General features: G+C 35.9%; 22 protein-coding genes and 2 long non-coding RNA genes across 46 annotated transcripts in view; 14 read left to right on the top strand and 10 right to left on the bottom strand.

The window, feature by feature from the left end:
• The window catches only part of LOC101901341 (uncharacterized), a 40484-nt gene extending 30517 nt beyond the window's left edge, over window positions 1-9967 (top strand). For both annotated transcript variants that reach the window (XM_059122148.1, XM_020039198.2), the window contains exons 3-4: window positions 9025-9154; window positions 9253-9967. In XM_059122148.1, coding sequence (XP_058978131.1) covers window positions 9025-9154; window positions 9253-9610 — 488 coding nt within the window. In that variant the 3' untranslated portion in view covers window positions 9611-9967. The remainder of the gene's footprint in view (window positions 1-9024; window positions 9155-9252) is intronic.
• Window positions 9968-10568: 601 nt separating this feature from the next.
• On the bottom strand, window positions 10569-49154 carry LOC101901505 (CAD protein). Its single transcript, XM_005176106.4, has 8 exons — window positions 48974-49154; window positions 42455-43488; window positions 39399-42391; window positions 39231-39335; window positions 16046-16185; window positions 14109-15969; window positions 13661-14044; window positions 10569-11064 (listed from the first exon to the last, which is right to left on the bottom strand). Exons 2-8 carry the CDS (start codon window positions 43434-43436, stop codon window positions 10864-10866), a joined length of 6666 nt encoding a protein of 2221 aa, XP_005176163.1. The 5' UTR covers window positions 43437-43488; window positions 48974-49154; the 3' UTR covers window positions 10569-10863.
• Window positions 20244-36683, top strand: LOC101889455 (uncharacterized). The gene is made up of 4 exons (XM_005176122.4): window positions 20244-20715; window positions 32885-33016; window positions 33081-34842; window positions 35638-36683. Exons 1-4 carry the CDS (start codon window positions 20270-20272, stop codon window positions 36652-36654), a joined length of 3357 nt encoding a protein of 1118 aa, XP_005176179.1. The 5' UTR covers window positions 20244-20269; the 3' UTR covers window positions 36655-36683.
• Window positions 49155-52318: 3164 nt separating the features above from the next.
• On the bottom strand, window positions 52319-125650 carry LOC101901668 (hypothetical protein). Of its 4 annotated transcripts, XM_011296824.3 has the most exons (11): window positions 125200-125650; window positions 68952-69695; window positions 66884-67003; window positions 66198-66278; window positions 61958-62066; window positions 61750-61873; window positions 57852-57987; window positions 57514-57561; window positions 56751-57015; window positions 52612-53072; window positions 52319-52525 (listed from the first exon to the last, which is right to left on the bottom strand). In XM_011296824.3, the coding sequence occupies exons 2-11, from the start codon at window positions 69532-69534 to the stop codon at window positions 52407-52409; spliced, it is 2046 nt and encodes a 681-aa protein (XP_011295126.1). In that variant the 5' UTR covers window positions 69535-69695; window positions 125200-125650; the 3' UTR covers window positions 52319-52406. The 4 variants fall into 4 exon arrangements, with proteins under 4 accessions (XP_011295126.1, XP_005176164.1, XP_011295128.1 ...); XM_005176107.4 differs by lacking the exon at window positions 66198-66278; XM_011296826.3 differs by lacking the exon at window positions 57514-57561.
• An 8584-nt stretch (window positions 125651-134234) lies between these two features.
• LOC101889960 (lectin subunit alpha-like) lies at window positions 134235-134961 on the top strand. The gene is made up of 3 exons (XM_005176125.4): window positions 134235-134392; window positions 134461-134572; window positions 134638-134961. Exons 1-3 carry the CDS (start codon window positions 134261-134263, stop codon window positions 134937-134939), a joined length of 546 nt encoding a protein of 181 aa, XP_005176182.2. The 5' UTR covers window positions 134235-134260; the 3' UTR covers window positions 134940-134961.
• A 2959-nt stretch (window positions 134962-137920) lies between these two features.
• On the bottom strand, window positions 137921-138645 carry LOC101890126 (lectin subunit alpha-like). Its single transcript, XM_005176126.4, has 3 exons — window positions 138464-138645; window positions 138293-138404; window positions 137921-138223 (listed from the first exon to the last, which is right to left on the bottom strand). Exons 1-3 carry the CDS (start codon window positions 138605-138607, stop codon window positions 137970-137972), a joined length of 510 nt encoding a protein of 169 aa, XP_005176183.1. The 5' UTR covers window positions 138608-138645; the 3' UTR covers window positions 137921-137969.
• Window positions 138646-142949: 4304 nt separating this feature from the next.
• LOC101890291 (lectin subunit alpha) lies at window positions 142950-143736 on the top strand. The gene is made up of 3 exons (XM_011296833.3): window positions 142950-143108; window positions 143311-143422; window positions 143483-143736. Exons 1-3 carry the CDS (start codon window positions 142977-142979, stop codon window positions 143695-143697), a joined length of 459 nt encoding a protein of 152 aa, XP_011295135.1. The 5' UTR covers window positions 142950-142976; the 3' UTR covers window positions 143698-143736.
• A 2241-nt stretch (window positions 143737-145977) lies between these two features.
• LOC105262272 (lectin subunit alpha-like) lies at window positions 145978-146857 on the top strand. Its single transcript, XM_011296834.3, has 3 exons — window positions 145978-146151; window positions 146230-146341; window positions 146446-146857. Exons 1-3 carry the CDS (start codon window positions 146023-146025, stop codon window positions 146736-146738), a joined length of 534 nt encoding a protein of 177 aa, XP_011295136.1. The 5' UTR covers window positions 145978-146022; the 3' UTR covers window positions 146739-146857.
• A 3086-nt stretch (window positions 146858-149943) lies between these two features.
• Window positions 149944-154075, top strand: LOC101890464 (serine protease snake-like). The gene is made up of 6 exons (XM_020039292.2): window positions 149944-149947; window positions 150817-151143; window positions 151283-151359; window positions 152958-153070; window positions 153131-153298; window positions 153645-154075. The coding sequence occupies exons 1-6, from the start codon at window positions 149944-149946 to the stop codon at window positions 154069-154071; spliced, it is 1116 nt and encodes a 371-aa protein (XP_019894851.1). The 3' UTR covers window positions 154072-154075.
• Window positions 154076-158710: 4635 nt separating this feature from the next.
• On the top strand, window positions 158711-166584 carry LOC101890632 (serine protease snake). Its single transcript, XM_005176129.4, has 6 exons — window positions 158711-158959; window positions 159022-159342; window positions 163219-163295; window positions 163971-164083; window positions 164144-164299; window positions 166093-166584. The coding sequence occupies exons 1-6, from the start codon at window positions 158902-158904 to the stop codon at window positions 166517-166519; spliced, it is 1152 nt and encodes a 383-aa protein (XP_005176186.1). The 5' UTR covers window positions 158711-158901; the 3' UTR covers window positions 166520-166584.
• Window positions 166585-169826: 3242 nt separating this feature from the next.
• Window positions 169827-174411, top strand: LOC105262287 (serine protease snake). The gene is made up of 5 exons (XM_020039305.2): window positions 169827-170148; window positions 170256-170332; window positions 173364-173476; window positions 173535-173693; window positions 173857-174411. Exons 1-5 carry the CDS (start codon window positions 170010-170012, stop codon window positions 174263-174265), a joined length of 897 nt encoding a protein of 298 aa, XP_019894864.2. The 5' UTR covers window positions 169827-170009; the 3' UTR covers window positions 174266-174411.
• Window positions 174412-184255: 9844 nt separating this feature from the next.
• Window positions 184256-185901, top strand: LOC101887318 (lectin subunit alpha-like). The gene is made up of 3 exons (XM_005176109.4): window positions 184256-184487; window positions 184553-184664; window positions 185549-185901. Exons 1-3 carry the CDS (start codon window positions 184335-184337, stop codon window positions 185776-185778), a joined length of 495 nt encoding a protein of 164 aa, XP_005176166.1. The 5' UTR covers window positions 184256-184334; the 3' UTR covers window positions 185779-185901.
• A 2375-nt stretch (window positions 185902-188276) lies between these two features.
• On the bottom strand, window positions 188277-210767 carry LOC101890806 (non-canonical poly(A) RNA polymerase protein Trf4-1). The gene is given in 7 exon segments (XM_020039223.2): window positions 188277-188920; window positions 196128-196193; window positions 198631-200223; window positions 200292-200972; window positions 201037-202328; window positions 208419-209579; window positions 210099-210767. Coding segments are annotated over 5 exon segments (3240 nt in total). The 5' UTR covers window positions 201860-202328; window positions 208419-209579; window positions 210099-210767; the 3' UTR covers window positions 188277-188843.
• A 1447-nt stretch (window positions 210768-212214) lies between these two features.
• LOC101891151 (mucin-12) lies at window positions 212215-345304 on the top strand. 14 transcript variants are annotated; one of them, XM_020039230.2, is made up of 14 exons: window positions 212215-212380; window positions 212515-212639; window positions 216434-218880; window positions 222885-224426; window positions 224544-225272; window positions 231521-231565; window positions 231656-231682; window positions 332651-335541; window positions 335604-336097; window positions 336156-336721; window positions 336908-337009; window positions 337194-337635; window positions 339449-339557; window positions 339658-345304. In XM_020039230.2, exons 3-14 carry the CDS (start codon window positions 217387-217389, stop codon window positions 340859-340861), a joined length of 9645 nt encoding a protein of 3214 aa, XP_019894789.1. In that variant the 5' UTR covers window positions 212215-212380; window positions 212515-212639; window positions 216434-217386; the 3' UTR covers window positions 340862-345304. The 14 variants fall into 14 exon arrangements, with proteins under 14 accessions (XP_019894789.1, XP_011295147.1, XP_011295149.1 ...); XM_011296845.3 differs by having other exon boundaries at window positions 216454-218880; XM_011296847.3 differs by having other exon boundaries at window positions 216457-218880.
• A 2177-nt stretch (window positions 345305-347481) lies between these two features.
• Window positions 347482-347865, bottom strand: LOC109614037 (uncharacterized). The gene is made up of 2 exons (XR_002195333.2): window positions 347662-347865; window positions 347482-347598 (listed from the first exon to the last, which is right to left on the bottom strand). It is a non-coding gene; the product is annotated as an uncharacterized LOC109614037 (long non-coding RNA).
• Window positions 347866-348166: 301 nt separating this feature from the next.
• On the bottom strand, window positions 348167-349713 carry LOC101887611 (nucleic acid dioxygenase ALKBH1). Its single transcript, XM_005176110.4, has 3 exons — window positions 349489-349713; window positions 348814-349358; window positions 348167-348755 (listed from the first exon to the last, which is right to left on the bottom strand). Exons 1-3 carry the CDS (start codon window positions 349582-349584, stop codon window positions 348311-348313), a joined length of 1086 nt encoding a protein of 361 aa, XP_005176167.1. The 5' UTR covers window positions 349585-349713; the 3' UTR covers window positions 348167-348310.
• Window positions 349714-351403: 1690 nt separating this feature from the next.
• Window positions 351404-352176, top strand: LOC101887772 (nuclear nucleic acid-binding protein C1D). The gene is made up of 2 exons (XM_005176111.4): window positions 351404-351768; window positions 351842-352176. Exons 1-2 carry the CDS (start codon window positions 351535-351537, stop codon window positions 352037-352039), a joined length of 432 nt encoding a protein of 143 aa, XP_005176168.1. The 5' UTR covers window positions 351404-351534; the 3' UTR covers window positions 352040-352176.
• A 2496-nt stretch (window positions 352177-354672) lies between these two features.
• Window positions 354673-356159, bottom strand: LOC101887935 (glyceraldehyde-3-phosphate dehydrogenase 2). Its single transcript, XM_005176112.4, has one exon. The coding sequence runs from the start codon at window positions 356048-356050 to the stop codon at window positions 355052-355054; it is 999 nt and encodes a 332-aa protein (XP_005176169.1). The 5' UTR covers window positions 356051-356159; the 3' UTR covers window positions 354673-355051.
• Window positions 356160-368215: 12056 nt separating this feature from the next.
• On the bottom strand, window positions 368216-420054 carry LOC101888107 (cyclic AMP response element-binding protein B). 5 transcript variants are annotated; one of them, XM_059122155.1, is made up of 6 exons: window positions 419782-420054; window positions 379665-380539; window positions 379447-379599; window positions 376219-376390; window positions 371861-372007; window positions 368216-370204 (listed from the first exon to the last, which is right to left on the bottom strand). In XM_059122155.1, the coding sequence occupies exons 2-6, from the start codon at window positions 380007-380009 to the stop codon at window positions 369996-369998; spliced, it is 1026 nt and encodes a 341-aa protein (XP_058978138.1). In that variant the 5' UTR covers window positions 380010-380539; window positions 419782-420054; the 3' UTR covers window positions 368216-369995. The 5 variants fall into 5 exon arrangements, with proteins under 5 accessions (XP_058978138.1, XP_019894822.1, XP_005176170.1 ...); XM_020039263.2 differs by lacking the exon at window positions 419782-420054 and adding an exon at window positions 390393-390532 and having other exon boundaries at window positions 376219-376366; XM_005176113.4 differs by lacking the exon at window positions 419782-420054 and adding an exon at window positions 390393-390531.
• Window positions 418057-418738, top strand: LOC131802253 (uncharacterized). The gene is made up of 2 exons (XR_009342113.1): window positions 418057-418229; window positions 418292-418738. It is a non-coding gene; the product is annotated as an uncharacterized LOC131802253 (long non-coding RNA).
• Window positions 420055-423518: 3464 nt separating the features above from the next.
• Window positions 423519-455881, top strand: LOC101888623 (polyglutamylase complex subunit TTLL1). Of its 2 annotated transcripts, none has more exons than XM_059122156.1 (5): window positions 423519-423664; window positions 450270-450717; window positions 450785-451574; window positions 455085-455425; window positions 455495-455881. In XM_059122156.1, exons 2-5 carry the CDS (start codon window positions 450662-450664, stop codon window positions 455637-455639), a joined length of 1332 nt encoding a protein of 443 aa, XP_058978139.1. In that variant the 5' UTR covers window positions 423519-423664; window positions 450270-450661; the 3' UTR covers window positions 455640-455881. The 2 variants fall into 2 exon arrangements, with proteins under 2 accessions (XP_058978139.1, XP_005176174.1); XM_005176117.4 differs by lacking the exon at window positions 423519-423664 and adding an exon at window positions 441448-441544.
• On the top strand, window positions 431962-440203 carry LOC131802254 (uncharacterized). Its single transcript, XM_059122157.1, has 2 exons — window positions 431962-432093; window positions 439149-440203. The coding sequence occupies exon 2, from the start codon at window positions 439151-439153 to the stop codon at window positions 440201-440203; it is 1053 nt and encodes a 350-aa protein (XP_058978140.1). The 5' UTR covers window positions 431962-432093; window positions 439149-439150.
• Window positions 441352-445815, bottom strand: LOC101891323 (allantoinase). Its single transcript, XM_005176131.4, has 6 exons — window positions 445509-445815; window positions 445262-445413; window positions 443012-443425; window positions 442614-442951; window positions 442355-442560; window positions 441352-441551 (listed from the first exon to the last, which is right to left on the bottom strand). Exons 1-6 carry the CDS (start codon window positions 445662-445664, stop codon window positions 441399-441401), a joined length of 1419 nt encoding a protein of 472 aa, XP_005176188.2. The 5' UTR covers window positions 445665-445815; the 3' UTR covers window positions 441352-441398.
• A 6406-nt stretch (window positions 455882-462287) lies between the features above and the next one.
• Window positions 462288-487303, bottom strand: LOC101888981 (partitioning defective 3 homolog). Its single transcript, XM_059122158.1, is given in 11 exon segments — window positions 462288-463886; window positions 466847-466945; window positions 467601-468087; window positions 468155-468780; window positions 470448-470584; window positions 470617-470665; window positions 470667-470741; window positions 470808-471349; window positions 471432-471629; window positions 474287-475807; window positions 486994-487303. Coding segments are annotated over 11 exon segments (4584 nt in total). The 5' UTR covers window positions 487174-487303; the 3' UTR covers window positions 462288-463216.
• Between the last annotated feature and the right edge of the window lie 69094 nt (window positions 487304-556397).

A 556397-nucleotide genomic window follows, 5' to 3' on the forward strand; every position in this document is an offset into this window, starting at 1 on the left:
ATATTCGGGTTCATTGGTCTTAACTTTGAAAAATATTCTTTAAAAATTCGGGGTTTCGGGTCAAATGGTGCATTACAAAAGTGTTCTTAAAATCCAAATTTATTAGTCATCTGGACCTTTACAAATATTCCTCAAAAGTTAAAGTTTATTGATTAAATTGCCCATGAAGAAATAATTAAAAAAGATCCATTCCTGCTGGTCATTGAAAAATTTTTCTTGAAAACGCGATTATTTGTCATGTCAACTGAATCGTTAAAAAATATTCTTCAAAAGTTCAGGTGTAATGGTCCCTTAAAATATGCCCTTCAAAATCTACGTTTATTGTAAGTCTTTGAAAAAATATTCGAAAAAATATAGGATTTTTGGTCAGCTGGACCTGAAAAAATCTTCTGCGATTATCTGTTAAATAGTCCTTGAAAAAATGTTTAACCTCATCTGATACTTTTTAAACTGTTAAAGTCGTATGTTAGGTTATCTTTTAACGTTTATTTTTGACATTTCATAGCATACCTTTAGGCGCTCCCAACAATTTTAATCTAATAAGAAATGATTTATATATATACCATATAAGTATAGCATAAATAAAGTTCATATAGCATGTTTGAACATTATTAGCGCTTGAAAGTATGCTATAAAAATTTTAAATATTAATATGAAATTTAATGTGACTCTAACATGATGTTTAAACTCATATGTCGAAATCCATTTTGGAAGATTTCGCTTTTGAAATTATGTCATGGAGCACTGCCCAGATATTACCCTTAGCATTTTGACCAGGGACATTTACGAACTCCGTCGTGCTGTTAGGAATATCTGAATTTTTAATAAATCATCTCAATATCTAATGAAATTTAATGAATTTCGATTAAATTTTGAAGCTCATATAGAATTTATGAACTACAGTATAGAGTCAAAAATTCTCAGAGTAGGTACCAAGTCTAATACATCAAAATTATGTGGCCATTATTTATGTATGTATATTTTTTTAAACAATTGTAAAACAAATAAATGAAATGTAAACTATTTTTTTACGATGAGTAGACTTTGTACATTTCCGTGTCTCACCTTCTTTTATTGTCAGACGGAAAATAAAACTTTTTGTTTGTTTTTGCTTTTTTTCGGATAATTGCATTCATGTAATGTTGAATGCCGTGCCGTGTACCTGATGTACACACCCTCAAAAAATGGGAATTCAAAAATCGGTTTGTACGTCATTGGGCCCGCCATGCGACATTATTTATTAAAATGAATGACAAGGAATTGTTTTTTATACTTTTGTAAAACATATTTGTCTAGAAAACAAAGAGTGCATTTTTTCGAACAATAAAAATGACAAGCGACTCCTCCCAACTTCAACAATTGATTCCTGTTATTGGAATTTACTATTTTATAAATATAATAGTTATAACAATAGACCACTGTTTAAACGTGAGTGTGGCCTATGTGACGTAGGTAAATCGACAATATATGACACATTTGAATATTTTCTTAAAAGCCAATTGAAGATGAAGAAAAAAATAAAACCATTTGTTTTCAATTTTCATTTCGTTATTTACAAAACATGTTTTGCAAATTGAATTTTCTTTGCCTCTCTGGCAAAAAAAGAAAAAAAAATTGTGTTCTCACAAAACCCCCCAGATGACGTATTTCGAGAATTTTCTTTGTGTGTCCCCGATCCCCAATACAACTGGCCGCCGGTCTGGTCAACAACATCAATCTAGTTTTGTTTTTTTTTTTTTAATTTTCGATTTCGATTTTTTATTTATTTGCTGCAATTTATTTTTTGTAAACATTCAATTGTTTGTGCGTTTGAGAATTGTTTGGTTGCTGTTGTTGGCTTTGCATTTGTAATTGTGTTTTGAAAGTTGTTTACCGCCGTGCCGTTGTTTTGAACTTAATGTGCGTTTGTTTTAGGTCCGTCCGTCTGTCCGTCCCGCAATTTTATTTTCTTAAGAATTTCAAACAAATCGGATATCTGGCTAACATTTCAGCTTAGCCTTTGTTTGTGTGTGTGCCTGGTGAAGGTCATTTGTGCGATGTCGACGCATTTCCGATAGCAAAGCGACAACCGGCTTGACATCTGGTTGGTAGCTACCTATGCACATGTGACTTGAGGACTTTTTGAGAAAGTTACCACCTAGACGACCTTACACTCTATATTTAATTGTTGGGTTAAATAGATTGATTTAATTATAAACTTCATTAGGTTTTAAGTGATTTGTTTACATTTTATAGGATATTCGAAGAGATTTATTTTCAAAACTCACGTTAGGAGGTGTGGTATTCAATATTCTTGTTTTGGATTGGATTGACGGTTAATTACAGTTCATTTGTCTCAATTTCTTGATATTGTCAAATGCCGGAAATTATTTCGAATCGATATTTCCCGAATTAGTTCTTAGCAAACACACAATATTCGTTACGAACCAAAAACAACATGTATAAGGGGTTATAAAAAATTAAATAATTTTAATGTAACGCGAAATTTTGAAACCAATAAGGAAGAAAAATAAGTAGGATGGACCATCTTTATGGGGCAATAAACCACTCCAGATATTTTAGAACTGCGTTTTAAAAGAAAAGTAATTTGGGACCTCTACTTGACCTAACCTAAAACAGGTTCTATCGCCATGATAACAAACGGGTGATTTTTTTTTTTTGGTCTTCTGTCAGAAAATCTTGGATTATTAATATTAAAACTATTATCAAGAATTTTTTTAAGGACCTCCAGATTTTCATAAATTTTCAAGGAACTACTAAACGAAAATCGTTTAGATGTTGTGCTATTTTTTAAGAATAATTATTTCAAGGCAATAGTGGATTTTTTAGGAAAAATTATTTGAAGGACCCCTTTAACTAAAATTGTAGATTTTTAAGAACACTTTGGAAAAAAAATTTTAAGAGTCAAATTTTATATTTAAAGTTCGTAATAGATACTACAGCCTATGACAAAAAATTTTGGTATGCAGGTCCGTGACTTTGTATAGCCTTCATACATATAACGGCACCTCTTTATGACTTTGAGCGACATTATTCAGCGGAATTGTTTCAAATTTGGTATTTGAAGTTCGTAATGTGTACTACAGCCTATGACAAAAAAATTTCGTAATCAGGTCCACGTCTTCGTATAGTCTCCATATAACAGTTTTCATTTAAGTGGTACTTTCCGGAAGTTCTTTTGAAAATTTTCAAGTTCCTTCCAAATGGTGGAGGGTATTAAAAGTTCGACCCGGCCGAACTTAGCTGCTTTTTTACTTGTTTTTTATTTGTTTATTATTATTTTATTTATTTTTTTATTGAATAATTATTTTAATTATTTATTTATTTTTTTTAAGGATTTCCTAGCCAATTTTTTTAAGAATAATGTTTATTTTTAAAGCAACATTTTTTTTAAGGAATAATTTTATTACCGAGAATAGTGGGTTTCTAGGAATATTTTTTGGAAGAAATTTTTAAGGGCCGAACAATAATATTTGTTTCTTAAGGGTATTTAATTTTTGAAGGACTTCCTGTCAGAAATGACCTTTTTAGCACGGATTATTTAAATAATTTTATTTCTTTTTTTTTAATTTTTCCTCTTTCTGCTCTTTCTATTTTAGAACAACTTTTAAAGCCTCCGGATCAAAAATCTTGCTTTTTACAAATAATTTTCCAAATGAGTTTAGAGGACCTATGGATTAAACTTATTTGTTTATACCTTCCTGACTGAAATTTTGTTATTTTGAAGTAATTGTTTTTTTTAAGGATCTCTTGACCGAAAATAATAATTTTTCAGTAATGGTTTTAAGTATTCTTTTTTTAGGACCACCGAAAAAATATTCAAATTATTTTAATGGGTCTTTAAAGGACTTCCTGGAAAGAAATCTCCTGATCGAATGATGTAAATTTTTAAGTATAATTTCTTTCAAGGACCCCCACTGAAAATTAAATTTAATTATTTAGAGAGCTTCTAAGCAAAACACTTTTTTTTAGAATGACTTCTTCAGGGAATCCAGCCTGAAAATCGTCGACTTTTAAAAATATATTTTTTAAGGATATCTTGACGCAAAATCGTGGATTTGTAGAAATATATTTTTAAGTAATCTTTAAAGGATATACTGGTCGAAATTAAAGAATTCTTTAAAAATAATGGTTCAAAGAACCTCATGACCGAAATTAATTTTTAAAGACTTTGAGGCGGAAACATTTATTTTTTCAAGAACCTACTGACCGAAAATCTTGATTTTTTACGAATAGAGTTTTCTATGGCCAAGATTTTTCCACTGGCCAAATATCGTAGATTGTTAAGCATAAATTTTTAATGTCCTGCTGATGTAAAATCAAGGATATTTAAGACAATTTTTTTAAAGAACTTTTTTTGGAAAATATTCTCGGGGACTTCCTGTGAAAAATACGATTAAGACTGCCTGTTCAAAATATTTGTTCATGTTTAAAAATAAAAAGTCGTTTTTTTCTAAAAAATTGTTAAGAGGACCTCATGTCATTTTGCACTGTTTTCTGGTAAAAACAAGCATATAATTAAAAAAAATACTTTTTCAAGAACTCTACAAAAAGTTGTGGACTTTGTTTTTTTATTGTTTCAAATCGTGAAGCTAAAAAAAAATAAAGAAGAATATTTTAGTTTTTTTTTTTCAGAAAAAGTTTATAGAAAAAATTTGAATGTTTAAGGATATTTTTTAAGGACTCCCGTCTGCGTATTCTTTCGAAGGACTTGATTGATAATATTGGATTTCATGAAATAATTTTGAGATTTTCTGTATTTTTTATTCGAGCATTTTTCAAAACTGTATGTTTTGAGGATGTTATGGTCAAAATCTTGGATGTTTCAAATATCTTGGTTTTTTCAATTTCTCAATACTCATCATTCTCTGCACCAAAAAAATTGTACTTAAAAATCCACTTTAAAACTACTTAACTAATAATCCACTTTCAATAATTTTGAAATAAATAAATAAAATAAATAATTTTGAGATTTTCTGTATTTTTTATGTGTGTATTTTTCAAAAATTTATGTTTTGAGGATGTTATAGTCAAAAGTCTTGGATTTTTTCAAAGATCTTGGTTTTTTTCAATTTCTCAATACTGATCATTCTCTGCACAAAAAAAATTGTACTTAAAAATCCACTTTAATACTACTTAACTAATAATCTACTTTCAATACAAAACTTCATCTAAATATAGCTTAACAATTCGCAACAAGTCGTTGAACGATAAATTATTAAAATTGCACGATTTCGTTGAACAATTAAAAAAAAAATAGAAAAAAATCCCATAACAACAATGACAATAGCAACAAAAAAGCTGTTAATTGACAATTTTCGATAGTTTATTGGTTGAGGCGGCAAAGCTTTTAAAATTTGCAAAATAAACAGCGGCAACGACGACGTATTACAACATTTATTTGTTGTCGTTGTTGTTTAGTGCTTTTTTTTTCTAACGGATGCATAATCGTAAATTTTTGTCTAGTCACCCCGTCACTATTTTGTTAACCCAGACGTTTTTTTGCAGCAATTCAATGGTAATTTGTCGGATTAGCAACGGCATCAGCAGCAGAATGTTGGCCATTTTATTACCCACCAACGAATCAGACATGTTGCTGTTGGTTGTGAACTTCAACTTGACACTTGTTCAAGTGCGGCGGCTGTGGTGTTGCACTGCAATGCCAAGACAGGTTCAAATGCTCATTGTTGTATTTATTTATTTATCTAACAGCCACATTAGACATGTCAAAAATGTCAAATGTTTTGACAGACAGTAGCTTAAATGCAAACACACACACGTTTTTTTTAATGTTTGCAAATTAGGTAGATAATTATAGCCTATACAGCAAAACAATTGCCTACAGATCGATTAACTGGGGGATTTTTGTTTTTTATTTCAATTTTAATAACAATGTATTGTGATCGAAATTAAATGGGAATTTTAATTTATAGAGTAGGTTAATTAGGGCAGTTTTCAAATGCTATTTTGATGATACAATTTGTGTTGCAGTTGAAAATTTATGGCAAGAATAAGCATCTGAATGTAATGAATATCTGCACGACACAGAGAGGTATGAAATCGCCAAAAATGGATATTTATTGAAAATGAGAAGAACAGATATTTTATTATAGAACACAAAATTCTACTTCACTACCGAAAATATCAAGGTCATATGTTGAACAACTCGAAATACCATGTTTTAGCGAAATAAAATGAAAAATATGACTAAAACGTAAAAAATGCTTGAAATCGGGATTTACCGTTATAATAGAAACTATACCAAAAATTGGACCGACATGACACATTTTTTTTATACCCTCAGCCATATGGCTAGAGAGGGTATATACCATTTGATACGACCAAAACGTGCCTCATCAAAATCACCAAATCCGTTTCAGGACATTTGGAGTCGACCTATCGGTGTCCGTCCGTCTGTCTGTCTGGCTAGTGCGCACGATAATTATCGAAAGGAATATCCGATCCAAACTTAGTACATCGAAATATTATTGTCAAACTTATATCGCGTTTGGAAGTGGGTAATATCGGTCCACTCCTTATCGTATACCCTCCCCCACCAACCCTCCCTCCCACAAAATTTCGATATTTTCAAAGAAATTAATTTACTGCACAGAAAGAGAAAGCATAATCCAATTTTGCCCCGACTTTGCATATCCTAATATTTGCACCAGTGCTAGGTCAGGTCTATCAACTACCTCCTCCACAGAGGGTAAAAATTTTGAATAATTTTTACTCTTCTAAAATGTGATTTAAGTGCCCGTTTATCTTGAAATAACACACATCACAATAATTTTATTAACCTATGGTCTGATGTGAAGCTGGAATATATCGGTACACCTTTTCTGGTACCTCTCCCACAAAGGGTCAAAATTTTGAATATTTACGAAGCTTATATAACACGAAATTAACATCTGATTCCATTCAGACTTGGCACATCTCAATTTTTTCTTCAACACAAGATCTGTAATAAAAATGGTAGAGATCAGACCATTCCTTATGGTACCTCCCGACAGATGGTCAAAATTGTGAATAACTTAAACGATCATAAAATCCGGTTCTCTTCAAATTACAGACTTCACAATATTTTATTGACCCAAGGTCTGGTGTGAAGATGGGATATATCGGTCCATTCCTTCTTCTACCTCCTCCACAAAGGGTCAAAATTAACGCGAAATTAACATCCGAATCCATTCAGACTCAGCACATCTCAATATTTCTATCAACTCAAGATTTCTTATAAAGATGGTGGAGATCGGACCATTTCTCCTGGGTTCAAGACTTTGAAAAATAAAACTTTCAAAGAAAGCGAAATGCGCATCCAACTCTTTTCGAATTTCACTCATACAAACATGTTTGCAAGATCTGTTGTGAAGATGTTATCCAGATACCAAAAAAGACTTCAATATCAAATTTGGGAATTCCAGCTCTATCCATTCACTCAACGGCAAATTTAGTAACATTTAGTACTTTTCAAACATTCGTAGTACACATTTGCAAAACCACCACCATATACCGACAATGTCATCTGTATCAAATTTCAGGATTTCAGCTCTATCACTTCACCAAATACCGACAATGTGTACCATAAATCCCAGTTCCAGATACCTACAGAGACCTCAATATCAAATTTGTAGATTCCAGCCCTATCCCTTTACCCAATACCAAATATAGTACCATTCGTACGAATAAAGGTCGAATTACCAAACCACTGCCAAATCTCAAACACAGATACCACCAGTCATCTAAATATCAAATTTCAGAATTTCATCATCTATCGTTTCACTCAATACCAAATATAGTACCATTCAGTACTTTTCGTACAATTATAGTACACATTTCCGAAACCACCTCCATGAACAGCGACTTCAATACGAAATTTCAGATTTCAAGCACTACCTGTTCACCCAATACAAAATTGTACCAAATATAGTACTTTTCATGTACCTGCAGTACCCTTTTCAATACTACCTCCATATCTTAACCACAGACACCAACAGTTACATCAATTTCAAATCTGAAAATTTCAGTCCTATCTCTTTACCCAATACCAAATTAAGTACCATTTAGTACTTTTGTACACATTTCCAAAACAACCTCCTTATGTCAAAACCAGATAACAACAGAGACCTCAATATCAAATTTGAGGATTTCAGCACTGTCCCTTCAACCAATTCCAAATTTAGTGCTTTATGTACAATTGTAGTACACCACCTCCATATCTCAATTTTAGATACCCAAAAAAAAAAACCTCAATACCATGTTTGAGGATTACAGACCTATTCATTTAACTAATATCAAATATAGTACCATTCGAACTTTTCGTGCAATTATAGTACACATTTCCCAAACCATCTCCATATGGCCAGGCTTCGCAGGAACAGCGACCCGAATACCAAATTTCAGATTTCAAGCACTATCTGTTCACCCAATATCAAATTGTACCAAATATGGTACTATTTAGTACGTTACGTGCACATATTTTCAAAAATCACCTCCTTATCACAAACCTACCACCAACAGGGACCCGAATACAAAATTTCGAAATTCCAGCTTCATCCATTCACCCTAAACCAAATTGTTCCAAATATGGTACCATTAATTACAGTTCGCACTCTTAGTACACATCTCCGAAACCACCTTCACGTATATCTTATACTTATTTTCCAACCTTGATTTTCATACCGAATTTCAAGTTCTTAGCTCTCTTCGTTCACATACTAGCAAATGGTACTATTTTAGAAGTTTAGTACCATTTTTGAACTTTTCGTAACTTTTAAGTTCGAATTTCAAAACCGCTATGTTACATCTACCTTTTATTTCAAATTACGGAATTCCAGCTCATTCCGTTTGTCCAATACAAATTATTATATTTTGAATATTTTTTAATGCTTTTCGTAACCTTTAGTACGCATCAAGACTGACCTGACCATTTTTTCTCAGTCAGTTATTTCACTACTCTTATATATATAGATATTCTGTAATATTGTTCAATTAATTCAAATTTTTTATTTATTTCCTTTTCAGTTACCAAAGTGACTTCGGATGGCGAACCCCATGAAATGATGACCATGATTGCGGGGCTCTCAGGAGTCCTGGCAGCTGTGGTCATACTAACCGTATTGATATTTTTGGTGGCCTGTAAGAAATCCAATAAGTAAGTTCAATACCAAATAAGTCATTCACTCTATAAACATGTTTCTAATTAACTCTCTCTCTCTCTCTCTCTCTCTCTCTCTCTCTCTGTTATTTCAGGAAACACGAATGTGATAAATGTTCTGAAACTGGTTCCACAAGTGGCGCCTCGCGTAAACGATCATCGACCCTAAGTGAGGGCGTTTTAATACTGGATGGCCAAAGCAAATGTTCATCGATTGCCACAATTTATGAATGTGATGGCAAGGGAGCCATCTGCAAAACAGGACGTTCCGCTTCCTCTCCCATTATACACAAATGTGGAAATCTACAAAGTAATCTCAATAAGGCCTTTGAGGGTAGTGAACTCAGTCTACAGGGTAGTTTGGATGGGGCAAAGAAACCCAAACGTACCCATTGGCAGGATGAGGTGGAGAAGACACAGCATGAGACAACCATTGAAATTGAACGTTATTAAAATTAGGAGGAGGAGGAGAAGGAAAAAGGAGTATTTGTAAAATATGACAGGCTAATGCTGGAGCACAGAATCTAAAAAAGGAAGTGCAATTTTTGTTGCATTTCTCTTTTTTATGGTTTTTGGTGACAATTTATATAAAATCAAAAAAAATATTGAAAATATGTAAACGAGAAGACTGAACGGAACACGGAAGGCGATTGCAGGTTGACGTCTGATGATGATTTCGTCTTTAGATTTAAGGATTGTTGTGGCCCTAAAACAGGAACCGCATGTTACAAAAAAAGGAAACAACAAAAGTATATTTGTTATTATTATTTTTTAATATTTAAATATAAATAACACTTGTAATTTTAATGGTGCACACTAAACCTATATGATATTTGGTTGTAAAAAAAATACTAACCACACACATCAGAAAATATTATTATTTTAATTAAGAAAACTGCACAAGAAAAGCAAACAATAAAATAGAAATTTATAAAAAAAATATTAAAATATTTCTTTTAAATATTTGGGATTTAGAATTTTGTAAAATTTTCTAGGATTGGACATTTTTGAAATAATAATGGACACATTCTAGACCCATTGGCATTCCCCGTTTTAGTAGCCGGAAACGCCTTTCGAAACCATTTCGAGGGGCCCAAATGGAAGAATTTAACAAATCTAAGCCATCTACCCCCATTCTATCGAAAACAGCGCTCAAAAATTCAATTTTTTAGATTTCAAAAATTTTGGCAGGTCGAATTTCCAAATTCACTGAAATACCAGGCAAACAGAATCGGCAGCAAGGGGACACACCAAAAGTACTGTACAAATAACCATGAAGTACTGTGCAATTTACCTAAAGCACTGTACCCACATTATCATACCGTAAAATTAAATGTGACAAAATTCAGAGCATACTTTCAGGCAATTACGTTTACCCCACAAATTGCCAAGCCAAATAACAAGACATTCATTTTATTTCCAGTTTTTATTTAAAAAAACGTTAAAAAGATATGTTATACGTATCAAATACAATATAGAACATTTCAATATATATCTTATATCTATAGTTAGGCATAACAAATATATGTATATATATGTAAATTATGTGTGTAAATATAAAAATAACAAATGCTTTGTCTGCTTCTTCAACACTTGTACTTTTAAAGTGCTTAGTGTTGTTGTTGTTGCTATTTGTCATGAGTCAACGGAAATTCAATATCCGCCAGATTTTCCAGTTAAAAATCTATTTGATTTTGCATTTCATATCAGTTACGACAACCACAAACCATGGCCAAGAGGGCCATACGAATATACATTCCATATTCAGCTTGACGGAAGTATGCCGCTCTGGGGTCGGAATCGAAATCTTTGCTAATCTCAAATACTCTGGGCAAGGGATGCATGACAATGGTACGGCGGCTGGCACGGGTCATCAATTTGGGTGTGACAATGAATTTGCCGCAGCACTGCAAGAGAGGAAAGAGGGAAAATAAATCAAAATTAAATTAATATAAAAAATTGGACATCTGGAAAAAAAAGGAACCAATGAAAAAATCAGTCCTCTGGGGACTGACGAATGCTTCTTCTTTAGAACAAAAATAGGTCCACTGGGGACTGACGAATGTTTTTTCTATAGAAAAAAAAAATCAGTCCTCTGGGTACTGGCGACTTTTTTTTTATAGAAAAACTTCAGTCCTCTGTGTACAGACAAAATTTTTCCTAAAGAAAAAAATCAGTCCTCTGGGTACTGAAGAATTTTTTCTATAGAAAAAAATCATTCCTCTGGGGACTGGCGATTTTTTTTTTCGATAGAAAAAAATCATTCCTCTGTGGACTGGCGATTTTTTTTCTATAGAAAAAAATCATTCCTCTGGGGACTGGCGATTTTTTTTTCGATAGAAAAAAATCATTCCTCTGGGGACTGGCGATTTTTTTTTTCTATAGAAAAAATGCAGTCCTCTGGGGACTGGTGATTTTTTTCTATGGAAAAAATTCAGTCCTCTGGGGACTGGTGATTTTTTTCTATAGAAAAAATTCAGTCCTCTGGGGACTGGTGATTTTTTTCAATAGAAAAAATTCAGTCCTCTGGGGACTGGTGATTTTTTTCAATAGAAAAAATTCAGTCCTCTGGGGACTGGTGATTTTTTTCAATAGAAAAAATTCAGTCCTCTGGGGACTGGTGATTTTTTTCAATAGAAAAAATTCAGTCCTCTGGGGACTGGCGATTTTTTTCTATAGAAAAAATTCAGTCCTCTGGGGACTGGCGATTTTTTTCTATAGAAAAAATTCAGTCCTTTGGGGACTGGCGATTTTTTTTCTATAGAAAAAATTCAGTCCTTTGGGGACTGGCGATTTTTTTTCTATAGAAAAAATTCAGTCCCCTGGGGACTGGCGATTTTTTTCTAAAGAAAATAATCAGTTCTCTAGTCCGTTGGCCTTTCGATTTTTTTTTTCTATAGAAAAAACTTGGTCCACTGGCCTGTCGAATTTTTTTCTATAGAAAAAACTTGGTCCACTGGCCTGTCGAATTTTTTTCTATAGAAAAAACTTGGTCCACTGGCCTGTCGAATTTTTTTCTATAGAAAAAACTTGGTCCTCTGGCCCGTCGAATTTTTTTCTATAGAAAAAACTTGGTCCACTGGCCTGTCGAATTTTTTTCTATAGAAAAAACTTGGTCCACTGGCCTGTCGAATTTTTTTCTATAGAAAAAACTTGGTCCACTGGCCTGTCGAATTTTTTTCTATAGAAAAAACTTGGTCCACTGGCCTGTCGAATTTTTTTCTATAGAAAAAACTTGGTCCACTGGCCTTTGGAATTTTTTTCTATAGAAAAAACTTAGTCCGTTGGCCCGTCGAATTTTTTTCTATAGAAAAAACTTAGTCCGTTGGCCTGTCGAATTTTTTTCTATAGAAAAAAACTTAGTCCGTTGGCCTGTCGAATTTTTTTCTATAGAAAAAACTTAGTCCACTGGCCTGTCGATTTTTTTTCTATAGAAAAAACTTAGTCCACTGGCCTGTCGAATTTTTTTCTATAGAAAAAACTTAGTCCACTGGCCTGTCGAATTTTTTTCTATAGAAAAAACTTAGTCCACTGGCCTGTCGAATTTTTTTCTATAGAAAAAACTTAGTCCACTGGCCTGTCGAATTTTTTTCTATAGAAAAAACTTAGTCCACTGGCCTGTCGAATTTTTTTCTATAGAAAAAACTTAGTCCACTGGCCTGTCGAATTTTTTTCTATAGAAAAAACTTAGTCCACTGGCCTGTCGAATTTTTTTCTATAGAAAAAACTTAGTCCACTGGCCTGTCGAATTTTTTTCTATAGAAAAAACTTAGTCCACTGGCCTGTCGAATTTTTTTCTATAGAAAAAACTTAGTCCACTGGCCTGTCGAATTTTTTTCTATAGAAAAAACTTGGTCCACTGGCCTGTCGAATTTTTTTCTATAGAAAAAACTTGGTCCACTGGCCTGTCGAATTTTTTTCTATAGAAAAAACTTGGTCCACTGGCCTGTCGAATTTTTTTCTATAGAAAAAACTTGGTCCACTGGCCTGTCGAATTTTTTTCTATAGAAAAAACTTGGTCCACTGGCCTGTCGAATTTTTTTCTATAGAAAAAACTTGGTCCACTGGCCTGGCGAATTTTTTTCTATAGAAAAAACTTGGTCCACTGGCCTGCCGAATTTTTTTCTATAGAAAAAACTTGGTCCACTGGCCTGCCGAATTTTTTTCTATAGAAAAAACTTGGTCCACTGGCCTGTCAAATTTTTCTATAAAGAAAAAATCAGTACCTGGGCACTGTCGAATTATTTTCTATAGAGAAAAAATCAGTCCCTGGGGAACGACGATTTTTCGATTTAGAAAAAAATAGGTCCCATGGAATTTGGACAGAGGATATTTTTTTCTATGGAAAAAAGTCTCAGTTCTCAGTTCAGGTCAAGACTAGGTCGATTTTTTTAATCTTAGGACTGACTGCGACTTTTTTCTATAGAATCTTCTTTCATTAATAAGTGCTCTTATGTAAAGAGGTCTCTCAGATATTGAACCTATTATCTTATTTTCCCTTACGTTTTCATATTCCTCCTCGCTGGCGAAACGTTCCTTCTGTATACGTGTCATATATAGGACATCTGTGGTGGGAAGAGCTTCCTCCAAACTCTGCATTGTTTTCTGGCTAATACCCTTCGAATTCAAATAACGTATGATGTGATCTGGCATGCCAAGGTTATCGGGGCTAACATATTGTATGGTGACATTGTACAGCGTCAGCAGACGGGCCAAGGAATGGACAGTGCGGCCATGTTTCAAATCACCAACCATGGTTATGGTCAAACCATTCACTGTACCAATCTCCTCACGTATTGTGAAAATGTCCAGCAAGGCTTGAGTTGGATGTTCGCCAACACCATCACCGGCATTTATCAGGGGTTTGCGGGAATGTTGGGCAGCACGCTGGAAAAGAGATTTTCTTATTAATATATCATTCACTTAAAGAGGGAGAGAGATTTCCACTTACCGCCACTGCCCCAGGTTCTGGATGTCTCAGGACCAACACATCTGAATATCCTGCCATCACAGCAATACTATCCTCCAAAGTTTCTCCCTTCTTCACCGAAGAACTGGTCTGATCCATGTAAATGACACGGCCACCCAAACGCTGCATGGCAGCTGCAAAACTGCACGAAGTCCTTGTACTAACTTCATAGAAAACGGAGGCCATAATCTTGCCCTTTAACAAATCATCGACCGGGCGATCCTTGACAACACGACTCTTGAGAATTTGGGCCAAATTGAAAATATCATTCAACTGCTCCTTGCTAAACATATCCACAGAGAGAACATGACGTCCCAACAAGGTGGGTGCCACCGGTGAAATGGGGGCGCTTGCCGATGAGGTCCTTTGTATCAACTCCTTGAGCGTGGCATTGCTGGCCGAATCACAACGCACACGAGGCAATGGTGAAATGGGCCGCAAGAAATTTGGATCTCCGGAGAAATGGACCTTGGAAGGAGTTTCGGATAGCAATTTCGTAAATGCTTCATTTGTCTGGGAATCGGTTACGAATTCAGCACTGCGATCCAATACCTTGATGGCTTCCAAATTATCATAGGATGTCCTGATTTCCAATGGATCCATTGGCTTAAGATTGTATTGGCTGCGTACATTCTGGCCAAAACCAGGTTGGACCAATACCTCACCATCAATAAAGGCCACCTCACCGCGCAGCACCACACGGTGAACCTTACCCTTGACCTTCTTGCCCTGGAATGGTGTCCACTTGGCCTTGGAATGCATGCAGTCCTTGGAGATAATCCATTCCTCATCCAAATCCACCTCAACATAGGTATTGGGTTGTTCTGGCAAACTGAAAATTCTCTTGGGGTTGCGATAGAATTTATTTTTAATGTCATCCAATGTCAGGCGACCCTCATCCACTGCCTGCAATATAAGAGGTAGAATTGTTTCCAAACCAGGGAAACCGGGTGGTGGATTTTCGGAATTCTTTTCCTCCCAAGTGTGGGGAGCATGGTCGGTGGCAAAAACATCAATGTATTCCAAATTATCCCACAGTGCCTTTTGATCTTCGGCAGAGCAAAGAACGGGACGTACTTCAGCCCGTCCTGCACCAATGTTACCAATATCATTGGTGGAGAGGAACAGGTGATGGGGACACACTTCACAGGTTACCCGCATACCCTTCTCCTTGGCGGCTCGGACAATCATAATCTCTTCCTTGCGGGCCAAGTGGCAAATGTGCACCGCACGATCCATCAAATGGGCCATAAGGATAACAGCAGCCATTGTCTGTTTCTCGGCATGGCAAACAATTGGAGCCCTCTTGGGCCAGTTTTGCATATGCTTCTCCCAAATGGTCATGTCGGTCATTTTCAGAGTACTGAAGGTGTCATTCAAATACATTTTCAAACCGGCAGCCTGGGCAGCCAGTTCATTGACATGTTGCCAATTACTGTCCGAGGCTCCAACAAACAGGGCATAATCACAGCGTGCCCCAGCCTTGGCCAGCTCTTGGAATAAAGTAAAGGTATTACGATCCACTACTGATGGATTGGTATTGGGCATGGCACAGACCATGGTAACACCACCAGCCAAAGCTGCCGCTGTACCACTGGCAAAGTCCTCCTTATGCGTTGCACCCGGCTCCCGCAAATGGGTGTGGACATCAATGAAGCCAGGCAATGTGACCATGCGCCGGGATGTCGTACAATCCGTGTGTGTTTTCATGGCCGGCTTACGTCCAGTGACACGCATTGATTCCACCAAAAGTTTGGTACACTTAACATCCGTCACCAGGGGAATGGAATAGTCAACAGCCAAACGGCGGGTGCGATAACCATGAGTCATAAAACTGGATACTCTGTGGATGAAGAGATAACAACAAAAGGGTAGGTTAGTAATGGTTTATCTGAAGAGGTATTACTTTGTTTTCTTACCTTCTGGCCCCGCCACCCCTCATGGGCAAATTGATAATCATGTCGAATTGTTTCTGCGATAAGAACTCAGCCAAATGCATCAGTTCTCCATTCAGATCGTCCGTTACATTCTTGTCGAAAGTCCATTGGACACATTCAACCTGGAATGGGAGAGAGAGGGAAAGAATTAAGACAACATTTCAAGGGCGTGAAAATTTAAAAAATCATCTAAAACTGCAAAAATATTAGGATGTCCAAAATTTAAGGAAAATCGAAAATTGTTTCGAATTTTATGAGAATCAAAATTTCAACCCTTTGATGGGGAGGTAGTGGGCTATAAATTCCATATTCCCATCGAATGCCTGGTTGACAGAAATTTCAACATAAATGAGTAGTGAAATAACCGACTGACTGACTGTCTGTCTGACTAAGAAACAACGTCCAAACGAAACGGCTGAAGATAGAATCTTGAAATTTTCCACGAGGGTCAGTCTTGGTCCGTAGGGTTGTGATAAGGATTTTTGGAAATTCGTACCAAAATGCATTGTATTGGGCAAACAGAATTAGCTAGAATTCTGAAAGTTGGAATGAGAGTCACTACTCGAGTACAGAATAGATGAACCAATTGGTTTTTGGAAATTCGAACTTTTAGACCCCGAAAAGTTCCAAAATGGCACTAAACTTCTACAATGGTACTATTTTACCATTATGTGAACCGCCAGAGCTAAAATCTCGAAATTTGGTATGAGAATCAAGGATGGAAAGTGGATTTGATATATGAAGGTGGTTTTGGAAACTGTACCAAGTGTGCCAACTGTACTAAATGGTACTCAATTTGGTTTAGAGTGGACGGATGAAGATGGAATATTGAAATTTTGAATTGGAATCTCTGTTGGTGGTAGGTTTGTGATAACGAGGTGGTTTTGCAACTATGCACTACAAGTACACGAAACGTACTAAATAGTACTATATTTAGCACAATTCGATATTGGGTGAACAGTTAGTGCTTTAAATCTGAAATTTAGTATTAGGGTCGCTGTTCATGTTTAGTTTAGACATATGGAAGTGGTTTCGGAAATGTGTACCACAATTGTACAAAAAGTGAAAAATAGTACTATATTTGGTATTGGATGAAAGCATAGAGATAACATTCTGAGTTTTTGATATTTAGTTTACTGATGGTATCCGGATTTGAGATATGAAGGTGGTATTGGAAATGCGTCGTATATTTGTACGACAAGTATGAAATGGTACCAAATTTGGTATTGAATGAAGGAATAGGGCTGGAATCTTGAAATTTGATATTAGGGTCACTGTTGCTATCTGAAATTGAGATATAGAGATTGTTTTGAAAATGCGTACTGTATTTGTTCCAAAAGTGCCAAATGGCACTACATTTGGAATTGGGCGAAAGAATAGAACTGAAATCCTGAAATTTGATATAGATGTCACTGTTAATGTCTGTTATTAGGATATGGAGGTGGTTTCGGAAGTATGTGCTATAATTGTACGAAAAGTACTAAAGGGTACTAACTTCGGTATTAGGTGAAGGGATAAGCCTGGAATTCTGAAATTGGTATCTGGAATTGAGATATGGAGATGGTTTTGGAAATGAGTATTATAATTGCACGAAAAGTACTAACTGGTACTATATTTGGTATTGGTTGAAGTAGTAGAGTTGAAATCCTGAAATTTGGCTTAGATGTCACTGTGGATGTCTGTGTTTAAGATATGAGGTGATTTTGAAATTGAACAGAAACAGAAAGGATAATCCGATTTTGCTCCAACTTTACGAATCCTAATATTTGCATAAGTGCTAGGTCAGGTGCGAAAATGGACAATATCGGTCCACTTCATCAAGTACCTCCCCCCAAAAACGATCAAAATTTTGATGTAAGAGTCCGATTCTCTTCAAATTACACACATTACAATATTTTTGTTAACCCAAGGTCTGGTGTGAAGATGGAATATATCGGGTTCACTCTTTCCGGTAAATCCCCCACAAAGGGTCCAAATTTTGAATATTCATGAAGCTCATAACATACGAAATTAACATCCGATTTCATTCAAACTTGGTAAATCTCAATATTTCCATAAGCATAAGATCTGTTAAAAAATATAGTAAAGATCGGATAATTCCTTCTGGTACCTCCCCCACAAAGGGTTAAAATTTTGAATAACCAAAACGAACATCAAAATCCGAAATAAGTATCCGGTTCTCTTTAAATTGCACACATCAAAATATTTTGATTAATTCAATGTATGGTGTGAAGATGGAATGTATCAGTCTACTCCTTTTGGTACCTCCCCCCAAAAAGGGTCAAAATTTCGAGAATTCAGAAAACACGAAATTAACATCCGATTTGATTCAATCTTGGCACATCTCAATATTTTCTTCAACACTAGATATGTTGTACCTCTCCCACAAAGGGTCAAAGTTTTGAAAAACCAAAACGATCATGAAATCCGATATAAGCAACCGGTTCTCTTTAAATTACACACATTACAATATTTTTATTAACCCTAGGTATGGTGTGAAATTGGGCATTTTTCGTTCACTCCCTCTGGTACCTCCCCCACAAAGGGTCAAATTTTTGAGTATCCTTGAAGCTCATTAGACGCGAAATTAACATCTGACCCCATTCACACTTGGTATATCTCAATATTTCGATCAACATAAGATCTGTTATAAAGATGGTGTAGATCGGACCATTACTTCTGGTACCTCCTTCACATAGGTTTCAAGATTTTAAAATACTAAACCCCGTAAAAATGCGAAAGAAGCATGCAACTCTCTTCAAAATTCACACATCCAAATATTTTTGCTAATACAAGTTCTGTTGTGAAGATGATATATATCTGTCAACCCTTTCTGGTACCAATTTCCAATACTTTTATCTGTCATAACTTGCGAAACAAGTCTGCGTTTCTTTACAACTTGCTGTATCTAAATATTTATCTTAACCAGAAATTTGAGATGAATATGGAATTTATCGGAATTTATAATTTTGCATAAAATTGGATATAAATATCCGATTTCCTTCAAATTTTGCCCATGCCAATATTTTTTCGGTCCGCTATATCTGTTAAATTATGCATATTTCCACATTTTCCAAAAATTTCGACATATGTCATATAAAGTGTAGGAAGTAGTCGATATACAGTCCAAATCTGGCCCGTTGTAATATATTTATCAGCCTTAGTCCAGATACGAATTGGTCAATATTAGTCAACTGCATGGGAACCTCCCCCATAAAGGGCCAACAGCTTGAATAATCATAAATCAAGGCTGAAGGTATAAATCTGTCGGCAAAAAAATAACCCTCACACCTGAGGTATGATTATTATATTTTATATACACCCGAAAAAATAGAAAACGTCCTCCATTTTTTCTTTTTCAGTGTTACTGAGGATCGCTTTTGAAATACTTACTGAGGGCTGATTTTTTTTTTCTCAGAAAAAAAAATATTTTTTTTCTACAAAAAATAATAAATGTTGGCAATATGGGAACAATAAATAAATTCTCAGCCACTCCGTTTGGATTTATGGTTTTCAATATTGATTTTGAACTGTATTGACAGAGCATAGAATCAAGTTCAATTATCTTTCAAGGTTTATCAATATCTCTTCTTTTTTCCTTCCAAGAATATTCTTTGTCAAGTTTACAATAACTGGGATTCGAACGGCCCATAAAAAGTCAATGTAAACAACAGGGCTTTCTCTGTGAAAAGCAGAACAATTGAAATGTTCCAGGGCAAAATTCCTTGCCAATGTGGACGGACACAGAAGGGACATGTAATCAATCAATCAGAACAACTACCATCAGATAACACATTAAAAAAATATGTTTTCAATACTTCTTTTTTCTGTTTCAATTCAATTTTTATATTAAAAAAAAAAAAAAAGAAATGAGAAATAAAAAATGTTTAAAAAATATCGATAAGAAATAAATGTGATTGAGGGAGAGAAACGGGTAGGGGAATCACAAGCGAATGGGTAAAAGGTTTCCTGACTGCAGCCAGCCAACCAGCCAGCCGGGTAAGTGTGAAAAGTTGTGTAAGGGGAGGTCCACAAGATAGTCAAGATATGATTGATAGCAATCAGAGTACCGATCTATTTTCATTTCTGGCTGGTGCTTAGTTTTTAATTGTCCGTTCAGAGTTGTGCGTGTGCGAAGCAAAAGAACCGAAACAAAAAAAATATATATATTTGAGAAAGTGAGAGGAAAAAATAAAACACAAAATTATGGGTCGTTCTAGTTCGAAATTTTTGACAAAACCAAATAATCCCCTGCAGGAGTTACAATACAAAGAAACGCAAAGAGAACGCTCCCGCAAGCAACAAGAAAAACAACGCAAACAAATCGCTCGCCTGCAAAAGAAACAGGCCAAACGTCAGCGAAAACTTTTGAAAAAGAAAAAACGCAACAGCAGCGGTTCGGCTTCGACGGGACGTGGTCGCCTCTCGAAAGAGGAATCGTTTAGACAACCAAAAATTCGACTTCGGGGAAGTGATGAATCAGCATCGGGTGCGGGTGCGATTGCCGAGGTACGAGTGCGTTACGATTTTCGTCGCGAAGAATTCAATCGTCAACTGGAGACGAAAATACAAAAGGAATTGAATGAAAATCTCTGTGGATTTATTTTGAATCAATGTGTTCTGACGATGCAGTTTTTCAAAAATTATGAGAGGTGAGGATAGACAACGAGGAATTTTCCTACAAAAAAAAAAAAAAATTGCCAATAGAAAAAATCGAAAAAGTGTTTGTCTATAGAAAAAATTGATGCTCGGGACTAAGGGAATTTTTTTCTATAGAAAAAACCCACCACCAGGACTGATTACATTTTTCTCAATAAAAAACTGAAAAAGATTTTTTGCAATGGTCCCGAGCGTAAATTTTTTCCATAGCAAAAAAATGGTGATCAGTCACAGGGAATTTTTCTGTAAAAAAACTCAGTCCTTATCCTTAAGGGCATTTTTTCTATTAAAAGAAAGTGGGTCCTGAGCACTGAAGAACATTTTTTTTTTCTCCTCTTTCTCGATCCCCAGAACTGACAAAAAAAATTCGGTCCTCAGTACTTAAAGAATTTTGTTGATAAAAAATCCATAATCAGGCCTGCGATTTATTTTTATTTTTTATTAATTAATTTTTTTTTTTCGATGAAAAAATCGGTCGTTTGGTCCTTGTACTGAGGGATTTATATAAAAACTTGTTTCCTACATGCTTGGAATACAAACTGGCAATTTACTGCAAAATGTGGGTTTAAAGTGTGAATAAGAAATCAAAACACCTTAAATCTGGCGGTAGAGTTATATGGAGGCTATACCAAAAACACCGACCTGCTTAGCTCATTTTTAATACCAAAAGTCTGGCAGACCTAAAAACATTTGAGTAACATTTGATCAGCCTACTTCATTTCTTTCGGAAGGAAGAGTGATTTCCAAAGACGGACAGACATCGCTAAATCGGCAAAGAATTCCATGATGATCAAGAATAAATATACAGGGTGAGATGAAAAAACTACAACCAACTTCAGACTGCTGTCATTTCTAAGCCACTCGTCCGACAGCTGTTAAAATTATTCCAGTGTTGACAAGCGTAAAAAAGCATTTTGGTGAGAATTTTTCAGAATTTTTTCGTGATGGAATTCAAGCGTTATAGTGTGATTTCTTCATATTTGGCTGGAAAACAACAAGTGGCTATCGTTAGAGAACTCCATCATTTAAATGTGAATAAATCTTTTGTGTCTCGTACCATCGCTCGTTACCGTGATACTGGTAGCGTAGCCAGGACGAAAAGGAAGTGGACGCAAGAAAACAGCAACATCAGCAGAAAAGGTTCGAAAAGTAAAGAAGCGACTTGATCGGAACCCACGTCGCAGTGGCCAAAAATGGCTCGTGAGCTAAACGTATCGCAATATTCCATTCGACAAATATTGAAAAATTAGCTTGGGGTAAAGCCATTGAAATTCCAAAAAGTGCAAGAACCTACACCGCAACGGAAAGAAAGTAGATTCAAAAGAGCTAAAGAGTTGGTTCGTTTGGCGAAAGTGGAGAACTGCCGAATTTGGTTTTCTCCGATGAGAAAACATCCGTTGTTCTGCAGTTTGTAAACAAACAAAATGATCGTGTTTACTTGCCAAGGAGGTCAGCTAAAAATGTTGACCTTCGGTTGACCACCAGAACTCAATCGCCGGCCATGGTGATGGTATGGGCCGCCACAACAGCCGATGGTCGCTCTCCGCTCCTATTAATCGATCGTGGCATCAGAATAAGTGGCGAATATTATCGCGAAAATATACTGGAGGGTGTATTAAAGCCTTGGGCACGCAAACATTTTGGCCGGAGACCTTGGACATTTCAACAGGACTCAGCACCATCGCATTCAGTATGCGCCACTCTAGAATGATTACAACATGAGGTTCCTCGCTTCATTTCCAGCGCACAATGGCCACAAAAATATCCGGATACCAATCCGTTGGACTATTGTGTCTGGAGCGTTTTGGAAAGCAAGGTCAGAACAAAAACAAGTAAAAAAACATTAAGTTCGGCCGGGCCAAACTTTTAATACCCTCCACCTTAGGGTAAAAGAAACATTAGAAGAAATGTGGCAAAAACCATTAAAATGCCGATTATGGGGAGGTACCGTTATATGGGGGCTATACCAAAACGTGGACCTATAATTACAATGTTTCGCCACCGGAGCTGGAACCCATTATGACCCATAAATACCAATTTTTAGACAAATCAGTGAAAAAATGTGGCAAAAACCATCAAAATACCGAATATCGGGAGGTACCGTTATATGGGGGCTATATCAAATCATGGACCCATGCATGCAATGTTTCGCCACCGAAGCTGGAACCAATTATGACCAACAAATACCAATTTTCGAACAAATCCCTGAAAAAATGTGGCAAAAATCATCAAATTACCGAATATCGGGAAGTACCGTTATATGGGGGCTATACCAAAACGTGGACCTATAATTACAATGTTTCGCCACCGGAGCTGGAACCCATTATGACCAACAAATACCGATTTTCAGACAAATCCGTGAAAAAATGTGGTAAAAAAACTAAAATACTAAATATCGGGAGGTACCTTTATATGGGGGCTATACCACAACGTGGACCTATACATGCAATGTTTTGCCACACGCTCAGGGACCCACTATGACCTACAAATACAAATTTTAAGACAAATCCGTGAAAAAATGTGGCATAAATCATCAAAATACCGAATATCGGGAGGTACCGTTATATGGGGACTATACCAGAACGTGGACCGATATATCTCATTTTCAATACCAACCATCCTTGACACAATGCAAATAGCTCTGCTAAATTTTGGAGCTCTACGTCAAATAATGTGGGCTGTATCGTGATTTCAACAGACAGACGGACAGACAGACAGACAGACAGACAGACGGACATCGTTAAATCGACTTAGAATTTTATGCTGATTATGAATATATATACTTTATGGGGTTTAAAACGAATATTTAGGGATGTTACAAACGGAATGACAAAGTTAATATACCCTCCTTTCCAAGGTGGAGGGTATAAAAATACCCAAGTGTCGATCACCTCAAGCAAGCGCTTCACCAGGAATGGGTTAAAATACCGCAGAACAACATTCGGTCAGCGAGTGACGGTTTCATTGGCCGTTTGAAGCGCACAATTCGTGCGAAAGGTGACCAATTCGAACAAATCTAAACTTATTTTAAAATTTGATGCTATTTCCGACATATTTTGCTTTCATTCAATACAATTTAAAAAAAAAGTACAAATTATGGCGTTTGACTTTGTTGCAGATTTTTTTTATCTCACCCTATATGGCTGAGGATATAAAAAATTTTCGGCCTATTTAGAGCTCAATAGAGGGAAAATATTTACTTCCTAGTCCTGTATTTCAATTGCTGCACTAAATTATGCTAGACCGGTATAAATCATTCTTTTCGACATACCAACAAGTATATCCTTCATTTCATATTCTTCCGAAAACTACTCTTTTTCAAAATTTCAATATCAAGATGGCGATCCTTAAGAATTCCTCTTTTCTCAAAAATAACAAAAGAAAGCTGAAGCTATACAGCCTAATATCAATTGCGTTTTGGGAAGTTATTGCGTTATCAGCAAAACATTATTGACACCAATCGCCGGTATCATATCGGAAAAGTAGCTAACTGGAACTGCATTCAAGTTGCATAGTTACAATAGGAAGTCAGATTGTTGCGTTGTTATCAATCCGATAAGAATTGGCACGCAAAGTGGAAATAATGTCGCCAAGAGCTCAAGCGTTTAGTTTTAAAAATCTAATTACTATAAATATTTCCAAATTAATCATTTCCCCAGGGTAGACACCTTGTCTGTTGCCTTGAATTTTTTTTGCAAAACACTAAGCCTTCCTGTTCAGCAGTATCGATACAAAAAAAAATTTCAAAACTTATCACAGTGGTACTCTTATGTCGATACACAATTTATTGATTGTAATTTTGAAAAAAAAGGCTCGTCTCAGATCTTATCGGTTAAACAAAACGTATGTTTCGTTTTTTTTTTCGACTTTCATTTTTTTTATCGGAAAAAAAACTAGACATCTGGTTAAAGTTTTTGGGGAGACCTGAGATAACAATATTTTAATATTTTAAGTGGTTGTAACAAGCATCGTAAATAAATAAAATGTTGCGGGGGGGGGGTTTGTTTATGAATTAAAACAAACAAACGTGTGTACCGGTTGACTCATTTGAAATAAATTCTGTTCTTATCAAAAGGGAGAATATGACAGTACATGTAGGGAACTTCAACTACAAGAAAGTTTTGAAAAAGAAAACAATAAATCAAATCACATTTTTGATGTAATTGAAGTTTCAAATAAAATAATTGGAAATACAATTCAATTACTACTGTCATGGGCAAGAACTTTGAACTTTGTACAAATCGATCTAAAATAGTATCAGTCGGTTTTACCGACAGATGGATACCCCAACCTTGAGTTATGATTATTCAAACTGTTGACTCGGGAGGTTCCGAAGCAGTTGGGCAATACTGATTGAGTATCTGACCTAAAACTGGTATAAATATTACAACGTGCCAGATTTGGACCATATCGACTACTCCCTATACATTACAGAGATATGTGCAAATTTTGGGAAAAAGTGAAAGACCGAAGTATTCCGTTTTCATATTACATCTAATACAGCTAAATATATTCGTATGTGCAAAATTTGAAGAAAATCGAATATTTCCAGGGTGAGGTAAAAAAAACTGCAACAAAGTCAAACGCCATAATTTTTATTTTTTTTTAATTTTTGAATTTTTTTTAATGAATGAAAGCAAAAAAGGTCGGAAATAGCAACAAATTTTAGAATAAGTTTAGATTTGTTCGAATTGGTCAGCTTTGGCAAGAATTATGGCCTTCAAACGGCCAATGAAACCGTCACACTCTGCCCGAATGTTGCTCTGCGGTATTTTCGCACATTTCCGGCGAAGCGCTTGCTTGGGGTGATCGACACTTTGATATGTTTTAGTGCCAACCTTGCTTTCCAAAATACTTCAGACACAACAGTCCAACGGATTGGTGTCCGGAGATTTTGGTCGCCATTGTGCACTGGAAATGAAGCGAGAAACTTCATTTTGTAACCATTCTTGGGTGGCACGTGCTGAGTGCGATGGTGTCGAGTCCTGTTGGAATGCCCAAAATCTGCGGCCAAAATGTTTGTGTGCCAAAGGCTTTAATACACCCTCCAGAATATTTTCGCGATAATATTAGGCATTTATTCTGATGCCCCGGTCGATTAATACCAGCGAAGAGCGACCATCGGCGGCCGGCGCTTCAGTTCTGGTGGTCAACCGAAGTTGCACATTTTCAGCTGACCTCTTTGGCAAGTAAACACGATCATTTTGTTTGTTTACAAACTGCTGGACAACGAATGTTTCTCATAGGAGAAAACCAAATTCGGAAGTTCACCACTTTTGGCCAAGCGAAGCAACTCTTTAGCTCTTTTGAGTATTTTTTCTTTCCGTTGCGGTTCTTGCAGTTTTTGGAATTTCAATGGCTTTACCCCGAGCTCATTTTTGCAATATTTGCCGAAAGGAATATTGCGATATGTTCAGCTCACGAGCCATTTTTCGGCCACTGCGACGCGGGTTCATATATTTCGTCTTAGCAAATATGTTTGTATGTTGGATATTTGAGGAGATGGATGGATTTTGATGCTTATTTCGCTTTCTTTGAACGTTTTGTTTTTCAAAAATGTTGAACCCTATGTGGGGGAGGTACCAGAAGAAATGTTCCGATCTCTACCATATTTATAATAATTATATTTTTGTGTGAATATAGATATTGAAATATACCAAGCCTGAATGGAACCGGACGTTATTTCGCGTTTAATGAGCTTCATGGATATTCAAAATTTTGACCTTTTGTGGGGGAGGTACCAGAAGGTGTAGGTCGATATATCCCATATTCTCACCAGACATTGGGATAATAAAAATATTGTGATGTTTGTAATTTGAAGACCACCGGATGCTTATATCGGATTATGTGATCATTTTGGTTAATCAAAATTTTAACCCTTTTTGGGGAGAGGTACCAGTAATGGTCCGATCTCAACCATCTTTATAACAGATTTTGTATTGATAGAAATATTGGCATGTGCCAAGTCTGAATGGAATCGGATGATAATTTCGCGTTTTATGACCTTCTTGAATATTCAAAATGTTGACCCTTGGTGGGGGAGGTACCAGAAGTAGTGGACTGATATATTAAATTTTTACACCAGAAAATGGGTTAGTAAAAATATTTTGGTATGTGTAATTTGAAGACAATCGGACTCCCACATCAAGTTTTATAAGAGTTATAATTATTCAAAATGTTGACCATTTGTGGAGAAGGTACTTGATGGACAACCTGACTGATGCAAATATTAGGATTTGCAAAGTTGGAGCACATCTGATTATCCTTTCTGTGCAATAAAATAATTTTTTGAAAATTTCGAAATTTTGAGTTTTTAAAAAATACTTATTTTTTAATTTTTTTTTAACGAAAGTTAAGTGCACTTCTGTTCAGGGTATACAAACTGAGTCATATATTTACCGTAGTTTTTTGTTTAATACATTTCAACAATGCATTAATTATATTGACGAATTTCCAAGAAAAATCGTCTTCAATTAAAGAGTTGTTACCATTCGAAATTTTATCAGCAAGACAAGGGGTGCTTTGGTTTTGAAGTAGTATATGTTTGATCTCTAGTACATTGTTGAACAATTGCAGAGTAACGCTTCCAGGTGGTGGTAAAATTAAAGTTTGGGTAAATTCATTTTTTAAAAGGACCAAAAGAGCATGAATTTTTAGAAAAAAATTGTTTTTTTCAAATAACCAACAGATCCACTAAACATAGAAAATATATTTTTTAAGGACCAACATGGCCATTAAATCTGGACTTTTTAAGCGAATAGTTTTTGAAGGATAAATTTTTCAAATTTTAAAAAAAAAAATAAGGACCAACTAAGCCACAAACCGTGAATTTTTAATATTTTTTTAAGACCATAAAACGTAAATTGTTCGGAATAGGTAAAACCACAAAGTGTAGGTTTTTAAAAGTAACATTTTTAAAGGTTGATTTTCTAAATAATTCAAGGACTAAAAGAAAGAGAATTTTCTAAAGGGAATTTGCTCAAGGACCAGCAGGTCGTAGATTTTTCAAAGATTATTTTTAAGTACCAACGAAGGTGGCTTTTCCAAAGAAACGAACGAGGTGTTTCTAAAGACCACCTTTTCAACGACCAACAGAACGAGAATTTTTTAGGAAATATTTTTCAAAGACCAACAGAACGTGGATTTTTTTAACAAACACATTTCAGGGACAAGCATAATGACGATTTTCTAAAGAAAAAAAGAACCGAAGGACGTGATTTTTGTACAGAAAACTATTTCAAGAAACAACAAAGAGGACTTTTTGAAGAAAATGTTTTTAAGGGCAACATATGAGGATTTTCTATTAAAAAAACAATGAGGGTTTTTTCTAAAGAAAATATTTTCAAGAACCAACAAAAACTGGATCTAAAAAAAATTCAAGGACTAATTTAAAGGGATTTTCTAAAGAAAAAAATTTAAGGATATACTGAAAGTAAATTTCCCAAAAGAAAATAATGTTAAGGATATACACAACTTGGAGATTTTAAAGAAAAAGTTTCAAGGATCGATATATCGTGGATGCTCTATAAAAAAAAATTTCAGAACATGGATTTTTTAAATAAAACATTTTCAAGGACCTACAGAACGTGGATTTTCTAAAAAAATAATTTTCAAGGATCTGCAGAACGTGGATTTTCTAAAGAAAACCTTTTCATCAATCTCCAGAGCGTGGATTTCAAAAGAAAATAATTTTCAAGGATTTGCAGAGCGTGGATTTTCTAAAAAAAATAATTCTCAAGGATCTGCAGAACACGGTCTTTCTAAAAAATAATTTTCAAGGATCTGTAGAACGTGGATTATTTAAATAAAACTATTTTCAAGGATCTACAGAACATGGATTTTCTAAAGAAATAATTTTCAAGGATCTGCAGAACGTGGATTTTCTAAAAAAACTATTTTCAAGGATCTGCAGAACGTGGATTTTATAAAGAAATAATTTTTAAGGATCTGCAAAAAATTGGATTTTCAAAAAAAAAAATATTTCCAAGGATATACAGAACATGTATTTATTTTTAAAAAATAATTTTCAAAGAGCTGCAGATTGCGGATTTTCTAAAAACATAATTCTCAAGGATCTGCAAACTACAGATTTTCAAAAAAAATAATTTTCAAGGATCTGCAAACTACAGATTTTCAAAAAAAATAATTTTCAAGGATCTACAGAATGTGGATTTCCTAAAAAATAATATTCAAAGATATGCAGCAACTGGATTTCGAAAAAAATAATTTTCAAGGATCTGAAGAACATGGATTTTCTAAAAGAAATCATTTTCAGGGATCTGCAGAATGTGGATTTTCTAAAAATAATTTTCAAGGATCTGAAGAACCTGGATCTTCAAAATAATAATTTTCAAAGATCTGAAGAACATGGATTTTCTAAAAGAAATCATTTTCAGGGATCTGCAGAATGTGGATTTTCTAAAAATAATTTTCAAGGATCTGAAGAACCTGGATCTTCAAAAAAATAATTTTCAAAGATATGCAGAACGTGGATTTTCTAAAAAAAAAATAATTTTCAAGGATCTGCAGAACGTGGATTTTCTAAAAAATTCAAGGATCTGCAGAACGTGTATTTTTTAATGAAATAATTTTCAAGGATCTACAGAACGTTGATTTACTAAAAAAAATTATTTTCAAAGACCTGCAGAACGTGGATTTTCAAAAAAATAATTTTCAGAATCTAAAGAACCTGAATTTCCTAAAAAAATTTTCAAGGATCTACAGAACGTGGATTTCCTAAAAAAAATAATTTTCAAAGATCTACAGAACGTGGATTTTTTAAAAAAATAATTTTGAAGGATCTGCAGAACGTGGATTTTTCTAAAAAAAAATAATTTTCATGGATCTACAGAATGTGGATTTCCTAAAAAAAATAATATTCAAAGATCTGCAGAACGTGGATTTTCTAAAAAAAAATAATTTTCAAGGATCTACAGAATGTGGATTTTCTAAAAAATAATTTTCAAGGATCTGCAAAACCTGGATTTCCTAAAAAATTTTTCAAAAATCTACAGAACGTGGATTTTCTAAAAAATAATTTTCAGGAATCTGCAGAATCTGGATTTCCTAAAAAAATAATTTTCAAAGATCTACTGAACGTGGATTTCCTAAAAAAATAATTTTCAAAGAAAGTAAATTTTCTAAAGAAAAAAGTTTCAAGGAAAATAATTACAGGGATCTACAGAACTTGAAGATTTTAAAGAAACAACTTTCAAGGATCGCTAAACGGTGGTTTTTCTGAAGAAGACATTTTATAGCGATCTACAGAACGTAAATTTTTTAAAGAAAATAATGTCAAGGATATAAAAAACTTGGAAATTTTAAAGAAACAAGGACTAAAAGAAAGAGAATTTTCTAAAGGGAATTTGCTCAAGGACCAGCAGGTCGTAGATTTTTCAAAGATTATTTTTAAGTACCAACGAAAGGTGGCTTTTCCAAAGAAACGAACGAGGTGTTTCTAAAGACCACCTTTTCAACGACCAACAGAACGAGAATTTTTTAGGAAATATTTTTCAAAGACCAACAGAACGTGGATTTTTTTAACAAACACATTTCAGGGACAAGCATAATGACGATTTTCTAAAGAAAAAAAGAACCGAAGGACGTGATTTTTGTACAGAAAACTATTTCAAGAAACAACAAAGAGGACTTTTTGAAGAAAATGTTTTTAAGGGCAACATATGAGGATTTTCTATTAAAAAAACAATGAGGGTTTTTTCTAAAGAAAATATTTTCAAGAACCAACAAAAACTGGATCTAAAAAAAATTCAAGGACTAATTTAAAGGGATTTTCTAAAGAAAAAAATTTAAGGATATACTGAAAGTAAATTTCCCAAAAGAAAATAATGTTAAGGATATACACAACTTGGAGATTTTAAAGAAAAAGTTTCAAGGATCGATATATCGTGGATGCTCTATAAAAAAAAAATTTCAGAACATGGATTTTTTAAATAAAACATTTTCAAGGACCTACAGAACGTGGATTTTCTAAAAAAATAATTTTCAAGGATCTGCAGAACGTGGATTTTCTAAAGAAAACCTTTTCATCAATCTCCAGAGCGTGGATTTCAAAAGAAAATAATTTTCAAGGATTTGCAGAGCGTGGATTTTCTAAAAAAAATAATTCTCAAGGATCTGCAGAACACGGTCTTTCTATAAAATAATTTTCAAGGATCTGTAGAACGTGGATTATTTAAATAAAACTATTTTCAAGGATCTACAGAACATGGATTTTCTAAAGAAATAATTTTCAAGGATCTGCAGAACGTGGATTTTCTAAAAAAAATAATTTTCAAAAACCTGCAGAACGTGGATTTTCTAAAAAAAATAATTTTCAAAAACCTGCAGAACGTGGATTTTCTAAAAAAACTATTTTCAAGGATCTGCAGAACGTGGATTTTATAAAGAAATAATTTTTAAGGATCTGCAAAAAATTGGATTTTCAAAAAAAAATATTTCCAAGGATATACAGAACATGTATTTATTTTTAAAAAATAATTTTCAAAGAGCTGCAGATTGCGGATTTTCTAAAAACATAATTCTCAAGGATCTGCAAACTACAGATTTTCAAAAAAAATAATTTTCAAGGATCTGCAAACTACAGATTTTCAAAAAAAATAATTTTCAAGGATCTACAGAATGTGGATTTCCTAAAAAAATAATATTCAAAGATATGCAGCAACTGGATTTCGAAAAAAATAATTTTCAAGGATCTGAAGAACATGGATTTTCTAAAAGAAATCATTTTCAGGGATCTGCAGAATGTGGATTTTCTAAAAATAATTTTCAAGGATCTGAAGAACCTGGATCTTCAAAATAATAATTTTCAAAGATCTGAAGAACATGGATTTTCTAAAAGAAATCATTTTCAGGGATCTGCAGAATGTGGATTTTCTAAAAATAATTTTCAAGGATCTGAAGAACCTGGATCTTCAAAAAAATAATTTTCAAAGATATGCAGAACGTGGATTTTCTAAAAAAAAAAAATAATTTTCAAGGATCTGCAGAACGTGGATTTTCTAAAAAAATTCAAGGATCTGCAGAACGTGTATTTTTTAATGAAATAATTTTCAAGGATCTACAGAACGTTGATTTACTAAAAAAAATTATTTTCAAAGACCTGCAGAACGTGGATTTTCAAAAAAATAATTTTCAGAATCTAAAGAACCTGAATTTCCTAAAAAAATTTTCAAGGATCTACAGAACGTGGATTTCCTAAAAAAAATAATTTTCAAAGATCTACAGAACGTGGATTTTTTAAAAAAATAATTTTGAAGGATCTGCAGAACGTGGATTTTTCTAAAAAAAAATAATTTTCATGGATCTACAGAATGTGGATTTCCTAAAAAAAATAATATTCAAAGATCTGCAGAACGTGGATTTTCTAAAAAAAAATAATTTTCAAGGATCTACAGAATGTGGATTTTCTAAAAAATAATTTTCAAGGATCTGCAAAACCTGGATTTCCTAAAAAATTTTTCAAAAATCTACAGAACGTGGATTTTCTAAAAAATAATTTTCAGGAATCTGCAGAATCTGGATTTCCTAAAAAAATAATTTTCAAAGATCTACTGAACGTGGATTTCCTAAAAAAATAATTTTCAAAGAAAGTAAATTTTCTAAAGAAAAAAGTTTCAAGGAAAATAATTACAGGGATCTACAGAACTTGAAGATTTTAAAGAAACAACTTTCAAGGATCGCTAAACGGTGGTTTTTCTGAAGAAGACATTTTATAGCGATCTACAGAACGTAAATTTTTTAAAGAAAATAATGTCAAGGATATAAAAAACTTGGAAATTTTAAAGAAACAAGTTTCAAGAATCGATAAATCGTGGATTTTTAAAGAAACCACTTTTAAGAATCTACAGAACGTACATTTTCTAACGAAAATAATGGGAAGGATATACAGAACTTGGAGATTTTAAAGAAAAAAAAATCAAGCATAAATAAATGTTGGATGTTCTAAAGAAAATTTGTTCGAGGATCAACGTAACAGAACGTTCAACAGAAAGTTGATTTTTTGAAGAGCACAGATTTTCTAAAGAATCTAAAAAAATCAGGGTCGACCTAAAGGACCAACAAAGCCACAAAATTTGGATTTTCCAAGAAAATAAATACAAGGGCATACTTCATATATTTATTTACATCTTCCATTTTTTCCAGCGAACTTTCCAACATCACCGAAGATTTGTTGTCCAAAGAAAAGGAGTTGAATCAAAATTTGGAAGAGCATTCAATACTGCTGACAAATCCCCTGGATGTTGCCGTTGCAAAGTGGATCAAATATAAACCAGTGTAGGATAAAATCTTTTCTTAAAATGAAACTACTTCCTAACATATGTTTCTCTCCCCCTTCTAGTCACGGCCCAGATAAACACAATTCCCAGCTGCTACAAACCCAAACCATTTACACGGTCTTTGAAAACATCGACATAGCTCGTCCAAATGATGCGAATTACGATTCCATCTCCCCTCTTTGCAAGGTTGATATGGAAATGGATTTTCGGGAGACCACCCCGTGCAAGGAAGATTATGCCAAGATGTTAAGCGATATCAAGTGGAAAGGTTATGTGCGTCTTCGGTTGAGAGAGGATCCAAAAAATTCTGGGAAATCTTTGAGTCATCATGATGACGATATTTACAGTGAAGGTAGTTCGGGTTATGGTACAACCAGTCCCTATGGCAGTAAGACGGTGTTAAATGTCCTGGGTTCCCAGCGAGATCCGGAAAATGATTATGATTATGCTTTCATAACCCACCTCAATACTCAACATCCTTTGAAGGAACTGAAAATGCCCAAGGATCGGGATCGCCTGAAAGTGGATTCAAAGGTTTTACCCGACTCTTGTATTTCGTCGTTGGGTAACTTTGTCCAGCCCCTGCAGGAGGATGAGTTTACCGATGATGAGGAGGAAAGTGAAACGGAGGGGAGTGATGATGAGGAGGAGGATGAAAGACAGGATTACCGGGACTATGATACTCTGCAGGCCATAAAACAGTATCGCCTGGAACTGGAAAAGCGGAGGAAGTTATTGGCCCAAAACTATTTAAATTCCCGAGAGTTCATGAGATATTTCGGAGAACTGATGCGCAAAAAATTGGCACAACAATTGCAAATAGATGACAATGAGCTGGACATGGCCACATTTAGGGGCAGCTCCATTTACACCAATCGCTATGAGGTGATACCCGCCATTTATGTGGCCCAAAATGTCAACGAGTGGCCCAAATGTGCCTTTGAGTTTCGTTTGAGAGATCGTCCTCTCTCCACCAATCCCCAGACGGGCCAACAAATCCAGTGGCCCACACGAGCCATGATCAAACGTATCGAAACTTTTGGTTTCCATGTCATCCCCCTCGGCTATGCACCGAAAAAGAAACGTAATCCCTTTCGTGATATTGAATGGCGTATCGTATTTCCCAAAGCCGAACGTTATTTGGAACAACATTTGACCAATACTCAAATCAAGGTCTACATGATTACCAAGGCTCTGCTGAAGAGTTTCGTTGAGCCAATGGAGAAAAATAAATCTCTAATGTTTGCCCTAGACCACCTGAGATCCCATCTCTTTTGGGAATGTGAAAAGGACTACAATGCCTGGCCGGAGGAGTTTTTGGGTGAGGTTCTGCTGCGTTTTATTGACTCATTTAAGCAACGGGTGCGGGCCAAGCATTTGAGTGACTATTTTATAAGAGAACGTAATCTCTTTGAAAGTATCCCGGAATACTCTCTCAACACCCTGTATACCATATTGGCCGATATCACGGCAAATCCTTTGATGCACCTGATGATCTCTTTTCGGAATTTGGAATTTTCCGAAAACTATTTTCCAAAATTAAATTTTAAGAAACTTTTTGAAAATCTCGTCGAGAATGATATGTTAAAATTGAAATTGTTGGCCAAGAATGCCCGTTCGTTGATGGATTTGTCACAGGCCGATGAGGAGGATGCCTGTTTGATGCCCGACGAGGGGGCCAAAGGTCTGCTGGGCATGAAACAGCATCATGTCCGCACCAATGGCAAACTGAGACGGAAGACCCAACTGCTGAGGCATAATATGGAGCTGAAGAAACAGGAAATGGTGGCCAGACGGAGATCGGTGGAATCCATTGATGTTGAGGTAAGAGGATTTGAATTTTTTAATAAATGAATATATGTTTCCTCCGACCTTAAGGACCCTCTATGAAGCAAGGTGAAATTGATGAGAGGGTCAAGAAATAGAGTGACTGACTCTTCAACGACCAGATGTTATGGGTTAGGTAGGAAGGAAATTGTGGTACAAAATAATACAACATTTTTATTAAGTGATCGCGAAGAGCTAGAATTTTAAAATCTGAAATTAGGGCATCTGATTGTGGGATAGGGTGAAGTATGGCTTGATTTTTGCAAATTCGTACTTTAAGGGTACCAGAATTACTAAAAATAATCTACCAAAATTATTGTGAAGCAATCGGCGAAGGTAGAACTTTGAAAATTTTGCATGGAATCGATTTTTGGTTTAGAGAGGTGAGAAAAGGCTGGATCTCGTACTACACGGTCACGAGAAGTACCACAAGATAAAGAACTTGAAGATTTCCATGAGGGATGTTCTCGGTTTAGAGGGTTAAGACACTAAAGTACTAAAAGTAGTACACCCAAATTGTTGTGAATCTATGGGCGGAGGTAGAATTTTGAAATTTCGCATTGAATCGATTTAGGGTTTAGAGGGGTGAGAAAAGTTGGGATTTCGTACTTCACAGGTGCGAAAAGTACCACATGGTACAATTTTTTCTCATTGAGCGATCATTAAGAACTTTGAAAATTTTCTTTGAGGGTCTCCTAGGTTTAAAGGGTTAAGACAACTTATTTTTATATTTCTAAGTATCTAATACCTATCCAGTTCCTACGGTTAAAAATTCCCTTTTTCTCCTTCCAGTTCTTCTTCAAAAAGGACCTGAACAATGCCAATGCGAGACAGCTCAACCAGGGTGTTGAAAATTTGAGACGAACAAATATATTGGAAATTGTCCTAGATCATTTGATAGCCATGTCCACCAAGGCATTGGAATTTCAATCGGTGTCAATAACCAGAACCTACCTCTCACAGGCACGACGCCTTTGTAAATTCTATCACAACTATGGCTGTGATATTGGAGCCAAGGAATATCTTCATAAAATACAAAGTCTCGATGAGGAGCTACAAATCTTGGCGGATAAGGAAGATTTTCCGGGGATAACACCGCCCATACTGCCGGTACGCATTAGTATAGAGGCAACTTCCATACCCCCAATATTATCAGGCAATAACGACTTCAAGGAAAAAATCGACACAGCCATTCGCAATGAAAAGGAAATACAACCCTATAATTTATACGAAGAAATGGTGGAGCGGGAGCAACCACAAGAAAATGAAGTAGGTCCACCTTGCATACAACTCCAGCTGGACAATGAAAGTTTTACGGATGAACCCATCATACCCGCCACGAGACCCCCTGAAACTCCACGAAAATCCATAAAATTCCACAATGTTGTCATCAAAGTCCAGGAGGGTGATATGAATCCAATACAAAAACCTGAATGCTATAGCCCGGTTAGTATTTTAAGATCCAAAGCGGAACGAAGAGAAAGTCAAGAGGATGAAGAAGACTACAATGAAGATAAAGATAACGAAAGCATGGACGCATTAGATACACCAACTGTAAACGATTTACCTGGTGAATCGGCTAAGGAATCGTCATCGACAAAATTCTTTCCCTCACTCATGAAAAGTTCCTCGAATTTCATTAAATCTTCACCGCTGGGAAATACTGAACTCTATCAAAACCTATCGCAGAATACCGATAAACTCATACAACACTTATCCAATGAAGAGAAGAAAGCTCAAATACGTGATATGCTGAAACGCAAAACACTGCAACTTAAAGGTGTTTTCAATCAGTCCTCAGAAAGTTAGTAGTAGCAAAAGAATAAAATGTGATTTAAAAACAACAACACAAAAAAATGGCTTTTATTTAATAACATCGGTTAGAAACAAGTAAAAAAGCCGAGCCGAACTTTTTATACCCTCCACCATTTGAAAGGAACTTGAAAATTAAAAAAAAATCCGTCGAAAAATACCGCTCAACTAAAAACCTTTATATAGGGGCTATACGAAGACGTGGCGCTGGATAAGAAATTTTCTGTCATAGGCTCTAGTAACGATTCTGAACTTCGAATACGAGATTCGAAACAATTTCGGTGAATAATGTCGCTAATAATACCGAATAAATGGTGGTACCATTATATAGGGGCTATACTAAGACGTGGACCTGCATAGACAATTTTCCGTCACAGATTGTAGTACTCATTACGAACTTCAAATACGAGATTTGACATAATTTCGGTGAATAATGCCGTGGAAATCCTGGAAATATCAAATATCTCGGGGTAGCATAATGTGGATGCTATTTTAAACGTAGACCTATGTAGACAATTCTCCTGCAGGGGGTCAAGTACTGTGGATTTTCAGACAATACCATTGAATGTGGTTAAAATCATTAAAAGACAGAATATCGTGGGGGCACCATTGTATGAGGGCAATTCTCTTTCAGGGGATAAAGTACTAACCGAAAGCTCCCTGCAAATAACAAGAGAATCGAACATTTATATCCAATTTTATTCGAAATCATAGATTCAATATTCACACCACGTTTCCGGTTGAGAGAAATATTTAGTTGTGAAAAATCGCTGGTTTGTTTCCCAAGTCAGGACGGATAAAAGAATTGAAAATGTTGACCCTTTGTGTTTGAGCAACCAGAAGGGGACCGCAGGTATATATCATCTTCACAACAGATCTTGTGTTAGCAAAAACGTTTGTACGTGTGATATTTGAAGAGAGTCGGATGCTTATTTCGTTTTTCTTTTTAGCGTTTTGTTTTTAAAAATCATTAACCCGAATGGGGGAGGTACCAGAAGAAATAGTCCGATCTCTGCCATCTTTATAACAGATCTTGTGCTGATAGAAATATTGAGATGTGCCAAGTCTGAATGGTATTGGATGTTAATTTTGCGTTTTATAAGCTTTATGGTTATTCAAAATTTTGACCCGTTGTGGGGGAGGTAGCAGTAGGAGTTGACCGATATATTCTATCTTCACGCCTGCTCGTGTGTCGATAGAAATATTCGGATGTATGGAGGTTAGAAAGTAATCGGATCCTTATTTCGCGATTTATGAACTGTTGATCACTTGTGGGGAGGTACCAGATGGAGTGGACCGATATCTACCATCTTCATCCCACGTCTTGTGTTGGAAAAAATATTGAGATCTGTGAAATTTGAAGAGAATCAAATGCTTATTTCACATTCTGTGAGAGATGTAATTATTCAAAATTTTTATCCGTTGTGGGAGAGGTACCAGAAGGAATGGGTCTATATATTCCATCTTCACACCAAATCTTGTGTTGAAAGAAATATTGTAATGGACCGAGTTTGAAAGTAGTCGGATGCTGAGTTCGCATTTTATGAGTTTCATGGTTATTCAAAATTTTGACCCGTAGTGGGGAAGGTACCAGAAATAGTGGTCCGTTCTCTCCGTCAATCATACCAGATCTTGAATTGATAGACATGTTGACATGTGTGAAATTTGAAGACAATCGGACTCTTATATCACACTTTATAAGAGTTATAAATATTCAACATTTTGACGCTTTGTGGAGGTTCTTGACGCAGAGAGCCGATATTGTTCATTTCGCACCTGACCTAGCACTGATAAAAATATTAGGATTTGCAAAATTTGCACATAATTGTTTTATTTTTTTGTGGAAGAGAAACCAGAAGGAGAGGACCGATATTAGAACTCAATATAAGTTAGATAATAATATTGCGATCGGATACTTTCTTCGAGAGTTATAGTGCGCACCTGTTAACCAGACACATAGATAGACAAGCAGACAGACAAACGGACGGACATCCTTAGATCGACTCCAAATATCCAGAAAGGGATTTGTCCAAAGACACCTAGGGTCTACAACCGTTATTTCGATGAGTCACGTTTTGGTCGTATTAAATGGTATATATCCTCTGTAGCCACATGGCTGAGGGTAAAAAAAATCTCCCCGCAGAGGACCCAAATTTTTGTATAGAAACAAATGTTCCTCTACAGGTCGCCGATTTTTTTATTAGATAAAAAATTCGCCTGGTCATAGGACAGATTATTTTTTAAACAAAAAAATTCACCTCTCTCAGAGGTGTGGCTGTTTTTTTTATAGAAAAAAATCCTAAGCTGAGGACCCATTTTTTCGATAGAAAAAAAAATGTCTCGAGCACCAATTTTTTATTAAATAAATGCAAAGACCTGGGGACCGATTTTTCTTTTCTCTTTCTTCTATGAGAAATCAGACCCCAATTTGCTAAGGATTTTCTTTTATAAAAGAAAGACCTTAGTCCCCTAGAATATTTTCCAATACAGAAAACGTTAAAAAAATCGGTTCTCAGTTCATTGAGAATTGACGATTGGAAAAAATAATAAAAATATATATTTTTCGTACTCACATTAACACCATGTTCCACATAGAAATCTCCGGTACCCATTGAAGCATATAGCTTATAACCCATTTTAGCCAAATCTCTGATGGAGGGTAAAAGTTCCATTTTGTGCTGTAAAAAAAAAAAAATTAATTAATTTTTCTCTTTCCCCTTCAATAATGCCATTTGACTAACCTTAAAACTTCCAATCGACAACAATATGGCCTTTTTAGGAATTTGGAAACCCGTTGACATCATACCCTTTAAATAGGCCTCATAACGATTGTCACCAAAGCAAGCCACCTCACCGGTTGAGGACATTTCCACACCCAACTGGACATCGGCACCGGCCAGACGTGAGAAACTGAATTGTGGCACCTTGACACCAACTTTGCCGACACCATGTAAAACTTCCACAGGTTCAACGGGCAGGCCCACAATGGCTCTGGTGGCGGTGGCCACGAAATCGTGATTTAGAGTTTTCGATACAAATGGGAAGGAACGTGAGACACGGACATTGCATTCAATGACCTTGAGTTCGTTGTTCTTGGCAATGATTTGCATGTTGAAGGGGCCGGTGACATCCAAGAGGCCGGCGACATCGCGGGTAATGCGTTTTATGTTCTCCAATGTTTCGGCATTCAAATCTTGTGGGGGCGTCACCAAGGTGGCATCACCCGAATGGACACCAGCATTCTCCACATGTTCCGACACAGCCATACACAAAATTTCACCATCCGCTGCCACAGCATCAACATCGATTTCCTTGGCTTCTTGCAAGAATTTCGATATGACCACCGGATGTTCTTTGCTAACCTGGGAAGCAGCTGTGAGATATGTCATCAAATCTTGATCGGAATAGGCCACATTCATGGCAGCACCGGAGAGAACATAAGAGGGTCGAACCAAACATGGATAGCCCACTTCGTGGCAAAATTGTATGGCACTTTCGTGGTTTATCAATTCCTTCCAACGTGGCTGCAGAATACCCTTGCGATCCAACATACGCGAGAATTTGAAACGATTTTCGGCCGAGTCAATGGATTCGGGTGAGGTACCCAATACCTTGGCCTGTTGACGATGTAAATCCATGGCAATGTTGTTAGGCAGCTGACCACCCATGGAGAGTATAATGCCCTCGGAATGTTCCAGTTCATAGATATCCATAACCACCTCAAATGTGATTTCTTCAAAATACAAACGATCACACATATCGTAATCGGTGGATACGGTTTCGGGATTGTAGTTGATCATAATGGTGGATTTGCCCAAATTGCGCAACTCTCGTAGACAGCCTACGGCACACCAATCGAATTCCACGGAGGAGCCAATGCGATAGACACCCGAACCCACCACAATGGTATAACCACCGGGGAACTCAATGTCATACTCCGAGGCATTGTAGGTTAGATACAAATAATTTGTGGCTGCTGGCCATTCTCCGGCCACGGTATCGATTTGCTTGACATAGGGTATGATGCCAGCCTCCTTTCTCTGTTGTCTTATGGCCAATTCGGTGACTTTGATGGCCTCGGCCAGTTGTTTGTCGGAGAAGCCCATGCGCTTGGCATGCAACAACTGATCGTTGCTAAGCGAGCTGCCCGACTCCTCCACTTCCTTGTAGAATTCAATGATGTTCTTCATTTTATTCAAGAACCAACGATCAATCTTGGTCAGGGAATGCAGTTCATCCACAGTGTAGTTAGCCTTCAGGGCAGCTGCCAGAACGAATGGCCGTTTATCGGTCGGTTCCTTCAACTCATCATTGTTGACCTTTTGCAGATAGGGATCGAATCCGGTCACAGCATTATCCACCATACGCAATGCCTTCTGGAAGGCCTCTTCAAAATTGCGACCAATGGCCATTACCTCACCCACACTCTTCATTGAGCTGCCAATGTTTTTGCTAACCCTTATGAATTTGGCCAAATCCCAACGGGGTATTTTCACCACACAATAATCCAGAGAGGGTTCAAAGCAGGCTGTGGTCACACCGGTTACCGAATTTTTAATGGAAGGCAAGGCCACACCCAAAGACAACTTGGCAGCCACATAAGCCAAAGGATAACCGGTGGCCTTACTGGCCAAGGCAGAACTACGCGAGAGACGAGCATTGACTTCAATGATGTAATACTCCTCAGAGTAAGGATTCAGGGCATATTGTATATTACATTCACCCACCACACCGAAATGGCGAATAACCTTCAAGGCTGTGCTTCTTAACATATTGTATTCCTTGTTGTTCAGGGTCTGCGAAGGGGCTACCACAATACTTTCGCCCGTGTGGATACCCAAAGGATCCAAATTTTCCATATTACACACTGTGATGCAGTTATCAAAGGCATCACGCACCACTTCGTATTCCACTTCCTTCCAACCCTTCAGCGACTTGTCAATAATCAATTGGCTGGAATGGGCCAAGGCATGTTTTGCCAATGTTTCCAGCTCTTCTTCGTTGTCGGCGAAACCCGAACCCAGGCCACCCAAAGAGAAGGCAGCACGAGCCATAACGGGATAACCAATTCGCTTGGCAGCCATTAAAGCTTCTTCGACGGAGTATACAGCCTCTGAGGGAGCCACTTTTTCTCCGATTTCATTCACACGCTCGGCAAAGATTTTGCGATCCTCTGTTTCAATAATCGACTTGATTGGTGTACCCAAAATCTTGACATTGTATTTTTCAAATACCCCTGATCTTTCCAGCTCCACGCCACAATTCAGTGCGGTTTGGCCACCAAATGTCAAGAGGACTCCATTGGGCCTCTCAGCCTTGATGACATCCTCCACATATTCCGGCGTCAGGGGAAGGAAATAACATTTGTCTGCCAAGCCTTTGGATGTCTGCACGGTGGCAATGTTGGGATTAATTAAAACCGTTTGGATTTTCTCCTCTTTCATGGCCTTAATGGCCTGCGAACCGGAATAATCAAATTCTCCGGCCTGGCCAATGGAGAGACCGCCTGATCCCAAAATCAAGACCTTGCGTGGTCTCTTTTCCAGTAGAGATTCTGGTTTGGGTGTGTACATGAGACGTTGTATCAGCTGTTGGCGTAAACTGATGGTGGCAGTTCCCTGAGATTTTACCGCATCCAGGAAGACATCAAATAACAATTCCAAATCTTCGGGACCGGCAGTGTGTTCTGGATGGAATTGTACCGAGAAATAGGGCTTTTCTTTGTGGATAATACCTGGAAAAAGGGAAAAGAAAACGTTAATGACAAGCAATCTAAAACGAATGCACCTTTACTCACCCTCATTGGTATTGTCATTGGCATTGGTAAACAATGGCTCCCAGTCCGCAGGCAAGGTCTCAGTGTCCACAGCAAAACCATGATTTTGAGAAGTCATAAAGCAGCGTCCGGTGCCATGATGGATACATGGCAAATTGTGACCTCTGTTGCCATATTTCATTTTGTAGGTCTTACAGCCAATGGCCGTCGAGAGCAATTGATGACCCAGGCAAATACCAAAAATGGGTTTCTTGCCGGATTTTAAAATCTTTCGAACTTGTGTAACCGTATCCTTGCACACCACTGGATCACCGGGTCCATTGGAAATGAAGAGACCATCAAAGGTCGGCTCATCCAAATCATGATTCCATGGCACCAATTCCACACGAGCACCCCGACTCACAAAACATTTGATTTGATTCAATTTCAAACCACAATCAATGGCACAAATGCGGGGCGAGCCACCCTCATTGAAAACCATAGTTTTCTTCACCGAACACTCTGCAACCAAGTTGCGGCTATTGGGATCGGAAAACTGCAATTCCTTGACATTTTCTGGATACTCATAAACAATACGTCCCAAAATGGAACCATTTTCCCGAATCTTCTTGGTCAAGGCTCGAGTGTCAATGCCACTGATACCGGGTACACCATGAGATTCCATCCATTTGGAGAGAGTTTCTTTGGCACGCCAATGGGAAGGCTGCTCACACACCTCACCCACAACCAGGGCAGCAATGGAAATACCCTCCAACCATTCGAAATGTTTTGGCAAGCCATGTTCATCCTTTTCATTGAAGTCCGGTACACCATAATTACCAATCAGCGGATAGGTGAGGACCAATATTTGTGCACGATATGAACGATCCGTCATCGATTCGGGATAACCGACCATACCAGTTTGAAATACAACTTCACCATCAACGGGCGCCTTGGCGCCAAAGTATTGACCCGGCAAGACAGTGGAGTCTTCAAGGACTAAATAGCAGTTGGGTGTTGACATGTTGCTGTTGTTGTTTTCGGCTGTGTTTTTTACTGGAATATGTGGAAATTAACTGTAATAAATGGAAATAAGAAGAAAATTGTTAGAAACGTGTTTGTATAACAGTAAATAACATTAAGGGAAACTGTTATAAATATGTGTATAACAGTACTGACGGTACTGATTTTAACAAAGCTGTTGTGTATTTATACACAGATTTCCATAGAAAAACAATAGAACAAACTAATTTTGTTATTTTTTACATAAACAAGTAAAAAGGTATCAGTCGGTTTTGCCGGCAGATTTATACCCCCAGTCCTGAGTTACGCTTATTCGAACAGTTGATCCTTTATCTGACCTAAGAGTGATAAAAATATTACAACGTGCCAGATTTGCACTATATCGACTACTTCCTAAACTTTATATGAGATACTTGCACATTTTTGGAAATTGTGGAAATATGCGTGAGGTAGCAGATATAGCGAACCATTTTCATACTTCAACTAATACAGCAAAATGTGAAGGTAATTTGCAAAATTTGAAGGTAATCGAACATTAATGTCCAATTTTATGCAAAATTATAAATTCCGGTAAATTCTATATTCCTATCAGGTTTCTGGTATTGGAAATTTTGACCCTTTGTGGGTCAGGTACCAGTAGGGGTTCGTCTTGACAACAAATCATGTGTTAGCTAAAATATTTATATGTGTGAAATTTGAAGAGAGTTGGATGCTTATTTCCGTTTCTTTGAACGTTTTGTTTTCCAAAATTTAGAACCCTATGTGGGGGATGAATCAAAAGAAATTGTCCGATCTCTAAAATCTTTATATCAGATATTGTGTTGAAGGAAAAATTGAGATGTACAAAGTCTGAATGGAATCGAATATTAATGTCGCGTTTTATGAGCTTCACGGATATTTAAAATTTAGACCATTTTTTGGAGAGGTATCAGAAGGAGTGGACCGATATATCCAATCTTCACAGCAGACCTTGGGTTAATAAAAATATTGTGATGGAGCAAAATTGTTATATCCTTCCTCTTTCTGGGCAGTAAAATATATATACAGGGTGAGATAAAAAAAAAAAACAGCAACAAAGTCAAACGCCATATTTTTTTTCATTTTTTTAAATTTTATTGAATGAAAGCAAAAAATGTCGGAAATAGCATCAAATTTTAGAATAAGTTTAGATTTGGGCGAATTGGTCACTTTTGGCACGAATTATGGTCTTCAAACGGCTAATGGAACCTTCACAATCTACCCGAATGTTGCTCTGCTGTATTTTGGCCCATTCCCAGCCGGGCGCTTGCTTGAGGTGATCGATACTTGGTATTTTTTAGTGCCAACCTTGCTTTCCAAAATACTCCAGACACAATAGTCCAAAGGATTGGTATCCGGAGATTTTGGTGGCCATTGTGCGCTGGAAATGAAGCGAGGAACCTCATTTTGTAATCATTCTTGGGTGACGCGTGCTGAGTGCGATGGTGCTAAGTCCTATTTGAATGTTCAAGGTCTACGGCCAAAATGTTTGCGTGCCCAAGGCTTTAATACACCCTCCAGAATATTTTCGCGATAATATTGGTCATTTATTCTGATGACACATTTGATTAATACGAGCGGAGAGCGACCATCGGCTGTTATGGCGGCCCACACCATCACCATGGCCGGCATTTGAGTTCTGGTGGCCAACCGAAGGTGCACATTTTCAGCTGACCTCTTTGGCAAGTAAACACGATCATTTTGTTTGTTTACAAACTGCTGGACAACGAATGTTTTCTCATCGGAGCGAGAACCACTTTCGGCCAAACAAAGCAACTCTTTAGCTCTTTTGAGTCTATTTTCTTTTGGTTGCGGTGTAAGTTCCTGCACTTTTTGGAATTTCAATGGCTTTACCTCGAGCTAATTTTTCAATATTTGCCGAATGGAATATTTCGATATGTTCAGCTCACGAGCCATTTTTCGGTCACTGCCACGCGGGTTTCGATCAAGTCGCTTCTTTAATTTTCGAACCAATTCTGCTGATGTTGCTGCTGTTTTCGTTGCGTCCACTTCCTTGACATATGTCGGGCAACGCTACCAGTATCACGGTAACGAGCAATGGTACGAGACACAAATAATTTATTCACATTTACAGGTTGGAGTGCTTTAACGATAGCCACTTGTGATTTTCCAGGCAATTATAAAGAAATCACACTATCACGCTTGAATTCCATCACGAATAACTTTATTTCTGGAAAATTCTCACCAAAATGCTTTGGTACACTTGTAAACAATATAATGAGCTGTCACTGGAATAATTTTAACAGCTGTCGGACGAGTGGCTCAGAAATGACAGCAGTCTGAATTTGGTTGCTGTTTTTTCATCTCACTCTGTATGCTACTGTCAATATAAGCTATAGTAACCCTCGTGTAATATTTGTTTATTAATGTTATCTGTTTAGCCACAGAATTGAACATATGTCATTTATATTACTCTTTTAACAAAAAAATTTAGTGTATTTACGTTAGGTTTATTAAGTGTAAAACGTCGTTTTTATATTAAAAACTTATTCCGTTTCTTAAAAAATATCTATTTATTTATTTCTAAATCTATTTTTATTACAAAACTTAAAATACTCGTAGAACTTCCAAATGGATGTGAAATTTACGTTTCTGTTTGTCGTAAGAACGACATTAATGTTTTATGTGTGCCTGTGTATGTTAATCAAAAAAAAATTAACATAATGTTAATTTCGCTTTTATGTCCAGATAAACAGCCAGACACTTATTAAAATTAGCTTTTTTTTGGAAATGTCTATCAGAAAAATCTAATCACGTTTTTAGCCGATATTTATATACACAAACATACATACATATGTACGTACACACATGAATGAAGACAACAATAAAATTCACTATGGGGCACAACAAACGAAAAATATTATTGTGCAAATTGATGGATTTATTGTTCAAACAGATACCAGGAATGAGTGAGATACCAAGAATGAAAGAGACGACGTGATATGAACCCATGTTGCTAGATACGAGTATGTAATTGCAATTAAATTAAAGGTGTGAATCGTATATTCATTGGGACTGATAAGAATGATTTTTGCCGGCGAATGTTTGCATTTGATACATGTGCTCCAAGTTTACACAAAGAAACTTGCGATTAAAAGGGGAGTCGGTCCGCCAGAATAATAGAAAGTTTCGTTAAGTGTTAAATCTATATCAGAATCAAATTTCACATATTCCAATGTTTCTGAAAATATTAGAGCTAAATTGTCGAAAAGTAATATATGAAAAACTGCAACCAACTTCAGACTGCTGTCATTTCAAAGCCACCCGTCCGACAGTTGGTAAAATTATTCCAGTGATAGCTCATTATATTGTTTACAAGGGTACAAAAGCATTTTGGTGAGCATTTTCCAGAAAAAAAAAGTTATTTGTAATGGAACTCAAGCGTGATTTCTTTATAATTGGCTGGAAACCCACAAGTGACTATCGTGCACCTTCGGTTGGCCACCAGAACTCAAGCGGCGATCATGGTGATGGTGTGGGCCGCCATAACAGCCGATGGCTCTCCGCTCGTATTAATCGACCGTGGCATCAGAATAAATGCCCAATATCATCGCGAAAATATTCCGGAGGGTGTATTAAAGACTTGGACACGAAAACATTCTGGCTGCAGACCTTGGACATTCCAACAGGACTCTGCACCATCGCACTCAGCACGCCCCACCCAAGAATGGTTACAAAATGAGGTTCCATGTCCGTCTGTCTGTCTGTTGTAATCACGCTATCTTTCGAACGAATTGAGATAGAAGGCTAAAATTTTGCATACGTGTTTATTTTTCCAGTAGGCAGGTTAAGTTCGTAAATGGGCCATGTAGGTCCACGTTTTCATATAGCCCCCATATATAAGTACATCCCGATATTCGGTATTTTGATGATTTTAGCGACATTATTAACCGGAATTGTTTCAACTTTGGTATTTGACGTTCGAAATGGATACTACAGCCTAAGACAGAAAGTTATCTGCGCAGGTCCACGTCTTCGTATAGCCCCCATGCAACGGTACCTCCCGATATTCGGTATTTTGATGATTTTAGCGACATTATTCATCGGAATTGTTTCAAACTTAGTATTTGAAGTTTGAAATGGATACTACAGCCTAACACAGAAAATTGTCTGTACAGGTCCACGTCTTCGTATAGCCCCCATACAACGGTACCTCCCAAAATTCGGTATTTTGATGATTTTAGCGTCATTATTTAAGGGAATTGTTTCAAATTACGTATTTAGAGTTCGTAATGGAAACTACAGTCTGTGACAGAAAATTGTCTATGCAGGTATAGGTCTTCGTATAGGCCCCATATATCAGTACCTACCTATATTCGGTAGGTACAATACCCACCCACATTTTTTGAGATGTCGTATTTGACGTTCATAATGGATGCTATAGCCTGTGACAGAAAATTGTCTATGCTGGTCCAGGTCTTCGCACAGCTTCGATATAACGGTACCTCCCTATATACTATATTTTGATGATTTTAGCTACATTATTTACCGTTTATTTCAAGTTTCGAATTTGAATATGGTAATGGCTTATGACAAACAAGGCCTATGTAGGTCCACGTCGTATAGACCCCAATATAACGGCTATATTCGGTATTTTTAAATTTTAACAGAAATTTTTAAGGACTTTATTTTTTGAAAATTTCCAAATTCTTTCCAAATGGTGGAGGGTATTCAAAGTTTGGCCCGGCCGAATTTACTGTTTTTTTAACTTCTTGTTATTGTTATTATATTATTATTATTATTATTAATTTTTATTTTCATTATTATTGTTATCACGTTTATTGTTATTATAATTCTAATTTATTTACATTATTTATTCACTTTTATTATTTTTATTACTTATATTACATTTAACCAAAAACATATGTTTTGATTATTTTGTGTGTGTTTTGATTCTTTCCGACTTCTACTACCAGATTCACCAGACACACATCTGTACACATACCCAATCACAGCTGTAAATACACATGAATACTGTACTGCTGGTCGAGGGATACACGCCGTAGGAGAACCGGTTCGCAAAAATAAAACAACAACACTTGCGAACACAACAAAATTGCCTGGAGGCTTTTAATTAGCATAACAGACAACAAAGATTTATTCGTTCGTGTTCGCCGACCGTCTGGACTTGCGACGACGTCATAAAGAAAGTAACTTCAACGTTTGGTGGTGGACGGTACTTGATCCAATTTCGATTCGATTCGAATTAATCTAGAAAATCCGCAAGATTTTCGTTAAATCTTTCTTACAATATAATCAAATACACATTTCGATGGCATTTACTCCGTAATACACTACAACAATATTCTTGTCCACTAAAAGAAACGTAACAAGGGGACATATGCACAACACATGTGTGTGTGTGCACATGTGTAATCCAATGTCCACACAACGAGGAACCACTTGTGTAATTAGATATCCTTATAAAATACATTTTTTGTTTTTTTTTTTTCTTTCCAACAAAAAATCACTTAAATATTAAATTATCTTACAACTCACATTTGTATTGCGTTTTAAACAAACGTTGTGTTGAAAAAAACTTTGAAATAACACACAAAATTGTCGGTTTTTTGTGACTTATTTTAAAACCCACGTGGCTTTTGGGATATTCCTTAGTTAAACCGTGAACGAAACAGAACAACCTTCTGAATTGGCCGCTGCTAAACGACTAATTCACTCTTGGAGATTGTCTTCTTTTATTGGCTCCATCTCACGCACACACAGGTACATTTGCCTACTTCATGCACGCATCCCCATGGCTGTTGTTTTTTGCTTGCTGCTTTTTGCGGCCTTGTCTCAATTCTCTCGGTTCTCACAATCTCAGCAATCAAGAAAGGGATTTTACCATTGCATGTGGGGTTTGTGTGTTGTTTGAGCACTGATTGTCTGGGAGAGAGGGAGAATGAGAATTCCAATCAAGAAAGGGGTTTCCGCTAAGCAGTCAGTGTATGTGGGGTTTGTGTGTTGTTTGAATACCGACTGTCTGGAGAGAGGGAGAAAGAACATGCGAATTCCCCCCAAGAGAATAACAAAAACGAGCATAGTTTCCTTTTAATTAACATTTTGTTTTTCTTGTTCCTCTATCGCAGAGAAATATCTTTATTTTTTTGTAGCAGCCAGACAGATAGATAGTACGAATGTTTTGATTTCTTTTACAATTAATTTTGTGTACATTTTGTTTTATCAGCGACAAGTCTTCGAAATTTGTTGTATACAACAAAAATGTTGATAAAAATGCCGGTCTCTTCAGAAAATAAAAGACCATTGCCGGTGTAGCTGCCATTTTTGATTTCTCTTAAAAGTGATTCTCTTCCAAAGGGGAACAACACTTAGAGAAATAAAAACTGATTTATTGATTAAAATAAAAAGAATTAAAATTTTTTGTTCATATTAAAGATGGATTTTAAAAATATTTCAGAAGAAAAGCTCTTAACTGATCAAAAAGAAGATCTTCAGGCCAAATGCTATACACATGTGTATTTTGCCAGTAGGCAGATTAAGTTCGTAAATGGGCCATGCCGGCCCACGTTTTCTTATAGCCCCCATATAACGGCACCTCGCGATATTCGGTATTTTGATGATCTTAGAGATATTATTTACCCGAATTGTTTAAAATTTCGTATTCAAAGTTTGTGATGGGTATGGCAGCCAATGCAAAAATAAATGGTGTGCAGTTCAACGTCTTCGTATAGCCCCCATATAAAGGTAGCACCCGATATTCGGTATTTTGATGATTTTGGCGACATAATTTGACGGAATTGTTTCAAATTTCGTATTTCAAGATCTAAATGGGTACTACAGATTAAGACAAAAAATACGTACACAGGTCCGCGTCTTCGTACAGCCCCCGTATAAAGGTCATCATTTAAACGGTATTTCTAGGAATTTTCAAATTCCTTTCAAATGGTGGAGGGTATTAAAATTTCGGCCGGCCGAACTTATTATTATTATTCACTGGAATTGTTTCAAATTTGGTATTTGAAGTTCGTAATGGGTACTACAGCCTATGACAGAAAATTGTCTGTACAGGTCCACGTCTTCATATAGCCCCCGTGTAAACGTACCTCCCGATATTCGGTATTTAAATGATTTTAGCGACATTATTCACCGGAATTATTTCAAATTTGATATGACAGAAATTGTCTGTGCAGGTCCACGTCTTCGTATAGCCCCAATATAACGGTACCTCCCTATATTCGGAATTTTGATGATTTTAGCGACATTACTCCCCGATTTTTTTTATTCAAGTTTCGGATTTGAATATTGTCATGGTTTAAGTTGGAGTACAGGAATATAAGCGAAATTAAGTATTTTAGTTTTCGGAATGTGCATGATGTGTAAGGGTCAATATTAGAGCAGGGCCAGGCAAACTCAGTCACACGTGCCTCCGATGAGCATAATTCTCTTCACACTTACAATCGGAACCATTGAAATAGAATGTAATCAGAGAGTAACAAAATGGGAAGAACATTAAAGTGGGGCACCCCGAAAATTGTATCGAACGTGAACCTATGCTACAGAAGGTCGAACCCATTACGAATTTTAAACTTCGAATTTCAATTAATTCCGACGAAAAATGTAGATAATATCGGCAAAATGCTGAATATCGGGAGCCATACAGAACCATATTAAAATATGGACCTATATAGAAATGTTTCTGTCAGAGAAGGGTCGATGAGCATATTTTAGCTACATCAAATGCCTTAAGATTTTAATTTTGAATTCTTCAGTGGTAGTGGTTTATAAAAACACAACTCCTTAAACTATGCTGCATATAATATAAAGATTCACAAATTTCCTATAAAATATACATAATATGGTAATGCAGTGCTAAAATGACACTGCATTATCATTATGGCCAGACACCACGTAATAACTGAAAGCTGGGAGTACATTTTTATCCCCTGACTAAAACGTGGATCTATATGGAAATTATTTTGTAAGTATGATTTTTACATAATAGGAACTCCAAATACCAACATTCGGCAAAAATACATAGAGGGGCATATGACAAAAAAAACGGAGTGCTCTAACGATAGCCACTTGTGGTTTTCCAGCCAAATATTAAGAAATCACACTATCACGCTTGAATTCCATCGCGAATAATTTTTTTTCTGGAGAATTCTCACCATAATGCTTTTGTACGCTTGTAAACAATATAATGAGCTGCCTCTGGAATAATTTTGACAGCAGTCTTAAGTTGATTCCAGTTTTTTTCATCTCACCCTGTATTTTTTAGATTAATTACTTTAAAATAAAATAATACATTAACTTTGCATTACTAATATAAATTTTATTTTATGCAGAGTAATCAATATAAAATAATTTAATTTATATTATAATAATGATATATCATAGAATATATAGTAAGCATATAATGTATAAAATCTATTAAACTATTTACATAAATATTTGATTGTTTGTTGTATTTAATTTATATAAAAAATGTGATTGGTTGATTGATACTTTGATTCAAATTCATAAATATATGAATACAGATTGTTATGTTGTATTTTACTCGTTTAAAACAAAACTACATAAAAATAACAAATTATAAAAAAAAAACTTAACAACAAAATTGGCAAAAAAAAAAAAAATTAAAGAAAAATTTTAAAATGGTTAAAAAATCAATAAATACGCAAATGTTCTCTGGAATCATTTACATCACTAGGGAACATTTAGGACTTCATTGATCTTGAAATTCAAAATAAAAACTAAGAAAATGCACTTCATAACCCATAGAAATCATAGGTTATGATTTGAAATATGAAAAAAACATTAAAAATGTCACAAAATTTTCGTTACTTAATTCTAAATTTGATTTTCGTTCTTTTTTAATTTTATAATTATGTAAGGTCCAAAGACTTATGTTTTAGTTAAAAATGCTTAAAAACAAAAACAAAAATATTGTAGAAAAAATTAAAACAAATTCTTAAACATTGGTAGGAGCATCCATGCCACAGATAATGGATTTCACAACCGAGGCAGCGGCCAAGGAGGCATAGTTTTGCCATTTGCGGGTTGTGGTGCCGTCCTTGTAATCAGAAATACCTAAAACAAAAAAAAAGAAAAAAAGAAAAAAAAAACAATTATTAATGACTTTTATTAATGACAATTATTAATATCCCATTACTTACCCTTAACCAATATGAAACTCTCCCGGCAATTACCAATAATACTATCCAACACCGAGCTCATCTCCAAATCGGTGGCCAGTAGACCATATTTCTTGGCAAATTGTATACGCAAATCATCGTTACGCACCAAATCCCGCCCTGAACCAATCGGTCCCAAATGTAAACGTGATTTTGGTATGCCATCTACATTGTCCGTGCCAATGGGGTGGGATACCTCAATGACTTCATTGTTGCCAATGCTCATGAAGAGTTTATCCGAATTGGCGGCAGGTCGATTGAAATCACTTTCGGTTTTCTGTTGCAAAAGTTCGAAACCTTCACTCATATACGTCTCCCAGGGACGTTTCACTTCCATATTGGCCTGTAGACTTTCGGCAATCTGCTGCAGGGAATCGTTGACGGGGAAATAGGTTTTCACATCCTCACCACTCTTGTAGACATAGACGTAGGGTTTATCGGTGCTGAAATGAAAAAACGAGGGGGAATTTTGAAAGATTAATACGATTAAGGAATTTGGGTTTTAGGCCGTAAAGATCTGTTGCAATGTGGAACAGAAAAATAATTGGAGGAAGAACAAAGTAGATTATGAAAGTAGCGGAAAAGGTAAAATATACGTATACCGGCGTTTTTAAGGTTTGCCACCAAGGTTTGTAACCTACATTTAAGGGAGAAAATTCGCCCTTTTTAAACATATTTTGAAATTTACCAAAAATGATTTCTTAGAATCCTTGCATTTTAGGTATACAGAGCCTTTTGCAATATTACTGAGAACAAAACGAGAATTATTTTCGTCAAAAAATTATAATTCTCGTGCTAGTCACAAAAATGGTAGTTTTGATCTTTTTTTCAAAAATTAATAAAACCTCCCTTTTAACGGGGTCATAACTTTTCAAAATATTCTACAAAATTATTTTTTATAAAATTACACTACAGGGTGAGATAAAAAACTGCAACAAAGTCAAACGCCATAATTTTTAGTTTTTTTTTTAATTTTATAAATGAAACCAAAAAAGTCGGAAATAGCATCAAATTTTAGAATAAGTTTAGATTTGTTCGAATTAGTCACCTCTGGCACTAATTATGGCCTTCAAACGGCCAATGAAACCGTCAGACGTTGGCCCAAAGTTGCTCTGCGGTATTTTGGCCCATTCCCGACGAAACACTTGCTTAAGACGATCAACACCTTGCTTTCCAAAATACTCCAGATACAATGGTCCAACGGATTGATATCCGGATATGTTGGTGGCCATTGTGTACTGGAAATGAAGCGAGGAACCTCATTTTATAAACATTCTTGGGTGGCGCGTGCTGAGTGCGATGGTGCTGAGTCCTGTTGGAATATCCAAGATCTGCGGCCAAAATGTTTGCGTGCCCAAGGCTTTAATACTCTCTCCAGAGTATTTTCGCTATAATATTCGGCATTTATTCTAATGCCACGGTCGATTAATACGAGCGGAGAACAGCCATCGGCTGTTATGGCGGTCCACACCATCACCATGGCCGGCGCTTGAGTTCTGGTCGCCAACCGAAGGTGCACATTTTTAGCTGACCTATTTGGCAAGTAAACACGATAATTTTCTTTGTTTACAAACTGCTGGACAACGAATGTTTTCTCATCGGAGAAAACCAAATTTGGCAGTTCACCACTTTTGGCCAAGCAAAGCAACTTTTTAGCTCTTTGGAGTCTATTTTCTTTCCGTTGCGGTGTAAGTTCTTGCACTTTTTGGAATTTCCAATGTCTTTACCCCGAGCTCATTTTTCAGTATTTGCCGAATGGAATATTGCGATATGTTTAGCTCACGAGGCAATTTTTCGGCCACTGCGACGGGGGTTTCGATCAAGTCGCTTCTTTACTTTTCGAACCATTTTTGCTGATGTTGCTGTTTTTCCCAAATTCGGCAGTTCACCACTTTCGGCCAAACGAAGCAACTCTTTAGAGTCTCTTTTGAGTCTATTTTCTTTCCGTTGCGGTGTAAGTTCTTGCAGTTTTTGGAATTTCAATGGCTTTAACCCGAACTCATTTTTTAATATTTGCCGAATGGAATATTACGATATGTTCAACTCACGAGCCATTGTTCGGCCACTGCGACTCGGGTTTCGATCAAGTCGCTTTTTTACTTTTCGAAACATTTCTGATGATGTTGCTGTTTTCTTCCGTCCACTTCCCTGACGTCGGGCTACGCTACCAGTATCACGGTAACGAGCGATGGTACGAGACACAAAAGATTTATTCACATTTAAATGCTGGAGTGCTCTAACGATGGCCACTTCTAGTTTTCCAGCCAAATATAAAGAAATCCCACCATGACGGCTGAATTCCATCACGAATAACTTTTTTTCTGGAAAATTCTCGCCAAAATGCTTTTGTACGCTTGTAAACAATATAATGAGCTGTCCCTGGAATAATTTTAACAGCTGTCAGACGAGTGGCTTAGAAATGACAGCAGTCTGAAGGTTATTGCAGTTTTTTCATCTCACCCGGTCTATTCACGTTTTTCTTGGCAACATTAATGCAAATATTTTCCTGATATATAATGAAAATAGAAAATGCGTTTTGCTGGTGACTTATAGTGAAATTTTGTGAGGAACATTTTTGCCTTTGCTGCCACGGTTCTAAAATGAAACTTTGCAGGAGAATTTTGCATAAACCCACATGAAGTATGGCTTTAACCGTAAAATCTGTTTTTAAAAATTAGGAATGTCTATTGTTCCACTTTTGATATCTTCAGGGACCCATAGAAGAATTTGATGATATATAATTTTCTTGAATATTTTGGATTTCAACGATCTCGTTTAATGGGAGAATTTAGGTTTTTTTTTTTTTTGAATAAGGGCACAAAAGTTCCCTTTAGTAACTCACTTGAGGGTTAAAAATTTTCACCAAAAAAAAAAAAAAAAAACTTGAAATATTATCGCCGAAGACACTACATACATAATTGCAAGGATTCCAAGGAATCTTAATCCGAAAATTTCCAAAATAAATAAAAAAAATGGAAGAAGGGGCGAACTTGCCCTTTCTTTTGGGGTTACGTTGCGATGTAATCTTTCAACGTTACGTGTTTTCTATTTTTAACCCCACTTTTCCAAACTACTTGATGTGTCCTTTATGTATTGCAAAAACCACATTTCACGCTGAAAGGGCTTCCATTTGGTATTTGAGATACAAAACATATGGAAGATTATCTAACAATGACATTAAGAATTTTAACCGAAATTTTGGGATTTTGAGGGCAACCAATTCGGTTATATTAATTTTTTTCATGGACAAATGTATATAAATTCTGTTGGGCGGAATCAATTGCCGTTTTAATTTTTATTTGCTAAAATTTGTTCGGATCAGTTCCGAAATCAAAAAAAAAGTATAAAAGCTGTAAGTTCCACCGGGCCGAACTTTGACTACTCTCCACAATTTCGAACGAATTTGGAAATTTAAAAAAAAAAATCTGTTAAAATCTTAAAAATACCGAATATAGCCTGTGGACATGCATAGGCAAATTTTGTCATAAGCCATTACAATATTCAAATGCGAAACTTAAAAAAATCAGTGAATAATGTAGCTAAAATCATCAAAATACCCAATATCGGTAGAGCCGTTATATGGGGCTATACGAAGGCGTAGACTTGAACTGACAATTTTCTTTCAGTGTATTCATTACGAACTTCAAATACCAAATTTGAAACAATTCCGGTGAATAATATAGCTAAAATCATCAAAATACCGAATATCGGGAGGTACCATTATATGGTACGCAGTCGTGGACCTGCACAGACAATTTTCTGTCATAGGTTGTAATATTCATTACAAACTTCAAATACCAAATTTGAAACAATTCCGTCAAATAATGTCTATAATATCATCAAAATACCGAATATCGGGACGTGCCGTTATATAGGGGCAATTTTCAATTTTCTGTCTTAGGCTGTAGTATCCATTTCGTACTTCATATACCAAATTTGAAACAATTCCGGTGAACAATGTCGCTTAAATCATCAAAATACCGAATATCCGGTGGTACCGTTCTATTGGGGGCTATACTAAAACGTGGACCTACATGGCCCATTTTCAATACAAAAAGTCCTGCAGACATAAAACTTCATATACCCTCCATACTATGTTGGAGGGTATACAAATTACTTACCCATTAGCCAAGGCACGCTGCTTGTCCACATACGAAATGACGACATCGCCTAGGCGGACATGTTTCTTGTAATCGGTGTAATGGGGTACACCACCAGCCACGCCCACAATAAAGACATAGTCAACCTTTTGGAATGTGCCCAAGAGACGGGTGGTGGTATTTCCGGTGGCGGTCATGGCCTCACGAGTGCTACCCACCGATGGTAACTTTGTGCTGACAATGCGATGAGCACCAATATTGCCCAGGGTATAGACATTAGATTCACCTAAATATCAGGAAAAAATAACAAAAACAAAAAAAATATTAATAATAATTTTCAAAAAATCTTAGGTTATATTCCAGGGTGTTATGGTGAAGGGTGATTTGGGTTAATTCCAAATGGTGGACTTCAATGGTGCTAACAACAAAAATATGGACCAAATGTTTTTGAACAAGAGAGAGTGGGGCGGGCAGCTTTGTATGGTGGTTGGGTGATCGGTTGTGAGAGGGGAGGTTGGGGCGAGTATCGTATGAATTTGAAACATAAAAATGTGGCAATAGACAAGAGGACACAACAATGTTTTTGTTCGGTGTTCTTTTTACAACAACAAAATATATCCCAGATACCAGATACGACCAATTACAATAACAAAAAAACATACTTCGGTACGGCTACAACATAAAAAGCTTGACAATTTTTCAATTCAATTCGATTTTTTTACAAGGACATTTTAAGGATATAATGCTAAAGTGGGGCTTCCAGCGAGCTAGCTTTGTTTCTTACCAACACGTCTTCTCTTTTTCTTTTTTAACGAATCTTTAGTAAGAGTATCTGTTTTGGAGGTTATGTTTTTTTTTTTAATGGATTAGAAGGGCCAGAGGGGGGAGAATGTTTGTTTGTAGTTGTGGTGGTGGTGGTAGTAGTATTGGTGTACAGACAAGAAAAGAAAAATAAATGCATTAATTGATTAAACTTCTGTTGAGTAGATGTCTTTTAGAGGGTTCTGTATTATTTTTTTTAAGATAAGGTAATGAGAATCAGCATGGTCTGTCCTCAAATTGAGCCTGTTCCTTATTATTTTTCTTCAATTTTATAAACGTTTTAAATGCTTCTCAACTTACCCACAGTGGTGTAGCGCACAAAGGTCTCCTTGTTCTCCAACATGGCATCCACGGCCAATTTTTCACAATACTGTGCCGTAATAATGGCAATGGTCGGCTGTTTGTTGGATGCAATTGTTGGCATTTGCTTGACGACCTGAAAACAAGAAATTAAAGAAAATTCGATTAATATGAAATGGATGCTAATCTTTCGGTGTAAATATCCTCCCTCGTGAATTGTCACAACAACTTTTAAACCTCTAAATATTTTTTGAATAATTTATTAATGGCTGATTCATGAACTCCCATAAAAAGGCATAACATTAAAATCGTGAAATCTTTGCATGAGGTTCAATTTTAACGCGTAGGGGTTACAAATATTCGGATATTCCAAAATTGAAGGGTACGAAAAGTGTCAAAATGGATTAAAAGTACCAAAAGGTACGAAATATTGATTTTGGGTATTTTTAGAATTTTACCAATATTTTCCAACAAAATCAGCTGTAATTGATGTTTTGGGTTCTCAACAGATAAAATTTTTCCTACCGAAAAATTGCAGTGCCCAGAGCATTTATCTTATACTAGCAAGTATACTTCGTCAGTGAAAAGTCCAGCTTAAAATTTTAGATTGCTTCCAATAGTTCGTGTTAGGACTTTTTAGTACTCAAAATGCACAATTTGTTCAAATTGACAGAATTTTGTAATTGAAACTTCATATATTGTACTAATATTTCAGATTTTCTAGGTTTTATACACTTTTTGAAAGTTTTTCCCTCTTCGAAAAGAATAATAGGAATATGTTAAACTTTTACACCGAAAAGCCTTCAAAATCTTTCATTTTCAAGTTTTCCGAGGATGATATTGGCAAAACTATTACACAATGGACCCACATCGTTTTTTCTGTCCACAACTATTTTAACGTCTTCATATGTAACCAAGAGAGACTTCAATATCAAATTTCGGGATTCCAGCTCTATCCCTTTACCCAATACCAAATATAGTATCATTTAGTAAATCTAGACAGCAACAGCGATTTAAAATCAGTACCATTTAGTACTTTTTGAAGAACGTAAAGCATTTGCAAAACCACCACCAGATACCAAGAGAGACCTCAACATCAAAAATTCGGGATTCCAGATCTATCTCTTCACCCAATACCAAATTGGGTGCCACTTAGTACTTTTCGAACAATTGTAGTACACAATTCCGAACGAGCCTTAATATCTCAACTCCGGATACAAACAGTGAACTTTATTCCAAATTTCAGGATGTCAGCTCTTTAATTTTCCCGATTACCAAATTTAGTACCATTGGTACGTATATCCAAAATATGCTACTTTTCTCAACCACAGACACTAACAGAGACATCTACATCAAATTTAAGAATTCCAAATGCCAAATTTAGTACCATTTAGTACTTTTCGTACAAATACCGTCAAACCTCAAACACAGATATCACCAGTAATCTAAATATCAAATTTCAGTATTTTTGCTTTATCCATTCAACCAAGATCAAAATTAGGAACTTATAGTACAATTACAGTACACTATTAAAACACCACCGCTATATGTCGAAGCTAAAAATGAACAGTGACCCAATGCCAAATTTTAAACACTACCTTTTCACCCAATACCAAATTGTACCACATATAGTACTATTTAGTACTTTTCGTGCATTTGTAGTACACATTTCCAAATCCACCCTATGGTATGTATCAGACAAAAGTTGATCCTAATAGCGTATACTTCCAACTCAATTATTTCTCCAAATACCAAATTTAGTACCATTTAGAACTTTTTTAAACATACTTTCAAAACTACCTCCAAATCTTAACCCTACACACTAACAGCGATCCTAATACCAAATTTCAGATTTCATGCATTATCCGTTCACGCAATACCAAATTTAGCACCTTTTAGCACTTTTCGTACGCTTGATGAATGAATTTGCCTTTTTTATAACCCTACCCACCACCAATGACCCAAATATCAACATTTTACATTTCCAGATCAATCCATTCATCCAAAACCAAATTGTATCGAATTTAGTAACATTTAGTACTTTTCGTAAAATTGTAGTACGACAACCCTAATACCACATTTAAGATTTTAAGCACTATATGTTCGCCCAATACCAAAGTGTACCAAATATAGTACTATTTAGTACTTTTCTTGCACTCGTAGTACATATTTGTAAAACCATATCTTTATCACAAATCAGAAACACCAATACAAAAAACTTTAAAAATGCAGCTTTATCCATTTACCCTAAACCAACATGTTCCAAATTTAGTACTGTTTAGTACAGTTCACACACACTTTCACAAAACCACCTTACTTTCCAAACCTTATTCTCATAGCAAATTGCAATGGAATAGTAATCTTATTTCCAAATTTCCAGTTCTATCGGTTCACTAAAATCGAAATTGTACCAAATTTAGTACCATTTAGTACTTTTCGTGCATGTAAGTACAAATGTCGAAAATCACTTCCATATCCCAATCCTACAATCTGCCAGTAAAGTTAATTTCAAATTTCAGGATTCCAGCGCTATCCGTTCCTCCAAATTCAAATTGTACCCCGATTTAGTACCGTTTAGTACTTTTTGTTCATATGAGTTAACACTTCCAAAGTTTCCTTCATATATTGACCCTATTCCTCAACCTTTATTTCCATTCCCAATTTCAAGTTTTTTTTTTAGCTCTAACCATTCACATGATACAAAATGGTACCAAATGTAGTACATTTTAGTACTTTTCGTACACTTATAGCCTAAATTCTCAAAAATCCTTTGATACACGCATCATATACTTCATCAATTACTCTCATTCCAAAAATAGAAGTTCTAGCTTTCCTGGTTCAAATACAAATGGTACCATATTTAGTACCTTCCTGTACTTTTCGTACCGCTCTTGTTCGAATTTCCAAAAATCCAGCCTTATCTGACACCTTCGGATTAAGTGTGACCCCCATCCAAAATTTCAAAATTCCAGCTACAGTCGTTTTGTCCGGTCGTTGATGAATCATTAAGTCAGTCTGCCAGAGTCAATTAATTTACTCTAGAAGAGTGGTAAAGAAGATTGGTCGCCTTCTCATCTGGGGTTAAAATTATCCCAATTTAGCCCAAAATCTAGTTGATTTTTAATATGGACCTGAAAATCTTCCCAGTACGGTAAATTATAGCTAAGAAATGTGTAAGAATTGCAAATCTCCATCTCAGGAGTATTTCTAGTATTTGAATCAGAAATTAAGCATCTTGTGCATTGATCTCTTCCATTCTGTATTTTAAACAAGCAGCTAAATTTGGCCGGGCCGAACTTTTAATACCCTCCACCATTTTGAAGGAACTTAAAAATCTTCAAAAAAATCCGTAAAAAAAATATCTCTCAAATGTAACCCCTTTAATGGGGCTTTATGAAGACTTTTTGCTATTACGAACTTTAAATACGAAATTTTAAATAATTCCGGTAAAAATATTGCTAACATCATTAAAATACCCACTATTGGGAGGTAGGGCTATATGAGGGCTATACGAAGACTTGGATCTGCATACGCGATTTTTTGTCATACATTGTAGTACCCATTACGAACTTCAACTACGAAATTTGAAATTTGACTATATGAAAACGTGGACCTACATGACCCATTTATGAACATAACCTTCCTACTGGCAAAATACATATGTGTCCATATTTTACCCTTCTATCTCAGTTCGTTCGAAAGACAGCGTGATTACAACAGACAGATGGACAGACACACAGCCAGGCGGACATCGCTAAATCAACTTAGAATTTTATGCTGATTACGCTGTTGGGTCTGACATGTGTATTTCGAGGAGTTACAAACGGAATGACGACGTTAATATACCCTCCATGGTGGTATGGTGGAGGTTATAAAAAATATGCAAATATCTACTCACCTTTATCTCCTTGTCTTCATGATGGATTCTGGTGTATGAATTGTATTCCATTGATTTGATGAGGCCCCTTTCCTTGAGAGACATGAATACCAAGATGACATCTTGTTCCTCCCAGCCATAGTCCCTGGACAAGAGAACAGAAAACAATATTAATTCCAATTTACATATTTCAATTTAAATTAAAAACCGCAAAAGCTCTCAAACTTACTTGGCCAAATCTTCGGGAGTTATGGGATTTGGATAGGCTTGCTCAATGAGTTCGAGTACTTTTTCCGGTGTCAGGGGTGGAGATTCGAATTGGTTTTCATCCATGGACACTGTGGTGGGTGTGTGTGCGTTTACGGCAACAAGAGAGAGAGAGAGAGAGAGAGAGAGTAAAGAAACAAAAAAAGCAAAGATCAAATAAATTGTTTTAAATTAAGACCATCACATCCATTATTGTTGTTATTTCTTGTTGTTGTGGTATTAAAAAAGGGCAGTTCAAGGTTAAAAATATTAAAGCTTTAAATTTTTTTTAATCATACAAATAATATGTAAATGTTTTGTACACAGACGACGAAAATTTTGAAAAAATCTCTTTTAAATTTGCCTTCATGGTTTTTGCAAAAAACAAAAAAGGACGCAACAATGTAAGCGTTTTCTCCAAAAAAATGGAAAATTGTTAATGTGTGTTAGTTCAACAACAGAGGAGCGAGCGGATACATTCCAAAAAAAACCTAAACGATGATTTTGATGGATAATGGGGTAGATTATTTTTGTTGTGGTAGGATAATTTTGCAGAACAGCACTTAGCGTTAAATGCTGGGTGTTGTTGTGGTTGTTATTTTTTTTTTTTTCGTCTTCTTGCTTTGCCACAATTATCCTGAATGTATACACTTATGTGAAGGTAATGATTTCCTTGAGAGCCGTTATAAATGGTTATGAAACACGTAAAAGCTTTGCCATCCATCCGGTAATGTTGGGTTTGGTTGGGTGGTGGGTGGTTCATGCAGGACACAACACATTATGGGAGGAGAAATGTTAGAATAAGGCATTTGCACAAACGAAGACCTGCAGCATAGACAAACTTGAAGTTAAACAGCCGTTTGAGAAAGATTTTAGCCATGCCAAAGGATTGGAGATGGTGTTAGAGGGATTTTTGATGGAGATTTTGACTGAAACGTTTTTATACCCCTCATCCTAAGATGTAGAGGATTAATATTGTTTGTTACACCCTGTACTTGTCCTCGGAGATCCTCGATAAGATAGGTATTCCCAATCAGTTTCTCCAGTTTTTTAAAGTGGAATTACAAAAGCTTGTAATATTTGAGACAGATTTTTGCTATTAAACACAGCCAACAATTTTATTTTTACGATCTTTAATTTTAAAAACTAAATACGTTGGCCTACGTGTTAAAATAGCCCCTATAAGAGAATACATTTCCTCATTTTCAATTGGGAATGAAACATGCTCGCGAGCGGTATACAGTTTTATATGGATTTTACTCTTTACTCTTTTGTTTTTATGTGGGAGCGCTCCCGAGTCATTATTTCTCCAGAAATGGTCACATGATGCCAATGGATAGTATTCTCCATAAGCTTTCCATTGATGTGTATCTTGGAGTGGAAAAATGTGTTGGAAGGCATATTGTCCAGTGGAATTAACCTGTTCAAAAGATTTCTCCAGAAATGGGAATATACCACGGAATCTGTTCAATCGTCCTACACTCTTTATGATCCCAATGGACAATACTCTTCAGAAACTGTTTTTGTGGTACGAGCTAACGAGTGTTTTTACTTCCACTCCAAAATGACCAAAGCATGCCCGCCTTTTTCGAGCGAAATCGAAATATAGAGTTTTGCCCATTTGTTTTTTTCTACTCCCAGGAGTGCTCCTACTCGACGTCGAGGAATTTTCACTCTTTACTCTAATTTGAGCGAGTTTTTCGAAGGTCTGGCTCTATATAATAGAACTATTTGAGCTGTCTGATTTAAAAATAAAAAGGTTTTAGGTAGGAGTTTATGGTTGTCCTTAAAGATGCCAACATTTTGCATATAAGGACTACTTTCTGACCAACTGTACACTTTTAGTAGCCTTTTTATACCCTCCACCATACTATGGAGGTTATATTGACTTTATTATTCCATTTGTAACTCCTCGAAATATTAATATTCTGGATCAGCGTAAAGTTCTAAAACAATTTAGCGATGTCCGTCTGTCCCTCTGTCAGTTTGTGTGTCGGTCTGTCTGTCTGTTGTAATCACAGTACTTTTCGAACGAATTGAGATAGGCTACAATTTGGCACACATTTGTACAGCGTAAGATGAAAAAACTGCAACCAATTTCAGACTTCTGTCATTTCTAAGCCACTTGTCCGACAGCTGTTAAAATTTTTCCAATGACAGCTCATTATATTGTTTACAAGCGTATAAAAGCATTTTGGTGAGAATTTTCCAGAAAAAAAGTTACTCGTGATGGAATTCAAGCGTGATAGTGTGATATCTTTAAATTTGGCTGGAAAACCACAAGAGGCTATCGTTAGAGCACTCCAGCATTTAAATGTGAATAAATCTTTTGTGTTTCGCACCATCGCTCGTTACCGTGATGTTGGTAGCGTAGCCCGACGTCAGGGAAGTGGGCGGAAGGAAACAGCAACATCAGCAGAAATGGTTCGTAAAGTAAAGAAGCGACTTGATTAAACCCCCTCGTCGCAGTGACCGAAAAATGGCTCGTGAGCTGGACATATCGCAATATTCCATTCGGCAAATATTGAAAAAATGAGCTCGGGCTAAAGCCATTGAAATTTCAAAAAGTGCAATAATTTAAAAAAACAAAAAGAAAATAGACCCAAAAGAGCTAAAGAGTTGCTTCGCTTGGCCGAAAGTGGTGAACTGCCGAATTTGGTTTTCTCCAAACATTCGTTGTCCAGCAGTTTGTAAACAAACAAAATGATCGTGTTTACTTGCCAAAGACGTCAGCTGAAAATGTGCACCTCCGGTTGGCCACCAGAAATCAAGTACCGGCCATGGTGATGGTGTGGGCCGACATAACAGCAGATGGTCGCTCTCCGCTGGTATTAATCGACCGTTGCATCAGAATAAATGCCGAATATTATAGCGAAAATTTTCTAGAGGGTGCATTAAAGCCTTGGCCACGCAAACATTTTGGCCACAGACCTTGGACATTCCAACAGGACTCAGCACCATCACCCTAAGCACGCGCCACCCAAGAATTGTTACAAAATGTACCTCACTTTATTTCCAGCGCACAATGGCCACTAAAATCTCCGGATACCAATCCGTTGGACAATTGTCTCTGGAGTATTTTGGAAAGCAAGGTTGGCACTAAAAAATACCAAAGTGTCGATCACCTCAAGCAAGCGCTTCGCCGCGAATGGACCAAAATACCGCAGAGCAACATTCGGGCAGCGTATGACGGTTTCATTGGCCGTTTAAAGGCCATAACTCATGTCAAAGCTGGCCAATTCGAACAAATCTAAACTTATTCTAAAATTTGATGCTATTTCCGACATTTTTTGTTTTCATTCAATAAAATAAAAAAAATAAAATGTAAAAATTATGGCGTTTAACTTTGTTGCAGTATTTTTAGTTCACCCTTATTATATTAGTAGAAGACCCGAAGGATGTCATATTTATAAAAAAAAATCCTTAAAAGGCCTATATGATTCATTGAGAGGTATTTTTTGAGTTTAAGGCCTTTGAGAAGTCGCATTGTTGTTAAATATCTTTAGGAGACCTTTTGTCTGCATGTTATCGGAAGATTTTGATCTTCTGGTGATCTTAAGAAGCTCTATTAGAGACGACTTTTAGTATTAGGTTAGAACTGGACTTAGGCTCATATTCAAAATAACGACACACCACCAAACATTAAAACTTATTTTATTAGTATTTCTTTTAATTTTTTTTTAATTTTTGATTTAAAAAGTCTTGGATTTGGTGTTGAGAAAAAAAAATAAAACTTCTTTCAAATGTGTGAAATAAATGACAGCTTATAATTAATAATGTCCATCACTTTTTGCAATACGGTTTCCTCAACGTGTAATGTTTCGGTATTTCCAACCTCATTACAACATCAAATTTTCACCCAACTTTCCATGCAACATTTTTTGATTGTAGGTTGTTGGATGCTTCGTTGGTTGGATAATGGTTAGTTTGGGAGTATGGAGCAAAGAGAATGGTTTTGGTTAGAAATAGATGCTTGGATGCATAGATGAATTGGACTGGCTGAGCTGAACTGATTGTTTTGTTTGTCTATCTGTTGGTCTTGTTTTGATTTCTTTTTTTGTTTCATTTTAATTCCAATTGTTTTGAATGTTTGTCGGGGAGGTTTGATGGGGGTTATTATCATTTCCGCGTTGTTGCAGTGGCATTTGTTGTTGCTGTTGTGGTTGTTAGTTGTTCATGGTAGATTTCAAGCCATATTGCCTTCATTATTTCATCGCCATCACCTGTTTGCTGTTGGGCCTGCAAGGCTTCCTCGAATTTGCGATTGCAGTCGCCGTAACAGTAAATAATGTAACCATCACGAGCTGTACATCAATTCCATCGTCATCATCATCATCCGTTTCATAATCGTCAGCATCCGATGCCAGAATTTGGTGCAACAGAAATAAGGTGGTGAACATGGGAAGCAATGCATTTTTTGGTTCGGTTGGTATAGTTTGGCCAAAAACAAATGTAATGCAGTAGGAGTAGATGAAGTGGAAAAGAAAAAAGTTCAAAGGATCAAGTTTTGTATTTGTTGTCATCCCATTTTGGTTGTGGTTGCAGATGTTGTATGTTTTTTTGTTTGTTTGTTTGATTTGCAGGAATAGAAAGAATAGTTGGATGTGAAGAGTTTTGGATGCAGTTTACATTGTTGTGTGGCATAAATCGAAAGTGGAATAGAATTTTAGAAATGTTTTTTTTTTTAATAGAAAAAAATATTAAAAATCATATAAATATCTAAAATTCAGGTCAAAACTGTAACCCGAATATATGAAATCATTTTTTCGTTGACTCGTGGGGTTTCACATTAACTCGCACTCAGTCGTAACCTTGAATGTGGTTAACTCTTCGATTTTTTTTATTTTCTGTTTGTTGGTGCCTCCACCATCTTCGTCACTTCACCACTGTCATAGAAATAAATACTTACGCGGTCTGGATGGCGGCTCTGCGGTTTCTTCTAATATTCGCAATTCTATTTCAAGCGATTGAATTTCATCGTAACCCTTTTGCATCAATTTCATAATCTTCTTGATGAAGCCAACGTAGTCTGGAAAAAGAAAACATAAGTGAAATATGATTTAAAATAAAAATAAAAAAATATATTTTTAATAGATTTTTTTTCAAAATAGGAAAAATATTTGAAGCTGAGATCTGATTTAAAAAAATGCCAATCAAAAAATTTTAATATTTTTCCAATGAAAAAGGTTCATAAGGACTCCATTCTATTCGTCTGGAAAGACTTTCTTCTGGTCGCCTATGACACTTCCCTATGGTCTCAAGTAAAATTTTCTACAGAAAATCTTTAAAGGAAATGTTTTCTCCAGAAGACCCTACAAATATTTTCTATTTTTACAAGGCCCCTAGGAGGTGCTCTTCCTATAGAAAATCTTTACAAGTTTTGCCTTTGAGGCAGACATGTTTAAAATTTCTCTAAAGAAAGGGTCCACCCAAAGTTTTAAAGTCACCAATGTCTTTCTTTTGGCGACTCTCCTACAGCTTGCCTTAAAAGTGATCCGAAAGCTCGCCTATAAAACTTCCTACAAAAACTCGCTTCAGTTCCCAGATAAAGACTTGCATAAAAGGCTCGATTATAGAAAGAGATAGACTTCGTTCTGTCCTTTTTTTCTTTTTTTAAGAGAGAGAGAGAGAGAGAAAGTGAGTGCGGGAGAGAGAAACTTCCTTCTACACTTCTATGGACGATAGAGACTTCCTTCAACTTGCCTACAGAGGGAGATGCTTTGAGAGAGGCTTTCTTCTGCTCGTCTTTAGGTAAGGAGAGGCTCTCCTCCCGACCGAGTCACCCTTAGTTTGCTTGCCGAGGCGCACTTTCGGCTCACGTAACGAACTTCTATAGAAAACCTCGCTCTCCTGCTCGTCTATGTAGAGACCCCTCGCTCTCCAGCTCGTCTATATAGAGATCTTCGCCCTCCAGCTCGTCTATATAGAGACCTTCGCCCTCCAGTTCGTCTATATAGAGACCTTCACCCTCCAGCTCGACTATACAGAGACCCTCGCTCTCCAGCTTGTCGATATAGAGACCATCGCTCTCCAGCTTGTCTATGTAGAGACCCTCGCTTTCCAGTCCGTCTGTAGATAGAGACTGGCTCTCCAGCTCATTTATATAGAGGCTCGCTCTCCAGCTCGTCTATGCATGAGACTCGCTATCCTGCTCTTCTAAATAACAGTATCGCTCTTAAGCTCATCTAAATATAGACTTGCCCTTCAGAGACACGCTTAGGCTCCGCTTCAGCTCAGCGATAAAAACTCCTGTCAGCTTGTCGTTGAAGACCCTCTGCGCATCTATGTCATCGTTTTTTAAGACTCTCCTCTCCGTCTAAGAAGACACTGACCTTCTTTTAAAACTCATATGTGATCGTCTAAAATACTCCTTGCCCTCCTCCTGTCTTTAGATTTCGGTCAGGCCGTCTTTAAAGCTTTAACTGTAGCCGCCTATAAAGACTCCTCCTGACTATCTTTAAGGACTGTTTCCTAGCCCTCTTTAAGACTTCCTTCTAGTCCTCTTTAAAAACTTATTCCTAACTGTCTCTAAACACTCGAACCATAAGTCTATAAAAATTCCTCTCCTGGCCGCCTTTAAAGACTCCCAACTGTCCCCAAAAAAGAATCCCCTCTGGTCGTTCAAAAGATACCCCGAGACTGCCAATAAAGACTACCCTCTGGTCGTCTAAATACTTTCCTCAACGTATAAAAATACATTCATCTGGTCATTATAAGAGCTTACTCCTGCACGTCTATAAAAAAAACTCCCGCCAATCTTTAAAAATTTATCTTGACTGTTTATAAAGACTTCCTTTGAGAGTCTGGCCGAATTCCTTCTTGTCTTCATTGCTCTCGAAATTCACTTCTATCCGTATATAGTAATTCCCTTTTAGTATCTTTTAGAGATGCCTTCCTGGTCGTCTTTATACCTCTCTTTCTGGATACAATGTTCCTCTTTCTTTTATTATTTTGTTATTATTGTTCTTTTTACTCACCCCTTGGAAAATCCTTTGGACTGACCAGCTCCTTGAAAAAGTCCTGGGCTACATGGGCCTGTTCAGCGTCATTTTTCAACCAATCGCGGAACCAAAAACGTAATGTCCGCGACTCCTGTGAATGTTTGCCTGTATTGGCGCTGACCAAGAATACCCGAAATTCCAACGATAACTGTGCCGGGGTGGTTTGGGATTTCTGACCAGCCACTGTATCCTTATTGATGATAATGCCTGTGTGATCACCACCCGCCACATGGGTCCGCTCGTTGACCTCATCGACCAATTTCCTTTCGATTAGTATCACCGTACTGTTGGCAGTTTTTCCCTTGGGTGTCATTACGACGTGCTCTCGATCGGTACGCGGTGGCGTGTGACAAGGACTGCGTCCGTTTAGCTTCTGAATGCTTGAATTCGAGCCGTGCAGTGTGCCGTTGCCATTGCTGATGGCACTACCATTCGCCAGTGTGCCGTTTCCATTTCCATTGGCATAGGCTTGTGGTGTTTTATTGGGTTTGGGAGGGGGTGGTGGCGGCGCCATTTGTGGATGGGCCAAATGGGTATGATGATTCCCAGTTGATGACATTGTTTAGGAATTTGTTGTACCTCCGATTGCCTGCTAGACAATTTTTATGACTTTCTTTGGAATTTCGTTTTGTTTTTTTTTCTTTTTCAACCTTGACTGGTTAGAGTTTGCGTTCTGCACAAAAGTTTTCCAAATACTTTTGGTTTGACTTTTTCTTTATCCTGGAAAGAGAAAACGAGAGAGGGGGAGGGGAGGTTAGAGAAAAAATATGACATGAATTGATTGTTGTAATGGTTTCGAATGCTAATAAGCCATCGTTAGTGGCAATAATAAACATTTATTTATTTTGAATCCGAAAATTTATGTTTGTTGGGGCATGCAGACATTTGTTGTGACGTCTTCCCATTCCGCATTTGAGGTCATCGATTTTTTTGGTGGCATAGTTCTGTTGTTTTTTTTGTTTTTTTTTTTTTGAGAGTTTTGATTTCAAATGCCAGGAAATTTGATAGTTCAGTAAACCCTTTACAGCGAAAGGAGTCAATGGAATATATTCTATGTAAGAATGGATCCTAAAAACTTTCCTAGGTCCATAAGACCCAAATGGAAGGTCTTCATTACCCATAAGACCTATAAAAGATATTCAGTGCCTAGAAGACCTATAGAAAGTACTTTAAAAGACCTACAGAATATCTTCTGGGTACCCTAAACCTGTGGAAGGCCTTCAAGATGAGTTGTATAAGTTGTTAAGAATAGCGATAACAGAAAACTGTTCTTCTGGTCCCTTCATTTAGATGTCTCAAACATTTGGGTGCCATTTACAAAACGAAAGACAATCCCATCTTCTTATCATGAAGGACCATAAAAGGTCTTTGATATATCTTATGAACCATTAAGCTTTCTCGATTTAGCTTGCTCTGAGAGAGACTCTTGCGCTTCAGCTCGCCTCTGAGAGAGACTCATGTGCTTCAACTTGCCTCTGAGAGACTGTCGTGCTACAGCTTGTCTCTGAGAGAGACTCCCGCGCTTCAGCTTGTCTCTGAGAGAGACTCTCGCGCCTCAGCTCGCCTATGAGGGAGATTCTCGCTTCAGCTTGTCCACATAAGAGATTCACTTTTCACCTCGTCCATACAGAAACCTGACTTTCAGAGACGGGCTCAAGCACTACTATATAAAATATCGTGCAGCTCGTCTACCGTGCGGCTCCCCTTCAGACAGTCTGTCTGCCCGTCCGTCAGTCTGTTGTAATCGGGTTACAGTCAAAACGAATTAAGATAGGAAGCTATAATTTTGCACAGATCGAATATTTTGTCTGCAGGCAGGTCAAGTTCGAAGATGGGTTATATCGGTCCAAACATATCTTCTATATAATGGCACCCCCCGATATTCGGTATTTTGATAATTTTAGCCACATTTTTCAATGGAATTGTCTAAAAATCCACACAAGGAGTTCCTTGTGAGTACTTTATCCCCTGGAAGAGAATTAACTACATAGGTCCAGGATATCGTATAACCCCCCCTCCCCCCTTAATATTCGGTATTTTGATGATTTTAGTAACATTTTTTCTGTGGAATTGTCTGAAAATTCTCACAAGAAGTTTCTTGTGAGTACTTTATCCCCTGGAAAAGAATTATCTATATAGGTCCGCGAATTATCTATATAGGTGGGCCCCATATAACGGTACCCCCGATATTCGGTATTTTTATGATTTGAGCCAAGTTTAACAATGGAATGGTCTTAAAATCTACACAAGGGGTTCCTTCTGAGTACTTTGCCCCTTAGAAGAAAATTGTTAAAATAGGTCCACGCGCCCATATAACGGTACCCCCAGATCTTCGGTATTTTCATGATTCTTACGAAATTATTCACCAGAATTATTTATTTGAAATTTCGTATATAAAGTTCGGAACCGTTACTACAGCCTTTGACACAAATAACTTATGCAGGACCACGTCTTCGTATAGGCCCTATATAGCGGTTTTCATTCGAGCGGTATTTTTCGATAGAATTTTGTGGATATTTTTCAAGTTTCTTACAAATGATGAAGGATATAAAAAGTTCGGCCGATCTTGGCTTCTTTTTTACTTGTTAAAATTGAGAGAAAAGTCATTATAGCCATTATAAATCTTAAGGAAATCCCATTTTCAAGGTCCATAGGATTGATATAGAAAAGCAAATTGTCGGAGACAAGAGGGGCAAAGGTTTTTTTTTTTAAAAAATCGCCGAAGACCAAAGAAACCAATTTTTTTTCTATAGAAAACAATCGTTGGGAACCAGAGGGACCAAGCTTTTCTAAAAAAAATGTCAAAGACCAATTTTTCTATTTTTTGCTTTCCTATAGATAAGCAAATTGTCGGGGGACAAGAGGGACAAAGGTTTTTCTATAAAAAAAAAATCGCCAAAGACCAGAGAGACCAATTTTTTTCTATAGAAAAAAATCGTCGGGAACCAGAGGGACCAATTTTTTTCTATAGAAAAAAATTGTCGGGAACCAGAAGAACCAATTTTTTTTTCTATAGAAAAAAATCGTCGAGAACCAGAGGGACCAATTTTTTCTATAGAAAAAAATCGTCGGGAACCAGAAGGACTAAGCTTTTCTAAAAAAAATTTCAGGGACCAATTTTGCTATAAAAAACCAATTTTTCTATAAAAAACAAATCCCATTTTCCCGGCTTATTGGGTGGCTTTCCTATAGAAAAACAAATCGTCAGGACCAGAGGAACCAAATTATTTCTATAAAAAAGCAAATAATCGGGAATTAATTTTTTTCTGAAAAAAAACGTCATGACCAGAGGGACCAAGATTTTTCCTTCTATAAAAAAAATCGACAGGGTCAAACTGAGGAGTGATTTTTTATACCCTCAGTCACATGGTTACAGATGCTTATAACATTTGAAACGATCAAAACGTGCCCCATAGAAGGCTTATGTTGAATTTTATAAATTATAAATTCTAAAGAAATATATTTGCCTTGCTTTGGTTGCATCCAATATCCTATATCCTATCCTAATCCTATTTTTCCATCAATAAGGGCCATAGAAAGCCTGTGATGTGTTGTATAAACTATAAATTATTAATAAACCTTTCCTCAGAAACTGATGTCGAGGCCCCTTGCTTTGGTTCCATCAACAGTGCAAAACATTTGAGAGCCATTTTTTCCAATTTAAAGAAAATTCCCATTTTCCCACCATATCTACCCAACTCATGTAACAAATTTGTCGGTTTCATTTAATGCTGCAACATTTTCCACATTTTCATTATTGCATTTGTAATTTGGTTTTTTCAAAAACTAATGGAAATGTCTGGCCATGAAAGTTTTACCCCCCAGAGGTAATTTAATATTTTTAACCTAATAAAACCATTTTCACTTGCTCGATGTGCTGATGGTGCTGTTTTCAAACGCATGCAGACAGATGATGGTGCTTATGATGACACTTTAAATGCAGACAGGCAAAAAAAAGTGCATTTGAACTTTCGACCAACACCAGTTTACACTCGAGTAAAAATGTTCGATAAATGTTAAAATTTTGATGAAAGGAATGAGGATTTCCAAATTTCACTATTCATTTTTGGAGTCTAATTTGAATGAAACCCTATTTTATTGGGGTTCACAACTAATATTTTTCTTTGAGTGTCGTCGCCCGGATTTTGCAACACGGTCAATATGTTTTCCCTTCTCTTATGGAAAAGGGTTAATTTTTGCGTTGAAGAGTGTAAATCAAACAAGTGTCAAGTGAAGCAAATTAAAAGGCAAGTAATGGACCATTGCAAACAAATCATTGCCCACCCTCCAGCGGAAATTGTCATAGACTATTTCTTTGCAATGGATTTTCAGGGGCAGAAAAAAGATAAATGGAGGATAATGGGCCCAGACACACCACGACAAAAAATTATTCGGACCCATGAAAAAAAATTTCGGGACCCCAGAGGGATCAAGTTTTTCTATAGAAAAAATCATCAGAACCAGAGGGACCAAGTTTTTCCTCATACGCCAGGGACATCAGAGAGACCAAGTTTTTTCTATAGAAAAAAAATTCGTTGCAGAACAAGTTTTTTCTATTGAAAAAAAAATCATCGCGGAAAAAGTTTTTTCTACAGAAAACAATTGTCGCGGAATCAGTTCTTTCTATAGAAAAAAATTCGTCGCGGGACAAGCTTTTTCTATGGAAAAAACTTCGTCGAGATCAAGCTTTTTCTATGGAAAAAAATTTCGTCGAGATCAAGCTTTTTCTATGGAAAAAAATTCGTCGGGACCAAGCTTTTTCATATGGAAAAATCTTCGTCGGGACCTAGCTTTTTCCTATGGAAAAAACTTCGTCGGGACCAAGCTTGTTCCTATGGAAAAAACTTCGCCGGGACCAAGCTTGTTCCTATGGAAAAAACTTAGTCGGGACCAAGCTTGTTCCATGGAAAAAACTTCGTCGGGACCAAAAAAAAAATTTCGTCGAGACCCAAGTTTTTTCTCTAGAAAAAAAACTTCGTCGGGACCAAGTTTTTTCTCTAGAAAAAAATTTTGTCGAGATCCAAGTTTTTTCTCTAGAAAAAAATTTTGTCGAGATCCAAGTTTTTTCTCTAGAAAAAAAATCGTCGGGACCCAAGTTTTTTCTCTAGAAAAAAAATTCGTCGGGACCCAAGTTTTTTCTCTAGAAAAAAAATTCGTCGGGACCCAAGTTTTTTCTCTAGAAAAAAAATTCGTCGGGACCCAAGTTTTTTCTCTAGAAAAAAAATTCGTCGGGACCCAAGTTTTTTCTCTAGAAAAAAAATTCGTCGGGACCCAAGTTTTTTCTCTAGAAAAAAAATTCGTCGGGACCCAAGTTTTTTCTCTAGAAAAAAAATTCGTCGGGACCCAAGTTTTTTCTCTAGAAAAAAAATTCGTCGGGACCCAAGTTTTTTCTCTAGAAAAAAAATTCGTCGGGACCCAAGTTTTTTCTCTAGAAAAAAAAATTCGTCGGGACCCAAGTTTTTTCTCTAGAAAAAAAATTCGTCGGGACCCAAGTTTTTTCTCTAGAAAAAAAATTTTCTCTAGAAAAAAAATTCGTCGGGACCCAAGTTTTTTCTCTAGAAAAAAAATTCGTCGGGAACCAAGTTTTTTCTCTAGAAAAAAAATTCGTCGGGAACCAAGTTTTTTCTCTAGAAAACAAAAAAAATCGTCGGGACCCAAGTTTTTTCTCTAGAAAAAAAATCGTCGGGACCCCAATGGCGCCAAGTTTGATGCTTGATTATTTTTTATCCTCTATTTTTTTTAAGGCCCACCTCATGTGTAGCCTTATGCAAATTTCACCTGCATAACCCGTTATAGGTGGTTGCCGTGGACGTGTTGAACAAATTCCCAAACTGCCGTTGTTTTTTTGTTATTCTGTCTTGCCATTTGTAACAACTTCCGCTAAAACGAAAGTTTTAAATGCAAAGTGCTCTGGGTGAGAGCTGTTGCTGAAAAAGGGCCAACCAACCATCAGATGACGTAGAGCAAATAACCCGCAAGGGACCAAAAGAAAAAGGTGATGGTTCACAAAGAGCTGATACATCCATCCATCCACCCACATATCCATAGCAGACAGAGGAAATGAAGAGAAACTTTAAAATCTTTTGGCGGAGATAGGGTGGTTATTGGGTGACTACCCCAGCCTTATGTTGACATAACTCAAAGGTCTGGTAATATGATGCCTACGTCTGGCGACGTTGTATGAATTTCCAACAAAATTCCTCCCTGAGGAAGGGAGGGAGCCAGTGACAACCCGGAGACATGTTGGCATTTTCAGAATTATTTGCTCAGCCCTGGAGATGAGATTTTTACCCAGACACATTTCAATTCTCAACAGTTTGTAAAAAATCATATTTTTTTGTTGTTGTTTTCTTTTATTATTAATTTTATTTTGCACTTCTGTAATATGGAAAATGTTCCAACATTTGTTGTAATTTTTATTTTGCCTTCGCAGACATTTCTTTTCACTTGGAATACATGTGTGTTTATTTGTGTTGTTGTTGTTGTTTTGGCCTGAATATATTTATGGTATGCCGGAATATGTCAAGTGAGGCAAATGACCCTTTTATTGTCGCATGATGTACTGGGGAGGTGGCAGAGTTGTTGGTGGCCCCCACACATGCCAATGGATTTGCAGAAATATGCAAATGAGAATGTTTGAGTTTACATCTCTTTGACGTTTAATTATTTGAACGGATATGTCCAAAATGCCTCAATAATGGATGACACAAATTTTTGAATTAATTTCAATTGGAATGTGAATTTTTTATGAAACTTAAGAACTTGAAAATAAACAAGTAAAAAAGCAGTTGAGTTCGGATAGGATGAACTTTCAATGCCCTCCACGCTTTGAAAGGAACAGAAAAATAAAAAGAAACAACTTTGACTAATGTCTTCAAAATGTGTCGAAATCCCCAATATCGGGAGTTAAATTTGTAAGGGGTATAGCCTGATGATTTCATCAAATACATCAGTCAGAACATAAAACAGTTCCCATTATATCAATAGTAACAACAACAATGGCAATAGCAAGATCATAAGAACATCGACGATAGCAATTAGAACAGCATCAACCACCACCCCAGTATTCGACGGCTGCGTAATGGACAATTTAGCTTTCGGCAATGTGTCATTTACCGCATAAGGGCAATAATTCTCATTTACTTGGTAATGTCGATCACATATAGTGTTCGGTTTGGGTTACGATGGGACAGGCTTTCTACTGCAGGGGGCTTAACAAATTGTAGTTATCGTTTGTCTAAATCATTATCTGTCCTCTGACTAACAAAGTTCTTCCTTAAGCCCACCTTATGTACGACCTCATCTGGGAAACCATTTTCCAGAGATTGGTTCTCATTAAGTTGAGTGGCCGAAGATCCGAAGTCGCCGAAGATCTGGACAACTGCTCCCAAGCGTATACCCAGTTTGTTGCCGAGCCCGAACAAATCCCGATCCATTTTAAAAAGACCTGGATCTGCCGTCCCCTAACGATTATACTACGAGTCCCCAATCCGTTTTCGAAGGCCTTGACATCAATACCTCAATGTCGGCCATTTTCGATTACCGGCCGATTACCATTCTCTGAGATTTCAGATTACCTCCAAATCGTCAACATACCGAAAATCGACGTCACTTAGAACACCAACCTGGTAATTCCTGATTACATTCACACCATCGACAACCGACGACCCCCCAAGTCCCGATTACCTTCAAACAATCACCAATCCGAAAGTCCGAGGCACCCAAACATAAGCATCGTAATTTGTTATCTCTCGCATATAATCAACATCTGGCGACCATCAGCAAGCTACGGATTACCCTCAAATCGTCACTATTCTGAATAGCAGCGTCACCCGAAGATAAACTTTGTAATTTCCTATCTTCCGCACTAATCCACACCTGTCGTCCACAATTTCCCGATACCTTAAAATTGTTGCTATCCCGAATGACCGCGTCAACCGAACACTGACCTTCGAATCGTCGGCTAATCACATTGCACATCAACGATCTGAGAACCAATCCTGAACAACCCGACATTATAGTTCCCCATTGCCCACGAGTCGTTTACCTTCTTGCCTACATCGAATATCAGACCATTACCGGGACAAATCTACTTCTAAGTAGAACACCTCCGAGGCCCATTCGCCATCCCATATCCCATCTTCATCTTAACGTATTTCAACGCTAGTAGATTATAACTAAAAGGAAAGGGAGAAATCTACTATTCTTATTTCATGAGGTTTAATGGGTCCTTAGGAGACCCTGGGTGCACCTAAGTTTAATTCAGCCAAGGAGAAAACCACGTTATAGGGACTATACGAAACCCTGCCAAAGAACTTGAAACAACAATTTTGAGATTATTCCGTTAAAAATTCGGCAAAAATCGGAACGTGCGATTTTATGAGGGATGTACGAGGATGTAAACTTTCATAGGAAATTTTCTGTCATAGGAAGTTGTATCCATTACGAACTTTAAATGCAAAATTTGAAACAATTCTGGTAAATATTGTCGCAAAAATCATCAACACACCGAATATCGGGAGGTATTATTATATAGGGACTGTATTACATGCACCTGCATACGTTTTTTTTTTTCAATTTGATGCAATTACGGCGAATAATGCCGGATATCGAGAGGTATCATTATATAGGGGCTATACCAAGCCGTGGATCTTAATGGGCAATTTTCTGCCAGAGGAAGAAGTAGCCCGTATAAACTTGAAATTCTAAATTTAAAATCGTCTCGACAAAAAATTAGGCTATTATCATGAAAATATCGAAAATCGGGATGTAAAGTTATATGGGGCTATACAGAGAAGTGGATATACCCAGACAATCTTCAGTCATAGAAGGGAGCATCCATTAGGTTCTCCAAGTACCAAATTTGAGACAATTTCGTTGAAAAATGTGGATAAAATCGTCGAAATTCCGAATATCGGAAGGTACAGTTATATGACTACTCTAACAAAATTTGGACCTACATATAAGTTATCTGCAGGGATGATTCCGACATAATACGAAAACTGTCAATTAACAAAAAAAAAATAGTGAAAAATTATGACTAAAACTCCTTAGATCTGCCGGTACAGTTATTTGGGGGCTAGACCAGAACGTGGACTTATATGACCCAATTTCAATACCAAAAAAACTGCAGACCTAATATACATATGAGTAAAATTTGATCAAACGCCTTCGCTTCGTTCACAAGCTCGAGCTATTTCCACAGACGGTCGGACATTGGTAAATCGACATAGAATTTGTTGCTGATCAAGAATATATATCATATATCATATACCCTCCCCAAATACTACGGAAAAGGCAAAAAAATACTCCTCAGATCTGTATTTTTTTCTATACGACAAAAATCACTTCTCAGGCCAGAGTTTTTTGCTATAGAAAAAAAATCAGTGCTCCACACCTGACGATTTTTTTTTATGCAAACAAATTAGTTATCCGTATCGAAGCCTAGAAAATTGTTTTCTACAGAAAAAAATACTCTTCTGTCCTGTATTTTGACCTATAGTGCACATTTTAATAAATATGATCACATCATATTCCCAAGCAATTGACCGACTGACAGATTTTTCCTACACTTTAAAATGGGAATTGGGCTTGCCAGCAACTTTCTTCAGGCTGCACCTCCTACTGTTCTCCATTAAAGCTGGCAGTTCTTTATGGTTGTTGTTGTTGCAATTTCATAAATTATTCGAATAATATGATTAAAGACAAAGTACTTTAACATATGTTCGCCAGTCCGCCTCAACGAATTTGACTTACTGACAGAATTACTACCCACTGAGTGGTGGTTGAGTGATGCCGCTGAACTCATTGGTCCAATGAGATTTGTGTGTCCCCGGGGAGAAGGGGGGCTATGGCAGTCACATGGGTGAAGAAGGTGCGGTTACCGAGTACTGGAAACTCCAAAGGGAAGAGGAGGATTAAAATGCAAAAAAGGAGTAAAGAGGAGGAGGAAATCTGCTCGGCGAAAAAAGTATTACTTCAAGTACTGCTGCCACCTACTGGCTTATGCGCGACTTATAAATCATATTTCACATTTTGCTGTGGAAGTCATCGCCACGGCACTTGAGGTTAAATAGTTTTAACTTTTGCAATTTTTATTGTTTTTTTTTTCTCGTTCAGGTTTGAAAGTTCATAAAAGTGGGGAATGTGTTTGGCTTCCATATTTATGGAAGCGGAGATGCAGCTACGAGGGGTGGTATGAGAAGTTTTGAAAGGAACAAAAGTAATAGGAAAAAAATCTTCAATTCAGGTGTTCGAATTTTTATCCAGTAGGAACAATTTTATCCGGGCCGTAGGAATGAATTTTTAAACCCTCCGATATATGCCTTGAGGAGGGTATATAATTTTTGATACGGCCAAAACGTGTCACATTGAAATATCGGTTTTCGACCATAGGTCTCTTTGGACCAAATCCGTTCTAGTCTAGATCTAGGGGTGTCCGTCTGTTTACCTGTCTGGCCCGGAAAGTAGTATCCGATCTGGTCCAAACTTGATACATCATCGTATTATTGACAAACTTAGATCGAGTTCGAAAATGGCCTACCTCGAACCACTCCTTCTGGTACCTCCCCCACAAAGGGGAAATTAACATCCGATTCCATCCAAATATGAGCTGAAATAAAATTGATGCGTACCAAGAATAGTTCCTCAAAATTCTCTAACTTCTAATGCCATCCTCGTAAATACTCCATATGTCGCCTCATATGCATAAAATCTATGCAAGTTATGGCTGCTTGGCTGACTGACTGTCTGCCTATTCACAAATAATAATATTAACGACAACACCGGAAACATTTAATCATTTCGGTTAAACATAATTTCAATCTGTTTCATGACTCTGCACTGAGCCCCTCTCAGACGGCTTAATTAATGTTTGGCATTATTTTTTTAGCTTTTGTTTATTTTTATTTTATTTTTAATTTTTTAATTAATTAAATAAACAAAAAAAGAAAAATAACACAATTTTTGCAATGTTTTGAATGAAAATTGGCAATCACGTCATCATCATTTTTATTTTTTCCAAGCCTTTCGCTATTGTTTTTTTTATGATTTTCTCTAGCTCTGGACGAGTCAAGCGCCAATGGTGATGAGATCTCTCAGTTCATTGTCAATTAAAAATAACAATTTTCAATTGAATTAATGCTGTAATGGAATCATGAACTAGTCAAATGAACGAAATGAATGAATGAAGACCCCAAGTGACACATTCATTGGCGCTGGTGTTTTTTTTTTTTTACAAAAATCCAATCTTTACATCATCCTCGAGGTGGGCATTGTCGGTGAGACCGAGTGGCTTTTGATCGCCACCTCTGGCGATGAATGATTTTCGTATTGATATTGAGGGAATTAATTAAATGGCATCATTTTTGCAAATAAAAATAACTTTTTGAGGTCTCTTCATAACAAAAGTAAGTGGCAAAATAAATAAAAGAAATGGAAACGAGTGACATCAGAATTATTGAAATCCACTAATTTAGGGATATGAAATAAATACAGGGTGAGATCAAAAAAACTGCAACTAATTTCAGACTGCTGTCATTTCTAAGCCACATGTCTGACAGCTGTTAAAATTATTCCAGTGACATCTCATTATATTGTTTACAAGCGTACAAAAGCATTTTGGTGAGAATTTTCCAGAAAAAAAGTTATTCGTGATGGAATTCAAGCGTGATAGTGTGATTCCTTTATATTTGGCTGGAAAACCACAAGTAGCTATCGTTAGAGCACTCCAGCATTTAAATGTGAATAAATCTCTTTGTGTCTCGTTCCATCGCTCGTTACCGTGATACTAGTAGCGTAGCCCGACGTCAAGGATGTGGACGGAAGAAAACAACAATATCAGCAGAAATGGTTCGAAAAGTAATGAAGCGACTTGATTGAAACCAGTATCGCATTGGCCGAAAAATGGCTCCTGAGCTGAACATATCCCAATATTCCATTCGGCAAATATTAAAAGTGGGTAAAGCCATTGAAATTACAAAAGGTGCAAGAACTTACACCGCAACAAAAAGAAAATAGACTCAAAAGAGCTAAAGAGTTGCTTCGCTTGGGCGAAAGTGGTGAATTGCCGAATTTGGTTTTCTCTGGTGAGAAAACATTCGTTGTCCAGCAGTTTGTAAACAAACAAAATGATCGTATTTACTTGCCAAAGAGGTCAGCTGAAAATGTGCACCTTCGGTTGGCCACCAGAACTCAAGCGCCGGCCATGGTGATGGTGTGGGCCGCCATAACAGCCGATGGTCCCTCTCCGCTCGTATTAATCGACCGTGGCATCAGAATAAATGCCGAATATTATCGCGAAAATATTCTGGAGGGTGTATTGTAGCCTTGGGCACACAAACAGACCTTGGACATTCCAACAGGACTCAGCACGCGCCTCCCAAGAATGGTTACAAAATGAGGTTCCTCGCTTCATTTCCAGCTCACAATGGCCACCAAAATCTCCGGATACCAATCCGTTGGACTATTGTGCCTGGAGTATTTTCGAAAGCAAGGTTGCCACTGAAAAATACCAAAGTGTCGATCACCTCAAGCAAGGGCTTCGCGGGAATGGGCCAAAATACCCCAGAGAAACATTCGGGCAGAGTTTGACGGTTTCATTGGCCGTTTGAAGGCCATACTTCGTGCCAAAGGTGACCAATTCGAACAAATCTAAACTTATTCTGAAATTTGATGCTACTTCCGATATTTTTTGTTTTAATTCAATAACATTTAAAACAAAATGTAAAAATTATGGCGTTTGACATTGTTGCAGTTTTTTTTTATTTCACCCGTATTTTTCCATTTTTTTTTCAAAACCCCCTAAAGATTCTGGCTTTCGTTTGAAATCGAAACATCAAAGCGAACTATTTTTTGTTTATTAATCCCCAGATATCTACTATCTACCAAACCGCTATGCGGCTAACACCCAGTCTGCAGCCCCAATCGCTGGCCAATATCTCCAAAAGGGAATCAGAATGTTTGGCTTGAGTGTCATGACAACGTTGCTATGTCACCATTAACAACAGCAACAACACTAAATTACCATATTCTCTTGGAAACGATTACCAACATGTGTTTCTATGTTGCAACGCAAATATGGGTCACCTATTCGTAACACGTTCCTGTAATTTTCTATTTTAGAACATAGAACAGAGCAAAAAATGCCAAGCAGAGGAAAAGGCTGGAGGTTGGGTAACCAATCCCCCTTATCCCCACCAAAGTATTGCCACATAACTGCTTTTTTTTGATGAAATGGGTTTCTGCTTATCGGTGGTGCTGTGTGTGCATAAACACCCCCTTGAGTAAATATTTACGACAACGCACCTTTAGAATTGTGGTAGTGGGGCAGGGGTATGTAACACAACATAACTAACTAACTAACAAATTGCTAATAAGTTCACCCTCTTTAAAAGCCAATAGCCGCGCGCTATGCAAATGGTAATTCAGAAAACAATTCTCAAATGATATGTCACACACACAAGTCATATGTCACCGCTCGGAAGACATTGCTCGTGGCTGGCGGTGTTGTAGGTGGGGGTGATGGCCATGGTGCGTGAAACTAACTTCCTCCCATTTCTAGTTTTTAATGTAAATATATGTAATGTGGAATGTCTAATGGAGGGTAATTCCAGCATTTTGCAACAAGACACCAAACTCAATCAAGCAACATTTTAAGTAACTGAGACTGGCATGTGTTGCGGGGAAGGTAAAATGTAAAATGACGTAAGTTACAAAAAATGCGATTGTTCTTAAAAAAAAGGCTTCCAAAATGAGGCGTAAGTAAAAACCATGTCATTTCTAAAAATCCTCTATAGGATTGAGGATGTCAAGAAATCGATCTCCAGGTCTGGGTATTTTTTTTTTCGATTGAAAAAAATCGGCCACCTATAGTGCGATTCTCTAACTCATTTTTAGAGTTACCGACAAAAATCGTTTACTGTAAAGCCCAAAATTTTTATATAAGAAATAATTTTAGGTTGCCAACATTGGTATCTATCGGTAGGTCTTAGCGACTACTTTAACTTCGTCGCTATCTTACCGATAAATTTCGTTAATCACCGAAATTATGAGCATTTTAATTTTACCGACTTTTGTCGTTAACGCAAAAAATGAGTTAGAGAATCGCTCCACTGGTCTGGGTATTATTTTTCCTATTAAAACAATTTAAAATAAATTAAGTCAGTCGGGCCGACCTCTATAATTTTTATAATGAGAGAATCGGATGTTAATTTCGCGTTTTGTGAGCTTTATGGATATTCAAAATTTTTACCCTTTGTGGGGAAGGTACCAGAGGGGATGGGCCGATATACCCCATCTTCACAGAAAATCTTGTGTTAGTAGAAATAATGGGATGTGTGAAATATGAACAGAACCGGAGACTTATTTTGGATTTTTAATCGTTTTGGTTATTCAAAATGTTGACCCCTTTGTGGGGGAGATACCAGAAGGAGTGGACCGACATATTCCAGCTTCAAACCAGTTCTTATGTTAGTAGAAATATTGGGATATGCCAAGTTGGAAAATAGTCGGATGCTTATTTCGCGTTTTATGAGCTTCATAGTTATTCAAAATTTTGACCCGTTGTGGGGGAGGTACCAAAAGGAGTGATCTGATATATTCCATATTCACACCTGATTATGTTTTGATAGAAAGATTGGGATGTGTGAAATTTGAAGAGAATCGGACGCATATTTCGCAAGTTATAAGGGATATAATTATTCCAAATTTTGAAGCCTTTGTGGGGGAGGTACCAGAAGGAATGGTCCGATATATCCCATCTTCCCACCTGGATGCGTGTTGGCAGAAAAAATGAGATGTGTGAAATTTGAAGAAAATCGGATGCTTATTCCTCAAACTATAAGAGATATAATTATTCCAAATGACGACCCTTTATGGGGAAGGTAGCAGAAGGAGTGGACCGATGTATCCCATCTTCACAACGAATCTTCTGTTAGAAATATTAGGATGTGCCAAGTTTGAAAATAATCGGATGCTTATTTCGCGTTTTATGAGCTTCATAGTTATTCAAAATTTTGACTCGTTGTGGAGGAGGTACCAGAAGGAGTGGTCTGAAATATCCCATATTCACACCTGATTATGTTTTTATAGAAACATTGGGATATGTGAAATTTAAAGAGAATCAGAGGCTTACATTGAAAATTATAAGAGATATTATTATTCAAAATTTTGACCATTTTTGGGGGAGGTACCAGAAGAATCGGACCGATATATTCCATCTTCACACCAGGTCTTTTGTTAGTAGAAATATTGGGATGTGTGAAATTTGAAGAGAATCGGATGCTTATTTCGCGTTTTATAAGCTTCATAGTTATTCCAAACCTTCACCATTAATGGGGGAGGTACCAGAAGGAGTGGGCCGATATATCCCATATTCACACCTGATTATGTTTTGATAGAAACATTGTGATGTGTGTAATTTGAAGGGAATCGGATGCTTACATCGGATTTTATAAGATATAATTATTCAAAATTTTGACCCTTTATGAGGGAGGTACCAGAAGGAGTAGGCCGATATATTCCATCTTCACACCAGGTCTTGTGTTGGTGGAAATATTGGGACGCGCTAAGTTTGAAAATAATCGGATTCTCATTTCGCGTTTTATGAGCTTTATATTTATTCAAAATGTTGTCCCTTTGCGGGGGAGGTACCAGAAGAAGTGGATCGATATATTCCATTTTCACACCAGACCTGTGCTTAATTCAGATATTGTGATGTGTGCAGAATGGAGAAAACCGGATGCTTTTTTTCGGATTTTATGATCGTTTTGGTTATTCATAACTTTTACCCTTTGTGGGGGAGGTACCAGAAGGAACTGTCCGATCTCCACCATGTTTATAACAGATCTTGTGTTTATAGAAATATTGAGATGTGTCAAGTCTGAATGGAATCGGATGTTAAATTCGTGTTTTATGAGCTTCACGAATATTCAAAATGTTCACCCTTTATGGGGGGAGGTACCAGAATTAGGGGACCGATATATTCGATATTCACACCAGACCTTGGGTTAATAAAAATATAAGAGTTATAATTATTCAAAATTTTGACCCTTTGTGGGGACAATAATATTTGACAATAATATTGCCATATACCAAGTTTGAATCAAATCGGATGCTCCCTTCGATATTTATCGTGACCACAAGCCATACAGACAGACGGACACGTCTAGATCAACTCCAAATGCCCTGAAACGGATTTGGTTCAAAGAGACCTAGGGTCTAAAATCGTTATATCGATGAGGCACATTTTGGCCGTGTCAAATGATATATACCCTCCTCTCTAGCCATATTGCTGAGGGTATAAAAACCGGTGCCCAGGATTTAGAAATTGTTCCGATAATAAGAAATCTGCTTCTGGTCTGAGGAATATATTTCTATAGAAGAAATATTTTCCCAGGACTGATACATTTTATCTATAGAAAAAATCGGTGAAGAGAACTGAGAAATATCGTCCTCTGGTCTGAGTAATTTTTTCCTAAGGAAACTTTTCCTCAGGTCTTCTTCAATAGAAAATTAATTTGTTTCCATAGGTTTGTTCTCTATAGAGAAAAATTGCCTCATTGGGTCATTGGGTGAAGCAAGGACGTAATTTTTCCTATAGCAAAAAAAATCAGACTTCAGATTTATCGATTTTTGTATTGGTACGAAAATAACACCTCTTTCCACCTTTACATAAAATGCAAAATGACATAAGTCACAAAAGTTTTAAATATTTTATTCCTAGAGTTAAATTTTATTTCTTTCTTTTAATAACAGTTAACCTCCTTTGCATTTCATCCACTGTCAACCCAACGAGCATTCACTAGAATTGAAATTGTTTAATTTACTTAAATGAATTCAACTTTAACGCAATTGTTTCGTTTCGTTTCTTTTTTTTCCCTCAACATTTGCGTATCACAGCCTAAGTTTGGTGTCATCCTCCACTCCTCCGCCTTCTCCCCACTCATGTGTCATCTTTAGTGTATTTCAAGCGAAACAATTGCGTGTATAATTTAGCCATTTAACATGTCATGATAGCAAAATCAAATTCACAAGACTCCATGGCTCTAAATCTGATTGTTTTTTTTTCTTCTTCAAGTAATCTTTCCCACATTTTGCGGTTTGGACAATGTATACAATTGTCGGATTTTTTGGTGAAATTGTTTTTTTTTTCGAAATTTTTTCATAGGTTTTGTTTCTTCTCTAAACAAGCCGAAAAATGTATTTAAATTTTTTTGCATGGACCGTGTAAGCATTTTGGGATTTTTGTGGTTCGCCATGGTAGATTTATGGGGTCATAAAATGTGATTTCTCTATAAATGATTGAATGAGTAGATTTTGGCATTATGTTTTTTCTATAGAAAAAAATGCCGACATCAGGCATAGAAAAAAATCAGTCCTCTATAAAATTTGTTCGATTCGATTTGTTTCCTATAGAGAAAAAAATCGCCAATTCTGGTGATAGGCAAGAAAAATCGATCTATAGAAAAAATCGGTCCCCAGAATTGGTCATTTTTTTCTCCACTGCAAAGAGGCTATTTTTTTTCCTGTAGAAAAAAAAATCGATCCACTGAAAAAAGGGATTTTTTTTCTATAGAGGACTGATTTTTTTCTATTTCCTAATGGAACTGATGTCGGTATTAAAATCCCCAATTCTGGGGATCAATTTTTTTTTCCATAGAGAAAAAAATCCCCAATTCTGGGGGTCGAATTTTTTTTCTATAGAGAAACAAATCTCCAATTCTGGGGATCGATTTTTTTTTTCTATAGAGAAACAAATCTCCAATTCTGGGGATCGATTTTTTTCTATAGAGAAAAAAATCCCCAATTCTGGGGATCGATTTTTTCCTATAGAGAAAAAAATCCCCAATTCTGGGGATCGATTTTTTTCTATAGAGAAAAAAATCCCCAATTCTGGGGATCGATTTTTTTCTATAGAGAAAAAAATCCCCAATTCTGGGGATCGATTTTTTCCTATAGAGAAAAAAATTCCCAATTCTTGGGATCGATTTTTTCCTATAGAGAAAAAAATCCCCAATTCTGGGGATCGATTTTTTTCTATAGAGAAAAAAATCCCCAATTCTGGGGATCGATTTTTTTCTATAGAGAAAAAAATCCCCAATTCTGGGGATCGATTTTTTTCTATAGAGAAAAAAATCCCCAATTCTGGGGATCGATTTTTTTCTATAGAGAAAAAAATCCCCAATTCTGGGGATCGATTTTTTTCTATAGAGAAAAAAATCCCCAATTCTGGGGATCGATTTTTTTCTATAGAGAAAAAAATCCCCAATTCTGGGGATCGATTTTTTTCTATAGAGAAAAAAATCCCCAATTCTGGGGATCGATTTTTTTCTATAGAGAAAAAAATCCCCAATTCTGGGGATCGATTTTGTTCTATAGAGAAAAAAATCCCCAATTCTGGGGATCGATTTTGTTCTATAGAGAAAAAAATCCCCAATTCTGGGGATCGATTTTTTTCTATAGAAAAAAAAGTCCCCTGTTCTGGAGATCGATTTTTTTTCCTATAGAAGAAATTGCTAGTTCTGGGGATTGATTTTTTTCTACAATCCCCACTTTTGGGGATTGATTTTTTTATAGAAAAGAAATTCCCAACTCTGGGGATCGATTAGAAGGTCTTCGTACCAGAAAGTTTTATTAAATGAAACCAGAAAGCCTTTTCATAGAAAACAACATTGTCGTTTTTATGAAACGCCAGAGGGCCTTCAGACCTTCTCAAGAAGACCAAAAGCTTTTCGAAAATTCTTCTTCTTTTGCAGAAATTCGTCTAAGACAAATGGGGGATACACATAAACCCTGGCCACTTGTAGAGTGTATTTTCTCTGCAAACAGCGCTAATGCCCATCGAATGACCTCACACTTTCATAACATTTGTCTTATTTATTTGTCCGGTTATTGGTAACATACTAAACACAACCAGAGGGGGGTGGGGGAGGGTTGTAAAATGTGTCATAAATAGTCCGGGGTCATTTTTTTAGAAAACTAGTAAAAGAGCTGTAAGTTCGGCCGGGCCGATCTTTGAATACCCTCCACCATTTGGAAAAAATTTGGCAATTTTCAAAAAAAAAAAAAATCCGTTAAAATATCTGTTAAAATCTTAAAAATTCCGAATGTAGCCGTTATATTAGGGTATATACGGCGGAGTGGACCTGCATTGGCAATTTTTTTCATAAGCCATTACAATATTCAAATACGAAACTTGAAAAAAAAAGAAATGTAGCTAAAATCATCAAAATACCGAAAAAATGGAGGTACCATCATATGGGGGCCAAACGAAGACCTGGACCTGCATAGACAATTTTCTGTCCTAAGCTGTAGTATCCACTGCGAACTTCAAACACCAAATTTGAAACAATTCCGGTGAATAATGTCGCTTAAATCAATAAAATACTGAATATCGGGAAGTACCGTTATATGGGGGCTATACGAAGGCGTAGACCTTCACGGACAATTCTCTGTCTTAGGCTGTACTATCTATTACGAACTTCAAATACGAAATTTGAAACATTTCCGGTGAATAATGTCGCTTAAATAACCAAAATACCGAAAAGGGAGGTGCGTGGACATAATACACATTTGAATAAAATTTTATCAACCTACTGCATTTCGTTCAGAAGCTTGCGTGATTTCCACAGACGGACCGACGGACATCGCTAAATCGACATAGAATTTTATGCTGATCAAAAATACATATACCTTGTGGGGTCTAAAATGTATATTTTGAGGTGTTACAAACGGAATTACAAACTTAATATACCCTTCATACTATGATAGAGGGTATAAAAAAAGATGCCTTGGAAAATAAGACAGACGATTTTTTCTATAGAATAATATTTCCAATTCTTGAGAGCAGAATTGTTCAAAAGATTTTGTCAATAAAAAAAATTACTCAGGACAGAGGCCAATTTTTCCGAAAAATATTACATTTACTGCTCATGATTCATTATAACTAATGTTAAAAACAATTTTATTACAACATTGTGGTTGTAGCTTATTTCTATGTTCGGTAAACTTGATCTTGAACATGGCCAATAGCACCAACGAATTCCGCTTTTTATTTGCATTCAGTCATAGAAGTTCAGGGAACAACAAAAATTTCGCTCATAGCCAATTTTGTGCGATTGGCTGAGACTATCTATCCCCACTTCCGCTTCAAAGGCAAACTAATGACTCAATAAAAATGGCTTAGTTCTCCATATTCATTCTAATGACTACTTTTTGTGTTTCCTTTGGTCAAAGTGTTATTATCACAAAGCCTACGTTATTGTTATTTATTGGACACAACAAAAAAAACATATAAACAAATTTGTTTTTGTTGTTTTTTGTTGGCAGACGTCAGATGGGGCGAAAATTCAAATTCTCAAAGCCAAGTCCATGTAGTTTGAGTTGATAAATATTTATATATTTTTGTGGGTACTTGAAGTAAAAGCAAATATGAGATTTAACCCCCTTGGGAGCTTCTAGAAATGTGTAACCCTTAATACATAGAATCGGGGAGTTATTTCATAACCCATTACAAGAGTGAAGAAGAGAAGTTATTGGACTACCTTGATTGATGATTTTCTTCAAATTATCTGCAAAGACTTTGTTTCCAGCCATTTAAGGGTTAATAAATATTTGTTGTTTGTCATAACAGCAAATATAAACACTTTTGGGTCAGAACGTCTACAATGCCGCATTGAAATGTATTTTTTTTTTGCCCATTTGAGTTTGTTGTAATGCCACTTTATATCAATTTCTGTTTGTTTGTTTGACTTGTTGTTTTTGTTGTTGTTGCTGCTGCTGTTTCTAATTACGCCTATTTAGCTGTGACTCTCAGTCAAAGCTTTTCGGCTTTGCATTCGCATTGAATTGCTCATCACGTCCATTAGTGTTAAACTTGAAATTGTGGCTTTTCTATTTTTGGTTTTATTTATACATATATAGAAAATAAATAAGGTTTTTTCAATTTTGTTGTGGGTTTTTGGTAATCGAAATAGAAGCCCAAAAAATTATAGCAAGGTCGTATGAATAATGTAAAGTTAATAATAGAATTTAATTCAACAAAAATTATTGGGCGCCATTTGGGAAATTTTTTTCCCAGTTTTGGGGATTTTTTCTTAAAGGATTTATTCCCAAAAAAATAGCTCAGTCGGTTTTGAAGACAGATGCATACCCTCACCTACTTTTTAACATATATTTTGGGGTCAGTATTTATATACTTTTGATCCTTTGCTTCCGAAAGAGTGGGTTAATATTGTCCATTTCATATCTATCAGAAATTTGATATAAATATTAGAAGGTGTCAGATTCCTTCCTTTTATTCCTTCCTTCACTTTATATGATAACGAGTTAAGAAGAATCAGTCGGTTTTGCCAACAGATGTATACCCTTAGTCAATGTTCGATTATTTAAATATATTTTGACTTCCGTTATGATTATTCAAGTTCTTGACCCTCTATGGAGTAGGTTCCGTAGGAATGGGCCAATATTGTCCATTTCGTATCGGTCCTAAATAAATATGATAAAAATATTGCTCCATGCCAGGTTTGGACTATATTTTGGGGTTACTTTCTTCACTTTTTATGAGATATGTGATAATTTGTAGAAAGTGTTACAATATGCCTAAGGTACTCCAGATATAGTCGACCGAAGTATTTCATATTAGCCATTTGGTGCACAATAAACCTGAAATCAAATAAAGCATATATATGGTACCTATAACCATATCTGATCTAAACTCGAAAAATTTAGCAAAGATATTTCCTAGCTCTATAAAATTTCGCGTTTAATAATCTTCATGGATACTCAAAATGTTGAACCTCTGTGGGGGAGGTACCAGTAGGAGTGGACCGATATATCCCATCTTCACAGCAGATTATGTGTTTGCAGAAATAATGAAATGTGTGAAAAATGAAGAGAACCGGATGTTTATTTCGGATTTTATAATCGTTTTTGTTATTCAAAATTTTGACCCTTGGTGGGGGAGGTACCAGAAGAAATCATCTGATCTCTACCATCTTTATCACAGAACTCGTGTTGATGGAAATATTGAGATGTGTCAGGTCTGAATGGAATCGGATGTTAATTTCGCGCGTTATCCATGAAGCTGGATATTCCAAATTTTGACCTCTTGTAAGGAGGGTACTAGAAGGAGAGGACCGATATATTCCATCTTCACACTAGTCCTTATGTTAGTAGAAATTTTGGGATGTGCCAAGTTTGAACATAATCGGATGCTCATTTATGAGTTCATAGTAATTTAAAATGTTGACCCCTTTGTGGGGTGGTATCAAAAAGGTGGTATCACTAAATCAAATATTAGGATTTGCAAATTTGGGGCAAAATCGGAGTAGCCATGTCCGTCAAGATAAATTTAAATTTAATTAGCAAAGACACAAACCTAGGTGATTTTTTCTCCGGTTCACAAAGGGTTAATAAAGAGAGAGAGAGAGAGAGAAAGAGAGAGAGGGAGAGATAGAGAGAGGGAGTAGTAAACCAGAGAAAATTAAAGGTAAACTAAATTATATCAGTTTTCATCAAATTTCATAATTTTCCCTACAAATTTCAAATTTAAAATGAAATCGCTAAATAAAAACCTAATTAAAATTTACGTTGAAAAACTTTGAAACCCTTAACTCTACATTTAAACCGAGAATAAAATATTTAAAAATGAAGCAGTGTTGTGGCTGGGCACAAATGAAAGATCTCTAGGAGTACTTTCCGAATCTATGGACCTTATAGCCAAAAAGAATTTCTGACTTAGGAATTTTTTGCATTTTCTGAAGAATTATCGCTCAATTTTATGGAAATTGCATATAAAAGCATCCACAGAACAGAAACTAAAAATGAAGCGGTGTCGAGGCTGGGCGCAAATGAAAGGTCTCGAGGAGTACTTTCCGAATCTGTGGACCTTATAGTCGAAAAGAATTTCAGACTTAGGAATTTTTTGCATTTTCTGAAGAATTATCGCTCAATTTTAGGGAAATTGCAGATAAAAGCGTCCACAGAACAGAAACTAAAAATGAAGCGGTGTCGAGGCTGGGCACAAATGAAAGGTCTCGAGGAGTACTTTCCGAATCTGTGGACCTTATAGTCGAAAAGAATTTCAGACTTAGGAATTTTTTGCATTTTCTGAAGAATTATCGCTCAATTTTAGGGAAATTGCAGATAAAAGCGTCCACAGAACAGAAACTAAAAATGAAGCGGTGTCGAGGCTGGGCACAAATGAAAGGTCTCGAGGAGTACTTTCCGAATCTGTGGACCTTATAGTCGAAAAGAATTTCAGACTTAGGAATTTTTTGCATTTTCTGAAGAATTATCGCTCAATTTTATGGAAATTGCAGATAAAAGCATCCACAGAACAGAAACTAAAAATGAAGCGGTGTCGAGGCTGGGCACAAATGAAAGGTCTCGAGGAGTACTTTCCGAATCTGTGGACCTTATAGTCGAAAAGAATTTCAGACTTAGGAATTTTTTGCATTTTCTGAAGAATTATCGCTCAATTTTAAGGAACTTGCAGATAAAAGCGTCCGCAGAACAGAAACTAAACATGAAGCGGTGTCGAGGCTGGGCGCAAATGAAAGGTCTCGAGGAGTACTTTCCGAATCTGTGGACCTTATAGTCGAAAAGAATTTCAGACATAGGAATTTTTTGCATTTTCTGAAGAATTATCGCTCAATTTTAGGGAAATTGCAGATAAAAGCGTCCACAGAACATAAACTAAAAATGAAGCGGTGTCGAGGCTGGGCACAAATGAAAGGTCTCGAGGAGTACTTTCCGAATCTGTGGACCTTATAGTCAAAAAGAATTTCAGACTTAGGAGTTTTTTGCATTTTCTGAAAAATTATCGCTCAATTTTATGGAAATTGCAGATAAAAGGGTTCACAGAACAGAAACTAAAAATGAAGCGGTGTCGAGGCTGGGCACAAATTTAGAAATTAATTAAAAATGTGTTGCAATTATTTTTGTATTTTCTGTATTTATAATTTGAATTCAACAATTTTTTGTCAGTGCATGTATATTACCTTCGGTTCAATTTTAACTTCAATCAATGCTCTTACTATTTTTCGAAGTTCGAATTGAATTTGTTAGATTTGATTTTAGCTTTACATTTGCTCTCACTGAGGAAAGCTCTAAAAGCTTTTACAAAAAACCGAAAAATTTAACAAATGTTCTTCATGTATAGCAGAGTCGTGAAGAGGGAGAGAGAGAGTGAGAAAGAGAAGCACGATCCTGCGTAAAGTGTTTGTGAGAAGACAAAGAACTAAGTGCGTGCTCCCAAAATGCGAACGTTACTATTTCTTTTATTTTAGGAATTCTTTTTTTTGTTTTAAGAAAATGCTGCGCCAGAAGAGTGCAATTCGGTGTTGGAAAACATATATTTTTGTACACATTTGCCATTATTTCATTTATGCTTATTCTGCACTAAGTTAATTTTACACCAACAAGTAGTAGGTTGTAGGAAAAATGTTTAATTTTTATTTTCAAATTCATACTTTGAAACAACAATTACTTTTTTATTTTTGACCTGTATGTAAAGGATGCTTCAAGTATATTTATAGCAAAAATAGTATAGAAATGTTTAATTGTGAACTATGCCTACAATTTCCATAAGATCCATTAAAAAATAAATTAAAAGAAAATAAATAAAAATATGTATATGTATGTATATTTGTATTGTTACTATTACATTGCTTGTATTCTTATTGCTCGAATATGCTAATATATATATATATATATATATATATATATATATATATATATATATATATATATATATATATATATATATATATATATATATATATATATATATATATATATATATATATATATATATATATATATATATATATATATATATATATATATATATATATATATATATATATATATATATATATATATATATATTAGCATATTCGAGCAATAAGAATACAAGCAATGTAATAGTAACAATACAAATATACATACATATACATATTTTTATTTATTTTCTTTTAATTTATTTTTTAATGGATCTTATGGAAATTGTAGGCATAGTTCACAATTAAACATTTCTATACTATTTTTGCTATAAATATACTTGAAGCATCCTTTACATACAGGTCAAAAATAAAAAAGTAATTGTTGTTTCAAAGTATGAATTTGAAAATAAAAATTAAACATTTTTCCTACAACCTACTACTTGTTGGTGTAAAATTAACTTAGTGCAGAATAAGCATAAATGAAATAATGGCCCATGTGTACAAAAATATATGTTTTCCAACACCGAATTGCACTCTTCTGGCGCAGCATTTTCTTAAAACAAAAAAAAGAATTCCTAAAATAAAAGAAATAGTAACGTTCGCATTTTGGGAGCACGCACTTAGTTCTTTGTCTTCTCACAAACACTTTACGCAGGATCGTGCTTCTCTTTCTCACTCTCTCTCTCCCTCTTCACGACTCTGCTATACATGAAGAACATTTGTTAAATTTTTCGGTTTTTTGTAAAAGCTTTTAGAGCTTTCCTCAGTGAGAGCAAATGTAAAGCTAAAATCAAATCTAACAAATTCAATTCGAACTTCGAAAAATAGTGAGAGCATTGATTGAAGTTAAAATTGAACCGAAGGTAATATACATGCACTGACAAAAAATTGTTGAATTCAAATTATAAATACAGAAAATACAAAAATAATTGCAACACATTTTTAATTAATTTCTAAATTTGTGCCCAGCCTCGACACCGCTTCATTTTTAGTTTCTGTTCTGTGAACCCTTTTATCTGCAATTTCCATAAAATTGAGCGATAATTTTTCAGAAAATGCAAAAAACTCCTAAGTCTGAAATTCTTTTTGACTATAAGGTCCACAGATTCGGAAAGTACTCCTCGAGACCTTTCATTTGTGCCCAGCCTCGACACCGCTTCATTTTTAGTTTATGTTCTGTGGACGCTTTTATCTGCAATTTCCCTAAAATTGAGCGATAATTCTTCAGAAAATGCAAAAAATTCCTATGTCTGAAATTCTTTTCGACTATAAGGTACACAGATTCGGAAAGTACTCCTCGAGACCTTTCATTTGCGCCCAGCCTCGACACCGCTTCATGTTTAGTTTCTGTTCTGCGGACGCTTTTATCTGCAAGTTCCTTAAAATTGAGCGATAATTCTTCAGAAAATGCAAAAAATTCCTAAGTCTGAAATTCTTTTCGACTATAAGGTCCACAGATTCGGAAAGTACTCCTCGAGACCTTTCATTTGTGCCCAGCCTCGACACCGCTTCATTTTTAGTTTATGTTCTGTGGACGCTTTTATCTGCAATTTCCCTAAAATTGAGCGATAATTCTTCAGAAAATGCAAAAAATTCCTATGTCTGAAATTCTTTTCGACTATAAGGTCCACAGATTCGGAAAGTACTCCTCGAGACCTTTCATTTGCGCCCAGCCTCGACACCGCTTCATGTTTAGTTTCTGTTCTGCGGACGCTTTTATCTGCAAGTTCCTTAAAATTGAGCGATAATTCTTCAGAAAATGCAAAAAATTCCTAAGTCTGAAATTCTTTTCGACTATAAGGTCCACAGATTCGGAAAGTACTCCTCGAGACCTTTCATTTGTGCCCAGCCTCGACACCGCTTCATTTTTAGTTTCTGTTCTGTGGATGCTTTTATCTGCAATTTCCGTAAAATTGAGCGATAATTCTTCAGAAAATGCAAAAAATTCCTAAGTCTGAAATTCTTTTCGACTATAAGGTCCACAGATTCGGAAAGTACTCCTCGAGACCTTTCATTTGTGCCCAGCCTCGACACCGCTTCATTTTTAGTTTCTGTTCTGTGGACGCTTTTATCTGCAATTTCCCTAAAATTGAGCGATAATTCTTCAGAAAATGCAAAAAATTCCTAAGTCTGAAATTCTTCTCGACTATAAGGTCCACAGATTCGGAAAGTACTCCTCGAGACCTTTCATTTGTGCCCAGCCTCGACACCGCTTCATGTTTAGTTTCTGTTCTGTGGACGCTTTTATCTGCAATTTCCCTAAAATTGAGCGATAATTCTTCAGAAAATGCAAAAAATTCCTAAGTCTGAAATTCTTTTCGACTATAAGGTCCACAGATTCGGAAAGTACTCCTCGAGACCTTTCATTTGCGCCCAGCCTCGACACCGCTTCATTTTTAGTTTCTGTTCTGTGGATGCTTTTATCTGCAATTTCCATAAAATTGAGCGATAATTCTTCAGAAAATGCAAAAAATTCCTAAGTCAGAAATTCTTTTTGGCTATAAGGTCCATAGATTCGGAAAGTACTCCAAGAGATCTTTCATTTGTGCCCAGCCACGACATTGCTTCATTTTTAAATATTTTATTCTCGGTTTAAATGTAGAGTTAAGGGTTTCAAAGTTTTTCAACGTAAATTTTAATTAGGTTTTTATTTAGCGATTTCATTTTAAATTTGAAATTTGTAGGGAAAATTATGAAATTTGATGAAAACTGATATAATTTAGTTTACCTTTAATTTTCTCTGGTTTACTACTCCCTCTCTCTATCTCTCCCTCTCTCTCTTTCTCTCTCTCTCTCTTTATTAACCCTTTGTGAACCGGAGAAAAAATCACCTAGGTTTGTGTCTTTGCTAATTAAATTTAAATTTATCTTGACGGACATGGAGTAGCCTTTCTCTTTCTGTGCAGAAAAATACTTGTTTTTTTGTTTTGAAAATTTCTACCTATTCTGGGGGGAGGTGTCAGAAGGAGTGGACCGATATTGCCTATCTCCGAACTCGATCTAAGTTAGATAATAATATTAGGACGTAGCAAGTTTGGACCAAATCGAATACTCCCTTCGAGAGTTATCGTGCGTTCCAGACAGGCAGACGGACGGACATCGCTAGATCGACTCCAAATGTTCTGAATCAGATTTGCACCTAGGGTCTAAAACCTTTATTTCGATGAGGCACGTTTTTGGCCGTATCAAATGATATATAGGTGCTGAGGTTATAAAAATGGTATATTGAAACAATCTGTCTCCCTCCCAGAAATGCGGAATATTTCTCTTTAGTAGAAATCGGAATATTTTTTATAGAAAAAAATCCGTCCCTAATAATTGGGGCTTTATTTATTTAAAAGCTCTGTCCCCAGTAGTGGGTATTTTTATCTAAAGTAAAAATCTATCCCCAGCAGACGACAGAGCAAAATTCTTCCTCAGTTCCGTATCGCTGCCTCAGTTTCGGAGGAAACTTTTTTTCTATTAAAAGTTAAAATCCTAAAAATGCATGACACATTTCATGCCCAATATGGGGGTGGTGTGATTTTATTGCCACTCGAAGTGTGTTACCAATAACCGGACAAATAAATAAACAAACATAATGGCCAAGTTAAGGCAGCTTTCAAAGAAAAGTTGTGAAAGTGTGAGGTCATTAATGCGCTGTTTGCAGAGAAAATATGCTCCACAAATGGACAGGGGAGACACATGTCTCCCCCCTGTGTCATAGAAAGAAGAGGGGTGGTTTTCAGAAGTCAGGAAACGGATTTTTTTTGTTGGCCAACTGCAATTCATTCTAGTTAATTCTAATGATTAACTTGGAAAGTCCATGCAACCCCATGGTGGGGGTGAGGGGTTTGTGGTGCAAGGCAAAAAATTGTTTGTTCTAACCCAAAGTAAAAGTTCAATTCCATGATTGTTAGAACGAATGCACGATAGATTGTGGGGTTTGTTGTTGTCGTAATTCTTTAATTTTGTTTGCATGACTGCAGTTTAGAAGTCCACTTCGTCGTTGTTGTTTTTTTTTTCTATTTTGTTTTGGAATATGGGTCAGTTGATTTCGAGCACGTATTTCCTTTTCTATAACAACCACGCCAGCCAACCAACCGACCAACCCCTTTATCAGATTGCATTTTGTGCAGTGTTTTTTCCTATTGTTGTTATTATATATGTGTGTATTTCCACTGGCACATATATTGCCACTGTAACAAACAATGTTCGCGTTGTGAAAAAATGGGCGGATATAAAGGAAATAAAGTTTCATAGAGGAAACTCAGAAAATTATTTTGAAAAGAAAAATATAAAAAATATAAGAGAGGTCCTAAGATTTACTACATGAGAATACGCCCTGCTCCTCTATATTAGGAGGCCTGCAGCAAGGTCTTTTATATTAGGTCCTCTGGTCTTCTGCGAGGAGAACTCCTCTGATCTTCTATGAGAAGATCTCCTCTGGTCTTCTATGAGAAGACCTCCTCTGGTCTTCTATGAGAAGATCTCCTCTGGTCTTCTATGAGAGGAACTCCTGTGGTCTTCTATACGAAAACCTTCCAGTTTTCTATACGAAGACCTTCTGGTCTTCTCTATACGAAGACCTTCTGGTCTTCTCTATACGAAGACCTTCTGGTCTTCTCTATACGAAGACCTTCTGGTCTTCTCTATACGAAGACCTTCTGGTCTTCTCTATACGAAGACCTTCTGGTCTTCTCTATACGAAGACCTTCTGGTCTTCTCTATACGAAGACCTTCTGGTCTTCTCTATACGAAGACCTTCTGGTCTTCTCTATACGAAGACCTTCTGGTCTTCTATAGGAAGACCTTGTGGTCTTCCATAGGAGACATTCTGGTCTTCTATACGAAGACCTTCTGGTCTTCTATACGAAGACCTTCTGGCCTTCTATACGAAGACCTTCCGGGCTTCTACACGAAGGCCCTCCGGGCTTCTACACGAAGGCCTTCCGGGCTTCTATACGAAGACCTTCTGAGCTTCTATACGAAGACCTTCTGAGCTTCTATACGAAGACCTTCTGGTTTTCTATACGAAGACCTTCTGATCTTCTGTACGAAGACCTTCTGGTCTTCTATACGAAGACCTTCTGGTCTTCTATACGAAGACCTTCTGGTCTTCTATACGAAGACCTTCTGGTCTTCTATACGAAGACCTTCTGGTCTTCTATAAGAAGACCTTCTGGTCTTCTATACCAAGACCTTCTAGTCGTCTATACCAAGACCTTCTGGTTTTATGCAAGAAGATCTTCTGTCTAATCTTTAAAAAAAAAAGTATTTTAAAGGTCTTTCACCATGGAAACCCCAACAAAGACCGTATGTCTATGTAAATCATATTATGACCATGTTGGCTAAAAATAACTCGACTTGAAGTGTTCCCAAACTTTAAATCGCAACATTAACAACCACATAATTACAATAGTAAACAGACTTAAACATAAAAATAAACCCACAAATTAACTACACTTTTATTTTTGATGGGCAAACTTGTAACGCCTCTGATTGCGGCAACTTTTTGCTTAGCCCTGCTTTAGCCCAGAGTTCAATGGCCTCTTCCTCATTTCATTTAAAATGCTAAAGTTATTTGCGAATGTATGAATATTTTTTTTTTAGTTTTTATCTTTTCTCATTTTTTCCTCGCTGTTGCAGTTGTTGTTGTTTTCGTTGTTGATATTTTTCTCAGTCTTGGCATTACCTTTCACCAAAAGCTTAAGCTGGAAAAGTGCATTACAAACAAAGAGAAGATGATAATTACGACGGTCGATGGTTTCAATGGCAAAGTGATATCACGCCGGCAGAGGTAGTAGCCAACAATTGTCAAGATGTTAGGCCGGCGAGCTTTGCATGGAAAATAGAAATACTAAATAGAGCGAGCGACTCTTGTTTGATATGCAAATATTTTCCGATGTTTTTCATAGTTTTTCTGACGTGGAATGAGATAATAATGACATTGTGAGCCAATGAAGCCATGTTAGGGAAAATTGTTGGAGTTTTCTGAAGGAAAAGTCTTCATTGTCGAAGAAAAGATTTGAGATTCAAACAAGTAAAAAAAAAATAAGTTCGGCCGGGCCAAACTTTTAATGCCCTCCACCTTAGGGTAAAGGAAACATTAGAAAAAATGTGGCAAAAACCATTAAAATGCCGAATATTGGGAGGTACCGTTATATGGGGGCTATACCAAATCGTGGACCCATACATGCAATGTTTCGCCACCGGAGCTGGAACCCATTATGACCAACAAATACCAATTTTTAGACAAATCCGTGAAAAAATGTGGCAAAAATAATCAAAATACCGAATATCGGGAGTTACCTTTATATGGAGGCTATACCAAAACGTGTACCTATACATGCAATTTTTTGCCACACGCACAGGGACTCGTTATGACCTACAAATACCAATTTTCAGACAAATCCGTGAAAAAATGTGGCATAAATCATCAAAATACCGAATATCGGGAGGTACCGTTATATGGGGGCTATATGATAACTTGGACCTACATGGCCCATTTACGAACTTAACCCGCCTACTGGCAAAATATACATATGTGAAAAATTTTTGACTTATATCTCAATTTGTTAGAAAGTTAGCGTGATTACAACAGACAGACAGACGGACAGACAGACGGACATGGCTAAATCGTCTTAGAATTTTACGCTGATCAAGAATATATATACTTTGTTGGGTCTGACATAAGTATTTCGAGGAGTTACAAACGGAATGACAAAATTAATATACCCTCCATAGTATGGTGGAGGGTATAAAAATCGAAGCTGTTATAGCCAGATTTTTACTATAGAAAAAAATCTTACTTCTTTGGGATACATTTCCTCCAAATAGAAAAAAGGTCTGATTTTTTGCCAAAATAAATTCGACAGGTCTGTTGGTTTCAGAATTTTTTCTTTTTCTACGAAAAAGATTCGTTTGCCCGATTTAATCAAGGGAAACGATTTTTCCTCGGGGCCCCATAATTTCTTTTCAATTCATTAGTTCATATATTTTTTCAACTTCTTAGGAACGATCGGAGAGTTTTTGATGGAACATTTTTTTTCATTTTAACCAATGACCTTTGTGTGAGAAACAAAAACTAGTTTGGACAAAATTCAAAGATGAAATGACAATTGAAACTGAAAGCTAATCTACTTATGTCACATTTCGATATTAAAAATTGGTTGGACCACAACAAAAAACAATTTATCGTAACCATGACTTCTTTATTATGACCAAGACAACAACCCCCCCCCCCCCCCTTCAAAATAAATCACATTATGCGATGAACTTTTAGCCTAGTTTCCAGCATCCGACCGAGAACGTGCTTTTCAGGACAATGTTGCAATTTTCTCTTTTTGTTATTATTTGTCGCAACTGCAGAAGTCCTGGCAATGTGATTGTGGTTCCATCTTTACGAGTTCTCCTTGCTCTCTATTTTGGCAAGACGCCAAACAAGCCATTTATTTCACAATTTCTAGAAATTATCATTTATCATCCTGGCCTAGATGGGTAGTAATTTAAAAAATGTGTATCATTACAAGTATCATTTTGTAGAATTAGTAACAATAAAGAATAAAATGAAATGCATGTTTTGAAGGTCATTTGAGTCATATTTTACATATGACCATAGAAAAAGAGAAGGTCATTCCATAGACGACTAAAATTACTTCTTATGGAGGTGTTGAAGGAATTCACATTGAAGAGAGATCGAAAACGACAGGGTTATCTTACAAAGAATATAGGAAGATATTCTTAACATTTACCGGAAGGTATTCACGTAGAAGAGCAGCAAACCTTTTTAATATAATAGACCAGAAGGTCTACATATCGAAGACCAAAAGTTCCACTTATAAATGAGCCGAAGAATTTCTTATGAAAAAAATCGTGGAAGAACTGAAGGTCTTCTCATATAAGAGCTGAAGGTACTGCCTCATAGAAGAGCTGTTGGTTTTTTCAATGAATAGCAGAAGGGCTTATCTTATATAAGAGCAGGAGGACTTCTCTCATAGAAGAGCAGAAGGGCTTCCCTTATACAAGATCAGATCTTCTTAATAGAAGAGCTGAAGGTCTTCTTTAAAGAAGATGAGAGAAAATCTTCTCCATAGAAGACCAGAGAAGGTCTTCTCTCATTGAAGACCAGAAGGTCTTCTCTGATAGAAGGGCCGAAGATGGTCTTCTTCATAGAAGAGCGAAGAAGGTCTTCTTCATAGAAGAGCAAAGAAGGTCTTCTTCATAGAAGAGCAAAAGGTCTTCTTCATAGAAGAGCAGAAGGTCTTCTTCATAGAAGAGCAGAAGGTCTTCTTCATAGAAGAGCAGAAGGTTTTCTCTCAAAGAGCTGAAGGTCTTCTTCCTGGAGGTCCTCGTATAGAAGCCCGGAAGGTCCTCGTATAGAAGACCAGAATGTCTTCGTATAGAACCGGAAGGTCTTCTTTTAGAAGACCAGAAGATCTTCTTATAGAAGACCAGAAGGTCTTGTTATAGAAGACCAGAAGGTCTTCTTATAGAAGACCAGAAGGTCTTCTTATAGAAGACCAGAAGGTCTTCTTATAGAAGACCAGAAAGAAGACCAGAAGGTCTTGTTCATAGAAGAAGAAGAGCTAAAAGTCTTCGTATAGAGGACCAGAAGGTCTTCGTAGAGAAGACCAGAAGGTCTTCGTATAGAAGACCAGAAAGTCTTCGTATAGAAGACCAGAAAGTCTTCGTATAGAAGACCAGAAAGTCTTCGTATAGAAGACCAGAAGGTCTTCGCATAGAAGAGCTGAAGGTCTTCTTCTCATAGCAGAGCTGAAGGTCTTCTTCTCATAGCAGAGCTGAAGGTCTTCTTCTCATAGCAGAGCTGAAGGTCTTCTTTCATAGAAGAACTGAGAAGGTCTTCTCCTAGAAGAGTTGAGAAGGTCTTCGGATAGAAAAGCTCAGAAGGTCTTCTCATAGAAAAGCTCAGAAGGTCTTCTTCATAAAAGACCTCTGAAGGTCTTCATATAGAAGACCAGAAGGTCTTTGTATAGAAAACTTGGAGGTCTTCGTATAGAAGTCCAACAGGTCTTCGTATAGAAGACCAGAAGGTTTCGTATAGAAGACCAGAAGTTTCGTATAGAAGACCTGGAGGTCTTCGTATAGATGTCCAGAAGGTCTTCGTATAGAAGAGACCGGAAGATATTCTCAGACAAGAGCTAAAGATCTTCTCAGAGAAGAGCTGAGGACCTTTTCAGACAAGAGCTGAAGATGTTCTCAGAGAAGAGATGAAGATCTTCTTAGAGAAGACCTCAAGATCTTCTCAGACAAGAACTGAAGATCTTCCAAGACAAGAGCTGTAAATGTTCTCAGAGAAGAGCTGAAGATATTCTCGGACAACATCTGAAGATATCTCAGACAAGAGCTGTAGATGTTCTTAGAGGAGAGTTGAAGATCTTCTCAGACAAGAGCTAGAGATTTTCTCGGAGAAGAGCTGAAGATCTTCTCAGTGAAGACCTGAAGATCTTCTCAGTGAAGAGCTGAAGATCTTCTCAGTGAAGACCTGAAGATCTTCTCAGAGAAGAGCTGAAAATCTTCTCAGAGAAGAGCTGAAAATCTTCTCAGAGAAGAGCTGAAGATCTTCTCAGTGAAGACCTGAAGATCTTCTCAGAGAAGAGCTGAAAATCTTCTCAGAGAAGACCTGAAGATCTTCTCAGAGAAGACCAAAGAGTCTTCTGACAGAAGGCCAGCTGGTCTGGCCCTCTAAGAAAAGACTGCAATGTCTTTTTAGAGAAATTTTAAATTGACATTTTATGGAAGATTAGATTTCGTCTAATGGGAGGTCGGATTAAAAACTAGAAAGCCTTCAAAAAAACGATAACCTATTAAAGAAAAGTGATATATATAAATATTCATCGGGTTATACGATTTTCTATATATGGATGTCATAAAGAATTTGCTTTTAGAGTTTTATGAATAAGATATTTTTAAAGGCCTTCTACAGTTGTAGATGTCCTTTTAGATGTCTTTCATTTATAGAGAACCTCTTGAAAATCACCCATGGATAACAAAAAATTGAAATATATATTTAACATTAGAAAAAACTACGTATAACTTACAGGGTATTAGGAATTTGTATTGTGTAATTACCTGTAAGGAAAATAAAATTCGGAGTTAATAAACAATACTAAGGATACAACAAAAATCTAAATAAATAACATTTTCTCAATTTATGTGGAAATTAAGATATATATGCTTGTTAAAGCCCATTAAATTTCCATAAATAAAATTTTTCTTTTATATTTCCTAAAAATTAAACATAATTGTCTATCTCCACAGAAAGGCAGCCACTGACAGGCCATAACAAAAAGAAACCCATTAACCAACAAACTATTCTCCCCTTCCACATTTCAGAAATGCGGATAATTGACAATCGAAAATTGCTTCGAAGAAATGCTCAACTGAAATCCAATGAATGAATGAATGAACTCGTAAATATGAAAGTGCAATTTCTCCACCCAAAAGGCCAGAATGGAGAATGGCGAAATGACATGCAATGGCACAAAAAAGCAAAAGAAGAAAATAGCTACACACATATTCAGGTCACTCGAACACTTGGTTGTTCACCCACCACCCCACACCAACACCCACACTGTACTTTGTTGCCTTTCCCTTGCCACTGCACTTGAGTAGATTTCTGCTTTTCTTAATTACTTTAAAATGCAGTAGGAAAAGAGGAATCCACGAAGGAAAATCTCACAACTCGGCTGGGGTTTGTGTTGAAAACATATTAATCATACTTACAATACGAGTAAAAAAACAAAAACAGCAATTAAGAGTATCGAAAGGGTGGTGAAGAGATTCTCGAAGAACAACAACAACAACATTTAATGGATAATTGTTCTTTAATTAAAGAACTGCTGCACTTGGTATGGCGTCTTGTCCCGGAACATAACGACGAACCCAAAGTCAATGACCACAGAGTTTACGATGCGTAATTAAATCTAATTGCCCCCTCTTTGCCTCAGCACCCTTTCGCTTCATCTCTATGCCACTCCTCAACCATAGACATCTCACCGAATTTGGAAATTCACCCAAAATAAATTCTGGAAGATTAGCAAGCAAAGCCAATGAATTTTAGTTTATTTAGATCAGTGGAGATAATTCAATTCATTTTTTTTTTCGAATTTGTTTTTGTTATTTTTTTTCCATTTTGGAGAAGATAATGAATCAAATGTGAATTAAATAAACACACAGATGCGAATTGAGACTTTTACGATTTCGACAATATTCAACGAAATTTTTTGGGGATATGGGTGATGTCATATGAAATCGTAGGCAAATAAACTATATTTTTAGAAAATACGACTTTAACCCTATATTGTGTTTCAAAATATTACAGATTTTGAACGATAACGAATTATTACCATAAATCTTGGAAATTTCCGATAATATCCCAAAATTAAGGGGGGAACTTTTGAAATGCCGTATATTTATACCTTACAACACTATGTGTTGGGGGTATTATAAGTTTGATTGGGCCAAAAATTATGTAACACCTCGAAATATTGGTTTCCCACATTGGAAAGTATATATGGATCTTCCTATCTCGCCGAGCTGAGTCGATCTAGCTATGTATGTATGTCCGTCCGTCCGTCTGTCCATGTTAATTTGTAATCAAGCTACAGGTCGCATTATGAACCGATCCTCACGAAATTGAAAATGGAGGTGGGGTTAAGGTCAGAATATAACCCTATTGTTTTTGGAGATGATCGCACGATATTTAGGGGTTGGAATGGACCAAAAACAGAAAATTTTCCTGATTTTGCAGTTGCTCTATAGGTCACAATTATGAACCAATCAACGCGAAAATTTACATAGAATTAGAGTTTGGGACTGGGCAGAAACCCAGAAATTTGAGCGGCCATCGGACAATAATTAGCGGGTAAAATAGACCCTAACTTTTATGTTAGAAAATAGGCAAATTTCCACTAAACCGCGAATATTTTCAATCCCAGCAAAATGCCAAAACACAAATACATAAAAAGATCACTTCTGACCATTACAGTGATGCTAATAGCCAAGAAATCGGATATATAGCAAAATAGGTACAATACATATGTAAAAGAATCGATCTTATTTATTCTGCTTATAAATCAAGAACCGCTGGGCCGATTTTCACAATTCACATCAATTCGGAATGGTCTCTTGCCAGAAAAGGATAAAATCTAAAGAAATCGACGGATAATATACCAATAAAAAAGTTATCTCTTTTGTTTCGTTTTTTTCCATTTTTGTCATATTTTTTTATCGCATGCGATTTTTTCAATTTGACTTACAAATTTGAATTTTTAATTTTCTAAATTTTTACACCCCCCAACACTACGTTTTGAGGATATTACATGTATGTCGCAATTATCGTCCTCACGATCCTCACGAAATTTTGCATGGTGGTGGGTCGGAATTGAAGCCCATTGTTCTTGGGATTTGTATTTAGAGGTTGAAATGGCTAAAAAATTTAAATGTTCCTAATTTTGTTGGATTTCGCATTGGAAGAGAGTTAAGGACAGAAAAGAAGTCTAGAATTTTGGATGACCATTGGATTATATTTAGCTGTAAAATGGACCATAACTTTCGTGTGCAATTGTTTTGAATACTTCACAATACTACGAAGTGCATAAATATTCGCCAAATTCTCAGGGTCAAAAACCTAAGGGTAACCTCTGGGCAGGGCTCTTTGGCATTATTTCAAAAACGAAATCTTCCAAAATGGTTTTGCATATAAGGGGACTTCGAACATATTGTAGTGTTGTAGGGTATCACATGGTCGGCCCCGCACGGCTATAGCCTTTGCTTACTTGTTGAGTTAAAAAAAATACTGCAACAAAGTCAAAGGCCATATTTTTTTTTTTTTTTAATTTTATTGAATGAAAGCAAAAAATGTCGGAAATAGCATCAAATTTTAGAATAAGTTCAGATTTGATCGATTTGGTCACCTTTGGCAGGAATTATGGCCTTCAAACGGCCAATGAAACCGTCACATGCTGCCCGAATGTTGCTTCGTGGTATTTTGGCCCATTCCCGGCGAAGCACTTGCTTGAGGTGATCGACACTTTGGTATTTTTTAGTGCCAACCTTGCTTTCCAAAATACTCCAGACACAACAGTCCAACGGATTGGTATCCGGAAATTTTAGTGCGCTGAAAATGAAGCGAGGAACCTCATTTTGTAACCATTCTTGGGTGGGGCGTGCTGAGCGCTTTGGTACTGAGTCCTGTTGCAAAGTTCAAGGTCTGCGGCCAAAGGATTAAATACACCCGGCATTTATTCTGATGTCACGGTTGATTAATACGAGCAGAGAGCGACCATCGGCTGTTATGGCGGCCCACACCACAACCATGGCCGGCGCTTGAGTTCTGGTGGCCAACCGTAGGTGCACATTTTCAGCTGACCTCTTTGGCAAGTAAACACGATCATTTTGTTTGTTTACAAACTGCTGGACAACGAATGTTTTCTCATCGAGCGGAGAAAACCAATTTCGGCAGTTCACAACTTTCGGCCAAGCGAAGCAACTCTTTAGCTCTTTTGAGTCTATTTTCTTTCCGTTGCAATGTAAGTTCTTGCACTTTTTGAAATTTCAATAGCTTTACCCCGAGCTTATTTTTCAATATTTGCCGAATGGAATATTGCGATATTTTCAGCTCACGAGCCATTTTTCGGCTACTGCGACTCGGGTTTCCATCAAGCCTCTTCTCTACTTTTCGAACCATTTCTGCTGATGTTGCTGTTTCCTTACGTCCACTTCCACCACCTTGACGTCGTGCTACGCTAACAGTAATACAATCGATTCACATTTAAATGCTGGAGTGCTCTAACGATAGCCACTTGTGGTTTTCCAGCCAAATATAAAGAAATCACCCCATCACGCTTGAATTCCGTCACGAATAACTTTTTTCTGGAAAATTCCCAACAAAATGCTTTTGTACGCTTGTAACAAATATAATAAGCTATCACTGGAATAATTTTAGCAGCTGTCGGAGGAGTGACTTAGAAGTGTCAGCAGTCAAAACAGATCCTGTGTTGACGGAAATATTGAGATGTGCCGAGTTTGAAGGAGGGGGATGTTGGTTTGGCGTTTTTTTTTTTATTTTTTTATGAGCTTCATCGATATAACAAATTTTGACCCAGAAGGAGTAGACCGATATATTCCATCTTCACACCAGACCTTGGGTTAATAAAAATATTTTGATGTGTGTGGTTTGAAGACAATCGGACTCTTACATCATAATTTATAAGAGTTATAATTTTTCAAAATGACCCTTTGTGGCCGAGGTACTTGATGGAGTGGACCGATATTGTCCATTTCCGCATCTGACCTAGCACTAACGCAAATAATAGGATTTGCAAAATCAGATTAACATTTCTATTTCTGTGCAGTAGATTATTTTCTTTGAGAACATTAACATTTTGTGGTGGAGGTACCAAAAGGAGTGGACCGATATTCTCCATCTCCAAACTTGATCAAAGTTTGATAATATTATTACGACGTACCAAGTTTGGATCAAATCGGATACTCCCTTCGAGTGTTATCGTATTCACCAGCTAGCCGGATTATCGCTGGATCGACTCCCAATGTCCTGAAAAGGATTTGGTCCAAAGAGACCTAGGTTCTAAAATCGTTATTTCGATGAGGCACATTTTAGCCCAATATATATTTTTTTTAATTTTTAAAGTTCCTTCCAAATGGTGGAGGGTATTAAAAGTTCGACCCGGCCGAACTTGGGTGTTTCTTTACTTGTTAAAGTTCCGATAGTACATAATGTCATTTTAACTTGTTGCTTCTTATTTTACAGACAGAAGACTGCTTTCAATTGGCTTTATTTTGGAACCTATTTAAATTTTGAAAACTCGTTAAATAACAAATTTAGGGTGGAACACCCTCGTTATTGGATAAATTAATTCGATTACTCACGTTTTTGACTCCAAAATAAGTTTATTCTTAATTCTCCTAAATGCGATTAAAATTCCTCAATTTGGCAAATAAACTATATTTTATATGAAAATAAATTTGCCGAAGCATCAACTAAAGATCATTGGACCAAACCAGAGGCGTCTGTGGCCCAAAACATGTTAAACATTTTATTGACAACAAATTTGGCTCTGTTTTTGTCTCGAAGTAGACAACTGCCTATTTTTGGAGATAAACGGATGATTCATAGCTGCAAAGTGATTTTTTTTTCATTCCGTTTTGGTCGTCTGTTTTTTTGTTTTGTTTTATTTTTGCTATTCAAGAAAAGTACGAAACGAAAACCCAAATGTGTGCCGTAAAAAGGTGATGATGATTGTTGCGTTTCAAAAGATTATCTAAAGAATGAAGTGCTTGGCTAAGAAAACAAAAACAGACGTAGATACAGATTCGAACGCACCCAACCACCCACTCGCTAGCCATCAATCTGATAGACGTGGACGTGTGCCGGCCGTGTTGTGAATTGAAGTGAAGTGTAATAATGTCAAGTTGGGCGGACATGTGTTTTTTCAATGACGTTGAAATCCCTGTTGATACCGATGATACGAAAATGCTTCAAGACGTATGGACCAGCAAAGGGGTCTATTGGCTGTTGCCACTTGAAGACAATATGGTGACGAAATATTTGGAAAATTTTTTTTTTGGTATTTTTGTCTATGTTTTTATTTTTTCCGTTATGCACCATTTACCGCCTGAGCTGGTTTCCAGATTTCTGCTTAGTTGGCAGTTGCTTAATTGTTTATGTCTCGGCCATCTGACGAATGAGCAATTTGGAGATGTTCTTTGAATATTTTTTTTTTCAATTTCTTGATTCTTGATGATTCAGAACAATTGCTGCTATGTTGAGAGGCATTGTAGGTTCCTTATTATCATCGAAAAGTCATTTCGAGAAAGGTTATTATTTTATGTTTTCATTATGTGCATAGATTTTTTTTGAAAAATCACATCTGTTTATTTCGAAATTTTCCCAAGAAACATAAATTCATTCGATTCAAGGGGAAAATTTTCAGAAATTATATCGATGTTAATTTTGTTGCGATATAAGTTTGTTTTATTAAGGTCATGTTGTGTGTTCATATGTGTGTCCAAAATGATTTATGATTTGTAGGGAAAAGTGTTCCTCGCATACAACAAATTTTCAATATAGCACATTGCTGACCTGTCCTAAGACTACAAATATTAAGAAAATTTTTAACCTTCTTATATTTAGTTCGTCTACAATTTATTGAAGTTCCAAAACGATAAGAGAGTATCCAAATGATTAATACCCAAATGATATGATTTTAACGGGAATATTGATTTTTAGAGTCGTTGAGCTTAGGCATATGAAAGGACTTAGTATTCGTAGCAAAAGGTGCCAAATATTTTTCACTTGCAATTTTTATTTTTTAACAAGGAATTCCAGGAATTATTCCAATGACAACTCATTTTTTATAAACCTACAAAAGGATTTTGGTGAGAAATTTCCAGAAAAAAGTTATTCGTGATGGAATTCTTCTTTATATTTGGCTGGAAAACCACATGTGGCTATCGTTAGAGCACTCCAGCATTTAAATGTGAATAAATCTTTTGTGTCTCGTACCATCGCTCGTTACCGTGATACTGGTAACGTAGCCCGACGTCAAGGAAGTGGACGGAAGAAAAGAGCAGCAACATCAGCAGAAATGGTTGGAAAAGTAAAGAAGCGACTTGATCGAAACCCGTGTCGCAGTGGCCGAAAAATGGCCCATGAGCTTAACATATAACAATATTTCATTCGGCAAATATTGAAAAATGGCTCGGGGTAAAGCCATTGAAATTCCAAAAAGTGCAAGAACTTACACCGTAACAGAAAGAAAATGGACTGAAAAGAGCCGAAAGTGGTGAACTGCCGTATTTGGTTTTCTCCGATGAGAAAACACTTTGTAAGCAACCAAATTATCGTGTTTACTTATGTGCACCTTAGGTTGGCCACCAGAACTCAAGCACCGGCCATGGTGATGGTGTGGGCCGCCATAACTGTCAATGGTCGCTCTCCGATCGTATTAATCGACCGTGACATCAGAATAAATGCCGAATATTATCGCGAAAATATCCTGGAGGGTATATTAAAACCGTGGACACGCAAACATTTTGAGCGCAGAACTTAGACATTCCAATAGGACTCAGGACCAACGCACCCAAGAATGGTTACAAAATGAGGTTCCTCGCTTCATTTCCAGCGCACAATGGCCACCAAAATCTCCGGATACCAATCCGTTAGACTATTGTGTCTGGAGTATTTTGGAAAGCAAGGTTGGCACTAAAAAATACCAAAGTGTCGATCACCTCAAGCAAGCGCTTCGCCGGGAATGGGCCAAAATACCGCAGACGGTTTCATTGGCTGTTTGAAGGCCATAATTCGTGCCAAAGGTGACCAATTCGAAGAAATCTAAACTTATTCTAAATTCTGCTTTTTCCGACATTGTTTGCTTTCATTCAATACAATTTAAAAAAAATGTGAAAATTGTGGCGTTTGACCTTGTTGCAGTTTTTTTTTATCTCACCCTGTACGAGTGCACGAAAAGTGCTAAATTGTACTATATTTTGTACAATTTGGTATTGTGTAAACAGATAGTGCTTGAAATGTGAAATTTGACATTAGGGTCGCTGTTAGGGTGTAAGTACATAAGAAGCTTGAAGTCATGGCTAGGCATATTAATGCCAAATTACAATGAAAAACGACGGCAGGATTTTAGTCCGACTCTGTAATCCCTTTATGAAATGTCACAAAATATGCCTAGCCATGACTTCAAGCTTCTTATGTACTTACACCCTTAGTGTGTCGTCTTGACATATGGAGGTTGTTTCGGAAATGTGTACTAAATTGGGTATTTGATTAGGCGACAGGGCTGGCATCGCAAAATTTGATTTTGAGGCATCTATTGGGGGTATGGAATTATGAAATATGATTTCTAATTGTACAAAAAGTACTAAATAGTACTAAATTTGGTATTGTTTGATGGGAGAGGCTAGAATTCCCAAATTTGATATGGAGGTCTCTCTTGGTATCTGGGAATGAGATATGGAGGTCGTTTTGAAAATGTGTACTATATTTGTTAGAAAAGTACTAAATTGGGTATTGGGTGAAGGGATAGAGTTGGAATCCTGAAATTTGATTTAGACGTAGCTGTTGGTGCCTGTAGATGAGAGAAGAAGGTGGTTGTGGAAATGCGTACTATGAAAGTACGAAAAGTGCGAAATGCCACAAAATATGTGGGATTGAGATGGAATTCTAAAATTTAGTATCGAGATTACTGTTGGTGTATAGATTTGAAAGAATAAGGTAGAATTTTCGGCAACATTTTCCAGATTTGGCGCTTAATGAGTATTTCGAGATCGGAACATACAACGGTGGTACTCCACTTAGATATTTTGAATTTAACTCAGAAAAATTCGCCCATAGCACAGTATTTAATTAATTTCTAGGATTTTTTATGATTATCGTTGAATCGGTTTTTTTTACCAAATTTTTTCATTTGTTTCTTTTTTTTTTTTTTAATTTCCCTGCTAATATCAGCAACACTTGCCCTATCCCTAATGGCTTTTCAAATTATCTCAGACACTTGACGTGCTCCGATGTGTTTTACATCAAAATTTTAAAACTTTAATTACCTCAATAAAAAACGCATTAATGTCTCTTCCAAACAAAACAGAACAAAGCATTTCGTCTTCATCATCAACAAAAATGTTGTTGAAAAAACAATTTAACTTTAACCTTGAAAATTGATTAAATAATGACGTTCACACTTGTTTGATATTGTTTTTGTTGTTGGAAGAGGAAATAAATTCGACTACTCTGCTCTAAATAATTTTTGATGAACTCGAAACGCTCACAAACAGTCGGAGCATGTTAAAAATTAATTAAACAATTTTTTTTTGGCTTAATGGGGTAGTAAAAAAAAGTGCGAGATATAAAAAAAATAGAGAAACTATTTAGTTTAACATAAAAAATATTCGAAATAAACAAAAAGAGGCAGGAAAGGTGGGAAAATTTTTCCAAATGATGGCTAGTTTTTTGCGGATAAAGAAGAAAATTGCCTAAATGAAAGATGATGTTTGCTGTGTAGTTGCTGATCATAAAATATTGAAAAAAATGGTTCATAGTGGCGCCCAATTTACAGGGTGGGATAAAAAAAAACTACAACAAAATCAAACGCCATAATTTTTACATTTTTTTAACTTTTATTGAATGAAGGCAAAAAATGTCGGAAATAACATCAAATTTTAAAATAAGTTTAGATTTGTTCGAATTGGTCACATTTGGCACGAATTATGGTCTTCAAATGGCCAATGAAATTGTCACACGCTACCCGAATGTTGCTCAGCGGTATTTTGGCCCATTCCCGGCGAAGCGCTTGCTTGAAGTGATCCACACTTTGGTATTTGTTAGTATCACACTTGATTTCCAAAATAATCCAGAACCAATAGTCCAACGGATTGGTATCCGGAGATTTTGGTGGCCATTGTGCGCTGGAAATGAGGCGAGTAACCTCATTTTGTAACCATTCTTGGGTGGCGCGAGATGAGTGCTATGGTGCTGAGTCCTGTTGGAATGTCCAAGGTCTGCGGCCAAAATGTTGGCGTGCCCAAGGCTATAATACACCCTCCAAAATATTTTCGCGATAATATTCGGCATTTATTCTGATGCCACGGTCTATTAATACGAGCAGAGAGCGACCATCGGCTGTTATGGCGGCCCACACCATCACCATGACCGGCGCTTGAGTTCTGGTGGCCAACCGAAGGTGCACATTTTCAGCTGACCTGACTTCTTTGGCGGTCGATCATTATGTTTGTTCACAAACTGCTGGACAACGAATGTTTTCTCATCGGAGACAGAGAAAACCAAATTCGGCAGTTCACCACTTTCGGCCAAGCGAAGCAACTCTTTAGCTCCTTTGAGTCTATTTTCTTTCTTGCGGTGTATGTTCTTGTACTTTTTGGAATTTCAATGAATTTACCCCGAGTTCATTTTTCAATATTTGCCGAATGGAATATTGCGATATGTTCAGCTCACGAGCCATTTTTCGGCCACTGCGATGCGGGTTTCGATCAAGTCGCTTCTTTACTTTTCGAACCATTTCTGCTGATGTTGTTGTGTTTTCTTTTCCGTCCACTTCCTTGACGTCGGCCTACGCTACCAGTATCACTGTAACAAGGGTGATTTATATGCTGGGGTGCTCTAACGATAGCCACTTGTGGTTTTCCAGCCAAATATAAAGAAATCCCACCATGACGCCTGAATTCCATCGCGAATAATTTTTTTTCTGGAAAATTCTCACCAAAATGCTTTTGTTCGCTTGTAAACAATATAATCAGCTGTCACTGGAATAATTCTAACAGCTGTCGGACAATTGGCTTCGAAATGGCATCAATGTGAAGTTTGTTGCAGTTTTTTCATCTCTCCCTTAAATATTGAAGAAATGGTTCATAGTGGCGCCCAACCTGTATTAATGTCTTGAAAACCATTTGTAGGTAGTAATTTCCCCCCCCCCCCCCCCCCCCATTAAACAGCAGCCTGCCTCCGAAGGTAATTGTAATTATTTAAAATAGAATATGTTGTCTTTTTTTAAATCCATTTCAATTTTGATTTTTGTCCACCAAAACGATGAAAGATCAAATTCGAAGAAAAGTGACACTGACTTTTATTGCACCACCCCCAACCACCCACCAGTGACCACAGAGTCAATTAAAACAACTAACAACAAAAACAACGACAACAAGCGCGATACGATTACATCGAACAATGCCATTCAAATATTTTAAACGTTAATCATAAAAAGAAAAATGCCAACCGCAGGAAGTTTGCAGTGCCACCCCGACCCTATTTGAGGTGAAATGAGGGGGAGAAGTGCAAAAAACAAATACTCAAAACTAGACTAAAACCTCAGAGAGTTTTCCATTACAGATACGTTGCAGATATCAGATTGATTTGTACACACACACACTAATACACCGTCGAACACCTAACTAGTCCGCTCACTATTTTTAGTTCCATATGCTTCTGAGTATGTGGCTGTGTGATTTTCCTCTGATTTCCATAGACCTTGCTCTGGTTTTATAAAAACACAAGCGTTTTGTTTTGCTCGTCGTAAACAGTTCAACAACAGCTGAATCCACTGCATCGACGGAGAGGATGAGGCAATGAAATTACATTTGTTGCAGAGCCCATAGAACAAAGAGGCGTTCGACAAACGCTTTGCAGCAGACCTAGGATCGTAACTCAAATTGCTTGGCAGCCGTCAAAGAATTAGGGGGAAATAAGTTGGCAAATTGCGTTGGCCCGTTACCATCAAATGGCTGGATGGATGCAAGCCTCGTCATATTAGAGGGCCCAACTACAAAGTTTTCATTTTACATGCGGATGTTAAATGTGGTTTCCTGTTGGAGTTCTATTCCCCTCTTCCTCGTTTCGAATGCTATTTAAGCAAGTGTTGTTGTCTTGTAACTCGATGAATGGGAGTAACTCAATTGAATAGTTTTTGCAGGGCTATTCATTGGAAACAAAATAATTCGCCAACGAACTTGGTGGGCAGACAGGTGGGCAGATTCTAATTGGGATTTTATCAAATTATAATTCAACAAATTGCGAAATGCAAAAAAGAGATACACAAAGGGCATTGACACACTTGGTTTAGCCATAATGTCATAGACAGTAGGGTAGATGACACCAGAGATCATCTACAAGGTGAGATAAAAAAACCACAACAAAGTCAAACGCCATAATTTTTATTTTTTTTTTAAATTTTATTGAATGAAAGCAAAACATGCCGGAAATAGCATCAAAATTTAGAATATGTTTGGATTTGTTCGAATTGGTCACCTTTTGCACGAATTATGGCCTTCAAACGACCAATGAAACCGTCACACGCTGCCCGAATGTTGCTCTGCAGTATTTTAGCCCATTCCCGGCGAAGCGCTTGCTTGAAGTGATCCACACTTTGGTATTTTTTAGTGCCAACCTTGCTTTCCAAAATACTCCAGCGCATCCGGAGATTTTGGTGAACATTGTGCGCTGGAAATGGAGCGATGAACCTCATTTTGTAACCATTTTTGGGTGGCGCGTGCTAAGTGCGATGGTGCTGAGTCCTGTTGGAATATCCAAGATTTGCGGCCAAAATGTGTGCGTACCCAAGGCTTTAATACAACCTCCAGAATATTTTCGCGATAATATTCGGCATTTATTTTGATTAATACGAGCGGAGAGCGACCATCGGCTGTTATGGCGGCACACACCATCACCATGGCCGGTGCTTGAGTTCTGATGACCAACCGAAGGTGCACATTTTCATCTGGCCTCTTTGGCAAGTAAACACGATCATTTTGTTTGTTTACAAACTGCTGGACAATGAATTTTTTATCATCGGAGAAAACCAACTTCGGCAGTTAACCACTTTCGGCCTAGCGAAGCAACTCTTTAGCTCTTTTGAATCTATTTTCTTTCTGTTGCGTTCTTGCACTTTTTGGAATTTCAATGACTTTACCCCGAGCTTATTTTTCAATATTTGCAAATGGAATATTGCGATATGATCAGCTCACGACCCATTTTTCGGCCACTGCGATGCGGTTTTCGATCAAGTTGCTTCTTTACTTTTTTCGAAATTTCTGCTGATGTTGCTGTTTTCTTCCGTCCACTTCCTTGACGTCGAGCTACGCTACCAGTATCACGGTAAGGAGCGATGGTACGAGACACAACAGATTTATTCACATTTAAATGCTGGGGTGCTCTAACGATAGCCACTTGTGGTCACGCTTGGATTCCATCAGGAATAACTTTTTTTCTGGAAAATTCTCACCAAAATGCTTTTGTACGCTTGTAAACAATATAATGAGCTGTGGGTGGAATAATTTTAACAGCTGTCGGTCGTGTGGCTTAGAAATAGCAGCAGTCTGAAGTTGGTTTTATCGGTTCAGAAATAACTATATCTCCCATATATATTGTTCATCAAATTTGACATTTTTGTATGCACCCTGTAACAACGATATTAGAGGAAATATAAAAAATACAGCACAGAAATACCTTGGTCAAATTTTATCGAGATCGGTTCAGATTTGGATATAGCTCGCATACATATCTTCGAACGACTTGCTTTTTATTGAGCACAAAACGTGTAGATTTAGCCCGAATGGGATGAAATTTGGCACTTATGACCAAATCTAGCAAAGACAAAAGTATGGCAAATTTGGTGAAAATCGGTTCAGATGTAGCTATAGCTCCCATATATATTGTTCATCCGATTTTTTGTATGAAACTTTACTTAATATGCAAAGGGGTGTAGGGTATCATAAATTCGGTACCGCCAGACATTTAGACTTTCTTTACATTAAGACTTTATTTAGGGATGTCTGTGTAAATTAAAATAAGTCTAATTTGTCTCTGGTTTACTACCAACCTCTCGCTCTCTCTCTCTCTCTCTTGCTCTCTCTCTCTCTTTATTAATCCTTTCTAAACCGTTGAAAAAAATTATCTTGGCTTCTGTCTTTGCTATTTAAATTTATTTTAACGGACATATATTATGAGATATTTGTTTCCTTTTTAATTCTGTTCCATATTTTTCAACAAAGTACGACGTGATATGTCAACTTTTTTTTCAATTTTCCGAATACTTTAGTGGGCTACAATTAAAAATTTTAATAAGTGTGCTACAAAAATATTTTGTTGCGGGACATTAATTAAAACACAATTTAAATAGTTTATGGTCCCACACATAATTTTGGTATTTTTTCTGCTCAAAACTAAATTGCATGTTTGAATTTTTTTCCGCCAAAAATTCTCAAAATCTATTTCGATAAAAATCTCAAACCAAGGATGATTTCACTGAAGCATTCTTCTTCGGCATAATTAATTCAAAACAGTAAACATTTCAAAATTATGATCGAACTAATGAATTGGAAACAGAACGGCCGAAATAAATAGACAGATGAGAGAGTGAAATGAATTTGCGGAATATTGCAATTTTTATTTATTTTTAATATATTCTGTTTTTGTTTCTTTTACTTTTGAGAAATAAAATTGTAATAAATTTTGAGAAAATTTGTAAACATTTGAAATAGTTTGTATAAATGAATTGATACTAAAATTTTTGCAGAGGTTCAAGGTAAACTAAAATTTTCCGACGTTGGTTGCTATGTTTGATATTCAAGATTCTAACTTTCTTTGTGGCGATGGGGATTTTCCAGAACTCTTATTCTTGGTTTGAAACGTCGTCGTTGGTTTCTCAATTGAACGACAATGAAAGAACGTTAGAACAAAGTGCAGACAAAATGGAACATTTTTTTTTGCTCTGCTCCGGCATAAAAATAAGAATATTAGTCATTCACTTCATAATAATATTTGCCATTATTTTTATCGTTGTTTAGTAATTGTCATTATCATTTGTTTAGCACTTTGCAAGTGAACGGAGGGGGAACAAAACAAATAACAAAGAAAAGAAAAACAAAATCACAAGAAAATGTGGACCGAGAAAAAATAAAGTTTTTTTTTTAAAATAACTGGAAATAGTTCATTCTTTACAAAAATTCTTGTTATCTCGACAAAAATATGCGACTTGTGTAATTTCGAACTAAAAACAATTCAATTGGAAATTGATGAAGTCATCATCATCTTTACCGCCAGGTAAACACAATTTGCTGGAAATACATTTTGATACCAACCAATGTGTCGCATATTCCGTCTTCCTCTCCCCTTCACACAGTTCAGCATTATCAGACCCGTTCATTCACTTTGATTGGCATGCGGCGTAGAATCGGCACTGCAATCAACGATAAGATAACGAATGTGTTTCGAAAAACGTAGGGAGAAGAATTCCAATAATTGTTGGAATAATTAGCGACATAATGAACAACTGATCGCATAATAACCTGATCTCGGAACACAATTTAATTTCCTATGGAATTTATATTCAAAATTGCTCTACAATTGCTTAAAGCGTCATCTATTCTATAGAAGGTGACCTCATGCCTCATCTGCGTCATATAGTATACAGTAGATGACCTCAGGCGTCATCTACTCTAAATGATCGTGTTTACTTGCCAAAGAGGTTAGGTGAAAATGTACACCTTCGGTTGGCCACCAGAACTCAAACGCCGGCCATGGTGATTGTGTGGGCCGCCATAACAGCCGATGGTCGATCTCCGCTCGTATTAAACGACCGTGACATCAGAATAAATGCCGAAAGCGTGTGACTTGAAGGCCATAATTCGTGTCAAAGACCAAAATTCGAACTAATCTAAACTTATTTTAAATTTTGATGCTATTTCCGACATTTCTTGCTTTCATTCAAAAAAATTAAAAAAAAAAAAACAAGTAAACATTATGGCGTTTGACTTTGTTGCAGTTTACCTCCCGAATATCGGGAGATGCCGTTATATGGGGGCTATACGAAGGCATCATAGGCTGTAGTGTTCATTACGAACTTCAAATACCAAATGTGAAACAATTCCGGTGAATAATGTCGTTAAAATCATAAAAATACCGAATATTGGGAGGTACCGTTATATGGAGGCTATACGAAGTCGTGGACATGCATATGCAGTTTTTTGTCATAGGCTGTAGTACCCATAACGAATTCTAAGTAAAAAATTTGAAACAACTTCGGTGAATAACGTCCCAAAAATCGTCAAAATATCGAATTTCGTTGTATACCGTTGTGTGTGGGCTATAGGATATAGTGAACCTTTATAGACATTTCTCTTCCAGAGGGTAAAGTGTTTAGAAAGAACTTCTAGTATCGATTTTTAGACAATTCCATCGAAAGATGTAGCTAAAATCATCAAAATTCGGAATATAGGGAGGTACCGTTATATGGCCGATATACGATATCGTGGATCTATATAGACAACACTCTTCCAGGGGGTAAAGTACTCAGAAGTAACGGCTTTTATGGATTTTCAGACAATTTCATGAACAAATTTGGCTACAATCATCAAAATACAGTGGTAGGTATTTTTACCTTTATTCCGGGAACCGTCCTTTCTGGGGGTACGGACCCGGGACTTCAGATTTTTGACACGAAAGTCCGAGTTCAAGACCCGGATCCACTTACCCGCTATAAACAATATAGGTTTGAAAGCTTATGAAAATATGTATCCCACAAGTAGTCACATGATGGCGCTATTTTTAAGCGGTTCGGAAGTTATAGTCAAATTATCTATTTTTTAGACCCGAATTTTTTATAAAAACCCCAAAAAGTTAAAAAAGGGCCCATGATGGTGTTATTTATAAGCAGTTCGGAAGTTATAGTCAACCGATTTTTTGGACCCGGATTTTTTATAACACTCCCAAAAAGTCAAAAAATGGCCCATTATGGTGGTCAACAAAATTTATGTCAAAATTAAAGCTGACACTCTTACCTTTCCAAAATGCTACAATTTGTGCTAATACGTTTTTCGGGTCAAAATTCTGGGGTCCGTCTCCTAAGGAAAAAATAGTTAAAACTAAAGTTAAGCCCAAAAGACTGATCTGTTCAAAATTTTAGTTTGCTATCTTTATTCGTTTTGACTCTAGCGTGATTACAACAGACGGACGGACAGGGCTAAATCGTCTTAGAATTTTACGCAGATTAAGAATTAATATACCTTGTTGTGTCTGAAATTATTATTTCGATGAGTTATAAACGGAATGACGAATTAATATACCCTCCATACTATGTATGGTGGGCGGGTATAAAAACATCCACGACTAAAATCATATTTTTTTTTTATTTCATCCTTATGTATTTAACAACATGGGGAAACATAAAACCCCATAGCAACTATTTGATGTTTTTTTTTAACTTCTGATATTCCTTAAAAATCCACTAGTTTGTCTCTGAGAAAAAAATATTTTGGAAAATTCTCTCCTGAATTTAAATTTCAAAATAATCCTAAATATTGTTTTTACAAAATCCACTATAACGGCTCCCAAAGTTCAACAAACAATCCAATAAAATTCACACTATGTAACAACGATAGTTTTGATAAGGCAATAAAAATTAGACTTGCAAATTGTAAAATTAAATAAAAATACAATGATGACTAAAAGCCCACACATACAATAAATCACAATCAAGTTTTTCTTGCAAATACATAATTTTATAAAATCCCCAAAAATTTATAATCTCGAAAAAAAAATCGACCGAATATTGTCATAAAAATCTGTTAAATGTCTGAAACCATTTCAAATGAGAGTGAGAGTAAATGTGTAACATCATCATCGACCGGTCTGCTCTCCCGTATTTGAACTCACAACAACATGCCTATCGTTGTTGTTATTTTTATTCAATAAACGTGAAATTTTCATTCTACCAAAACATTCAATGACATCATCGCTTGAGGCTTGGTAACGCCGCGCGACGCTGTTGCTGTTGTTGTCGTTGTTGCTGACTGAATTCGTCATAGGAGGCATCGTGATCACCACACAACCAAACACCACCAGTCGTCATCATTACTAATGGCAACAACAAATAACAACAACATGATCATCATCAATTATGTGGCTGATCAAACGATCGGAACACTTAAAACCCCTCAAAACCAAAAAAAAAAATTTGCAACATTGATATCGAAAATATTTTTGGAAATATTTCGTGATAATTTGTTGTTGCTATTTCTTTTTTTGTAATTTTTTTGTATTGTTTATTTCCTCGTTTTGGGATATTAACAATAAATCACATACCTACAACGAAATAGAGCAGCAGAGTCGTATAATCCCCACAAAAAAAGAACACGCCAAACACTTGATCGTTGAACATGATGCCCCCCATTTGAATGTCGGTTCTCGATTCTCCTTTGGTTTTTGGGAGTGAACCAACCACACGACCAACAAATAAGCTATCTGTGGCCTTGAAAGTTATTAAGATATTATTTCAAGATTTGCTGGATATGCTTTATTTCCTCTTACATTTGTTGAATGAAAGGCGAGGGGATTTGTTGTTCTATATCTGCGTTTTATGTTGTTACGATCTACCATGACATCTGACATATCGTCTTCAACGTAATAGTTCAAGGATTAACTTATTGAGCCTTTAACAAATACAGGGCGAGATAAAAAAAAACTGCAACAAAGTCAAACGCCATAACTTCTAATTTTTTTTTTTAATTTTATTGAATGAACGCAAAAAATATCGGAAAAAGAATAAAATTTTAGAATAAGTTTAGATTTGTTCGAATTGGTCACCTTTGGCACGAATAATGGCCTTCAAACGGCCAATGAAACCGTCACACGATGCCCGAATGTTGCTCTGCGATATTTTGGCCCATTCCCGACGAAGCGCTTGCTTGAGGTAATCGACAATTTGGTATTTTTTAGTGCCAACCTTGCTTTCCAAAATACTCCAGACACAATAGTCCAACGGATTGGTATTTTGGTGGTCACTGTGCGCTTACAAACTGCTGGACGATGAATGTTTTCTCATCGGAGAAAACCAAATTCGGCAGTTCACCACTTTCGGCCAAGCGAAGCAACTCTTTAGCTCTTTTGAGTCTATTTTCTTTCTGTTGCGGTGTAAGTTCTTGCACTTTTTGGAATTTCAATGGCTTTAACCCGAGCTCATGTTTTCAGTATTTGCCGAATGGAATATTGCGATATGTTCAGCTCACAAGCCATTTTCGGCCTCTGCGACGCGATCAAGTCGCTTCTATACTTTTCGAACCATTTCTGCTGATGTTGCTGTGTTCATCCGTCCACTTCCATGACGTCGGGCTACGCTACCGTGATACTGGTAACGAGCTATGATACGAGACACAAAAGATCTATTCACATTTAAAAGCTGGAGTGCTCTAACGATAGTCACTTGTAGTTTTTCAGCCAAATATATCACGCTTGAATTCCGTCACCATTAACTTTTTTCTATAAAATTCTCACCAAAATGTTTTTGTACGCTTGTAAACAATATAATGGGCTGTCACTAGAATAATTTTAACAACTGTCAGACGATTAGCTTACATATGACAGCGGTCCGACGTTTGTTACAGTTTTTTCATATCACCCTGTATATTCTTACCCAGCTCAATTTAATTTTTCGAGTAATTTAGCTTAATTTGAAACTTTCCATTCATTATTTTCGACCGGCAAATTGCTTGGCTTGGCTTAGAAGCCTTAAGGTGAGAGTACATAAAACTCTTTTTGATCGGCTTAAGTCCTTGATTGACTTCTTCGTAAAGGAATAAAGGAGTTTTTAGTTGACTTAGTTCGATTTTAGCCCTACGCTTCTTTATTCTTTTTCGAAGCAGCCAGCCAGTCAAAAAAGCATTTTATGTATTCTCACCTTTAGCTCTGGATTTTGCTTAGTTCCCGTCAATCAAAAATCTCCAAAAGTTAGTATAAAACAATTGGCTAAGCACAAGTCTGTGGTCAGCCAGACACAGGCCTTCTCACAGTGGTCTGAGCACCGAGTGAATACAAAGCGTCTACCAGTACATCCACACGAATATGAGTACCAATTCACCTGCACACATTTGGTTGCGATCACCTCCTTGGTTAAAAGGAGAAAAGTTTTTTATTTCATTTTTTTATTCAACTCTAAATTCTTATTTTGGCAAATTTGACGTTCGTCCTGAGGCGAGTCCTGGAATGGTACTGTGTAGCGATTGGGGAGGTGACGAATATTCGGGGCTCTGGCTCTCACCGTCTTGGGAAACTCGCTTGTTCGAATCGTGCTATTTAACCGTGGGGTACGCGTTCGCCCCTGACTGTCACGGGAGGGTAGACTACTCGTAATAGACTACGCGAGAGTATAACACCCTTGCCTGCCTTCCCAGAGCGCATTTCTATTACTCACTCTTCTGCGAGGCAACCTGGGGGACTTCTATAGATTGGAACCCTGTGGCTGAGTGGCTTACAGAAACTGTCTCTTGTAGCTAAGTGGTCGAGAGTATTACTTGTTGTAAAAACGGTGTCCTGATTGGGATCTCGTACCAAGGTCTTATTAACTCACGCACTCGATTGTGTTACCGATCATCACATGATTGATCCCCGCTTACCGTGGGTCACTCCTTTTATAGGGATCGGTTTCAGGACGGTGTGCTTTCACATACCTTGACTCTGTGTGTTGTTGCTACAGGTGGTTCTTAGTCCCTCTGTGTAAACATTTGTTTACTCCTTCGCGGCACTTGACAACACCTGACCGAGGCATGTTGTTGGTACCTATTTCTTCGCGATACCCTCGCATAAAAAAGTTGTTTACACCTTTGCGGTGCTTCAAGATAATCGGGAGGTATCGTTATATGGGGGCTATAGAAAAACGTTGACCTGCATACCCAAGTTCTTGTCATAGACTGTAGTAGCCATTGCGAACTTCAAATACGAAATTTTAAACAATTCCGCTCTTTTATGTCCCTAGAATCATTAAAATACCGAATATCGGGAGGTTCCGTTATATGGACGCTATAAGAAAACGACCATTTACGAACTTAACCTGCCTCCTGGCAAAAATATATGTGTGAAAAATTTTAGCCTCTTAATCAATTCGTTGGAATGAAAGCGAACAGACAGACTATAGAAATAATCGCTAATTCTACTTAGAATTTTACGCTGATCAAGAATATATACTTTGTTGGGTCGGACATTTTTTTAGGAGTTACAAATCGAATGACAAAGTTCATAGAATGTTGGAGGGTGTAAAAATGGACTCGATATAATCCGAAACAAATTTCCAACACAGTCCCCAATTCTTTGCCTCAAGGGGACTTGAGTGATGCTGCGAATATTTTCAACGGAGGATAAATCATTAGATTTCATATAAATTGACTATAGACAGACATCCAAGTGAACAACCAAGTTGGGCATTCAAATAAGGTAGTCTGTTTCCTTGAAAAAACTCGACCAAAATCCTGCAATCGATTTCTAACAACCTCGTGAGCATGCTAATGAAATCAAATGCCAATTTGAGGCAATATATTTGGTATTTTATTCACTTAATCCATTTTAGATCTGTAGTCAAGTGTCCACCTTTTCAAATGCCGAACGGAACTTCCAAGTTGCATTTCCGTTGTCACTATAATTTGCCGCAACACATTTCCATACACAGGGAGAATTCTAAGGACCTAATGCAACTGAGAAGCGGTCCTTGTCTGATAAGACGTCCCAAGAGGACTTATAACTGGTACATTTTTCGAAGCACGCAAGAAGTGCCATTGGCTAATGCGGTGGCTAAAAACTGACTCGATATATTCAGGCAGAACTATCCAGATGCTTTATACATTCTTCAGTTATGTATTCCATTTTCGGAAACTCTTAAGAAGCAATATAGAAACATAACTATCAATCTATTGCCCCGACTTTTCTTTACTCATGCATCATTAAAACATAATCTGAATTATCGACAACGACAACTTCCACTTGAGTTTTGTTTCCGCTTCATATTCTATTGTCTCCAAAAAATGTTGGCTAACTCCATTACCCCTCTACTTGACTGAATATTCAGAAAAAAACTTTGCATGGGCTTGTTTAGAAGGCGCGCAAAATTGTGCACGCTGAACTTGACGACTATCAAAACTCCAAATACGAGAGAGAAATACGAAGAGAAAAAAAATACAAAACAAAACTGGTTTACCTTCACTTGATGGCAAAAAACAAACTGAGCGCGTGACCTCTGCAAGAGTTGTTGCTGTTGTTGTTCAAGTTGCTTTATTGTAATTTGAAACAAAAACACACAATTTTTTTGCAATATTATTTTTTCTTCAAAGGCAATTTGAAATTTTATTTATTATTCTCTCAAAGATAAACAATATTTTTTTCATTCAATTCAATTTTATTTTACTTTATTTCTTTCTTTTCCACACTCAAAAGTAAACTCACACACAATAATTATTAAAAACCCACACGCGTGATACCGCAGCTCAATTGAATTTCATCTAATAATCACTTCGTTTCATACAACAAAATTGTATATTTTTTTATTTAAAAACTTAAAATACACGACGACGACGCCAATGTTATTGCGAACGTTGTATGAGCTTTACGTTCTATCGTTCACGAAACTTTTATCACAACTGTTGTCGTCTGCCTGAATTTTTGCCATTGTCGTGCCAGCCGCCAAACAAAATAAGCAAATTCATGAATGGGGGAGAAAATCAACAGAGTGCTCGCTCTCTCTCCCGCTCTATTGCTCTCTTCATTGGTGTTAACAACAAAGCTTGGCATGTGTTCACTCTGTTTTGTTTGGGGTTTCATTTTGTGCTCCATCTGTTTGTGGCTATTCATTATTGTTGAATGGAAGGGGTATTGGCAGCCGTTAAAAGCTTTGTTGTTTGAAAAACAGTGTGGCAAACTTGGCGCTTTTGTTTAACCTCTACAAATAAATGATGGATGTTATTGCGTTTGCAAAATAATTGTAGAATTTATTAAAAGAGTTAAGAAAGCACTAAATTCGTTGCGGGAATTATAATAAGGAACTCATGTAGATAAGTGAAGGTAGAAGGAATTTTATGTAGAAGGCCTACAGTGATTCACACTGAAAGTAAATCTCTTGACCCGACAGGTGTATCTTTTTTATACCCTCAGCCATATGGCTAGAGAGGGTATATATCATTCGATACGCCCAAAACGTGCCTCATCCAAATAACGGTTTTAGACCATAGGTCTCTTTGGACCAAATCCGTTTCAGGACATTTGTCTGGCTGGTGCGCACGATAACTCTCGAAGGGAGTATCCGATTTCCTTCAGACTTGGCACTTTTCAATATTTCCATCAGCACAAGATTTGTTATAAAGATGGTGGAGATCGGACCATTTCTTCTGTCACCTCCTCCACATAGGGTTCAAGATTTCGAAAAAAAAAACGCTTAATGCAAAAGCGAAATAAGCATCCAACTCACTTCAAATTTCACACACACAAACATTTTTGGATCAGCGTAAAGTTTTAAGACGATCTAGCGATGTCCGCCTGTCTATCTGTTGCAATCACGCTATCTTTCGAACGAATTGAGATAGAAGACTTTGCATACATGCATAGTTTACCAGTAGGCAGATTAAGTTCGAAAATGGACTATGTCGGTCCCCGTTTTTGTATAGCCCCCATATAACGGTACCTCCCGATATTCGGTATTTTTCATGATTTCAGCAACATTGTTCACTGGAATTGTTTCAAATTTGGTATTTAAAGTTCGTAATGGGTGCTACAGCCTATGATACACATTTTTGGATACAGGTCCACGTCTTCGTATAGGCCCCATATAACGTCAACTCCTGATATTCAGTATTTTGATTATTTCAGCAACATTATTTACCGGAATCGTTTCAAATTTCGCATTGGGAGATCTTAATGGTTACTACAACCTATGGAAAATTTTTCGTATGCAGGTCCACTTCTTCGTATAGCCCCTATGCTTCCCGATATTCGGTATTTTCATGATTTTAGCGACATAATTTACCGGAATTATTTCAAATTTGGTATTTAAAGTTCGTAATGGGTATTACAACCTATAACAAAAAAAAAACGCGTATGCAGGTCCGCGTCTTTGTGTAAAGCTCCCATATAACGATACCTCCTTACATTCGGTATTTTGATGATATTACGTACATTATTCACTGGAATTGTTTCAAATTTCGTAGTGGAAGTTCGTAATGGGTACTACAATGTATGACAACAAGTAAAACGGTGTCAGCTGGTTTTGTCGGCAGATGTATACTCTCAGCCAATGTTCGATGGTTTAAAAATATATTTTGACTTTTGTTATGATTATTCAAATTGTTGACCCTCTATAGAATAGGTTCCGAATAAATGAGTCAAAATTGTCCATTTTGTATCGGATCTAAATGAATATGATATAAATATTGTAACGTGTCAGGTTTGGAGTTCCTCACACGCGTAATATGCATTCCACAACAATGATCTTTGGTACCAGATATCAGATGCAGCTCTCAAATAAGTGTATCATTTTTTTTTTTTTTTTCAAAATCAATCTATATATATCTTCAACCGATTTTGGGTTAATTGTGCACTAAATGGCCAATATCAGTCCAAACGACATGAATTTTGGCACATCCGACCGAATTCAGTCTAGAAACAAGTACATTAACTTAAGTGAAAATCGGTTCAGATATAGCCATAGCTTTCATATATATGTTTCATCCAATTTGGTGTTTAGATCAGTCACATTCGCTATATACATTCGACAAAAATAATATTTGTAAATAGATATCAGATACAGCCCAGAAATACCTCTTCCAAATTTTATCAACATCGGTTCAGTTTTGGATATAGCTCCCATATATATCTTCAAACGATTTCGGGTTAATTGTGCCCTAAATGACCAATATCAGTCCAAACGACATGAATTTTGGCACATCCGACTGGATTCAGTCTAGAAGCAAGTACATCAAATTTGGTGAAAATCAGTTCAGACATAGCTATAGCTCCCATTTATATGTTTCATCCGATTTGGTCCCTCACATTCGTAATATGCATTCGACAACAATTATATTTGGTACCAGATATCTTAAGAGCTCAGAAATACCTTTGCAAATTTTATCAAGATCGGCTAATATAATATTTCTAATATAAGTCTTCTCGAAGTGATATCATGCACTCTATTGCAATGTTATTTGGTATAAAAGGTTAAAATATCTCCGTAAAATTTAGTGAAAATCGATTCAGAATTGGAAAGGCCCCCCTCTGAAACCAAACTATAACTGTTCTATGTTGGTATGATTTACTTTAAATAAATTCTTTTGTTACGGGATCTTTAGTACGTATGCATAGTGGTGTAGGGTATGATATAGTCCGCCCCGCCCGACTTTTGACTTTTCCTTACTGGTTTTCTTCTCCGGTATTTGCTTCGGTAAGGCCTAAACCTGAAAAAAATGCTGTCGTGGTTTTTTGTTATTTTGTAAAAAATAATTAAAGATTTATGCAACAATGTTTTGAAAACTATCACCGTTTCCGAAATAATAAAATAAATACTAAAATACGAATAGAAAAGCACGGTGTTAGCATCACCGAAAATTTGAAAGCTTTTATAATAACTTGCGTATTTTCCGGTTACTCTCGTCTCTAGTTTTATTTGTTTATTCAGTTTGTTTTGGTCCTATCCTTCGTATCTATGTTTACATGTCGTATTTGTTGCCATACACACTCACACACAGAAATTTATTACATGAATGCACGAGACGGCTATCTAACAGATGTAAATTAGACAGTACTGCTTAGAAGAGGGGGGCAAACAAAACATCAACGTTTGGGTAAATAGCACAGTTCGTAACAAAATCCAACGCTAACATATATTTTAAAATATTTAAAGCAATGATGGGACTACATAAAGTTTGAAAGTTAAATAGTAGATTTTGAAAAATATTTTTGAAAAGAAGGATAATTGAGAATTAGAATTTTTTTTCAAGGATTATTCTTCCATAAATATATTTTGGGAGGATTTTCAAATATTTTTTTCAAAGACTATCAAAGGAAGTATAGTCGTGGATTTTTTCAAATATTGTTTGGAAGTATATTCGTAGATTTTTTTAAATATTTTTTCAAGGAATTTCAAAGGGAGGCTAAAAGTAGATTTGCAAATATATATATTTTTATGTATTATTATTTTTCAAATATTTTTTTTGTGGATAAAAAATTAAGTGCTTCTAAATCCAGGATTTTTTACATATGTTTCAAGGACTATCAAAACCATAATCTTGGATTTTTCAAATTTTTTTTTTCAAGGACTATTAAAGGAATGATAGTGGTGGATTTTTAAAATATTTTTTGGAGTAATAATCGGGGAATTTTCAATGTTTTTTGAAAAAATAATGGAGAAATTTTCTAAAAAAAAAAAAATTAAGAACAATCAAAGTTACAATCGTGGACTTTAAAAAATAAAAATATTTTTTAAAGGGCTATCAAAGTCATAATCATTATTAATTTTTTTATATTTTTTGAAAGGACTATTATGGATTTTCTAAACAAATAAAACAATTAAAATACTAATTTTGGATTTAAAAAAAAAAAAAAAACAATTTTTGAATGAATTTTTAGAATATTTTTAAGGATTGTCAACAATTGTTGATGTTTTTAAATATTTTTTGTAGGTTTGGATTCCCAAAAAATGTAAGGACTTTCTAAACCAGGATTTTGTATATAATGGTGGGTTTAAAAATATATTTTTCAAAGACTAATACTGGATTTTCCAAATATTATTTTTCAAGAAAGGATAATGGTGAATTTTTTAAATATTTTTTGGAAGTAATAATCGCGGGGTTTTTTAATGTTTTTTGGAAGAATAATCGAGAAATTTTCAAAAAAATCAGGGACAATCAAAATTACAGTCTTCAATTTTTTTTTCAAGGACTATCAAAGCCGTAAACATGGATTTTTCAAATATTTTTATCAAGGGAATGATAATGGTGGAATTTTAAATATTTTTTTGAAGTAATAATCGTGCAGGTTTTTAATGTTTTTTGGAAGAATAATCAGGAATTTTCCAAAAAAAAAAAAAAAAAATCAGGGACTATCAAAATCACAATCTTAAATTTTTTTTCAAGGACTATCAAAGCTATAATCATGGATTTTTCAAATATTTTTTTAAAGGACTATCAAGGAAGGGTAATGGCGAATTTTTAAATATTTTTTGTTTTGACTTTTAAGAATATTTTTTAAAAGTCTATTAAAGCCATAATTATTTTGAATTCGTTAAATATTTTTGGAAGGATAATCGAGGACTTTCAAAACAAAATAGTTCATTTTTTAAATACCTTTTTAAGGACTATTATATTTTAATATTGATTTTATTTATTTATTTATTTTTTTTTTTTTTTTTTTTGGGATAAATATTTGGTTTTAAATATTTTTTTATTTTTTTTTTTTTTTTGGATTTTTAAAAATTTATATTTTTTAAGGGGCTATAAAAGCCAAAATCGGAAATTTTTAAAAAAAAATTTTTGAAGAAAAAGCCTCATTTGTTCACATAGTTACTGCTATTTTATTGTCCACACCTGTTTTCCCCCTGTTGATTTAACCTCTGCACTTTGGTTTGGTATAACTTTGTTCAGCTGAAGCTTTGTTATTCTGCGTCACAATAACGACGTCATTTCTTTGAGTACAACAACAGAATAACAAAAGCAACAACAATGCCGTTACAATAAATTGAATTTTTTTATTCAGTTCTACAGCAACAATAACAACTGAATGAGGGATGTTTACAATGTCGTATTTCAGAAGACGGTTACAACAAATGGAAATTACATTCCGCATATATATGTAATCTGAGGCCAGTTGAAAGAAACAGGGGATGAAAGAGTGAGAGGCGGCAAGGGGTAGAGTTAGAGTTGTGTTTTGTAATTTTTCGACATCTGTCTTATGGCTGAAATGTTGATGGAATTTTAAACAAGGATTATGGTTTTATTGCTCAAACTTGCATTTTGATATGGAAATTGAGAATTCGATGCAATAAAATTTATAATTTCGAAATATTATGAATTTTTGGAAAGTAAAGAAGTAATGTTTAAATCGTTTTTTTTTCTTAGATCATATCCAAAAATATCATCCTCCTAGTAGCAAATAATCCCCTTCCCCCCATCTGATTAAAATATGAGCTCCCATTTATTTATGAGATTTTATGGAAGCAAAGTAAATACGTGTGGACATTGCTGCAGAAAACTGAAGCTCAGCTTACCCGTGCTCGGTACTTTTTTTCTTATCAGCAAAAAAAAAAAACAACGAAACAATCAAAATATTCTCTTAAAAGCTTCGCCAATTAATCTTCAATGACAAAAATTGGCATTTATCAGCATTCATATGTTTATTAGGGATATCCGAAAATCTACGACAATACCACTTTTGCCACTTGTAGCTGATGACTATTCAATTATTGATGATTATTCAAATTGTTGACCCTCTATGTAGTAGGTTCCGAAGGAATGGGTCTATATTGTCTATTTCGTTTTGGGTCAAAATATGAGATAAATATTGCGACGAGCCAGGATTGGACTATAAATGGTCGGATCTGTACCATCTTTATAACAGATCTTGTGTTGATAATAATATTGAGAACTGAATGGAATCAGATGTTAATTTTATGAGCTTCGTTGATATTCAAAATTTTAACCCTTTGTGGGGGAGGTACCAGAAGGAGTGGGCCGATATCTCACATCTTCACAGCAGATCTTGTGCTAGTAGAAATAATGGGATGTGTGAAATATGAAGAGAACCCGATGCTTATTTCGGATTTAATAATCGTGTTGATTATTCGAAACTTTGACCCTTTGTTTTGGAGGCACCAGAAGGAATGGTCCGATCTCTACCATCTTTGTAACAGATCTTGTGTTGATAATAATATTGAGTTTTGTCAAGCCTGAATGGAATCGGATGTTAATTTCGCTTTTTATGAGCTTCGTTGATATTCAAAATTTTAACCCTTTGTGGGGGAGGTACCAGAAGAAGTGGACCGATATCTCCCATCTTCACAGCAGATCTTGTCTTAGTAAAAATAATGGGATATGTGAATGTGAAGAGTACCGGATGCTTATTTCGGATTTAATAATCGTTTTGGTTATTCAAAACTTTGACCCTTGTGGGGGAGGTACCAGAAAGAATGGTCCTATTTCCACCATCTTTATAACAGATCTTGTATTGATGAAAATATTGAGATACACTAAGTCTGAATGAAATTGGATGTTAATTTCGCGTTTTATGAGCTTCGTTGATATTCAAAATTTGTGGGGGGAGGTACCAGAAGGAGTGGACCGATATCTTCCATCTTCACTGCAGATCTTGTGTTGATAGAAACATTCAGATATGACAAGTCTGAATAAAATCGGATATTAATTTCGCGTTTTATGAGCTTCGTTGATATTAAAAATTTTAACCCTTTGTGGGGGAGGTACCAGAAGGAGTGGACCGATATCTCCCTTAATCACAGCAGATCTTGTGTTATTAAAAATAATGGGATGTGTAAAATGTGAAGAGAGCCGGATGCTTATTTCGGATTTTAAAATCGTTTTGGTTATTCGAAACTTTGACCCTCTGGGGGTGGGGGACGTATACCAAAAAGAATGGTCCGATTTCCACCATCTTTATAACAGATCTTGTATTGATGGAAATATTGAGATGTGCCAAGTTTGAATAAAATCGGATATTAATTTCGCGTCTTATGAGCTTAATGGATATTCATATATATATTTTGACTCTTTGTGAGGGGAGGTACGAGAAGCAGTTGACCGATATATCCCACCTTCACACCAGACCTTGGGTTAATCAAAATTATGATATGTGTGTAATTTGAAGACAATCGGACTCTTACATTACATTTTATAAGAGTTGTAATTATTCAAAATTTTGACCCTTTGTGGGGGAGGTACTTGATGGAGTGGACCGATATTGTCCATTTTAACACCTGACCTAGCATAGATGCAAATATTAAGATTTGCAATATTGGAGAAAAAACTAAAAATATATATATATATTTTTTTTTTTTTTTTGAAAATGTTGACCTTATGTGGAAGAGGGAGTGGACCGATAGTTACCATCTCCGAACTCGATCTAAGTTTGATAATAATATCACGATGTAACAAGTTTGGATCCAACGGATACTGCCTTCGAGAGTTATCTTGCGCACCAGCCAGGCAGACAGATGGATGGAAGTCGCTAGATCGACTCCTGAAACGGATTTGGTCCGAAGAGATCTAGGGTCTAAAACTTTTTTTCGATGAGGCACATTTTGGTCCTATCAAATGTATATACCCCATCTAGCCATATAGCTGAGGGTATAAAAATCTACGTTTGTGAATAGTCCTTAAAATAATATTTCTGAAAAGACCAAGGCATGGATATATTGTCCATTTTTATACCCTCCACCTTGGAAAGGAGGGTATATTAACTTTGTCATTCCGTTTGTAACATCCTTAAATATTCGTCTTAGACCCCATAAAGTATATATATATATTCATAATCAGCATAAAATTCTAAGTCGATTTAACGATGTCCGTCTGTCTGTCTGTCCGTCTGTCTGTCTGTTGAAATCACGATACAGCCCACATTATTTGACGTAGAGCGCCAAAATTTAGCACAGCTATTTGCATCGTGTCTAGGATGGTTGGTATTGAAAATGAGATATATCGGCCCACGTTCTGGTATTGTCGCCATATAACGGTACCTCCCGATATTCGGTAATTTGATGATTTTTGCAACATTTTTTCACGGATTTGTCTGAAAATTGGTATTTGTTGGTCATAATGGGTTCCAGCTCCGGTGGCGGATCACTGCATGTATGGGTCCATGATTTGGTATAGCCCCCATATAACGGTACCTCCCGATAGTCGGTAATTTGATGATTTTTGCCACATTTTTTCACAGATTTGTCTGAAAATTGGTATTTGTGGGTCATAATGGGTAATGTAATTAAAGGTCCACGTTTTGGTGTAGCCCCCACATAACGGTACCTCCCGATATTCGGTATTTTAATGGTTTTTGCCACATTTCTTCTAATGTTTCTTTTACCCTAAGGTGGAGGGTATTAAAAGTTTGGCCCGGCCGAACTTACAGCTTTTTTACTTGTTTTTTTTTTTTTAATTTCAAACTTTGCTCAAAAAACTCCCTCCACCCTAATATATATGTTAAACAAAAACATTTATTCTCGATTTATGGAAATATCATTTACCTCTCAGTTTAATTTTGTCTTTCCAAAAAAGATGAGAGCTCTCGGGATATTGGTAATTTTTGCGGTGCTACAAAATTGGATTTTCGTCGAGACTATTCCAGTAGAAAAATGGTTTCAGCTGGAGGGAGGAAATCAAACCGTTTTCATAGAAAGGGAATATAAAGTAATTTTCTAAAAAGGAAAATTTTAAATAAAATTTGAATAAATTTCAATTCCATTTTCCCACCCAAGTACAATTGGTTTCAAGCTCGCAACGAATGCTTGCAGAAAAATATGACCCTTATAGCAATAGATTCCTCAGAGAAGAGTGCATTGCTGACCTCTCTGCTGAAGCGGGTGTTTGGTATGATGAATTTTCAAAGTCGAAAATTAATAAATTAATTAAAATGAATTGTGTTTTATTTTTAGAAAAACCCCATAACCTATGGATCGGTGGCGATGACTTGGGCCAACAGGATGTCTTTGTCTGGTCTTCGACGGGTAAACGTTTCGAATTCACCAATTGGAGCAAGGGAAATCCCAGTCACAATCACGGCCTGGAACACTGTGTCAATTTGTGGGAACATTCCGATTTTGAGTGGAACGATGCGCCGTGCAGTGAATCGAAGGGATTTATTTGTGAGGAAAATCTTCATTTGCTGGCTGCCAAACAGGAATTGCAACATATGAAAAATATGCTCTACGAGGTCTATGAAAGATGTAGTGGATAGGAGAAAATTCAAAAAATATCTACAGGGGTATATATTCAATAAAATCCATTTCAAGAATTTTCAATTGATCAAATGTATTTTTTTAAGGACTATCGAAACCAAAATATATTTAAAAATGGATTTTTAAATATATTTATCAAGGACTAATCATGATTTTTTTAAAAATATTTTTCAAGGGCTGTCAATACCATTATCCTTCTTTTAATACATTTTTTCAAAGACAAAGACACCGGCCTGCTCCATTTGGCAGCTTCTTCTTCCTGCAAACTTGAGCTTCCTTAACCACCTGTTAATACGGACGTCGTAGATTGATCCTTTTTAATCTTCATCCCGCTGGCGTACACTTCATCCTTACTTCTTTCGTGTTTTGTCACCACTTGGATTATTCTGTCTTTAGTTCTTTTAAGTCTTCAGGACTTGATTCTGTACCTTCCACAAGTACTTCAACTTTAGTATTGGGGTCTTCTACTCCAACACTGTCGTCTTTGTTGGTATTTTCGACTGTTTTCACAGACATCCTATCACTGCTTGACGGACCTTCTCCGAAAGCAGTTTTACTTCCTACCCCAAAAATTTACGTTAATATTTGTTTGAACTCGTACTGCATGTGCTCTTTCCTCAGGAGCCACCAATTCAATCTTGAGTTCTTGCACTTGATTTTTCTAAGACATTCATATCATCCTTCAATTTAAGTCTATTTGAAAAGCAGCATCATTTCTTATAGGTTAACACTGGTAACCACAAACTTGAGGTTTCTTCAGAATCTATTTATTCCGGCGTGGTAGATGGTCATCCTTTTTAGTCTTCATCTTTCTGGCGTACTTACTGCATACTTACCGTTTCAGCAGCCACCAACTCGGACTTGAGTTTCTGCAATTGATTTTGTATTTATATTCATTCACATCATCCTGTAATGCTAAGTCTCGTTGAAAATTGGCCTTCAATAACTGCAACACTTTTAATGTCAATATTGGCAACCACCGCATCCTTCAGGCAACATTCTATCTTTATGTTCAGTGCTCGTAAGGTGAGAACACATAAACAACTTTTATGACTGGCTTCTTTCATACAAAACAAAGCAGTTTTAGGTTGACTTAGTTCCATTTTGGACCCTACGCTCCTTGGTTCTATTACGATGGCTTCAGCTCCATCTTACAGACTATCATTCCAGCGTTGCCAATGCACACAATTTCCTGCCACTCCGGCCTGCCGATTGCTTTATACTACTCCATTTGGCAGTTTCTTCCTCCAAACTTGAACTTCCTTCAGTATCTGTTAATTCCGACGTCGTATATATCCATTTCTTTTTAGTTTCCATCTCGTCGTCCACGTGGATATAATGTTTTGCTTCATTTGCTACTTGGATTCTTTGGTGCTTGACCGTAGTCCAATCAAGTCTTCAGGACTTGATTCTGTTTCTTTCCCAAATACTTCGACTTCAGTAATAGGGTCTTTTACTCCAACACTTTCGTTTTTGCTAGTATTTTCGACTATTTTCGGTTTGCTCTCAGCTGCTTGACGGGCCTTCTCCGAAGAAGCAAATATATTAGAAAGCAATTTAAGTCCTTGAAGGAGGACTTTACGTTGAGATTTGTTTGAACTCTTACTGCATGTGTTCCCTCCTCAGCAGCCAACAATTCGGACTTGAGTTTCTGCACTTGATTTTGTCTAACCCGGCTTCAAGTTCAGCAATGGGGGTCTTCTACTTAAACTCTTCGTCTTCGCTGGTATTTTCGACCATTTTATAAGCCAACATCCCCAACAGTTTTATATTCTACTCCAAAGACTTAACGTTGAGATTTGTTTGAACTCTTACTGCTTTTGTTTCCTCTTAAGCAGCCTCCAATTCGGACTTCAGTTCTTGCACTTGATTTAGTATGACACGGCATTTATATTCATCCACATCATCCTTCAATTTTAAGTCTCGTTGAAAATTGACGTCTAATAACTGCAACATTTCTTTAAGGTCAACATTGGCATATACAGCAACCTTCAGGCTACATTCAAGCTTTATGTGCGTTACTCGTAGTTCCACCTTTTCACGCTATGTTTCCTCTAATTACTGGACACTTGACACAGCTTTTTTCATAGCAGAAGCCACATTTAAACTTTTTATATTCTTATTTCCATGTTCAACCGTCATCCGTTCATGAGGAACGGGCTACAACTATAGCTGGAATTGTTTCCATAGAGAGAAAATTTATGAGCCAATAACAATTATGCGGAGTCTGATAAAAACTTCAGCAAAGAAGACTGTGGTGGAGGCGCACACTTACCGAGGGGACTTCATATCTGAGATCTGCAGACAGAAGGGGTGAGGCTATAATTCCATATCCCCAGAAAGACGAATCGATGAAATGACCGCCACTGACGAAGTTCGAGAAAAGACTCAACCACGTGCAGGAGTCGGCCAAAGCTTGCAATGTTGCGCACAATATGACGGATTATGGAAAAATTCTTTTTCTGACATCAGCTGAGAGAAAGTTCCATGCTAAAAATTGCGAATTTGCTGCTTCTGTCTGTAACACAGAACAGACGAAAGATGTCTCAGCAACGGACGGTGCCAAATTTGAAATGTCTGGCATCATAAAGTCCTGCCGCAACGAGGCTTTGGCGAGAGAGACAATCGAGTTTTTGAATCATGAACGGATGACGATGACAAAAAGATATCTCAGCAACGGACGGTGCCAAATTTGCAATGTCTGGCATCATAAGGTCCTGCTGCAAAGAGGCTTTAACGAGAGAGACAAGCGAGTTTTTGAATCATGAGCGGATGACGATTGAGATGGTAAAAAGTATATAAAAAGTTTAAAAGAGGCTAGAGAAATAGCCGTATCTAATAAATAAGCCCAGTTATTAAAGGAAGAAAAGACGGAAATGGCGGAACTACGAGCAACGAACATGTATCTTAAGACCACTCAACGAAAAAAGAGAATCCCAGTTTAACAGCCCACTGCGTGATTTTCCCAAAAAAAAAACAATTTTCAATTTTACCCTACAGTGCCAGTAATTGATTTATTAAATCTCTTTTCATTCCAAAACCCTATGACTCATAGCTAAATATGGATTCTCTTCGCAGATGAAACCCATTTTGTTCATACACTGGGTGTCATTCCATTCGTAATCGGTTCTCTCCCAAATATGGACACAGTGTTCCTTGTCGTTGTAGTTGTCCGGATTGCCAACATTCCAGTTGGCAAAATCAAAGCTTTTTCCAGTCAAAGGCCAAACGAAACGTCCTTCTTCGGCCATGTCATGGCCACCGAGGAAGAGATTAAATTTCACTACAGGGAGACACAAAGAAAACTAAAAAAATAAATCTTCCAAACGTCAAACCACAACATCAGACATACATTTTTTGGTCCTCAACAATGAGGTTAGGGCAGCGCTTTTGGCAGCCGAGTCCACAGTTATCAGGGTTAAATTCCTTAGGGCACATTCATTCCAGGACTGGAACCAATTGTGCTGGAAAATGCAAAAGAAAATTAAAGTTCTCATTTTTAAAAATATTAATGACTTTTTACCTTCTGTTCAGTGTCGATAAAAATTGTCCCGAAATTTTCCAATTTGTGATATTTATCCTGAGCCACAGCCTGAATTTCGGAAAATAGAAAAACTGCTAGCAGAATTCCACACAGTTTTAGATTTGAGTAACGTTTTGCCTCCATGATAGCCGTTTTGGTTGTGGAATTCAATTTGCAAAACTTATTTTCAATGGGAGCTCGTTTTATTGCTCTCAGCTTCAACGGCCTACTGATAAGAGGCCCGGTTAAGGGGAAGCACAAAAAAATCTCTGAGAGTCGTTTTTTGATAAGAATTTCTAATAGATTGTCTTTAAAATTTTAAAAAATATTGGGAAATTCCTAAGGGAAGACAAATATCACTGAATGCAACTTGGAATTAATCGGCTGCATATATTTAGAAATCCATATTGGAGGATAAAATTGACACGACGGAATAAAATTATTCACATTATTAGAGAAATTGAAAGAGAAAACAAATCTCCGCATAAATATTGAAGAATTTCCCTTAACGTCAAAGGAAATTATGTCAGAAGTAGATCTATGTTAAGAGTAGATCTAAAGCTATAGATGTAATTGTTCCCACAGAGAGTAAAATTATCAGATAATAAAATGATGCTGAGTGAGAAAGAGACTTCACCGGAGAAAACTGTGTTGGCGGTGAACACACATTTACCGCACTTTATATCTGAGATCTTCATAGAGAAGGGGTGACGCTATAAGTTGTTGTATTCTTAAGAGGACGAATCGATCAAATGGCCTCCACTCACGAAGTTCGAGAAAGCAATCAACCATTTGCAGAAGTCGTGCAATGTCTGCATTGAAGTTGGGCACAAGATGACGAAATGCAGAAAATTCTATTCTGTGACACTAGCTGAAAGGAAGATCCATGCTAAACAAAATTGCGAATTTGTTGGTTCTGTCTAGAACACAAGACAGACGAAATATGTCTCAGCAGCGGACGGTGCCAAATGTGTAATTTAAGGCTTTAGCGAGAGTGAATGGCGAGGCCTTGAGTCATAAACGGATGTCGCTTAAAGATGGAAATAAGAATATTGAAGGTTTAAACGTGGCTATGCCACCAGCTGTGTCTAATACATATGCCCAGTTTTTAGAGAAAGCAAAGCAATAAAATGCGGAACTACGAGTAACGAACGTAAAGTTTGAATGTTGCCTGAAGTATGTGGCTGCAGATGCCAAGGTTGACCTTTAAAAAAAGTTACAGTCAATTTTCAACGAAATTTAGCATTAAAGGTTGATGTGAATGAATATAAATGCCGTATCATACAAAATCAAGTGCAGGAACTCAAGTCCGAATTGGTGGCTGCAAAGGAGAGAACACATGCAGTAAGATTTCAAACAAATCTCAACGTAAACTCTTTGGAGGAGGAAGTAAAACTGCTTTCGGAGAGGTTGGCTTCTTCGGAAAGGCCCGTCTATCAGCTGAGAGCAAACGCTTTAAGTTGGCTGCAAAATTAGTCGAAAATACTAGCAAAGACGAAAGTGTTGGAGTAGAAGACCACATTACTGAAATTGAAGTATTTGGGGAAGAAACAGAATCAAGTTCTGAAGACTAGAATGGACTACGGTCTGAAGCATTGAAGAATCCAAGTAGCAAATGAAGCAAAATGTCATATTTACGTGGAAACAAAACACGACGGAAGTCAAGGATGAACTGCACGCCAGGGAGATGAAGACTAAAAATGGGTAACTTAGCTGCGAAAATACCAGCAAAGATCAAAGCGTTGTTGGAGTAAAAGACCCCATTACTGAAGTTGAAGTACTTCGGAAAGAAACAGAAGTAAGGCTGGAAATACATAAAGCGCATATTTGGCTGGCTTAAGTCATCGGCTGGCTTCTTCGGAAATGAACAAAGGAGCCTAGGGCCAAAATCGAACTAGGTCAACCTAAAACTCCTTTGTTCATTTACAAAGAAGCCAGCCGAAGTACTTCAACTTCAGTAATGGGATCTTTTACTCCAACCCTTTGATCTTTGCTGGTATTTTCGCAGCTAAGTTACCCATTTTTAGTCTTCATCTCCCTTGCGTGCAGTTCATCCTTGACATCCAAATAAGCCCTTTATGTCTTAAAGACTTGAATGGACTAAGGTCAAGCACTGAAGAATTTAAGTAGCAAATGAAACAAAATGTCATATTCACGTGGAAAGGGAACACGACAGATGTCAAGGATTAACTGTACGCCAGCGTGATGAAGATGAAGGAAGCTCAAGTTTTCAGGAAGAATAACCTGCCAAATGGAGTAGTACAAGCAAAAGGCAGACCGGAGTGGCAGGAAATTGTGTACATTTGCAAAGCTGGAACAACAGTCGGCTAGGTTGTGCTTAAAGGTCAAAATACTTTTTTGACTGGCTTAAGTCATTGGCTGGGAAAATAACAAAGGAGCTTTAGGTTAGTTCAATTTCAGCCCCATAATTTATAATTGTTAAACCTACGATCCTTTGTTAAGAAGACAGCCGATGACTTAAGCCAGTCAAAAGCCTTTTAGGTTCTCTCACCTTCAGTCAGCGGCTGACTTATTCGTAAGAGAACAAAGGAGCTTGCGGTGAACAAGTATAAATCATGGTCCAAAAATGAACTAAGTCAACCTAAAACCTTAAGTTTTTTTAGGAAGAAGTCAACCGAAGGCTTAAGCCAGTCAAAAAAAGCCCTTTATGTGGTTCTTCGCCTTACGCTTGAAAGTTGTGGCTGTGGATGCCAATGTTGACCTTAAAGAAAAAATGCTGTTACTGAACGTTCAGGTCCGACGAGACTTAAAATTGAAGGGTGATGTAAATGAATATAAGTGCGGTGTCTTACAAAATCAAGTTCGAATGGAGGAAAGAACGCATGCAGTATGTACTCAAGCAAACCACAACGTAAGGTCTTTGGGGTGAAAAAACTGAAACTAAAAGAAACTGCTTCCGGAGGATTTGCCTTATTGGTACTAGGCTCCTTTGAGTAGCTGAACTAGAGCGTGAAGTAACAAAATCAGGTCCTGAAGGCTTGAATGGACTACGGTAAAGCACTGAAGCATCAAAGTAGCAAATTAAGCAAAATGTCATATCACGTTGATACGGAACACAACGGAAGTCAAGGATAAATTTTAACACATCTTTGTTCTTTTAACACTCTGTTCTTCTAGGAAGAAGCTAGCCGATATCTTAAGCTAGTCGAAAAAGCTTTTTACGAGCAACGACTATAAAGCTTTAATGTCGCCTGAAGGTTGTGGCTGTGGATGCCAATGGTGAACTTAAAGAGATTATGCTGTAATTGAATATTCAGGTTCAACGAGGCTTAAAATACAACGATTCTGTAAATTGATATTAATGCTATGTCTTACAAAATTAAGTGCAAGAACTCAAGTCCGAATTGGGGAAAGTAAGTACTCAAGCAAATCACACCTTAAAGTCTTTGGGAGAGAAAATGCAACTACATTCGGAGGATTTGCCTTATTAGGAGAAGGCCCCTTAGAGTAGCTCAACAAGGGCGTGATAAGTTGGCTGCGAAAATAGTCAAAAATACCAGCAAATCTGAAAGAGTCGGAATAGAATACCGTCATTACTGAAGTTGAGGTACTGGGGAAGAAACAGAATCAAGTCCTGACGACTTATAAGGACTACGACCAAGCACTGAATAATTCGAGTTGTTGAGTTGAAGTTGGATAAATTTTCACCCTCTGTTCTTTCAGGAAGAAGTTAGCCGATGATTAGGCCAGTCAAAAAAAAACATTTATGTGTTCTCATCTTACAAACAACAACCATAAAGCTTGAACGTGAAGGTTATGGCTGTGGATGACGATGTTGACCTTAAAGAAATTATGCTGCTCTATAACAGGTTCAGGTTCAACGCGACTTAAAATTAAAGGATGATGTAAATGAATATAAATATCGTGTCTTAAAAAATCAAGGGCAAGAATTCAAGTCCGAACTGAGGAAAGAACAGCGTAGTCGTTGGAGGAGGAACTGAAACTACTTTCGGATTTGGTTTTTTTTCGGAGAAGACCCGTAGAGTAGCTGAACCAGAGCGTGATAAGTTGCCTGCAAAAAATCCACATTGCTAAAGTTGAAGTACTTGGGTAAGGAAAAGAATTGATTCTATATCCCAACGAAGCGATAGTGGATACAAAAATCGGAGATAAGAACCAATTTTCAATGCATTAAAATTTGGTAAAGGTAAATTACAGAAAATGCAGAGATGGATATGCTTATTTAAAATGAGTACCTTCTTAATTTTAATATCAAGTGGCTTTAATTATCTGCGTTGGGAGATACAAATTTATTTTTATTTGAGCCACTGTATCCGACTTTATTACAATATTTTTTATAGAACTATCTTGTGGCTTTATGGTCGTTACATCAGAGAATTTATGAGCTAATGTCTCGAGCTACGCAATTATATAAATGAGGTTAGAGGATTTGTCATTGTGGTTTCTTTAATTAATCATTCGAGTTCAAAGTTATTTAACAAGAATCGCAATAATTCTCAATATGTATAGATCTATTAGACATTCAGCAATCATGGCGCGTAGTATTCGTATCGTATTTTTGTTGCTTCTGCAAGTCCTACTGCCATTGACCCAGGCCTTTCAAAGAGAGTATCTCATTGATTTAAATGGAATAAATACGATTTACATTGACAGTGAACAAAAAGTAAGTTCCAGGAAGTAGATATGAAAATTCTATACCAAAAAAATATTCCTCAGATTATTAGGGATTCATCGTTTCCCTAGGAAAAAAATCTCCTCAGATATCTGGGGAGTGGCAGTGAGTTGAGGGAAAAAATTGATCAGTTCCTAAGATTTTTTTAAATTGAACAATTATCTGAATTCCATTTTGTATTTCATATTTCCAGTACAATTGGTTCCAAGCCGAAAGGGAGTGCATTCTCCGCAAGATGTCACTTATTTCGATAAACAGCGCCGAGAAGAATGCCATTTTGGATGGAATTTTAAAGAAAGAATTTCGTAAGTACAACGTATCTTGAGAAATTATAGTTCCATTTTTTTTTAATTTTTTTTCCTCAGAACTTTTTCCCTATCTCTGGATTGGCGGCAATGACTTGGGTAGTGAAAATGAATTCGTTTGGACCGCCAGTGCCAGGGGTTTCAATTTCACCAACTGGAGAGTTGGGGCACCAGACAATCTCTACAACAAGGAGCACTGTGTCCACATAACTCACAATAGGGATTGGAATGACATTGATTGTACCTATAAACTTGGATTTATATGTGAAAATTAAATAAATAAAGAAATGGAATGGAAACTTTTCCACATGAAACATTGGAACCTGAGGCGTGATTTTTTCTATAGAAAAAAATGCCTCAACGGACCTGAGGCGTCGCTTTTTTTCTATAGAAAAAAATGCCTCAACGGACCTGAGGCGTCGCTTTTTTTCTATAGAAAAAAATGCCTCAACGGACCTGAGGCGTCGCTTTTTTTCTATAAAAAAAAATGCCTCAACGGACCTGAGGCGTCGCTTTTTTTCTATAGAAAAAAATACCTCAACGGATCTGAGGCGTGGATTCTTTCTATAGAAAAAAATGCCTCAACGGACCTGAGGCGTGGAATTTTTTCTATAGAAAAAAATGCCTCAAAGGACCTGAGGCGTGGATTTTTTCCTATAGAAAAAATGCCTCAAAGGACCTGATGCGTGGAATTTTTTATATAGAAAAAATGCCTCAAAGGACCTGAGGCGTGGAATTTTTTCTATGGAAAAAAACTACCTCAATGGACCTGAGGAGTGATATTTTTTCTATGGAAAAAAATGCCTCAACGGACATGAGGCGTGGATTTTTTCTATAAAAAAAATTATTCAACGGACCTGAGGCGTGGATTTTTTTTTCTATAGAAAAAAATGCCTCAACGGACCTGAGGCGTGGAATTTTTTCTATAGAAAAAAATGCCTCAACGGACCTGAGGCGTGGAATTTTTTCTATAGAAAAAAATGCCTCAACGGACCTGAGGCGTGGAATTTTTTCTATAGAAAAAATCAGATCAGATATAGCATCAAATTTTAAAATAAGTTTAGATTTGTTCGACTTGATCACTTTTGGAACGAATTATGGCCTTCAAACGGCCAATGAAACCGTCACACGTTGGCCGAATGTTGCTCTGCGGTATTTTGAACCATTCCCGGCGAAGCACTTGCTTGACGTGATCGACACTTTGGAATTTTGTTAATGCCAACCTTGCTTTCTAAAATACTCCAGACACAATAGTCCAACGGATTGGTATACGGAGATTTTGGTGACCATTGTGCGCTGGAAATGAAACGAGAAACCTCATTTTGTAAACATTCTTGGGAGGCGCGTGCTGAGTGCGATGGTGCTGAGTCCTGTTGGAATGTCCAAGGTCTGCGGCCAAAATGTTTGCGTGCCCAAGGCTTTAATACACCCCCAGAATATTTTCGCGATAATATTCGACATTTATTCTGATGCCACGGTCGATTAATACGAGCGGCGAGCGACCCTCGGCTGTTATGGCGGCCCACACTATCACCATGGCCGGCGCTTGAATTCTGGTGGCCAACCGAAGGTGCACATTTCCGGCTGGAAAGTAAACACGATCATTTTGTTTGTTTAAAAACTGCTGGGCAACGAATGTTTTCTCATCGGAGCGGAGAAAACCAAATTCGACAGTTCACCGCTTTCGGCCAAGCGAAGCAACTCTTTAGCTCTTTTGAGTCAATTTTCTTTCTGTTGCGGCGTAAGTTCTTGCACTTTTTGGAATTTCAATGGCTTTACCCCGAGCTCATTTTTTAATATTTGCCGAATGGAATATTGCGATATGTTCAGTTCACGAGCCATTTTCCGGCCACTGCGACGCGGATTTTGATCAAGTAGCTTCTTTACTTTTCGAACCATTTCTGCTGATGTTGCTGTTTTCTTTCGTCCACTTCCTTGACGTCGGGCTACGCTACCAGAGTCACGGTAACCGGCGATGATACGAGACACAAAAAATTTATTCACATTTAAATGCTGGAGTGCTCTAACGGTAGCCACTTGTGGTTTTCCAGCCTAATATAAAGAAATCACACTATCCCGCTTGAATTCCATCGCGAATAACTTTTTTTCTGGAAAATTCTCACCAAAATGCTTTTGTTCGCTTGATTTTAATATATGTCGGACGAGAGGCTTATAAATGACAGCAGTCTGAAGTTGGTTGCAGTTTTTTCATCTCACCCTGTATATATGGCTGAGGGTATAAAAATCCTCCGTGGACCAGAGTATCGATTTCTCAGAACTTTGTTTGTAATTTTCCCTGGTGGATTTTTTTCCCCGAAACTTAATAATGCCTCGAATAATTCCAGTTTTGGAATTCTCAACGCATACCTCTATATACGTTTCTTTTTTTGATGCCACACACACTCATCTCATCTTCTTCTTAAAGCCAGTTCATTCATACGTACATATGTCACTCTGCATGTATTTATGTTATTTTTTGCCATTTTTGCGGGGATTTTTTTCCTATTCACTCGTTTCTTATCACAAACCAGAAACAAGGTTATAAAAAGATTTCAAATTTGAGAGAAATCAACTCATTTCGAATTCAGAAATCAAACAGAATGGTCAAGCATTTGTGGAGTGCGCTAAGTTTGATTTGCGTGGCGACGCTGATGGCGGAAGCTGCCATCAACGACAAGTGGCACAACTTGGGTGATTTTGGTACAATATTCGTCGAAGAAGAACAAAAGGTAGGCCGTTACTTCTATTCTCTAAAATCCAAATTAAGATTCCAAACTTAATTTCAATTCCATGATTTTGTCTCGTAGTACAATTGGTTTGAGGCCTGGGAGGAATGTGCCATGAGAAATATGACCCTAATAGACATTGATACGGCCGAAAAAAATACAATTGTTGACAAGGTTTTAAGGAATCCTTTTGGTAAGTACATTTATTAATAATCTAATATTAATAATATTTAAAATTATTTTTTTAATTATTTTTAATAAATTCTGTAAATTTTTTGTATTTTTGTGGTGATGTAGAAAAATGCCCCAATTTGTGGCTGGGTGGCAACGATCTCGGTTTGGAGGGCAAATTCGTGTGGTCTTCGACGGGCAAACGTTTTGAATTCTCCAATTGGTCAAAGGGCCAGCCGGACAACTACAAGAGCAACGAACACTGTGTCCACTACTATACCATAACCGATTTCGAATGGAACGATGCTCCATGTACCTCGAAAATGGGTTTTATTTGTGAAGAAAATCGTTTCCTGCGCGAGGCTCGCCGCGACTTGCAAATTAAGAAAAATTTCATTGATCAATTGTTTGCATTGTAGTTTTTTGGAAATTCCAAGCCATATATATGTAAGATAATTATTTTATAATAAATATAAGAAAATATTAAATACTTAGGAAGTGTCAAATGAAAATAATAAATTAATTTAAGAAAAATTAACGGCCGTCAGTATCACTGATTCCTCGGATTTGGGGGAATTTTTTTCTATAGAAAAATTCAAAAATCTTGAACCCTATGTGGGGGAGGTTCCAGTAGAAATGGTCCGATCTCTACCATCTTTATAACAGATCTTGTGTTGGAGGAAATATTGAGATGTACCAAGTCAGAATGTAATCGGATCATAATTTCGCGTTTTATGAGCTTCATGGACATTCAAAATGTTGACCCTTTGTGGGGGAGGTACAAGAAGTAATGAACCGATATATTCCATCTTCACACCAGACCTTGGGTTAATAAAACTATTGTGATGTGTATAATTTGAAGAGTATCGGATGCTTATTTCGGATTTTCTAATCCTTTTGATTATTCAAAATGTTGACCCTTTGTGTGGGAGGTACTAGATGGAATGGTCCGATCTTTACCATATTTATAACAGATCTTGTGTTGATGAAAATAATGAGATGTACCAAGTCTGAATGGCATCGGATGTTAATTTTATAATTGTTTTGTTTATTCAAAATGTTGACCCTTTGTGGGGGAGGTACTAGAAGGAGGGGACCCACATATCAAATTTTCACGCCAGACCTTGGGTTAATAAAAATATTGTGATGTGTGTACTTTCAAGAGTGTCGGATGCTTATATCGGATTTTATAATCGTTTTGGTTGCTCAAAACTTTGACCCTTTGTGTGGGAGGTACTAGAAGGTCGGACCATTCCTCTTTACCATCTTTATAACGGATCTTGTGTTGAGAGATATATTGAGATGTGCCAAGTCTGAATGAAATTGGATGTTAATTTCGCGTTTTATGAACTTCATGAATATTCAAAATTTTCACCCTTTGTGGGGGAGGTACCAGAATTAGTGGACTGATATATTCTATCTTCACAACAGACCTAACCCAAATATTGTGGTGTGTGTAATTTGAAGACAAGCGGACACTGACATCACATTTTATAAGAGTTGTAATTATTCAAAATTTTGACCCTTTGTGGGGGAGATACTTGATAAAGTTGACCGATATTGTCCATTTTCATACCTGACCTAGCACTGACGTAAATATTAGGATATTCAAAGTTGGAGGAAAATCGAAGTATCTTTCCTCTTTCTGTGCAGTAAACTATTTTCTTTGAAAATGTTGGCATTTCGTGGGAGAGGTACCGGAAGGAGTGGACCGATATTGCCCATCTACGAACCTGATTCAAGTTTGACAATAGTACTACGATGTATTAAGTTTGGACCAATTCAGATACTCCCTTCGAGAGTTATCGTGCGCACCAGCCAGACAGACGGACGGATGGACGGACATCGCTAGATCGACTCAAAATGTCATGAAACGGATTTGGTCCAAGGAACCTATGTTCTAAAACCGTTATTTCGCTTAGGCACGCCATATAGCTAACTATCACTTTTCAGATCCACTGAGGATTTTTTTTCTAAAGAAAAAAAACTCTCCTCACGTCCACTGAGGATTATTTGTCTGTAGAAAAAAATCATTGGACAGGTTCACTGAGAAATTTCTTTCTATAGAAAAAAAATGCCAAAGGTATTGAGACATTGGGCGCCACTTTGTATCGATTCTGGGTCACAATAGCCTCAACAACTTCTTTCTGGATTTATATTTTAAAGCTATCAACGAGGACTTTTTAAGACGATTTTTAAACGATTTTAAAGATGATTTTCAGAGGTATCAACGAGATATCAACGAGGATTTTAACAGACGATTTTCAGAGTATTTTTAAAGACAAATTTAGATGGTTTTTAGAGATGATTTTCAAAGCTGTCAGTGAGGATTTTTGAAGACGATTTTCAGATCAATTGACATGATCATATTCTAGTGAATCCTTACTCACAATTTGCCCTCCTCCTCCTCCATCTCGAGCTATAACAAAGCTATATCATTGTAAACTGCCTTGGCATTGTATTGCGGATATTTTATGAAACGCTTTATTCTGACATCCCCAACAGAGGTATCACTTAAATTTGAGCCACCAATGCGTACCAGGCTTCGAAATTCCCTGAAAGGAAATCGTTAATAAATTAACATGATACGGCAAATTCCATCCCATACCCTCCGATTTCGGCACAGTGTGCCGCAGTCAGCACAAATTTGGGTGAAATAACTGCTCCTCCACAGCGATACCATGGCTTGCTGTCAAAGTTGGATCTCCAGCCCAGGGCGGCCTACAAGAAAAAATGTGAAACAATTAAATATTTTCAAAAGCACCAAACAAGCCCTTCTATTGGCAAATGATTTAAAGCAGATCGGTTTATTAGAGAAGACTTAAAGAAGATCTTCCAAATACAAATACATAAATACAACTTGCAAAAAAAAAGAAGTAAAAAAGCTTTAAATTCGGCCGGGCCGAACTTTGAATACCTCCACGATTTAGAATGAATTTGGAAATTAAAAAAAAATCCGTTAAAAATTCTTTTAAAATCTTATAAATACCGAATGTACACGATCGATTAGGGACTATACGACAACGTGGACCTGCAACATTTTTCATAAGCAATATTCAAATGCGAAACTGGGAAAAATGGTCAATAATGTAGCTAAAATCATCAATGTACCGAATATAGGGAGATGCCGTTTTATGGAGTCGAAGTCGTAGACCTGCAGAGACAATTTTCTGTCATAGGCTGCAGTATCCATTACGAACTTCAAATACCAAATATGAAACAACTCCAGTAAATAATGTCGCTTAAATCAAAATACCGAATATTGAGAGGTACCAATGTATGGGGGCTATACGAGGACGTGGGCCTGCACAGACAATTTTCTGTCATATGCTGCAATATCCAATGCGAACTTCGAATTCCAAATTTGAAACGATCCCGGTGAATAATGCCGCTAAAATCATCAAAATACCGAATATCGGGAGGTACCGTTATATGGGGGCTACACCATAACGTGGACCTACATGGCCCATTTTCAATACCAAAAGTCCTGCAGACATAATATATAGTTGAGTAAAATTTTATCAACCTTCCTCTTTTCTTTCGGAAGCTAGGGTGATTCACACAGACGGACGGACATCGCTAAATCGACTTACTATGGTGGAGGGTATACAAAGAGGGAGACGAATGGGTAAGACTACATCGAAAAGTCTCCACATTTTGATGTAAATGTACATGGCTGTACCTTCCGATAATCGCTTGTTTGATAATTTGTATTACATTTTTCACCGGAATTATATCAAATTTGGTATTTAGAGTTCGTATTGATAACTACCACCACTGCCAGAAAATTGCCTATATAGGGGTATGTCTTCTTATAACCCCCATATAGTGATATAACCCACCAATATTCGATAATTTGATGATTTTAGCTCTACACTTTTTATCGGAATTATTTCAAATTTGGAATTTGGAGTTCGTATTGTATACTACCTCCATTGACAGAAAATTGCCTGTGCATATCCACGTCTTCGCATAGATCCAATATAACGGTAGTTCTCTATATTCGATACTTTTACCTACATTTTCAACGGAATTATCTAAAACTTGGTATTTGGAGTTCGTAACAGGCATTGCTGGCAGATAATCGGTTATATTGCTCCACGAACTTGCTCCACATTTCCGTAATTAATTTTTGGTGTTGCACAGTGTTATTAATTGTGTTATTGAAGTGGTTGCAACCAGACTCTACCTTCAAATTCAAAGGGCGGAATAAAATCCCCGCAAAAGTTGTTCTTAGTTCATTATTGTTTTTCTGCGAGTCTCGTCCGCAGTTCGATTCAAACCGCGTCTTGAACAACAACGCCTAATTAAATTGACGGAATATTTGTCGTTATTGTCTTCCATCCCCTAACCAGGTTTATTCTACGAATATTCATTATGCAAATGAGGTGGCAGGTATTTTACATTTTCGCTATTGTTTCGCTTAGAAAAAATTGTAAGTTTAGTAAATTCCAAGAAAAAAAATCGTTAAATAAAAAATACATTCCACAATCATAGATGTCACAACAGTCAGGCATCCAACGCCTTCCGACTTTATTTATCCCCATGAAAATTGGGAGGATTGTTTTGTGGACGCCGCATCTCGAGTGGCGGGACAGTGTAAAAATCTTAACGAATGTCCTGCGGTTTTGAGGAAATGGCAAGAGGAGAATGTCTATCCTAAAACATGTTATTTTATGCAAACAGAACAATTCGTTTGTTGTCCGAAGGCAAAGCAGGTAACCCATGACCCCATAAGGGAAACAACAACACTACGATCGCTTGGCAGTACCACAACTGAAACATGGTCACAAAAACTACAGAAGATACAACGTAGGAAATTGGGTAAGAAAAATTAATTTGTTTTACAACCGAATGAGGGACTTGGGGCCTTAAGTCCTCGATCTTCCTCTGTTGATCAGTATTTTCGGCACATCATCCCCTTATAACAATCCTAATCTCATTTTTTGGAATTCTATTGCAGAATGTGATATAGAGCTCAAATTTCGTTCACTTGTTGTCTATGGTACCCCAACGCAGCGGGATGAATTTCCCTTTATGGTAAGGCTGGAGAGTTCATTACTATCTATACCAAGCCCATTGGTTGGTGGAGACTTTTCGATGTAGTCTTACCCATTCGACTCCCTCTTTTTTTACCCTCCACCATAGTATGGAGGGTATATTAGGTTTGTCTTTCCAAGTTACAAACTCCTCGAAATATACATTTTAGACACCACAAGCTACATATATTCTTGATCTGCATAAAATTCAATGTCGATTTAGCGATGTCCGTCCGCCAGTCCGTCTGTGGGAATCACTCTAGCTTCCGAACGAAATAAAGTAGGTTGATAACATTTTACTTAAATATATATTATGTCTGCAGGAATTTTGGTATTGAAAATGGGCCATGTAGGTTCACGTTTTGGTATTGTCCTCACATAACGGTACCTCCCGATATTCGGTATTTTGATGATTTTAGCGGCATTATTTACCGGAATTGTTTCAAATTTGGTGGTTGAAGTCCGTAATAGATGCTACAACCTATGACAGAAAATTGTCTGTGCAGGTCCACGTCTTCGTATAGCCCTCATACAACGGTACCTCCCGATATTCGGTATTTTGATCATTTTAGCGACATTTTTCACCGGAATTGTTTCAAATTTGGTATTTGATGTTCGTAATGGCAGCTACAGCCTATGACAGAAAATTGTCTGTGAAGGTCCACGTCTTCGTATAGCCCCCATATAACCATACCTCCCGATATTCGGTATTTTGATGTTTTTATCGACATTATTCACCGGAATTGTTTCAAATTTGGCATTTGAAGTTCGTAATGAATATTGCAGCCTATGACAGAAAATTGTATGTGCAGGTCCAAGTCTTCGTATAGCCCCATGTAACGGTACCTCCCGATATTCGGTATTTTTGTGATTTTATCGACACTATTCACCGGAATTGTTTCCAATTTGGTATTTGATGTTCGTAATGGCTGCTACAGCCTATGACAGAAAATTGTCTTTGCAGGTCCTCGTCTTCGTATAGGTCCCATATAACCATACCTCCCGGTATTCGGTATTTTGATAATTTTAGCGACATTTTTCACCGGAATTGTTTCAAATTTGGTATTTGAAGTTCGTAATGAATATTGCAGCCTATGACAGAAAATTGTCTGTGCAGGTCCACGTCTTCGTATAGCCCCCATAGAACGGTACCTCCCCATATTCGGTATTTTGATAATTTAAGCTACATTATTCACCGATTTTTTTCAGGTTTCGCATTTGAACATTGCTTATGCAGGTCCACGTCGTCGTATAGTTCCAAATATAACGGCTACATTCGGATTTTAACAGAATTTTTAACGGATTTCTGTTTTTTTTTTTTTTTTTTTTTTGAAAATTGCAAAATTCGATCCAAATGTTGGAGGGTATTCGAAATTCGGCCCGGCCGAACTTAATTTTTTTTGACGAGTTGTAGAAGGTCTGGAGTCTTCTGTAGATAGATATCTATTTTTGGAAGACATTTTTGAGGTCTAATCTAAATAACCGATCTGCTTTAGGTCATCTGCCAATAGAAGGGCTTCTTTAGTGCTTTTGAAGATAGAAGACCTTTGGGTCTTCTGTAAAGCTCTGTAATTGTTTAAAATCTTTATTTACTCCCAGGCCACCCTGGGCTGGACCTCAAACTTCGACAACAAGCCATGGTATCGCTGTGGAGGAGCAGTTATTTCACCAAAATTTGTTCTAACTGCGGCACACTGTGCCGAAATCGGAGGGTATGAAATCGAATTTCCCTGTCAAGCTAATTTATTAAACAATAATCAATTTTCTTTTAGGGAATTTCCAAGCCTGGTACGCATTGGTGGTTCAAATTTAAGTGATAGCTCTGTTCGGGATGTCAGAATAAAGCGCTTCATAAAACATCCCCAATACAATGCGCAGACAGTTTACAATGATATAGCTTTGATAGAGCTCGAGATGGAGGTGAAGGAGCAGGGCAAATTGTGAGTAAGGATCCAAAAGGTTAGGATCAGGGTTATTGAAAATCGTTTCTAAAAACCCTCTAAACTTGACTTTGAAAATCCTCTGAAAATCATATTTTAATATCCTCGATGATACCTCAAAAATCCTCTTTAAAATTGTTCGTTGATAGCTATGAAAATCATATTTAAAAATCGTCTAAATCTTCTCTAAAAATTCTCTAAGATTTTTTTTTAAAAACCTCGTTGATAGCTTTGAAATATTAGTCCATAAAAGCCATACAAAGTGGCGCCCAATGTTTCAGTACCTTTGGCACAAAATTAATGACTTCTTTGTCATGTTTCTCTCTCTCTCTCTCTCTCGTTTTAGCATTGAAACTCCCTGCTTGTGGTCCCAGGAGAATTTGACTACAGATAATGTCACAGTTGTGGGTTATGGTCATACGCAGTTCGGAGGCATTGCTTCCAACCGGCTGCTAAAGGCGAATCTCAAAGTTGTACCATACAATGTTTGTCAGCAGTATTATGGCCAAAATGGCGACGACACACCGTCCGGAATACGCTCTGCAATGCATCTATGTGCTGGAGATCCGGAAGGGTTACGCGACACCTGTCAGGGTGATTCAGGTGGTCCACTGATAATGGAAGATGTTCGAGAGGGTTTTAGAAGTCAATATATTGTTGGAATTACGTCCTTCGGCCTGGGATGTGCCGGTGAACCGCCATCGATTTATACCCGAGTCTCATCATATTTGAAATGGATCGAGGATATTGTATATACATTGGAAGTTACATAGATGTGGCGGCAAATAAATGTGTATAAATAATTATAAAATAGAACTAACCGTAACATCGAGATTTTTTTTCTGTATGTCTTCCTCTGTGTAAATCGCTCTAGCTTCTGAACGAAATAAATTAGGTTGATGAAATTTTGTTGAGATGCATTTGAGGTACGTAGAATTTTTGGTACGGAACATTGAGATGATAATGGAAATATTGAGTTGTTGCAAGTCTGAATGTAATCGAATGATAATTTCGCGTTTTATGAGCTTCATGGATATTCAAAATTTTGAACCTTTGTGGGGGGGAGGTACCAGAAGGAATGGGCCGACATAGCCCTTCTTCACAGCAGTATTAGTAGGTTGTTATAGTATGAAGTGAACCGGGTGCCTATTTTGGATTTTATGATCGTTTTGGTTATTCAAAACTTTTACCCTTTGTGGGGAGGTACCAGAAGGAATGGTCCGATGTCTACCATTTTTATAACAGATCTTGTGTTTATGGAAATATTGAGATGTACCTTATGGAATCGGATGTTAATTTCGTGTTCTATGAGCTTCATGGATATCCTAAATTTTGAACCCTTTGTGGGGGAGTTGCCAGAAGGAGTGGACCTACATATTCCATCTTCATACCACACCGTGGGTTATTAAAAACATTGTAAGATGTGTAATTTGAAGACAATCGGACTTTTACATCACATTTTATAAGAGCTATAATTATTCAAATTTTTGACCCTTTGTGTGGGAGGTACTAGATGGAGTGGACCGATATTGTCCACTGTCGCACCTGACATAGCACTAATGAAAATATTAGAATTTGAAAAGTTGGAGCAAAATCGAATGGAGCAATTATCTAATTATGTGCAGTAAATTAAAAAAAAATACATTTTGTGATGGAGGTACTAGAAGAGTGGTCCGATATTGCCCACCTCTAAACTCGATTTATCTTGGACAATCATATTACGATGTACCAAGTTTGGATCAATTGGGATACTCCCATCTATAGTTATAGTGCGCACCAGCCAGACAGTCAGACGGACGACGGACATCGCTAGATCGACTCCGAATGTCCTGAAAGGTCTAAAGACACCTAGGGTCTAAAACCGTTATTTCGACGAGGCACGTTTTGGCCATATCAAATGATATAAATCGCCTCTAGCCATATGGCTGAGGGTATAAATTTTAACGTAGACAGTTTTATAAATCCTCTGCAAATCGTCCATAAAAAATTGTCTAAAAATTATCTTTAAAATCTTCTGAAAATTTACTATAAAAATTCTCTGATTTTTTTCTGTAAAAATTTACATTGAATCGTCCATAAAAAAATTCTTTAGAAATCGACTTGAAAAATCCTCTAAAACTTGTATTTAAAATCCTCTAAAAATCTTCTGAAAAACGCCTTTAAAAATCCTCTGAAAATGGGCTTAAAATCCACAGAGATTCGGCTTCAAAAATCCTCTGAAAATCATCGAAGAAATCCTTGGAAAATCGACTTGAAATTTCATCTTTAAAAAACCGGTTAAAGTTGTATTCAAAATCCATTTTAGATAACCGTCTCAAAAATCCTCTAAAGAAGTTTTTTTAAAAATTTTCTAAAAAGCGCATTTAAAAATCCTATAAAAATAGCCTTTTACATCCTAAAAAAATCATTCCAAAAAATTCATGTTAATCGATCTGAAAATCTTTTTTAATATTCCTCTGAAAATCGTCTTTAAGAATCCTCGTTGAAAGCTTTGAAAATTTTCGTAAAAGTCCCCTGAAAATTGTTTTTAAAAAATTTCGTTAATGGCTCTTAAAATCTTAGTTAAATGTCCTCTAAAATCGTCTTAAAAATCATTTTAAAATTGCCTTTAAAAATCCTCCAAAAATCTCCTTATAAATCCACATTGATAGCACTTAAAATCTTCTAAAAATCCTATGAAAATCGTTTTTAAAAATCCTCGTTGATGGCTCAGAAAATCGAATTTAAAAATCCTCTAAAAATCGTCTTTGAAAAGCCTCTAAAATCGTCTTTAAAAATGTTTGTTTGTAGTTCTGACATCGCCATTAAAAATCTCTAAAATCCTCTTTTAAAATCCTAAAAATCGTCTTTAAAACCCTATTTTATATCTCTAAAAAACTTCTTTAAACATTTCCTAAAAATCGTCTTTAAACATCAAACTTGAAAGATCTGAAAACCGTATTTCAAAATCCTCTAAAAAGCGCCTTTAAGAATCCTCTGAATATCGTTTCTGAAATCCTCGTTGATAGCTCTTAAGACCGTCTTTAAAATTTGTCTAAAAATTGTCTTTAAAATTTATCTAAAAATAATCTTTAAAAATCCTCATAAAAAATGTTTTTATAAATTCAAGTTGAGAGTTTTGAAAGTCGTATTTAAATCCTCTAAAATCTTCTTTAAATATTCCCTGAAAATCGTCTTTAAAAATACTCGTTGATAGCTCCAAAAATCGCCTTTAAAAATCCTCTGAAAATCGTCTTTAAAAATCCTCGAAAATAGTTTTTAAGAATCCTCTAAAAATCGTATTTTAAGACCATCCAAAACCGTCTTCAAAAATCTTCGTTTATGGCTCTAAAATCGTCTTTAAAAATTCTCTAAAGTGGTCTTTGAAAGTTCTCTGAAATTCTCTTTAAAAGCCCCCTGAAAATCGCTTTTGAAAATTCCTTATTATTCCAAGTTGATATCTCCGAAAATAGTCTTTTATAATTCTCTAAAATCATCTTTTAAAATCCTCTAAAACGTTTTAAGGAATCCTCGTTATGTGCTCGGAAAATCGTCTTCAAAATCCTTTGAAAATCATCTTTGAAATCCTCAAAAATCGGCTTCTGAAAAAATCTTCATTCATAGCTTTTGAAAGTCGTCTTCAAAAATTCTCTAAAATCGTCTGAAAATTGTTTTTGAAATCCACGTGGATATCTCTAAATACCGTATTTAAAAGTCTTATGAAAATCCTGCAAAAATGGTCTAAAAGAAATCCTCTAAAAAGGTTCTTAAAATTGCTCTAAAAGTCGTCCTTAAAATCCTTTGAAAATCATCTTTAAAATCCTCTAAAATCGGTTTCAAAAAAAAAAGCATATTTAAAAATCCTCCAAAATCATTTCCAAAAATTCTCATCGATAGCTCATAAAATCGTCTTTAAGAATCCTCGCCGATAGCTCGAAAAATCTTTTTTAAAAATCCTAGAAAACTCATCTTTAAAATTCCTCAAAAAATTGTCTTTAAAAATCCAAGTTGATAGCTCTGAAAGTCGTATTTAAAAATCCTCTAAAAAGTGTTTTTAAAAATCCTCTAAAAAGCGTCTTTAAAAATCCTCTGAAATCGTCCTTAAAAATCCTCGCCTATAGTTCAGAAAATAGTTTTTATGAATCCCCTGAAAATCGCTTTAAAAAATCCACATTGATCGTCTTTAAAATATTCTAATAAAAATCCTTTAAAGAAATCGTCTTTAAAAATTCTCTAAAAATAAATTTTAAAAATTCTCTTAAAAACCTCTCTGAAAATCGCATTTAAAAGTGCTCTCAAATCATCTTTAAAAATCCAGGTTGATTGCTCCGAAAATCGTCTTTAAAGGCTGTCTAAAATCGTCTTTGAAAATCGTTTTTAAGAATCCTGCTTGACAGCTCTTTAAAAAATCTTAGGAAAATCTCTTTAAAAACCCTGTGAATAGCTTTGAAAATCAATTTTAAAAATCTGCTAAAAATCTTCATTAACATCTACGTTGACAGTTAAATCGTCTTAAATCCTCTAAAAATCTTGCGAAAATCGTTTGAAAAATACTTTAAAATCGTCTTTAAAATCCTTTGAAAATTATCTTTGAAATCTTCTAAAAAATTGGCTTTAAAAATTCTCTAAAAAAATCGTTTATAGCTCTGAGAATCGTCTTTAAACATTCTCTGGAAATCGTCTTTAAAAATTCTCTGAAAATTGTATTCGAAAAGTACTTCGATAAAAATCGAAGATGATACCTTTGAAAATCGTTTTTAAAATTCACGTTGATAGCTCTTAAAATCGGCTTTATAAATCTTGCGAAAATCGTTTTAAAAAATTCTCGAAAAATCCTCTAAAATCGTCTTTAAAAATGTTCGTTTAAAGTTCTAAAAATCTTCTTTAAAAACTCTCTAAAATAGTCCTTAAAAATACTCTAAAAATGTGTTTTAAAATCTCTAAGAATCGTCTTTAAAAATTCCCGATTTTAGCTCTGAAAATCATACTTAAACTCCACGTTGGCAGTTCAAATAATCCCCTTGATTTTTTTCTTAAAAATCTGTACATCTGCAGATTGCTTTGTGTGAAGATCAGTTGGATCAAACCTGTTACAATCTTAGCACGTGTTGATGCACAACGCAAAATATTTTATCTTTGTCATTTCTCAAAATGCCTAAGTATTATTTATTACCTGTCTGGTCATCATCAAATGATTCATTCATCCATACCCGCCCTCTTTTCCTCCTATCCAAAAAAAAACTCGGATACCGAGAATCCCTCCAATTCCATGACAATTTCACTCCTCAGGCCGTGCTAACTTGTTTCGTTGCTCCTCTGACACACATGATCGCAATCCATTGCTACTCTGCTTTTTTTGTTGTTATTTATTTCTCATCATCTCCTCATCTTCTTCTTTTTGTTATTATTGTCATATGGCAGAAAAAAAATCCAGTTTCCAGTTAACGGCGTAGCAAAACAAAACCGAATAAAAACATGCCAAAGAAAAAGTTGGTTTAATGACCAGAACGGATGGTTTGCAGGCCAGTTCCACAGTTCGTTTCAAACCGCCTTAAAGACAACATTACTTAGCTTGGTTGACGGCAGCTCTTTTGCTTCTCTTTCGCACTCCCTCCTAACTCAATATGCAAATTATTGGATCCAGTTTATACATTTTTGCAATAGTTTTGCTCAGGGAAAATTGTAAGTTTTTTTCTTAAAAAATAAAGAAATCGCTCCCCATTAAATCCGATTTTAATTTTTAGCTGCCACCCCAGCCATACGTCCCCAATCACAGCGTGGCATCATCTATCCCCAAGACAACTGGGATGATTGTTTCGTTGATGAGGCATCCCGAATTGCGGGCCGATGCAAATTGGTTGACGAATGTCCCGAAGTTTTAAAGAAATGGCAAAAAGAGAAAATCTATCCGAAAACCTGTTATTTCATCAAAAAAGAACAATTTGTTTGCTGTCCCCTGGCGATGGGCGTAACCACAATGGAAGCAATAACAGTAAGAACAACCCGGGGCACTACATCGGGACCAAGTCTATTGGAATTGACTGGGTTGAGGCGTAGTGATTTGGGTAAGAGGAAAAAATATTTTGCAATTGAAGGGAACTCAAATATTGTCACTTGTTTTAATAATTCTTCGAAATTGTGATAAGAAAAGATTCTGAAATCATAATATTTCCAAGAAGACTCAAATGAATTTCTCACAAGACTTTCAGAGCTATGATCGTAAATTTATACACAAAACTCATATCAGTAGTGGGATTCTCTAGCTCATTTTTTGAGTTACCGACAAAAATCGGTAACTTTCAGGTACAAAATTTTGTTATAAAAACAAATAAAAGTTGACAACATTGGTATCGATCGGTAGGTCTTAGCGACTACTTTCTTTTAGTCGCTAGCATAACGAAAATTTTCGTTAATTACAGAAATTATAAGCATTTGAATTTTACCGATTATTTTCGGCAACTCAGAAAATGAGCTACAGAATTCAACTACAGGTCGGAAGTTTTAAAGACAAGTTTGAAAAATATTTTCCAAAAGCATGGACTTCAATGAAATGGATTTTTAAAATCGTCCATAAAAACGCACATAGAGAATTCTTAAAATTGATAGATCTGGAAATCGTCTTTTAAAATCCTCGTCGATAGCTATGAAAATCGTCTCTAAAGATCTTCGTTGAAATCTCCGAAAATCGCCTTTAAAAATCCTCGGAAAATCGTCTTTAAAAATCTTCGAGGATAAATTTGATAATCGTCTTTAAAAATAGAGATAGGTCTGAAAATAATTTTTAAAAAATCACTAAAAATCGCTTTTAAAAATACCCCTTCATAGCTTTAAAAAAGGCTTTGAAAATCGATGTTGAAACACCCCTCGTACATCTTGTATAGGGAGATCTGTTCAATCAATGGCCCTAAAATCGTCTTTAAGGTCCTTTGGAAATAGTAAATAAAAGTCCTCAGAAAGTCATCTTTAAATTTTAAAACATCCACTGAAAACCTGTTAATGCATCCAACTTGAGATCTGAAAATCTTTTTTAAAAAAATTTCGCTGAAAATCTTTAAAAATCATTCTTAAAAATTCTCTGAAATCGTCTTTGAAAGTCTATTGAAAGCAGTTTCTAAAAGTCCTCTGGAAAAAGACTATAAAAATCGTCATTGATTTTATTTTTATTCCCCCATCCATATGGCTACAGAGGGCATATATCATATGATACGTGCCTCATCGAAATAACGATTTTAGACCCTAGGTCTCTTTGGGCCAAATCCGTTTCAGGACATTTGGAGTCGATCTGGGGATGTCTGTCGGTCCATCTGTCTGGCTGGCTGGTGCGCACGATAACGCTAGAAGGGAGTATCCGATTTGGTCCCAACTTGGTACATCGAGTTCGTAGATGGGCAATATCGGCCCACTCCTTCCGGTACCCTCCCCCCACAAAAGGTCGACATTTTCAAAGAAAATAATTTACTGCACAGAAAGACAAAGGATAGTCCGAATTTCCTCCAACTTTACAAATCCTAATATTTGCATCAGTTCTAGATCGGGTGTGAAAATGGACAATATCGTTCGACTCCAACAAGTACCTCACCCACAAAGGGTCAAAATTTTGAACAATTACAACTCTTATAAAATGTGGTGTAAGTGTACGTCTGTCTTCAAATTTCACACATCCCAATAATTTTCTTAACCCAAGGTCTGGTGTAAAGGTGAAATGGCTCGGTCCACTCCTTCTGGTACCTCCCCCACAAAAGTTCAAAATATTAATTAATGAATATTAATTAATTATCCAATTTCATTTAAACTTTGCACATCTCAATATTTCTATCAGCGCAAGATCTGTTTTAAAGATGGTAAAGATCGGTCCACACCTCCTGGTACCTCCCCCACAAAGGGTCAAAGTTTTGAATAATCAAAACGATTATAAAATTCGAAATAAGCTTTAAGCGCTCTTCATATTTCACACATTCCGTTATTTCTACTTACACAAGATGTAAAGATGGGATATATCGGTCCACTCCTTCCGGCACCTCACCCACAATGGGTTAGAAGTTTGAATATCCATAAAACGTGAAATTAACATCCGATTCCATTCAGGTTTGATGCATCTCAATATTTCCATCATCACGAGATATTTTATAAAGATGGTACATATCGGCGCACCCCTTTTAGTACTACCCCCACAAAGGGTTCAAAGAAAGCGAAATAAGCATCCAACTCTCTTCAAATTTTACACATCCAAATATTTTTGCTAACGCAAGATCTGTTGTGAAGATGATATATATCTGCGAACCTCTTCTGGCACCTCACCCACAAAGGGTCACAATTTCCAATACTAATATCTGTCATAACTTGCGAAGCAACTCAGCGATTTTTTACAACTTGCTATATCTAAATATTTCTCTCATCCAGAAACCTGAGATGAATATGGGAATTTATGATTTCTCATAAAATTGGATATAAATTTTCGATTTTCTTATAATTTTCGCCATACCTATATCATTATCTGTATTAGATGAAGTATGAAAATGCGATACTACGGTCGACTATCTCTGGTACCTCACGTACATTTTAAAATTTTCTAAAAATTATCACCATCACATCAATTTCATATGAAGTAGAGGAAGTAGCCGATATGGTCCAAATCTGGCACGTTATAATATTTATATAAGACTTAGGTCAGAAAGGAGTTGGACAATATTGTCCAACTGCTTCGAAACCTCTCTCATAATGGGTCAACAGTGTGAATTATCATAACTCTAGGCTTTGGGAATACATCTGTCGGCATAACCGACTGATATTATTTAACTCGCTTTTAATTGTGATTTATACGACCTCTTCAACGGGACTTGGCTGTAGATGCATTAACGTTTGGAATATTGATATGTCAATAATTTTGAAATGTTTTTTATACCCTCCACCATAGTATGGAGGGTATATTAAGTTTGTCATTCCGTTTGTAACACCTCGAAATACACATTTTAGACCCCACAAAGTATATATATTCTTGATCAGCATAAAATTCTATGTCGATTTAGCGATGTCCGTTCGTCTGTCCGTCTGTGGAAATCACTCTAGCTTCCGAACGAATTGAAGTAGATTGATAAAATTTTGCTCAAATGTATGTTATGTCTGCAGGATTTTTGGTATTGAAAATGGGCCATGTAGGTCCACGTTTTGGTATAGCCCCCATATAATGGTACCTCCCGATATTCGGTATTTTGATTATTTTAGCGAATTTATTCACCGGAATCGTTTCAAATGTGGTATTTGAAGTTCGTAATGGATACTACAGCCTAAGACAGAAAATTGCCCACCTCTTCGTATAGCCCCCATAAAACGGTACCTCCCGATGTTCGGTATCTTGATTTTATCGACATTATAACCGATTTTTTTCTAAGTTTCGCATTTGAGTTGTTATGGCTTATGACAAATGTTACCTACGCGGGTTCATGTCGTCGTATAGACCCTAATATAATAGCTACATTCGGTATTTTTAAGATTATAAAAAAAAATTTTAACGGATTTTATTGTTTTTGAAAATTGCCAAATTCGTTCCAAATGGTGGAGGGTATTCAAAGTTCGGCCCGGACGAACATACAGCTTTTTTACTTGTTTTTTTTTTTTTTTTTTTTCAAAATAAGTAGATATTTGTATGCTTCTTTAAACTACGCCAACCGGTGATATGCATTTTTTCAAAAAATTCTACAAAGTTGAAAAATCTTTCACTCAAAATTTTCAATTCCAAAATTGCGAGTACCTATATTATTCTACCATAAATGTGGCCAAAGAATACCTCACTATACTACCAAGGTTGCATTTCTATTTTTAAAAAATCAATTACAATAACATATAGAAGAGTATTAATTCACAATTAATATTTTACAGTTGTTTTTAAAATGTAACTACAAATATGGATTGCTTCAAATTGTTCTTTGTTTCTTACCTCTTAGAATGTGACTTAAATACTAAAGTCGAAGCAACCATTGTCAATGGTACACCAGCCAATCCCGATGAATTTCCATTTATGGTAAGATTAAACGATTTTTTGATATTATACCTTTAGAATATCTTTTTTACTTTAAAAGCTCATTGGGCTTCATTTACATTTAAGCTTCGTTTCGTGATGGTTGTTAAAACCAGATACATTTGACAATGAAAACAAACGTCAAATATATCGTGATTGATGATGTATCTCTATAAAGGCCTGCTCAATGTAAACGCAGCCTAAAACGCTGTAAACATAGAAAAAATCCAATGGATTTCAACTGTCAACTTCATTGAGTATGTGTCAAAGTAATATAAGATTTGAAAGAAATTGACATTTGTAATCCACTGGATTTGTTAATGTAAACATGCCTTAAGATAAATGATCTCCCATGGTAGAAGAATATAGGTAGACGCATCGGCACAGCTGCTGGGACAATGAACTGTCAAACCAATTTTGAAATTGAAAATGTTGAATGAAAAATTATATAAATTTGTAAAAATTGTTGGAAAGCACGAATTATAATAACCTCCGAATGACGTCGTATAAGAAAACTTATTAAAATCTACTTATATTTTAAAAAACATTTAAATTTTTTTGACATATCAATGCTCCCAAGCGTTGATGCATCTACCTGTATTCTTCTGCCATGTGATCTCCCATCCCCATATCCAGAACTGATTATTGATAAAATTTACTCTCTTTTTCTTCCTGCAGGCCGCCCTGGGCTGGACCTCCAACTTCGACAACAAGCCATGGTATCGCTGTGGGGGAGCAGTTATTTCACCAAAATTCGTTCTGACTGCGGCACATTGTGCAGAAATCGGAGGGTATGAAATCAAATTTCCTTGTCATGTGAATTTATTAAGCAATAATCAATTTCCTTTCAGGGAATTCCCCAGTCTGGTACGCATTGGTGGTTCAAATTTGACTGATGCCTCGGTACGAGATGTGAAAATAAAACGATTCATAAAACATCCGCAATATAATGCCAAGACAGTTTACAATGATATAGCTTTGATAGAGCTGGAAGAGGAAGCTAAAGAGTAAGTAGCGTTTAAAAAATGAATGACGATATTTTGGTAATTTTGTATTTTGGCAAAATAGGTGCCGTCATTAAGACTAGCTTTCAAAATTATTAATTCTATCAAGAATTGAACGAGGACAAAACAAGTTAAAAAGTATCGATTTTGCCGACAGATGTATACACTCAGCCAGTGTTCGATTATTTAAACATATTTTGACTTCTGTTATGATTATTCAAATTGTTGACCCTTTATGGAGTAGGTTCGCTGTCCTGTTTCGCAAGGTATAACAGATAAAAACATTGAAAAGTATGATCCTTTGTGGGTGAGGTACCAGAAGGGGTTCGCAGATATATATCATCTTCCAACAGATCTTGTCTTTTAGCATTTTGTTTTTTTAAAATCGTGAACCCTTTGAAGGTACCAGTAGTAATCGTCCTATCTTAACCATCTTTATGACAGATCGTGTCTTGATAAAAATATAGAAATGTGCCAAGTCTGAATGGAATCGGATGTTAAATTCGTGCTTCAAGAATATTCAAAATGTTGACCCTTTGTGGGCAAGGTACCAGAAGGAGGGGCCGATATATTGCAGCTTCACACTAGGTTAATAAAAATATGGTGATGTGTGTAATTTGAAGACAATTTTCGCACCCGACCTAGCACTGATGCAAATATTAAGAATTGCAAAATTAGAGCAAAATCGGATTATCCTTTCTCTTTCTGCGCGGTAAAATATTTTTATACCCTCCACCATAGTATGGAGAGTATATTAAGTTTGTCATTCCGTCTGTAACACCTCGAAAATTCTATGTCGATTTAGCGATGTCCGTCCGTCTATCCGTCTGTGGAAATCATTCTAGCTTCCGAACGAAATGAAGGACTTTTGATATTTAAAATGGGCCATGTAGGTCACGTTTTGGTATAGCCCCCATATAAGTCTACCTCCCGATATTCGGTATTTTTATGATTTTAGCGACATTATTCACCGGAATTGTTTCAAATATGGTGTTTGAAGTTCGTAATGGGTACTACAGCCTAAAACAGAAAATTGTCTGTGCAGGTTCCCGTCTTCGTATAGTTACAGTTCGTTATATACGTCTTCGTATATAATGGTACATCCCGATATTCGGTATTTTGACAATTTTAACGACATTTGAATGTTGTAATTGCTTATGACAAAAGTCGCCTATGCAGGTCCACGTCGTCGCATAGACCCTAATATAACGGCTATATTCGGTATTTTTCAGATTTAAAAAAAAATTGAACTGATTTTATTTTTTTGGAAAATTGCCAATTTCATTCCAAATGGTGGAGGGTATTCAAAGATCGGTCCGGCCGAACTTACAGCTTTTTTACTTGTTTTTTTTTTTTTTTTTTTTTTTTTTGAAAATATTGACCTTTTGATAGACCAGAAGGAGTGGACCGATATTGCCCATCTCTGAACTCGATCTAACTTTGCGTATACTCCCATCGAGAGTCATCGTGCGCACCAACCAGACAGACGGACGGACATCGCTAGATCGACTCCGAATGTCCTGAAGCGGAATTGGTCCAAAAAGACCTAGGGTCTAAATCCGTTATTTCGATGAGGCACGTTTTGGCCATATCAAACAATATATACGCTCTCTAGCCATATGGCTGAGGGTATAAAAATTAAATCTAGAAACGAAATGGGTAAATCTCCTAAATATTTTATTTCATTTATTTTCCATTTGTTTTCATTTACCAGCTCAACTTTCAACATTTTCATTCATTCAAAATTAATATTCATATACATTTCTTTTTTATAACTTTTTTTCTCGCCCCTACAGCATCTACGCCCCCTGCTTGTGGTCGGAGGAAACGCTAATTTCCGACAATGTCATTGCCGTGGGTTATGGTCACACCCAATTCGGTGGCATTGCCTCAAATCAGCTACTAAAGACTGATCTGAAAATTGTAACGCACAACGATTGTCAGCAGTATTATGGTACAAACAGTGATGCTGCACCTAGCGGAATCGGGGCCAAAACCCATTTATGTGCCGGAGATCCGGAACGTTTACGTGACACCTGTCAGGGTGATTCGGGTGGACCACTGATATTGGAAAAAATTAATGGACGATTTAAACGTGCATATATTGTTGGAGTAACGTCGTTTGGTTTAGGCTGTGCCGGTGAACCACCATCGATTTACACACGGGTCTCTTCGTATTTGGATTGGATCGAGAGGATTGTGTGGTCAGCGGACATTATATAGAAGTATTCATTCAATGATGTTTTTAGTTTTTAAATAAAGTATTAATATTGTTTTACTTAACCCAGTGTAACTGCTGTTTTATTTTCCGATGCGATTTCCAGCAAATGAAATTAAGTCCTACTAGGTTTTATTCTATAATTCTCGCCCGATTTTAGTTCACACCTTACTTGGCACACATCTGCTTCCTTTACATAGCACGAGGTTTACTTTATGTCTTCATTAAACGACGTTTACCAGTTGTGATTCAAAACTGAACTGGGTTCCTGCTCACTCGTATTTATAGCTCATCATCTATACATGGATGTTCGGTAATCCCAATTATTCTACACGGAATGCCAGCCACATACATTTAATGCACATGCACAAACAAACGAATGCATGTAAACAACAAAGTGAGCAGTTGTTATAAATACGAGTGAGAGAGAACCATTAATGACGTCAAAATAATATCTATAAAACCAGGACTGATATATAACAAGTAACAACATTAAGTTCGTCAGGGCCAACTTTTATTACCCTCCCCCTTTGTTTAAAGAAAACATTATTTTTATAAAAGTATCTGAATTCCAACGTATCCTACTTTAAACTGCAAATACCAGTAAAACCATTTGGAAAATGCTGTTAAACTTTTTCAAAAACCTATAAAGTGGGTTAGGCTGTTATATGCGGGCCATATCAAAACGGTCCAAATTTGGTACATCGTAATATTATTATCAAACTTAGATCGTGTTCGGAGATGTGCAATATCGGTCAATTTCTTCTGGCACATCCCCCACAAATGGCCAACATTTTCAAAAAAAATATATTTTCTGCACAGAAAGAGAAGCGGTAATCCGATATTTCTCCAAGTTTGCAAATTCTAATATTTACGTCAGTTTTAGGTCATTTGCGAAAATGGACAATATCGGTCCACTCCATCAAGTACCTCCCCCACAAAGGGTCAAAATGTTGAATATCCAAGAAGCTCACAAAGCGAAATTAACTTGTCACATCTCAATATTTCTATGAACACGAGATCTGTTTCAAAGATGTTAGAGATGGGACCATTCATTCTGGTAACGCCCCCGCAATGGGTCTAAATTTTGTAAAACCAAAACCAGCATAAAATTCGAAATAAGCATCTGTTTCCCTTCAAATTTCACATATCCCATTATTTCTACTAACATAAGATCTGATGTGAAGATGAGATATATCGGTCCTTTCCTTCTGGTACCTCCCCCACAAAGGGTCAAAGGGTGAATATCCATGAAGTTCATAAGTCGATCTGCAGGTGGCAGATGCTTTCTTCTTTGTATGTTGGGGGAGTTCCTCTTGGTAGTCCAGTAATTCCTCCGCTATCCTATTTTCCACGTCGTGGCTTCTTTTAAGAAATTTAAGTGCCTTCCTCATCATAAAGACGTCTATCTATAGATGTTCCTGTTGGGCGGTCGTCTGTACATTCCATTGTCATCAATTGTTAATCTCATTCCTAAACACTATGACAAGATTCTTTATCCCATATTCTTATTCTTTCCATTTAAGTCGAAGATATATTCTACCGAGAAGCAAAGCAGAGGAACTGGCTCTCTACACACTCGTATTTATAGGTTCTCATGTATGCACGAAATTTCGCCGACAATATTATGATTTTCCAGTTGAGTAGAGCATAATTCACTTACGATGTGAATTATTCGCAGCCACTGAGAAACTGTGTCCAAAAGTTAGTCAACCCGGTGAGTTGTTGGTTTGGTTTGACAGTTCATTGACCCAGCAGCTGTGCCGATACCTGTATTATTCTACCATGAATGGATGTACATTAAGCGAACATCGTATGGGAGAGGAGTTCATTGTATGGGAGAGGAGTTCCTCTCGGTAGTCCAGGGATTGTTCCACTATTCTATTTTCCACGATCGTGGCTTCTTTTAAGGAAGTTAAACGCCTTCCTCATCATGAAGAGATGTTTCTGTTGAGAGGTCGTCTGTATATTCCATTCTCATCAATTGTTGGTCTTATTCCCAAACACTATGTCAAGATCCTTCTTTCAGATATCCTTATTCTTTCCATTTGAGCCGAAGATATATCAACCCAAGCTGCAAAAGAAATGAGCTGGTCTTCTACACACTCGTATTAACTTGGTTTCACAGTTCATTGTCCCAGGAGACGTGGTCGATGCGACTACCTATATTCTTCTGACATGGATGGCAGTACATTAAGCGAATTGTGGATTGGATGGCTGAGGCTTTCTTCGTTTTACTTTGGGGAGTTCCTCTTGGTAGTCCAGGAATTCTTCCACTTTCTATTTTCCACGTTCGTAGCATTTTTCAAGGAATTTAAATGACTTCCTCATCATGAAGACATCTATCCACAAATGTTTCTCTTGGCCGTTCGTCTGCATATTCCATTCTCATCAATTGTTGGTTTCATTCCTGAAGCCAAGATCCTTCTTCCATTTGAGGCGAAGATATATCAGCCCAATCGGCCAAGGAGATGGACTGGCCATCCACACACTCGTATTTATAGGTTCTCATCTATGCATGGAAATGTCGTGCGATGTTGCCGACAATATCATGATTTGTCAGGTGAGTAGGGTGCACGCCGAAGAGAAAGAATAAGAGAATCCTAAGTGAATTATTCGAAGCCACTGAGGAGCTGTGTCCAAAAGTTGGCAAACCCGGTGAGTTGTTGCAAGTCATCAGAATAAGAGGCGAGTTTAGAAAACGGGTCCTTAATCGAGTCGAGTTGGTTGCCAAAGCCACTTGGTGCAGGAGTCTCCCAAACAATCTACTGACAACCGTTTAGGTATCACTTCAGACACCAATACTCGCTGTGCAAATTATATTCCCAGGTGAAATCGGAATAACCCAGTAATTTGTTGCAAATATCAAATTTTAAAAAACAGCAAAAGCTCTGATATCTTTTCGCAAAATATTAAAAACAATCAAAATATCAAAAAAAATCTTTAAACGTTTTGTTTGTTGGGTTGATGCTGTTTGTTGTGGTAATTCCCAACACCTCTGTGAAAGTTTCACATTGCTGTTGACCAAACTCGTTCGATGGCGATATCGAGATATTACACCATTTATGCCTGTTTCCCTTCATTCTTAAAATCCTCTTCTTTACTTCTCAAAATACATGAATTTAAAATCAAAACAGTTCTTCAGTTCACTGCGCGCCATCCTTTTAAACAGTGCGGTATAATTTAGTTGACTGTTGTTCCATTTTCCCTTAACATTCTTTCTTGAATATGCAATTAGTTTGGCAAATTTTATTAATTTTTCCATTGGTTTTGGTTAAACAGAATTGTAAGTTTTATTCATGTCCAACTATTTTCAATAAAAATACTATTTTCAAAATCAACTCCATTAACTTAGATGCCTTAGCTGCAGATAGCCGTTTCCAATCATTAAAACTAGAGTCCAATGGAAATGAGAATGATCGCTCGGCCGAAAACTGCAAAAATGCTGAGAAATGTCCATGGCTTTTGGTGAAAACGATCGGAATAAGGAAAAGAATGAAGCATTGCTTTATTAATAAGCAGGGCATGTCTGTGTGTAATCCGCATAAATCATATGACACAACTATAGAGCCACAAGAAACTACGACCACCCTACGTCCAGTCAAATTGAATACAAAACGTCGAAGTGCATTGGGTAAGAAGGGCAATATTGAAATCTGCCTAAAATAATTTGGTAAACATGTATTTTGGAATACTTGTTTCGTTTAAAATCGTTCATTCACTAGATTCCGCCTCTTTTAGAATGCAAACCAGTTATTGACGCGAAACCGGATATCGTCTTTGGCATACTAGCCAGAAAGGATCAATTTCCATTTATGGTAAGTTTAAGAAAAAAAAAACATAAGTAAGGAAAAGTCAAAAGTCGGGCGGGACCGACTATACAGGGTGAGATTAAAAAATCTGCAAAAAAGTTAAACGCCATAAGTTTAAATTTTTTAAAATGTTATTGATTAAAGCAAAAAATCTCGGAAATAGCATCAAATTTTAGTATAAGTTTGGAGTTGTTCGAATTGGTTACCTTTGGCACGAATTATGGCCTTCAAACAGACAATGAAACCGTCACACGATGCCCGAATGTTGCTCTGCGGTATTTTGGCCCATTTCCGGCGAAGCGCTTGCTTGAGGTGATCGACATTTGAGTATCTTTTAGTGCCAACCTTGCTTCCGAAAATACTACAGACACAATAGTCCAACGGATTGGTATCCAGAGATTTTGGTGGCCATTGTGCGCTGGAAATGAAGCGAGGAACCTCATTTTGTAACCATTCTTGTGTGGCGCGTGCTGAGTCCTTTTGGAATGTCCAAAGTCTGCTACCAAAATGTTTGAGTACCCAAGGCTTTTATACACCCTCCAGAATATTTTTGCGATAATATTCGGCATTTATTTTGATGCCACGGTCGGCTGTTATGGTGGCTCACCCAATCTCCATGACCGGCGCCTGAGTTCTGATGGCCAACCGAAGGTACACATTTTCAACTGACCTCTGTGGCAAGTAAACACGATCATTTTGTTTGTTTACAAACTGCTGGACAACGAATGTTTTCTCATCGGAGAAAACCAATTTCGGCAGTTCACCATCAACACTTTCGGCCAAGCGAAGCAACTCTTTAGCTCTTTTGAGTCTATTTTCTTTCTGTTGCGGTGTAAGTTCTTGCACTTTTTGGAATTTCAATGGCTTTACCCCGAGCTCATTTTTCAATATTTGCCGAATGGAATATTGCGATATGTTCAGCTCACGAGCCATTTTTCGGCCACTGCGATGCGGGTTTCGATCAAGTCGCATCTTTACTTTTGGAACCATTTCTGCTGATGTTGCTGTTTTCTTTCGTCCACTTCCTTGACGTCGAGCTACGCTACTAGTCTCACGGTAACGAGCAATGGTTAGAGAAACAAAAGATTTATTAACATTTAAATTCTGGAGTGCTCTCCCCATAGCCACTTGTGGTTTTCCAGCCAAATATAAAGAAATAACACTAAACCCTCGAATTCTATGACGAATAACTTTTTTCTGGAAAATTCTCCCCAAAATGCTTTTGTTCGCTTGTAAACAATATAATAAACTGTCACTGGAATATTTTTAACAGCTGTCGGACGATTGGCTTAGAAATAACAGCAGCCTGAAGTTTTCATCTCACCCTGTATATATTATCACTGAGCTATGCTATAGGTAGGGTCAGAGTCGGTGTCAAATCTATGATACCTAACATTTTAGTACATTAAGCGTTCATCATCGTATAACACTTCTTCGTCGGGTAATTTAGCAGAGCTGTGGGTGGCAGATGTTTCCTTCTTTGTACGTTGGTGGGTTCCTCTTGGTACTCCAGGAATTGTTCCACTATCCTATTTTCCTCGTTTTGGCTTCCTTCCAGATAGTTAGGCACATTTCTCATCATGAATTCTATAGAGTTAAAGGTGTTCCTGTTGGTCATTCGTTTGTAAATTTGATTCTCATTAATTGTTGGTCTCATTCCTAAACACGATGCCAAGATCCTTCTTTCCCCACATCCTTATTCTTTCCACTTGAGCCGAAGATATATCAGCCCAAGCGGCAATGGAAAAGGCTATTATGTACTGGACAACTTATTTTTGGCCTTTGAAAGCACATAGTCCTCATGACGGACGAAGTCGAATTTGTCGTGCAGGATGATTCCCAGCTATTTTCTCCTAACGGAAGTTCCAATTAGTTAATCACCAACCTTGATCGTAAGGATGTATCTCCGGAAACTCTTTGCTATACCTTTGTAAGCCAAAAATATCCAATTTCCAACGTTGAGATTAAGTTCCCATTTGTTGAAGTAGTTGCGGATCGTATTCATATACGAATTCAATTCGAAAGCAACCTCGTAGCGCCGAAAAAAATTCATCGGTGTACATTAGCAGAAATCCTCCTTCAGGTGGTCCAGGGATGTCGCGAACAAACATGCTGGACAATATGGGTCAGCAGTGATCCCCAATGAACCCCCGCTTTTGCCAGTCGTTGTTCAGATAGTTTATCATCCTACTCTAACTCGAAAGACTCGATCCTGATGGAAGCTTGCAGTAAAGCCACAGGTTTGTCCGCCGAATCCAAACGATTTCCTATTTGTATAAAATGCCATGTTGTCTTACCGTATCAAAGGCTTTTGTGATGTCCAGGCCACTTGCAATTGTTTCCATTTCGGACTTGAAACCATCTGTATATTGAAAAGGCTGCTAGGACATAAGTTGTAGAGTGTTCCGCTTTATATTTGAATTGGCAGTCCTTTAGTGTCCTCTCCTTTTCGATGATCCTGTTGATTCGGGGCAGCAGGAATTGTTCAAGAAGCTTCCCACCGGGCTTAGAAATTACTACCACTAGTATTCTATTCACTATTCCAAGCTATTGGGAAATAGCCGATGTTCAGGCTGTGGTAAAAAATATGGTAAGGAAGAGGATGATGGCTTCAGCAGTCTTCTTTACATTATCGATATCAGCAACATTATCGATGACACAAGACTTCTTCGGTACCCTTCTTTCTATAGTTGCTCCGACCATGTCTGGATCAACAAATCTGCTTTGAATTTGTGGCCGTGATTTCCTATTCCCTCCACTGCCTGGATTCACCGGCCTACTGCAAACTCTTATTTGTAATTCCTCATCAAAAATTTGACGATTTGGAAAAGTAGTTATAATGTCGGTTAGTGGTCACATAACGCGACCAAAAACAAAATACAACCCTGGATTCAATGTAGGGTTGTATAGGTGAGTAAATGACTAATTTAATCAATTGATTACTCTGGTGTTAATGTTTCAAGGGTCTATTTCGTCAGGATTAAATTTTAATAATTTTTTGTTTAAATTTATTGAAATATTTCATTCATCCATCTAGGCCACTATCGGTTGGACATCACATTATGACAAGAAGCCATGGTATCGATGTGGAGGAGCACTTATTTCACCCAGATTTGTACTGACGGCAGCCCATTGTGCAGAAATAGAAGGGTACAAACAAAAGAAATCTACTATTTCCGAATATGTTAATCAGATACCTATATTCCAGAGCGAAGCCAAATGTGGTGCTAATTGGTGGCTCAGATTTAACTGATTCCTCGGTTCGAGATGTGAAAATAAAACGTTTCATACAACATCCCCGGTACAATAGTTCAACGGTGCACAATGATATAGCGTTAATAGAGATCGAAGGGTATGACAGAAAAAAGTGAGTATGATTTGAAAGAGAATTGAATTTCATATCAGGACACTAGAATTTGGCCGTCTTCAAGACGTCCTTCAGTTAACTTATTATATTTATTCGCCGTTCTTATATGATCTGCTTTCGCTCTTATATTGCCACTAATGGACATTTTCCTTTTTCTATTCAGCCCCTCTACCGCCTGCTTGTGGACCGAGGAACGCCTAAGTTCCAACAACGTAATTGCCGTCGGATATGGTCACACGGAATTCGGTGGCAAAGCTTCAGATCAGCTGTTCATGGCAAACTTAAAAATTGCTCCCCATGACATCTGTCGCAAATATTATAAAGAAAATGATAATAGCCATTCGGATCTAATTCGACCTACAATGCATTTATGTGCCGGAGATCCGGAAGGTTTACGTGACACGTGCCAGGGTGATTCGGGTGGTCCGCTGTTATTGGATCAAGGTCCTTACAAACCTCTATATGTTGTTGGTGTTACTTCGTACGGTCTGGGTTGTGCCGGTGAACCGCCATCTATCTATACACGAGTGTCAACGTATATCGATTGGATCGAGAGTATTGTGTGGCCATAGGATACTGTCTCTTTTTTTCAGTTTCAACCAGGCCCCATTTTAACCAAATTCCTTAACATCTTTAAAATATATCATAAAAGTTTCTAACATCCTGTATTTCAATTATTAAGACAATAAAATAAAAGAGATCCTTTAAGAAGTATCAGTCGGTTTTGCCAACAAATGTATACCCTCATCCAATATTCGATTATTTAAATATATTTTGACTTGTGTCATGATTATTCAAATTGTTAACTCTTTATGGAGTAGATTTCGACGGAATGGGCCAATAATGTCCATTTCGTATCGGACCTCAATAAATATGATATAAATATTGCGACGTGCCAGGTTTGGACTCTATCGAATATTTCCTTCACTTTTCATGAGATATGTGATAAAATACAGATAAAAAATTTGGTATGGACAAAATTACAAGAAAATCGAACATTTATATCCAATTTTATGCGAAAGCATTATTTCCATATTCAACTCAGGTTTCTGGTAAGGAGAAATATCTGGTCCGATCTCTTGCCTCTTTATGAGAGACTTTTGTGTTAATGGAAAAATTGCGATGCCCCAAGTTTGAAGGGAATCGGATGTTGATTTCGAGTCTTATGAGCTTCTTGGATATTTAAAATTTTTAGCCTTTGTGGGAGAGGTATCAAAAGCAGTAGACCGATATATCCCGTCTTCTCAGCAGATCTTGTGTTAGTAGAAATAATGGAATGTGTGAAATATAAAGAAAACCTGATGCTTATTTAGGATTTTATAGACGTTTGGGTTATTCAAAATTTTTACCCTTTGTGGGAGAGGTACCAGAAGGATTGGTCCGATCTCTACCGTCTTTATAACAGGTTCCGTGTTGATAGAAATATTCAGATATGCCAAGTTGAAGTGGAATCGGATATTAGTTTCGCGTTTTATGAACTTATGGATATTCAAAATTTCGACCTTTTGTGGGGGAGGTACCAGAAGGTGTGAACCGATATATTCCGTCTTAATACCAGATTTTGGCTTTATAAAATTATTGGGATGTGTGTAATTTGAAGAGAAACGGATAATTACTTTGGATTTTATGATCGTTTTGGTTATTCAAAATGTTGAGCCTTTGTGGAGGAGGTACCAGAAGTAATGGTCCAATCTCTACCATTTTTATACCCTCCACCTTGGATAATCGGTATTTTGATGTTTTTGCCACATTTTTTCACATATTTGTCCAAAAATTGGTATTTGTAGGTCATAATGGGCGGTATTTGGCATTTGTAGGTCGTGTGGCGAAATATTGTATATATGGGTCCACGCTTTGGTATAGCCCCCATATAACGGTACAACCCGGTTTTTGGTATTTTGATGATTTTTGCCACATTTTTCCACGGATTTGTCCAAAAATTGGTATTTGTTGGTCATAATCGGTTCTAGTTCCGGTCGCGAAACATTGCATTAATAGGTTCAGGTTTTGGTATAGCCTTATATAGCGGTACCTGCTGATATTCGATATTTTGATGATTTTTGCCACTTTTTCCCACGAATATGTCTAAAAATTGGTATTTGTGGGTCATAATGGGTTCTAATGTTTCCTTTACCTTAAGGTGGAGGTGGTATTAAAAGATCGGCCCGTCCGAACTTAATGTTTTTTTACTGGTTGTTATTTAAAACATTTACCTTTGTGGGGGAGGTACCAGAATCGGATATTAATTTCGCGTTTTATGAACTTATGGATGTTCTAAATTTCGACCTTTTTCGGGGAGGGTACCAAAAGGTGTAGAGCGATATATTCCGTTGCTTCTCTTTTTGTGCAGAAAATATATATTTTTTGTTGGAAATTTTGACCTTTTGTAGTGGAGGTACCAGAAGGAGTGAATCGACATATTCCGTCTTAACACCAGAACTGGGTTTAATAAAATTATTGGGATGTGTGAAATTTGAAGACAATCGGACTCTTACATCAGATTTTACAAGAGTTGTAAGTAATTAAAATTCCGACTCTTTGTGCGGGAAATACCAGAAGGAGTGGACCGATATTGACCATCTTCAAGTTTTGGGCCAAATCGGATACTCCCTTCTACAGTTATCGTGCGCACCAACCAGCCAGACAGACAGATGGACGGACAGACATCGCTAGATCGACTCCAAATGTTCTGAAACGGATTTTTGGCCGTATCAAATGTTATATACCCTCTGTAACCATATGGCTGAGGGTATAATAATTCGAATTTGATAGGTATGGAAAATTTCATTGAGATTGGTGTTGTATTTTTCCAAAAGTCCTTCGTTTTTATTGCTCTAGTCGAAGGCTCCACTTCCTTAAATTTCCCTATTGAGTTGAAAGGTAGGTAATTATTTGTATTGTTATTGTATAGATGAAGGTAAGAACAAAAGGGAGTTTGCTGTACATTATGGTCGCAAAAACAATTTCTTATTTTATTTTATTGTGTTTTAATAATTTTAGAACTGGAATTTCATTTTTTTAAATAAAGCAACATAAACATTATATGGTGTAATATGCCTGACAAGAACAAAAACAATGTGTGATCAGCTTTATGAAATCTTCAGAATCGTAACGAATAAAACCCAGCGAACCAAAAAGCACAAAATCATCATTCTTATTTCCAATGTTAAAGATATTGTTCAAATCGCGACAAATGTTGGAGACTTGTAATTTTAATATGGAAAATATTTTTTGAAAAAAAAACAAGTAAGCAAAGGCTACAGTCGAGCGGGGCCGACCGTTGAATACCCTACAACACTATAATAAACGATACAGTTTATATAGGCGAGATACTCGAAAGAATTCCACAAGATATTGTGACAAATAATAAAAGAAAATCATCAGGTTTCGTTCTCTAATTTTCGGATAATAGCAACTTAAACTAATTTGCTCATTTCCAATTTATTGGTAGATGTTGCACGTAAATGGTTTTCCTAGATCTGGAACCAATATTTCCCAAAGACCTATAATCTCGAAGAAGTGGCAAAAGATTAACAATTATTATTGCTTTTTGACTGAAACGCATCTATATGAAATACAGCCATTTGACTATATTCTTCAACGAAATCAGCGTTAACGAAATAGTCAGAAGTGTGTCTTTCCTGTATTTCTGAATTCTCCAAAAAGTCACTGGAATGGACATTTTCGTATTTTGTCTATAAAAGTTGGCAAACTCCTTCACACATTGAATATTTTTGGATGACCATCCAAAACTGCTTGGCTTTTGCAATGTCCGGTAACCCCCATAATTACGACCTGCTAACAATTTTGCAGTTTTTTGGTCCATTTCAACCCCTAAATATATGGCGATCATCTCCAAAAAGAATAGGCTTTTATTCTAACCCTCATCTTATCTCCATGCAAAATTTCGTAAGGATCGGGCCATAAATGCGATCTGTATATGATATCCTGATATCCTAACTAGTTACTTTTGTTAGCTGTAGAAATATTACCAAATGTTTAATTCAAAATGAAAATATGCCAAAAATATGACAAAATGGAAAAAATATGAGAAAATTTTACAAAATCAATATTTTCATCTTTAGAGAGATATTTTTATGCGATTTTTTTAGACGTTTTATGTTTCCTGCCAAGAGGCCATTCTGAATTAATGAGAACTGTCGAAATCAGTTCAGCCGTTCTCGACATATAAGAGATTTTTCAAGCATATCTTCTTTGATAAACATATATATCGCACATATTTTCTATATATCCGTTTTGTTGGATGTTAACATCAATGTAAAGATCAGAAGTAACCTTGTCATGGCTTTGTGATTTCGCTGGGATTTAAAATATTCGCGGTTTAATGAAAAATTTTGAATTTTTTCAACAAAAAAGATATGGTCTATTTTACCCGCTAAATATTATCCGATGACCACCCAAATGGGTAGGCTTCTTGCCAGCCCTAAACTCTAGCTACATGCGAAATTCCGCGTCGATTGGTCTATAATTGCGACCTGTAGAGCAAATGCAAAATCAGGAATTTTTTCAGTTTTTGGTCCATTTCAACCCCTAAATATTATGCGATCATCACCAAAAGAAATAGGGTTCTATTCTGACCCTAGCCCCACCTCCATTTTAAATTTCGTGAAGATCGGACCATAATTGCGACCTGTAGAGTGATTACAAATTAACATGGACAGACGGACAGACGGACAGACGGACGGACGGACATACATAGCTAGATCAACTCAGCTCGCCGAGATAGGAAGATCCATATATACTTTCCTATGTGGGAAATCAATATTTCGTGGTGTTACATAATTTTTGGCCCAATCAAACTTATAATACCCCCAACACATAGTGTTGTAGGGTATAAAAAAACAATATCTGCAAATATTTTCAATATCATAAATTCTTTGCTTGCTGGGATGCCACAACAAGTAAAAAATCAGTAAGTTCGGCCGGGACAAACTTTGAATAACCTCCACCATTTAGAATTAATTTGAAAAGAAATCTGTTAAAGTCTTAAAAATTTTAAATTAAATTGGGGTCTGTACGAATACGTGTACCTGCATACGGACCTAAATACGAAACTTCATCAAAATACCGAATATAGAGGGTACCCTTATGTCGGGACTATACGAAGACCTGGACCCGCATAGACAATTTTCTGTCACAGGCTGTAGTAGCTATTAAGAACTTCAAATTTGACGCAATTCCGGCGAATAATGTCGCGGAAGTCCTGGAAAAACGAATATCTGGGGGGAGTGTTATATGGTTGCTATACTAAAACGTAGGCTTATTTAGACAATTCTTTTCCAGAGGGTATCGGGGGACACCATTGTATGGGGGCTACACGTTATCGTGAACCTATACAAACAATTCTCTTTCAGGGGGTAAAGTACTCACAGAAAACTCCTTGTGTAGAATTTCAGACAATTCCATTGAAAAATATGACTAAAATCATCAAAATACCGAATGTCGGGAGGTACAGTTATATGGGGGATATACGATATCGTGGACCTATATAGACAATTCTCTTTCAAGGGGTTAGGTACTCAGTGGGAAATCCAATTCCATTGATAAATGTGGCTAAAATCGTCAACATACCCAATTTGGGGGCATCATTGGGGGCTATACGATATCGTGGACCCATATGTACAATTTTCTTTCAGGGGGTAAAGTACTCACAGAGACTCCTTGTGTAGAATTTCAGACAACTTCATTAAAAATGTGGCTAAAATGATAAAAAAAATACCGAATATCGGGGGAACCGTATATAGTACAACAGGAAAGTCACAACCTAACAACAACTGGGTACATCAATGGTGATAAGCGAGTTCTGACGTTAGATACTGGCGCATCAAAGTCCATCAGATCTGGTAAAGGGAAAAATAACGCAACTTAATGGAGTCAGACTGCGCACAGCAACGGGGGAGCCCGCGGCAGTACACGGCAAGATTACCCTGAGACTAACTATTGCCAATAAATCGGAGAATTACGAGTTTATAGTTGCCGATATCGTAGACGAAGTGATAATAGGCGCAGATTTTATGATTGCCTTTGGTATCAATCTGGATATGAAAGAACGTGTGATGACCTGGTCTAACGTCGAAATTCCGTTAAACGTGGGCTACGATGAAAGTACACCCATTAGACGTCTGACCACGGACCATCCAGAGATAATACCGCCCTGTGCCGAAGCAATAATATGGGTACCAATGAATGGAGATTGTGGAGCCGAGAAGTTGTGGGTGGTGGAACCAGCAGAAAACAGAAACAGTAGCATCCTAATAGCGAATGCCCTGGTGAAAAGCAACAAGGACGGATTAATTCCTGTTAGAGTTTTGAACCTGTCAAACAAGCAAGAGCAAATTTGCCAATTTTCCGATGTTGGACAATGCACACCAGCTGAAGCTGTAGTTAATTTGGAAACTAGCACCGAAAAGCCAGCTGCCATGGAGAAGAAGCACCTCGACGGCTACATAAAAGAGTGGACACACCAATTATCACCTTCCGAGAGGAACAAGGCTAAGCAGCTATTATGGAAATATGCCTCTACCTTTGCGTTGACAAAAGAGCACCAAGGAAGAACATCAGTGGTGAAGCATGAAATCAATACAGCAGACGCGAGACCCATTAAACAGCCTCCAAGAAGTGTTCCCCTGGCAAAAAGAGACGAGGTTCAGAAGCTGATAAGTGAAATGGTAAAGAGTGGTGTAATAGAACCATCGTCAAGTCCATGGTGCTCCCCAGTGGTCTTGGTCAAGAAGAAAGACGGAAGCACCCGATTTTGTGTGGACTACAGAAAGTTGAATGATGTCACCAAGAAAGACAGCTATCCGCTCCCAAGAATCGACGACACATTGGACACATTAGCCGTGACGTCATGGTTCTCCACCCTCGACCTGCAGAGTGGGTACTGGCAAGTAGAGATCGCCGAGAAAGATAAGGAGAAAACAGCGTTTGGCGTAAATGGGGGTCTCTGGCAGTTCAATGTCATGCCATTCGGACTCTGCAACGCCCCGGCTACATTTGAAAGGCTGATGGAGCGTGTGTTAAAAGGGCTGCAGTGGAAGTCGTGCCTCATATACCTGGATGACATCATAGTCATGGGACGCAACTTCGACGAACACATCAAGAACTTAAAGGATGTTCTACAGCAGCTTTCGTCTTCAGGCCTCAAGCTGAACCCAAAGAAGTGCAGTCTCTTCCAACGAGAGGTGAAGTTCCTGGGGCACCACGTGACGCCGGAGGGCATATCGACGGATAAGGAGAAAATTCAAGCCGTCAGAGATTGGCCGCAGCCCCGAAATCTCCATGAGCTGCGAAGCTTTCTGGGTCTCTGCACATACTACCGTCGATTTGTCCAAAATTTTGCCAACATCGCCGCCTGTCTACACCGTTTGACACAAAAAGGCCAGAGGTTTCAGTGGGGCAACGACCAGGAGGAGGCATTCAGAAAGCTCAAAGACATGCTATGCAGAGCCCCCATTTTGGCATACCCTATACCTGGCGGCAAGTTTGTCCTGGACACAGACGCAAGTGCGTGCGGCATCGGTGGCGTCCTTTCCCAGGAAATCGACGGACAGGAAAAAGTCATCGGGTACTACAGCCGGACATTGTCGAAACCTGAGAGGAATTACTGTGTGACGAGGAGAGAGCTGCTTGCTGTTCTTGAGTGCGTTCAACACTTCCACAAATACCTATATGGCCAGCATTTCCTGCTGAGGACCGACCACGCTGCTCTCCAATGGTTGCTGCAGTTTAAGAATCCGGAAGGTCAACTAGCCCGTTGGATCGAGAGGCTCCAGAGTTATGACTTCAGAATCGAGCACAGAAAAGGCGGAAAACACGGTAATGCTGATGCCCTGTCTCGTCGGCCATGCAAAGTAGAATGCAAGCACTGCTCAAAGGCTGAGAATATCGTTGATGTCCAACTATTGCAATTTGAGTCGGGTGAAGATTGGTCGACGGAACAACGAAGAGACCCCATTCTGGGCAAAGTAATTTCGGCCATAGAAACGGGCAAACGACCTAGTCGCAAAAAAAAATTACCTCCGAAAGCCCTCTTTTAAAATCCTATTGGGCCCAGTGGGACAGTCTACTTATAATAGATGGTTGCCTATATCGCAAATGGGAAAGTGAGGACGGTAAATCTCACCGGAACTTGATCGTCGTCCCAGACTCCAAAATAAGAGATGTCTTGTCGGAGTTTCACGATGGGCCAAGTGGAGGACATCTTGGCATAGCAAAAACCGCTGAAAAGGTAAAGCAGAGATTCTACTGGGTCGGCTGTCAAAAATCCATTGCCGACTGGATCGCCAATTGTGAAAGGTGCATAAGAGCTAAAGGTCCAACACGGAAGAGTCGAGGCTACATGCAGCAGTATAATTCAGGAGCCCCTTTTGAAAGAATCGCAATGGATGTAGCTGGACCGTTCCCAAAAAGCGACTCTGGGAACCGGTATGTCTTAGTGGTCATGGATTACTTCAGTAAATGGCCAGAGGTTTATGCTATCCCAAATCAAGAAGCCAGGACAATTGTGGATGTGTTCAGCAAAAATTGGATTTGTCGCTATGGTGTTCCATCTGAGGTTCATTCCGATCAAGGGAGGAATTTTGAATCAGCGATCTTCAAGGAAATGTGTGACTCCTACGGAATCAAGAAAACCAGAACGACGCCCCTACATCCACAATCAGATGGCATGGTGGAAAGATTCAATCGCACCCTGGAAGAACATCTACGGAAAGTGGTGGACAGTGGCCAACGAGACTGGGATGAGCATATTCCCAAGTTTTTACTGGCTTATAGATCGGCCATTCATGATTCCACATCCCGGACCCCAGCCAAAGTTCTGTTCGGAAATGAATTAAAGCTACCTGGCGATTTGATATTCGGTGCTACCCCAAACGACGATGTGAACCAAGATGAAGACAGTCAAAACTCTTTTAGTAAAGTCCACGATGCAGTCCGACATCGAATAAAAATGGTTAGCAACCGCATGAAGGCAAGGTACGATCGAGCGGCAAATACCGATGGGTTTCAAGAAGGGCAACTGGTACTATTGTTCAACCCACAACGAAAGAAAGGACTATGCCCCAAATTACAAACGCACTGGGAAGGACCCTACAAGATTGTCACGAAAATAAATGACGTCGTTTATCGCATCCAGAGGAGCGACAGTCCCAGGTCGAAGATGAAAGTTGTACATTTGGAGCGGCTGACCCCCTACGGAACGGGAACTGTGCCTATTCGGGACGAACAGGCTTAAGCGGGGGGCAATGTTACGAATATAACTTTAGATTTAAGTTAATTTAGATGAATTCCGTTAATTTAAGAATTTGAATTGTAACGTAAATTTCTACTACGCAGTTTATTTGAATAACTTCACAACAACAACTACTGTATAGATTTTTCTACATCCTTCCATTTCCTCTTTCATTTTCTATTTTGTTGCTGACGTACAATTCTTGTTAAACGTCATCATTGATGATCGCTTAATTCCTCTTTCTTTGTTACCCGCTCGCCTGTGTATGTGTTGTTGTTATTGTTCACTCAATGTAAGTTTGTATGTGTTGTTGTTATTGTTCACTCAATGTAAGTTTGTAAGTGTTCGTTGCATTGGTAGATTGTTCGTAATCTAGGCGTTACCAGATCGTCTAGAAACTTCTGTAGCGACAGGCGAGGCTCATATAAATAGGGGAAATGGAAAGGCAGTTAGTCAGTTGTGAATCAGATCGCGAATTGAAACCGTCGAGTAAAGTAAAGTGCAAAGTAAAGTTGTGTGAATAAAATCATTGTAATAATCGTAATCCGAAAGAACTCGCGTTTTATTTGGTACGAGCTGTACTGGGAAATAAAACAACGTCTACACGGGATTAAGTAAAATCCAAGAACGTAACAATATATTCACATTTAAATGTTGGAGTGCTCTAACGATAGCCACTTGTGGTTTTCCAGCCAAATATAAAGAAATCTCACTATCTTGCTTGAATTCGATCACGAATAACTTTTTTTCTGGAAAATTCTCACCAAAATGCTTTTGTATGCTTGTAAACAATATAATAAGCTGTCACTGGAATAATTTTAACAGCTCTCAGACGAGTGGCTTAGAAATGACAGCAGTCTGAAGTTGGTTGCAGTGTTTTTATCTCACCCTGTAAAGTATAGGAAGTTAGTCGATAAAGGCCAAATATGACACTTTGTATTGTTTATATCAATCTTAGGTCAGATACGAATTGGTCAATATTGGCCAACTGCTTCGGAACCTCCCCCCCATAAAGGCTCAAGAGTTTGAATAATCATAACTCAAGGCTGGGGGTATACATCTGTCGGCAAAATCGACTGATACATTTTAACTTGTTGTAGAACATTCCACTATAGACTAAAGAAGCAACTTTGATGAGTTCCGCTGTCTAAATCACCTTCCTTCTACATAATATTTTCGTTCAGTGTATTATTTATATATTTAAACCATGCTTATCAATTAAAGTTTTTTTGCATTACAAATTTCAACTGAAACTTAAGCGTCTCTTATCAAACGAAATAAGCTTCAGATTTTCGCTGCTCTTTTCTCAACATATGCAGCACACAACGGGAATAAAAGTTTAAAAATCCCAGAAACATAGTTCAGTATATTTCAACATCTCCTACAAAATGTATTGGACGCAGTATTTCGAGAACGTTGTATCGATAGCAGTATTTTTTATCTTGGCATTGCAGCAAAGCTCTGCAAGTGCAACGGGAACAGGAATAGCAGCAGCAGCTGCTACAAATGTGACCAATGGGTTTTATATAGAAACAACAAAGGTATGTTTTTTCGTGGACTAAAATGTAGATAAGTATTTGATTAAAAATATTCTGATATTTCGCAGGGTAATTGGTTCCAAGCATTCAATGGATGTTCCATTAAACGCATGAATCTGGTGGTGTTGGATACCAAAGATAAAACCGACAAATTAATAAGGGAGCTCAAGAAAGTTTATGGTAGGTGGGATGGATAAACTACAGATTATTATCAGAAAAGGTTCAATTAAAACTGTATTGACTCTTTGCCTTTTTTGATGATTTTAGCGACATTATTTAACGGAACCGTTCCAAATTTGGTATTTGAAGTTCGTAATGGATACTACATCCTAAGTCAAAAAATGAGCCATGTAGGTCCACGTCTTCCTATAGCACCCATATACCGTACCTCCCCCGATATTCGGTATTTTGATGATTTTAGCGACATTATTTAACGGAACCGTTCCAAATTTGGTATTTGAAGTTCGTAATAGATACTGCAGCAGAAAACAGAAAATGGACCATGTAGGTCCACGTCTTCGTATAGGCCCCATATACCGTACCCCCCGATATTCAGTATTTTGATGATTTTAGCGACATTATTTACCGGGATTTTTTTAAATTTCGCATTTGAAGTTCGTAATAGACACTTCAGCCCATGCCAGAAAATTGTCTGTGCAGGTCCACGTCTTCGTATAGCCCCCATATAACGGTACCCCCTATATTCGGTATTTAGATGATTTTAGCTACATTATAAACAAATTTTTCTTCAAGTTTCGCATTTAAATGTTGTAATAACTTATGACAAAAGTTGCCTATGCAGGTATACGTCGTCGTATAGACATTCGGTATTTTTAAGATTTTAACAGAATTTTTAAAGGATTTCTTTTTATTTTATTTATTTATTTATTTTATTTTTTTTTGGAAATTGCCAAATTTGTACCAAATGGTGGAGGGTATTAAAAGTTTTGGCCCGGCCGAACTTACAGCTTTTTTACTTGTTTTATCTCAGTTTTGAAATAGCCTTATATGGCAAATGAATTCTGCATCTCCACTCCTTTCTAAAAATGTTTTCTCTCTTTCAGGCAACGATCATCCCAACATCTGGATCGGCGGCAATGATAAGGCGAAAAATCGTGAATTTATGTGGATTACTGCCAATAAACCGTTTACCTATACGAAATGGGCTCCTGGCCAGCCGGACAATAAACGAGGCAAAGAACATTGTGCCATGCTGTGGGAGAATCATAACTATCAGTGGAATGATGGAGATTGTTTGTCTAAAATGATTTATGTCTGTGAAGAAAGAAAATAAAATACTTTGGGATTGCAGACAAATAATTAAATAATTAAAAGAAAATGTTTTATGGAACTCTTTTTCATTAATTAAATAACAAAATTATATTTGTGTGTAAATAAAGCAGTTAAAAAGTATAAATCGGTTTTTACGCCCTGCCAATGTTCGATTATTTAAATATATTTTCACTTCTGTTATGATTATTCAAATTGCTGACCCTCTATGGAGTAGGTTCCGAAGGAATGGGCCAAGCGACTTGATCGAAACCCGAACCTGAACATATCGCAATATTCCATTCGGCAAATATTGAAAAATGAGCTCGGGGTAAAGCCATTGAAATTCCAAAAAGTGCACCGCAACAGAAAGAAAATAGACTCAAAAGAGCTAAAGAATCGCTTCGCTTGGTCGAAAGTGGTGAACTACCGAATTTGGTTTTCTCCGCTCCGATGAGAAAACATTCGTTATCCAGCTGTTTGTAAACAAACAAAATGATCGTGTTGTCCTTGCCAAAGAGGTCAGCTGAAAATGTGCACCTTCGGTTGGCCACCAGAATTCAAGCGCCGGCCATGGTGATGGTATGGGCCGCCATAACAGCCGATGGTCGCTCTCCGCTCGTATTAATCGACCGTGGCATCAGAATAAATGCCAAATATTATCGCGAAAATATTCTGGAGGGTGTATTAAAGCCTTGGGTACGCAAACATTTTTGGCCGCTCACCTTGGACATGCCAATAGGGCTCAGCATCATCGCACTCAGCACGCGCCACCCAAGAATGGTGCTTATTAACAACTCATAGATCTAGAGGAAACAGGAACAAAAGTAGTCGCATACGCTGACGATGTCGTCCTATTAATTGCCGGGAAATTCCTGCAAACAATCTCTGACCTCAGGCGGAAGTCTTTGCGCTCAAAAAGGCCACAGACCTGCTGGTCACGAGGAATACTGAGGTCAGCGGTCCGGTGACAATATATATGTCGGTAGTCAAGCGGCACTGAAGGCCTTAAATGCCTTTACTATTAAGTCTAGGGCTGTTTTGAACTGCAGGGAAGGGTTTGTCCATCAAGCTCAATTGGGTTCCTGGTCATTATAAAATCCCAGGTAATGAGACTGCAACTCAATCAACTACAATTGAAGTAGATAACTCGGTTAAACCACCACTGTACCACTTCCTACAGGTCATTCACAGACATTACTCTGATAGAATCCAACAAAAATGGCTGCACGAAATGGGTTGCACCATCTCCAAAAGAATATGGCCCAAACTCTCAGAACAAAGTCGCTACTGTCATTGTCGAAATTTGATCTAAAACTTGTGGTGGGTATAATCACAGGTCACTGTAAGGTGAAGGCAATGACCTCGAAATGGGACAGCGACGACATTGAAGATGAAGAAGAAATCGAGACAGTCGAACACTTGCTCTGCCACTCGTTAATGTGAGACACAGGCTGGTGGGAGAACTAGTGTCACATGATCTTTCTTCTTTTTTCTAACACTGACCCTATAGTAATTCTTCATTTAGCCAGAAGATTCAAGTGGCTAAAGACGACACGGCAAATTCCTCAGCCGTAGATCACACTCTATAACTCTATCTCCTATCTTCGCCTCTTTCTATCAACCACTCCTTCTTCCTTTTTCCTTACTATTCTTCTAGGATTTACACAATGGAGCCATAGGTCTCCGAGTGGAGCGGTTGCCATATGGTGCGCGTCCTTTAATCTAACCTAACCTTCACGTTTTTGTATAGCCCCATATAGCGGTACCTCCCGATATTCGATATTTTGATGATTTTTCCCACGAATATGTCTAAAAATTGGTATTTGTGTGTCAGAATGGGTTCTAATGTTTCCTTTACCCTAAGGTGGAGGATATTAAAAGTTCGGTTCGGTTTTTTGACTTGTTTTATCTCACCCTGTACAAACGGATGACATTTTCAATATACCCTCCTTTCCAAGTTGGAGATTATAAAAATCACCTATTTGAACGAAAGTGAAATTTTCCCACTATGGAGGGTATACGGCGTTCAGACCGTCTCCATATTGTATCTCCAGAATATCTTTTCCACATTTATGATGCTATTGAATTTTGAAAATAAGGAGGAGGGTGTGTGTTTGTCTCACTTAAAGACGTCGTGGTGCCAGACTTAAATTTAAATATACATAGTGGTACCGTTCTCGGAGACCATCTGCCATTGATCCCAGTATTGGTTTAAAATTGGCAGCAAAGTACGCAAAGAACGCCTCCCCGGCATTTGGCACAGTCTCACATTACACGCTGTGTCTATTTAATTGTCCAGCAAAACGTATTCAAAATAACACCAATGTTGTTATGAACTCAATCCTTCTTGAATTTGGAGCTGGATACTTGTTCTAGGAAAATTTGAAATAAAAAATATTTTCTTAAAAAAAAATGAAAATTTCATTTGATTTTCCGCTTTTAAAGTTTTCGAACAAGAATCTGGAGTAGACCCATATTAATAACCAACATCCCCCCCTTAGAAAAAAAAACACCATGGAATTTTATTTGTTTTTTTTTTTTGTTTAGGTTTTTAACTTTTTTTCAAATAACCTATATTGTTTTTTGAAATTAATATAGGTCTTGGTTTTTTCGAAGATTTTATTGATTTTTTTGTGTTTTTTTTTCTTGTTGTTGTTTTTTTGTTTGTTTCAAATATTGTTTGTTCTCTCTCTTTTTTGTTGAGTTCTCATTTTTTTATAACGTATTTTTTTTATATAATATATATTTTTTAAATATCATTTTTTTGTGATTTTTTTTTCTCTTGGTAATAATAATAATAATATAATTAAATATTTACGTTTTCATTTGTTTCATTTAAATATTATATATATATAAGTTGGTTGGTTGGTTGTTGTTTTTTTTTTTTTTTTTGTTTTGTTTCGTTTTCATTAATTCTAAAAATCTTTTAAAATGAAAACAAAAATAAAACACTAAAAACTATTTTAGTTACATAATTAATGAAATAAAAATAATAATAATAGTAGTAGTGGTGGTAGGTAATGGCATTAAAAATTAAATAATAATTAATAAAAAAAATTCACATTTTTTCACAGTTATTTGTTTTTTTTACAAAGTAGAAACAGTTATGATGAGAGGAAATGCGGGAGTGGGATTTGGTGGTGATGGTGTTGTTGGATGGAAAACTGAAATAAATTAATAAAGAAAAAAATTAAAATTATGAGCGATTCCTTGTTTTTTTTTTTTTTTTTTGGAGGGGAAAGAGGGGGCAGACAAAAAGGTTTAATAGTAATAATAATAATAATAATATTTATAAAGTTTAACTATATATTTATCACAATAAGAAAAAACAATTGTGATAATTATTTTTTTGTTGTTTGTTTGTTTGCTGGTTTACATTACGACGATTGGTTGGTTTGTTTTGAGTTCTTTTTTGTTATTCTTATTTCACACTAAATCTGATTTCCTCTTTTTGTTTGAAATTTGTTTCTTATTCTCTTTTTTGTTGGTTTGTTTGTCCATTACAACTAATTAATAATAATTCTTGTTTAATATTAGATATTTATATATAGTAATAATAATATTAATAGTAATAATATAAGTACAAACATTGTTGGGTTTCGATTTATTCTATTTGCTTTTCATCTTTTCTACCAAATAGTTTTCGATTTTCATTTTGTTTTGTGAGAATGTAGTTTGTTTTCTAGCTTAATTCGTATAGATTTTCTGATCTTTTTTTCTTCACTTTTCCCTTAAAAAATAGCTCAAAATTATTTTTTCTTCTTTTTTTGGGTTTGTATTTTAGAAAAATTTTGAAATTTTACACTAGAGATTGTTGTTGTTTTAGTTCATTTTTTCTTTTGAAATTCCTAAAGACGTTATTTAATGTAAAAGTACGACGAATGTTTTTTTTTCTTCGTTAGGTTAGGTTTGAAAAGGGATAGAGGTGTTGCTTTTGTGTGTGAGAGTGAGGGGATGTGTGTAGTTGTAGGCGATTTTTTGTTTGCAAATTACAATATTTTTCTTCTTCTTTACTATTTACTTTGTTTATTTACACAATAACATTTAATATATATTTTTTTTTTTTATAAAAAAAATTAAAGCGGTCCATTTTGAATGTGTTTACATAACAATTGAGAAAAAAAAAATAAATGTCAAGATGCTAAACATCATAAAAAATAAAACAATATATATTCAAATCAACATCGTACAAAATCAGCATCAACTACTAGAGCATTGCAAAGTTTTGAAATTTAAAAAATAAAATGTTTTGAAAATATGCAACAGCAAAACAAAAAAAAAAAAATAAAATAAAGTGAAAATGATAAAATATGCAAACCAACAGAGAACAACAATAGCATGTGAACTAAATGAGAGCAACAGTATTGAAAAAATTACGAAATTCATATTTAAACTAGTAAAGAAAGTCTTTAAGTCGGGCTGTGCCGACTTTATGATACCATACACCACTTTGCATATTTAGTAGAGCTTCACATTACAAATAAAAGTTTTAATGGGGAATTTGTGAGAATTAAAACACACCAACTACGACTATAGTTATAATTTAAAATCCAAAGGAACTAATATATAAGAGGAATATCCTCCTCTGAATCGATTTCTACTAAATCTACCGAGGCATTTGTGCCTTTTCAATTCGGGCTTGTATTAAACATTTGGTGCACAATTAACTAAAATTTGGATAGACATATTGTGGAGCTATATCCAAACCTGAACCGATTTCGGTAAAATTTGGCAAAGGTATTTCTGAGCGGAACTTGATGTATTTCCCCGAAAATCATAACTACCGAGTGCATATTACGGCTGTGGAGGACAAAAGTAAAAAATCGGAGCTATAACTATATCTGAACCGATTTCCATTAAATTTGGCATACTTATTTTCAGGCCTAATTTAGTTGTATGTGCAAAATTCGATCTTATTCGGACTAATATTACACGTTTGGCGCACAATAAAAGGCAAATCGGACTAAGATATATATGGGAGCTATATCTAAATTTTGACCGATTGTCTCCAATTTCAATAGGGTTTGTTCTTGGGCCAAATAAAAGTTTTGTGCAAAATTTCATCTGAATCGGGCAATAAATGCAACTCGTACTTTGTTTACAAAAATACATGGACAGACGGACGGACATGCATAAATAGACTCAGAATGTGATTCTATGCAGATCATCAAAAGGAACTATGGGTCTCTCTCGTTTCCTTTTGCATGTTGTGGTGTAGGGTATACAAATTGAAGTTAAGTTAGTAGACGGTTTTAAATTTGACAGAGTGGAACTTTCTTCTTCCCCCCACCGCCATCATTTGAAATTAATGATAAATCATTTTTTTTTAATCCCCAAAAATTTTGAGACTTGGATAGATTGTCAAAACCTGTACCTGTAAAAATACTAAATTTGACTCCATTCCTTTAAAATTGGGCCCAAATTAGGTCTTCGAAATAACCACAATTGAGGTTATAAGGGAGCTTTCCGAAATCTCGACAAAAGGATATATATATTTTTTTAAAGTCGATTCAAAATATTTTGAAATTTCTTTTCGTATCGATGCAAAAAGTTTTTATACCCTCCACCATTTGGAAGGAACTTGAAAAATTTTAAAAAAATCCGAAAACTGCCCCTTAAATGAAAACCGTTTTATGGGGACTATACGTAGACGTGCACCTGCATACGAACTTTTTGTTATAGGCCAACTTTTTGTTATAGTACCCATTACGAACTTTAAATACAAAATTTCTTACAATTCCGGTGAATAATATCACAAAAATCGGGAGGTACCGTAATATGGGGGCTATACGAAGACGTGGGCCTGCACACGAAATTTTTTGCCATAGGTTGTAGTACCCATCACGAAGTTCAAATACGAAATTTGAAATGATTCCGGTAAATAATGTTGTTGAAATCAATAAAATACCGAATATTGGGATGTACCGTTATATGGGGGCTATACGAAGATGTGCACCTGCATTCGAAATTTTTTTTGCCATAAGCTGTAGTACCCGTTACGAACTTCCAATATAAAATTTGAAACGATTCCGGTGAATAATGTTGCTGAAATCATTAAAATACCGAATATCGGAAGGTACCGTTAGATGGGGGCTTTACGAAAAAGTGGACCGACATTGCGCATTTACGTACTTAACCTGCCTACTGGGAAAATATACATGTATGCAAAATGTTAGCCTTTCTCAATATGTTTGAAAGACAGCGTGATTACAACAGACAGACAGGCACGCATACGAACGCAGATCCAGAATATATATACTTTGTAAGTTCTATCATGTATATTTCGAGGAGTTACAAACGAAATGATAAAGCTGTCCGTCTGTCCATGTTAATTTGTACTCACTCTGCTGGTCGCAATTATGGCCCGATCTTCACGAAATTTAAATTGGAGGTAGGGCTAGAGCCAGAATAGAAGCATATTGCTTCTATGATGATGAGATGATCACATAATATTTAGGGGATGAAATAGACCAAAAGCTGTAAAATTTCCTGATTTTACAGTTGCTCTACAGGTCGCTATTATAGACCAATGGTCACCGGGTAATATTTAGTGGGTGAAATAGACCATAGCATTGGTGTTGAATAAAATTCAAAATTTCCATTAAACCGCAAATCCCGGCGAAATTACAAATAGACGAACAGGTTTAGGATAGAGAGTAGAATGGACCACCACTTTTGTGTGAAAAACAACATTTCCATTCTACAGAAATGCTGAAAATAACTTACAAATCCACAAAAGGCGAACTTCTGGCTTTTATATGCTGATTCCGTTGACGAATATAGCCAAATATCGTAGATAAGCAAATCTAAATTTGTAGATTATCGCAAAATATTTAGAAGTTCAAATGAACCAAAAACAGAACATTTTCCTGATCACACAATTGAAACCAATCGACACTGAATTTTACATGAGAAGAGAGGTAAGGACAGCGAAGAAGTCTAGCATTGTAGTGTTGTAGGGTATCACACTTGGTCGGCCCCGCACGGCTTTAGCCTTTGCTTACATGCCTCAATATGAAAATAAATTTTCTAATATATACAAAACAAGTAAGCAAAGGCTACAGTCGAGCGGGGCCGACCGTTGAATACCCTACAACAAGATATTGTGACAAATTATAAAAGAAAGCCATAAGGTTTTGTTCTCTAATTTTCGAATAATAGCAACTTAAACTAATTTGCTCATTTCCAATTTATTGGTAGATGTTGCACGTAAACGGTCTTCCTAGATCTGGAACCAATATTTCCCAAAGACCTATAATCTCTCGGAAGTGGCAAAAGATTAACATTTATTATTGGTTTTTGACTGAAACGCATCTATATGAGATACAGACATTTGACTATATTCGTTAACGAAATAGTCAGAAGTGCGTTTTTCCTGTATTTGTGAATTCTCCAAAGTCTCTGGAATAGACATTTTCGTATTTTGTCTACAAAAGTTGGCAAACTATTTCACACATTGAATATTTTTGGATGGCCATCCAAAACTGCTTGGTTTTTGCAATGTCCGGTAACCCACTTTCAAATGTGCGTGAGGATCGGGCGATAATTACGACCTGCCGACAATTTTGCAGTTTTTTTTTTGGTCCATTTCAACCCCTAAATATATGGCGATCATCTCCAAAAAGAGTAGGCTTCTATTCTGACTCTCATCTTATCCCCATGCAAAATTTCGTAAGGATCGGGCCATAAATGAGATTTGTATATGATATCCTGATATCCTAACTACTTAGTTTTGTTAGCTGTAGAAATATTACCAAATGTTTAATTCAAAATGAAAATATGCCAAAAATATGACAAAATTGAAAAAAATATGAGAAAATTTTACAAAATCAATATTTTCATCTTTAGAGAGATATTTTTATGCGATTATTTTAGACGTTTTTTCTTTCCTGCCAAGAGGCCATTCTGAATTAATGAGAACTGTCGAAATCAGTTCAGCCGTTCTCGACATATAAGAGATCTTTCAAGCATATCTTCTTTGATAGACATATATATCGCACATAATTTGCTATATATCCGATTTGTTGGATGTTAACATCAATGTAAAGGTCAGAAGTAACCTTGTCATGGCTTTGTGATTTCGCCGGGATTTAAAATATTCGCGGTTTAATGAAAAATGTTGAATTTTTTCAACACAAAATATATGGTCTATTTTACCCGCTAAATATTATCCGATGACCACTCAAATTGGTAGACTTCTTCTCCGCCCTAAACTCTAGCTACATGCTACATTTGGTCCATTTCAACCCCTAAACATTTGGCGATCATCTCAAAAGAAATAGGGTTCTATTCTGGCCCGACCCCGACCTCCATTCCAAATTTCGTGAAGATCGGGCCATAATTGCGAGTGATTACAAATTAACATGGACAGACGGACAGACGGACGGACGGACATACATAGCAAGATCGACTCAGCTCGGCGAGATAGGATGATCCATACATACTTTCCTATGTGGGAAACAAATATTTCGAGGTGTTACATAATTTTTGGGCCAATCAAACTTATAATACCCCCAACACATAGTGTTGTAGGGTATAAAAATGTGAAACGTTTCTAATGTAACACCGAGAACATTATTCAAATCATCAGAATAATGGGGTCAAATTCTCGAAAAAAAAAATCGACCAAAAAGAATTGCTATATGTGAATTTAAGCTATTTGAACGTGAACTTCTTTATAGAAAAATTGGGTTCTGCCACCAACATTCGATATTTAGTAGGTTCTTTCAAATTTCCAATTAAAACAAGATCAAATGTACATATTCTAATTTGTTTCAAACGAAATTTGCTTGACATCGAATGCAAAAATTTGACCCGTAAACTGAATTCTTGGATGCAAAATATTATATAGCGCTTATAAAACAATATTGCCGCTCTTAAACTTGCTACGATTTATAGAAATGAAATAAGATGATATTGTTGGGAAATTAAACACTTACATTTTATGCTTACAGAAGTGTGAATGGCTGCTGTTTGGCGGTACAGTGTATGAGGGGAGAATACATGCGAGCAATAGGCTAGTGGGTGGTGTAGAGAAGCTTAGGCGACATATAACTCCCCTGCTTCGGTGTTATAATAGGTTCTTTGCATTAGAAGTGCTGCTTAGACATATTTTTACAAATAGTTTTATTCTACACATGACTTTACGTTGAATTTCGAATCTACGTTTACATTGGAGGGGAGGATTTATTTACTATTGAATGCGGGGGATCTACAAGGATGACAACGATTTATAAGATGACTTTTTTACTTGGGAGATTTTCATCGGAGTATTGTACCATTTTAAAAAGGTGTTTTCGGGTTCTTGCTGTTGTTCTTGTAGTTATTGTTATTGCTCTTGCTACTCTACTAACAATGATTTGATGATAATATTCTGCTTGTTTGTTGTTGGTTTGCTATTGTTTATTCATTTCGCCTACAATTTCGTTGTTGTTGCTCTTTTTTTTTTCTTTTTTGGTTTTGTTTGTTAATTTTATGCAGTTTGTTTTGTTGTTGTTGTTTAGTTGGTATGTTTAAATGTTTATATCTCTATTTATGTACTATGTATGCTGTTTTCATTTTTTTTTCGGTATGTATAAATATGTATATATTTTTTTGTAGTTAGGTAGTAGCATCTATCTTTTCTTTATGTCATAGTCTTTTTTTAAGGTTTTTAATGAAGAGAAAAACAATGCTAATCAATAGACCATCAAAGAGTTTCAGATATGGGAGGGAGGGAGGTAAGTTAGGAAGTCGGGGGGAAAGTATGGAAATCCATTTTTTAAGGCAAAAAAAAAGTATTAATTCCAAACACATTTATTTAAAATGAATTAAAAAATCTTTTTAAGAAGTGGGACTTTTTCACAACTACTTTTTTCACTATTTCGGTTTGAGGTTATGTTCTTTACTATGAAGCTAATAACAACGATATTGCTTATCATAATCTATGGGAGAGTTCAAGTGTTAGGCGTGTGTGTGGGAAGGGAGCTTATTCCTCCCACTTGGGGGGAAAAAAGATAATTTCCTGGGAGAGTAGGGGATTTATAACAATTATTTAGAAACTAAATGATTTTTTGTTATTTCTCCATTTTTTGTTTGCGTTTTTTTACATATCTTTCTCTCCATATATATTTTTTTACTAAATGCTTTTGTTTGTTGGTTTTTTTCTTATCTATCTGTGACTTTTGTGTTTTGTTTTCAATAGTTGGATAATTCGTTCAATGATCATCTTCTTATACTTAAATATCTTGTTGGTAGTTGGTAATTTATTCTATTGAGAATGGGGTGGCGAGGAGAATTAGGATGCTATGCTGTTTTTGTGTGTTATTTTTTGTTTGTGGTGGATTTACTTCCATTTATTCGATTTGTTGGCTTTCTTCGTTTTCTTCTTACCATTGCCATTATTACTGCTGCTATTGTTGCCATTCTTGCTGTAGTTACTACGACCTTGCTGGTGTTCTGTAAAGAAATCGAGAAAGGGAAAAGTTAAAGTAAAACAAGAAAAAAAACTGTAAGTTCGGCCGGGCCTCTACCATTTGAAACGAATTTGTCAATTTTCAAAAAAATAAAATCCGTTACAAATTCTGTTTAAATCTTAAAAATACCGAATGAAGCCGTTATTATAAGGTTTGTACGATGCCGTATAGACATTTTTTGTATTAAGCCATTACAATATTCAAATGCCAAACTTGACAAAAAATGGGTGAATAATGTGAATAATGTAGCTAAAATCATCAAAATACCGAATATAAGGAGGACCCATTATATGGGGGCCATACCAAAACGTGGACCTGTATTCGAAATATTTTCTGTCTTAGGCTGTACTAACCATTACGAAATTCAAATACCAAATTTTAAACATTTCCGGTGAATAATGTCGCTTAAATCACCAAAAACCAAAACGTGGACCTATATGACCATTTTCAATACCAAAAGTCCTGCAGACATAATACACATTTGAGTAAAATTATATCAACCTATTTCATTTCGCTCGGAAGCTAGAGTGATTTCCACAGGCGGACAGACATTGCTCAGTCCACATAGAATTTTATGCTGATCAAGAATATATATACTTTATGGGGTCTAAAATGTATATTTCGAGGTGTTACAAACGAAATGACAAACTTAATATACGCTCCATACTATGGTGGAGGGTATAATTGAATCTTGGAATTGTATTTTTTTATGGGGGAGATTATAAACCGAACACAGCAGCCCTAAATAATTTTTTTATTAAAAATACTAAGACCTTCAAATATACAATTTTTTGGGACGTTACCGTCATAACCCTGGGAATACTTCCTGTGATGCTCAGTTGATGTCAAGCTTCAAGGAGGGAAATCCACCGCACCGAGGTGGATTGCACCGAGGTGATTCACTTCCAGCAGCAAAACGCCATAGTGGAAGGTGAGCTGGCGGCCAAAATACCTACCAGACTCCCAAACATTCGCGGCGACTCTCGCACAAGGGAGGCAAAAGCCAAGATAAGTTATAAGCAGTGAAGTTACGGAGAGAGAAAAGGCTGTGATCAGAACGAACCTTAAGGCAGTGCGGAAGTTCGAAAAGAACAACCCACTACTGCCAAAGTGTTCTCTTATGAATGAACTATTCACCCCTCTTTCCGACCTCGGGAAGAAGACTAGTCCACCCGTGGGCAAACCTTCTGATGAGGGTCCTGTGGAGGTCAGTAACATTAAGGCTAATGGACAGCCTGCACAGTTGTACCAGCAACGGAATAAAGCGGTATCTTCATAAAGGGCCTTCTTAGGGCCACACAGGGCAAAAAAAGGGAATCTGAGACAATCGATGCCTCGTTGGTTCCGAAGGACACCGAACTCCATACTCGTTAAAGGATAAAGAGGGGCAGTCCATTGAGGAACCCCATCCCGAAGCCAATAAACTGTCGATGGGTCAATACCCTCTACCACCATCTGCGTCGCCAACCAATGCCGTCAGGAAAAAGCTTGTGACAGAAGCCTCTAAGCCTGGAAAGGGCAAAAATTAACCCATTAAACAACAAAACCTCAAGCCAAAGCGGCAGAGAGGTAGTTCTCCCACAGATCATCTACCCAGATAACCTCCGTGTAGCGGTCATAGACAAAGCTGAGCCGAAAAGCAAAATCAGTGAACATCGATGGCCGCTCATCCAAGACCGTGTGAGGAAGATAGTCTTTCTAGGAGAGGAGGATCCAGAAGGCGGCAGTTCGACAAAGGAGTAAAGGACATCTGCTGTGAAATCAAGAAGTCCAAGAACTACCTCGTCACCAGTAGCTGTCTTCCGCGGTCTTTGGGAAGGAAGTGAGCTGGTGGCTGCGTCACTGAAGGAAATCCCCTGTAGGAAGGTGTTGTCAACATGGGTGCCACCGTGGATCCGGCACGCGTGCTAACAATATTGGGAAAGAAAAATTCTAAACTTCGGACGGACAAGTGAAAACAGAGGGTTGAGGTCTGGCCATATCTATCGATACTGTTGGTCAGGAAGAAATGCCAATTTTCAATGGCGCTCATTTTCAATGGCGAAATTATACCTAAAATTTGTGGTGGAAATCATTACAGGTCACTGCAATTTGAGGGTTTTGACTTTTAAGTGGGGTGTCGACGACACCGACTGTAGGCTCCCTAACGATAAAGAGGAAACCTAAACGGTCGAGCATTTACTTTGCCAATGTTCCGGTCTCTTCGGTGTGGTGAAACACAGGCTTATGAGGGAGGAGATTTTGCACGCTCTGTCTTCATTCTCCGACACTGAGCCAGCAATCATTCTTCAGTAACCGAAATATAACACAAAAAAAAATAATTTTCTAAATATTTTAAGTAATGTCCCGTTATCATTTTCTGTTCCCGAGTACATTACTCTTTAATCCAATAAAAATAAAATTTCTCATGGGCTACCTACCGCTTTTAATATTCGATGCCGACACTGACGACGACGATGCCGAATTGGATGGACGCGATTCCGATTCCGAGCCAGACTTGGAGGAAGAATCTGATATTGTACAGACGGACGATTCCGAAGAAATGGAAATAATCGATATGGTCGATGAGGCCGATGTTAGAATTCCATGGGTAGTGCTGGTGTTGGAATTATTACGCGGCAGTGTCGAGGACGACGGTGATGTTACGGCGGAGGTGTTGATGTTACTACTACTGCTGTTGTTTGTTGTTGTTGATGATGATGATGCATTTTGTTGTAATCTTTGTTGCCGCACCTGTTGCTGTTGTTGCAGGCGTTGTTGTTGATTTGTATAGCGGGGTTTGTTAGTGTTGCTGTTGCCACCGCCACTGTTGCCGCTGCTGGTGGCAATAACACCACCGGCACCACCACCACTATTTGCAGTGGTGGCTGCTGAGCTGGTGGCCGAACTGCTGGCAACATACTTGGCATTTGAAGATGAAGTTGTGGCGGCTGCATATTGCTGTTGATATTGTTGTTGCATGGGAGGTGGAACATAGAATTGTTGGCGATAGTAGTGCTGTTTTGATGATTGCTGCTGCTGTTGGGGTTGTTGTTGTGGTTGCGGTTGCGGTTGGTGATGTTGTTGTCGCGGGGGTGAAGGTGATAATAGATTTTTCTTATGTTGCTGCGGTTGCTGCATCTTAAATTCATGGCTCTGCTGCTGCTGCTGTTGTGGTTGCGACACCACATGCGGCTGTTGTTGCTGTTGCAGGTGTGTATTTGTTTGATTTGATTTTGTTGTTGTGGCGACATTCCCCACAATATCCGAACTTGAGGAGACAATTGGCGTTGACGATGATGATGATGGTACATGTATATCGGCATGGAACGACTTTACGGCTAATGTGGGTGATGTTGTGGTCGATGATGGCGTGGCCGCCACCACGGGTGACGACGCCGCCGGTATAAATGTGGTTGTGTGTGCTTGTGTTGGCGTTAGAGGCTGCGTGGTTTGCTGCTGCAACTGCATCTGTTTCAGCATGGTTGTCGCTGCCGACACTGTGAACGCTGAGGGCGTTCCAGCTGTCTGCATCTGGACCATTTGTTGCTGTTGTTGTTGCTGTTGCTGCACCAAACCTGCAACTATTCATCATGTATCCATCCGGGCAGCTGTGTGAATATTCGCGGATGTAGCCATATTTGCACCAGCTGGACCACCGGCCATAATAGCCGCACCACCACCGCCGTCGCCACCCACGACGTGAGTATTTGAATGGGAGGTGGAATCGGCATCACATTCTTTGCTATCCTCGGAATCATCACCGGACGATGTGCTCGCCGCCGAATGGTGCTGCTGTTGTTGCTGCTGTTGTTGGTGATGATAGAGATGGGATATAACGTGTATCTGCTGCTGTTGGCCGGCAAGGGCCCCAGCTGGCAGCATTGTGGAAGGCAACAATTGTATTTGCATGTACTTGGGATTCGTCCCCACAACTGATACCGGTGAGTGGCGGGCAAGGACCAAGTGTTCGAAACGTTCTCGTATCCATTCGCGATGGTCTATAACATCGTCGGTGATACGTATGATGCGTCCTATGGGCAACAGAAGAAAAAAACAGGACATGAAACATTTTTTTGAAAAACAATCTTCTCCGACTTACCCAATATTGAACGTTTATTGCAGTCATTGGCCCAATCATTCAGTGGACTCACAGCCTGTGACAGTATTTGGCAGGCATACTCAAATACCGTCTTAACCTGCAGCGCCCCATAAGAACTCCGGCCAATATCATTGCCCGGCGTTAGGGGATCCTCAATGCACAACAGCGAAGGTCTATGGCCATCAATCATATCACGTTGTAAGTCTTCTTTGGGTATGTAGCGGCCGCCATTTTTAATGGAAATGCCGATTTTCATGTAGTTGAACTTTTTACCGTACAGCTCGAAAAATTCCAACAGCAGAACGCCCAAATTAGCAGTCTCTTCATCGATTTGACGCGGATGCAATTGTAGAAAACTAATGCACATCAAGATCAGTGAATAGGAAGAAATGCCACCGGTGAAAACTTCATTGAGATCACGTTGAAGTAAAAACTGTTTCAAAACTAGCACCAATTTCGACAAGAGCGGAAATTTCAGTTTGTATTTTTTAATGAGTTCTGCGGACTGGACACCGGACTGCATGTTAAATGAAATGTCCACCTTGACTTTGGTCTCACGATCCGTTAACTTGATAATCGGCACAGAGGCCTTGTCAAGTACCCGAACCGAGGAGGGTTCAGCGATGCCACGGGCAATGAGCTCGGTTTCCAATGTCCTCAGAGGCATTTTATCCCAGAGACCTGGGCGAAAGAGAAGAAAACAATTAAAATTATATTTATAGAGGTAACTTAAGGCCAAGCTCACCCAATACCACCAGGTCAATATCAGAGGTAGGCAGGAATAGACCAGTACGGAAGGAACCAAAAATCTCAACAATGGCCGATGGCCATATTGAATGGACAACGGCCTCAATACGATGTACCACCTCGTGGCGTATGGCATGCTCGGTGGGTGTAGGCAGTACATATTGATAGAACTGTTCAATTTCCTGATGCAGACCCAAAACCCCGCGCCCATAATTACAATCGGGCACACGCCACGGACAGCCCTTGTACTTGGATATCAGCTTGTCCATGTGCTTGTTCAGATTATATGTGCTGGCCTTATTGTCAACAATGCGGCCAATTTTCCTGCGTGATGGATTGTAGTAACTGGGACGTTCGTGTGAGGGCATTTTGCCGCCGGCTATATTTGCTGTGTTGGTATTGGTATTAACCCCACCACCGCCGCCGCCGCCGTCTCCTCCACCCGGTGTTGTGGCAGGTGTCGATGAGTCGTTATTGGTATTTGAGTCGATGGAAGTGTTGCTTGAATTGTTGCCGCTGGAATTGTTGCTGCCTCCGCCGCCGTTATTGTTGCTGTTATTATTGTTGTTGTGATTGTTGCGCAAACCACCAAAATGTTGCAATAGAAGCTGCTGTATGGAATAATCACGTTCGCGTGGTGTGAGATTGGCACCGTTGTTGAACTTATTGCCGCCGCCTGGTAATGATTGCAATTGTAACTGTTGCTTTTGCTGTTCCAGCAATTGGCTCATTTCATGCGCATTGGTTTCCCATATTTTAACCCATGTGCTTAAGGATGGACCCTCCTGTTCCTCTTGAAACCAACCAACAAAAGGATCCATTCAAAGTTGTTTGTGTTGAGGTTTGGAAAGAGTTTGGCGTTTTTTTGTTGTGTTGTGTTTGACACAAAATCTAACCGAGTTTAGCGCCAATCAATGCCGCGCAAATGCAGCGTTCACAGAGAGTTGGCTGCTAAGTGACAATGATCTTTGACTAGAATAATATGCTTGCTGAGAGAGATGACGCTGCTCCTGTTGTTGTTGTCGTTGTAAAGGAACTACCATCAACAACCGTCGTGTATTCTAAAAATTTCTAAAAAGATTCTCTGTGATACCGTCCCCTCTTCTAGTATTTCTTTTGAGTAAGAATCAAAATAAAAACGTGGGCGTGGGGAGTTGTCGATCCTATAAAATTATCCGAAATACTATGGAATGCCAATGATATGGTAGGACAACTTTTTGAAAGTTCCTGCGTTTTGAAAGAGCGAGGAGAGGGGTATTTTTTTAAACTTATCTAATAAGTGTGTTTTCTCTGTAAAGAAACAAACAGATAATGAAAATATACATTAGTAAATTTGTTATAAAAATTGGGAAAAATAGTAAATTAAAAAAAAGTTTCGGATATTCCTGAAAGGGGTAACCATACCAAAGAATGGGCCAAAAACAATCATTTAAATGGAATATACAAGTATTTGTGAAAAAAAAAGTCGAGTTGTTGTGACTTAGCTCATGTTGAACCTGTCAAATTACAGCTACTTTTGAAATTTAGGGCCGACGACTTCATAATACCGAAAGCTATTTGGACCTACATCGAACATTTTTTGCGAGCAATAAACCATCCACAAAGAAGACAAAATAAAAAATTGTAGTTGATTTAGTCGAACATTTAGGACCGACGCCTTTAATCATCATGAGGTACCGTTGTATGGGGTCCATGCCATAAAGTTGACCATTTAGGACCGACGCCTTTAAAATACCGAAAATCATGAGGTACCGTTGTATGGGGTCCATGCCATAAAGTTGACCAACATCGAATATTTTTTTTTTTTTTCTCTTTTTTTGCGAGGAACAAATCAACTCACAGGGAAGCTGAAATGAAAAAAGTTTCAAAAGAAGCCAAAAAACTTAAAAATACCGAAAAAAACCCCAGGAATTACTAGGATCATATGTTAGCTATTCCATAAAGTACACCTGTGCAATGAACATTTCTAGTTAGGAATTAAATTGCCCGAAAATGAACCCGAAATGTTCAATTACAGCTGATTTGGTAGAAATTCAGGACGAAATCTTCGAAATAACCTAAATCAGGAGTTAATATTTTATGGAGGACAATAACATAAAGTTGACTTATAGCCAGTATTTTTGCGAACAGTTAACCAACCGAAATATCAAATTACAGAAATTATGCACCCAAAACTAGTCACTGTTTGGAGAGGTCTTTGGTGGAAAAGGACAATTGGAAAATGAGCTTTATACAGGATGGCCCTAGGTGCCAGTTCTATCGATATATACAACCTGCACACACCGAACATGAAATAACTCGTATTGAGGCCATTGTCTATACAATTTGGCCATCAGCCATCGTTGAGATTTTTGGTTCCTTCCATATTACTGCCTATCTCTGATATTGACCTGGTGATATTGGGTGAGTTTGGAATTAAGAAATTTCCTTGAATATAATGTTAACTGTTTCTGTCCTTTCCCCACAGGTCTCTGGGATAAAATGCCTTTGAGTAAATTGGTTCATTACCGTGACATGGCTGAACCTTTCTCGATTCGGATACTTGATAAGGCCTCAGTGCCGATTATTAAGTTAATGAATCCTGAGACACAAGTAAAGGTTGAAATTTTATTCAACATGCATTCAGGTGTCCAGTCCCACTTTGGTGAAATTGGTGCTAGTTTTGAAGCAGTTCCTATGTGTGATGATGTGATCTCAAGAAAGTTTCCACCGGTGACATTTCTTCCTATTCGCTGATCTTGATGTGCATTAGTTTTCTACAATTGCATCCGCGTCATATCCATGAGGAGACTGATGATTTGAGCGTTCTACTGTTGGAATTTTTCAACCTGTACGGTAGGGAGTTCAACTACATAGAAATCGGCATTTCCATTAAAAATGGCAGCCGCTAAATACCCAAAGAAAACTTTCAAGGTGATATAAATGATGGCCATAGACCTTCGCTGTTGTGCATCTAGCCGGGAAATGATATTAGCCGGAGCTCGTATGGGGCGCTGCAGGTTAAGCAGGCACTTGAGTATGCCTACCTACTGATGTCACATACTGTAAGTCCACTGAATAATTGGGCCAACGGCAGTAATTAGCGTCCAATTTTGGGAAAGTTGATTAGGATAGATAGCCCGATCTCTATAGATATGTTTCATGCTACGTTCCCCCGACAAGGTTTTACACCATCGCGAATGGATACGAAAAGATTTCGAACACACCTTGCTTGCAAAACACTAGTTTCGGTTTTTACTTATCCTGCCGAACCTATCCCACTCACTCCAGAAGATCTTTGGCAGCAGCCCTCGAGTTTTTGAAGCTGGCTCTAGACCTGGATTAGTAGAAATCAAACAAAAGATGTGAAGCTGTTGTAACAACAACAACAAACGGTTTCAGCGCCCTCTGTGGTGGGGATTAACCCCAAGTACATGAAAATACCGTAATAGCTTACCACAATGCAGCCAGCTGGAACCCTTCCCTCCATATCTACCATCACCAAGAGCGATTTCGAGCTCCTACTCAAATGCTCACGTAGTGAGAGGCTGCCCCGATGATGGGTTACATTAGCAATGATTCAAAAACTTGTCCGGATTGATGTATGATGAATAGTGTCAGGTTTGGGCTGATTTGTTAGGACATTTATACCAAAACTTTAAAAATATATTTCACTTCCACCTCTCGGCTATTCTCGAAATGTTTCGGAAGTTCTGAGGCAATAAATATATTGCTTTAATATATGTATTTATTTTGCTACACTTGTAAGTATAAGGCCGCTGGTCTAATTGATGGTAATATGGTTGCATTAGCAATAATTCAAGAATTTGTCCGGATTGATGCATGATGAATAGTGTCAGGTTTGGTCTGATTTTTTTTGGAAATTTATACCAAAACTTTTAAAATATATTTAACCTCCAACTTTCGGCTATTCTAAAAATGTTTCGCAAATTCTGAGGCGATAAAAATATTGCTTTAAAATATGTATTTATTTTGCTGCACTTATGCCCACTACACTTTTTGATCAGAATTGTACTCTGGAAAAATCGGTCATTAAGAAAAACTTTCGATTTTATGCAGATTGATTGATTGGTTATGCGGAATTTTTTGCTGCATCCCCTTCCAAAATTTATACCTGCCACGCAAGAAATCCCATACTTCTGCCATCTTCTCTGGTAGTTCTTCAAAAAAAAAACATGCTTTCAACATCTTCACCAATCCAATCCATATGGAAGAAGATAATTTGAAAGGAGATGGGCAGTTGGTTTAGAAACATTGATATTTTCTTTCCGAGTTAGGTAATGTTTAAAGATGGTGCTAATTAATTAATACAACACCTGTATGAAATGGAACAAGCACAAACACACACACTTACACAAACATGTATATGGAACAAACACATACACATACATAGGTGGCTAACTACAAATCCATGATAAGTAAACTGATTTATTTTGCTGGGTAGCTATATCATCACATTTGAATTAATACATAGCTATTTGAAAAAACCAAATTTAGAAGAAGAAAAAATACAAGTTTGACTGATAATGAAAGTAAAATCAATGACGAGAAAATGTCGTCACTGAAATTCATTCTTGCCGAAAACGTGTTCTTTATCAACAAAGATTAAATTAATAAATCTTTGTTGATAAACAACACGTGTTGATAAACAACAACATCAATGTAATAGATAATTCAATGGTTGTGTTATCTCAACAAGAACAATTACGAAGGGGGAGGGAATGGGTGTTAGCTTCTGTTATAAACACCTTGATTAGATCGGAATGTTTGCGTTCGATTTCTTGAAGATCATTTGTAAAGGGTGCTAAACAATTTGTTTTTTTTTTTTTTTTTTAACTAGGAAATAGCCCCACATGTTTGGGGAATTGAATAAGGTTTTCCAATTAGCTATCTTCTTACAGGGTTAAAATTGGAATGTAGCGAAATCCTACGCATCCAACGAATATGCGACATTGTTGATGTTATTTGCTAGACGAATACCAATTATGGAAAGTTGCATTTATGCTTACATTTTTCATTCCAGGTCGACTATTTCCAAATCATAGTAACCAAAGCAAGACATAAATGAAAGAATTAATTAGTTATCTCTCTCAAAGTGTGCAATGTTTAATATTTATTGAATATTTTCCAAACGATACAATCCCATTGCATAGAATTTATAAAGCACTTGAAATATTTAAATATAGCCTAATTATTTTTTTAATGGAAATTATTTGCAACCCCTTTCGTCAAGAGTGGAAAAAAGTGAATTCTATTGTTTTCGCTTAATACAGCTGATTAAATTGTAAACAAACCAAGTGAGAAGAACAATGTCATGCCATGTGAAGGAAATTAAAATAAAAAATATATATCCTAATGCTTGCAATTTTACGTTTTTTTTTAAACATACACCTGTCATTAAATAAACAACAGGTCAGGTTTTTAAAATAAGCTCTTAAGAGAAAAGTGCAGCGTGCAGCATAACCTGTGTGAAAAAGACAAATTAGCTAGAAGCTAGGCTATAGTATGGCCTGGTCGATAATTATTTTTGGCCAGGGTTTCTGTAGATCATAAATATTTTGTGATCATTTCCCAAAAATATAGGCTCTAACCAAGTCAAAAATTTGAAAAATATTTGAAATTGCGTTTTTCATTCGAATTTTCTTACGAAGCAACAAACAGATAGAGAACCTAAAGGAAAGGTTTAAAATTCGTAGTCTCGACAAAATATATAGATTAAGAGATTATTAATTCACTTAAGTCAAAATCTGGCTGGTGGAGCCACAGGCTGTTATTTGTTCGTAAAGATCTTAACCCTTCAAAAACATCGCCTTTACAATAGCATTCCAAATCATGGCGAATATGTCAGACAAATGGATCTTCAAACAATTTATGATGTATGACTCGGCATACAACTCGCCAGCAAAAACTGCCTAGGCAGCAACACGTTAGTTACCGGACTGACATGATCCTGCTGTCTAGAGGCTGGTCATACTGGTCATTTGTACAAATTCAACGTTTACAAAGTGCTCCACTACGTGTCGCCAAGGAATGTAGTCCAAACCATATCTTTACTCCAGGAGGTACCAGCCAGTTAGTGCTTTGCGGCCTTTATTTGTGGATTTAATTTTCTTGATAAGATAGGTCGCGTAAAATGAGAAATGGAGAAGATATGTTTCAATTATGCACTCTGGGTATACGTCTGTTTCTGATGGATATATCTAGCTCTAGATTTACATCCAGGTAGTGGAGAGTGCCATGAATGACTTTTTGGGAGATAATATAAGATTGTAAGAAATAATATAAAATTTATTGATGCTGGCTAATCAATCGAATATCTAGGCATTTGCAACGTACAATTCTGATGCAATAATAATAGAACAAGCATCAGCGTACATCATTGAGATATCAGGAAGTGGAATGGGCAAAGAAAAAGACATAAATTGTAACAAATTGTTAAGAGAAATCCCAATTCGATCTTGTGATCTTTGGATATTTGGCCTCGAAATTCAACGAAGACTTGCCTGCCATTAAGGTAGTTTACGATCTACAGCTCGTGTTTTGTTTAGTTGTTACATTCGCTGTTAAATCAAGGTTTTAAATTACGTCGTAATTTGAAACTAAGAATACTGGGACTCCTTTGTGGGGAAACTGTAGAGGCGTTAAACTCTGTTTGTTGGTTCTAAACTCTGTCCTTATACATCCATATAATCTCCAAATTATCAAAAAATATTTTATCACGCAGTGGGAGTAGCAATCTTTCTATATGTAAAGGTTTTACTATCAATTTTGAAAGATTCTTGGAATTTATCTATAGTTGAAAATGTTCCTGCCAACAACAAAAGCAATTTGTTGACGCCTAGGATTAGGAATCTCTTCACATTACTTGAGAAATAAGGACCTCAAGGGTTTCACGAATAATAGCAACTTCTGAAGAGACCTTATAAACCTTTTTCGGGATAATGTTTATCACCCTAAAGGACGGTCCAGAAAGAGGTGCTTCAAATTACAAAAGCGAAATTTGTAAGTTGTAAAAATAATAAGAAGAATATAAGTTTGTGCTTACATTACTTTGAAGGTCAATATCACAGGATGTGTGGACCCCAAAAAGCTCTTTTGCAAGAGTTTTCAATATAATTCGCAATGCTCAACATTTTCTAGGAAGACCCATTTTAAACAAAATTCATTATTTCATCTTCCACTATACAATTTTAAGTTCCAATTGTGACCATAACGTCAAATTCATTTTAACAAACAATTAAGACCAAGTTGCTATGACCTTCAAATGTTGTAAATTGTATTCCAATCCAACTACACACTTTTTTCTGGAAATACACACATACGTAACTAAAAAAAAATGATTAAATTATATTTACACACAATTATGATTAATAAACTTACTTTTTGATTTGTTTGTTTTCGATTTCGGATTTCGGTTGTTGTTGGCCAAAAATGGACAAATATATGGTTTGGAGATTATATATTTGCTGTTGTTGTTGTTTTTTGGTGATTGGTGCGTTAACTCTACGTCGTATTAGAACACAAATTGAAATAAAATGACTTGTTAAGGCAAATATTTGTTGTTGCTATTCTTGTTGTCGTAGTTGTGGCTTGGCAGGTAACTCCAAAATGAAAAACAACTATTGACTACTTTGTATTAACTTATTTAGATGGGAACTCCAATGGGTAACGAACGCACCGGACAAACCAAGTGGACTTCTGGATATCGTGGAGTGGAGTAGTATGTGAATGAAAGCAAGGAGACGTTTGCTGCTGCTACTTCTGCCGCTGCTGTTGATTCTTTTCAATGTTTTTTTTTTTCCTTTTAGGCAGCAATATTGTATTTCAATGAAAAGAATTCTTGATCAAAATTGTCGTTTTTTGTCAATTACTGTTGCTACAACAACAACAACAATGTAGTAAAAAACAAGAAAATAATCATCGATTCATTGAGACGAAGAAGAGGTGGAAAAAAATAGCGAGTTTAGACAAAAAATACACCAAACAAACAAACGAACAGTCAGAGTCAGTCTTGTTCTAATCCTCAATCCTGTCTCAGAATTTTGTTGTTGCGGGGGATTTCTTGTTCTTTTTTGTTTGAAATTTCTTTACACAGTTTGGTGCAATTCTCAACTTGTCTCTCACACACACCAGGCGCCGCCTCTCCCTTCTACTTGACGTCGTCGTTGTTGTTGTCGTCGTCGTATATATGCACTTTTATTTTTGCTAGTGTAGAGTACTGTTAGAATTATCGTTGGTGTTGTTATTTTTGTTGTTGCTGCTACTGCTTCTGCTGTTGCAAAGAGTATTATCAATTACAATTGCCAGACATTTCTAAGGCCATTTTGCAGTGTAAATCTGCACCAAAAATTCATTATTTCTTTTCGAAAATTGTTGTTTTTTATTCTTGTTTTTTGTTGCATACACAAAATTCACTCTTTTTTTTGCAGTTTTTCTTGTTTGTTTCTAGGTGGATATATTTTCGCGATAAGTTCTATATGTCCACACCATTCACTTTACTTGTATTTTTGTTTATATCTGCTGCTGCTGCTGCTTCTTTTGCTACACACACACATAAAAAAATTAAAATATCATCAATTTTTTGCTACATCTTCATTATTATTCTTGATAATTTTTGATCTTGCACGATTTTTATCCCGTATTGTAATAATTTGTTTTATTTTATGCACACTTTTTCTCAAAATACTTTTGACAAAAAGAAGTGTACTACTACTACGACGCCAACAACATCCGCGTACATGCGAGAAGAAAAATTTTGTCGTAGTAGTTGTACATATGTCGTAGCGACCAACCAACCGACCGACCGTAGTAGGAACACAACACAAACACACGACAAGAAACACATCAAGTTGAATAAAAAAAAACGACGACGACAGTACTGTGCTTGTGCTGCTGCTACTACTACTGATGATGATTGCGAAGAAGAAGAATCAGTGTGTGGAATAGAAAGAGCAGCACAAAATGAAATTGAGGCAGATCCAACTAACTTTTTACGGTTATGACGAAGTCTCGTCGTTTGCAAATGTGCAAAATGAAAACCGAAAAAAAAATTCTTTATACCTCCACCGGAAAGTTTTAACTGCCGAAAATTTGTCAAACACTTGAATGGGGGAAATTTCCTATTTTTTGTTTATATTCTTTTACTTAATGTTCTTATTATCTTAATAATTTATCACTATAATGAAAAGCTCCATTTTTTCTATATTTTTTTAGTGGCTGCTACTATTAGCTGCTGCTCGTGTTTTTTTCCTTTTATCAATTTGACATATTAGCACAATTGCCAAATGTCAATGTTATAATAAAATGTCAAACCCAGTGTGTGTTGTTATTCGATTACTTGGTGTTTGGTCGTTGATAAATCGGTACTTTGTGAATTCCTTACTTTTTTTTGTATTTTGGCGTTTCTGTGTGTGGCACACGTTCGTGTGTGTGTGTGTGAGTGTTCTATTCCATCACTTTTCCCCTTCCTTTCGTGTGAATCTATCTTGTTCTTGCTTGCTTGCTACTTGATCTACCACACTGTTGATGACAACTTCCAACAAACACAAGTCGCTCAAATAGTAATATTTCACGTAAAATTATAACGCACAATGTTCACTTTAAACGCCATTTTGAGCGTATAGCATTTTGCTCGCAATTTTCCGCAAGAATTATTGCAATTTCCAATTGTAAAATTCGTTTTCGCAGATAAATACCGAAATACCACGCTCTCCACGCTTGTTTGTAAAGTAACAAATGGGTAGTTGGTAATCGATGCGTTGATGTAGCAGCTGAGTTGGTCGGGTTGTTTGAATAACGCCGTCAATGTTTTTTTCACTTGCTACGTACTTTATATTTATACAGTGTTCACATGAAGACTTTCTCGGGAAAAATGCTCGAAATCATTAAATTTAAGTATTTTCAAATAAGTGTTGCTCTTAAAGATTAAGCTGCAAGTACATAAGAAGCTTGAAGTCATGGCTAGGCATATTTTGTAACATTTCATAAAGGAAGTACAGAGCCGCACTAAAATCCTGCCGTCATTATCCATTATAACTTGACATTAATATGCCTAGCCTTGACTTCAAGCCTTTTATGTACTTGCACCCTTAGAAATGTAATAAATTATAGCTCTTTGGTAAAAAATATAATTAATTTAAGCATTTCCTTTTTATTTAAACAAATACTTAACCAAAAGCACAGTTCGAGACGCATAAAAACATTTATACCATGGTTTAAAGAAAGTTGGTCTGTTCCATAACTGCAAGAATGTAAAAGTTTTTGCAACGATAAACGAACAACAATAATAACTAATTTACTATAGATATTTCAATTGAAGTATTTTCAAAAATATTTTTTTTATATAACTGAAGCTTTTTGGTAGTAGTGGTTATCCCCAAGGAGACTCCTATTACAATTTTGGAAACATATGAAAACAAGTAAATAGATTTTAACTTCCACACGGCCGAATACCCTCCACCATTAGACAAAGAAACAAAAAAAATGTTATGCCACCGAATCTAGAACCCATAACGAACTACAAGTACCAATTTTTAGACAAATCCGTGGAAAAAATGTGACTAAAACCATCAAAATACCGAATATCGGGAGGTAACGTTTTAAAGGGGCTATAATAAAACCATGGAACTATACATACAATTTTTCGCCAAACGAGTTATAACCCATTATGACCCCACATATATCAATTGTTAAACTATTCCGTGGAAAATTGTGGCAAAAATCATCAAAATACTAACATCGGGAAGTAGCGTGATATGGGGTCTATACAAAACCTATACGTACGATGTTTTGCCTCCAGAGCGAGAATATATAAACGAGAATAAATAAACGAAATATATTTTTCATATTTTCATTGAACTAGAACCAGCCCCTTGGGTCATTACTTTTCTGATTTAAGCTTCAAATAAACCATTATAAAGCAATAACCAATATAAATGATTGATATAAACACGTTAATAAAAAGCCAAATTATTGAAATATTCTTGTGACATTTCATCATTGACATACTTTATCTTTATAAAAATCACTAAAAACTTGCCTAAATTTTCAACATCAAATCAGCCATCAAACATTTCATACAATCCACGAAATGCAACTCTGTGCAAATCCCTCGACCATTGTGATTGCATTCACAAACATTCCCAATAGCCGCTAATTGTCATCTGTCAAACGCTTCGGAACAAAGACAACCATTCACAATTAAACAATCGTATAAGCGTTCGTTCTCTCGGGCGTAGAAAATTTGTTTCGGTTAGAAAAAACAATAAAAAAGTGGAAAATAATTAATAAAAAGTGTCAAAAGCTTCGTTCAAACATTAAGCGCACAATGCACAATCAAAAAAGTATGGAATATCTGTGATTTACTGGCAGCAATTCGTATCAAATCGTCGAAGAAAAACTTGAGAAAATTTTCAACTCTTCTTTCGTTTTTCTTTTTTTTTTCTTTGCCTTCTACTCTTAATGCATGTTTTCACAGCGGGATGGATTGTGGATGCTCGCTCCTCTAAACCGTGAAAAAAACATACAAGCCCATACGAAAACAGAGAAACAGACAGAGATAGACCTATGTGACGAATGAAATAGTAAATGTAACGAAACGATGTAAGAAATACACACACAAAAAGTTCATATATTTTTCTAACGAAAAGCAAGCAAAAAACGCAAAGCGACGACGATGTAATTAAAAATAAATACACAAATCGAAAAGAAAATTAAAATGGCAAAATGCAAGAAGGCCCACTGAAGATGGGTACGATGTAAATCGGTGTTAAGTGCAAGGATTAGTTGTGAGAAAATAATGAAAAATTCTATGGAAAATTACATTAATTTACATCTGCGGTTGCTCTCCTCACGTCGCGTTTTTTTCTCATTCGTTTTATTTCACTGGCATGTACATGCTGTGTTTGTGTGCGTGTGTGTGTGAAGAAGAAGTGTGAATCTCTGTGTGTGTGAGTTTGGTGCGACAACGAATGGAGTAAAAATGTGTGTTTGTGTGTTGTTTGGCTCATATGTGTGTTTTTAGTGTACGCTTTGGCATAATTTTGCAAAAGGTTGTCGAAAAAGTTGATAGAAGAGAGAAAGAAAAGAGGAAGAATCAAAAGAAACAGAGGAAATAGATAAAAGAGAAATAAAGAATATGTGTGTGCGTGCTTGCCAGTGTGTCGTACATTCAAAGAGAAGGAATTAAGGAACCGCCGTCCTTTATGCCTCAGCCTCCTACTCCTTCTTGTTTTTGTGTAATCGTGTCGTCCTCGGTCCTCTCGTAGTGTATCGGTTCTTTTGAGATATAATTTATGTTGCTTACAATGAGCATGTAAAATGTTGTGTTGTTTTTGTACAACAATATAATGTGAAAAACAAATAACCCAAAAAATTAATGCTAAATTAACTACATAGTAAATTTACAAAAGTTTGTGAAAATGATAAATTGAAAAGAGGAGCCAAAAATAAAACAAAAAAATTAAACCCAAATGACCGGCCCATGTACAGCCAGCTAGCTAGCCATCCAGCAGACACACACAGTCAACATTTAATTTAATGAAGTTTGGAAGTTATTGTTGCTGCTGCCGTTTTTTATATATTGTTGTTCTACGTTTTATTACTATTCCATGATTGCTGACGGTGTTGTTGTAGTATTTCTTTTGCGGTTAATAAACTTGCAATGTTTTTTTTTCTTCTCATCATCTTTCCATCATCCTACTACTCCCCACACCTCCACCGACCAAAACACACACACACACACACAGATCTACACAACACGTTAAAATGTTTTGGCTAAGCTCCTCTATGCCCCTCCGTACGTTCGTACGTGTGTTCTTTGGTTAAATGTGTGCGTATTGTTTATTTTTTCGTGTGTATCTTCTCCAAATGTTTTTTTTTCGTTTCTTTATATTGTTTTATTATTATTGTTTTTTTATTGTATGTATGTGAAGATCATTCTTCGTGTGGTCATTATCGTTTCATTTTTTTTTTTTGTTGTGGCGCGGTTTTTCTGTCGTGCGTAATTCTTGGTGTAAATAATTTGTTGCAAATTTACATTTCTTCAATTCGGAAAACATTGCTCTTTCCAACGAGGACAAATCGTGTTGACATATAACGGAGAGAAGATTCATTGTTCTGTATTGACCCGAGTGATTGATGATAGTATGCTCTTTCTCTGCGAAAAAGAAGAAGAAAAGCCTTGCATTTTTAAGCCCTTAATTGATAATGTTGTGAATTGTCACTATCGATCCCTTGTTTCCTTAGGGATCTATAAGGCCAAAAAAATAAACCTGCAGGAATTATGGGGATATTGCAAACGTTTAAATAATGGTGGAAAATGCAGATTTTAATGGAAAAGATGTAGGGTGACTATTCCTTTTGACTCATTTCCAGCAGATTTTCAAGAAATTCCTAGTGTATTATTTGCCGTCAATCAAATATGTGATTGAAATAGAACCGTCTTTGATGTCATAGCACAAAAAGTATTAGAGATCTCTATCAAGATAAGCTATTCCCAGTAATATGGGGATATAGAATTAGACCTAGACGCTGGAAATCAGGTCATTTTCAAAATCCACCATCCAGTGCTAAAATTTCAAATTATAATTATTTAATTTAGTTTGAAATAGTTAATAATTTCGTAAAAATTCCAATATTGGCATAACCAAGAAAAAAATATCAGGAAGGTTTTGTATCCATTAGGAATAAAAAATGTGGTTAACTCAAAACAATTAAATTAAAAAAAAATCCATTAGAAAAAATTGAAATATTTTTTAGTCCTGATTTAGACTAGGTATGACAGTAAGAGCAGTTTTTTCCGTTTCTATCCTCTTACCTCTCTTTCCTGCCTGCAAGCATGGACTTGCTGCAAGTAAACTTGCCTAATTTGATTCGGTCTTACTAAAATTGGTTCTATGTGCTTCTCTTATCATATGATTCCTCATTATTCTAAAATGCTTGCACCGCCCGGAAATGCTCCAAATATTTTGCCTTAATTTCAAATAATGTTTATGTGGAGGATATACGTACCAAAACAAAATCATCTGCAGGAAATTTTTCCTTTCACTGCAACTTGCAATTCATGAATGAAAGTTTTCAATTTCATGCGACCCTAAATCATCTGCAGGAAATTGTTCCTTTCACTGGAACTTGCAATACATGAATGAAAGTCTTCAATTTCACTTATATTTGGCTTACAACAGAGGGTAATATTTGCCCTATATAATTATTGGAACCATTGATTTAAACCTGTTGTAGGTCATCTATGCAGAAAAGTCCCACTTAATAGCTTCAGTCCCCTATTCATTCTTAAGAAAGTGTGTCTCCTCTTTAGTCGATCTGCCCCACTTCTAATTAAATTTCTTTCCAATTACATCAACATTTTCTAAAAATGTCTAATGTCTAGTAATCTTATATTTGGAACTTTGAATATTTTTACTAAATTTAATGACATTTTTTATCAGCCCCATATTTAAGCAATTATTTAAATATCCCATTGTTTCCCATCTCTGCAACCACACATTCAAGGTCATCTGCGATAAAAATTCGAACCTACCTTTTCTATCCAAGTAAAAATGTTTTCAAAACAAAACTTTTCTAAGTGAATTATTTAGGACCCCAATTGGGAATCTATCCCTTTTCAAAAAGGCAAAACAACAAAAATGAATAACAACGACAATAACAACAACAATACCGACATCCATCTTTCAATCACTACTCTCATTTGGCATACATATTATTTTGCTTCCTTCTTTCAAAGTATGCAACAAAAAGACACACTCACACAACACGGCACAACATAAATACCAATTTACTACATTTTGAGATTGACAACTTGAACTCTCTTGCTTCGTTTCTCTCTGCCTCCTCTCTTACTTGGCGTGTAAATGGTAACTTTTTGACACCGGGCTTTTTGATGTTAGTTTTTCTTTTTTGCTTTGTATATTTCCTATGTTCCTATTATTTTGATTAGAATAGAGTAGATGTTGCTGGTATACAAGAACACCACCACCAAACATCCTCATCGGCACAATAATAAAAATAACAACAATAATAATAATAACATGAGAACTAGAGAGAGAAAGAGAGAACAAAAATTCATACTCACACATGACAGAGATTCATGCAAGCAAGCAAACAAACAAACAAAAAAGCATAACAAAACAAGTAGTGATGTGCTAGAAAGAGACAACTAGAGGTGCTCTATAAACTACGAACGGGCGCTATGTCAATAATAAAAAAGATGAGAAATGCAAAAAAAAAACATACATGAATAAAATGAAAAAATAAACGGAAGAGACAAAATAAAAGAAACATCATAAAATATACAATAAATTATGGAAAAAAGCAGAAAAAGTTTACTAAAACCTCAGTGCTCTTTGTGTGTGTGTGTTTGTTTTATTCTGTTTAATTAGTTCTTCTCCTTGTAATAAAGCAGCAAATGAAAATATGATTAAATTGAAAAGAAAATAAAACGAAAAAAAGAAGAAGAAGAAGCAGAAGCATTAATAAAAAAAGATTATTGTGGTGAATTTACTTACGGCGGTCGTGTAAAGTCAGTGAAAAAAGCGAAAGAAAGAAAAAACATTGGCAAAATTTGGCTGCAGAAGAACTAAAAAAATAACAAAAATTGGAAACTATTTTCCTTTTTGTCGAGAATAATTAAATCAACAACGGGCAGTAGCTGCTTAATACCATTACTTCTCGTCTTGGAAAATATTTAGACGAAAGCCCACAAGAAAATAGAGCGGCTATCAAAAGAAAAATCAGCAGCAGCAACGGGGGCGACAAAGGCACGACGGGAATATTCATCGATTTTTTGTGTCTTCTACTCAAGTGGAGTTCTTCCGTTTGGTTCATTATTTTTTTTGCCTCAACGAGTGTTCCCAGCGTCGTCAGTTCCTGTCCCCTCCCAATATACACCCCGGTGGAACCCATCAACTACCAAGAACATATATATTACAAAAAAGAAGAACACACAGCAACAACAACGTCGATAGAAAAAAAAAGACGACCAACATTGTTGTTGTCGTCGTTGTCTACTTGAGATTGTCTACTTCCTCATTACCTTTGGCTTCGTTGCATCTTCCTCGAAACGACGACAATCCGACCCGACCTCCCTGGGCTGCCTCCCCTTATCGGATTTTTTGTGCTTTTAGGCTTAGGATTGCCATAGATTAGCCATTTTTTTTGCAACCAACCACCCACAAGCGACAGGCGCTCAGGCAGACAAGCAGGCAGGCATACAGCCAGATAGACAGACAACATAACTCATTTGCAAAACTGGGTCTCCATCTAATGACCTATCATGTTGTCTTGTTTCAAAAGCAATAAATTACCTTAAATCTTCTTCGCTCATCATCCCGTTATGGACAGCAGTAGCAGCCAAAAAGATCAAAAGCCGCCTGGGTCCAATCATTTACCACCTAATTCCGCTCATAGTTTGGCTGTGCCGCCGCAGCATCAACAGCAACAGAATGCGGTCGGTGGCAGCGTTGCTGGAGCTAACAGTAGTACAGGTGGCCTAATTGTCACAGGTGGAGGAGGCCAATCATTGGGTGGCGATCAATTGCATTTACCCCCACCAACAGCAGCACAAAACGCCATGAACAGTGGCAGCAATGGCGGCAGTGGCAGCGGCATGGGTGTCCTCATGGCAGGATCAACAGGAAATTTATTGAATAACACCACCAGCAACAACTCATCGAATCTCCAAATAATGGGTGGCACAGGTGGTGCTGGCAATATTGCAGGGTCTGCCGCAGGCTCCAGTGGCTCGGCGGGAGGAAACTTTTTTGTTAACAACATCAGCGGTTCCTCAGCACCAGGTGCTGCTGCTGCTGCTGCCAATAACAGTGACTTCGACTCCGACACTGAGCTTTCAATTGTGGCCGCAGCAGCGGCGGCAGCAGCCGCAAATTCGGCAACAAACGGTTACACTTCCAACACGAACAATAATGGCAATGTGAGCAGCAATTCCAATTCTTCCTCCTCCCTAAATGCAAAACAGCAGAGGCAGCAGAAAAGGCGAAGGGAACGGGCCCTCAGGCTACAGGCTGAACGTGATAATCGCAGTGCGACTAATACGACAGCGAACAGCAATAACTCGGCTGCCAATGCCAGCTCCAATAACAACAACAATAATAATAGTAGTAGTAATAATAACAACAACAACAATGGCAGCAACAATTCCACAAATTCGAACAACAACAACAGTAGTAGTAATAATAGTACACAGTTTCCTAATGCCATTATCAATACGACGGTGGCCACAAATGTCAACAACAGTAGCGGCAACAACAGCAGCAACGCGAACAGCGCCAACAATGTTATTGGTGCCACCACATTAACGTCCTCTTCCTCGTCATCATCATCGTCCTCGTCGTCATCATCCTCATCGTCGGGTATTGCCTCCACAAATACCACACCAACATCGTCGGCCGTCACCGCCACCACAACCGGCACCAATAACCAACATCTCTATCAGGCCAGCAGTGCTAACAGCATGGGCGAAGATAGCAACAATTCTAGTGGCATTTTTACAACAAGTTCCAGTAGTAGTGCCAACAACAATGCCCTACTACCACCCACAGACAGTATTGCATCATTGCTATTGAATCCTCCCCATTCGCCGGATTGCCATTCGGGCATTATGGCCAGTCCCAGTGACAGTGAAGGTGAATCGTTGGACGAAGACCTATTGTCGACATCATCCTCATCGACACTGTTACTGCCGCGTGATAAGCCAATACCACGACCACCGCCGCCAGTGCGACGACGTTTGCCCCGATCACCGGTGCTGGAGGAGGAAATCATTGATGGTTTTGCAATATTGGAATTTAAATCCTATGAAGATTTGGAGGTGAGTAAACATTAAATGGGGCAGTTTGTAGTTTTTTTTTGTGAATGAGTTTCGTTGTACATTTGACCTATTTTTCAATGGGAATTTATTGGGGACTTGTTTGCAATATTCAGGATAGCCAATTGTGGCATATTATAGAATAGTTCCAGCGATAGGTCGCCTCCGCAAAAATTGGTTATTAGACCGTCAGGACAAATTTCTCAAATTCTATATCAAGGGATGTCACGATTCCCTAAAAATCAGTGTAGTAGTTTATGGGCCTTTGGGACTTTATCGCAAAATATGAATATGACTATTTCCTCTTTCTTCTTTCTTCATCCTATATGATCCACAGGGATCTGAGAACATTAGTGACCTAAATTGGTCCTGTATATCTGAGCTTTTTTTAGATGAACATTTTATGACACTTTTATGGACTTTGTGATTAGCTCCCTTATGAATGATCTCATTCATCTATTTACCATTTATTTTCGGAGAATCTGGAATCGCTTGTCGTCCCCCGGTAGGTCTTCTTGCCAGTAAAGGTTTTCTCAATTTCAATAGCTTTGAGCACACTCGATGCTCCACTGTTCATTACCAGAAGAAATTTAATTTTAGTCTCAATTTTCTTCCAGAATGGCTGGTATGTGTCCCCAACAGCGTCCCGAAAGATCTTCTGGTTAAGGGAGATCTATCGATGATGGGTGATTCCGCAGGGTACCTCGTACCCAGAGTTCCCGGTAGTATCGACCTGCTTCTGAGCCAAACTCTTCTTCGAGTCCAGTTGCTAGAATGCGCTTATTCAATATTTTTGAGGAGTGGATATTCTGTTTAAAGAAGTCATACTCTTTTTTTTCGTTCCCATAAACTCGGACTTTTGATAACCTCAGTCTTGAACGGCTTCATTTCAAAGTTGCAATTTTTCCACTGGATATAATTGTCACCTCGTTTTTCTGTAGCATGGGGAAGAAATCGGAAGCCATACTGGACGGGATATGTTCTTCCGTCATCTTTTCGATAAATTCAGCCTTGGAGAGTTCCATTACTTGGGGCAATATATTTTAAACATTTTTCACCTTCCGCTTACTTCTCCCCTGCTGACCCCGAAGCTAAGACAATAGCCATCAGGGGAGCGGTCTTCGTGTTTCATTTTCTCCACGCATAAATATATCCCTCATCGGAAAAGCTGTGAGATTTTTTCGTCGCGCTAAGAGAGAAATCCGTGTGACATGATTGACCTTTAGGTATATGGGGGTACATCCCCTCGTACTTCCCCAATGTACCCAATTTGAAAATTTGGGTCCTTCACAAAGAACGGCTCTTTTGTCTTCGAGGTCTTCAAGTAATATTTTTACACTGCGACGAATCGTTCCTCATTCCAAAGTCCACGTCAGTTTGGTTTATCGGAATGTATTTTCTCAAATTACCAATTTGCGAATCTGATCATCCCCAATTCTATATAAGACAAGGGATGCCTGTTAGAACAAGACAAAGATTTTCATGTTCGCATTATTTCACTTTTACAAATAATGTAAAAAAAACGCAAATTCCTTCCCAAGGAAGGGCTTCTTGGCCTTTGAGATCTTCCTGTCGAAATTTTACTTTTCCACAATTTCTTCCTCATCGGAAAATTCGTGGTGAAATTTTTTTCCAGGCTGGGAAGAGAATCCTTTTTGATCGAAACATATATTGGCTATATGTTGATACACCCCTTCGTCTTTCCCCAAATGTAAGATCCACTCCAAATTCCAACAGAAAGTCATTGTGAAAGAAACAATCATTTAAACAGGACAGGCTTCATCAATTCGCAGCGTTGTTTCAACAATATGATATCCCGAAAAGGGAGAGTCGCACGAGAGCCATCCGTTTCATCGATATGCCCCTATGGGATAATTTGGGGTGCATCATCTGCCTCCTTATTAGAAGTCCTTGTCCAAGAAAGGAATGTTAAAACTGCACAGATTTTATTTACCCACATCGCCTGCTCCTGGGACTTTTCCCCTCGATTTTTTCATATTTTCAGATTTGCCGAGTACACCATGAACATTTTTCAAGTGTAATATGTATAGAAATCTGGCTTAATTGTATATATAGGGTATATCTCGTCGAAACGGTCACTGATGATTTCAAATTCTTTTCAAAGATCTCAGTGAAGATCTTTTGAATTTCTGCTTTAACATTTGACTAAAATTCTTAAGGTGTCCTTGTCGAAGAAGCGTCTTTTACGATTGGGCAGAGACAAAATTGTTCCACTGCAAATTCGGTGCACTATCGGGAGGCCCCCGATTATTTATTTTTTTGGCAGTCTGGCTTTAGCCATAGGGAGGCGGAATCTGTTTGATGAGGTTGGCTCCATTGGACTATGGGCTATATCTCTTTGAAGGCGTCATAGATGCCTTTTTCTTTTTTCAAGGATCTCAGAGGGACCTTGTCGACAAAGGAACAAAGGAACCTTAGACATTTTGTTTTATTTTTGTTTCCGGTTTTTTTTTTCGTTTTTCTATTTCGGGGGATGTTCCCCCTTACACCCGTACACTGGCTCCAATGGATATATGAGGAGTCTTCCTTGGAAGGGATCTCCGATGACTTATCAAGGATCTCAGGGGGAGGTGATTGCTATACAGGTAGCAACTCGGTAGACCTTTTATCGTTTTTATACCCTACACCACATAGTGACATGGAGAAGGAAGCTAGATAGACCCATAGTTACTTTTGATGATCTCCATAGAATCACTTTCTGAGTTGATTTATGCATGTCAGTCCGTCTGTCCATGTATTCTTGTGAACAAAATGCAGGTCGCATTTATTATCCGATTGAGATGAAATTTTCCAAACAACATTTGTTTGACCCAAGGACGGACCCTATTGGAAATTGGAGATAATAGGTAAAAAAATATATATAGCTCCCATATATATCTTCGTCCGATTTGCCCTTTATTGTGCAACAAACGTGTAATATCAGCTTGAATAGCATGGAATTATGCACAAGCAACCAAATTAGGCCTGAAAATAAGTATGCCAAATTTGATCGAAATCGGTTCAGATATAGCTATAGCTCCCATATATCTTGTTCATCCGATTTGTTATTTTTGTACTCCACAGCCGTAATATGCATTCTGTAACAACAGTATTTGGGGAAATACATGAAATGCAGCTCAGAAATACCTTTGCTAAATTTTATCGAGATCGGTTCAGATTTGGATATAGCTCCCATATATAACTTCGTCCGATTTACCTTTTAATGTACACCAAACGTCTAATATTTGCCCAATTGGGATGGAATTTGGCACATGCGACCGAATTGAGTCTAGAAGCTAGTATGTCAAATTTGGTGATGTCGGTTCAGATATAGCTATAGCTATCATATATATTGTTCATTCGGTTACGGATCCACTTGCATTTCATTATTAGTTCGAGACTTTTATCCTTAATTCGCATCTATCCCCAATCTTGTAGTCAAGAATATATTCACTGCTTTTCGAGCAGAGGATTTCTTATCATAACCGGAAAGGCTTTTCAAACAAACCCAGATGGGTCAAAAGGTCAGAAGGCCCTTCCTTTCATAGAAACGAAAGGGACACATTACAGAAAATCGGAATATCTTATTATAGTGTAGAATACCAGATTTCCTTGTTATAAGAGAACCGACAACTATCTCATAGAAAGCCAGAATCTTAGGTCTTTTTATAAAATACAAACAGAAAATGTATTATGGCTGGAGGAGGGTCTCATTATACTACTAACGCATTTATGCAAGGACAGCGTTTCTAATTGTGACCACTCCAGGGCATAAACAGCTTTTGAAGAATTGACAATTTGTCATTGTTGAGTAAATTCCCTTCAAGTGCTCACCCAACATCTATGTGGGTGATGGGCTGAGCCAATTTGGATGATAACCCTTTGAACCATATTTACATGTTATTAACCTTGCCCCATGCAAATTGAACTTGGTAATTAATTAATTGTTTTTTTTTTCTCTTCCCTTTTTCTTCTTCATCTGCTTTTCTCTCTGTGCAACTTAACAGTTTGCAATTAAATTGGGCCAAAAACGCAAAGAGAAACGTCTGTCAGCGCTGGAGGAGCTGACATGCACGTATAGCATTGAGGAAATCAAAATGCCAAAGATCATTGATACAGGACAGCCGCATCCAATACGAAGTGGTGGAGGCGTTGGAAATATCAACAACAACAACAACAATAATAATAACAGCAACAACAATAATGGTGGTATTGGTGCTACAGTTACGGCTGGAGTTGTCACTGGTTTGGGCTCGTTAAATCTTAATCACAATAATAACAACAACCATCATCATAATCTCCACCATCATCAGCAGCAACAACTACAACAGCAACATAATTTACAAAAAGAAAACCCCATGATGATGACGACACCGAATAACAATAACAACAACACAAACAGTACTACCGGTAGTCATCACAAGGATAATAACAGTACTCGTATGGCCACAATGAATGCCAATAATCATTCCATGATGATGGTTAATAACAGCAGCAGCAACAACAACACAAACGGCAACAGTAACACCAGTAGTGGGAATAACATTAGCAATAATTTAAGTGTTTCCACAGATGTCAATATGGCCAGCGTTGCAGCAGCAGCAACACCAACACCACCACCAACAAGTGCGGCGACACCTGACACCAACAACGGTGCATTGGCGAAAAGCACAGCTTCACCCACCCCACCCATACCCATGGATACCACAATAGCATCCTGGAAGGATGGTAGTGGCCAACAAGCATCCACAGCGTTTAGTCAACACAATGGCGATGCCGGTGTCTCGGATCGGACCGGTAGTGAAGATCACAACGCATCTCCTAGTGCCACCGAAAATGGCAACGATAGCAGTATTATGATGGATACATGTGATGGCAGTAATGCTGTCGATCTGGGACAGCAACAGGTATCATCTGTTGTTTTGGGCTCAGCCACACAGACACAAACTGGAGCAATGGGTGCAACACCAACAACTCCTTCCTCCCTACCAAATTCCAATGCCACAAATTCCATGGATACCACCACCACCACCTCCATATCCAACACAGCAGTGGCGACTTCTAAAGTCTCCATGAATAGCAGCAGCAACTCAAATGATAAAAGCACAAAATCCCAGGCGGCGAATATCTCGTCCGCTGTGGCAACTGGAAGCCAGTCTCACCTGGGGACGCAAATACCAGCACCAGCAACGTCCTCGTCATCATCTGTGATGGTTGGTGGTAGCACAACTCCTCTAACACCAAATATGGTAAACAGCCCCTCCATGGCGGCCAACTCCAGTCAAGGGCCCACACCTTCCTCCGCTGCTGCCTCACCGGCAATGACTGGCAATTTAATGGATAAATTGACAGCCAGCCCTGGCCAATCACCGCAGCAACAACTGCATCCGCATGCAGCATCCATGGGCCTACATCCCAGTCTGGGTGCCACAGGCGCAAGTGATAACTTTAAATCAAATAGTATACATCCACATCCTGGACTGGGGCCACCTTCCTTTAAGTCAATGTCTTCATTGGCCGGCAGCAGTATACCAGGAGGAGCATTTAATGTAAGTAACCCCACCTGGTGTTCAAAATCCCAATCTACCAGGGATTTTGAACACACACCCAAAATGAGATATAATTTTTAGAACCCCCTTTTTAATGCATTCCTCTCTCTTTTGCAGAAATCAAACGCACATTTAATGGATCAAAAGATGCACAATAATAGTAGTAATGAATTTATAACAAATATGGCTGCAACACCGCCATCGACGGGCAATGTCGTTTCACAACAGACGCCACACTCTTCAGCTTCCCCGGCAACAACAACATCAGCACAGCCTCCGCCGCCGGCAGCAGCAGCATCGCCAACAGTGGCCAATTCGATTGGTGCGCAAATAAATCAAAAAGATTTACATCACCATCATCATGCCCTGCCACCGCCACCTCACGGCCATCCTCATGGACATCATATGCTGCCGCATCATTTGGCAGGAGGTCCTGGCTCAATAGGTCCGCCGCCACCCCATTCGACGAGTGCTTCACCCATGGGTGCATTAATGGCTGGACCAACGGCTGGTGGTAAACATCCAGGTCATCCGCATCATACGCCGTTGCAACATCATCATCAGCAACAATTGCAACAGCAATTACAGCAGCAGCAACAGCTGCAGCAACAACATCAGCAACTGCAGCAGCAACATCATCATCAGCAACAGCAGCAGCACCAACACCAGCAGCAGCATCTTCACCACCAACATTCACTTCATTCACATCTTCAACATCAGCATCAACTTCATCATCATGCACAACAACAACAACAGCAGCAGCAACACCAGAAGGATATGTTGTCTTCAGTTGGTGGCAACAGCGGCGGCAGCAGCAACAGCGATCACAAGGATCGTTTAAGTGATGTAAGTTTTTTGTTTTGTTTTAAGGGCAACGACACCATCCCGTTTACGTTTGGTTTTTAATGGAAGGTATTTAAAAGCAATCCAAGCTCGAGGTAGACAAGAGATGCTTCTTATAAAGTAGAAGAAATGCGAGAAGAGCTGTAAAGAAAAAGGTCTTCGTTGAGACATAGAAGACCTCATGCTCTTTTTTGAGGCATAGAAGACTTTAAGGTCTTCTTTGAGATATAAAATGCCTCAAGATCTTCTTTGAGACACCGAAAACCTCATGGTCTTCTTTGAGACATAGATGACCTCTAGGTCTTCTCTGTAATATAGAAGACCACAAAGTCTTCTTTAAGACATAGAAGACCTCAAGGTCTTCTTTGAGACATAGGAGAACTCAAGGTCTTCTTTGAGACATAGCCCTCTTTGAGACATGGAAGACCTCAACGTCTTCTTTGGGACATAGAAGACCTCAAAGACTTCTTTGAGACGTAGAAGACCTCAAGGTCTTCTCCGAGGCTTTCCAGACCTCAAAGTCTTCTTCGGGACATAGAAGACCTCAAAGTCTTCTTTGAGAAATAAAAGTCTTCTTTGTGAAATATAAGACGTCAAAGTTCTCTTTTGAGATATAGAAGACCTCAAGGTCTTCTTCGAGGCTTTCGAGAGCTCAAAGTTTTTTTTTTTTTTTTTTTTTTTTTTTTGAGGAATAAAAGACTTTAAGGTATTCTTTGAAACATAGAAGACCTCAGGGTCTTCTACAAGACTTAGAAGACCTCAGGGTCTTCTATAAAACTTAGAAGACCTCAAGGGGTTCCATAACACATGGAAGACCTCAAGGTCTTCCATAAGACATAGAAGGTCTTCTTTGAGTCATAGAAGATCTCGAGGTCTTCTTTGAGACATAGAAGACCTCGAGGTCTTCTTTGAAACATATAAGACCTTAAGGTCTTCTTTGAGACATATAAGACCTCAAGGCCTTCATTGGGGCATAAAAGGCATCGAGATCTTCTTTGAGACATTGAAGACCTTAAAGTCCTCTTTGAGACATAGAAGATCTCAAGGTTTTCATAACATATTCGGACTGAAATTCTTCTATAACGTAGGACAGACCTCAAGACATATAGATGACTTTAAGATCTCTTACAATATATGCCTCTATAGCACGTTGAAGACTTCTACAGATTATAGAATACCTTAGGTTGTAACATAGAAGACATCTATAGAATATACACGAGGTCTTCTATGGTAGACGTTTAGGTATCTATCTGGGTATAAAACATTAAATAGCTTTGGGTCAACTATTTTGGATCTCAGGGTCTTCTATAACATATCGAAATCCTTTATTACTTCTATAAGATATTGGAGAACGCATGGCGTTATTTAACTTATAAAATATTTGGGGGTCTTCTATTTAATAAAGACAACCTCAAGATCACATATTATACGTCTAGGTATCCTCAAGTCTTAATAAAAGAATTCTTCCTTTGGAAAAAGACCACAAGGTATTTTAATGCCGAAGAAGACCGCAAAGTATTTTTATTTCAAAACAACCAAAGTCTTTCTATTTTTAGGGGACTATAAGTTATTCTAGTCTGAGGTGCCGTGAATGTCTTAAATCGATTTTTGGAACTTCGAAAAAGTCACGAAATACCTCCCATAGATTGTGTTGAATGAAATGAAATAACAATTACATAATATTTCTTATCGCACTCCAAAGAAAATAATTATTTTACGATTAATAAAAGAAAAAAAAAAAAAAAAGCCGCATGCGAACAATATCGAAAGAAGTTTACTTAAGGCCGGTTGGTTGATTGTTTGGTTTGGTGACACTCACATTCGTTCCATTAAATTTTCAATTAGCCGTAAAAACAGGCGGCTAATTGACAACAATTTGACTTGCATTTGTTTGAAATCACCTTAGTAAACGATTTTCCCCTTCTACCCTCCCCGTTTTCCCCCCCACAACAACTCTCTGTGTAATAGACATGTCAAATTAGTTTAGTTATGTAGTTAGTTTATTGCTACACGCTAGTTATTAGCTGATGATGTTGTGTACCGGACGTGGAGGAGGATGGGTTACTACTTATTATCTGATAGTTATCTGCCACGCTGATGACTGTAATATTTCAATTTGTTAAGTATATATAATTAAATGAATTTATTGTCATTGACTTACTAAATTGATAAATTAATTTCAATACTTTTCACATTTTTTGTGTGTGTTCTCCCCCCATGCCATTCGTGTTACAGGGGTATTATTTATTCATAAGCTGATAATTTTGTTTAATTTTTTTTTTGCTTGTTCTTTTTGCTGTTGCTATAGATAATTATAATTATTACATTTTAATTGGTCGCTTGTTGCTCATAAATATTTACTTGGCTTTGTTTTATAATTTGTTTCGTATTTGCTTCCTTTTTTTTGTTTTAAAGAAAGAAAATTGATTTTAATTAAGTGGTGTCACCATTGATAAGTGACACGTTGCGTCGTCGGCGGCTTGAGTGACACTTTTAATTTGTTAATGTCAGTTATTATGAATTGTTTACTGTGACAATATACAAATATGAACAAAAAATACTTGAATGTATATTTTTATTTACTTATTTATTTATATCTACAAATGTGTGTACAACGTCTGTAATTAGGTATTTCCATTAGAAGAATTCTAAATTTAATCTCAAGAAATTATAAAAACCATGTTTGTATGTGATTTTGTGTGGTTTGGAATTCAAACACACACACATACAAGTAAACAAGGGTTTTTTTTACTAAATTTTTATCTGGAATTTCCATAGACTCTAGTATATAATGTTAGGTTGTACTTGAAAGCAGGACATAGGGTACATTTTTCAAGTAAATCAAATCCAGATGAATAAAAATACTATTTGACATCCATTATACCCTCTACCTTGGAAAGGAGGGTATATTAAATTTGTCATTCCGTTTGTAACACCTCTAAATATTCGTCATAGACCTCATAAAGTATATATATATATATTCATGATCAGCATAAAATTCTAAGTCGATTTTTAAATTCCGTCTCTCTGTCCTTCAGCCTGTTGAAATCACGATACAGCTCACATTATTTGATGTAGAGCTTTAAAATTTGTCGCAGTAGTTTGCATTGTGTCTAGGATGGATGGTATTGAAAATTAGATATATCGGTTCCCGTTTTGGGATATCCCCTCCCGATATTCGGTATTTTTATATTTTTAGCCAAATATTTCCAGTAATTTGCCTAAAAATTGGTATTTGTAGTTCGTTATGTGTTCTAGCTCTAGTGGCGGAACATTGTACATATAGGTGCACGTTTTCTTTTAGCCCCCATATAGGGGTAACTACCGATATTTTGATTACTTTTGTCACATTTATCAACGGATTTGTCTAAACATTGGTATTTGTAGTTTGTTATGTGTTCCAGTCCCAGTGGCGAAACACTGTATATATAGGTCCACTTTTTCGTATAGCTCCCATATAAGGGTACCTCCGGATTTTCGGCATTTTGATAGTTTTAGCCACAAATTTCCACCAATTTGTCTAAAAATCCGTATTTGTTCGTTATGAATTCTAGCCCGGGGGGAAGAATAACATTGCATATCTAGGTACACGTTTTCGTATAGTTCCCATATAAGGGCACCTTCTAATATTCGGTATTTTGATGAAGGTTTTCAGGTTTTGGTTATTTGATTATTTCTAATCCCCGGTGACAAAATGATACATTTTAATATATTTTCTAAATATTTTGTTTGGAATTCTATATTTTTTTTCTGTTGGACCTTTAGCACCTCCTCCAAAGAAGAGATTCAGTACAATCTATCCACATTGTTATTTGATATTGACATGAGAGGAATTGAATCTATCTAAAAAATATGTTGGCGTCTTCTATTACATATTGACGACCTCGGGATCTTATATTGTAGGAATCGTCAAGGTCTTAGTAAGAAAAAAATATGCAAAAATGAAGACCACAAAGAATTTTTATATCATCAGCCATATGACCAGAGAGGGTATATACAGGGTGAGATGAAAAAACTGCAACCAACTTCAGGCTGCTCTCATTTCTAAGCCACTCGTCCGACAGCTGTTAAAATTATTCCAGTGACAGCTCATTACATTGTTTACAAGCTTACAAAAGCATTTTGGTGAGAATTTGCCAGAAAAAAAGTTATTTGTAATGGAATTCAAGCGCGATAGTGTGATTTCTTTATATTTGGCTTGAAAACCACAAGTGGCTATCGTTAGAGCACTCCAGCATTTAAATGTGAATAAATCTTTTGCTATTAAAAGCCATTAAAATTCCAAAAAGTGCAAGAACTTACACTGCAATAGAAAGAAAATAGACTCAAAAGAGGTAAAGAGTTGCTCCGCTTGGCTGAAACTCGATTTTGATTGTGTTTACTTGCCAAAGAGGTCAGCTGAAAATGTGCAACTTCGGTTGGCCACCAGAACTCAAGCGCCGGCCATGGTGATGGTGTGGGCCGCCATAACACCGGTGGTCGCTCTCCGCTCGTGTTAATCGATCGTGGCATCAGAATAAACGCCGAAAATTATCGCGAAAATATTCTGGAGGGTGTATTATAGCCTTGGGCACACAAACATATAACCTTGGGCACACAAACAGACCTTGGACATTCCAACAGGTCTCAGCACCATCGCACTCAGCACGCGCCACCCAAGAATGGTTACAAAATTAGGTTCATTTCTAGCACACAATGGCCATCAAAATCTCCGGATACCAATCCGTTAGACTATTGTGTCTGGTGTATTTTGGAAACCAACGTTGGCACTAAAAATACCAAAGTGTCGATCACCTCAAGAAAGCGCTTCGCCGGGAATGGGCCAAAATATCGCAGAGCAACATTCGGGCAGCGTGTGACGGTTTCATTGGCCGTTTGAAGGCCATAATTCGTGACTTAGATGACCAATTCGAACAAATCGAAACTTATTATAAAATTTGAACCTATTTCCGACATTTTTTGCTTTCCTTCCGTAAAATTAAAAAAAGGTAAAAATTATGGTGTTTGACTTTGTTGCAGTTTTTTATCTCACCCTGTGTATCATTTGATGCGGCCAAAACGTGCCGCATCGAAATAACGGTTTTAGACCCTAGGTCTTTTTGGACTCAATCTGTTTCAGGACACTTGGAGTCGATCTAGCGATGTCCGTTCGTCTATCTGTCTGGCTGGTGCGCACAGTAACTCTCGATTTTGTTCAAACTTGGTACTTCGTAATATTATCGTCAAACTTAGATCGAGTTCGGAGATGAACAATATCGGTCCACTCTTTCTGGTACCTCTTTCCACAAAAGATCGTAATTTCCAAAAAAGAAAAAAATACTGTACAGGAAAAGAAAGGATAATCCAACTGTGCTCGACCTTTGCAAATCCCAGTATTTGCATCAGTGGTAGCTCAGGTGCGAAAATGGACAATATCGGTCCACACCATCAAGTACCTACCCCACAAAGTGTCAACATTTTGGATAATTATAACTCTTACAAAATTTGATGTAAGAGTCCGATTGTCTTCAAATTACACACATAACAATATTTTTACTGACCCAAGGTAAATCCGACGGGTACTATTTTACTTGTTTTCTAATATTTTTTGTTTTTATTTTAAGGTTAGGATTTTTTTATTCAATCTAACCTGAAATGTTGCTCTTAATATTTTGCAACATTCTATTCGTAAGGCTTTAAACTATAATATAATATTTTTAGAGTCGTTTCACCTGTTTACCAGTTTTTCATTCATTTTGAGGTTTGATATTGTATTTTCCGTTCGACCTAACCTAACATTTTTAACATTTAAATTTGAACGTTTTTCATCAACATAAATTTAAATATTGTTGTCTAGTGTGTGCACCCATTGTCGGTGTCGAATAAAACACTTGAGAACAATTTGTGTTTCTTCTTCATATCAAGTTTCAAGTGGTGGAAAAATAAACCACTACTAGCCAGTACTACAACAACTAGCCAAACGAACCCCATTCCCACTCCATTCACTCATTTGCTATTAATATTCTAACATTGCTATCACCCGAATGGAAACCAAGCCCCCCAACGCAGTGTACAATCAGCTAATTCATAAAATGTAGTTAAGACCATAATTAGCTGATTTAATCTGTTTTTAAAATGCTTTCCATAAAAATCGTTTTAATTACCACCTATTTTTTCTGCTGTCATTAATCTAATCGTTAATTTGTGTTTTTTTCTATCTCTCCCAACAACAACAACAATAACTAAACCAACTGGAACATCAAACTCAACAGGCGGCAAACAGTAGAGTTAACAATATTGGCAAAGGATTTAATATCGTAAGTTTTGAAAACGGAATTCGCTTTAATCTGTTTTTTTGAACGCAACTAATGTTTATCTTTTCCCCCCCGCCTCTCTTTTTTTTGCAGTGTGATAGCGGCAATGATGAAAATAAGGTAGGTGGTGTTTGTTCAATTATATTTCAGTACTTTTTTTTTCTTTTTCGAAATTATCTTTATGAACTTAACGAAAGATCAAGAGTTTAATTGTCAGGTATTTATTTTTTTTCTGTACGTAATTAATTTATTGGCATTTTAATATTGACAACTTAATATGGACTCGTATGACATTTAAATTATGAATGAGGAATGGTTAGGTGGATTTATGATCGCGACAATTTTCTTCCATTTAAATATTTTAAGCGCTAAAATGATTGATAACCCATGAAATTTATATATTCCCATATTGCATTTATTGTACGATTATTTTTTTTTTTGAAAATCTCGGCAAAATTTGTTGTGCCTTTGATAAGAATTTTTGCTGTTGTTTTTGTTTGTTTTAAATTTATGACCTCAATTTATTTGGGGGGTTTTGAAATTCCACACGTTTCTAATGTTTGTTTTAGCGCCATGATTTTTTTTTTGTATTTTTTTTTGAGTAGTGAATAATGGAATTTCCTCTTTTGGGGTGATTGTTGTTTTTATTTTTGTTGGGTGTTTGATAACATTGTTGAAATTTGAATAAATATTGGCGCAAACAAATTCAAATCTCCCGCGCAATGAGTATACAGGAATTTGTTTTACATATAGGAGCTATTTCCAATAACCAAAGGACTTTGGAGGGTATATATCATGGAATCGATCTAGCGTTGTCCGTCCGTCCATCTGTCTGTCTGACTGGTGCTATAACTCTCGAAGGGAGTATCCAATTTGATCCAAACTTGCCACATCATAATATTATTATCAAACTTAGATCGACTTCGGAGATGGGCAATATCGGACCACACCTTCTGGCACCTCCCACACAAAGGGCCGCAATTTTCAAAGAAAATAATTTACTGCACAGAAAGAGAAAGGATAATTAAAAATTTTGCTCCAACTTTGCGAATCCTAATATTTGCATTAGTGCCATGTCAGGTGCGAAAATGGACAAAATCGGTCCACTCCATAAAGCACCTGCCCCACAAAGTGTCAAAATTTTGAATAATTATAAGTCTTATAAAATGTGATGTAAGTGTCCGATTGCCTTCAAATTACACACATCACAATAATTTTATTAACTCAAGGTCTGGTATGAAGATGGGATATATCGGTCCACTGCTTCGGGTACCTCCCACACAAAGGGCCGCAATTTTCAAAGAAAATAATTTACTGCCCAGAAAGAGAAAGGATAATCCGATTTTGCTCCAACCTTGCGAATCCTATTATTTGCATCAGTGGTAGCTCAGGTGCGAAAATGGACAATATCGGTCCACACCATCAAGTACCTACCCCACAAAGGTTCAACATTTTGAATAAATATAACTCTTATATAATATGTGATGTAAAAGTCCGATAGCCTTCAAATTACACACATCGTAATATTTTTACTAGCCCAAGATCATGTGTGAATATGGAATATATTAGTCCACTCCTTGTGGTACCTTCCCCACAAAGGGTAAAAATTTTGAATATCCATGAAGCTTATAAAACGCGAAATTAACATCCGATTCCATCCAGACTTGGTACATCTCAATATTTCCATCAACACAAGATCTGTTATAAAGATGGTACAGATCGGACCATTTCTTCTGGTACCTCTCCCACAAAGGCACAAAGTTTCGAATAACCAAAATGATTATTAAATCCGAAATAAGCATTCGGTTCTCCTCATATTTCATACATCCCATTATTTCTACTAACACATGATCTGCTGTGAAAATGGGATATATCGGGCCCCTCCTTCTGATACTTCCGCCACAAAGGGTCAAAATTTTGAATATCCATGAAGCTTATAAAGCACGAAATTTGCATCCGATTCCATTCAGACTTGGTACATCTCAATATTTCCATCAACACAAGATCATTTAAAAATGTGGTAGAGATTGGACCATTTTTGCTGATACCTCTCCCACAAACGGTCGATGTTTTGAGTAACCAAAACAATTATTAAATCCGAAATAAGCATCCGGTTCTCTTCATATTTCACACATCCCATTATTTCTACTAACACAAGATCTGCTGTGAAGATGGGATATATCGGTCCACTCCTTCTGGTACCTCCCCCACAAAGAGTCAAATTTGTGAATATCCCTGAAGCTAACAAAAACACGAAATTTACATCCGATACCTTTCAGACTTGGTACATCTCAATATTTCCATCAACACAAGATCCCTTAAAAAGGTGGTAGAGATCGGACCATTGCATCTGGTACCTCCCTCACAAAGGGTCGAAGTTTTGAATAACCAAAACGATTATAAAATCCGAAATAAGCGGCTAGTTCTCTTCATATTACACACATCACAATATTTTTATTAACCCAAGGTCTGGTATGAAAATGGGATACATAGGTCCGTCCACTCCTTCTGGTACGTCCCCCACAAAGGGTCAACATTTTAAGTATCCATGAAAATTTGTTCGATTTTCTTGTAATTCAGCACATACCAATATTTATATCTGTATTAGATGAAATATGAAAATGGTATACTTCGGTCCGCTATAGCTGGCATCTCACGCCTATTTCCACATTTTCAAAAATTTGCACATATCTCATATAAAGTCGATATAATTCAAATCTGGCACGTTGTAATATTTATATCAGTCTTAGTTCAGATATGAATTGGTCAATATTGGCCATATGCTTCGAAACCTCCCCCATAAAGGGTAAATCATAACTCAAGGCTGGAGATATACATCTGTTGGAAACACCGACTGATACTGTTTTTTACTATTTATTTTGATTTTCAAAAGAAATTTGAAAATCAAATTTTGAAAGTTTTGGAAAGTTGTCCCAGTGTAGACTTTTCATATTTTTTTTCCGAATGCCCGTTTTATAACGGCATCTATTGTTAGTAGTACTTTGAAGAGCCTAGAGGGGATGACCCATATGTTTTTATTTTGGTTTCAGGTTAACTGAAAGCATTCAATATTTCTTGGCATTGTCTATCCTCCCCAAATTTTAGCGATTTTATGGAAAACCAATTTGTCCATTATTCCAATATTCCCATGGTGGTGGAGTACATAAGAAGTTCGGTACGCCAGAACTGAACTCCATTAATACTTGTTTATGTTTTTCTTATTGATGTTTTTTTTGGAGCCCCTAAATCTCCCGCGACAATACAAAACAAAAAAAAAAAAAAATATTTTATAAATCATCCACCATGTTCCGTGAACAGCAGGTTATTTTCGGCCAATTCTAATTTATTGGCCCCGCTCATATTACGAATACGAATGATTAGCATTCAACAAAATTTATTTCGTTGATAAGACCAGACCACCTTCGTCGTAGTCGTCGATGTTTTATGTCTTGTGAAGTTAACAAAAATAGACGCTGGAAGCTAAATATCTCAAATAGTTATTAGCATAAAGTTCCTCTTCTTCGTGTTTTCTTCAATAGATTTTGCCGCCCAGCTTTTGTTGTGGTTTGTGTTGTTGTTGTAGCAGTTTTACACGTTCTGTTGTTTTTTCCGACTAATCTGGTTCTTCCTCAATGTCCAGGTTTAGGAATTCTGCTACCTTTATGGGCTGTAGCCATAGATCCTCTGGACGGAGTTGGGTAGGCTTGGCAGGACAATTAAACAAATGCAGCGTGTTGTGCGGGCCTGTATCACACGCTGGGCAGGCGTTCCGCACATCCTCATCAATTCGTGCCCAATACGAATTTAGACGGCTGCACCATCCTGAACGTAGTTGGGCCAAAACTACCCTGGTTTGCCTAGGCAGCCGACGTTCTTCAGCTGCAATGGATGGGGGGTGGACTCCGAGTATGGCATTCATACTGTAATTATTAACTACCTCTGCGACTGCATCAGTATGAATGCTATTCAGACCTGCTTGATAGGCTTCATGATCTAGAGGCTCTCTCTTATATCGCTGGACCTCTCTCTCTAGATCGTGCAGGTCCTTCCTGACACGCCTGGGTGGGGGAGTTCTATCCACCATATGGTGGTTAGGGTGACTCCCGCGATAACACCCAAGCAGGTACTGCAACGAAAGCATATGATTATGCTGACGTAAGGGAAGAACCTTCGTCTCCTCATGTAAGTGGTCCACAGGCGTCATGAGGAGGCACCCTGTTGCAGTTCTCAGGGCGGCATTCTGGCAGGTCTGAATACATTTCCACTGCGTTGCACTTGTATTCGCCGACCACACTGGAGCCGCATAGCTAACCACAGACCGACCTATCGCTTTATAAGAGGTCAACAAGGTTTCTTTATCCGCACCCCAAGTGCTGCCGGCTAGCGCCTTGAGGACCTTGTTCCTACTTTTCATTTTATCGCAAATAGCTGTGGCTTGCGCGGAAGACTTGAACATGCTATCGAATGTGACCCCAAGAATTTTGGGGTAGTTGGTGGTCGGAATTATATGCCCCTCGACCTGCACATTCAGCTGTGTTCTCATCTCCGCAGTCCATGTGGTAAATAGTGTGGCCGTCGATTTAGTGGCGGATATTTTCATATTCCTCGCGTGGAAGAAGGCGGCAAGCTCCGCGAGATAATTATTCACCCTGACACATATGTCATCAACTACAGGACCCGACGCCATGATCGTACCATCCGCATAAGTTACGATCTCGATGCCGTCTGGAGGGCGCGGAATTCCGGAAAGGTAGAGGTTAAACAGTTCCGGAGATATCACCCCACCTTGGGGAACTCCCTGTTTCACTCTACGAGGCTTGGACTTCTTATTCCGGAATTCCACGTACGACTGGCGTCCACACATATAGTTGACTATCCAACGTTTCAAACTTGGCCGGAGGGTAGTGTTCTCAACGTCCTCGAACAGCGTGGCATGGTTGACCGTATCAAAGGCCTTTGATAGGTCGAGAGCCACCACTATTGTTCTGTGGCACGGCCTGTTCTGGTTGAGTCCTCGACTGATATGTGTGGATATGGCGTGCAATGCTGTTGTAGTGCTATGTAGTGGACGGAAACCGTGTTGATGGTTAGCAACTGAATAGCTTCCTCTGATACTGGGGAGGAGTAAGGCCTCGAGAGTCTTTGCTACTGGCGACAAAAGCGAAATTGGCCTGTATGATTCGCCTTTGCTGGCATCCTTGCCAGGCTTCAGTAGCGGGACCACCCTGCCCATTTTCCAGGCTTCGGGAACTATGTGGGTGGCTAACGACAAGTTAAGGACTTTGGTTAAATACTCAACTCCCGGCGTATCCAGTTGCTTCAACATTACCATTGATATTCCGTCCGGGCCCAACGCTTTAGATGACTTAGCGTTTCGGATGACATTCGCAACATCACCCATCGTAAACTGTGGAGGTACATCCTCGGCGGGAAGAGCTCTTATACGACGTAGTACTCTTCGCCTCGCCCTATCACTCTCGGGGTGCTCGACAAATTGGCAGTTAAAACAGCCAGCGCACCTCTTCGGATCAGTCACAGTTACGTCGTTAAATGTGACTGCTGTCCTATCATCCTTTTTCCCAGGGTTCGAGAGTGACTTTACCGTTACCCACAGTTTACTCAAATCGGTTCCGATGTTGCAACACTTCAGATGGTCTAGCCACTTTTTCCGCTTATGCTCCTGTACCAACCGGTTGACTTCCACTGTCAGTTCACTGACTCTGGGATCAGTAGGGTTGGTACGTCGGAGCTCATCACGCTCATTCGCTAATCCCGCTGCCTCTGCTGGGAAATTTGGTCTTACTTCGGGTATTCGACCAGCAGGTATATAGCGAGCGGCTGCAGCTTTGATGATGTCCCGGAAAATCCTTTCAGCTACCCGAACATCAGAAGGATTGGGCAGTTCTCTGAAGCAAAGGTTGGTGAACTCTCTGAACTCGGGCCAGTGGGCTTTCCCATGGTTAAGGAAAGTGCGGCGTTCAGAGGTTATGAAATCGGGCGATCTGCTGATGGAGACGATTATCGGGAGATGGTCTGAGCCAAGAGAAATGACGGGTTGCCAAGTCACGTCATTTATCAGACCGGGTGACACGATGGTTAAGTCTGGCGAACTATGACACTCTCCTCTTATTCGGGTGGGGGCATCCTCGTTTACCGTGCAAAATGTGGAGCAGTCAATCTGCTCTGCCAACGCTGATCCCCTCTGGTCATTACCTAGGACGGAATGCCACAACTCATGGTGGGCATTGAAGTCCCCTAGTACCAGGCGGTTATTGCCTTCCAAAAGTGGGCTTATATTAGGCAAGTAACGCGGTTCACAGCTATTAACCGGCGGGATATACACATTAAGCACCTCTACCTCGGCAGTACCACACTTGACTGCTACCCCCATACACTCCATGTACGGGTCACTAGAGACTAGCTCAAGCGAGATAGGTCTGTATTGAACAGAATGGTGTATCAGGAACGCTAATCCCCCACCTCCACTTCTGGTGCGATCTTTCCTCAATACGTTGTAACCATTGCAACGTTGTAAGCTACAATTTTCATTGAGCTTGGTTTCCTGCACCGCTGCGATCTTGATATTCCTCCGATTCATAAAATCCACTATCTCATCAATTTTACCTCGGAGTCCGTTGCAATTGAACTGCAAGAACGATGCATTGTCCGGAATTGGAACAGCAACATGTGGCGTTAAGTGCTGCGGTAAAGGTTGCAGTTCTGGAGACTGCGGGGGAGTTCCATACTCCGACGACGACTCGGAAGTTGACGACGAGGTCGTGGACTCACTGGGGACTACGTTGGTGCAGCACGAAGCAACATAGTCCCTATCGCTATAGTCTCGCAACCGGGTTAAACCGGAACAATTTCTAAAATGCACCCATCCTCTGCATCCATTACATCGCACCGAGACTGATCTATGGTGGATGGTGTTTTGGCAAACCGTACAGAACCATGGTCCGGGGTTTTCCTCAAGCCCGGCACGGACCAAAAGAATCCGGAGCAAGCATTCCGGGATGTGCTGCTCCCAAAACAGAAAAATAAACAAACACGAACATGTATACACTGGGTTGGCAGCCGCTGGCCGAAACTGGAGTGTTGTTGTTTCGGGTCAATCCGGTGTCGTAGAACCCGCTGCCGTGGGATTGTGTGGTTTGGTTGTGGTTTGTGTGGTTATTGTTGTTGTTTTTTGTTTTTTTATTGACGGCTTTTATTTAGTTGAGTTATTATAGAAATTGATTAAGACCATCATCATCATTATCACAACATTAGGTTTTTGTTGTTTTTTTTTTTATTATTGTTGTTGATGTTCTGTTGTTGTTGTATCTACGCACAGCCGCCAACAACAGTAGGTGGTATTTAAATTAACATAAATAAAAATCGTTTTCCCCCTTTAGGCCAAAACACAAAAAAAAAAAAAAAACAAAAACAGATTCAAATTATGAGAATGGTGTCGATGGAGGAGATGCCGCTGCCGTTGATGATGATGATTAGGTGTGTGTGCATGTGTGTGGAGTCTTTTGTTTTTATTATTGTAATTTTAATGCTGTTAACAAAACAAAAAAACACACACACACCGTTTATATCCTCAATGTATTTTATTTTTTTTCAAACACATTTGTTCATTCGTTTGTTTAATTCGCCATTTGTCTAGATCTCCACCATCCTCACACGTTTTATTCCCCCCCCCCATGAAATGGACCCATTCACCTCGCCCCACCCCACCTCACCTCATAACAAATTAACTTGTCTCTATGATAATGTGTGCGTGAGTGTGTGTTTTTTTTTTAAACGATGCGTTGTATTTCCCATTAATTTGATCATTTTATTATGCCATGGGAGCAGTCAGGCCAATTCAGCCAGCCAGACAGACAGCCAACCACCGAACAACTCGTGATAGGCCATAAAGTATCCCATTAAAAATCTATTATGTTTTCATTTTAATTAATCGTAAAAACGTCGAGAATGCTTTAATTTCCCAACCACCTCTTTTTTCGGATGTCTCTTTTTTGAAACTTCTCCAATTAGCCGGAGTGTCAACAGGGGGAAGGTGGTGCCCACAATGGCATCAAAAACATTTATTACAAGACATTGACCGTGAAAGTATTTGAATTTCAGAATGAATACAAGATTTCCGATCTGATTAGACGGGGGGACAGGTGTGGGGAATAGTATTCAAAAAAAATGGAGAAATTATTCCCGAGTAAAGGAGGTTTCCAATAAAAGCCGATTTTATACCCTCAGCTACATTTGATACGGTCAAAACTTGCCTCATCAAAATAACAATTTTGTACCCTAGGTATCTTTGGACCTAATCCATTTCAAGACATTTAGAGTCGATCTGGTGGTGTATCTCCACTCATCTATTTTTATTACAAAACATTGACCGTGAAAGTATTTAAATTTCTGAATGAATACAAGATTTCAGATCCGATTAGCTGGGGGGACAGGTGTGGTGAATAGTATTCCATGAAATGGGGAAATTATTCCTGAGTAAAGGAGGTTTCCAAGAAAGGTCTATTTTATAGCCTCGGCTACATTTGATACGGCCAATACATGCCTTATCGAGACCTTAGGTCTCTTTGGACCTAATCCATTTCACATCATTTGGAGTCGATCTGGCGGTGTCCCTCCATCCGTCTATCTATTCAATATTTCCTGGCTGGTGCATACGAAAAACCTCGAAGGAAATATCATCGAAACAAGGGGTTTTAGATCCTAGGTTTCTTTGGACCAAATCCATTTCATTTAAAGGCGATCTAGTGGTGTCCGTCCGTCCGTCGGTCTATCTGGCTGGCCGGTGCGCACGAAAACTCTCGAAGGGAGTATCCAATTTAATCCAAACTTGGAACATCGTTTATTTATTATTATCAAACTAAGATCGAATTCGGAAATGGGTAAATTGATATGTGAAATTTTGCACGAGGGTCAGTCTTGGCGTGTGATACAGGTGGATTTTTGGAAATTTGTATTAAAAGGGAACGAAAAGTACTGAAATACCATAAAAATTGAATACTTTGTATTAGACAAACGAAAGGAGGTAGAAATTTGAAATGAGAGTCACTAATGGAGTGTAGGATAGATGTACCAAAGGGTTTTTTGGAAATTCGAACGTTAAGCTTACGAAAATTTCTAAAATGGTACTAAACTTCTAAAATCGTACCATTTGTTATTACAAGAACCAATAGAACTAAAAGCTTGAAATTCGGTATGAGAATCAAGGTTGGAAAATAAGTTTGCTATATGAATGAGGTTTTTGAAATGTGTACTTAGTGTGCGAACTGTACTAAATGGTACTACATTGGGAACTTTGCGATTTGAGGTGAACGGATAAGGCTGGAATTTCAATATTTTGTATTGGGGTTCCTGTTGGTGGTAGGTTTGTGATTTAGAGGTGGCTTTGGAAATGGGTACTAAAAGTGCACGGCAAGTACTGAATAGTACTATATTTGGTACAATTTGATATTGCGTGAAAATATAGTGCTTGAAATCTGAAATTTTGGTATTAGGGTCGAGGTTTATGTGTGACCTGGACATATGGAGATGGTCTTGGAAATGTTTACTACAATTGTACGAATGGTACTGAATGGTAGTATATTTGGTATTGGGTTAAGGGATTGAGCTGGAATCCTCAAATTTGATATCGTGGTCTCTGTTGGTATCCGGAATTGAGATATGGAGGTGGTTTTGGAAATGTGTAGTTTAATTGTACGGAAAGTACTAAAATAGTACTATATTAGGTATTGGGTGAAATCTGAAATTTGGTATTAGGGTTGCTGTTCATATGTAGCCTGGGTATATGGAGGTGGAGTCGGAAATGTGCCTTACAATTGTACGAAAAGTACTGAATGGTACTATATTTGGTATTGGGTGAAGGGATAGAGATGAAATTCTGAAATTTCATATTTAGATTGCTGATTGTATCTTTGCGTGAGATTGGGCGGTGTTTTGAAAATGGGCCCTATATTTGTACGAAAAGTACTAAATGGTACTAACTTTGGTATTGGGTGAAGGGATAGGGCTGGAATCCTCAAATTTGATATTGAGGTCTCTGTTGGTATTCGGAAATGAGATATGGAGGTGGTTTTGGAAATGTGTACTATAATGGCACGAAAGTACTAAAATAGCACTATATTTGGTACAATTTGGTATTGGGTAAAGGGGTAGAGATGAAATTCCGGAAGATGTTATTTAGATTACTGATGGTATCTGTATGTGAGATTTTGTTTTGAAAATGCGTCCCATATTTGTATGAAAAGTACTAAACGGTACTATGTTTGTTATGGGGATAAAGGATGGGGCTGGAATCCTCAAATTTGGCATCCGGAATTGAGATATGGAAGTGGTTTTGGAAATGCGTATTACAATTGTACGAAAAGTATGAAATGGTACTATATTTGGTATTGAGTGAAGGGATAGAGCTGAAATCCTGAAATATGATATGAATCTCACTGTTGGAATCTTTGGTTGGGAGAAGGAGCTTGTTTACTATATTTGTACGAAAAGTACTAAATGATACCAAATTTGGTATTGAGTGAATGTATCGAACTGGAATCGGAACATTTGATATTGAGGGCTCTGTCGTTATCTGGAATTGAGATATGAAGGAGGTTTTGGAAATGTGTAGTGGAATTGTTCGAAAATTACTAAATGGTACTAATTTTGGATCACTTTTCGTATCCACAATGGAGAGATAGATTGTTTTGGATTTCCGTGCTAAATTTTACTAAATTTGTTATTGAGCGAAGGGTTGGAGCGGAAATTCTGAAATTTGATTTTGAGGTCACTGTTGGTTTCTACGGTTTACATAAAGGGACATTGTACAGTGGTTTTACTAATACCCTCCTTGGTAAACTTCAAAATGAGAGAATTTCAGGGTTTTTGGTATAAAAGGTAAACATTTTCCAATTATGTTTTCCGAAAAAGGAAAAACTTGAAAATCTGAAAATTTTAAAGTTTTGTTAAAAAAGTTGTCAAACTGAAAAAATTCTTCAAAAGGACTAACACGAACTGTTGGACCGAATCTAAAATTTTTAGATGGACTTTTCTCAGAGGAAGTAGCGAACACTTGCCAGTCATTGCGTTTGTTGTTTTACATAAAATCCACCTGCATCTCGCTTCTGCTGTTTTTCTCTTTTTTTTTTTGTACGCAATCTCCGCCTCTCCACAAGTTTATCGATTTACATATACAAACTCTTAGAGCAAATTCTTACTCTATTTCAAGCATTTCGACTCCCAATGTATTTTTTCAAACAGCCGTAACTCGCGAGCACTCCCACATACAACAAATAAGTGAAGAGTCATGTTCGTATAAAAATTGTGCTCTTCGAGCACTTCCGCTCACGAGCAAGTTTTAGCCGAGAGAAAAATACGTGAACATCAAAACTATGGATTTAAAATACTTTCCATTAATTCCCATACGACCCTCGGGTAGTTTATGTTTTTTAAATCCTAATTGTGGATGTATAGTAGATTTGCATGTTGCTTTGAAAATCACAACCTGCTCTCTCTCTCCCTCTCCTCTGCTCCTTCAACAGCCAACGTAATCGTTTATCATAATTGTGGTGTTTTTCTTAATTTTTTATGGTTTTCAGTGAGCTGTTGTTTTTCTCTCTTTTTTTTTGTAGTTTAACGAGCTTTGTTGTGATATTTAGCCAATTGCTAAATAAGTCTAAAAAAATTGAATTGAAGCTGAGTTCAGCACAAAAAGTTGTTTTGTGCCGCTGCAGAGCCAAGTCAATTTGAATTGCTGTTCGTTGAGATTGATAGTTATTGATGATGGCGGAGAAAAAAAGTCACAGGGGAATGGGATGGACGAACGAACGAACGAACAGGGTTAATGGGAACGAATAAAAACGCCAATCTGGCTGACACGACAATTTGCATGTTTTTTTGTTTTCAATTTTTTTTTTCAATTGTTTTTTTTTTTATAAAATTGTTAATGAACCGCAGAGTAGTAGAGAAAGTAACTAATCAATTGATCATCAAAAATGAATGTTGGCAGAGATTTTTTTTTTTTAATTGATTTTGTTTTTGCAAATTTTATTATTAATAGACATTATAATTTTTATTGATGGAATGGAATGGCTAAGCAGAAAAAAAAAGACACGAAACGATAAAAATACAAAATTTTGCAAATTTTTTTTTTGTCTGTTGCTTGGACGAAAGAGGCGGCGGCAGGTCAATAATCTACCAAGAGAAATTAGCATATTTAGTTAGATTCAAGGAGAAATTGAAATTAATTTTGATGATCAGTTGGACAGAGAATAATGTGAGAAAAATCGAATTTCGAGTTAATTAAAGGAAGACAAATAAAGTTTTTAGTTATTTTTCCCTATGGAATAAGGTACCTATTCTGTTATGAAAGGGGAAACCGTGTTATGAGGAGGATTTATTGAAACGGTGAGGAAGAAGACATAAAACTACTTATTACAAGTAAAAAAACAGTATGTTCGGCCGGGCCTTACTTTGAACGAATTTAAAATTTTTCAAAAAAAAAAAAAAAAGAAGAAATAATAAAATAGAATTTTAAAAATAAAATCCGTTAAAAATACTGATAAAATATTAAAAATACCGAATATAGTCTATACGAATTTGAAAAATTAAAAAAAAAGAAATAATAAAATCCGTTAAAAATTCTGATAAAATATTAAAAATACCGAATATAGTCTATACGAAGACCTGGACCTGCATAGGCAACTTTTGTCAAAAGCCAACACTATATATAAATTCAAAACATGGCTAAAATTATCAAAATACCGAATATAGATCCAAGACCCGCACAGACAATTTTCTGTCCACGACTGAAGTACCAATTATGAACTTTAACTACGAAATTTCAAACAATTTTGGTGAATTTTGTACCAAAAATTGTCAAAATACCGAATATAGGGAGGTCACATTATGTGGGGTCTGTACGAAGACCTGCACTTGCATAGACAATTTTCTGTCATAGGCTGTAGTACCTATCAGGAACATCAAATACGAAATTTCAAACAATTTGGTGAATATTGTACCAAAAATTGTCAAAATACCGAATATTGGGAGGGACTGACATATGGGACCTATACGCGAAGACCCGGACCTGCATAGACAATTTTCTGTCATAGACTGTAGTTCCAATTACGAATTCTAAATACGAAATTTGCAACAACACCAGTGAATAATGTCGCTAAAATTATCAAATTTCGAATATCGGCTATACGAAGAAGTGGGCCTGAATACGCAATTTTCTGTCTTAGACTGTAGTTCCCATTACGAATTCTAAATACGAAATTTGCAACAACCCCGGTGAATAATGTCGCTAAAATCATCAAAATACCGAATATTGGAAGGTACTGACATATGGGACCTATACGCGAAGGACCCGGACCTGCATAGACAATTTTCTGTCACAGGCTGTAGTACCTATCAGGAACATCAAATATGAAATTTTAAACAATTTTGGTGAATATTGTACCACAAATTGTCAAAATATCGGGCGGTACCGCTATATGGGGGCCATACGAAGACGTGGGCCTGCACAGGAAATTTTTTCCATAGGCGGTAGTACCCATTATAAATTCTAAATACGAAATTTAAAACAAGTCCGGTGAATATATAGGGGTACCGCTATATGGGGGCTATACGAAGACGTGGGCCTGCATACGCATTTTTTTGTCATAGACTGTAGTTTCCATTACGAACTCTAAATATGAAATTTAAAAGAAATCTGGCGAATAATGTCGCTAAAATCGTCAAAATATCGAATATTGCGAGGTGCCGTTATATTAGGGGCTATACGATATCGTGGACCCATATAGAGATTTCTTTTCCAGGGGGTTGCTTGGAAAGAACTTCTAGTATGGATTTTTAGACAATTTCATTGAAAAATTTGGCTACTATCATCAAAATACCTAATATAGGGAGCTACTGTTAAATGGGGGATATACGATATCGTGGACCTATATAGACAATTCTCTACAAGGAACTTCATGTGACAATTTTCAGACAATTCCATTGAAAATATTGCTAAAAATCATCAACCTACCGAATATAGGGGGTGGGGGTTACCTTTATATAAGGGCTATACGATATTGTGGACCTATATAGGCATTTCGCTTCCAGTGGGTAAAGGGGTTAGAAATATGGCTTCTAGTATGGATTTTTAGACAATTCCATTGATATATGTAGCTAAAATCATCAAAATACCGAATATAGGGAGCTACCGTTATATGGGGGATATACGAAATCGTGGACCTATACAGACAGACAATACTCTTCCAGGGGGGTAAAGTACTCAGAAGGAACCCCTTGTGTGGATTTTTAGAAAATTGCATTGAAAACTTTGGCTACAATTATAAAAATACCGAATATTGGGGGTACCGTTACATGTACGATATTGTGGATCGATATAGCCCCTCTTCGAACTTGACCTGCCTGCAGACAAAAGACAGATCTCTGCAAAATTTTAGCTTCCCATTTTTATTCGTTTTGACTCTAGCGTGATTAAAACAGACGGATGATAAGATAAGGGGTAAATCATCTTAAAATTTTACGCAGAATATACAGACTTTGTTGGGTCTAAAATTATTATTTCGATGAGCTACAAACTGAATGACAAACTTAATATACCCTCCGTACTATCATCTTAAAATTTTACGCAGAATATACAGACTTTGTTGGGTCTAAAATTATTATTTCGATGAGCTACAAACTGAATGACAAACTTAATATACCCTCCGTACTATGTACGGTCTAGGGTATAAAAATGCAGATGTCTAGGACCTTTCAATCCCAAAAAATAACGAATTTCCGAAATACTCAGCCTTATCTCGCACCCTCACCCAAAATTTCACATTCCTAGAATCGTGAGTCATTCAGTAAATCAGTCCCTCAAGTCTTTTATTGATACAAATAATTCTATTAAAATGTAGTTATTAACAACTTCTTTGATGTCCAAAAGGATCGCTTTCGTGGCTCGTTTAAGGTTTAAAATTTTTGACTAAAATTATCCTTGTATTGTTATCAGTGATATTGCCCAAGAGGCTATATACTCTCTTTAATACCTCTTTTTAAACACAAAAAAAAATCGCCCAGTTTGTGTCTTTGCTAATTTTATCTTCAAGCTGAAATATTTCATTGCAGTAAATCGAGTTTTTGTGAGAGAGAGAGAGATAGAGAGAGAATGGGAGAGCAAAGATTGCAGTGCTTCCCAGTAGTCCGCTGGCCATTACAATTTAATACCCATCCAAATGTATATATTATGTCAATAGGAAAAAAATGAAATAACTGTGGTTAATAGCATACAACTAGCATCCGATTTAGATGAGTCGTATTGCTATTACATAGTGAAACCAAATCCATATTAGAATTAAAGAACAAAACAAAATATAATAAAATGTGTCCATCGCCCTTGCATCTGAATCGGATGTCGATAGATTTCGAACCCATCCAGCCTTCGCTTACAATGTCGGTAGATTTCGGACCCATCCAACATTCGCTTACATTGTAGGTACATTTCGGACTCGTCTGACGGCCTAGGCCATCGCTGTGTAAATGTAAGTAGAAATTGTATACAGGCTTTGGATGAGTCCCACCTACATTGTCAGTGGGGTTATTCATCTCCCTTCTCAAAAAGAATTAATTAAACCAAATCTAAATCCTAATAAATTAAAATAATGCAGTTGTTTCTCCCAGTGCATAATTTCTCTTTCTGAAAACCTAACTCACGAAGTGCACCCAAAACACTCGCACACACAGCAAAAAAGCGATAAAAATTCAATTACATGTCATGTTTTGCTAATTCTCTATGCGTTTTGTTGTATCTTTTAATAGTTTTTACACCTCGTTCGTTTGCTGTTGTTCTCTCTCTCTCTCTCACCTAAGCTTGTAAGCTCGTACGTTCGTTCGTGATGAGGTTTTCCACTTAACTTGCGGTTTTTGACGATATTGTTGCTGCTGTTGTTGTTGCCAGCTTTGTTTTTTTTTTCTGTTGGGCCAACAGCTAACAAAAAAAGGTTAATTTGCACATATTAAGTGCAAATTAGTAAATTACATGTTTTGTTTTTGTGTCTAAGTTGTTAATATCTCTCTGCTGCTGCTTTCCCCTTTCCCTTCTTCGTCGGCAGGCCATTAACGTTGTATAGCAGCGTCGTCGTCGCCGTCATCGTCACTGTCGTTCACATGCAAATTAAACGATAAATTAACAGACAAAAGAGTTAAGCTCTTTACATACTTACACAGCTTAATTTTACACTTTTTTTGTTGTGGCCGCCGCTTGCCAGTGTTGTTGCTGCTGTTGTTGTTGTTGTTTTCAGCTTGTCTCTCGGTTACGCCACTTTGGCTTTACACATTTTGAATGAATTATTATTAAGAGTATGGCGTTAGACATAGGTAGGTAGGTTGAGTTTGGATTGTTTGGCTGGCAGATGGATGCCGTCGACAATAATGTTGTGAAACCGAAAAAGAAGAAGAGGTGTAGGAAGAGACAAAAGAGAAGTGAGAATCTGAAGATAATTTTTTGTGTTTTTTTTTTTTTCTCGCCTTTGGGCTTTGGAAATGGGAGTACATTTCGGTTTGTGTTTACTGTGTAAAATGAAAAACAAAGGGGCCTACAGGTTTGGATAGACATGGAAGACGTTTCAAAGGGTCTTCTTTCTTGAAGAGAATAATAAAGGGTTTATTTGTATGTAGTAGACAGCTGAGGGCGTCTTCGATCTAACAAAGATCCGTGACAGATCTTCTGCATAAGGAGACCCCTTAAAGTTTTTTCTATCTTCTTTTTTGAAGACTTCTCATAGGATATTCAAAACATAGAAGCCAAACAAAAAAGTTTTTTTTTTGAAGATCATCAAAGGGCCTTCTTTGTATCAAAGACCCTCAAAGAGTTTATCATCTATAGATGACCCTATCTATAGTGAGAAAACCCTTCAAAGGGTCTTCTATCTTTAGAAGACCCTTGAGAGGGTCTATTATCTATAGAAGACCCTTCAATGGGTCTACAAGCAATAGGAGGCCCTTCAAAGGGTCTACTATTTATAAAAGAACCTTCCAAGGCTCTACTATCTATAGAATTTCAAAGGGTCCACAATCTATAGAATACCCTTCAAAGGGTCTACTATTTATAAAAGACCCTTCTAAGGCTCTACTATCTACAGAATACCCTTCAAAGGCTCTACTGCCTATAGAATACGCTCAAAGGGTCTACTAACTATAGAAGAGTCTCTATAGAAGACCCTTCAAAGAGTATACTATTTATAAAAGACCCTTCAAAGGATCTTCTATCTATAGAAGGCGCTTCGAAGGATCTACTACTTATAGAAGACCCTTCCAAAGGGTCTACTATCAATAGAAGATCCTTCAAAGGGTCTACTATCTGTAAAAGATCGTTCAAAGGGTCTACTATTAATAGAAGGTCCTTCATAGGGTCTACTATCTATAAAAGACACTTTAAAGGTTATATTATCCGTAGAAGACCCTTCAAAGGGTCTACTATCTATAGAAGACCCCTCAAAGGGTTTACTATCTATAGAAGATACCCGAAAACACCTCAAAATGTTTTCTATGTATTGGAGGCTCCTGCATGATCTTTTTTCCATTGAAGGCCCTTGAAGGGTCCTTATCTATGTAATACCATTTCGAGGGACCTCTATCTATGGAAGGTTATTCAAAGGGTCTCCAATGTACAGAATATCCCTCGAAAGGTTATCTATGTACAGGATCTCCACCAAGGGAAAACTATCTAGAGAAGGGATCTTCTATATGAAGAAGGCTCTTCAAAAGGTATTCAATCTATGGAAACATCTCAAGGGGCTTCTATCTATAGAGGATACATAAAGGCTCTTCTGTCTAGGGAAGACCCCCTGAAGGCCCTTCTATCTGTTGAAGTTCTCTCAAAGGGCCTTCTACTTGTTAAAGACACTTGTGAAAGACCTCTAAAGTATCTTCTTTCTGTAGAAGGTTTCTCAAAAGGTCTTAAATTCCTCAATGGGACCCCTAAAAGATCTTTTGTCGTGGAAGACCTCACAAAGAATCTTCTATCCCTGAAGGGTGTTCTATCTGTAAAAAAAACCCTTAAGGCTCTTTAATGTATGAGAGACCTCCGAAATGTCTTAAATTTGTAAAAATCCCTGAAGGATCTTTTATCGTCAGATAGTCTATTAATGGTGTACTATCTTTAGAAAAATCATGGAAAGTCTCTTCTTTTTAGAAGATTCCTGGAAGTCTCCTAGCTTTAGAAGAACCCTGAAAAGTCTCTTTTCTTTAGAAGATTCCTGGAAAGTCTCCTATCTACAGAAGACCCTTTAAAAGGTCTTCTATTTATAGGATACCAAAAAAAGGGCTTCTTTCTATAAAGGAGCCCCTCAAGGGGTTTATATGTTTTGAGATCCCTAAAGAATATTCTGTCTGTAGGAGACGCCTTAAGGGTATTCTGTCTATGGAAGACTCCTGATGACCTTGAAAACCTCTCTAAGGGTGTTCCACTTGTAAAAGACCATTAATATGTAATATGTATCTATAGAAGACCCTTAAAGGGTCTTTTGTCTCCCTAAAAGACCTCAAAGGGGTGTCTTATTATGGGAGAAGGAGACCCCTCTAAAAGTCCTTTATTTATATAAAAAGCATCGAAAGTCCCCCGAACTTTAAAAGCCCCGGATGGGCTTTCCAAATTTTACCCTTCTCTCAATCTCTCAAGACTTCTTTAAATCGAGGCCCCAGTGTAGCTCATCAAGTGTGAATATTTGCACATGCCTGTCGTTCCATCTTTCGTCTTCCACCTCTCGTTATGGCCGCTGGTGTTTGCATGTCTAAAAGTCTGTCCGCCGTACGTTTTGTGTCTGCGTGTTATTCTCGTGTTTCGTTGTAGTTGTTTTTTTTATTTTGCCCCCCAGTGTCGGTTTGTTTTATTAGAATTTTGATGTTATTGTAAACACAATCTTTTAGGTTGTTGGTGTTGTTTTTTTTTTTTGCTTTTCAAAAAAGCCAACAACACCAGCAAACATAAATGCGAACATAATGCACTGCACACCACCACCGACAACAACAACAACGTACATATATAATAATATCATCATGTATGCATATAAAAAGTTTCATGTTTTCCTTAGGAGCGTTTTGACTTGGCAGCAGCAGCAACAACAACAACAAGAACAACAACTCAGCCAACACCAACAATAACTGCCAACATTTGTTTAACAAAAATCTATTTGCTGTTTTTTATGAACTTGCAACGATAATACCTTGTCGTCGTCCTCGTCGTCGCAGTCGTCTTGGGTTGTTGTACCAACAGCAATCATGTCATACATGATGGCAAACACATTCGGAACACAAAAGCACAAACTCGTACACACACACACCATGCTTTGTAGACATATGGACATACATACATGGATGTATGTATGTGTTGCCCCTACTAAGTGTAATACAAAACCTTAAGTTTTTAAAGGTTTTTTATTTTCATTGCTGGATATTTTTTATATGACGTTGCCGGGTAGAGAAGGGTGTGAGAAAAAAATGTTAGGGAGTTAGGTGATATTTCATTGCAGAGACGTCCTTTGGAGATGTTCTGAAGGGAGAATTCAAGGTGAAGTGGATAAATTTTGGGAAGTAATTAACCAATACGATATGGATAATTCTACTAACTATCCACGTTCTATCCATATTTTTTGAAAATAAAGTAGTGACTGACCCAGAATCAACGCCCAGACGAAACGGCTAAAGCTTGAGGATCAGTCTAGGTGGATAGTCTGATAAGGCTGCGGTTTTTGGAAATTCGTACTAGAAGGGTACGAAAATTATTAAAATGTACGAAAAATTGAATACATTGAATTGGACAACCGGAATGAGCTAGAATTATGAAATTTAAAATGAGAGTCACTGATGGAGCGCAGGATAGATATACCAAAGGGATTTTGGAAATTCGAAATTAAAGCTCATGAAAAGTTCTAAAATGGTACCATTTGGAATTATATGAACGGAAAGAGCCAAGGACTTGAAGGACTTGAAATTTTCTATGAGTGTCAAGGTTGGAAATTACGTTGGATATATAAAAGTGGTTATGGTGGTACACTTTTCCATAGCCAATACACACATCCATAAACAAGTTTGCGAACTGTACCAAATGGTACTAAATTTGGAACAGTTTGGTGAATGGATGAAGCTGGAATTTTGAAATTTTGCATTGTTTTGTAGTAGGAATGTTATTAAGAGGTGGTTTTGGATATGTGTACAACAAGTGCACGAAAAGTACTAAATAGTACTATATTTGGTACAATTTGGTAACATATAGTGCTTGAAATCTGTAATTTGGTATTAGGGTCGCCGTTAATGTGTAGCCTGGACACATGGAGGTGGTTTCGGAAATGTGTACTATAATTGTACGAAAAGTCCTGAATGGTACTATATTTGGTATTGTGTGGAGGTGTAGAGATAAAAATCTGAAATTTGATATTTAGATTACAGATGGTATTTGTGCTTAAGATTTGGCAGCGACTTTGAAATGCGTCCTATACATGTACGAAAAGTACTAAATGGTACTAAAGTACCGCAAAATGTGGATTAATTATTATGTGGACCAATTATCCATAAGACTTGGATAATTAACCCCACATTTTCCACAAAACGTGGATTATTAATCCTAGTTATCTCCAAAAAACGCGGATAATTAAGCCTAATTATCCCAATAACGTGGATAATTAATACTAATTATGTCCATAACGTGGATAATTAATATTAATTATCCGCAAGATGTGGATAATGAATCATAATTATCCACAACGCATAAATAATTAATCCTAATTAACCATAAAATGTGGATTTTTATCCACAACACGTAGATAATTAACCCTAATTATCCACGAAAAGTGGATAACTAATCCTATTTCTTCAGAAAACGTTGACAATTATTCCTAAATATTGACCAAAACGTGAATAATTAATCCTAATTATCCACGAAACCTGAATAATTATTCCTATTTATCCACAACACGTGGATAATTAATGCAAATTATCCCCAAAACGGGGATAATTAATCCTAATTATCTACAGAACGTGGATAATTTATCCTAATTATCCACAGAACGTGGATAATTAATCCTAATTATGTACAGAACGTGGATAACTAATCACAATTTTCCACAATTTGTGGATAATTAATGCTAATTATCCATAGCACTTGGATTATTAATCCTTATTATCCACAAAATGTGGATAATTAATCCTAGTTATTCACAAAATGTGGATAATTTATCCCAATTATCCCCAAAACGTGGATAATTAATACTAATTATCCCCAATACGTGGGTAATTAAACATAATTATCCACAACACGTGAATAATTAATTCTAATTATCCACAAAACGTGGATAATTAACCCTAATTATAAGCAAAATTTGGATAATTAATTCTGATTACCCTCAAAACGTTGATAATTAACCCAAATTAACTACAAAATGTGGATAATCTTTCCTAAATATCCACAAAACATGGATAGTTTGTCCTAATTATCCACAAAACGTGGATAATTAATCCTAATTATCCACAACGCGTGGCTAATTATTCGCAAAACGTGGATAATTAACCCTATTTTTCCTAAAGCAAATGGATAATTAATCCAAATTATCCATAAAAAGTGGATTATTAATACTAATTTTCCACAATGGATAATTAATTATAATTATCCACAAAACGTGGATAATTAACCCTATTTATCAAAAAACCCATGGATAATTAATCCAAATTATTCATAAAACGTGGATAATTAATACTAATTTTCCATAATGGATAATTAATCATAATTATCCACAAAACCCGGATAATTAACCTTAATTATATGCAAAATTTGGATAATTATCTAAAAAACGTGGATAATTAATTCTAATTATCCACAAAACGTGGATAATTAATTCCAGTTACCCGCAAAACGTTGTTAATTAATCCTAATTAACCACAAAATATGGATAATCTTTCCTAATTATCCACAAAACATGGATAGTTTGCCCTAATTATCCACAAAACGTGGATAATTAGTCTTAATTATTCACAACGCGTGCCTTATTAATCCTAATTATCCACAAAACGTGGATAATTAACCCTTGTTATCCAAAAGCACATGGATAAATAATCTAAATTATCCATAAAACGTGGATAATTAATACTAATTTTCTATAATGGATAATTAATTATAATTATCCACAAAACGTGGATAATTAATACTAATTTTCCACAAAACGTGGGTAATTATCCATAACACTTGGATAATTAACTCTAATTTTCTCCAAAACATGATTAATTTATCCTAATTATCCTAAAAATGTGGATAAATAATCTTACTTATCCGCATCGCGTTGATAATTAATCCTAATTATCTGCAAAAAGTGGATAACTAATTTTAAATATCCAAAAACATGGATAATTAATTCTAATTATCCACAAAACGTGGATAATTAATTTTAATTATCCAAAAACATGGAAAATTAATCCGAATTATCCACAAAACGTTGATAATTAACCGTGATTATCTGCAAAGCGTGGATAATTTATCCAAATTAACTTCAAACAAATTAACTTAGGAAATAAATCCTAATTATCCACAAAACAAGGATAATCAATCCAAACGATACGCAAAGTGTGGATAGTTAATACTTATCATCCACAAAACGTGGATAAATTATCCTAATTATCCACAAAAAGTTAATAATTCTTACTAATTATCCTAAATCTCCACAGATAATTAATACACAAAACTTGGAGAAATTATCCTAATTATACTCAAACCGTGGATAATAAATCCAGCATACGTGGATAACTTTCACTAATTATCAAAAAAAAAACCTGTGGATAACTTATATCAATTATCCATAAAACATGGATAATTTTTACTAATTATCCACAAAAATCTAATCTATCCGAATTATCCAAAAAACGTGGATAATATTTTCCCTCGTGTCCAAAAAAAATGTTTTTTTTTTTTTTTTTCTAATTATCCTCCAAAATGTTCACCGGGTTATTCTACACGTTTTTATTAATAGATTGTCCATTTTTATTCGATTTCGCTAACGGTTGTATATCAATAATATTGATTGTGTTATTTTTAATATTTCAACGGGTAGGTAGGTAGGTAGGTATATTCTCAATCGATTCGCATAAATCAATTTTGTTTTAATTTTTCTTGTTTGCCTTTTTTTATACAACAACACCATCAATCCAGTCCTAAATTTCAAGTGTGTCCAGATTGTTGATATTTTTTTATAGTTTTTGTTTTTATTTTTATAATCAATATTTGTGTATTTTATGCCTTGACGCTTTTTTTCCGTTCGCTGACTGCCTGGCCTGTCAGACCTGTCTGTATAAATAAAAACACTTTTATTGCTGCAACAACAACGACAACAATAACCCCTCCAAAAGATAATTCCCCATATCGACTACCGTGTCGGCGGCGCTTCTGTTTTTTTATTTATTTTATGATGTTGTTTTTTTGTTTTTGTGCTGTTGTTGGCATTTATTCTTGTTGTCGTCGTTGTTGTTGTTGCTGTTGCTGCTGTTCATACTTTAAACAAACATGAGATTACAACGAAGTGCTTGTCATACACTTTGTGTATAGCCATCATCGTTTCAAGAAGATTGTTGACTGTGTTTTTTTTTTCTGTTGTAGTTGTTGTTGTTGTTTTATTTTGTTTAATAAAACGACTTGAACATGATGACGATGGCTGGCATATAAGTGTGATGTTTCTTGTTGTAGTTGTTCTTGTTGTTGACGAAACTTTTTCTTTTGTTTGCCAATGGACAAGTTTGGAGGGAAGGGTTGGTGGCGCCCAACGGTTCAATTCCTTCGTTCGGGTTTTTGCTACCTCTGCTGCAGCTTAAAATTGCATACATTTCACAGACAATTTGTTTGCGCTGGCTGACTGGCACATTTTGACACATACCCTCCCGCTTGTGCCTTCAGCCCGTTTAGCTTTGAATCTTTTTAGTAGTTTTTGCCTTGCGGGTGGTGGAGGCGTTTTCTGACGTCCACTCCCCGTCGTCACTTGCTGCAATGCAATGAATTCAAAGTTGAGTTTGCAAACATTTTGTAGTACTTTTGCAAATCTATGAAGTTGTTCATTTCAGTTTTCAGTTTTAAACATCAATTGTAAATCGTTTTTTTTTTTTTTTTTTTTTTTTTTTTTTGATTTGAATAGATTGAGTCAAAAGTTCTTTATGTTGAGTTTTCTTTTTATACAAATAGCAGTCGGTGGGGATGGAGGGAAATTATTTCTATAATTTATTCAAAATATTCCCGAAATTCGGATACGATTATTCTCTTCCAATGAGACTTGGATAATTTATCCTGATTATCCACAAAAGTGGATCATAAATTCTACTTATCCCCGCGACTTGCTTATTTTATCCTAATTATACATAAAACATGGATAATTTATTCTTCTAATCCACGAGATTTGGATAATTTATCCAAATTATCCAGGAGTCCTGGGTAATTTATCCTAATTATCCAGGACACGTGGATAACTTTTCTGATTATCCACAAAACGTGGATAATTTATCCTGATTATCCACAAATAGTAGGTAATTTATCCAAATTATCCACGAGACTTGGATAATTCATCTAAAATATTCCCGAGACTTTGATTATTTATCCTAATTATCTACAAAACGTGGAAATTTTTTAAAATCATCTACAAAAAAATATATAATTTATCCTAATTATCCCCGAGACTTGGATAATTTAACCTAATTATTCACAAAACGTGGATAATTTAGCAAAATCATCTACAAAAAGTGGTTAATTATCCTAATTATCCACAAAACCCTGATAATTTGTCCAGATAATCCACAAAATTTGGATAAGTTGTCCTAATTATCCACAAAATGTGGATAATTTATCCTAATTATCCACAGGACTTGGATAATTTACCATAACTATCTGCGAAACGTGGATAAATTATGCAAATTATCCACAAAACTTGGATAATTTATTTTAATCATCCACCAAACATGGATAATTTATCAGAATTATCCACAAAACATTGATAATTTTTCCTAATTATCCAGAAATTGTGGATAATTTTTAAGAATTATCCACAAAATGTGGATAATTTATCAGAATGTGGATAATTTATCCTCGAAACGTGGATAATTATTCCCAATTATCCACAAATAGTACATAATTTATCCTAATTATCTACTAAAAGTGGATACTTTATCTTAATTATCCACAAAACGCGGATAGTTTGCCTAATTATCCACAAAACGTGGAAAAATTTATCCTAATTATCCAGAGACTGTGGATAATTTATCAGAATGTGGATAATTTATCTTCGAAACGTGGATAATTTATCCAAATTATCCACAAAACGTGGATAGTTTATCCTAATTATCCAGAAAACGTGGATAATTTATCCTAATTTTCCCCAAAATGTATATAATTTATCCTAATTATAAAAAGACTGTGGATAATTCATCAGAATTATCCACAAAATGTGGATAACTTATCCTCGAAACGTGGTTAATTTATCCTAATTATCCCCAAAATGTGGATAATTTATCCTAATTATCCACAAAACGTGGATAATTTATCAGAATTATCCACAAAATGTGGATAACTTATCCTCGAAACGTGGATAATTAATCCTAATTATCCACAAATAGTGGATAATTTATCCTAATTATCCACAAAACGTGGATAATTTATCCTAATTATCCACAAAACGTGGATAATTTATCCTAATTATCCACAAAACGTGGATAATTTATCAGAGTTATCTACAAAGTGTGGATAATTTATCTTGGAAACGTGAACAATTTATCCAAATTATCCACAAAACGTGGATAATTTATCCTAGTTATCCACAAAACGCAGATAGTTTATCCTAATTATCCACAAAATATGGATAATTTTTCCCTTTTCTAAATTATCCACAATAAGTGGTTAATTTATCCTAATTATCTTCGAAACGCGGATATTCTATCCTAATTATCCGCAAAACTTGGATAAATTATCCTCTTTTTCCACCAAAAATGGATAACCTATTTTAATTAACCATGAATTGTGAATAATATATCTTGATTATCCACAAAACGCGGATAACTAATTTTAATTATCCATAACACCTGGATAAATAATTTTAATTATCCGCAAAACTGTATAATTTTTGGATTTCCCACAAAACTTTGATAATTTATCCTAGTTTTTCACAAAACAAGGATAATGTATCCTAATTATCCACAAAACATGGATAATTTATAAAAACTCCTCCAAAGGTTTACAATTCCAAACTTTATATAATTAAACAAATTTATAGAAAAATATGCAAAAAAATATCCTTTTAAATATCCCTTTCCGAGCCACTTCATTTACCATATGAAACGAAGTAAAAACTATTTGAAAATTGCATTTTAAAGTAGTCTTATCTGCAAAGAGAAAATCTCTCTTGGTTCCTGCTGGACACATGGTGGGTCCTTTTATTTCTCCTGGTCACAGTGGCAAATGGAGAGGGGGAAACGAATTTTAAATTCTCCCCACATTGCAGCAAATCCAATGAAGCCTGGAAGGGGCTGGAGAGGGAAAATAATGGCAACATTTTGTGAGCCACTTTGTTGCGTTGAGGATTCACAGGACCCTCACACACACACACACACACGTATCGTACGTTTGTCATTATTTCAGGGAAAATTCACAATGGTCTGTGGATGATGGCAGTTGTTCTGCTCCACTCTACTCTGGCTATGTATGTCCTTGTCCGTGTGTGTGCTGAGCGCAAAAACAGGATATGAATATCTGCGATTTCGTTTTTGAACATTTTTACACAGTGTTTCAGGTTTATTTGTTGTGTTTTTGCCATGTTGTTGTTATTGTTGTCTTTTTTAACCAATGTGTAAAGTCCACATATCCTGGCTTCCTGGTCTCGGTGTGTCGTAGTCGCATGCCATATGAATAAATTTCTGTGGCATGTTTTTTTTTTGTTTTTTGCTTCACCAGGAAAATGCATTCTGATGTGTGTTGGACTTTTTTTTTTGCTGCAGGGATCTGTGGCCATGTAAAGTGCCTCTAAGAGAGTTAAAACACACCATATATTTTTTATTGTTGTTTGTGTGTGTATGTTTTTCTTGTCGTCGGAACCCGGTTAAGCCACTGGCAGAGTCAGTCAGAGCCAGCCTGCTGACAACCAGCAATGGTGTGTGGCAATGTTGGTTAACCATTTTTCCTGGGCTTCTACTGTTCTAGCTCTCTCCTAGTACTTCTCCTTGTTTTCCCCCTCCCTGCAGTTGCCTCCATGGCTGGCGGTTGTGGCGTGTGGTGTTTTACACTGTTGTTGACGTGACATACCATAATGTTTATGTTGGCCTTTTTCGTTTGTAATCATACATCATGGGGTCCTGGACTTTGCCACCTCTCTCCTCTCCCATTTCCTACCTCTGACACCACTGTCTCCACAACCAGTAACACCATTCGTAACAATGTTCAAGCTCTTGTGCCGGCCTGCCCCCAAGACTATTTCACATTTTGTCCCGTGCTATAGGTAGCAAGGCAAACAAACGAACCTTTGCACTAAACGTTGTTGTTTTTTTTTTCTTTCCACATCCACACACAGAGTTGGTGTGCCCCATCGCCTTTTTTTTGCCAAATGACTCTATGGAGCTTGGGCCATAATCCATTGTAACCATCGTACGTACATCGTACCCTGTATCGTTTTTATTATTTTCTCTGCAATAAAGCCAGACAATATACAACGTCCTACCTATCTAGGAATTTTTCCATTCAGAGGATCTACATATAAGGGGGGACAACCCCCCCCCCCCCTCCTCTCCTCTTCATCCAAACAGTATTACGTTGAGTACTTTATGGTTATTGTATGTGTCCTCACCGTACCTGAAGCATAGAAACAGCAAAAAAGAAATACCCAAACCTAGGGAACATAAACATTTGTATATCTTTTTTTTTTGTGCAATCCAATGGTTCGTTAGCTTAGGCATGGTTGCGAACGAACGACCGACCAACCTAACCATCCAGCCATCCATCTATCTATCTCTACTGCCAAGTGAGCCTAGGAGTTATAAATCCATCCAGCAATTCATTCATTTGCTTGTCCGTCCCGGCTTTGCTCGTTGGATGGATGGATGGTTGGATTTTACATTGCAAAGGCTATGGTTTTTTTTTTTTGCTACGAGGGGTGTGTTGGAAGTTCTTATCCAAGTTTTTTGGATAATTAGTAAAAGTTATCGATTTTCTGGAGATATTTAAGAAAAACAATTAAAAAAGCAGTAAGTTCGGCCGGGCCGAACTATGAATACCCTCCACCATTTGGAACGAATTAGGAAATTTTCAAAAAAAAATCCGTTAAAAATTCTGTTAAAATCTGAAAAATATCGAATATCGTAAGGTGCCGATATTTTGGGGGGATATACGTTATTGTGGAACCTATATAGACAATTCTCTTTCAAGGGGTAAAGTGCTCACAAAGAACTCCTTGTGTGGAATTTCATACAATTCCATTGAAAAATGTATCAAATCATCAAAATACCGAATATCGGGGGTGCCGTTATATGGGGGCTATACGCTATCGTGGACGTACGTATACAATTCTGTTTCAGGGGGTAAAGTGCTCACAAAGAACTCCTTGTGTAGAATTTCATATTTTTCAATTTCCTTAAAAAATGTGGCTAAAATCATCAAAATACCGATACTGATACTGATCAAGAAAATATATACTTTGTTGGGTCTAACATTATTATTTCGATGAGTTACGAACGGAATGACGATCTTAAATACCCTCCGTACTATGCATGGTGGAGGGTATAATAATCCACATTTTTTAAACCCCACACCACAAGGTGGTCAGGGTATTTGCTCTTTGTACATTTGTTTGTAACAGGCAAAAGAAACGAAAGAGACCCATAGTTCCTTTTGATGATCTGCATATAATCACACTCTGAGTTGATTTAGTCCGTCCGTCCCTCTGTCTGTTCATGTATTTTTTGTAAACAAAGTACAGGTCGCATTTATTTCTCGATCTAGATGAAATTTTGCACAAGTCATTTGTTTGACCCAAGGACAAATCCTTTTGAAATTGGAGATAATCGGACAAAATTTAGATATAACTCCCATATATATCTTCGTCCGATTTGTCTTTTATCGAGCACCAAACGTGTAATATCAGTCCAAATAGTATGGAATTTGGCATATACGATCAAATTAAGTCTGGAAATAAGTATGTCAAATTTGGTGAAAATCAGTTCGGATATAGCTATAGCTCCCATAAATATTGTTCATCCGATTTGTTATAGTTTTTTTTTTTATTTGTTTTATGAAACTCTTCTAAATATGCGAAAGGGTGTAGGGTATCATAAAGTCGGTCTCGTCCGACTTTTACATTTTTACATAAAACGAGGATCGTTTGTCATAAAACGAGGATAATTTGTGTTAATTATCCACAAGATGTGTATAACTTGTCTTAATTATCCACAAAATGTAGAAAATTTGTCTCAATTATCCACGAAACATGGATAATAATTTTTTATTATCCACAAAATGCGGATAATTTGTCTTAATTATACAAAAAATTGTCTTAATTATCCACTAAACGTCAATAATTTGTCCTAATTATCCACAAATTTTGGATTACTTATTATATTTACCCACAAAACGTGGATAATTTGTATTAATTATCCACGAAAAGTGGATAATTTTTCTTAATTATCCAAAAACTTATCTTAATTATCCATAAAACGTGAATAATTTTTCTTAATTATACAAAAACTTATTTTAATTATCCTCAAAACATGGGTAATATATCTTAATAATCAACAAAACTTGGATAATTTGTCTTAAAAATCCAAAAAAAAAATTGAAAACTTGTCCTAATTATCCAAAAATGTGTCTTAGTTAACCAAAAAACCTGGAAAATTTATCTTAATAATCAACAAGACTTGGATAATTTGTCTTAATTATCCACATAATTATCTTAATTTTCCACAAAATTTGAAAACTTGTCTTAATTTCCATGAAACGTGGATAATTTTTCTTAATTATCCAAAAACTGATCTTAATTATCCACAAATCATGGATAATTTATCTTAGTCGTCAACCAAACGTGGATAATTTGTCTTAATTATCCTATTATTTATCTTAATTTCCCACAAAATAGAAATAACTTTTCTTAATTATCCTCACATGGTGGATATTTTTTCTTAATTATCCACAAAACGTAGATAACCTATCTTAATAATCCACACAAGGTGAATAATTAATCTTAATTATCCATACATGTGGATAATTTATCTTAATTATCCACACAATGTGGATAATTTATCTTAATTATCCATAAAATGTGGATAAGTTATCTTAATTATCCACACAAGGTAGATAATTTTTCTTATTTATCCACACAAGGTGGATAATTTGTCTTAATTATTCACACAAGGCTAATAATTTATCTTAATTATCCACAGCAGGTGATAATTGGCCCTAATTATCAACACCAGACAGATAATTTTTCTTAATTATCCACACAATGTGGATAATTTTTCTTAATTATACACACAAGGTGGACAATTTGTCTTAATTATACACACAAGGTCGTTAATTTTTCTTAATTATCCACAAAATGTGAATAATTTATCTTAATTATCCACACAAGGTGGATAATTTTTCTTAATTATCCACACAGGGTGTATAATTTATTTTAATTATCCGCACAAGGTGGATAATTTATCTTAATTATCCACTGAAGGTCGATAATTTATCTTAATTATACGCAAAAGGTGGATAAATTTTCACAATGTGGATAATTTTTCTTAATTATCCACACAAGGTGGATAATTTGTCTTAATTATACACACAAGTTCATCATTTTTTCTTAATTATCCATAAAATGTGGATAATTTATCTTAATTATCCACACAGGGTGGACAATTTATCCTAATTATCCACACAAGGTGGATAATTTTTCTTAATTATCCACTCAATGTCGATAATTTTTTCTTAATTATCCACTCAATGTCGATAATTTTTTCTTAATTTTTCACAAAACTTGGATAATTTATCTTAATTATTCACAAGCCATAAATAAGTTACTTTAATTATCCACAATACGCGGATAATTTGTCTTAATTATAAGAGATGTATCTTAATTATTTACAACGCTTGGATACTTTAACTTAATTATCCACAAAGCGTAGATAATTTTTCTTAGATATCCAAAAAATTTGAATAATTTGTCAAATTTATCCACATAACTATATATCAAATTTGTGTAATAAATTATCCACATTTTATGGATAATTAATTATCCCCATTTTATGGATAATTAGCATTAATTATCCAAATTTTGCTGAGAATTTGTATTTATTTTCCAATCCAAATATCCAATTTTTTATGAATTTTCTAAGTATTCAGAGTGAAGATCTCTAGCTTCTAAATTACCCCTCGTAAATGTTATACCTTGGTTTTTTTTTCCTTAGCACACCCACAACAAATTATCTACCTTTTCCTTCCTTTTCATCCGCACGGCTAATGGCAGTCACTCAATCTATGACTGGAGTAATTTTCAGACTCATTATATTACGGCCTTACTAAATGGCCACAACAGGAGGGCGTTTTACATGACTCGGCTACTTAGTAATGCAAAACAACAACAAAAGCAGCAGCAGCAACAACAACAACTACAACAGAAATACATTGCAATTCCCTTTGCAGCAAATCGTATTTGTCTTTATTCGTCCCCCCCTCCAATTCCAATGAAATTTCAACGCCTTTACGAATCGAATGTTAGATCTCCACCTCCGCCTCCATCTATACATTGGCCATTATTTGTTTATGCTAAAAACCTTTGTTGATGTTTCCACCCTCCACCCATTCTCAACGCCCGGCACAAAACTGAAAATTATACACAAAGCATATTTACTCACTTAACTGTTGGCAATAACAAACGAACGACAAACAAGACACTAAACACGGAGTGAGAGGAAGGAAGTGGGGAAGTGCCAGGAGCAGGGGCAGGTGACGTGGTAATATTCAACACTTTGGGTATCAAATCTGAGCTGAGCCATAGTAGAGATGGGTGGGGAATATTTAGAGAAGGGGTGGGGGTGTTTTTTTTCTTGTCTGGGAGTCCTTTTGTGTGTGTGTGTGAACCAACGAACGTGTGCCGTCCGTTGTGGGAAATGAAAATGGTACAAGCTAATCAAATATTAATATGATTTTATAACACAGTTAGTGTATTATACCAGAGGAGTACCAGAGCACGCACACGTACACACTCACCCTCGGTGGTACTTCAATAAAGTTCAGTGCTACAATAATAATGAAAATCTCCCCCTCGTTCACAACACTTAACTGTTCTACCCTATTCACAGTCTGTCTGTATGCTTCCTTGCTTGCCTTTTCACAACATTATGTCGGGATGGGGGAAAACGTCCATGACATGCCAACAAAACCAAACCGAACTGAGCTGAGCTGAGCTGCACCAACCAACAATCTATTCATTTCAAAAATATTCCATGGAAGGGGAATGAGGGACAAGGGGAGAATTCAATGAAAATGTTCACATAGAGTACTTTTGGTTTTACCCACGCAGCAATCGCATAGCCATAGAACCCTCCTTTGTCCTGTCGTCGTCGTTGTTGCTCGTCACCCTCGGCATTTTTGTATTATTCGAAGCTACAACTACCCACCATATAACATGGCCATGGCCAAAAGGAATCAAGCAAACAATATACCCAAAAACCAACAACAACAACGGCAGTAGCTGGAGCTGTAGCAGGAGCAAAATCGGCAGTAGTCAAACAATTGATATTCAATATGTACTCGACGATTATGTTTGTTACTAAAATAATAATAAAACTTTTCCAATTCCTCTTGAGATATTAATATGGCAATCTCTCTTGCTCTTGCTCTGGCACACTCACACTCTCTCCTTCCCACTCTCTCTCTCGTTGCCTCCATTGTATGCAACCAATGTATTGCCTCTGTGTTTGGCTTTGTGTTGGCAGTACTTCTGATGCTGCCGCCGTACAGTGATTTAGATGTCGATTTTCTTCTGCAAAACTCAGTTTTTATATCCTACACCACACCTATTGAAATTGGTGAGAATCGGTTCAAATTTAGATGTAGCTTCCATATATATTTCTTCAATCGATTTCGGGTTAATTGTGCACCAAATGACCAGTTTCAGTCCAAATGACCCGAATTTTGGTACATCGGACCGAATTCACACTAGAAGCAAGTACTTCAAATTTGGTGAGAATCGGTTCAGATATAGCTATAGTTCTCATATATGGGTTTCATCCGATTTCAGGTTTATTGTGCACCAAATGGTCAATATCATTCCAAATGGTCCGAATTTTTTTACATCGGATCAAATTCAATCTAGAAGCAAGTACATCAAATTTGGTGAGAATCGGTTCAGATATAGCTATAGCTCTCATATAAATGTTCCAACCGATTTTGGGCTTTAAGTCCCTTACATGCGCAATATGTACTCCACAAGAATGATATTTGATACCAAATAACTTATGGAGCTCAAAAATACCTCTGTTAAATTTTATGGAGATCGGATCCGATAAAGCTACAGATCTCATATATATGTTTCATCTGATTTTAGAGTTTTTGTGCACCAAATGGGTAATATCAGTCCAAATGGGCTGAATTTTGGCACATCCGACCGAATTCAATCTAGAAGCAAGTACATCAAATTTGGTGAAAATCGGTTCAGGTATAACTATAGCTCCCACACATGTTTCATTCGATTTTAGGGTTTTTGAGCACCAAATGGCTAAAATAAGCCCAAATGACCTGAATTTTGGCACATCCGACCGAATTCAATGTAGAAACATGTACATCGAGTTTGAAGAAAATCGGTCCAGATATATCTATAGCTCCCATATATATTTATCCGATTTCAGGCTTTTTGTGCACCAAATGGTTAATATTAGCCCAAATGGACTGAATTTTAGCAATTCCGACTGAATTCATCCAAGAAACAAGGACATCAAATTTGGTGAAAATCGGTTCTGATATAGCTATAGCACCCATACATATGTTCCATCCGATTTTAGGGATTTTGAGCACCAAATGGCTAATATCAGCCCAACCGGGCTGAATTTAGCACATCCGACCGAATTCAATCTAGAAGCAAGTGCATTAAATTTGGTGAAAATCGGTTCGGTATAGCTATAACTTTCATGTTATGTTTCATCCGATTTGGGGTTTTAAGTCACTCACATGCGTAATATGCACTTCACAGCAATGATATTTGGTACCAGATATCTGATACAGCTCAGAAATAAGTGTTTAAAATGTTGTCGAGATCTGTTCAAATGTAGATATAGCTGCCATATATATATTGATCCGATTTTGGGTTAATTGTTCACCAAATGGCCAATGTCAGTCCAAATGTCCTAAATTTTGGAAATTTCGATTGAATTCATCCAAAAACAACTGCATCAAATTTGGAGAATATCGGTTCCGATATTGCTATAGCTTCTATATATATATATGTTTCATCTGATTTGGTGTTTTAAATGCCTCACATGCGGAATATGCACTACACAGCAATGATATTTGGTACCAGATATCAGATACAGCTCAGAAATAAGTGTTTAAAAAAATCCGTTCAGATTTCGATATAGCTCCCATATATATGTTTCATCCGATTTTGCACCACCGCCCGACCAGATACCAGATACAGCTCAGAAATAAGTGTTTAAAAAATCCGTTCAAATTTCGATATAGCTCCCATATATATGTTTCATCCGATTTTGCACCACCGCCCGACCAGATACCAGATACAGCTCAGAAATAAGTGTTTAAAAAAATCCGTTCAGATTTCGATATAGCTCCCATATATATGTTTCATTTTGTTTTTTTTTTTTTTTTTTTGCACCACCGCCCGACTTTTGACTGTTTTTTTGTCAAAAAATAAAAAAAAACTTCCAAAAGTATTTTAAAAAATTAATATCGGATACTAAAATGTATATTTATAAAAAAAAACACGTCATGATTTTAAAAATATTTAATGAATTTTAAAAATTAAAAAAAAAAATATTTTGGAAAAATACGCCCCATATTAAAAAAATAATTATTAAAAAAATAATCAATGAATAAAAATATCTTTTTTTTCGATTCTGTCGTTCTTCCAATTTTTTTTCCTTCCAACAAAGAAAAAATCATAAAAATACCTCTATTCGTTCAAAAGTTACATTGTTTTTTATCAGAAAACCTTCCGATTCTAAATCACTGTGCCCCATTACTGATGTTATTACTGTTGTTGGCACAAGCTTTTGTTGTTTTTGTTGATTATCCGACGACTCATCGGATGTACTTGCTCTTTCTGCACACACACACACACGTTCTCTTCCTCATGCAATCGCTATGTACCATCTTACCCACATAAACATTTAATCCCCCAAATATGTTGATGATAATACCGATGGTGATGATGGTGATGGCAAGGCGATAGATAGACGACTCCTTTTGCATGTGCACACACACACACACCCACCCACATAACAATATTTATCCACTCGACATGAATATTTCAATATTTTGTATTCATCACATAACCAACGACAGCAACAACAACGATAAACACCGACAATGATTTTCATTGCCGTTAGAGAGCATCATCATCCAGTTTTATGTTGTGTTCATATCCTCATTGTTTGGGACATCCTCATCGTTTTCTTTTTTTTTGTGTTTCCCTCTTTTGAATAGAGTGAGGGGGAGAGAAGAGAGTGGGGGAAACCATGGTAGAGATTGCAACCCCCCTCCCCCACAACATAACGTTTTTATTTAACTTTCATTGAAATCCTCTTCCATTGTATCCTGATTTTTTCGCATGCAAGCATGACAAGGAAAACAACAACAACACTGACAACAAAAATTGGTTTATTTTGCAATGTTTATGTGTCGATCTTTTTTTGATGCTGCTGCTGCTCGTTCATTTCATTGGATTGCCAGAGCCATTTACATTCAGAGAATATTTGTGTGTGTGTGGGAGCGAGAGAGATTGAGAGAAGGGAAACATAGAGTAAACCGTAAATATGAGTGGGACCAATTTTCAGAGTAAAATGAAGAAGAGACTTTGTTGTTGTCTCATGAATTTGTATGTATGGAAATTTCATCAACCGAGCAGCAGCAGGATGCAGACTTGCGGAATATCCCAATAGGATATTTTGTCGTATTCCCTGGTGGAATATTTCTATAATTGTTAGGTTATTTTCAAATAGAAATCAACAGTTATTGATGATTAAGGCAATTAGCATGTGAAACCATTTTAAAATTTGAATAAAATTTGGGAAGTAAATATAAGGAAGAGAAAGAGGGAGAGAAGAACCTAGGGTAAAATGTAAACATGGATGGGAGATATTTGGGGCAAACTTATGGTTATTTTCTCATAAATCATACTTACGAGGATTGGACTAAACAAAGATAAAGATCCCAAAAGAAATTTCTTTATATCGAGGCTCTGAGAGAAAAGAGAGAGCGAGAGACAGACAGAGGAGAAAATTTAGTAAAATACGTATATAAATGGGAGATATGTTTAAGTAAAATTAATCTTTGTAAGTAAAATACCTTGTTGTATGACCTACGGAATACCACAGTGGAAATGTGTCTCGCATGCAAATGCAATTGGAATTATAGTTGTTATGGAGTAGTAAGCACAATATGCATTTTGTATATTTTATAGAATGTCGGAAAATGACATTTGAGAGAGAGGTTCGAAAATTAATTCAATTAAAATTCAATTCAATATGAGTGAGAGAGCAAAAAATCGAGAAAAAGAGAAAAAAATTTAAATATGAGTGCAAGCAGTTTGGCTGAAGCGAAGAGACTTCTTGTGCAATTCTTAAATCAAAACTAGTTCTTGTCTTCCAAACAGAGGTATTGCGTATGAGTAATGTATTTAACGCATTGATTATACGCTAACATTTGCATTATTCCAAGTTTATTGGCTGACAGAATACATCTATGTAATTTTGGCAATATCGATTAACTCCTTCCGGTACCTCCCCCACAAAAGGTCAAAATTTTCGCAGAAAATATTTTTCCGTATAGAACAAGAGTCGATAATTCAATTTTGTTTAAACTTGGTAAATCCTAATATTTGTATAAGTGCGAAAATCGTCAATATCGGCTTACTCCACCACAAGTCAATATTTTGAATTATTATTACTCTCATAATATGTGAAATAATAGTTCAATTTTCTTCAAATTTTGCACATCTCAATATTTATAGTAAAACAAGATCTGGTATAAAGAATGGATAGAACGGACCACTCCTTTTTACATTTTTGAATAACCATGAAGCTCATAAAAGCCGACATAAGCAACAGACTCTTTCAAAACTCGGCACATCCCAATTTTTTGTCAACACAAGGTTTAGTCTGAAGATGAAATATATCAGAGCAGACCTTATATCTCTCATAAAATGCGAAATAAGCATTCGATTCTCTTTAAATTTCACACATCTCAATATTTCTATCAAAACAAGATATGGTGTGAAGATGGGATATATCGGTTCACTCCTTCCCCCCCAAAAAGGGGTCAAAATTTTCATAAAATGTAAAATAAACATCCGATTTTTTTCAAATTTCATGTATCCCAGAATTATTGTCAACACAAAACCTTATGTGTGGTACATCTAAATATTTCTCTTAACCAGAGATCTGATGTGAATATGTTAAAATTTTTCAAAATTTAAAAAATTTAAAAATTTTGAATTCTTCAATAATATATCGAACTTTTTAACTATAACTTTCTTAAAGACGAGAATCAGTCTTCGATTTCTCCTAAATAAAAAAGTTCGATTTAGTGATGTCCGTCTGTCTGTTTTTTCTATCTGTCCGTCCATCTGTTGTAATCACGCTATCTTTCGAAGTAATTTAGATAGAAGGCTAAAATTTTGCAGATATGTATATTTTGCCAGTAGGCAGGTTATGTTCGTAAATGGGCCATGTCGGTCCTCGTTTTCGTACTACAGCCTATGACCAAAATTCGCCTATGCAGGTCCACGTCTTCGTATAGCCCCCATAATGCGATATCTCCTGATATCCGGTATTTTAATGAATTAAGTGACATTATTATCCGGCTTTGTTTTAAAATTCGTATTTGAAGTTTGTAATGGGTACTACAGCCTATGCCTAAAAGTTTGGTATGTAGGTTCACGTCTTCGTATAGACCCCATATAACGATAACTCCCGATTTTTGGTATTTTGATGATTTTAGCGGAATTAGTCGCCAGAATGGTTTCAAATTTCGTATTTGAAGTTCTTAATGGGTACTACAGCCTACGACAAAAAATCGCGTATGCATCACCTCTTCGTATAGCTCCCATGTGGCGATATCTCCTTATATTCGGTATTTTAATGATTTTAGCGGAATTATTCCCCAGAATGGTTTCAAATTTCGTATTTGAAGTTCGTAATGGATATTGCAGCCTATGCCTAAAATTTTCGTATACTGGTCCACATATTCGTATAGCCCCCCTATAACGATAACTTCAGATATTCAGTATTTTGATGACTTTTTATCGACATTAGTCACCAGAATTATTTTAAAGTTCGTATTTGAAGTTCGAAATCGGTTCTACAGCCTATGACAGAATATTACCTATGCAGGTACACGTCTTCGTATAGCCCCCATATAATGATACCTCCCTAAAATCGGTATTTTGATGATTTTATCGGCATTACTCACCGGAATTGTTTCAAATTTCGTATTTGAAGTTCGAAATCGGCACTACAGCCTTTGACAAAAAATTACTTTTGAACAAACAGGTCTTCGTATAGCCTTAATGTAACGATACCTACCGATATTCGGTATTTTTATGACTTTATCGACATTAGTCACCAGAATTATTTTAAATTTACTACAGCCTTTGGCAAACAATTACTTGTGAAGGAACACGTCTTCGTATAGTCCCCATATAAGGGGTTTCATTTGAGGTGTAATTTTCTACCATTTTTTTTTTTTTTTTTTTTTTGATATATTTCAAATTCTTTCAAAATAGTGGAGAGTGCTGCTTTTTTACTTGTTTATATTCCATTGTTGAATCTTTTTCCCACAGGGTTATTATATTTAAACGCGGCTTGGCATATTTCTCGTATGAGTAATAAATTTTGCATTATTAATCATACGCCCACTTTTCCCACTACTTTTTGTTATCAATTTATCAATTTTATTAATGACACAAAATTGTCCTGCCATTTCTATATAACAGACCAAATGCCCATTTCAGAAGTGAGTTTTTTATACCATACACATTTCCAATATTGATCATACGCCCCCTTATTCTCTAACTTCTTCAATAACAGCTTTTCCTACTGGGTCGGTCATACGTACAATTGTTTCTGTCCCCTCTGCTCTTTTCCCCTCTCTCCTTTATTCCCATTTAATTTTTGTTCATTTTATCTCTCAATAATACCCACAAAAGGAACTGCCATAGTCATCATCATTGTCGTCGTTTCCTTGTCAAATCTCTCCCCCCTTAGTTTAGTGCTCCATACAATCCTGCATCCCTTGGCATGGCATGACAATGACGACAAACAACAGCAACAACAATGATGTTCAAGAGTATTATGTGTTAACTTTCAACCATAAACATTTTATGGGAAATCATGGCACACCCACACACAAGTCCATAGACACACACACGCAGGCACACAAATGCCATATCATTTGTGTGGGGCTGTGCGGATCCTTGCCATCCAGGAAACTTTTTGGAAATAAAAACATATGTGTGAATATAAAGCAGCATCAGCAGCCAGCCAACGAACAATGCTTGGCTGCCTTGGCTTGTCTGCCGGGTATCCATGGTAGTATCATGAATAACATGGTATTAGGGATGGAAACATTCAAACCTACATCCATCCATCCATCCGAACCAACAACAGAGGAAACAAAATCAAAAAAAAAAAAGGAACAATATTATCCCAAGCACATAACCATGGAGGATGTTGAAGAATGAAAAATATCTTGTGTCGACTAACATCAGCAATTTGTCATGCATATAGATTTTTAAGCCCCGGAGAGCCCTCCTCTCTTTGGCTTCTCTGCCTGCCTTGGGTCTGGCTTTTCCATAATACCTTCACTTTTGCCAAAATAACTTTCATTGCTCCTTTTTGTTGTGGCAAAAATCCCATAATTTTGTTGTTGTTTTGTTGTTGCCTTGCTTTCTTTTTCCTTTGCCCTGCAGCAACAGTGAAGCAGAAAATCATACAACAAAAACAACAATGATGTTGATGTTGGTGTTGTTGAACAAATCAACGTTGCAAAATGCCTCGACATGATGATGCTGTTAAGGCTCCTGCATTCAATGGAATCACCAAACCTCCTCTTCCTCCCCAGGAAAAAAATATGGAAAGACAATTGGGTGGAGAGGAGGTGGTGTTGGTTGATATGCTCTTAACATCGTTTAACTTTACTTCCTACTGTGGATCAAACACACACGACCCAACAAAGCGCCACACAGCCAGACAAACGTTTGGATTGATGCAGAGACAGACGGAGGGACGGACGAACGAACGGATATTCACCACACACAATGTCTGCATTATGGCGCTGAATCTTTTTTCCTTTCTTTTTTTGTCGGATTTTTTTTTTTTCATTTTGGGTTGTGGTATCTGAACCCTAAGCTGTACTGGGGCCAAGTTATTGGGGGATATAAACATCCAAGCAAGCAGCCAACCAACCGAGCGACCATCGAATATAACATCTCTAATATGGCAGTAATAAAAACGACCCTTTTTTCTTGCCTGGCCCGCATGCTGGCTGGGTATTATCAATTTTTTTTCTTGTGCTTTACTCCTCTTCCATTTCATTTCATGCCTTTGCCCTCTGCTGCCCCTCTGTTGTTTATGAACGCTGCAAGTGAATGTGTGTTTGTACTCCACTGGGCTTTGGTGGCTTTTAAGTCGACGGTCCTCTCGACGACCCCACAAATGTTATTAAATTTCAATTTTACACGAAGCTGGCTTGCTCTTGTTGGCATCCAATAAAAGACTGGAGACTGGAGGACAAAAAAAAAAAACACTGAACAACAACAAGAATAATGTGAACCAAACGAAAACATCATCCATTTCAGTTAGTCAGTTTAGCTCCTTGCTGTTGCTCTGCTGCTGTTCAATGATGATGATGATGGTATGTTGGCCGCTACTTCCATGGTTGGCTGGCTGGATGGATGGATGAATGAATGGTAGAGCTCTAGTGGCGTTGATTTTTCTTCGGCAGAGACCTAGGTTTTTGGGAGGGCATTCATATATTTTTACTTTTTCATACCAAGGGAGGATTTGTTTCCCATTATAAGGTAAAAAATGGTAAAGTATCAGTGGGGAGATACCAGAAGGGGTGGTCCGATATACTGCACCTTCATATCAGATCAAGTGTTAGAAGGAATATCGGATTGGGTGAAATTTAAAGGCTATTTGCATTTTATGAGAGATTTAGTTATTCAAAATTTTGGCCCTCTTTGTGGGGGAGGTACCAGAAGGAGTGGTCCGATATATTCCATCTTCGCATCATATCTTGTATTGATAAAAATATTAGAATGGCCCGAAGGAAACGCATGCTTATTTCGTATTTTATGAGAATTACAATTATTCAGAGATTTTGATCCCTTTGTGGGGAAGGTACCAGAAGGAGTGGATCGATATGTACGATCTTCACACCAGACCTTGTGCTAGTGAAAATATTGGGATATGTGAAATTTGAAGAGGATCGGATGCTTATTTCGCATTTTATGGAAGATATAATTTTTGAAAATTTTGACCACTTTGTGGGGGAGGTACCAGAAGGAGTGGATCGATATATTCCAAATTTACACCCGATCTTGTGTTGATTGAAGTATTGCGCTGTGCCGAGTATGGAAGTAATCGCGTGCTTATTTCGCATTTTATGAGAATTACAATTATTCAAAAATGTTGACCCCTTTGTGGGGAAGGTACAAGAAGGAATGGATCGATATGTACGATCTTCACACCAGACATTGTGTTAGTGATGATATTGGGATGTGTGAAATTTGAAGAGATTCGGATGCTTATCTCGCATTTTATGGAAGATATAATTTTTAAAAATTTTGACCCCTTTCTTGGAGAGGTACCAGAAGGAGTGGACCGATATATTCCAAATTTACACCCGATTTTGTGTTGATTAAAATATTGGGCTGTGCAGAGTATGGAAGTAATCGGGTGCTTATTTCGCATTTTGTGGAAGATATAATTATTCAGAATTTTGACCCCTTTGTGGGGGAGGTACCAGCAGGAGTGAACTCATATATTCCATATTCACAACAGATCTTATGTAAGTGGATATATTATGATCTGTGAAATTTCAAGAGTATCGACTGCTTATTTCGTATTTGATGAGAGTTAAAATTATTCAAAATTTTGTGCGGGATGTACCAGAAGGAGTAGACCGATATCTACCATCTTGAAATTAGATCTAGTGTTGATTGAAATATTGGGCTGTGGCGAGTATGGAAGTAATCGGGTGCTTATTTCGCATTTTATGAGCGTTTTGGTTATTCAAAATTTTGACCCCATTGTGGGGGAGGTACCATAAGGAGTGGTCAGATATATTACATTTTCACACCATATCTTGTTTTCATAGAAATATTGAGTTGTGCGGAATTTGAAAGAAATCGAGTGCTTATTTTGCATTTTATGGAAGATATAATTATTCAGAATTTTGACCCTTTGTGGAGGAGGTACCAGAAGGAGTGGACTCATATACTCCATATTCACAACAGATCTTATGTAAGTGGAAATATTAAGATCTGTAAAATTTCAAGAGAATCGGATGCTAATTTCGCATTTGATTGAAGATATAATTATTAAAAATTTTGACCACTTTGTGGGGGAGGTACCAGAAGGAGTGACCTGATATATTTCATCTTCAGACTAAACCTTGTTTTAGTGAATATATTGGGATGTGTGAACTTTGAAAACAATCGGATACTTATTTCGCATTTTATGGAAGATATCATTTTTCAAAATTTTAATCCCTTTGTGGGAGAGGTACCAGTAGGAGTGGACCGATATCAACCATCTTCCACCAGATCTTGTGTTTATAAAAAATATTGGGATGTGTGTAATTTGAAGAGAATCGGATGTATATTTGGCCTTTTATGAGAATTTTCGTTATTCAAAATTTTGACCCTTAGTGGGAGAGGTACCACAACGAGTCGTCCGATATGTTCCACCCTTAGGGCAGATCTTTTATTTGTAGAAATATTGAGATGTGCAAAGTTTGAAGACAATCGGGCTCTGATATCACACTTTATGAGAGTTGTACTTATTCAAAACGTTGACTCTCTGTGTGGGAGGTACTAGATAGAGTAGGCCCGTATTCTTATTTTCCCACCTCACTTAGCACTGATAAAAATATTAGGTTTTGCAAAATTTAAACAAAATTGGATGATTCTTTCTTGTTCTGTAAGGTAAATTATTTTTTATGAAAACACTGATTTTTTGTGGGGGAGGTACCAGAAGGAATGGACCGATATTGCCCACCTACGAATTCGATCTAAGTTTAATAATTATATTACGATGTACCAAGTTTGGAGCAAATCGCATACTCCCTTCTGGAGTTATTGTGCGATAGACGGATAGACTGACGCGGAGGGACGAATATTCCTAGATCGACTCTAAATGTCCTGAAACAGTTTTTGTTCAAAGAGACTTGATGTCTAAAACACTTACCTTGATGAGGCATATTTTAGCCACATCAAATGATTTATACTCTCTGCAGCCACAAGACTGAGGGTTTAAAAATATTTAAAAATACTTTACGAAAATATAATTTTTAAAGACTTACATTTTAGGAAAATATTCTTTAAACATCCTTTTGGGCCTCGCAAAATCTCTTTTTTTTCCAAAGACTTTCTGTCCCTCTCTTGGTAGCAATATTATTATTCTACTACCTCTCTGCATTGTTGATGTGGTGGGGGTATTACGAAGTCGACATGCTGCTGCATTTATAACTGACAATCAATGTTGTGTGTACTCTTCCCTCCATTCCTTCCAATTTCTTAAATCTCTCCCCTACGGTACAGATGATGCTCTTATTGGAGGGCGAGAGAGCTCAGTTATTAAAACCCAAGTAAGGAATTGAAATGAAGCCAAATGAGAAAAAAAAAACACCGACACAATGTGAACAAAATAACTTTAGTTATTCGCACGGTTTGTGTGGGGTGGGTGGGGGATACAACGGTACGGTGTTCATTTTTATTGTTGTTGCTGTTGCTGTTGTCGTTTTGTTTTTTTTTTTTGTCTTGTTACTGCTGCTGTTGCATGCTCCAAATTGTTATGTGCTGGGTTCACGAGATGTTCGTGTTGTTGTTTTTGCTGTTGTCCATGTCGTCGTTTTGCTGAGTGAGTACTTAGTGCAAGAGATTGTGTAAAAAATTATACGCTTCGTTTGTTAGTCATTTTGTTGGTTGGCATGGCTTGGTCTTGCTGACTGGCTGGCTGGCTGACTGGATGGATGTGGTTTATTTCAATGAGACACAACGAATGGCAACATTTCATGGTTTGTGTGATATGACGATGAGGACGACGACTACCATGAAGATGATGATGATGTGGGGGCAATACTCATACCTTATGCTGGGTTGCAAACATTTTGTCGTTTCCCATCAACCCCACACATTTTCGCACTTTTTTTTCTCTCCCTCCAAACGTCGTTCGGTGTGGTTATCCGTTTGACAGTCGTCAAGTCATCTCGTTGTCATGTGAACCATCAGCAACAGCCACTTTGCCACATTACTGTTGGTTGGCTGCTGATGATGGTGGAGATGGCTTTGACAAGGAACGACAATGGATAATGCTTACATAGCTACATACGTGCCTTGTCACTTATCCTCCCCACCCCCTCTCAAAAACAAAGAGTACATGTTCCATATTGTCGACTACACGATGTAGTCATAAAAAGAGCCAGAGATTAAGAAGGGAGATTTCTTTGCCATTGTAAAGTGAGTGCGAAAAAATATGAACTCACTCGCAGTGCATAAAATGATTTGCAATCTTTTTTCCATTTTGTTGACTTCTCCTCTCCCCCTCCCCCCATTATATTAATAAGCCAGATTATCAGCATCAGCACATCATCTCCAGCACCATCGCAACGTACTAGTAAGCCATCCAAAAGACGACAATCTTCTATTAAACATGACAGTGGATGATTTATATTTTCACTTATAATCTCTTTAACGTTGTAACAATATTGTTTTTACTTTCTAATTTTCATGGGAGAGTAGTAGGTGTAGCAGTAAATGAGTATCATGTTGATGGGGGGAGTATAGATAAAAAGTGATGCCAATTGTGATGTGAAGAAAAATCGTTGTTTTTTGTGTGATTTGTTTATTTTTTTTGTTGAAATGAAGTGAAGGTGTTACATTAACTGAACGTGGAGTAAATTTAATTTTAATGTATATATATTTTTTTTTTTTTTTTTTTTTTTTTTTTTTTTTTTTGTTGAAGTATAAATTTTATTGAATTATGATATTTATACAGATTTTAATTTCTAATTTGATGGAAAAGTAAGAATATTAATGCAAATGAGAGGGAGGGAGAGAGATAGAAAGAACGTAGGGATGTTAGCACAAATTGAGTACGCTCTTTTTAAGTGAGTATGGATAAACAGTAATGCCAATGACTGATAAACAGAAAAATTGTTGGTTGTGATGGTAATGGATAAATACTCTGTGGATGTTTTATATGAAATTTGAAGACAGTTAAAGAAAATAGTATATAAAAGCGATTCTTTCGTAATTTATATAAAAATCTGAATTGTGGTCCACGCTACCAGGAAGCATTCACGTAATGAAATTCTGAATGCATTTTTTGGAATTTTTCAAATTTTTTGACTCAATATGCTTATTCTTATTGTGATGTGATTTTCTAATGATTTTTTTATAAATAGGAATTTATAATTTCTATAATTTCTACAAAAATTCTCCTCAATTTCAAGTTCTTTAAAAATATTACCCGACGTTTCCATCCAATTCGGCCAAATTCCAAAGCATATTTTGTGGCAATTCCCGTTTTTTTTTTTTTTTTGTTCAACTTTCTATGGGTTCATCCTCCACCTGTTGTTTGATGTAAATAAAAATTGTGTGGAAATAAAAAAAAAGATACATTATGGTTCTATTTCATATATTTTGATGATTTGATTTTTCAATTCAAATTTGGTTTTTAGAGTGAGAGAGAGAGAGAGAGAGAGATCTTCTGTAAAAGATCGAATTTTTTGTATTTTTTGTCTTTTGTATTAAAAAGAAAAACGAAAGACTGGAAAATTCATGACTATTAAAGCTTCAAAAATGGCTTATATGAAAATTTAATTTCAGGGTAAATACATATTCTCAACCAATTTCGACACTTTTTGACACTATGTGTTAAAAAAAAAAAAACATTTTTCCCTGCACTCGATTTTAAATTTATACCAATTTTACTAGTAAGTTTGAAGTACGGAAATGTACTTCTGGAAAAATTCTTAATACCGATTTAGTTGCATATTTTTTAATATTTTCATATTTTTATATATTTTTCTAAAATATTTTGAAAAGATTGTCGTCTCTAAAATCTTAAATTTTTATTTTAAAATTCTTCTAAAATTGAAAAATATTTACAAACCAAAAGAACTCCAACTTTTATAGATTTTAAGTACCTCAAATTTTCAAAAAATAAAAAAATATATATATTTTTAGCAGTTTTCTTGAAAATTTACATTTTGCGAAATATTTTGAAAAGATCGTCGTCTCTAAAATCTCTAATTTTTATTTAAAAAATTCTACTTAAATTGAAAAATAATTGCAACACAAAATAAATCCACCCTTTATAGATTTTAAGTACCTCAAATTTTCAAAAAATAAAAAAGTATATATTTTTAGTAGTTTTCTTGAAAATTTACATTTTTAATAAATATATATATGTATATATAAAAATATATACTGTTCTCAAAAGAAATCGCAAAATTGTCAACACTAATAAAAAGACAAAGTCGTCATGCTCCCCAATTTTCGGTTAGAAATTTGTTCTAACTAGTTCAGGTTGGCGTGTTTAAAGTGTTTAAATCTTTACATTAGCCGATTGCAATTTTTAAGTAAAAATCAAAAATAAAAAAAAAACAAATATTTTATATGTGGCACACATAAACGCTAAATTTTCTATACTGATAAAACGTCAACGAATTTTGTTGTCTGTCAATATTTCCCTATTAAAATTATATTCTATGTATTTTGCTCTTTAGCTTCTCCTCCACACGTCGAAATTTGAAGAATATGGAGAATAGCCGTTTTGGCTATATTTGAAGTTTTCACATGGTTGAGGGTATTAGAAGTTCGTCTCGGCCAAATTTAAAGTAGTTTTTACTTGTTAAAATTTGTAAATATTAATTTTGATACCCACCAAAAAAACCTCTAAATTGTCAACACCGATAAAATGCCAAAGCTGTCTAAGCCTGCCATATTAACGCCGTTTAAATTATGTTCATTACTTACTTTATACTTACCTGGCTGGCAAGATAGCTTTCTTATTCATTGGGTAAATTCTCTCTTTGGTATTTCTCCAGAAAGCATGAAAAACCTCAAAATTGTCAATACTGATAAAACGTCAAGTGGTGTTTTACCAGTCGAAATATTGTCCTCGTAAAATTATCTACAGTACTTCTTTATATTTGTCCACTTGCCTCTGATCTTCAACTATTTTTGGGGCTTAATTTTAAGACGAAGATCAAATGGTACCGCTACTTACCTATATTTCTATTATTTGCATACATTTTCTCTTTGCTATTTATTTCTCTCCGGATATTAAAGTCATTTTTTCGTCACAAAAACGCATAGTTGTCAACACTGTTAAAACATCAAAGTTTTCTTTTTTCCCTGTCAAAAGATCTCGTCATTGTTCTTATCTCCTTTGCATCTGGCTCTTTTGCTTCCCCTTCCACTCCCGCGCTCTCTCTCTCCCACCCACTTTTATTTTAAGACGAAGATTAAATTGTACCGCTATTTACTTATTTTTCTATTTTTTGCATAAATTCCCTTTTTTGTATTTCTCCCTCTCCGTAAATTAAATTTATTTTATATTCGCTAAAAAACGCAAAATTGTCAACACTGTTTAAACATCAAAGTTTTCTTTTTGTGCCCGTCAAAACATCTTGTCATTGAAACCATCTCCTTTGCATCTTGCTCTTTTGCTTCACCTCCCACTCTTCCTCTCTCTCCATCCGTTCCTCACTCACACCCTTTTAGTTGACAATTTGTTACTTTTGTAGTGCATTAAAATAACTCCCCAACTCTGATACATTTTTTTGACAACAATGTGGCTCTCTTTGCTCCCCTCCTACTTCTAGCGCCTTTTTTCTTCTCTTTCGGTTTTTTTTTTGCATGCTTATCAGCCAACCTACCATCATTTTAAATTGTATATTAATGCCATGGATTTAAAAAGTTGTTATTGTTATTGTTGTTTGGCCATTGCGCCTTCGGTCGTCGTCGTCGTGGTTGAAGTTGTTATTTTTTTCAGTTGTCGTTTTTTTTCTCGTTGTTTTTTCTCTTGCTCTTACTGCTGCTACTATTATTGTCGGTAATTTTCGCTTCGGCGTGCGCATATCATAAATAGTAATCATGTTTCATTCAAGTAGCTTTTTTACGATTTATTAAATTACGCGCATTATTACGATTACAACAGTGGCGGCGGCGACGGCGACGACGAATGGCTGCGATGGCGGCAACACCGATTAGAGACGGCATATTTAACTGCCTGCCTTCGTGTGGTGAGCGCGCTAATTGCTGTTATGTGTTGAGTGCACCGGACACTTCTTTACTCTCCACTACACAATATCCTCGCTTTACTTACGTCGTCCATATCGTCGCTGGGGTACTACACACTTTACACAGCCACTTCACTTCGGGGCACTTGAAAATAATACGACATCGAGGGTATAAATGGCGATGACGACAAGGAAGAATGGACGGACGGCTAAGGGGGATTAATGAAACATGGCACACACAAGCAAACCACGTAGATACTTATATTTCAAGTACCACTTCTTTAAACCAGCAGCAGTAGTGGCAGCGATATCTGCAAAGCAAAAATAACAACAAAACAAAAAAGAATGAAACGAAACGAAAAATGAAATAAAACTCCCAGCAAGAAAAAACAAACATGAAACTCAAAGTGAACGGCAACAAATCTTTGTGTGTGATAACAGCAAAACGATTATTTTACGCTAACAGACAAGCAAAAAATTCTCGCCATGCTGCTGCAGTCAGCCAAGCGAATAAGCAAGTAAGCTGAAAGAAAAAAAAAAAACAAAAACATATGTATGTTTGTCCGTTTATCTCTGCTCTGGATGGATGGATGGCTGGTGGTTAAATGGACAAGCGAACGAACACAACGTTCCAAGTTTCTCAACTCTAAATGATGACAACGAACAGCAAACAAAAAAAAAACAAGAAAAAGAAGAAGTAACTTGTACTGCAATAAAGACGAAAAACTGGACAGACAGACAGACGCACACACACCGGGACGGACATGAATGTGATTCTTTTTGTTGTTCATCATCCTCCTCTGATGTTCGAACAACACATATCGCCACCAGCAGCAGTACTCCACGTCCACGATAAAATCCCTTCTTCAATCTGAATGCTTCTGGCCATTGGATGGTTTATTTTCACTGGCTTTTGCCGCCGCCTGACTCTTGAAAAGCCATGGAAGAAGTGGGTTCTTTGTCGTCATCCACGTCGGCCACGCTGGCCCCAGAGGGTATCATACAAACTTGTACACTCCACCCTACTCCGCTCCACTTCAATTGCGGAGTGTAAAAGTGACGTTTTTGTTATGGTTTTTCGAACCATCGACCATGGCGAATATAGTAGGGCCGTAAGGTCAACCTTTGGCACGTGTTGGCATTTTCATTGCGAGATATTTAATAAGGATTTAATAGGGAAATCAGGAGATGTTTGTATATCATATAAGAGCATTGGTGATAAATTGTGCCACAGAACAGGTAATGAGAGACGAGAGATGACATTACAATGATGATGACTCCTTGGTATAGAAAAGTTCGTAGAGATGATAACTGAACTTTCGCACAGATAATGTCATCAGTGAAAATTGCATCAGTGATGACTTTTTTTCTAGAGAGTTCAGCACCGAATACTTCTAAAAGAGCTTTTCTATATTAAAAATATTACTCAAAGCTCTCCTATGAATGGAAGAGAATTTTTAAAGCTTTCCCATAGTTGAGGCCTCTAAAAGCTATCCCATCTGCAAAAGACACTTAATGTTATATTATTCATAAAAGAGTCTTTAGAAATCTTTAATAGAAATCTCTCTAAAGCCAAGAGAATGGGCTTGGAATAATTAGCGGGGAAATAAGACCCTGTTGAGCTTGACTCTAAAAGCTCTTCTATGTGTAGGCGAACTTAAGAAGCTTTTCTATGTTTGATTGATCTTGAAAAGCTCTCCAATCGAACAACCTTTAACCAAACCTCTTCAAGATAGAAGACTTTTACCAATGTTTAAAAGCTCTCCTAAAAATAGAAAGCTTTATCAGCTGTTATATACAATGAATGACTCTCATAGCTTCGCTATATATAACAAACTTTAAAAAGCATTTCTCTAAAAGCTCTTCTATGTGTAGATGATCTTAAGAAGCTTTTCTATGTTTGGTTGATCTTGAAAAGCTTTCCAATCGAACAACTTTTAACCAACACTCTTCAAGATAGAAGACTTTTACAAATGTTTAAAAGCTCTCCTAGAAAGCTTTATCAGCTATACAATGAATGACTCTCATAGCTTCGCTACATATAACATACTTGAAAAAGCATTTCTAAAAAAGGAAGCTCTTTAAAATACCTCCTATAAATTGAAGATCTTACAAGTCTCTTCGATATCTAAAAGCTTTTCTTTGTGTAAAAACCTTTTTCTCTCGAATATATTGCTTGCTTTAAGAGAATCGTTAAAAGTTCTTACTTAAAAAGTAAGGATGGAATACCCATAAAAGCTTTTCTGTTTATAGAAGTACTTTGCAAGCTCTTCTAAGGAAGAACACTTATTTGCTCCTATATGGATCTTCCATAGATAGAAGATCTCAAATGGGCCACAAACCCTTAAAAGCACGTCTTAGGATTGCTACATTTAAAAGCTCTTCTGTGTGTAGGAGAGCTTTTACTACGGATATAAAGCTTTTCTATAGACCTTTAAATACTTTTTCTGGTCCCTGTGAACAGGAAGACGACTTCAGATTCTGAAGAGTATAGATAAAAAAAGAGTAAGTGACGGCGAAAGTGAGTTAGAGAGCATGTGAGAGAGAAAGAGAATGCAAAAGCATTGATCAACTAAAATATGTATGATAGCCAACACAGCTTTTAGGTTTTATCAATGTTAACAACTTAGCGGTTTTTGGAAGCTTTTCAAATGTTGTAATAGAGAGAGAAAGATAATAAATACTGTTTTGGTGGAATATTTGGTGAATATTTCCCCTGATGATGATAATTCAGTGGGAAAAATCAAGACTAGGGGCGTTCGTTCAATGTTGACAATTTTGCGATTTTTTGGCCACATTAAAACTTGTAGCATTTTTCAGAATCGTGTCGAATAAATTCCGAGAAAAGAAAATAATGCCAACTAAAAAATGTTTGATAGGCAACACAGCTATTAGGTTTTATCAATGTTAACAACTTAGCGGTTTTTGAAAGCTTTTGAAATGTAATAATAGCGAGAGAAAGATAAGAAATACTTGTGTTTTGGTGGAATATTTCGAGAATATTTCCCCTGATGATGATAATTCAGTGGGAAAAATCAAGATTAGGGGAGTTCGTTCAATGTTGACAATTTTGCGATTTTTTGGCCACATTTAAGCTCGTAGCATTTTTCAGAATCGTGTCGAACTTAATGTATATACATGACGACAAATTCCGAGAAATGAAAAAAAAGAAAATAATTTCAACTAAAATATGTTTAATAGGCAACACAGCTTTTGGGTTTTATCAATGTTAACATCTTAGCGGTTTTTGGAAGCTTTTCAAATGTTATAAAAGCGAGAGAAAGATAACAAATACTTGTGTTTTGGTGGAATATTTCGAGAATATTTCCCCTGATTATGATAATTCAGTGGAAAAAATCAAGACTAGGGGCGTTCGTACAATGTTGACAATTTTGCGATTTTTTTTTTATTTTTTTATTTTTTTTATTATTATTATTATTTTTTTTTTTTGGCCACATTTGAACTCAGCATTTTTGAGAATCGTGTCGAACTTAATATATGAATATGACGACATATTCCGAACTACGGAGAAAATATTCCACTAATGTTTCACTGGTTCAATAAACATCAACATGAAAAGTGCCATTTTAGTACATTTTCTCAGTACAAAGAAAAATAAGAATTACAGACATGTGAAATTCCTCGAAATATTTGGTATTTTTTCAAATCCATTTCAAATGATAGCCAATTTAATCTATTAGCATCACAACCCTTAATAATTTATGAACTTATATCTTGAATTCCATTCATAATTTACAAGTTAAACGATTTTCATCACCTTTTCTTCTTCATTCACACTTAACACTTTATGATGGGTAATTTAAGCATAACAAAATGGTATTCTTTAAACGCCAAACAATGGCTAGTATTTTAAAGAAACAATTTACACCTTTTAAAAATAAAGCGTTATTGTATTCTCAAATTCTCACCCCCAAAAGAACGAAAATAAACAAAAAGTGGTGTGGCATTCAATCAAGCATATTATCATCATCATCACCCTATTTGCCTATAATTATCAGGGATTATTTGTTTTTTTTTTTTTGCTGTTGAATTCTTTTTTTTGTTATCGCGAGGTTTCTAAGAAGGGAAACCCGTTTTGTTATCTTCTCGAAATTATTTTTAGAACACAATAAGATGCTAGATAGGGTTGAAGTCTTCTATTTTTTTTTCATTCTTCATTATTTGTGAGTGTTCAAAATTGTATTGTCGTCTATCCTCTAATTGTGTGTTATTAAAAATATTTGTATATTCAATTAAATAAACAAAACAATCAAGATTTAGATAGCAAATCATCTTATTAAGACAATAAACTTGTTTTCACCCTATTTTTTGGAATTTTGATCAAAATTCCTAAACAATTAAAAAACGATTGCCTACAGCTTCTTGAGTTAAAATTTATTTCTTTGAAGGGTTGCTTCCTTCCGTTTGAATTGTAAAGGTATAATAGGTAAGGGGATAATAGGTAGTGTGAGAATAAGTAGAAACATGTTTTTATCATTAATTTATTCCCTGTTGAAGGGTTCCACTATTGTTCTACCTAAAGTTGAACAAAATCATTTAAATTGTTTTCGAATAAAGTTAAATGGGTTTTTCAAATAAGTTTTTTGATTGATTTTAAGATGAGTTCCTTTGCGAATTATTTTTTGTAATCGCCACCTTCAAATAAAATCACGAAAATGTCATCACTGATCCTCTCATTTTCATTGAGAGAAATTCCAGGAGAGTTCCTTTGCAATGCATATTTACATTTCTATCAATGAAAAAGAGAGAATCAGTGATGACAATTTAGCGATTTTATTTAACATAGGGCTCTTCGGTCCATTTAAGATTTTTGGCAGATTTTTTCGCGTAAAAGTTGACTTTTTGAAGCCATAGTATTAAATCGTCTAATTTTAATTTCAATTTTGGGTCTTGTTAAAAATCGCCCAAATTGAAATTTCACATTTTTTTGGGCTTTCCAAAATAAGTAGTTTCAAAGTTCTTGCAATGCACAGGGTGAGATGAAAGAACTGCAACCAATTTCGGACTGCTGTCATTTCTAAGCCACTCGTCCGACAGCTCTTAAAATTATTCCAGTGACAGCTCATTATATTGTTTACAAGCGTACAAAAGCATTTTGGTGAGAATTTACCAGAAAAAAAGTTGAAATTCAAGCGTGATAGTGCGATTTCTTTATATTTGGCTGGAAAACCACAAGTGGCTATCGTTAGAGCACTCCAGCACTAAAATGTGAATAAATCTGTTGTGGCTCGTACCATCGCTCGCTATCGTGATACTGGAGGTGTAGCCCGACGTCAAGGAAGTAAATGGAAGAAAACAGCAACATCAGCAGAAATGGTTCGAAAACCAAAGAAGCGACGAGCGAAAAATGGCTTGTGAGCTGAACATATCGCAATATTCCATTCGGCAAATATTGAAAAATGAGCTCCGGGTAAAGCCATTGAAATTCCAACAAGTGCAAGAACTTACACCGGAACAGAAAGAAATGAAAAGAGAAGAGAAATAAAAGAGCTAAAATTTGCTTCTCTTGGCCAAAAGTGGTGAACTGACGAATTTGGTTTTCTCCGCTCCCATGAGAAAACATTCGTTGTCCTGCAGTTTGTAAACGAACAAAATTATCGTGTTTACTAGCCAAAGAGGTCAGCTGAAAATATGCACCTTCGCTTGGCCACCAGAACTCAAGCGCCGGCCATGGTGATGGTGTGGGCCGCCATAACAGCCGATGATCGCTCTCCGCTCGCATTAATCGACCGTGGCATCAGAAAAAATGTCGAATATTATCGCGAAAATATCCTGTTGGGTGTATTAAAGCATTGGGCACGCCAATATTTTGGCACCATTCTGGTTGGAGAATGGTTACAAAATGAGCTTCCTCGCTTCATTTCCAGCGCAAAATGGCCATCTAAATCTCCGGGTACCAATCCACTGCACTATTGTGTCTGGAGTATTTTGGAAAGCAAGGTAGGTTGGCACCAAAAACTACCAAGGTGTCGATCACCTCAATCAAGCGCTTCGCTGAGAATGGGCCAAAATACCGCAGAGCAACGTTCGGGCAGCGTGTGACAGTTTCATTGGCCGTATGAAGGCCATAATTCGTGTCAAAGGTGACCAATTCGAACCAATCTAAACATATTCTAAAATTCTATGCTGTTTCCGACATTTTTTTGCTTTCATTCAATAAAATTTAAAAATCGGCCAATTTCAAATTTTTAATTAAAAATCGTCCAATTTCAAATTCGACCATTTTTGTGTGGTCGAAAGAAACCACTTTTCAAATTCTACCAAATTTCAAATGCAAAAATTTTTGAGACTTTCCAATAGTAGATTGGCTATTTCTATATTTTTGGGTCTTATGGCAACAAATTGGTTTCCTCTTGCCGGACTTACATCTTGCAACACCCATCCTTCGCTTATCGGTCTGACCTGGAAAAAAGTTATTATTTCACTAAAAGAAATTAAAAACCGACCAATTTCAAATTTGACCACTTTTGTGTTATCCAAAGAAACCACATGGGTCAATCTTGGGCCTTGGGTGAAAAATTGACCCAATTTCAAATTTTACAATTTTCGGGGCTTCCCATTCGTAGATTGACAGTTCCTATATCTTTTGGGTATCTTTTGGATATTTATGAATCAATACTTAGCTGAAAAAGCGGACCTGATAATTCCATATCACAACTATTATAAATGGCAAAATTGATCATTTTTGGGCTTTTCGAAGAAAATCCTTGAAAGTTCCTGAATTTTTGGGTCTCATTGCGACCAAATTATGGATATCACCTACAAAACTATCATCTTTAGCTCCGCTGATAGAGGCTGCAATGAAATTTTTTTTTATATTAATACTAATTAAAAACCGTCCAATTTCAAATTCGATCATTTTTGTGTTTCCCAAAGAAACTATTTGTGTTTATTTTGGGTGTTGTTGAAAATTTCGAATACGATCATTGTGGAATATTCCATAAATTAGCTCGAAAGTTCTTTGCAGATTTGGGTCTTATTGGGACCAAATTGGTTACATATGGGAAAGCTTAAGTTTTTATGGAAAATCCTTTGAGGTACTCCCGATTTTTTTTAATTTATTTTAATTTATCCATTTTTCAAATTCGCCAATTTTTAGGCTTCCAAAAGAACCTACTTGAAAATTCAATGCATCTCGGCTAAAGAGGCCCACTCTTCCATCCCCCCCATCCATCCATCCAACCACCCAGTCAGTCACTCAGCAGCACTCTGTGTAAACATTTCAAACCTTCAATTGGTCATATTAAATACTTCACATAATTACTGGAAGAGGGCCCCTCTTAAATATAACAAGTTGTCACATACCTGATGCAGTGAACTAAACAATCAGAGGTAGTTGATTCTCCTCTCCTCCCCCGCTCCTTCTCTTCATCCTCGTTCTCCTTCAATCTTTCTTGCCTGCCGTTAACTTTAGCTCTGTGGACACTACTCTTGTTGAACAAAATGATTGTTCAAGTATTTTATTATTGCAATACAACAACAACAACAACTACTACTACTACAACAGCAAACGACTATAACAAAGTCGTAAAGGACGGACGGACGAACGTGGACGGACGACAAGCAGCAAGTATAAGTGGAATATAGCTGCTACTTTTGATTCATTCCTTTACATTACACGCTGTTGTCGTTTTTGCTTGCTTGCCTGCCTGGCTGCCTGCTTCTGGGCTGGATGACTAGTGGTGTAATGGTCCTCTCCCTTTTTGCCTCTCCTCGGCTTCCTCTCTGGCAACCACTCAAGTGACTACAAGCATGAGAAGTATACTTAAGCCATGAAGTGCCTGGTTGGGTTTGGTTTGGTTGCTTGAATAGATGGTTTTTGCACCAGAGATTTTATGGATGATTGTTGGTCCGTCCGTCCGTCCATCGTTCATTCGTTGTATGTGACGTTGTTGTTGTGTTGGGGTACCAAGTTTTGGCAATGTTTGGTCGTCGTAGAGCGCGCCTGGCTAAATTGATGGGTTGGTGGTTGTTGCAAATCCTCTACTGTTTGGTCGTCCTCCGTTACTCCTTTCTCCCCTCCTCCGCTCCTTCATTGTGCCGACTTTTCATGATGATAATGTATTCGGTGGTGGTGTACCCTAGGTGTATGATTATTCGCTCCGACCATGATGATGAGTAGTGACTACCTACCATTGCAGCTCTACGAGTAGTGGGGCTGTTGAACAACACCAAAAGCAACAACAAAAACGACAGCGGCAGCAACAGCTATGATAATGTATTTTCTGTGAGACGACGAGGACGGGGCTCCAAATTACAGGCAAGCTCTCTTTCCTTGCGGATGATGAGTGCCTAACTTTGCCATTTTTGTTCTGTTGTGGTTGTTGTTGTTGGTTTCCATAATGACGTTTTGCCATGACGCCTAACTAACCCACCCGTTCGCCTGGCTGGTTGGCTGTCTGGCGTTTATACCACTTTTTGGTTGGATCTTTTACTTAACCAGCGCCTGACGACGACGGCTTATTATTGTGAGCATGGCTGGCTGCTGCTGTGGTTGGTCTTTTTGTGTTTACCCGGCCTCGTTCGTTCGTCGTCTGCCTCTCTGTCAGCCAGCCAACCAGCCAGCCAGCCTGCATTTTTGCCAACTGCTGCTTGTTGTCGCACCACTCAAGTGGAGTGAAGTGTATAATGTGTGAATGTTTTTTGTGTGATTGCCGCTAATTTAGATGCTTTAGCAGTGATTATATGGCATTTTTCGTATTTATTTATTTATTGTATTTGCCTTAATTCACCAGGTACTAAATAAGTAAGTGGTTTGCTGTTATTATAGCTGTTAAATTTGGTGTATAAGGTAATGGTGGCTGGCAGTTGTTTTTGCTGCTACAGTTGTTGCTTGGTGTTCGTAAATACGACACTCAGTTGTGGTTGGGGGGAGAGCCATGGAGACATGCAAGCCAAAGCACGCATCGTTGCATACATTGCTTGCTGCACTTTGAATTGTTGTTTTACTTTTTTGTTTTGAATGCTTGCTCTCACACAGTGGTGTAAATGTGTGAAAGAGTCGGGTTTGGTGGGTGAGTAACAGAGAAAAGGAGAGAGAAGGCAACACCAGTGTGTATTGTATGTGTGTTCACTGATTGGTGGTAGGGGTACACAAATTATGAAGAGCACTGGAGTATATGTAATGACGGAATTGTTTTGATGTATGGAGCCAGCCTCCTATTTCATTTTTGGTTGTCATGAGGAGAGAGTATAATGCGCACAATAAAGGGGGACATGTAAATTTGCAATGTTGCCAATTGATAAAATAAATAAAAATAATCAAAAACAATGAATTAAATAAATAATAATAAATGCAATTGAATTTAGGCGACATTAAAATTGCAAAGAGAAATTGAGCAATTGACATGAGAGTGGTCTTTTTGTAGCAATTGATAATTTCATAAAAAATTACTTAAATAATTAAGATGACAAGTAAAAAATGAATGAAATGGAAGAATATATGCAGAAAGAGAGCTCAATTATGGTCAATGGAAAATTGCAATAGTCGTTGAAGTGAAATCTATTAAAAACTAGATTTTATGAGTAAATTTCAAGCTCTCCTTTTTTTAGATAATATGGTTCCTGATGGTAAAAATTAAGCGCTTTAATGTAATTTTGAACCATATATAATCGAAAAAAGTTTAAAAAGTTATTTAAACCCAAAAAATGATATGTCGACCAAAATTTCCAAATCGACCAAATATAAATAAAAGTGGTCGATTTGGAAATTTAAAGAGCTAAAATTAATTTTCATGGAAGAAATACTATTTAATTGCACAATAATCCAATACCATTGAAAATTCTATAAAAACAAAAATCGACCGATTTCTTTTTTTATATTGAAATCCACCAAATTTAATATTTGGACTCGAAAAATCTATTATATAGAAGAAACACTATTTTTTCCACACAAAAATCCAATGACAGCAAAAGTTCTATGGAATTAAAAATCGACCAAATTTTACAATGTTGCCATTTTTGCTTTAAATCACCAAAAAAAAGGAAAAATATAGATTGGCAAAATCAATTTTTCATTGAATAGTCCAAAAATACAAAATTTCAATCTTATCAAATATCGACCGAATTTTAATTTTTTTTTAATTTAAATCGACCAAATTAAAAACAAAATACTAGATTCTTATGATTCCTTTCAATTTTATGATTCCTAACTACATTTGAGAAGAATCAATTTCCACACACTATCAAAAATGCCGTAAAATCAAAAGTCGACCAATTTTTTTTTCAATTGGTTATTTTTATCTTTAAATCAACCAAATTAAAAAAACTATAGACCCCAAATATATTTTTCTTTGAATATATGAAAATCCAATGTTACCAACAATTTTCATAAATCAAAAAGTCGACCAAATTAGAAAATATTCGTCTGCTGAAATCCCCTTTTGATTGAATAATCACTTTTTTTCTAGCCCCCTTTCAAAAATTCTATCAGTTCATAAATCGACCAAATCTGAACATTTTGTAATTTTTTGCTTTAAATCAACCAAAGGTGCTGCTAAAATCTATTTTTCTTTTAATAAACATGAGTTACACAAAAATCCAACGACACTAAAATTTTTCTCAATTAAAAAAATCGACCAATTTTGAAAATTTGGTCATTTTTCGATTTTTTTGTTCAAAATAAAAAAAAATTGGTCCGTAAATCGATTTTTTTAATTGAATGAATACGTTTTTTTCTACACACTATCAAAAATTACATAAACACAAAAGTCGACCAATTTTTTAAAATTAAGTCATTTTTAATTTAAATGAACTAAATTAAAAAAAAATGAATTGTTAAAATCCGTAATCATTGAATAAACACGCTTTTATTACACAGCAATCCAGTGCTATCTAAAAATCGACCAAATTAAAAAATTTGGTAATTTTTGATTTTTACCAAATTAGAATAAAACTGAATTAATACGCATTTACAACACCCTATCAAAATTCAAAAGTCGATAATTGATGATTTAGTCGACCAAATTTTAAATTTGGACTGCTAAAACAACTTCCAAAGCTACTAAAAATTCTTTCAAATCCAAAATCTACCAAATTTTAAAATTTGATACCAACAATTTTCTCAAATCAAAAAATCGACCAATTTTGAAAATGTGACTATTTTGATTTAAATAGGCGTGCTTAAAAAAATCGGTCTTTTAAAATCGATTTTCATCGAATAAATACTTTTTTTCCACACATTATCAAAAATTGCAGGAAAACAAAAATCGACCAAAATTAAAAAATTTAATAATTTTTGCTTTAAATCAACCAAGTAGAACAATGGACTGCTAAAATCTATTTTTCTTTGAATAAATACGCTCTAATTACACGACAATCCAATGCTACCAAATTTTTTCTCATACCAAAAATCGACCAAATTTTAAAATTTGGTCATTCTCAACTTTTCTTTATCAAAATAGAAAAAAATTGATCTGTAAATCGATGTTTAGCTGAATGAATACACTTTTACACTCCCCAGAGGTCTTCAACGCTACCAAAATATTTTTCAAATTCAAAATCTACAAAATTTTAAAAATTTGTAGTTTTTTACTTAAATTGACCAAATTAGAAAATATTCCACTGTTAAAATTTACTCTTCATTGAATAAATATTACATTGAATATTTATTACACGGCAATCCAAAGCTACCAAAAAAATTCTTTCAAATTAAAACCGACCAAATTTATACATTTGACCAAATTAAAAAATCCAAGTTTCTTATGAATTTTCAATTTTTCTATTTTTTTCCTAATTTAGTGAAGGCCTAAAATTATAAATAATTTACAAACCGACCAATTTCCATAAATTCAAATTTTCCCCCCAAAAAGTTGCATGGCAACCAAAAAAGTTGTCTGGCAACCAAAAAAGTTGTCTGGCAACCCTATTTTTACTGGAACCACAATACAATTTCATTTCATTTTTTGTTGTTGTTGTCATACTGTGGAGCTTGCATGGTTGTTGGATGAATATATGCTTCGGTGATTCGTTGGTATGCAATAAACTATGTGGGGGAATATATCAGCAAGAACGGCAACAACAACAGCAGCAACAAAAACAACTAACTGAGTGCCACACATTGCAAAGGTCCATCCATTTGGAACCAACATACCATACCATGCCATACCATACGTACGAATTGGGGTTCATTCGTTCGATTTGATATGTTCGTTTGGTTGGCTGATTGCAATTCCATTGGTTTGGTTGGCAAGTCCCCGGTTTTGGATAACCGAGCCGGTCTACCCGACTATATTCGATATAAGTAAATTATAATGTGAAGTGCATAAATACCCCATGTGTTGTATGTGGGGATGGTACGACTACGAGTACGTGTGTCTGTGCGTTTGCCTTTTTTTGATGGCTGTGTTTTAATGGCTACAGGCAGTCAACAATGCCAACAACGTTGATCATAGCTGGACGGACGGATGGACAGACGAACCGAAATTGCTGGTTTACTTCTTGCTAACATGGAGTTGTTGAGTTCAGTTGAGTTGACTTGGAGTGGAGTACCGGACCGGGCCATGGCATGCCAAGCCAATGGAGTTATGTTGTGGAGTTATTGCATTGCCTGGAATGATGGCCGGCATGCCATGGCGAAGCATTACTGACAGCAACTGCACTCCGGTGCTTGCTGTTGCATATCATGGTTGGTTGGTATGTGGTATCTCCGAATGGGTATGGGTTGGGGTTGGGGGTTAGTGGTATGATGACGATGGATGATGGCATGGTGACTGCATATTCATACCAATGATGATGATATGATGTGTGGTGTGGAGTGAAGTTGTTGTTGGTTTTGTTTTTATTGCCAATATTACTCGTTATGTTTACTTGCCATACTCGTCGTAGTTGGTATTTGATAGCCATACTGATGCTAAATATCAAATTATACCAATGGTGAGGTAGAGTGGTGGAGTAGCTAGAATATCCAACGAACGAACGACCGACCGGCTACTGGCTGGCTTGGTGGCATGTCTCCGTCCGTCCATCCGTCCGTCCCCACATTCCTACACATTCATGAGCTTCTTTTGTGTGTAAGAGCTTGTGTGGAATCCATTGGTGTTTTTTTTTTTCTCTTATCATGTCCAACTCTCCTCCAGTGCTCATATTTGTTTGAATTCTACGTGCCTTTGTGGTTTTTTGTTTGCAACAGCAGCAGCAACAAAAAAACTAAGAATCTCAATAAAATCTTCACGTATTTTTTCCTAGCTTTTTTTTTATTAGTATTTCTCCTCTCTTGGCCCCCTCCCCTGCGTTCCGTACTCTGCTTAAATGTTATATGGCTGAGGCAACAAAGCCCTTGTCCATTCAATTCAGCAAAGCATAAATTTCTTTGGAATTTTACAGAGGATGGCTGGCTGTCTGAACAACAACAACATAACGATACTACTACTTTTTTGCTTCCTTTCTTCTTTCATTCTCTCCATTTCTTCATTTGAATTCAATGCAATTCTATTTTAAATTAAACTACTCTTTTGTTGTCTTTGTTGTTTTTTATGTTAAAATTTGTAAAGAAACAGCCATCCAGTAGCAAACGTAGCATCATTTCATTTCATCTCTCTTGTCCCCTCTCTCACAAAAGATTTGTGTTTTCGGCAAGCCATGAAACAAACAGACGAACGCAAAAAAAAACACCAAAATCCCCAAAACCAACAACAACCTACTCTGAACAAAACAAATCTTTTTTTTCAAAAGGTATCCAAAGAGGAGCACCATACTCACTTATTGTGATTTTTTAGCTTCTCTTCTTTTCTCCATTTAGGAAAAGAAATCTTTTCTTCCAGTTTTTGTTTTTGGGGATTACAGTTGTATCTCTCCTCTCCTCCGTCCGTTGTTGTTTATGAGATAGAGTAAGTGAGTCTCTGTGTGTGTGTGATGTTTTTAAGCATGAATTGAAATTTTAATACTGCCATTTACTCAGACAAAAAACATGGCCAGCATTTGTTGGTGGAGAGTCAGTCAGCCAAATACTCACTACTCACTTTGCCCCCACATCTCTTTACCAACTCTCCAACAAACATGCATTTTCATTTGGTCTCTGTTGTCGTCGTCTACCAACTTTGGGGCAAGTTATTGTTTTGTTTTGCATTTCTGTTGAGTAATGAGAAAAAAGAGCACAAAAACGGTTGTAGGGTTGCCAAAGTGTACTTTATTAAGGGAATTATGACAAAAATCTTTGAAAATGATGGGAATTTTAAATAAAATACCAAATCGCCTTATCAAACAAAAATTTTTAAAAAAGTTTTAAATTATCTGATGAAGCAGTAATAAGTAAAGTTAATTTTAAGAGCTGGGGTTGGATTCTTGTTCTATGAAAATATGAAATGAAAAATATTTCCTTTATAAAATTTTTCATTTGACATTTCTTTCCTTTATAAATGTTTTCATTTAACATTTTTATAGAACAAGAATTGAGGCCCTGGTCTGGATTCTAATTTTATGAAAATATAAAATGAAAAATATTTCCTTTATGAAATTTTTCAATTGACATTGTCATATATCGGATTAGTGTACCAGTAGGCACTTTTCGGATTCTTCGCTTCTTCAATTCTTCACTATTACGAGTGGAATTTTTCAATTACAACAATGTCATTTATTCAAAATGAAATTGTGTTTTTTTTTTCGAAATAATGATTTGATACGGCCAAAACGTGCCTCATCGAAGTAACGGTTTTAGATCCTAGGTCTCTTTGGACTAAATCCGTTTCAGGACATTTGGGGTCGATCTAGCGATGTCCGTCCGTCTGTCTGGCTGCTGGGAGCACACGATACCTTTCGAAGGTAGTATGCGATCCAAACTTAGTATGTCGTAATATTATTATCAAACTTAGATCGAGTTCGGAAATAGGTAATATCGGTCCACTCCTTCCTGTACCTCCTCCACAAAATATCGACATTTTCAAAAAAATATTTTATTGCTCAGAAGGAGAAATTATAATCCGATTTTGCTCCAACTTTGCAAATCCTAACATTTACATCAGTTCCATCAAGTACCTCCCCCACAAAGGGGCAACATTTTCAATAATTAAAAATCCTATAAAATGTGATGTAAGTTTCCGATTGTCTTCAAATGACACACATCACAATATTTTTATTAACTCAAGGTCTGGTGTAAAGGTGGTAGGTCCATTCCTTCTGGTACCTCCCCCACAAAGGGTCAAAATTTTGAATATTCACGAAACTCAAAACTCAAACACGAAATTAACATCCGACTCCATTCAGGCGTGGTACATCTCAATATTTCCGTCAACACAAGATCTGTTATAAAAATGCTAGAGATCGGACCATTTCTTTAGGTACGTCCCCACAAAGGATACAAGTTTTTGAAAAACGTTCAAAGAAAGCAAGATAAGCATCCAACTCTCTTTAAAAATGTCACACATCCAAATATTTTTGCTATCTCAATATCTGTTGTAAAAATTATATGTATCTGCCAACCCCATCTGGTACCTCACCCACAAAGGGTCCAAATTTCCAATACTAATACCTGTCATAATTTGCGAAACAACTTGCTATATCTAAAACTTTACATCTTACTATATCTAAAACTTTCTCTTAACCAGAAATCTGACATGAATTTGTAATTGATCGGAATTTGTGATTTCGCATAAAATTGGATATAAATGTTCGATTTCCTTTAAATTTTGAACATACCAATATTTCCATCTGTATTAGATGAAGTATGAAAATTGAATACTTCGGTCCGCTATAACTGTAACATCACGCATATGTTCACATTTTCCAAAAATTTGCACATATCTCATATAAAGTATAGGAAGTAGTCGATATAGTCCAAATCTGACACGTTGTAATATTTTTATCAGTCTTAGTTCAGATACGAATCTGTCAATATGGGCCAACTGCTTCGAAACCTCCCCCATAAAGGGTCAACAGTTTGAATAATCATAAATCAAGGCTGGAGGTATAAATCTGTCGGCAAAACCGACTTATACACAATTTTATTTGTTTACTAACAATTCAAGATAAAGTGTTAAATCTGTGAAATAAATGAGTAAAAAAAACGAGCATGCCTTAGACGTATATTTGACACAATAGGACTACTACTGAGCTGAAACTTTTCTACGTCCTTCAATGTTAAAATATAGACAACGGAATGTTTGGTTCACCTTTTTTATGGAGGTTACTCTCGGCACGCTTTTGCGTGGTCAACCAGTTGATGTCAACATGCTCGATTTTCCCCGCAAATATCATTTTTATTATGGAACAATGTTCCGCTGATAAGTTTATGATATTTTTAACATTTTGAAATATATCAACTTCCATGTTCTCACTCAAACCTGAAACGATATAGACGACATTGAGCATTTATTTGTCTATATTTTCATTAGTCCATGGTTAAAACACTTTTCAAATTGTGCTTTGTATGAACCGGCAATTTGTGTTTTTTATTCTCATCGAAATATAAACAGAATTGCTGTCAAATATACCGCATTGAAGTATTTTGAATATTCCACCCCTTTTTCTTTTATTAAAAATATTTATTCCTTTTCCAACAATTCCTTCTCCAGACTTGAGCAATGCAATATTTGTTCCCTTTACTGTCATTTTTACTTGCCCATATTGGCAACCCTTCAATCTCATCAAGTGAATGAGAGCGAGAGAGAAATTTCATGCAATGAGCACGAGTTTACGCTCCCTCTCTCTCTCTCTCTCTTTGTATCTGTGTGTGAAATGATGGAAATCAAAGTTGTTGGGTTGTCGAGTGCTTAGCAAAATCTTGCGGATTCAGAGTGTATCGTGATATGAAAGCAAGCGGAGCTTTTTTTCGTTACACGCGTGTACGTACGTTGTTGCCATCGTTTGTCGTTTTCGTCGTAGTCGTCAAATTTACAATACGTTTTATATAACTATTAGCGGACGCCGCCAATACAAATTGTGAAGACGGTCGGTCGGTCGTGTGGTCTGTTAACCGGTCAACAGGCAAGTCGTCAATTGATTTGTTTGACGTTTGGTTGCTCGCTCGGTCATCGTATCATTGCCATTTGTGTTGTCTTTCTTGTCACGGGATATTGTCGGAAATACAAACAAGAAGTACAAAAAAAAAAAAAACGTTCGGCCCAAAAATCAATTCACGTTTCAGTGTGTAAGACAGCGTTTAAACACGATTTGTCGCAGCAGATAGGTTTTTGTTAAAAGCAGCAACAACAACAAAACCGACACAAGAGCCAAGCAGCGTATGTGTTTTCGTGTGTGTGTGTTTGCTTGCGTATGTGCAATTTATATGATTATTTAGTCACAAAATAAAATAGCCACAAAGGCAAGCAAATAAAAATAGCAAAACAAAAAAAATCAACAAAAAAAAAAATAAATAAATAAAATGTTTTTTTTTCATTATTTTGGAAATCATTGATACTCTATGCCGTTTTCAATTTTTTTTTAATAATATTCCCCGTATGTGCCAATTGATGGAATAATGGATAGACCAACCAACAACAACAGCAACAACAAAAAAACCTCACAGCGGACACTTACTTTGTATACCAATCAGCCAACTCAGCCAGCATTTGGATAGCTGGCCGGGGCCTGGTTCGTTGGCAAAAGTGGACGACGACTGGTGATGAATAAACAAAAATAACAACAAAAACAACCGCTGCAGCAGCGTCAAGCAAATAAACCCATTTACGTTTCATGTCATGTCGTGTGTGTATGTGTGTGTGTGTGTGTGTGTGTGTGTTATGACTCTGGCTGAGTACTAGCAGCAGCACTACAACAACAATGAACAAGCACAGTGATGCTAATGTTGTTGTTGTGTACTTTTTTTTGAGATTTCAGCACTCTTTCACTCTGAAAAAAAAAACAAAACACCGATTATTGGGGGTTGCCTCTTTGTGGAGTAACAAGAACAACAACAGCAACAATCCAAATAATGACGGCGATGCTGATGTGCATCTCTTCATCATGGAAATATCCATCAGCTTATGTTTGAGCTACGTTCACACAAAGTAAAAACAAAAAAAAAAAACGAGGAATAGAGACTTCAAGTTCGGTCTTGACGAACTATGGATGCCCTATAGCATGAGAAAATATTTGAAAATGCCGGTCAAACTCCGGCTTAAATATGCTCACCATGATTATGGAAAATTAGTCTTTCTTAATGCGGGTACTGGAATCGATAAAAAAAAATCATTGAAAACGAGTATTACTTATATTTATGAAGAGTTTAGCAAAAAATCGGTTCTCGTTTCGGCTTGACTTGAGTAATATTTCTTGAGGTTTTTGTGAAAAGGGATATATTTTTAACAGCGCTTGAAAAAAATATTTTTATGGTGTCGAAGTCTAGGATACCCGAATATTTGACCTGAAAATCCGGGTTTATAAACCCGGGTGGAACACGGTTCCACTAAATCGAGATAGATATCATTGAATACAAGTATTATTTGAATGGGTTCAGGGGTTTATAGCAAATTAATTGATTTTTCGAACCCATAATTTCGAAACCTGTACCCTGGTGTTCTGAAAAGAAGTCCAGAAGTGGAATTTTTACCCCGATTTTGGGAATCTTCGAATGCTAAATCCCGGTTCGACCCCGCCCGCGAACCAATATGGGTATCGTTGAAAAAAGTATTATTTCAGTGGGTTCAGGGGCTTATATCAAATGAAGCGGGATTTCTGAACCCGGTTTTTCGACTTATTCAAGTGAAACAAAATCGAGAGGCAGCATTTTTATCCTGCTTTCGCGAATTTTTTTTTTTTTTTTTTTTGCGGAATGGATCCGCCCACCAGGATATCCCAAAATCCGAATTTAAATCTTGATTTCGCTAAACCAATGGTAGTATCATTGAAAATATTATGAAACTAACAATCCAGAGATGGTTATTTTAAACGGTTCGGGGGAAAAAAGAATCAGTCTTCGATTTTTTTTATAAAATTTACAAAAAACCGAGAAAAAAAGATCCGGGTTTTCTGGAAAGAGCTTCCAGAAGTAGATTTATTATCCGGAGCAATGAAAATAATCCTTTCAGGGTGATAATATCAAGTAATCAAACATACAAGGATTATTTTAACCGGTTTAAGATGTTTAAAGCAAAAGAATCGGGGTTTTGAACCGGTAATTTTTTTAAGAAATTCGGCTTAACTCCTCCAAAAACTTAAAATTTTCTTATATTTTTCACACTTATTAACGAAAATTAGTTTTTCTTTCGTGACGGGCCCGGGTACCACGATATTTGTCTCAAAAGTACGGATACAAAGTAGGGTTAGACCCGGTTCCCTTGAACCAATATAGGAATTATTGAAAATCTTTTGAAAATGTATTTTTTACCTGATTAATGTTTTAGATCCGGATAACCGGTTATGTGAACCGGATACAAAACCCGGATTAGAACCGGTTCCCTAACTAAAATGGATTTTATTGACAATCATATAAAAAACCAATTCAACAAGTACTATAAATCAAACAACAGTCAGCGACAAATACATACTGCATTACAGCTGCTACATAATCAGCAAATTTACCGGGAAAAAGACATCTCTTCAGACCGAAACTAGTATCAACTTTCAGATTAAAGAAATTCACACCACCGACATTGAAGAGGATATCCTTGTTCACCAGGGTGAGTTAGTAAATGTTACTTTTCTCCCACAAAAAGTTTGAAAAAAAATAATTTAATCACTGGAAAGTCAAGTTCGCACAAACACCACAAAACCAAAACATTAATATCAGCTGGCCTTGTTGCTCAAACATAGAGCAGATAAAAACACGATAAAAGACCGATAAACTCCGAAAACTTATCGATATTAAAGCAAGAGTGTTGCCAACCACAACGAATTTTCCGTTACATTTCTTATAGTTTCAATTATTAAATATGCAACGTTCACCTCCACTAAAGGCCATTGCTACCCAGCAAACAATTAGTGCCCAGTCATCGAAACGAAACAGAAATGAATTATCACCAGGTACTGGAACATCGCCGGTTGCACTCTCACAAATGGAACTTATACACCTTATAAGCAGCACAATTAATGCAAATTTAGACGAAAAACTAAAAACGTTGTCTACAAAGGAAGATATTGAAGAAGTAAAGGTGGAAATAACCTCAATTGGCTCGGAGTTAAACCTTCTAAGGTTGGAAAATCAACAGCTAAAGGTGGAACTACAGCAAGTACGAAGAGAATGTGAAGAAAATAAAAAAGATATAATGTGGATGCAGGAACATATAAAAAGCAGCAAAATTTTCATCCGTGGCCTAAATTGTACAAATGAGCCAACAAAAGAAGTAAATAATTTATTAACAAACAAACTAGAACTGAAAATGAGGGCAAGATCTGTTCGAAAAATTTATGAAAGAAATGGAAAAATGAGTGTAGTGGCTGAATTCGAAACGAACCATGAATCGGAAGAAATTATGCGTAACAGCAGGAAGCTAGCTGGTTCCAACATTTATATAGAACGAGATCTAATCCCATCAAAGCAACAATTTAAAAAAGCTTCTCTTTGTCTCAAGTCGAAAATATTGGCCATAAGTAAGGAACATAGAATCACAGTTAAAGAAGACAGCATTAGGATAAACAATACATGGTTTAGTTGGAATAAAGATCGGAAGCTCATTGCCGGAAAGAACGATGGTAAAGATGAACTACACAAACTTTATGGTGACATTATTAAATCTGTGGACACTAACTACGACTACTTGCTGTGTGAAACAGAGTCAAAAAACTAAATACAATCCCAAACTCATTTTTTCAAAACCTTTCTATTTTATCATATAATGTAAATGGGATTGAAAACAAATATTTATACCCATCCTTTTTCAATTATTTACATAATAATGATATAATTATACTCACTGAAACCCATTTGATTGAAAATAAATTTGAAAACATAAAAAAGTATTTCCCTGGATTTCAATTGTATAACGTTGCAGCAACAAAAGAGCACATATATGGCCGAGCAATTGGTGGCATCATATTCGCAGTCAACGAAAGAACTACAAAATTGGGCATAACGCATAGAGTCATACAGTATGATAATACCAATTGCTATCAGTTTCACTCCAAACAAGGACCATTATTTACCATTATTCCTCAATACTGGAGGCCCGCTCAATGGGACAACGAGTACAAAAAGATCCGTAAACTTCTCGAAGAAAATGATATATTATATGCAATACTAATCGGAGACCTTAATTCAAGGATTGGTGAATTGACACAAGATTTGAGTGGAATTTATAGAGAACTATTTGCTGCAGGTATGGCCACACGAAAATCTCGGGACAAACTTACAAATAGAAAAGGGAACCTCCTAATAGAATTATGCACCAACAATAACCTTCTCATTCTAAATGGCAGAACTCGTGGAGACGAAGATGGCCATCTTACATACATAAGTGGAACAGGAGAATCCGTAAATGATATATGCGCAGTATCCCAGGAAATTTTAAGCCTTGTGGAGGAATTTGTAGTAGAGAATCAAACATGGTCAGATCATTTACCAATAAAACTCAAACTCAAATTTACTACAGAAAACACTAACATCAAGAATCTTAACCTGTTGCCTAAGCTCTTATGGGATAAACATAATATAAACAGATACCAAGAATGTATCCAAGAGAATTTGAATAAAACTCTGAGTAGGAAAAATGAAGTTACCTTAGACGAGCTTGGAAACATAATAAAAGCATCAGTAAAATCTAAAGTGAACAGAAAAGTGTTCACGCCAAAGCAGCCATGGTATGATTTCAAATGTCATAATGCGCGTAAAATTATGTTTTCTTTACTAAAAAAATATAAGAAAAGCAACAGACTTGAGACTAGGAAAAAATACATAGAATCAACAAAGAAATACAAAACTATATGCACGTCCAACAAACAAAGTTACAACAGATACCTGTTAGATACAATCAACAATGTTAATGACTCAAAACAGTGGTGGAAAGCAGTGAAAACGATAAGGAACCAAAGATATCAAATCAGTACGTCAATATCCTCAAGTAGTTTTAAAAATTACTTTGAAGGTCTGTTGAATCCCCCGCATCAAGCTCTTGAGATAAGCTATGCTCAAAATTTTATAACTGATCCAATTCTAGACAGTGAAATAACCATGTGCGAGCTAAAAAGTATATTGAGAAAATTGAAAATAAACAAAGCGCCAGGAGAGGATAGAATTTCATATGAACACATTATATACGCAACTGATGATTTTCACAAACAATTGATCAGGAGATATAACGCAATTTTAAATAAAGGATGTATTGATAATGCTTTTAAGAAAACCATAATTTTCCCAATCCACAAAAAAGGAGATATGTCAGAACCATCAAACTACCGAGAAATTGCTTTTATGAATAGTATTGCTAAAATAATGATGGGAATTTTAAATCAGAGACTATATGATTGGGTAGACTATCATCAAGTGCTTTGCGAATACCAGGCAGGTTTCCGAAAGGGCTATTCGACGGTGGATAATATATATAACCTGGCATCAATTGTGAATATTAAACAAAACGAAAATAAGAAAGTATATGCTTTCTTTGTGGACTTTAAAGCCGCTTTCGATAATGTCTTCAGAAAATCCTTAATATATAAACTAGCTCGACTTGGTGTTTCGAATAAATTTCTAAAACTGATTGAAAGTATATACAACAACACAGAGTATGCGGTTTGGACAGGCGAAGAACTGTCAGACTACTTTGAAACCAGTTCAGGAGTGAAACAAGGTTGCCTCCTGTCGCCATTGTTATTCTCGCTCTATATAAATGATCTACACGAACATCTAGAAGGAGGAATTGATATTCACAATATAAACATTAGGCTTTTGCTCTATGCAGATGATATTGTGATTTTGTCAGATGATATAAAAACGCTACAACAAATGATCTCAAACCTGGAAAGCTATTGTGAAAAGTGGAATCTGAAAGTCAATATGAGCAAGTCTGAAATACTCATATTCAGAAAAGGAGGAAGGCTGGGCAGAAATGAGAAATGGAAGTTTAATGGAAATGAAATTAAAAATGTAAATGAGTACAAATACTTAGGAGTCACCTTTACCCCGAAACTTTCATTTTCAAAACACATTGAGAAACGAACTAGCCAGTCAAAGATGGCAATAAACTCTACATGGATTGATTTCCTGGGGAAGAAAGATGTAAATATGAAAATGAAATGGAAGGTCTATGAGGCTGTTTGTAGATCAGTACAAACTTATGCTGCACAAGTATGGGGATATTCGTATTTTGACGAGGTCGATAAGTTGCAGCGTTACTTTTTAAAGAAAATCCTCAAAGTACCAAGTTTTACACCTAACTACGCTCTTATGCTTGAGACCAATGTCGAAAATTGTCACTTATATACACTCAAACTAAATCTAAAGTATATACATCAAGTATTGTACAGATACCAAGAACATCGGTTACCGACAATATTAACCAATATATTGCTAGAAAAAGAAGGATTCTGGGTAGCAAATATTAAAAGTATGGCTCATCGGTTAAACGTTCAATGGCCAAATACCGCAAATGAAGATGAATGGACATTATTTAGCAAATGCATTATTGGTAAAGAAAAAACATATTTATTACAGGAAAACTTGAGGCTAAAACAACAAAGCCAAGATAGAATTTATAAACATTTAGACTATAGAATGGGAGAAATGTACTTTACTGACTCTTTTACTAGCGATCAGATTTCATGGATCTTTAAAGCACGATGTGGACTTATCAATTTGAATGCAACCAGATTTAACACTGAAAATGCAGAACGTAAATGTACGTTATGTAATCTGATTCGTGATGAAACATTGCAGCATTTCATTGGAGAGTGCCCTATCCTGGCAGAATTTAGGACGAGTTTTTTCCAATCCGCAATACTATCCGAAGAAGATGTGATTAACATTCTGGATGGTCGTGAAGCACATTATTGGAGACAGCTGGTCATATATTTAAAAATATGTTTAAATTATAGAGAATTTCTAATATTTGAATACAACTCAGTATAAACATAAATTAACTTGTAATCAGATACGACAGACGGTTTATTAAAAACCATTGTCTATTTAATAAAAAAAAGTATATATTATATATATTATTTATATATTATATACATCCTAAAAATAAATAAATAATAAGTACTATTTTAAACGGTTCAAGAGCTTATAGCTAATGAATCGGTCTTTGGACTTTGATTAATTTAAACAAATTCGGCTTAAGAAATCCATGGGAATTCTCAAAAAAAAAACCAAAGAAATTACACTGATAAATGAAAATAATTTTTTCTTCTTTAACCCGAAAGTGAGGATATTAAAACCGGGTTTCCACAAAACCGATATAAGTTTAAATTTTAAGAAAAAACTGTCAATGATTATTTTAATTGGTTCCGGAGTTTATAGCAAAGGAGTCGGTTGTTTGGAACCGATCCATTTTTCATAATTGTCCGGGTTTTCTGAAAGAAAATTTTGAAAGGTAGATTAATAAAGAAAAAATATATTTTTTAAAGGACGAATCCGGGTAGCCGAATATTTGACCCGAAAATCCGTGTAAGGAAATCCACTTTGAAACGGCTCCACAAAACCGATAAAGGTATCATTAAAATGTTGATAACTGGGTTACAACCTATATAAAACCGGAAATCGGTGGGTACCGATTTTGGGGAGACTACACCAAAATATGGATCGAATTCAATTTCGTTTTTTAATCGAGTTGGCAAACCCAATAAGAACCCTAAATTTCAAATATAAATTATAATCAATTTTGTTATAAGCATGTCAAAACCTTCAAAACATACAATGTCGGATGGTATCATTATATGCGTCCATACCCATAAAAGAAAGACAAACTTAATATATCAACCCTCCATAACATGGTGAGGAGCTGGTATAAAACTAAAACAATGCAGCAACAACAAATTTGTACACATTTTTTGTTGGTTGGTTGGTTGGTGTGCCAAAACAAGAACTGTATGGTTATGCTGTTCATTGACAGTTCCACTGTATGTACCGTATGTATGTGTGTATGCATGCCCCAATGTGTTTTTTGGGGGTCTAGTTGCTTGTTTTTTGTTTTTCTCTCTCTCTCTTTCGCCTTTGAATGCCATTGCATTAGCTATTCATGTGCAATCTTCTTTGTAGCGTTATGTGTGAGCTTGTGTGCGAGTGTGTGTTTGTCGCTTGTTTGCAAATGCAGTTTTGCCAATTCGCAATTTGGTATTTTGCTTCTGCCCCTCATCCTCCTCCTTTGTAGTATTTTTTGCATCGTTTTGCAAAAAAAATTGCCACAGAGTCAGTCACATCGAAATTGACTGAGGAGTGTGTCCCGTCCGTCCGTCCGACGACAAGAGTATTAACAGTGTACGGTTTATTGTGCCAAAGCTCTGTACAACCATCACCAACAACAACAACAGCAGCATTGACGTTTTTGCATTTTCGTTCTCTTGGATATGGTTGCCTTCATGTTTTGCTGGCGATATGAATACTGCGTGTAATATGGAGGATCTTGGCATGTTTTTCCTAGTAGGGATTGCAAATGTACCAAAGGTACAAAGTGTACTAAAAAGTTATTTTTGGACTACATATGTATCCGAAGAAGACCAGTAAAAATGCTAAAAAAATTGCAAAAATTATTCTATCTTTAAAAGACAGAGATACCAAAATGTGTAGAGAAGGACTTCAAAATAGCAAAAAAGGATATTTCAAGGGTATTTTGTCTACAGGAGGCCTCCAAACGATTTTGTTAATACAAGACCTCAAGACCTCTAGAGAAGACCTGCAACATCTAAAAAAGAAGTCATGCGTTCATAGAAGGCATAAAAAAGGTTATTTATCCTTAGTTGAACTACAAAAGTTGTGTTATCATTAAAAGGTCAGTGCAAAATCCATAGAAGGCAAAGGTGGTCATATGTCGATTTAAGGTCTACTATTCATCCTACCCATTATATGAAAGGAGAGTCTATTATAACCATAGAAGGCCTATAGAGGAAAAAAAAAGTTCTTCCCTTTATAGAAGTCTTACAAAAGGACTTCAATTCATGGAATACTACAAAAAATATCCATCTACAGAGGAAGGGTCTTCTATACGTAACATGTCTGTTATTTATGGAAGACCTACAGAAGTCCTAAAAATTCATAAAATGGGTTGTAAAATATAAAAAATCTATGGAAAACCTTCAGGTGAACTTTTATCCATAGAGATTCTACTACTGACCTACCACAGCTCCACTTGTTGTAGAAGTTCCACAGAAGGTCTTACCACAAATACTATAGAAGGCCTATAACCCCTACTAATAGAAGACCGACAGTAGTCATCTATTTATACAAGACCTACAAAAGGGTTTCCCTCTATAGAATAAGAACCGAAAGTCGTCTATCTTTTGAAAAGCCACTGAACTTATTTACGCAAGGTATACAGAAGAATTTATAACCGTAAAAATTTTACTGAAGGACTTCCATTTACTGAAAGTCCTCTTTTCAAAAAGTTCTACAGAAGATCTTCCATAGAAAACTTCCTAACGTCTTTTAAGTATTCTATTTATTACATAAGCTCTACAAAAGCTCTTCTTTCTATGAAAACTCACGGTATGAAAAGCGGATTCTACTGCAAATGGATTCTATTGAAACCAACAGAAGGACATAGTAGCTGCAACAGCTATTTCACTAACAAAAGTCCGATCCACATAGGGTCTTTTCTCTTTTTTGATGGCGTACGGAAAGCATTTTTTAATCCATAAAATACCTGTAGATGGCCTTCTCACCAAGGAGATATGCAGAAAATTTTCCCATCGTGGGACCAGGTTTGAAAGGAGCGGCCGATACGGTGACATCTGAAAAACACACTCTGCTAAACCACCGTAAAGCTAATTTGCCTGAATTCAGCGGAGGGTTTACTATGGCTTCGAAGAACTTAGTCCAGCATCTGGGAACTGGCAAAAAAGGTTGCCCCAAGAGCATAACCTTAGAAATGTGGCTAGACCATCTAAAGTGTTGCGATATTGAAACCTATTGCGGACAAGTTCAAATCGCACTCGAAGTATGGGAAATGTTATACCTTTTCGAGGGAGGAGGATAGTACGCCGGAAATAGTTTTACTTTTTTGCTTTCACAATTTAGGTTTTTGTTTTTTTAACAGACTTTCGATCATTTGAGCTTAAAATTATCCGTTTTTACTCGCGAGCGAGAGTGGTCAAAGAAAGTTTACTCCACTTTTTTATTTAATGTTAGAGCGCTCGTGAGTTACTCTTGTTAAAAAAATATGAGGGGGAGTTAAAATATTACAAAATATAGTCTCGGGCTTATGCTAATGACATAGAAAAGTAGAGTATACTCGAATTCTCTTTTGCTCGCAGGAGTACTCGTTCTCGAGTTCGGGCAAACTCCACTCTCTACTCGAACTTGAGCGTGCATTTCTAAACTCTACGAAATCAGTATATGGAGTTGGTAAGCAAGATTAGTACTTTTCCTAAATATATGAGGAGAATATTGTCCACTCTTCAGATCATAGAGAGAGAGAGAGAGAGCTTGGTCTCTTTTCATTCCTAGAGTAAATTTTGCCGAGCTAAAGAGAATAAAATTTATTCATTTGAGTTAAAAAAAATTGATTACAATTTCAAAGCATCTGGTTCTATCCGACCAAAACTTATATACTTTTTCAGTTTCAAATTTAGTTTTTCGTACGGCACTCGGAGGGCTATTCCGATGTTTCATTTTTTTTTTTGTAGATGAATTTGTTAGATTTGTGCTGGGGCTAGTTTTTACAATTCATTCGCATTGTTCATTGAATATGGAGAGTTGTGAGCAATGCATATGTAGTACAACATCGAATCAGACACTCTGCCAGGCAGCCTACCAGTTTGTATGACCGTCCATACGTCCCTCAGTGAGGCAGCCACTTTGAATGACGGTTTGGCTTCCTTTGGCCCATTGTGGTTGGCTGTGTGTGTGCTGTGTGTGGTTGCATGTTGATTGCCTATCGCATTGTATTCATCATCATCAGCTTTGCGTACTACTCTTCTAAACTGTACTACAACAACCAACGACTACTGTGGTTTTTCTTCATTTCGTTATTCTCCCTACATGTCTGGTCTGCCTTCCTGGCTGTTTGGCTGGCATATGAGACCGAAATGTTTGGCATTTCTAATGCCACTCAATTTTCGGCAAAAAGCCAAAAAAACACGAAGAAGAAACTACTCCTCTTCACTTTTAGAAGTTGTAGGTCTTCTGTTTTCTGCTTCTTTTTTACCCCTGTGCAGTTATTCGTCCATATAATCACTATCCGGATACAATTGTCATTTGATGACATTTACAATGGAATTTGGCAACATGCTTGGAATAAAGATGTTGTTTTCAACATTAGATTGGAGCGGAAAGATAAAAGGGGGAGCGACGAGAGGGTAAAAGAGAGAGAGAGAGAGAGAGAGGAAATGAATGTGAGTATGTTACAAAATAGAGCTTGACAACAAAAGTGGATAACGTTGGGAAAGATTTTGTTTCGGGATTTTTTTAAGGAAGAGGGGATATAATGTTTTTGATACGAAAGTGATTCCGGAAGAAAAAAAACAACTTTCCCATCCCAAAAAAAAAAAAAATATTCAAAGTAATTTCTGATTTTTTATAAAAAATTCTTAAAAATACGTAAAAACAAAAAATTCCCAAAAAGTTGAAATACAACTTCGTCGTTTTTGAAACGAATTTTAACATATTTTATAACCTCACCCATATGACTACATTTCCGAACTTAGCGAAATAACGATTTTAGACCCTAGGTCCCTTTGGAAATTTTTTTTTTTTGAATAATTATAACTCTCATAAAATCCGAAATAAGCATCCAATTCTCTTCGAATTTCATACATCCCAATATTTTTACTAACATAAGATTTGGTATGAATATGGGATATATCGATCCACTCCATTAAGTACCTCCCCCACCAAAGAGTCAAAAATTTGAAAAACTAAATCTCTCATAAAATCTGAAATCAGCATCCAATTCTCTTCAAATTTCATACATACCAATATTTTTATTGACAAAAGATTTGGTGTGAAGATGGAATATATCGGGCCTCTTTTTCTGGTACCTCCCCCACAAAGGTGTCAAAATTTCGAATAACCAAAACGTGAATAAAATGCGAAATATGCATCCAATTCTTTTCAAATTTCATATATCCCAATATTTTTATTTACACAAGACTTGGTGTGGAGATAGGATATGTTGGTCAACTCCTTCTGGTACCTCCCCCACAAAGTACAAGATCTGGTATAAAGATGGAATATATCGGCCCAACCTTTCAGGTACCTCCCCCACAAAGGGGTCAAAAGTTTTTTATTAGTACAAGATCTGGTATAAAGATGGAATATATCGGCCCAACCTTTCAGGTACCTCCCCCACAAAGGGGTCAAAAGTTCGAATAACCAAAACATGAATAAACTGCGAAATAAGCATCCAATTCTTTTCAAATTTCATACATCCCAATATTTTTATTTACACAAGACTTGGTGTGGAGATAGGATATGTTGGTCAACTCCTTCTGGTACCTCCCCCACAAAGTACAAGATCTGGTATAAAGATGGAATATATCGGCCCAACCTTTCAGGTACCTCCCCCACAAAGGGGTCAAAAGTTTTTTATTAGTACAAGATCTGGTATAAAGATGGAATATATCGGCCCAACCTTTCAGGTACCTCCCCCACAAAGGGGTCAAAAGTTCGAATAACTAAAACATGAATAAACTGCGAAATAAGCATCCAATTCTTTTCAAATTTCATACATCCCAATATTTTTATTTACACAAGACCTGGTGTGAAGATGGTAGATATCGGACCACCCCTTGTGGTACTTCCCCCACAAAGGGGTCAAAATTTTGAAAAATTATAACCCTCATAAAATCCGAAATAAGCATCCGATTCTCTTCGAATTTCATACATCCCAATATTTTTATTAACACAATATCTGGTGTGAAGATGAGATATATTGGACCTCTCCTTCTGGTACCTCCCCCACAAAGGGCTCAAAATTTTGAAAAATTATAACCGTCATAAAATCCGAAATAAGCATCCGATTCTCTTCAAGTTTTTTTACATCTCAATATTTCGATTAACGCAAGATCAGGAGCGAAGATGGTAGATATCGGTCCACCCCTTCTGATACCTTCCCCACAAAGGAGTAAACATTTTGAATGATTAAAACTCTCTTTAAATCCGAAATAAGCATCCAATTCTCTTCAAATTTTGTACATCCCAATATTTCGATCAACACAAGATCAGGTATGAAGATAGTAGATATCGGACCACTCCTTGTGGTACCCGTCCCACAAAGGGGTCAAAATTTTGATTAACCAAAACGCTCATAAAATGTGAAATAAGCATCCGATTACATTGAAACTCAGAACATCCCAATATTTCAATCAACACAATATCTGGTGTGAAGATGGAAAATATCGCACCACTCCTTCTAGTACCTCTCCCACAAAGGGGTTAAAATTTTGAATAAACATAACTCTAATAAAATCTATACTAAGAGTCCGATCGTCTTCAATTCTGCTACATTTTAATATTTCTACCAACACAAGATCAGGTATGAAGATGGTAGATATCGGACCACTCCTTGTGGTACTTCCCCCACAAAGGGGTTAAAATTTTGAATAACCAAAACGTGAATAAAATGCGAAATAAGCATCCGATTACATTGAAACTCAGAACATCCTAATATTTCTATCAACACAATATCTGTTGTGAAGATGGAAAATATCGGACCACTCCTTCTAGTACCTTCCCCACAAAGGGGTTAAAATTTTGAATATTTATAACTCTTATAAAATCTATAATAAGAGTCCGATCGTCTTCAATTCTCGTACATTTTAATATTTCTACCAACACTACATCTGGTGTGAAGATGGAAAATGTCGGACCACTCCATCTTGTACCTCCCCCACAAAGGGGCTAAAATTTTTCATAAACATAACTCTTATAAAATCTATACTAAGAGTCCGATCGTCTTCAAATTTCACACATCCCAAAATTTCTTTCACCACAAAATCTGCTGAGAAGATGGCAGATATCGGTGTACTCCATCTGGTACCTCCCCCACAAAGGGGTTAAAATTTTGAATAGCCAAAACGCTCATAAAATGCGAAATAAGCTTCTGATTCTCTTCTAATTTCACACATCCCAAAATTTCTTTCACCACAAGATCTGCTGAGAAGATGGTAGATATCGGTCCACCCCTTCTGGTACCTCCCCCACAAAAAATAAAAAATTTTATTAGATATTGTTTCCATAAAATTGAAAATAAATGTTCGATTTTCTTTAAATTTTACACATCCACATTTTATAAGTATTAGATGAAGTGAAATACTTTGGTCTACTATATCTGGTACCTCAGTCATATTTCAATATTTTTCCAAAATTATCCATATCTCATATATAGTGAAGGAAGTTGTCGATATAGCCCAAATCTGGTATGTTGTAATATTTATATCAGACTATGTTCTAATACGAAATGGACAATATTGGTCCCAGTCTTCGATAACTTATCCATAAAGTAAATTGAAATTATAAAAAAAAATATTTAAAAAAAAATAATTTAAAAAATATTAAAAAAAAAATTAAAAAACGGATATTGACTGAGAATATGTCGCGGTAAAAACGTCTGATACTTTTTAACCTTTTTTTATCAATGTTTCAAATGTCCCATAAAAATTTCTTTAAAATACAATTTAATTTTTTTTATTTTAATAATAAATTTATAAAAGCTAGCAATTCCCTATTATCTCTTCTCTCCCTCCTGAAAAAATATATATTTTTTTAATGTTGAAAATCCAATACAATAATATGTTTGTATACATAGAGATATCCTCCGCCCATAAACAAATTGTGCACATTAACACCCCAGACTATTTGCCGTATTGAAATCACATCCACAATAATTATTTATATTAAATTATTACTTTGATCTGATTATTGTGTGATGGATGGATGGATGGCGATGATGGTTGGTCGGTCGGTCGAGCTTCGGTCGCTTGGTATGATGTGGTTTTGTTGGTCGATGTGTGTGTGTCTAGTGTCTGATGATACCGGCAATCATCAGTCGACTCACCAGCCAGCCAGCCAAACAAACAACCAACCAACCATACATCCATCTGTTCATCCGACCATTTATATCTCTCTCCACCCTCTATTTTAGTCATTATAAGGCCATAAATAAAATATAACATAAATTGAAACAGAAATTCAATTTAAAAGGTTTTTTCTCGTCATTTTTTTATTTTGTGTTTCTGAAATTGGGGGGATGAGAAAATTGATTAAAAATTGCTCCGTCTGTCTGATGGCGCTTTAATAATTCTGGGCCTCACTCTCGTTCTCTCTCGTGCCCTCTTTATCCTGCTCCCACCACTAGCATGCATGTCTGCCATCACCTACCAATCAGTTCATTATTAAAACAGATAATTGCAACAAATTCTGCTGTTGATCCCCAACGTGCCAATGATGCTGATGTTGTTCAGCTATTTGATGTTGGGGATTTCAATGTAGAATTGGGGGAAGGAGGAGTGGGAGGGGAGGTGGTGTTGCGGCTTTTGTTGTATTACAACCCAGGGTGTTGTCGATACTCTGCTGCCCATCTGACATCATCTTCTCATGTAGCAACCACTATCATCAATCGAAATGAAAACAATAACAACAACAACAAAGACTGACTGAAAACAACAACGAAACACAAAACTGAAAGCAAAAAAAGAGGAGGCCACCGTATCCTCCCCCTTTTTTTTGTGTTGTTTCGATTATTGAAGCAATGAAATCTGGCATGCCAATGATGTGTATATTAGGGTGGAAGTTGAAATTCGAAAATTTCAGAAAAAGAAAACCAAAAGAGAAAGCAAAACAAGAGAAGTTCATAATATCCTTCCTCTTTTTTCGATTATTGAAGCAATGAAATCTGGCATGCCAATGATGTGTATATTAGGGTGGAAGTTGAAATTTGAAAATTTCAGAAAAGAAAAACTTGGTGGGCCTTAAAAACTAATAAAAAATATGAAGAGATTATGGCGAGAAAATTGTTTGTGATCAGACAAGTCTGATCGAACCTTAAAGGAATTGGGAACTATTGGTTCGAGAGAGAGAGAGGAGGCCACCGTATCCTCCCTCTTTTTTGTGTTGTTTCGGTTATTGAAGCAATCTGGCATGCCAATGATGTGTATATTAGGGTGGAAGTGAAAACTAAAATTTTCAGAAAAAGAAAAACTTGGTAGGACTTAAAAAAAATAGAAAATTTTTTGTGATCAGACAAGTCTGATCGAACTTTGAAGGAATTGGGAACTATAGGTTCGAGAAAAGACGAGGCCACCACATCCTCCCTCTTTTTTGTATTGTTTCGGTTATTGAAGCAATCTGGCATGGCAATGGTGTGTATATTAGGGTGGAAGGTGGAATTTGAAAATTTCAGAAAATGAAAAACCTGATGGGCCTTGAAAAATAATAAATATTTAGATATTATGGCGAGAAAATTTGTTGTGATCAGACAAGTCTGATCGAACTTTGAAGAAATTGGGAACTTTAGGTTCGACAAATATGTCGATTGTGTCTTAAAGCTGTCTGACCAAACTCAAATAAATGTGTTCCAGAATTTCTTGACCGTGTTCAGACATATTTGATCGAACTTTAGAGAAATATAATTGTACTTTTTCATATTCTGTATGTTGATGATTTTAGCTTCAGTTTCTAGCCGAATACCTTAAAATTTCGTATTTGAAGTTTTTAATGAGTTCTATATACTGTGGCAGAACATTATCCATACAAGTCCATGTTTTCGTACGGGCCCCATATTGTAATTGTACCTCCCGATATTCGCAATTTTGACCATTTCAGCCACATTCTCTGACGAAAAAAATGGATTCCTTCTCCAGCAGCAGAATATTGTCAAAATTAGGTCCACGTTTTCCGATATTCGATATTTGATGATTTTAGCCGCATTTACTACCCTAAAAATTGGTCAATTCTTACTTTTCAAAAAGTGGAGGGCACACTTTTTTACTCGGATTAAACTCTATACATTTAGTTTGCTGGGTTATATTTAACAACATGGAAGCCGGTCTTTAGCATATTGAATTTTTTTTGTGTGTGTGTATGGGTGAGTTGTGTCAATGACGGTTAAACTGCCGCCTATGGCTCCGGCGGCGAACAGCAGTGTGAAACTTAAATGATTGCATGCAACAGCAACAACAACGACAACAACAACAAAAAGTGCAATTCACATGGTAGCGGGCCTCTGTTGTGGTGGCAACCGGTCAAAAGAAATTTCGTTGCCTACTTGGTCTCCTCTCTAGAGCTTCTTTGTCAGCATCTCACCATCGATGCCAAAATGATGTTATCAGCTATGCACTGGGGTAATTATGGAAAATGTTCCCCGAAAAAATAAAATAAAATTAATAAAAAAAAGTCGGTTTGTGGGGGAGGTATGCCGGTATATTCCATTTTCACACCTGATCTTGTGTTAGTATAAATATTGAGATGTGTGAAATTTGAAGACAATCGGACTTTTTTTCGGATTTTATAGGAGTTATAATTATTCAAAAATTTCACTCCTTTTGTGAGAGGTACTTGATGGAGTGATCCGATATACTCCATTTTGACACCTGATATTATGTATGAAAAAATATTGGAATGTGTAAAATTTGAAGACAATCGAACCGTTATTTCAGATTTTATAGGACTTACAATTATTCAAAAATTTGACCCCCTGTTGGGGAGGTACCAGAAGGAATGGTCCGATATACTCCACATTCTCATCTGATCTTGTGTTTGAAGAAATATTGGGATATGTGCAATTTGAAGTCGATCGGATGCTCATTTCGCACTTTTTATAAGCATTTTTTTTATTCAAAATGTTGACCCGTTGTGGGTGAGGTACCATAAGGGGTATTCCGATATATTACATCTTCACACCTGATATTGTGTAACTAAAAATATTGAAATGTTTGAAATTTGAAGACAATCGGACTTTTATTTCAGATTTTATAAGAGTTATAATTATTACAAATTTTGACCTCTTTGTGGGGGAGGTACCAGAAGGAGTGTTTCGATATATTCCATCTTCTCATATTATATTGTGTAATTAGAAATACTGGGATGTGTAAAATTCGAAGGCAATCGGACCTTTATTTCAGATTTTATTGGCGTTATAATTATTCAAAATTTTGATCTCTTTGTGGGGGAGGTACCAGAAGGAGTGCACCGATATCTACCATCTTTTCACCTGATCTTGTTTACATAAAAATATTGGGATATGTGAAATTTGGAGACAAACGGATGCTTACTTCGCACTTTTTTGAGCATTTTGGTTAGTCAAAATTTTAACCCCTTGTGGGGGAGGTACCAGAAGGAGTGGTCAAATAAATTTCATCTTCACATTAGATCTTGTGTTAGTAGAAATATTAAAATGTGCGAAGTTTAGAACGCATCAGATACTTATTTGGCGTTTTAGGAGCATTTTGGTTATTCGAAATTTTGACGCCTTTGTGGGAGAGGTATGAGAAGCAGTGGACCGATACATTCCTTCTCCATACCAGATCTTGTATTGATAGGGATATTAGGATGTGCCGAACTTAAAAGGAATCGGATGTTTATTTTGCGTTTTATTAGCATTTAATTATTCCAAATTTTGACCCCTTTGTGGGGGAGGTACCAGAAGGGGTGGTCCGATATATCCCATCTTCTCATCAGATTTTATGTAGTTGAAATATTAGAATGTGCGAAGTTTAGAAATCATCACATATTTATTTCGCGTTTTATGGTTATCCGAATTTTTTTTTTTTTTTTGGTTTTTCAAAATTCTGACGCCTTTGTGGGAGAGGAATGAGAAGCAGTGGACCGATATATTCCTTCTCCATACCAGATCTTGTATTGATAGGGATATAAGGATGAGCCGAATTTGAAAGGAATCGGGTGTTTATTTTGCATTTTATAAGAATTTTAATTATTCAAAATGTTGACCCCTTTGTGGGGGAGGTACCACAAGGATCGGACCATCGTCACCCCAAATCTTGTGTTGATGGAAATATTGGAATGTGTTGAGTTTAAAAAGAATCGGATGCTTATTTCGCATTTTATTTCGCGTTTTAGTTTTCAAAAAATGTCATCCTTTGTGGGGGAGATATCAGAAGGCATTGTCCGAATTATCCCATCTTCATACCAGACCTAGAGTTGTTAGAAATATTGGGATATGCGAAAATTTGACTCTTCTTTCACATCTTATTATGCGTTGAGATTATTCAAAACTTGGACCCTCTGTGAGGGACGGACATCCCTATATCGACTCCAAGTGTTCTGAAACGAATTTGTTCCAAAGAGACCTAGGGTCTAAAAGCGTTATTTCAATGAGGTACGTTGTGGTGGTGTAAAATGATATATACACCATGATGAGGGTATGTAAAATCTACGATATTGACCCCTTCATTTTTGTAAAGTTTTTGGTAGGTCCGTTTTTCGAAAAAATTCCTGACCTAATCTTCCCCAAAATAGATTTCCCTCTTTGGAAGAGATTCTCTTTTTTTTAGCTTCAAACATCTTTTGCCATCACTAGCAAAGAAGCTTTTACACTTTGCTGCTTGCCTCTTTGCGATTTTCGGCTTACCTTCCTTCTACTGGTCTGGACTGGCCTAGTGTGATTGTGTGGATGTCTGTCGGTCTGCCTATCTTTTTTTTTTCTCTTTATCTGCTTCTTTCTTTTTTTGGGGAAAATATTTTGTATGTGTGGCTAGCTGGCTGTCTTACTGGTTGGTTGGTTGGCCAGCTTGTTGTCCGGTCCGGGGCAATCGTCATCATCATCAACATCTCGCCATACGTTCCTTTCATTCGCTTTTGCATTCATTAAAAAAAAGTTGGCAAATTTTTTGTTCTGTATTTTTGTCGAAGTAGTGTGGTAGGGTACTGGTTTTTCATTCTACTCTTCTTGTTTCATGTCGTCGTTGTCACTTTTGTTGTTGTTGTTGTTGCCTCGCATTTTATTCATTTGCAAATTTGCATAAGTACGCGTTGCGCATAACAAAGTCAGGCAGCCAGCGATGGCGACAACAAGCCAGCCAGCAATGAAAGAAGAACAACAACACGAAAAACACAAGCTATTAAATACAACAACATAAGCAACAACAACAAAAACAAATAATAAACAGAATTTACTTGGTTTTTTTTTTGTTTGTTTGACCAACCGTTCCTTCCTTCTCCCCACCCCTCAAACATTTATTGCTGTCAAACAACACTGCTGCCAACCACTACCAACCAACCAACCAACCAAAAGAAACGATGGAGGAAGAATACTGCCAATATTATCGTATCTCGGTTTGTGCTTCTACAGTTCTCCTTTTTGTTGTTGCTGTTCTTGTCGTCACATAATCGTTTGCAATATTTTTTGGTTAATTTTCTTCCCCTTTTATGTAGCCGCCCGGCTCTGCCAAGTGTACAAAAGTACAAGGAGTCTATTATGTCGGTATTCTTACGGCATTTTTTCTCTTTCCCCCGACGACATCAGCGACAACGACTCGACATGAAAATGCAAAAAATGTTTGAATGTGTTGTATTTTTTTTTTGGCTTGGGCAGATTTTTTTGGCTGAACGGGGGAACATTGGTTGCAGTTTTGAAAAACTGAAAAAGTTTTCAATTAAAAAAATGTTTATTTAGCCCCCAAAGATTTATAAATAAAAATTGATTTTCAGCGCATCTGAAGTTTGTTTTCTATCGAAAAATAAAATCTGACCTCAACTTCTAAGGCATTTTTATGTACAGGAAAAAAGTCGGTCCTCAACATCGGAAGCATTTTTTATATTTATTTTATCTTTTTTTTTTTTGATAAAAATCGTTGTTCAGATTTCTGAGCCATTTTTCTATAGAAAAAATGGGCCCTCAGGTTCTGGGGAATTTTTTGCTATAATTGGTCACCTTCAGGTGCCTCAGCTTCTGACCAATTTTTATACTCCCAGTCCTATGGCAACACGTGGTATATTATTTGATTTGGCCGAAAAAGTGCCTCATCGAAATTTTGGTTTTAGACCCGAGGTCTATTTGGACGAAATCCGTTTCTGGACATTTGGAGTCGATCTAAGGGTGTTCGTCTGTCTGGCTGGTGAGGCGCGATAATTCACAAAGGGAGTATCCGATTTGGCCCAAAATTGGCACATCGTAATATTATTATCCAATTTAGATCCAGTTGGGAGATGGGTAATATTTGTCCACTCCTTCTGGTACCTCCCCCATAAAAGGTCAAAATTGTCAAAAACAATTCTTAAATTAATAGCACAAGAAATAGTCCTCCAATTTTGTGCAAACTTGGCAAATCCTAATATTTTTATTGGTTCTAGTTCAGGTGGGAAAAGGGAGGATATCGGTCCACTCCATTAAGTACCTCCCACACAAAGGGTCAAAATTGTGAATAATTATAATTCTTATAAAATTTGAAATAAGACTCCAATTGTCTTCAAATTTTCCAATATCCTAATATTTCCAGCAACATAAGATTTGGTGAAAAAATGGGATACATCGAATCACTACTTTTGGTACCTACCCCTCAACGGATCGAAATTTTGAATACTTATATCTCTCATAAAATGCGAAATGAGCATCCGGTTCTTTTCAAACTTCACACATCCCAATATTTTTACCAATACAAGATCTAGTGTGAAGATGGTAGATATCGGTTCACACCTTCTGGTACCTGCCCCACAAAGAGGTATAAATTTTGAATAACTGAAACGTTCACAAAATGCGGAATGAGCAGCCGATTCTATTCGAACTCAGCACATCCCAATATTTCTATCAATACAATGTCTAGTATGAATATGGAGTATGTCGGTCCACTCCTTCTGGTACCTCACCAAAATGAGGTCAAAATTTCGAATAACCAAAATGCTCATAAAATGCGAAATAAGCATCTGATTGTTTTCAAATTGCACACATTCCAATATTTTTATTAACACAAGCTCTGGTATGAAGATGGTAGATATCGGTTCACTCCTTCTGGTACCTCCCCCACAAAGAGGTCAAAATTCTGAATGACCGAAACGCTTACAAAATTCGAAATAAGCATTTGATTCTTTTCAAACTCGGCACATCCCAATATTTCTACCAACACAAGATCTGGTATGAAGTTGGGTTATATCGGACCACTCCTTCTGGCACCTGCCCTACAACGGGTCGAGATTTTGAATATTTATATCTCTCATTAAACGCGAAAAAAGCATCCGATTGTCTTCAAAGTTTACACATTCTAATATTTTTAGTAACACAATTTCTGGTGTTAAGACGGTGGATATCGGTAAACTCCTTGTGGCACCTCCCACACAAAGACGTCAATTTTTTGCGTAACAAAAATGCTCATAAAATGCAAAATAAGCATCTGATTCATTCTAAACTTCACACATTTTAATATTTCTACTGGCACAAGATCAGCTGTAAAGATGGGATACATCGATCTACTCCATCTGGTACCTTCCCCACAAAGAGGTCAAAATTTGAAATAAGCAAAATGCTCATAAAACGCAAAATAAGCATCAGATTCTTTCTAAACTTCACACATTTTAATATTTCTACTGGCACAAGATCTGATGTGAAGATGATAGACATCGGTCCACAGTTTCAGGTACTTCCCCCACCAAAGGTCAACATTTTCATTAATAATTATTCGCATAAAATTGAAAATAAATGTTTTTCTTTTCTTCCACATCTAAATATTTTTATCTGTATTCGAGGAAGTCGAATACTTCGGTCCACTTTAATATTTCCAAAAAAAAAAAAAACCACATTTCTAATATATCTTCCAAATCAGGAAGTTTGTAAAACTTATATCAAACTTAGGTCAAGTGCGAAATGGACATGTTAGACATGGACATGTTAGACATAGACATGTTAGAATGGACAATATTAGCCCACTTCTTCGAAATCGTCTCCAAAAGGGGGAGGGTCAACAGTTTGAATAATCATATCGCAAGTCAAAATATATTTACAAAAACGGACTTTGGCTGAGGGTATAATTTTTAGCTTGTTTCTATAGAAAAAATCAGTCCTCAGCGCATCTGAGGCATTTATTTTTTATTTATTTTAATTTTTTTTTCTTAAAAAATATTTTATAACCTATGTTTTTTCTCTTTCCGAATTTTTTTTTTTATAATTTCATTATTCCTCTCCCCTTCCCCATCCTTAAGTGGCCGGCCACTATAAAAAAAAAAACTATCGCAATTAAAGACAATTTGACTCTTTATTATCGTAATTGTCTAATGGCCTCTTTAATTTTGCATAACTGACTGACTGACTTGCTCTCTTCATCATCTTGCTCTGCTGTTGACTGGCAGCATCGTTGTTGTATTCAATTATCTACGCCAAACTAATCACGCACTTTAACACACAACAGCAGCAACAACAACAACAACGACGACAGACTTAATCGGCAGGCCAGAAATGACGACGACGACAACAACGACTTCACATTTGTTACTTTCAAACCGGTTAAGTTGTGATTATGTTTGGTTAACTCTTTATTGGCTTTTTAGTTGTTTATGGCGGTTTTTTTTTTCTTTTTCTTTCGCTTTTTTGCTACCACAAAGCATAACAAATTTATCACACAAAAATTCCACTGTCACCCCTCCCCCCATTCGCGTTCGTTGTCGTTCTTTGCAAGGCTCTTTGAGAGTCAGTCAGTCAGTCCGTCCGTCCATCTGTCGTATTGACTTGTTTGGTGTTTCTTTTTGGGTGGCTCGAAACAAAAACACCACACCACAGTCATTGCTGGGAGGTATGGTGGTATGGAGTGGTGGCTGGCTGGCTGCATGCGGTTCATAAGGCGACAAGCAAACGACAATAACGACTTGACTGCCTGCCTGTGTCGGCCTTTGCTAGGTTGCTTGCTTAACTTGCTGCTGAGGTTTGCTTCTTTTGTGTTTATTTATTATTGTTGTTGGTGATGTTGTTGTTGCTGTTGTCGTTTTTGTATGGCATTGTTTTTTCATGCCGGTTTTTTGCGCCCTCTGGTACGCTTTTAATATTCCTTCCTAGCCGTTGTGAATTTACAATTTGCAAACAACACCACCATCACCACCACCACCAGTTTTTTTACTTCGATTCTTTTTCCCATTGCTTGACTGCCTTGCTGTGCCTGCCAGCCCTCCATGGCTTTGTTGCGTTGTGTTGCTTTTGGCAGCTAAATCTCTTGTTTGTGCGTTTAGCAAGCATTGCGGCAGGGAGCCACATCGAACACACATTCAAACATAAACATTTGAACATGCTCGCACACACACACACTCGGCATTCCGGCAAGCACGAAGCTTAATTCCACGCTGTGAAACCAACCAGCCATCCATCCATCGACCAGGGATGGAAAGTTTAGATCAGTTGTAAATTTTTAGAACATTTTTGAATAATGAAGTATCGAGGTATAAATAGGCATAAGATGAGGCCTACGATCATCATTTATAGTCTCCTCTTTATAGTCTAATAGCCTTTGTATATAGAAGACCTTGTAGACCTCTTATAAGATAAGGTATGGGATCAGGTCCAAATTGATGAACATTAGGAATTCAATGGCTTTTATTTTTAAAAAAGGTATTTTTTAGACCGCATAAAAATGGCATCTTCTACTGATATTCTACATACATAGAAAGGACCTTTTGGAGCTAGGAGACCTTCTATAGGTCTTTGCATAGGTGTTACATGGATCTTCTACAGACGAAAGACCTTCTCGGGGTCTCTCAGGAAAAGACATTTGCTAGAGATCTTTCATAGATAAAATAATATTTATGTCTTCTTAAGATAAAGGACATTTTTCATAGGTTCTTGTATTCAATGGATATATGCCTTCCAGACCCCTTCGACAGACAAAAGACCTGCAGTGGGGCATTTATATATAGACTACCTTTTTTTAGGGCCTTCTACCTCAAGTAGGTATCTCCCATTCAGAGCACATCTTATTCTATAGATCTCCTATAGATTAAATACCCACTTACAGTCCTTGACCTTATATAAGTGTTCTACGAATCCCGTACACACAAAATACAAATATGAAATGAATAAGTTACCAAGGAATCATTGGGAGAACAGTTCTTATAACCTCAGTCATATGGCTATAGAGGCTATATATCATTTGATACGACCAAAACGTGCCACATCGAAATAGCGGTTTTAGACCCCATGTCTCTTTGGACCAAATCAATTTTAGGACGTTTGGAGTCGATCTGGCGATGTCTTCTGGTACCTCCCCCACAAAATGTCGACATTTTCAAAGAAAATTATTTACTGCTCAGAAAGAGAAAGGATAATCCGATTTTGCTCCAACTTTGCGAATCCTAATATTTGCATCACTATAAGATGAGGTGCGAAAATGGAAAATATCAGTCCACTCTATCAAGTATCTCAAAATTTTGATTAATTATAACTCTTATAAAATGTGATGTAAGTGTCCGATTGTCTTCAAATTACATAAATCACAATATATTCATTAAACCAAAATTTGGTGTGAAGACGGAATATATCGGTCCATTCCTACAAAGGGTCAAAAGCTAATAACACGCGAAATTAACATCTGATTTAATTCCGTACATCTCAATATTTCCATCAACACGAAATCTGTTATAAAAATGTTAGAGATCGGACCATTCCTTCTGGTACCTGCCCCACAAAGGGTCAAAGTTTGGAATAACCAAAACGATCATAAAATCCAATATAAACATTCGGCTCTCTTCAAATTACACACATCACAATATTTTTTATAATCCAAGGTTTAGTGTGAAGATGGAATATATCGGTCCACTCCTTCTGGTACCTCTCCCACAAAGGATCAAAATTTTGAATATTCATGAAGCTCATAAAACACGATATTGACATCCGATTCGATTAAGATTTGGCACATGTAAATATTTCCATCAACACAAGGTCTGTTATAAAGATGGTAGAGATCGGACCGTTTCTTCTGATACCTCCCCCACAAAGGATCAAAGTTTGGAATAACCAAAACGATCATAAAATCCGAAAAGAGCATTTGGTTCTCTTCAAATTACACATATCACAATATTTTTAATAATCCAAGGTCTAGTGTGAAGATGGGATTTATCGGTCAACTCCTTCTGGTACCTCTCCCACAAAGTGTCAAACTTTTGAATATTCATAAAGCTCATAAAACATGAAATTAACATCCGATTTGATTAAGATTTGACACATCTCAATATTTCCATCAACACAAGATCAGTTATAAAGATATAGATATAGGACCATTTCTATGAAAATGGAATACTTCGGTCCGCCATATCTGTTACCTCACGCATATTTCCACATTTTCCAAAAATTTGCAAAAAATCTAGTCTCTTTTTCTATCAGACTTAGGTCAGATACGAATTGGTCAATATGGGCCAACTGCTTCGGAACCTCACCCATAACAGTTTGAATCTGTCGGCAAAACCGACTGATACTATTTTCATTCTTTTTTTTTTTTTTTTTTTTCAAAAAAATATTTTTTTCTTTCGAAAGATCGTTTTCCATCCCTGTCAAATCCACCATCCTCTTTGTTGCTTGCAATGAATCTCAAGCCACCCGTTGTGCTTCCCAGAGCCAGTCCCTTCTTTTTTTTCTTTTATTTCAATATTATTTTCCTTACTTTCATCCTCGACCCCTCCAACCCCATGCATGCATGGCATGTTGTTTAAAGAGTCATATAAACGACCCTTCCTGTATTCAAGTCACAGCCAGCCAACCAGCCATTCATCCATCCATACATTACAATTTTTATGAGTTGACTGAGCATATAAACGACGACGAGAGTAAAGTTGCCATAACTGGGCTTTTGTGTGGCTGGCTGGCTGCCTTTCTTTCATCCTCTGCTCGACATCATCAAACATTGATGTGATGTGTTTTGGGCTTTGGTGCAAAAAAATACTTGCCTTGCCTGCCAACCGGCCTGATTGTTGTTGTTGTCGTCGTTTGTACAGTAGTGAGTGAATGAGAGTGCACACACAAACGTACCACAGCTCTTTGCTCTGTACATGGCCTCTTGCCAAATCATGGCATAGAGAAGAGAAGGAGAAGGAGGGGAGGGTGAGTGCACAAATAAAAAAACTTTTTTTAATACCTCCTCGTCGACACACTCCATCAATTTGTCTTAATTTATAATCGGTACGGATTACAGTGTTAATTACGTTGCAGTGCAATATTACGACGATGATGACGACGACGACGACTACGACGACGAGAAGCATGCCGACAAGTCGGTTTGATTTTTTTTTTTTGCTTTTGTGTTGTGTGTTGGATTGTGTGCTGCTGCCTGTCATGCCTTGTTTTTATTTTATTATTCCGTAGTTCTCACCAGTCTTCTGTGTAAGGAGCGCGGTATGGTGTGGCGTGGTGGTGCTTGTGTGCGCGTTTGTGTGTTATAAGCACTTTTTAATGCCTTTCGGCTTAAATACTGCCGCCATGTAAAACCTCCTGCCGCTTAACGCGCTCTCTCTCTCTCCCTCTCATACACACTCTATTGGTCCCCCAGTGTGTGTGCCTCCTCGTTGGGGGATTTACTGTCTGTCAGTCAAATACTTGGCTGCCATTGTGTAGTGTTGCCAGATATTTAAGTTAATTATAAAATTGATGCAATTATGAAGAAGATGGTTTTTATTTCTGTTTTTTTTTTCTCTTTTGCCTGGCCTTTTAATGTTCACATGTGTGTTGTTTTTGTTGTTTTTGCTGAGCTGCTTAAGTTAAATATTTTGACAGCAATAAATAATTGAAATGTAATCATTTTTAAAGAGAAAAAAATCCACACGTACGCACACACACAAACCAGCCCACCACTTGTATTTTTACAGTGGTGAGAAAGTGAAAAATCATGGAAAGGGGAGAGGGGGAATTTGGTGCTGAGAAAATCAAATTGAACATCAGTGCTAAGTCAGGTTCGAAAATGGACAATATCGGTCCACCTTATCAAGTACCTCCCACACAAAGGGTCAAATTTTTGAATAATTTTAACTCTTATAAAATGTGTTTCAAGATTCCGATTGTCTTCAAATTACACACATCCCAATATTTTTATTAGCCCAAGGTTTGGTGTGAAGATGGAATATATCCTTCTAGTACCTCCCCCACAAAGGGTCAACATTTTGAATATCCTTGAAGCTCATAAAACATGAAATCAACATCCAATTCCATTCAGACTTGGCACATCTCAATATTTCTATCACCGCAAGATTTGTTATAAAGATGGTAGAGATCGGACCATTCCTTCTGGTACCTCTCCCACAAAGGGTCAAGCTTTTGAATAACCAAAACGATCATAAAATCTGAAATAAGCGTCCTGTTCTCGTCATATTTCACACATCACAATATTTTTATTAACCCAAGGTCTAGTGTGAAGATGAAATAGTTCGGTCCACTACTTCTGGTACCTCCCCCACAATGTGTAAAAATTTTGAATATTCATCAAGCTCATAAAACATGAAATCAACATCCAATTCCATTCAGACTTGTCACATCTCAATATTTCTATCAACACAAGGTCTGTTATAAAGATGATAGAGTTCGGACCACTCCTACTGGTACCTCCTCCACAAAGGGTCAAAGTTTTGAATAACCAAAACGATCATAAAATCCAAAATAAGCGTCCTATTCTCGTCATATTCCACACATGACAATATTTTTATTTACTCAAGGTCTAGTGTGAAGATGAAACATATCGGTCCACTGCCTCTGGTACTTATAACTCCTTTAAAATGTCACAAAAAAATATTTTTGTGAATCCAATGTCTGGTGTGAAGGTGGGCCATGAACCCCTGCTGATACATGAAGAATTACTGTAGCATCTAAGGTGGCAAATTTGTCGATTTGAATTGCTTTTTTTGTTTCCTATTATGGAATCTGGTCATTTCTCTCGTGTCTCTTCTGGAATTAAGAGAATGGGATCGTTATCTTCGGTCAGGAATTTTGGCATCATCTCAGGTTGTCGAATAGTTGTCGTATTTTGACCATTTCCAGACACCACTATAGCCAAAAATGGATATTGAAATGACGAAGGGTGGGTGGCGCCCAAGGGATAAAATATTAACTTTTTTTATATAAACCTATCCCAAAAGTGATCTACGAATTTACGAAAGCTGGAAATAATCTCTGAATATTTTCACAGAGCTCTGGCCGAATGTTCTGAACGCAATTTTAATAAATTTTCTTACTTTTTAATTTTCGTAACATTTAAAAATAATTAAAATTTATTAAGCTCGATACAAAGAGGGATATTTTCCCATGAGTTTTATGGAACTGAAGGGAGTTGAATGAAATAAATTTCACTTTTTTCATCGGCCCATCTCCGAGTAATTAATTTTTCTTTCTGCTGAATTTAACGCGTTTGAATTGGGACTATGGAAAGCAATAACGTCTGATTGAATAAAATGTTGAAACATAAATAGAAAGTTGCAATTTTATATTTAGGTATCACAATTTCCAGAAACGTGGGCAGGAGTTGGTCCTGCCCACGTTTCTGGAAATTATAATGCCTAAATATAAAAAAAAAATCACTGGGCACTTTCTAATGTCTATTTTTTTTTTGATGTTTTTTTTTTTGTACACTTTCGATTGAATATTTAATTCTTTGCTAGTTAAGTGACCAACACTGTAATTTTATATTACACAAAAATATCCACATCGTAAAAATGTCAAATTTAAGTCGAAATCACCTTTTACATATTCTGTATTAATCCTAAGGTATTCAAAACAATCCGTTTACAGCTCTCTCAATTGATTTTAAGCAATCCCTTTAATTTTTCCTCTCTTTAAAAATCTCTCTTAAATCTATTTCTCGCAAATATCTATTTCTCTCTGGCATTACCTTATCAAATCCCCCTTTACAATGATATTCTTGTGTATAGTCATCTTTATTTTCAATCTGGCATCACCTTAACCGCCATCAATAAAAACCCCCCAAAGGAACATGGTTGGACGTACTCTACCACCTATCCTACATAACTAAAATCTATTATACCCATCGTAACTACCTACGAGCCAACAACTTATTCACTTTATAAATAGAACTGTTGAATAGGAATTTGCCAAATGGAGAAGAACGAGAAAAAAATCCTCAAACAGCAACAAAAAACCATACCAACTAAACTCTGTGATAATAAAATGTACTACCTACGACGACGTTACACCACACAACACTATAAACACCACTCATACCAATGAAGAAAGCAAAACACAGCAAAGCAACTAACTTAACTACTAATGTGTTGTTTGCAAAGAGCATGGCACACAGTTATAAAGAGAAAGCTTAAAGGAGAATCAAAATCCTCTGTTGTGTATTACACTCTCCCTCCCTCACTCCTCCCAACCTTTATAATAATAACAAACAGTGGGGCATACAAAAAGAATGTGCTGCACGTACACAACACACACAAACAAATCAACACGACCATTAATTCTCCTTCTCCACCTTTCTCCCTCATTTTCTTAAGGCAATGGCATTCAAAGTACAACACACACAGACTCACTCACACCGGGCTTAAGCATTCAAGTAGTAAAGTAATCGCTTCTCTAATTAAGTGCTTTACTATGCGCGCCACACAGCTTAAGTGGGGATTTTTTTTGCCGATGTTCATACGGCGACGACGACGTTTTTCTGCTTTACGTTGTTGTTTTTGTTTTTCCTCTTTGTCGTTTGAGAAAATTACTCTGTGTGTTGGCATCAGAACACCAACCATAAGAGCAACCAAAAGAACCACAAAAAAGCAATAGAAACAACAGCAGCAACAACAACAACAAAGCTGCTGCTACTATTAAAAATACAAACAGAAAGAAATTTTACAAACATTGACATCAAAGACCAGGCAGGCAGCGAGCTAACATTAGCAACAAAAAATCGGGGGGATTTGTTTGAAGGAGAGCATGAAACTGAGGATCTGTGTGCAATGAAAATGGATTTTGTTTTTTTTTTGCCTCTACTCCTCTTATATCTCCTCTCCTTTCTCTTTCTACTGAAATTGTGTGCCCCAACAAACGAATGAACATAAAAGTGTTTGGTTTTTTCAAAGCTTTATAAAATAAGACAACATAAGACCCCCAACAACAAATGGCTAGCAAAAAAGGAATTGAGTTGCTGCAACGGCTGAATGGTTTGGCTAACTGACGAGCGACTAGACACGCTACAGGCGGTCGGGTGGGCATATTTTATGCTATACAAATTACGTTGTAAGGCAAAGCAACAACAATAAACTCTAGCTGGGCTACACTAAACGATTGTTGTGTTGTACTAACTCAGGCAGGCTTTTGTTTGCATGGACAAAATAGTTTGTTTTTTTTACGTTGGCTATAAAGTCTCCCACTCTCCCTTTTTCCTCACTCCTCTTTCTCTTTCATTTCACTTTATTCCTAATCGCCACTGGACAAAAAAGTTTCCTTACAAATTGTTTTTAACGCAGTCCGCAATTTAACCTGACCAAACCAACCAAGCAGCCACCTTACTTTGGCAATTTTACAACAATTTTATGGTATCCCACACTCGCTCTCTCTCACACACACACACATTTTTTTATTATCCCCCCATTTTGGTGTTTCCAGGTGTGGTCAATGAAAAATCCCACATTGGGAATTTGCAACGGTGAAATAATTTTTTTACTGGCTCTGGTCTTTTCTAGTTGGAGGATGATTGGGAGGAGAGGATAGTAAATGCGGCCTTTTTACCGGTGGAAAGAAGCCAGGTGGGGGTGGGGGCAATGTGACAACAAAATTTAAGTGGCGCTAGGGGAATTTCTTTGCACTGCCAAATGAATATTTAAATGGAAATAAAACACTGCCGCCGCCGCCACCACCACGGCCAATAAAAGTTTTAGCAACCGCTATAGCCTGGAAGGCATTTCTTTATTTGCACTAAATTCCTTGGGGATTGGAAGACCAGGAATCGCACGAGTTGTTTAACGCTGCCATTGTTTTAAAACTTCACACTTTGTTCGAGGGGGATGGCAGCAAGACAGCAGTTTTACTTTGACATTGTTGACACATGACACCTTACTTAACTTTGTAAATACCTAAATGCAAAGTAGTAAAGAAGGATAGAGCAAGCGAGGCAGAGCGCCACAGTTTGGTATGTGGCTAATGACTTAATTTTCTAAACCGCAGGAGAATAACTTTCCTTTGCTACATCGTAATGTCTAGCTTTTAGAAAATATAAAGGTGAAAAGTAAATTTAAAGAGTAATAATAAATTAGTTCTATGTTTATATTCCTGGGTGTTGCTCTTATGCATGCTGTCATTAGCATTCCCCAACTTTAAAAGTGACGCCAAGTCTCTTTTCATTATAAATTAGCAAATTAAAATTTAGAAGAGATCATAAACAACTCTCTGAAAGCAAATTAAAAAAAATAAAACATAAGCGTGTTGCTTATGTTTAAAATAGAAAAACTGTATAAAAACTAAAAATGTGAAGTGAAATCAACGCAACAAGTGGAGATAATAAATATTTGTTAAATAAATAACAATTTCCTTTGAAAAGAAACGTAAATGAACCTAACACACAAAGAGACTTGCAATTGAAAGTTCTCTTAGTAAGAGTAATTGGTCAATTATAACAAGAGAGTCCACTCTACTCCTGTCTCTGTCTAAGTAAAAACCAGAAAAAAATATATTTTTTTAAAGCAACAAATATGGAAATTAAGAACAGAAAGCAAAATAATATTAAACAGCACAACATTTGTTTTAAAAAATGATTAAAATATTGTCATATTTGAAATAAAGATTACGTGCAACTCAAAAGAGAACAATGATCTATTTCTCTTCTCTTGCCGGGCATTGTTATTGTGAATTAAAAGAAACATTCATTTTAACAATAAACAGCATAAATTCTAAAAAAAAAAACCAATTATATTTATTAACAATGTTAAACAATATTATTTTGTCAAATATTCTTATGGCAATCATTGCCTCATTTGAAGAAAACGAAGAGAAACATCAATCTTTCCATGGATGGGCAAAATAATGAATAAGTTATTCTTAAGAGAATTTTTAAATAACTTGCCTGTTGTTGAATTTTAATTAATTTAATAAGTAGGGGAAAAGGACCAAAAAAAAAAAGAAGAGCACAGTCAGTTGGATTGACAAATAAGGCTAAAATATTCAAAATTATTTTTATAAGTCCTATTTTTTATTGGTTTAGAATCGGAATTCCAATTTATGTAAAACTCGCAAAACGTGTACCCCTCTTTTGGTACTGGTAACTCTCTATTGTTTCGTTCAGGATTATTGCAATTTGCATACTCTCTTTTAAGGCATTGGCGATTTTTTTGCTCGAAAAAAATTTAGGCCGCACCCAATCAGTCTTGTGTTCACCCTGCGTGCTTCGTTAGATTCCAAGCTGTGTTTAATATTCTATTGTTGTTCTTGTTGTTAATTCCACTAGTACAGGGCAATTGTCAACGACTGGCATTCCTATGGCCATTTGATATTTCCAACTTTCATTTGTATGCAATTGACGTGGCTGCTTCTCCAAAACGTATCCATCCATCACCATTCCGATAAGGTGACAAATGTTTTTTTTATTTCTAATTTGAGAACAAATATGTTCTCTTGAATTTGCATTTACTGGCATTATTTCCCAGTAGATCATAGATTCTGTAAAATTATAATTTTGGTAAATAAAATATAAAAGAGTGAAAAATCCTACCAACAATTCCATGCCACAAAAAGACAACGGCAATAGTATGATTTCCAAAATAATAAAAATAAAGAAAATAAAACAATTTCAAATCACCTTTCAATTTGTAATTTTTTAGTTAAGAGCAGAGATCAAAATCAACTCTCTGAGAAAATTAACTGAACAGAAAATAACATTGTTATATTTAAAAATATAAAAACTAATAATTTAATTTGAAATGAAAAAACAAGTGAAAATAATAAATATTTATTAAATAAATAACAATTTCCTTGTGAAAAGAAATGTAAATGAACCTAACACTCAAAGAGACCTACAATTGAATGTTCTCTTAATAAGAGTAACTGGCCATTCATAACAAGAGAGTCCACTATATTCCCCCGGCTAAGTAAAAAGAAGAAAAAAATATATTTTTAAAGCAACAAATATGGAAATTAAAACAGAAAACAAAATAATATTAAACACCACAGCATTTTTCTAAAAAAATGCTTAAAATGTGTCAATAAAAAGTGAAATAAAGATTACGTGCACTCAAATGAGAACAATGACCCATTTCTCTTCCCTTGTCGGTTAGCGTTTTTGTGACAAGAAAAACAAGATTAATGGGATAGTACAAAGAGAAACAAACATTTGACAATAAGCAGCATAAATTGTAAAAAAAACGAGCAAAAATAAATTATATAGTTTGGAATATTAAAAATATCCTCCAGAGAAGCTATTATCTACTGAAAGTGGCATTAGTTCCAGAAACTCCTCCTCACTCCTGCTTGTTGGAATACGTTATAATTTTTGTGGTAATTCGTAGCTTCATTTCTCGTCGTCCTTGTGTGGTGGTGTTGCAAATTCCGTGTCATTTCGATTTGTTGCTGTGTAAAACGAAACAAATCGAAAACTTACACGGAACGACATTAGAGACAAGTTAACAAAATAGCGATTATTGTACGTGTTGAGTCTTCCAGTAGCAATGCACAACAACAGGATGGTGTTTGTGCAGCTGCTGCCGCTGAAACAGCCGTTGCCGCAGTCGTTGTTGGAGCGACAGCAGCAACAACAACAATCTCCACAAAGAATTCTACTGGCAAAACACAAACACAATCTACTACCAGCAGCAACAACAACAACAACTCCTCCTCGATGTCGGCCTCCACTTCGACGTCGGCTGGTAGCCGTCTTACAACGGCAACTGCAACAACTACAACGGCTGTTGGTAAAACAACAGCCATATCTTCTTCCTCCTCATCTGCAACAGCAACCACCGCCGCCACCAAAACATCAAACAAAACCAAACAACGCCAGTCAGCAACAACTTATGCCTCCTCCGGTAGCCACAAAACAAAAAACAATTCAACGGCTTCAGCAACAAATTTATTGTCTGGCAAAGAAACTGGAAATGTTGCCCCAGGCACTTTGTCCTCATCAGCATCATCCTCCACAACAAAAATTATTGAATCTTCTTCGAAGGCAAGTACAACGACCACGACAACGGCACAGCAGCAATTGCTTTTACTGTCGTCAGGTTTGTCGTCCGGTAATGCAACAGCATCAACAATTACAACAAAAGGGCAAAAGGTGAGATTTCAAAAGGGATTATGGTCAAATAACCTCAAAGACATCGGGACTTTTTTCAAAAAAAAAAAATTTAAACAAAAACACTATTATTTTTAAATATCCTTAGGGACAACTGATACTCTTGATCTTTCGTACAAACCGGTTTATTTTTATCATTTCTAGTTGAGCATATTTCTAAGAAATCTTTTCTCTCTCTTTCACAGGGTCCTGAAAAGTTAGGAGCCATTGTATTTCCCTCGACGCCCACTCAACAAATTACAAATGCAACTCCGAGTCCTACAACACCTCGAAAGTCTTCAGATTATCCTCTACAGGCGACAAGTACAACAACGCCACCTGTTGCAGCAGCAGCGGCGGCGGCTTCGGCGTCAACATCTGCGACCAGTTCCAACACAAATTCCAACACATCTGCTGTTGGTCATGTGGCCACGGCATCGTCATTGCAACAAAAATTACCCGCTAACAATGAACCGAACTCTTCCTCCCAGCATGCACCTCCCCAACACCAACAACAACAACCGTTTCCAATACCCACAAGTAGTAGTGGTGGTATGCTACCTGGAGGGCCATTATCTCAGGTGGGTGGTCCTCATGGTCATGGCAGTATACACGATGGTCGACCTCCCTCTACGGGTGGAGCCATTGGTCCAGGAGGTGCTGCAGCTCCTCCTTCACATTCGGTATTTGGGCCACCTGCATCAACTGCTGCGGATAGTAAATCTGCCCTGGGACCACCACATTCAGCGCATTACGCTTCCGGTGTAAATCAACAACAGCAGCAGCAGCAACAGCTATCTTCGGTTCATCTCAATGATCCCCGGAATACCCTATCTTCTTCTCCTTCATCATCAGCAGCGGCGGTACCATCACCTCACCAACAACAACATGGTTCCAGTGATAGTCCATTCGGACCCAAACATTTAGCTGGTTCGCCCTCTGCTGCGCCTGGTAATCTCATGTCTCCCGCTCCACCTCCACCCAATGCCTCACCATTACCCGGTATGCATCCCAAGTCATCGGGGTCTGGGGTGGCGCCCAATTCACCAGCGAACATGCAACTGCCACCATCTGCAAGTGGGTCGCCACACATTCCCGGCAGCCCATCAGTTGGCTTCAGTGCATCGGGTTCAATAAGCAGCCGGCTGGGTCCGCCGCCACCAACACATCCATTCCTACCCTCATCACTGCATTCCAATGTCAATGCTGCGTCGAATTTGGGGCTAAAGCAGCCCAACGAAACACCCGAAGGTCGTGACAAAGGCCCAGTTAGTGGAGGTCCGCCGCCGACCCCAATGATAAACGGTTACCTGCCGCCATTTGTTAACAGTGCTGCTGGATCACAAGCCAGTTGTGTCTCGAGGATCTCACCACATCCAAATGCAATGCCGCCGACGGCAACGCCATCCGGTGCACCAACTTCGCAATCTTCATCGTCGTCCGCGTCATCATCTTCATCTGCTGGAGCCATGACGAGTAAAGCGTCGTCTCTACCCATAACAACGTCTGCCTCACCCCATTCCTCCGCCGTATCCTCGGGTGCACCCCAACCTCCGCCATCATCATCTTCAGCTTCAACACTTCCTCCCTCGTCTACAGCCGCCTCTTCCATGGCCAAGTTTCCACCACACAGTGCTGGTGGTTTGCCACCCTTGCAAACGACAGCTGGAATCTTTGGTCCAGGTGCTCTGCCGCCTCATGGTTTACCGCCTGGTGTGGGACATCCTGGCATGTTGCCCGGTGGCATACCTCCCAATGGCCTATCTCCAATGCTGTTACATGCATCGCCATATCGCCCGCCCTATCCCAACTATCCACTGTACGCTCCCTATAGTGGTCTGCCACACAGTCACTATCTGCCCCCTGCTGTGCCATCGCCAAGTGCCTCGCCACGGACAAGTCGAGAATCTCCCATGATGTCACAAATGACCAAACCGACCAGCTTAAGACCGCCAACGCCGGTCAGTCAGTCAAGCAGCAATTCGGCATCATCGTCAGCAGCAGCAGCATTATCATCGACGGCAGCGGGACAAGCCTCCTCCAATAGTGCGAGTGGCTCCAGCACGCCCACTAGCTCAACACCCACAACAGTTTCAACTCCCACTTCATTACCACCAACAACAGCTAGCTTAAGCCATGGTTCAGCGGCGGCGGGACTGCCCCCATCCTCAATACCCTCGCATTTGCTGCATCATCCGCATCTGCCATATGCTGGATCGTTGCCTATGCCACAACAAATGTTGGGTGGTCCTCCGCCCCCATTCTCTCATCCACAGTCGGCGGTGTTATCACATCATCTTCCCATATCCTCCCACCCGGGTCACAGTATAGCAAGTGTAACCACAACAACATCTGCCTCAACTCCGCTCAGTGCCACACTAAGCGGCAGCGGGGTCGCCATAAACAGTGGATTGAATCCACCACCATCAATGTCCAGTAGAGATGGAACCCAGATACTACATCCACCTCCGCCACCACACATGCTTACGCATCCTCATTTGGGACCGCCACATATGCCGCCACTTCCGCCCCATATGTTGCCACCGCCCCACTCAGCTCTTCTGCGAGGAGCCTCACCCACAACAACTCCCTCTACTCAGAGTAGTAGCCAGCCGCCAAGTTCTGCGTCGGTGTCAACGGCTGCGGCCACATCTTCAGCATCTGTGATCCACAAAGGAATCTCACCGCAAAGTGAGAGTCCGTCTAAAGAGCGTAACAATAGTAGTAGTAGTAATGATAGTCTCGCCTACCTTCCACGTTCGTCTGTTGCTGCCAATTCGCACCTCAGTGGTTTCCCCCCACCACCGACATCAACAGCTGCGGCAGCATATATATCAACGTCAATGGCACCCACATCCTCCTCTCTACCAACTTCATCATCGGTGGCATCGTCCGCTTCGATGACCTCTACACCATATTCGGTTGCTTCCTTGGCTATATCAAATGCCTCCTATAGTTCCACGGTTTCGTTGCCTACAACAACATATGCTGCGGCAGGCGGTATGCCCATGATGACATCTCAACAGTTGCCACAACATCCACCGGGTAGTATAGCATACCCAGGTGCTCCAAAACACTCCATGTGGCCGCCTCCAAGGTAAGAAGATACGAATTTTTCTCGGACTTGAGTATTAATTAATTTGCGATTTTTCTTTGCAGTTCCTCCTCATTGTCAATACCACCTCCGACATCAGCAGTTACCTCACATCCATCTAGTTTGGCCACGAGGCCCACACCACCGCCACCCAGTGTGGCAGCCACATCTACGGCTGGCGGTTCCTCGTCATCGGGAATGCAGCCACCCATATCGGTTTCACCGCATACAGCAACAATGCATTCCTCATCGGCCTTGGTGGCACCAACACAGCCACCGCCTCCAACAATACCAGCACCTGGTAGTGGATTCCATCCACAATATTTTGTGCCTCCAATGCCAACAGTTCCTCCGGCGGTGTCTTCAGCCATGGTGGGTGGGCCAATAAGTTCCATAAGCAGTTCACTGGCCGTGAGTTCGGCAATGTCAGCAGCATCCATGCCTACAGCAACGACAGCAATGATAACAACAGCGGCGAACAGTGCACCGGTAACAACAACGACCCAAAGTTCGGCACCGCATCCATTTTCGGCGGAGTCGCTATTCCAGCCTAGTAAAAGTAAGTTTGTGGTTGCTTGTTTTTCTGTAGATTTTTTTAATTTTATAAGTGTTTTCAGATCCTCAAGCCGATCTATTGAGACGAGAATTGGATAACAGATTCCTGGATCTTAATACGCAACAACAACAACAGCCGTCTGGCCATGGTGGCTCATCATCGACCAGTGGCCAGAGTAGTACCACGACAGCAGCAGCAGCAGCATCGCCCTCGGTCAGATCTAATGCTTCGCCGGCTCACACCCAACCTACGCCGCCTACATCGAGTAGCGGTAGTATAACCAGTGGAACGGCCCCCGTTCCACATGCACCCACAGCAGCAGTGCCATCACCCTATCTAAGGCAAGAATTGCATCATCATCAACATCAGCATACACATCTGCATCAGCATCAGCAACTTTTGCCAACGGCTTTAGCAGCAGCTCCACCGCCAGCGCCGGCTCCCCTCTTTCCTCCGCCTCTATTCAAAGACATTCCCAAAATTGCAGCCGTTGACTCGCCATTTTATCGCACAGGACTTGGTTTGCCCGGTTATGCTGGGTATAGTCCGGCCGGTTTAATGCATCCCGGTTTGGGTGGGGCCACACCTTTCATGCCACCCAGCCATTTAACATCATTTGCTCCAAAGGTAGGTTGACTATTCGTTTTCTCTGCATCAATGTACCCATCATGTCATTTCCAAAAAGAAAAAATTAAACCATTCTTTATTTCATAACTTCATTTCATGGTCATGATCACATAACATATTTTCATTAAATCCATCCATCCAACCACCACATACATATATACCCAATAAATACACACACTCACACAGACGATACAACCAACGCCTTCCTCCAATAATCCACATCAACAATCTCAACCGCCTTTGCCAACCAACATTGTTGAATCCTCCTCAAAATCTATTAAGTTTACGGTATGTCATGTCATCCTCCTATCTACCTATCTATCCATTCATCATTTGATCATTTTTATTTACAATTCCAGATTTAACTAATTCTTAGTAGTTAATTTTTATATATCCTCTCCCTTATGGGGAGGGATAAATTGACTTAATTGATTTTTAACCTTCCTTCCTTTTGTTTCCCCTTTTTCTACAGAAAACTGGTCGCTGGAATGCCATGCATGTACGGATAGCGTGGGAAATTTACTATCATCAGAACAAACAGAATCCCGATAAGTTAAGCTCTTCGGGTTCGGCCACACTGGGACCGGGATCGGGTAGTAATCCATCGACTCCTGGTATTGCAGCAAATAGTAATAGTAGTGCTAGTGTCACGCCCACATCCACCACAGTTTCGCAGAGCAGTATAGCTGTGTCATCCGGACTGGGTGCTCCTGGACCCTCACCATCGGCCATGTCATCGTTAAGTATGAAGGCATCGCCAGCCCTAACATTAAGTGCGGGTGCGTCACCACATCTTATGCATAGGCCGGGAGAATTGCCACCCTCAGCCTATGCTTCAGCACTTCCGGGACGTTCACCGTTTGAAACTTCGCCATTGTCCGCAAGTTTCATTGGGGCACCACCCAGTCATATAGGTATGTGAAATATGATAACAGCAGAAGCTTTCATATCTTTTATTTTTTTCTTAAATATCCTCTAGAGTAGAAGGTCGGTCGGTCTGATGATATAAAAAAGTCCTTGACAATTTTTTTAGAATCGCGGCCCTAAGGAGCTCTTCAAACTATGTTCCCAAAAAAAAAGAGAATTCTTTGGCTTGTATTTTTCAACGTGTTCAGAAATCCGTGAATATTACCATGAAGGTCTTTAAAAAAACCATCAATAAAAAAATCTTCAAAGGTCCACGAACATTGCCTAGGCTGCCCTTGAAAATTATCTTTTGAAAAAAAAACAACAATTGCCAGTATTTGAAAAATCCTTTTTTACCCTCCACCATAGTATGAAGGGTATATTAAGTTTGTCATTCCGTATGTAACTCCTCGAAATATATATTCTAGACCCCACAAAGCATACAATTCTATGTCGATTTAGCGATGTCCGTCCGTCTGTGGAAATCACTCTAGCTTCCGAACGAAATGAAGTAGATTGATAAAATTTTACACAAATGTATACTATGTCTGCAGGATATTTGGTATTGAAAATGGTCCATGTAGGTCCACGTATTGGTATAGCCCCCATATAACATTACCTCCCGATATTCGGTATTTTGATGATATTAGTGACAATATTCACCGGAATTGTTTCAAATTTGGTATTTGAAGTTCGTAATGGATACTGCAGCCTAAGACAGAAAATTGTCTGGTCCACGTCTTCGTGTAGCCGTTATATAATGGTAGCTTCCGATATTCGGTAGTTTGATGATTTTAGCGACAGTATTCACCGATTTTTTAGGTTTCGCATTTAAATATTGTAATGGCTTATGACAAAAGTTACCGTCCCCCGAAAAAAATCTACAAACGTCCAAGAATATTGTTTGGGCAATCCTTGAAAAAAATTTATTCGAAAAATTATGACTATTGCCTTGAAAGTCTTTAAACAAATCTTTTTTAAAAGTCCACGAATATTGCTTTCACCGTCCCTGAAAAAATCTTCAAACGTCCAAGAATATTGTGTTGGACAATCCTTGAAAAATATCTCTTCGAACAAAGATAACAATTGCCTTGAAGTCCTTGAAAAAATATTATATTGCCCTGAAAAAAATCTTGAAAGGTCCACGAATATTGGCCTGACAGTCCTTGACAAAAACTTTTTTAAAAATCCACGAATATTGGATTGACAGTCCTTGACATTTTTTTTTTTAATCTACGAATACTGCCTTGACCATCCCTGAAAAAATTTTTTCAAAGGTCTACGAATATTGCCATGACCATCCCTAAAGAAAATCTTCAAAGGTCCCACGAATATTGGCTTGACAGTCCATGAAAAGAATTTCCTCGAAAAAAGATGACAATTGCCTTGAAAGTCCTTGAAAAAAAAACTTTTTTTAAAAGTCCACGAATATTGCCTTGACTATCCCTGAAAAAATCGTTAAAGGTCCACGAATATTGGCTTGACTGGCAGCCCATGAAAAAAACTTTTTTAAAAGTCCACGAATATTGTCTTGAACAGATCTTCAAAAGTCCTTGAAAAAATCTTCCCCAAAAATCCACGAGAGATGTCTCTTGAAAAATCCTTAACAGTCATAGAAAAATCCCCTTCAAAAATAAAACAAATCTCTTCAAAAGTCCACGAAAAATATCCTTGACAGATCTCGAAAAAATCCAAAATCCGTGAATGCAATTGCCATGACAGTCCACAATCCAAAAATAATGCCTTGACATTTCTTAAAAAAGTCTTTCCTTACTCCATAAAAACCTCCTTATGTTAAATATGTTGTTTTCTTGTTTCTAGGTACTGCAGTTTCTCCTTTCGGCCGCTATGTTGGACCATTTGGATTTGGTTTATCGCCATTCGGCAGAGAAATTCCACTTGGTGGTACAATACACGATACTTGGAGAGCGTAAGTATTTTGTTTTTACCTTTTTGTCTCTCTCAACAATTGAACACGAAATTAAATAACCAAAATCTCCGAACTTCTCTTCCCCCCACCCCAACAACAGAGCTGCTTTACAACAACGCGCTGTGCCTTATCATCCAGGAGCTCCTGGTTGGCCCATGAAACCCGACACCGCAGCCCTGGATGCCCGCCGTGAGGCTGAGGAACGTGAACGTGAAATGCGTGAACGCGAACAAAGAGAACGTGAGCGCCAACGACAACGAGAACGTGAGGAGCGTGAACGCAAAGAAAAAGAGGAGAAACTCAAGAGGGAACAGCAAGAACGTGAGCAACGTGAACGCGAAAGAGAACGTGAACGCAAAGAGAGGGAACGACGAGAAATGGAACGTCGTGAAATGGAACGTGAACGTATGTTGCAACAGCAGCGCATTAACGAAAGCAACAAATTGTCACAGGCGGCGGCAGCCGCAGCAGCCATGAATCAGGCTAGAGAACGTTCACCACATCGTAGTGTCACAGATATGCAGGGAGGCCCTGGTGGTCCGGTGGGTGGTGAGATGCGTATCAAGGAGGAAATGCCCAGAACAAAAGAAGAACAAGATGCCATGATGATGAGAGCATCGGCAGCTGCGGCAGCGGCTGATCCTCGTTATCATAATTCATTGGCGGCCGCCCAGGCAAATGCTGCGGCAGCGGCTGCCGCTCATCATGCCTCCTTTATGGCCAGTCGTCATGGTCCCCATGTGGGTCCACCACCTCCACATCTAACAAGAACTATGATGGCGCCGGGCCTGGGTGGTCCACCAATGACACATTTTGGCCCTCCAGGTCCTGGTTGGCCAATGGATCCCTATCGTGACCCCTATGCCATGTCGGCCTTACGTTATAATCCCCTGATGGAGGTGGCACTGCGACATGAAGAGGAACGTCACAAGGCAGCCATGAGTATGTATGCAGTGCAATCGGCGGCCCATCTACGTGGAAAAGAACCATCACCAATACCGCCACCTTCAGCCGTGGGTGGGCCTTTGGGTCCGCCACTACCTCCGCACCATCGCCTACAACCGGGACCGCTGGGACCACCGCCAGGATCAATGGGACCCGGACCAGGTGGACCACCAGTGCCCAGCCAATCATCACTGAGCGGTAAACCACCACCCACCCTGGGAGGCATGCCCCATCCCATGGTAGTGGATCCCCTGATGCAACCCAAGAAAGAAGAGCCCGGCGGTGGTGGATCGTCACAAACGGTAATGGGCATGGCACCCTCCGCAGCAAATCCAGGAAATAATCCGCCAGGCCGATGATAAATTGATAAATGTGCTGCGGCCAAAAGAGATGTCATTGATTTAACCTAACCTAAGGAAGGGCGGGCGGCATTTTCGTGTAAAAAGTAACAGCAGAAGACGACGAATAGGAAAAAAACAACAACAAATATCAAAACAAACCAGCTTGAAATGAGACCAAGTAATCTTTAAAAGAAAACCAACAAACAATTTGTATTATAAAAAAAAAAAAAACAAAACTAAAATACCAACAAATGAGAAAAATTTATTCTCATTGTGAAATCTAAACTGTGCATACCTTTTTCGTATTTTCTACCCTCCCTCCACCCCTTTTAGTTTATTATTGTGTTTCACTTTTTATTTTTTATTTCTTTTTTTTTAAGAAACCAAAAAAAAAAACACAACAACCTAACAAAACTTGTATAAAAGTAAATTTTATTATTAAACTTATTTTAAAACCCCAACCTCCTCCTATCTTCTCATACAAACAAACCAATTGCATTCTAAAATATTTTACTATCTCTATTTCTTTCTTTCTTTTCTCTATTTGTGTTATCCTTAGAATATATTGTAAAAAAAAAACAAACAAACTGACTATTAAATTCCAAAACAAACAAACAAAAAAAACTATGAAGATGATATTCTCAAAACTCAAAAACACTCTTGTAATTGTTTATAACTGAAAAGGAAAAAAAAACAAAAAGCTAAAACAAATTAACAAAGTATATATTGAACATGTATGCAATATTATATATATACTATATACATATATATTTAAGTAAGAATGAGAAAAAAAAAAAACAAAACAAAACGAAAGCAAGAAAAACAAAAGCAAAACAACTATGTTTAATATTTACACCTCTAAAGTGTAAGCATGAAAATGTATCTTTTTTAATTTAAAAAAAAATAGAAAAATGAAAATATCAATCTATTTTTTATAAATTTTGAATTTGCTATAGAAGAGTGTTGTGAATTTTTTTGTGGTGTACATTGTGTGTTTCAAAACAAAGATAGTTGTAGAGGAATGTATTCTTTTGTGAATTTGCTTTCAAAATTTATACTCTAAAATCGTACCAGAAATCTGGTTAAATTTTTATTTTTCACTCTTTTATGGTGAGGAAAAAAATAGCTCTCGCAAATGTCTGCCAAAAAAGAGATAATTTGTTCTACTTATATATTTTTTAATTGCGTTTAATTAAGTGTAGAGTTGCATTTGCTTTCAAAATTTATACCCTAAAATCGTGGCAGAAATTTGGTTAAATTTTTATTTTTCACTCTTTTTATGGTGAGGAAAAAGTAGCTCCCTCAAATGTCTGCCAAAAAAAAGAGCTAATCAGTTCTACTTTTAAATTTCAATTCCTCTTTAGTTTACTTACCACTTCTTTTTGTCAATTTTGTTTTCAATTGTTTTTGCTTTCAAAATCGAATCGTTAGTATTCCCACAAAAATGTTCTTATTTTTTAAATATTTGTAACAACAAATATATGGTTTATTCGATCCTTAGACATTTTGAAAATCTTGCCAAGAAAAAATCTAAATTTCTATTACCCATGGATTCGCCTCCTCATCCCCTTCTTTTTGTCATATTAGACAAACACCTTTTCAGGTATTTAAATTAGAATTTCTTGCGTTTTGCAAAACAGCAAAACATGCTCACTTCGAGACATCTCCAAATTTGTATTGTGAGTAAAAATATGTCCACATTTTTTCCAACCCCAAATATTCTTTCAATAAAAGGAGATTTTCTGACGTCTTAATAGACTTTAAAATATAGGAAATTGTTGACTTTGCATAATTGTATTTTTTACATCGATCTTTTGCTGTGAGCATTTTTATTGTTTTTTATTTCTTTGTTTCCTTTTTTATACCCTACACCACACGCTGCTCAGGGTATTATGTCTTTGGGCATTTGTTTGTAACAGGCAAAAGGTAAGGACATAGACCAATAGTTCCTTTTGATGATCTGCATAGAATCACATTCTGAGTCGGTTTATGTATGACCGTCCGTACAGGTCGCATTTATTGACTGATTCAGATGAATTTTTGCACAAATCATTTGTTTGGCCCAAGGACGAACCCTATTATAATTGGAGACATCCGGCCTAAATTTAGATATAGCTACCATATATATCTTCGTCAAATTTGCTTTTTATTGTGCACCAAACGAGTAATATTAGCCCAAATGGCATACGTATAACCAAATTAGGCCTGGAAACAAGTATGCCAAATTTGATGGAAATCGGTTCAAATATAGCTACAGCTTCCATACATATTTTTCATCTGATTTGTTATTTTTGTCCCCCGCAGCCGTAATAAGCACTCTGTAACAACGATATTTTTTGGGGAAATATATCAAATAAAGCTCAAAAGAATATTTGATATATTTTATCAAGATCGGTTCAGGTTTGGATATAGCTCCCATATACAACTTCGTCCGATTTACCTTTTATTGTGCACCAAACGTGTAATATAAGCCCAAGTGGGATGAAAATTGAAATTTACGACCGAATTGAGTCTAGAAGCTAGTACGTCAAATTTGGCGAAGATCGGTTCAGATATAGCTATAGCTCCCACATATATTGTTCATCGATTTGTTGAATTTTTCCTTCACGGCCGTAATATGCAATCCGTTACAAGCTCCCATATATATCTTTATCCGATTTCAAGTTAGTTGTGCTCCAAATGGGTAATACAAGACCGAATTCAAAAGAATACAAAATGCCTCGGCAAATTTAGTAGAAATTATTTCAGAGGAGGATATTCCTCTCATATATTAGTTCCTTTAGACTTTTAATTATAACTATAAAATATGCAAAGTGTGGTGTAGGGTATCATAAAGTCAGGCCCGTCCGACTTTCTTGGACTAGTTTTGTTTAATAATTATTAAATTATTTAAAATTCAACAACAGACAAGTTATTTCAAAAGTTTCTCTTAAGAATATCTCCATTATTATTTTGCCCATCCATGGAAAGAGTGATGTTTCTCTTCGTTTTATTCAAATGAGACTTTCAGTGTTTGCCATAAGAGCAGCAGTGGTGAGCTCTTATTTTTCATAAATACTTGACAAAATAATATTTTTGAGGAAATCAAAAGATTTTTTATTTTAAATTGTGTCTCGTATTTGTTTTTGTTATTCTTGATGACCTGGGAGTTTATATACATAGAAAGAGGATCAATAGGTAATCTTTTTTTGGTATGATTTAGTTCTCACAAATTCCCTATTCAAAAAAAAAAACTTTTATTTGTTATGTAAAGCTCTACTAAATATGCAAAGTGTGGTGTATGGTATTATAAAGTCAGGTCCGCCCGAATTTAGACTAGTTTTGTTTAAAAATTATGAAATTAATTAAAATTCAACAACAGACAAGTTAATTCAAAATTCTCTTAAGAATGTCTCATTCATTATTTTGCCCGAGAGTGATGTTTCTCTTCGTTTTTTTCAAATGAGACTTTCAGTGTGAGCTCTTATTTTTCATAAATACTTGACAAAATAATATTTTTGAGGAAATCAAAGGATTTTTTTATTTTAAATTATGTCTCATATTTGTTTTTGTTATTTTTAATGACCTGAAGATGATGAATAGTTAATCTTTTTCTATTAATTATTGTATTTTAATTGTTTGTTTTCTATCCTTCCAAAGTTTAGGCACCTTTTTTTCCACCATCAAAACATTATGACACCATGAATTATTTTCAAATAAATTCAGATTCACATTATCATCATATATCCGTGAGCAATATATCAAAATATCTTACTCTAAAAAAAACCCCAAAATATTCAAAATAGTCTTTCAAAACTTTTACGTTTTAGATTGATTTCCCTTAAAAGAAGAAGAGATACATTTTCAGTATACACTCGCGATGTGTTACTTTTTATTATTACAAAAAATATAAATCCAATACCATTTTATTGGTCTGGTAAATATTATTATATATATATTTAAACTTATATATATATATAACTGCATATATAACAAAGCAAACAAAACAAAAACTATTTTATTTTTTTACTATAAATAATATTATATATTTTTTTTACTAGTGAATAGGACGCTTCATAATTAGAGCATTTGTATTATTTGTATAGTTTATTATTACTACGATTATTATTATTTTATTTATATATATTATATCATGTACTAAATGTTGTTCTAATGATAAAGAAAAAAAAAGAAACAAAACAAAAACACACACAAATAAAAAACTGACTACTTTCTCCTTTCCTCCTCCCTACAATGAAACAAAATCCTTTTCCTCCCTTCTCCACAATTCCATAGCCTGGTCCTTAGGCCTCGTCTTTTATATATATATATATATACATAACTAGGAGATAAAGCATACAGAAACGTAAACAAAAAGAAAAAAAATCAAATGATGTTAACAAATTTGCTATAAATAAATACAATTTATACTGTTATATATAAATGAATATACATTGTAGAAAATAACAAAACAAACAAAAACCAGAAGAAAAACGACAAAATTTTTAGTAGTTTTTTTTTATAAAATAGAATTCTCCACATCTCTTTAACAACAAATAATAAAAACAAAAAACCAACAAATTCAAATGATACATAAACTATCAATTATTAAATATACAAACAAATAACATACAATATACATATATATATATTCATTACTATAATGCATATATATTAAAAAAAGCAAAAAACTAAAACAAAAACAAAAAAGAAAATAATATTTCTATAAATAAAACAAAAACACAAAAAACCAACAAATTAACATTCAAAAAAATCATATATATTATTAAATTATAATTAAAAAACAAAAATGAAAAACCAACAACAAAAAATCAACTATGTTTAAGTAGCTTTACGATTATTTATAAACAAAAAGAAAAACAAGAAAAACAAAAAGTTTAAAAAGAAAACCACAAAAAATATATACAATTATTAAAACAAACAAAACAACAAATCCAACAACATTCATTTTTTGATTATTAATGCAAAAGAATCCAACAACCAACCCCGAAACCCCCACTTTTTTCGCATATTTATATTCCTGTAATTTAATTGTAATATTTCCAAAAAAAACCACACACACACCAACCAAATCCAACAACCACAGCAAAAGAAATGAACAGAAAATTAAAATGAAAAGAAAACAAACCAACTTTGAAAAACAAGGACAAAAACCGTATGATTTAATAATAAAAAGAAATGAAAAAAATATATAGGAAATTTCTGTGGTAGTTGTTTTAATTTTGATTCCAAAATATTTTTTTTATGGATTTATTTCAGGGGGGAATGAACTGCTGGCTCAAGGGGAATGTTTTTTTTTTTTTATTCAAAACTTAAAAGCAAATTAAAGATATTTTACGGAAAATCGATTTTTATAGGATGAAATGATGGTCTATGATGTAAAGTTCATCTCAGGGGGATAACTGAAGGGATTATTTTTGTTCAAAACTTTTGCCGATTGATTATCATTTGCGGTAAACAGACAACAGAAAAGCAAAGTGAATTATATGGTTACGAAATGGAGATGTATGATGTAAAGGTCACTTCATTTTTATTTCATGATTATTCACACTGTTGACCAATTCGAATCTAATCATCTGCAGTAGGTATTCAATGGATGAAAGAAGATATTCTCTGTATAAGAATATTTTATAGATCGTATTTAAATGAAAGATCTTTTGTTAATCTTCTATAGGTTAAAGACCTTGCCGGGATAGAGGACCTATAGGTGTTACATGGACCTTGCATAGATAAAATATCTTCTCGAGATTTTTCATGGATCTGGAAGATCTGTAATAGGTCTTTCATAAATAAAATACTTATTTTAATTCTTAAAATAGAGCAACTCAAATAGGTCTCGTTTAGAAAAAATGTTTTTCATAGGTTATTGTATTCGACGGGCCTTGCATAAAGAAAATGCCTTTTATAGGTCCCTTTGACAGAAAAACATACTTTTCATAGGTTCTTTGACAGACCTGTAGTGCGACTTTCCAATTAATTTTTTTAAATTACCGACAAGAGTCGGAAATTTGGAAACCCAACATTTTAATATAAAAACGAAACGAACTTGGGTTCCTATGGAACTTCTATGGATAAAATATCTTCTGGAGTTTCTGCAGAGAGAAGACTTGCTATGAATCCTTCATAAGGCTTTTTAGAGGTCTTTCAAATCTAGAAGATCTCATCTTCGTCTTTCAAATTTAGAGAATATCATATTCTATTGAGAAATGTTGCTGACCCATGGATTTTTCATATACAGGGTGAGATTAAAAAAACTGCAAAAAAAGTCAAACGCCATAGTTTTTAAATTTCTTTAAGTTTGATCGAATGAAAGCAAAAAATGTCGGAAATGGCATCAAATTTTAGAATAAGTTTAGATTTGTTCGAATTGGTAATCTTTGGCACGAATTATGGCCTTCAAACGGAAGCTCATTTTGTAACCATTCTTGGGTGGCGCGTGCTGAGTCCTGTTGGAATGTCCAAGGTCTGCGGCCTAAATGTTTGCGTGCCCAAGATGGTTGCAGTTTTTTCATCTCACCCTGTACATACACAAAATTGGCAGAAATCGGGCGGACTTAATAAAAATTATAATCATCTGGTAGCTCTAACTTACCTTTTTTATTGTACCATGGTCCTTAAAAATACCTACACCCAAGATGTCTCAGAAAATTTCAAAAAAAAAAAAAAACGAATATTTCTTTATTTTTTAGTTCATCTCAATAAAATTTGAAATATTGTCACTCGGTAGTATCCAAAACATTCAAAAGTACTGCTGACTTAAAAAAAATAAAAATTTCATTTCAAACAAAATGTCTTAAAATTAAGAAAAAAATAATTACCTTTCAAAATATGCCTTCATTCAAGATGTCTCAGAAAATTTAAAAAAAAAACCAATATTTCTTGATTGTTTAGTTCATCCTAATAAAATTTGAAATATTGTCACTCGGCAGTGTAAAAAACATTCAAAAGTACTGCTGACTTAAAAAAAATTGTTTTCAAACAGAAAGTCTTAAAATTAAAAAAATAATAATAGTTAAAAATGAGCAAGAATATTGATGTCGTAAGTAAATTTTAATTTATAACAACTCTTTGTTTAAAAAATAACTACAAACAACATTTTCCAAAGCAGCTCAAGACCCGATCATCAACGGACTTATTACTGCAATCGAGTTCTCTAGGAAAATGGTTATGGCCTTTGATTTTTGGAACAAACATTTGTGACATTCTGGCCCTTTGCCATTTGATGCCTTCCCATTCCCAGCATGCAACACGACCTTATATGCTATCGGTGGCACAATTCCCATTAACTAAAAAACGAAAACACATGTAAGGCAGCGCCCGGTATTCAACTTCTTATAAAAACCTTTATTAGGGATTTTTCTCTCCACTCTGTCCACAAAACATATTTTACACAAAATATGAAAATAAATTTGCCATCAAACAAGACCCAAATATTGCAATAAAACAAACGGCGCCCTAAATCCACTTTCAGCTTCCACAAATATCATCAATTAATGTCCTTTGGTTTTCGTAAAGCACCTGCCTCACATTAATGTTGATACGTGAATCGTGTAAATAACTTTTAAAGGGTGACCAAAAAATGTCGTCGGTCACCTGATGATACAGTATGGGGTCCATACCCCATTCCAAGGCCGCTTGGGTGTCAGTGCTAGTTATGCATGGAACTTCGGTACGTAAACGTTTGTTTGGTTGTACGGGGGGTTCTAGACTAGATTCTTTGGATGATTTAGACGGAGGTTCTATGAGAGTATTCCATGTCTCCTCTCGTGCCTTCATTACTCTCGGTACAGCATGATAGCATAGGCGTGATTCTCGGGACATGACCAGCACATCACCGCTTTCCAGGAACAATGCAGTAGGTTTTTCCTCACGAGTTTGACCGCCTATCAGAAATATGGCCGTTTGTCCAAAACTGAAAAAAACAAAAAAAAATATGAGTAAAAATATACCTAATTTCCTATCTTCCCTACCTTATTGAAAACAACGGTGCTTCTAGATTTTGTTCCGAGTGATCGGTGTGACCCGCCAATGTTGTGCCTATGGGATAATAGTTTACAATTGCCGCCTGTGCTTCATAGAAACTATATCCAAGTACCGAGGCAAAGAATTTACTCAGCTTGGCCAAATCTTCTGGAAACTTGGTATGCAACTCTTCACTGTAAATCTTTGTATCCCAATCATGATGATAGCCCAGTGTTGTCCATCGCATGGATATTTTCATTCTACGTGCCTCATCTTTGTCCGCACAATTTTGCAGCGAAGACCACCAGTCATCGAGTACGGACTTTTGAAATAAACGTTCATTTAAATTTACCCGATTCGGTGTACGCGGATAATCTCGCAGGCTTCGTGCCATCCAATAGCGTTGTCCTTGTGCTGTGAAAGCATGACGTATTACCACCAAACCTGGTCGATTATTTAATGTAAACAATTTCCAGTGGTGTACTGGTTGCAAGCCCAAAGGCAATCCCAAGGAAGCAAAATCTTCACAATCACTCAAATGGATCTCCTTCACCTGGAATGACGGGGATTATGCATTATTCTGCAAACGCAACCAATAGTATAGAATAATTTATAAAAATATAAAGAATAAAAAAGGAATATAAAAATAGATTTGCTTTGCAAAGTGTACTGCAATAATGCACCTCTTCATCACTTCCTTGGCCCGAAAAATTTATGACATCCTTAAAATCGGGTACAGGCCATTTTGATTTGTAGTATTTAAAGCTTTCCTTAAACATTGCCTAGATTCCTTGGGCGTTGTTAGCAAAACATTCCAAATATTTTCGATGCGAAAAAAAAACACAAAATAAATACAATGCTTGTTCTTCTTCACTTAAAGGGGGGCCACACACAACACCATCTGGTTTTTGATAAACATGTCACACAGCTGGTTGTGTAATGGCATCTGACATCAGTCATGTTAACTATTTCAACTAATGCCATGTTTACACGTACTAACTAGTTGATCCAAGCTTAATAGTACGTTTATATATATGAGAGTTAACCCACTGGATTTGGATTTAAATTGTCATATCCATTACTTTTACTTCAAATAAATCCTCTCAAAATAGGTTAACCCTACAAAAACTTCTAACGTAAACATGGCATAAGCATCATTTAACAATTATTATGGGACAACACAACTGATTGGAAACTATCAAAAATTCAAAATGTCAAAATTTTTAAAATGTATTATCAAAAATAAGTATATTTTTAAATGTTTTCTTATACGACGCAAATCGGTGGTTGTTATAATATAAATTTTTCCAGAATTTTTACAAATTTCAATAATTTTGAAGAGAAGTAAAAAAGCAGCTTTAATAGCCATTTGGATTGAACATGAAAATTTTCAAAATAAGTACCGAAAATATCTTTTAAATGATGACCTTTATAAGAAGGCTACATGAAAACGTGGACCTGTATAAGTAATTTTTTGTCCTAGGCTGTTGTACCTATTAAGATCTTCAAATACCAAGTTTAATAGTACGTTTACGCTGTAAAGGATTTAGAAAACCCAGTCGGTTTAAATTGTAAATTCCATTGCATATACCTCAAACAAATCTTCATGACGAAGGTTAACCCGGAAAAAAAGCTCTAACGTAAACATGCCTTAAAACAATTCTGGCAAATAATGTCGGTAGAATCATGAAAATACCGAATAAAGGGGAGTACCGCTATATGGGGTCTATATGAAGACCTGTATACCAACTTCGAATATGAAATTTGAAACAATTCGGGTGAATGATGTCGCTAAAATTATCAAAATGCCAAATATCGGGAGGTGCCGTTATATGGGGGTATACGATGGTATCGTTATATGGCTATACTTGTATAAGTAAGATCTTCAAATACGAAATTTAAAACAATTCGAATGAATAATAGTGCTAGAATCATCAAAATACCGAATATCGGGAGGTACCGTTATATGGACCTACACGAAAACGTGGATCGTCGTAGTCCATTTAGGAACCTAACATACCTACTGACAAAATACATACGTGTGCAAAGTTTTAGCCTTCAATCTCAATCCTTAAAGATGTTTTAAAATTGCTTGCCGAAATATAAATCACTGGCAGGAGAAGAAGAAGAGTTGCATGGAGATATATGTCTAGCATGGATGTACAAACTCTCAGTGAAAGAATTGTCAAAATGTCTCCATTGAACCGTTCTCTTTTGAAGAACTTTTGTTTTAACAGACGACTACCAGTAACCATTAATCTTCAATAGTATAAATGCTCTATAAATTTTTTATCTAAATTCGAAGTGTTCTTAAATCAACAGTTGATTTTCTTCGTGATGTTTTCTCTGTTCCAAACCCTACAAAAATCTACTATTTTTGTATATTCTTTTCGATTTCATAAAGGAAATATCGGTTATCATGGTAAAAAATATACATACTTGCATTTCTGAAACAGATTTTAATAACAATTTTTAATAACTATATTTTATTCAATGCTACAATTTACTCCCCAAGAGCACAATTTCAGTTCGTGTGAACATCAAATAAGTTTATTTTGACAACTTTTTCAAGTTACTTGTTGCTATCATTTTACTGTGAATGTTAAGGTACAAAGAAACATTTCATTGTTTTCGTGTGGTGCAGCTAACGTGCTAGGTCTTGTTTACTTTTTAAGAAAATCACATATTCCCGACGAAAATAAAACCAAGCTTCCAATATCCATAGAAATATGTCCTCCCGCGACTATGCTGAGCTTCGAAATGATGAAAAATTCATTAACTGCGTGGAAAATTTCGATGCCAGTTTGGACAAGATTGAGGCAGATCTGCTGTTGGCATGTGGCGTAAAGGATTACGATGAACTGTCGACACAGGAACGTGTAAAATTGGACAATTATTTAGCATATTCAATTAATTCGCTGTATTGGATGTATGTCAAATTGCAGGGATTAGATCCAAATGAGGTGTGTATCAAATATGTGTAGTCTATGGATGTTAGCTGCTTAATAATGTTGTTACTTGCAAACTTTTTTCTAGCATGGTATAAAAAATGAACTATCCCGTGTGCGACAAACTATACTGCGAGATAAACAAATTTATGAACGCAATACAATTCGCCCGGTTTTGGACAAAGGTGCCGCTGGCCGTTTTATTAAACACGGACTGCACATACGTTACGACAAGGATGGTAAACCAATACCCGCCAACAGTGATGATGCCGAGAGGAGGTCTTAAAATTAGATTAGTTTTAGTTTTTTTTTTTATTAGAATTAGTAGGAGTACTAGGATTAGTAGGAAATACTAGCAATTTCTACCAAAACAAAAAAGACTATTGAATAAAATATTTAAAAAAAGGACAATAATTAACCATATCTTGCGAATTTTCAGAACATTTGAGACAATAAGAGGAAGCCAATGAATAAGTGAACGAATGTTGAGTTTCCGGTTTGCCTGGGCCGTTTTTTAAACGCCGACATAAGGCAAAAGATTTTCGAATATTTAAAAGGCCGAAAATCTTGAAAAAACAAAATCCAAATATTAAAATTGAAATATCCTGCGAGATAAACCACTCTTTGAACTCAATACAACTTGCCCTACTTAGGAAAGATTCCCTTTGGGTCGTTTAATAAAATGCAGCCTACAAATATCTTACGTTATAATCTTCAATATATCCATGGTCTGGAAATAAAAGCTTTTTATCACTCTTTTCTAATAAGGTATAAAAAATGAACTATCCTGCGAGAAAAAAAAAACACCAACCAACAAAGATATTGTTGGTCGTTCAATTAAATGTCGCTTGCAAATGTCTTACATCATAATCTTCCCACCCTTAAATACCCAATAATATTGCATTTTTATTTTATGAAACAGTTGTCAGTAAAGACATCAGCAGCAATCTATTTTAAGACAATTGAAGAGGACCAATTTTTGTAACACAAATTCAGGTATTCATACTGACCACGAATAAAATAAATATGGATTTTATTCATAGGTTCTAACATATAATTAGAAAGATGTAAGGGAAACTTAGCTTTTGCAGGGGTTCTTTTATGTAAAGTTTCCACATGTGAACTGAAATTAAAATTTGAATTCAGATATTAGAATTTCCATATAACATTACGTTTATCTATTGATATATACTTATAAATTTTCATCAAACGTAGAATTTTTAGGAAATAGGGACTAAGAAGAGAGTATTCATCTTCCTTCTCATCTAGGCTACAGTTTTTCTACAACAAAATATTTTACTTGTTGGATATTTTTGATCTTTTCTCAGCATTTCTTCATCTTCCTACGAAAATTTTCCATAAATATTTTGAGAACCAGCCCCCTACTCTACTATTCTTAATGTTCCAGTGAAATATTGTTATACCAAAGTTCGATATCAAAGTTTTATTTCACCAGTTAGCCAACAATAATCTTTTTGCCGTTTCGATAAAAATACATTTGGTGCGTACGGACGACACACCTCTTTTTTTAGATTTCGAAAACAAAATGTAATTCTCGTTCATTGCCCCCTGTGCATTTATTTCTTACATGAATAGACGAAAACGTTCACTCTCAATGACCTTTTTTTCCTTCAATGTACCAAATCAACATCCCTCTACAGATCTGCCCCAGTCAGGCAACTCACATTTATTTGTAGGGGTGCGGGGGATACCGGCATGATGTAAAATTAATAAATGAAAACGAAATTATATGGGTTCCACACATTGCATTTGTTTCTTAGACCACTTTCAAGATGAGGGTACGTAGGTAGGGGGTGTGCTACAAATATAGCCGCTGTGACGTTGATATCGAAAGTAAACGTGCCATCAGCCAACCAAGCAACCAACGTATCATATGTATGTATACAAAGTTATACACACGACAACACATTGCTAATGTGCGATGAGACCTCCACCACACCTCTGTCCCAGGTTGGAATTTGCGAGATGATTTGTTTTTATATTTTCATGTGAAATAAACGGTGGCGATATGATGACTTGTTTTGTGACAAACCAACAGAGAGAGAAAAAACAAATACCGGACGAACTGGAAGGTGACCTTTTGCCTTTGGAGTTTTGTTTTTATCGTGCGAGCGATAAACAAATTACAAATCTAGAAAACAAAACAATTTTATGTTAGAATTACTGGCAAATAGTATATTTCACAATATAGAAACTCATTAGGTGGGTGATAAAAATAACTACATGGAATTTGTCTACCACATTTGGTGGCTTATCAATGAATTCCCCTTATAAAGATATTGGGCGGCTGGTGTATTGTTGCTATTCATCAATTTCATTGTTTCTTTAAAAAGCCAAAGACCAAAGATTACAATTTGGCAAACATCTCATTTATAAGAAGAAAAACTTTTATTGTCTTTATGTTATTGTTAAATAATAAGGCGGTATTTTTAGTTAATCTCTTTGTTTATGCAAAAAAAAAAAAAAAAAAAAACTACAACACATCCATACTACATATATATGCAAATGTTGGCATAAACAAAATGATGTAACTGCCAATTGACCGCTCTCTTTGATGTAATTGGGGGAGCACTTTTAGTGAGAACAATATTCTGTATTGCTCCCCCAGAGTTCAAACGTGGGAGATATTCGAATATCTGACTTTCTCTCTGAGAACCAATTTACAATCTTCCCTCCCCTCCCCCATTCTTTTCGTTATTTTCCACTTTATTTCTCTGTATAACAGGAATTTTTTTCTTTCTCTATTGCAATTGTGATTATATAAGAACAGCCCATGATTACATTGCAAAAAAAATGTATGAAAAAACATGTTTTTTGTTGTTTTTTAGTAATGTTTTGTTATAACATTTATTTTTTTTTTTCTTTTTAATTTATATTAACATGTGTGTGTTTAATATATGTTGTTTACTAATAATATAATCAATATAATTTTTAAATTACTGAAACGAGTAACAGAGAATCTCAACTATTGATGATGTATCAGGAGGTGGATTGGTTGTTGTTTTGTTCTTCTTGTAATAGTTAACATATTAATAATAGCAAGTGGGAGAAAGCTCAGCTCACTAATATTTTCCACATTTCATCTTGTTTAGAATTGGGTATTTGGTAACTAAATGCTCAGCTCCTGTCTGATGATGTGCGTCTTAGCATCTCATGTAAACTTGTTTCATGAATAAATTTCCGTTTTACTTTTGGTTTTACATCTAGAAATGTTACTTTGCAGCGTGTGTTGTTACTTAAAATGTAATATTATTATACTTCTTTAACTTCTCCCAATTTAATCCTTGGATTGCATGTATTTGATCAAGTCAATGACACGGTTGGAGTAACCGAATTCGTTGTCGTACCAGGAGATCAACTTGACGAAGTTGTCGTTGAGGGAGATACCGGCCTTGGCATCGAAGACCGAGGAGTGGGTGTCGCTGACGAAGTCAGTGGAGACGACTTCTTCATCGGTGTAGCCCAAGATACCCTTCATGGGTCCATTGGAAGCCTCCAAAACCTTGGCTTTGATGGCTTCGTAGTTGGCTGGCTTGCCAAGACGGACAGTCAAATCGACAACAGATACATTGGGAGTGGGCACACGGAAAGCCATACCAGTGAGTTTACCGTTCAAGGCAGGAATAACTTTGCCGACAGCCTTGGCGGCACCGGTGGAAGCAGGAATGATGTTTTGGGCAGCTCCACGGCCATCACGCCACAATTTGCCGGAGGGACCGTCAACGGTCTTTTGGGTGGCAGTGGTGGCATGGACAGTGGTCATGAGACCTTCAACGATTTCGAAGTTATCGTGGATAACCTTGGCCAAGGGAGCCAAGCAGTTGGTGGTGCAGGAAGCGTTGGAAACGACTTTCATGTCTGGCTTGTAGGCATCCAAGTTGACACCGCACACGAACATGGGGGCATCAGCAGATGGAGCGGAGATGATGACCTTCTTGGCACCACCCTTGAAATGGGCAGAAGCCTTGTCGATGGTGGTGAAGACACCAGTGGATTCAACAACATATTCGGCACCAGCGCTGGCCCAGTTGATGTTGGCGGGGTCGCGTTCACTGAAAACGGTGATGGCCTGACCGTTCACAACCAATTTACCCCCTTCAGCGGCAACGGTACCCTTGAAACGACCATGGGTGGAGTCGAATTTGAACAAGTAGACCATGTAGTTGACATCGATGAAGGGATCGTTGACGGCTACAACCTGGGCGCCCTTATCGATGGCGGCACGCAAAACCAAACGGCCAATACGACCGAATCCATTAATACCGATTTTGGACATGTTTGTTACTGTGTTGTTGGGTTATTCACTTGAAAAACTGGAAAATCAGAAAGTCTCTCTGCAACCGTACCGTACAGCTTGCTCTTGCGGAAAAAACTGTGCTTCAGTTCGGCACTGTTCTTCGCTCATCAACTTTGTACGAATCTTCGTTGAGTTAGCAAAGCGGGGGGTTGGGTATTTCAATGTCAGTTGAAGGACGTTCGTGCAAATCACAAACGTACACACAACGAAAGAAAGCTTCTCACTTTAGCTATCGTTTGCCGGCATTTTATGCGAGTGCATTAGAAGAGGACAGCACTACAATGCGGGGGGCTTTTAACGAAGTAAATTCAACGAAATGCCGTTGCTGTGTTCAGTGTTGTATTTTGGTGTGTTCAGTGGCGCAATGTTGCCACATTTGTTGCTGATTTTGTGATGGGGAAATGAAATTAAATGCAATTCATGATTTATTTAATGGAATAATGTTTATTTTATGATAGTATTTTGAAGGAAATAGATGAGAAACATGATTTTTTGCAGAATATTTATTAGTATATGATAGAATTCATAAGAAAATGTTTTTTTGTTATTTCAGCTTAATTTGTTTGTAGAGGGTGAAAATGTAGGTATCTGGGGATAAACTGAAAATTATACACACATATACATACACATGCATACTTCTATATGTACTACGCTAGTTTGTATATAAACAAACTTAAGTTGACTTTTAATAGCAATAGAAGATATTTTTTGCAAAAGGAACTATAAAAAGGAATTTTATGAATTCAGATGTTTAGAAATAATTTCAAAATTTCACTTAGCTGAATCCTTTAACATTCTCCAAAATGGAGAAACTTAATTTCATAGACATGGATGCCAAAAACCCGCTTCGAAGTCGGAGATGTCGCGAAAACTAAAGAAAAATGGTTTATTGAATCAAAATCTTTCAATTGTGTCCATATTTTTTTGTGGAGTCATCTTTTGGTTACTTAAAGTTTTATTCGCAAAATAGAAAACTACAGAGAATTAAATTTTTAGGAATGTGTAAACTGGAATTTACGAAATTTAAGGCGTGAAGACCATTTTTCGATAAGTTCCAATGGATGGAAAAATTATCGAATCGTCCCGCAGGAACAGAGCAATAATGGACCATATTTAGATATAGTAAGATGTAAAGAATCGCCAACCTGTTATGAACGATATATGTATTGGAAATTGTGACCCTTTGTGGGTTGGGTACTAGAAGGGGCGGTAGATGTATATCATCTTCACAACAGGCCTTGCGTTAGCAAATTTATTTGGATGTGTGAAATTTGTAGACATTTGGATGCTTATTTCGCTTTCTTTGAGCGTTTTGTTTTTTCAAAATCTTAAGCCCCATGTGGTGGGGGGGGGGTACCAAAAGAAATGGTGCGATCCCTGCCATCTTTATAACATATAATATAACAGATGGAAATATTGAGATGTACCAGGTATGAATGGAATCGAATGTCATTTTCATAGATACTCAAAATGTTGACCCTTTGTGGGAGAGGTATCAGAAGGAGTAGACCGATATATCCCATCTTAACACCACACCTTGGGTTAATAAAAATATTGTGATGGGTGAAATTTGAAGAAACCCGGATACTTATTTCTGATTTTAATATCGTCGTGATTATTCAAAATTTTAACCTTTGTGTGGGAGGTAGCAGTAGGAATGGTCCGATCTCTACCATCTTTAAAACAAATCTTGTATTGATAGAAATAATGAAATGTGCCAAGTCTTAATGGAATCGGATGTCGATTTCACGTTTTATTAGCTTCATGGATATTCAAAATGTTCACCCTTTGTGGGGGAGGTACCTGAAGGAGTGAATCGATATATTCCATTTTCACACCAGACCTTGGATTAGTAAATATATGGTGATATGTGTAATTTGAAGACAATCGGACTATTACATCAAATTTTATAAGAGTTATAATTATTCATTATGTTGAATCTTTGTGGGGGAGGTACTTGATAGAGTGGACCGATATAGTCCATTTTCTCACCTAACCTAGCACTGAGGCGAATCTTGAGATTTGCAAAGTTTGAGCCAAATCGGAGTATCTCTAATCTTTCTGTGCATGTGCATTGAAAATGTTTATATTTTGTGGGGGAGGTACCAGAAGGAGTGGACAGTTATTGCCCATCTCCGACCATGATCTAAGTTTGATAATAATATTACAATGTGCCAAGTTTGGACCAAATTGGACTTCCATGTGAAAGTTATAGATTTTTAAAATTTATTTAAAAATTAAAAAAATGCATTTTTTGATACTTGTTATACAGATATCTATGCATATAATCGGTCATATGCAAATCGATTTATACTTTCCAACTCATTTTTGTTCTTCTAATATCATAAAAAGCAAATTTTCCATCCAACCGAGATCAATTTCTATTTGATTGTTCATTTTGCCCTTCTAATGTCACCTCTACCCATCTTAACCAATGGAATTCCGGAATTTCAGTTATGGTAACATTTGTTTTCTTTGACATTGATGTGTCCTTTTTTGCCTACTCTCGATTTTATTGGCTGCGTGCTTCTGTTTGTTGACATAGGCATGTTTTTCTAATCAATTTCTGTATACCTACCATATTTGTTCTCCATCCTACATTTAATGCTAGACAAGTCGTAATGAATGAAAATGTGTGTGATTGTGTGTAGGTATATGTGTACCCAACAAAAATATTCCACTTGCACATGTCTAGTATGAAACATCCCCCAACTCAATTAATTCGAAAATATTCGTTAAGTTCCATTTCGCCCTTAACTGTGTTCATGTTTGTAAAGCTTGTGAGGGAGAAAAAGCTTTTTTTGCTTGGGAAATAGTAATTGAAGTATATAAAATAGGGAAGCGTAATTTGGTTGAGCCTAAATTACATTTTTTAATTCCAAAATATATTCTCTATCATATACCGATTTTGTGCCGAAATTTTTTATTGCCTGAATGGGATTTATATTCCTTAAGCGTGTGCCATTCATAAAGTTTGTTCACCTTTATATATTGGTCCTTGATGCACCTTTTATTTGTGCACTTGCGACAAATCTATCATCACTTGATTGATTTTTTTGATAAATTGCATTTTATGAGCCCCTTTTATCCCCACAAAAGAAGCCGCCTATTAAATTTGGCACTTCCACCTTTATTTGTTGCAATAAATCAAAATTGTATGACAAATTAGATTGGCCGTGATAAATGCAGGAATTCAATGCACTAGCTATATGGGTTGTTATCTATTATTATACCTTTATAGATGGGTGCTCTGTTTCAAAACGACAAGAATGTAAAACTTTTTGCCATGGTAACCGATTTGGTTTCAGAGGGAACTAATATATGGGAGGGATATTCAATTCTGAATCGATTTTCACTAAATTTGACGAAGACATTTTTATATTTTATACCAAATAACATAAAAATATATACTTATATCGGAGCCGAGTTCGACCAAATAGAAATGCACGTTCCGAAATTCACTCTATTTGGTCTGATATTAGGCATTATTTGCACAATAAACCTGAAATCGGGGGTTGAGGATATATATGGGAGCTACGTTAAAATCTTAGACGATCTCGGTAGAATTTGGCAAGGGTATTTCACAGCTCTATAAGATATCTGATACCAAATCTCATTGTTGTCGAATGCCTATTACGAATGTGGGGGACTTTAAAACCAAATCCCATGAAACATATATATGGGATCCATAGTTATCTCAGAACCGATTTTCACCAAGTTTGATGTACTTGCTTCTAAACTGAATTTAGTCGGATGTTCCAAAATTCAGGACTTTTGGACTGATATTGGCCATTTGGTGCATAATTAACCCGAAATAAGTTGAAGATATACATGGGAGCTATTTACGAATCTGAACCGATTTGATACAATTTGGTAGAGGTAATTCTGGGCTGTATCTAATATCTGGTACTAAATATGATTCTTGTTGGGTGCATATTACGAATGTGAGGGACTTAAGCACCAAATCGTATGAAATATATATGTGTGAGCTATATTTATACCTTTACCGATTTTCACCAAATTTGATGTACTTGCTTCTAGACTGAATACGGTTGGATGTACCAAAATGTAGGTCATTTGGACTGATATTGGCCATTTAGTGCACAATTAACAAGAAATCGGTTGAAGAGATATATAGGAGCTCTATCTAAATTTGAACCAATTCTCACCAATTTCAAAAGGGACGAACCCTTTGGACAAACATATATTTTTTGACGGACTGACATGCGTAAATCGACTCAGAATGTGATTCTATGCAGATCATCAAAAGTAACTATGGATCTAACTCACTTCCTTCTCTATGTTACAAACAAATGCACACGGACATAGTATCCTGACCACAGTGTGGTGTAGGGTATAAATAGTGGCATGGGCAAAATTACAAGAAAATCGAACACCTTCATATCCATATTCATCTCAGGTTCCTGGTTGAGAAAAATATTTCGTTGTAAAGAATTGCTGACTTTTTTCTCAAGTTATGACAGATAAAAGTATTAAAAATAGTGACCCTTTGTGGGTGAGATACCAGAAGGGGTTCGCAGATGTATATGATCTTCAGAACAGATCATGTGTTAGCAAAAATTATATATTCCATCTTTACACCAGACCCTGGGTTGATAAAAATATTGTAGTGAGCGTAATTTGAAGACAATCGGAACCTTATATCACATTTTATAAGAGTTATAATTATTTGCAAAATTAGAGCAAAATCGGATTATCCTTTCTCTTTCGGTGCAGTAAATTATTTTCTTTGAAAATGATGATATTTTGTGGTGGAGGTAACAGAAGGAGTAAACCCGGCAAATCGGTGCACTCCGAACTCGATCTAAGTTTAACAATAATATTACGATGTACCAAGTTTAAATCGGATACTCCCTTCAAGAGTTGTTTGGTGCGCACCAGCCAGACAGACGAACGGACGGACGGACATCGCTAGTATCAAAATGCCCTGAAACGGATTAGGTCCAAATAGACCTAGGTTCTAAAACTTTTATTTCGGTGAGGCACGCTTTGGCCGTATCAAATGATATATACCCTCTGAAGCCATATGTCTGAGTGTACAAAAATGGTAAACTAACAACAACTAATTGATTTCTTATGGTTACGGTGGAAAACCATACATTTAATTGGTATCTATGAAAACGGTTATGGCTATGGAGTTATGGTATGTCACAGGTAATCATTACATTTTATCCCATAAGATTGGTTTGAACAGCTGTTTTATATGTTTACGGTTATGGCGTTGCTGACCAAAAAAGAGACAATTTAAGAGAAAACAAAAATCATATTTGTCTTTATATTTTACGACTTCTTTCAATTGTTTCTAACATGCATGTTGTCCAAGATTATTTGTACAGCGTATTAATTTAAAAAAGGAATAATTAATATTTTAACACTTATTTGTTGATGATTTGAAGAAACTAATAGAAATTAGGCTCTTGTTCTTGAATAGCTCTGCCTTACACATACGACCAATGTATGTCTCATTGCAATAACGGCTTTTGATGCCATACCTCTTTAACGAAATTCACTTCACCCGGCGTCTATGTAGCCAAGTAATTCTGTCTGATTAGCTGGTAAATAAATCCCGGTAAAAAATTAAATTGATTTTTTGTTTTGCTTTGAAACTTTTTAAAACAAATTAAAAAACAGCGGTGTTGACTTCTTTGAATTCCTGTATGGTTTTATTTTTATTTCTTTTTTTAAGACAAAAATAACAAATATTTTCATTTTTCTTTTTTTGGTTGATGTTTGTTTTGTTTTTTAAGACAATTATTTTATTTCATCTTACAATTTGTTTTTTTTTTTTTCATTTATAACTCTATTTTTTATTTGTTTTTTTTTTTTTTGCTGTTGTATAGAAGAGGATACTATAATCACAATTAAAATGTTCTTTAGGTGTTTTATTATTTCGTTATCTCAAGGTGCTTAGCTATAAAGATTTTGGACTCAGTATTTTTTATTCTGTTGGGGAGAGGGGTAAATGGTAGTTTTGTTTCACATTCAAAAATATATTTATTTTTGTTTTGTTTTTTTTTTCTCTTTTTTGTATAAATCTATTCTATTTTGTTCATCTGTTTTGAGTGTGATGACGACGTTATTTGCATTACGTCATTGCTATGAATTTACAATATCAATTTTGTGTTTGAATTTTAAATTTTGGTTTTACAAAGTTGGCTTTTTTTGTTGGGGGTATCTTCAGTAGTATCAAATTGACTTTTATTCCGACATTTTAACATAGAATTATTTACATTAGTTTACAAAAGAATTGCAAGATATCGGATTTCAAATAAGGACTTCCTGTATATATCGCTGGAATAAATTGTGAATGAATTCAAGTGTAGTCCCTGGTAGAACTAAGAAGGTAACCTCGATCAGTCATATGTTAACATTTTTTTAAATTTATACCTTTGACACCTTATTGTCAAAATGTATATTCACAAATCCATGGTAATTATAAGCTCTGATCCATTATGAGCTTCATTAACACTCAAAATTTTGATCTTTTGTGGGGGAGGTACAAGAAGGAGTCGACCGATATAATCCATCTTCACACCAGATCTTGGGTTAATAAAAATATTATGATGTGTGTAATTTGTAGTTAACCGAATGCATATTTCGGATTTTATAATCGTTTTGGTTATTCCAAGTTTTGACCCTTTGTGGGGAAGGTACCAGAAGGAATGGTCTGATCTCTACAATCTTTGTAACAGATCTTGCGTTGATGGAAATATTGAGATGTGCAAAGTCTGAATAAAATCAGGTGTTATAATTTCGTGTTTTATGAGCTTCATGAATATTAAAAATTTTGACCCTTTGCGAAGGAGGTACCAGAAAAAGTGAACCGATATATCCCATCTTCACACCAAACCTTGGGTTAATAAAAATATTGTGATGTGTTTAATTTGAAGACAATCGGACTCTTACATCACATTTTATAAGAGTTATAATTATTCCAAATTTTGACCCTTTGTGGGGAAGGTACTTGATGGAGTGGACCGATATTGCGATTTTGCACCTGACCTGGCACTGATGCAAATATTAGTATTTGCAAAGTTGGAGCAAAATTGGATTATCCTTTCTCTTGCGGTGCAATAAATTATTTTCTTTGAAAATGTTGACATTTTGTTGGGAAGGTACTCGATGGTGTGGACCGATATTGCCCATCTCCGAACTCGATCTAAGTTTGGCAATAATATTACGCTGTACCAAGTTTGGATTAAATCGGATACTCCCTTCGAGTGCGACTCCAAATATTGTGAAACGGATTTGGCAAAAAGAGACCTAGGGTACAGAACCTCTGTAGCCATTTGGTTGAGGGTATAATTAAAGAAAAGTATTACACAACATCAATTTTCATAAGAAAATCAACGTGAATATTCAATTTATTTTAAATTAAAAAAATGAAAAATTACAAACAATGTTTGTCCAAGATTTATAACAACTCGCTTCGACTTGATGTTTATTTTTTTATATTTTATTTCTTCGTTGATAACATTACATGTTTTTTTTGCGTTTGAGTGTGTACGTGTGTGTTTGAGCTATATTCTTTATACAAAGATTTTGTTTTGTTTTATATTAGAGAGACAGAGTTTTATTTCACCACATTTATAAGATTTTTTATTAAATTTAAAAAATAGTTTATTTTTTATGCTAGCTACCTGATAGTAAACAATATTCATGTTTTTTTTCTTTGGAAAAAACCAACACTACTACACATTTGAATAAATTACATAGAAAAATTTGAAAGGCTGTTCCACTTTTTCTTTGAGTTCTTGTTTTTTTTTTTTTTTGTTATAAAAATATTTCCAAACATAACATTTTATGTTATGTTTTTATTAAAATAGCATCCTTTCTTTGTTGTTGTATTTTTGTTTTCAAATAGTAATATTTAAATTTATTTGTTGTAGTAATAGCTAGTTATTAAGAAAAATAGACAATTTGTTTCAAGTGTTTTGGTTTTTGTTGAGTTTCCATTTTATTAAAAAATTTCATTTTTTTATATTTTTTCTTTTTTAATTTCATTTAAGTTTAAAATATTTAACAATTGTTTTAATTACATTTATTTTTATTTATACATAAATTGTTTTTTTTTCTTTTAAAAGATGTGTTCCTGTTCTATAGAAACGAATTGTTCATGACAATTATTTTTTATTTGACAATTTCAAAAAAAACCTAAACATATTTCCCTCTCATGCCATATTTTTCTGATGAATATGCATTTTTAATTTTTAAAACACCTTAAACATAATTATTTTTTTATGATTGGATCCAAATCGATAATGATATGATGAAAAAATATTGGTATATTTACGTTAAAATTGAATGTAAATAGGATTTTTTAAAAATATTTTTTGTCAATTTCGAACTTGCTAAAGATTTTACCATATATTCCACCGATTTGTGATCCTTCCAAAAATAAAAAAGATACAGGTAATACAACTACAGGATGAGATAAAAAAAACTGCAAAAAAGTCAAACGCCATAGTTTTTATATATTTTTTTAAATTTTATTGAATGAAAGCCTAAAATGTCGGAAATAGCATAAAATCTTAGCATAAGTTTAGATTTGTTCAAATTGGTCACCTTTGGCACGAATTATAGCCTTCAAACGGCCAATGAAACCGTCACACGCAGCCCGAATGTTGCCCCGTATTTTGGCCCATTCTCGGCGAAACGCTTGCTTGAGGTGATCGACACTTTGGTATTTTTTAGCGTTAACCTTGCTCTCCAAATTACTATAGACACAATAGTCCAACGGATTGGTATCCGGAGATTTTGGTAACCATTCTTGGGTGGCGCGTGCTGAGTGCGATGGTGCTGAGTCCTGTTGGAATGTCCAAGGTCTGCGGGCAAAATGTTTGCGTGTCCAAGTCTTTAATACACCCTCTTGAATATTTTCACGATAATGTTCGGCATTTATTTTGATACCACGGTCCATTAATACAAGCGGAGAGCGACCATCGGCTGTTATGGCGGCCTACACCATCACCATGGCCGGCGCTTGAGTTCTGGTGGTCAGCCGAAGGTGCACATTTTCAGTTGACCTGGCAAATAAACCCGACTATTTTGTTTGTTTACAAACTGCTGGACAACGAATGTTTTTTCATCAGAGAAAACCCAATTCGGCAGTTCACCACTTTCGGCCAAGTGCGAGTCACAAAAGATTTATTCACATTTAAATGCTGGAGTCCTCTAATGTTGGGATTAAGATTGTCTCTGGCAATTTTAAAGCTAGCAATCCGAGGATTAGTTTGATCGAAACTTTAACTCTTAAGCGAGCCTCCAAAGTGGTGTTGTTGATCCTTTTTTAAAAAATGTTAAGAAAAACCCTTTACAGCGTTACCTCAAAATTGGTGTGGCGTATACAAATTTTCAACACCTCCACCATGGCAAAATGTTTGGTACGTCCGTATTTCCCAAATAACATTACTAATATTACGCAGTAAAAATATGAATTTTCAAAAATTTTCCAATTGTTATAATTTCAAATTACAAATATTCATATATTTTGTATTATTCGTTTTAACAAAAAAAAAAAAACATAAATAAATAAATAAAATAAAATTGTTCAATGATGACATTTTTCAACATTTTGAAATGTCGTACACCCGGTAACATTCATACAAAAACATGTGTGGTGAAATACGTCGACCGAGTACGCTGTTAAACGGAATCGCAGCAAGTCAAAATATTCTACAAATTTATTTCTGATAAAATTCTACTATAGGTCCCACAATACGTTCAGATTCTAAATCTTAGCTAAACTCTAGGAATACAAATATAATAAAAACACATTTTAAGTTTAATGCCGTATCTTATGCGAGATTATGCAAAATTCTCCAATAAAGCATCATTTTAGAAGTTATACGTCAAAGACAAAATTATTCGTCATCAAATTTTACTATAAGTCACCAAAGGATGTAAATTTCCTTTTCCATCGAATATCAAGAAAATATATTAGAATCAATGTTCCAAAAAATCCGAAAATATTTTCTAATTTTTTTGATAAATTTTTCTACCTCCTTTCTTCGATTTGATGCATGAAGCTGATAAAAGTCTACTATAGGTCCCATAATACATTCAGACGCTAAATCTTACCTAAACCCTGGGAATTCAAATGTAATAAAAACACATTTTAAGGTTAATACCGTACCTTATGTGAGTTTATGCAAATTTCTCCAATAAAGCATCATTTTCGAAGAACGACGTTAAAGACAAAATTATTCTTCATTAAATTCACTACAAGTCACCCAAGGATATAGATCTCTTTTTGCATTATATAACCAGAAAATATATTCATCGATGTTGCCTAAAAAAACACAAACATATTTCCTAATTTTTTATCAGCCTTCCCTCCTTCTTTTTTCGAGTTGATGCATGGAAGTTCACCACAAATTTCCACTACACATCTCCGAATAAACCATACGTCTACCATAACTAGTTTTTAAGAAAATAACATTGGAAATTTGAAAATATTACTAGCTGAACACCCGGGGCGCTTCGCTACCCTTTTTGATTTTATATGCATTCAAAATTTTATATACGAATATTTTGTGGATTTTAAATAAAAGTAAAACAATTTCAAGAATTTAAAAAACGTTTTTACTATAATGCTTTAGAATATACAACTTTTTTTGTTTTTCCTTCAGGAGCGTAAACAAACATGAGAACATTAGGAACATGCTAAATTTAGTCCTCATACTCGTAGAGTGTGTCCTCGTGATTTACTAATTGTCATAGCAAATGCCAAGGGTACAGGAAACAGCATTATTTTAAGTTGAACTGCATTTCTGTTGCTATTAGAGGGATTCGATGTAGCAATACAACTTCCCCATAAGAATCGTAGCCTTCATTAATTTATTGTGTAGTTTTTTTACTATTAGCCTATACCATTGCAAAGGCGTGGGGGTCCATGGTTGCCAATAAAATAATATCCAAACCTCAACTGATTTTAATATAATTTGACAAAAAATATTTTTTGACAAATTCCGTAATTCATTGACCTTTGACATACATGGCATGTTTGGTGCATCAATACATGAAATACGACAAAAAAAATGGGAGCTATGTGCACCGACTTCAATACAATTTAGCACACTCATTTTTGTACCAAATTCCGTTACTTATTTCGAATTTCATTGGACACATATAGTGTTTGGTCAATTAAATACACGAAATCGGCCGAAAATATATTTGCGAGCTATATCCAAACCTCAACCGATTTAAATATAATATGGTAAATTGATTTTTGTACCAAATTCTGTCATCCATTCCAAATTTGAAGTCTGTATCAATGACCGATCAATAGATAGATGGCTTGCATACAAAATCTAAAATTTTTGAAGGTACCTCCGATTCTGATGCTATATCTCCAGTTTAACGTTGAATTAAAAAAAATATATATAGCCTATGGTACTTTCAGGCGATGTTGTAAAACACTTGGAATTTTTCCGGAATATCTGTTCAGCAGTTTTGCGTGTCCATAAATTACAAACAAACAATTAAACGTACAAACATTTTCCTCTTTTATAGATATATGTTTTACGTTTTTACGGCTAATTTAACACCCGTCCAGTCCAAGTCAAAATCTCCCATAATACTTCAATTTTTGGGGAGGGTTTCCAAGGAAGAATAATTCTAGATAAAATTTCAATGGTAGTCTCTGAACAAAAGAAATGTGTCTACTTAATTTGTACCAAAAAGGTATCTTCAGCTTTGGTCTATAAAAAACTTTTTAGCACTTTTTCGAATTTGCTGTAATTTTCTTCTGATTATACTTGCCAATAACCGACATGGGTTTTGGAAAAAAACAAAAAAAAAAAAAAATTGTATGTGTTAAAGAATGTTAAAATTCAAATCCCTTTCTTTGAAATCATAAACTCAAATATTTTTTCCTGGAATGCCAAAAACAATTTCATTTCTAGCAAATTTAGCACTTTTGCGAATTTGCAGTAATTTTCTTCTGATTTTAATTTCCAATAAGAGACATGGGTTTTGGAAAAAAAAATAAAAATAAAAACAAATAAATTGTATGTGCTAAAGAATGTTAAAATTCAAGCCTCTTCCTAAACTCAAATCTTTTTTCCCGAAATAACAGAACAAAGAATACATCTTAAACAAAAATGAAAAAAAAAACTGATATTTTTGATTATTTTTTTACCAAATCACTTTGGTAGCCAAGTTTTCTTTTATTTTACATTATTCATTTTTCTTTAGATTACAGCAAAACATTGTTGTTGTTTGTGGTTGTTTTTGTTTCATTGTTACATAACTCTTAATTAAGATATCATCATTTCCATTTCAATTACGAAATAGATTTGCTATCCTATTCATCTTTAGTTGGCCTTCATACAAAAAGGATGTACTGAAGAGAGTAAGACGTTTGGGGGGGAAGGGGAGGGGACAAGTATGTATATGACAAAAAAAGAAAAGAAAAACAAACGAAACACTGAGGGGGAAATATGTTTTTGACGAATTTTTAAAATTGCCTTAAGATTTCCTAGAGTAAACAACTAGATAGTTTTATCATTTCATTATCATCATCATCTTCATCATATTTATATATGTATGTATAATGCTTGTATGTAAAAAATAAAAAAATAAAACATAAACAATAGAATTACTAATGTTTTGTTTGTTGTTTTTTTTTTAGAAAAATTTACAAAATAGTTTTGTTGTGATTTTTGTTTGTTTTGTTTTCGCTTTAAAAGTTAATTATAGTACATTGTTTTCATTGATTTTTGTTTGTTTGTTGGTTGGTTGCTTGGTTTTTTTGTGTAAAAACATAATTACAATAATTATTAATGTAGCCTTAATAAATAGAATAATAATAATATTTAAAAAAAGAAGAAAAGTAAATTTTCTATAACATTTGTAGAAATTGTTTCAAAACTTCATTTGTTTGTGTTTTTTCTCCTAGCTTAGACAACAATTTTTTTTGGACAAATCAATTTTTCCTTTAATTAGTTGCTTGGTTTTGATTTGAGCCTAACAAAAATGAAAATGGAAAATTTAACAAAAATAACTTTTTTTGGACTATTTTAAAATTTCCTTTTCAAAAACCCAAAAACTTTTGGTTTTTTAATACGAAATTTTAAATTTAATTTTTTTGCCTATAACCTTTTTAAAGTTAAGACATATTTTTGAAGGGGGCAGAATATTTACAAAAAAATAATAAATTTTAAATAAATTAATTTTGTGTTGACTTTTGTGTTTCTCTTTTTTGTTTGTTTTGTTTTTAGGCGCCATGAGTTCATCATTTTTTTTTCTTCAAAAAATATTTAAATTTTGTTTTATTTGCAAAAAGTAGAAGAAGAAAAAAGAAAAACGTTTTATTAAATTTCTAATCAGGTTCACAATCATTTACAGCCGAGGTAGTGGGCCTTATGCAAGAAGTGACAGCAGTGGGAGGAGAAACTGCAACCGTTGCCGTTGTTGTTGGAGTGGTGGCACACACCACTACCACTCTACCTTGTTTTGGATCCTCCACCAAAGCTTTGTGTAGAAGCAAAGATTTTCGTACATCTAGATAGTGGGCATTGTGTAAGGTTATAACCGAGGGCGGAGCAGTAGAGGCAGAGGCAGCAGAAACGGCAGCTGTTAGCAAAGAATTGGCTGTAGAGCAGGAGGAGCCTGTTAGCTGCTGTGTTGCTATGCTGGATGTAGCTGAGCCCGGAGACTTGCTCAAAACCAAGATCCGGTTGTTGGGAATTGCCATCTCAATTTGTTCATGATTTTCAATTTCCGTTTCACTCAATTCCTCGACAACTGTTTGTTCTACAATCACTTCTTCAACTATGTGTTCTTCTTCTTCGTTTACCTCCTCCTCTCTTTCTTCGTGTTGCTGTTGTTCGTCTTCTTCTCTGGTATGCTGGCGGTTATCTTTAATAATGCTCACACTATCCAGACTGGGGGGTCTGTCTCAATCTGTTTTGGTCTGACAATAAAGCTCTTTGAGCGATTTCAGCTCTTCGATCAGAGCCTTGTTTTGGTTTTCCAGCACCGCCACACGATTCTCCAGGCACTTGATGTATTCCTTCTTTTTCCGGCGACATTCTCGGGCTGCCTCACGATTCTTTTGCAAGCGTATTTCACGTTTTCGCGTTTGATCCTCGGCCATGACATTGTTATCTAAACGGGGGGAAATTTGGAGAGAAAAATAGAAATAGATCAGAAAGAAATAAAAGATAATTTTGAAAAATAAAGGAAATATACCCAGCTTATGGTTTTGTAGAATTGATTGGAAATCAAAAATTCTGTGATTTGTTCAAAACATTTTCCCTGCTTTTCCAAGGACACCATAAACCGAGAAGTTTTTGAAAATAGAAAGGGTTTTTGGTCTAAGGAAAGAATTAACCCGAAATCAGTTAAAGATATATATGGGAGCTATATCCAAATCTTAAGCGATCTGTACAAAATTTGGTAGAGGTATTTCCGAGCTCTATAAGATATTTGGTACCAAATATCATTGTTGTTGAATGTATATTACGAATGTGAGGGACTTAAACTCCAAATCGGATAGAACATATATATGGGAGCAATAGCTATATCTGAGCCGATGTTCTCCGAATTCGATGTACTTGCTTCTAGACTGAAGTCGGTGGGATATGCCAAAATTCAGGTCATTTGGACTGATATTGGCTATTTGGTGCACAATTAACCTGAAATCGGTTAAAGATATATATGGGAGCTATATCCAAATCTGAAGCGATCTTGATAAAATTTGGCAGAGGTATTTCCGAGCTCTAGAAGATATCTGGTACCAAATATCATTGTTGTCGAATGCAGATTACGAATGTGAGAGACTTAAACACCGAATCGGATGAAACATATATATGGGAGCTATAGCTATATCTGAACCGATTTTCTCCAAAATTTGATGTACTTGCTTCTAGACTGAATACGGTCGGATGTACCAAAAAATGCAGGACTTTTTTGCAGATATTGGCCATTTGGTGCACGATTAACCCGAAATCGGTTGAAGATATATGTGGGAGCTATATCCAAATCTGAAGCGATTTTGATAAGATTTGGCAGAGGTATTTCCGAGCTCTATAAGATATCTGTTACCAAATATCATTGTTGTCGAATGCAGATTACGAATGTGAGAGACTTAAACACCGAATCGGATGAAAAATATATATATGGGAGCTATATCCAAATCTGAACCGATCTTGACAATATTTGACACACTTATTTCAGAGCTGTATTTGATATATGGTACCAAAGATCGTTGTTGTGTAATGCATATTACGCTTGTGAGGGAATTTAAACCCCAAATCGGATGAAACATATATGTGGGAGCTATATCTATATCTGAGCCGATTTTCTCCGAATTCGATGTACTTGCTTCTAGACTGAATTCGGTGGGATATGTCAAAATTCAGGTCATTTGGACTGATATTGGCTATTTGGTGCAAAATTAACCTGAAATCGGTTGAAGATATATATGGGAGCTATATCTAAATCTGATCCGATAATCACCAATTTCAATAGGGGTACGTTTTTGGGCCAATCTAATATTGTTTGCAAAATTTCATCTTAATCGAATGTGACCTGCATCGACTTTGAAAGTGATTCTATGAAGATCCTTAAAAGTAACTATGGGTCGATCTCGCTTCCTTCTCCATGTTACAAACAAATGCTCAAAGACATAATACCCTACCACTATGCAGTGTAGGGTATAAACAGAATTAAAATCATTTAAAATTGAATTGAAAAAAAAAAATATCTAAAATCTACAAAACCATTTGCCAGGATATTTGTTACTGTTATTGGGATATTTACTAGGATTATATGGTATCCTATTGGCTAAATAAAATGTTGATGTATTATCTGGAGGTAAATGTATTAAAGAACCAGTTCCGGATCCAGCCGAACCAGGTGCTAAGGCGGGTATACCAACATTGTCTGACATTTGTAAATTTGGTCCACCTTTTTTGACCCAACAAAAAAATAGATATGTTTTCAATTTGCAATGAAAATGTAAGAGTTTTCATTCAAAACAAAAGTATAAAGTGTTGTTTGTTGTTGTTGTCATCGTCATCATTGTTGTTGTCGTTTGGAAATGGTTGGTTGTTTGGTTGATTGATTTGTTGGTTGGTTGTTTGGAAGGGCGGGCGGTCGGACGGGCACACACGCAAACCCGAAATTCAAATTCAAAATTTGCCATTGGAAATCATAGTTTCAAATTGTTTTGGTTGCAAAAACAAGATATATAAAGAAAAGAAAACAATAAACAGAAAAAAATTAAATTAAATTTCTTCCAAATAATTTTGCTACGGACTTTGGTTGATTAGTAAAAGGAAAAACGTTTAAATGGAAGCTGCTCTGAGAGGGGCGGGCGACTTTGAGATGAAATTGATTTTCCTGCGGCTTGATAATGAACAAAATAGAAGCGTTTCTTGTATGGTGAGGGGTGAAGGGAAATAGGTTGGTGGGTGGTAGATACAAGAAGAGACGGGAAGTCAACTTTACAAAAAATTACAAAAAAAGAAAACTCAGGGAAATTTACAATTTTTTACGTGGTGTTCGCAACGAGTTAGTAGTTGTTGTTGTGATGTTAGTTAGCGCCATAGTTGTTAGTTAAGAAAACATTTGCCGGACACAAAAGTTACATTAAATTACAAAAATGTATGAAAAATGTGGTTGTTGGGGTTAGGAAGTACAAGACATCAACAAAAAAAAAAAAAACGGAATTTGAACATAAAAGATGATTGGCGGTCGGTTTGTAAATGTGTCCCTTCGTTTGCAAGCACACAAGGTAATGATGGGTTAAATGGAAGTTGTTTCTCCTCCATTTGGTTCTGTGCAGTGCATCGTTGGTTGCCCATCTAAAGACATTTACATTTAGGAGGGAGGAGATGTTGTTATTCGAAGATAAGCTGTGTGATTTGATTTTTCTTTGAAGACATGAATGAACGATTTTTGGGTGAGACTCCTTCATCGTCCCTTGGTAGTTTATGTATAGGTGGTATGTATATGAGCGTGTGTGTGTATGTGCGTGTTATATGTATAATGTTATTAGTTGTTTGTTTAATAATAATAATGTGTAACTCTTACATTTTCATTATTGAAGTACATTTATGATAAAATCGAAATTCACAAAAATAATTTTTTTTTATCGAAAGTGGGTTTATGTTTCAATGTGAATTTTGAATACCCTAAACCATTAGCAACGAATTTGGCAGTTTTCAAAAAATAAAATCCGTTAAAAATTCTGTTAAAAAATTCTGCTATGTTATGGTCTATACGACGACGTGGACCTGCATAGACGACTTTTGCCATAAGGCATTACAATATTCAAATGCGAAACTTGAAAAAAAAATTGTGAATAATGTAGCTAAAATCATCAAAATTCCGAATATAGGGAGGTACTGTTATATGAGGCAATTTAATTGAGGCTGCACAGACAATTTTCTGTCATAGGCTGTAGTATCCATTACGAACTTCAAACACCTAATTTGAAAAAATTCCGGTGAATAATGTTGCTAAACTCAACAAAGTTACGAATATCGGAAGGTACCGTTATATGGGGGCTACACGAAGACGTGGACCTGCACAGACAATTTTTTTTTCATAAGCTGTAGTATCCATTTCGAACTTCAAATACCAAATTTGACAGATTTCCGGTGAATACTGTCGCTTAAATCACCAAAATACCGAAAAAAGGTAGGCACCATTGGACCATTTTCAATACCAAAAGTCATGCAGACAAAATACACATTTAAGTAAAATTGTATTAACCTACTTCATTTCGTTCGGAAGCTAGAGTGATTTGGGAGGTACCGTTTAATGGGGTCTAAATGAGAAGAGTGGACCTATATAGACAATATTCTGTCACCGAAAATAGGAACATCAAATACCTTATCTAGAATCGTCAAAATACCGAACATCCGAAAATTATGTTTTATGGGGTCTACTAGCTGAACCCGGAGCGCTTCTCCACTCCTTCTGCTATTATATGCATTCAAAATTTTACATAAACATTTTGTGATTGTTAAAAAATAAAACAAATTCAAGGATCCTAAAACGTATTTCTTGTAATGTTTTAATGCGTAAACAAACAAATCTCTCGCTCTACTAACGCCTGAACATCCCAAATCGAGCTGACCATGAGAAAAGCAGGAACATGCCAAATTAAGTCCGCATACACGAAGAATTTGTCCAGCCAAGGGTACAGGAAAATGCACTATTTAAAATTTAATCGCTGTACAACTGAACCTACACACTTTCCCGTAATAATCGTAGCCTTTTTTTTTACTGTTAGCCAAATGTCATTGCAAAGTCGTTGCGGGTGTATGTTTCCTAATAAAATAATATCCAAATCTGAACCGATTTCAATATAATTTGTCAAAATTTATTTTTAGATCAAAATCCGTCAGACAATCCAAACTTCATTGAAACTTGACATGCATATCGTGTTAGGTGGATTAAATACATGAAATCGTCTGAAAAAAATTATATAGGATCAATATCTGAACCTCTCTAATTTGACAAATTTATTGGTAGACCAAATTCCGTCACTCATTCGAATCGGACATACATATCGTGTTTGATGCATCAGATATGTGAAATCGGCCAAAATATATATGGGAGCTGAATCCAAAACTGAACAGATTTCAATATAATTTGTCATTTTTTTTTGTTATAAATTGTTCCAAACTTCATTGGAATCAGACATACATTTCGTGTTTGATGCATCAGATATGTGAAATCGTCCGAAAATATATATGGGAGCTAAATCCAAAACTGAACAGATTTCAATATGATTTTTAACATTTAATTTTATACCGAATTCCGTTAAAAATTGACAATTTGAATACTGCATCTATAACCGATCAATAGATATGTGCATAGAAAAAATAAATTTCTTGAGGGTACCTCCTGCTCTGATGCCATATCTCAAGTTCCAAGTGCAATTTCAAAAATGTATATGGCCTATGTTACTCTCAGGCAATGTTGTAATAAATTTGGAAATTTTCAGGAAAATCTGTTTAGCAGTTTTTGAGTCTATAAATTACAAGCAAACAATCAAACGTACAAATATTTTCCTCTTTAATAAATATACATATCAATTAATTTGGGCTGTATTTCGACAAATATTTAAAGTTGGTACAAAGGGAAAGATAAATATAGTATACCATCCATTCCAGGGTGGAGGGTATAACAATTATATTACTTTTAACTACCAATCGTGTTGTATGAACTCGATAATTCATGTGTGTAATTTTGAGAACAAACAAGGAAGTTCAAATGCCATTGGAAACAGCGTTAATTTAACTTCTAGAATTAAAGGTGACAACATGTTGGTATGGGTAGGACCTGGCGACTACATTATTTGGGTTGCTAACTTCTCCAAAAATGTCGTTATTTACCGAAATTATAAGAATTTTATTTTAAACGATTTTGGTCGGTAAATTAAAAAAAATAGTGAATCCCGCTACTGCCCTATAAAATAGTCAATGAGAAGAGTTACTCATGGAAGACCCCCACGAAATACATTATTTGTTTAGAATTGTTTTTTAAAGTTAAATTTCAATGATTCTGTCGAAAGCCTGTAGGTAATTGTAATTGTAGTTTCAAATAGACGAGGTTAATCTTTTAATGTAAACCACATACGAAATGATCTTCATGATGATTAATTACAAAATGAACGAACGAAAATTATACATAAATTAGAAAAATAGTTATGGCTCGACACAAAATGCAAATAATTAATGATTTCAAATACGTTTTGTTGTAATGCTGCACTCGGATGTTAAAACAACAACAATTAAAAAATGTTACAAAAAAGAGGGAAATGTAATGAATGAGCTGTACTTTTTTGTTTCATAAATTGCGCTAAATGGAAAAACACAAAATGTGGCTGATGAATGACAACAACAAAGGCGAAGTAAGTAATGCCAGCGGTGGAGGTAATTGGTGTTTTAAGGAAACAATTTTGTAATAACAAATATAGATTGGCTAAATGCAATATTGCAATGCAATTTTGATTTTATTGCGATGTGATAACGATAACGATGATGGATGGATGGATGATTTTGATGAGTATGAGAGGGACAGACATACAGACAAATAATTTGCATTTGCTTTTCGGTTAACAGCATCAAAAAAACATGACAAAAAAATATTCATTCAATTACCTGTTATATCGGGTCCACTAATTTCCGAATAGATTTTATTGTACGATGGTCGTCGTGTAAGTTCCCTTCGGCCACGTGGTGAATCCTCATCGGTGTAACTATCTTCACTGTTTGTGTCGAGGTGGTGTGTATTCGGTTCTGGTTTTATCTTGCAGGGAAAATTTGGAGGAAGCTTTAGTTGTTGTTGCGGTTATTATAATTTATTGTTGTAGTGTTGTTGGACAGGTTGTTGTTGTTGGTGGTGCAAAACGGTCATGATAATGATGGGATAAAAACAAAAAAAGGGGATATTACATAACAATTGAACATATATTAGGATAAAATTTTAAAAGTGATGATTATGAAGGGAGTATAATTTTTTTATTGGTAAAATAATCTACACTAATCCGAAGTATATCCAAAGTTATAAAAACCTGCTAAAATCTATCCCTTCGAGTAGACAATCAAAATTGAAAAATTATTTAAAACAAGTAAAGCTAATGCTACAATCTGACTGTATTCTAAAGCTCTACAATTTTCGCAAAGCTTCTATAGATGATACACCCTTGGAGTAGAAGGAAAGATTCAAACATAATATTGGTATACATAATTAAACTATCTAAAAAATCATTCGTTCCTCAAAGTGGGTGAGGCCATTATTCCAAAATCCCAGGGCCATACCAAAACGGGAACCTATATACCACATTTGAAACAATTTCGTGGGAAATGTGACTAGGATTATCAAAATACCGAATATCGGCTGGAATCGTTATACGTGCGCTAAAGGAAAACTAAGTTTTGCCACGGAAGCTAGAACCCATTTTACCAATTTTTAGACAAATTCGTTGAAAAATGTGGCAAAAATAGTCAAGATACCGAATATCTGGAGGTATGCTATACAAAAATGTGGACCTATACATACAACATTTCGCCACCGGAGCTAGAACCCATTATGACCTACAAATACCAATTTTTAGACAAATTCGTGGAAAATGTGGTAAAAATCTCCAAAATACCGAATATCAAAATACCGTCCACCGATATATCTAATTTTCAATACTAACCATCCTAGAAACAATACCAATTGTATCTTCACACCAGATCTTAGGTTAGTAGAAATATTGGGATATGTAAAATTTGAAGAGAATCGGATGCCTGTTTCGTGTTTTTATACCCTCAGACACGTGGCTAGTTATACCCTCAGCCATATGGCTAGTTATACCCTCAGCCATATGGCTGGAGAGGGTATATATCATTTGATACGGCCAAAACGTGCCTCATAGAAATAAGGGTTTTAGACCAACGACTGTGAGGGACACCAAATCGGACGAAACATATATATAGCTATATCTGAACCGATTTTCTCCACATTTTATGTACTTGCTTCTGAACTAAATTTGCTCGGATGTATCAAAATTCAGGACTTTTGGGCAGATATTGGCCATTTGGTGCACAATTAACCCGAAATCGGTTCAAGATATGTATATGGGACATACATCCAAATCTGAACCGATCTCGATAAAATTTGGCAGAGGTATTTCTGGGCTGTATCTGATATCTGGTATCAAATATCATTGTTGTCGAATGCATATTACGAATGTGAGGGACTTAAACTCCAAATCTGATGAAACATACATACGGAAGCTATAGCTATATCTGAACCGATCTTAACTAAATTTGAAGTACCTGCTTTGAGACTGAATTCGGTTGGATGTACCAAAATTCAGGTCATTTTGACTTATATTGGTCATTGAGTGCACAATTAACCTGAAATCGGTTGAAGATATATATGGGAGATATATCCAAATCTGAACTGATACATATTCCTAATGTGATAGACTTAAACAAGAAATCGGAAGAAATATATATGGGAGCTATACCTATATCTGAACCGATTTTCACTAAATTTGATATCCTAGCTTCTAGACTGAGTATGGTCGGATGGGCCAAATTTGGCAGAGGTATTTCTGAGCTCTATAAGATGTTTGGTATCAAATATCATTGTTGTCGAATGCATATTACGAATGTGAGGGACTTAAACTCCAAATCAGATGAAACATACATATGGAAGCTATAGCTATATCCGAACCGATCTTAACTAAATTTGAAGTACTTGTTTTGAGACTGAATTCGGTTGGATGTACCAAAATTCAGGTCATTTGAACTTATATTGGCCATTTGATGCACAATTAATCCGAAATCGGTTGAAGATATATATGGGAGATATATCCAAATTTGAAGCGATCTGGATAAAATTTGGCAGAAGTATTTCTCTATAAGATATCTGGTATCAAATATCATTGTTGTCGAATGCATATTACGAATGTGAGGGACTTAAACAAGAAATCGGAAGAAATATATATTGGGAGCTATACCTATATCTGAACCGATTTTCACCAAAATTTGATGTACTTTCTTCTAGACTGCATTCGGTCGGATGAACCAAAACTCAGGAGATTTGGATTGATATTGACCATTTGGTGCACAAATAAACCGAAATCGGTCGAAGATACATATGGGAGCTATATCCAAATCTGATCCGATTATCACCAATTTCAATAGGGTTCATCCTTGGACCAAACAAAATTTCATCTCAATCGGATAATAAATGCGACCAGCATTTTGTTCACAAGAATACATGGACAGACGGACAGAAAGACTGATATGCATAAATAGACTCAGAATGTAGTTTGATGAGGATCCTCAAATGTAACTCTGGGTCTATCTCGCTGCCTTCTCCATGTTAGAAACAAATGCACAAAAACTATGTGGTGTAGGGTATAAAAATTCCATGGTTGAAGATGGAATATAGTTTGGAATGAAATAGGATAAGTCCAGTATTGAGCTTTAAACCGATCTTTTTTAATAAATCAAAGGTGTGGTCGATCTCTGTTTGGACTTTAAAAATTATTCTTAAAAAATCATGGTTGAACTTAAAAATCTACGATCCAAAAATATTTCTAAAAATCCGAGCTGTTTAGCCTTTAAAAATATTCTTATGATCCTGCATTTGATCCTACAAGTGCCTTCAAAAACACTCTAAAACATATTTCTGAAAGATCTCTGAAAATCCTTTTTTGACAAACCTAATCCCAACACGATCTACAAACATATTTCCGAAAGATCCCTAAAAACATTCGAGCCCCTAACTATGTGGTGGACATGGGAACGAGGGGAAGAAAAAAGGGTGGCTGGACATTTTTGTTTCCTTGTTTTGAAGGCGATGGTGGTGTTGGTGGTGCAACTTACTTGGACAGCATTGCCTGATGTTGTGTGTATAACTGTGGCATTATTTTTATATACAACAGTGCCCTTGGGTATGGCAACATGTGTCTGTGAATTGTTACCGGCCGCTGTTTGTATGACCGACGATTGATTGGCTGCTTGTATTACAGATTGAACCTGGCAAAATAAAAATAGATTAACAAATTGAAATGCCTTAAAATTTCGAAAAAGGTTACACTTACGGGCAAACTATGTGGAGTTGGTAAATATTGTACAACGTTGGAGGTAGTGGTCAAAACAGAACCAGCTGCTAGGGCCGCAGCAGCGGCCGCTGCCACCGATATCGGCACCGGTACCGGTGTTTGTTGGCTAGGAGGTGGTGGCTGCTGCTGCTGTTGTTGTTGTTGTACACTATTTGAGTTTGATAGATTCATTTGTGTCGCTTGTACCGTGGCAGGTTGTTGTGAGGATGATGTTATGGATAGATTGTGACCGCCGCCGCCACCTCCGCCACTACCATTGCCACCGCCCGCTGTATCGTCTATGTTATTCGAGGAGTTGCCGTTCTCCTCGACGATGCTGTCCATTTTTTCGATTTTCAACAGCACCGTAACGTCTTCCGACAACTGCTTCAGTTTGACTAGTTTCTTGATATTGGCACTTTTCTTTTGCCCACTAAACGGCCGACTTGGAGCCCTTTCCGGCCACACACGAACAACAGCTTACCTTGTTTTGGGAGCTTCACCCGATTCTTAAGTCTTAGAACAGGTGGTGTTGCTGTTGCTAGCTACGGTCTGGGCTACTCGTCGAATCGATCTTAAATTTTCAAAATTTGAATTCCCAACAAATCTGACTCTGTGCAGTGTGGTTTGTTGTTTCAGGCCAAAATACAGGTCTACGAAAACACACATACATGTGCACACACACAGACAGACTCACACACACAATTGTGCGGCGACTTTTCACTTAGACTGGCTCGAATTTAATTAGACGGGGACGTAATCGGTGGTGATTTTGTCTAGGTTTCTTATACAGCGGTGGTTTTGTTCCTACAGCCGAGGTCCAAACAATGACGTAACTTTGTAAATTATCCAGTTTGAAGTTCTATTAATTTAAACTGCAAAGACAAACAATGAGAGGGGGAAAGAAATGTTAGTAAAAATCCAAAGAAGAATTAGAAATCGTAATTTTTGTTTTGTTTTTGTTTTTTTAGGAATTAATTATAATTTTGTTGTTATTGTTGTGGTTGCTTTACCAAGCACAAACAAACACACACAATTTGTTGACAACGTTTAACTTTTTCTTCAAAACTTGAAACGAAAAATAAACAAAAATTCTTCACAAATTGCGATCGGTTTAGTAGCCCCCAGTTGTTGCCTCCATCGTCGTCGTTGTAGTCGTCATCGCCGTCACAACAAATGAGGCTTAGTGGATATGAGTCACCTCGTGACAACCCAGCTTAGTAGTTGACTCTCAATGAGCACAAACACAAACGCCAAAATTACGAATATCAGCGGAACACAGCAAAAACAGACAACAAAACTAAATATGAGGGGCGTATGGGAATTTGGGGATGATATTTTACATCATTTTTAAGTTGATATTATATATTCAATATATTCAAACAGGGTGAGATGAAAAAACTGCAACCAACTGTCATTTCTAAGCCACTAGTCCGACAGCTATTAAAATTATTCCAGTGACAGCTCATTAAATTGTTTACAAGCGTACAAAAGTATGTTGGTGAAAATTTTCCAGAAAAAAAGTTATTCGTGATGGAATTCAAGCGTGATAGTTTGTTTCTTTATATTTAGCTGGAAAACCACAAGTGGCTATAGTTAGAGCACTCCAGCATTTAAATGTGAATAAACCTTTTGTGTCTCGTATCATCGCTCGTTACCGTGATACTGGTAGCGTAGCCCGACATATGTCAAGTAAGTGGAAGTGGACGGAAGAAAACAGCAACATCAGCAGAAATGGTTCAAAAAGTAAAAAAGCGACTTGATCGAAACCCGCGTCCCAGTGAGCTGAACATATCGCAATATTCCATTCGGCAAATATTGAAAAATGTTCTCGGGGTAAATCCATTGAAATTCCAAAAAGTGCAAGAACTTACACCGCAACAGAAAGACAATAGACTCAAAAGAGCTAAAGAGTTGCTTCGCATGGCAGAAAATGGTGAACTGCCGAATTTGGTTTTCTCCGATGAGAAAACATTCGTTGTCCAGCTGTTTGTAAACAAAAAAATGATCGTGTTTACTTGCCAAAGAGGTCAGTTGAAAATGTGCACCTTCGGTTGGCCACCAGAACAGAACTCAAGCACCGGCAATGGTGATGGTGTGGGCCGCCATAATAGCCGATGGTCGCTCTCCGCTCGTATTAATCGACCGTGGCATCATAATAATTGTCGAATATTATCGCGAAAATATTCTAGAGGGTGTATTAAAGCCTTGGGCATGCAAACATTTTGGCCGCAGATCTTGGACATTCCAACAGGACTCAGCACCATCGCACTGAGCACGCTCCACCCAAGAATAATTACAAAATGAGGTTCCACGCTCCATTTCCTGCGCACAATGACCACCAAAATCTCCGGATACCAATCCGTTGGACTATGGTGTCTAGAGTATTTTGGAAAGCAAGGTTGGCACTAAAATATACCAAATTGTCGATCACCTCAAGCACGCGCTTCGCCGGTAATAGGCCAAAATACCGCAGAGTAACATTCAGGCAGCGTGTGATGGTTTCATTGGCCATAATTCGTGCCAAAGATGACCAATTCGAACAAATATAAACTTATTCTAAAATTTGATACTATTTCCGACATTTTTTGCTTTCATTCAATAAAATGTAAAAAAAAAAATGTAAAAATTATGGCTTTTGCTTTTGTTGCTGTTTTTTATCTCACCCTATATTTGGATTTGCAAAATTGGAAAAAGTCGGATTATACTTTCGCTTTCTGTGCAGTAAATTATTTTCTTTGAAAATCTTGACATTTTGTGTGGGTGGTACCAGAAAGTGTGAGCCGATCTTGCCCATCTCCGAACTCGATCTAAGTTTAACAACAATATCGGGATGTGCCAAGTTTGGATCAAATCGAATTCTCCCTTCGAGAGTTATGGTGCGCACCAGCCAGCCAGACAGACGGACATCGCTAGATCGACACCAAGTGTCCTGAAACGGATTTGGTCCAAAAAGAGACCTAGGGTTTATTTCGAAGAGGCCGTATCAAATCATATATATACCCTTCTCAAGCCATATGGCTGAGGGTATAAAAAGACGGAACATAAATGATGGACAAACTGGGATTTCTTCAAGCCATTGGTCTGCTACATCAATATTCTTATATGTTCCTGAGGAAAGTGAACTAACTTGTCCAAGCATCCTCCGAAAAGCTCCATCATGACGAACCAAAAATGATTTCTAAAATTTTTTTCACAATTTTTTTTCTTATTCAAATCTAAGGGTATAATCTCTGACTGAGATTTACCAGCATACATACATAAGATCTTAAAAAATGAACAATTTTAGTACGTAATAAGTAAAAATGGCAGATAAGTTTTTATACCCTCCACCAAGCGGAAAAAAAGTTGAAAATTTTCAATTCAAAAAAAAAAAAAAAATGCGACGAAAAATACCCCTGACTTACCTGCATAAGTCATTTTTTGTCATAGGATTTAGTAACGATTCCGAACTTTAAATACGAAATTTGAAACAGTTCTGGTCAATAATGTCGTTAATATCAGCCAAATACCGAATATCGGGAGGTACCTTTATATGGGGGTTATACGAAGACGTGGACCGGCACAGACAATTTTCTGTCATAGGCTGTAGTATCCATTAAGAACTTCAAATACCAAATTTGAAACAATTCCGGTGAATAATGTCGCTAAAATCGCCAAAATACCGAAAAAAGGGAGGTACCATTATATAAAGGGGGCTATACCAAAACGTGGATCTACATGGCCCATTTTCAATACCAAAAGTCCTGGAGACATAATATACATTTGAGTAAAATTTTATCAACCTACTTCATTTCGTTTGGAAGCTAGAGTGATTTCCACAGTCGATCGCTAGAATATTTTTACTTTGTGGGGTCTAAAATATATATTCCGAGGTGTTACAAACGGAATGACAAACTTAATATACCCTCCATACTATGGTGGAGGATATAAAAAATGTGAAAGGTCAGGTCATGCTGTGTTGTTGGCGTAGCCCTTATCTTTCACGTAGCCCCAAAAGGAAGAATGTAGCAAGGTGTAGCAATGGTAATCGATGACCTCTTGGAGAGGAAATGAGACTCGTAAGAGCGCATAAAGTTCCTTTTTTGTTAAAAGAAAACGTTTTCCAGATCAATATTAAAAAAATCCGATCATAAGAAAAAATAATTAATCATCTCTCCAATTAACCCGTCCGACCATCAAAGAGGCACATGTTGAAGACGATCTATGAGTCTTAGGCTTTTGAGCCCCAGATACGATTTAGAAATGAACTTATCCAGTCAACGTGGCTTTTCTATGGAACGGATATGGAGATGTATTGGAAAACCCCAATATTATCCAAAACATTTCGAAATGGTAATGGGACTCTCACACACACCTGTATGATCCATGGGAAGAGTTGTACATATTCAAGTTCCTATTCTTAAAAGAGTAGGGCTACGACAGTATCTGTAACATTTAAGAGATGGGTATTTTAATAAGTATTTCAAAAATGCCTGATTTATTTTTATGCCACAACTTAAAATATTTCCTTCCATAGCACACCATACCAATCTCCCTCGATGTGTGCGTTTTTTTTTTTTTTCAAACCAACTGCATCTAAAATTCATTGACATTGTTTTACAACAAACTCACTCGAAAAAAGCCCCACAAAAAATATCTTCGAACATAAAAAACATTCTACAACAAAAATAATGATTCAAAAATGACACTTTTGTGGTATTTCTTTTGGTAGGTATGTTGTTGGTGTTTGCCTTATTTATTTTTTGTTTTATTTTTGGTTTTGCCTTAACGCCATCATCATCATCATGACCACCACACCACATCAACATGAATTTCTCGTCACAGTCGTCATCGGCATTTCGGCATTTAAAACGAGCGGAGAGCGACCATCGGCTGTTATGGCGGCCCACACCATCACCATGGCCGGCGCTTGAGTTCTGGTGGCCAACCGAAGGAGCACATTTTCAACTGACCTCTTTGGCAAGTAAACACGATCATTTTGTTTGTTTAAAAACAGCTGGACAACAAATGTTTTCTCATCGGAGAAAATCAAATTTGCCAGTTCACCACTTTCGGACAAGCGAATCAACTCTTTAGCTCTTTTGAGTCTACTTTCTTTCGGTTGCCGTGTAAGTTCTTGCACTTTTTGGAATTTAAATGGCTTTACCCCGAGCTCATTTTTCAATATTTGCCGAATGGAATATTGCGATATGTTCAGCTCAGGAGCCATTTTTTGGCCACTGTGACGGGGGTTTCGATCAATTCGCGTCTTTACTTTTCGAACAATTTATGCTGATGTTGCTGTTTTCTTCCGTCCAGTATCACGGCAACGAGCGATGGTAAGGGGCACAAAAGATTTATTCACATTAAAATGCTCTCTAACGATAGCCATTTGTAGTTTTCCAGCCCAAAATAAAGAGATCACACTATACCGCTTGAATTCCATTATGAATAACTTTTCTCTGGAAAATTCTCACCATTATGCTTTTGTACGCTTCTAAACAATATAATATGCTGTCACTGAAATAATTTTAACAGCTGTCGGACGAGTGGCTTAGAAATGACAGCAGTCTGAAGTTGTTTGCAGTTTTTCATCTCATCCTGTAGATAGCTTTACTACTTCCTTTTTTTATTTTATTATCCATACAGTCACCATTGAATATGTGTATGTTTCATTGGAAAAAGGTGTGTGTGTTTTTAAAAAGATCATATCCCAATCCATTAACGCTTTTTTTGTGCGTTTTGAGGAGATCATGCATTTTTTGTATTCAGCTTTGCCATTGAAGTTGGCCTTATGAATTTTGCAAAATGAAAACGTATTCATAAGATCGCACTATGACGCATACGATCTGTCATTATGCTTCTATACTTATAGATGGAATGTCGCATATGTTCATTCAGTTACTCTCAATGCATTTGATTCATTTTTTTTTTGTTTTCATTGAGTATTGTGCAAAAAGTTCGACCGCACTTATTTTAGCGATATTTTCGTGACTATCCCGGGTTAATATAAGTTAGTCATAGTGTTTGTAATTTGGCATTTTGTTTTCACGGTTAATAGGTTGGCAAATAGTTAAAAAAATTTAAAACTTTGTGAAAATCTTGCAGTCACAGGTCGTAAAACTATAGAACTATAGGTTAGTGATGCGAAGCATCAAACCCATTAACGTTGCAGAAGAACAAATGATAATATTGCTGCTGTAGTCCAAAGTTTAAAAGAAAATTCAGTTTTGTTCTATTCTCGACGTTGTTTGAATACGAATTCCGAAAAGTGATTACATCGTATTTTCCTTAAATGCTTAAGGCCTTAAGTCTCAGTTAGCTCCCAGACCCAAGCCGGTCGGTCATCAATAGAGTCATATCTTGGCTGATTGGTCCCTTGAAACATTTAAAAATGATCCGTAATTCTATCAGAAAATCATCTTCGCTGAATAGCCATCCTCAATCTTTGGTGCTGTTTATAGTTTGATCCGTCTTTCTTGTCGTTTTTTGAATTTAGGAATTTCACAAAAGTAATTGCATTGTATTTTCCATAAAGACTTGGGCCTTAAGACTCTGTTAACCTTAACTTCTGAGGTGACATATTTTATAACGTGGTGGTAAATTTTAACCCTTTAAATATTACAGAAAAAAAAAACTTTGTTAAAAATTTTATTTGATAATAATTCGTTTTTTAAAAGTAAGCTTGTATATTTTAAATTACAATAAGTAAAAAAACAACATTTTTTATGTAAACAAAATTTTTATTCATTGTAATAGAATAGAGAATTTCAAGAAAATGTGAAGGGAGGGTAAAATTTACCACCACCTCAGAAGTTAAAGGTTAACACAAAAACCCAAGCTAGTCGAAATGGTGGAAATTCATGAAAATTATGCGAAATTCATTTTCACTAATAAGTTCCAGTTCTTGGAGGATACATCTGCATTCAAAATCGTCGCCACATCTGGGCCAAGGAGAAACCCAAAAAGATATTGTTGACAAGCTTATCCATCCTCAACGTATGACTTTTTAGTGATGTTTATAGTTCGTCGAAGTCCTCAGGACCTTGTTTTTCCAAAGTGAGGTTAGATCAATTGTTTCGATGGTGAATGGATTGCGCTATCAAGAAATGACATTGTAGAGGGGACAGTTCCATCTTCAACGTTAATGGTTTGGAAGGTTCCTGCACCTTATATTTCTGAAAGTGAGACTGAAAAGTTTCTATTCCAAATGGATTGCATTGCCAAGATTTAGAATGGTCGGAGTCGGAACACCATGATTTGCACATTTTGTCTACTTTCAACAAGACTACGTTATGTGTCACACATCCTTGGGCTCGGTAAAACCCAAAAGACATTGTAGAGAGGACATTCCCATCTTCAACTTTAATGCTTTTGAAAGGTCCTGCACCTTGTTTTTCCGAAAGTGAGATTGGGCAGTTTTAAAACTGAATGGATTTTATGATCGGATTTGGATGACCATGATCCGCACACTTTTACTTTCAACAATACTACGATATGTGTCACACATCCGGGGCTTGGTCAATCCTAAAAGGCATTGTAGAAAGGATTGTCCATTTTCAACGTTTATGGTTTGGGGAGGTCCTGCACCTTACTTTTCCGAAAGTGGGATTGGACAGATTTGATACTGAAGGGATTTTACTATCGAGATTTTTTATGATCGGATCTTTTATGACCATGCACATTTTTCTTACTATCAACAAGACTACACAATTTGTCACACAAGCATCGAAACTATCGCTTTTTTATGGGGTATGTTTCCGGACTGTGTTATCTGTAGAAGAGGTCATCAAAATTGGCTACCGAGAACTTGTGAGATATTGGGACGACTTCTTTCTTTGGGTGGCAAGCGAAATATAAGGTCCACGCCAAGATCTCACATCAAAATTGGCTACCGAGAACTTGTGAGATCTTGCCACGATTCCTTTCTTTGGGTGGCAAGCGAAAGATAGGGCCAAGAGACCACAGTCTTCGCAAGACCTCGAAGATGGAATTTGTCAGACTATCGAGGTCATAGAGCAGCCAGCCACTCGGCATATTGATTATGAAAAATTTCATAAAAAGGATGTGGCCCTTCAAACGTACTCGTGCTGGGCATTTGAGATATAGTTTTACAATAGTAAGGTTGTTAATGATTTCTAAGGAAGAATATTTTTTCTTAAAGAATTGAATTTGAGAAAATGGATGATTGAGAAAATGAAAAAAAATTTTTCTTAAAGAATTGAGTTTGAGAAAATGGATGACGAGTAAACACTTTTCTCTGTATTTTGATTCAAAAACATTATTTTTTGGGGTCTCAATCAAAATTGGCTACCGAGAACTTGTGAGATCTTGCCACGATTCCTTTCTTTGGGTGGCAAGCGAAAGATAGGGCCAAGAGACCACAGTCTTCGCAAGACCTCGAAGATGGAATTTGTCAGACTATCGAGGTCATAGAGCAGCCAGCCACTCGGCATATTGATTATGAAAAATTTCATAAAAAGGATGTGGCCCTTCAAACGTACTCGTGCTGGGCATTTGAGATATAGTTTTACAATAGTAAGGTTGTTAATGATTTCTAAGGAAGAATATTTTTTCTTAAAGAATTGAATTTGAGAAAATGGATGATTGAGAAAATGAAAAAAAATTTTTCTTAAAGAATTGAGTTTGAGAGTTTGAGAGTTTGATTCAAAAACATTATTTTTGGGGTCTCAATCCCGACTGGAGCAAATACATAGAAATTTTTAAAAAAAATTGATTAATTTTAGTACAAAAAATGTTAAATTAATTGTAAACAACACCAAATCACACCCAGGGACTCATTCCTTTTGTATACAAAGAGTAATCTGCCGGCTCATAACTCCTCCGACGCCCCAAGGAGCATTTACATTTCTTCCAATTGGATTTGTGCATCATGTGCACGCAAAAAAATGTGTTGCTCTCATTGGAAGAAAGTGTTGGGTAACAATTTTAACACTTCCGATGGTAAATTAATACATTTTATTTAATTTTTTACAAATTATTATTTACTTTTGCAACATTTGTCTTATTTGCACCACTCACCAATTAATAACTGACATTAGGCAACACTGAGAGCAATGGGGAAAAGAGAATTAAATTTGTTCTCAATTCCTCCAATAGGAGTTCAATTTACCACACGAATGAAAGAAGAACTAAAAAAATATCAACAAAACAAACCAAGTTTTGTGGCTTGCTTGCTTGATATTCATTCAAAACACCACTATGACTAGATGGCTGGCGGTCGGATTGGCAGACTGTGTGTTGTTATTTTTATGAAATGACGTCATGACGTTGCTCTCTAACAAATATGACCGTCGTCGACGACGACAATGAATGATGATGACGACGATGTCGTGTGTTGGTTTGAAGTTTAACGTATACACGACGACGATGTAGAATGTGGTGATATGGATGATACGTATGTCGTCGTTTGTTTCGTAGCCAACAGCAAAATCATCATCATCATCGACATTAACACCATCATGGTCTTGATCATTATTAGCTTTCATTGTGTTTATATGTTTTCTATGCGCACACACACACACACCTCTCTTTTCTGCTTTCTAGACCAATACGTTTTCTTTCAAGTTGTATTTATTTCTTTGTTTTTATTCATTTCGCCCATTTCCTTTTATCCTCTTTTCGTTGTTACGTATCTTACACATATCCAGAGAGAAATATCATAGGCCAATTTGACATGTAGTTGGTATGTACACATATATAAATAAATATATAGTATGTATGTATTAAGAAGAAATAAAGAACGGTGCTTCTTCATCATTTGGTAACGTCAAAACTCAACAATACGCAAAGAGAGAGAGAGAGAGGGAGTACGAAGAACATGACTGTATGTTGGTGAATTAATGAGGTGTTGTTGTTGTTGCGCTCAGCCAAAGGGGGAGGTAAATAAAACACCTAACCGTTTATACTTATGTGGAATTTATCTTTTTTTATGATTTGTAGTAGTTTGTTGCAAAGATTAGAGAAGAAGACCAAAACGTAATACAAAAGTAGAAAGGTAGCTATGTTCACAATGTTTTCGTAAGCAAGTGACGTAATGAATTAAGAAAAACATACACATCACACAACACACACCTATGCAACACTCAATGCATTCAGCAAAGTGGGGGAAAATATGACGGACGGACCACTTTGCAAACAATTAAGAGCACGAATGGAAAATATTAAAAGCACCAAAACAATGTCGTAAAAGTTTTTATAAATTCAATATTTTTTATAATTTTTGTTATTCCTGTCATAAGGTGCTAGGGGGTGGTCTTAAATAAACTGTTGCCCGCAAACTTTGTTTGCCACAAACAAGGCGGAGGGAAGAGAATTTTATTCGTGACCAGGCAAGACCAGCTGAGAGTGACTGCATCTGTTGTAAGTATATTATACATTTTCCAAATTTTAAGTTTAAGTTTATAAGACACACAAAATTAACAAATATTTTATGCAAAAAAAAGTGTATTTTCTTTTCTCTGCTTAACTCTTATTCTCTGTATAACAATAATAATAATGCAACAGCAGCAGCAAAAACAATAACAACATCACTCTGCACAAATATGTACATATATTTTTCATTTACTTTTTTCTTATTTTTTTGCAAATGAATACACAATTTGCCGTTATTTACATTAAACATATTTAATCAGCATCATTAGTTTAATATTTTTTTGTTTATTTTTTCTATTAATAATCGCACACAAATTTATTGAAATTTCCATATTTTTTTGGAATATACACCTTTTTGATTTCTTTAATTGAAGAGAATTCCTGAAATTCATTCAATGTTGATTTTGTTCACCAAATAAACTAGCGCACGCACGACAGAAAATTCAACACCCGGACAATTGGAAGAAAAAAGAAAAACTAAATAATTTCTGATGACATCACTACGTCATTTGTTGTTGTGCATATCGACGACGACGACCGACCGACGACGTTTTGCGAGAGAGAGAGAGTTTTGAAGTAGAAAACACAGAGGGAGAATTCCAATGTAAATAGTGTTGTCAACTTGGCGATATTTAAAAGCGTAGGTATTTGTGCCCAATGTTTGTTAAATGAGTGTGAATAAATGGAATGGTTAAATTTAGCTTCAAAGTATCATTTAGTTGCAGTTGGACAAGTATAAGGAACGAAAATACGTAAGAAAATATTCCTAATTTGATATTAAAATTCTTTTTTTTTACTTGTTTGTCCAGAAAATATAATTGAAATTCGAAACTGCTTTCAGGTGCAAAGCACACCGGTAATAGTAGATTATTTGTTATTTTTTAAAATACGTAAGTATTTTAGATATAAAAACAAGGTTAAAGGTATTAGTCGGGTTTGCCGACAGTTGTATACTATATATTATTACAGATATCGATCGACTCCAAATGTTCTGTACCGGATTTGGCCCAAAGATATCTAGGGTCTAAAAGCGTAAAGGCACATTTTGGCCGTAGCAAATTATATGTACCCTCTCTAGTTATATGGCTGAGGGTATAATATTTGTTATTTGATAAATAGCGAGACACAACTGCTAGGACAATGAGCAGTTAAACCAATTTTTGCAATTAAAGATTTTGAATATAAAAATTATTTAAATTCGTAAAAATTATTGAAAAATGCATATCTTAACAACCTCCGATTGATGTCGTATATGAAAACATATAAAAATCTAGTTATTTTTGAAACACATATTGCAAAAATTTTGACATATCAATGTTCTCAAGTGTTGATGCATCTATCTGTATTCTTCTACCATATTTTGTGGTAAGATTATATTGTTTAAAAATAAACAATTGCTTTTGTCTTGTGTAAACGTCAGATTAATCTTGAAAATCGAATACTTATAAGCATGGTACAATAAGGAGGAAGAGCAGCTTCGAAAACTACAGAAATACAGCCCTGAGGCTATGCCCGCTTCCTTTGCATACAACAAGTTGTTTTCATTTATTCAATTTTTTTCTTTATTTTTAAAATCAGTTAAACAGCGGGAAAATGAATGAAATTAATGGATTTTCTTTCAAAAATATGATCTAAACAGTTATATCTTTCAATTCCATGGCAGAAGTAGCGAATAGCTTTAATGCGCGTCTCGCAATTTACGCATTTTCCAATCATTGATTTTGAAAATATTCTGTATTAATTTTTCGAAACAACAAATACATACACAAAATTGGCAGAAGTCGGACACACTTAGAAAAAAAATTGTAGTCAGCTGGTAGCTCCACCTTACCTTTTTATTGTACCATGCTTATAAGTCTTATAAACATTTGGTGATTTTCCATCGATGAAGTTTATCAGCATTGACAACACTGTTTGATGTTTGTTTTTATTTTGTAAACATTGCTGTTGGAAGAGCACGACTATAGCAGGCGAAAAGGGAAAGTACTACTTACAAGCACAATGGGCTAAAACAATTTTCTTCTTGGATTAATTATTAATTAAAGTGGAGTAAATATAATTACGATAATTAAGAAAAAAATACATTGATGAGGTCGAAGAACGTATTGAACCCCGTGATAAAGGGGCTATAAATATATGACATATTTTTGGAGAAGAGTAATTTAACCCCCCATATACCCAAAATGACATATTATAGCTTATTTGGTTGAAAAATTGGCACCGACAATCAGGAAAGGAAGGTCAGCTGAAATGTGCACCTTCGGCTGGCAACCAGAACTTAAGCGCCGGCCATGGTGATGGTGTGGTCCGCCATAACACCCGATGGTCCCTCTCTGCTCGTATTAATCGACCGTGGCATCAGATTAAATGCCGAATATTATCGCCAAAGAGGTCAGCTGAAAATGTGCACCTTCGATTGGCCACCAGAACAGAACCCAAGCGCTGGCCATAGTGATAATGTGGGCCGCCATAACAGCCGATTGTTGCTCTCCGATCGACCGTGGCATCAGAATAAATGCCGCGAAACAAATATTATCACGGAATTATTCTGGAGGGTGTATTAAAGTCTTGGGCACGCAAACATTTTGGACGCAGACCTTGGCAGATTCCAACAGTACTTAGCACAATCGCACTCAGCACGCGCCACCCAAGAATGGTTACAAAATTAGGTTCGTCGCTTCATTTCCCAGAGCACAAAGGCCACGAAAATCTGCGAATACCAATCCGTTGGACTATTGTGTCAGGGGTATTTTAAAAAGCAAGGTTGGCAGGCACTGAAAAATACCAAAGTGTCGATCACCTCAAGCAAGCGCTTCGCCGGGAATGGACCAAAATACCGCAGAGCAACATTCGGGCAGCGTGTGACGGCGTGATTGGCCGTTTCGTGCCAAAGGTGACCGATTCGAACAAATCTAAACTTATTATAAAATTTAATGCTATTTCCGACATTTTTTGCTTTCATTCAATAAAATTAGAAAAAACATGTAAAAAATATGACGTTTTACTTTGTTGGAGGTTTTTTATCTCACCCTGTAATCCTTAAAGGCATTCTATCTTCAGAGGATGTTTGAAGGCCTTCTATTTCAAGACAACTTTTTCCTTATATGCATGCATGGTGCCTTCTATTTCTAGTAGACCTCTTACAGGTCGTCGATCTATTGAAGACCCCCCTTTAACGTAGTTTTGTTCAATTCTGTTACATATCTACGTACCCATCGCTTTCCATAGAGTACAAATTTAGATAAAGTACTTCTTTGTTTTTTTTTTCTCTTTCAAAAATATTTAACTAAATATTTTGATTTTTCTTTTCCCACCAATTTTTTTATCTATTTAAGTAAATATCGGTTCATAGGAGTATATAATAAAAGTTCCTATATATCTTTTTTGTACGTATGTGTGTAAGTATATAGGTATGTACTTTTTTTAATACATATCCTAGGTACGAATAAATGTTTGTTGTCGTCGTTTTTGTCATTTTTTTCTATTTTGTTTTGTCATTTCGAACAACCTTCCAGAACTACGAAGTTCAAGGCTGACTGCTGTCTTTACAACACGAGCCGTCGTCGTCGTCATCGTCATCATCAGCCAGTCAGCTATGGCAACCACTGGGTATGCCGCCACCTCTATCACCCATTTAACCCATCCAACCAACCAACCACCCACCCACCAGCAACAACATAATTCAACCAACTGTCATATACACACACTCTCTCTCTGACATGCACGAACAAACTATAACGGTAAGTAGATATTAAACATTTTGACAACAACAAAAACAACACCACGCCAAAGCACAGCAAGTGGTTTGTGTGTGAGCCGATAGATATGTAACAAGTTTGTTGTGCTGTGTACTTGAACTACGTAATACAACAATAACAACAACAACGACGACGGCAACGGCAACGATGACAACAACCGACCGCCAACGATGGCAACAATGAAAGTGAAAGAGAACAATTAACGAGAGATAGTGAGAGCGAGAAAGGGTAATGGATGGGAAATTACAATAAGAAAATACCTCTTTGGCTGAAAGGATTTTTTACAGTTACGAGTATGGGTGTGTGTCATTGTAAATTTGTATTGGTTTTACTTAAAACAATTAGGTTTAAGTTTAGGAAAATATTGGGGAAATACGTGGAAAATTTACATAATCAATAAAAAATACAAGAACAAGCTTTACAAATACTCACATACACGCATACATAGGTATGTATGTAGAACGCGTGTTGATGTCATTATGTTTGTCAAACAAACAACCAGAGGAGAAACAAAACAAAAAAAAAAACATTTCACACGCAATTCCCCATTCCGAAACAGCTGTTTAGTTTTTCGCCTCATTAAAAATTTTTACGAGGGGTTCTTTTTTGGTCATGGAAGTATATTCTCATATTTTATTTCTTCTTATTTTTTCCAATAATTAAATATTTATTTATTTGCTTGTGTTTTTTTTATTTCAATTCTAATTATGTTATTGACTTCATAATTAATAGCACGTGCTTGGCCGACCCGCCAAAAAAAATGTTATTAAAAAACAGGTCGTTAAAAAGTTTTGTATGACGAAATAAGCAGCATCTTGTGATGAGTCGTTTGGGGGATTTGAGCGTCTTATGAAACGGAAAAAAATAGTATTGTTTTTGTTCTCAACATGCGATAACTGCTATCTCGTAACCTTTTCCTCTTGTTTGGTCGAGGGTGTACGACCAGTGTTAATTGGTATTTAGAGTACATTGTTGCGTATGATTTATATACTTGTATTGAGAACCCTGGCTGAAGTAAACCTTTACAATTTCTTCTCGTGCTTCATACCCGTCATACATCAACATCTAGGCGATCAGTGGTGGGGTTCTCCAACACTTTTTTATACCCTGAGTCATATGGCTACAGAGGGTATATATATCATTTGATACGGTCAAAACGTGCCTAGTGGAAATAACGGTTTTAGACCCTAGGTCTCTTTGGACAAAACCCATTTTAGGACATTTGGAGTCGATCTAGCGATGTCCGTCCGTCCATCCGTCTGGCTGACTGGTGCGCACGATAACTCTCGAAGGGAGTATCCGATTTGGTCCAAACTTGGTACATCGTAATATTATTGTCAAACTTAGATCGAGTTCGGAGATGGGCAATAACGGTACACTCGGTACAATTTTCAAAAAATATATTTCCTGCACAAAAAGAAAACCGATAAACCGATTTTGCTCCAGCTTTACAAATCCTAATATTTGTGTCAGTTCTAGATCAGTTCCATCAAGTACCTGGCCCACAAAGGGCAGGTATTACAACTCTTGAATAATTGCAACTCTTATAAAATCTGATTCGGTTGTCTTCAAATTTCGCATATTCCAATATTTTTATTAATCCAAGGTCTGGGGCGAAGACGGAATATATCGGTCCACTCCTTCTGGTACCTCCCCCACAAAAAGTCGAAATATTTAATATATATATTTTCTGCACAGAAAAAGAAACTATAATCCGATTTTGCTCCAACATTGCAAATCCTAACGTCTGCATCAGTGCTAGATCCGGTGTGAAAATGGAGATATCGGTCCCCTCCATCAAGTACCTCCCCCACAAAGGATCAACATTTTGAATAATTACAAGTCTTATAAAATCTGATTCGGTTGTCTTCAAATTTCACATATTCCAATATTTTCATTAATCCAAAGTCTGGTGTTAAGATGGAATATATGGGTCTACTCCTTCTGGTACCTCCTCCACAAAAGATCGAAATATTCAAAATATGTATTTCTGCATAAAAAGGAAAATGATAATCCGATTTTGCTTCAACTTTGCAAATCCTAATATTTGCATCAGTGCTAGGTCAGGTACGAAAATAGACAATATCGGTCGACTACATCAAGTACCTGCCCCACAAAGGGTCAAAATTTTGAAAAATTACAACTCTTATAAAATGTGATGTAAGAGTCCGATTGTCTTCAAATTTCACACATCCCGATAATTTTATTAACCCAATGTCTGGTGTTAAGATGGAATACATCGGTCCATTCCTTCTGGTACCTCCCCTACAAAAGGTCAAAATTTCAAAAGAATTATATTTTTTTTCTGCACAGAAGGAGAAGAAATAATCCGATTTTGCTCCAACTTTGCAAATCCTAATATTTGCATCAGTGCTAGGTCAGGTGCGAAAATGGACAATATCGGTCCACCTTATCAAGTACCTACCCCACAAAGGGTCAACATTTAGAATAATTACAACTCTTAGAAAATGTGATGTAAGAGTCCGATTGTCTTCAAATTACACAGATCACAATATTTTCATTAACCTAAGGTCTGGTGTGAAGATGGAATATATCGGTCCACTACCTCCGGTACCTCCCCCACAAAGGGTCAACATTGTGAATATCCATGAAGCTCATAAAACGCGAAATTTACATCAGATTCCATTCAGACTTGGCACATCTCAATATTTCGATCAATATAAGATCTGTTGTAAGGACGGTAGAGATCGGACCATTTCTTCTGGTACTTCCCCCACAAAGGGTCAAAGTTTTGAATAACCAAAACGATCGTAAAATCCGAAATAAGCATCCGGTTGTCTTCATATTTCACACATCCTATTATTTCTACCAATACAAGATCTGCTGTGAAGATGGGATATATCGGTCCACATCTTTTGTTAACTCGTCCACAAAGGATCAACATTTTGAATATCCAATATCTGTCCAAATGACCTGAATTTTGGCACATCCAACCAAATTCAGTCTTGAAGCAAGTACATCAAATTTACGCATCTCATGCGTAATATGCACTCGACAACAATGATATTTGGTACCAGACATCAGATACAGCGAAGAAATATCTCTGGTAAATTTTATCAAGATCGGTTCAGATTTGGATATAACTACCATATATATCTTCAACCGATTTCGGGTTAATTGTGCACCAAATGGCCAATATCAGTCCAAATGGCATGAATTTTGGCACATCCGACCTAATTCAGTCTAGAAGCAAGTACATCAAATTTGATGAAAATCGGTTCAGACATAGCTTTAGCTCCCATATATAGGCTACTTCCGATTTGGGATTTTAAGACTCGCACATCCGTTATACGCACTCCACAACAAAGATATTTGGTATCAGATATCAGTTACAGCCCAGAAATACGTTTGGCAAACTTTATCAAGATCGGTTCAGATTTGGATATAACTCCCACATATATCTTTAACCGATTTCGGGTTAATTGTGCAGCAAATGGCCAATATCTGTCCAAATGACCTGAATTTTGGCACATCCGACCGAATTCAGTCTAGAAGCAAGTACATCAAATTTTGTGAAAATCGGTTCAGGTATAGCTAAAACTACCATATATGTGTTTCATCCGATTTGGGGTTTTAAGTCTCTCACATGCGTAATATGCACTCCACAATAATAATAATTGATACCGTACATCAGATAAAGCTCGAAAATAATTCTGCCAAATTTTATCGAGATCCGTTCAGATTTTTATATACCTTCGATATACATTTTAATCCGATTTTACGGTTATTGTAATATCAGCCCAAATTTGATAAATTTCTTCATATTCAACGGATTTTTTTTTAATTGGAGAATCTCTGTCCGGCATATATATCATTAAATATAATCCTTATCGGAGTCACATCAGGCACTATACAGAGTAAGATGAAAAAACTGCAACCAACTTCAGAGTGCTGTCATTTCAAAGCCACTCGTCCGACAGGTGTTGACACTTCATTATATTGTTTACTTGCCAAGGAGGACATCTGAAAATGTGTACTTTCGGTTGACCACCAGAACTCAAGCGCCGGCCATGGTGATGGTGTGGGCCGCCATAACAGCCGATGGTCGCTTTCCGCTCGTATTAATCGATCGTGACATTAGAATAAATGCCGAATATTTTCGCGAAAATATTCTGGAGGGTGTATTATAGCATTGGGCGCGCAAACATTTTGGCGGCAGACTTTGGACATTCCAACAGGACTCAGCTCCAACCCACTCAGCATGCGCCACCCAACAATGGTTACCATGAATGAGGTTCCTCGCTTCATTTCCAGCGCGCCACCAAAATCTTCGGATACCAATCCGTTGGACTATTGTGCCTGGAGTATTTTGGAAAACAAGATTGGCACTAAAAAAATACCAAAGTGTCGATCACCTCAAGCAAGCGCTTCGCCGGGAATTGGCGAAAATACCGCAGAGCAACATTCGGATAGCGTTTGACGGTTTCATTGGCCGTTTGAAGGCCATAATTCGTGCCAAAGGTGACCAATTCGAACAAATCTAAACTTATTCTAAAATTTGATGCTATTTCCGACATTTTTGGCATCCACTCTTGGCCTTTCCCTACTGGTTTTCCCTTACAACAATTGATAATTAACTTATATACTACGCACCTAGTTCGTTCTACACCTATATTAAAGGTGTAAAGGTCTTCCCATGTAAATCTTCCTGCTCTGGTGGACATAAAGAAAATTGTTAGCTATATAAAGGTGGAAGCACATAAAGAGCTTTTCTGACTGGCATAAGTCATCGGCTGGCTTTTTCGTAGAGGAACAAAGGAGTTTTAGGTTGATTTAGTTCGATTTTTTCCCTAGGCCCCTTTGTTCATTTCTGAAGAAGCCAGCCGTTGACTTAGGGCAGTCAGATAAGCGCTTTATGTATTCCAACCTTAATATCCCTTAAATAGTCGACTGACTTGAAAATATCCTCCATTGAGTATTTTCTTCTTAAGGTGAAGAAAACCAATTTCAAAATGTTTTTAAACGTATAATCGGTTATATCTCCAATAATTTGAAAACACATGTAACCTATTATCGAATTTTATAATCGCCCACCTCCTTCTACACTCATTAACGAATTAAATTTCTAGCTGATAATTCGTAAATTACATGTGTCCCGCCCTCTTATCCAAACTTGTTTGTTTGTGTTTGTTTTTTTCCTTTTTTGGGGGGGTCTAAGACAAACACCCTCACCCCAGACGTTGTTATTCAACCTTGCAATGGATTTTTGTTTTGCTTCTTAATCTGAAAGAACAGACGACGACGACAACGTCGCATGGATTGCAACATCACGTCTGGAAGTTACGTAGTTACTACGCAACCGAAGTTCTGCTACTAGCGTCGTCTGTCTACATTACTCATGTTTTGTCGTGGTCGTTGCTTATCGTTCGAATTGGAATATTACTTACGAAAATTCATAGAAAATACGACAGAAAATTATCACAACAACTGACGACACACAAACATGTGTGTGTGTGTGCGTGTGTGTATAAAACAAAATTAATCGTAATTAATTGGTATTGTAAACATAAATCAAATGAGGAAAACGAATAGATAAAGAAATGGGCATAGAAATGAAGCAAAAAAAAAAAAAAAACAAAAATTGGAAAGGTTTCCCAGCATTTGTCATGGCATTTAGATTAGTAACCAGCAATTAGAACACCATTAGAGGTTCTTTTTTTACCGATAACCCGAACAAAAATTAAATAGTTTTGTCAATAGAAAAACTTCTTGATATCCCCGGAGCCCTTATATACAAAAGGCCCTGAGGTCTTATACTATATACAAAAATGGTCTTTATTGTATATAGAAAAGTTTGAGGTCTTCTCGATAGTTTCTCGACAGTCCATTACTGCCGTAATGCACTCTATGTATAAGTCGGAATTCTTGTTCTATGAAAATTTGATATGAAAAAAGCTTTCTTTCAATTGTTATACCCTCCACCATACTATGGAGGGTATATTAATTTTGTCATTCCGTTTGTAACTCCTCGAAATATTCATGTCAGACCCAACAAAGTATATATATTCTTGATCAGCGTAAAATTCTTAGACGATTTAGCCATGTCCGTCTGTCTGTCTGTGTGTCTGTCTGTCTGTCCGTCTGTCTGTCTGTCTGTTGTAATCACGCTATCTTTCGAACAAATTGAGATAGAAGGCTAAAATTTTGCACACATGTATATTTTCCCAGTAGGCAGGTTAAGTTCGTAAATGGGCCATGTAGGTCCAAGTTATCATATAGCCCCCATATAACGGTACCTCCCGATATTCGGTATTTTGATGATTTTAGCGACATTATTCACCGGAATTATTTCAAATTTGGTATTTGAAGTTCGTAATGGATACTACAGCCTAAGACCGAAAATTATCTGTGCAGGTCCACGTCTTCATATAGCCCCCATATAACGGTACCACCTGATATTCGATATTTTGATGATTTTAGCGACATTGTTTACCGGAATCGTTTCAAATTTGGTTTTTGAAGTTCGTAATGGATACTTCATCCAAAGTCAAAAAATGAGCCGTGTAGGTCCACGTCTTCATATAGCCCCCATATAACGGTACACCCCGATATTCGGTATTTTAATGATTTTAGCGACATTATTTACAGGGATTGTTTCAAATTTCGCATGTGAAGTTCGTAATGGATACTTCAGCCCATGCCAGAAAATTGTCTGTGCAGGACCACGTCTTCGTATAGCCCCCATATAACGGTACCCCCCATATTCGGTATTTTGACGATTTTAGCTACATTATAAACAGATTTATTGGTTTCCCACATAGGAAATTATATATGGATCTTCCTAGCTCGCCGAGCTGAGTCGATCTAGTTAAGTATGTCCTTCCGTCCGTCTGCCCATGTTAATTTGTAATCTATCTACAGGTCGCAATTATGGCCCGATTCTCACGAAATTGAAAATGGAGGTGGTGTTAGGGTCAGAATAGAACCCTATTGTTTTTGGAGATGATCGCAAAACATTTAGGGGTTGAAATGGACCAAAAACAGAAAAAAAGACTTGAGTTTGCAATTGATCTACAGGGCACAAATATAGACCAATCGGCGCGGAGTTTTGCATGGAGTTAGAGTTTAGGACTGGACAGAAGCGTACAAATTTGGATGGTCATCGGACCACATTTAGCGGGTAACATAGACCATAAGTTTTTTGTAAAAAATACAAAATTTTCCACTAAGCCGCGAATATTTTTTATCCTGGCGAAATCACAAATACACGAAAATGTCACTTCTGACCGCTACATTGGTGCTCATATCCAAAATCTCGATTTTATAGCAAAATATATGCAATTTCAGATATCAAAGAAGGGAATGTTAGTTAGATCGCTGATAAGTCAAGAACCGCTGGACTGTTTTTCACAATTCTTATCAATTTCACAAATGGTCTCTTGCCAGAAAAGGATAACATCAAAGAAAATCGCATAAAAATATGCCAATAAAAAAGTGAATATTTTTTGTTAAATTTTTTTTCAATTTTTTTCATATTTTTTATCGCGTGCGATTTTGACTTAGAATTTTGAATTGTAAATTTTTAAAGTTTTTCTACACCCACCAACATTATGTGTTGAAGGTATTATATACAGGTCGCAATTATCGTCCGATCCCCACGAAATTTTGCATGGGGTAGCGTTAGGGTGAGAATTAAAGCATACTGTTATAGAGATTTAAATTCAGGGGTTCAAATGGAAAAAGAAAAATTTTCCTGAAAGAGGAAAGAAGTCGAGCATTATTGGATGACCATTGGATTATATTTAGCTGTAAAATGGACCATGACTTCTGTGAATTTTTTCGAATACATAACAACACGGCGGAGTGCATATATGGGCAGGCCTCTATGACATTATTTCAATATCGAAATTTTCCAAAATGAATTTGGACATAAGGGAGCTTCCAACATATTATAGTGTTGTAGGGTATCACATGATCGGTCCAGCACGACTATAGCCTTTGCTTACTTGTTTTCCATTTGATATGTTTTTTTATATATTTTTATACCTTCCACCACTCTATGGAGGATTTATTAAATTTGTCATTCTGTTTGTATCTCCTCGAGATACTTATGTCAGACCCAACAAAGTATACAGGGTAAGATAAAAAAAACTGCAACCAAGTCAAACGCCATATTTTTTTTTTTTTAAATTTTATTGAATGAAAGAAAAGGAGTAGAAGAACATTAAGTTCGCCGGGCCAAACTTTTAATACCCTTTCACCTTAGGGTAAAGGAAACATTAGAACCCATTATATCCCACAAATACCAATTTTTAGACCTATTCGTAGGAAAATGTCGCAACATCATCAAAATATTATCAAATCAAAATATTGAATATCAGGAGGTACCGCTATATAGGGCTATACAAAAAACGTGAATCTATACATACAATATTTCGGCAACGGAGCTAGAACCCATTATGACCAACAAATACCAATTTTTAGCCAAATCCGTGAAAAAAATGTAGCAAAAATTATCAGAATACCGAATATCTGGAGGTACCGCCTATACATACAGTGTTTCGCCACCCATTACGACCAACAAATACCAATTTTTAGACAAATCCGTAAAAAAATGTGACAAAAACCATCGAAATACCGAATATCGGGAGGTACCATTATATGGGATCTATACCAAAACGTGGACGGATATATCTCATTTTCAATACCAACCATCTTAGACACAATACAAATTATTAGATTTCAACAGACAGGCAGATCGACGTCGTTAAATCGACTTAGAATTTTCTGCAGATTATGAATATATACTTTATGAGGTCTACGAAGAATATGTAGGGATGTTACAAACGGAATGACAAAGTTAATATACCCTCCTTTCCAAAGTGGAGGGTATAAAAATGTCGGAAATAGCATCGAATTTTGAGAATAATTTTAGATTTATTCGAATTGGTCACCTTTGGCCTTCAAACGGCCAATGAAACTGTCACACGCTGCCTCAATATAGCTTTGCGGTATTTTGGGCCATTCCCGGCGAAGCACTTGCTTGAGGTGATCGACACTTTGGTTGTTGTTATTGTTGTAGCAGTTTAAACATAATCCGTTGTTTATATTCTGACTAATCCCCGGCTCTCCCTCAATGTCCAGGTTTAGGAATTCTGCTAACTTTATGGGTTGCAGCCAGAGATCCTCTAGACGGAGTTGGGTAGGTTTGGAGGCTAGATAATTAAACAGGTGCAGCGTATTGTGCGGGCCTGTATCGCACGCAGGGCAGGCGTTCCGCACATCTTCGTCAATTCGTGCCCAATAGGAATTGAGACGGCTGCACTATCCTGAACGTAGTTGGGCCAAAACTACCCTGGATTGCCTTGCCAGCCGACGTTCTTCAGCTGCAATGGATGGGGGTGGACTCCGAGGATGGTATTTATACTGTAATTAGTAACTACCTCTGCGACTGCATCAGTATGAAAGCTATTCAGGCCTGCTTGATGGGCTTCATGATCTAGGGGCTTTCTCTTATATCGCTGGACCTCTCTCTCTCTAGATCATGCAGGTCCTTTCTGACACTCCTGGGTGGGGGAGTTCTATCAACCATATGGTGGTTAGGGTGACCCCCCAAGATAACACTTAAGCAGGTACTGCAACGAAAGCATATGATTATGCTGACGTAAGGGAAGAACCCTCGTCTTCTCATGTAAATGGTCCACAGGGGTCATGAGGAGGCACCCTGTTGCAGTTCTCAGTGCGGCATTCTGGCAGGTGTGAATACTTTTCCACTGCGTTGCACTCGTATTCGCCGACCACACTGGAGCCGCATAGCTAACCACAGACCGACCTATCGCTTTATAAGATGTCAACAAGGTTTCCTTATCCGCACCCCAAGTGCTGCCCCGGCTAGCGCCTTGATGACCTTGTTTCTACTTTTCATTTTATCGCAAATAGCTGTGGCTTGTGCGGAAGACTTGAACATGCTATCGAATGTGACCCCAAGGATTTTTGGGGTAGTTGGTGGTCGGAATTATGTGCCCCTCGACCTGCACATTCAGCTGTGTTCTCCATGTGGTAAATAGTGTGGCCATCGATTTAGTGGCAGATATTGGATACTTTGGTATTTTTAGTGCCGACCTTGCTTTTCAAAATGCTCCAGACACAATATTCCAACGGATTGGTATCCGGAAATTTTGGTTTCCTGGCCATTGTGCGCTGGAAATAAAGCGAGGAACCTCATTTTGTAACCATTCTTGGGTGGGGCGTGCTGAGTCCTGTTGGAATGTCCAAGGTCTGCGGCCAAAATGTTTGCGTGCTCAAGGCTTTAATGCACCCTCCAGAATATTTTCGCGATAATATTCGGCATTTATTCTGATGTCACGGTCGATTAATATGAGCGGAGAGCGACCATCGGGTGTTATGGCGGCCCACACCATCACCATGGCCGGCGCTTGAGTTCTGGTGGCCAGCCGAAGGTGCACATTTTCAGATGACCTCTTTGGCATGTAAACACGATCATTTTGTTTGTTTACAAACTGCTGGACAACGAATGTTTTCTCATCGGAGAAAACCAAATTCGGTAGTTGACCCCTTTCGGCCAAGCGAAGCAACACTTCAGCTCTTTTGGGTCTATTTTCTTTCCCTTGCGGTGTAAGTTCTTGCACTTTTTGGAATTTCAATGGTTTTACCTTAAGTTCATTTTTCAATATTTGCCGAATGGAATATTGTGATATGTTCAGCTCAGGAGCCATTTTTCGGCCACTGCCACAAGTCGCTTCTTTATTTTTCGAACCATTTCTGCTGTTGCTGTTTTCTTCCGTCCACTTCCTAGACGGTGGGCTACGCTACCAGTGTCACGAGACACAAAAGATTTATTCACATTTAAATGCTGTAGTGCTCTAACGATAGCCTAGCCACTTGTGGGGTTTCCCAGCCAAATATAAAGAAATCTCACCATCACGCTTGAATTCCACCACGAATAACTTTTTTTCTGGAAAATTCTCACCAAAACGCTTTTGTACGCTTGTAGACAATATAATGAGCTGTCACTGGAATAATATTAACAGCTGTCGGACGAGTGGCTTAGAAATCACAGCAGTCTGAAGTTGGTTGCAGTTTTTATAGCTCACCCTGTATATATGCTCCAAACTATTATCAACAAAACATATCATCGATCCCCTCCAACATTGATTCCATCCTTAATTCGCGCTTCTTTGTTTCACTTCACTTCAATTCCCCTTTCTCTTGCTTCAGAAAAAAAGTCACGATTTTGTTTTTGATTTCGTTGTTGTTGTTGCTGCTTTGCTGGGTGTGACTAATAATTAAAATAATAAAATAACAAAAAAAAAAAAAAAAAACACAAAACAAAGTTGTGAACACCTCAAGATTTTTGAACAAGGTAGCCAACCAGCCAGCGAGCCACCAAGTGGGCTGAAGTCATCACTTGAAATACCTACAAAACATATGTATAGCTACTGGTCGGGTGGGTATTGTCTGGAAATGATCTAATGTTTTGGTAATTGCGCTGACATTGTCATCACTCCGACCATCAACAAGAATATCATCACTCATTCGTTGTTGTTGTTGTTGCTGCGACTGCTGCAGCAGCAGCATTGGAATTTGTAATTTATGTAAATCAAGTTTGAAATGAAATGTTTAGATTTTTTGTTTTAATTTTGGTTCAAAAATTGTTGCTTTTCTAAGTCGGAGAGGTACGGAATGAGGAATGGGGACTTGATTTGGTTAACGTATTTAAAAAATGTTTGAATAAAGGTGCAGCTAAGTGGGAGGCTTTGTTATTAGCTTAAGTTATGGATTTTTCGCAATAGAACAAAGTTCAATTTTGACCGATAGTTCATATTTGTTCACCCCTCGTTTTGTTGCGAAAAAGCCAGCCGATGATTTAAGCCAGTCAAAATAGCGTTTTATGCAATATATTTCGTTCCAAAATATATATTTATTGAAAAAAAATTTGAAAAATCTGAAATTTGAAAAATTGAAAAATCTGAAAAATCTTTTTTCAAGGACAAGCCAAGGCCTGGATGTTTTAAAAAATTTTCTTTTTTCAAGGTTTTGCCAAGGCCTGGATGTTCTAAAAAAAGACTTTCTTTCAAGGTTCTGCCAACGCCTGGATTTATTAAAGAGTATTGTTTTCAAGAACCAGCCAAGGCATGGATTTATTAAAAATTACTTTTTTAAGGTTCTGGCATGGATTTATTAAAAATTATTTTTTCAAGGTTCTGGCATGAATTTATTAAAAATTCTGCCAAGGCATGGATTTATTAAAAATTATTTTTTCAAGGTTCTGCCAAGGCATGGATTTATTAAAAATAATTTTTCGAAGGTTCTGCCAAGGCATGGATTTATTAAAAAATATTTTTTCAAGGTTCTGCCAAGGCATGGATTTATTAAAAATTATTTTTTCAAGGTTCTGCCAAGGCATGGATTTATTAAAAATTATTTTTTCAAGGTTCTGCCAAGGTATGGATTTATTAAAAATTATTTTTTCAAGGTTCTGGCATGAATTTATTAAAAATTCTGCCAAGGCATGGATGTATTAAAAATTATTTTTTCAAGGTTCTGCCAAGGCATGGATTTATTAAAAAATATTTTTTCAAGGTTCTGCCAAGGCATGGATTTATTAAAAATTATTTTTTCAAGGTTCTGCCAAGGCATGGATTTATTAAAAATTATTTTTTCAAGGTTCTGCCAAGGTATGGATTTATTAAAAATTATTTTTTCAAGGTTCTGGCATGAATTTATTAAAAATTCTGCCAAGGCATGGATGTATTAAAAATTATTTTTTCAAGGTTCTGCCAAGGCATGGATTTATTAAAAATATTTTTTCGAAGGTTCTGCCAAGGCATTGATTTATTAAAATTTATTTTTTCAAGGTTCTGCCAAGGCATGGATTTATTAAAAATTATTTTTTCAAGGTTCTGCCAAGGCATGGATTTATTAAAAATTATTTTTTCCAGGTTCTGCCAAGGTATGGATTTATTAAAAATTATTTTTTCAAGGTTCTGGCATGGATTTATTAAAAATTATTTTTTCAAGGTTCTGCCAAGGCATGGATTTATTAAAAATTATTTTTTCAAAGTTCTGCCAAAGCATGGATTTATTAAAAATTATTTTTTCAAGCTTCTGCCAAGGCATGGATTTATTAAAAATTATTTTTTCAAGGTTCTGCCAACGCCTGGATTTATTAAAAATTATTTTTTCAAGGTTCTATCAAGGCATGGATTTATCAAAAAAATTATTTTTTCAAGGTTCTGCCAAGGCATGGATTTATCAAAAAAATTACTTTTTCAAGATTCTGCCAAGGCATGGATTTATTAAAAATTATTTTTTCAAGGTTCCGCCAAGGCCTGGATGTTTTAAAAAATATTTTTTCAAGGTTCCGCCAAGGCCTCGATTTATTAAAGAGTATTTTTCAAGGGCAAGCCAAGGCGTCTAAAAAACTTTTTTTTAAGGTTTTGCCAAGGCCTGGATGTTTTAAAAAACATTTTTTAAAGGTTCTGCCAAGGCCTGGATTTATTAAAGAATATTTTTTCAAGGACTAGCCAAAGCTTATATTTATTAAATTAAATATTTTTTGAGGACCAGCCAAGGTGTGGATTTATCGCAAAATATACAGTCAAGGCATAGATTTATTAAAGAATATTTTTTCAAGGACCCTCAGGCATATGGCTAGAGGGGATATACATCATTTGATAGGGCCAAAACGTGCCTCATCGAAATAGACCCTAGGTCTCTTTATAAACCCTAGGTCTCTTTGGACCAAATACATTTCAGGACATATGGAGTCGATCTAGCGACGTTCGCCCGTCCGTACATGGTAATATTTTTGTCAAACTTAGATCGAGTTCGAGGATGGTCAACATCGATCCACTCCTTCTAGTACAGCCCCTTAAAAAAGAAATTTCCAAAAAAAATATTTTATTGCTCCAACTTTGCAAATCCTAATATTTGCATCAGTGCTAGGTCATGTGTGAAAATTGACAATATCGGTCCACTCCATTCAGTACCTCCCCCATAAAGGGTCAAAATTTTGAATAATTATAACTTTTATAAAATGATACATCTTAATATTTTCATCCAATACAAGATCTGTTATAAAGATGGTAGAGATCGGACCATTTCTTCTGGTACCTCCCCCACAAAGAATCAGGGTTTTGAATAACAAAGACGATCATAAAATCCAAAATAAGCATCCAGATCTCTTCATATTTCGCACATCGCATTAATTCTAGTAACACAAGATCTGCTGTGAAGATGGAATGTATCGATCCACTCCTTCTTGTACCTACCCCACAAAGGGTCAACATTTTGAATTACCATGAAGCTCATGAAACGCGAAATTAACTTCCGATTCCATTCAGACATCTCAACACTTCTATAAACCCAAGATCTGTAATAAAGATGGTAGAGATCGTACCATTTCTTCTGGTACCACCGCCAGAGAGGGTTCAAGATTTTGAAAAACAAAACGCTCAAAGAAAGCGAAATAACACATACACCCACTGATACTGATATACGATTTGTTTTGGAACTTGATGGTTAGCCTTCATTATACCCTACATTATGTATTTGTATGTGCATTTGTCTTTGTGCATTTGTCTTTGTGCATTTGTTTGTAACAGGCAAAAGGTAAGGAGATAGACCCATAGTTCCTTTTGATGATCTGCATAGAATCACATTCTGAGTCGATTTATGCATGTCCGTCCGTCCGTCTGTCCATGTATTTTTGTACACAAAGTACAGTTCGCATTTATTGCCCTATCCAGATGAAATTTTGTACAAATCATTTGTTTGGCCCAAGGGCGAACCCTATTGTAATTGGAGATAATCGGTCAAAATTTAGATATAGCTCCCATATATATCTTCGTCCGATTTGCCTTTTATTGTGCACCAAACGTGTACTATCAATCCGAATAGTATGGAATTTTGCACGTACGATCAGATTGTACCTGAAAATAAGTATGCCAAATATGATCGAAATCGGTTCAGATATAGCTATAGCTCCCATATATATTGTTCATCCGATTTGTTATTTACCGCAGCCGTAATATGCACTCTGTGACAACAATATTTGGGGAAATATATCAAACACAGCTCAGAAATACATTTGCTAAATTTTATCGAGATCGGTTCAGATTTGGATATAGCTCCCATATATAACTTCGTCCGATTTACCTCTGATTGTGCACCAAACGTCTAACATTTGTCCAAATGGGATGGAATTCGGCACTTAGGACCGAATTGAGTCAAATTTGGTGAAGATCGGTTCAGATATAGCTATAGCTCCATATATACTGTTCATCCGATTTGTCATATTTGTTACCCACAGCCGTAATATGCACTCCGTAACAACGATATTCAGGGAAATATATCAAATACAGCTCAGAAATATATTTGCCAAATTTAATCGAGATCGGTTCCGGATATAGCTCCCATGTATATTTTTATCCAATTTCAAATTAATTGTGCATCAAATGGGCAATACAAGTCCGAATTTAAAAGATGCAAATGCTTCGGCATATTTAGTCCTTTGAACTTTAAATTATAATTATAATCATATCGTGTATGATTGAATTCTCCTATAGAAACTTTTAATTGTTATGTGCAGCTCTACTAAATTAGCAAAGTGGTGTAGGGTATCATAAAGTCGGCCCCGCCCGACTTTAAGACTTTCTTTACTGGTTTTGTATATGGTCATATTCATACAGGCATGTCACAGAATGTAAAATCGTTCAAGAGTGAAAACGAAAACGGTTTTAGCTTCTCTAAAAAACGGAAAACGCAAAAATTTTGCGTTTTGATATCACTTTCAAAAAGCAGGGTGAAATTGAAATGTTTAGTGATTTTAGCGTAAAAAATAAACAGAAGACACATACATTTAACAGAAAATATTTATTAACCAAATTCTCTTAGAATGAACATGTTTTTGGAATTTATTTTACAAAAAATCTATTATTTTTCCAATCCATGATGAAAACGCAAAAAAATATGCAGAAATGAACGGCAGACTTGTATTGTTGAATTATTGCCATATGTGTTGAAGAAGAAGGTGTAGAAATGTACAACTGACAGACCAAAAAGCAAGAATGGGGAAAAACAAAAAAACAATTAATTGTTTGGTTTGAAACAGAGCGCTTCAGTCAATCGGGCAAAAATGTAAGTATTTACATACTTAGCTCCACATCTCTACCTATAACTCCTTGAAATGCACCCGTAGCCAAAAACCTAAGCGTTGTTGCAAGCTGGATAATAGCCGGTATATTGGAACGTTTGAGGTGGGGAGAAATTTTTTCCAAAACTTAAACAAAAGCTTCTTTATTTAGCCGATAATAAGTTATAAATCTGTAGAAATAAATTATTATTAAAATAAATTTGAAAATAACTCATTGCTGGTGGATCCTTACTCTGCATTTGAGTGAGATAAAGGATCTGATGCGTTCCTCAATGTCCGGCGACGAATTTTTTCAGTAGACCGCTGATTTATTTATTCATCAATTACAGCAAGTATTGAAGCCCCTGGCATTTTTACTTTTGGTGTTTATATTATAAAAAACAATTTAAACTCCTTTTTTAATTGTCAATAATTTGTTTACGACTTTTTTTTCATGGAGTTACCATATTTTTATTTCAAAAATGTGAAATGATTTTTTTCCGGATTAGTCAAAACGTACGAGTGCTGAAGAAGCAAAAGCAAATCGAAACGATTTGGAAAAAGTGAAATAAATCGATTTCGTAAAACTTCTGTGACATGCCTGATATATTCATTTTTTCAATATCCATCTTCACTATACTTAGACCATTTCACGCCACTGTCTATGCGCAATTGTTAACACCAATTAGCGGGGATTCCACACAACATTTATTGCTTGGCGTTGTCTAGCATTTTCATTTTGATCTTCACCATACGACTGACCACAAGCAACAACATCATATTTCAATAAAATCAGAGAGAAAAGAAAGTCAATAATTTTTTTCAAATAATTAACGGCAATAAATAACTAAAACATCTATTATTGATATGATATTGTCTCATATGATCTTCCTCTCTCTTTCTCTCTCTCTCTAAGTATTAAGAGGCAATTAAAATTTGTTCATCGTCACTCTCTTCTCTTTCATTCCTTTAGGTTGTCATGTTAATAACAAAACAATGTCAATTTCCCCCTCAAAGTAATCGTGATTAAAATTAAACGTCATAAACGTCATTTATTTAATCGTAAAAGATAAATTAAAAATTGACATATTTTAATACGTAAATGTCATTAGGTATTAGAGAGTGTATGACATGAAAAAAATACACAGCTAGATTGTTAGACAGGTGGTAAATTGCAACCATTTGCAGAATTTTTCGTTTGTTTGGTTAAAGAAAATGTGCCATTTTTGGACTAATTTCTGGAAAATAAATGAAAAATATGATGTGACCAAAATATTTTGTGACACCTAAACTTTGCCTTCCATTTGTAACATCCCTAAATATTCGTCGCAGACCCCATAAAGTATATATATTTATGATCAACATAAAATTCTAAGTAGATTTTACGATGTCCGCCTTTCTGTCTGCTGTTGAAATCACGATACAGCCACATTATTTGATGCAGAGCTTCATAATTGGACAGAACAATTTGTATTGTGTCTAGGATGGTTGGTATTGAAAATGAGATACATCGGTCCACGTTTTTTGTATAGCCGCTGTGCCTCCCGATATTCGGTGTTTTGATGATTGTTGCCACATTTTTCCACGGATTTGTCCAGAAATTCGTATTTGTAGTTCGTAATGGGTTCTACCCCCTATGGCAGAATATACAGGGTGAGATGAAAAAACTGCAACCAACTTCAGACTGCTGTCATTTCTAAGCCACTCGTCCGACAGCTGCTAAAATTATTCCAGTGACAGCTCATTATATTGTTTACAAGCGTACAAAAGCATTTTGGTGAGAATTTTCCAAAAAAAAAAGTGATTTCTTTATATTTGGCTGGAAAACCACAAGTGGCTAGACTATCGTTAGAGCACTCCAGCATTTAAATGTGAATAAATCTTTTGTGTCTCGTACCATCGCTCGTTACCGTGATACTGGTGGCGTAGCCCGACGTCAAGGAAGTGGACGGAAGAAAACAGCAACATCAGGAGAAATAGTTCGAAAAGTAAAGAAGAGACTTGATCGAAGCCCTCGACGCAGTGGCCGAAAAATGACTCGTGAGCTGAACATATCACAATTCCATTCCATTCAGCAAATATTGAAAAATGAGCTCGAGGTAAAGCCATTGAAATTGCAAAAAGTGCAAGAACTTACACCGCAACAGAAGAAAATAGACTCAAAAGAGCTAAAGTGTTGCTTCGCTTGGCCGAAAGTGGTGAACTGCCTTATTTGCTTTTCTCCGATGAGAAAACATTCGTTGTTCAGCTTTTTACAAAAGAAACAAAATTATCGTGTTTACATGCCAAAGAGGTCAGCTGAAAATGTGCACCTTCGGTTGGTCACCAGAACTCGAACGCCGGCCATGGTGACCTATGGGCCGCCATAGCAGCCGATGGTCGCTCTCCGAATATTATAGCGAAAATATTCTGGAGGGCCTTGGATATTCCAACAGGACTCAGCACGCGCCACCCAAGAATGGTTACAAAATGAGGTTCCTCGCATCATTTCCAGCGCACAATGGCCACCAAAATCTCCGGATACCAATCTGTTAGACTGTTGTGTCTGGAGTATTTTGGAAAGCAAGGTTGGCACTAAAAAATACCAAAGTGTCGATCACCTCAAGCAAGCCCTTCGCCGGGAATGAGCCAAAATACCGCAGATCAACATTCGGGCAGCGTGTAACGGTTTCATTGGCCGTTTGAAGGCCATAATTCGTGGCAAAGGTAACCAATTCGAACAAATCTAAAATTATTCTAAATTTTGATGCTTTTTCCGACATTTTTTTGCTTTCATTCAATAAAATTTAAAAAAAAAAATTGGAGAATTTTGGAAAGCAAGTTTGGCGCTAAAAATATCAAAGTGTCGATCACCTCAAGCAAGCGCTTCGCCGGGAATGGGCCAAAATACCGCAGAGCAACATTCGGGCAGCGTATGACGAATTCATTGGCCATTTTTGAAGGCAATAATTCGTGCCAAAGGTGACCAATTCTAAGAAATCTAAACTTATTCTAAAATTGGATGCTATTTCCGATATTTTTGCTTTCATTTAATAAAATTTAGAAAAAAAAATCTAAAAATTATGGCGTTTGACTTTGTTACAGTTTTTTATCTCACCCTGTATATACATTATTACGTCCATATTACAAACATACATGTATGTATGCATGCATGTCTGTTCTTTCTTGCCTCCTGTTTGTCGTTCGAAACATATTGAAAATAATTGTACGTCATTTGCGAATGAATAAATAAAAACGAAGAAGAAGAAGAAACAGTGCCAGACGAATTGACATTTAATTAAAGGAAATTTTTCTCCTATCCAATGACCAGTTGTTGCTGCTGTTGTTATGGTCAGTAGTAAAATAGAAGTGCAACAAGATACATATTTACATACATACACACACATACAGCAATTTTTATGAACTATTCCAGACATATTATCAACGAACATATGGTATGGTTTGGTAGAGGAAAATTTTTGATTTTTTATATCATAAATAAGTTTAATGTACAAAATCGATCTATAGATCCCTGATATCACAAAAGTTATGTATATGGCAGGGTTAAGACAAGACAAAATGCACTTTTCAAAATTTAGAATTTTAAAAAGGTTTTCGCATACCTGTAAAATTTGATCATATTTAATAAAAAAAAAAAACAAGTAAAAAAAGCTGTAAGTTCGGACGGGCCGAATTTTGAATACCCTCCACCATTTGGAACGAATTTGGCAATTCTCAACAACAATAAAATCCGTTAAAAATTCTGTTAAAATCGTAAAAAATACCGAATGCAGCTGTTACATTAGGGTCTATACGACGACATGGACCTGCGTTGGTAACTTTTGTCATGAGCCATTACAATATTCAAATGCGAAACTTAACAAAAAAAAATAATCGGTAAATAATGTAGCTAAAATCGTCAAAATACCGAATATAGGGAGGTACTGATACATGGGGCCTATCGAAGACCTGGACCTGCATAAACAATTTTCTGTCACAGACTGTAGTGCCCATAACGAACTCTAAATATGTAATTTGAAGGAATTCCGGTGAATATTGTCGCTAAAATCATCAAAATACTGAATATTGGGAGGTACCGTTATATGATGGTTATACGAAGACGTAGACCTGCACAGACAATTTTCTTTCATAGGCTGTAGTATCCATTACGAACTTCAAATGGCAAATTTTAAACAATTCTGGTGAATAATGTGGCTAAAAACATCAAAATACCGAATATCGGGGGGTTACGTTATATGGTGGCTATACGAAGACGTTGACCTGGACAGACAATTTTATGTCTTACGCTGCAGTATCCATTACGAACTTCAAATACCAAATTTGAAACAATTCCGGTGGATAATGTCGCTAAAATCATCAAAATACCGAATATGGGGAGGTAACGTTATATGGGGGCTATACGAAGACGTGGACCTGCACAGATAATTTTCTGTCATAGGCTGCAATACGAACCATTACGAACTTCAAACATTTAATTTGAAAGAATTCCGGCGAATAATGTCGCTAAAATCATCAAAATACCGAATATCGAGAGGTACGTTATATGGCGGCTATACGAAGACGTGGACCTGCACAGTCAATTTTCTGTCATAGGTCATATCAAATATCTAATTTGAAATAATTCCGGTGAATAATGTGGCTAAAAACATCGAAATATCGAAAATAGAGAGATTCCATTATATGGGGGGCTATACCAAAACGTGGACCTACATGACCCATTTTCAATACCAAAAGTCCCGCAGACATAAAATACATTTGAGCAAACTTTTATCAGCCTACTTCATTTCGTTCAGAAGCTAGAGTGATTTCCACTGTCGGACAACAGACAGCGGACATCGCTAAATCTACATAGAATTTTATTTTTATATTTTGATGATCGAGAATATATTTTCTTTGTGGGGTCTAAAATGTATATTTAGAGGTGTTACAAACGGAATGACAAACTTAATATACCTTCCATACTATGATGGAGGGTATAAAAAGAAGGTACATTCATTTTAAAGTTTATAGGTATATAAGTACATAACAGTGTAGTGCTCGGGCTACCTTCGAAATCGATACTTTTCTTTCCTTTTTTGTATATTTTGCATGGAAATGTAATTTCTTTTGTCACATAACAAAGTACCTCTGCACTTATAAAAAAAATCCAATTTGGGTACCTATAATCATTCGTTAATACACTCAATCGATTTCCAACGAAAAATCCCCCCAAACCGAAATTATTTATTCCAAATCACTTTGTTCGTTCAGTAGTTACCTTACCTATCAAAATTATAAACTTCTTAACGTGGCACTAATCAGGCACAACAATATTATCTCGAAACATTTAACAGAACAGCACTTAAAATAACTCCTATCTTCGTTTGCAGTTTTAACTTCTGAAATGCAAAAAATTAGCTTTTTTTGTTAAAACAATTGCCAGTCATAAAAAAAAGAACTCAACAATCTCTCAAAAAAAAAAGTAAAAATAATTTTATATCTTATTTTATATACGGCGACGACGTCGTTGATCTACGTATTGGACGTCGACGACGTATACAACAACAATAAAAAAGCCAGAGATATGGATGAATGTGAAAGAGCAAAAATCAAAAATACAAAAAAAAAAAAAAACAAAAACAAATGAATCGACAAAATACGACGTATGCTTGCATGGTTATTATTATTATTGTTCATATTGTTTTGCTGTGTGTGTGAGAGAGAGAGACAGAGGGAGAGAGTGTGATTGAGAGTGCAAGGAAGTGTTGAAGATAAAGCCAGTGTTGCTAATTTGGCTGTTTTAAAATATAGAAAAAACGCTTTGTTTGCAAAAGTGCTAAGTTCAGGCATAGACGGCTATGCAAAATGTATTTTAAGAAATATATTATGGGAATATTATTAAAAACATCATTAAATGAAAATATAATCTTCAAATATATCGGCTAAAATTTTTATTCCATAGACTTTTTGACAATTGAACTTTGAAATATCAACTACTTTTTTCACTTTATATGAGATATATGATAATTTTTAGAAAATGTTAAAACGATAGTTAGTTACCAGACATAGTCGACCGAAGTATTCCATCTTTAAACTTCACCTAACACAAATACATATATTGATATTGGCAAAATTACAAGAAAATCGAACATTTATATCCAATTTTATGCGAATCATAAATTCGTAATAAATCATAAATTATTTAGATACAAGTTGTAAAAAATCGCAAATTTGGTTCGCAAGTTATGACAGATAAAAGTATTGAAAATTGTAAAATGTTAAGAGTACAGTTACCGTTATAACGAGGTCTACACGAAAACGTATTTTGTCCTAATAGGAAACTTGAAACTATTCCAGTGAATACAAAGAAATCCACCTGCTTAGGCAATCTTTTGTCACAGGTTGTAGTACCCATTAGGAACTTCAAATACGAAATTTAAAAAAATTCCGGTGGATAATGTAGCTAAAATCATTAAGGTGCCGAATATAGGGAGGTACCGTTATATGGGGACTATACCAAAACGTTGAACTTGTATGAAAAATTTGCGGTTACAGGCTGTAGTACCCATTAGGAACTTAAAAAAGAAAATTTGAAACAATTCCGGTGAATAATATCGCTAAAATCATTAAAATGCCGAATATAGGGAGGTACCGTTATATGGGTGCTATACCAAAACGCGGACCTGTATCGACAATTTGCGGTGACAGGCTGTAGTACCCATTAGGAACTTCAAATACGAAATTTGAAACAGTTCCGGTTAATAATTTAGCTAAAATCTTCAAAAATACCAAATATTGAGAGATACCGTTATATGCGAGCTATATGAAGACCTGGGCCTGCATAACTAATTTTCTGTCAAAGGCTGTAGTATCCATTACTTACTTTTATTACGAAATTTTTAATAAATCCGGTGAACAATGTCGCCAAAATCATTAAAATTACGAATTTAGGGATTTACAGTCATATGGGGGCTATACCCAAACGTGGACCTATATAGCCCATTTTCAATATCAAAAGTCCTGAAGACCAAACACACATTTGAGTAAAATATTGTCAACCTACTTCAATTCGTTCGGAGGAGAATAGATAGAGTTATGCTGATTTTATGCTGATCAAAGATATATATACTTTGTAGGTTCTAAAATGTATATTTCGAGGTGTTGCAAACTTAATATTCTATGGTGGAGGATATAAACATTGTAATCGTATGATAGCATGAGATTACTTTGGTAATTGCACCACGATTCCAGCCAAAATTGACAAAACCGAATTTAATAGTCTGTTCCAGAAACTGAGAGAATCTACTAGTTTACCCTTTTTTTCAAAATCATAAAGAAAAAAATGGTTAGTAAAAACTTTAACACATTTTCAGTTCTGGGACAGAACATGAGGGTTTTGTAAATTTCACACGCATTTTGTAACTAAATAGGTTCATATTTCGTGTTTCATGTTCTCAAAAGATATAAATCATTCCTGAAAAAAATTGTTTTGTGCCGGTCAATTATTTTCTTCTGTTTTCTCATCCTAAAACGCAAAACTTTATACCACCCAAAAAGCTCTAAATTTAAATTTAATGGTCTGTTCCAAAACCTGTAAAAATCTACTTGTTTTGCAATTTTTTTTAATATCATGAAGGATAATTGGGTTACCGTATTATAAATATTTTAATATTCCTGCAGTTGTGGATCATACCATAAATTTAGATAGACATTGAAAATGTTCAATGATTTTTTGTCATGGTTCAAAGTGCGTTGGGACTTTGTAATAATCCACAATTGTGGATATTTTAAAGGCCAGATCAAATTTTTTAACAGATAATTTGATTAACAATTGGTCTGTACAAGAACCTGCAAGATTCTATTAGTTTCGTTATGTTTTTTTTCGATATCATAAAGGGAAAATCGGTTACCGGATGGTCTTAACGCAGTTGCTACTTATTTTCTTTCTCTTATCACATCACAAAAGGATGTGAAATTATCAGGCATGTCACAGAAGTTTTACGAAATCGATTTATTTCACCTTTTCCAAATCGTTACGATTTGCTTTTGCTTCTTCAGCACTCGTACGTTTTGACTAATCCGGAAAAAAAAAATCATTTCACATTTTTGAAATAAAAATATGGTAACTCCATGAAAAAAAATGTCGTAAACAATTTATTGACAATTAAAAAAGGAGTTTAAATTGTTTTTTATAATATAAACACCAAAAGTAAAAATGCCAGGGGCTTCAATACTTGCTGTAATGGATGAAGAAATAAATCAGCGGTCTACTGAAAAAATTCGTCGCCGGACATTGAGGAACGCATCAGATCCTTTATCTCACTCAAATGCAGAGTAAGGATCCACCAGCAATGAGTTATTTTCAAATTTATTTTAATAATAATTTATTTCTACAGATTTATAACTTATTATCGGCTAAATAAAGAAGCTTTTGTTTTAGTTTTGGAAAAAATTTCTCCCCACCTCAAACGTTCCAATATACCGGCTATTATCCAGCTTGCAACAAAGCTTAGGTTTTTGGCTACGGGTGCATTTCAAGGAGTTATAGGTAGAGATGTGAAGCTAAGCCTTGGGAGAAGTACAGTTTCTACAATTATGTGGAGAATTATTAATGCAATTGAAGCTGAAATTTGTCCACATTGGATCAAATTAAGAATGTCTTCCGAATTCTTCTTCAACACATATGGCAATAATTCAACTATACAAGTCTGCCGTTCATTTCTGCATATTTTTTTGCGTTTTCATCATGGATTAGAAAAATAATAGATTTTTTGTAAAATAAATTCCAAAAACATGTTCATTCTAAGAGAATTTGGTTAATACAATATTTTCTGTTAAATGTATGTGTCTTCTGTTTATTTTTTACGTTAAAATCACTAAACATTTCAATTTCACCCTGCTTTTTGAAAGTGATATCAAAACGCAAAATTTTTGCGTTTTCCGTTTTTTAGAGAAGCTAAAACCGTTTTCGTTTTCACTCTTGAACGATTTTACATTCTGTGACATGCCTGTATATTTTTCCCTGATTATTCCAAAAAAAATCACTAATTTTATCATTTTACAGCGCATTCTTTACAATTAACGTTTTTTTCACAAACACAACATTGACAGCATTGAATTCAGCTCAAAGATCGGTGTTTTGTGTTTGTTTCGTTCGTTTCTTTTGTAGCCACACACAGCACACTTGGCTGATCATCTGCTATGTTTTGCTACAAATGAAATACAGCCAACACTCACTCACACACACTCTCGCACTCACTCAATAATTCTCCTCTCCACGTAATTTCTTCTACTTATGTACCGTCATTTCATACTAGATTGCTCACACTCTTTGTTGTGATTAGTGTTGCCGTAGCTGTTGCTGCTGTTTTTGTTGCTGTTATTATTATTTTTGTGATGGGGTTTTATGGGGAGAGAGCACGTCCATACGTATGAATGTTGTTGATATTGCTTTTATATTGTTGTTGCTGTTTCTTTTTTCTTCTTGATATTCAGTTGTTGTGATGATGTTGGGTTGAATTTGCTTATCGTTTGTCGCGTTTTGTCGACGACGTTTTGGCGACGTCGTTAAAATATTTTTGCGGCGATTACGTCAAGATTACTTTATAATACAATTGTTTAAGTTGTTGTTTTTTTGGTTTTCTTGTTGTTTTTTTTGGCAGTGTTGTGTGCTCTTTTTTTCATTTGAATGGAATTTTTGTTTTCAAAAAGAAAATTATATTTTTAAATTTGAAATAGAAACTCATAGATAATTTGTTTTTGTTTTTCCTTCGTTTTCATAATAGGCAGTAGTAGCAAACAAAAACTATTTTTAATTTCACATATTGAACAAAAATAAATCGATATGTATAGTTGGGTATTTTCAATAACAAACCATAAAACTCACAATTTTGCTTAAATAAAAAAACTCTATTTTTTTTGGTTAAAATGAAATTGTTTTAACTTTTTTGCTTAGCGAAAGAAAAACGTTTTCGTTTTATTGGCGCGTTATGTGCACAAATATTTTTTTTATATTTTTTTCTCGAACCCGTCCGTTTCTTATTATTATTTTTTTTTTTTTGATTTTTTTTATTATTATGGCTATTTCTGTTTCTTTCTACTTTGCTGATATGCAAAAAAGCGCGTTCGTTACTCACAGCGACTACTTTACGTAGTAGACTGAAATTTTGATGACAACACAACGACGTCTATCGTCGGACAGACCCCACAATAAACGAAACGTTGTGATGCCGGCAGCGCCGCCACAGAGCAGTGGCAAAAAGCTGGCATGAAAGTAAGCCAACAACAACAACACACACATCCCATAAGCATAACACCCAGTTCTCGCTGGCTGCCTGGTTGGCTCTCTTACGCCCCTTTTGGCATCCATCATCGTGTCTCGGTACGACGATGATGATTACGATTACATATAGGGTACGTAGTCATTCGGCCCTCTGGTGGTGTGAATAACTAGACAAACATATGCACATACTCACATACATACATAAATGATTTGTATTATTCGTTAAGTACGAAAAGTGGCATTGGTTCGCATATGGGCTACTCCATATACTTTTTATACCCTCCACCATAGTATGGAGGGTATATTAAGTTTGTCATTCCGTTTGTAACACTTCAAAATATACATTTTAGACCCCACAAAGTATATATATTCTTTATCAGCATTAAATTCTATGTCGATTTAGCGATTTCCGTCCGTCTATCCGTCTGTGGAAATCACTCTAGCTTCCGAACGAAATGAAGTAGATTGATAAAATTTTACTCAAATGTATATTATGTCAGCAGGACTTTTGGTCTTGAAAATGAGCCATGTAGATCCACGTTTTGATATAGCTCCCATATAACGGTACCTCCCGATATTCGGTATATTAAGGATTTTAGCGACATTATTCACCGGAATTGTTTCAAATTTCGTATTTGAAGTTCGTAATGGATACTACAGCCCAAGACAAAAAATTGTCTATGCAGGTCCACGTCTTCGTATAGCCTCAATATAAAGGTACCTCCCGATATCCGGTATTTTGAGGATTTTAGCGACATTATTCACCGATTTTTTTCAAATTTGGTATTTGAATTTGGTATTGAAATGGATACTGCAGCCTAAGACAAAAAATTGTCTGTGCAGGTCCACGTCTTCGTATAGCCCCCATGTAACGGTACCTCCCGATATTCGGTATTTTGATGATATTAGCGACATTATTCACCGGAATTGTTTCAAATTTTGTATTTGAAGTTCGTAATGGATATTACAGCCTAAGACAAAAAGTTGTCTGTGCAGGTCCACGTCTTCGTATAGCCCCCATATAAAGGTACCTCGCAGTATTCGGTATTTTGATGATTTTTGCGACATTATTAACCGGAATTGTTTCAAATTTGTTATGGATACTACAGCCTATGAAAGAAAATTGTCGGTGCAGGTCTACGTCTTCGTATAGCCCCCATATAACGGTACCGATTGTCCGTTTTCGCAACTGAAATAGCACTGACGCGAATATTGGGATTTGCAAAGTTGGAGCAAAATCGGATTGTCGTTTCTCTTTCTGTACAGAAAAAATATTTTTGGAAATTTCTACCTTTTGTGGGGGAGGTACCAGAATGTGTGGACCAATATATTCAACCTTTACACTAGACCTGAGGTTAATAAAAATATTTGGATGTATGAAATTTGAAAACAATCGGACTCTTACATCACATTTTATAAGACTTGCAATTATTCAAAATTTCTACCTTTTGTGGGGAAAGTACTTGATGGAGTGGACCGATATTGTTAATTTTGAAATTTGGAGCAAAATCGGATTATCGTTTCTCTTTTTGTTCAGAAAATATATTTTTTGAAAATTTCGACCTTTTGTAGGTGAGGTACCAGAATGTGTGGACCAATATATTCAACCTTTACACTAGACCTGAGGTTAATAAAAATATTTGGATGTGTGCAATTTAAAAACAATCGGACACCTATGTACATTACATTTTGTAAAAGTTATATTTATTCAGAATATTGACCCTTTGTGGGGGAGGTACTTGATGGAGTGGTCTGATATTTTCCATTTTCGAACCTGATCTAGCACTAATGCAAATATTAATCGGATTATCATCTCTCTTTCTGTGCAGTAAAATATTTTTTTTTTTTTAAATTTCGACATTCTGTGGAGTGGACTGATATTGCCCATCTCCGAAATCGATCTAAGTTTGATAATGATATTACGATGCACCAAGTTTGGATCAAATAGGATACTCCCTTCGAGAGTTATGGTGCGCACCAGCCAGCAGATAGACAGACAGACGGACATAGCTAGATCGACTCCAAATGTCCTGAAATGGATTTGATCCAAAGAGATCTAGGGTCTTAAAGCGTTATTTCGATGAGGCACGGCCGTATCAGATGATAAATACCCTCTCTGGTCGTATGGCTTAGGGTATAATAAGCGCTTACTATCTTCGAAAGATGGCAGACAGTGAATAAAATACATCTCTGATTAAATATAATTTGTCTTGTGTAAACGCTAAATAACCTGACACCTTTCCCAACAAGTATTCTTTAAACGTTTGCCATGAAATCACCCATATATCCATTGAGATATGACTGTGTGTGCCTGTGTTTGTATACAAGTCCATACATATCTATTACACGAAATGAGCAACAGAATACGAAACAATCGCATAACGTAGACGAGATACGTACGTATGTGGTACCCATATAACGAAAAAAAAAAACAAAAACGTTTCATTCGCGATAAGCTCTCAGCAATGACTACAACACACAACGACGTCGACGGTGACGACGACGATGATGATGATGGGAACAGTAATGCCAATTTAGCGTTAATTTGTTTACAATTAGGTGATTGGTTGTTCAATTCTGTGATTCCTTCTAGCAGGAGAAATCAATGAAGCGAAAATGGGATACTTGGGATAAAGATTTTTTTGAAATATAATATTATATAATACTATATATAATATAATATTATATTTAATATAATATAATCCTTTTTGGATATCTTTGTGTTTTTTCAATGAAAATTAGTTGTGACATTTCTAAAGAGTCTTGTAAAGTTAGCACTACTGTAAATCCATACGAAACATCTCCCTCTCAGTTATACTCTATCTCTCCCTCTCTCGATTTTAATATTTTTGCAAAACAATAACAAACCAAAGAAAAATATCCAACAGAAGATAAAACGAAGCACTTATTCTATGGCGGTTTGTGCACGCACACACAGTCTCTCCTACCGAACTAATAGCAACAAAAAAATATTAAAAGTTTATTTTGCAAAAAAAAAAATAATTAACTCGAACTACAAATTATTTTATAATTGTTGCATGCTGACTGTGTGCGTCCTTCTGTTGCACAGTGTTAATGATTGGTGGCCTAGGCGATTGTATATTTTCTTCTCTGTAATTTAGAATTTCCTTTCGCATTAAAAACTGGCTATTGAAAGAGATGTGTGTGTGTGCATCTGTTGAATTGATGGAAATGTTATCGAAAAGCTGTAGAACATTTACATTTTTGCGAATTTAGGTATTGTTTGGGTGAAAAATGTTTTCATCATGTTTGTGTGCATTTGTTTATTATTTTTAGGTATTTGCCACGTCAAGTGTTTTGTGTAAAGTAATTGAGTTTTTGAATTGTAACCTGCAAGGAGGGAAGGAAAGGCGGGAGAGGAAGATGAGTATCTTCTTCTTAGATCAGAAATGTTGAACTTTGATACACCTCTCACACGCTCTATCAAATCATGTGAAGACAGTTACCTACATGGTACAACAAAAAGGTAAGGTAGAGCTACCAGGTGATTAGAATTTTTTTCTTAATGTGTGCCCGATTTATGTCAGTTTTGTTTATATATTTATCTTTCGCGCTATTTTACTCTTTAATAAGTTAAAAAGTCGGTTTTGCCGGCAGATGTGTACCCTCAGCCAAACTGTTGGCCCTCTATGGAGCAGGTTGTCAGACCTAAATATAAATGATTTAAATATTGCGACGTGCCAGGTTTCGCCATATCGACCATTTTTCAAAAATCGAAAATAGTCGACCGAAGTACAGGGTGAGATGAAAAACTGCACCAACTGTACCAACTTCAGACTGCTGTCATTTCTAAGCCACTCGTCCGACAGCTGTTAAAATTATTCCAGTGACAGCTCATTATATTGTTTACAAGCGTACAAAAGGATTTTGGTGAGAATTTTCCAGAAAAAAATTATTCGCGATGGAATTCAAGCGTGATAGTGTGATTTCTTTATATTTGGCTGGAAAACCACAAGTGGCTAGGCTATCGTTAGAGCACTCCAGCATTTAAATGTGAATAAATCTTTTGTGTCTCTTACCATCACTCGTAACCGTGATACTGGTAGCGTAGCACGACGTCAAGGAAGTGGACGGAAGAAAACAGCAACATCAGCTGAAAGCTGAAAATGTCGCAGCTCGGGGTAAAGCCATTGAAATTCCAATAAGGGCAAGAACTTACACCGCAACAGAAAGAAAATAGACTCAAAAGAGCTAAAGTGTTGTTTCGCTTGGCCGAAAGTGCTGAACTGCCGAATTTAGTTTTCTCCGATGAGAAAAAATTCATTGTCCAGCTGTTTGAAAACCAACAAAATTATCGTGTTTCCTTGCCAAAGAGGTCAGCTGAAAATGTGCACCTGCGGTTGGCCACCAGAATAGAACTCAAGCCGCCATAACAATCGATGGTCGCTCTCCGCTCGTATTAATCGACCGTGGCATCAGAATAAATGCCAAATATTATCGCAAAAATATTCTGGAGGGTGTATTAAAACCCTGGGCACTCAAACATTTTGGCCGTAGACCTTGGACATTCCAGCAGGACTCAGCAACATTGCACTCAGCTCGCTCCACCCAAGAATGGTTACAAAATGAGGTTCCTCGCTTCATTTCCAGAGCACATTGGCCACCAAAATCTTCGGATACCAATCCGTTGGTCTATTGTGCCTGCAGTATTTTGGAAAGCATGGGTGGCACTAAAAAATACCAAAGTGAACGCGCTTCGCCGGGGATGGGCCAAAATACCGCCGAGCAACATTCGGGCAGCATGGTTTTATTGGCCGTTTGAAGGACCGAACTTTTAATACCCTCCACCATTTGGAAGGTACTTGGAATTTTTCAAAAGAATTCCGAAAAACTTATTTGAAAACCGTTTATGGGAACTATACGAAGACGTGGACCTGCTTACGTAGTACCTATTACGGACTTCAAATACGAAATTTGAAATAGTTCCGGTGATAATGTAGCTAAAATCATCAAAATACCGAATATCGGGAGGTGTTGTTATATGGGGAATATACGAAAACGTGGATCTGCGTACGAAATTTTTTGTCATAGGCTGCAGTACCCATTACGAACTTAAAATACGAAATTTGTTACAATTCCGGTGAATAATGTAGCAAAAATCATGAAAATATCGAATATCGGGAGGTATCGTCAGGTGGGGGATATACGAAAACGTGGATCTGCGTACGAAATTTTTTGCCATATGTTGTAGTACCCATTAAGATCTTCCAATACGAAATTTGGAAAGATTCCGGTAAATTATGTCGGTAAAATCATGAAAATACCGAATATCGGGAGGTACCGTTATATGGGGGCTATCCAAAAACGTGGACGAACTTAACCTGCCTACTGGTTTTAACCTTCTATTTCAATTCGTTCGAAAGAATGCGTGATTGCAACAGACAGACAGGCGGACATCGCTAGATCGTCTTCGAATTTTATGCTGATTCAGAATATATATACTTTGTATTGTCTACCATGAATGTCCATGAATGTCCTCCATCGAATGGTGAAGTGTATAAAAATATTAGGATTTGCACAGTTTGGACAAAATTGGATGATCCTTTCTTGTTCTCCGAGGGAAATTTTTTTCTGTGAAAATGTTGACCTCTTGTGCGGAGGTACCAGATGGAGTGGACCGATATTGTCCATCTCCGAACTCAATCTAAGTTCGATAAAAATATTATGATGTGCCATGTTTGGATCTTCGAGGGTTATCGGCGATCCAGCCAACCAGACAGACTAACGGACACCCCTACATCAACTACAATTGTCCCGGAACGGATTTGGTACAAAAAGACCTAGGGTCTAAAACTGTTATTTCGATGAGGCATGTTTTGATCGTATCAAATCTATAGCCATATGACAGAGGTTATAAACATAGGATCGTGGATTTACATATCTAGCTTCCAAAACCCAAATTAAATATTAAATGAGAACGAATTGCGGGATCTCAGGTCAATATCAATTAATTAACGATGTCAAAGAATTTAAAAAATAAAAAAAATCTCGACTTAAATTTTTTATAAACCACGACAGAAACGATCAAAACAATCCAGAAGCTAAAATAATATTTAAGAAAAACTGTACCTTTAGGGACTGATTATAAAAAACGCAAAATTCCGGGGGACTCATGGGCCAAAATCGACACAGAATCCGGAGAGAGGGAGGGCATCCGGAAAAGATCCTGATGCCAAATATTTTTCCAAACCAGGAAATTAAAATAGCACATTTTTCAATACGAAAAATTCTCGTTAACATAGGCCTCGATTTTTTTTCTTTAGAAAATAAACCTCTTTACCTAAACCTTTAATTTTCGTTTAAAGATAAAAAAATGTTTGCTTTGAATAAATTGTTGTTGTTCTTTTTCGAAGTATTAACAACATTTTGTATTTCTTATTCCAAATAATAAATAAATAATGAACCCCCACTTTAACACAAACAAACATCGATGACCATTGGTAGAGAGGAAGGGAGCGAGAGAGAGAAAGAGAAATGAGAATACTTTCTCATTCATTTCACAAAATTAACTTTGTTTGGTTTTTTTCTTTGCCATTTATACTGGGTCATTTACATTTACACATGCATAAATGATGTGTGTGTATGTGTGTGCGTTTGTGTGAAACCAACTGGTCAGCCACCTAGTCGGCCAGCAAGCCTACCCTGTACCCTTCACTTCCTCCTCTAGTCTTCTTCAACAACAAAACATTTCTTTTATTTCGTTGGCTTTTAAGCTTATTACGTAGTATTGCTGACAAATGAGTAACGCAAATAATTGTGTTACCAACAAAATTTCATTTGCTCCTCCCGCTCTCACTCTTTTTCGCTCTCATCTCCCTTGCTCACATGTTTTTGTTTGTTTTTTTTTTTTTTGGTGTAAGAGGGAATTCTTTGGGTTATTTTAGCAAGTTTTTTTTTCGTTTTTTTTTTCTGTGGATGAACCACTTTTTGAAATATCTGCCAAGTGTCGGTATGTAGATTTGTTTTTTGTTTTGTGAGGGTGTGTGTTGGATGTTTTACATTTTATATGTTGTTGTTTTAGTGAGAGATATATTTTTTTGTATTAACGTATTTTGTGTGCTTGACTTTCTTCGTGGCATTACGTTTTGTTGTTTTATCATCATCATCATCCACATTGACGTTGCTGTTCTTGTAGTCGTCTTCGTTGTCATTTTGTTGCTAGCACCTGCTAAACAAATATTTGTGATAATCCAAGAAGTAAAAAAGTCATGTGTGTATGTATGAGTGTGCGTGTGTGTAGATATCACTTGAGTTCATTTTTTGCTCTTCATCTGTAGTTACGAGACTCTGAAATAGGCTACACCTGTTAGGTCGGGAAGATATAAAAGAAGTGCTTTGGCATTCCCGTTTACTTTGAGTGAGAATAAGAGGAAAATGAGCAGAGCCTCCTTTGCTCAGTAAATGTTTAATTTTTGATGATGTTTGTGTTTACCTACGATGCGTATAATTAATATTATTTCAAGCATACGCTCCGTGGTCCTGAAGAATTTTGAATTTGCTGTTTGTGTACCCTCCACCATAGTATGGAGGGTATATTAAGTTTGTGACTCCGTTTGTAACACCCCGAAATATACATTTTAGACCCCACGAAGTATATATATTCTTGATCAGCATAAAATTCTATGTCGATTTAACGACTTTAGCTTCCGAACGAAATGAAGTAGATTAATAAAATTTTACTCAAATATATATTATGTCTGCAGGACTTTTGGTTTTGACAATGGGCCATGTAGGTCCATGTTTTGGTATAGCCCCCATATAAAAGTACCTCCCATTTTCCGGTATTTTTATGATTTTAGCGACATTATTCACCGAAATTGTTTCAAATTTCGTATTTGATGTTCGTTGTGGATACTACAGCATATGACAGGAGATTGTCTGTGCAGGTCCATGCCTTCGTATAGCCCCCATATAACGGTACCTCCCGATATTCGGTATTTTGATGATTTTAGCGACATCATTTACCGGAATTGTTTGAAATCTGGTATTTGGAGTTCGAAGTGGATATTACAGCCTATGACAGAAAATTGTCTGTGCAGGTCCACGTTTTGGTATAGCCCCCATATAAAAGTACCTCTCTGTATTTGGTATTTTGATGATTTTAGCGACATAATTCACTGTATAGACCCTATTATAACGGCTACATTCGGTATTTTTAAGACTTCGACAGCATTTTTAACGGATTTTATTTATTTGAAAATTGATTGAGGTGATCGACACTTTTTTAATCTAGACATAATAGCTTAACGGATTGGTATCCGGATATTTGGGCGAGGAACCTCATTTTGTAACCATTCCTGGGTGGCGCGTGCTGAATTCGATGGTGCTGAGCCCTGTTGGAATGCGCAATGGCCCATGGCTTTAATACACCCTCCAGAATATTTTTGCATTTATTCTGATGCCACGGTCGATTAATACGAGCGGAGAGCGACCATCGGCTGTTATGGCGGTCCACACCATCACCATGGCCGGCGCTTGAGTTCTGTTGGCCAACCGTAGGTGCACATTTTCAGCTGACCTCTTTGGCAAGTAAACGTGATCATTTTGATTAGACAACGAATGTTTTCTCATCGGAGAAAACCAAAGTCGGCAGTTCACCACTTTCAGCCAAGCGAAGCAACTCTTTAGCTCTTTTGAGTCTATTTTCTATTTGTTGCGGTGTAAGTTCTTACATTTTTTAGAATTTCAATGGTTTTCCCCGAGCTCAGTTTTTAATATTTGCCGAATGGGATATTTTTATCTCACCATGTATTTAAAAAAAAACCACAATAGATTGTACAATACAACTTGCCTTTTAAACGCAATTAAAAAAATCCACGATTGGTCTTTAAACAAATTATTAAAAAAATTCTTCGGCGACGCTTAAAAATCTGAAAATCCACTATTGGCTCTTTGAAGAAATTTGAAAAAGAACAACAAAGTTTTGTCATTCAAAAATATTTTAACAAATTGACGATTGGCCCTTCAAAATATATATAAAAAAACCTCGAGTGAGTCTCAAAATTTTCTCCCAAAGATACACGATTGATCCTTTGAAAATATTTAAATCGAAAGTCCAAAATAGATTCATCAAAAGTTAAAAAAAATCAATGATTGGGAAAAATTTTTAAAGATTTACGATACGGCCTTTTATCAACATTTTAAAATGCCTAGTATTTTACGATTGATCCTTCAACATTTCTATTTCAAAAGAACCAATATTGGTGGTCCTTCAAAAATCGTCATATTGGTTAAAACACAATGCAACTAGATGGAGATGCATAATAATAGTAATAATAATAATTACAATTATAATTATAATATATATAATAGTGATAATAATAATAATAATAATAATAATAATATTAATATTAATAATAATAATAATAATAATAATAATAATAATAATAATAATAATAATATAATAATAATAATAATAATAATATAATAATAATATAATAATAATAATAATAATAATAATAATAATAATAATAATAATAATAATAATAATAATAATAATAATAATAATAATAATAATAATAATAATAATAATAATAATAATAATAATAATAATAATAATAATAATAATAATAATAATAATAATAATAATAATAATAATAATAATATAATAATAATAATAATAATAATAATAATAATAATAATAATAATAATAATAATAATAATAATAATAATAATTGTCCTTAAAGGAAGGTTTCATTGCCGGCATCAATTTCCCATCCCCGCTTCAATTTTAATATTTTTTAAAAAGTCATTTCTAAAAACTTAAAATTCTTTATATCCAATATTCTCTAACGCTTAAAAATGTAAATGTATTTATTCTGCAAATACATTTAAATTTCTATCTCTTCTCTCCATTTGGAGCGCACGTGTTTGTTACAGCCACTTGTTACACGCTGCGTTGTTATGACACCACAGACACTAACGAGTGTCTTTGTCACTTTTCATTTCACCGAAGGTATCCCTTGGGTTGACATGTTCGCAGGCAACATGTGTGCTGTTTCTGGTTACATATCCCAAAAGGTGTAACGTCAAATTGATTGTCAAAGGCAAAAAATGTTGCAAACAAAATTGGAGAGAGAGATTTTCAAATTGAAATTAATGGTTTGATGTAAAACGCACTTTTCTTGTTGTTATCCCAGGTGTATGATCAAGGTATTGTTAGGTATACGCAGTGAGGTACTGGGAGGTTGAAAAATTTCGATAAATCAATTTTAAATTTTTTATTTCTAATATTTGAGTAATATTTTAGAATTTTAAAAATAAGTAGGAAAAATCGCTAATGAGTGAATAATGAGAGTGTTTACGAATGCGTAAACTTTTGATCTCCACTGTCAGTTGGAGTTAACGGCCACTGCGGCAAAATTGTAAATATATGTAATATATGTTGCACCAATACAAATACGCAGTCACCGGTAACTTCCAACTGACTGGAAGTAAATAAGCAACAAATTGATTTGCAAATTTGGTTGCTGAGCTGATGCAAATTAGGCATCGACACAGTTCGTTTTGAAATCGCGCCCGCGAAAGTTAAAAGTGCTCCCCAGTGACAAGTGAAAATTAAAGAAAATAAAGTGAACATTTAAATTAACAAACATAATTTCAGAACATTTTCATACTACACACAACAAACATCATAAAATTACTTAATCAACAAATATACAACACGATCACAAGTCAATACAAAATTTACAAAATTTACAAAAATATAATAATTTTTACACAAAAAATCATACATAAAATTTACATGAATTCAACACAAAAAATCATACATAAAATTTACATGAATTGTTACACAAAAAATCATACATAAAATTTACATGAATTGTTACACAAAAAATACAACAAAAATCACACTAATTATTGTATTTCAACAACACGATCACAAAATTTGAATTTGCCACAAAAAACCACTGGAAACCACAAAAACTTAAAACAAATCAAGTGAATAAAGAATTTATTTTTTAATTGAATTTTAAACAATAAAAAAACCCTCTTGTTAATAAAAAAAGGCATCCCAGGTAAAGTAAAAAACATTTGATCCTTCAACGCCGGATTAAAGTGCAGTTTTTTAAATAACTAAAAACGAAAAAAAAAAAAAAAATGCGGTTTACATATATACACATTAGTGCGTGACAAACAAAAAGTTCATCGAACATATAAAAAAAAGAAGTTAAAAAGATTTGAAACAAGCAACAAAGAACCGTGAGTACATATGTTACATATGTAACAGAAGTACAAAGAAAAAAAAAGAAAGAAAAGAGAAATAAAAGGAACCGCTTAGTGAAAAAAAATTGAACAAATAAATACAAAGCGGAACAAAAGAGAATAATGAACCAAAGGGTTCATTAACAGTGTAACAAAAAAATGTTTGCATAACAAATTTCAAAAAAATAAAACAAAAAAAAAATTTAACAGTGGAAAAAATTGAACAGTGGAAAAAAATTGAACAGTGGATAAAATTGAACAGTGGTAAAAATTTAACTGTGGAAAAAATTTAATCGTGGCAAAAAATATAAAAAAGAAGAACAGTGGTGCCAAGTGGAAAAAATTACAAAAACAAAAAAAACTGGAAAAATTAGTGTGATTGCTAAATGTGACCCTACAAACCGAATTGTCGTTTCACAGTGGTGCAAAAAAGGACCTTGCATAGTGGAACACAATTGGAAAAATACAAAATATATTTAAAATTACAAAAAAATAAAAATTATCATTTTTTACAGAAAATTACAAATACGTACAAACAGTGAACAGTGCAAAGTGGTACAAAACTACAAACTACAAAATACCGACAAACAATTAAAAAGAACATTTTTACAAAAAACAGAAAGGAGACCCAGCATATTCCAGGAGGGAGACCCGAAAAAAGGCCAAGAAGAGACCCAGAAATTCGTCAAAGTGAGTACTTGTGGAAAGTTTTCGTATTTTTAAAGACAAAAAAAGCATATTTGGCTCTGGCAGATCATTAATATTTGTTCTGAGCCATATAAGCAAATTTCTTTGACACTTTTTTGGAATCTGCTGCTTGCCCCATTGACATTTTTTGCGCAATTTTCGGGAATATTAACCTAAAAATTGGCAAAAAATTAGATTTGTGATCTTTTGGTCGGACGGACATTAATATAAAAGACTCACACAAACATAGTTTGCGGCTTCTATATAAAAAAGTGGAAATTTTTTGGAAATTTGGCGTCATTACAAATATATAAACGCCATTTTATTCTTGGAAATTAGCTGAACGTGGAGTTCAGGCATTTAACTTCGCCATATTTGTACATACAGTCTTCTATATGGAAATTTTTTGGAAAGTTGGCGTCACTACGAATACATAAACTTTATATCTCAAATTACACATATACATATTGGAAAAACATAACGCCGTCAACTACATAGCGCCATATTTAAAAGCAAATACATAGCGAATTAAATAACAAAGTCTGGTGACATAGACTTATGCAATAAATCCTAACCTCTGTGATTTATTAAAGTTTTCTACGCAATTGTTGAAGTCTGATGGACAGACAAAATTAACATTTTTGAAACATTTTTTATCAGTGTCTGGTGGACAGACGGAATTTAAACAACAATATTATCTTCATATATTTTCTAATTAATTTAATTAATTTTTAAAAATTTTCAGCCTTTTTGTTTTATCTTGCTTTGATCTAAAATATTCTAAATCTTTTGCAATAATTTTGGGAATTGTGCAACTTTTTAATTCTTTTGATGAAAAAGGCTGCTTTTTGACCCAGAAATTATTAATTTTTTGGAATATTTTCGGAATTTTTTACTTTTTGAGGAACTTTTTGGAAACAATATCTGGGGGTTTTGACCCAAAAATATTTTTGTGCATCGAAATTTTTTATTTCGTTGCTGAATAACATCGTAGCGCTCTTAGAATATTTGTCACTTCAGAGAAATATTCAGACCCTACTTTAAAGAAACTTACTTTTGGAGAAAAGTTTAAATTGGAAAAGCCATAAAGGCTTCCTAACAAAGGATATCGTAAGAGATTATATGCAATTTTGGAATTTGGATTTTTCGGAATTTTACGACAACCCAGCAAACATTTCCTACTTTGGCATACATCTCACTTGGTGGATAGACGGAGCTGTCCAATAATCACTCTACAATTTTCTGACTCATTTTTTTTTATACAATTTCACTGAATTTTTTTGTATATATATTTTTTTTTCTTCATTCGTTTTTCTTGAAGCGGAATATTTTTTCTCTTTTATAATCGGATAAAGCTTCTCTCAGTTGACCTTTCGCTCATCCAACTATATTCAAATACGTTTAAGGACGAATTTTGGAAAATTAATTTCTCCAGATTTTGGATTGAAAAACTGTATAACAGTCGAAGCGTTCACCAAAATTATTATTTTTCAAATTTTCTCGGTAGTTTTTGGAAATATTGACCCAATAGGTAATTCGTTGCAAAATAAAGGAAGATACTTTCTCGCTTTTGAAACACAAAAAGTTGAAGAAAAGTTGAATTTCTAAACAGAGTAAGTCCTTCTCGTTGGGCTTCTTTTGGATTTTGGACAATAAACCAAATTTTTGAAAGGTTTCTCGCACAACTAAGAAGATGGACAAATCACTATGCGACAAATTCGCTAACAGCGTCAACGACTTGTTGGATTTTATTTCGATTTTTTCAATTACCAACCCAGAGGATACTGTGGACACTTTGGAAACTACACGTTTGGAATTGAATTCAAATTGGAGTCAAGTAAGGAGAGCTTATATCGATTGCAGAGAGCATGAAGCAAAAGAAGGAGAAAAGGTTATTGATAAAAACAAGTTAAGGAAAAATTATATGGAGGCGATGGACGCATATAAAAAGGCTTTAAGTGCCGTCAACATTCAATTACAGAATGTTCGAGAAAAACAGATGTTGGAACAAACAAAACGAGAGTCATTGGAGACACAGCAGAAAAAGGATTTGGATTTTGCTCCCGTATCTCGCTTACCACCATGCGATACGGACACCTTTAAAGGAGGATATCGAGAATGGCCCACGTTTAGAGACTTATTTACGGCAATTTATATAAAAGGATCAAAGCTAAGCAACGTAGAAAAACTATTTCACTTGAAACAAAAAACCACTGGGGAAGCAAAGGAAATTATTATTCACGTGCCATTGACTAATGATGGATTTGAACTTGCATGGAAAAATCTTACTGATAGATATGAAAATAAACGGATGCAAGTAAATGAGGAGATAAAAACACTTTTTAATCTACCTGCAGTTTCTGGCGATTCAAGTCATTCAATACAAAAATTACAACGAACTGTCAACAGCTGTATACAGACATTGGAATTGCTAGAAGTCGATGTCAAAGGATGGGATCCTCTTCTAATATACATTTGCTCTTCAAAATTACCAAGAAATTTTCTAGAGGAATTCGAGAAATCACTGAGTAACTGCAAAATACTTCCAGAATGGGAACAATTCGACACATTTTTAACGAACAAATTCAAAACTATGGAATCTGTTGGAAATATAAAGCCTACGACTTCGAAATTTTGTCAACAGAAACAACCCACTTACAACAAACCCAGATTTTCGAATACATTTCAAACAAATGTCACAAAGAATACGAATAATTTGGGAGGAAGGCCAAATTCTAATCAGCATCAACAACAGAACCGCCCAAACAACAATACACAAAATGCCCAACAATGCCAAGTGTGCAAGGCTAATCATTTTGTCAGAGATTGCACGGAGTTTTTAAGAAAAAATGTAAATGATAGAATTCATATCGTGAAAACATCTCATTTATGCTATAACTGTTTGTCAGCGCACCATGGTGTAAAGGATTGTAAAAGTCGATTTGGATGTCGAACTTGCACAATGAGACATCATACTTTGTTACATAAGGGAACGGAAACCCAATCTACAAATACATACCTAGCTAGAGTGGAGACAAGACCTAGAACAAGTGCCGCCGCTCAAACAACAGAAATACAGTCCACACCAAACCTAGAACCAGCTACAGTTACAACTTTGACCCTTCAAGATAAGCCAATTAGTCAGCAACAATCTGGAGGTACACTACTCTTTACAGCCATGGTGCAGATAGAAACCAGAGGACAACTTTACGATGCAAGAGCGCTCATAGACTCTGGATCACAATCAACATTTATTTCGGAAAAACTTAAAAATCTTCTGAAGTTGCCAACAAGAAACAGCTTAGTTCATGTTACTGGCTTAAGTCAATTCGTTTCAGAGACATCAACGAAATCTTGTCTGTTTACCTTACGATCCAAATTCGACCCTAGCTTTAAACTGGAAGTTTGGGCTCCAGTTTTAAAGAACTTACCATCAAATCTACCACCACAAAACTTACACAAATCACAACTTAGAGATTTAACATCATTGGAACTTGCTGATCCGAAATTCTACATTAGTCGACCAATTGATTTACTCATCGGTATGGATATAGGACCTTTGATATTTACGCTTGGGATTCCAATGAAAACTTATGGATCAATTTTAACTCAAAGTACAAAATTTGGATGGATTGTAGGAGGACCCATTCCTGGAAATGCTAGCCAACGAAAACAAATTGCATTGTTAAACACAACATCCATTGAGAAAATACTTACACGTTTTTGGGAGGTGGAAGAGACCCCTAAAAAAGTTTTACGGTCAGAAGAAGACCAATATTGCGAATCGAATTTCATTGACACAACAATACGGAACAAAAATGGAAGATATGTTGTGACTCTCCCATTTAAAAAATGCGAGGAATTGGGGACTTCTAGAAATATTGCTTTAGCTCAATTCTATCGAATGGAAAGGAAACTTATGAAAACAGCAGATATCAAGGAACAGTACGACAATTCGATACTCGAGTACCTCGAACTTGGCCACATGAGGAAAATTAACCCAAATGAAATTAACGATATGCCCAATTATTACCTGCCACATCACGCAGTTATAAAGCCAGACCGTATTACAACAAAGTTAAGAGTCGTATTCAACGCTTCATGCCCTTCATCGAATAAAACAAGTCTAAACGACATACTATTTCCTGGACCCATATTACAACAGGACTTGGTACTACAAATTTTAAAATGGAGATTTTTCAAATACGCATTTAACGCCGACATTACAAAGATGTATCGGCAAATACTTTTAGACCCAAGTCAAACAAAATATCAAAGGATTTTATTCAGGAAATCACCATCAGACCCTATAGAGGATTACGAACTACTAACAGTGACCTTTGGAGTAAATTGCGCGCCGTTTTTGGCATTGAGAACTCTCATTAAGTTAGCAGAGGATGTTAAAGATTCGCACCCTAGAGCAGCGGATATAATATTGAATAATTTATACGTTGATGATGTACTGGCTGGGGGCCATACATTGGAGGAATCAATCATGGCCAGAAAGGAATTAGTAGCTGCTTTGGACTCAGCTGGATTTACTCTAATGAAATGGGCCTCAAATGAACACAATGTAATCAAAGATATTCCGGAAGAAAATTTACTGCCACTGAATTGGTTAGATATTTCTGAGGATGCTTCCACAAAAACATTGGGGATTCGATGGAATATTTCCGCAGATTTTTTCTCTTTTACGCCACCACAAATGGAAAATCAAGAAAGACATACAAAAAGAGAAGTCCTATCAACAATAGCCAAATTGTTTGACCCTTGTGGATGGCTGGCGCCAGTGGTGGTTGTAGCAAAACTTATAATGCAGCAAATCTGGCTGGACAAAATTGATTGGGATGAAACGTTGAAGCCTTTGACCCAAATAAACTGGAATAATTTCGTGAAAAATAGCCAAAATATAGAAAAACTTAAAGTACCAAGATGGATTCAATACACCGCAGACAGTACGGTGGAAATTCATGGCTTTTGTGATGCTTCGGAAAACGCATATGGAGCAGCCATATACATTCGAGTCGAAAATACTGACAAAAGCGCACATACATTCTTGTTAGCTGCAAAGACTCGGGTAGCTCCGATCAAAAAGCTCTCTATTCCTAGACTCGAATTATGTGGCGCAGTTCTGTTGTCCAAACTGGCCGTATCGATAACGAATAATCTACAAATTTCTCACTATACGACCCAATTTTGGACAGATTCCACGATTGTGTTGGCTTGGTTAAAAAAGCCACCTTGTCATTGGAGCACATTTGTAGGAAACCGAGTTTCGGAGATTTCTGAGGGTGTGGGTCAAGAGAACTGGAGGCACATTGACTCTGAAAACAATCCAGCTGATATAGCCAGCCGAGGATGTTCACCTCTCGAATTGCATAATCTACAACTCTGGTGGCATGGACCTCACTGGCTCACATGGCCCAAGGACCGTTGGCCATCAAATACAATTGAAAGCGATACTAATTTAGAGGCAAAAGCAGTCAAAACTCTTACGCTGCTTGAGGAAAAAGATGACCCCTTAAAGAATTTCTCATCGTTAGCCAAAGTTTATCGTTCATACGCATATGCTTTGAGGTTCAGGAAAAACACTGGATCAGACAGACAACTTAGGATGACGTCAAACGAGCTTACAGCTGCCGAAATTCAAGATGGAAAACGAGCAAGCATAATACAGACTCAAAGGTTCTTCTACATGAACGAATATGAAGCATTGAGGAAAAAGACTCGAATTTCATCAACAAGTCCACTTTTGACCTTAAATCCGTTTTTAGATTCGAAAGGCATCGTGAGAGCCAATGGAAGATTGGTACAATCTACTGCCTTAACATACAATGAACGTCATCCTATAATTTTGCCACATGGAGCAATCTTTAGCCAGTTGTTGGTGGACTTTGTTCATAAACTCACTTTGCATGGCGGAAATCAGTTGATGACTCGAATAATAAGGTCCGAATTCTGGATATTTGGACTAAAGTCGCTGGTCAAGAAAATTCTTCGTCACTGTAAAATATGCATTATACATAAAAAAAGGACGCAGGAACAAATAATGGCATCACTTCCACCCGAACGAACTTTTCTGTCCAGACCCTTCACAAATACTGGTGTTGATTTTGCGGGACCCTTCAACATCAAAAGTTATTCTGGAAGAGCTTGTTTCATCACAAAAGGTTATGTGTGTCTTTTTGTCTGCTTTGCGACCAAGGCAATACATTTAGAGACTACAAGCGACCTCTCAACCCACGCATTTCTTGCCGCGTTTTCAAGATTCGTTAGCCGCCGAGGGTGTCCGTCTTGTATTTATTCCGACAATGGAACCAATTTCGTTGGAGCTGTCGATTTAATAAAAAGAGATAGAATTGCGCTTATCAAAAGCCTTCAAACAAGTACGATTGATAGCAATTTTTACCAAAATCTTAGTTGGAAATTCATCCCACCTGGTGCACCGCACATGGGTGGCTTGTGGGAAGCAGGAGTTAAGTCATTTAAACTTCATTTAAAGAAAAGTATACCGAAAATGAACTTCACGTTTGAGGAATTTACAACAATTTTAGCCCGAATAGAAGCTTGTCTCAATTCGCGACCATTAAGTCCATCTAGCGACGATCCTAATGATTTGTCACCCTTGACTCCCGGTCATTTTCTTATAGGGACATCAATGCTTGCTCCAGCGGAGCCCGATGTTTCAGACACAGACATAAATTTAGTAAATAGGTGGAAACGACTCAGAGTGATTTCCCAATATTTTTGTAACAGATGGAAGTTAGAATATTTGCATGAACTCCATCGAAGAACCAAATGGAAATACCAAAAAGACAACGTTAAAGAGGGAGATTTAGTAGTGGTTAAGGATGACAGACTCGCTCCAAACGAGTGGAAGTTGGGTCGCGTTCAAAAATCTTATCAGGGCACGGATCAAAATACCCGGGTAGTGGATATACGGACTTCTGGTGGCAATATAAGCAGACCCATTACCAAAATTGTTAAACTATTCTCCGACTGACTAGCCGGATATTTCCTCCTAAAAGAACATAGTACTCGCTTCTTGTTTTTTACAGATATGGCTGCTTATCTACCAAATCAAGACTGGCGCCTGGAAGACCGGAGCCGCAGCCCCAGTAACTCAGCCCGGAGCCCCAACCGCCAACCCCCACAACCTAATCGAAGAGCCCGCAGTCCCAACCAGCCACCGAGGAGCAGACGTGAGGCAAGGCCCAACAGACGCCTTGTAAGCGAGAGACCCAGCAACTGGCAGTACTCCTGTGGACTGTGCCAACAGGACCACAGCCTTTACTCCTGCCCGGTGTTCCGGCGACAGACCCCGTTTCAGAGGTATGAGACGGTGGAAAGACGTGGTTATTGTCGGAACTGTCTGGCAAGGAGCCATCTTGCCCCCGATTGCCCCAGTTTGGATGGCTGCAGACGTTGCGACAGCAGGCACCATACGACCCTGCACGGGGCATCGCAGCTGGATGAGGTGCCTCTGAATATGGAAGCTATAAACGCACCAGCCTTTGCATGGGATTTGGTGTTGGTGCCCACCGTAATGATCAGATTAATGGCCGAAGGGATGGAAGGGTTCGTGATGGTGCGGGCACTGATGAGCCAGTCGGCAACAATGACCACCATTTCATATGCGGCATATAGGCGGTTTGGGCTGCAGCACCGTATATATAAGGGGCAACGCATAACCACATTCACTATACGACCCAGAAGAATAAGCAGCAGCTGGTCTCTGCAAGTAAATGCGGTGGTGAGCGACAAACTACCCAGGCGACTTTATTCGGAGGCTCTGTTGGAAGACCCCACCCGGGGCTTCACTAATTACGCCATCGCCGACCCAGATCCTAGGGGGAACACGCCCATAGATGTGGAATTAGGGGCGGATACATACAACGCGATTCGCAAAAGTGGGTGTGTGGCGGTTGGATTAGGGGATGTACGGGCGTTCAACACACAACTGGGATATGTGTTCGCTGGACCGATCCGGAACATGCCTGCTGCTGAAAATTGTATGGAGCAAGCGGAATTGAAGATTTACACTTGTCACTCGGGGGCCCAGAAATGTTTACGAATGCGTAAACTTTTGATCTCCACTGTCAGTTGGAGTTAACGGCCACTGCGGCAAAATTGTAAATATATGTAATATATGTTGCACCAATACAAATACGCAGTCACCGGTAACTTCCAACTGACTGGAAGTAAATAAGCAACAAATTGATTTGCAAATTTGGTTGCTGAGCTGATGCAAATTAGGCATCGACACAGTTCGTTTTGAAATCGCGCCCGCGAAAGTTAAAAGTGCTCCCCAGTGACAAGTGAAAATTAAAGAAAATAAAGTGAACATTTAAATTAACAAACATAATTTCAGAACATTTTCATACTACACACAACAAACATCATAAAATTACTTAATCAACAAATATACAACACGATCACAAGTCAATACAAAATTTACAAAATTTACAAAAATATAATAATTTTTACACAAAAAATCATACATAAAATTTACATGAATTCAACACAAAAAATCATACATAAAATTTACATGAATTGTTACACAAAAAATCATACATAAAATTTACATGAATTGTTACACAAAAAATACAACAAAAATCACACTAATTATTGTATTTCAACAACACGATCACAAAATTTGAATTTGCCACAAAAAACCACTGGAAACCACAAAAACTTAAAACAAATCAAGTGAATAAAGAATTTATTTTTTAATTGAATTTTAAACAATAAAAAAACCCTCTTGTTAATAAAAAAAGGCATCCCAGGTAAAGTAAAAAACAGAGAGGATTTTTAGAATATTCCAGCTCATAATATTGGAGACTGCTGTAAGGTTTCTAACTATAAATAAAGAAACCATATGAAGGTTGGTACTAAAAATACCAAAGTATCGACACCTCAAGGAGGCGTTTCGGCGGGAATGGGCCAAAATACCACAGAGCAACATTCGAGCAGCGTGTGACGGTTTCATTGGCCCTTTGAAGGCCATAATTCGTGTCAAAGGTGACCAATTCGAACAAATCTAAACTTATTCTAAAATTTGATGCTATTTCCGACATTTTTTTGCTTTTATTCAATAAAATTTAAAAAAATTAGAAATTATGGCTTTTTGTTGCAGTTTTTTTTATCTCACCCTGTATACCCTCTCTAGCCATATGGCTGAGGGTAAAAAAAATAATTTTAGTATTTTTTTTATAATTAATTAATTTATTTTATTTTACAAAATCATTCAGCACCGTGATTTTAAATTATTTACTTATAACTAATATTTCCAAATTATTTCCTAGTGCTCATGAAAATTTCACAACTTTCTTGACATTTTTTCGCAGGACTATTCTGCCAAGTGGTTGACCAAAACCCTCATTTTGTTGATAGACGTGAAGACCTCGAACAACAGTAGCATGCACCATTCCACGGAGGCGTTGATTCATATAAGGTGTGGCCTGAAAGAAATGGGAATCGGTTATTATTTTGACAACTGAAAAAATTACGATTCGTTTTTCAAAAAGATATTCCTTTAAACCCCCCCGATTGGCCCTCCATAAACTTTATCTAATTGATTAATTGAAAGTATTTCTGAAAACCTATCAGTGATCCTCTTTAAAATGTATTTTAAAAATAAAAGTTTAAAAAATGTTCGTCCTCAAAAATTATTCTTTAAATATACACTTTTCCTTGGTCTATTGGTCCTTGAAAAAAATATTCTTTAAAAAATCCACGTTTCTTTGGTCCTTGAAAAAATATTCTTTAAAAAATCCACGTTTCTTTGGTCCTTGAAAAATATTCTTTAAAAAATCCACGTTTCTTTGGTCCTTGAAAAAATATTCTTTAAAAAATCCACGTTTCTTTGGTCCTTGAAAAAATATTCTTTAAAAAATCCACGTTTCTTTGGTCCTTGAAAAAATATTCTTTAAAAAATCCACGTTTCTTTGGTCCTTGAAAAAATATTCTTTAAAAAATCCACGTTTCTTTGGTCCTTGAAAAAATATTCTTTAAAAAATCCACGTTTCTTTGGTCCTTGAAAAAATATTCTTTAAAAAATCCACGTTTCTTTGGTCCTTGAAAAAATATTCTTTAAAAAATCCACGTTTCTTTGGTCCTTGAAAAAATATTCTTTAAAAAATCCACGTTTCTTTGGTCCTTGAAAAAATATTCTTTAAAAAATCCACGTTTCTTTGGTCCTTGAAAAAATATTCTTTAAAAATCCCAGATCCCTCCAAGAGCTTAGTCCTGGCCCAAATCTAACCTTATTTGTTGAAAACAACATATCCGCATTCACATGAAACTCTGCATCCGGATCCCAAATACAAAAGTCCGCATCATAACCTTCAATAATTTTTCCTTTGGAATTTTCCAGGCCACAAAGTATTGCCGGATTTTCACACATTGTCTTGTAGAGATGTTGCATGCCCAGGCCATGTTTTTCACAATGGGTCCACATGACCGATAAACCTAGAAAAAGATACTAATTAGTTGAGAATTCCGAATCCTTATCCAAAACTTACCCAGTTGCAATGACGATATACCAGGCCAGGCATTTAGGAAATTCCCGCGAGTTCTACCATAGGTGAGACATTTTGGTCCTGGTGTAGCAGGAGAATGATCTGAGGCAATAATATCTATCACCCCTGATTTTACCGCCTCCCACAGCGGAGCTTGATTGGAACGGGCTCTAATTGGTGGATGAGTCTTGAATTCCGTGCGGCAGTCTTCTACATCCTCGGCAGCTAAACTCAAATAATGAGGGCAAGTTTCGGCAGTGAGTTTTGCGCCCTTGCTCTTGCAATCCTTGATAATGGGTAGGACCTCATTGGCACTTAGATTCAGGAGGTGGAAGTTTTTCCTGTAAGGAAATTAAATTAATTTTTTAGAATAAATTCCGTTGCCAATTTCAAGACCCCACCTCTTGTGTTTTAGAGCCAATTCTGCAATTGTCCTGACAGCCTTTACTTCCATCTCCGCTGGCCTTGTCCTCAGAAATGATTCATAACATTTGGGTTCCTCCTCATTGGCTTTGATTGGAATGTCAAGGGGTTGTTCGGCATGGACTGCTATCAGAATTCCATCATCGACCTTCTGCAGTACAGTCTCCAATTGTTCCTTTGTTATGGGAGGATATTCTTTTCCCACCGGTTCCGGAGACTCCACCAGGGTACATTGTAGGCCCATTACCCCACCAGCTATCAGGGCTGGCATATCCGACCAATCTTTGGTATTAAGGCCACCCCAAAATCCAACATCGACATAGAGCTTTCCACGGGCCGTACACAATTTAGCCTTCAATGCCGCCATGGAGGTGGTGGGGGGTATGGAGTTGCTGAAATCGGTAAGAATAAAGTTTTTAAAAAAATATCAGGAAACAGAAGTCTCAGTGTAAATTTAGGCATTTTTTCTATAGAAAAAAATCGCGGCCTCAGGTTGGACTGGAGCATTTTTTTCTATAGAAAAAAATCACGAGGCCTCAGTGTAGACTGGGGCATTTTTTTTTATAGAAAAAAATCACGAGGCCTCAGTGTAGACTGGAGCATTTTTTTCTATAGAAAAAAATCACGAGGCCTCAGTGTAGACTGGAGCATTTTTTTCTATAGAAAAAAATCACGAGGCCTCAGTGTAGACTGGAGCATTTTTTTCTATAGAAAAAAATCACGAGGCCTCAGTGTAGACTGAGACACATTTTTTTCTATAGAAAAAAAATCACGAGGCCTCAGTGTAGACTGGGGTATTTTTTTTCTATAGAAAAAAATCACGAGGCCTCAGTGTAGACTGGGGCATTTTTTTTCTATAGAAAAAAATCACGAGGCCTCAGTGTAGACTGGGGCATTTTTTTTCTATAGAAAAAATCACGAGGCCTCAGTGTAGACTGGGGCATTTTTTTTCTATAGAAAAAAATCACGAGGCCTCAGTGTAGACTGGGGTATTTTTTTTCTATAGAAAAAAATCACGAGGCCTCAGTGTAGACTGGGGCATTTTTTTTCTATAGAAAAAAATCACGAGGCCTCAGTGTAGACTGGGGCATTTTTTTTCTATAGAAAAAAATCACGAGGCCTCAGTGTAGACTGGGGCATTTTTTTTCTATAGAAAAAAATCACGAGGCCTCAGTGTAGACTGGGGCATTTTTTTTCTATAGAAAAAAATCACGAGGCCTCAGTGTAGACTGGGGCATTTTTTTTCTATAGAAAAAAATCACGAGGCCTCAGTGTAGACTGGGGCATTTTTTTTCTATAGAAAAAAATCACGAGGCCTCAGTGTAGACTGGGGCATTTTTTTTCTATAGAAAAAAATCACGAGGCCTCAGTGTAGACTGGGGCATTTTTTTTCTATAGAAAAAAATCACGAGGCCTCAGTGTAGACTGGGGCATTTTTTTTCTATAGAAAAAAATCACGAGGCCTCAGTGTAGACTGGGGCATTTTTTTTCTATAGAAAAAAATCACGAGGCCTCAGTGTAGACTGGGGCATTTTTTTTCTATAGAAAAAAAATCACGAGGCCTCAGTGTAGACTGGGGCATTTTTTTTCTATAGAAAAAAAATCACGAGGCCTCAGTGTAGACTGGGGCATTTTTTTTCTATAGAAAAAAAATCACGAGGCCTCAGTGTAGACTGGGGCATTTTTTTTCTATAGAAAAAAAATCACGAGGCCTCAGTGTAGACTGGGGCATTTTTTTTCTATAGAAAAAAAATCACGAGGCCTCAGTGTAGACTGGGGCATTTTTTTTCTATAGAAAAAAAATCACGAGGCCTCAGTGTAGACTGGGGCATTTTTTCTATAGAAAAAAATCACGAGGCCTCAGTGTAGACTGGGGCATTTTTTTCTATAGAAAAAAATCACGAGGCCTCTGTGTAGACTGGGGCATTTTTTTCTATAGAAAAAAATCACGAGGCCTCAGTGTAGACTGGGGCATTTTTTTCTATAGAAAAAAATCACGAGGCCTCAGTGTAGGCTGTGGCATTTTTTTTTTCTATAGAAAAAAATCACGAGGCCTCTGTGTAGGCTGGGGCATTTTTTTGTCTATAGAAAAAAAATCACGAGGCCTCCGTGTAGACTGGGGCATTTTTTTCTTTAGAAAAAAAATCGAGGCCCCTGTGTAGATTTGGACATTTTTTTCTTAAGAAAAAAATCGAGGGCTCAGTGTAGATCAAAACAGAGATACTTACGTCGGCCGATCAATAATGGTGGTAAAACCACCAGCTGCCGCCGCCTTGGTGGCATTCAAGAAGCCTTCCCAATCCTTGCGACCCGGTTCATTTATATGAACATTGACATCAATGAGACCCGGCATCAGGACCATATTTTCAAAATCGTATACCTTCCGAAAATAAATATTTTTATTTATGTTTTTGTTTTCCTACGTCATCGACAGAATTCCGATCACAACGCACATCCATCGCCGTACATACTCACCGCCTCCGATTCGATATTATATAGATACGAATTGACTTCTTGGGCTGAGCGTAAAATCTTTTTGATTATCCCCTCGCTATCGACAATTATGCCGCCGTGCATGAAGCCCTCCTCGGTGCCCAAATAAATTCGCCTACTCAGAAATAATAAATCCATTTTGTGTTGTTGTTCCCCAATATTTTTACCGGAATTTAGTGCACTTTTATTTTTTTTCGTATTTGAAAGAATTATGTTTGCATAACTTTATTTAGGTTTTATGGGGGACCGGTGTTTATGGATTCACAATTGAAAATGTACTGAGCGATCGCCGATGAGATTTTTAAAATTCTCTTTAGGTTTGGCTGCTCAATCATCTGTTTTGTTGGGCACAAAAGCTTTCAAGTGTGTGGAGCTTTACTTTGAAAATGTGCAAGTTTTTGAAAGCTTTTAGCGGTTTTTTTGATGTATTTCGAAAATTTGTAAGTTTCGTGGAAAATATCCCTCGGTGGAACTCAGAATTTAAAAAATACGACAAATAAAAAAACCTGGATTTTTAAGGAATATTTTTTCAAGGACTAAGAGACTAAAGAAACTTGGATTTTTAAAGAATATTTTTTCAAGGACCAACAGACCCAGGGTAGGTGGTTTTTTAAAGAATATTTTTTTCGAGGACCAACAGACCAAGGAGACGTGGATTTTTAAAGAATATTTTTTTCAAGGACCAACAGAATATGGAGACGTGGATTTTTAAAGAATATTTTTTTCAAGGACCAACAGACCAAGGAGACGTGGATTTTTAAAGAATATTTTTTTCAAGGACCAACAGAATATGGAGACGTGGATTTTTAAAGAATATTTTTTTCAAGGACGAACAGACCAAGGAGACGTGGATTTTTAAAGAATATTTTTTTCAAGGACCAACAGGACCAACAAGGAGACGTGGATTTTTAAAGAATATTTTTTTCAAGGACCAACAGACCAAGGAGACGTGGATTTTTAAAGAATATTTTTTTCAAGGACCAACAGACCAAGGAGACGTGGATTTTTAAAGAATATTTTTTTCAAGGACCAACAGAATATGGAGACGTGGATTTTTAAAGAATATTTTTTTCAAGGACGAACAGACCAAGGAGACGTGGATTTTTAAAGAATATTTTTTTCAAGGACCAACAGACCAAGGAGACGTGGATTTTTAAAGAATATTTTTTTCAAGGACCAACAGACCAAGGAGACGTGGATTTTAAAGAATATTTTTTTCAAGGACCAACAGAATATGGAGACGTGGATTTTTAAAGAATATTTTTTTCAAGGACGAACAGATCAAGGAGACGTGGATTTTTAAAGAATATTTTTTTCAAGGACCAACAGGACCAACAAGGAGACGTGGATTTTTAAAGAATATTTTTTTCAAGGACCAACAGACCAAGGAGACTTGGATTTTTAAAGAATATTTTTTTCAAGGACCAACAGACCAAGGAGACGTGGATTTTTAAAGAATATTTTTTTCAAGGACCAACAGAATATGGAGACGTGGATTTTTAAAGAATATTTTTTTCAAGGACGAACAGACCAAGGAGACGTGGATTTTTAAAGAATATTTTTTTCAAGGACCAACAGGACCAACAAGGAGACGTGGATTTTTAACGAATATTTTTTTCAAGGACCAACAGACCAAGGAGACGTGGATTTTTAAAGAATATTTTTTTCAAGGACCAACAGACCAAGGAGACGTGGATTTTTAAAGAATATTTTTTTCAAGGACCAACAGAATATGGAGACGTGGATTTTTAAAGAATATTTTTTTCAAGGACGAACAGACCAAGGAGACGTGGATTTTTAAAGAATATTTTTTTCAAGGACCAACAGGACCAACAAGGAGACGTGGATTTTTAAAGAATATTTTTTTCAAGGACCAACAGACCAAGGAGACGTGGATTTTTAAAGAATATTTTTTTCAAGGACCAACAGACCAAGGAGATGTGGATTTTTAAAGAATATTTTTTTCAAGGACCAACAGACCAAGGAGACGTGGATTTTTAAAGAATATTTTTTTCAAGGACGAACAGACCAAGGAGACGTGGATTTTTAAAGAATATTTTTTCAAGGACGAACAGACCAAGGAGACGTGGATTTTTAAAGAATATTTTTTCAAGGACGAACAGACCAAGGAGACGTGGATTTTTAAAGAATATTTTTTTCAAGGACGAACAGACCAAGGAGACGTGGATTTTTAAAGAATATTTTTTTCAAGGACGAACAGACCAAGGAGACGTGGATTTTTAAAGAATATTTTTTTCAAGGACGAACAGACCAAGGAGACGTGGATTTTTAAAGAATATTTTTTTCAAGGACGAACAGACCAAGGAGACGTGGATTTTTAAAGAATATTTTTTCAAGGACGAACAGACCAAGGAGACGTGGATTTTTAAAGAATATTTTTTTCAAGGACGAACAGACCAAGGAGACGTGGATTTTTAAAGAATATTTTTTCAAGGACGAACAGACCAAGGAGACGTGGATTTTTAAAGAATATTTTTTTCAAGGACGAACAGACCAAGGAGACGTGGATTTTTAAAGAATATTTTTTTCAAGGACGAACAGACCAAGGAGACGTGGATTTTTAAAGAATATTTTTTCCAAGTACCAACATACCGTGGATTTTTAAAGAATATTTTTTTCAAGGACCAACAGGACCAACAAGGAGACGTGGATTTTTAAAGAATATTTTTTTCAAGGACCAACAGACCAAGGAGACGTGGATTTTTAAAGAATATTTTTTTCAAGGACCAACTGATCAAAGAAAATTGGATTTTTAAAGAATATTTTTTTCAAGGACCAACAGACCAAGGAGACGGGGATTTTTAAAGAATATTTTTTTCAAGGACCAACAGACCAAGGAGACGTGGATTTTTAAAGAATATTTTTTTCAGGGACCAACAGACCAATGAGACGTGGATTTTTAAAGAATATTTTTTTCAAAGACCAACAGACCAAGGAGACGTGGATTTTTAAAGAATATTTTTTCAAGGACCAACAGACCAAGGAGACGTGGATTTTTAAAGAATATTTTTTTCAAGGACCAACAGACCAAGGAGACGTGGATTTTTAAAGAATATTTTTTCAAGGACCAACAGACCAAGGAGACGTGGATTTTTAAAGAATATTTTTTTCAAGGACCAACAGACCAAGGAGACGTGGATTTTTAAAGAATATTTTTTCAAGGACCAACAGACCAAGGAGACGTGGATTTTTAAAGAATATTTTTTTCAAGGACCAACAGACCAAGGAGACGTGGATTTTTAAAGAATATTTTTTCAAGGACCAACAGACCAAGGAGACGTGGATTTTTAAAGAATATTTTTTTCAAGGACCAACAGACCAAGGAGACGTGGATTTTTAAAGAATATTTTTTCAAGGACCAACAGACCAAGGAGACGTGGATTTTTAAAGAATATTTTTTTCAAGGACCAACAGACCAAGGAGACGTGGATTTTTAAAGAATATTTTTTTCAAGGACCAACAGACCAAGGAGACGTGGATTTTTAAAGAATATTTTTTTCAAGGACCAACAGACCAAGGAGACGTGGATTTTTAAAGAATATTTTTTCAAGGACCAACAGACCAAGGAGACGTTGATTTTTAAAGAATATTTTTTTCAAGGACCAACAGACCAAGGAGACGTGGATTTTTAAAGAATATTTTTTTCAAGGACCAACAGACCAAGGAGACGTGGATTTTTAAAGAATATTTTTTTCAAGGACCAACAGACCAAGGAGACGTGGATTTTTAAAGAATATTTTTTTCAAGGACCAACAGACCAAGGAGACGTGGATTTTTAAAGAATATTTTTTTCAAGGACCAACAGACCAAGGAGACGTGGATTTTTAAAGAATATTTTTTTCAAGGACCAACAGACCAAGGAGACGTGGATTTTTAAAGAATATTTTTTTCAAGGACCAACAGACCAAGGAGACGTGGATTTTTAAAGAATATTTTTTTCAAGGACCAACAGACCAAGGAGACGTGGATTTTTAAAGAATATTTTTTTCAAGGACCAACAGACCAAGGAGACGTGGATTTTTAAAGAATATTTTTTTCAAGGACCAACAGACCAAGGAGACGTGGATTTTTAAAGAATATTTTTTTCAAGGACCAACAGACCAAGGAGACGTGGATTTTTAAAGAATATTTTTTTCAAGGACCAACAGACCAAGGAGACGTGGATTTTTAAAGAATATTTTTTTCAAGGACCAACAGACCAAGGAGACGTGGATTTTTAAAGAATATTTTTTTCAAGGACCAACAGACCAAGGAGACGTGGATTTTTAAAGAATATTTTTTTCAAGGACCAACAGACCAAGGAGACGTGGATTTTTAAAGAATATTTTTTTCAAGGACCAACAGACCAAGGAGACGTGGATTTTTAAAGAATATTTTTTCAAGGACCAACAGACCAAGGAGACGTGGATTTTTAAAGAATATTTTTTTCAAGGACCAACAGACCAAGGAGACGTGGATTTGGGGTATAAAATCTTTATTTCGCCATAGCCATATGGCTGGGGTTAAAAAATATTTCACTTAAACTGAGGCCAAGTTCTATATAAGGTCTAACATTAAGACTACCGACCTTATATAGGCCATGCCTGACACCTATTTCTTTATTCCTTTTTTATTTTTTTTTTTTGTCAAAAAAAAAAAAAAAAAAAAAATATATATTTTTTTAAATTTGTAGAAAATATTTTTTTCTTTCTTCTCCAAATCCCCCCGCCAAATGTTTACCAGGAGCCAACAAATCCTTATCAAATTTCCAGGGTAACCAAAATCAATGTTGCGTTGCCGCGTCAACGAACATTCAACAAATGAAACCAAACAAAGTTCGAAGGAGCAGAAGAAAAAAACAAAGATTTGTTTGGGGACTGCATCGACAAATGCCAGAAGTTACAATCGGAAGGAAGCCAACAAGGCGAAGGGTTGTTGCGGCCAAGAGAATCCAGTTGTGCAGTTAAACTTTTTTCCAACGTCATCAGCAACCAAAAGTTAACAAAGAAATTAGCAAAGAACAAAAAAAAAACGAGCGATTAAAAGAATTTTAAAAGAAAAAGTAGAAGAAGAAGAGGAGGCACACCTTGCCACACAATTCTCGGGTAATTTTGTTGCATGAACCATTGTGGGCTATGACGCAAGAATCCATAAGAAGGTCAAATGCCAGCTATTCCAACATGTATGGAAGGTGGGTAGACGGAAATCGAACACGAAATTCTGCACAACAAATTTCAATATTTTCTTTTTCGAAACAGAGTGAATCAGAACATGACCCACGAACGGATGAAAGTCTATTTCTGCACGGATCTGGACAAATCGGTGTTGGTGAATAATTTCGAAAAACGTGGCTGGAGTCAAGTCAGTGCCGATGATGACTGGAACTTCTATTGGGCGGGGGTGCAGACGTGTCGCAACATTTTCTCGGTGGACAGTGGCTATCGCATGAATGACAACCAAATGATCAATCATTTCCCGAATCATTACGAACTGTCGCGCAAGGATCTGCTGGTGAAGAATATCAAACGCTATCGCAAGGATTTGGAAAGGGATGGTAATCCCTTGGCGGAGAAAACCGATGTCAATTGGTCCGGAGGTGGTTGCAGTACTAGATATCTGTATCTGGATTTCATACCCGTTACCTTTGTCCTGCCGGCGGATTACAATATGTTTGTGGAGGAGTATCGTAAAAATCCCCAAAGCACCTGGATCATGAAGCCATGTGGGAAATCGCAAGGGGCGGGAATATTTTTGATAAACAAATTATCGAAATTGAAAAAATGGTCACGGGAAGCCAAAGGAGCCTTTCATCCGCAAATAGCCAAGGAGAGTTATGTCATATCCCGCTATATTGATAATCCTTTGTTGATTGGTGGCAAGAAATTCGATTTGAGGTTATATGTTTTGGTCACCTCTTTTCGTCCTTTAAAGGCGTATCTCTTCAAACAGGGATTTTGCCGATTTTGTACGGTGAAATATGATACCAGCATGACGGAGCTGGATAATATGTATGTCCATCTCACCAATGTCAGTGTCCAGAAACATGGGGTAAGTTTGAGACTTTTAAAGAAAAATTGCCAAGGACTCCTAGGGCCCCAAACTTTAATTTTTTTGGAGGGACATTTTTCAAGGACCCTCAAAACCACAAATGCCATTTTTTAAGGAGACTTTCTCAAGGACCCACATTGCCACAAGCAAGGATTTTTAAGTACAATTTTTTTTAAGGATCATCATAACCCCAAACTTGCGTTTTTTAAGGACCCATAGAGCCAACAAACATGGATATTTCAAGGACCCCGATTTTTAAGAATATCCATTAAAAATCAACAGCGAAGATTAAAACCAAACTAGGACATTTTTACAAAAATCAAGAATGGATTTTTCAAGACCAAATAAGGAGTTTTTCAAGGATCAAACATGGGTCTCTAAGAAATTACGATGATCGTTTCAAGGAACAGCAGAGCCATAAACTCGGATTTTTTGAAAGATTTTTTTCCAAGAACCAAATGTGATTTTAACAAGGACTTTTCAAAGGTCGTGCTTAATTTTTTGAGAAAAATTTTCCAAGTAACAGACGTGGATTTTTGAGGACTTAACCTAAATTTTTAAAAATATCCTTTAATAATCGACCGTAAAGATTATTCTAAGGATAAAACTTGGATTTTTAAGAAGATTTTTACTAAAATCAAGCTCAGATTTTTCAAGACCAATTAGGGATTTTTTCAAGGATCAAACTTGTATCTCTATGAAAATTATTTTGAGGACCATGCACTCACAAATGCGAATTCTTGAAAGATTTTTTTCAAGGACCAACTGTGTTTTTAACAAGGACTTATTGAATTTTTTGAAAATATTTTTCCAAAGCAACAAGACTTTTTAAGGGCTAAACCTCGATTTTTAAGATGATTTTTTAATAACCCACCGTGAAGACTTTTCGAAGGACAAAACTTGGATTTTTAGAAGATTTTTACTAAAATCAAGCTTGGGCCAGACAAAATAAGGTTTTTTTTCATAGGTCAAACTTGGGTCTCTAAGAAAATAATTTTAGGGACCACTCACTCATTTTTACGATGATCATTTCAAGGACCAGCAGGGCCACAGCTCGGATTTTTTTGAAAGATTTTTTTGAAGGACTAATCGTAGATTTTTTAAAGAAAATTATTTCAGGATCAAACTTCGTTTTTTTATAAGTTTATAAGTTTTATAAGTTTTTTTACCAGATTTTTTTAAGATTTTTAAGGATCAGGCTTGGATATTTTAGGAAGATATTTTTCAAGGACCAGAGCCACAAACTCGGTTTTTTGAAAGATTTTATTTAAGGACCAAATGTGTTTTTTACAAGGACCTTTTTAAGGTCGTGCTTAATTTTTTGAGAAAAATTTTCCAAGTAACAGACGTGGATTTTTGAGGACTTAACCTAAATTTTTAAAAATATCCTTTAATAATCGACCGTAAAGATTATTCTAAGGATAAACTTGGATTTTTAAGAAGATTTTTACTAAAATCAAGCTCAGATTTTTCAAGACCAATTAGGGATTTTTTCAAGGATCAAACTTGTATCTCTATGAAAATTATTTTGAGGACCATGCACTCACAAATGCGAATTCTTGAAAGATTTTTTTCAAGGACCAACTGTGTTTTTAACAAGGACTTATTGAATTTTTTGAAAATATTTTTCCAAAGCAACAAGACTTTTTAAGGGCTAAACCTCGATTTTTAAGATGATTTTTTAATAACCCACCGTGAAGACTTTTCGAAGGACAAAACTTGGATTTTTAAAAGATTTTTACTAAAATCAAGCTTGGGCCAGACAAAATAAGGCTTTTTTTCAAAGGTCAAACTTGGGTCTCTAAGAAAATAATTTTAGCGACCACTCACTCATATTTACGATGATCATTTCAAGGACCAGCAGGACCACAGCTCGGATTTTTCGAAAGATTTTTTTGAAGGACTATCTACTATTTTTTAAAGAAAATTGTTTAAGGATCAAACTTCGTTTTTTATAAGTTTATAAGTTTTATAAGTTTTTTAACAGATTTTTTTTTAAGATTTTTAAGGATCAGGCTTGGATATTTTAGGAAGACATTTTTCAAGGACCAATCGTTTCTTTTTAAGGAACAAACGTGGATTTTTTAAGAAAATTTTTTTAGGGCCAAACGTTTATTTTGAAGAAAACAGAGCCACAGACAAGGAGTTTTGAAATAAGAAGAATTTTTTCAAGGACCAACTGGACCACAGACTATGATTTTTAACAAGAATTTTTAAAGGACCAAACACGTATTTTTCCAAACTTTTTAAAAGCTTATTTCAAGGACCAAACGTGATTTTTATAATTTTTTTTTTCAAAGACCAAACCATATTTATTTATGAGTATGAGTTCGAGGATCAAACGTGGATTTTTAAAAAGATTTTTTGGTGACTAACCGTGGATTTTTATGAAGAAATTCTTTAAGGACCAGATGTGGATTTTTGTGTAGAAATTATTAAGGGACTAAATCTAAATTTTTGGGAAGAAATTCTTCAAGGGCTAAATGTAATTTTTTTAGAATATTTTATGGATTTTCTAGGAATATGTTTTTCAAGGATCAAACGTGGATTTTCCAGAAATATTATGTTTCAAGCATCAAACGTGGATTTCAAGGATCAAACGTGGATTTTTAAAGAATATTTTTCCAAGGACTACCAGAGCAATAAAAGTGGATTAAAAAAACATTTTTCAATATCTACCGAAGCAATAAACGTAGATAAAATAAAAATTTAAAGGACTTTAAAAATAGATTCTCAAAGAACATTTTTTCATGAACCCGTAGGACTATTTTTTAGGATTTTAAAATAATATTTTTTCAATGGCATTAAAATCTTGGATTTCGAAAAATATTTTTTAGGACTATTAGCGATATGCTCAGAATATTTATTCAGGAAAGTTTGAATGTTCGTGGGATATTTCACAAGATTGTTTTCAAAGACTACCAGGGACTGTTAACAAGGACTTGTGGAGGCATCTGTAGGAGATTTTTTGCCGAAGACCATGAGAGCTATAAGCATAGGATTTTGTAAGAGCTATAAGCGGAGATTTTGTAACATAATTTTTCCAAGGGCTATCTATGCTTTTTTCAAATATTTTAAACGACTATCAGGAACTTTTTCAGAAGAGAACTATCAGACCTATAAGAGTGGATTATTTAACAAGAGTATTTTAAGGACTATCAGGTTCTGAAATGATTTTAAGAATTATGAAGCATTTTTCACCAAAAAATTTAAAGGACTATGAGGAAATTTTTCACATAATTTTCTTCAGGGACTTTCAGAGCAATGCGTCTGGAGTTTTTAACAAGATTTTTCCAAAGACTATCAGTGATTTTTTCCAAGTATTGTCAAGACTTCAACGCCTTTTTAAAAAAGAGTTTTATAGATCTATTGCAGAGTTTTTACATCTTTTTTTATAATTTCCAATAAATATTGAATTTATTTAAATGTCAGTTTTTTTTTTTTTGAAAATAATCAACATTTTCTCATAATTAAAAAATTGTAATTTCATTTTTTTTCGTTTCCCAACAGGGCGAATACAATTCCCTACACGGCGGCAAGTGGTCGGTGCAAAATCTAGCCCTTTATCTGGAGGGGACGCGAGGCAAAGAGGTCACGGATCGTCTATTTGGTGCCATATCATGGCTCATTGTACATTCTCTTAGGGCTGTGGCTCCTGTCATGGCCAGTGATCGACATTGCTTCGAATGCTACGGTTATGATATAATTATTGATAATAATTTAAAACCCTGGCTGGTGGAGGTAAATGCATCACCATCGTTGACCTCAACGACAGTGACCGATCGAATTTTAAAATATAAATTAATTGATAATATATTGTCGGTGGTGCTGCCACCAGATGGGGTGCCGGAGTAAGTTCGTAAAATGAGATCTTAAATTTTTTATATTTAATTTCATTTTTTAATCATTTGTTCATATAGTGTCCGTTGGAACAAAATACCCAGTGCCGATGCCTTGGGCAATTTTGAATTGTTGATCGATGAGGAGCTGGCCGCCCAAGAGGAGGCTCAAAATAGTCAACAGAATAAAAATTCCAAGTCGATGGGTGGAAATCGTTGGAAATGAAAACAAGGATACTTTCAATAATAGACCCTTTTTTCTTCAGAAAAGTTTGCGGAAATAATACAACATTCGACGAAATCGGATATTTTTTTTTAAATGTCTCATTAAAAGCGTTGGCAGAAAATTGATATTTATTGTTTTGCATGTAGCTGTGATTTAATTATAGTTTAAATTATAATTTTTTTTGTGATACTTTTTTCGAGAAGTGCAATATGTTTTAAAGAAATAAAATATAAATTAACTAACATAGTAAATTCAGCTCTTTTTTGGTAGATATGTTGTCCCGAATCCAAGTAAATAATAGTATATTATTATTTTATTATTTGTGAATAACTATTAAGATTTTTAAATGTTAGTCGTATATATAACCAAAAAAGTCAAAGTTGTTTATTTCAAAGACAAAAAACAAATGGATTAAACCCTAAATAAAAATGCTCTAATAAAAGCAAACTACTCATAGCCACGTGGTCGAAATTTAAAATTCCGGGTAGAATACTCGCTGAGCTTTCATATGACACTTAAATTGTATTTCTATCATGTCGAATAAGCAAGTTATGGTCTATTTAAAAGATGAGTCTATTATTTCCCCTCCTTAACACTGGGCTTAAAATGTAAAGCATACTTTTAGGCGCCAATATAGAAATAAGAGTCACATTTTATATTTCGCTTATTTAGGTTATATTTTTGTAAGTTTATGTGATAGAATGCCAAATAAAATGTCAAATGGAAGATATAAAGATCCTCTTGAAATGTATGGCGATAATGTATTAAAATGTGGAGTTTAATTATTATTTTATTGCCCATTATTTGGGGGACTGTTACAGCAAAAACATGGATCTTTAAGAATATTTTCTGAAGGACAAATAATGAAGATTTATGAATATTTTTTAAGGCAACAGTGCTATAATCGTGGATTTTTTAAGACTACCTTTTAAGGACCAACAGAGCAGTAATTGTGGTGATTTTCCCAAGGACCAACGAAATGTGGGCTTTTATATGATAATTTTCAAGGATCGACAGAAGCTTAAGACACAGATTTTTAAGGGTATTTTTTCCAGCACCAACGCACCAAAGAAATTTGGATATTTAAAGTAAATTTTCCAAGGACTAACAGACCAATATGCCTGGGATTTTTAAAGAATTTTTTTCAAGGACTTACAGACCAAAGATTCGTGGATTTTTAAAGAATATTTTTTTCAGTTATCAACAGACCAACGAACAGACTTTAAAGAAGATTTTTTCAAAGACCAACAGACCAAAGCAACGTGGATTTTTAAAAAATATTTTTTTCAAGGACCAACAGACCATAGAAACGTGGATTTTTTAAAAATATTTTTTCAAAGACCAACAGACCAAAGAAACGTGGATTTTTAAAAAAATATTTTTTTCAAGGACCAACAGACCAAAGAAACGTGGATTTTTAAAAAATATTTTTTCAAAGACCAACAGACCAATAAACGTGGATTTTAAACCAACAGACCAAGGAAGCTTGGATTTTTTAAAGAATATTTTTTCAAGATCTAACAGACAAATAAGCCGGGGATTTTTAAATATATATTTTTTAGTGTGATCTGCGAATATGAGAGCAATGCAAGGGAAAAGTATTCAGACCTGTCAGAATGCCGACCTAAGAACTGCAGCAGGGTGCCTCGTCATGACTCCTATGTACCATTTATATGAAAAGACGAAGGTCCTTCCTTTACGTCAGCATAATAATATGCGTTTGTTGCAGTACCTAACCAGGATGAGGGAGAGAAGAGAGAGTTCCAACAATATAAGAAAGGTCCTCATAAAACCTATCAAGCGGGTCTGAATAATATTCGCTGATGGAGTTAACCATTACGTTATGAATGCAATCAGGGGAGCCCACCCCCATCCATTGCAGCTGAAAAACGTCGGCTGACTAGGCAAAACAGTGTAGTTTTGGCCCAACAAAGTTCGTGCCTATTGGGCACGAATTGAAGAAGATTTGCGGAACGTCTACTCAGCGTGCGATACGCTGCATCTGTTTTTTTTTGTCCTGTCAAACCTACCCAATTTAGTCGAGAAGGTCTATTGCTACAGACCATAAGGGCAGAGTAGAGAAGTCTTCTTCGTTCTTTCATTTTTCATTTTACGAACTTTTTCCCGAATTTTTAAAAAATGAATGGGCTATTTTTACTACATTAAATTCCTGAGAGTTCTTATTGGAAACCCCTCTGCTTTTTCCAGACCTAGACTTACCCCAGTCGTAAAAATTATTGCCAATTTCCTTTTTTTCAAAAACTCAAAAATAGAACTTGGATTTCTTTATAGGTCGTGTCTCCCATTGAAAAAATAAAACAAAAATTAATATATATTTTTAAAAATATTTCTTTTTTAAATATATTTTTCAATTCGTTCTTAAATTAATTCATGGAAAAATTAATAATTATTATTATTCGTTTTGTAGTTTCAACACAAAATCGCACTTAGTCCACTAAGTTATTGACGATAATACGGGACAAAAAAATTAAAACTAGAATTAATACTAAGACAAAATTAAATTATACAAAATTTCAATAATGACAAAAATGATGTAAAAAAAAAAATAATTAAAAATGTATTAAATATTATGACAAAACATGAATTGTTTCAGAAGACAATAATTGTTAGAAGACAGGGAAATTATTTACAAAAAAAAAAAAAAAACATAAAAGGAATTATAAACAAACAAAAAAATGTGGAAACAAAGAAATAAACAAAAAATTAGAAACAGTTACAAATAGCGATTTTTGTTATAAATTTAATATAAATTTCATAATATTAATTAATATAAGTGTTATATATTGAAGGTAAAATAAAAACTATTAGCAGTAAATATTGCTGCTTTAATAATTTCAATTGTTGCTGTTTTTTTTTCTTTTCAATTTAAGTTTCTTTATTGTTATAGTTTGGAAATTACAAAAAAAAAAAACATGATTGTGGAATTTACAAACCTAATATAAATCTTAAAGAAAAGGTTTAAAGCATGAAAAAATCATATTCTTATAAAATTATTTCATCGATTTCGTTAATTATGTTTTTAATTTCTTTTTTCATTTATTAATAAACTTAAATTTATATTCGTAGAAATTGTGTAATTATAATTACTAAATATTATAATAATAGTATAAGGTTAAGTGTATAATCGTATTCATATATATTAAGATTTTTATATATATATATTTTACTTATGGAATATAACAGATTTGGAATGTAGCAATTGCATTCGGTTTTGTAATTCTATTTTTTTCGTTATTTATTATTTGTTTTGTATTTGTTTTTTTTTTTTTACACAAACTGTTTTGCTGTTTTTTTTTTTCTCTCAGTAATTTATAATCACAGTTTTTCAGTTTTATTTGTTTTTTGTAGATATTTTAATATATATATTTTTAGCTAAAAAAATTCAATATTTTTCAGTGTGGTTTGCAAAAATATACTTGTATTGTGTGAGTGTGAATATCAAAACAATAAAATCTATTGGAAACAAAATTTACTGCCTCGTCTTGTAAAGTTCAAGAGGACGGAAATTAATTGAGCTATTACCAAAACTCTTTTCACATAAAAAACAAAGACCTAAAATGGTAAAGACTAGACAAAATGCATTTTGAGCAAATGGTTTGTGTCTACAATACATAGAGCAACAGCTAATGGCAAAGACATATTAATATAAAAACCACAATTACAGAAACGAATAATAAAAATTTAAAAAATTCAAAATTTTTGTTTCAAGGTTGTATTCCATAGACCTTTCCAAAAATGTGCATATTGCCGTAGCGGTTTAAATCAGTTAACATTGGCAACTATGTTGTTATGACATCATAACGACAGAGGTAATTTCACAGGGTTGCCACATTTTGACTCTGCCTTGTCCCATCTTTACACTTCTAATTTTGATTTTTTAAAATTTTTATTTATTATTCGTTTCTGCAATTGTGATTTTTATATCAACATGTCTTGGCCATGAGCTGTTGCTCTATGTATTGTAGACACAAACCATTTGCATTTTGTCTAGTCTTTACCATTTTAGGTCTTGGTATTCCTTTTTTATTTTCATTCAATTCAAAATTTACTAAAACAGACTGTAATTTTTGTAAAAATGGTTATAAAAGTTTTTTTTTTTTTTTTTAAAACCATTTTAAATATCTTTTTTCAAATGAATTTTTAAATATATATATTTTTTTCATTTTAATATTTTTTTCCATTCCTAATACTTTTCAGCAAAAATAGTTTATATATATATTTTTTCAAATTATTAATTTAACAAGAAAATATATTTTGTTTTTTAAAGAAAGTGGAAAAATGTTAGATTTTCAAAAATAAATTCAGATATCAGTTTTGGAATTCTAAAGAAACCCGATTCGTAATTTGCATGAATTATATTTTTTATTTAATTTTCATCAATTTTATATTTTGAATAGGAAAGCCTTTGTTAGAGCAATGTTTTTAGAATTTTCAAAATTGACTTCAATATTTTCAGCATTTTCTTAAAATTATATTTTATATAAAAAACATATTATTTGTATAAACATGTGGTTTTTATATAAATGTATATTTTTTTATATTTTAACAAAATATTGAAAATTCTGGAAACAAAAGTAATTAAAATAGGTTTCCCATGGATGCGTTAACAAATTCGAAATGGAAAAAATGAAAAAAATTGTTAGAACAAAGTCAATCTTAAAAAAATATCTCAGAAAATTTATTGAAGCAATTTTGGTATCTAAAGGGGTATTAAAAAACTTTTAATGAAATATTTTTCTTTAATCTTCCAAGAACAACTCAATACAAAGGAATAGATTATTCACTTGAAAAAATGAATATTTTTCCTGTCTAGAAAAAAGGTTTTGAAAAAAACTTTTTGAAATCTTTATTTAAAAAAACTCTTGAATGCATTCGAAAAATTCAAAAAAAAGAAAAAACTGTATAAATATTTTGACATTTTCAATAAGCTTGGTATCCTAATGAAATATATAATTTTTTAATTTTCCAAGTGAAAATTGAATACAGATTGACATGGGTATAAAAATAAAATACTAGTCAAAGGTATTGGTCTTTTGGAGAATAGATTTTGGATGAATAGATTTATACGAAGACATGATTTAACTGGAAAGTTCTGTTGACATTTTGAATTTTAACATTTGAAACCAATTAATATTATTATTCTTATTGCGCTTTGATTTAAATAATAGTAGGAACGTTTCAGAAAAAAAAATTGAAAAACAAAACCTTTGAAAAAGTGGTTGGTGCTAAACAATTGGTTTGAAATTAATCTCAATATAAAAATTAAAAAATATCAATATTTCCACGGCCACGATAAACAATACAAAAATATCAGTTACCAATTTCCCACAAGTCAAAGTGTCCCACGTTATTCTATTTGTAGGTGCTTTGAAGCTTGAAGGCCTTTAACACATAAACTGTTCATTCGAGATCTTCCTTTAGAATGTCTTCTCCTGAAACTTTAAAAATTCCTTATCAATATCAAAATCATACCATTCACCTCCACTTTCTTTAAATTTTTCCGATCTTCTATACCAAATCTATGAATTTAAGGTCTTTAACATATCTTGAGTGGATATAAAGACCATCATTATTTTCTCCTAGTCTTGAGCGACAACTTTGCCAAAGATAGTAAAACAAAATTCGAATAGGTTTCCGAGGTATAGTCGTAAAAACTCAGAAGAACTATAAAATGGGACTTTATTCACTGTAAATTAATATTAATTAAATTGTAGCATGGTACAATAAAAAGGTAAGGTAGAGCTACCAGCTGATTTCAATTTTTTTCTAAGTGTGTCCGACTTCTGCCAATTTTGTGTATGTATTTATTGTTTTGCAAAACAAATACAAAATATTTTCAAAATCAATGATTGGAAGAAACGTACATTGCAGGGCGCGGTAATAATGGTAATAACCATACAGGGCTGTATTTCTGTAGTTTTACGAAGGTGTTCTGCCTTCTTATTGTACCCTGAATTGTTGTTCCACTATCATCGACAAAGTTATAAAATTTAGAAAAATTGTTAATTATAGAAAATTGGCAATACAAGTTTAAATTCCAATTCTAATACCTCTAACATGTGTAAAAATTCTAAAACAACCAAACCCAAAGAAACAATTGTGAAAAAGTTGGTCATAAAATCTCATTGAAAGAAAGAAGAGGAAAGAAATTGGGGTCAATGGACGCGAACAGTTCTTAAATTGCTTCGCTTTCTCAAATCCATTTGGATTAAGTTTTCATATCCTTGCCGAAATGTAGATAAATACCAGGGGCTGGAATTCTTGTTCCATGCAAATATAAAGTAAAAAATATTTCCTTCATATAATTTTTCCATAACATTCAATTTTCCTTTTAAAAATTTTCACATTACATTTTCATAAAACAGGAATTGAGTTCCAGGCTATTTTTCAATCAAGGCTATTTCTTTCAAAAATGTAAATGGTAGCCAATTTCACATTTTAAAACTAAAACTTTTTCTTTAATTTATTCTATACAGCAAACTTTTTTTAATTTAATCAATTTTCCACGACACAAAATGCCTTCCTTTTCAACAAAATATATTTTCTTCTTAAATTAATAACAGTCTTTCTTTCTTTGTTTTTCATTCTCATAGTTCAATATTTTTTTTTTCAATATAAAAATGTTCGTTAAGTTTGTCGATTGTTTTGTTGTTTATTAATAATTATTTATATAAGTAAATAATTTTTTTATTTAACAATATATATAGAGTAGAGGATTTTTGTTTTTCATTTTTACTTTTTTGAAAATTTAAGATTTTCAAAAAACTTTGCACTTGTGTTTATACTATAATTATATTTGCTTATAATTCGCATTTATGTGTATGTGTGTGAGCTTTGTTTTTTTTTAATTTATAGTCAAGAAAAAATTACAACAAAATTTATTTAACAATAATTATATAAGAAAATAATTAATATTGATATATTAGAATTTGGTTTTATTTATAATTAGTTTTTTTTTTGAAGGAGGCTGTTATGGAGTCTGATTGGTGTCGGGATCAAAAGGTAACCCTCTCATCTTTCTGAAAAGTTTTACAAACATTAAAATAATTTTATTTCATCCCTGATCCCGACACCAATCAAATTCTATAGCATTCTAGAAGAAGAATATATTTATGTATGTATTGGAAAATATATATATATTTATAAAACATTCTTACCACTTAGCGAACTTTACTCACACACATCATCAACCAAATCAAGGCTTCATTTTGTTTTTATATTTTTTTGAATATTCAATCCCTTTGGGTTCGTTTACACCTACATTTAAAAAACTAATTGTCATCGTTCGTTCAACATTCAGTGGCAAAGTAGAAAATTTCCACAATATCATCATCTTCGTCGTCATTATCATCATCATCGTTGGGGCCACGATTGCCAGTCCTAAGTTGCTTCGAGTCCACCGGATCAGCTGCCGCCGCCGCTGATGATGAATCACTAGTAGTCGTACAAGGAATTTTAACTTTTGTTTTGGTTGAAGTAGTAATTTTCGTTTTGCTGCTAATTCCACGAACAACAACGTCTTCGCCCAGACACTGGCGAAGAACGTTTGCCTATAGTCACACCTTTGATGCTGTGGCCGTCGTGTGCTGAGGACCGGCAATGGGTCCCGAATATTGGGACTGGGAATGGTGTTGGTGCTGTTGCTGCTGCTGTTGTTGTTGCTGCTGTAGATTGTGATGATGTTTTTGCACAGTTTGATATGTAGGCTGTTGTTGCTGCCCGGCAGCAATGTTGTTATTGTTGGAGGGACCCAAAGTTACATGCGTAACAAACGGACCTCGTGACCTTGCACTACTGTTCAACGTGGCCGGTGAGAAGCCATTCATGGCTGCCGATTTCCAATGGGCCTGGGCTGCCGCTGCAGCAGCTGCTGCTGCCGCCGCCGCCGTAGAAGGTGACTGTTGACCGGCATTTACCGTTATATGGCCATTGTTGTGTTGTTTAATACTGCCTGTACGATGTTGGAAACTACCATTTAATGAGGGATTATTTGGGCCCGCTGATGATGAGCTTTGGCTTAGATTATGTTGTGCTGTCTCATAGTCGTAATAGATGGGATTTGTGGAGCGAATACTGCTATTCTTACTATTGCTACTGGTGTTTAAGTTATTGTTGTTGTTGCTGTTGCTATTGCTGTTGTGGTGATTGTTGTTATGCGAATAGTTTTGCATATTGATGTCCTGTGAGCGCGCACTGCGTTGCGAATGATAATGTTGATGACGTCGACTATATTTACAATAACAAATATGTATATATATTGTTGGGAAAGCGCACCGCACCACCAATTCAAACCATGTTGATATTTTGTTTTTTTTTTACATATTTATATATACAAACGCCGGGCGGAGCAAAAGCACATACGATTTTTTTTATGAAAATATAAGAAATAAATATTTAAAAATATTAATGAAAAATATATTTGTTTTTTTTTTTCAATGAAATGAGTAAAATATTTATACGAAAATAAGCATGGACAACAGTAGCACTACAACAGGATAAAAAAGCAAATAAATGGTATTTTAAAAATTTGTCATATAAAAATTATATAACTACTTTATATAATTACTTTTCTGTGGAGAAAAGTTGTCGATAACAACTTTTCTGTGGAGAAAAGTTGTCGATAACAACTTTTCTGTGGAGAAAAGTTGTCGATAACAACTTTTCTGTGGAGAAAAGTTGTCGATAACCACTTTTCTGTGGAGAAAAGTTGTCGATAACCACTTTTCTGTGGAGAAAAGTTGTCGATAACAACTTTTCTGTGGAGAAAAGTTGTCGATAACAACTTTTCTGTGGAGAAAAGTTGTCGATAACAACTTTTCTGTGGAGAAAAGTTGTCGATAACAATTTTTCTGTGGAGAAAAGTTGTCGATAACAACTTTTCTGTGGAGAAAAGTTGTCGATAACAACTTTTCTGTGGAGAAAAGTTGTCGATAACAACTTTTCTGTGGAGAAAAGTTGTCGATAACAACTTTTCTGTGGAGAAAAGTTGTCGATAACAACTTTTCTGTGGAGAAAAGTTGTCGATAACAACTTTTCTAAAGAGAAAAGTCGATAAAAGTTGTCTAAAGAGAAAAGTTGTCGATAACAACTTTTCTATAGAAAAAAGTTGTAGATAACAACTTTTCTAAAGTGAAAAGTTGTCGATAACAACTCTTCTATGGAGAAAATTTGTCGATAACAACTATTTTGTAAAGAAAAGCTGCTGATAACAACTTTTCTGTAGAGAAAATATGTCGTTAAGCAACATAATAGCCAAGCAAAGAGTGATAACTACAGATCTACATAAATTCTGATAGGTAACTGCAAAAAATACAATTTTCAGCAGATCAACTTAGAATGCATTGGTCCAATTGGGGAAAATTATAATAAACTCAAAATGTATTAAAAAACTTTCAAAAAAAAATTTTTTTCGTATATTTTCATAGAACAAGAACCAAGAATTTTCCTTTGAAGCAGTTTTGAAATGGTTTAATACCGGGTTCCGAAATTTCAGTATGTGGTAACAGCTTCGTCAAGGGTACCAATTTTAAGTTCGCTTCCCAAAACCTAAATAGAAGTCTTCCTAAAAAAGATATTCATGGCAATTGAACTCAATAGGAATGCAGAGCCTAAGTTAGAAAAATTTTTTTGCCCTCCACTATTTGGAAGGATTTTGAAAATTTTCAATAAAAAATTCCGTCGAAAAATACCACTCAAATAAAAACCTTTAAATGGGGGCTATACGAAGACGTGGTGCTGGATAAGTAATTTTCTGTCATAGGCTGTAGTAACGATTTCGAACTTCATATACGAGATTCGAAACAATTTCGGTGAATAATGCCGCTAATATCATCAAAATACCGATTAAAGGCAGGTACCGTTGTATGGGGACTAAACTAAGTCGTGGACCTGCATAGACAATTTGCCGCCATAGGTTGTAGTGGTTAAAAACATCAAAATACCGAATATAAATAAAGTGCAAATACAGTATATACAGGGTGAGATAAAAAACTGCAACAAACGCCATAATTTTTTTTTGATTTTCATAGCGCTTGAGTTCTGGTGGCTGACCTCTTTGGCAAGTAAACACGATCATTTTGTTTGTTTACAAACAGCTGGACAAGGAATGTTTTCTCATCGGAGAAAACCAAATTCGACAGTTCACCACTTTCGGCCAAGCGAAACTACTCCTTAGCTCATTTGAGACTATTTTCTTTCTATTGGAATTTTTAGAATTTCAATGGCTTTACCCCGAGCTCATTTTTCAATATTTGCCGAATGGAATATTGCGATATGTTCAGCTCACGAGCCATTTTTCGGCCACTGCGACGCGGGTTTCGATCAAGTCGCTTCTTTATTTTTCGAAACATTTCTGCTGATGTTACTGGTTTCTTCCGTTCACTTCTTTGACGTCGGGCTACGCTACCAGGATCACGGTAACGAACGATAGTACGAGACACAAAAGATTTATTCACATTTAAATGCTGGAGTACTCTAACGATAGCCACTTGTTGTTTTCCAGCCGAACATAAAGAAATCACACTATCACGCTTGAATTCCATCAGGAATAAGTTTTTTTCAGGAAAATCCTTACCAAAACGCTTTTGTACGCTTGTAAACAATATAATGAGCTGTCATTGGAATAATTTTAACAGAGTAGTCGGACGAGTAGCTTAGAAGTGATAGCAGTTTGAAGTTGGTTGCAGTTTTTTCATCTCACCCTGTAGCAGAATTTGCATTAACTACGTTTAAGGAAGTAGGAAAACAGTCATGGTAGAATTTCAAACTCTCTCTCTCTCTTCCTTCTATTTGTCATAAATCGGATATACAGACTTCTATACATATTTCTTAGAATACTTTAAAATAATTAAAACCTGGACTGCCCCATGTATTGGCATAGATTGTGTCTAAACTTTAAGGGCTAAAATGCATAAGAATCACTAACAAAATTAAAAAAATAAATTAAAAAAAATATAATTTCAAATTAAAAAAAAAAAAAAAAAACAAAAAAATAAGAATACTAATGGCAGTGAAGACATGCAAAGCTTAACAACAAAAGCAAACAATTTTAAAAAATAAATAAAAAAATCTAAAAAATAGAAGCAGTAAATTCGAAAAAGAAAATCAAATCGAAGCAATTGAAAACAATGCATTAGAGGAACAAAAGATATGTATCTCGGTATGGTAAGATTTGTTGTATATGTTACCTTTCTGCTTCGACTTTAAGGCGCTGCCATAGAACCTGTTGACGCATGCATTCTAAGGTTGATTCCGATAAAACATCACTATTTGAGCAGTTATCATCGCTATTAGTGTTTTTTGTTTTGATTTTGAGATTTTCGTTTTTTCGAGTTTTGGTTTTGGGTGTATAAGGATGTGTGTGTGTGTGTGGTGAGGGTGTTGAAAATATAAGTAGGAAATAAGATGTTTTTTGTACAATTTATATAAATTTATAATTTTTTGTTTCGATATCGAAAATGTTTGTTTTGTAGATTAGTAGTGGTGAGACAAAAAAGAAGAGAGAAAAAAAGTTGCAAAACAATTTGAGATTTATGAAAAATATTTGGATGATATTGCATGAGTATTAGTAGTTTGTGATTAAATTCCAGGGTATGAAATTCAATTCTCTTGAAAGGATATGAAAATTTAGAAAACAAAGTATTTTCACTTCCATCAAAAAAATAATAATGATGTTGGCGTTTAGGTTTTCTTGGATGGCTCCTAATAATAATGATGGTGCAAACCACTCCTTGTGTGATGTTGTTGTTGTTGTTGTTGTTCGTGTTGTAACCTTAACCGAAAACATTAAACAACATTGAGGGAGAGAGTGAGAATAAATGAAATGAAACTGAGGATATGTGTTTGCTATTGTTTAAAATGCAGGGTGGTGGGTTAGGGACATGAACATTTTTTTTGGGAAATGAATTTTCTTTTTGGAAAAATACTGTAACGCTCTCTCACCTAATTTGTTGATGATGATTGTGTAGTTCTTCATAATTCGAATAGTGTTGATAGCGATGATTGAAAATGTCATTTTGATGGATACCAGCAGCTAAGGCTGCCGCCATGGCTTCACTGCTGTTGCTTCCTCCGCCACCCGTACCATTGGCATTGGCTGGCGGCAATGGTGGTGGAGGTTGATAGGCTGGTGGTGCCAATTTGGGATTACGATCCAAAGCCGCCAAGGCTGCCACTGGAATTTGATTATTGGCTGGAGTTCTTTCATTGGCCGCATTATTTGTAATTGGAGGCTGGGACTCGACCGGTGTGACGCCGTCTTTGCGATTTTTACCAAAACGGAACATGTAGCCGATGCCACGCAAAATGCCCGGCTTTTTGGCACGAGATTTTTTGCCATCATTCAAGGAGGATTGACAGGGACCATTGCGTTGATTAAAACCACCCTCGGAGGGGTCGCCATCTTCCAAAAGCCAGGTTTGTTTAGCTTCTAGAAATACAAAACGAAAAATTAATCCAAATGCTTGGAAAATTGAAATTCCTTCTCAAAAACTTACTCTTAACATCATGATCACTAGAGACAGCAGCTCTTAGACTCTCCTCCCGACCCCTGCCCCGGGGAGCCCTCAACGTTGTTGGTCCACCCCTTGGCTCATCGGACATTTGTATCTCCTGCACCATGGTCTGCAAGGATTCCAGCGATGAGGATTTCTTCAAACCCAACGAAGGACCCAAATCGCCAACTTGATCTCTAGATTCCGACTGCAATTGTTGTTGTTCTATTCCCGAGTTGGTTTTGGCATGTTTATAGCCGGGAATTCTGGAGTTGGCTTCGGCAATTCTTGCCGTCAATGATTCCATTGAACCATAAATTGCCGATTTCGTTTGGGCCACACGCCGTTCACGTTCTTCTCTCAATTTCTTGTTGCGTTGATAGGTTCCTGTTTCTCGAGCATCCAGAGCGGCATGATGTTTTTCCGATATAGAACGTCTGCCCAAAGCATCACGACTGAAATGCTCAACACCGGAATTTGTTTCCAGACTCAACTGCGATGAATAGGTGGCATCGAAATTTTGTGGTCCTCCTGTAGCTCCTCCGCTGCTAATGGCAGATTGGGTTCCATTGGAGGAATTGTTGGTTATACTGGAGGCAATAGACTCATTTGGTCTATGTGGTAGGGTACTATGTGGAAAAGAAACAGATAAAGGGGAAAGATTAAAAATAAGAAGGTAAATGGGAGGCAGGTTTGACTGTGCCAAACTTTATGATAAGTTAGGAACTGTTAGCATCCTAGGGTAGCTGCAAATCCCAATAATCTATTTCCAATTTTGTGGGACTGAGACAGCCTCACTGGCAAGATGACCAGAAAAAAGCTAAAGCATTTAAATAAGCAAAATGTTTCTAAAGACAGACCTCCTAATACAAGGATGCCCTTCGACCATACGATTATCATTGCATACCGGCAGGATACCGGGAGTGTTCAAATGAAACCACGTTGATAAACGTGCGCCCAAGGAGCATCAGGCTGAATTAGGCGAACAACAAGGCCAAACTCTCCTTTACTGATAGGGGCGAAAATTCCAATATTTCCGAAAATTTCAAAATGGTAGGTCATTTAAATTCGGCAGAGCAGTCAAACTGAATTCCATAGTCATGAATATAGATATACTCGTTGGGGGAAAAGGGTATATTTAAGAATTTTCTGTGCAACAAGAGGAACTTGAAGAGGAATTTGAAGATAGCTTCTCAGCCATAACCGTCTAATGTGATTCGGAAGGTGCCATGACCGTCTAAGTATTCATCGACACAGAAAAAAATGTCAAAAACGCAACTCTGGTATCAAAGAGCAACCGATTGTTTTAGTCGGTACACTAATATAGACCCTGAATAAATTAGGAATATGGAATTAGATTATATTCCGAACAATCTATAGGTTGCAAGAAAGTCGCAACAGAAATATTGGGGAATGATCTGTAAAGGAATATAAAGAATTATAAGGCCAATGAGACCATATAAATGAAGGCGTATCGATATTGGCATTAAACTTGCCCTGATTTAGAGGAATCAACAGCTTGCGAGAAAGTTCTGTGCCTTCGCTATGACAGATCTTCTAATTAATCGAAATACATGCAGAGGAGAGACGTTATTTGGTAAACAGCTAAAGGGAAGGTTCGGGGGGTCTTTGCATTTGTTGTTTTATAAAGTTGGCGTCGATTAGGTCAAAATAATGCAATAGCTGCGAGCTATGGAGAAAATTATTTTGAAGGCACAGACTTTGAAACGAACTACATGTACAAATATATGGGGGTCACTTCCACACTATCTTCTATCTAAGTCTACAGAACTTCCCTGTTGATTAGGTCAAGGGCTTTTGGGGGTTATTTCTAAAACCAGTTCCCATTTTCAATATGTTTTGATTTCAGATTGAAAGACAATTTCCTAATTAAGTCCACAGAACCTATTCATATTCGCCCTTTTTCTGTCTATGTCTACAGAACTTCCCAGTCGATTAGGCTAAAATACTCCAATAGCCACAAATCCTATGGAGGCAATAATTTTTAAGGCGTCGACTAAATCAAAGGCTTTGGGGGTTACATCTAAAACCAGTTCCCATTTTCAATTTTAGATTATTTTGATTTTAGATTGAAAGACAATTTCTTAATTAAGTCCACAGAACCTACTCAGATTAGACATTTAATTTTTCTCGAATATCGATTTTTATCCTAAATCCTTCCTCTGTGTTTTCAGTTCTCAAACTTATCAGTCCATTATTTTAGTACCCATAAAAGAAGGTATGTGAAATCATTATTCAAACGTTTTGAATTCACTCCAAAAATTTGAATACTTACGGTGATGTTGGTTCCGGATCATGTTCTATCAATACAGAATTATTGATAAGCTTTTGATTATGATTGAAATTGGCTGGGGACCAGGTGTCATTTGTGGCCATGTAATAGCTCTCATTACGTAGAGCATGAGCACCACTCTGGCTGGATTTGCCAGACGCATTGCTACTACCACCACCACCGCCGCCAGTTGACATAACCGTTGCCGTTCCAGTGATGGCATTTGAACGGCCTTTTTGTGTTGAACTGCCGGAGCAAGCACCACCGGTTAGGCGATCTAAAACGGGGTTGCTCCAACTGGAAATTGAAAAAAAAATCAAATTAGAATAACATTTAATTAAAATGTTAAAAAAAACTACCCACCGATTCATTTCATTTGATGCCGATGAACCACCGGCTGCATTACGATTGTGATCGCTTCTTTTCTCGGGACTCAAATAAATAACCGTGGCACCACTATTCTCACTGGTATTGGAACTTTCATTGGTGTGCTCGAGTATATCACCCGAACTCGACGATCGGGTAATTTTACGTGCAACCTGCAGTGTTATCATGCCTGGATGTTTTCCTGGATTATTGACAATGGCACGTTTCAGTGTGTCCATGGCTTCGGCATTACTCTGCCCCAATAGGGTAACACCATTGACACTTATCAACTGGTCGTTCATACGCAAACGACCATCTCGCGATGCGGCACCACCATGTATAACACTTTTAACGAATATACCCAAATCCCCGTCATTTTTCATGGAACCCGTAGAACTGCCATTCGAAGAGCCCGTCAAATTGGTTGTGGTTTTTCCCTTAACGCTAACGCCCAAACCCGCCTTTTCGGTATCGTGTACGGGTATGTGTAGCGTTAGCATTTCCCGAGAACGCCAGGATAAGCCGGCTTGTAGGCTGTCCTGTAGCATGCAAAATAGAAAAAGAAAAAAAATTTGGATTAGAAAAATAATTTAATGATCGGAAAAAAGATTCAAAACTTACACTTGACGCTGCCGATTCACTGCCGGCATCAATAAAATGCTGAGATTCATTTAGATTGTGATTTTGATGCTGCTGATGTTGTTCGAAGAGGGAGCGGGCACTTTGCGACTTCTTTACCTCATAGTGTGGCGTTTGTGGTAGAACAGGTGCCGGTGGCTTCGGGGGTGAGTCAAATTCATTTTCTTTGTTTTCGAAATTCTGAAAAGAAGAGGAAACAAAATGTTTAACAAATTTGTCAATTATGAAATGAGTTATTGAGGCCAATGCTTCTACACATATAGTTTATTCTAAAACCCATAAGAAAAATATTTTGGAATATTATTTACTTTACTGATTTCTCATCATCAGTAATTTTTAGTTCAATTTTATGAAGAACATTTTTTCCTTTGACACTTTTCGCCTAAATCAAGTCTTATTAAGAATCCATCGCCAAATCGAAAAAACGTGCAAATCAATTTTTATAAAATAAGTCAGTGAAATATGACGAAATTTGATTTCAACATTTTCTTGATATATATTATATATACAGATTTCATATCTTCAGTGACTTATAGTAAAATTTGATGAGGAACATTTTTTCCTTTGACACCTTTCGCCTAAAATTTAGTTTTATTAAGAATTAACCCCCCAACTCGAAAAAGGTTCAAATTAATTTTTTGGAAATAAGTCAGAGAAATATGACGAAATTTGATTCCGCCTTTTCCTTGATAAATATTATATATACAGATTTCACATCTGAATGACTTTTGGTAAAATTTTATGAGGAACATTGTTTCCTTTGACTCTGTTCGTCTAAAATCGAGTTTTATTAAAAAATTCACTTCCAACTCCAAAAAAGCTAATAATTCTTTTTGAGGGAAAACAGTAAATTTTGATGAAATTTGATTCCTATATTTTCTTGGCATATATTATATATATCGATTTCATATCTTCGGTGACCTATAGTAAAATTTTATGAGGAACATTTATTCCTCTGACACTTTTTGGCTAAAAGCAAGTTTTATGATACTTTTACCACGTTTTTCCGGAAAAGTGCAGCAGCATTGCTAGTATCAACATGAATACGAAATGTGCCAATTTGATTAAGAAATATTGATGGTATATTTTATATTACAGATTTTATACCGCCGGCGACCTCTCGTGGAATTTTGTGGAGATTTTTTTTGTCTCTGACAACATTTTCCTAAACTGAGTTTTAATGGGGAAATTTGGCACCGATTCACAAAAAGTCAAATTTTACAAATTTCTGGGGTTTAATATCTTTTAAGAGTATTTCTAAGTGAACTGAAGGTCCAGCGGGTCTTTTAAGACTAGCTTAGCCCTAGGTTTATAGACTAGCTGAGCATGAAGTGCAGCAGCGAGTCCTTATAGACGAGCTGCAAAGTGAAGTAAAAGCGAGTCTTTGTAGACTAATTACAGACTGAAAGGAAATGGAGTCTATCTATAGACGAGTTGAACACTGGAGTCCCAGAAGCTCTTCTTATAGACGAGCTGACGGTGGAAGGGCCAAAGAGAGTCGTTATAGACAAGTTGAACGCTGAATGACCAGGAAATATTTTAAAAGACGAGCTGAAGGCTGAAGCGCCAATCAATCTTTTGATAGATGAGTTGAATATTGCAGGGATAGGGAGTCTCTTTAAACAAACCAAACACTGAACGCCCAGTGGGATCCTTTATAAACAAGCTGAGATCTGAACTGAAGTGTCACGGGAAGTCTATAAAGTCGAGCTGAACCCTAAAAAAAAAAATATGAGCTGAAGACTTAATCGTCGGCAGTCTGAGGCTGAACATCAGGGAGTCTTTTTAAAGACGAGCTGAAGCTCGAGCTCCAGGTAGTCTTTTCATAGATGAAATAAACACTAAAGGTCCAGGCAGACTTTTAGACGACCTAGTATTCTCTGTAAGTAGACCTTTTGGTCTTTTCCAAAAGACCTTCTGATCTTCTCGAAGGAGATATTCTGGTCTTCTCCAAGAAGATTTTCTGGTCTTTTAAAGAGAAGACCTCTTCGTTTTCTTCTTCTATGAGAAGACTTTCTGGTATTCTATAAGAAGGCCTTCTGGTATTCTATGAGAAGGCCATCTGGTCTTCTATGAGAAGTACTTCTGGTCTTCTACAAGAAGAGCTTCAGGTCTTCTACAAGACTATCTTCCGGTCTTCTACAATAATATCTGTTGGTCTTCCGCAGGAAGACTTTCTGGTCTTCTACAAAAATACCTTCTGGTTTTCTACAAGATCTTCCGGTCTTCTATAAGAAGATTTTTTGGTTTTCCATGAGAAGACTTTCTGGTCTTATATGAGAAGACTTTCCGATCTTTTATGAGAAGGCCTTCTGGTTTTCTATGAGAAGACCTATTGGTATTCCATGAGAAGACCTATTGGTCTTCTATTAGAAGACTTTGTGGCCTTTAAGTGAAGACCTTTGGGTCTTCTCCAAAATCTTCTAGACCTCTAAAAGAAGACCTTCTGGTGTTCCCCAAGAAGAATTTCTGGTTTTCTATAAGAATACCTTTTGGTCTTTTATGAGAAGACATTCCAGTCTTTTATGACAAGACGTTCAGGTCTTCTCCAAGAAGACATTTTGGCACCCTATAGAAAGATCTTCTGGTCATTTATTACAAGACTTTCGGGTCTTCTATGAGATCTTCTAATATTCCATTAGAAGACTTTCTGGTCTAGATTTTTGAATTTCATGAAAATACTCGAATCTGATGTCATTTCCTCTCGAAAAAAGTTCTCAAAAGGCCAGCAGATGTGTCTCGAACTTTAACCTTCTTTCAAAATCGTTTATTTCTTTTCTGCAATTTCGGAATAAAAACTTGAAATTTATTAGCTACTAAAATTGTGAAATACTTACGATTTCCCTTTCCTCCGGTTCGGCCAATTCCGTTTGCCTGGAAACTACCAAGCGGACTGTGGCACCCGGCTGGGTCGCCCTCAGAATGGAGACCACGTCTGTTTGTGTTTTACCCGTCATAAGAATACCATCAACTTCCAATAGTCTATCTCCCGGTTTCAAACGGCCATCCTCAATGGCTGCACCCTTGGGTAGGATATTCTTAATGTATATGGGACAATGGCCACCGGCAGGATTATCTCGAGTGGTGACGGAGAAACCCAAACCATTGGGTCCTTTCTTTAAAATAATTTCTATTTTACGGCCCAATTTTCGGGTGTTGGCCACTTGTAGTGAAGCTCCTACGGGAGCGGTATGGGGTTTTCGAGTGGGCGATACTGTGGCCACTTTCGATTCTACACCTGTAGACATTTTCTCTTCGGCCTCAATCATTTCAGCCACTTTCGAGTCACGGCGACGATATTTACTATCCTTGCTGCTATTGCCGCGTATTACGCGCACCCTTAACTCTGAAGCTTCCAAAGCTTTGCGTAGATATTCCTGTACCTTAAGTTCGGTAAGGCCAATTAGTTTGGTGCCATTAATTTCGAGTATGCGATCTCCTTTGCGCAAACGGCCACGCTCAGCGCGACTACCGGGTTCGACGTGTTGGACCAGCAGGCCACCGCCATGTTCATTGTCCGGTATGGCGGTCAGACCTAGGGGGCTGCCATACTCATTGATGAGTAAAAGCATTTCTCCGTCTTTTTCTCGTATCGATTCATAGGCCTGTCCGAGGGGTTCTTTGCGGGTACTCTCTCGAGGCAGGGATTTGCTGGAGAAGAAATTTGTCTGTTGCTGGGCATGTTGGGAATGATGTTGACCTGAGGCCTGTTGTGTGGCGGAGGGGTATTGATTTTGTTGTTGCAACTTTTCGGCGGCCTCCATCCATTTGTAACCGGTGCCGTCACCCAAAAATTGCATTGATAAACGTCCCGAACGGGCAAAGGGTTGATGGGCGGCATGGGCAGCCTGTACATGATGTGGACCCCCATCATCTTCCTCCTCCCATTGAGGGGGTAGATAGCCAGTTTTTTCCATTAACACCCTGTCGGGTGAATCCCCACCACCGCAATGTGGTGCGGCGGCAGACCAACGTTTGTTGCCATTCTCCCCCGCCTTAAGGGAGGCCAATAAATTTGGATCACTGCTGCGTCGAACCTGTAGGCCCAACCCTGTGATGGGGCATGCCGTTGTGCTCGTCACCTCAATATGAGGTGTTGAGTTATCGATGTGGCCACCATTGGTGGGTGCATCTGTGTTTGTGGGATCACGGAAAATATCCGGTGATCCTGTGCCAACGGATGAACTGCCCGAGGCTCCATCTCCACCACCCTGTGGCACACCTGGATCCGGTCCAGAATCTTCAAAGCTGGCGTGAATGTATTCACGATCATCGGCCACATCACGGACACAGTCGTCCGGGTCCAAGATACCGCATTGTGTCTGTAAATGATGTACCGAAACCCAGGCATCGGGATCCTACAAGAGAAAGGGAGAGAAAGAAGAGAGAGAGGGGAAATTAGTATATAATAGTCATCATTTGTTTATTAAACAAATAAAAATAAAAATGCTACGTGACTTGTTTAAATTATTGACTCGTGTCGTCGTCGTCACTTCCACATGGCAAGCTGTTGCTCATCACTGTTTTTGTTTTGATGGGTGGTGATAAAAAGGAAGTCTGAAGCCTCAGTGGTTTGGCTGGGCCGGGCTGCCATCTACAAGCCTGGAATATTAAGTAGCCAATGGTGAAGTTTTAATGTTTCTTCTGTGGTCAATGGTCATGGTTTTTGGCGACAGTCAGCGAACTGGCCACCAAAATTGGCAACCAATTTTTTTTATTGGAAATATGGAAAGAACTGTAACCAAAAACGGGTTTGCCGGAATGGGCCTCAAAGGCATGTATTTTTTTGGGATAAAAAATAAATCCAAATAGAGAACATTTTTTAAATTTTTTGAGGAAATAAAAAAAAGATTTGGAAATGAAATACAAAAATAAAAAAATGTTAAAAAGTATCAGTCGGTCTTACCGACAGATGTATATCCTCAGCCAATTTTTGTTTATTTTAACATACTTTGACTTGTCTTACGATTATCCAAATTGGTGACCCCTATATGGGGTCGGTTCCAAAGGAGTTGTCCATTTCGTATCTGACCTAAGCCTTATATAAATGTACCAGATTTGGGATATATCGACTACTTCTCCTTTTCATGAGAAATGCAATAATTTTTGGAAAGATAGGAAATGTGCGTGATGTACCGAATAAAGCATCTAAAATGTATTTATTAATCAAAATTTAAACATTTTGTGGGAAGGTACCAGAAGGAGTGAGCTGATAAATTCTATATTTATGTCAGAGATCAGGTTACCAATTTTAAAAGAATCGCTGATTTGTTTCGAAAAATATTAGAGATATATATCGTCTTCACACCAGACCTTGGCTTTATTAAAATATTATGAGGTGTGCAATTTGAAGAGAACCGGATACTTATTTTTGATTTTATAATCTTTTGGTTATTCAAAATTTTAACCCTTTGTGGGGGAGGTACCAGAAGGAGTGGGCCGAGATATCCCATCTTCGGAGCGGATCTTGTATTAGTAGAAAAAATGGGATGTTTGAAATATGAAGAGAACCAGATACTTATTTTGGATTTTATAATCGTTTTTGTTATTCAAAACTTTGAACCTTTGTGGGTGAGGTATCAGAAGGAATGGTCCGATCTCTACCATCTTTATAAAATATCTTGTTTTGATATAAATATTGGGATGTGTCAAGTCTGAATGGAATCGGATGGTAATTTCGGGTTTTATGAGCTTTTCAAAATTTTTACCCTTTGCGGGGGAGTTTCCAGAAGGAGTGGGCCGATATATCCCATCTTCACACCAGATCTTGCCTTAATTAAAATATTGTGATGTGTGTAAATTGAAGAGAACCGGATACTTATTTTGGATTTAAAAATCGTTTTGGTTATTCAATATTTTGAGCCTTTGTGGGGAGGTACCGGAAGGAATGGTTCGATCTCTACCATCTTTATAAAATATCTTGTTTTGATATAAATATTGGGATGTGCCAAGTCTGAATGGAATCGGATGGTAATTCGCGTTTTATGAGCTCCATGGATATTCAAAATTTTTTCCCTTTGCGGGGGAGGTTCCAGAAGGAGTGAGCCGATATATCCCATCTTAACACCAGATCTTGTCTTAATTAAAATATTGTGATGTGTGTAAATTGAAGAGAACCGGGTGCTTATTTCGGATTTTATAATCGTTTTGGTTATTCAAAATTTTGAACCTTTGTGGGGGAGGTACCAGAAGGAATGGTCCGATCTCTGTCATCTTTATAAGAAATCTTGTTTTGATAGAAATATTGAGATATGCCAAATCTGAATGGAATCGGATGGTAATTTCGCGCTCTATGAGCTTTAGGATTATTCGAAATTTTGACCCTTTGTGGGGGAGGTACCAAAAGGAGTGGACGGATATATTCCATTTTCACACCAGGTCTTGGGTTTATAAAAACATTGGGATGTGCGAAATTTGAAGACAATTGGACTCTTACATCACAATTTATAAGAGTTGTAATTATTCAATATGTTGACCCCTTCTGGGGGAGGTACTTGATGGAGTGACGAAATTATTGGGATATGAAAAGTAGGAGCAAAATGGGATTATCCTTTCTCTTTCTGTGCAGAAAATTATTTTCTTTGAAAATATAATATACTTTTTGTGGGGGAGGGTCCAGAAGGAGTGGACCAATATTGCCCATCTCCGAACTCGATCTAAGTTTGATAATAATATTACGAGTACCAAGTTCGGAGCTAATCGGATGCTCTCTTTGAGAGTTATCGCACGCACCAGCCAGTCAGACAGGCGGGGAAGGACGGACATCGCTAGATCGAATCCAAATGCCCTGAGACAGATTTGGTCCAAAGAGATAGAGGGTCTAAAACCGTTATTTCGATGAGGCTCGTTTTGGCCGTATCAAATGATATATAACCTCTCTAGCCATATGGGTATAAAAAGGGATATAAAAAGGGGTATATAAAAAGGGTATAAAAAGAGGATTTAAAGTCTAAAAGTATGACATACAGGTGACGCTAGTTCTATCAGAAGCCGTTGAACTAATTTTGAAATTTCATAGATGAAAAAGTATTTTTAAAAATTCCATAATTTTGATGAATATTCAATAAAATATTTCACTCAATAAAATTGGAATTTAAAAAAAGTATTTAAAATTTTTGAAAACTGCATATTAAGCAAATAACGTGGGCTTTCAATGGGGGAATAATACCCAATGCCTCCTCATTTTAGATGCCAAAAATCGCTATAAATTTTAATCTCTTAACAAATTTGAATTTCTCAGTAAAAAATTAAGCTTTTTCAAAATCATGTTTTAATTGTTGAAAATTAACATTTTTTGTCGATTTATCCACACCAAGCGATACATCTTCATCAACGCCTCCCCAACCAAAGCAGTGTCGTCACAGATACCATGGAACAATATATCATCAAATTGTTTTTTTTTGTTATTGTTTTCAAGTTTAAAAAAGAAATAAAAATGGTGAAAAAATGGAAATGGAAATTGTGACTCAACATTAACACCAAATAAAAATTATGACAAAAAAATGAAGGTTTCTTTTGTTGCTATTGTTGTTGCGGCTATCAATTCCATATTGAAACGAAATGTGGGTGCATGCATTGCAGTTGGTTGCATTGTGCAGTGACTCAGTGTCGATGTGTGTGTGCGTGTGTTTGCCGCCAAAAGAAACCTCCAAAACGTGAAGATTACAAATAGACACCAACCAGGCAGCCAGACCACAATTTTTTGGCCAAAACTAGATTGTTAACACACAAACAGTGTTAGGCATGACTAAATATGGCTAGGAAACCAGCCATCATCAGAAATAGCAACAAGAAAATACCAGTAGTGAGCCAGTTTGGCCCCCTCGAAACAACAACAAAAGCGTAAAAATGCAATAAATATTTCTTTTGTTGTTATTCAGAAAATAATTAATGGAGAGGATAGGTTTTATACAAGTTTTTTACGTATGCGACAAGTGCAAAAAATTTAAAAAAAAAGAAAAAAATTAATAAATAATAAAAAAAAGTTAAAAATCAGCGTACTGATTATTCAAACCTTTGGCCCTTTATGGGGGTGGTTTCGAAGAAGTCTTACATAAATATTACAATGTGCCAAATTTGGACTATATATCGACTAATTCCTTCACTTTATATGAGACTAGCAAAAGGGCCACTACTTCGTCCCACCTTAAAACTTTAGATATTACTCAAAATTCACAATTTGTACACTTTGATAAAAATGTTTAATCAATTAAAAATTTTTAAAAATATTCAGATTTCAAAGTTCTATATATTTTTCAAAATTTCCTTTTTCGGAAAGAGTAATAGGAAAATGTTTACAAAAAGGTCTTCAAAATCGTTCATTTTCAAGTTTACCGGAGAGGATATTAAAAGAACCATTGCACAATGGACCTACAACCAATTTTTCTGCCCATAACTATTTCAAAGTCCCCCTAGTGAACTCGATCTTAAATTTCAAAATCTCAGCTCTATCCGTTCACCCAATACCAAATTTAGTAACATTTAGTACGCATATCCTAAAAAAAACTATCTAGATCTCTTCATCCTAGACACCAACAGTGATCCAATATTAGTACTATTTGATACTTTTCGGACAATTATAGTACGCATTTGCAAACCTACCACAAAATCTCAATCCCAGATATCAACAGAGGCCTTAATATCAAATTTCGGGATTTAAACTATGTACGTTGCCCCATTATCAAATTTGGTACTATTTATTACAATTATAGTACACATATATCAATACAGCTCCACAGACACCAAAAGTGACATCTATATCAAATTTCAGGATTCTAGCTCTATCCCCTTATTTAATAGCAAATTAACTAGCATATATGTCTTTTTCATAAATTTAAAGTACGCATTTTTAAAACAATTTCCATAACTCATATAACTTCAGATACCAACAAAAAGATTAATATAAAATTCGAGGATTCCAGCTCAATGCCTTCACTCAATACCAAATGTAGTATCACATAGTACTTTTCGAATAATTATAGTACACATTTCCAAAATCATCTACATATCTCAATTCCAGATACCAACGGAGATCTCAATATCAAATTTAGGGATTCCATCTCTATCCCTTCACTCAAGAACCAATTTAGTACCACTTAGTACTTTTTAAACAATTATGGTACACATTTACAAAACCACCTCCATATCTCAATTTCAGTTACCAACAGAGACATAAATTTTAAATTTGAGGATTTCAGTCCTATCCCTTCACCCAATTTAAAATTTAGTACAATTTAGTACTTTTCGTACAAATGCAGGACACATTTCCAAACCACCGCCAAATCTCAAACACAGACACTATCAGTAATCTAAATATCAAATTTCAGAATACTATCTCTCTCCCTTTATGCAATACCAAGTTCGGTACCATTCAGGAGTTTTTGACAATTATAATACACATTTTCGAAATTACCTCCATATGCTCGAGTTACACATGAACAGCGACCCTAATAGCAAATTTCAGAGGTTCATCCAATATCAAATTTTACCAAATAAAGTACATTTTAGTACTTTCAAGTACTATTTAGTACTTTTCGTACAATTATAGCACACATTTCCAAAACCACCTCTTTATCACAAACCTATCACCAACAGGGTCCCGAATACAAAATTTCAAAATTCCAGCTTCATGAGTTCAGCCCAAGCTAAACTGTTCGAAAAAAATTAATACTATTTAGTACAGTTCGTACATTTAATACACATTTCCAAAACCACCTTGATATATGAAGCTTGCTTTCCATCCTTGATTTACACACCAAAGTTCAAGTTTTTAGCTCTATCCGTTCGCATAGTACCGACAAGTGGTACCATTTTAGAACTTAGAACTTTTCGTAGCCTTAAAGTGAGAATTTAAAAATATCTTTTGGTACTTCTATCCTGCACTCCATCAGTGACTTTATTAAAATTTCAGAAGTACTTTTCGTATCATTTTTGTAGTACAAATTTTCAAGATTCTAGCTTCATCCGTTTGGTCTGGGCGTTGATTCTCAGTCAATCAGTTATTTCACTACTCTTTTGTAAACATGGATTATTTAAAAATTTGTGGGGGAGATAGCAGAAGGATTAGACCGAGATTTACTAACCTCACACAAGATCTCGTGTTAGTAGAAATATTGGGATGTGCCGAGTTCGAAAATAATTGGATACTCATTTCACGTTTTATGAGTATCACTTTTATTCAAAATGTTTACACCTTTGTGGGGGAGGTACCAGAAGGAGAAGGCCGATAGCTATCATCTTCACACCAGATCTTGTGTTGAAATATTAAGATGTGCCGATTTTTGAAAGAAATCAGGTACTCATTTCGCGTTTTATGAGCTTCATGGTTATTCCAAATTTTAACCCATTGTGGGGTAGGCCGATACCTATTATTTTCACACCAGATCTTATGTTGGTAGAAATATTGGGATGTGTGAGCTTTGAAGGCTCTCGAATTCTTGTTTCACATTTTATTAGAGTTAAAATTTTTCAAAATTGTGACCTTTTGTGAGGGAGGTACCTTATAGAATGGGCTGATATTTTCCATGTTCGCACCTAACCTAGGGTGCTAAGCATTAGGATTTTCCAGGTTTAAACAAAATTCTTTGAGGTAAATTATTTTCTATGAACATTTTAACCTTTTGTGGGGGAAGTACCAGAATGAGTGGACCGATGTTGCCTACTTCCGAACTCGATCTAAATTTGACAATAATATTACGATGTACCAAGTTTGGATCAAACCGGATGCTGCTTTCGTGAGTTATCGTGTGCACCAGCCAGACACCCTTCGATTGACTCCAAATGTCCTGAAATAGATGATGTCAAAAGAGAACTAAAATTGTTATTTCGATAAGGCACGTTTTGACCGTATCAAATGATATATGATATAATACCCAGGGTCCGGTTGCCCCTCCGAAATGGTAAATTTTTATATATTTTTTCTAGAGAATCTCATTTTTTGTTGGTGGGCTCCCTCGAAATTGTTTCAACATGGATTTCTGGAATTTCCATATGAGTATGACTTCAGGTACTGAAACTTTTTCCATGAAAACATGTTGTTAACTTTTTCCAATTTGGAGATAACTCAGTATTTTTGTCACAAAGTCACATTTTTCGACATGCCATATCTCATTACTGCCCCAAAAATTGTATGCCAATGAAAAAAACCCAAAACTCCAACAACTACAATATCCATGAAATTGCATCACTACACACACAACCACACTTCAAAAATCAAAAATTCACACCAGCCTGGATTCAGCGGACCATAAAATAATCGCCTCAAGAATTTGGACAAATTCAAGCCTTGTCGATTTCTTCTCTTTTTTAGTTTGGCTTTTTCTTCTAATTCTAACGAACAAATATTTTTGAACATGAAATATTTGAAATTCTTAACAAAATTAAGTTGAGCGTTTTATTTGGGCCAAACATGGCCAAGTAGTAATAGAAAACCATAATGATGATGATGAGGTGGTGGTGGAGGTTTAACAACAATTGGCGTAGAATTTTCATTTGCAGTGTAGCGAATTTTTTTCGTTGCTTTTATTGTTGTTATCAGGCGATTGAGTTCAAGTTAATTCACCTTTTGGCCAAAATAGTTGTTGCAATGACTGTTGCTGTTGTCTATCATGAATCATTGTGAGAGATTTTTATTTTGTTTTCAATTTTCAGTTTATTCAGCCAACCAGCCATCCATCAATGAAGGCGAGGCGATGAGGAGGAAGGGGGAAAAGTTGGGAAAATTGAAAAATCGTATAGCTTCACATAGTATATGTTGTTGTTGTTATTGTTTGAGTTGAATTTTGAAATGTAAGTAAATTCTCAGTGGTTGTAGTGATTTTTGGGAGGTTAGCTTGACTTTATGCCATAATGTTTCGATTCGGCTTCGAATGAGTCAAATGTTGATTGGAAAATGGAAAAGGAATGACCAAATCATAGAGGAGCTGGGACAATTAATAAAATACTGTTGGATTTTGGAAAATATTTATACTTGGGTCAACAGATTTAAGGTGTTGTTTTCAAATAATAAATAAAAAAAATAAATAAAAAAAATAGAAAAGTAAATAAATTAATAGAATGAATATATAAATAAAAAAATCAATCAATCAATAAATAAAAAATTAATAAATAATTATACGAATTAATTAATAAGCCATTTATGTATATATAAAAATAGTGAAATAAATGACTGACCGAGAAGTAACGCCCAGATGAAACGGCTGAAGCTAGAATCTTGAAATTTTGCACTGGGATCAGTATTGGTGTGTAGAAATTCGTACCAAAAGAGTACGAAAAGTACTAAAAATTAAATACTTTGTATTGTTCTGAAAATTGAAATGAGAGAGAGAAATAAGGGTTTTTGAAAGTTCGAGCATCAAGTACTCGAAAAGTCCTAAAATGGTACTAAATTTCTAAAATAGTACCATTTGGTAATATGAAAACGAATCACAATCAAGCACAGTTTTGCTCATTTTCTCTAGAGAGCGAAACATGCTCGCGAGTAGGATTGCTAGAAGAGTGGCAGTTTTTTACGGAGTCTGCTCTCAACACTCCTGTTTTGTGTGGGAGCACTCCCTAGTCACTCCTGTTTTGAAAAATGAGAATGGAAGCAGAATATCTCAAAATAGAGGAAAAGTTTGCTCAAAGAGTGAAAATTAGTGGGGTCCGAGGAGAAGAGGGAATGTGATCTTGTCCAGAAAAATACACGTATACAGAAATGAAACAATGGTATAACAAAATCTATAGGAACGCTCGGTAAGAGTAGATTCTGCTCGATTTTAAACGAATTTTGCTCCCACTCAATAAAGAGGAAATTATGCTCACTCATATTCAAGCGACATCGAAAAATTTAGTTTGCTTGATTTTAGTTTGCTCTTAGGAGGGCACGCACTCGAATTCGACTGAGTTACAACAACAAAATGAAATGAACAAATTCGAGGAAGTTTTTCTGAGGTCTGGAACGGATAGAACAAAAGCAGGAAATTTGGTATGAATATATGTTATAAGTGCTTGAAATCGGAACAAATTTTCATTTGTAGTCTGGAAATATGGAGGTGATTTCAATGTGTACTATAATTGTACGAAAAGTCCGGAATGGTATTATATTCGGAGGTCTGCAACGGATAGAGCTAAAAACAAGAAATTTGGTATGAAAATTAAGATCGGAAAGTAAGTTTGATATATAAAGGTAGTTTTGGAAATTGTACTATGTGTGCGTATTGTACTAAATGGTACTTAATGGGAACCTTTTGGTTTAGGATGAACGGTTGACTCCGGAATTTTGAAATATTGTATTGGGGTCCCCGTTGGCAGTACAAAGAGAGGAGATTTTGGAAATATGTACTACAAGTGCACGAAATAGTACTAAATAGTACAATGTTTGGTAAAATTTGGTTTTGGATACTTGAAATCTGAAATTTGGTGTTAGGTTTACTGTTCATTTGTAGCCAGGGCATATGGAGCTGGTTTCGGAAATGTTTACAAAAATTGTACCAAAAGTGTTGGTACGATATTTGGTATTGAGTAAAGGAATAGAGATAAAATTCTGAAATTTGAAATTTAGATTACTGATGGTATCTGAGGTTAAGATACGAAGGTGGGAAAGAGATAAAATTGCACAATTTGATATTTTGTATCTAGTATTAAGACATGGAGACGGTTCTAAAACTGTGTACAACATTGTACTAAAAGTTGTAAATGGTACTAAATTTTGTATTGAGTGAAGGAATAAGTCTGAAATCCTCAAATTTGATATTGAGGTCTCTGTTTGTAGCTAAAATTGAAATATGGAGATGCTTTGGGAAATGTGTACTATAACTGTTCGAAAAGTACTAAGTGGTACTAAATTTGGTTTTGGGTGAAGGCAAATAGTTGAAAATCTTGAAATTTCATATGGATGTCACTCTTGGTATTTGGGTTTGGAGGCGGTTTTCGAAATGTATACTACTGGTTGAGACAAGGAGCTGGTTCTGGAAGTGCGATTTATTATTGCACGAATAGTACTAAATTGGCTATTGATTGAAGGGATAAAGATGGAATTTCGAAATTTGATATTGAGGCCTCTGTTGATATCTGGGATTGAGATATGGAGGTGTTTTTTAAATTGTACGAGAAGTATTAAAGGGTACTCAATTTGGTATTGGATGAAGGGATGGAGCTGAAATTCTTACATTTTGATATCGATGTTACTGTTGGTGTCTGTGGGTATGGAGGTGGTTATGGAAATATGTACTGGAATTGTACGAAAAGTACTAAATTATACTAAAAGGTTATTGACTAATGGATATCTCTAAATTTGATATTGAGGTCTCGTTGTTATCTGGGATTGAGATATGGAGGCGGCTTTGAAAATGGTAAGAAAAGTACTAAATGGCACTCAATTTGATATTGGGTAAAGGGATAGAGCTGGAATCCTGAAATTTGGCATATATGGTGTCTGTGGTTAAGATATGGAGGTGGATTTAGAAATGAGTACTATAATTGTACAAAAAGTATTGAATGGTTCTAAAAGGGTATTGGCTGAAGGGAATCCGGAAATTTGATATTGAGGTCTCCGTTGGTATCCGGGATTGAGATATGGAGGTGGTTTGGAAATCGTACGAAAAGTACTAAATGGTATTGAATTTGATATTGGGTAAAGATATAGAGTTGTAATCCTGAAAATTTGATATGGATGTCACTGTTGGCCTCTGTATTTGAGAGAAGGATGTGGTACTATAATTTACTAAATGGTACAAAATGTGGTACTGGAAATTAAATAGCTGAAATACAAAAATTTGATATTAAGGTCACTGTTGGTCTCTGAGGTTGAAATATGGAGTTTGTTTTGAATATTCGTACTAAATGTTACTACATTTGGTAGTTGGTGGAGCGATAGAGCTGAGATTCTGAAATCTGATATTGAGATCACAATGGGGACGTTAAAATAATTTTGGAAAGAAAAATTGGGTGTGGGTCCATTGTGCAATGGTTCTACTAATATCCTTCTAGGTAAACTTCAAAATAAACGATTTCGAAGACTTTTTTAAATTTTTCTATTATTCTTTCCGAAAACAGAAAAACTTGAAAAAATATATGTAGAACCTTGAAAGTTTGAAAATTTTGTACGATGTATGATTGATTAAAAATATTTGTAAAACTGAATTTTGAGTACTAAGAAGGCCTAACACGAACTATTTGGAAAGGATCAAAAATTTCAAGGCGGACTTTTCGCTGATGAAGTATCGGGCACTTGCTAGTCTATTATATTTGTTCAAATTGACTCATGATCTCATATTGATATTTTTTAGCCAATTATTTTTGTTCAAATTCAAAATGTCAGCAGAACCAAAAATGGGAACAACGTTGTTACTTTTTTTTAAATCCAAAATAAAGTTGTTTACCATTTTTTATTTATTTCTATTCTTGGAAACCGGAAATATTATCAAGTGTTTTTTCGAATTACTTTTCTGGCGCCATTTTCTAGGTAGAGGGGGTCGGGGATTTCCTTCTTTGACATTTTTGGTTTTTTTTTATTTCCATTTTGTAAATATTCAAATATTTAATTAAAATAATAAAAAACAATTACCTTTACATAACCATACGGTGAGGGTGGCCGCTTCGTGGGCAGTGTCAGGGAGTAGGACTTTTGTAAATAGGAATGTTGGATGCCCTCGTGTTTGGCCGAAACTTTGTAGGTGTGACGCCAACCGAAAATGCCCGTCAATTTGTTGGTCAATGCCGGGCATTTTGGTGGTAGATCGAACATAATGATGATCGTAATGGTGGATGGTTTTATTTTTATTCAGATGTTGTTAAGTTAGGAAAAAAATTTAAATTTGGATTTCTTTGGTTGGTTGGAGATTGTGTTGTGATGTCGTTCTTTGTTTAATAAATAAATTTATTAAATAATACTTTTTTTAATTGTAGATTCTTTCCTTTCGTTTTTGTGTTTAATTTAAATGGTTTATTTTTTCCCATTTAATTAAGTCATTTTTTCTTTGGAATTTTTATTATTTTTCTCATGGTGTCTTATTTTTTGTTTTTATTTTTTAATTCATTTTTCGATTTCTTTAGAGAGTTGTGAGTTGGTTCGAGGTGTCATTTTTTTCTCTTCGTTTATTTTTCTGTTTTTATCTATGAAATTAATTTATTAAATTTATTTTCATATTTCAATTAAATTTGCGGTTTTTTTGCACCTTCGAATATTGAAAGAGCTGTTGTATAGTTTATTCCAAAATTAACACTACTGAATTAAAATTTTTTCGTGTTTTTTTTTGCAATGCGAATGAAAAAAAAAATACATTTATTTATTTGTACAGTCATCGAATTCAAGTGTTTCATATTATCTTTGCTCCAGCCAAGAGAAAACAGACAAATATAACAACAACAACAGCACCAATAGTAATGGTGACAAATATTCTGATAATGACGCAATTCTTTGGCCATTTTTTAAAGTGATAAGAAAACAAAAGGGGTTTATGTCTCCGCAGTTCCGCCCGCCCTAATTAAGTCATTCATTGGAAGAATGCAATCTTATCTTTGGAAGAAAATAACAAAAACAATAAAAAAATGTAGGAAACAAATCTGAGTATTCCCAAGAAAGAGGGGGAATAATCGGAAGTTTGACCTTATCTGGAGTTTATTTGTCGAAATTAATTGGATTAAGTGAAGAAGAGTAGAATCGGCGCACAGTGATTTAGAATTGGGATTCCTGGATATTTTGGATTTTTGGTTTTCAATACAATTATTACCCCTCAACTATCGCTAGGCCAAATTGTTGGTGAAGGTGTCAGTATTTTTGTGGAATTTATCAAATATTTCAATACCAGTAATTAATTGATTAATGGGATTTTATTATTTTTTGTGTTGTGTGTTATCAACAAATTGTTCAAATTGATTTGCAATTTTTTGTTCAATGGTTTTGCAGCAGAAAATATAAAAAAACAACAACAATTATTAATGTTTTTTCGTTTTGATTAGCAACTTGAGAATGTGGGAGTCGGATGTCAACTGAAGGAACTCCCCATACGATTTTGATAAGATATGGCAATTGATGAAGTTTTTAGAAATTTTTGAATAATGAAAAAAGCTAAAAAATAGGGAGTTCTATTTTTTTATTTTATTTCTTTTTTTTTTTTAATAGGAAACGATTTATTCCTCAGCATAAAATAATATTAGAATATAAAGTATTTTTTCTAGAGAAATCTACCTCTCGAATTGAAAATTCTAATGTCTGGATAATTTGGATTCTTTGGGGCAACTTGGACCAGAGGGAAAATTTATCACAGTCTATAATAAATTCGATGAAACAGCAGATTATGAAAATAAAGCAAATAATAGAAAACACACGACGATACGTTTTGAAAGATTATATCGCAAAGTAACCAAAGTTGTGAAAGAAATTCCCCCCACCTTTTCCACATTTTTTGGAAATTTTTGGATTAAGATTCCTTGGAATGGGTGCATTTTATGTATATAGTGTCTTTGGCAATAATAAACCTAAGAATGCAAGGTTATTTTTGGTATTTGGATTATTTTAACACCCAAGCGTGTCAACAAAGGGGTCTTTTTGGTCCTTTTTTTTCCAAATAAGGCCTTAAACTCCATTTAAACGGTGCCGCAACCTGTCAAAATATTCTACGAAATTGTTTGTCATAAAATTCTACTATAGGTCCTATAACATGTTAAGAGGCTAAATCTTATCTAAACGCAAGGAATTCATATATATTACAGAGACATTTTATGGTTAAAGAGAGAATGAGGGAGTTTGTGCCAAAAAAAACTCCAACAAAACATCATTGTAGAAGGATGAAGTCAAAGACAAAAAATATTCGCCATCAAATTTTTCTACAAGTCACCAAAGAAAAGAAATCTCTATATCCATTATCTGTCAAGAAAATATTGCCGTCAATGTTGGCAAAGAATTCGAAAAAAATTCTTATTTTTTTGTCCTTTTTTCAAATTATGTTTAAAAACTCCTTATAAATGGGATCGTAGCAAGTCAAAATATTATACGAAACTACTTGTCATAAAATTCCACTATATATAGATCCTAGAAAACGTCAATAGGCTAAATCTTACCTAAACGCCTGGAATTCATATATACCAAAAAGACATTTTAGGGTTACAGCTGTACTTTGTGTCAAAAACGGCAACAAAGCATCATTTTAGAAGGATGACATCAAAGACATCAAATATTCGTCATAAAGTTTTACTATAAGTGGCAAAAAAAAGAAATCTCTATATCCATTACATATCGAGGAAATATTTGAATCGATGTCGACAAAAAAGAGAAAACAAAAATCGAAAATATTTTTTTGATCAATTTTGGTTATTTTTTCAAATGATTTTTGAAAACCTCCTTTAAATGGGATCGTAGCAAGTCAAAATATTCTATAAAATTATTTGTCATAAAATAATTAAATAAAATTTCGTTTTAGACGGAAGATGTCAAAAAAAGAAATATTCTCCACAACATTCCGCTATAAATCTCAGAAGAAACCGTATTTCTATGTGTGATAGTTTTTAAGAAAATTGCACTCAAAATTTTTGTACTAAAAGTGAAAATTATGCCTTTATTTTTTTACTGTTAATTTAACACGTATCCAATTCGAGGCGAGATCCCCTTTTATACTTCAATTTTTGGAGAAAAGGTCAAAGTACGAATTATTCTACATCAAATTTCATTCTGAGTCTCAGAACAAAATAAGTTTTTATATTTAATGTGTGCTATAAAAAATAGCATGTATTTTTGTTATTGAAAAAAGCTTGTTTATGCCTGAAAATGTACCACTTTTTCCAGAATCGCTGCAAAATTTTCTTATAATTTCACTATACAATAGCGAGATATTGTGTTGGTAGAAATATTGAGATGTGCAAATGTTGAAAATAATCAGACTCTTATTTCACTTTTTATTATTCAAAATTTTGACACTTTGGGAGGAAGGTAGTTGATGAAGTGGGCCTTTAATGTCCATATTCGCACCTAGCACTTATGCGAATATTGTGATTCGTTGTAAATTGGATGATTTTTTCTCGTTCTATGAGGTAAACTATTTTATGTGATCATTTTGACCTTTTGTGGGATAGGTACCAGAAGGAGTGGACCGAAGTGCCTATCTTCAAACTGTATTTATCTTAGCTTGATAAAAATATTACGATGCACCAATTTTGAACCAAATCGCAAACTCCCTTCGAGAGCAATTTTGCTCACCAGCCAGACAGACACAGACATACAGATGGACACCCGTAGGTCGACTCCAAATTTGGTGAAACGGATTTGGCCTAAAGAGACCTAGGGTTTAAAACTGTTATTTCGATGAGGCACACTTTGGTGGTATCAGATAAAATATACCCTCTGTAGCCATATAGCTGAGGGTATAAAAATTCTTTGTCGAAGGGATCATGTTTCCATCGAAAAAAATTTCTGAACGGTTGGTAAATATTTACTTTTGCTAATATTTCAAAAAACAACATTTTTCTTAAAAACATAACGGACTCTTACGATTGTTGGTCTTGTCCAGAACAGTAAGAAGTTTTTACTACGGTGAACGATTTTCCCTTTCTGACAATGAAAAAATGCAAAAATAGTAGATTCTTGCAGGTTCTGAAGTAAAGGTTGGCTTTGTAGCCATATTATGTCTAAAAGCTTTATGAGATGGAAATTACCTATTTAGGCCCAAATTTGGATGTAGCCCCCCATATAACGATACTACCCTATTATTGGTACATTGTAGGTTTCGATCACATTTTATACCATCCGATTTTAGGCCTATTAAAGATTTTCACCCGGGTTTTCAACAAAATTAGCTAAAATTAAGTATTTAGGTTTCCCATTTAGTGATTCAAATTTGTACAAAAAATCAAAGTCGGGTTTAGTTTTTGTAAATCGGTATTACCCGATTTTCGATATTTGTAGAGATTCTATCGATTTTAAATATTTTAAAGGTATAACATCTCTTTTACTTGCTTTTTTTATGTGATCCCAATTCAGGACTCCTAACTTAGAAAAACCTATCAAGCCCATCAAAAACCCAATTTTTCTGCCTTTCCCTTCACTCGTGTTTTATCACTTCATTCATCCGTCCATTCATTCATTGTGTGGAGTAAAAGCGAATAAACATTGTGACTTTCATAACGCCAGACAGAATGGGAGGAAAGGGGGGACAGCGAAAAAATGTAAACTCAAAACTATTATTTACATTAACAACTTTATGGTGACACATTACAAGCAAACAAAAGCTGGCTGCAATCGCCGTCGACAGGCCGACTGACGCACACACACACTTACAAATAAAAGGGAATTTATATAACATAATAATAGTAACAATAACAAAACTAATAATACTGCAACATTTTTTAGCTAATAATGAGACGTTAGTTGGTTGTTTGCGGATCGTTGTTTTTTTTTTTTACTTTTTTTGAGGGGGAATCTGTTGTCTTGCTCCGCCGTTGAAAGGGGGCTTTGATTACACATTTGAAATCAGATATTTGAAAGAAATGCCCTGGCGCTGCATTTTTCGCCACCTAGGTTGTAGCTGTTTGTTTGGCTGTGGAATGTTGATCTCATTTTACAACAGGAAGAAAAACATTTTCTGTTTACAAAAAAAAAAAAAAAAAAAAAATAAATAAATAAACAACAACAAAAAGCAACAGCAGACAATAAGCTTGTTAATTTTTTTTTTCGCTACAATAAGCTAAGCGGGTTACTTTTTAACAGACTTTAACGTGGTTGTAGTTAGGCAATGATGATGACGATGATATCTGTTATTTGGGCTGCTGCACTTCCTCCCTACCCCACATCTCTACTCCTACCCTATCCCCCTTTTCTTGCCATTTCCATTCAACATCTTCAATTTCAGTTCATGTTCCTCCAACCCAAAAACAGGTTAAACGGTAAAAAGAGGGCCAGGTTAAATACTCCACAGATTTCAATTGTTTAAACAAGTGCATTGACTGTCGGACTTGGTGGCTGGCTTGGTGGCTCTCTGTTGGTGGGTAAGTCTTTACATATACATTCGTATAAAGATATGCAATTAAAATAAAGAAAAATACACGGAAATTAGGGCCACAGCCAAGAGGGAAGTGAAGTTGTATGCGTGTGTGAGAGCTGTGCTTTTCACCTAGATAACCTACATGAGGGCCGTATACATTACAAAACAAACACCGGATGTTTAAAGGTCATTTAAATATGCATTTTTAAATGATTATTAAAAAAAAGTAATTTTTTATGGATCCTATTTTATTGCAGCGGCTTAGGAATAAAACAGGTGAAAAGGCGGACCCAGATTTTGATATATTCCATCAGAAAAAGGGAAGGCTTCCAAAAATCGATAAAATACTACATTTTGTAATCCCCTTAGAAATATGGCTGAAGAGCCTCCATTAGGAACAGGAAATTTTAAATTTCCAACGATTCTGTTAAGTTCTTGGAAACCTTCAAAATACCGGGAGGTATATTTATATTTTTTTTACATGGAAAATTTAATGCTTCAGGTTCCCACAATATCAGGCCCATAGGTTGTACACCAAAAATTCTTCAAAATCTTTCATTTTGAAGTTTGCCGAGGAGGATATATAGATAAAACCATTGCACAATGGACCCCTCATCCAATTTTTCTTTCTAAATCTATTTCAACGTCTCGCTATTTAAACCCTAGAAACCATATCTTAACCACAGACTCATATAGTGACATCTATATCACTTTTCAGCTCTATTCCTTTCCACAATTCCGAATTTTGTACTATTTGGTAGTTTTTGTACAGTTATTGTACAAGTTCCCACAACCACCCCCATATCCCAATTCCAAATACCAACTGATACCTAAATATCAAATTTGAAGATTCCCTTTGAAGAATCCTTTCGTCTAATACAAATATGGTACTTTTTGTACAATTATAGTACACAGTTTCAAAACCATCTCCACATCTCAACCTCAGATACCAAGAGAGAAATCAATATCAAAATCGGGATTCCAACTCTATCCCTTCACCCAATACAAAATTCAGCACCACTTAGTGATTTTCGATCATTAATAGTACACATTTCCAAAACCACCTCCCTATATTGACCACAGACTCGTATAGTGACATTTACATAAAAATTTCAGATCTATTTCTTTCCCCAATTCGAAATTTTGTGCTATTTAGTACTCTTCGTACAATTATAGTACACATTTCCTAAACCACCTACATATCTCAACTACAAATAGCAACGGCGACATCTTTATAAAACTTCAGTATTTTAGGTCTATTCCTTCATCTAATATCAAATTAAGTAAAATTAAGTACTTTTCGTACAGTTATGGTACATATGTCAAAAACCACGTCTACATCTCAATTCCAGATACCAACAGTGACAACCATATCAAATTTCGGGATTCCAGCTCTATGCATTCACCCAATACCAAATTTAGTACCATTTAGTACTTTTCGTACAAATGCACGCATTTCCAAACCGCCTTCAAATCTCAAAAACTCAGATACCATCCGTAACTAAATATCACATTTCAGAATTGTATCCCTATTCCATCACTTAATGCCAAATTTAGTACCATTTAGTACTTTTCGTACAATTATAGTATTTTTCAATACCACCACCCACCATATCTCAATTCCAGATAAAATACAGTGACAACCATATCAAATGTTGGGATCCTAACCTTTCACCCAATACCAAATTTAGTACTTTTGGAACAATAATAGTTCGCCAAAACAATAATTTGAAGTACTTTTAGTACTTTTCGTACAATTATAGTACACTCTGCCAAAAACACTTGTCCTGACTACACATGTACAGCGACCCTAATACCAACTTTCAGATTTAAAGCACTATTTGTTCAGCCAATACCAAATTGTACCAAATATAGTACTATTTAGTACTTTTCGTGACCTTGTAGTACACATTTCCGAAACCATCTCAAACCTTACACGAACATGGACCCCAATACAAAATGTTAAAATACCCGTTTCATCCGTTCACTCTAAACCAAACTATTCCAAATTTAGTACCATTTAGTACAATTCGCACAAAATTCGTATCAAATCTATCTTTAAGCCTGAATTTCCATACCAAATTTCAAGTTTCATTTCTTTCCATTCACATAATACCAAATGGTACCATTTTTGAAGTTTAGTACTATTTTGGTACCTTTCGTAACCTTAAAATTCGAATTTCAAAAAAAACTCTTAGGCACATCTATTTTGCACTACATCATTTCAAATTTTCGTTTGTCTAATGCAAAGTATTTAAATGTTAGTACATTTCCTATCCTTTTTCCAAAAACCCAGATCTCAAAGCTCCGCACCAAGACTGACCGCCATGCAAAATTTTCAATATTCTTTCTTCAGCTGTTTTGTCTGGACTTTGATTCTCCTTCAGCCAGTTATTTCCCTACTTTATATATACAGATAGATAAGTAATAATCCGTCAACTTTATTGATTACAAATCAGCTGTTTTTCTGCTATAACTACATGTGTGCTGCATAATTTTAGGCGCTCCTCACCGATCATAGCTAATATTCTTGGATCAACACTTAGCCTAAGCCTCTTAATCTCACTGAAAAAAAAACAGAAATTACATATCCGACAACATTTAATTAACCATATTAAGCCTATTTTTTGGCCTACTAACCATGGCGTATAACAACCTCTTACAACCAGTCGATTTAGATGGCTTTAATGAATCAATTTAATTGAATTTCCATTTTGTTTAAACAAATCCGTTTTAATTGTTGGCCAGCAGAGTGTCCATTTGATTTGATGTGTTGTTTCGGCTATGGGTTTTGGGTTAATCTAACTACAAATTGCAATAAAAACTGTTAACTCGATTAACTTGGCCGATGGACGGACGGACTGGACTGATATTACCAAACACTACTTATTGATTCGTTGTGGTCGATATAAATTCGATGTGCGCGGTGTACAAATATTTGCCGGTTTATTAACTTGTTTTAGCGCGTGTTGGCCACTTAGCATTTGAGTAGTGGCTGTAAGCAAGTAGCTGGCAGGCAGTTTTAGAGCGTTTTGTGCTTGCTGTTGTTGTGATTAATTACATTAGCAATTAGGGGCAAAAACACTGGCAGCCGAGCAGATCTGTGGCACAGAATCTGACAGACAGGCAAAAAATAAAATAAAAACCAAAAAAATTAAAGCCGCAAAAAATTGTTTGACCAAAATGTTTAGAGACCATAAAAGAGCCAATCAGCCAAAAAAAAAAAGAGAAATGTTATAAAAATAAATATAGGGTCTAGTTGGGGGGCCAAAAGAAACAGTTCAAATAATTGAACTTTCACCCAGCAGCTATTTGGCCCAAATATATTCTCTACACATGTTTACGATGGGAGATTAAAAATCGGAATTAATCACCTGAAGACATGCCAATATTTTTTTTTTCAAAAATACCAATCAAAAAAGTAGTTCAATTTTATTGGGCTTCAAGAATCGTAGCGGAATGCATAGATTTTCCAATTGTTTGGAATTTGTTATTTTTGCTCTACCTCTGGTGGCATAAATCAGTTTTGATTTTCGTGGCATTTTTTTGCTGTTCATGTTGTCAGTCAATCAGTCCTTGTTTTCTGTCTGTCTGGCTTGACTTGGCCCGAGCCGGATTGCATGTCATGGAAAATGTGTAAAACTTCCATTCAGTGCAAATTTTTTGCCAAGCACCATCTACATGTGGACTGGCAGGTAGGTAGGAAACGGTTTTGAGGTAAATTTAATTTGCATTTTTTCCTCGATCCAACACGAAATCGAATTATGCGAACTTACAGCTAACAAATTCACATGGAGTATAACAGTTGAACCCATGAATCAGACATCCAGTAATATTAGAAAACAAAATGAGATTTTTTTGAATACCCAATCATGCCTTGCAAATGTGAACTGATATTGTTCCCACTGTCATTTCAAATTCGGTGTGGAAATCTGAATTTTTCATGGAAATGTGTATTGGAAATATTTAAAAATATACCGAAGTATTTACACAAATCGAAAAGGTAATATTGACTTGGTCGGTCAATTAAATGACATTTCTCAGAATGTATTTTTTTATTGAAATTGAAGTATAGATGGCGCGTTTGCTGTAGCAAGAAAATCGTTTGTCATTAAAAAACGAAAATTTTGAACGTTGAAAAATGTGTCCAAAAATATATTAACTTATTCACCCAAAAAGCTTCCCTCCTATTGACTCCCTAGAAAGTACCCACTACTTCGTCATCGAAAAGTTAACCTTAAAATTTTAAATTCATTCCAAGAGGTCGTGTTAGGCCTCAAAATACACAATTCTGTCATTTTTACATCATTTTTTAAATCAAAACTTCATAAATCGTACCAAATTTTCAGACTTTCGAGGCTCCATACACTATTCAAGTTTTTCCTCTTTCGAATAGAAAAATAGGAAAATATTTACATTTTACACTAAATGTTTCAATATCTTTCATTTTGAAGTATACCAAGGAGGATATTAGTAAAATATCCTCACATCCTATTTTTCAGTCCAAAATTATGCAAACGGCTCCTCATGTAAACCCTAGAAGCCAAGAGTGACCTCAATATAAAATTTTAGAAGTTCAACAACCTGTCACTTCACTTAATACTAAAATTAGTACCATTTAGTACTTTTCCAACAATTATAGTACGCATTTACAAAACCATCACCAGATCTCTGCACCAGAAACGAAGTGAGACCTCAATATCAAATTTCAGGATTTCAGCGCTACCCAATACCAAAATTTAGTACCATTTGGTACTTTTTGTACAAATAAAGGATGAATTACTAAAACCAGCTCCATATCTTAACCACAGACTCAAGCAGTGACATCTACATTCAATTTCAGGATTTCAGCTCTATTCCTTCACCCAATACCAAATTTTGTACTATTTAGTACTATTCGTAAACCTATAGTACACACTTTCAAAACCACCTCCATATCACAATTCCTAAAACCAACAAAAATCTCAATTTAAAATTTGAGGATCCCAGATCTATCCCTGTACACGATTCCACAGACAGTAAAAGTGACATCTACTCCAAATTTCAGGATTTCGGCGCCATTCCTTTACCGAATACCAAATTTTGTACTATTTAGTACTTTTTCGCACAATTGTAGTACACATTTCGAAAACCATCTCCATATCTCAATTGCAGTTACCAACTGAGACCTCAATGTCAAATTTGAGGATTTCAGCCCTGTCCCTTCGCCCAATATCAAATTTAGTACCATTTAGTACTTTTCGTACAAATATAGGTCGCATTCCCAAAACCACTTACATATCTCAATTCCAGATACCAACTTAGACCTCAGTACCTGGATCCCTATTCACATAATACCAAATTTTGTACTTTTCGTACAATCGTAGTACACATTTCCAAAACCGCCTCCATATCTCAATTCAAGATACAAACTGAGACCTCAATATCAAATTTGAGGATTCCAGCCCTATCCATTCACCCGATACCAAATTTAGTACTTTTTGTACAAATATAGGTCGCATTTCCAAAACCACCACCAAATCTAAAAAACAGACTCTAAAAGTGACATCTATATCAAATTTCAGAATTCCAGCCCTATCCCTTCAGCCAATATTAAATTTAGTACCATTTAGTACTTTTCCGACAATAGTAGCACATACCAGCTCCATATGACCCGGCTGCGCATGAACAGCGACCCTAATACAAAATTTCAGATTTCAAGCACTATTTGTTCACCCAATACCAAATTGTACAAAAGTACTATTTGGTACTTTTCGTACGCTTGTAGTACACATTTCAAAAACCACCTCTTTATCACAAACCTACCACCAATATGGGTCCCAATACCAAAACTTCGAATTTCCATCTTCATCCGTTCACCCTTAAAAAACTGTTCCTTATTTAGTACCATTTAGTACAGTTCCCACACTTGGTACCTATTTCAAAAATTACCTTCATACATCAAACTTACTTTCCAACCTTGTACATTTTAGTACTTTTCGTACCATTTTCTTAAATCTATCCTACACTTCATCAGTGACTCTAATTTAAAATTTCACAATTTTTCCTCCGTTTCCGTTTCTCCAATACAAAGTATTTAATTTTTTATACATTTTAGTAATTTTTGTACCCTTTTATTACGAATTTCCGAAACCCCAGCCTCAGCCATCACACGCCTACGCTCCAAGGCTGAGCCTTGCACTAAATTTCAAGCTTCAACCGTCTCGTCTGTTCGTTGATTCTCAGTCAGTCATTTCATTATCTCATTTTTCTTTTGTGTCCCCTTTTCCATAAATTTATTTGCGGATTCAATTTTTCATTGGAAAAAATTCAAAATTTTAACCCCATAAAACACAAATGGTACTAAACTTATAAAATGGTACCATTTGGTGCTCCCAATTTTGGAAAAAAGTCCTCTGTCGAAAAAAAATTTTCCTTTCGCAATAACAAAAAAATATAAAAAGCACCTGAAGGTTCATTTCGTTTTTTCCCAAAAGGATAAGGAAAGGAAACGTCTTTGCCAAAAATCCTCAGGCACCAAAGAAAAAAACTGCTAACACTATAAGGCCTCTTATTTTCCCTAGAAAACTTTTCTAACTTAACTCCCAGCCATGTAATAAAATTGTGGCCCAACAATCGCTGTCATTCCCCAATTAAGCAACTTAATTAAACAAAACAAAAACAACAACAAAAATTACCTAATCTTATCTTATCCGTCCATCTATCCATCCATCCAGCCCACTTCAGCAAAAAAAAATAGCTTCCCAGCAGACAGATTGGCATCGACGAAAAATAATTTGCGAGACATAAAATAATCTACTCTCAACGTTTTAATAACGACAACAAAAATGGTTAAAATATTCAAGCTCAAACTGAAATAACAACAATTCAATTTCTCAAACCAGATTGAGCAAAAAAACGAAAAAACAATGAATGATTCAATGGAGGAGACGACCAGACAGACAAAGACGATGGCGAGGCGATGCCGTAGCCGATGATGATGACGACGACGACGCAACGTCAATGGGAAAACGTAAAAATTACGTGAGGGTCACTAAAGTTCACTATCACTTTCACTGCCACAACAACAACAAAAAAAAATACTTTTACAACAACAGCAACAACTCAGCAGAGAAAGATAATCACAACAAAACACAAAATGACGAAAAAGCGAGTGGATTTTTTTCTCTCAAAAATTAAAAAAAAAATGCCAACAAATTAAAAGTGGTGCACACACCACAAAACCCGCCGGGAGGCACTCCATAGCCATCATCGTCAATGAGATTATTGATGGAAAGACAAACGGACGGACACCAGCTCCAGCAGCAATTTTTAGCTAAAACAAAACGCACGAAAATCATCGGCTAACAATATTGACTTTGTTGGCCGAAAACCAATGCTCGCGTTGCTGCTGCTACCATTCAATGATTGATGATTATAAAGGCCCAAGAAACCTGATTTTTTTCGATTTTGTAATGCTATGCCTTCGGAGAAGAAACTGAAAGACAAAAACAAAAACAAACGACAACAAAATGCTCTCATAAATAAAACATAAACATTTCACCTCTTGGCTGGCAAGCGTGTGAACAGAAATTGCTCAGGTGATGAGAGCGATTTTTTATAAGAGAAACATTTCTTAGCGAACTAAGGACACTTTTTTACAGAAAAAAAATTCAGACGCCTGATAACACTTTTTCCCAAAAGAAAACAGCATTTTTATTGAAAAAAAAACCGTCTTTTTTCTACAGAAACGAGAATAATTTTTTCTATAGAAAAAAAAATCTCAGTTGTTGAGGACTAAATTTTTCTATTTTAACAAAAAATTTTGGGAGCCAGAGAAATTTTTTTATACCCTCCACCATACTATGGAGGGTATATTAATTTTGTCATTCCGTTTGTAACTCCTTGAAATACTCATGTCAGACCCAACAAAGTATATATATTCTTGATCAGCGTAAAATTCTAAGACGATTTAGCCATGTCCGTCTGTCTGTCTGTGTGTCTGTCTGTCTGTCCGTCTGTCTGTCTGTCTGTTGTAATCACGCTATCTTTCGAACAAATTGAGATAGAAGGCTAAAATTTTGCACACATGTATTTTTTCCCAGTAGGCAGGTTAAGTTCGTAAATGGGTCATGTAGGTCCAAGTTATCATATAGCCCCCATATAACGGTACCTCCCGATATTCGGTTTTTTAATGATTTTAGCGACATTATTCACCGGAATTATTTCAAATTTGGCATTTGAAGTTTGTAAGGGATGCTACAGCCTAACACAGAAAATTATCTGTGCAGGTCCACGTCTTCCTGTAGCCCCCATATAACGGTACCCCCCGATATTCGGTTTTTTGATGATTTTAGCGACATTGTTTACCGGAATCGTTTCAAATTTGGTATTTGAAGTTCGTAATGGATACTACATCCTAAATCAAAAAATGAGCCATGTAGGTCCACGTCTTCATATAGCCCCCATATAACGGTACCCCCCGATATTCGGTATTTTAATGATTTTAGCGACGTTATTTACAGGGATTGTTTCAAATTTCGTATGTGAAGTTCGTAATGGATACTTCAGCCCATGTCAGAAAATTGTCTGTGCAGGTCCACGTCTTCATATAGCCCCATATAACGGTACCCCCATATTCGGTATTTTGACGATTTTAGCTACATTATAAACAGATTTTTCTTCAAGTTTCGCATTTAAATATTGTAATAATTTATGACAAAAGTTGCCTATGCAGGCCCACGTCGTCGTATAAGCATTCGGTATTTTTAAGATTTTAACAGAATTTTTAACGGGTTTTATTTTTTGGAAATTGCCAAATTTGTACCAAATGGTGGAGGGTATTAAAAGTTCGGCCCGGCCGAACTTACAGCTTTTTTACTTGTTCTTTTTGAAAAAATCTTCAGCCGCATTTGGGTACTTCAGTAATTGAAAAAAAATCTCAGCCTCCAGATAATTGTTTTTTATAAAAAAAATGATTTAAAAAAAATACTGATCCCATTTTCTCTAAGAAAAAACTTGGACAAACGTGCAGGACTCTTTCCTCTATAGAAACAAGTTAAAAAGAATCAGTCGGTTTTGCCGACAGATGTATACCCTCTATTCGATTATTTTAATATGTTTCGACTTCTATTATGATTGTTCAAATGGAGTAGGTTCCGAAGGATTGGGCCAATATATTCCGTTTCGACGTGGCAGCTGTGAACAATATTCGTTACTTTATACGGGTCACTTTATATGAGCTATGTGATAATTTTTAGAAAATATTAATATGTACGTGAAGTACCAGATATAGTGGACCGTAGTATTCCATTTTCATAATTCATCTAATACAGAAAAAAATACGGCTATGAGCAAAATTACAAGAAAATCGAACACTTATATCCGATTTTATGCAAAATCCAAATTCCATATTCATCTCAGGTTTCTGGTTGAGGGAAATGCTTAGATTTAGAAAGTTGTAGCTGAATTGTTTCGCAAGTTATGACAGATAAAAGTATTGACAATTGTGACCCTTTGTGGATGAGGTACTAGGGCTTCGCAGGTATACATCATCTACACAACAGATCTTGTGTTACCAAAAATGTTTGTATGTGTGAAATTTAAAGAGAACGGGATACTTATTTCGGATTTTATAATCGTTTTGGTTTGTCCAAACTTTGAGCCTTTGTGGGGGAGGTACCAGATGGTGTTGATAGAAATATTGAGATGTGCCAAGTCTGACTGGAATCGGATGTTAATTTCGCGTTTTATAAGTTTCATAGATATTCAAAAGTTTGACCCTTTATGGCGGTGGTACCAGAAGGAGTGGACCGATATATTCCATTATAATTGTTCAAAATGTTTACCCATTTTGTGGGGGAGGCACTTGATGGAGTGGACCGACATTGTCCATTTTCTCACCCAACCTAGCACTGATGCAAATATTTTTATTTCTATAATATTTCCCACTTTTTTGCATTTCTATTTCCCCCCCTCCTTAATAATTATCAAGTTTTGCATTATCGCAATAAGTTTTCTAGAACCTTTCAGGGTGGGGGATATGTGTGCGTGCGTGTTTCTGTGTGTGTTTGCACAGTTGTATCTCTTACACAATGGAGTAATTAAGTTAATGTGAAATGATCGCACTCAGCTGATGACACATTGCCATGAAATGACAGGCTCTTTGGGAACTTGAAATCAAACCGGCGTTATTCTTCTTTTTTCGTCTGTTTGTAAGAAAAGCGGTTTTTTTTTTCAAAATAGACACAGAATAAAACGTGCGAATTTCTTGAAAGAAGATTGTCTGGAAAATTGCTTAGTAGGTCGAACACAGAACTGTCATTAGCTGTTGGAATAAACGACGTGGGTTGTTGTCAAGAGTAATGAAAATCGATAGATGAGATGCGGTTGTTTTTCGCATTAATGTAAAAAAAAGCTCAAAACTGTATAGATTGAGCTACAGTATTTGAATCCACGAAGATTGAACAAAAACTAGAAAAAAGTTTCTGAAGATTCTAGGAAATATCAGCCCGTAAGTGCTACATAGACCTAACTTCAACGGATTTTTTCCATAGGAAAATAAAAATCTGTCTGGTTTTCGGAAATGTATAATATTAACATCATGACTTCAACCTCTGTTTAAATTTCTGTAAAATAAATTTCAATAAAATACGCTCAAGGCACTTGAAAACAAAAAACGCCCTTCACTTTTGCCTTAAATCAAATTATAAATAAATCAATTAAATTTTGCATAAATTACAATGTAAATGTACTCTGATTTTTTCCCAGAGTTTCGAGACTATGTTTTTCCACTTCTAATGTTAATTGCCTTCGATTATACACCCCTCTAGAAAATTACAATAGCAAACAAGTTCAAGTTCAGTTAACATTTTCAAAACAATTAACAATAAATTGTGATTTGGCAGTGGAAAAATAAAACTACTATCTAGATTGATGATAAGGGGAAAAGAAGGGGAAGTGTGGGGGGAAATTCACACGAGAAACTTTGGTTACTTGAGGAAAAACTAATTCAATCGGATTTTAACCAAGATATTTTTTTACAGAGAAAGACTAGACTGAGTATTTTTTTTTTATAAAAAATGGTATTATTTGGGAGAAAAAAAAATGTTTCTATAAGAAAATTGTCCTCACAAGGGGCATTTTCATAGAAAAAAGTCCTACAGGATCTGGAATCGACTATTTTTGTAGAAAATATTGTCCTCAAGTAGGAAATGACTATTATTTTTTCAATAGTGTCCCCAGGTTGGTCTAAGAAATTTTTTTCTGGGAAAGCCTCCCTACGGTGGCCCTTAGGAACTGTTTTCTATGGAAAAAAGTTAAAAAGTATCAGTCGGTATTGCCGCCAGAGATATACCCTCAGCCTATGTTCGATTATCTAAATATATTTTGACTAGTGCTGCTCTATGGAGCAGATCCCGAAGGAATGGGCCAATATTGCCCATTTCCTATCGGACCCAAAATATGATATAAATATTTCGACAGATGTGCCAAATCTAAATGGAATCGGATGCTAATTTGGCGATTTATGAGCTTCATGTGTACTCAAAATTTAATATTTTGTGGGGGAGGTACTTGATGGAGTGGACCGATATTGTCCATTTTCACACCTGTCCTAGCACTGACGCAAATATTAGGATTCGCAAAGTCGGAGCAAATTCGGATTAGCCGTGCAAAAAATTGTTTTTTTTTTTGAAAATTTCGACCTTTTGTGGGGGAGGTACCAGAAGGAGTGGGCCGATATTGTTCATCTTAACACAAGACCTTGGGTTAATATAAATATTGGAATGTGTGAAATTTGAAGACAGTCGGACTCTTACATAACATTTTATGAGAGTTGTAATTATTCAAAATTTTGACCATTTGTGGGGGAGGTACTTGATGGAGTGGACCGATATTGCCCATTTTCACACCTGACCTAGCAATGACGCAAATATTAGGATTTGCAAAGTTGGAGCAAATTCGGATTATCCTTTCACTTCCTGTGCAAAAAATATATTTTTTGAAAATTTCGACCTTTTGTGGGGGAGGTACCAGAAGGAGTGGACCGATATTGCCCATCTCCGAACTCGATCTAAGTTTGACAAAAATATTACGTTGTAGCCAATTTGGACCAAATCGGATACTCCCTTCGAGAGTTATCGTGCGCACCAGCCAGCCAGACAGACAGACAGACAGACGGACGGACGGACGGACGGACATCGCTAGATCGACTCCAAATGTTCTGAAACGTATTTGGTCCAAAGAGACCTAGGGTCTAAAACTGTTATTTCGACTAGGCACGTTTTGGCCGTATCAAATGATATATACCCTCTGTAGCCATATGGCTGAGGGTATAAAAAGGTGCCGAACGAGTGGACCAATTTGTCTATTTCGTATCTGACTTGAGTGTGTTATACACTATACAGGGTGAGATTAAACAACTGCAACAAAGTCAAACGCCATCATTTTTACATTTTTTTTTTAATTTTATCGAATGAAAGCAAAAAATGTCGAAAATAGCATCAAATTTTACAATTAGTTTAGATTTGTTCAAATTGATCATCTTTGGCACAAATTATGGCCTTCAAACGGCCAATGAAACCGTCACGCACTGCCTGCGGTATTTTGGCCCATTCTGCATTATTTCGGCCGATATTTTGATGCCACGATCGTAATTTGAGCGGAGAGCGACCATCGGCTGTTATGGCGGCCCACACCATCCCCATGGCCGGCGCTTGAGTTCTGGTGGCCAACCGAAGGTGCACATTTTCAGTTGACCTCTTTGGCAAGTAAACACGATCGTTTTGTTTGTTTACAAACTGCTAGACAACGAATATTTTCTCATAGCAGAAACCCAAATTTCAAATTCGGCAGATCTCTACTTTCGGTCAAGCGAAGCAACTCTTTAGCTCTTTTGATTCTATTTTCTTTCCGTTGCGGTGAAGGTCTTGCACTTTTTGGACTTTCAATGGCTTACCCCGAGCTCATTTTTCAATATTTGCGGAATGGAATATTGCGTTATTTTCAGCGCACGAGCCATTTTTAGGCCACTGCGACGCGGGTTTCGATCAAGTCGCTTCTTTACTTTTTGAACTATTTCTGTAGATGTTGATGTTTTCTTCCGTCCACTTCCTTGACGTCGGGCTACGCTGCCAGTATCACGGCAACGAGTGATGGTACGAGACACAAAAGATTTATTCACATTTAAATGCTGGATAGCCACTTGTTGTTTTCCAGCCAAATATAAAGAAATCACGCTTGAATTCCATCACGAATAACTTTTTCTCTGGAAAATTCTCACCAAAATGCTTTTATAAGCTTGTAAATGAGCTGTCACTGGAATAATTTCCACAGCTGTCGGACGAGTGGCTTAGAAATGAGAGCAGTCTGAAGTTGGTTGCAGTTTTTCATCTCACCCTGGATATGGGATCTGTATAAATTTTTGGACAATGTTGAACTTTTGTGGGGAAGGTACCAGAAAGAGTGGACTGACATTTACATTGAATCTATGGTTGATAGAATACATTGGGATACACAAAGTTTGAGCCAAATCGGTAAAGTCTTATATCAAAAATTTGACACCTTGTGCGAGAGGTATCAGATGGAATGGGTTCATAGAATTCGTATTCATATCAGATTCTATATTGTTAAAAATTCTGGGATGTTCCAAGTTTAAAAAGAATTGAATGCATAATTTGCATTTTATGATGGTTATGCTCATTCAACATTTTGACCCTTTGCATGGGAGGTTCCAGAAGGAGTGATCGGATATATCCCATCTTCAAACCTGACTTAGAGGTGGTAGGAATATTAAAATATGCGAAATTTAAAGACAATCGGAATCTTCTTTCACATTTTATATCGTTTTTTTTTTTTTTTTTTTTTTTTTTTGGGGGAGGTAGCCGTATTGAATGATATATACTACCCCCTGTAGCCATATGGCTGGGCTGATAGTATAAAAAGTCTCCTCCTCCGTATCAATTGTATTCTATGGAAAAAAAATCCTCAGCGTTACTGAGGAACTAATTTTTGTTTTATTTTTGATTTTCTCATTTTAATGTACATCCCGTTTTTTGGCACTCTCTGTATAACCAATAAATGTTCAATTGGTAGCCCCCGTCTCCAAAAAAGTGTAACACATTGGTTTCGTGTATCGAATACTAATTTTGTTTAACTATATTATATCATTTTCCCATTTTGCTGTTTTTTAACCCAAAATAAATTGGAAAAAATAACGGAGGGTATTTGTACCCGAATTACTGGTCATCAAAAGGTGTTAGTTTGTCGAAAAAAAAAGAAATTACGAAATATTATTTTTATAAAAATAGGAGTTACTGCTTGTGCATCTCTTTTTGTTGTGGAATTATAAAGAAAAAAAAGAAAGACAGTCGAAAAAGAAAGAAAATAATAATACTAATAATGTACAGCGTGAAAGTTGAGGTAAAAGATGTGACAATGACATGGCTGCTGTATTTTTGTTTTTGCTGGCTGCTTCATTTTATGACTTCGTAGCCAAATGAAAAAAAAAATCAATTGTTTTTGTGGTGTATTTAAAATTATGCAATATAAAGTTGTTTTTTTTTCTGGTAGAGTTATTTTTAAAGTAAAAACTCGAGTTGAAAGCCGACAAATAAATCATATTAAATTTGCTTTTGGAAGGAGGAGTAAAAAAAATATATGACCTCAAGCCCAAAAAGTCGATATTAAAATTGAAAAAAAGTTGGAAAAATTAAGTTTAAATATATTTTTCGTTTTGAAAAACATTGCTCTCTATAATACAGGGTGAGATGAGAAAAATGTAACCAACTTCAGACTGCTGTCATTTCTAAGCCTATCGTCCGACAGCTGTTAAAATTATTCCGATGACAGCTCATTATATTGTTTACAAGCGTACAAAAGCATTTTGGTGAGAATTTTCCAGAAAAAGAGTTATTCGTGATGGAATTCAAGCGTGATAGTGTGATTTCTTTATATTTGGCTGGAAAACCACAGGTGGCTATCGTTAGAGTACTTCAGCATTTAAATTTGAATAATTTTTTTGTGTCTCGTATCATCGCTTGCTACTGTGATACTGGTAGCGTAGCCAGGACGTCAAGGAAGTGGACGGAAGAAGACAGCAACAGTTCGAAAAGTAAAGAAGCGACTTGATCGAAACTCGCGTCGCAGTGGCCAACAAATGGCTCGTGAGCTGAACATATCGCAATATTCCATTCGGCAAATATTGAAAAATAAGCTCGAGGTAAAGCCATTGAAATTCCAAAAAGTGCAACAGAAAGACAATAGACTTAAAAGAGCTAAAGAATTGCTTCGCTTGGCCGTAAGTGGTGAACTGCCGAATTTGGTTTTCTCCGATGAGAAAACATTAGTTGTCCAGCAGTTTGTAAACAAACAAAATGATCGTGTTTACTTTCCAAAGAGGTCATCTGAAAATGTGCACCTTCGGTTGGCCACCAAAACTCAAGCGCCGGCCATGGTGATGGTGTGGGCCGCCATAACAGCCGATGGTCGCTCTCCGCTCGTATTAATCGATCGTGGCATCAGAATTAATGCCGAATATTAACGCGAAAATATTCTGGAGGGTCTGGTCGCAGACCTTGGACATTCCAACACGATTCAGCACCATCGCACTCAGCACGCGCCACCCAAGAATGGTTACAAAAGGAGTTTCCTCGCTTCATTTCCAGCGCACAATGGCCACCAAAATCTCCGGATACCAATCCGTTGGACTTTTGTGTCTGGAGTATTTTGGAAAGCAAGGTTGGCATTAAAAAATACCAAAGTGCCGATCACCTCAAGCAAGCGCTTCGCCGGGAATGGGCCAGAATACCGTAGAGCAACATTCGGGCAGCGTATAACTGTTTCCAAAGGTGACCAATTCGAACAAAACTAAACTAATTCTAAAATTTGATGCTATTTCCGACATTTTTTGCATTTATCAATAAAATATAAAAAAATATTAAAAATTATGGCTTTTGACTTTGTTGAAGTTTTTTTATCTCACCCCGTATTTGGTTTTGTGTGAAGGCCATAATTCGTGCCAAAGGTGACCAATTCGAACAAATCTGAACTTATTCTAAAATGTTAAACTATTTCAGACATTTTTGCTTTCATTCAATAAAATTCAATAAGAAATGTAAAAATTATGGCGTTTGACTGTTGCATTTTTTTTTATCTCACCCTGTAGAGAATAATGTGAAGATAAGCCAATGGGGGAATACTCCACACTCAAGCAATCAAAAAAAAATTTTTTAATGAAAACAATAACATTAAATTTGATCCCATATAAAATAATCTAATAGTTCTCAATAATTATAAAAAAATAATAAAAATTCGTGGAAACCCAAGATAAATATGAAATCATATAAAAATTTTAAAAAATGTTGGGGATTCAAAAAAATATTTTTTCGATCTTATGAGAAATATAAATAAAGAAATGACGTTTCTTCTTATTTAAATATTTTTTTTTAAATAAATAAATTATCACATGCTCTCCACCCCACCCCACTATTAAATCACAGTCCCATTTCAAGCTGTCACTATTGTGTGCACGATTTTATTTTTACATGAAAATCTAGAATCGCCATCAGCGTATAATCAAAAAACATTATTTTTCTATATTTCTGATGCAAAACGAAAACATGTTTAATTTATTTATTTATTTTTTTATATTCAATTTGTTTTCCTTCTTTTGCTGGAAATTCAATACCCATGTTTTAGTTGTTGCTTGTTTTTATTAAAAAAAAAAAAACAAAAAAAAAATCGAAATGCCAGAATCCACCAGCGCCAACTATAGCAACCTGTAGTTGACACACCTGTTAACTGATTTTTTTTTTTGTTTTTGTCGTCGCCGTAGTTGTTGTTGTTCGTATGTTCTGTGATACTTAATCATTTGGTTTTAGCTTTACAGAGGAAAAAATAAATAAAAAATCACAACAATATGTATTCGAAATTCCTATAGAATTGCAATCAACCGTGTCTATATAGTTTGTGGCTGGCTTTAATAATGGCGGCTTGATTTCCATTTCGTATGTGAATAAAAAAATGTAAATACAATTTTAATAAAAACGGACTAGAAAATTTATTGAATGCTTGCAGTGTAAATATAAAAATACAACACCGAAATTGAATTATCATTTTGACCCAAATATCCTATTAGGCCATTTAAATAATTTTTTTCTACATAAAACTTTTTTATGCGACATTTTTTCCTTCCGAAAAAAAATCAATGAAGCTCCATTACAAGGTAATATAAAGGAACTACTTCAGCATTAATAATAGGAGGATGGGTTCGGAGATAAAAAAAAAATCGTTTGCCTTGTAAATTTTCAATAAGTAACCCATAGTGCCTCAACCTTCTGCTGTTGAGTTATGAGTTATTCAGTCAAGTATTTCTTAAGCAATTTTAGTATTAGAAGGAATGGTCTGATCCCTAGTATATTTGCAACAGATCTTCTGTTGATAGAAATATTGAGATTTGGAAAGTCTGAGTGGAATCTGATGTTATTTATTCGTTATATGAACTTCATGGATATTCAAAATTTTGACCCTTTGTGGGGGAGGTACCAAAAAGAATGCTCCGATCTCTACCATCTTTTTAACAGATCTTGTGTTGATGGAAATATTGAGATGTTAAAAAACGGAATGGAATTGGTTGTTAATGTAGCGGTTTTTGAGCTTCATGGATATTAAAAATGTTTATCCTTTGTGGTTGAGGTACCAGAGGAAGTGGACCACCAATATATTCCATATTCACACCAGTTCTTGGGTTAATAATACCAGAACAGCGGACCGATTTGCTCATCTCCGAATTCGATCTAATAATACGGTGTACTAGTGTTGGACCAAATTGGATACTCCCTTCGAGAGTTATCGCACGCATTAGCCAGCAGACTGACAGACAGACGGACGAACGGACCTCACTAGATCGATTCCAAATGTCCTGAAACGGAGTTGGTCCAAAGAGACCTAGGTTCTAAAACCGTTATTCGGATGAGGCACCTTTTTGCCGTATGAAATGATATACACCCTCTATTGCCATATGGCTGAGGGTATAATAATGATAAAACATAAATAAAACGACAAATTTTAGGGACTAAACGTGTCCCGAGATACCACTAATTTTATCTCAGAAATAATCTGATTTTTTTTTTCCAAATTTCTCTGTCTTGATCCCAGAGAGGTGGATATGTCCAAATCAAGAACATACAATTTATGAGGTCTCAGAAGAATATTTCCTGGTATTTCGAACGGAATTATAAATTTAAAACTTTTCATGTTTCCTTATATGGCTGCAATTTTTGAGATAAAGCATTGCTGACTTGGATTTAGAGAATTGCAATTATTTTTTCCACTCCGGCCAAATTATTTTAGAGTTTTGGAAAATTGTAAAGATTTATTTCCAGATTTAGTTGCAGCTATGGTAAAATTAGTTCTGAAAAACATGATTATTCCTCAGCCTAGTTGAGTTTCTTTTCGATAAACCATGACCAAATCTTCATTCAAGCCATTCTAATCGTTTAATACTAATATTGGAGACATAAACCGAGGATTCTCCTACATAGAAAACGGAATTCTGTTTTTTTTTTTTCATTTTTTTGTTTTAGAAACCAGAACCAAAACTACTTTCTTATCTGTGCCACAATCTCCTCAAATCTTCAACATCAAACCATTGGAAATGTCAGAATCGAATTGTTGTTGCCGCCTCCTGTTTTTCACCAATGGTCAAGTGAAATTTGCCGGCTAATGGATTTTTGTGGCTTTCCCGGTTTTCTTTTTTTTTTCTTCTGCCACAAAACTTCTTGGTAGAAACACCGTCACCGGCTATGGAAAGTAAGAACATGGGAAAACCACCACCACCATTTTTCTCTTCGCAGTGAAAAAAATACGAAAACCAAATGAATTTCACTTCTGCAACGAATTCGGTGAACAGCAACAAAACCCTAGATTTAAAAAATTGAATAATTGATCCTTATCAAAATATCAAATTAAATGAGAAAATTTTTATTATTTAATTCAAAAGAAATTTGATAATAAATTAAAAAATTTCTTTCTTTTTTAAAAAACTTGAAAGCAAATGCATTTCATTTTTAAAAGAGATTAATCCTCCTCAAAACCTTATTTGAAATTAAATAAGGACATTATTCGTTTAAGAAGTCAAGCAATTTAAAAATCCCTTTTGTTTCGTAACCTTAATGGCAATTAATCCTCTTAACAAAATTAATAGGTTTTCTTTCCCAAAGAAGCAACCCTTAATAATTTATTTCTCGACAGGTAATATTCATCATCCCTTCCCTTGGAGACTGCTCTCACGCTCCTCTCCCACATATTTCGTGTAAAATACACAAACAGGTAACTTCTTCTTTTTATCCGCTTGCTTTTCTCATGAGAAAATTCGAAAGACATTCATCTTTCCTCAAGGGTTTCCTCTAAGGTTTCTTGCCGCTGCTGCTGGACTGTACTTGACTCGATCAAGTGGTGGGCCAATGTCTTCTTTCGTTCAAGCGATCATTTCCCAAAAGATGTGTGTGTGAGTGTGCGAATATCTCCTTTTTCTCTCTCTCTCTCTATCAACGTCATGGGAAATTGATATTCAAAAGTGAATGGATGGCTGGCTGACAATTAGACATTTGAAAAATTCCTTCCACCACCGCCACCTGTTTGCAGCACTCGGTAGTAGGGTTTTAATTGTTCGCCTCAAACTTTCTGTAATGAAATTACACACTCCTGCTGCCATATCGGCTTCCATATTGACACTCTTTTCTGTTGGGATTTGCTTTCAATCGCCGTTTTTTTCTTTTATCTCAAGTGGCAATTTGGGTTAACAACCTTTACATGTTTTCTAATATTTTTCTTCTTCCTCTTTTTTTAATCCATTAACGGCAGACTACGTTATTTCATAGTTGATAACTTTTTACGCCCCCCCCCCCCATTAGATAAAGAAGTCAAGGTAAATAGCTTCAGGGAGTTGAATAGGCGTAGTTTTTTTTTTTCAGAACAACTATTCGGAAGCTAAAAATAGCTGGGATGTCATAAAAATTACTTTGGAATTTCCAAAATTAGGTAATATAAGATTAGAGGGGGTATAGGTTTGTGGGTCATTCGGGATTTAGGGCAATAGAAGGACATCTGAGGAATTATTAGAGGTAAAAAACGTTTGTTTTTTTTTCTACATATAGATTAGAAAAAAGGAAGTAAAAAATCACATAAATTCCGAATTCGGATTCCAGGCCTAATTTTTAATACCCTCCGTCATTTAGAAGGAAATTGAAAAATAAAAAATAACGTCAAAAATACCGATTCCGAACTTAAAATATGAAATTTGAAACAATTCCGGTGAATAACGTCGCTTATATTATGTTGCCTATACGAAGACGTGGTCCTGCATAGATAATTTCCCTCATAGGTTGTAGTACCCATTTCGAACTTCAAATACGGAATTTTAAACAATTCCGGTAAATAATGACGCTAAAATGATAAAAATACCGAATATTGGGAGGTTTCGTTATATGGTGGCTATACGAAGACGTGGACCTGCATACGCAATTTTTGTGATTGGCAGTATTACCAGTCAGGAACTTTAAATACAAAATTTGGAAAAACTCCGATAAAAATATCGGTAAAATAATCAAAATACCGAAATGACGGAGTTACCGTTTTATGGGGCCTATACGAAGACGTGGAACTGCATAGACAAATTTACGTCATAGGTTGTGGTACCCATTTCGGACTTCAAATACGAAATGTCCCGAAAATCATGAAAATACCGACTCTTGGCAGGTGCCGATATATGGGGCCTATACGAAGACGTATACCTGCATACGGAATTTTTTGTCGTGGGCTGTAGTACCCATCATGACTTTTAAATACAAAATTTGAAACAATTCCGGCTAGGCAATGTCTCGAAAATAATGAAAATACCGAATCTTGGGAGGTACCGATGTATGGGGGCTATACGAAAACGTGGACTACATGGCCCCGCCTAATGGCAAAATACACGCGTGTGCAAAATTTTAGCCTTCTATTTCAATTCGTTCGAAACATAGCGTGATTACAACAGACAGACCGACGGACATCCCCAAATAGACATAAAATTTAAACATGAGTATTTCGAGGAGTTGCAAATATACCTTCCATAGAATGGTGGAGGGTATAACAATTTCGGGTCCATTTCTACATGTGGAAGATTTTTAAAAATTTATAAAATATCTGTGATAATATTTGGGCTTCCGAAGTTTTAAGAGAGTCCTTCCCGGTATCGCGAATCTGTGAGAAGTTCTCTACCTATAGTAGACTTGTAAGAAGTTTGGGAGCTTTGGAAACCTGTGAGAGATCCTTGACCTATAGAAAATATTCGGAAATACTCCTAGCCACAGAAGACCTATAAAAGGCCTTCTAGTTCTAAAGAAATGTGAGAGACATTTTAACTACACAATACCTGTGAGAGATCTTCGAGCTATAAATCATCTTTTAAAATGATTTCTGAAAGTTATTACAGCTATAGTAGACCTAAGAGTGGGTTTCCATTTGTAAAACATCTATGAAAATTCTTGTTCCGAGAGGGATTGTGAAAGGTCTCTTATTCCTTAAAGACCTGTGTAATAGGTTTTCTACCAACAGAAGACTTATTGAAATTCTTCAAGTTATGAGAGATCTTTGATAAATTTTCTATTTCGAGAATATCTATGAGAGATCTTCTAACCCTATATGACATGTATGAGATCTTCAAGCTATAGAAGGCACGTGGAAGATCTTTGAATTTAGAAGTCTTGTAAAAGATTTTCTGTTCACGAAAGACCTGGGATACTTCTTCTTCTTCTTGTAATTTTTACGGATGACAGGTTTATATAACAAGAGGAACTTCAAATGTTATCCAATTAAAAAGACCGTTGAGAGGTATTATTTTTACAGGAGACCTTTCAGGAGCCCTCTAGCTATAGAAAATGTGTGAAAGTTCTTGGGAAAAAACCTTGGGAAAAATTTTAGCTGGGAAGTTCTGTGAGAGGTTTTCCCTTCCTAAAAAAAATCTGTGATAGGCTTTTAGCTAAAGTTTCTCCCGCTATAAAATAACTCAGATAGATTGCCTAGCTCAAAAAGGTCTCTGGTTTTTATGTCCAAAGGAACTTCATATATTCTCCCATTGTAAAAAGACCATTGAGAGGTATTATTTCTACAGGAGACCTTTCAGGAGTCCCCTAGCCATAGAATATGTGTGAAAGTCCTTCTTTTTACAGAAAACCTTGGGAAAAATTCTAGCTGGAAAGATCTGTGAGAGGTTTTCTCTCCTACAAAAAAATCTGTGATTTTCAGCTCAAAAAGGCCTGTGTTAAGAATTCTGTAAAGCGGTATAAAGCTTTCATATTGAGAAGAAATTCGAGAGTTCTTCTATCTATAGAAGATCCTTGAAAACTCTTCTATCTTTAGAAGGCCTTTACAAAGCTTTCTTTCTATACACTTTCTAAAGTAAATATCTTAAATCCAAAACAGTCCGATACTTTTCCCATCTCTTGGTAATGTGTAAAGGCAGTTTGTTTGCATTTCTAATAACCTTAAGGAATAACACATTACTTTTCATCCTCCTGACATTGCAGAAGTGAATAACTAATTTCTGATTGATATTCTTTACAAGAGATATTTTTGGTGAATAAAAATTGCAGATAAAAACATTTACTTGTTTAAATTCCTCAGCTGGTAATGGGTTATTTGAAGCATGAATTGGTAATCGGATTTGTAATAAGTATTTTTGCAGGATGCGTTTTTTTAGAATTCTCTTTAAGACTGTAAAAGAAATCGGCATTAATTTGAACTTGTTCCAAAACGTCTTTAAGTTTTTTAAGGAATAACCTATTACTTATCAACCTTCAAGTAAGGCAAAAGGCGGTTTGTTTACATTACCTAGTAATATATTGTTGGGCTACCAATTTTTTTTACTGAGAATATATATTTTTTCCCTTGAAAAGTTTTTAAAAAGTAGATGTTTCAAAATTTGACAAGAACTTAATTCCATAATTGGCATATTTGTAGAATTCTCTTCAAGACTGGAAAACGCCAACAAACGTCATCCACACCCCATTTCAAACACATTTGAACTTGTTCTAAAAATGCTAATAAATGCAGATATTCCGAAACACGAATTGTGTTAACACCGCTCTGCACTTTTGTACCAAGCTATTAGCTGGCAAGCTCTGCGATGATGGCTATTTGTTCTCGACGGCTTTGCAACTATTTAGATGACAAGTTTGTTGTTCTTTTTTTCTTGTTGTATGTGAGAGTGAGTGTGTGTGGTGTTGAGCGTTTTACTTTGTTGCCGCTAAGAGAAGAAATTGAAAAGAACAAAAGAAGGAGTACCTGCCAGTACCAGCATAAAAGAACCCGATTACCATGCAAATTATGTTCGGAGGAATGTGGCTTTTGAAAGGAAGCAGAGCTAGTTATTATAACAACTATGTTGCTGCTCAAAGGTGATGGCGCGGCATGCCGCAACAACATCCAATGTTAGTTGGGTATAAAATTGTAATCATTTTCAAAGCCTGGAAAATTTAACCTCGTTAACGAGAAAATTTAATTAACTTCAAATATTTCTCAACAATTGGAAATTGTTTTTGTTTTTCGAAGTGTCTTTTTCATCTACCGGCTAAAAGGTTTCATTTTCACTTTTTCTGCTAGCAATCATTTCTGAGTTTAAAGAAATTTTTCTTGTAAAACTAGTCTTTAGAGAAAAACTATATTTTCCATGATTGCAAAAAAAGGAAAAAATTCCCAGCTTCTTGTGGCATTTCCTTTTGTGGCCGGAAAACAAGACGTGTGTGTGTTTGTGCGAATTGAGCATGGTTAAGCTTTAACTACCGACCGACTGTTAACCACAATGTGTTGAGTGACAGAGCCAAATCATCTTGAAATGAATCATGGCCATCAATGGATAAGGTGGCTGCGAATTAGGTTCTCAAGAAAAATGTGTGCCACAACTACAGCAAGCGACAAGGGAAGGAAGTAAAGTTTTGTAGATTTAATTCAAAGGAGGAAAAAAAGCCTTGTAAAAGTCTTCGAAAGACAATAATCAAAAGATGATAATTTTTATGTATACAGGGTGAGTTGAAAAAACTGCAACCAACTTCAGACTGCTGTCATTTCTAAGCCACTCGTCCGACAGCTATTAAAACTATTCCAGTGACAGCTCATTATATTGTTTACAGGCGTACAAAAGCATTTTGGTGAGAATTTTACAGAAAAAAAAAAATTATTCGTGATGGAATTCACGCGTGATAGTGTGATTGCTTTACATTTGGCTGGAAAACCACAAGTGGTTATCGTTAGAACACTCCAGAATTTAAATATGAATAAATCTTGCGTGTCTCGTACCATCGCTCGTTACCGTGATTCTGGTAGCGTAGCCCGACGTCAAGGAAGTGGACGGAAGAAAACAGCAACATCAGCAGAATTGGTTCGAAAAGTAAAGAAGCGACTCGATCGAAACCCGCGTCACAGTGGGCGAAAAATGGCTCATGAGCTGAACATATCGCAATATTCCATTCGGCAAATATTGAAAAATTAGCTAGGGGTAAAGGCATTGAAATTCCAAAAAGTGCAAGAGCTTACACCGCAACAGAAAGAAAATAGACTCAAAAGAGCTAAAGAGTTGCTTCGCTTGGCCGAAAGTGGTGAACTACCGAATTTGGTCTTCTCCGATGAGAGAACATTCGTTGTCCAGCAGTTGGTAAATAAACAAAATGATCGTGTTTACTTGACAAAGAGGTCAGCTGAAAATGGTTGGCCACCAGAACTCAAGCGCCGGACATGGTAATGGTGTGGGCCGCCATAACGGCCGATGGTCGCTCTCCGCTCGTATTAATCGACCGTGGCATCAGAACAAATGCCGAATATTTTCGCGAAAATATTCTGGAGAGTGTATTAAGGCCTTGGGCACGCAAACATTTAGGCCGCAGATCTTAGATCTGCAACATCGAACTCAGCACGCGCCACCCAAGAATGGTTACAAAATTAGGTTCCTCGCTTCATTTCCAGCGCACAATGGCCACAAAAATCTCCGGATACCAATCCGTTGGAGTATTGTGTCTGAAGTATTTTGGAAAGCAAGGTTGGCACTAAAAAATACCAAGGAGTCGATCAACTCAAGCAAACGCTTCGCCGGGAATGGACCAAATGAGGGTGTAGAACTGTCGGCTGATTATTTATTTTTGTCAAAGTTAGTGTTTAAATATTTTGGCTTGCTCCTACAACACTATGTGTTGGGGGTATTATAAGTTTGATTGGGCCAAAAATTATGTAACACATCGAAATATTGGTTTCCCACATAGGGAAGTATATATGGATCTTCCTATCTCGCCGAGCTGAGTCGATCTAGCTATGTATGTTCGTCTGCCGGTCTCTTGTAATCACTCTACAGGTCGCAATTATGGTCCGATCTTCACGAAATTCAGAATCGAGATAGGGCTAGAATAGAAGCATATTGATCGCATAATATTTGGGGGTTCAAATGAACCAAAAACAGAAACAATTTCCTGATCACACAATTGAAACGCCTGAGAAGAGAGTTAAGGACAGGGAAGAATTCTAGAATTTTGGATGACCATTGGATTATATTTAGCTGTAAAATGGACTACAATGACTAATACCACGACGGAGTGCATAAATATAGGGCAAATGTGCCTGGTCAAAATGCTATGGGTAATATCTAGGCATTGCTCCATGACATAATTTCAAAAGCGGAATCTTCCAAAAGGATATAAGGGGGCTTCTAACATATTGTAGCGTTGTAAGGTATCACATGGACGGCCCCGCACGACTATAGCCTTTGCTTACTTGTTTTTCTATAATTTTATTTTCATAAATTTAAGCTCTTTTGACAAATTTTCTACTGATTTTTTTTTAATTGGTAATTATTTTTTTTTCATATTTTATAATTTTTATTTCAACTTTTTTTGTTAATTAAAATATTTTTTTAATTTCAAAAAAAATTACCATAATATTATTATATTTTTGGTAAATTTTTTATATATTTATTGCTCTTGAAATAATTTTCTTTTTAATTTATTTTTATTTATTTTCATAAATTTTTCCTTATTATTATAATGTTTTTTTAACTATTTTTGTTTTATGTCGTTTTATTTTATTTTTGGTAAAATTTTTATATATTTTTTGTTCCAGAAATATTTTTCTTTTTAATATATTTTTATTCATTTTCATGTTATTAATGTCACAATGTGTTATACACCTAAAAATAGTATTTTTGTTTTATTTGTAGCAAGTTATTTTAATAATATTGTTATATTATTAAGACTATAATTATTATTTTTAATATAATTAAAAAAAGTATTTTTCTTTTGTTTTCACAAAATGTTGTGTCTAAATATTATTATTTTTATTTTAAAATATATTTTTTTTAATTTCATAAATTATGCGTATTTTTATTATTTTCATTTATTTATTATTATATTTTTTAAATTTTTTAACTTTGTATTTTTTTCATCTTATTATTATCATTATATGTAGTTTTATTTTACTTTATATGTTAATTTAATGGAAATTATTATATTTGCCATTAAACTATTCATTTAAGTTGTTGCTTATCCTTTTAGTTTAATTATTTAATTATTTTATTCGTTTAACGAATTTCATTTCAAATTATTTTGATGAAATACTTTCGCAAAACTGTTAACTATTTTGCTACACTTTTGGTTGGGTCATTAAAATAATTGCCGGTAATTTTGGAAGAGGTAATTTTTTGCGGCGTTTTTGTTTTTTTTAATTTATTTTGTGAATCTTCGTTAAAAATACATTTTGCTACACATTGACAGTTAAAAACAAATATCACGAATTTAACACACTTTTTTCGCGAGGACTCGAAGACGGCGACGACGGGGCAAATTATTTGTGCAATACTCTCATGATTTGGTGTGAAATAATTGCAAATAAAATTAAAATACATTGCAGGCGAAAAAAAAAAAACATTTTCAAAAGGTTAACTAACGGCGACAACAAAAAATACACGAAATAAAAGCAATTGATTTTTTAGGGAAATCACTGCTTAAATATTGTAATTATTAACGAGATTCTACATTTTTTATATTTTTTTCATATTTATTTATATTTTTATTTTATAAATTTTTTTATAAATTAAAATCTGTATAAAAATAATTATTTTTACATTTTCATTGATTTTTTCTTTATTACACAACAACCCCGTTAAGTGCAAAATATTTTCCACTTTATTTGTTAAATCTTCCTTTTGTTTTGTAAATAAAAATTCAAAAAAAAAAAAGAATAAACAAAAACACGGTCGTTGCGAAAGCGTGTTTGAATTGAAACTAAAGTCAGTGGGGAATACAAGCCGCCAAACAACCATGCCATGCAGGCAGACAGGCATCCAACAAGTGTAACAACAACAATATCCAACCAAAGCAAAGAGAAAACTCTCAAAGAGCATAATAATAATTCTCTTCCATCTGTCTCTGTGTCGCCACAAACTATCTGGGCTATACAAACAATGACCCTTTGTCATGGTAAAAAAACATTGAATGCCTTTCAACCGGTCTTATGTTGGCCAAAAAATAAAATTGTTTGCCTTTATTGTTTTGACGAAATGCAAAACAAACATAAAACGAAATGAGAAGGCAAGAGAGTTGCTAGCTCACTTTTTTTGTTTACCACCTGTACAACCTGTTGTGTGTGTTGGTTGTTTGTTCATTGATACCTGTCCTCAGTCAGAGTTGGCAAGAGAGAGAGAGAGAGAGAAGAGCATTCCCTTGCTTTATCACCTGTTTTGCTTCTTCATTCATAGAGCAATTCCAATTGTAGAGAGTGCAAATATCTCAATCTCTCCTTGATCGAAAAGAGAAAAAGAGATATAGAAGGCGAGGGAGTACATTGAAATTAAGAGTTGTTCACCAATGACTTTCAAACTATAAATTCCTTAATGAGCATTTTTATAAACATATATATTTCTTACCACAAAATTGAGTAAAATTTGATACCAATGGGGAAACACATACCTGGAAATAAACAAGACAAAAATAAAAAATTATTAGATATTGCAAAAAATAATGCATAAATGTAAAAATAATAAAAATACTAACAAAAATTAAAAGTCGAAAGAACAGAAGGTGTCTTTATAAAAAGTTGTATACAAAAAAAGTACCAAAAATGCGAGAAGTATTTCTAATGTTGTAATGAAGGCCATCTATACTTTAATTTTTATATTTCTTGGTACAGGTTTCATTTTTATACCCTCAGCCATATAGCTACAGAGGGTATATATCATTTGATACGGCCAAAACGTGCCTCATCGGAATAATGGTTTTAGACCCCAGGTCTCTTTGGAAATCGATTTCAGGACATTTGGAGTCATTCTAGCGATGTCCGTCCGTCATTCTGTCTGGCTCGTGCGCACGATAACTGGTCCAAGCTTTGTACATCGTAATATTATTATCAAACTTAGATCGAGTTCGGCTATGGGCAATATCGGTCCACTCCTTCTGGTATCTCTCCCACAAAAGGTCGAAATTTTCAAAAAAAAAAAAAAAATAAATAAATAAATAATAATAATAATAATAAATAAATAATAATAAATAAACAAATAAATAAAAGTGAAGTAGTATCAGTCGGTTTTGCCGACAGATTTATACCCCCAGCCTTGAGTTCTGATTATTCAAACTGTTGACCCTTTATAGGGGAGGTTCCGACCTAAGACTGATATAAATATTACAAGGTGCCAGGTTCGAACTATATCGACTACTTCCTATACTTTATATAAGATATGTCCAAATTTACGGTTAATGTGGAAATATGCGTGAGGTAACCGATATAGAGGATCGAAGTATTCCATTTTCATACTTCATCTAATACAGATAAAAATATTGGTATGTGCAAAATTTGAAGGAAATCGAACATTTATATCAAATTTTATGCGAAAACAAAAATTCCGATAAATCACATATTCATATATCAGATTTCTGGTTAGGAGAAATATTAAGATATAGCAAATTGTAAAGAATTGCCGACTTGTTTCGCAAGTTCTGACATACATATATAGGATGAGATGAAAAAACTGCAACCAACTTCCGACAGCTGTTAAAATTATTCCAATGACAGCTCATTACATTGTTTACAAGCGTACAAAAGCATTTTGATGAGAATTGTCCAGAAAAAAAGTTATTCGTGATGGAATTCAAGCGTGATAGGGTGATTTCTTTATATTTGGATGGAAATCACAAGTGGCTATCGTTAGAGCACTCCAGCATTTATATGTGAATAAATCTTTTTTGTCTCGTATCATCGCTTATTACCGTTATACTGGTAGCGTAGCCCGACGTCAAGGAAGTGGAGGGAAGAAAACAGCAACATCAGCAGAAATGGTTCGAAAAGTAAAGAGGCGATTTGATCGAAACCCGCGTGGCCGAAAAATGGCTCGTGAACTAAACATATCGCAATATTCCGTTCGGCAAATATTGAAAAATGAGCTCGGAGTAAAGCCATTGAAATTCCAAAAAGTGCAAGAACTTACACCGCAACAGACAGAACAGAAAGAAAATAGACCCAAAATAGCTAAAGAGTTGCTGCGCTTGGCCGAAAGTGGCGAACGGCCGAATTTGAAATTTGGGTTTCTCCGATGAGAAAACATTCGTTGTCCAGCAGTTTGTAAACAAACAAAATGATCGTGTTGTCCTTGCCAAAGAGGTCAGGTGAAAATGTGCACCTTCGGTTGGCCACCAGAACTCAAGCATCGGCTATGGTGATGGTATGGGCCGTCATAACAGCCGATGGTCGCTCTCCGCTTGTATAAATCGACCATGGCATCAGAATAAATGCTGAATATTATCACGAAAATATTCTGGATTCTGGTGTATTAAAGCCTTATGCACGCAAACATGTTGGCCACAGACCTTGGACATTCCAAAAGGACTCAGCACCATCGCACTCAGCACGCGCCACTTAAGCATGTTACAAAATCAGCGCACAATGGCCGCCAAAATCTCCGAATACCAATCCGTTGGACTATTGTGTCTGGAGTATTTTGGAAAGCAAGGTTGGCACTAAAAAATACCAAAGTGCCGATCACCTCAAGCAAGCGCTTCGGCAGGAATGGGCCAAAATACCGCAGAACAAAATTCGGGCAGTGTGTGACGGTTTCATTGGCCGTTTGAAGGTCATAATTCGTGCCAAAGGTGACCAATTCGAACAAATCTAAACTTATTCCAAAATTTGATGCTATTTCGGACATTTTCTGTTTTCATTCAATAAAATTAAAAAAAAAATGAAAAAATTATGGCGTTTGACTTTGTTGCAGATTTTTTTTATCTCACCCTGTATACCCTCTGCGGCTGAGGGTATAAAAACTGCAATGAACGACATCTATGTTTAGTTATACCCTCAGCCTCATATGACTAGAGAATCACGTTATCTTTGAAACGAATTGAGATAGAAGGCTTAGATTTTACACACATGTGTATTTTGCCAGTAGGCAGGTTAAGTTCGTAAAAGGGACATGTAGGTCCACGTCTTCGTATAGCCCCCATATAACGGTACCTCCCGATATTCGGTATTTTGATGATTTTAGCGATATTATTCACCGGATTTTTTTTCAAATTTGGTATTTGAAGTTCAAAAGGGATACTACAACCTAATACTGAAAATTGTCTGTGCAGGTCCGGTCCACGTCCTCATATAGCCCCTATATTACGGTACCTCTAAATATTCGGTATTTTGATGATTTTTTATTTTTATTTTTTATTTTTTTATTTTTTGATTTTTTATTTTTTACCAGAATTGTTTCGAATTTCATATTTAAAGTTCGTAATGGGTACTACAGCCTATGACAAAAAAATTGGGTATGTAGGTCCCCCAAATATAATGGTTCCTCCCTATATTCGATAATTTGATAATTTCACTGACATCATTAACCGGAATTGTTTCAAATTTCATATTTGAAGTTCGGAATCGGTAATACAGCCTATGACAAAAATTATTTATGAAGGACCATGTTTTCGCAGAGCCCCCATTATAACGGGTTTCTTTTGAGAGGTATTTTTCTGCGGATTTATTTTTTTCTAATTTTTCAAAATTTCCAAGTTCCTTCAAATTGTTTTTTTTATTTTTCTCTAATTTCTAATTCGGTATTTGCCGATTCTTCTCGACGTTTTAAAAGGTTGGAATTATTTTTCCACAAAAATTCTTTTCCAAAATTGCCCTCAATTTCCTATTGGGTTTATTTAATAAATTCATGAATATCTCCTTGATAAAGAAACACATTTGGGTTGGGTTTTATAGAAATAACAAATTTTGCCTTAAAATGTTGCAAAAACATTCCAGACAAATATGCAGCAAAATTGTTTGGCATATAGGCCACACCTTTTTTTGGGGGAAGGCAATTTAACCAAAAACTTATTTCTTAACGAGCTGCATAATTGGTAGAGCCAATGATGATGAAGGCTTGGGCAATTTTCCCTTTATTTGTATTCAAAAGAATAATAGTTGAAAATGGTAACAACTTCATCAAGACGACAGAGAATAAGATGAAGGTGGGCGAATAATAACAGATGCTGTGGCAGCAGCCAGCTGTGGCTGACAAAAAAGCTCCACAGATACTTTCTTTGAAAAAATGCAAGAAAAAAATACAGCGAGAAAAATTTTATGATGAACGCTACGCTTATCAAAAGACAAGTCAAATTGAGGTGAAGTTTCAAACTCCACATCTAATCTTGAAAAAAAAAAAGTTTTCTTCACAATTTTACATTAGAGACTGCAGCTGCAGCACTTGACAATGCAGGTCGTTCGTTCGGCCGCCTTTAATGTGTGTGAATTTAAATTTTTCTAGATTCGAAAAAAACGCTATTTTCTTTGGTATTTCAGATTTTGCGATCGTAGGTAAAAGTGTGTTGAGTTTTTCGTGTTAGCTTTGAAAATATTATGAGAGTGTTGCTGTGGGAATTTAATTAGCCTAAAGGCATTGAAAATTGCTGTGCTTAAAATAATCATTAGAGGGCCGGTGGCTGGCTTGAAATGCATGCTGCTGCAACGCATCAAAGTAATGAGAAAAATTGTGAATAATTTTTTTTTTCAACGGGGAAAGATTATTTTTAATCACGAAAACATTAAAAGGGCCTTCTTGGCTCTTTAAGAAAATTAATTAGAAAATTGTTCATAAAAAACACTCTTCTATAATGAGGTAGGTTTAAACGACTGATAGCCACAAATAACGATTTTTAAGAAAATTGTCTTCAAAGGACCAACAGAATGGTTTAAAAGGAACAACAAAGGAATTTGAAGGATATTTTTTGTAAAGACCTACAGAGGATTTTTCTGATAATCACAAAAAAAGATTTTTAAGAATATTTTCTTCAAAGAACCCTAAGAGCCAAAAACGATATTTTTCAAGGACCATCAGAGGAGTATTCGTGGATTTTTCTGATAATCACAAATAAAGATTTTTAAGAATATTTTCTTCAAAAGATCAAGAGAGCCAAAAACGATATTTTTTCAAGGACCATCAATATTTTAAAAGCTCCAACATACCGAAAACGGTATTTTTTCAAGGACTATCAGAGCAGTATTCGTGGATTTTTTTGAATAGTTTAAAAGGAACAACAAAGGAATTTGAAGGATATTTTTGTAAAGACCTACAAGGGGATTTTTCTGATAACCACAAATAAAGATTTTTAAGAATATTTTCTTCAAAGGACCATAAGAGTCAAAGGCGATATTTTTTAAGGACCATCAGAAGAGTATTTGCGGATTTGTTTTGAATATTTTAAAAGCTCCAACATAGGATTTTTAAGAATAAATTTTTTTTCTAGACCAAAAGAGGATTTAAAATATTTTAAAAATATTTTTTTTTTCAAGGACTAACAGAGGACTTCTAGGAGAATTTTTCAAGGACCCTATGAGCCAAAAACGATATTTTTTCAAGGATCATCGTGGATTTTTTTTTTATATTTTATAAGCTCCAACATACCGAAAACGGTATTTTTTCAAGGACTATCAGAGCAGTAATCGTGGATTTTTTGAATATTTTAAAAAGACCAACAAAGGAATTCTAAGGAAATTTTTGTAAAGACCTACAGAGGATTTTTCTGATAACCACAAATAAAGATTTTTAAGAATATTTTCTTCAAAGGACCAACAGAGCCAAAAACTAAAACCCTAAGAACACAAAACGATATTTTTTTAAGGACCATCGTGGATTTTTTTTAATATTTTAAAAGCTCCAACATACCGAAAACGGTATTTTTTCAAGGACTATCAGAGCAGTATTCGCGGACAAAGGAATTTGAAGGATATTTTTGTAAAGACCTACAGAGGATTTTTCTGATAACCACAAATAAAGATTTTTAAGAATATTTTCTTCAAAGGATCAACAGAGCCAAAAACGATATTTTTCAAGGACCATCAGAGGAGTATTCGTGGATTTGTTTTGAATATTTTAAAAGCTCCAACATAGGATTTTGAAGAAAATTATTTTGAAAGACCAAAAGAGGATTTTTAAAAATATTTTTTTCAAGAACTAACCGAGGACTTCTAGGAGAATTTTTCAAGGACCCTAAGAGCACAAATACGAAGATTTTTAAGAAAAAATCATCAACGAATAACAAAGCATTTTTAGGCATATTTTTGAAGGACCATGGGAGGGACATTCGTTTTTAAGAATATTTTATCAAGTACCAACGGGGGATTTTTAAGAATATTTTTTGAGGATCAACAAAAGAATTTAAAAGTATTTTTCAGGGACCAAAATCGCCATCAAATCATGGATTTTTCAATTTTAAAAGCTCCAAAATAGGATTTTTAAGGATATTTTTTTTTCAAAGACCAACAGAGGATTTTAAAAATTATTTGTTTCAGGGACCAACAGAGGACTTCTAGGAAAATTTTTCAAGGACCCTAAGAGCACAAAAAACGGAGACTTTTAAGAAAATTTCATCAACGATTAACATAACATTTTTTGGAATATTTTTGAAGGAACAAGGGAGGGACTATCTTCAGTTTTTAAGAATATTTTATCAAGGACGAACAGGGGATTTTTAATAATAATTTTTGAGGATCATCAAAAGAATATTTTTCAGGGACCAAAACCGCCATCAAATCGTGGATTTTTAAGTGTACTTTTTAAGGATCAACTAAACCAAAAAAAAAAAAAAACGTTGATTTAGGGAATAATTACTAAAGGAGCAACGAAAGGTTTTAAGAAAAATATTTCAAGGACCAACAGAAAACTTTTTTTTGAGGACCAACATAGCCACAGGATTCTTTGAAATATTTATTTACAAAACCTTTTTGAGAATATATTTTCAAGAGCGAATAGGGCCAGAAAACGTAGTTTTTTTTCTTAAAAATTGTTCAAGACCAGCATAGCATAATCGTGTATTCGTATACCCTCAGCCATATGGCTAGAGAGATAAAAAAAAACTGCAACAAGTCAAACGACATAATTTTTATTTTTTTTTTTAATTTTGTTGAATGAAAGCAAACCCTGTCGGAAATAGCATCAAATAATAGAATAAGTTTAGATTTGTTCGAATTGGTCACCTCTGGCACGAATTATGGCCTTCAAACGGCAAATGAAATCGTCAGACGGTGCCCGAATGTTGCTCTGCGGTATTTTGGCCCATTCCCGGTGAAGCGCTTGCTTAAGGTGTTCGACACTTGGGTATTTTTTAGTGCCAACCTTGCTTTCAAAAATACTCCAGACACAATAGTCCAACGGCTTGGTATCCGGAGATTTTGGTGGTCATTGTGCGCTGGAAATGAAGCGAGGAACCACATTTTGTAACCATTCTTGGGTGGCGGTGAAGTGCTGAGTGTAATGGTGCTGAGTCCTGTTGGAATGTCCAAGGTCTGCGGTCAAAATGTTTGCGTGCCCAAGGCTTTAATACACCAGAATGCAGAATATTTTCGCAATAATATTCGGCATTTATTCTAATGGCACGGTCGATTAATACGAGCGGAGAGCGACCATCGGCTGATATGGTGGACCACACCATTACCATGGCCGGCGCTTGAGTTCTGTTCTGGTGGCCAACCGAAGCTGCACATTTTCAGTTGACCTCTTTGGCAAGTAAACACGATCATTTTGTTTATTTAAGAACTGCTGAACAACGAATGTTTTCTCATCGGAAAAAAACAAATTCGACAGTTCACCACTTTCGGCCAAGCGAAGCAACTCTTTAACTCTTTTGAGTCTATTTTCTTTCTGTTGCGGTGTAAGTTCTTGCACTTTTTGGAAATGGAATATTGCGATATGTTCAGTTCACGAGCCATTTTTCGGACACTGCGACGTGGGTTTCGATCAAGTCGCTTCTTTACTTTTCGAACCATTTCTGCTGATGTTGCTGTTGCTGTTTTCTTCCGTCCACTTCCTTGACGTCGGGCTACGTTACCAGTATCAGTATCACGGTAACGAGTGATGGTACGAGACACAAAAGATTCGTTCACATTTAAATGCTGGAGTGCTCCAACGATAGCCACTTGTGGTCTTCCAGCAAAAAATAAAGAAATCACTCTATCACGCTTGAATTCCATCACGAATAACTTTTTTGCTGAAAAATTCTCACCAAAATGCTTTTGTACGCTTGTAAACAATATAATGAGCTGTCACTGGAATAATTTTGACAGCTGTCGGACGAGTGGTTTAGAAATGACAGCAGTCTGAAGTTGGTTGCAATTTTTTCATCTCACCCTGTATTAACCCATTCCTTCGTAACCTACTCCTTGGAGAGTCAAATATTCGAATAATCATAACAGTAGTCAAAATATATTTAAATAATCGAACTTTAGCTAAGGGTTAATATATCTGTCATTAAAACCGACTGATACTTTTTAAATTGTTTAGAACGCATTTCAAAAAATTAAAAAAAAATCTTTCAGACTAGAAATTTTCTCTGAAATCATTTGAGAGCAACCAATTGTCCAAACAGTAGCCAGCATTAGCACAGACTCTAAGTGACCACCACCAGCCAACCGTCTACCACAACCACCACCCATTAGCCACCACCACAGAACCGTTAACTATATTACGAGAAAAATACAAAAAAAAAAAAAAAACATGATATTTTAGTTCTGTTTTGTTTGATGTCTTAATTTACCATCATTTTTTTGCGTACATTCTTTTTTCGCTTTTGTTGTTTGCTTACTTTTTTTGTTCAAGTTTCTTTTTTTTCGTCTGCGAGTTTTTTTCCTTCTCATTAATGAGTAAAAGGCAACCAGTAAACAAACAGAAAGTCACAAAAAAAACTTAGCTAAAATCTTAAGTACGTTCGAAAAACGTAAAAGGTAGCAGTTATGTTGGTATTGTTGCCATTTCCAAAGAGAATCTTGAAAAGCCACAGAATGTCTATGGTAGCTGATTTTTGCGAAGATCCATGTTGTTGAACCACCAGCTGATGTTTGGCGGAGATCTTCTTCTCCGTCTTTTGGCCATTTCCATTTGTTTGCAATAACTAATCGAATTGGAAGTGAGGGAGAACAGTGAAACGCAAACGGAAATAATTATTATTATTTACGAAAGTAATAAATTATTTATGTGGATTTGGATTTACGACATTTTTGATATCGTGGATAATTTATTTACGATATAACGATAATGTAGATATATTATTAATATTATTCCGATATCGTGGATAACTTATTTAAGATATTTCAGTAATATGGATGATCAATTTTCGATATTTGAATTATGAAAGATATTTTATTTACGATATTCGAATAATGTAGAATTTTATTTCCGATATTTAACGATATTTGAACAACTTCAAAAAAAAAAAAAGATTTGTAAGACTTGATTAACTTTGATAATTTTTTAAGATTTTTGGATAATGTAGAAAATTAATTTACGATATTTGAATAATGTGAGTAAATTATTTACGATGTTTGAAGCGGATAATTTATTTACGATATTTGGATAACGTGGATAATTTGTTTACGATATATACATAATGTTGATAGATTACTTACGATATTTAGATAACATAGATAATTTATTTCCGATTATTGATTAACATGGATAATTTCTTCACGATATTTGAATAACGTAGATAATTTCTTTACGGTATTGGGTAATGTAGATAATTTATTTACGACATTTGATCAATGTGGATAATTTCTGTCGGCATTCGGATAAGATGAACAATACATTTATAATATTTGAATAACATGTATAACTTATTTACGATATTTGAATAACGTGGATAATATTTTTTATGATATTTAGATTATATTTACGATATTTGAATAACGTTTATATAATTTATAAGAATATTCAAATAATGTGGGTAATTTGTTTACGATATTTGAATAACATAGTTAATTTATTTACGATACTTGGATAAAGAAAATAAATTGGTTACGATATTCGAATAACGTGGATTGTTGTTTAATGATTGAGTTGATTACATATTTCCGATATTTTAATAACGTGTATAATTTATTTACGATATTTGAACAAAGTGGAAAATATGTCGACGATATTTAAATAATGTGGATAATTCATTTACGATATTGCAATAACGTCGATAAAAAATCTTACGATGTTTTGATAGCTATTTAATAATTTATTTACGATATTTGGATTTACGATATTGGGATACATTTTTTCGACAGTTGGATAATGTGGATATTTTTTTCGATTTTTAGTAAGTGAATGATTTATTTACGATATCTGAATAATGTGGATAATTTATTTACGATATTGGAATAACGTTGATAATTTGTATACTACATTTGGATAACGTGGATAATTTGCTTACGATATTAGAAAAAGTTGGATAAGTTATGAATCGTATAGGGGTAACGTGGATAATTTGCTTACACTATTTGAAAAAGTTGGATAAGTTATTTACGATATTGGGATAACGTGTAAAAAATTTACGATATTGTGATAACGTGCATAGAAAACTTACGATATTTTGGTATCGTGGATAATTTATTTACGATATTTTGATATCGTGGTTAATTTATTTACGATATTCAGATAAGTTAAGAAGGATAATATATTTTTGAATGTGGACAATGCATTTACGATATTGGGATAATGTGGATATTCCATTTACAATGTTTGGATAAGATAGATAAGTTATTTACGATATATGGATAATGCATTTCCGACATTAGGATCAAGTGGACAATTTATTTACGATATTGGGATAACATGGATAGTTTTCTACGATATTCGAATATGCTACTTACGATATTTCAATAATGTGGATAATTTATAGGCAACATTCGGATAACGTGGATAATTTTTTACGATACTAAGATCTCGTAAATAAATAATTTACGATATTTTGATAACATAGATAAACTATTTGCGATATTTTGACAACGTAGATAATTAACTATATTTTGATAACGTGGTCAAACGATATTTAAATAACGTGGGTTATTTATTTACGATATTTGAGTAAAGTGTACAGATTATTTACGACATTTGGATAACGTGGATAATTTATTTACGGACGAGGACAATTCATTTACGATATTGGATAGCGTGGATATTTTTTACGATATTTCGATAAGGAGGATAAGTTATTTACGATACTTCGATAATATGGATAATTTATATACGACATTCGGATAACTTGTATAGATAGATAGATATTTTATGATATTTAGATTATTTACAATATTGCGATAACGTGTATAAATTATTTACGATATTTGGATAATTTATTTGTGATATTTAAATAATGTGAATAATATATTTACAATATTTGAAAACTGTGAATATTTCCAATATTTAAAATATTTTTTACGATATTTGAATAATTTCAAAAATGAATTTCAAGGCTTTATTAAATGAATAAAATAGATCATTTATTTACGACATTTGCATAGCGTGAATAGTTTATTTACGGACGTGTGTAATATATTTACGATATTGGGATAACGTGGATATTTTTTACGATATTTGGATAAGGACTATAGTTATTTACGATATTTCGATAATATGGATCAGTTACTTTTCGGATAGTTAGTTTTTTCGGATAGTATGTGGATTATTTACGATATTGCGATAACGTGTATAAATTATTTACGATGTTTGCATAATTTATTAACGAAATGTAAATAGTGTGAATATTATTCATTTACAATATATATTGGATATTTACGATATTTAAGTATTTTTTACGATATTTGAACAATTTCAAAAAATGAATTTCAAGACTTTATTAAATTAAGATTTATCGATAATTTAATAAAATGGATAATTTATTTACGACATTTGAATAACCTGGATAATTTATTTACGATATTTAAATACAATGGATATTTTATTTACGATATTAAGATTATTTTTACGATATTTCTTTAACTTGATAATTTTTTAAATGGATAATTTTTTAAAGATATATGGATAAATTTTTTAATTACGATATTTTGATAACTCAGATTTTTTCGGTGTTCGTATAATTCGGAGAATGCATTTACGATATTGGGACATCAATATAAGTAATATATGATATTTAGCGATGCGAATATTTTATTTACGATATTTGACTATCATCGAAAAAAAAATTTACGATATTCCTTCGGATGTTATAATTTCTTACTTCCCATACTTTGATATTATTCATTAATTATTTACGATATTTGGATGATTTTTCCCAGTTTCCACAATTTTGGGATGAATTCTATGGGTTTGATTACTGGAAAAAAATGTTACGGTATACGATATCTGTAAATTATTATATCGACCATCTACTGTAGCAGAAAATCCCCACCAATTCAATTGACATTTCCAGAAGAACAGAAAAAACAAACAAAACGCGGCTCTTGAATGAAAAAACACCAGGCAGAGTGACAAACAAAATGTCTTTGTCCCCCCCCCTCCCTTCATCCACTTCATTCAAGAGATTGGGGTATTGTGTAAAAAAGCATTTGTTTTTCTATTGATTTCTTGGGATTTTAATGTTCCGTTGTTAATAGTTTTGTTGTTGTGTTTTGTTTCTTTTGTCTCTCAATTCATAATGCGTTTAGGCATTAAGGCAGCAATAGTTTTGCAGGTCAAAAAAAAAAAAAAAAGAACGACGACAACAAAGAGAGATACAACGAAAAGAAGTTGGTGTCGGAATTAAAAAAAAAAAATAAATAAAATAATAACAAAAGTCTCTAAGCCAAAAACTTGTAACTCATGTGGCATTTGTTTTGATTCGCCAAAAAAATGAGATTTAGGTTTTTGTTTTGCTGTCGCTTTTCGGTGATTCTTGAAAATCGTTTGTACCGGGTAACTTCATTCAAACGTTTTTGCCACTTCAAAGTTCATTCACCAGTTTACCTAAATTCTACTGAACACGATAAAGACGAAAAAAAAGAAACATTCTTTTGTAATAACATGGTATTGTAAAGATATTAGCCGGATAATCATGGAAATCCAAAGAAAATCAAATAGTTTTGAAAATCACAAATTCCATGATTTCCTAAAAAGAGTTTCACTTCCATTTGGCCCAAAGGTTTCTCTTTTGATGATTTCACCCCCTAAAACATCACGGGGAACACTTTGATTCTAGTTTTAGTATTGCATTTTCCTTCTCAGTGTGATACCCTCTTTCTCACCTCCCCCTCTCTCTCTCTCCCTCCAATACCCCTAAATTTATTCAACACCAAATGGTCAATTTACATTTAAATTTCTGTTGTTTTTGTAGAAAATTACCTCTTGCATTCGTGTGCAATTACTGTTGCTCATTTTTTTTTTTTTGGAACGAATGCATATTTGTTGTTGCTATTGTCCGGTTTTTGTTATTATTTATTCTGTTTTACAGTCCGTCAGTTACGCTTCAAAGCATTTGTTAAACGAACTGTTGGAGTACAACATATTTGAGGCTTCCTTCCTCGAGAGAGCGAGCATTTGAGTTGAGAGAAGACCTGGCGTACTTGTTGTTTTCATTTTGGCCCGGTTGATTGCAGAATTCTGCCAAAGCAGAAAAAAGTTAAAAACTGAAAATTATTATTTTATGTTTTGTGCATGTGTGTGCCATTTGCAGGAGGTGGAAAGAAAATCTTCGTTACTTTTTTGAAGTTAGCATAAATCAAGATTGTGGAAAAATGATTTATATTTTTTATGGGTTGCAACGAGGGCTAGGTGTTCTAGAAGAAACCTAATTTACGATATTTGTATACCGTACATAATTTGCATTTGAAAATATGGATAATTTATTTACGACATTTGTATGAAGTGTTTGATATATTTACGATATTTGAAAAACGTAATTATTTTTTTACGATATTTATATAAAGTGGCTACATTTTTTCAATATTTAAATAATGTAGCTAATAGCTAATTTGCGACATCTGAATAACATGGATAATTTTTAGATCATGTTTGGATGTGGTAAATAGTTTTTCTTAATAACGATGTAATGATAATGTGGATAATTTTTTACGATATTTGGATATTGTGGAAAATTTACTAACGATAATGTGGATAATTATTTATAATATTTGAGACTTTTATTATATTTTTAAATATCGTAAAAAAATTATCTACGTTATAATTTTTACGATATTTAACGTGGATAATTTATTTACGATATTTGGCTTAGGATGGTATTTATTCACGATATTTTATAATGTTGACAATTTTGACAATGCATTTACAATATTCGGCTATGGTAGCTAATTTATTTACGATATTTAAAAATCGTGGACAATTTATTTACCATATTTCGATTAGGATGGTAATTTATTTACGATATTTGTATAACGCTGACAATTTATACAATGCATTTGCAATTTTCGGCTATGGTAGTTAATTTATTTACGATATTTGAAAAACGTGGACAATTCATTTACGATATGCGGATTGGGATGGTGATTTATTTACGATATTTGTATAACGTTGACAATTTAGACAATACATTTACAATATTCGGCTATGGCAGTTAATTTATTTACGATATTTAAAAATCATGGAAAATTTATTTACGATATTTGGATAAGGATGGTAATTTATTAACGATATTTGTACAACGTTGAAAATTTAGATAATGCATTTACCATATTCGGCTATGGCAATTAATTTGTTTACGATATTTGAACAACGTGAACAATTTATTTACGATATCTGGATAATGTGGATAACTCATTTATAATATCTTAGTAATTTTTTATATTTGGATAACGTTAAACGCGGACTATTTATTTACGATATGTGGATTAGGATGATAATTTATTTACGATATTTGTATGACATTGACAATTTATACCAGATATTTAGATAATGCATTTCCAATATTTGGATATATCTAATATTTAAATATCGTAAATAAATTAACTGCTAATTTATTTACGATATTTGAAAAAAGTGAACAATTTATTTACGATATTTTGTTAATGTAAATAGCTCATTTACAACATTTGGAATACGTGGAAAATTTATTTAGTGTTTGAACAAAGTGAATTTTTTTTTTCCATTATTGGGTAAGTGGGTTTTTATTTACGATATTTGTATTATTTATTTTCGATTTTTGGATAGCGTGGACAATTAATTTGTGATGCTTGATTAATGTGGATAACTCAATTACGACATAAATGCGTGATTTATTTTATTCAATACTTAGATTACTTGACAATTTTATTTACGATATTCCGTTAACTAGAATACTATATTTACTACATTTGGATAATGTGGATACATGTTATTTATATATTTGGAAAATATATAATTTTTACGATATTAAACGAATAGATAATATATCTAATGGAATAGAAAATTTTTTACGATATAAAAAGATTAAAAAAAAATTTACCATATTTTAATTAGGATGAAAATTTATTTGCGACATAGGTAATGCATTTACAATATTTGGCTATGGCAGTCAATTTAATAACGATATTTGAAAAACGTGGACAATTTATTTACAATATTTGGATAATGTGTATAATTTATTTTTGATTTTTGGATAGTGCGGATAATTAAGTTTCGATACTTGGATAACTCAGTTACGATATGGATTTGTGCTTATATTTTCTTCGATATTTGTATAATTTATTTACGATATTTCGATATCGTTTATTTACGATATTGGGAAAAAATGGATAATTTAAATGCAAAATTTGGGAAACATAGATACTTTTTACGATATTTAGAGAACGTGAATATATTCTTTGCGATCCTAGGGAAATTTGAAGAATTTATTTACAACATTTAGACTATGTGAGTAATTCGTTTACGATATAAGAATATTAATAAATAATAAATAGTTTACGATATTTGGATAGCCGGTATAATTTATATTTAATAATTAATATTTAAAAATCTTGGAGAATTTATTTACGATATCTGAATGAGGTAGATATATCTAGTTTCTTCAAGATATTTACGATATCGGTGTAGCCAGGATAAATTAATTACGATATTGTGAAATTAATTTACGGCTTTTCCATTAAGATAGCCTTTTTTACAATATTTGGATAACTTAAAAATTAGATAATTTATATGTGGAATATGGAAAATATGGATACTTTTTCACGATATTTAGAGAACGTGAATATATTATTTACGATATTAGGAAAATTTGGAGAATATATTTACAAAATTTGGAGAATGTGATTTGTTTACGAATATTAAGAATATTATGATCAGCTTGTTTACGATATTTGAATAGCTTGGATAATTTGTATGCAATATTTGAAAAACTGGGGAATTTATTTACGATATATGAATAAGTTAGGTTAATTAGTCTTTTTCACGATATTTCCGATACTTGTGTAGCCAAGATATATTAATTACGATATTGAAAAATTTATTTACAGTATTTTCATAAGAATGTGTTTTTTTAAGAGATTTGGATAACGTGTATAATTAATTTACGATATATGTATAGTGTCCCCATGAAGTTAAGTATCTACGATAATTAGATGACACATATGGAGTATGCACAGTAATTAGATGACATACTAGTAGATTAAGTATCTTCGATACCTAAACAAAATGGATTCCCCGATGTCGTAGATAGAGTATCTGTGATATTTAGACTGCGTAGATAAAGTATCTATGCTACTTAGACAACGTAGATAAAGTATTTACGAACCTATAATGATGTGGAAAATTTACCTTTGAAATTTAGACGATGCAGATGAAGTATCTCCGAATCTTTAACGATGTAGATAAGGTATCTTCTACAGTTATATGACGTGGTTTAAGTATCTACTATACTTAGAACACGTCGATAAAGTATCTACAATACTTGGACCACGTGGACAAAGTTTATACGATACTTACGATATATACAAAGAATATACGAATATCTAAGATATTTAATTGAAGCGAATAAAGTAAATATCTCCCCTATGAACAAAAAATATCTACCACTTTTAGATGAGGTAGATAGAGTATCTACTATAGTTAAATGATGGCATATATGGTTTGAAAACATAGATAAAATATTTTTAGTCTTTCGAGTTATAGATAAAGTATCTGTGAAGTTAAGAAACGCCGGAAACTATCTCCAGTCCAAGGAATATAAATTTCCGACATCCAAAAAAAAATCGAATTAAGTATCTACAGAATAATTATGGCATGGATACAGTATCTACCTTAAGAAGATAGCATAGAAAAAGTATCTACCGTAAGAAGATGACATAGATAAAGTATCTATCATATGAAGATATCAAATTCAAGCAACAATTACCATTCCTTCTGATAACAAACAGTAGTAATTTTTTTAATTTTCAACATTGACCCCATAACCTTTGAAATAAACACCGACTAATGCAATTAAACTTCCATCTCCAGATAAATTAAAATGAAAAGTTAAACAAAAATCTAGCCCGGTTGATGAGATTAAATGAAAAATTCATAATAAAAAACACAAATTGCACAACTTCCATAAATAACTCAACTCTTTTTGAAATCACAAAACTAAACATTTCAGTTAAATGCCAAGAGAACTGACAAAAATGAAGGCAGCAACAACAACGGCGGTAGACTAGGCAAAAATTATGGTTGGATGATTTTTTCCGTTGTTTTTTTTTTTTTTTTGGTTTTTGCCAAGATGACGCAGGTGTAGTGGTTGGTTGTAGGCAGGCAGAACGATTCACTTAACCACCATCGTAGACAGACGCACTCACATCGTTTTAGTTAACCACTCATCGTGTTATCCAGGCTAAAATGCAATAACCCTTGATATTGTTGTAAAAAAAAAACAAACAAACAAACGAACCAACAACTGAATGTCAGTCAGTCATTCAAAGTTGAGTCGGGACGGGAGGGGGAGACCCTTCCTCCCCCCCCCCCCTTTGTAAATATGTGCGAGCTATTAAACTTGGCCTTGACGGATGAATAATATCCGCCGAAAAAAAAAACAAAAACATACGCAAACACAATTCAAGACAACCGCAAAAATTGGTAGCAACGAGGAAAATCGCCGATGTTAAAGAAGACACAAAAATCACTCAAATGTGGCAAAAATTGACATGAGTTATAACCCCACAATCTGACATAATTCCCAACCCCTCCTGTCTACCCTCCTTCCATATGTTGCTGGTACAGAGATGGTCTTTGTCTTAACCGCCGTTGGTATCGACGGTGTGACACTTCACCTCCTCAAGCCGTTTATTATGTTAAGATTTGAATGGCTAATATTGTGGCAGGTCTTGGAGAAACTCCCCTAAAAAGGGCTTATTCGCATACATTTACTTAACAGAGTCAAATAGAGGCCATGACCCTTAAACATGTAACATAGAAAATGGGGTATTTAAAGTAAACTTAGATGTGGTCACAGAGGTGTGACGTAGAAATTTTAATAAGATTATATTTAAAAAATAATTACTTGTAATGATATAACGATAATATGGACAAATTATCCATAATTGAAAGATAAGGCAGGCAATTTTCCGGAGGTATTTAAATTATGTAAGTTGTCTCTGAAGGACATTAATTTATCTGAGATATAGAATTATCACCTAGGTTTCAATTGCCACATGTGCTTTTCAACTTATGTATGCAGGGTGGGATGAAAAAACTGCAACCAACTTCAGACTGCTGTCATTTCTAAGCCACTCGTCCGACAGCTATTAAAATTATTCCACTGACAGCTCATTATCTTTTTTACAAGCATACAAAAGCATTTTGGTGAGAATTTTCCAGAATAAAAGTTATTCGAGGTGGTATTCAAACGTGATAGTGTGATTTTTTTATATTTGGCTGGAAAACCACAAGTGGCTATCGTTAGAGCACTCCAGCATTTAAATGTGAATAAATCTTTTGTGTCTCGTACCATCGCCCGTTATTGTGATACTGGTAGCGCAGCCCGACGTCAAGGAAGTGGACGGGAGAAAACAGCAACATCAGCAGAAATGGTTCGAAAAATAAAGAAGCAAATTGATCGAAGCCCGCGTCGCAGTGGCCGAAAAATGGCTGAACATATCGCAATATTCCATTCGGCAAATATTGAAAAATGAGCTCGGGGTAAGGCCATTGAAAGTTCAAAAAGTGCAAGAACTTACACTGCAACAGCAAGAAAATAGAGTCAAAACTGCTAAAGAGTTGCTTCGCTTGGCCGAAAGTGGTGAACTGCCGAATTTGGTTTTCTCCGATGAGAAAACATTCGTTGTCCAGCAGTTTGGAAACAAACAAAACGATCGTGTTGTCCTTGCCAAAGAGGTCAGCTGAAAATATGCACCTTCGGTTGGCCACCAGAATTCAAGCGCCGGCCATGGTGATGATGGCGTGGGCCGCCATAACAGCCGATAGTCGCTCTCCGCTCGTATTAATCAACCGTGGCATTAGAATAAATGCCGAATATTATCGTGAACATATTCTGGAGGGTGTATTAAAGCCTTGGGCACGCAAACATTTTGGTCGCAGACCTTGGACATTCCAACAGGACTCAGCACGCCACCGCCACCCAAAAATGTTTACAAAATGAGATTCCTCGCTTCATTTACAGCGCACAATGGCCACCAAAATCTCCGGATACCAATTCCTTGGACTATTGTGTCTGCGGTATTTTGGAAAGCAAGGTTGGCACTAAAAATTAACAAAGTGTCGGTCACCTCCAGCAAATGCATCGCCGGGAATGGGCCAAAATTCTTCAGAGCAACATTCGGGCAGCGTGTGACGGTTTTATTGGCCGTTTGAAGGCCATAATTCGTGCCAAAGGTAACCAATTCGAACAAATATAAACTTATTCTAAAATTTGATGATATTTCCGACATTTTCTGCTTTCATCCAATAAAATTAAAAAAAAAGGTAAAAATTATGGCGTTTGACTTTGTTGCAGTTTTTTTATCTCACCCTATATATCATCGTCACAACAGACTTGCGTTAGCAAAGATATTTGGATGTGTGAAATTTGAAGAGCGTTAGATGCTTATTTCGCTTTCGTTAAGCGTTTTGTTTTTCAAAATCTTGAACCCAATGTCGGGGAGTCACCATAAGAAATTGTCCGATCTCCGCCATCTTTATGATAGATATTGTGCTGATGGAAATATTGAGATGTGCCAAGTCTGAATAGAATCGGATGTTAATTTCGTGTTTTATGAGCTACATACATATTCAATATTTTGACCCTTTGTGAGGGAGTTACCAGAAGGAGTGGACCTTTGTATCCCATCTTCACATCAGATCTAGTGTTAGAAGAAATAATGGGATGTGTGAAATATGAAGAGAATCGGATGTTTATTTCGGACATTTTATGCTTTTTGGGTTTTCAAAACTTTGACTCTTTATGGGAGAGGTACTGGAAGGAATGATCCAATCTGTACCATCTTTATAACAGATCTTGTGATTATGGAAATATTGAGATGTGTCAAGGCTAAATGATATTGGATGTTATTTTCGCGTTTTATGAGCTTCATGGATATTGAAAATGCTGACCCTTTGTGGGGGGGGGGGGGGGGGTTGGTACTAGAAGGAGTGGACCGATATATTGCATCTTCACGCCAGACCTTGGGTTAATAAAAATATTGTGATGTGTGTAATAAGAAGACAATCGGCCACTTACATCACATTCTATAAGAGCTATACTCATTCATTCCCTTTGCGGGGAAGGTGGAAGAAGTGGACCAATATTGTCGATTTTTGCACCTGACCTAGCACTGATGCAAATATTAGGTTTGGCAAAGTTGGAACAAAATCGGATTATCCTTTGTCTTTCTGTGCAGTAAATTATTTTTCCTTTGAAAATGTTGACATTTTGTGGGTGAGGTACCAGAAGTAGTGGACCGGTGTTGCCCATCTCCGAACTCGATCTAAGTTTGACAATAATATGACGATGTACCAAGTTTGAAACAAATCGGTATTTTCCTTCGAGAGTTATCATGCGTACCAGCCAGCCAGACAGGCAGAGGGACGGACGGACATCGCTAGGTTGACTCCAAATGTCCTGAAACGGATTTGGTCCAAAGAGACCTAGGGTCTAACACCGTTATTTCGATGAGGCACGTTTTAGCCGTATTAAATGATATATACCCTCGCCGTATGGCTGGGGTTATAATAATTGAACTATAGATGGTGGTTCTTATCATAAAAAATATTGATAAGTGTCGAATATCTCTAGCATTTTCAGTTTCAAATATTTTCAGTCTATTTCAAGACATTTATTTGTTAAAGGACCCCAAATGTGTTCACTAAAATCCAAAACTTCATAAAATTTTAGAAAAAAAAAAAAAATAAAAATTTCAAACAGTTGCAAATATTTCAGTTCTAGAGGGCGTTTTCAAAACCATGCAATGTAAAATTTCAATATCGTAGTTTTGGCGGATTCGAGTGGACATGAAACCCCATAATATATATTTTTATACCCTCCACAATGCTATGTCCTCGAAATACTCATGTCATGTCCAACAAAGTATATATATTCTTGATCAGCGCGAAATTCTAAGTCTATTTAGCGTTGTATGTCTGTCTGTCTGTCCGTCTGCCCGTCTGTCTGTTGTAATCACTGTAATCTTTCGAACGAATTGAGATAGAAGGCTAAAATTTTGCACACATGTTTATATTATTCCAGTAGGCAGGTAAAGTTCGTAAATGGATCATGTAACCCACATATAACGGTACCTCCCGATATTTGATGATTTTAGCGCCATTGTTCAAAGGAATTGTTTCAAATTTGGTATTTGAAGTTCGAAATGGATACTACAGCCTAAAACAAAAAATTGTTTGTGCAGGACCACGTCTTCGTATAGCTTCCATATAACGGTACCTCCCAAAATTCGGTATTTTGATGATTTTAGCGACATTATTCACCAGAATTGTTTCAAATTACGTATTTAGAGTTCGTAATGGGAACTAAAGTCTGTGACAGAAAATTTTCTATGCAGGTCCAGGTCTTCGTATAGGCCCCATATATCAGTACCTCCCTATATTCGGTATTTTGACGATTTTAGGTAGAATGCTCACCGAAATTGTTTGAGATGTCGTATTTGAAGTTCGTAATGGATGCTACAGCCTGTGACAGAAAATTGTTTATGCTGGTCTAGGTCTTCGCACAGCTCCGATATAACGGTTCGTCTCTATATACGATTTTTTGATGATTTTAGCTACATTATTGACAGCTTATTTCATTTTTCTAATTTGAATGTCTATGTAGGTCCACGTCGTATACACCCCAATATAACTACTATCTTCGGTATTTTTAAAATTGTAACAGAATTTTTTAAGGATTTTATTTTTTGAAAATTTCCAAATTCGTCCCTGCCGAACTTAGGCCGAACTTAGAAAGTTTAATATATTTTTTTTTAATATTTTGTTGTTTCAAAATGGTCAGGCTTTATCCCTTTATTGTTGTTTTTATAAAAACAACGTTTGTTTATTAGTGGAGAACGATGGTAATGTTTACCAGGGGGTAAATATTTAGTTGAGGAGAAAAATGACAAACAAAATCTCCCCACATCAGCAACCAAAAAATACCTTTACACAAATAGACAACAAATCAATTAAGAAGTGTGTAACAACAACAAAAAAACAATAGATAATTTATTACAACACCAACAACAATTCAGGTGTTCAAGAAAAGAGGTGTCTTGAAAGGTTTTCTCCATTTAACTGACATTTCCTCACCAGCCAGCCAGCCAGAGAAGCATAAAAAAGAGGATGACGGAAAAGAGATAGGTCTGAATGTGTATTCATTACAACAAGTAATTGGTAAGAGTATTACATGACAATGGCAGCAACAACAACAACAAGATGAAAAACAATAACAGCATACAAAAGTATGTAAAGATCAGGCGAATAGACAGAAATTACCGACAAATAGATAAACAATTGGTTGTCTGGTCGGACTGTTTGGCTGTTTGTTTGACTGACTGCTTGGTATGGGGTTCCCTGCAAAACGTTTTCATTTTTGTCTTTCAATGAAAGTTTCTATTGTCTCAAAAAAAGTTTGTTTTTAAAGATTGATTGATGGATTATTATGGAAAATTATTTTTTTTGTAAGAAGCCATGAAGTTTTGAGGAACTGTCCGCGGATGACAAAATGAGCCATGTTTCCCATCACCATTACAAAAATAAATAAATGACACCTCCCTCCCTTCCTCTTTTTTTTAATTTTTTGGAAATGCAACCTCAAGGGGTATTGTTTGAAGATTTGTTTTGGAAATTGGTTTTTTGTTACCCAAAAAAAAAAAAAAAATAAATAAAAAAAAAAAAATAAAAAAAAAATTAAAAAATAAATATTAAAACAAAAGCTTAAGTCAATAGACAATTAGCCGTTAACAACATAAGTATGTGAGAAAGTCAAAAAAAGAGACTAGTCATATTTTCAATAGTGAAATATTAAAAGGGTTTTATTTATTTTTTTTTTTTTTAATTTTTTATGGATGAAAAAATTAATAATTTTTTAACATTTCTATGTACTCCGCATATTCGTGTGTGTCATGTTTTAGTCTAGCTTTTATTGTCAATAGAAACAATACTTAATGTGCCATAATTATTTTTTTTCTATTTGTTTGTAAAAAATAAGAGAGTATAAAACCACTTCCGGCCTATTATGATTTTATTCTAGATACGCGGCATGGCCGGGCAACGGATGTTCTATGAATAATTTTCAATAATTTCTATGTAAACAGTAATGCAAACATATTTGAAGTGGTATTAGGGTTGTCGATTGGGAATTGAATACCAAAAAAGGTCGGAAATAGCATCAAATTTTAGAATAACTTTAGATTTGTTCGAATTGGCCACCTTTGGCACGAATTATGGCCTTCAAACGGACAATGTAACCGTCACACGCTGTCCGAATGTTGCTCTGCGGTATTTCGACCCATTCCCGGCGAAGCGCTTGCTTGAGGTGATCAGCACTTTGGTATTTTTGTAGTGCCAACCTAGCTTTCCAAAATACTCCAGACACAACAGTTCAACGGATTGGTATCCGGAAATTTTGGTGCCCATTATGCACTGGAAATGAAGCGATGAATTGTAACCATTCTTGGGTCTCGTGGTCTGAGTGCAATGGTGCTGGGTCCGGTTAGAATGTCCAAGGCCTGTGGCCAAAATGTTTGCTTGCCCAAGGCTTTAATACACCCTCCAGAATATTTTCGCGATAATATTCGGCATTTATTCTGATGCCACGGTCGATTAAAGCTATTATGGCGGCCCACACCATCACTGTGACCGGCGCTTGAGTTCTGGTGGCCAACCGAAGGTGCACCTCTGTGGCAAATAAACACAATCATTTTGTTTAGTAACAAACTGCTGGACAACGAATGTTCTCTCAAGAGAAAACCAAATTCGGCAGTTCACCACTTTCGGTCAAGCGAGGCAACTCCATAGCTCGTGGAAAAATGTGGTAAAAATCATCAAAATACCGAATATCGCGAGGTACCGTTATTTTGTAAGGAGGTAAACTTGGACCTATATCAAGATTTCGTGTCAAAAAATGGGAGATTTTTTAATTTTAAAAACCTTGTGAATTTTTAGGATTATTTTTTTACCATGAAAAGCAAAAGTTTGCCATATTTCCGAACTTTTAATACCTCCACCATTTTAAAGAAACTTGAAGAATATCCAATAAAAATCCCTCAAAAAATACCTTTCAAAGGAAACCGTTATATAGGGGCTTGACGAAGAAGTGGTCCTGCATAGGTATTTTTTTTTTGGTAGAGGCTGTACCCTTTACGAGCTAAAATAACAAATTGGAAACAATTCCGGCAAAAAATATCGCTAATATCATTAAAATACCAAATAATGGGACGTATCGGTTTATATGGGCTATACAAAGAAGTGGAGCTGCATGGACAATTTTCCGTCATAGGTTGTAGTACTCATTACGAACTTTAAATTTTCAATACGAAAACATCTAGCCAAAATCTTCAAAGTACCGAATATCGGAGGGATATACTATATCTTGGATCTATAGAGACAACTCTATTCCAGGTTGGCAAAATTCTCAGAGGGAACTTCTGGTGTAGATATCTTGGATCTATAGAGACAACTCTATTCCAGGGTGGCAAAATTCTCAGAGGGAACTTCCAGTGTAGATTTTGAGACACATCCATTGGAAAATTTGGCTACAAGCATCAAAATGCCAAATATCGGGAGGTACCGTTATATGAGGGACATACGATATCGTGGACCTATATAGAAAATTATCTTCCAGAGTGTGAAGAACCTAGAAGGAACACTTTGTGTGGGTTTTGAGATAATTCGATTGAAAAATTTGGCTACAATCCGAAAAACACCGAATATCGGGAGGCACCGTTATATGGGGGATATACGATATCGTGAGCCCATAGAGACAATTCTATGCCAGGGTTGCAAAATTCTTAGAGGGAACTTCCAGTGTAGATTTTGAGACAATTCCATTGGAAAATTTGGCTACAATCATCAAAATGCCGAATATCGGGAGGTACCGTAATATGAGGGACATACGATGTCGTAGACCTATATGGAAAATTATCGACTAGGAGTAAAGTACTCAGACGGAACTTCTTGTGTAGATTTTGAGACAATTCCATTAAAAAATGTGGCAACGATCCGTAAAATACCAAAAATCGGATATGGTACTGTTATATGGGCTGATATAGCCCATCTTTGAATTTGACGTGCCTGCAGACAAAATACTAATCTGTGCAAAATTTTAGCTTCCTATCTTAAGTCGTTCAGACTCAAGCGTAATTACAAGAGATGGACAAGCGTACGGACAGGGCTTCTTAGAATTTTACGCTGCTCAAAAATATATATACATTGTTAGATCTAAAATTATTATTTTATTAATATACCCTCCATACTTTCTATTGTGGAGGGTATAAAAATATTTTAAATCATAATTGATTTTGAGATTTTTTTTTAATGAAATATGAGGCAGCACTGTTGCCAGTTTTAGTACCCCATGAGTTAAGCGTAAACAAAAGTGATGCCATTGCATCAAATCGTACATGTAGATGGCTGTCACCATATTTCTACAATAGTGGTGTTGAGTCTAGACTAATAATATTGAGTGTAGACATTTTCAATTAAAATTGCTAAGCCAAGGCACAATCACTTGGAGATTTGGGGAGTCGATTGGGTATTCTCCATAGGTGAAAAAAATCACCACCATTCTACCACGAATTTAAGTCTACAACTTTGAGATTTCCAACAACTGTTCATGTGGTGAGTTGAATGGTGAATATCTACAAAGATTGGGAATAGTTAAGGCAAGCATCAGCTTTAGCCAAGTTCCACACCAGGGAATAGTACAACAGTAAAATATGAAACAACCGAATCATAAAACATACATTTGAAATATATACCATTTAAGGATATAGCGAATTTTTACCAGATTTACAAAAAATAGACATATAGTTTTTGAATCGATGTGGTGTTAACATAATTTGGGGGTAAAAGTCTAAATGCAGGTCCACAGTTTGTTAAGCCGACACAGCAATATTTTAGTTTTTTAAGGTTAAGTTGAATAGAAAACCAAATTCCCAAACTCAGTTGGTGCTTTAAAAATAACTTTAAAATAAATTTAAACTTTTGTAAATAATCGGTGTGTCCCTGTTGGTCTTTAAATAAAATCTTCAAAAAATGCTATTGATCCATAAAAAATATTCTAAAAAAAAAAACCGTTTTTGTGACTTTGTAGTCTCAGGAAAAGTATTTAAAAAATCAGGTTTCGTCACTCAGGAAAAATTTTTAAACATATTTTTAAAAAAATGTTGTTTTGTTAATCCTTGAAGAAGATATTAAAAAAGCCTCGTTTTGGGGTTCTATTTTTCTTAAAAAGATATATTTTATAAAAATCGAAATATTCCTTGAAAATTGAACATTTTGTGGCTCTATTGGTATTTCTATACATTCTTAAGATTTCCTATCTTATTTCTATGTGGTTGAACCTTCAAAAATATTTTAAAAAAACATGATTATAGATCCTTAAGACAATATTTTTTAATGTATTCACAAAAAAAAATCCTAAAATATTTTTTTTTTTATTTTCGTTAATATATCGAATTTTAAATTCATATATCTCACCAAAAAAATAATTGAGAATTGTTTCACATACCTGAAAAGAGAGAAAAAAAAATTAAAATACATTTTATTATTTTCTTCATTTTGAAATCTTATATATAGTTTTATTAATTTTCTTTTCAATGCCACAAATATCCATCATCTAACGAACAAATGCATTTAAAGAAAATGTTTATTTCATTCTGACTGCAATGAATCCTTTGAGATTTCAGATTTAAGATTCGACGCCCAACAAGATGAGGATGATGAAGACAATGAAGCGCTCATAAATCTAATTTAAAAAAAAAACAACAACAACAACAGATAACACTATACCCTGACATACCAACCTAGTAATAAATTGTCAAAGACATTTTATGATTACAACAACAGCAACTAAAACGAGATTATAAGACATAAACTATAAGAGAAAATTTTTACTGCTCAGTTTCATACGAGGTCGATATGGACGACCTTAATTAGCCTAAAATCGATGGCTCAAATTACAAACAGATTGATTATATCAGTTTTATATAAAAGAAGTCAACACGTTAAAAATTAAGAAAATTAGGAGAAAATATTTAATCGAAATTGAAAACAATAAAAAAAAAATTAAAATTGAAATCAATTGAATCACAAACTTAGCCAGGGAGGGAATTGGGGCAATGGTTTCCTTTGAAGTGGTAATTTTTTTAAAGAAAATTTATTGAATGTTTTGCTTGGAAATGCTTGTATTTTGAGCCTTCAAAATGAAACCATATTAATTCGATAAATGAAGAATATTTTCCATTTCCATAAACAATTTTCGAGTATTGATAGAGGAAGAAAAAATAAAAAAAAAAAAATTTAAAAACTTTAAAATGAAAAATTTAAAATTTTAAATATTGAATTAATGCTGACCTACACAATTTAAGGTCACAAAAACACATAGACATTTTGAGTGGATTACAGGGTGAGATAAAAAAAACTGCAACAAAGTCAAACGCCATAATTCTTACATTTTTTTTTTTAATTTTATTGAATGAAATCAAAAAATGTCGAAATAGCATCAAATTTAGAAAAAGTTTAGATTTGTTCGAATTGGTTACCTTTGGCACCTTCAAACGGCCAATGAAATAGTCACACGCTGCCCGAATGTTGGTCTGCGGTATTTTGGCCCATTTCCAGCGAAGCGCTTGCTTGAGGTGATCGACACTTTGGTATCTTTTAGTGCCAACCTTGCTTTCCAAAATACTCCAGACACAATAGTCCAACGGATTGGTATCCGGAGATTTTCATCACTGGAAATTAAGCGAGGAACTTCATTTCTTTACCATTCTTGGGTGGCGCGTGCTGAGTGCGACGGTGCTGAGTCCTGTTAGAATGTCCAATGTCTGCGGCCAAAATGTTTGCGTGCCCAAGGCACGCGATAATATTCGGCAATTATTTTGATGCCACGGTCGATTAATACGAGCGGAGAGCGACCACAAACTGTTACGACGACCCACACCATCACCATGGCCGGCGCTTGAGTTCTGGTGGCCAACCGAAGGTGCACATTTTCAGCTGACATCTTTGGCAAGTAAACACGATAATTTTCTTTGTTTACAAACTACTGGACAACGAATGTTTTCTCATCGGAGACGGAGAAAACTAAATTCAATTCAGGCAGTTCACCACTTTCGGCCAAGCGAAGCAACTCTTTAGCTCTGTTGAGTCTATGTTCTTTCTGTTGCGGTGTAAATTCTTGCACTTTTTGGAATTTCAATGGCCATTTTTCGGTTGCTGTTTTCTTCCGCCCACGTCGAGCTACGCTACCAGTAAAATATTTAGCGGACCCTGTATAACTCAAGTTTATCTTCAAATATATATTTTATAAAATCTTAAAAAATTCCTCCACGACAGTAGCTCAGTAGTCCCTTCCAAAACTATTCTTATAAAATCCAAGATTTTAGATCTGTTGATCTTTTATAAAAAAAAAGGAAAAAATTCCCAAATATTGTTTTGTTGGCCATTCAAGAACACATTTTTAAAAACTTTACTTGATCTGCTAGACCTTAAAAAAATATTTCTTAAAGAATCCACGATTCGAGATCTTCTGGCCTTTAAAAATATCCTTAAAAAACCAAAAGAAAATATTTTTAAAACCCTATATTACAGTTCCAACGATCCTCTCGAAGGTCTATCCACGTATCTTTTGTTAGAATCTTATCGTGGACATTTTACTTTTCAATTTGCCAAGTAATTCAGAAAATCTTTACGGTGTTGAGAACAAGAAAAATGTTGTTGCCACCAATGCCTGGCATGGAGGACGGTCAGTTTTGCCATTGCCACAAATGTTTTTATTTTTATTGTTTTTTATTTTTTTAAACATTTTTTTTCCTTTCGAAATTCTTTTGATATTTCTAAGCGCGTATACTATCATTTTTATGACTTTCTTCAATGAAGGTTAGTTAAGGTTGTTTGTTATGGTTGGACGGGAAAAAAATGAAACAACAGTGGGTACAAACAAATAAAAAATAAAATTTCATACCTTAAGACTGGAGTATCCCCCCTTGGCTTAACTTCATATTACTCTCTATTAGAGAGAGTAATGATTTTCCAAATTTTCCAGCTTTGAAATATTTGCTGATCGCCACCAATATCATGATTTCACCCGGGCGAAGGGTGAAAACTGGCTGGCTTTTTCAGCTATTTTGATATGACGACTTTAGGGAAAGCAATCTCTATAAGTGTCGAGTATTCTTAAGTGAATGAAAATCACACTCGCTTCTTGTCATTCTTGCCGACGACAGAATTATTATTTTTTTTTTTTTTTTTTTTTTTTTTTTTTTTAAATTTTTGCTTGGAAAATCCTTTTGCCCTTTTGCCCCACTGTGCTGCACATGCATTTTTTCCAACTTCAAAGAATGCAAGCGGTGTCTTCCTTTTTCTTCAGCACCATTCGTCGTTTTTATCGTTGCTGTGGTTTTCTAGTAACGCTCGCTCTTAGCCAAACAGGTTCCACCTCCTTTTTGGTGGTGCAACAGCAACGTGTGATGCAGAAAAATAAAATAAACTCCATTTCAAAACAAAAACTCTGTGACACACACACACAGACAGACACACTTCCAAACACATTTTAAAGGCTCATGAGCAGAATATCTAAGAAAACCTTGAAAAGTAGAAACGCCAAGAAAGACGAAGGAAAAAACACACAGAATGCTAATAAAACTAAATAAGAAAACAAAACAACAACAGCAACAACAGCAACGAAGAACGGCTTCAGTATCTGTGGCGGCATCGCCACCGACAACGGATCCCAGCAACTATTCCAACAAAGCCATCCATGCACGCACACCATGAAAGACCTATGGCATCTTTTTCGAGAAAAAAAAGTAGAGCTCGTAAAATTTTAAACTACAGTTGATAGTTGAGGTAGCTGGAATAGAATTGAGTGCATCACATACTAAAACAAAATACTGTCCTAGGGCAGATAGGTAGTAGCATACAAAAAACAAAGGGGAAGGATACCCTTGAGAATGACACATACACGCACACACAATCACCGACAAAACCTAATTGGCTTATAATGAGCTGGATGTGGTTAGGATAATAAGTCAGGAAGCAGCAGAGCATTGCAGCAGCACTGCAAATGCTTAAAAGGAAGATGAGTTTCTATTGACAGGAAATATGAAATTTGAAGAATAATTAAATTATGCTCCCACAAGTATGCAATGGAAATTAAATTGAAATTTGTCAGGACATGCAACAGGACGAAATAAAAAAAAACTAAGAAAGGTAATGAAGAGGAGGGAATTTCTAATATGGGTCGATGATAAACATATTCTGTTAAGAATACATTTTACGACAACAAGAAACAATCAGTAATGAATTAAAACGCCCTGAGAGTATACAATGGATTATATTATGTTGCGCCCATAAGTATGCAATTGAAATGCGCCAGTTATTCTATGTTGAATTGTTGATTATTTCGAAAAATGTATAAAATTTATATATCTTTAAGAGACATTTTCTTAAGGACAAAAATAAAACCACTAAACGGGGTTTTAGGAATGGGCCACAAAAATTGTGTTTTAAACACAAATTTTTTCAAGGATCAACAGAGCCTCAAATTGTGAATTTTAAAGAATATCTTTCCCAAGGAAAAGGGGCTCAACATGTTTTTACTTTTTGAAAAAAAAAAATCAAGAGCGTCACAAGACGTGAATTTTTTTAGAATAATTTTTTAAAGACCAACAGAGGATTTTTAAGAACATTTTTCAAGGACCAAAGAGCCACAAAACGGGGATTTCAAAGAATAATTTTTATTTTTTTTTAATTTTTTTTTAAATATTTTTTCAATATTTTTTTAAATAATATTATTTTCAAGTTGCTCAAGAATATTTTTCAAGTCGTTAAAGGACCAACAGAGCCCCACAATGAGAATTTTTTAAAGGACCAAGAGAACCATAAGACTTCCTCCCTCTGTCTCCCTCTCTCTCTCCCTCTTTCTGATTTTTAAGATTTTTTTCCAAGTACAACCTAGACACACAACATGGACTTTGTTAGACAATTATAAAAACCGATCCCCAAAAATGCGTTCAGTAAGCGTACGAAAAGTACTAAATCTACTAAGTTTGGTTTTGCGTGAACGGATTCCGATTCAAAGCTAAAATTTGGCATTGGGGTCACTGTCAGTGTATAGGATTGAAATTTGGAGGTGATGGAGGTTTTTGTTTTTTGAGGAAAGCATGGATGTCTAACATTTGCATTCGAATCACATTTTCTGTGGCTTAAAACTTAAATTTAATACTTTTCATTAGACAAACGGAATGAGCTGGAAATCTGGAAATTTGGACTGAGAGTCACTGATGGAGTACAGGATAAATGTACCAACGGTTTTTTTTTTGGGAAATTCCAACTTTAAGGTTACGATATGTTCTAAAATGGTAATAAACTTCTGATATGGTACCATTTCGTATTATGTGAACGGATAGAGCTAAAAACTTAAAATTTGGTATGAGAATCAATGCTGGAGAGTAAGTTTTGATATATGAAAGTGGTTTTGAAAATGTGTATTAAGTTTGCAAACTGTACTAAATGGTACTAAATTTGGAACAGCTAGGTGTAGGGTGAACAAATGAAGTTGTACTTATGAAATTTTGTATTGGGGGGTAGATTTGTGATAAAGATGTGATTTTGGAAATGTGTTCAAAAATTACCAAGTGGTGCTAAATTTGGTACACTTTGGTATTGGGTGAAGAGATAGAACTGAATTCTTAAAATTTGATTTGAATGTCACTGTTTGGTGTCTCTCGTCAAGTCATGGAGGTGGTTTGGAAATATGGACTATAATTGTACGAAAAGTACTAAATAGTACTAAATTTAGTATTGAGTGAAGGAATAGAGCTAAATTTCTGAAATTTGAAATTTAGGTTGGGATGTAGAGGTGGTTTTGGAAATGTGTGCCATATTTGTACGAAGAGTACTAAATGGTACTATATTTGGTATTGGGTGAATAGATAAAGCTTGAATTCTGAAATTTGTTATTAGGTTCGCTGTCTATGAGTAGCCTGAACATATGAAGGTGGTTTCGGAAATGTGTACTATAAGTCTACGAACAGTACTAAATGATGAAGGATAGAGCTGAAATCATGAAATTTGATATAGATGTCACTGTTGGTATCTGGGATTAAGATATGGAAGTGGGTTTGGAAATGCGTCCTATATCTTGGTTTTGGAAATGTGTACTACAATTGAACGAAAAGTACTAAATTCAAATAAATTTGGTATTTGTTGAAGGGATAGAGCTGAAACCGTGAAATTTCATATTGCGATAACTGTTGGTGTCTGGGATTGGAACATGGAACTGTTTTAGAAATGAGTGCAAAAATTATACGAAAAGTACTAAATGTTACTAAATTTGGTATTGAGGGATAAGGCTGGAATTCCGAAATTTGATATTGAGGTCTATGTTTATATGTGGTGTTGGGATCTGGTTGTGGTTTTTTAAATGCCTACTATAATTGTTAAAAAAGGACTAAATGGTAGCAATTTTGGATCATTGTTGGTATCAAGGATCAAGGATATGCATACTAAATGGTATTAAATTTGGTATTGGGTGAATGAATAGGGTTAGAATCTGAAATTTGATATTAAGGTCACTCTTGGTATCCAGGGTTTACATATAGAGACGATGAAATAGTTTTGGACAGAAAAATTGGATGTGGGTCCATTGTGCAATGGTTTTCCTAGTGTCCTCTTTGGTAAATTTCAAAATGAACCAGTAAAGAGTCTTAAAGTCGGGCGGAGCCGACTTTATGATCCCTACACCACTTTGCTAATTTAGTAGAGCTGCGCCTAACAATTAAAAGTTTTTTATGGGAGAATTCAATCATACACGCTATGATTATAATTATAATTTAAAGTTCAAAGGACTAAATATGCCGAAGCATTTGTATCTTTTAAATTCGGATTTGTATTGCCCTTTAGGTGCACAATTAATTTGAAATCGGATAAAATTATATATGGGAGCTATATCCAAATCGGAACAGAGCTCGATAAAATTTGGCAAAGATAATTCTGAGCTGTATTTGATATATTTCCCTGAATATCGTTGTTACGGAGTGCATATTACGGCTGTGAGTAACAAATATAACAAATCGGATGAACAGTATATATGGGAGCTATATCTAAATTTTGACCGATTATCTCCAATTTCAATAGGGTTCGTCCTTGGGCCAAACAAATGATTTGTGCAAAATTTCATCTGGATAGGGCAATAAATGCGACCTGTACTTTTTTTACAAAAATACATGGACAGACGGACGGACGGACATGCATAAATCGAACCAGAATGTGATTCTATGCAGATCATCAAAAGGAACTATGGGTCTATCTCGTTTCCTTTTGCCTGTTACAAACAAATGCACAAAGACATAATACCCTGACCACCTTGTGGTGTAGGGTATAACAATTTTGAAAACATTTTGGTGTAAAAGGTAAACAAATTCCTATTATTCTTTCCGAAAAAGGAAAACTTGAATAATTATGAAACCTTAAAAGCCTGAAAATTTTGTACGATGTTTTGATTAAAAAAATTAGTCAATCTGAAGAAATTAGGCGTTTTGAGTACTAAAAAGGTAGACTGGAAAAAGTAGCGGGCATTTATTTATATTTATATATATTTCAATAACCGAACATTGACTGAGGGTATACATCTATCGATAAAACGGACACATACTTTTTAACTTATTAGAGATATTTTTTTAAGAGAGCACAGACCCTCAATTCTTGGATATTTTCGAATATTTTTTGAAGTAATTTATTTTTTAAGAATAAATTAGCAAGTCCCAAACGAAATGTATTTTTTTTTAAATATTTTATCCAGTTTCCAAAATAAACGTTGATTTTTTAAAAATACCTTTTCCAGTTACCAAAATAAACCCTGATTTTTTAGAAATACTTTTTCTAGTTACCAAAATAAACATGGATTTTTTTAAATTATTTTATCCACTTGCCAAAATAAACGTAGTAGATTTTATATTTTTTTCAAGCTCCCAAAACAAACGTGGATTTTTTAAAATTATTTTTTCCAGTCCCCAAAATAAACGTGAATTTTTTTAAATAATTTTTTCAGTGGATTTTTTTAAAATACTTTTCCACTTTCCAAAATAAACGTGGATTCTATTTTTCTAGTCCCAAAAATAAATTGGATATTCTCCCAAATTCCCAAAAATGTTGATTTTTTTTCAATATTTTTCTAGTCCCAAAAATAAACTGGATTTTTTGTAAGAATTCGCATTAATTCTTTATAATTTTTAAGTTTGTTTTCTTAGGCATCCTTCCCCTCATTTTTCTTTGGCCTGTCTTCTCTATCTCTCTATTAAATGTCGAACTATAAAAAATATGCATATTTATCACAATTTATGAGGTTTCAAAGATATTTAAAATTTGATACAGATATTTCTTTCCCTCCCTCATTAAATGCAACACTGAAAAGGTTGGTTAGATTGTTGGTTGGTAGGGCCGGTTGGGTATTAAATCAAACCAAACAAAAAACAATAACAACCAAGTGCTGAAGGTGATGAAGATACCGCTGAGAGCCATAAATGCACTTCAAAGAAGTTGCTAGGCATCCCACAACAAAAAAATGGTCATAGGTCAAGCCTACAACAACAACAATGACTTGAAAGAAAATAGAAAACTGAAAACTTTCATTGCATGAAATTCATTAAATATTCAAATCGAATGATGACGACGACGACGATGAAGATGATGACCTTAAAAATAATAAAAAAAAAAAACATTTGGATAAAGAAAAATCTATAAGAAAATAATAAAAAGAAGTCAGAAGATGCTATGGAATTAAAGAAAACCGCTTTTGAAAATAAATTATTTTAGAAATCAAAATATGTTAATAAATAGTTTTAGTTCTTGAAATTCTTCTCTAATTTGAGATGAGCATGACTTGTAATAATTTTAAATATTTTTTTCGAGACGAAAATTTGTGTAACATAAAAGGGGGATTTTTTTTGTAGATCAATAACAACAACTGGCTGGCCAATAACCAGAAAATAAAAATTAAAAAATTAAAACAACAAGAAGAGTAACAAAAATACCGGCCAACAGGTGCATTATTATTAAAATGAATTTCTATGGAATTCCAATACTGGCTGGGGCTGGCTGGCTAGCTGCTGCTGCTGGCAGTTCGAATGGAACGATCGATGGATGGCTGGCTAACTGACTGAGATGGGATGTTATGGTACGTACGAACGGTTGGCTGGCTAGTTGGCTACTTATGTTTGATACCTATGAATGAATAATTTGTTTTTGTTTTTGTTGCCTTTTTTTCGAAACCTGTTTCAACCGAAATTATTATGGCTAGATATCGTGTTTTTGTTTTCAATTTTTTGTTATTGTTGTTTTTTCCTACTTCTCAGTTCAAAAGATGCACGAAATGTTACTCCATTGTAGTCTACTGGGGGTACAAAAAGCGAGCCAATTGCATGCACACATCTTCAATACATACATATGTGTACGTGTGTGTATGTGTGGAGTAGTATTTTTTCCCTATAATTTCGTGTTAGGGATGTAAATTCATTTTAAATTGCCTTAGATGTCATTAAATATTTCACAAATCTAAGCAATTTGGCAGGCAAAGAAGATGCAAACAATGAATAATTGTTGATTGATGTCATCAGCGTTTTGGAATTTTAATAATTGGAAAATAAACAAAAAAACATTTGACTCTCACAATTGAGGAATTTTTTGAAAATTGTTATTTCAACGACCACCTGGAGCCATATTCATGGCATATTTTTTGAAGATCTCTAAAAGCCTACATAACCTCGATTTTTTCCACGGACCAACAAATCTACATAACGTGGATTTTTTAAAGAATTTTTCATGGACGAATAGGGACAAATATCTTGAAATTTTAGGAAAATATATTTCATTGACCACAAAATAGGGATATAAGGAGTAAGAAATGATTGGATATCTACCATCTTCACAAGAGATCTTGTGTTGATGGAAATATTGCGATGTGCCAAGTCTGAAAGGAATTGGATATTAATTTCGCGTTATATTAGGTTCATGGATTTTCAAAATTTTGACCCTTTGTGAGGGAGGTGCCAGAAGGAGTAAACTGATCTATCCCATCTTCACACCATATCTTGTATTAGTAGAAATAATGGCATGTGT

The sequence above is a fragment of the Musca domestica genome, unplaced genomic scaffold (assembly GCF_030504385.1).
Source record: "Musca domestica strain aabys unplaced genomic scaffold, Musca_domestica.polishedcontigs.V.1.1 2, whole genome shotgun sequence".
Classification (NCBI taxonomy): Eukaryota; Metazoa; Arthropoda; class Insecta; order Diptera; family Muscidae; genus Musca; species Musca domestica.

What these genes read in the sequence shown, in the direction of transcription:
- LOC101887318 (XM_005176109.4), top strand. Translation starts at nt 184,335, where the DNA reads ATGTATTGGACGCAGTATTTCGAGAACGTTGTATCGATAGCAGTATTT. An exon ending in TTTATATAGAAACAACAAAG is followed by an intron (nt 184,488 to 184,552) that starts GTATGTTTTTTC and finishes GATATTTCGCAG; the next exon opens with GGTAATTGGTTCCAAGCATT. An exon ending in GGAGCTCAAGAAAGTTTATG is followed by an intron (nt 184,665 to 185,548) that starts GTAGGTGGGATG and finishes TCTCTCTTTCAG; the next exon opens with GCAACGATCATCCCAACATC.
- LOC131802254 (XM_059122157.1), top strand. Translation starts at nt 439,151, where the DNA reads ATGGCTGCTTATCTACCAAATCAAGACTGGCGCCTGGAAGACCGGAGC.
- LOC101890126 (XM_005176126.4), bottom strand. Translation starts at nt 138,607, where the DNA reads ATGGAGGCAAAACGTTACTCAAATCTAAAACTGTGTGGAATTCTGCTA. An exon ending in TTATCGACACTGAACAGAAG is followed by an intron (nt 138,405 to 138,463) that starts GTAAAAAGTCAT and finishes TGCATTTTCCAG; the next exon opens with CACAATTGGTTCCAGTCCTG. An exon ending in ATTGTTGAGGACCAAAAAAT is followed by an intron (nt 138,224 to 138,292) that starts GTATGTCTGATG and finishes GTCTCCCTGTAG; the next exon opens with TGAAATTTAATCTCTTCCTC.
- LOC101887935 (XM_005176112.4), bottom strand. Translation starts at nt 356,050, where the DNA reads ATGTCCAAAATCGGTATTAATGGATTCGGTCGTATTGGCCGTTTGGTT.
- LOC101891151 (XM_020039230.2), top strand. Translation starts at nt 217,387, where the DNA reads ATGGACAGCAGTAGCAGCCAAAAAGATCAAAAGCCGCCTGGGTCCAAT. An exon ending in ACAAGGATCGTTTAAGTGAT is followed by an intron (nt 225,273 to 231,520) that starts GTAAGTTTTTTG and finishes CAAACTCAACAG; the next exon opens with GCGGCAAACAGTAGAGTTAA. An exon ending in TTGGCAAAGGATTTAATATC is followed by an intron (nt 231,566 to 231,655) that starts GTAAGTTTTGAA and finishes TTTTTTTTGCAG; the next exon opens with TGTGATAGCGGCAATGATGA.
- LOC101887772 (XM_005176111.4), top strand. Translation starts at nt 351,535, where the DNA reads ATGTCCTCCCGCGACTATGCTGAGCTTCGAAATGATGAAAAATTCATT. An exon ending in AGGGATTAGATCCAAATGAG is followed by an intron (nt 351,769 to 351,841) that starts GTGTGTATCAAA and finishes ACTTTTTTCTAG; the next exon opens with CATGGTATAAAAAATGAACT.
- LOC101891323 (XM_005176131.4), bottom strand. Translation starts at nt 445,664, where the DNA reads ATGGATTTATTATTTCTGAGTAGGCGAATTTATTTGGGCACCGAGGAG. An exon ending in ACCATTATTGATCGGCCGAC is followed by an intron (nt 443,426 to 445,261) that starts GTAAGTATCTCT and finishes TACCGATTTCAG; the next exon opens with CAACTCCATACCCCCCACCA. An exon ending in TGTTGTTTTCAACAAATAAG is followed by an intron (nt 441,552 to 442,354) that starts GTTAGATTTGGG and finishes CATTTCTTTCAG; the next exon opens with GCCACACCTTATATGAATCA.
- LOC101901668 (XM_011296824.3), bottom strand. Translation starts at nt 69,534, where the DNA reads ATGTCATCAACTGGGAATCATCATACCCATTTGGCCCATCCACAAATG. An exon ending in ACTCCCGAAGATTTGGCCAA is followed by an intron (nt 61,874 to 61,957) that starts GTAAGTTTGAGA and finishes TCTCTTGTCCAG; the next exon opens with GGACTATGGCTGGGAGGAAC. An exon ending in ATGAAGACAAGGAGATAAAG is followed by an intron (nt 57,988 to 61,749) that starts GTGAGTAGATAT and finishes TCTTGTTTTCAG; the next exon opens with GTCGTCAAGCAAATGCCAAC.
- LOC101889455 (XM_005176122.4), top strand. Translation starts at nt 20,270, where the DNA reads ATGGGTCGTTCTAGTTCGAAATTTTTGACAAAACCAAATAATCCCCTG. An exon ending in TGGATCAAATATAAACCAGT is followed by an intron (nt 33,017 to 33,080) that starts GTAGGATAAAAT and finishes TCCCCCTTCTAG; the next exon opens with TCACGGCCCAGATAAACACA. An exon ending in TGGAATCCATTGATGTTGAG is followed by an intron (nt 34,843 to 35,637) that starts GTAAGAGGATTT and finishes TTCTCCTTCCAG; the next exon opens with TTCTTCTTCAAAAAGGACCT.
- LOC101889960 (XM_005176125.4), top strand. Translation starts at nt 134,261, where the DNA reads ATGAGAGCTCTCGGGATATTGGTAATTTTTGCGGTGCTACAAAATTGG. An exon ending in TCATAGAAAGGGAATATAAA is followed by an intron (nt 134,393 to 134,460) that starts GTAATTTTCTAA and finishes TTCCCACCCAAG; the next exon opens with TACAATTGGTTTCAAGCTCG. An exon ending in TCTGCTGAAGCGGGTGTTTG is followed by an intron (nt 134,573 to 134,637) that starts GTATGATGAATT and finishes TTTTATTTTTAG; the next exon opens with AAAAACCCCATAACCTATGG.
- LOC105262287 (XM_020039305.2), top strand. Translation starts at nt 170,010, where the DNA reads ATGAAGCATTGCTTTATTAATAAGCAGGGCATGTCTGTGTGTAATCCG. An exon ending in AAAACGTCGAAGTGCATTGG is followed by an intron (nt 170,149 to 170,255) that starts GTAAGAAGGGCA and finishes CGCCTCTTTTAG; the next exon opens with AATGCAAACCAGTTATTGAC. An exon ending in GAAGGGTATGACAGAAAAAA is followed by an intron (nt 173,694 to 173,856) that starts GTGAGTATGATT and finishes TTTTCTATTCAG; the next exon opens with CCCCTCTACCGCCTGCTTGT.
- LOC101888107 (XM_059122155.1), bottom strand. Translation starts at nt 380,009, where the DNA reads ATGGACAGCATCGTCGAGGAGAACGGCAACTCCTCGAATAACATAGAC. An exon ending in CATCAGGCAATGCTGTCCAA is followed by an intron (nt 376,391 to 379,446) that starts GTAAGTTGCACC and finishes CAACAACTAAAG; the next exon opens with CTTCCTCCAAATTTTCCCTG. An exon ending in TAGTGGACCCGATATAACAG is followed by an intron (nt 372,008 to 376,218) that starts GTAATTGAATGA and finishes GGGTCAAAAAAG; the next exon opens with GTGGACCAAATTTACAAATG.
- LOC105262272 (XM_011296834.3), top strand. Translation starts at nt 146,023, where the DNA reads ATGGTCAAGCATTTGTGGAGTGCGCTAAGTTTGATTTGCGTGGCGACG. An exon ending in TCGTCGAAGAAGAACAAAAG is followed by an intron (nt 146,152 to 146,229) that starts GTAGGCCGTTAC and finishes TTTGTCTCGTAG; the next exon opens with TACAATTGGTTTGAGGCCTG. An exon ending in GGTTTTAAGGAATCCTTTTG is followed by an intron (nt 146,342 to 146,445) that starts GTAAGTACATTT and finishes GTGGTGATGTAG; the next exon opens with AAAAATGCCCCAATTTGTGG.
- LOC101901505 (XM_005176106.4), bottom strand. Translation starts at nt 43,436, where the DNA reads ATGTCAACACCCAACTGCTATTTAGTCCTTGAAGACTCCACTGTCTTG. An exon ending in CAGAACCTGGGGCAGTGGCG is followed by an intron (nt 14,045 to 14,108) that starts GTAAGTGGAAAT and finishes TCTCTTTTCCAG; the next exon opens with CGTGCTGCCCAACATTCCCG. An exon ending in GCGAGGAGGAATATGAAAAC is followed by an intron (nt 11,065 to 13,660) that starts GTAAGGGAAAAT and finishes CCTCTCTTGCAG; the next exon opens with TGCTGCGGCAAATTCATTGT.
- LOC101888623 (XM_059122156.1), top strand. Translation starts at nt 450,662, where the DNA reads ATGACGCAAGAATCCATAAGAAGGTCAAATGCCAGCTATTCCAACATG. An exon ending in TATTCCAACATGTATGGAAG is followed by an intron (nt 450,718 to 450,784) that starts GTGGGTAGACGG and finishes TTTTCGAAACAG; the next exon opens with AGTGAATCAGAACATGACCC. An exon ending in CCACCAGATGGGGTGCCGGA is followed by an intron (nt 455,426 to 455,494) that starts GTAAGTTCGTAA and finishes TTGTTCATATAG; the next exon opens with TGTCCGTTGGAACAAAATAC.
- LOC101890632 (XM_005176129.4), top strand. Translation starts at nt 158,902, where the DNA reads ATGCAAATTATTGGATCCAGTTTATACATTTTTGCAATAGTTTTGCTC. An exon ending in CCGATGAATTTCCATTTATG is followed by an intron (nt 163,296 to 163,970) that starts GTAAGATTAAAC and finishes TTCTTCCTGCAG; the next exon opens with GCCGCCCTGGGCTGGACCTC. An exon ending in CTGGAAGAGGAAGCTAAAGA is followed by an intron (nt 164,300 to 166,092) that starts GTAAGTAGCGTT and finishes TCGCCCCTACAG; the next exon opens with CATCTACGCCCCCTGCTTGT.
- LOC101890464 (XM_020039292.2), top strand. An exon ending in GATACAACGTAGGAAATTGG is followed by an intron (nt 151,144 to 151,282) that starts GTAAGAAAAATT and finishes ATTCTATTGCAG; the next exon opens with AATGTGATATAGAGCTCAAA. An exon ending in CACTGTGCCGAAATCGGAGG is followed by an intron (nt 153,071 to 153,130) that starts GTATGAAATCGA and finishes ATTTTCTTTTAG; the next exon opens with GGAATTTCCAAGCCTGGTAC.
- LOC101890291 (XM_011296833.3), top strand. Translation starts at nt 142,977, where the DNA reads ATGGCGCGTAGTATTCGTATCGTATTTTTGTTGCTTCTGCAAGTCCTA. An exon ending in ACATTGACAGTGAACAAAAA is followed by an intron (nt 143,109 to 143,310) that starts GTAAGTTCCAGG and finishes TCATATTTCCAG; the next exon opens with TACAATTGGTTCCAAGCCGA. An exon ending in AATTTTAAAGAAAGAATTTC is followed by an intron (nt 143,423 to 143,482) that starts GTAAGTACAACG and finishes TTTTTTCCTCAG; the next exon opens with AACTTTTTCCCTATCTCTGG.
- LOC101887611 (XM_005176110.4), bottom strand. Translation starts at nt 349,584, where the DNA reads ATGTTTAAGGAAAGCTTTAAATACTACAAATCAAAATGGCCTGTACCC. An exon ending in GCCAAGGAAGTGATGAAGAG is followed by an intron (nt 349,359 to 349,488) that starts GTGCATTATTGC and finishes CCGTCATTCCAG; the next exon opens with GTGAAGGAGATCCATTTGAG. An exon ending in GCACCGTTGTTTTCAATAAG is followed by an intron (nt 348,756 to 348,813) that starts GTAGGGAAGATA and finishes TGTTTTTTTCAG; the next exon opens with TTTTGGACAAACGGCCATAT.